Raw genomic sequence first — 576,716 nt, 5'->3', positions numbered from 1 at the left:
CCTCAATGCTCAATCCTCAATCCTCAATCTTCAATCCTCAACACTCAATCTTCAATACTCAATCCTCAATCCTCAATCCTCAATCCTCAATCCTCAATCCTCAATCCTCAATCCTCAATCCTCAATATTCAAGACACAACCCTCAGCCATCAATCCTCAATACTCAACCATCAATCCTCAATTCTCAATACTCAATAGAATATTCTGAATACTCAAGTTTCAATACTCAATCCACAATATTCAATAATCAAGTCTCAATCCTGAATCTTCAGTCGTCAATACTCAACTTCAATCCTCAATCCTCAATCCTCAATCCCCAATACTCAATCCTCAATCGTCAATCCTCAATCCCCAATCCTCAATCTTCAATCCTCAACCTCAAACCTCAAACCTCAATCCTCAATCCTCAATCTTGAATCCTCAATCCTCAATCCTCAATCCTCAATCCTCAATCCTCAATCCTCAATCCTCAATCCTCAATCCTCAATATTCAAGACACAACCCTCAGCCATCAATCCTCAATACTCAACCATCAATACTCAATTCTCAATACTCAATAGAATATTCTGAATACTCAAGGTTCAATACTCAATCCACAATATTCAATAATCAAGTCTCAATCCTGAACCTTCAATCGTCAATACTCAACTTCAATCCTCAATCCTCAATACTCAATCCCCAATACTCAATCCTCAATCGTCAATCCTCAATCCCCAATCCTCATTCTTCAATCCTCAACCTCAATCCTCAATCCTCAATCCTCAATCCTCAATCCTCAATCTTCAATCCTCAATACTCAATGTTCAATCCCCAATCCTCAATCCTCAATCCTCAATCCTCAATCCTCAATCCTCAATCCTCAATCCTCAATACACAATCTGCAATCCTCAATCCTCAATCCTCAATCCTCAATCCTCATTCTTCAATCCTCAATACCCAATCCTCAATCTTCAATCCTCAATCCTCAACACTCAATCCTCACTCCTCAATCGTCAGAACTCACACATCAATACTCAACCCTCAGCCCTCGTCCTCAATCCACAACCCTCAATCCTCAATCCTCAATCATCAATCATCAATATTCAATCTTCAGTCCTCAATCCGCAATCCTCAATCCTCAATCCTCAATCCTCAATGTTCAATCCGAAATACCCAATCCTCAATCTTCAATCCTCAATCCTCAATCCTCAATCCTCAACCCTCAATACTCAATCCTCAGTTCTGAAACCTCAATCCTGAATCCACAATCCTCAATCTTCAATCCTCAATCATCAGTCCACAATTCTCAATCCTCAATCATCAGTCCTCAACCTCAATACTCAATTCTCAATCCTCAATCCTCAATCCTCAATCTTCAATCCTCAATAATCAATCTCCAATCCTAGATCCTCAATCCCCAATCTTCAAACCTTAATACTCAATCTTCAATCCTCAATCCCCAGTCATCAATCTTCAATCCTCAATGCTCAATCCTCAATCCTCAATCCTCAGTCCTCAGTCCACAATCCTCAATCCTCAAACCTCAATCCTCAACCGTCAGTCCTCGTCCTCAATCCTCAAACCTCAATCCTCGATCCTCAATATTCAATCATCAATACTCAATCTTCAATCCTCAATGCTCTATCCTCAATCCTCAATCCTCAATCCTCAATATTCAAGACACAACCCTCAGCCATCAATCCTCAATACTCAACCATCAATCCTCAATTCTCAATACTCAATAGAATATTCTGAATACTCATGGTTCTATACTCAATCCACAGTATTCAATAATCAAATCTCAATCCTCAATCTTCAGTCCTCAATACTCAATTTCAATCCTCAATCCTCAATTCTCAATCCCGAATACTCAATCCTTAATCGTCAATCCTCAATCCCCAATCCTCAATCTTCAATCCTCAACCTAAATCCTCAATCCTCAATCCTCAATCCTCAATATTCAATCCTCAATACACAATCTTCAATCCTCAATCCTTAATCCTCAATCCTCAATCCTCAATCCTCATTCTTCAATCCTCAATACCCAATCCTCAATCTTCAATCCTCAATACTCAATCTTCAATCCTCAATCCTCAATCCTCAATCCTCAATCCTCAATCTTCAATCCTCAATCCTCAATCATCAATCTTCAATCCTCAATACTCAATCTGCAATCCTCAATCCTCAAACCTCAATCCTCAATCCTCATTCTTCAACCCTCAATACCCAATCCTCAATCTTCAATCCTCAATCCTCAATCCTCAATTCTCAACCCTCAATCCTTAATCCTCAATCCTCAATACTCAATCCTCAATCTTCAATCCTCAATACTCAACACTCAATAGAATATTCTGAATACTCCCGTTTCAATACTCAGTCCACAATATTCAATATTCAAATCTCAATCCTCAATCTTCAATCCTCAGTACTCAATTTCAATCCTCAATCCTCAATCCTCAATCCCCAATACTCAATCCTCAATCGTCAATCCTCAATCCCCAGTCCTCAATCTTCAATCCTCAACCTCAATCCTCAAACCTCAATCCTCAATCCTCAATCTTCAATCCTCAATCCTCAATCCTCAATCCTCAATCCTCAATCCTCAATCCTCAATCCTCAATCCTCAATCCTCAATATTCAAGACACAACCCTCAGCCATCAATCCTCAATACTCAACCATCAATCCTCAATTCCCAATACTCAATAGAATATTCTGAATACTCATGGTTCAATACTCAATCCACAATATTCAATAATCAAGTCTCAATCCTGAATCTTCAATCGTCAATACTCAACTTCAATCCTCAATCCTCAATTCTCAATTTTCAATCATCAATATTCAATCTTCAATCCTCAATCCTCAATCCTCAATCCTGAATCCTCAATCCTCAATCTTCAATCCTCAATCCTCAATCCTCAATCCTCAATCCTCAATCTTCAATCCTCAATACTCAATCTTCAATCCCCAATCCTCAATACTCAATCCTAAATCCTCAATGTTCAATCCTCAATACTCAATCTTCAATCCTCAATCCTGAATCCTCAATCCTCAATCCTCATTCTTCAATCCTCAATACCCAATCCTCAATCTTCAATCCTCAATCCTTAACTCTCAATCCTCAATCCTCAATCCTCAGACCTCACACATCAATACTCAACCCTCAGCCCTCGTCCTCAATCCACAACCCTCAATCCTCAATCCTCAATCATCAATCATCAATATTCAATCTTCAGTCCTCAATCCTCAATCCTCAATCCTCAATCCTCAATCCTCAATCCTCAATGTTCAATCCGCAATACCCAATCCTCAATCATCAATCCTCAATCCTCAATCCTCAATCCTCAATCCTCAATACTCAATCCTCAATTCTCAGTCCTCAAACCTCAATCCTGAATCCACAATCCTGAATCCTCAATCTTCAGACCTCAGTCCTCAACAATCATTCGTCAGTTCTCAATCCACAATAGAATATCGTCAATTCACACTTTTCAATACTCAATACTCAGTCTGCAATCTTAAAATCTCTATCCACAAACTTCAATTACCATCACTCAACCCTCAACGCTCAGTCCCCCATCCTCAATATTCAATCCTCAATCCTCAATCCTCAATTCTCAATCCTCAATCCCCAGTCCTCAGACCTCAAACCTCAATCCTCAATAATCGATTACCAATACTAGATCCTCAATCCTCAATCCTCAATCCCCAATCATCAATCCTCAATAATCAATCTCCAATCCTAGGTCCTCAATCCGCAATCCTCAATCCTCAATCCTCAATCCTCATTCTTCAATCCTCAATACCCAATCCTTAATCTTCAATCCTCAATCTTCAGTCCTCAATACTCAATTTCAATCCTCAATCCTCAATTCTCAATCCCGAATACTCAATCCTCAATCGTCAATCCTCAATGCCCAATCCTCAATCTTCAATCCTCAACCTAAATCCTCAATCCTCAATCCTCAATCCTCAATATTCAATCCTCAATACTCAATCTTCAATCCTCAATCCTCAATCCTCAATCCTCAATCCTCAATCCTCATTCTTCAATCCTCAATACCCAATCCTCAATCTACAATCCTCAATACTCAATCTTCAATCCTCAATCCTCAATCCTCAATCCTCAATCCTCAATCCTCAATCTTCAATCCTCAATCCTCAATCATCAATCTTGAATCCTCAAACTCAATCTGCAATCCTCAATCCTCAAACCTCAATCCTCAATCCTCATTCTTCAACCCTCAATACCCAATCCTCAATCTTCAATCCTCAATCCTCAATCCTCAATTCTCAACCCTCAATCCTTAATCCTCAATCCTCAATACTCAATCCTCAATCTTCAATCCTCAATACTCAACACTCAATAGAATATTCTGAATACTCCCGTTTCAATACTCAGTCCACAATATTCAATAATCAAATCTCAATCCTCAATCTTCAGTCCTCAATACTCAATTTCAATCCTCAATCCTCAATCCTCAATCCCCAATACTTAATCCTCAATCGTCAATCCTCAATCCCCAATCCTCAATCTTCAATCCTCAACCTCAATCCTCAAACCTCAATCCTCAATCCTCAATCTTCAATCCTCAATCATCAGTCCACAATTCTCAATCCTCAATCATCAGTCCTCATCCTCAATTCTCAATTCTCAATCCTCAATCCTCAATCCTCAATCTTCAATCCTCAATAATCAATCTCCAATCCTAGATCCTCAATCCCCAATCTTCAAACCTTAATACTCAATCTTCAATCCTCAATCCCCAGTCATCAATCTTCAATCCTCAATGCTCAATCCTCAATCCTCAATCCTCAGTCCTCAATCCACAATCCTCAATCCTCAAACCTCAATCCTCAACCGTCAGTCCTCGTCCTCAATCCTCATTCCTCAAACCTCAATCCTCAACCCTCAGTCCTCATCCTCAATTCTCAATTCTCAGTCCTCAATCCTCAATCCTCAATCTTCAATCCTCAACCTTCAATCCTCAATACTCAATCTTCAATCCTCAATCCTCAATCCTCAATCCTCAGTACTCAATCCTCAATCCCCAACCTTCAATCCTCAATACTCAATTTTCAATCCTCAATACTCAATCCTCAATCCTCAATACTCAATCTTCAATCCTCAATCCTGAACCCTCAATCTTCAATCCTCAATACTCAATCTGCAATCCTCAATCCTCAAACCTCAATCCTCAATCCTCATTCTTCAATCCTCAATGCCCAATCCTCAATCTTCAATTCTCAATCCTCAATTCTCAATTCTCAACCCTCAATCCTTAATCCTCAGACCTCAAACATCAATATTCAACCCTCAGTCCTCGTCCTCAATCCACAACCCTCAATCCTCAGTCCTCAATATACAATCATCAATATTCAATCTTCAATCCTCAATCCTCAATCCTCAATCCTCAATTCTGAACCCTCAATCTTCAATCCTCAATCCTCAATCCTCAATACTCAATCCTCCATCTTCAATCCTCAATACCCACTCCTCAATCTTCAATCCGCAATCCTCAATCCTCAATCCTAATTCCTCAATCCTCATTCTTCAATCATCAATACCCAATCCTCAATTTCAATCCTCAATCCTCAATCCTCAATTCTCAATCCTCAGTCCTCAAACCACAATCCTCAACCCTCAGTCTTCATCCTCAATCCTCAAACCTCAATCCTCAATCCTCAATCCTCAATCTTCAACCCTGAATCCTCAATCCTCAATACTCAATCCTCAACCTTCAATCCTCAATACTCAATCTTCAATCCTCAATCCTCAATCCTCAATGCTCAATCCTCAATCCTCAATCTTCAATCCTCAACACTCAATCTTCAATACTCAATCCTCAATCCTCAATACTCAATCCTCAATTCTCAATCCTAATTCCTCATTCCTCATTCTTCAACCCTGAATCCTCAATCCTCAATACTCAATCCTCAATCTTCAATCCTCAATACTCAATCTTCAATCCTCAATCCTCAATCCTCAATCCTCAATACTCAATCTTCAATCCTCAACACTCAACCTTCGATCCTCAATCCTCAATCCTCAATCCTCAATCCTCATTCTTCAATCCTCAATCCTCAATCCTCAATCCTCAGGCATCAATACTCAATCTTCAATGCTCAATCCTCAATCCTCAATCCTCAATCCTCATTCCCCAACCCTCAGTCCTTATTCCTCAAAGCTCAATCCTCAACCCTCAGTCCTCATACTCAATTCTCAATTCTCAATCCTCAATACTCAACGCTCAATCTTCAATCCTCAATAATCAACCTCCAATCCTCAATACTCAATCCTCGATACTCAATCCTCAGGCATAAATACTCAATTTTCAAAACTCAATCCTCAACCCTCATCCTCAATCCTCAATACCCAAACCTCAATCCTCAATCCTCAATATTCAATCATCAATACTCAATCTTCAATCCTCAATCCTCAATCCTCAATCCTCAATCCTCAATCCTCAATCCTCAATCCTCAATCCTCAGTCCTCAATCCTCAATCCTCAATCCACAATCCTCAACCTTCAATACTCAATAATCAATCTCCAATCCTAGATCCTCAATCCTCAATCCTGAATCCTCAATCCTCAATCCTCATTCTTCAATCCTCAATACCTAATCCTCAATCTTCCATCCTCAAACATCAATCCTCAATTCTCAATCCTCAGTCGTCAGTCCTCAGCCGTCAAACCTCAATCCCCGACCCTTAGCACTCATCCTCAATCCTCAGTCCTCAATCCTCAATCCCCAAACCTAAATCCTCTACCGTCAGTCCTCGTCCTCAATCCTCAAACCTCAATCGTCAATCCTCAATATTTAATCATCAATACTCAATCTTCTATCCTCAATCCTCAATCCTCAATCCTCAATCCTCAATCCTCAATCCTCAATATTCAATCATCAATACTCAACCTTCAATCCTCAATCTTCAATCCTCAATACTCAATCTTCAATCCTCAATCCTCAATCCTCAATCCTCAATCCTCAATCCTCAATCCTCAGGCATCAATACTCAATCTACAATATTCAATCCTCAATCCTTAATACTCAATCCACAATCCTCAACCTACAATACTCAATACTCAATCTTCAATCCTCAATCCTCAAACCTCAATCCTCAATCCTCAGTCCTCAATCCTCAATATTCAATCCTCAATACTCAATCTTCAATCATCAATCCTCAATCATCAATTCTCAGTCGTCAATCCTCAGTCATCAATCCTCAATCTTCAATACTCAATCGTCAACCCTTAGTCCTCAATCCTCAATCCTCAAACCTCGTTCCTCAATCCTCAAACCTCGTTCCTCAAACCTCAATCCTCAACCCTCAGTCTTCATCCTCAATTCTCAATTCTCAATCCTCAGTCCTCAATCCCCAATCCTCAATCATCAATCCTCAATCCTCAATCCTCACTCCTCAGTACACAATCCTCTATCCTCAATCTTCAATTCTCAATACTCAATCTTCAATCCTCATTCCTCAATCCTCAATCCTCAATCCTCAATCTTCAATCCTCAATACTCAATCTGCAATCCTCAATCCTCAATCCTCAATCCTCAATCCTCAACCATCAATCCTCATTCCTCAAACCTCAATCCTCAACCCGCAGTCCTCATCCTCAATTCTCAATTCTCAATCCTCAATCCTCAATCCACAATCTTCAATCCTCAATAATCAATATCCGATCCTCGATCCTCAATACCCAATCTTCAATCGTTAATCCTCAATCTTCAAACATCAATGCTCAATCCTCAATCCTCAATCCTCAGTCCTCAATCCCCAATCCTCAATCATCAAACCTCAATCCTCAACGGTCAGTCCTCGTCCTCAATCCTCAAACCTCAATCCTCAACGGTCAGTCCTCGTCCTCAATCCTCAAACCTCAATCCTCAATACTCAATATTCAATCATCAATACTCAATCATCAATCCTCAATCCTCAAACCTCAATCCTCAATCCTCAATCCTCAATCCCCAATCCCCATTCCTCAAACCTCAATCCTCAACCATCAGTCCTCATCCTCAATTCTCAATTCTCAATCCTCAATCCTCAATCCTCAATCTTCAATCCTCAATAATCAATCTCCGATCCTATGTCCTCAATCCTCAATCCTCAATCCTCAATCTTCAATCCTCAACACTAATCTTCAATCCTCAATCCTCCATCCTCAATCCTCAATCCTCATTCTGCAATCCTCAATACCCAATCCTCAATCTTCAATCCTCAATCCTCCATCCTCAATCCTAATTCCTCAACCCTCATTTTTCTATCCTCAATACCTAATCCTCAATTTCAATCCTCAACCCTCAATCCTCATTTCTCAATCCTCAATCCTCAACCCTCAGCCCTCATCCTCCATCCTCTATCATCAATCCTCAATCCTCAATCTTCAATCCTCAATTCTCAATCTTCAATCCTCGATCCTCAATCTTCAATCCTCAATCCTCAATCCTCAGGCATCAATACTCAATCTTCAATGCTCAATCCTCAATCCTCAATCCTCAATCCTCATTCCCCAACCCTCAATCCTCATTCCTCAAACCTCAATCCTCAACCCTCAGTCCTCATACTCAATACCCAATCTTCAATCATCATCCTCAATCCTCAATTCTCAGTCGTCAATCCTCAGTCAACAATCCTCAATCTTCAATACTCAATCGTCAATCCTTAGCCCTCAATCCTCAATCCTCAATCCTCGTTCCTCAAACATCAACCCTCAACCCTCAGTCTTCATCCTCAATCCTCAAACCTCAATCCTCAATCCTCAATATTCAATCATCAATACTCAATCTTCAATCCTCAATCCTCAAACCTCAATCCTCAATACCCAATACTCAACCTTCAATCCTCAATCCTCAGTCCTCAATCCTCAATCCTCAATCCTCATTCTTCAATCCTCAATACCCAGTCCTCAATCTTCAATCCTCAATCCTCAATCCTCAATTCTCAATCGTCAATCCTCAGTCCTCTGTCCTCAAACCTCAATCCTCAACCCTCAGCCCTCATCCTCCATCTTCAATCCTCTATCCTCAATCCTCAATCTTCAATCCTCAATACTCAATCTTCAATACTCAATCCTCAATCCTCAATCCTCATTCTTCAATCCTCAATACCCAATCCTCAATCTTCAATCCTCAATCCTCAATCCTCAATTCTCAATCCTCAATCCTCAATCCCCAGACCTCAAACATCAATACTCAACCCTCAGTCCTCGTCCTCAATCCACAACCCTCAATCCTCAATCCTCAATCTTCAATCATAAATATTCAATCTTCAGTCCTCAATCCTCAATCCTCAATCCTCAATCCTCAATCCTCAATGTTCAATCCGCAATGCCCAATCCAAAATCTTCAATCCTCAATCCTCAATCCTCAATCCTCAGTTCTGAATCTTCAATCCGCAATCCTCAATCCTCAATCCTCAATTCTCAATACTCAGTCATCAATTCTCAGTCCTCAAACCTCAATCCTGAATCCACAATCCTGAATCCTCAATCTTCAGACCTCAGTCCTCAACAATCAGTCGTCAATTCTCAGTCCTCAATAGAATATCATCAATTCACACATTTCAATACTCAATACTCAATCTTCAATCCTCAATCCTCAAACCTCAATTCTCAATCCTCAATCCTCAGTCCTCAGACCGCAAACCTCAATCCTCAACTCTCAGCCCTCATCCTCAATCCTCAATCCTCAATCTTCAATCCTCAATCCTCAATCCGCAAGCCTCAATCCTCAATCCTCAATCCTCAGTCCTCAAACAACAATCCTCAACACTCAATTCTCAATCCTCAATGTTCAATCCTCAATCCTCAATCCTCAATCCCCAATCCACAATCCTCAGGCATCAATACTCGATCTTCAATACTCAATCCTCAATCCTCAATCCTCAATCCTCAATCCTCAAACCTCAATCCCCATTCCTCAAACCTCAATCCTCAACTCTCAGTCCTCATCCTCAGTTCTCAATACTCAATCATCAATCCTCAATCTTCAATCCTCAATCCTCAACCCTCAATCCTCAATCCTCAATCTTCAATCCTCAATACTCAATCCTCAATCCTCAATCTTCAATCCTCAATACTCAATCTTCAATCCCCAATCCTCAATTCTCAATCCTGAATCCTCATTCCCCAACCCTCAATCCTCATTCCTCAAACCTCAATCCTCAACCCTCAGTCCTCATACTCAATTCTCAATTCTCAATCCTCAATCCTCAATCCTCAATCTTCAATCCTCAATAATCAATCTCCAATCCTCAATCCTCAATCCTCGGTCCGCAATCCTCAGGCATAAATACTCAATCTTCAATACTCAATCCTCAATCCTCAATCCTCAATCCTCAATCCTCAAACCTCAATCCTCAATCCTCAATATTCAATCATCAATACTCAATCTGCAATCCTCAATCCTCTATCCTCAATCCTCAATCCTCAATCCTCAATCCTCAATCCTCAATACTCAATCCTCAATCCTCAATCCTCATTCTTCAATCCTCAATACCCAATCCTCAACCTTCACTCCTCAATGCTCAATCCTCAATCCTAATTCCTCAATCCTCAATCCTCAATCCTCAATCCTCAATCCGCTATATTCAATCCTCAATACTCAATCTTCAATCATCAATCCTCAATCCTCAATTCTCAGTCGTCAGTCCTCAGTCATCAATCCTCAATCTTCAATACTCTATCGTCAATCCTTAGTCCTCAATCCTCAATCCTCAATCCTAAATACCCAATCCTCAATCTTCAATCATCAATCCTCAATTCTCAATCCTCAATCCTTAATCCTCAGACCTCAAACATCAATATTCAACCCTCAGTCCTCGTCCTCAATCCACAACCCTCAATCCTCAGTCCTCAATATTCAATCATCAATATTCAATCTTCAATCCTCAATCCTCACTCCTCAATCCTCAATCCTCAATCCTCAATCTTCAACCCTGAATCCTCAATCCTCAATACTCAATCCTCAACCTTCGATCCTCAATACTCAATCTTCAATCCTCAATCCTCAATCCTCAATCCTCAATCCTCAGGCATCAATACTCAATCTTCAATGCTCAATCCTCAATCCTCAATCCTCAATCCTCATTCCCCAACCCTCAGTCCTCATTCCTCAAACCTCAATCCTCAACCCTCAGTCCTCATACTCAATTCTCAATTCTCAATCCTCAATATTCAATCATCAATACTCAGTCTTCAATCCTCAATCCTCAATCCTCAATCCTCAATCCTCAATCCTCAATCCTCAATCCTCAATCCTCAGTCCTCAATCCTCAATCCTCAATCCACAATCCTCAACCTTCAATACTCAATAATCAATCTCCAATCCTAGATCCTCAATCCTCAATCCTGAATCCTCAATCCTCAATCCTCATTCTTCAATCCTCAATACCTAATCCTCAATCTTCAATCCTCAAACATCAATCCTCAATTCTCATTCCTCAATCGTCAGTCCTCAGCCGTCAAACCTCAATCCCCGACCCTTAGCACTCATCCTCAATCGTCAGCCCTCAATCCTCAATCCCCAAAGCTAAATCCTCTACCGTCAGTCCTCGTCCTCAATCCTCAAACCTCAATCCTCAATCCTCAATATTTAATCATCAATACTCAATCTTCTATCCTCAATCCTCAATCCTCAATCCTCAATCCTCAATCCTCAATCCTCAATATTCAATCATCAATACTCAACCTTCAATCCTCAATCTTCAATCCTCAATACTCAATCTTCAATCCTCAATCCTCAATCCTCAATCCTCAATCCTCAATCCTCAATCCTCAATCCTCAGGCATCAATACTCAATCTACAATATTCAATCCTCAATCCTTAATACTCAATCCACAATCCTCAACCTACAATACTCAATACTCAATCTTCAATCCTCAATCCTCAAACCTCAATCCTCAATCCTCAATCCTCAATCCTCAATATTCAATCCTCAGTACTCAATCTTCAATCATCAATCCTTAATCCTCAATTCTCAGTCGTCAATCCTCAGTCATCAATCCTCAATCTTCAATACTCAATCGTCAATCCTTAGTCCTCAATCCTCAATCCTCAATCCTCGTTCCTCAAACCTCAATCCTCAACCCTCAGTCTTCATCCTCAATTCTCAATTCTCAATCCTCAGTCCTCAATCCCCAATCCTCAATCATCAATCCTCAATCCTCAATCCTCACTCCTCAGTACACAATCCTCTATCCTCAATCTTCAATTCTCAATACTCAATCTTCAATCCTCATTCCTCAATCCTCAATCCTCAATCCTCAATCTTCAATCCTAAATACTCAAACTGCAATCCTCAATCCTCAATCCTCAATCCTCAATCCTCAATCCTCAATCCTCAATCCTCAATCCTCAATCCTAATTCCTCATTCCTCATTCTTCAACCCTGAATCCTCAATCCTCAATACTCAATCCTCAATCTTCAATCCTCAATACTCAATCTTCAATCCTCAATCCTCAATCCTCAATCCTCAATACTCAATCTTCAATCCTCAACACTCAACCTTCGATCCTCAATCCTCAATCCTCAATCCTCAATCCTCATTCTTCAATCCTCAATACCCAATCCTCAATCTTCAATCCTCAATCCTCAATCCTCAATCCTAATTCCTCATTCCTCATTCTTCAATCCTCAATACCCAATCCTCAATTTCAATCCTCAATCCTCAATCCTCATTTCTCAATCCTCAATCCTTAACCCTCAGCCCCCATCCTCCATCCTCAGTACTCAATCCTCTATCCTCAATCTTCAATCCTCAATACTCAATCTTCAATCCTCATTCCTCAATCCTCAATCCTCAATCCTCAATCCTCAATATTCAATCCTCAATACTCAATCTTCAATCATCATCCTCAATCCTCAATTCTCAGTCGTCAATCCTCAGTCATCAATCCTCAATCTTCAATACTCAATCGTCAATCCTTAGTCCTCTATCCTCAATCCTCAATCCTCGTTCCTCAAACCACAATCCTCAACCCTCAGTCTTCATCCTCAATACTCAAACCTCAATCCTCAATCCTCAATCCTCAATCTTCAACCCTGAATCCTTAATCCTCAATACTCAATCCTCAACCTTCAATCCTCAATACTCAATCTTCAATCCTCAATCCTCAATCCTCAATCCTCAATCCTCAGGCATCAATACTCAATCTTCAATGCTCAATCCTCAATCCTCAATCCTCAATCCTCATTCCCCAACCCTCAGTCCTTATTCCTCAAACCTCAATCCTCAACCCTCAGTCCTCATACTCAATTCTCAATTCTCAATCCTCAATACTCAACGCTCAATCTTCAATCCTCAATAATCAACCTCCAATCCTCAATACTCAATCCTCGATACTCAATCCTCAGGCATCAATACTCAATTTTCAAAACTCAATCCTCAACCCTCATCCTCAATCCTCAATACCCAAACCTCAATCCTCAATTCTCAATATTCAATCATCAATACTCAATCTTCAATTCTCAATCCTCAATCCTCAATCCTCAAACCTCAATCCTCAATCCTCAATCCTCAATCCTCAGTCCTCAATCCTCAATCCTCAATCCACAATCCTCAACCTTCAATACTCAATAATCAATCTCCAATCCTAGATCCTCAATCCTCAATCCTGAATCCTCAATCCTCAATCCTCATTCTTCAATCCTCAATACCTAATCCTCAATCTTCAATCCTCAAACATCAATCCTCAATTCTCAATCCTCAGTCGTCAGTCCTCAGCCGTCAAACCTCAATCCCCGACCCTTAGCACTCATCCTCAATCCTCAGTCCTCAATCCTCAATCCCCAAACCTAAATCCTCTACCGTCAGTCCTCGTCCTCAATCCTCAAACCTCAATCGTCAATCCTCAATATTTAATCATCAATACTCAATCTTCTATCCTCAATCCTCAATCCTCAATCCTCAATCCTCAATCCTCAATCCTCAATATTCAATCATCAATACTCAACCTTCAATCCTCCATCTTCAATCCTCAATACTCAATCTTCAATCCTCAATCCTCAATCCTCAATCCTCAATCCTCAATCCTCAATCCTCAGGCATCAATACTCAATCTACAATATTCAATCCTCAATCCTTAATACTCAATCCACAATCCTCAACCTACAATACTCAATACTCAATCTTCAATCCTCAATCCTCTAACCTCAATCCTCAATCCTCAGTCCTCAATCCTCAATATTCAATCCTCAATACTCAATCTTCAATCATCAATCCTCAATCCTCAATTCTCAGTCGTCAATCCTCAGTCATCAATCCTCAATCTTCAATACTCAATCGTCAATCCTTAGTCCTCAATCCTCAATCCTCAAACCTCGTTCCTCAAACCTCAATCCTCAACCCTCAGTATTCATCCTCAATTCTCAATTCTCAACCCTCACTCCTCAATCCCCAATCCTCAATCATCAATCCTCAATCCTCAATCCTCACTCCTCAGTACACAATCCTCTATCCTCAATCTTCAATTCTCAATACTCAATCTTCAATCCTCATTCCTCAATCCTCAATCCTCAATCCTCAATCTTCAATCCTCAATACTCAATCTGCAATCCTCAATCCTCAATCCTCAATCCTCAATCCTCAACCATCAATCCTCATTCCTCAAACCTCAATCCTCAACCCTCAGTCCTCATCCTCAATTCTCAATCCTCAATCCTCAATCCACAATCTTCAATCCTCAATAATCAATATCCGATCCTCGATCCTCAATACCCAATCTTCAATCGTTAATCCTCAATCTTCAAACATCAATGCTCAATCCTCAATCCTCAATCCTCAGTCCTCAATCCCCAATCCTCAATCATCAAACCTCAATCCTCAACGGTCAGTCCTCGTCCTCAATCCTCAAACCTCAATCCTCAATACTCAATATTCAATCATCAATACTCAATCATCAATCCTCAATCCTCAAACCTCAATCCTCAATCCTCAATCCTCAATCCCCAATCCCCATTCCTCAAACCTCAATCCTCAACCCTCAGTCCTCATCCTCAATTCTCAATTCTCAATCCTCAATCCTCAATCCTCAATCTTCAATCCTCAATAATCAATCTCCGATCCTATGTCCTCAATCCCCAACCTTCAATCGTTAATCCTCAATCTTCAGTCCTCAATCCCCAGTCATCAATCTTCAATCCTCAATGGTCAATCCTCAATCCTCATTCCTCAGTCCTCAATCCCCAATCCTCAATCCTCAAACCTCAATACTCAACCGTCAGTCCTCGTCCTCAATCCTCAAACCTCAATCCTCAATCCTCAATCCTCAATATTCAATCATCAATACTCAATCTTCAATCCTCAATCCTCAAACCACAATCCTCAATCCTCATTCTTCAATCCTAAACACCCAATCCTCAATTTCCAATCCTCAATCCTCAATCCTCAATTCTCAATCCTCAATCCCTAATCTTCAGACCTCAAACATCAATATTCAACCCTCAGTCCTCGTCCTCAATGAACAACACTCAAACCTCAGTCCTCAATATTCAATCATCAATATTCAATCTTCAATCCTCAATCCTCAATCCTCAATCCTCAATCCTCAATCCTCAATCCTCAATCTTCAACCCCGAATCCTCAATCCTCAATACTCAGTCCTCAATGTTCAATCCTCAATTCTCAATCTTCGATCCTCAATCCTCAATCCTCAATCCTCAATCCTCAATCTTCAATCCTCAACACTAATCTTCAATCCTCAATCCTCAATCCTCAATCCTCAATCCTCAATCCTCATTCTTCAATCCTCAATCCACAATCCTCAACCTTCAATACTCAATACTCAATCTTCAATCCTCAATCCTCAATCCTCAATCCTCAATCCTCAATCCTCAATCCTCAATCCTCAATATTCAATCCTCAATACTCAATCTTCAATCATCAATCCTCAATCCTCAATTCTCAGTCGTCAATCCTCAGTCATCAATCCTCAATCTTCAATACTCAATCGTCAATCCTTGGTCCTCAATCCTCAATATTCAATCATCAATACTCAATCTTCAATGCTCAATCCTCAAACCTCAATCCTCAATCCTCATTCTTCAATCCTAAATACCCAATCCTCAATCTTCAATCCTCAATCCCCAATACTCAATTCTCAATCCTCAATCCTTAATCCTCAGACCTCAAACATCAATATTCAACCCTCAGTCCTCGTCCTCAATCCACAACCCTCAATCCTCAGTCCTCAATATTCAATCATCAATATTCAATCTTCAATCCTCAATCCTCAATTCTCAATCCTCAATTCTGAATCCTCAATCTTCAATCCTCAATCCTCAGTCCTCAATACTCAATCCTCAATCTTCAATCCTCAATACCCACTCCTCAATCTTCAATCCTCAATCCTCAATCCGCAATCCTAATTCCTCAATCCTCATTCTTCACTCACCAATACCCAATCCTCAATTTCAATCCTCAATCCTCAATCCTCAATTCTCAATCCTCAATCCTCAATCCTCATTCCTCAAACCTCAATCCTCAACCCTCAGTCCTCATCCTCAATTCTCAATTCTCAATCCTCAATCCTCAATCTTCAATCCTCAATAATCAATATCCGATCCTAGATCCTCAATCCCCAATCTTCAATCGTTAATGCTCAATCTTCAATCCTCAATCCCCAGTCATCAATCTTCAATCCTCAATGCTCAATCCTCAATCCTCAATCCTCAGTCCTCAATCCCCAATCCTCAATCCTCAAACCTCAATCTTCAACCGTCAGTCCTCGTCCTCAATCCTCAAACCTCAATCCTCAATCCTCAATCCTCACTCTTCAATCCTAAATACCCAATCCTCAATCTTCAATCCTCAATCCTCAATCCTCAATTCTCAATCCTCAATCCTTAATCCTCAGACCTCAAACATCAATATTAAACCCTCTGTCCTCGTCGTCAATCCACAAGCCACAATCCTCAGTCCTCAATATTCAATCATCAATATTCAATCGTCAATCCTCAATCCTCAATCCTCAATCCTCATTCCTCAATCCTCAATCTTCAACCCTGAATCCTCAATCCTCAATACTCAATCCTCAATCTTCAATACTCAATACTCAATCTTCAATCCTCAATCCTCAATGCTCAATCCTCAATACTCAATCTTCAATCCTCAACACTCAATCTGCAATCCTCAATCCTCAATCCTCAATCCTAAATCCTCATTCTTCAATCCTCAATACCCAATCCTCAATCTTCAATCCTCAATCCTCAATCCTCAATCCTAATTCCTCAATCCTCATTCTTCGATCCTCAATACCCAATCCTCAATTTCAATCCTCAATCCTCAATCCTCATTTCTCAATCCTCAATCCTTAACCCTCAGCCCTCATCCTCCATCCTCAGTACTCAATCCTCTATCCTCAATCTTCAATCCTCAATACTCAATCCGCAATCCTCAAACCTCAATCCTCTATCCTCAATATTCAATCATCAATACTCAATCTTCAATCCTCAATCCTCAAACCTCAATCCTCAATCCTCATTCTTCAATCCTAAATACCCAATCCTCAATATTCAATCCTCAATCCTCAATCCTCAATTCTCAATCCTCAATCCTTGATCCTCAGACCTCAAACATCAATATTCAATCCTCAGTCCCCGTCCTCAATCCACAACCCTCAATCCTCAGTCCTCAATATTCAATCATCGATATTCAATCTTCAATCCTCAATCCTCAATCCTCAATCCTCAATCCTCAATCCTCAATCTTCAACCCTGAATCCTCAATCCTCAATACTCAATCCTCAATCTTCAATCCTCAATCCTCAATCCTCAATCCTAATTCCTCAATCCTCATTCTTCAATCCTCAATACCCAATCCTCAATATAAATCCTCAATCCTCAATCCTCATTTCTCAATCCTCAATCCTCAACCCTCAGCCCTCATCCTCCATCCTCAATCCTCAATCCTCAATCCTCAATCCTCATTCCCCAACCCTCAGTCCTCATTCCTCAAACCTCAATCCTCAACCCTCAGTCCTCATACTCAATTCTCAATTCTCAATCCTCAATACTCAATCCTCAATCTTCAATCCTCAATAATCAATCTCCAATCCTCAATCCTCAATCCTCGATCCTCAATCCTCAGGCATCAATACTCAATCTTCAATACTCAATCCTCAACCCTCAATCCTCAATCCTCAATCCACAATCTTCAACCTTCAATACTCAATAATCAATCTCCAATCCTAGATCCTCAATCCTCAATCCTCAATCCTCAATCCTCAATCCTCATTCTTCAATCCCCAATACCTAATCCTCAATCTTCAATCCTCAAACATCAATCCTCAATTCTCAATCCTCAATCGTCAGTCCTCAGCCGTCAAACCTCTATCCCCGACGCTTAGCACTCATCCTCAATCCTCAGTCCTCAATCCTCAATCCCCACACCTAAATCCTCTACCGTCAGTCCTCGTCCTCAATCCTCAAACCTCAATCCTCAATCCTCAATATTCAATCCACAATCCCCAACCTTCACTACTCAATAATCAATCTCCAATCCTAGATCCTCAATCCTCAATCCTCAACCCTGAATCCTCAATATTCAATCATCAATACTCAATCTTCAATCCTCAATCTTCAATCCTCAATACTCAATCTTCAATCCTCAATCCTCAATCCTCAATCCTCAATCCTCAATCCTCAGGCATCAATACTCAATCTACAATATTCAATACTCAATCCTTAATACTCAATGCTCAATCCTCAATACTCAATCTTCAATCCTCAACACTCAATCTGCAATCCTCAATCCTCAATACTCAATCCTAAATCCTCATTCTTCAATCCTCAATACCCAATCCTCAATCTTCAATCCTCAATCCTCAATCCTCAATCCTAATTCCTCAATCCTCATTCTTCAATCCTCAATACCCAATCCTCAATTTCAATCCTCAATCCTCAATCCTCATTTCTCAATCCTCAATCCTTAACCCTCAGCCCTCATCCTCCATCCTCAGTACTCAATCCTCTATCCTCAATCTTCAATCCTCAATACTCAATCCGCAATCCTCAAACCTCAATCCTCAGTCCTCAATATTCAATCATCAATACTCAATCTTCAATCCTCAATCCTCAAACCTCAATCCTCAATCCTCATTCTTCAATCCTAAATACCCAATCCTCAATATTCAATCCTCAATCCTCAATCCTCAATTCTCAATCCTCAATCCTTGATCCTCAGACCTCAAACATCAATATTCAACCCTCAGTCCTCGTCCTCAATCCACAACCCTCAATCCTCAGTCCTCAATATTCAATCATCGATATTCAATCTTCAATACTCAATCCTCAATCCTCAATCCTCAATCCTCAATCCTCAATCTTCAACCCTGTATCCTCAATCCTCAATACTCAATCCTCAATCTTCAATCCTCAATCCTCAATCCTCAATCCTAATTTCTCAATCCTCATTCTTCAATCCTCAATACCCAATCCTCAATATAAATCCTCAATCCTCAATCCTCATTTCTCAATCCTCAATCCTCAACCCTCAGCCCTCATCCTCCATCCTCAATCCTCAATCCTCAATCCTCAATCCTCATTCCCCAACCCTCAGTCCTCATTCCTCAAACCTCAATCCTCAACCCTCAGTCCTCATACTCAATTCTCAATTCTCAATCCTCAATACTCAATCCTCAATCTTCAATCCTCAATAATCAATCTCCAATCCTCAATCCTCATTCCTCGATCCTCAATCCTCAGGCATCAATACTCAATCTTCAATACTCAATCCTCAACCCTCAATCCTCAATCCTCAATCCACAATCTTCAACCTTCAATACTCAATAATCAATCTCCAATCCTAGATCCTCAATCCTCAATCCTCAATCCTCAATCCTCAATTCCCAGTCGTCAATCCTCAGTCATCAATCCTCAATCTTCAATACTCAATCGTCAATCCTTAGTCCTCAATCCTCAATCCTCAATCCTCGTTCCTCAAACCACAATCCTCAACCCTCAGTCTTCATCCTCAATCCTCAAACCTCAATCCTCAATCCTCAATCCTCAATACCCAAACCTCAATCCTCAATCCTCAATATTCAATCATCAATACTCAATCTTCAATCCTCAATCCTCAATCCTCAATCCTCAATCCTCAATCCTCAATCCTCAATCCTCAATCCTCAGTCCTCAATCCTCAATCCTCAATCCACAATCCTCAACCTTCAATACTCAATAATCAATCTCCAATCCTAGATCCTCAATCCTCAATCCTGAATCCTCAATCCTCAATCCTCATTCTTCAATCCTCAATACCGAATCCTCAATCTTCAATCCTCAAACATCAATCCTCAATTCTCAATCCTCAATCGTCAGTCCTCAGCCGTCAAACCTCAATCCCCGATCCTTAGCACTCATCCTCAATCCTCAGTCCTCAATCCTCAATTCCCAAACCTAAATCCTCTACCGTCAGTCCTCGTCCTCAATCCTCAAACCTCAATCCTCAATCCTCAATATTTAATCATCAATACTCAATCTTCTATCCTCAATCCTCAATCCTCAATCCTCAATCCTCAATCCTCAATCCTCAATATTCAATCATCAATACTCAACATTCAATCCTCAATCTTCAATCCTCAATACGCAATCTTCAATCCTCAATCCTCAATCCTCAATCCTCAATCCTCAATCCTCAATCCTCAGGCATCAATACTCAATCTACAATATTCAATCCTCAATCCTTAATACTCAATCCACAATCCTCAACCTACAAAACTCAATACTCAATCTTCAATCCTCAATCCTCAAACCTCAATCCTCAATCCTCAATCCTCAATCCTCAATATTCAATCCTCAATACTCAATCTTCAATCATCAATCCTCAATCCTCAATTCTCAGTCGTCAATCCTCAGTCATCAATCCTCAATCTTCAATACTCAATCGTCAATCCTTAGTCCTCAATCCTCAATCCTCAATCCTCGTTCCTCAAACCTCAATCCTCAACCCTAAGTCTTCATCCTCAATTCTCAATACTCAATCCTCAGTCCTCAATCCCCAATCCTCAATCATCAACCCTCAATCCTCAATCCTCACTTCTCAGTACACAATCCTCTATCCTCAATCTTCAATTCTCAATACTCAATCTTCAATCCTCATTCCTCAATCCTCAATCCTCAATCCTCAATCTTCAATCCTCAATACTCAATCTGCAATCCTCAATCCTCAATCCTCAATCCTCAATCCTCAACCATCAATCCTCATTCCTCAAACCTCAATCCTCAACCCTCAGTCCTCATCCTCAATTCTCAATTCTCAATCCTCAATCCTCAATCCAAAATCTTCAATCCTCAATAATCAATATCCGATCCTAGATCCTCAATACCCAATCTTCAATCGTTAATCCTCAATCTTCAATCCTCAATGCTCAATCATCAATCCTCAATCCTCAGTCCTCAATCCCCAATCCTCAATCATCAAACCTCAATCCTCAACGGTCAGTCCTCGTCCTCAATCCTCAAACCTCAATCCTCAATACTCAATATTCAATCATCAATACTCAATCATCAATCCTCAATCCTCAAACCTCAATCCTCAATCCTCAATCCTCAATCCCCAATCCCCATTCCTCAAACCTCAATCCTCAACCCTCAGTCCTCATCTTCAATTCTCAATTCTCAATCCTCAATCCTCAATCCTCAATCTTCAATCCTCAATAATCAATCTCCGATCCTATGTCCTCAATCCCCAACCTTCAATCGTTAATCCTCAATCTTCAGTCCTCAATCCCCAGTCATCAATCTTCAATCCTCAATGGTCAATCCTCAATCCTCAATCCTCAGTCCTCAATCCCCAATCCTCAATCCTCAAACCTCAATACTCAACCGTCAGTCCTAGTCCTCAATCCTCAAACCTCAATCCTCAATCCTCAATATTCAATCATCAATACTCAATCTTCAATCCTCAATCCTCAATCCACAATCCTCAATCCTCATTCTTCAATCCTAAATACCCAATCCTCAATTTCCAATCCTCAATCCTCAATCCTCAATTCTCAATCCTCAATCCTTGATCCTCAGACCTCAAACATCAATATTCAATCCTCAGTCCTCGTCCTCAATCCACAACCCTCAATCCTCAGTCCTCAATATTCAATCATCGATATTCAATCTTCAATCCTCAATCCTCAATCCTCAATCCTCAATCCTCAATCCTCAATCTTCAACCCTGAATCCTCAATCCTCAATACTCAATCCTCAATCTTCAATCCTCAATCCTCAATCCTCAATCCTAATTCCTCAATCCTCATTCTTCAATCCTCAATACCCAATCCTCAATATAAATCCTCAATCCTCAATCCTCATTTCTCAATCCTCAATCCTCAACCCTCAGCCCTCATCCTCCATCCTCAATCCTCAATCCTCAATCCTCAATCCTCATTCCCCAACCCTCAGTCCTCATTCCTCAAACCTCAATCCTCAACCCTCAGTCCTCATACTCAATTCTCAATTCTCAATCCTCAATACTCAATCCTCAATCTTCAATCCTCAATAATCAATCTCCAATCCTCAATCCTCAATCCTCGATCCTCAATCCTCAGGCATCAATACTCAATCTTCAATACTCAATCCTCAACCCTCAATCCTCAATCCTCAATCCACAATCTTCAACCTTCAATACTCAATAATCAATCTCCAATCCTAGATCCTCAATCCTCAATCCTCAATCCTCAATCCTCAATCCTCATTCTTCAATCCCCAATACCTAATCCTCAATCTTCAATCCTCAAACATCAATCCTCAATTCTCAATCCTCAATCGTCAGTCCTCAGCCGTCAAACCTCTATCCCCGACGCTTAGCACTCATCCTCAATCCTCAGTCCTCAATCCTCAATCCCCACACCTAAATCCTCTACCGTCAGTCCTCGTCCTCAATCCTCAAACCTCAATCCTCAATCCTCAATATTCAATCCACAATCCCCAACCGTCACTACTCAATAATCAATCTCCAATCCTAGATCCTCAATCCTCAATCCTCAACCCTGAATCCTCAATATTCAATCATCAATACTCAATCTTCAATCCTCAATCTTCAATCCTCAATACTCAATCTTCAATCCTCAATCCTCAATCCTCAATCCTCAATCCTCAATCCTCAGGCATCAATACTCAATCTACAATATTCAATACTCAATCCTTAATACTCAATGCTCAATCCTCAATACTCAATCTTCAATCCTCAACACTCAATCTGCAATCCTCAATCCTCAATCCTCAATCCTAAATCCTCATTCTTCAATCCTCAATACCCAATCCTCAATCTTCAATCCTCAATCCTCAATCCTCAATCCTAATTCCTCAATCCTCATTCTTCAATCCTCAATACCCAATCCTCAATTTCAATCCTCAATCCTCAATCCTCATTTCTCAATCCTCAATCCTTAACCCTCAGCCCTCATCCTCCATCCTCAGTACTCAATCCTCTATCCTCAATCTTCAATCCTCAATACTCAATCCGCAATCCTCAAACCTCAATCCTCAGTCCTCAGTATTCAATCATCAATACTCAATCTTCAATCCTCAATCCTCAAACCTCAATCCTCAATCCTCATTCTTCAATCCTAAATACCCAATCCTCAATATTCAATCCTCAATCCTCAATCCTCAATTCTCAATCCTCAATCCTTGATCCTCAGACCTCAAACATCAATATTCAACCCTCAGTCCTCGTCCTCAATCCACAACCCTCAATCCTCAGTCCTCAATATTCAATCATCGATATTCAATCTTCAATACTCAATCCTCAATCCTCAATCCTCAATCCTCAATCCTCAATCTTCAACCCTGTATACTCAATCCTCAATACTCAATCCTCAATCTTCAATCCTCAATCCTCAATCCTCAATCCTAATTTCTCAATCCTCATTCTCCAATCCTCAATACCCAATCCTCAATATAAATCCTCAATCCTCAATCCTCATTTCTCAATCCTCAATCCTCAACCCTCAGCCCTCATCCTCCATCCTCAATCCTCAATCCTCAATCCTCAATCCTCATTCCCCAACCCTCAGTCCTCATTCCTCAAACCTCAATCCTCAACCCTCAGTCCTCATACTCAATTCTCAATTCTCAATCCTCAATACTCAATCCTCAATCTTCAATCCTCAATAATCAATCTCCAATCCTCAATCCTCATTCCTCGATCCTCAATCCTCAGGCATCAATACTCAATCTTCAATACTCAATCCTCAACCCTCAATCCTCAATCCTCAATCCACAATCTTCAACCTTCAATACTCAATAATCAATCTCCAATCCTAGATCCTCAATCCTCAATCCTCAATCCTCAATCCTCAATTCCCAGTCGTCAATCCTCAGTCATCAATCCTCAATCTTCAATACTCAATCGTCAATCCTTAGTCCTCAATCCTCAATCCTCAATCCTCGTTCCTCAAACCACAATCCTCAACCCTCAGTCTTCATCCTCAATCCTCAAACCTCAATCCTCAATCCTCAATCCTCAATCTTCAACTCTGAATCCTCAATCCTCAATACTCAATCCTCAACCTTCGATCCTCAATACTCAATCTTCAATCCTCAATCCTCAATCCTCAAACCTCAATCCTCAGGCATCAATACTCAATCTTCAATGCTCAGTCCTCAATCCTCAATCCTCAATCATCATTCCCCAACCCTCAGTCCTCATTCCTCAAACCTCAATCCTCAACCCTCAGTCCTCATCTTCAATTCTCAATTCTCAATCCTCAATCCTCAATCCTCAATCTTCAATCCTCAATAATCAATCTCCGATCCTATGTCCTCAATCCCCAGCATTCAATCGTTAATCCTCAATCTTCAGTCCTCAATCCCCAGTCATCAATCTTCAATCCTCAATGGTCAATCCTCAATCCTCAATCCTCAGTCCTCAATCCCCAATCCTCAATCCTCAAACCTCAATACTCAACCGTCAGTCCTAGTCCTCAATCCTCAAACCTCAATCCTCAATCCTCAATATTCAATCATCAATACTCAATCGTCAATCCTCAATCCTCAATCCACAATCCTCAATCCTCATTCTTCAATCCTAAATACCCAATCCTCAATTTCCAATCCTCAATCCTCAATCCTCAATTCTCAATCCTCAATCCTTGATCCTCAGACCTCAAACATCAATATTCAATCCTCAGTCCTCGTCCTCAATCCACAACCCTCAATCCTCAGTCCTCAATATTCAATCATCGATATTCAATCTTCAATCCTCAATCCTCAATCCTCAATCCTCAATCCTCAATCCTCAATCTTCAACCCTGAATCCTCAATCCTCAATACTCAATCCTCAATCTTCAATCCTCAATCCTCAATCCTCAATCCTAATTCCTCAATCCTCATTCTTCAATCCTCAATACCCAATCCTCAATATAAATCCTCAATCCTCAATCCTCATTTCTCAATCCCCAATACCTAATCCTCAATCTTCAATCCTCAAACATCAATCCTCAATTCTCAATCCTCAATCGTCAGTCCTCAGCCGTCAAACCTCTATCCCCGACGCTTAGCACCCATCCTCAATCCTCAGTCCTCAATCCTCAATCCCCACACCTAAATCCTCTACCGTCAGTCCTCGTCCTCAATCCTCAAACCTCAATCCTCAATCCTCAATATTCAATCCACAATCCCCAACCTTCACTACTCAATAATCAATCTCCAATCCTAGATCCTCAATCCTCAATCCTCAGTCCTCAATCCTCAATCCTCAATCCACAATCCTCAACCTTCAATACTCAATAATCAATCTCCAATCCTAGATCCTCAATCCTCAATCCTGAATCCTCAATCCTCAATCCTCATTCTTCAATCCTCAATACCGAATCCTCAATCTTCAATCCTCAAACATCAATCCTCAATTCTCAATCCTCAATCGTCAGTCCTCAGCCGTCAAACCTCAATCCCCGATCCTTAGCACTCATCCTCAATCCTCAGTCCTCAATCCTCAATTCCCAAACCTAAATCCTCTACCGTCAGTCCTCGTCCTCAATCCTCAAACCTCAATCCTCAATCCTCAATATTTAATCATCAATACTCAATCTTCTATCATCAATCCTCAATCCTCAATCCTCAATCCTCAATCCTCAATCCTCAATATTCAATCATCAATACTCAACATTCAATCCTCAATCTTCAATCCTCAATACGCAATCTTCAATCCTCAATCCTCAATCCTCAATCCTCAATCCTCAATCCTCAGGCATCAATACTCAATCTACAATATTCAATCCTCAATCCTTAATACTCAATCCACAATCCTCAACCTACAATACTCAATACTCAATCTTCAATCCTCAATCCTCAAACCTCAATCCTCAATCCTCAATCCTCAATCCTCAATATTCAATCCTCAATACTCAATCTTCAATCATCAATCCTCAATCCTCAATTCTCAGTCGTCAATCCTCAGTCATCAATCCTCAATCTTCAATACTCAATCGTCAATCCTTAGTCCTCAATCCTCAATCCTCAATCCTCGTTCCTCAAACCTCAATCCTCAACCCTCAGTCTTCATCCTCAATTCTCAATACTCAATCCTCAATCCAAAATCTTCAATCCTCAATAATCAATATCCGATCCTAGATCCTCAATACCCAATCTTCAATCGTTAATCCTCAATCTTCAATCCTCAATGCTCAATCATCAATCCTCAATCCTCAGTCCTCAATCCCCAATCCTCAATCATCAAACCTCAATCCTCAACGGTCAGTCCTCGTCCTCAATCCTCAAACCTCAATCCTCAATACTCAATATTCAATCATCAATACTCAATCATCAATCCTCAATCCTCAAACCTCAATCCTCAATCCTCAATCCTCAATCCCCAATCCCCATTCCTCAAACCTCAATCCTCAACCCTCAGTCCTCATCTTCAATTCTCAATTCTCAATCCTCAATCCTCAATCCTCAATCTTCAATCCTCAATAATCAATCTCCGATCCTATGTCCTCAATCCCCAACCTTCAATCGTTAATCCTCAATCTTCAGTCTTCAATCCCCAGTCATCAATCTTCAATCCTCAATGGTCAATCCTCAATCCTCAATCCTCAGTCCTCAATCCCCAATCCTCAATCCTCAAACCTCAATACTCAACCGTCAGTCCTAGTCCTCAATCCTCAAACCTCAATCCTCAATCCTCAATATTCAATCATCAATACTCAATCTTCAATCCTCAATCCTCAATCCACAATCCTCAATCCTCATTCTTCAATCCTAAATACCCAATCCTCAATTTCCAATCCTCAATCCTCAATCCTCAATTCTCAATCCTCAATCCTTGATCCTCAGACCTCAAACATCAATATTCAATCCTCAGTCCTCGTCCTCAATCCACAACCCTCAATCCTCAGTCCTCAATATTCAATCATCGATATTCAATCTTCAATCCTCAATCCTCAATCCTCAATCCTCAATCCTCAATCCTCAATCTTCAACCCTGAATCCTCAATCCTCAATCCTCAATCCTGAATCCTCAATCCTCAATCCTCATTCTTCAATCCTCAATACCGAATCCTCAATCTTCAATCCTCAAACATCAATCCTCAATTCTCAATCCTCAATCGTCAGTCCTCAGCCGTCAAACCTCAATCCCCGATCCTTAGCACTCATCCTCAATCCTCAATCCTAAATCCTCATTCTTCAATCCTCAATACCCAATCCTCAATCTTCAATCCTCAATCCTCAATCCTCAATCCTCAATCCTAATTCCTCAATCCTCATTCTTCAATCCTCAATACCCAATCCTTAATTTCAATCCTCAATCCTCAATCCTCATTTCTCAATCCTCAATCCTTAACCCTCAGCCCTCATCCTCCATCCTCAGTACTCAATCCTCTATCCTCAATCTTCAATCCTCAATACTCAATCCGCAATCCTCAAACCTCAATCCTCAGTCCTCAATATTCAATCATCAATACTCAATCTTCAATCCTCAATCCTCAAACCTCAATCCTCAATCCTCATTCTTCAATCCTAAATACCCAATCCTCAATATTCAATCCTCAATCCTCAATCCTCAATTCTCAATCCTCAATCCTTGATCCTCAGACCTCAAACATCAATATTCAACCCTCAGTCCTCGTCCTCAATCCACAACCCTCAATCCTCAGTCCTCAATATTCAATCATCGATATTCAATCTTCAATACTCAATCCTCAATCCTCAATCCTCAATCCTCAATCCTCAATCTTCAACCCTGTATCCTCAATCCTCAATACCCAATCCTCAATCTTCAATCCTCAATCCTCAATCCTCAATCCTAATTCCTCATTCCTCATTCTTCAATCCTCAATACCCAATCCTCAATTTCAATCCTCAATCCTCAATCCTCATTTCTCAATCCTCAATCCTTAACCCTCAGCCCTCATCCTCCATCCTCAGTACTCAATCCTCTATCCTCAATCTTCAATCCTTAATACTCAATCTTCAATCCTCATTCCTCAATCCTCAATCCTCAATCCTCAATATTCAATCCTCAATACTCAATCTTCAATCATCATCCTCAATCCTCAATTCTCAGTCGTCAATCCTCAGTCATCAATCCTCAATCTTCAATACTCAATCGTCAATCCTTAGTCCTCAATCCTCAATCCTCAATCCTCGTTCCTCAAACCACAATCCTCAACCCTCAGTCTTCATCCTCAATCCTCAAACCTCAATCCTCAATCCTCAATACTCAATCTTCAACCCTGAATCCTCAATCCTCAATAATCAATCCTCAACCTTCAATCCTCAATACTCAATCTTCAATCCTCAATCCTCAATCCTCAATCCTCAATCCTCAATCTTCAATCCTCAATAATCAATCTCCGATCCTATGTCCTCAATCCCCAACCTTCAATCGTTAATCCTCAATCTTCAGTCCTCAATCCCCAGTCATCAATCTTCAATCCTCAATGGTCAATCCTCAATCCTCAATCCTCAGTCCTCAATCCCCAATCCTCAATCCTCAAACCTCAATACTCAACCGTCAGTCCTCGTCCTCAATCCTCAAACCTCAATCCTCAATCCACAATATTCAATCATCAATACTCAATCTTCAATCCTCAATCCTCAAACCACAATCCTCAATCCTCATTCTTCAATCCTAAATACCCAATCCTCAATTTCCAATCCTCAACCCTCAATCCTCAATTCTCAATCCTCAATCCCTAATCCTCAATCCTCAATCCTCAATCTTCAACCCTGAATCCTCAATCCTCAACTCTCAGCCCTCATCCTCTATCCTCAATCCTCAATCTTCAATCCTCAATCCTCAATCCGCAAGCCTCAATCCTCAATCCTCAATCCTCAGTCCTCAAACAACAATCCTCAACACTCAATTCTCAATCCTCAATGTTCAATCCTCAATCCTCAATCCTCAATCCCCAATCCACAATCCTCAGGCATTAATACTCGATCTTCAATACTCAATCCTCAATCCTCAATCCTCAATCCTCAATCCTCAAACCTCAATCCCCATTCCTCAAACCTCAATCCTCAACTCTCAGTCCTCATCCTCAGTTCTCAATACTCAATCATCAATCCTCAATTCTCAATCTTCAATCCTCAATAATCAACCTCCAATCCTAGATCCTCAATCCCCAACCTTCAATCCTTAATCCTCAATCTTCAATCCTTAATTCTCAATCGTCAATCTTCAATCCTCAATACTTAATCTTCAATCCTCAATCCTCAATCCTCAATCCTCAATCCTTAATCCTCAATCCTTAATCCTCAATCGTCAATCTTCACTCCTCAATACTCAATCTTCAACCCTCAATCCTCAATCCTCAATCCTCAATCCTCATTCTTCAATACTCAATACCCAACCCTCAATCCTCAATCCTCAATCCTCAATCCTCATTCTTCAATACTCAATACCCAATCCTCAATCTTCAATCCTCAATCCTCAATCCTCAATTCTCAATCCTCAATCCTCAGTCCTCTGTCCTCAAACCTCAACCCTCTACCCTCAGCCCTCATCCTCCATCCTCAACCCTCAATCATCAATCCTCAATCTTATATCCTCAATATTCAATCTTCAATCCTCAATGCTCAATCCTCAATCCTCAATCCTCAACCCTCAGTGATCAATACTCAATCTTCAATACTCAATCCTCAATCCTCAATCCTCAATCCTCAATCCTCAAACCTCAATCCTCAATCCTCAATCCTCAATCCCCAATTCCCAAACCTCAATCCTCAACCCTCAGCCCTCATCCTCAATTCTCAATTCTCAATCCTCAATCATCAATCCTCAATCTTCAATCCTCAATCCTGAATCCTCAATCCTCAATCATCAGTACTCAATCCTCAATCCTCAACCTTCAATCCTCAATACTCAATCTTCAATCCTCAATCCTCAACCCTCAATCCTCAATCCTCAATCTTCAATCCTCAATCCTCAATCCTCAATCTTCAATCCTCAATACTCAATCTGCAATCCTCAATCCTCAAACCTCAATCCTCAATCCTCATTCTTCAATCCTCAATGCCCAATCCTCAATCTTCAATCCTCAATCCTCAATCCTCAATTCTCAATCCTCAATCCTTAATCCTCAATCCTCAATCCTCAATTCTCAATCCTCAATCCTCAGTCCTCTGTCCTCAAACCTCAACCCTCTACCCTCAGCCCTCATCCTCCATCCTCAATCCTCAATCATCAATCCTCAATCTTATATCCTCAATATTCAATCTTCAATCCTCAATGCTCAATCCTCAATCCTCAATCCTCAGTCCTCAATCCTCAGTGATCAATACTCAATCTTCAATACTCAATCCTCAATCCTCAATCCTCAATCCTCAATCCTCAATCCTCAATCTTCAATCCTCAACACTCAATCTTCAATCCTCAATCCTCAATCCTCAATCCTCAATCCTCAATCCTCATTCTTCAATCCTCAGTACCCAATCCTCAATCTTCAATCCTGAATTCTCAATCCTCAATCCTCAATCCTCAATCCTCAATCCTCAATCCTCAATCCTCAATCCCCAATTCCCAAACCTCAATCCTCAACCCTCAGCCCTCATCCTCAATTCTCAATTCTCAATCCTCAATACCCAATCCCCAATTTCAATCATCAATCCTCAATCCTCATTTCTCAATCCTCAATCCTCAATCCTCAGCCCTCATCCTCCATCCTCAATCCTCAATCCTCAATCCTCAATCCTCAATCTTCAATCCTCAATTCTCAATATTCAATCCTCGATCCTCAATCCTCAAACCTCAATCCTCAATCCTCAATTTTCAATCCTCAATACTCAATCTTCAATCCCCAATCCTCAATTCTCAATCCTCAATCCTCATTCTCCAACCCTCAATCCTCATTCCTCACACCTCAATCCTCAACCCTCAGTCCTCATACTCAATCCTCAATCCTCAATCCTCATTCCCCAATACTCAATCCTCAATCGTCAATCCTCAATCCTCAATCCTCATTCTTCAATCCTAAATACCCAATCCTCAATCTTCAATCCTCAATCCTCAATCCTCAATTCTCAATCCTCAATCCTTAATCCTCAGACCTCAAACATCAATATTAAACCCTCAGTCCTCGTCCTCAATACACAAGCCTCAATCCTCAGTCCTCAATATTCAATCATCAATATTCAATCTTCAATCCTCAATCCTCAATCCTCAATCCTCAATCCTCAATCCTCAATCCTCAATACTCAATCTTCAATCCTCAATCCTCAATCCTCAATCCTCAATACTCAATCTTCAATCCTCAACACTCAATCTTCGATCCTCAATCCTCAATCCTCAATCCTCAATCCTCATTCTTCAATCCTCAATACCCAATCCTCAATCTTCAATCCTCAATCCTCAATCCTCAATCCTAATTCCTCATTCCTCATTCTTCAATCCTCAATACCTAATCCTCAATTTCAATCCTCAATCCTCAATCCTCATTTCTCAATCCTCAATCCTTAACCCTCAGCCCTCATCCTCCATCCTCAGTACTCAATCCTCTATCCTCAATCTTCAATCCTCAATACTCAATCTTCAATCCTCATTCCTCAATCCTCAATCCTCAATCCTCAATATTCAATCCTCAATACTCAATCTTCAATCATCATCCTCAATCCTCAATTCTCAGTCGTCAATCCTCAGTCATCAATCCTCAATCTTCAATACTCAATCGTCAATCCTTAGTCCTCAATCCTCAATCCTCAATCCTCGTTCCTCAAACCACAATCCTCAACCCTCAGTCTTCATCCTCAATCCTCAAACCTCAATCCTCAATCCTCAATCCTCAATCTTCAACCCTGAATCCTCAATCCTCAATAATCAATCCTCAACCTTCAATCCTCAATACTCAATCTTCAATCCTCAATCCTCAATCCTCAATCCTCAATCCTCAATCTTCAATCCTCAATAATCAATCTCCGATCCTATGTCCTCAATCCCCAACCTTCAATCGTTAATCCTCAATCTTCAGTCCTCAATCCCCAGTCATCAATCTTCAATCCTCAATGGTCAATCCTCAATCCTCAATCCTCAGTCCTCAATCCCCAATCCTCAATCCTCAAACCTCAATACTCAACCGTCAGTCCTCGTCCTCAATCCTCAAACCTCATTCCTCAATCCACAATATTCAATCATCAATACTCAATCTTCAATCCTCAATCCTCAAACCACAATCCTCAATCCTCATTCTTCAATCCTAAATACCCAATCCTCAATTTCCAATCCTCAACCCTCAATCCTCAATTCTCAATCCTCAATCCCTAATCCTCAATCCTCAATCCTCAATCTTCAACCCTGAATCCTCAATCCTCAATACTCAGTCCTCAATCTTCAATCCTCAATTCTCAATCTTCGATCCTCAATCCTCAATCCTCAATCCTCAATCCTCAATCCTCAATATTCAATCATCAATACTCAATCTTCAATCCTCAATCCTCAAACCTCAATCCTCAATACCCAATAGTCAACCTTCAATCCTCAATCCTCAGTCCTCAACCCTCAATCCTCACTCCTCATTCTTCAATCCTCAATACCCAGTCCTCAATCTTCAATCCTCAATCCTCAATCCTCAATTCTCAATCGTCAATCCTCAGTCCTCTGTCCTCAAACCTCAATCCTCAACCCTCAGCCCTTATCCTCCATCTTCAATCCTCTATCCTCAATCCTCAATCTTCAATCCTCAATACTCAATCTTCAATACTCAACCCTCAGTCCTCGTCCTCAATCCACAACCCTCAATCCTCAATCCTCAATCTTCAATCATAAATATTCAATCTTCAGTCCTCAATCCTCAATCCTCAATCCTCAATCCTCAATCCTCAATGTTCAATCCGCAATGCCCAATCCTCAATCTTCAATCTTCAATCCTCAATCCTCAAACCTCAATTCTCAATCCTCAATCCTCAGTCCTCAGACCTCAAACCTCAATCCTCAACTCTCAGCCCTCATCCTCTATCCTCAATCCTCAATCTTCAATCCTCAATCCTCAATCCGCAAGCCTCAATCCTCAATCCTCAATCCTCAGTCCTCAAACAACAATCCTCAACACTCAATTCTCAATCCTCAATGTTCAATCCTCAATCCTCAATCCTCAATCCCCAATCCACAATCCTCAGGCATTAATACTCGATCTTCAATACTCAATCCTCAATCCTCAATCCTCAATCCTCAATCCTCAAACCTCAATCCCCATTCCTCAAACCTCAATCCTCAACTCTCAGTCCTCATCCTCAGTTCTCAATACTCAATCATCAATCCTCAATTCTCAATCTTCAATCCTCAATAATCAACCTCCAATCCTAGATCCTCAATCCCCAACCTTCAATCCTTAATCCTCAATCTTCAATCCTTAATTCTCAATCGTCAATCTTCAATCCTCAATACTTAATCTTCAATCCTCAATCCTCAATCCTCAATCCTCAATCCTTAATCCTCAATCGTCAATCTTCACTCCTCAATACTCAATCTTCAACCCTCAATCCTCAATCCTCAATCCTCAATCCTCATTCTTCAATACTCAATACCCAATCCTCAATCTTCAATCCTCAATCCTCAATCCTCAATTCTCAATCCTCAATCCTCAGTCCTCTGTCCTCAAACCTCAACCCTCTACCCTCAGCCCTCATCCTCCATCCTCAACCCTCAATCATCAATCCTCAATCTTATATCCTCAATATTCAATCTTCAATCCTCAATGCTCAATCCTCAATCCTCAATCCTCAATCCTCAGTGATCAATACTCAATCTTCAATACTCAATCCTCAATCCTCAATCCTCAATCCTCAATCCTCAATCCTCAATCCTCAATCCTCAATCCTCAATCCCCAATTCCCAAACCTCAATCCTCAACCCTCAGCCCTCATCCTCAATTCTCAATTCTCAATCCTCAATCATCAATCCTCAATCTTCAATCCTCAATCCTGAATCCTCAATCCTCAATCATCAGTACTCAATCCTCAATCCTCAACCTTCAATCCTCAATACTCAATCTTCAATCCTCAATCCTCAACCCTCAATCCTCAATCCTCAATCTTCAATCCTCAATCCTCAATCCTCAATCTTCAATCCTCAATACTCAATCTGCAATCCTCAATCCTCAAACCTCAATCCTCAATCCTCATTCTTCAATCCTCAATGCCCAATCCTCAATCTTCAATCCTCAATCCTCAATCCTCAATTCTCAATCCTCAATCCTTAATCCTCAATCCTCAATCCTCAATTCTCAATCCTCAATCCTCAGTCCTCTGTCCTCAAACCTCAACCCTCTACCCTCAGCCCTCATCCTCCATCCTCAATCCTCAATCATCAATCCTCAATCTTATATCCTCAATATTCAATCTTCAATCCTCAATGCTCAATCCTCAATCCTCAATCCTCAGTCCTCAATACTCAGTGACCAATACTCAATCTTCAATACTCAATCCTCAATCCTCAATCCTCAATCCTCAATCCTCAATCCTCAATCTTCAATCCTCAACACTCAATCTTCAATCCTCAATCCTCAATCCTCAATCCTCAATCCTCATTCTTCAATCCTCAATACCCAATCCTCAATCTTCAATCCTGAATTCTCAATCCTCAATCCTCAATCCTCAATCCTCAATCCTCAATCCTCAATCCTCAATCCCCAATTCCCAAACCTCAATCCTCAACCCTCAGCCCTCATCCTCAATTCTCAATTCTCAATCCTCAATACCCAATCCCCAATTTCAATCCTCAATCCTCAATCCTCATTTCTCAATCCTCAATCCTCAATCCTCAGCCCTCATCCTGCATCCTCAATCCTCAATCCTCAATCCTCAATCCTCAATCTTCAATCCTCAATTCTCAATATTCAATCCTCGATCCTCAATCATCAATCCTCAATCCTCTATCCTCAGGCATCAATACTCAGTCTTCAATGCTCAATCCTCGATCCTCAATCCTTCATCCTCATTCCCCAACCCTCAATCCTCATTCCTCAAACCTCAATCCTCAACCCTCAGACCTCATACTCAATTCTCAATTCTCAATTCTCAATTCTCAATCCTCAATGCTCAATCCTCAATCTTCAATCCTCAATAATCAATCTCCAATCCTCAATCCTCAATCCTCGATCCTCAATCCTCAGGCATCAATACTCAATCTTCAATACTCAATCCTCAATCCTCAATCCTCAATTCTCAACCCTCAATCCTCATGCCTCAAACCTCAATCCTCAATCCTCAACCCTCGGTCCTCATCCTCAATTCTCAATTCTCAATCCTCAATCCTCAATCCTCTATCTTCATTCCTCAATAATCAATCTCCAATCCTAGATCCTCAATCCCCAATCTTCAATCCTTAATACTCAATCTTCAATCCTCAATCCGGAGTCATCAATCTTCAATCCTCAATGCTCAATCCTCAATCCTCAATCCTCAGTCCTCAATCCACAATCCTCAATCCTCAACCTCAATCCTCAATCCTCAATCCTCAATCCTCAATCTTCAATCATCAATATTCAATCTTCAATCCTCAATCCTCAATCCTCAATCCTCAATCCTCAATCCTCAATCTGCAATCCTCAATCCTCAAACCTCAATCCTCAATCCTCAATCTTCAATCCTCAATACTCAATCTTCAATCCCCAATCCTCAATTCTCAATCCTCAATCCTCATTCCCCAACCCTCAATCCTCATTCCTCAAACCACAATCCTCAACCCTCAGTCCTCATACTCAATCCTCAATCCTCAATCCTCAATCCCCAATACTCAATCCTCAATCGTCAATCCTCAATCCCGAATCCTCAATCTTCAATCTTCAATCCTCAATCCTCAATCCTCAATTCTCAATCGTCAATCCTCAGTCCTCTGTCCTCAAACCTCAATCCTCAACCCTCAGCCCTCATCCTCCATCTTCAATCCTCTATCCTCAATCCTCAATCTTCAATCCTCAATACTCAATCTTCAATACTCAACCCTCAGTCCTCGTCCTCAATCCACAACCCTCAATCCTCAATCCTCAATCTTCAATCATAAATATTCAATCTTCAGTCCTCAATCCTCAATCCTCAATCCTCAATCCTCAATCCTCAATGTTCAATCCGCAATGCCCAATCCTCAATCTTCAATCTTCAATCCTCAATCCTCAAACCTCAATTCTCAATCCTCAATCCTCAGTCCTCAGACCTCAAACCTCAATCCTCAACTCTCAGCCCTCATCCTCTATCCTCAATCCTCAATCTTCAATCCTCAATCCTCAATCCGCAAGCCTCAATCCTCAATCCTCAATCCTCAGTCCTCAAACAACAATCCTCAACACTCAATTCTCAATCCTCAATGTTCAATCCTCAATCCTCAATCCTCAATCCTCAATCCTCAATCTGCAATCCTCAATCCTCAAACCTCAATCCTCAATCCTCAATCTTCAATCCTCAATACTCAATCTTCAATCCCCAATCCTCAATTCTCAATCCTCAATCCTCATTCCCCAACCCTCAATCCTCATTCCTCAAACCTCAATCCTCAACCCTCAGTCCTCATACTCAATCCTCAATCCTCAATCCTCAATCCCCAATACTCAATCCTCAATCGTCAATCCTCAATCCCGAATCCTCAATCTTCAATCCTTAATCCTCAATCTTCAATCCTTAATTCTCAATCGTCAATCTTCAATCCTCAATACTTAATCTTCAATCCTCAATCCTCAATCCTCAATCCTCAATCCTTAGTCCTCAATCGTCAATCTTCACTCCTCAATACTCAATCTTCAACCCTCAATCCTCAATCCTCAATCCTCAATCCTCATTCTTCAATACTCAATACCCAATCCTCAATCTTCAATCCTCAATCCTCAATCCTCAATTCTCAATCCTCAATCCTCAGTCCTCTGTCCTCAAACCTAAACCCTCTACCCTCAGCCCTCATCCTCCATCCTCCATCCTCAATCATCAATCCTCAATCTTATATCCTCAATATTCAATCTTCAATCCTCAATGCTCAATCCTCAATCCTCAATCCTCAATCCTCAGTGATCAATACTCAATCTTCAATACTCAATCCTCAATCCTCAATCCTCAATCCTCAATCCTCAATCCTCAATCCTCAATCCTCAATCCTCAATCCCCAATTCCCAAACCTCAATCCTCAACCCTCAGCCCTCATCCTCAATTCTCAATTCTCAATCCTCAATCATCAATCCTCAATCTTCAATCGTCAATCCTGAATCCTAAATCCTCAATCATCAGTACTCAATCCTCAATCCTCAACCTTCAATCCTCAATACTCAATCTTCAATCCTCAATACTCAACCCTCAATCCTCAATCCTCAGTCTTCAATCCTCAATCCTCAATCCTCAATCTTTAATCCTCAATGCTCAATCTGCAATCCTCAATCCTCAAACCTCAATCCTCAATCCTCATTCTTCAATCCTCAATGCCCAATCCTCAATCTTCAATCCTCAATCCTCAATCCTCAATTCTCAATCCTCAATCCTTAATCCTCAATCCTCAATCCTCAATTCTCAATCCTCAATCCTCAGTCCTCTGTCCTCAAACCTCAACCCTCTACCCTCAGCCCTCATCCTCCATCCTCAATCCTCAATCATCAATCCTCAATCTTATATCCTCAATATTCAATCTTCAATCCTCAATGCTCAATCCTCAATCCTCAATCCTCAGTCCTCAATCCTCAGTGATCAATACTCAATCTTCAATACTCAATCCTCAATCCTCAATCCTCAATCCTCAATCCTCAATCCTCAATCTTCAATCCTCAACACTCAATCTTCAATCCTCAATCCTCAATCCTCAATCCTCAATCCTCATTCTTCAATCCTCAATACCCAATCCTCAATCTTCAATCCTGAATCCTCAATCCTCAATCCTCAATCCTCAATCCTCAATCCTCAATCCTCAATCCTCAATCCCCAATTCCCAAACCTCAATCCTCAACCCTCAGCCCTCATTCTCAATTCTCAATTCTCAATCCTCAATACCCAATCCCCAATTTCAATCCTCAATCCTCAATCCTCATTTCTCAATCCTCAATCCTCAATCCTCAGCCCTCATCCTCCATCCTCAATCCTCAATCCTCAATCCTCAATCCTCAATCTTCAATCCTCAATTCTCAATATTCAATCCTCGATCCTCAATCATCAATCCTCAATCCTCTATCCTCAGGCATCAATACTCAGTCTTCAATGCTCAATCCTCAATCCTCAATCCTTCATCCTCATTCCCCAACCCTCAATCCTCATTCCTCAAACCTCAATCCTCAACCCTCAGACCTCATACTCAATTCTCAATTCTCAATTCTCAATCCTCAATCCTCAATCCTCAATCTTCAATCCTCAATAATCAATCTCCAATCCTCAATCCTCAATCCTCGATCCTCAATCCTCAGGCATCAATACTCAATCTTCAATACTCAATCCTCAATCCTCAATCCTCAATTCTCAACCCTCAATCCTCATGCCTCAAACCTCAATCCTCAATCCTCAACCCTCAGTCCTCATCCTCAATTCTCAATTCTCAATCCTCAATCCTCAATCCTCTATCTTCATTCCTCAATAATCAATCTCCAATCCTAGATCCTCAATCCCCAACCTTCAATCCTTAATACTCAATCTTCAATCCTCAATCCGGAGTCATCAATCTTCAATCCTCAATGCTCAATCCTCAATCCTCAATCCTCAGTCCTCAATCCACAATCCTCAATCCTCAACCTCAATCCTCAATCCTCAATCCTCAATCCTCAATCTTCAATCATCAATATTCAATCTTCAATCCTCAATCCTCAATCCTCAATCCTCAATCCTCAATCCTCAATCTGCAATCCTCAATCCTCAAACCTCAATCCTCAATCCTCAATCTTCAATCCTCAATACTCAATCTTCAATCCCCAATCCTCAATTCTCAATCCTCAATCCTCATTCCCCAACCCTCAATCCTCATTCCTCAAACCTCAACCCTCAACCCTCAGTCCTCATACTCAATTCTCAATTCTCAATCCTCAATCCTCAATCCTCAATCTTCAATCCTCAATAATCAATCTCCAATCCTCAATCCTCAATCCTCGGTCCTCAATCCTCAGGCATAAATACTCAATCTTCAATACTCAATCCTCAATCCTCAATCCTCAATCCTCAATCCTCAAACCTCAATCCTCAATCCTCAATATTCAATCATCAATACTCAATCTGCAATCCTCAATCCTCTATCCTCAATCCTCAATCCTCAATCCTCAATCCTCAATCCTCAATACTCAATCCTCAATCCTCAATACTCATTCTTCTATCCTCAATACCCAATCCTCAACCTTCAATTCTCAATCCTCAATCCTCAATCCTCAATTCTCAATCCTCAATCCTCAGTCCTCAGACCTCAAACCTCAATCCTCAACTCTCAGCCCTCATCCTCAATCCTCAATCCTCAATCTTCAATCCTCAGTCCTCAATCCGCAAGCCTCAATCCTCAATCCTCAATCCTCAGTCCTCAAACAACAATCCTCAACACTCAATTCTCAATCCTCAACATTCAATCCTCAATCCTCAATCCTCAATCCCCAATCCACAATCCTCAGGCATCAATACTCAATCTTCAATACTCAATCCTCAATCCTCAATCCTCAATCCCCAATACTCAATCCTCAATCGTCAATCCTCAATCCCGAATCCTCAATATTCAATCTTCAATCCTCAATCCTCAATACTCAATCCTCAATCCTCAATCCTCAGGCATCAGTACTCAATCTTCAATACTCAATCCTCAATCCTCAATCCTCAATCCTCAGTCCTCAACCCTCAATCCTCATTCCTCAAACCTCAATCCTCAACCCTCAGTTCTCATACTCAATTCTCAATTCTCAATCCTCAATTCTCAATCCTCAATCTTCAATCCTCAATAATCAATCTCCAATTCTAGATCCTCAATCCCCAATCTTCAATCCTTAATCCTCAATCTTCAATCCCCAATCCCCAGTACTTAATCTTCAATCCTCAATGCTCAAACCTCAATGCTCAACCCTCAGTCCTCATCCTCAATTCTCAATTCTCAATCCTCAATCCTCAATCCTCAATCTTCAATCCTCAATAATCAATATCCGATCCTAGATCCTCAATCCCCAATCTTCAATCGTTAATCCTCAATCTTCAATCGTCAATCCCCAGTCATCAATCTTCAATCCTCAATGCTCAATCCTCAATCCTCAATCCTGAGTCCTCAATCCCCAATCCTCAATCCTCAAACCTCAATACCCAACCGTCAGTCCTCGTCCTCAATCCTCAAACCTCAATCCGCAATCCTCAATATTCAATCATCAATACTCAATCTTCAATCCTCAATCCTCAAACCTCAATCCTCAATCCTCATTCTTGAATCCTAAATACCCAATCCTCAATCTTCAATCCTCAATCCTCAATCCTCAATTCTCAATCCTCAATCCTTAATCCTCAGACCTCAAACATCAATCTTCAACCCTCAGTCCTCGTCCTCAATCCACAACCCTCAATCCTCAGTCCTCAATATTCAATCATCAATATTCAATCTTCAATCCTCAATCCTCAATCCTCAATCCTCAATCCTCAATCCTCAGCCTTCAACCCTGAATCCTCAATCCTCAATACTCAATCCTGAATCTTCAATCCTCAATACTCAATCTTCAATCCTCAATCCTCAATCCTCAATCCTCAATCCTCAATCTTCAATCCTCAACACTCAATCTTCAATCCTCAATACTCAATCCTCAACCTTCAATCCTCAATACTCAATCTTCAATCCTCAATACTCAACCCTCAATCCTCAATCCTCAGTCTTCAATCCTCAATCCTCAATCCTCAATCTTCAATCCTCAATACTCAATCTGCAATCCTCAATCCTCAAACCTCAATCCTCAATCGTCATTCTTCAATCCTCAATGCCCAATCCTCAATATTCAATCCTCAATCCTCAATCCTCAATTCTCAATCCTCAATCCTTAATCCTCAATCCTCAATCCTCAATTCTCAATCCTCAATCCTCAGTCCTCTGTCCTCAAACCTCAACCCTCTACCCTCAGCCCTCATCCTCCATCCGCAATCCTCAATCATCAATCCTCAATCTTATATCCTCAATATTCAATCTTCAATCCTCAATGCTCAATCCTCAATCCTCAATCCTCAGTCCTCAATCCTCAGTGATCAATACTCAATCTTCAATACTCAATCCTCAATCCTCAATCCTCAATCCTCAATCCTCAATCCTCAATCTTCAATCCTCAACACTCAATCTTCAATCCTCAATCCTCAATCCTCAATCCTCAATCCTCATTCTTCAATCCTCAATACCCAATCCTCAATCTTCAATCCTGAATCCTCAATCCTCAATCCTCAATCCTCAATCCTCAATCCTCAATCCTCAATCCTCAATCCCCAATTCCCAAACCTCAATCCTCAACCCTCAGCCCTCATCCTCAATTCTCAATTCTCAATCCTCAATACCCAATCCCCAATTTCAATCCTCAATCCTCAATCCTCATTTCTCAATCCTCAATCCTCAATCCTCAATCCTCAGCCCTCATCCTCCATCCTCAATCCTCAATCCTCAATCCTCAATCCTCAATCTTCAATCCTCAATTTTCAATATTCAATCCTCGATCCTCAATCATCAATCCTCAATCCTCTATCCTCAGGCATCAATACTCAGTCTTCAATGCTCAATCCTCAATCCTCAATCCTTCATCCTCATTCACCAACCCTCAATCCTCATTCCTCATACCTCAATCCTCAACCCTCAGACCTCATACTCAATTCTCAATTCTCAATTCTCAATCCTCAATCCTCAATCCTCAATCTTCAATCCTCAATAATCAATCTCCAATCCTCAATCCTCATTCCTCGATCCTCAATCCTCAGGCATCAATACTCAATCTTCAATACTCAATCCTCAATCCTCAATCCTCAATTCTCAACCCTCAATCCTCATGCCTCAAACCTCAATCCTCAATCCTCAACCCTCAGTCCTCATCCTCAATTCTCAATTCTCAATCCTCAATCCTCAATCCTCTATCTTCATTCCTCAATAATCAATCTCCAATCCTAGATCCTCAATCCCCAATCTTCAATCCTTAATACTCAATCTTCAATCCTCAATCCGGAGTCATCAATCTTCAATCCTCAATGCTCAATCCTCAATCCTCAATCCTCAATCCTCAACCTCAATCCTCAATCCTCAATCCTCAATCTTCAATCATCAATATTCAATCTTCAATCCTCAATCCTCAATCCTCAATCCTCAATCCTCAATCCTCAATCTGCAATCCTCAATCCTCAAACCTCAATCCTCAATCCTCAATCTTCAATCCTCAATACTCAATCTTCAATCCCCAATCCTCAATTCTCAATCCTCAATCCTCATTCCCCAACCCTCAATCCTCATTCCTCAAACCTCAACCCCCAACCCTCAGTCCTCATACTCAATTCTCAATTCTCAATCCTCAATCCTCAATCCTCAATCTTCAATCCTCAATAATCAATCTCCAATCCTCAATCCTCAATCCTCGGTCCTCAATCCTCAGGCATAAATACTCAATCTTCAATACTCAATCCTCAATCCTCAATCCGCAATCCTCAATTCTCAAACCTCAATCCTCAATCCTCAATATTCAATCATCAATACTCAATCTGCAATCCTCAATCCTCTATCCTCAATCCTCAATCCTCAATCCTCAATCCTCAATCCTCAATACTCAATCCTCAATCCTCAATCCTCATTCTTCAATCCTCAATACCCAATCCTCAACCTTCAATTCTCAATCCTCAATCCTCAATCCTAATTCCTCAATCCTCAACCCTCAATCCTCAATCCTCAATCCGCAATATTCAATCCTCAATACTCAATCTTCAATCATCAATCCTCAATCCTCAATTCTCAGTCGTCAATCCTCAGTCATCAATCCTCAATCTTCAATACTCTATCGTCAATCCTTAGTCCTCAATCCTCAATCCTCAATCCTAAATACCCAATCCTCAGTCTTCAATCCTCAATCCTCAATCCTCAATTCTCAATCCTCAATCCTTAATCCTCGGACCTCAAACATCAATATTCAACCCTCAGTCCTCGTCCTCAATGAACAACACTCAAACCTCAGTCCTCAATATTCAATCATCAATATTCAATCTTCAATCCTCAATCCTCAATCCTCAATCCTCAATCCTCAATCCTCAATCCTCAATCTTCAACCCCGAATCCTCAATCCTCAATACTCAGTCCTCAATCTTCAATCCTCAATTCTCAATCTTCGATCCTCAATCCTCAATCCTCAATCCTCAATCCTCAATCCTCAATCCTCAATCTTCAATCCTCAACACTAATCTTCAATCCTCAATCCTCAATCCTCAATCCTCAATCCTCAATCCTCATTCTTCAGTCCTCAATCCACAATCCTCAACCTTCAATACTCAATACTCAATCTTCAATCCTCAATCCTCAATCCTCAATCCTCAATCCTCAATCCTCAATCCTCAATCCTCAATATTCAATCCTCAATCCTCAATCTTCAATCCTCAATACCCACTCCTCAATCTTCAATCCTCAATCCTCAATCCGCAATCCTAATTCCTCAATCCTCATTCTTCACTCACCAATACCCAATCCTCAATTTCAATCCTCAATCCTCAATCCTCAATTCTCAATCCTCAATCCTCAATCCTCATTCCTCAAACCTTAATCCTCAACCCTCAGTCCTCATCCTCAATTCTCAATTCTCAATCCTCAATCCTCAATCCTCAATCTTCAATCCTCAATAATCAATATCCGATCCTAGATCCTCAATCCCCAATCTTCAATCGTTAATGCTCAATCTTCAATCCTCAATCCCCAGTCATCAATCTTCAATCCTCAATGCTCAATCCTCAATCCTCAATCCTCAGTCCTCAATCCCCAATCCTCAATCCTCAAACCTCAATCTTCAACCGTCAGTCCTCGTCCTCAATCCTCAAACCTCAATCCTCAATCCTCAATCCTCACTCTTCAATCCCAAATACCCAATCCTCAATCTTCAATCCTCAATCCTCAATCCTCAATTCTCAATCCTCAATCCTTAATCCTCAGACCTCAAACATCAATATTAAACCCTCTGTCCTCGTCCTCAATCCACAAGCCACAATCCTCAGTCCTCAATATTCAATCATCAATATTCAATCGTCAATCCTCAATCCTCAATCCTCAATCCTCATTCCTCAATCCTCAATCTTCAACCCTGAATCCTCAATCCTCAATACTCAATCCTCAATCTTCAATACTCAATACTCAATCTTCAATCCTCAATCCTCAATGCTCAATCCTCAATACTCAATCTTCAATCCTCAACACTCAATCTGCAATCCTCAATCCTCAATCCTCAATCCTAAATCGTCATTCTTCAATCCTCAATACCCAATCCTCAACCTTCAATCCTCAATCCTCAATCCTCAATCCTAATTCCTCAATCCTCATTCTTCAATCCTCAATACCCAATCCTCAATTTCAATCCTCAATCCTCAATCCTCATTTCTCAATCCTCAATCCTTAACCCTCAGCCCTCATCCTCCATCCTCAGTACTCAATCCTCTATCCTCAATCTTCAATCCTCAATACTCAATCCGCAATCCTCAAACCTCAATCCTCAATCCTCAATATTCAATCATCAATACTCAATCTTCAATCCTCAATCCTCAAACCTCAATCCTCAATCCTCATTCTTCAATCCTAAATACCCAATCCTCAATATTCAATCCTCAATCCTCAATCCTCAATTCTCAATCCTCAATCCTTGATCCTCAGACCTCAAACATCAATATTCAATCCTCAGTCCCCGTCCTCAATCCACAACCCTCAATCCTCAGTCCTCAATATTCAATCATCGATATTCAATCTTCAATCCTCAATCCTCAATCCTCAATCCTCAATTCTCAATCCTCAATCTTCAACCCTGAATCCTCAATCCTCAATACTCAATCCTCAATCTTCAATCCTCAATCCTCAATCCTCAATCCTAATTCCTCAATCCTCATTCTTCAATCCTCAATACCCAATCCTCAATATAAATCCTCAATCCTCAATCCTCATTTCTCAATCCTCAATCCTCAACCCTCAGCCCTCATCCTCCATCCTCAATCCTCAATCCTCAATCCTCAATCCTCATTCCCCAACCCTCAGTCCTCATTCCTCAAACCTCAATCCTCAACCCTCAGTCCTCATACTCAATTCTCAATTCTCAATCCTCAATACTCAATCCTCAATCTTCAATCCTCAATAATCAATCTCCAATCCTCAATCCTCAATTCTCGATCCTCAATCCTCAGGCATCAATACTCAATCTTCAATACTCAATCCTCAACCCTCAATCCTCAATCCTCAATCCACAATCTTCAACCTTCAATACTCAATAATCAATCTCCAATCCTAGATCCTCAATCCTCAATCCTCAATCCTCAATCCTCAATCCTCATTCTTCAATCCCCAATACCTAATCCTCAATCTTCCATCCTCAAACATCAATCCTCAATTCTCAATCCTCAATCGTCAGTCCTCAGCCGTCAAACCTCTATCCCCGACGCTTAGCACTCATCCTCAATCCTCAGTCCTCAATCCTCAATCCCCACACCTAAATCCTCTACCGTCAGTCCTCGTCCTCAATCCTCAAACCTCAATCCTCAATCCTCAATATTCAATCCACAATCCCCAACCTTCACTACTCAATAATCAATCTCCAATCCTAGATCCTCAATCCTCAATCCTCAACCCTGTATCCTCAATATTCAATCATCAATACTCAATCTTCAATCCTCTATCTTCAATCCTCAATCCTCAATCCTCAATCCTCAATCCTCAATCCTCAATCCTCAATCCTCAGGCATCAATACTCAATCTACAATATTCAATACTCAATCCTTAATACTCAATGCTCAATCATCAATACTCAATCTTCAATCCTCAACACTCAATCTGCAATCCTCAATCCTCAATCCTCAATCCTAAATCCTCATTCTTCAATCCTCAATACCCAATCCTCAATCTTCAATCCTCAATCCTCAATCCTCAATCCTAATTCCTCAATCCTCATTCTTCAATCCTCAATACCCAATCCTCAATTTCAATCCTCAATCCTCAATCCTCATTTCTCAATCCTCAATCCTTAACCCTCAGCCCTCATCCTCCATCCTCAGTACTCAATCCTCTATCCTCAATCTTCAATCCTCAATACTCAATCCGCAATCCTCAAACCTCAATCCTCAGTCCTCAATATTCAATCATCAATACTCAATCTTCAATCCTCAATCCTCAAACCTCAATCCTCAATCCTCATTCTTCAATCCTAAATACCCAATCCTCAATATTCAATCCTCAATCCTCAATCCTCAATTCTCAATCCTCAATCCTTGATCCTCAGACCTCAAACATCAATATTCAACCCTCAGTCCTCGTCCTCAATCCACAACCCTCAATCCTCAGTCCTCAATATTCAATCATCGATATTCAATCTTCAATACTCAATCCTCAATCCTCAATCCTCAATCCTCAATCCTCAATCTTCAACCCTGTATCCTCAATCCTCAATACTCAATCCTCAATCTTCAATCCTCAATCCTCAATCCTCAATCCTAATTTCTCAATCCTCATTCTTCAATCCTCAATACCCAATCCTCAATATAAATCCTCAATCCTCAATCCTCATTTCTCAATCCTCAATCCTCAACCCTCAGCCCTCATCCTCCATCCTCAATCCTCAATCCTCAATCCTCAATCCTCATTCCCCAACCCTCAGTCCTCATTCCTCAAACCTCAATCCTCAACCCTCAGTCCTCATACTCAATTCTCAATTCTCAATCCTCAATACTCAATCCTCAATCTTCAATCCTCAATAATCAATCTCCAATCCTCAATCCTCATTCCTCGATCCTCAATCCTCAGGCATCAATACTCAATCTTCAATACTCAATCCTCAACCCTCAATCCTCAATCCTCAATCCACAATCTTCAACCTTCAATACTCAATAATCAATCTCCAATCCTAGATCCTCAATCCTCAATCCTCAATCCTCAATCCTCAATTCCCAGTCGTCAATCCTCAGTCATCAATCCTCAATCTTCAATACTCAATCGTCAATCCTTAGTCCTCAATCCTCAATCCTCAATCCTCGTTCCTCAAACCACAATCCTCAACCCTCAGTCTTCATCCTCAATCCTCAAACCTCAATCCTCAATCCTCAATCCTCAATACCCAAACCTCAATCCTCAATCCTCAATATTCAATCATCAATACTCAATCTTCAATCCTCAATCCTCAATCCTCAATCCTCAATCCTCAATCCTCAATCCTCAATCCTCAATCCTCAGTCCTCAATCCTCAATCCTCAATCCACAATCCTCAACCTTCAATACTCAATAATCAATCTCCAATCCTAGATCCTCAATCCTCAATCCTGAATCCTCAATCCTCAATCCTCATTCTTCAATCCTCAATACCGAATCCTCAATCTTCAATCCTCAAACATCAATCCTCAATTCTCAATCCTCAATCGTCAGTCCTCAGCCGTCAAACCTCAATCCCCGATCCTTAGCACTCATCCTCAATCCTCAGTCCTCAATCCTCAATTCCCAAACCTAAATCCTCTACCGTCAGTCCTCGTCCTCAATCCTCAAACCTCAATCCTCAATCCTCAATATTTAATCATCAATACTCAATCTTCTATCCTCAATCCTCAATCCTCAATCCTCAATCCTCAATCCTCAATCCTCAATATTCAATCATCAATACTCAACATTCAATCCTCAATCTTCAATCCTCAATACGCAATCTTCAATCCTCAATCCTCAATCCTCAATCCTCAATCCTCATTCTTCAATCCTAAATACCCAATCCTCAATATTCAATCCTCAATCCTCAATCCTCAATTCTCAATCCTCAATCCTTGATCCTCAGACCTCAAACATCAATATTCAACCCTCAGTCCTCGTCCTCAATCCACAACCCTCAATCCTCAATCCTCAATCCTCAATACTCAATCCTCAATCCTCAATACTCATTCTTCTATCCTCAATACCCAATCCTCAACCTTCAATTCTCAATCCTCAATCCTCAATCCTCAATTCTCAATCCTCAATCCTCAGTCCTCAGACCTCAAACCTCAATCCTCAACTCTCAGCCCTCATCCTCAATCCTCAATCCTCAATCTTCAATCCTCAGTCCTCAATCCGCAAGCCTCAATCCTCAATCCTCAATCCTCAGTCCTCAAACAACAATCCTCAACACTCAATTCTCAATCCTCAACATTCAATCCTCAATCCTCAATCCTCAATCCCCAATCCACAATCCTCAGGCATCAATACTCAATCTTCAATACTCAATCCTCAATCCTCAATCCTCAATCCTCAATCCTCAAACCTCAATCCCCATTCCTCAAACCTCAATCCTCAACTCTCAGTCCTCATCCTCAGTTCTCAATACTCAATCATCAATCCTCAATTCTCAATCTTCAATCCTCAATAATCAACCTCCAATCCTAGATCCTCAATCCCCAATCTTCAATCCTTAATCCTCAATCTTCAATCCTTAATTCTCAATCGTCAATCTTCAATCCTCAATACTCAATCTTCAATCCTCAATCCTCAATCCTCAATCCTCAGGCATCAATACTCAATCTTCAATACCCAATCCTCAATCCTCAATCCTCAATCCTCAATCCTCAATCCTCAACCCTCCATCCTCATGCCTCAAACCTCAATCCTCAACCCTCAGTCCTCATCCTCAATTCTCAATTCTCAATCCTCAATCCTCAATCCTCAATCTTCAATCCTCAATCCTCAAACCTCAATCCTCAACCGTCAGTCCTCGTCCTCAATCCTCAAACCTCAATCCTCAATCCTCAATATTCAATCTTCAATACTCAATCATCTATCCTCAATGCTCTATCCTCAATCCTCAATCCTCAATCCTCGATATTCAAGACACAACCCTCAGCCATCAATCCTCAATACTCAATCATCAATCCTCAATTCTCAATACTCAATAGAATATTCTGAATACTCATGGTTCAATACTCAATCCTCAATATTCAATAATCAAATCTCAATCCTCCACCTTAAATCCTCAATACTCAATTTCAATCCTCAATCCTCAGTTCTCAATCCCCAATACTCAATCCTCAATCGCCAATCCTCAATCCCCAATCGTCAATCTTCAATCCTCAACCTCAATCCTCAATCCTCAATCCTCAATCCTCAATCTTCAATCATCAATATTCAATCTTCAATTCTCAATCCTCAATCCTCAACCCTCAATCCTCAATCCTCAGGCATCAATACTCAATCTTCAATACTCAATCCTCAATCCTCAATCCTCAATCCCCAATACTCAATCCTCAATCGTCAATCCTCAATCCCGAATCCTCAATATTCAATCTTCAATCCTCAATCCTCAATACTCAATCCTCAATCCTCAATCCTCAGGCATCAGTACTCAATCTTCAATACTCAATCCTCAATCCTCAATCCTCAATCCTCAGTCCTCAACCCTCAATCCTCATTCCTCAAACCTCAATCCTCAACCCTCAGTTCTCATACTCAATTCTCAATTCTCAATCCTCAATTCTCAATCCTCAATCTTCAATCCTCAATAATCAATCTCCAATTCTAGATCCTCAATCCCCAATCTTCAATCCTTAATCCTCAATCTTCAATCCCCAATCCCCAGTACTTAATCTTCAATCCTCAATGCTCAAACCTCAATGCTCAACCCTCAGTCCTCATCCTCAATTCTCAATTCTCAATCCTCAATCCTCAATCCTCAATCTTCAATCCTCAATAATCAATATCCGATCCTAGATCCTCAATCCCCAATCTTCAATCGTTAATCCTCAATCTTCAATCGTCAATCCCCAGTCATCAATCTTCAATCCTCAATGCTCAATCCTCAATCCTCAATCCTGAGTCCTCAATCCCCAATCCTCAATCCTCAAACCTCAATACCCAACCGTCAGTCCTCGTCCTCAATCCTCAAACCTCAATCCTCAATCCTCAATATTCAATCATCAATACTCAATCTTCAATCCTCAATCCTCAAACCTCAATCCTCAATCCTCATTCTTGAATCCTAAATACCCAATCCTCAATCTTCAATCCTCAATCCTCAATCCTCAATTCTCAATCCTCAATCCTTAATCCTCAGACCTCAAACATCAATCTTCAACCCTCAGTCCTCGTCCTCAATCCACAACCCTCAATCCTCAGTCCTCAATATTCAATCATCAATATTCAATCTTCAATCCTCAATCCTCAATCCTCAATCCTCAATCCTCAATCCTCAGCCTTCAACCCTGAATCCTCAATCCTCAATACTCAATCCTGAATCTTCAATCCTCAATACTCAATCTTCAATCCTCAATCCTCAATCCTCAATCCTCAATCCTCAATCTTCAATCCTCAACACTCAATCTTCAATCCTCAATACTCAATCCTCAACCTTCAATCCTCAATACTCAATCTTCAATCCTCAATACTCAACCCTCAATCCTCAATCCTCAGTCTTCAATCCTCAATCCTCAATCCTCAATCTTCAATCCTCAATACTCAATCTGCAATCCTCAATCCTCAAACCTCAATCCTCAATCGTCATTCTTCAATCCTCAATGCCCAATCCTCAATATTCAATCCTCAATCCTCAATCCTCAATTCTCAATCCTCAATCCTTAATCCTCAATCCTCAATCCTCAATTCTCAATCCTCAATCCTCAGTCCTCTGTCCTCAAACCTCAACCCTCTACCCTCAGCCCTCATCCTCCATCCGCAATCCTCAATCATCAATCCTCAATCTTATATCCTCAATATTCAATCTTCAATCCTCAATGCTCAATCCTCAATCCTCAATCCTCAGTCCTCAATCCTCAGTGATCAATACTCAATCTTCAATACTCAATCCTCAATCCTCAATCCTCAATCCTCAATCCTCAATCCTCAATCTTCAATCCTCAACACTCAATCTTCAATCCTCAATCCTCAATCCTCAATCCTCAATCCTCATTCTTCAATCCTCAATACCCAATCCTCAATCTTCAATCCTGAATCCTCAATCCTCAATCCTCAATCCTCAATCCTCAATCCTCAATCCTCAATCCTCAATCCCCAATTCCCAAACCTCAATCCTCAACCCTCAGCCCTCATCCTCAATTCTCAATTCTCAATCCTCAATACCCAATCCCCAATTTCAATCCTCAATCCTCAATCCTCATTTCTCAATCCTCAATCCTCAATCCTCAATCCTCAGCCCTCATCCTCCATCCTCAATCCTCAATCCTCAATCCTCAATCCTCAATCTTCAATCCTCAATTTTCAATATTCAATCCTCGATCCTCAATCATCAATCCTCAATCCTCTATCCTCAGGCATCAATACTCAGTCTTCAATGCTCAATCCTCAATCCTCAATCCTTCATCCTCATTCACCAACCCTCAATCCTCATTCCTCATACCTCAATCCTCAACCCTCAGACCTCATACTCAATTCTCAATTCTCAATTCTCAATCCTCAATCCTCAATCCTCAATCTTCAATCCTCAATAATCAATCTCCAATCCTCAATCCTCATTCCTCGATCCTCAATCCTCAGGCATCAATACTCAATCTTCAATACTCAATCCTCAATCCTCAATCCTCAATTCTCAACCCTCAATCCTCATGCCTCAAACCTCAATCCTCAATCCTCAACCCTCAGTCCTCATCCTCAATTCTCAATTCTCAATCCTCAATCCTCAATCCTCTATCTTCATTCCTCAATAATCAATCTCCAATCCTAGATCCTCAATCCCCAATCTTCAATCCTTAATACTCAATCTTCAATCCTCAATCCGGAGTCATCAATCTTCAATCCTCAATGCTCAATCCTCAATCCTCAATCCTCAATCCTCAACCTCAATCCTCAATCCTCAATCCTCAATCTTCAATCATCAATATTCAATCTTCAATCCTCAATCCTCAATCCTCAATCCTCAATCCTCAATCCTCAATCTGCAATCCTCAATCCTCAAACCTCAATCCTCAATCCTCAATCTTCAATCCTCAATACTCAATCTTCAATCCCCAATCCTCAATTCTCAATCCTCAATCCTCATTCCCCAACCCTCAATCCTCATTCCTCAAACCTCAACCCCCAACCCTCAGTCCTCATACTCAATTCTCAATTCTCAATCCTCAATCCTCAATCCTCAATCTTCAATCCTCAATAATCAATCTCCAATCCTCAATCCTCAATCCTCGGTCCTCAATCCTCAGGCATAAATACTCAATCTTCAATACTCAATCCTCAATCCTCAATCCGCAATCCTCAATTCTCAAACCTCAATCCTCAATCCTCAATATTCAATCATCAATACTCAATCTGCAATCCTCAATCCTCTATCCTCAATCCTCAATCCTCAATCCTCAATCCTCAATCCTCAATACTCAATCCTCAATCCTCAATCCTCATTCTTCAATCCTCAATACCCAATCCTCAACCTTCAATTCTCAATCCTCAATCCTCAATCCTAATTCCTCAATCCTCAACCCTCAATCCTCAATCCTCAATCCGCAATATTCAATCCTCAATACTCAATCTTCAATCATCAATCCTCAATCCTCAATTCTCAGTCGTCAATCCTCAGTCATCAATCCTCAATCTTCAATACTCTATCGTCAATCCTTAGTCCTCAATCCTCAATCCTCAATCCTAAATACCCAATCCTCAGTCTTCAATCCTCAATCCTCAATCCTCAATTCTCAATCCTCAATCCTTAATCCTCGGACCTCAAACATCAATATTCAACCCTCAGTCCTCGTCCTCAATGAACAACACTCAAACCTCAGTCCTCAATATTCAATCATCAATATTCAATCTTCAATCCTCAATCCTCAATCCTCAATCCTCAATCCTCAATCCTCAATCCTCAATCTTCAACCCCGAATCCTCAATCCTCAATACTCAGTCCTCAATCTTCAATCCTCAATTCTCAATCTTCGATCCTCAATCCTCAATCCTCAATCCTCAATCCTCAATCCTCAATCCTCAATCTTCAATCCTCAACACTAATCTTCAATCCTCAATCCTCAATCCTCAATCCTCAATCCTCAATCCTCATTCTTCAGTCCTCAATCCACAATCCTCAACCTTCAATACTCAATACTCAATCTTCAATCCTCAATCCTCAATCCTCAATCCTCAATCCTCAATCCTCAATCCTCAATCCTCAATATTCAATCCTCAATCCTCAATCTTCAATCCTCAATACCCACTCCTCAATCTTCAATCCTCAATCCTCAATCCGCAATCCTAATTCCTCAATCCTCATTCTTCACTCACCAATACCCAATCCTCAATTTCAATCCTCAATCCTCAATCCTCAATTCTCAATCCTCAATCCTCAATCCTCATTCCTCAAACCTCAATCCTCAACCCTCAGTCCTCATCCTCAATTCTCAATTCTCAATCCTCAATCCTCAATCCTCAATCTTCAATCCTCAATAATCAATATCCGATCCTAGATCCTCAATCCCCAATCTTCAATCGTTAATGCTCAATCTTCAATCCTCAATCCCCAGTCATCAATCTTCAATCCTCAATGCTCAATCCTCAATCCTCAATCCTCAGTCCTCAATCCCCAATCCTCAATCCTCAAACCTCAATCTTCAACCGTCAGTCCTCGTCCTCAATCCTCAAACCTCAATCCTCAATCCTCAATCCTCACTCTTCAATCCCAAATACCCAATCCTCAATCTTCAATCCTCAATCCTCAATCCTCAATTCTCAATCCTCAATCCTTAATCCTCAGACCTCAAACATCAATATTAAACCCTCTGTCCTCGTCCTCAATCCACAAGCCACAATCCTCAGTCCTCAATATTCAATCATCAATATTCAATCGTCAATCCTCAATCCTCAATCCTCAATCCTCATTCCTCAATCCTCAATCTTCAACCCTGAATCCTCAATCCTCAATACTCAATCCTCAATCTTCAATACTCAATACTCAATCTTCAATCCTCAATCCTCAATGCTCAATCCTCAATACTCAATCTTCAATCCTCAACACTCAATCTGCAATCCTCAATCCTCAATCCTCAATCCTAAATCCTCATTCTTCAATCCTCAATACCCAATCCTCAATCTTCAATCCTCAATCCTCAATCCTCAATCCTAATTCCTCAATCCTCATTCTTCAATCCTCAATACCCAATCCTCAATTTCAATCCTCAATCCTCAATCCTCATTTCTCAATCCTCAATCCTTAACCCTCAGCCCTCATCCTCCATCCTCAGTACTCAATCCTCTATCCTCAATCTTCAATCCTCAATACTCAATCCGCAATCCTCAAACCTCAATCCTCAATCCTCAATATTCAATCATCAATACTCAATCTTCAATCCTCAATCCTCAAACCTCAATCCTCAATCCTCATTCTTCAATCCTAAATACCCAATCCTCAATATTCAATCCTCAATCCTCAATCCTCAATTCTCAATCCTCAATCCTTGATCCTCAGACCTCAAACATCAATATTCAATCCTCAGTCCCCGTCCTCAATCCACAACCCTCAATCCTCAGTCCTCAATATTCAATCATCGATATTCAATCTTCAATCCTCAATCCTCAATCCTCAATCCTCAATCCTCAATCCTCAATCTTCAACCCTGAATCCTCAATCCTCAATACTCAATCCTCAATCTTCAATCCTCAATCCTCAATCCTCAATCCTAATTCCTCAATCCTCATTCTTCAATCCTCAATACCCAATCCTCAATATAAATCCTCAATCCTCAATCCTCATTTCTCAATCCTCAATCCTCAACCCTCAGCCCTCATCCTCCATCCTCAATCCTCAATCCTCAATCCTCAATCCTCATTCCCCAACCCTCAGTCCTCATTCCTCAAACCTCAATCCTCAACCCTCAGTCCTCATACTCAATTCTCAATCCTCAATACTCAATCCTCAATCTTCAATCCTCAATAATCAATCTCCAATCCTCAATCCTCAATCCTCGATCCTCAAACCTCAGGCATCAATACTCAATCTTCAATACTCAATCCTCAACCCTCAATCCTCAATCCTCAATCCACAATCTTCAACCTTCAATACTCAATAATCAATCTCCAATCCTAGATCCTCAATCCTCAATCCTCAATCCTCAATCCTCAATCCTCATTCTTCAATCCCCAATACCTAATCCTCAATCTTCCATCCTCAAACATCAATCCTCAATTCTCAATCCTCAATCGTCAGTCCTCAGCCGTCAAACCTCTATCCCCGACGCTTAGCACTCATCCTCAATCCTCAGTCCTCAATCCTCAATCCCCACACCTAAATCCTCTACCGTCAGTCCTCGTCCTCAATCCTCAAACCTCAATCCTCAATCCTCAATATTCAATCCACAATCCCCAACCTTCACTACTCAATAATCAATCTCCAATCCTAGATCCTCAATCCTCAATCCTCAACCCTGAATCCTCAATATTCAATCATCAATACTCAATCTTCAATCCTCAATCTTCAATCCTCAATACTCAATCTTCAATCCTCAATCCTCAATCCTCAATCCTCAATCCTCAATCCTCAATCCTCAATCCTCAGGCATCAATACTCAATCTACAATATTCAATACTCAATCCTTAATACTCAATGCTCAATCATCAATACTCAATCTTCAATCCTCAACACTCAATCTGCAATCCTCAATCCTCAATCCTCAATCCTAAATCCTCATTCTTCAATCCTCAATACCCAATCCTCAATCTTCAATCCTCAATCCTCAATCCTCAATCCTAATTCCTCAATCCTCATTCTTCAATCCTCAATACCCAATCCTCAATTTCAATCCTCAATCCTCAATCCTCATTTCTCAATCCTCAATCCTTAACCCTCAGCCCTCATCCTCCATCCTCAGTACTCAATCCTCTATCCTCAATCTTCAATCCTCAATACTCAATCCGCAATCCTCAAACCTCAATCCTCAGTCCTCAATATTCAATCATCAATACTCAATCTTCAATCCTCAATCCTCAAACCTCAATCCTCAATCCTCATTCTTCAATCCTAAATACCCAATCCTCAATATTCAATCCTCAATCCTCAATCCTCAATTCTCAATCCTCAATCCTTGATCCTCAGACCTCAAACATCAATATTCAACCCTCAGTCCTCGTCCTCAATCCACAACCCTCAATCCTCAGTCCTCAATATTCAATCATCGATATTCAATCTTCAATACTCAATCCTCAATCCTCAATCCTCAATCCTCAATCCTCAATCTTCAACCCTGTATCCTCAATCCTCAATACTCAATCCTCAATCTTCAATCCTCAATCCTCAATCCTCAATCCTAATTTCTCAATCCTCATTCTTCAATCCTCAATACCCAATCCTCAATATAAATCCTCAATCCTCAATCCTCATTTCTCAATCCTCAATCCTCAACCCTCAGCCCTCATCCTCCATCCTCAATCCTCAATCCTCAATCCTCAATCCTCATTCCCCAACCCTCAGTCCTCATTCCTCAAACCTCAATCCTCAACCCTCAGTCCTCATACTCAATTCTCAATTCTCAATCCTCAATACTCAATCCTCAATCTTCAATCCTCAATAATCAATCTCCAATCCTCAATCCTCATTCCTCGATCCTCAATCCTCAGGCATCAATACTCAATCTTCAATACTCAATCCTCAACCCTCAATCCTCAATCCTCAATCCACAATCTTCAACCTTCAATACTCAATAATCAATCTCCAATCCTAGATCCTCAATCCTCAATCCTCAATCCTCAATCCTCAATTCCCAGTCGTCAATCCTCAGTCATCAATCCTCAATCTTCAATACTCAATCGTCAATCCTTAGTCCTCAATCCTCAATCCTCAATCCTCGTTCCTCAAACCACAATCCTCAACCCTCAGTCTTCATCCTCAATCCTCAAACCTCAATCCTCAATCCTCAATCCTCAATACCCAAACCTCAATCCTCAATCCTCAATATTCAATCATCAATACTCAATCTTCAATCCTCAATCCTCAATCCTCAATCCTCAATCCTCAATCCTCAATCCTCAATCCTCAATCCTCAGTCCTCAATCCTCAATCCTCAATCCACAATCCTCAACCTTCAATACTCAATAATCAATCTCCAATCCTAGATCCTCAATCCTCAATCCTGAATCCTCAATCCTCAATCCTCATTCTTCAATCCTCAATACCGAATCCTCAATCTTCAATCCTCAAACATCAATCCTCAATTCTCAATCCTCAATCGTCAGTCCTCAGCCGTCAAACCTCAATCCCCGATCCTTAGCACTCATCCTCAATCCTCAGTCCTCAATCCTCAATTCCCAAACCTAAATCCTCTACCGTCAGTCCTCGTCCTCAATCCTCAAACCTCAATCCTCAATCCTCAATATTTAATCATCAATACTCAATCTTCTATCCTCAATCCTCAATCCTCAATCCTCAATCCTCAATCCTCAATCCTCAATATTCAATCATCAATACTCAACATTCAATCCTCAATCTTCAATCCTCAATACGCAATCTTCAATCCTCAATCCTCAATCCTCAATCCTCAATCCTCATTCTTCAATCCTAAATACCCAATCCTCAATATTCAATCCTCAATCCTCAATCCTCAATTCTCAATCCTCAATCCTTGATCCTCAGACCTCAAACATCAATAGTCAACCCTCAGTCCTCGTCCTCAATCCACAACCCTCAATCCTCAGTCCTCAATATTCAATCATCGATATTCAATCTTCAATACTCAATCCTCACTCCTCAATCCTCAATCCTCAATCCTCAATCTTCAACCCTGTATCCTCAATCCTCAATACTCAATCCTCAATCTTCAATCCTCAATCCTCAATCCTCAATCCTAATTTCTCAATCCTCATTCTTCAATCCTCAATACCCAATCCTCAATATAAATCCTCAATCCTCAATCCTCATTTCTCAATCCTCAATCCTCAACCCTCAGCCCTCATCCTCCATCCTCAATCCTCAATCCTCAATCCTCAATCCTCATTCCCCAACCCTCAGTCCTCATTCCTCAAACCTCAATCCTCAACCCTCAGTCCTCATACTCAATTCTCAATTCTCAATCCTCAATACTCAATCCTGAATCTTCAATCCTCAATAATCAATCTCCAATCCTCAATCCTCATTCCTCGATCCTCAATCCTCAGGCATCAATACTCAATCTTCAATACTCAATCCTCAACCCTCAATCCTCAATCCTCAATCCACAATCTTCAACCTTCAATACTCAATAATCAATCTCCAATCCTAGATCCTCAATCCTCAATCCTCAATCCTCAATCCTCAATTCCCAGTCGTCAATCCTCAGTCATCAATCCTCAATCTTCAATACTCAATCGTCAATCCTTAGTCCTCAATCCTCAATCCTCAATCCTCGTTCCTCAAACCACAATCCTCAACCCTCAGTCTTCATCCTCAATCCTCAAACCTCAATCCTCAATCCTCAATCCTCAATCTTCAACTCTGAATCCTCAATCCTCAATACTCAATCCTCAACCTTCGATCCTCAATACTCAATCTTCAATCCTCAATCCTCAATCCTCAAACCTCAATCCTCAGGCATCAATACTCAATCTTCAATGCTCAGTCCTCAATCCTCAATCCTCAATCATCATTCCCCAACCCTCAGTCCTCATTCCTCAAACCTCAATCCTCAACCCTCAGTCCTCATCTTCAATTCTCAATTCTCAATCCTCAATCCTCAATCCTCAATCTTCAATCCTCAATAATCAATCTCCGATCCTATGTCCTCAATCCCCAACCTTCAATCGTTAATCCTCAATCTTCAGTCCTCAATCCCCAGTCATCAATCTTCAATCCTCAATGGTCAATCCTCAATCCTCAATCCTCAGTCCTCAATCCCCAATCCTCAATCCTCAAACCTCAATACTCAACCGTCAGTCCTAGTCCTCAATCCTCAAACCTCAATCCTCAATCCTCAATATTCAATCATCAATACTCAATCTTCAATCCTCAATCCTCAATCCACAATCCTCAATCCTCATTCTTCAATCCTAAATACCCAATCCTCAATTTCCAATCCTCAATCCTCAATCCTCAATTCTCAATCCTCAATCCTTGATCCTCAGACCTCAAACATCAATATTCAATCCTCAGTCCTCGTCCTCAATCCACAACCCTCAATCCTCAGTCCTCAATATTCAATCATCGATATTCAATCTTCAATCCTCAATCCTCAATCCTCAATCCTCAATCCTCAATCCTCAATCTTCAACCCTGAATCCTCAATCCTCAATACTCAATCCTCAATCTTCAATCCTCAATCCTCAATCCTCAATCCTAATTCCTCAATCCTCATTCTTCAATCCTCAATACCCAATCCTCAATATAAATCCTCAATCCTCAATCCTCATTTCTCAATCCTCAATCCTCAACCCTCAGCCCTCATCCTCCATCCTCAATCCTCAATCCTCAATCCTCAATCCTCATTCCCCAACCCTCAGTCCTCATTCCTCAAACCTCAATCCTCAACCCTCAGTCCTCATACTCAATTCTCAATTCTCAATCCTCAATACTCAATCCTCAATCTTCAATCCTCAATAATCAATCTCCAATCCTCAATCCTCAATCCTCGATCCTCAATCCTCAGGCATCAATACTCAATCTTCAATACTCAATCCTCAACCCTCAATCCTCAATCCTCAATCCACAATCTTCAACCTTCAATACTCAATAATCAATCTCCAATCCTAGATCCTCAATCCTCAATCCTCAATCCTCAATCCTCAATCCTCATTCTTCAATCCCCAATACCTAATCCTCAATCTTCAATCCTCAAACATCAATCCTCAATTCTCAATCCTCAATCGTCAGTCCTCAGCCGTCAAACCTCTATCCCCGACGCTTAGCACTCATCCTCAATCCTCAGTCCTCAATCCTCAATCCCCACACCTAAATCCTCTACCGTCAGTCCTCGTCCTCAATCCTCAAACCTCAATCCTCAATCCTCAATATTCAATCCACAATCCCCAACCTTCACTACTCAATAATCAATCTCCAATCCTAGATCCTCAATCCTCAATCCTCAACCCTGAATCCTCAATATTCAATCATCAATACTCAATCTTCAATCCTCAATCTTCAATCCTCAATACTCAATCTTCAATCCTCAATCCTCAATCCTCAATCCTCAATCCTCAATCCTCAGGCATCAATACTCAATCTACAATATTCAATACTCAATCCTTAATACTCAATGCTCAATCCTCAATACTCAATCTTCAATCCTCAACACTCAATCTGCAATCCTCAATCCTCAATCCTCAATCCTAAATCCTCATTCTTCAATCCTCAATACCCAATCCTCAATCTTCAATCCTCAATCCTCAATCCTCAATCCTAATTCCTCAATCCTCATTCTTCAATCCTCAATACCCAATCCTCAATTTCAATCCTCAATCCTCAATCCTCATTTCTCAATCCTCAATCCTTAACCCTCAGCCCTCATCCTCCATCCTCAGTACTCAATCCTCTATCCTCAATCTTCAATCCTCAATACTCAATCCGCAATCCTCAAACCTCAATCCTCAGTCCTCAATATTCAATCATCAATACTCAATCTTCAATCCTCAATCCTCAAACCTCAATCCTCAATCCTCATTCTTCAATCCTAAATACCCAATCCTCAATATTCAATCCTCAATCCTCAATCCTCAATTCTCAATCCTCAATCCTTGATCCTCAGACCTCAAACATCAATATTCAACCCTCAGTCCTCGTCCTCAATCCACAACCCTCAATCCTCAGTCCTCAATATTCAATCATCGATATTCAATCTTCAATACTCAATCCTCAATCCTCAATCCTCAATCTTCAATCCTCAATCTTCAACCCTGTATCCTCAATCCTCAATACTCAATCCTCAATCTTCAATCCTCAATCCTCAATCCTCAATCCTAATTTCTCAATCCTCATTCTTCAATCCTCAATACCCAATCCTCAATATAAATCCTCAATCCTCAATCCTCATTTCTCAATCCTCAATCCTCAACCCTCAGCCCTCATCCTCCATCCTCAATCCTCAATCCTCAATCCTCAATCCTCATTCCCCAACCCTCAGTCCTCATTCCTCAAACCTCAATCCTCAACCCTCAGTCCTCATACTCAATTCTCAATTCTCAATCCTCAATACTCAATCCTCAATCTTCAATCCTCAATAATCAATCTCCAATCCTCAATCCTCATTCCTCGATCCTCAATCCTCAGGCATCAATACTCAATCTTCAATACTCAATCCTCAACCCTCAATCCTCAATCCTCAATCCACAATCTTCAACCTTCAATACTCAATAATCAATCTCCAATCCTAGATCCTCAATCCTCAATCCTCAATCCTCAATCCTCAATTCCCAGTCGTCAATCCTCAGTCATCAATCCTCAATCTTCAATACTCAATCGTCAATCCTTAGTCCTCAATCCTCAATCCTCAATCCTCGTTCCTCAAACCACAATCCTCAACCCTCAGTCTTCATCCTCAATCCTCAAACCTCAATCCTCAATCCTCAATCCTCAATCTTCAACTCTGAATCCTCAATCCTCAATACTCAATCCTCAACCTTCGATCCTCAATACTCAATCTTCAATCCTCAATCCTCAATCCTCAAACCTCAATCCTCAGGCATCAATACTCAATCTTCAATGCTCAGTCCTCAATCCTCAATCCTCAATCATCATTCCCCAACCCTCAGTCCTCATTCCTCAAACCTCAATCCTCAACCCTCAGTCCTCATCTTCAATTCTCAATTCTCAATCCTCAATCCTCAATCCTCAATCTTCAATCCTCAATAATCAATCTCCGATCCTATGTCCTCAATCCCCAACCTTCAATCGTTAATCCTCAATCTTCAGTCCTCAATCCCCAGTCATCAATCTTCAATCCTCAATGGTCAATCCTCAATCCTCAATCCTCAGTCCTCAATCCCCAATCCTCAATCCTCAAACCTCAATACTCAACCGTCAGTCCTAGTCCTCAATCCTCAAACCTCAATCCTCAATCCTCAATATTCAATCATCAATACTCAATCTTCAATCCTCAATCCTCAATCCACAATCCTCAATCCTCATTCTTCAATCCTAAATACCCAATCCTCAATTTCCAATCCTCAATCCTCAATCCTCAATTCTCAATCCTCAATCCTTGATCCTCAGACCTCAAACATCAATATTCAATCCTCAGTCCTCGTCCTCAATCCACAACCCTCAATCCTCAGTCCTCAATATTCAATCATCGATATTCAATCTTCAATCCTCAATCCTCAATCCTCAATCCTCAATCCTCAATCCTCAATCTTCAACCCTGAATCCTCAATCCTCAATACTCAATCCTCAATCTTCAATCCTCAATCCTCAATCCTCAATCCTAATTCCTCAATCCTCATTCTTCAATCCTAATTCCTCATTCCTCATTCTTCAATCCTCAATACCCAATCCTCAATTTCAATCCTCAATCCTCAATCCTCATTTCTCAATCCTCAATCCTTAACCCTCAGCCCTCATCCTCCATCCTCAGTACTCAATCCTCTATCCTCAATCTTCAATCCTCAATACTCAATCTTCAATCCTCATTCCTCAATCCTCAATCCTCAATAATCAATCCTCAACCTTCAATCCTCAATACTCAATCTTCAATCCTCAATCCTCAATCCTCAATCCTGAATCCTCAATCTTCAATCCTCAATAATCAATCTCCGATCCTATGTCCTCAATCCCCAACCTTCAATCGTTAATCCTCAATCTTCAGTCCTCAATCCCCAGTCATCAATCTTCAATCCTCAATGGTCAATCCTCAATCCTCAATCCTCAGTCCTCAATCCCCAATCCTCAATCCTCAAACCTCAATACTCAACCGTCAGTCCTCGTCCTCAATCCTCAAACCTCAATCCTCAATCCACAATATTCAATCATCAATACTCAATCTTCAATCCTCAATCCTCAAACCACAATCCTCAATCCTCATTCTTCAATCCTAAATACCCAATCCTCAATTTCCAATCCTCAACCCTCAATCCTCAATTCTCAATCCTCAATCCCTAATCCTCAATCCTCAATCCTCAATCTTCAACCCTGAATCCTCAATCCTCAACTCTCAGCCCTCATCCTCTATCCTCAATCCTCAATCTTCAATCCTCAATCCTCAATCCGCAAGCCTCAATCCTCAATCCTCAATCCTCAGTCCTCAAACAACAATCCTCAACACTCAATTCTCAATCCTCAATGTTCAATCCTCAATCCTCAATCCTCAATCCCCAATCCACAATCCTCAGGCATTAATACTCGATCTTCAATACTCAATCCTCAATCCTCAATCCTCAATCCTCAATCCTCAAACCTCAATCCCCATTCCTCAAACCTCAATCCTCAACTCTCAGTCCTCATCCTCAGTTCTCAATACTCAATCATCAATCCTCAATTCTCAATCTTCAATCCTCAATAATCAACCTCCAATCCTAGATCCTCAATCCCCAACCTTCAATCCTTAATCCTCAATCTTCAATCCTTAATTCTCAATCGTCAATCTTCAATCCTCAATACTTAATCTTCAATCCTCAATCCTCAATCCTCAATCCTCAATCCTTAATCCTCAATCGTCAATCTTCACTCCTCAATACTCAATCTTCAACCCTCAATCCTCAATCCTCAATCCTCAATCCTCATTCTTCAATACTCAATACCCAATCCTCAATCTTCAATCCTCAATCCTCAATCCTCAATTCTCAATCCTCAATCCTCAGTCCTCTGTCCTCAAACCTCAACCCTCTACCCTCAGCCCTCATCCTCCATCCTCAACCCTCAATCATCAATCCTCAATCTTATATCCTCAATATTCAACCTTCAATCCTCAATGCTCAATCCTCAATCCTCAATCCTCAACCCTCAGTGATCAATACTCAATCTTCAATACTCAATCCTCAATCCTCAATCCTCAATCCTCAATCCTCAATCCTCAATCCTCAATCCTCAATCCTCAATCCTCAATCCCCAATTCCCAAACCTCAATCCTCAACCCTCAGCCCTCATCCTCAATTCTCAATTCTCAATCCTCAATCATCAATCCTCAATCTTCAATCCTCAATCCTGAATCCTCAATCCTCAATCATCAGTACTCAATCCTCAATCCTCAACCTTCAATCCTCAATACTCAATCTTCAATCCTCAATCCTCAACCCTCAATCCTCAATCCTCAATCTTCAATCCTCAATCCTCAATCCTCAATCTTCAATCCTCAATACTCAATCTGCAATCCTCAATCCTCAAACCTCAATCCTCAATCCTCATTCTTCAATCCTCAATGCCCAATCCTCAATCTTCAATCCTCAATCCTCAATCCTCAATTCTCAATCCTCAATCCTTAATCCTCAATCCTCAATCCTCAATTCTCAATCCTCAATCCTCAGTCCTCTGTCCTCAAACCTCAACCCTCTACCCTCAGCCCTCATACTCCATCCTCAATCCTCAATCATCAATCCTCAATCTTATATCCTCAATATTCAATCTTCAATCCTCAATGCTCAATCCTCAATCCTCAATCCTCAGTCCTCAATCCTCAGTGATCAATACTCAATCTTCAATACTCAATCCTCAATCCTCAATCCTCAATCCTCAATCCTCAATCCTCAATCTTCAATCCTCAACACTCAATCTTCAATCCTCAATCCTCAATCCTCAATCCTCAATCCTCAATCCTCATTCTTCAATCCTCAGTACCCAATCCTCAATCTTCAATCCTGAATTCTCAATCCTCAATCCTCAATCCTCAATCCTCAATCCTCAATCCTCAATCCTCAATCCCCAATTCCCAAACCTCAATCCTCAACCCTCAGCCCTCATCCTCAATTCTCAATTCTCAATCCTCAATACCCAATCCCCAATTTCGATCCTCAATCCTCAATCCTCATTTCTCAATCCTCAATCCTCAATCCTCAGCCCTCATCCTCCATCCTCAATCCTCAATCCTCAATCCTCAATCCTCAATCTTCAATCCTCAATTCTCAATATTCAATCCTCGATCCTCAATCCTCAAACCTCAATCCTCAATCCTCAATCTTCAATCCTCAATACTCAATCTTCAATCCCCAATCCTCAATTCTCAATCCTCAATCCTCATTCTCCAACCCTCAATCCTCATTCCTCAAACCTCAATCCTCAACCCTCAGTCCTCATACTCAATCCTCAATCCTCAATCCTCATTCCCCAATACTCAATCCTCAATCGTCAATCCTCAATCCTCAATCCTCATTCTTCAATCCTAAATACCCAATCCTCAATCTTCAATCCTCAATCCTCAATCCTCAATTCTCAATCCTCAATCCTTAATCCTCAGACCTCAAACATCAATATTAAACCCTCAGTCCTCGTCCTCAATACACAAGCCTCAATCCTCAGTCCTCAATATTCAATCATCAATATTCAATCTTCAATCCTCAATCCTCAATCCTCAATCCTCAATCCTCAATCCTCAATCCTCAATACTCAATCTTCAATCCTCAATCCTCAATCCTCAATCCTCAATACTCAATCTTCAATCCTCAACACTCAATCTTCGATCCTCAATCCTCAATCCTCAATCCTCAATCCTCATTCTTCAATCCTCAATACCCAATCCTCAATCTTCAATCCTCAATCCTCAATCCTCAATCCTAATTCCTCATTCCTCATTCTTCAATCCTCAATACCCAATCCCCAATTTCAATCCTCAATCCTCAATCCTCATTTCTCAATCCTCAATCCTTAACCCTCAGCCCTCATCCTCCATCCTCAGTACTCAATCCTCTATCCTCAATCTTCAATCCTCAATACTCAATCTTCAATCCTCATTCCTCAATCCTCAATCCTCAATCCTCAATATTCAATCCTCAATACTCAATCTTCAATCATCATCCTCAATCCTCAATTCTCAGTCGTCAATCCTCAGTCATCAATCCTCAATCTTCAATACTCAATCGTCAATCCTTAGTCCTCAATCCTCAATCCTCAATCCTCGTTCCTCAAACCACAATCCTCAACCCTCAGTCTTCATCCTCAATCCTCAAACCTCAATCCTCAATCCTCAATCCTCAATCTTCAACCCTGAATCCTCAATCCTCAATAATCAATCCTCAACCTTCAATCCTCAATACTCAATCTTCAATCCTCAATCCTCAATCCTCAATCCTCAATCCTCAATCTTCAATCCTCAATAATCAATCTCCGATCCTATGTCCTCAATCCCCAACCTTCAATCGTTAATCCTCAATCTTCAGTCCTCAATCCCCAGTCATCAATCTTCAATCCTCAATGGTCAATCCTCAATCCTCAATCCTCAGTCCTCAATCCCCAATCCTCAATCCTCAAACCTCAATACTCAACCGTCAGTCCTCGTCCTCAATCCTCAAACCTCATTCCTCAATCCACAATATTCAATCATCAATACTCAATCTTCAATCCTCAATCCTCAAACCACAATCCTCAATCCTCATTCTTCAATCCTAAATACCCAATCCTCAATTTCCAATCCTCAACCCTCAATCCTCAATTCTCAATCCTCAATCCCTAATCCTCAATCCTCAATCCTCAATCTTCAACCCTGAATCCTCAATCCTCAATACTCAGTCCTCAATCTTCAATCCTCAATTCTCAATCTTCGATCCTCAATCCTCAATCCTCAATCCTCAATCCTCAATCCTCAATATTCAATCATCAATACTCAATCTTCAATCCTCAATCCTCAAACCTCAATCCTCAATACCCAATAGTCAACCTTCAATCCTCAATCCTCAGTCCTCAACCCTCAATCCTCACTCCTCATTCTTCAATCCTCAATACCCAGTCCTCAATCTTCAATCCTCAATCCTCAATCCTCAATTCTCAATCGTCAATCCTCAGTCCTCTGTCCTCAAACCTCAATCCTCAACCCTCAGCCCTTATCCTCCATCTTCAATCCTCTATCCTCAATCCTCAATCTTCAATCCTCAATACTCAATCTTCAATACTCAACCCTCAGTCCTCGTCCTCAATCCACAACCCTCAATCCTCAATCCTCAATCTTCAATCATAAATATTCAATCTTCAGTCCTCAATCCTCAATCCTCAATCCTCAATCCTCAATCCTCAATGTTCAATCCGCAATGCCCAATCCTCAATCTTCAATCTTCAATCCTCAATCCTCAAACCTCAATTCTCAATCCTCAATCCTCAGTCCTCAGACCTCAAACCTCAATCCTCAACTCTCAGCCCTCATCCTCTATCCTCAATCCTCAATCTTCAATCCTCAATCCTCAATCCGCAAGCCTCAATCCTCAATCCTCAATCCTCAGTCCTCAAACAACAATCCTCAACACTCAATTCTCAATCCTCAATGTTCAATCCTCAATCCTCAATCCTCAATCCCCAATCCACAATCCTCAGGCATTAATACTCGATCTTCAATACTCAATCCTCAATCCTCAATCCTCAATCCTCAATCCTCAAACCTCAATCCCCATTCCTCAAACCTCAATCCTCAACTCTCAGTCCTCATCCTCAGTTCTCAATACTCAATCATCAATCCTCAATTCTCAATCTTCAATCCTCAATAATCAACCTCCAATCCTAGATCCTCAATCCCCAACCTTCAGTCCTTAATCCTCAATCTTCAATCCTTAATTCTCAATCGTCAATCTTCAATCCTCAATACTTAATCTTCAATCCTCAATCCTCAATCCTGAATCCTCAATCCTTAATCCTCAATCGTCAATCTTCACTCCTCAATACTCAATCTTCAACCCTCAATCCTCAATCCTCAATCCTCAATCCTCATTCTTCAATACTCAATACCCAATCCTCAATCTTCAATCCTCAATCCTCAATCCTCAATTCTCAATCCTCAATCCTCAGTCCTCTGTCCTCAAACCTCAACCCTCTACCCTCAGCCCTCATCCTCCATCCTCAACCCTCAATCATCAATCCTCAATCTTATATCCTCAATATTCAATCTTCAATCCTCAATGCTCAATCCTCAATCCTCAATCCTCAATCCTCAGTGATCAATACTCAATCTTCAATACTCAATCCTCAATCCTCAATCCTCAATCCTCAATCCTCAATCCTCAATCCTCAATCCTCAATCCTCAATCCCCAATTCCCAAACCTCAATCCTCAACCCTCAGCCCTCATCCTCAATTCTCAATTCTCAATCCTCAATCATCAATCCTCAATCTTCAATCCTCAATCCTGAATCCTCAATCCTCAATCATCAGTACTCAATCCTCAATCCTCAACCTTCAATCCTCAATACTCAATCTTCAATCCTCAATCCTCAACCCTCAATCCTCAATCCTCAATCTTCAATCCTCAATCCTCAATCCTCAATCTTCAATCCTCAATACTCAATCTGCAATCCTCAATCCTCAAACCTCAATCCTCAATCCTCATTCTTCAATCCTCAATGCCCAATCCTCAATCTTCAATCCTCAATCCTCAATCCTCAATTCTCAATCCTCAATCCTTAATCCTCAATCCTCAATCCTCAATTCTCAATCCTCAATCCTCAGTCCTCTGTCCTCAAACCTCAACCCTCTACCCTCAGCCCTCATCCTCCATCCTCAATCCTCAATCATCAATCCTCAATCTTATATCCTCAATATTCAATCTTCAATCCTCAATGCTCAATCCTCAATCCTCAATCCTCAGTCCTCAATACTCAGTGATCAATACTCAATCTTCAATACTCAATCCTCAATCCTCAATCCTCAATCCTCAATCCTCAATCCTCAATCTTCAATCCTCAACACTCAATCTTCAATCCTCAATCCTCAATCCTCAATCCTCAATCCTCATTCTTCAATCCTCAATACCCAATCCTCAATCTTCAATCCTGAATTCTCAATCCTCAATCCTCAATCCTCAATCCTCAATCCTCAATCCTCAATCCTCAATCCCCAATTCCCAAACCTCAATCCTCAACCCTCAGCCCTCATCCTCAATGCTCAATTCTCAATCCTCAATACCCAATCCCCAATTTCAATCCTCAATCCTCAATCCTCATTTCTCAATCCTCAATCCTCAATCCTCAGCCCTCATCCTCCATCCTCAATCCTCAATCCTCAATCCTCAATCCTCAATCTTCAATCCTCAATTCTCAATATTCAATCCTCGATCCTCAATCATCAATCCTCAATCCTCTATCCTCAGGCATCAATACTCAGTCTTCAATGCTCAATCCTCGATCCTCAATCCTTCATCCTCATTCCCCAACCCTCAATCCTCATTCCTCAAACCTCAATCCTCAACCCTCAGACCTCATACTCAATTCTCAATTCTCAATTCTCAATTCTCAATCCTCAATGCTCAATCCTCAATCTTCAATCCTCAATAATCAATCTCCAATCCTCAATCCTCAATCCTCGATCCTCAATCCTCAGGCATCAATACTCAATCTTCAATACTCAATCCTCAATCCTCAATCCTCAATTCTCAACCCTCAATCCTCATGCCTCAAACCTCAATCCTCAATCCTCAACCCTCGGTCCTCATCCTCAATTCTCAATTCTCAATCCTCAATCCTCAATCCTCTATCTTCATTCCTCAATAATCAATCTCCAATCCTAGATCCTCAATCCCCAATCTTCAATCCTAAATACTCAATCTTCAATCCTCAATCCGGAGTCATCAATCTTCAATCCTCAATGCTCAATCCTCAATCCTCAATCCTCAGTCCTCAATCCACAATCCTCAATCCTCAACCTCAATCCTCAATCCTCAATCCTCAATCCTCAATCTTCAATCATCAATATTCAATCTTCAATCCTCAATCCTCAATCCTCAATCCTCAATCCTCAATCCTCAATCTGCAATCCTCAATCCTCAAACCTCAATCCTCAATCCTCAATCTTCAATCCTCAATACTCAATCTTCAATCCCCAATCCTCAATTCTCAATCCTCAATCCTCATTCCCCAACCCTCAATCCTCATTCCTCAAACCACAATCCTCAACCCTCAGTCCTCATACTCAATCCTCAATCCTCAATCCTCAATCCCCAATACTCAATCCTCAATCGTCAATCCTCAATCCCGAATCCTCAATCTTCAATCTTCAATCCTCAATCCTCAATCCTCAATTCTCAATCGTCAATCCTCAGTCCTCTGTCCTCAAACCTCAATCCTCAACCCTCAGCCCTCATCCTCCATCTTCAATCCTCTATCCTCAATCCTCAATCTTCAATCCTCAATACTCAATCTTCAATACTCAACCCTCAGTCCTCGTCCTCAATCCACAACCCTCAATCCTCAATCCTCAATCTTCAATCATAAATATTCAATCTTCAGTCCTCAATCCTCAATCCTCAATCCTCAATCCTCAATCCTCAATGTTCAATCCGCAATGCCCAATCCTCAATCTTCAATCTTCAATCCTCAATCCTCAAACCTCAATTCTCAATCCTCAATCCTCAGTCCTCAGACCTCAAACCTCAATCCTCAACTCTCAGCCCTCATCCTCTATCCTCAATCCTCAATCTTCAATCCTCAATCCTCAATCCGCAAGCCCCAATCCTCAATCCTCAATCCTCAGTCCTCAAACAACAATCCTCAACACTCAATTCTCAATCCTCAATGTTCAATCCTCAATCCTCAATCCTCAATCCCCAATCCACAATCCTCAGGCATTAATACTCGATCTTCAATACTCAATCCTCAATCCTCAATCCTCAATCCTCAATCCTCAAACCTCAATCCCCATTCCTCAAACCTCAATCCTCAACTCTCAGTCCTCATCCTCAGTTCTCAATACTCAATCATCAATCCTCAATTCTCAATCTTCAATCCTCAATAATCAACCTCCAATCCTAGATCCTCAATCCCCAACCTTCAATCCTTAATCCTCAATCTTCAATCCTTAATTCTCAATCGTCAATCTTCAATCCTCAATACTTAATCTTCAATCCTCAATCCTCAATCCTCAATCCTCAATCCTTAATCCTCAATCGTCAATCTTCACTCCTCAATACTCAATCTTCAACCCTCAATCCTCAATCCTCAATCCTCAATCCTCATTCTTCAATACTCAATACCCAATCCTCAATCTTCAATCCTCAATCCTCAATCCTCAATTCTCAATCCTCAATCCTCAGTCCTCTGTCCTCAAACCTCAAACCTCTACCCTCAGCCCTCATCCTCCATCCTCAACCCTCAATCATCAATCCTCAATCTTATATCCTCAATATTCAATCTTCAATCCTCAATGCTCAATCCTCAATCCTCAATCCTCAATCCTCAGTGATCAATACTCAATCTTCAATACTCAATCCTCAATCCTCAATCCTCAATCCTCAATCCTCAATCCTCAATCCCCAATTCCCAAACCTCAATCCTCAACCCTCAGCCCTCATCCTCAATTCTCAATTCTCAATCCTCAATCATCAATCCTCAATCTTCAATCCTCAATCCTGAATCTTCAATCCTCAATCATCAGTACTCAATCCTCAATCCTCAACCTTCAATCCTCAATACTCAATCTTCAATCCTCAATCCTCAACCCTCAATCCTCAATCCTCAATCCTCAATCTTCAATCCTCAATCCTCAATCCTCAATCTTCAATCCTCAATACTCAATCTGCAATCCTCAATCCTCAAACCTCAATCCTCAATCCTCATTCTTCAATCCTCAATGCCCAATCCTCAATCTTCAATCCTCAATCCTCAATCCTCAATTCTCAATCCTCAATCCTTAATCCTCAATCCTCAATCCTCAATTCTCAATCCTCAATCCTCAGTCCTCTGTCCTCAAACCTCAACCCTCTACCCTCAGCCCTCATCCTCCATCCTCAATCCTCAATCATCAATCCTCAATCTTATATCCTCAATATTCAATCTTCAATCCTCAATGCTCAATCCTCAATCCTCAATCCTCAGTCCTCAATACTCAGTGATCAATACTCAATCTTCAATACTCAATCCTCAATCCTCAATCCTCAATCCTCAATCCTCAATCCTCAGTCTTCAATCCTCAACACTCAATCTTCAATCCTCAATCCTCAATCCTCAATCCTCAATCCTCATTCTTCAATCCTCAGTACCCAATCCTCAATCTTCAACCCTGAATTCTCAATCCTCAATCCTCAATCCTCAATCCTCAATCCTCAATCCTCAATCCTCAATCCCCAATTCCCAAACCTCAATCCTCAACCCTCAGCCCTCATCCTCAATTCTCAATTCTCAATCCTCAATACCCAATCCCCAATTTCAATCCTCAATCCTCAATCCTCATTTCTCAATCCTCAATCCTCAATCCTCAGCCCTCATCCTCCATCCTCAATCCTCAATCCTCAATCCTCAATCCTCAATCTTCAATCCTCAATTCTCAATATTCAATCCTCGATCCTCAATCATCAATCCTCAATCCTCTATCCTCAGGCATCAATACTCAGTCTTCAATGCTCAATCCTCGATCCTCAATCCTTCATCCTCATTCCCCAACCCTCAATCCTCATTCCTCAAGCCTCAATCCTCAACCCTCAGACCTCATACTCAATTCTCAATTCTCAATTCTTAATTCTCAATCCTCAATGCTCAATCCTCAATCTTCAATCCTCAATAATCAATCTCCAATCCTCAATCCTCAATCCTCGATCCTCAATCCTCAGGCATCAATACTCAATCTTCAATACTCAATCCTCAATCCTCAATCCTCAATTCTCAACCCTCAATCCTCATGCCTCAAACCTCAATCCTCAATCCTCAACCCTCGGTCCTCATCCTCAATTCTCAATTCTCAATCCTCAATCCTCAATCCTCTATCTTCATTCCTCAATAATCAATCTCCAATCCTAGATCCTCAATCCCCAATCTTCAATCCTTAATACTCAATCTTCAATCCTCAATCCGGAGTCATCAATCTTCAATCCTCAATGCTCAATCCTCAATCCTCAATCCTCAGTCCTCAATCCACAATCCTCAATCCTCAACCTCAATCCTCAATCCTCAATCCTCAATCCTCAATCTTCAATCATCAATATTCAATCTTCAATCCTCAATCCTCAATCCTCAATCCTCAATCCTCAATCTGCAATCCTCAATCCTCAAACCTCAATCCTCAATCCTCAATCTTCAATCCTCAATACTCAATCTTCAATCCCCAATCCTCAATTCTCAATCCTCAATCCTCATTCCCCAACCCTCAATCCTCATTCCTCAAACCTCAATCCTCAACCCTCAGTCCTCATACTCAATCCTCAATCCTCAATCCTCAATCCCCAATACTCAATCCTCAATCGTCAATCCTCAATCCCGAATCCTCAATCTTCAATCCTTAATCCTCAATCTTCAATCCTTAATTCTCAATCGTCAATCTTCAATCCTCAATACTTAATCTTCAATCCTCAATCCTCAATCCTCAATTCTCAATCCTCAATCCTCAGTCCTCTGTCCTCAAACCTAAACCCTCTACCCTCAGCCCTCATCCTCCATCCTCCATCCTCAATCATCAATCCTCAATCTTATATCCTCAATATTCAATCTTCAATCCTCAATGCTCAATCCTCAATCCTCAATCCTCAATCCTCAGTGATCAATACTCAATCTTCAATACTCAATCCTCAATCCTCAATCCTCAATCCTCAATCCTCAATCCTCAATCCTCAATCCTCAATCCTCAATCCCCAATTCCCAAACCTCAATCCTCAACCCTCAGCCCTCATCCTCAATTCTCAATTCTCAATCCTCAATCATCAATCCTCAATCTTCAATCGTCAATCCTGAATCCTAAATCCTCAATCATCAGTACTCAATCCTCAATCCTCAACCTTCAATCCTCAATACTCAATCTTCAATCCTCAATACTCAACCCTCAATCCTCAATCCTCAGTCTTCAATCCTCAATCCTCAATCCTCAATCTTTAATCCTCAATGCTCAATCTGCAATCCTCAATCCTCAAACCTCAATCCTCAATCCTCATTCTTCAATCCTCAATGCCCAATCCTCAATCTTCAATCCTCAATCCTCAATCCTCAATTCTCAATCCTCAATCCTTAATCCTCAATCCTCAATCCTCAATTCTCAATCCTCAATCCTCAGTCCTCTGCCCTCAAACCTCAACCCTCTACCCTCAGCCCTCATCCTCCATCCTCAATCCTCAATCATCAATCCTCAATCTTATATCCTCAATATTCAATCTTCAATCCTCAATGCTCAATCCTCAATCCTCAATCCTCAGTCCTCAATCCTCAGTGATCAATACTCAATCTTCAATACTCAATCCTCAATCCTCAATCCTCAATCCTCAATCCTCAATCCTCAATCTTCAATCCTCAACACTCAATCTTCAATCCTCAATCCTCAATCCTCAATCCTCAATCCTCATTCTTCAATCCTCAATACCCAATCCTCAATCTTCAATCCTGAATCCTCAATCCTCAATCCTCAATCCTCAATCCTCAATCCTCAATCCTCAATCCTCAATCCCCAATTCCCAAACCTCAATCCTCAACCCTCAGCCCTCATTCTCAATTCTCAATTCTCAATCCTCAATACCCAATCCCCAATTTCAATCCTCAATCCTCAATCCTCATTTCTCAATCCTCAATCCTCAATCCTCAGCCCTCATCCTCCATCCTCAATCCTCAATCCTCAATCCTCAATCCTCAATCTTCAATCCTCAATTCTCAATATTCAATCCTCGATCCTCAATCATCAATCCTCAATCCTCTATCCTCAGGCATCAATACTCAGTCTTCAATGCTCAATCCTCAATCCTCAATCCTTCATCCTCATTCCCCAACCCTCAATCCTCATTCCTCAAACCTCAATCCTCAACCCTCAGACCTCATACTCAATTCTCAATTCTCAATTCTCAATCCTCAATCCTCAATCCTCAATCTTCAATCCTCAATAATCAATCTCCAATCCTCAATCCTCAATCCTCGATCCTCAATCCTCAGGCATCAATACTCAATCTTCAATACTCAATCCTCAATCCTCAATCCTCAATTCTCAACCCTCAATCCTCATGCCTCAAACCTCAATCCTCAATCCTCAACCCTCAGTCCTCATCCTCAATTCTCAATTCTCAATCCTCAATCCTCAATCCTCTATCTTCATTCCTCAATAATCAATCTCCAATCCTAGATCCTCAATCCCCAACCTTCAATCCTTAATACTCAATCTTCAATCCTCAATCCGGAGTCATCAATCTTCAATCCTCAATGCTCAATCCTCAATCCTCAATCCTCAGTCCTCAATCCACAATCCTCAATCCTCAACCTCAATCCTCAATCCTCAATCCTCAATCCTCAATCTTCAATCATCAATATTCAATCTTCAATCCTTAATCCTCAGACCTCAAACATCAATCTTCAACCCTCAGTCCTCGTCCTCAATCCACAACCCTCAATCCTCAGTCCTCAATATTCAATCATCAATATTCAATCTTCAATCCTCAATCCTCAATCCTCAATCCTCAATCCTCAATCCTCAGCCTTCAACCCTGAATCCTCAATCCTCAATACTCAATCCTGAATCTTCAATCCTCAATACTCAATCTTCAATCCTCAATCCTCAATCCTCAATCCTCAATCCTCAATCTTCAATCCTCAACACTCAATCTTCAATCCTCAATACTCAATCCTCAACCTTCAATCCTCAATACTCAATCTTCAATCCTCAATACTCAACCCTCAATCCTCAATCCTCAGTCTTCAATCCTCAATCCTCAATCCTCAATCTTCAATCCTCAATACTCAATCTGCAATCCTCAATCCTCAAACCTCAATCCTCAATCGTCATTCTTCAATCCTCAATGCCCAATCCTCAATATTCAATCCTCAATCCTCAATCCTCAATTCTCAATCCTCAATCCTTAATCCTCAATCCTCAATCCTCAATTCTCAATCCTCAATCCTCAGTCCTCTGTCCTCAAACCTCAACCCTCTACCCTCAGCCCTCATCCTCCATCCGCAATCCTCAATCATCAATCCTCAATCTTATATCCTCAATATTCAATCTTCAATCCTCAATGCTCAATCCTCAATCCTCAATCCTCAGTCCTCAATCCTCAGTGATCAATACTCAATCTTCAATACTCAATCCTCAATCCTCAATCCTCAATCCTCAATCCTCAATCCTCAATCTTCAATGCTCAACACTCAATCTTCAATCCTCAATCCTCAATCCTCAATCCTCAATCCTCATTCTTCAATCCTCAATACCCAATCCTCAATCTTCAATCCTGAATCCTCAATCCTCAATCCTCAATCCTCAATCCTCAATCCTCAATCCTCAATCCTCAATCCCCAATTCCCAAACCTCAATCCTCAACCCTCAGCCCTCATCCTCAATTCTCAATTCTCAATCCTCAATACCCAATCCCCAATTTCAATCCTCAATCCTCAATCCTCATTTCTCAATCCTCAATCCTCAATCCTCAATCCTCAGCCCTCATCCTCCATCCTCAATCCTCAATCCTCAATCCTCAATCCTCAATCTTCAATCCTCAATTCTCAATATTCAATCCTCGATCCTCAATCATCAATCCTCAATCCTCTATCCTCAGGCATCAATACTCAGTCTTCAATGCTCAATCCTCAATCATCAATCCTTCATCCTCATTCACCAACCCTCAATCCTCATTCCTCAAACCTCAATCCTCAACCCTCAGACCTCATACTCAATTCTCAATTCTCAATTCTCAATCCTCAATCCTCAATCCTCAATCTTCAATCCTCAATAATCAATCTCCAATCCTCAATCCTCATTCCTCGATCCTCAATCCTCAGGCATCAATACTCAATCTTCAATACTCAATCCTCAATCCTCAATCCTCAATTCTCAACCCTCAATCCTCATGCCTCAAACCTCAATCCTCAATCCTCAACCCTCAGTCCTCATCCTCAATTCTCAATTCTCAATCCTCAATCCTCAATCCTCTATCTTCATTCCTCAATAATCAATCTCCAATCCTAGATCCTCAATCCCCAATCTTCAATCCTTAATACTCAATCTTCAATCCTCAATCCGGAGTCATCAATCTTCAATCCTCAATGCTCAATCCTCAATCCTCAATCCTCAGTCCTCAATCCACAATCCTCAATCCTCAACCTCAATCCTCAATCCTCAATCCTCAATCTTCAATCATCAATATTCAATCTTCAATCCTCAATCCTCAATCCTCAATCCTCAATCCTCAATCCTCAATCTGCAATCCTCAATCCTCAAACCTCAATCCTCAATCCTCAATCTTCAATCCTCAATACTCAATCTTCAATCCCCAATCCTCAATTCTCAATCCTCAATCCTCATTCCCCAACCCTCAATCCTCATTCCTCAAACCTCAACCCCCAACCCTCAGTCCTCATACTCAATTCTCAATTCTCAATCCTCAATCCTCAATCCTCAATCTTCAATCCTCAATAATCAATCTCCAATCCTCAATCCTCAATCCTCGGTCCTCAATCCTCAGGCATAAATACTCAATCTTCAATACTCAATCCTCAATCCTCAATCCGCAATCCTCAATTCTCAAACCTCAATCCTCAATCCTCAATATTCAATCATCAATACTCAATCTGCAATCCTCAATCCTCTATCCTCAATCCTCAATCCTCAATCCTCAATCCTCAATCCTCAATACTCAATCCTCAATCCTCAATCCTCATTCTTCAATCCTCAATACCCAATCCTCAACCTTCAATTCTCAATCCTCAATCCTCAATCCTAATTCCTCAATCCTCAACCCTCAATCCTCAATCCTCAATCCGCAATATTCAATCCTCAATACTCAATCTTCAATCATCAATCCTCAATCCTCAATTCTCAGTCGTCAATCCTCAGTCATCAATCCTCAATCTTCAATACTCTATCGTCAATCCTTAGTCCTCAATCCTCAATCCTCAATCCTAAATACCCAATCCTCAGTCTTCAATCCTCAATCCTCAATCCTCAATTCTCAATCCTCAATCCTTAATCCTCGGACCTCAAACATCAATATTCAACCCTCAGTCCTCGTCCTCAATCCACAACCCTCAATCCTCAGTCCTCAATATTCAATCATCAATATTCAATCTTCAATCCTCAATCCTCAATCCTCAATCCTCAATCCTCAATCCTCAATCTTCAACCCTGAATCCTCAATCCTCAATACTCAATCCTCAATCTTCAATCCTCAATACTCAATCTTCAATCCTCAATCCTCAATCCTCAATCCTCAATCCTCAATCTTCAATCCTCAACACTCAATCTTCAATCCTCAATCCTCAGTCCTCAATCCTCAATCCTCAATCCTCAATCCTCAATTCTCAATCTTCAATCCTCAATCCTCAACCCTCAATCCTCAATTCTCAATACTCAGTCCTCAATTCTCAGTCCTCAAACCTCAATCCTGAATCCACAATCCCGAATCCTCAATCTTCAGACCTCAGTCCTCAACAATCAGCCGTCAATTCTCAGTCCTCAATAGAATATCATCAATTCACACATTTCAATACTCAATACTCAATCTGCAATCTTCAAATCTCTATCCACAAACATCAATTCTCATCACTCAACCCTCAACACTCAGTCCCCAATCCTCAATCTTCAATCCTCAATCCTCAATCCTCAATTCTCAATCCTCAATCCTCAGTCCTCAGACCTCAAACCTCAATCCTCAACTCTCAGCCCTCATCCTCAATCCTCAATCCTCAATCTTCAATCCTCAGTCCTCAATCCGCAAGCCTCAATCCTCAATCCTCAATCCTCTGTCCTCAAACAACAATCCTCAACACTCAATTCTCAATCCTCAACATTCAATCCTCAATCCTCAATCCTCAATCCCCAATCCACAATCCTCAGGCATCAATACTCAATCTTCAATACTCAATCCTCAATCCTCAATCCTCAATCCTCAATCCTCAAACCTCAATCCCCATTCCTCAAACCTCAATCCTCAACTCTCAGTCCTCATCCTCAGTTCTCAATACTCAATCATCAATCCTCAATTCTCAATCTTCAATCCTCAATAATCAACCTCCAATCCTAGATCCTCAATCCCCAATCTTCAATCCTTAATCCTCAATCTTCAATCCTTAATTCTCAATCGTCAATCTTCAATCCTCAATACTCAATCTTCAATCCTCAATCCTCAATCCTCAATCCTCAGGCATCAATACTCAATCTTCAATACTCAATCCTCAATCCTCAATCCTCAATCCTCAATCCTCAATCCTCAACCCTCAATCCTCATGCCTCAAACCTCAATCCTCAACCCTCAGTCCTCATCCTCAATTCTCAATTCTCAATCCTCAATCCTCAATCCTCAATCTTCAATCCTCAATCCTCAAACCTCAATCCTCAACCGTCAGTCCTCGTCCTCAATCCTCAAACCTCAATCCTCAATCCTCAATATTCAATCTTCAATACTCAACCTTCTATCCTCAATGCTCTATCCTCAATCCTCAATCCTCAATCCTCGATATTCAAGACACAACCCTCAGCCATCAATCCTCAATACTCAACCATCAATCCTCAATTCTCAATACTCAATAGAATATTCTGAATACTCATGGTTCAATACTCAATCCTCAATATTCAATAATCAAATCTCAATCCTCCACCTTAAATCCTCAATACTCAATTTCAATCCTCAATCCTCAGTTCTCAATCCCCAATACTCAATCCTCAATCGCCAATCCTCAATCCCCAATCGTCAATCTTCAATCCTCAACCTCAATCCTCAATCCTCAATCCTCAATCCTCAATCTTCAATCATCAATATTCAATCTTCAATCCTCAATCCTCAATCCTCAACCCTCAATCCTCAATCCTCAGGCATCAATACTCAATCTTCAATACTCAATCCTCAATCCTCAATCCTCAATCCCCAATACTCAATCCTCAATCGTCAATCCTCAATCCCGAATCCTCAATCTTCAATCCTCAACCTCAATCCTCAATCCTCAATCCTCAATCCTCAATCTTCAATCATCAATATTCAATCTTCAATCCTCAATCCTCAATACTCAATCCTCAATCCTCAATCCTCAGGCATCAGTACTCAATCTTCAATACTCAATCCTCAATCCTCAATCCTCAATCCTCAATCCTCAACCCTCAATCCTCATTCCTCAAACCTCAATCCTCAACCCTCAGTTCTCATACTCAATTCTCAATTCTCAATCCTCAATTCTCAATCCTCAATCTTCAATCCTCAATAATCAATCTCCAATTCTAGATCCTCAATCCCCAATCTTCAATCCTTAATCCTCAATCTTCAATCCCCAATCCCCAGTACTTAATCTTCAATCCTCAATGCTCAAACCTCAATGCTCAACCCTCAGTCCTCATCCTCAATTCTCAATTCTCAATCCTCAATCCTCAATCCTCAATCTTCAATCCTCAATAATCAATATCCGATCCTAGATCCTCAATCCCCAATCTTCAATCGTTAATCCTCAATCTTCAATCGTCAATCCTCAAACCTCAATCCTCAATCCTCATTCTTCAATCCTAAATACCCAATCCTCAATCTTCAATCCTCAATCCTCAATCCTCAATTCTCAAACCTCATTTCTCAATCCTCAATCCTCAAACCTCAATCTTCAATCCTGAATATTCAATCATCAATACTCAATCTTCAATCCTCAATGCTCTATAGTCAATCCTCAATCCTCAATCCTCAATATTCAAGACACAACCCTCAGCCATCAATCCTCAATACTCAACCATCAATACTCAATTCTCAATACTCAATAGAATATTCTGAATACTCATGGTTCAATACTCAATCCACAATATTCAATAATCAAATCTCAATCCTCAATCTTCAATTCTCAATACTCAATTTCAATCCTCAATCCTCAGTTCTCAATCCCCAATACTCAATCCTCAATCGTCAATCCTCAATCCCCAATCCTCAATCTTCAATCCTCAACCTCAATCCTCAATCCTCAATCCTCAATCCTCAATCTTCAATCATCAATATTCAATCTTCAATCCTCAATCCTCAATCCTCAATCCTGAATCCTCAATCCTCAATCTTCAATCCTCAATCCTCAATCCTCAATCCTCAATCCTCAATCTTCAATCCTCAATACTCAATCTTCAATCCCCAATCCTCAATTCTCAATCCTCAATCCTCAATGTTCAATCCTCAATACTCAATCTTCAATCCTCAATCCTGAATCCTCAATCCTCAATCCTCATTCTTCAATCCTCAATACCCAATCCTCAATCTTCAATCCTCAATCCTCAACTCTCAATCCTCAATCCTCAATCCTCAGACCTCACACATCAATTCTCAACCCTCAGTCCTCGTCCTCAATCCACAATCCTCAATCCCCAATACTCAATCCTCAATCGTCAATCCTCAATCCCGAATCCTCAATCTTCAATCCTCAACCTCAATCCTCAATCCTCAATCCTCAATCCTCAATCTTCAATCATCAATATTCAATCTTCAATCCTCAATCCTCAATACTCAATCCTCAATCCTCAATCCTCAGGCATCAGTACTCAATCTTCAATACTCAATCCTCAATCCTCAATCCTCAATCCTCAATCCTCAACCCTCAATCCTCATTACTCAAACCTCAATCCTCAACCCTCAGTTCTCATACTCAATTCTCAATTCTCAATCCTCAATTCTCAATCCTCAATCTTCAATTCTCAATAATCAATCTCCAATTCTAGATCCTCAAACCCCAATCTTCAATCCTTAATCCTCAATCTTCAATCCCCAATCCCCAGTACTTAATCTTCAATCCTCAATGCTCAAACCTCAATGCTCAACCCTCAGTCCTCATCCTCAATTCTCAATTCTCAATCCTCAATCCTCAATCCTCAATCTTCAATCCTCAATAATGAATATCCGATCCTAGACCCTCAATCCCCAATCTTCAATCGTTAATCCTCAATCTTCAATCGTCAATCCCCAGTCATCAATCTTCAATCCTCAATGCTCAATCCTCAATCCTCAATCCTCAGTCCTCAATCACCAATCCTCAATCCTCAAACCTCAATACCCAACCGTCAGTCCTCGTCCTCAATCCTCAAACCTCAATCCTCAATCCTCAATATTCAATCATCAATACTCAATCTTCAATCCTCAATCCTCAAACCTCAATCCTCAATCCTCATTCTTCAATCCTAAATACCCAATCCTCAATCTTCAATCCTCAATCCTCAATCCTCAATTCTCAATCCTCAATCCTTAATCCTCAGACCTCAAACATCAATCTTCAACCCTCAGTCCTCGTCCTCAATCCACAACCCTCAATTCTCAGTCCTCAATATTCAATCATCAATATTCAATCTTCAATCCTCAATCCTCAATCCTCAATCCTCAATCCTCAATCCTCAGTCTTCAACCCTGAATCCTCAATCCTCAATACTCAATCCCGAATCTTCAATCCTCAATACTCAATCTTCAATCCTCAATCCTCAATCCTCAATCCTCAATCCTCAATCTTCAATCCTCAACACTCAATCTTCAATCCTCAATCCTCAATCCTCAATCCTCAATCCTCATTCTTCAATCCTCAATACCCAATCCTCAACCTTCAATCCTCAATCCTCAATCCTCAATCCTAATTCCTCAATCCTCATTCTTCAACCCTCAATACACAATCCTCAATTTCAATCCTCAATCCTCAAACCTCATTTCTCAATCCTCAATCCTCAAGCCTCAGCCCTCATCCTCCATCCTCAATCCTCAATCCTCCTTCCTCAATCTTCAATCCTCAATTCTCAATCTCCAATCCTCGATCCTCAATCATCAATCCTCAATCCTCAATCCTCAGGCATCAATACTCAATCTTCAATACTCAATCCTCAATCCTCAATCCTCAATCCCCAATACTCAATCCTCAATCGTCAATCCTCAATCCCGAATCCTCAATCTTCAATCCTCAACCTCAATCCTCAATCCTCAATCCTCAATCCTCAATCTTCAATCATCAATATTCAATCTTCAATCCTCAATCCTCAATCCTCAATCCTCAATCCTCAGGCATCAGTACTCAATCTTCAATACTCAATCCTCAATCCTCAATCCTCAATTCTCAATCCTCAACCCTCAATCCTCATTCCTCAAACCTCAATCCTCAACCCTCAGTTCTCATACTCAATTCTCAATTCTCAATCCTCAATTCTCAATCCTCAATCTTCAATCCTCAATAATCAATCTCCAATTCTAGATCCTCAATCCCCAATCTTCAATCCTTAATCCTCAATCTTCAATCCCCAATCCCCAGTACTTAATCTTCAATCCTCTATGCTCAAACCTCAATACTCAACCCTCAGTCCTCATCCTCAATTCTCAATTCTCAATCCTCAATCCTCAATCCTCAATCTTCAATCCTCAATAATCAATATCCGATCCTAGATCCTCAATCCCCAATCTTCAATCGTTAATCCTCAATCATCAATCGTCAATCCCCAGTCATCAATCTTCAATCCTCAATGCACAATCCTCAATCCTCAATCCTCAGTCCTCAATCCCCAATCCTCAATCCTCAAACCTCAATACCCAACCGTCAGTCCTCGTCCTCAATCCTCAAACCTCAATCCTCAATTCTCAATATTCAATCATCAATACTCAATCTTCAATCCTCAATCGTCAAACCTCAATCCTCAATCCTCATTCTTCAATCCTAAATACCCAATCCTCAATCTTCAATCCTCAATCCTCAATCCTCAATTCTCAATCCTCAATCCTTAATCCTCAGACCTCAAACATCAATCTTCAACCCTCAGTCCTCGTCCTCAATCCACAACCCTCAATCCTCAGTCCTCAATATTCAATCATCAATATTCAATCTTCAATCCTCAATCCTCAATCCTCAATCCTCAATCCTCAATCCTCAGTCTTCAACCCTGAATCCTCAATCCTCAATACTCAATCCTGAATCTTCAATCCTCAATACTCAATCTTCAATCCTCAATCCTCAATCCTCAATCCTCAATCCTCAATCTTCAATCCTCAACACTCAATCTTCAATCCTCAATCCTCAATCCTCAATCCTCAATCCTCATTCTTCAATCCTCAATACCCAATCCTCAACCTTCAATCCTCAATCCTCAATCCTCAATCCTAATTCCTCAATCCTCATTCTTCAACCCTCAATACACAATCCTCAATTTCAATCCTCAATCCTCAAACCTCATTTCTCAATACTCAATTCTCAAACCTCAATCTTCAATCCTGAATATTCAATTATCAATACTCAATCTTCAATCCTCAATGCTCTATCCTCAATCCTCAATCCTCAATCCTCAATATTCTAGACACAACCCTCAGCCATCAATCCTCAATACTCAACCATCAATCCTCAATTCTCAATACTCAATAGAATATTCTGAATACTCATGGTTCAATACTCAATCCACAATATTCAATAATCAAATCTCAATCCTCAATCTTCAATTCTCAATACTCAATTTCAATCCTCAATCCTCAGTTCTCAATCCCCAATACTCAATCCTCAATCGTCAATCCTCAATCCCCAATCCTCAATCTTCAATCCTCAACCTCAATCCTCAATCCTCAATCCTCAATCCTCAATCTTCAATCATCAATATTCAATCTTCAATCCTCAATCCTCAATCCTCAATCCTGAATCCTCAATCCTCAATCTTCAATCCTCAATCCTCAATCCTCAATCCTCAATCCTCAATCTTCAATCCTCAACCTCAATCCTCAATCCTCAATCCTCAATCCTCAATCTTCAATCATCAATATTCAATCTTCAATCCTCAATCCTCAATCCTCAATCCTGAATCCTCAATCCTCAATCTTCAATCCTCAATCCTCAATCCTCAATCCTCAATCCTCAATCTTCAATCCTCAATACTCAATCTTCAATCCCCAATCCTCAGTTCTCAATCCTCAATCCTCAATGTTCAATCCTCAATACTCAATCTTCAATCCTCAATCCTGAATCCTCAATCCTCAATCCTCATTCTTCAATCCTCAATACCCAATCCTCAATCTTCAATCCTCAATCCTCAACTCTCAATCCTCAATCCTCAATCCTCAGACCTCACACATCAATACTCAACCCTCAGTCCTCGTCCTCAATCCACAATCCTCAATCCCCAATACTCAATCCTCAATCGTCAATCCTCAATCCCGAATCCTCAATCTTCAATCCTCAACCTCAATCCTCAATCCTCAATCCTCAATCCTCAATCTTCAATCATCAATATTCAATCTTCAATCCTCAATCCTCAATACTCAATCCTCAATCCTCAATCCTCAGGCATCAGTACTCAATCTTCAATACTCAATCCTCAATCCTCAATCCTCAATCCTCAATCCTCAACCCTCAACCCTCAATCCTCATTACTCAAACCTCAATCCTCAACCCTCAGTTCTCATACTCAATTCTCAATTCTCAATCCTCAATTCTCAATCCTCAATCTTCAATTCTCAATAATCAATCTCCAATTCTAGATCCTCAATCCCCAATCTTCAATCCTTAATCCTCAATCTTCAATCCCCAATCCCCAGTACTTAATCTTCAATCCTCAATGCTCAAACCTCAATGCTCAACCCTCAGTCCTCATCCTCAATTCTCAATTCTCAATCCTCAATCCTCAATCCTCAATCTTCAATCCTCAATAATGAATATCCGATCCTAGACCCTCAATCCCCAATCTTCAATCGTTAATCCTCAATCTTCAATCGTCAATCCCCAGTCATCAATCTTCAATCCTCAATGCTCAATCCTCAATCCTCAATCCTCAGTCCTCAATCCCCAATCCTCAATCCTCAAACCTCAATACCCAACCGTCAGTCCTCGTCCTCAATCCTCAAACCTCAATCCTCAATCCTCAATATTCAATCATCAATACTCAATCTTCAATCCTCAATCCTCAAACCTCAATCCTCAATCCTCATTCTTCAATCCTAAATACCCAATCCTCAATCTTCAATCCTCAATCCTCAATCCTCAATTCTCAATCCTCAATCCTTAATCCTCAGACCTCAAACATCAATCTTCAACCCTCAGTCCTCGTCCTCAATACACAACCCTCAATTCTCAGTCCTCAGTATTCAATCATCAATATTCAATCTTCAATCCTCAATCCTCAATCCTCAATCCTCAATCCTCAATCCTCAGTCTTCAACCCTGAATCCTCAATCCTCAATACTCAATCCTGAATCTTCAATCCTCAATACTCAATCTTCAATCCTCAATCCTCAATCCTCAATCCTCAATCCTCAATCTTCAATCCTCAACACTCAATCTTCAATCCTCAATCCTCAATCCTCAATCCTCAATCCTCATTCTTCAATCCTCAATACCCAATCCTCAACCTTCAATCCTCAATCCTCAATCCTCAATCCTAATTCCTCAATCCTCATTCTTCAACCCTCAATACACAATCCTCAATTTCAATCCTCAATCCTCAAACCTCATTTCTCAATCCTCAATCCTCAAGCCTCAGCCCTCATCCTCCATCCTCAATCCTCAATCCTCCTTCCTCAATCTTCAATCCTCAATTCTCAATCTCCAATCCTCGATCCTCAATCATCAATCCTCAATCCTCAATCCTCAGGCATCAATACTCAATCTTCAATACTCAATCCTCAATCCTCAATCCTCAATCCCCAATACTCAATCCTCAATCGTCAATCCTCAATCCCGAATCCTCAATCTTCAATCCTCAACCTCAATCCTCAATCCTCAATCCTCAATCCTCAATCTTCAATCATCAATATTCAATCTTCAATCCTCAATCCTCAATCCTCAATCCTCAATCCTCAGGCATCAGTACTCAATCTTCAATACTCAATCCTCAATCCTCAATCCTCAATTCTCAATCCTCAACCCTCAATCCTCATTCCTCAAACCTCAATCCTCAACCCTCAGTTCTCATACTCAATTCTCAATTCTCAATCCTCAATTCTCAATCCTCAATCTTCAATCCTCAATAATCAATCTCCAATTCTAGATCCTCAATCCCCAATCTTCAATCCTTAATCCTCAATCTTCAATCCCCAATCCCCAGTACTTAATCTTCAATCCTCAATGCTCAAACCTCAATACTCAACCCTCAGTCCTCATCCTCAATTCTCAATTCTCAATCCTCAATCCTCAATCCTCAATCTTGAAATCCTCAATAATCAATATCCGATCCTAGATCCTCAATCCCCAATCTTCAATCGTTAATCCTCAATCATCAATCGTCAATCCCCAGTCATCAATCTTCAATCCTCAATGCTCAATCCTCAATCCTCAATCCTCAGTCCTCAATCCCCAATCCTCAATCCTCAAACCTCAATACCCAACCGTCAGTCCTCGTCCTCAATCCTCAAACCTCAATCCTCAATTCTCAATATTCAATCATCAATACTCAATCTTCAATCCTCAATCGTCAAACCTCAATCCTCAATCCTCATTCTTCAATCCTAAATACCCAATCCTCAATCTTCAATCCTCAATCCTCAATCCTCAATTCTCAATCCTCAATCCTTAATCCTCAGACCTCAAACATCAATCTTCAACCCTCAGTCCTCGTCCTCAATCCACAACCCTCAATCCTCAGTCCTCAATATTCAATCATCAATATTCAATCTTCAATCCTCAATCCTCAATCCTCAATCCTCAATCCTCAATCCTCAGTCTTCAACCCTGTATCCTCAATCCTCAATACTCAATCCTGAATCTTCAATCCTCAATACTCAATCTTCAATCCACAATCCTCAATCCTCAATCCTCAATCCTCAATCTTCAATCCTCAACACTCAATCTTCAATCCTCAATCCTCAATCCTCAATCCTCAATCCTCATTCTTCAATCCTCAATACCCAATCCTCAACCTTCAATCCTCAATCCTCAATCCTCAATCCTAATTCCTCAATCCTCATTCTTCAACCCTCAATACACAATCCTCAATTTCAATCCTCAATCCTCAAACCTCATTTCTCAATCCTCAATTCTCAAACCTCAATCTTCAATCCTGAATATTCAATGATCAATACTCAATCTTCAATCCTCAATGCTCTATCCTCAATCCTCAACCCTCAGCCCTTATCCTCCATCCTCAATCCTCAATCCTCAATCTTCAATCCTCAATTCTCAATCTTCAATCCTCGATCCTCAATCTTCAATCCTCGATCCTGAATCATCAATACTCAATCCTCAATCCTCAGGCATCAATACTCAAGACACAACCCTCAGCCATCAATCCTCAATACTCAACCATCAATCCTCAATACTCAACCATCAATCCTCAATTCTCAATACTCAATAGAATATTCTGAATACTCATGGTTCAATACTCAATCCTCAATATTCAATAATCAAATCTCAATCCTCCACCTTAAATCCTCAATACTCAATTTCAATCCTCAATCCTCAGTTCTCAATCCCCAATACTCAATCCTCAATCGCCAATCCTCAATCCCCAATCGTCAATCTTCAATCCTCAACCTCAATCCTCAATCCTCAATCCTCAATCCTCAATCTTCAATCATCAATATTCAATCTTCAATCCTCAATCCTCAATCCTCAACCCTCAATCCTCAATCCTCAGGCATCAATACTAAATCTTCAATACTCAATCCTCAATCATCAATCCTCAATCCCCAATACTCAATCCTAAATCGTCAATCCTCAATCCCGAATCCTCAATCTTCAATCCTCAACCGCAATCCTCAATCCTCAATCCTCAATCCTCAATCTTCAATCATCAATATTCAATCTTCAATCCTCAATCCTCAATCCTCAATCCTCAATCCTCAATCCTCAGGCATCAGTACTCAATCTTCAATACTCAATCCTCAATCCTCAATCCTCAATCCTCAATCCTCAACCCTCAATCCTCATTCCTCAAACCTCAATCCTCAACCCTCAGTTCTCATACTCAATTCTCAATTCTCAATCCTCAATTCTCAATCCTCAATCTTCAATCCTCAATAATCAATCTCCAATTCTAGATCCTCAATCCCCAATCTTCAATCCTTAATCCTCAATCTTCAATCCCCAATCCCCAGTACTTAATCTTCAATCCTCAATGCTCAAACCTCAATGCTCAACCCTCAGTCCTCATCCTCAATTCTCAATTCTCAATCCTCAATCCTCAATCCTCAATCTTCAATCCTCAATAATCAATATCCGATCCTAGATCCTCAATCCCCAATCTTCAATCGTTAATCCTCAATCATCAATCGTCAATCCCCAGTCATCAATCTTCAATCCTCAATGCTCAATCCTCAATCCTCAATCCTCAGTCCTCAATCCCCAGTGCTCAATCCTCAAACCACAATACCCAACCGTCAGTCCTCGTCCTCAATCCTCGAACCTCAATCCTCAATTCTCAATATTCAATCATCAATACTCAATCTTCAATCCTCAATCCTCAAACCTCAATCCTCAATCCTCATTCTTCAATCCTAAATACCCAATCCTCAATCTTCAATCCTCAATCCTCAATCCTCAATTCTCAATCCTCAATCCTTAATCCTCAGACCTCAAACATCAATCTTCAACCCTCAGTCCTCGTCCTCAATCCACAACCCTCAATCCTCAGTCCTCAATATTCAATCCTCATTCTTCAATCCTCAATACCCAATCCTCAACCTTCAATCCTCAATCCTCAATCCTCAATCCTAATTCCTCAATCCTCATTCTTCAACCCTCAATACACAATCCTCAATTACAATCCTCAATCCTGAAACCTCATTTCTCAATCCTCAATCCTCAAACCTCAATCTTCAATCCTGAATATTCAATCATCAATACTCAATCTTCAATCCTCAATGCTCTATCCTCAATCCTCAATCCTCAATCCTCAATATTCAAGACACAACCCTCAGCCATCAATCCTCAATACTCAACCATCAATCCTCAATTCTCAATACTCAATAGAATATTCTGAATACTCATGGTTCAATACTCAATCCACAATATTCAATAATCAAATCTCAATCCTCAATCTTCAATTCTCAATACTCAATTTCAATCCTCAATCCTCAGTTCTCAATCCCCAATACTCAATCCTCAATCGCCAATCCTCAATCCCCAATCGTCAATCTTCAATCCTCAACCTCAATCCTCAATCCTCAATCCTCAATCCTCAATCTTCAATCATCAATATTCAATCTTCAATCCTCAATCCTCAATCCTCAACCCTCAATCCTCAATCCTCAGGCATCAATACTCAATCTTCAATACTCAATCCTCAATCCTCAATCCTCAATCCCCAATACTCAATCCTCAATCGTCAATCCTCAATCCCGAATCCTCAATCTTCAATCCTCAACCTCAATCCTCAATCCTCAATCCTCAATCCTCAATCTTCAATCATCAATATTCAATCTTCAATCCTCAATCCTCAATACTCAATCCTCAATCCTCAATCCTCAGGCATCAGTACTCAATCTTCAATACTCAATCCTCAATCCTCAATCCTCAATCCTCAATCCTCAACCCTCAATCCTCATTCCTCAAACCTCAATCCTCAACCCTCAGTTCTCATACTCAATTCTCAATTCTCAATCCTCAATTCTCAATCCTCAATCTTCAATCCTCAATAATCAATCTCCAATTCTAGATCCTCAATCCCCAATCTTCAATCCTTAATCCTCAATCTTCAATCCCCAATCCCCAGTACTTAATCTTCAATCCTCAATGCTCAAACCTCAATGCTCAACCCTCAGTCCTCATCCTCAATTCTCAATTCTCAATCCTCAATCCTCAATCCTCAATCTTCAATCCTCAATAATCAATATCCGATCCTAGATCCTCAATCCCCAATCTTCAATCGTTAATCCTCAATCTTCAATCGTCAATCCTCAAACCTCAATCCTCAATCCTCATTCTTCAATCCTAAATACCCAATCCTCAATCTTCAATCCTCAATCCTCAATCCTCAATTCTCAAACCTCATTTCTCAATCCTCAATCCTCAAACCTCAATCTTCAATCCTGAATATTCAATCATCAATACTCAATCTTCAATCCTCAATGCTCTATCGTCAATCCTCAATCCTCAATCCTCAATATTCAAGACACAACCCTCAGCCATCAATCCTCAATACTCAACCATCAATACTCAATTCTCAATACTCAATAGAATATTCTGAATACTCATGGTTCAATACTCAATCCACAATATTCAATAATCAAATCTCAATCCTCAATCTTCAATTCTCAATACTCAATTTCAATCCTCAATCCTCAGTTCTCAATCCCCAATACTCAATCCTCAATCGTCAATCCTCAATCCCCAATCCTCAATCTTCAATCCTCAACCTCAATCCTCAATCCTCAATCCTCAATCCTCAATCTTCAATCATCAATATTCAATCTTCAATCCTCAATCCTCAATCCTCAATCCTGAATCCTCAATCCTCAATCTTCAATCCTCAATCCTCAATCCTCAATCCTCAATCCTCAATCTTCAATCCTCAATACTCAATCTTCAATCCCCAATCCTCAATTCTCAATCCTCAATCCTCAATGTTCAATCCTCAATACTCAATCTTCAATCCTCAATCCTGAATCCTCAATCCTCAATCCTCATTCTTCAATCCTCAATACCCAATCCTCAATCTTCAATCCTCAATCCTCAACTCTCAATCCTCAATCCTCAATCCTCAGACCTCACACATCAATTCTCAACCCTCAGTCCTCGTCCTCAATCCACAATCCTCAATCCCCAATACTCAATCCTCAATCGTCAATCCTCAATCCCGAATCCTCAATCTTCAATCCTCAACCTCAATCCTCAATCCTCAATCCTCAATCCTCAATCTTCAATCATCAATATTCAATCTTCAATCCTCAATCCTCAATACTCAATCCTCAATCCTCAATCCTCAGGCATCAGTACTCAATCTTCAATACTCAATCCTCAATCCTCAATCCTCAATCCTCAATCCTCAACCCTCAATCCTCAATCCTCAATCTTCAATCCTCAACACTCAATCTTCAATCCTCAATCCTCAATCCTCAATCCTCAATCCTCATTCTTCAATCCTCAATACCCAATCCTCAATCTTCAATCCTGAATTCTCAATCCTCAATCCTCAATCCTCAATCCTCAATCCTCAATCCTCAATCCTCAATCCCCAATTCCCAAACCTCAATCCTCAACCCTCAGCCCTCATCCTCAATGCTCAATTCTCAATCCTCAATACCCAATCCCCAATTTCAATCCTCAATCCTCAATCCTCATTTCTCAATCCTCAATCCTCAATCCTCAGCCCTCATCCTCCATCCTCAATCCTCAATCCTCAATCCTCAATCCTCAATCTTCAATCCTCAATTCTCAATATTCAATCCTCGATCCTCAATCATCAATCCTCAATCCTCTATCCTCAGGCATCAATACTCAGTCTTCAATGCTCAATCCTCGATCCTCAATCCTTCATCCTCATTCCCCAACCCTCAATCCTCATTCCTCAAACCTCAATCCTCAACCCTCAGACCTCATACTCAATTCTCAATTCTCAATTCTCAATTCTCAATCCTCAATGCTCAATCCTCAATCTTCAATCCTCAATAATCAATCTCCAATCCTCAATCCTCAATCCTCGATCCTCAATCCTCAGGCATCAATACTCAATCTTCAATACTCAATCCTCAATCCTCAATCCTCAATTCTCAACCCTCAATCCTCATGCCTCAAACCTCAATCCTCAATCCTCAACCCTCGGTCCTCATCCTCAATTCTCAATTCTCAATCCTCAATCCTCAATCCTCTATCTTCATTCCTCAATAATCAATCTCCAATCCTAGATCCTCAATCCCCAATCTTCAATCCTAAATACTCAATCTTCAATCCTCAATCCGGAGTCATCAATCTTCAATCCTCAATGCTCAATCCTCAATCCTCAATCCTCAGTCCTCAATCCACAATCCTCAATCCTCAACCTCAATCCTCAATCCTCAATCCTCAATCCTCAATCTTCAATCATCAATATTCAATCTTCAATCCTCAATCCTCAATCCTCAATCCTCAATCCTCAATCCTCAATCTGCAATCCTCAATCCTCAAACCTCAATCCTCAATCCTCAATCTTCAATCCTCAATACTCAATCTTCAATCCCCAATCCTCAATTCTCAATCCTCAATCCTCATTCCCCAACCCTCAATCCTCATTCCTCAAACCACAATCCTCAACCCTCAGTCCTCATACTCAATCCTCAATCCTCAATCCTCAATCCCCAATACTCAATCCTCAATCGTCAATCCTCAATCCCGAATCCTCAATCTTCAATCTTCAATCCTCAATCCTCAATCCTCAATTCTCAATCGTCAATCCTCAGTCCTCTGTCCTCAAACCTCAATCCTCAACCCTCAGCCCTCATCCTCCATCTTCAATCCTCTATCCTCAATCCTCAATCTTCAATCCTCAATACTCAATCTTCAATACTCAACCCTCAGTCCTCGTCCTCAATCCACAACCCTCAATCCTCAATCCTCAATCTTCAATCATAAATATTCAATCTTCAGTCCTCAATCCTCAATCCTCAATCCTCAATCCTCAATCCTCAATGTTCAATCCGCAATGCCCAATCCTCAATCTTCAATCTTCAATCCTCAATCCTCAAACCTCAATTCTCAATCCTCAATCCTCAGTCCTCAGACCTCAAACCTCAATCCTCAACTCTCAGCCCTCATCCTCTATCCTCAATCCTCAATCTTCAATCCTCAATCCTCAATCCGCAAGCCCCAATCCTCAATCCTCAATCCTCAGTCCTCAAACAACAATCCTCAACACTCAATTCTCAATCCTCAATGTTCAATCCTCAATCCTCAATCCTCAATCCCCAATCCACAATCCTCAGGCATTAATACTCGATCTTCAATACTCAATCCTCAATCCTCAATCCTCAATCCTCAATCCTCAAACCTCAATCCCCATTCCTCAAACCTCAATCCTCAACTCTCAGTCCTCATCCTCAGTTCTCAATACTCAATCATCAATCCTCAATTCTCAATCTTCAATCCTCAATAATCAACCTCCAATCCTAGATCCTCAATCCCCAACCTTCAATCCTTAATCCTCAATCTTCAATCCTTAATTCTCAATCGTCAATCTTCAATCCTCAATACTTAATCTTCAATCCTCAATCCTCAATCCTCAATCCTCAATCCTTAATCCTCAATCGTCAATCTTCACTCCTCAATACTCAATCTTCAACCCTCAATCCTCAATCCTCAATCCTCAATCCTCATTCTTCAATACTCAATACCCAATCCTCAATCTTCAATCCTCAATCCTCAATCCTCAATTCTCAATCCTCAATCCTCAGTCCTCTGTCCTCAAACCTCAAACCTCTACCCTCAGCCCTCATCCTCCATCCTCAACCCTCAATCATCAATCCTCAATCTTATATCCTCAATATTCAATCTTCAATCCTCAATGCTCAATCCTCAATCCTCAATCCTCAATCCTCAGTGATCAATACTCAATCTTCAATACTCAATCCTCAATCCTCAATCCTCAATCCTCAATCCTCAATCCTCAATCCCCAATTCCCAAACCTCAATCCTCAACCCTCAGCCCTCATCCTCAATTCTCAATTCTCAATCCTCAATCATCAATCCTCAATCTTCAATCCTCAATCCTGAATCCTCAATCCTCAATCATCAGTACTCAATCCTCAATCCTCAACCTTCAATCCTCAATACTCAATCTTCAATCCTCAATCCTCAACCCTCAATCCTCAATCCTCAATCCTCAATCTTCAATCCTCAATCCTCAATCCTCAATCTTCAATCCTCAATACTCAATCTGCAATCCTCAATCCTCAAACCTCAATCCTCAATCCTCATTCTTCAATCCTCAATGCCCAATCCTCAATCTTCAATCCTCAATCCTCAATCCTCAATTCTCAATCCTCAATCCTTAATCCTCAATCCTCAATCCTCAATTCTCAATCCTCAATCCTCAGTCCTCTGTCCTCAAACCTCAACCCTCTACCCTCAGCCCTCATCCTCCATCCTCAATCCTCAATCATCAATCCTCAATCTTATATCCTCAATATTCAATCTTCAATCCTCAATGCTCAATCCTCAATCCTCAATCCTCAGTCCTCAATACTCAGTGATCAATACTCAATCTTCAATACTCAATCCTCAATCCTCAATCCTCAATCCTCAATCCTCAATCCTCAGTCTTCAATCCTCAACACTCAATCTTCAATCCTCAATCCTCAATCCTCAATCCTCAATCCTCATTCTTCAATCCTCAGTACCCAATCCTCAATCTTCAATCCTGAATTCTCAATCCTCAATCCTCAATCCTCAATCCTCAATCCTCAATCCTCAATCCTCAATCCCCAATTCCCAAACCTCAATCCTCAACCCTCAGCCCTCATCCTCAATTCTCAATTCTCAATCCTCAATACCCAATCCCCAATTTCAATCCTCAATCCTCAATCCTCATTTCTCAATCCTCAATCCTCAATCCTCAGCCCTCATCCTCCATCCTCAATCCTCAATCCTCAATCCTCAATCCTCAATCTTCAATCCTCAATTCTCAATATTCAATCCTCGATCCTCAATCATCAATCCTCAATCCTCTATCCTCAGGCATCAATACTCAGTCTTCAATGCTCAATCCTCGATCCTCAATCCTTCATCCTCATTCCCCAACCCTCAATCCTCATTCCTCAAACCTCAATCCTCAACCCTCAGACCTCATACTCAATTCTCAATTCTCAATTCTTAATTCTCAATCCTCAATGCTCAATCCTCAATCTTCAATCCTCAATAATCAATCTCCAATCCTCAATCCTCAATCCTCGATCCTCAATCCTCAGGCATCAATACTCAATCTTCAATACTCAATCCTCAATCCTCAATCCTCAATTCTCAACCCTCAATCCTCATGCCTCAAACCTCAATCCTCAATCCTCAACCCTCGGTCCTCATCCTCAATTCTCAATTCTCAATCCTCAATCCTCAATCCTCTATCTTCATTCCTCAATAATCAATCTCCAATCCTAGATCCTCAATCCCCAATCTTCAATCCTTAATACTCAATCTTCAATCCTCAATCCGGAGTCATCAATCTTCAATCCTCAATGCTCAATCCTCAATCCTCAATCCTCAGTCCTCAATCCACAATCCTCAATCCTCAACCTCAATCCTCAATCCTCAATCCTCAATCCTCAATCTTCAATCATCAATATTCAATCTTCAATCCTCAATCCTCAATCCTCAATCCTCAATCCTCAATCTGCAATCCTCAATCCTCAAACCTCAATCCTCAATCCTCAATCTTCAATCCTCAATACTCAATCTTCAATCCCCAATCCTCAATTCTCAATCCTCAATCCTCATTCCCCAACCCTCAATCCTCATTCCTCAAACCTCAATCCTCAACCCTCAGTCCTCATACTCAATCCTCAATCCTCAATCCTCAATCCCCAATACTCAATCCTCAATCGTCAATCCTCAATCCCGAATCCTCAATCTTCAATCCTTAATCCTCAATCTTCAATCCTTAATTCTCAATCGTCAATCTTCAATCCTCAATACTTAATCTTCAATCCTCAATCCTCAATCCTCAATTCTCAATCCTCAATCCTCAGTCCTCTGTCCTCAAACCTAAACCCTCTACCCTCAGCCCTCATCCTCCATCCTCCATCCTCAATCATCAATCCTCAATCTTATATCCTCAATATTCAATCTTCAATCCTCAATGCTCAATCCTCAATCCTCAATCCTCAATCCTCAGTGATCAATACTCAATCTTCAATACTCAATCCTCAATCCTCAATCCTCAATCCTCAATCCTCAATCCTCAATCCTCAATCCTCAATCCTCAATCCCCAATTCCCAAACCTCAATCCTCAACCCTCAGCCCTCATCCTCAATTCTCAATTCTCAATCCTCAATCATCAATCCTCAATCTTCAATCGTCAATCCTGAATCCTAAATCCTCAATCATCAGTACTCAATCCTCAATCCTCAACCTTCAATCCTCAATACTCAATCTTCAATCCTCAATACTCAACCCTCAATCCTCAATCCTCAGTCTTCAATCCTCAATCCTCAATCCTCAATCTTTAATCCTCAATGCTCAATCTGCAATCCTCAATCCTCAAACCTCAATCCTCAATCCTCATTCTTCAATCCTCAATGCCCAATCCTCAATCTTCAATCCTCAATCCTCAATCCTCAATTCTCAATCCTCAATCCTTAATCCTCAATCCTCAATCCTCAATTCTCAATCCTCAATCCTCAGTCCTCTGCCCTCAAACCTCAACCCTCTACCCTCAGCCCTCATCCTCCATCCTCAATCCTCAATCATCAATCCTCAATCTTATATCCTCAATATTCAATCTTCAATCCTCAATGCTCAATCCTCAATCCTCAATCCTCAGTCCTCAATCCTCAGTGATCAATACTCAATCTTCAATACTCAATCCTCAATCCTCAATCCTCAATCCTCAATCCTCAATCCTCAATCTTCAATCCTCAACACTCAATCTTCAATCCTCAATCCTCAATCCTCAATCCTCAATCCTCATTCTTCAATCCTCAATACCCAATCCTCAATCTTCAATCCTGAATCCTCAATCCTCAATCCTCAATCCTCAATCCTCAATCCTCAATCCTCAATCCTCAATCCCCAATTCCCAAACCTCAATCCTCAACCCTCAGCCCTCATTCTCAATTCTCAATTCTCAATCCTCAATACCCAATCCCCAATTTCAATCCTCAATCCTCAATCCTCATTTCTCAATCCTCAATCCTCAATCCTCAGCCCTCATCCTCCATCCTCAATCCTCAATCCTCAATCCTCAATCCTCAATCTTCAATCCTCAATTCTCAATATTCAATCCTCGATCCTCAATCATCAATCCTCAATCCTCTATCCTCAGGCATCAATACTCAGTCTTCAATGCTCAATCCTCAATCCTCAATCCTTCATCCTCATTCCCCAACCCTCAATCCTCATTCCTCAAACCTCAATCCTCAACCCTCAGACCTCATACTCAATTCTCAATTCTCAATTCTCAATCCTCAATCCTCAATCCTCAATCTTCAATCCTCAATAATCAATCTCCAATCCTCAATCCTCAATCCTCGATCCTCAATCCTCAGGCATCAATACTCAATCTTCAATACTCAATCCTCAATCCTCAATCCTCAATTCTCAACCCTCAATCCTCATGCCTCAAACCTCAATCCTCAATCCTCAACCCTCAGTCCTCATCCTCAATTCTCAATTCTCAATCCTCAATCCTCAATCCTCTATCTTCATTCCTCAATAATCAATCTCCAATCCTAGATCCTCAATCCCCAACCTTCAATCCTTAATACTCAATCTTCAATCCTCAATCCGGAGTCATCAATCTTCAATCCTCAATGCTCAATCCTCAATCCTCAATCCTCAGTCCTCAATCCACAATCCTCAATCCTCAACCTCAATCCTCAATCCTCAATCCTCAATCCTCAATCTTCAATCATCAATATTCAATCTTCAATCCTTAATCCTCAGACCTCAAACATCAATCTTCAACCCTCAGTCCTCGTCCTCAATCCACAACCCTCAATCCTCAGTCCTCAATATTCAATCATCAATATTCAATCTTCAATCCTCAATCCTCAATCCTCAATCCTCAATCCTCAATCCTCAGCCTTCAACCCTGAATCCTCAATCCTCAATACTCAATCCTGAATCTTCAATCCTCAATACTCAATCTTCAATCCTCAATCCTCAATCCTCAATCCTCAATCCTCAATCTTCAATCCTCAACACTCAATCTTCAATCCTCAATACTCAATCCTCAACCTTCAATCCTCAATACTCAATCTTCAATCCTCAATACTCAACCCTCAATCCTCAATCCTCAGTCTTCAATCCTCAATCCTCAATCCTCAATCTTCAATCCTCAATACTCAATCTGCAATCCTCAATCCTCAAACCTCAATCCTCAATCGTCATTCTTCAATCCTCAATGCCCAATCCTCAATATTCAATCCTCAATCCTCAATCCTCAATTCTCAATCCTCAATCCTTAATCCTCAATCCTCAATCCTCAATTCTCAATCCTCAATCCTCAGTCCTCTGTCCTCAAACCTCAACCCTCTACCCTCAGCCCTCATTCTCCATCCGCAATCCTCAATCATCAATCCTCAATCTTATATCCTCAATATTCAATCTTCAATCCTCAATGCTCAATCCTCAATCCTCAATCCTCAGTCCTCAATCCTCAGTGATCAATACTCAATCTTCAATACTCAATCCTCAATCCTCAATCCTCAATCCTCAATCCTCAATCCTCAATCTTCAATGCTCAACACTCAATCTTCAATCCTCAATCCTCAATCCTCAATCCTCAATCCTCATTCTTCAATCCTCAATACCCAATCCTCAATCTTCAATCCTGAATCCTCAATCCTCAATCCTCAATCCTCAATCCTCAATCCTCAATCCTCAATCCTCAATCCCCAATTCCCAAACCTCAATCCTCAACCCTCAGCCCTCATCCTCAATTCTCAATTCTCAATCCTCAATACCCAATCCCCAATTTCAATCCTCAATCCTCAATCCTCATTTCTCAATCCTCAATCCTCAATCCTCAATCCTCAGCCCTCATCCTCCATCCTCAATCCTCAATCCTCAATCCTCAATCCTCAATCTTCAATCCTCAATTCTCAATATTCAATCCTCGATCCTCAATCATCAATCCTCAATCCTCTATCCTCAGGCATCAATACTCAGTCTTCAATGCTCAATCCTCAATCCTCAATCCTTCATCCTCATTCACCAACCCTCAATCCTCATTCCTCAAACCTCAATCCTCAACCCTCAGACCTCATACTCAATTCTCAATTCTCAATTCTCAATCCTCAATCCTCAATCCTCAATCTTCAATCCTCAATAATCAATCTCCAATCCTCAATCCTCATTCCTCGATCCTCAATCCTCAGGCATCAATACTCAATCTTCAATACTCAATCCTCAATCCTCAATCCTCAATTCTCAACCCTCAATCCTCATGCCTCAAACCTCACTCCTCAATCCTCAACCCTCAGTCCTCATCCTCAATTCTCAATTCTCAATCCTCAATCCTCAATCCTCTATCTTCATTCCTCAATAATCAATCTCCAATCCTAGATCCTCAATCCCCAATCTTCAATCCTTAATACTCAATCTTCAATCCTCAATCCGGAGTCATCAATCTTCAATCCTCAATGCTCAATCCTCAATCCTCAATCCTCAGTCCTCAATCCACAATCCTCAATCCTCAACCTCAATCCTCAATCCTCAATCCTCAATCTTCAATCATCAATATTCAATCTTCAATCCTCAATCCTCAATCCTCAATCCTCAATCCTCAATCCTCAATCTGCAATCCTCAATCCTCAAACCTCAATCCTCAATCCTCAATCTTCAATCCTCAATACTCAATCTTCAATCCCCAATCCTCAATTCTCAATCCTCAATCCTCATTCCCCAACCCTCAATCCTCATTCCTCAAACCTCAACCCCCAACCCTCAGTCCTCATACTCAATTCTCAATTCTCAATCCTCAATCCTCAATCCTCAATCTTCAATCCTCAATAATCAATCTCCAATCCTCAATCCTCAATCCTCGGTCCTCAATCCTCAGGCATAAATACTCAATCTTCAATACTCAATCCTCAATCCTCAATCCGCAATCCTCAATTCTCAAACCTCAATCCTCAATCCTCAATATTCAATCATCAATACTCAATCTGCAATCCTCAATCCTCTATCCTCAATCCTCAATCCTCAATCCTCAATCCTCAATCCTCAATACTCAATCCTCAATCCTCAATCCTCATTCTTCAATCCTCAATACCCAATCCTCAACCTTCAATTCTCAATCCTCAATCCTCAATCCTAATTCCTCAATCCTCAACCCTCAATCCTCAATCCTCAATCCGCAATATTCAATCCTCAATACTCAATCTTCAATCATCAATCCTCAATCCTCAATTCTCAGTCGTCAATCCTCAGTCATCAATCCTCAATCTTCAATACTCTATCGTCAATCCTTAGTCCTCAATCCTCAATCCTCAATCCTAAATACCCAATCCTCAGTCTTCAATCCTCAATCCTCAATCCTCAATTCTCAATCCTCAATCCTTAATCCTCGGACCTCAAACATCAATATTCAACCCTCAGTCCTCGTCCTCAATCCACAACCCTCAATCCTCAGTCCTCAATATTCAATCATCAATATTCAATCTTCAATCCTCAATCCTCAATCCTCAATCCTCAATCCTCAATCCTCAATCTTCAACCCTGAATCCTCAATCCTCAATACTCAATCCTCAATCTTCAATCCTCAATACTCAATCTTCAATCCTCAATCCTCAATCCTCAATCCTCAATCCTCAATCTTCAATCCTCAACACTCAATCTTCAATCCTCAATCCTCAGTCCTCAATCCTCAATCCTCAATCCTCAATCCTCAATTCTCAATCTTCAATCCTCAATCCTCAACCCTCAATCCTCAATTCTCAATACTCAGTCCTCAATTCTCAGTCCTCAAACCTCAATCCTGAATCCACAATCCCGAATCCTCAATCTTCAGACCTCAGTCCTCAACAATCAGCCGTCAATTCTCAGTCCTCAATAGAATATCATCAATTCACACATTTCAATACTCAATACTCAATCTGCAATCTTCAAATCTCTATCCACAAACATCAATTCTCATCACTCAACCCTCAACACTCAGTCCCCAATCCTCAATCTTCAATCCTCAATCCTCAATCCTCAATTCTCAATCCTCAATCCTCAGTCCTCAGACCTCAAACCTCAATCCTCAACTCTCAGCCCTCATCCTCAATCCTCAATCCTCAATCTTCAATCCTCAGTCCTCAATCCGCAAGCCTCAATCCTCAATCCTCAATCCTCAGTCCTCAAACAACAATCCTCAACACTCAATTCTCAATCCTCAACATTCAATCCTCAATCCTCAATCCTCAATCCCCAATCCACAATCCTCAGGCATCAATACTCAATCTTCAATACTCAATCCTCAATCCTCAATCCTCAATCCTCAATCCTCAAACCTCAATCCCCATTCCTCAAACCTCAATCCTCAACTCTCAGTCCTCATCCTCAGTTCTCAATACTCAATCATCAATCCTCAATTCTCAATCTTCAATCCTCAATAATCAACCTCCAATCCTAGATCCTCAATCCCCAATCTTCAATCCTTAATCCTCAATCTTCAATCCTTAATTCTCAATCGTCAATCTTCAATCCTCAATACTCAATCTTCAATCCTCAATCCTCAATCCTCAATCCTCAGGCATCAATACTCAATCTTCAATACTCAATCCTCAATCCTCAATCCTCAATCCTCAATCCTCAATCCTCAACCCTCAATCCTCATGCCTCAAACCTCAATCCTCAACCCTCAGTCCTCATCCTCAATTCTCAATTCTCAATCCTCAATCCTCAATCCTCAATCTTCAATCCTCAATCCTCAAACCTCAATCCTCAACCGTCAGTCCTCGTCCTCAATCCTCAAACCTCAATCCTCAATCCTCAATATTCAATCTTCAATACTCAACCTTCTATCCTCAATGCTCTATCCTCAATCCTCAATCCTCAATCCTCGATATTCAAGACACAACCCTCAGCCATCAATCCTCAATACTCAACCATCAATCCTCAATTCTCAATACTCAATAGAATATTCTGAATACTCATGGTTCAATACTCAATCCTCAATATTCAATAATCAAATCTCAATCCTCCACCTTAAATCCTCAATACTCAATTTCAATCCTCAATCCTCAGTTCTCAATCCCCAATACTCAATCCTCAATCGCCAATCCTCAATCCCCAATCGTCAATCTTCAATCCTCAACCTCAATCCTCAATCCTCAATCCTCAATCCTCAATCTTCAATCATCAATATTCAATCTTCAATCCTCAATCCTCAATCCTCAACCCTCAATCCTCAATCCTCAGGCATCAATACTCAATCTTCAATACTCAATCCTCAATCCTCAATCCTCAATCCCCAATACTCAATCCTCAATCGTCAATCCTCAATCCCGAATCCTCAATCTTCAATCCTCAACCTCAATCCTCAATCCTCAATCCTCAATCCTCAATCTTCAATCATCAATATTCAATCTTCAATCCTCAATCCTCAATACTCAATCCTCAATCCTCAATCCTCAGGCATCAGTACTCAATCTTCAATACTCAATCCTCAATCCTCAATCCTCAATCCTCAATCCTCAACCCTCAATCCTCATTCCTCAAACCTCAATCCTCAACCCTCAGTTCTCATACTCAATTCTCAATTCTCAATCCTCAATTCTCAATCCTCAATCTTCAATCCTCAATAATCAATCTCCAATTCTAGATCCTCAATCCCCAATCTTCAATCCTTAATCCTCAATCTTCAATCCCCAATCCCCAGTACTTAATCTTCAATCCTCAATGCTCAAACCTCAATGCTCAACCCTCAGTCCTCATCCTCAATTCTCAATTCTCAATCCTCAATCCTCAATCCTCAATCTTCAATCCTCAATAATCAATATCCGATCCTAGATCCTCAATCCCCAATCTTCAATCGTTAATCCTCAATCTTCAATCGTCAATCCTCAAACCTCAATCCTCAATCCTCATTCTTCAATCCTAAATACCCAATCCTCAATCTTCAATCCTCAATCCTCAATCCTCAATTCTCAAACCTCATTTCTCAATCCTCAATCCTCAAACCTCAATCTTCAATCCTGAATATTCAATCATCAATACTCAATCTTCAATCCTCAATGCTCTATCGTCAATCCTCAATCCTCAATCCTCAATATTCAAGACACAACCCTCAGCCATCAATCCTCAATACTCAACCATCAATACTCAATTCTCAATACTCAATAGAATATTCTGAATACTCATGGTTCAATACTCAATCCACAATATTCAATAATCAAATCTCAATCCTCAATCTTCAATTCTCAATACTCAATTTCAATCCTCAATCCTCAGTTCTCAATCCCCAATACTCAATCCTCAATCGTCAATCCTCAATCCCCAATCCTCAATCTTCAATCCTCAACCTCAATCCTCAATCCTCAATCCTCAATCCTCAATCTTCAATCATCAATATTCAATCTTCAATCCTCAATCCTCAATCCTCAATCCTGAATCCTCAATCCTCAATCTTCAATCCTCAATCCTCAATCCTCAATCCTCAATCCTCAATCTTCAATCCTCAATACTCAATCTTCAATCCCCAATCCTCAATTCTCAATCCTCAATCCTCAATGTTCAATCCTCAATACTCAATCTTCAATCCTCAATCCTGAATCCTCAATCCTCAATCCTCATTCTTCAATCCTCAATACCCAATCCTCAATCTTCAATCCTCAATCCGCAACTCTCAATCCTCAATCCTCAATCCTCAGACCTCACACATCAATTCTCAACCCTCAGTCCTCGTCCTCAATCCACAATCCTCAATCCCCAATACTCAATCCTCAATCGTCAATCCTCAATCCCGAATCCTCAATCTTCAATCCTCAACCTCAATCCTCAATCCTCAATCCTCAATCCTCAATCTTCAATCATCAATATTCAATCTTCAATCCTCAATCCTCAATACTCAATCCTCAATCCTCAATCCTCAGGCATCAGTACTCAATCTTCAATACTCAATCCTCAATCCTCAATCCTCAATCCTCAATCCTCAACCCTCAATCCTCATTACTCAAACCTCAATCCTCAACCCTCAGTTCTCATACTCAATTCTCAATTCTCAATCCTCAATTCTCAATCCTCAATCTTCAATTCTCAATAATCAATCTCCAATTCTAGATCCTCAAACCCCAATCTTCAATCCTTAATCCTCAATCTTCAATCCCCAATCCCCAGTACTTAATCTTCAATCCTCAATGCTCAAACCTCAATGCTCAACCCTCAGTCCTCATCCTCAATTCTCAATTCTCAATCCTCAATCCTCAATCCTCAATCTTCAATCCTCAATAATGAATATCCGATCCTAGACCCTCAATCCCCAATCTTCAATCGTTAATCCTCAATCTTCAATCGTCAATCCCCAGTCATCAATCTTCAATCCTCAATGCTCAATCCTCAATCCTCAATCCTCAGTCCTCAATCACCAATCCTCAATCCTCAAACCTCAATACCCAACCGTCAGTCCTCGTCCTCAATCCTCAAACCTCAATCCTCAATCCTCAATATTCAATCATCAATACTCAATCTTCAATCCTCAATCCTCAAACCTCAATCCTCAATCCTCATTCTTCAATCCTAAATACCCAATCCTCAATCTTCAATCCTCAATCCTCAATCCTCAATTCTCAATCCTCAATCCTTAATCCTCAGACCTCAAACATCAATCTTCAACCCTCAGTCCTCGTCCTCAATCCACAACCCTCAATTCTCAGTCCTCAATATTCAATCATCAATATTCAATCTTCAATCCTCAATCCTCAATCCTCAATCCTCAATCCTCAATCCTCAGTCTTCAACCCTGAATCCTCAATCCTCAATACTCAATCCCGAATCTTCAATCCTCAATACTCAATCTTCAATCCTCAATCCTCAATCCTCAATCCTCAATCCTCAATCTTCAATCCTCAACACTCAATCTTCAATCCTCAATCCTCAATCCTCAATCCTCAATCCTCATTCTTCAATCCTCAATACCCAATCCTCAACCTTCAATCCTCAATCCTCAATCCTCAATCCTAATTCCTCAATCCTCATTCTTCAACCCTCAATACACAATCCTCAATTTCAATCCTCAATCCTCAAACCTCATTTCTCAATCCTCAATCCTCAAGCCTCAGCCCTCATCCTCCATCCTCAATCCTCAATCCTCCTTCCTCAATCTTCAATCCTCAATTCTCAATCTCCAATCCTCGATCCTCAATCATCAATCCTCAATCCTCAATCCTCAGGCATCAATACTCAATCTTCAATACTCAATCCTCAATCCTCAATCCTCAATCCCCAATACTCAATCCTCAATCGTCAATCCTCAATCCCGAATCCTCAATCTTCAATCCTCAACCTCAATCCTCAATCCTCAATCCTCAATCCTCAATCTTCAATCATCAATATTCAATCTTCAATCCTCAATCCTCAATCCTCAATCCTCAATCCTCAGGCATCAGTACTCAATCTTCAATACTCAATCCTCAATCCTCAATCCTCAATTCTCAATCCTCAACCCTCAATCCTCATTCCTCAAACCTCAATCCTCAACCCTCAGTTCTCATACTCAATTCTCAATTCTCAATCCTCAATTCTCAATTCTCAATCCTCAATCTTCAATCCTCAATAATCAATCTCCAATTCTAGATCCTCAATCCCCAATCTTCAATCCTTAATCCTCAATCTTCAATCCCCAATCCCCAGTACTTAATCTTCAATCCTCTATGCTCAAACCTCAATACTCAACCCTCAGTCCTCATCCTCAATTCTCAATTCTCAATCCTCAATCCTCAATCCTCAATCTTCAATCCTCAATAATCAATATCCGATCCTAGATCCTCAATCCCCAATCTTCAATCGTTAATCCTCAATCATCAATCGTCAATCCCCAGTCATCAATCTTCAATCCTCAATGCACAATCCTCAATCCTCAATCCTCAGTCCTCAATCCCCAATCCTCAATCCTCAAACCTCAATACCCAACCGTCAGTCCTCGTCCTCAATCCTCAAACCTCAATCCTCAATTCTCAATATTCAATCATCAATACTCAATCTTCAATCCTCAATCGTCAAACCTCAATCCTCAATCCTCATTCTTCAATCCTAAATACCCAATCCTCAATCTTCAATCCTCAATCCTCAATCCTCAATTCTCAATCCTCAATCCTTAATCCTCAGACCTCAAACATCAATCTTCAACCCTCAGTCCTCGTCCTCAATCCACAACCCTCAATCCTCAGTCCTCAATATTCAATCATCAATATTCAATCTTCAATCCTCAATCCTCAATCCTCAATCCTCAATCCTCAATCCTCAGTCTTCAACCCTGAATCCTCAATCCTCAATACTCAATCCTGAATCTTCAATCCTCAATACTCAATCTTCAATCCTCAATCCTCAATCCTCAATCCTCAATCCTCAATCTTCAATCCTCAACACTCAATCTTCAATCCTCAATCCTCAATCCTCAATCCTCAATCCTCATTCTTCAATCCTCAATACCCAATCCTCAACCTTCAATCCTCAATCCTCAATCCTCAATCCTAATTCCTCAATCCTCATTCTTCAACCCTCAATACACAATCCTCAATTTCAATCCTCAATCCTCAAACCTCATTTCTCAATACTCAATTCTCAAACCTCAATCTTCAATCCTGAATATTCAATTATCAATACTCAATCTTCAATCCTCAATGCTCTATCCTCAATCCTCAATCCTCAATCCTCAATATTCTAGACACAACCCTCAGCCATCAATCCTCAATACTCAACCATCAATCCTCAATTCTCAATACTCAATAGAATATTCTGAATACTCATGGTTCAATACTCAATCCACAATATTCAATAATCAAATCTCAATCCTCAATCTTCAATTCTCAATACTCAATTTCAATCCTCAATCCTCAGTTCTCAATCCCCAATACTCAATCCTCAATCGTCAATCCTCAATCCCCAATCCTCAATCTTCAATCCTCAACCTCAATCCTCAATCCTCAATACTCAATCCTCAATCTTCAATCATCAATATTCAATCTTCAATCCTCAATCCTCAATCCTCAATCCTGAATCCTCAATCCTCAATCTTCAATCCTCAATCCTCAATCCTCAATCCTGAATCCTCAATCCTCAATCTTCAATCCTCAATCCTCAATCCTCAATCCTCAATCCTCAATCTTCAATCCTCAATACTCAATCTTCAATCCCCAATCCTCAGTTCTCAATCCTCAATCCTCAATGTTCAATCCTCAATACTCAATCTTCAATCCTCAATCCTGAATCCTCAATCCTCAATCCTCATTCTTCAATCCTCAATACCCAATCCTCAATCTTCAATCCTCAATCCTCAACTCTCAATCCTCAATCCTCAATCCTCAGACCTCACACATCAATACTCAACCCTCAGTCCTCGTCCTCAATCCACAATCCTCAATCCCCAATACTCAATCCTCAATCGTCAATCCTCAATCCCGAATCCTCAATCTTCAATCCTCAACCTCAATCCTCAATCCTCAATCCTCAATCCTCAATCTTCAATCATCAATATTCAATCTTCAATCCTCAATCCTCAATACTCAATCCTCAATCCTCAATCCTCAGGCATCAGTACTCAATCTTCAATACTCAATCCTCAATCCTCAATCCTCAATCCTCAATCCTCAACCCTCAACCCTCAATCCTCATTACTCAAACCTCAATCCTCAACCCTCAGTTCTCATACTCAATTCTCAATTCTCAATCCTCAATTCTCAATCCTCAATCTTCAATTCTCAATAATCAATCTCCAATTCTAGATCCTCAATCCCCAATCTTCAATCCTTAATCCTCAATCTTCAATCCCCAATCCCCAGTACTTAATCTTCAATCCTCAATGCTCAAACCTCAATGCTCAACCCTCAGTCCTCATCCCCAATTCTCAATTCTCAATCCTCAATCCTCAATCCTCAATCTTCAATCCTCAATAATGAATATCCGATCCTAGACCCTCAATCCCCAATCTTCAATCGTTAATCCTCAATCTTCAATCGTCAATCCCCAGTCATCAATCTTCAATCCTCAATGCTCAATCCTCAATCCTCAATCCTCAGTCCTCAATCCCCAATCCTCAATCCTCAAACCTCAATACCCAACCGTCAGTCCTCGTCCTCAATCCTCAAACCTCAATCCTCAATCCTCAATATTCAATCATCAATACTCAATCTTCAATCCTCAATCCTCAAACCTCAATCCTCAATCCTCATTCTTCAATCCTAAATACCCAATCCTCAATCTTCAATCCTCAATCCTCAATCCTCAATTCTCAATCCTCAATCCTTAATCCTCAGACCTCAAACATCAATCTTCAACCCTCAGTCCTCGTCCTCAATACACAACCCTCAATTCTCAGTCCTCAATATTCAATCATCAATATTCAATCTTCAATCCTCAATCCTCAATCCTCAATCCTCAATCCTCAATCCTCAGTCTTCAACCCTGAATCCTCAATCCTCAATACTCAATCCTGAATCTTCAATCCTCAATACTCAATCTTCAATCCTCAATCCTCAATCCTCAATCCTCAATCCTCAATCTTCAATCCTCAACACTCAATCTTCAATCCTCAATCCTCAATCCTCAATCCTCAATCCTCATTCTTCAATCCTCAATACCCAATCCTCAACCTTCAATCCTCAATCCTCAATCCTCAATCCTAATTCCTCAATCCTCATTCTTCAACCCTCAATACACAATCCTCAATTTCAATCCTCAATCCTCAAACCTCATTTCTCAATCCTCAATCCTCAAGCCTCAGCCCTCATCCTCCATCCTCAATCCTCAATCCTCCTTCCTCAATCTTCAATCCTCAATTCTCAATCTCCAATCCTCGATCCTCAATCATCAATCCTCAATCCTCAATCCTCAGGCATCAATACTCAATCTTCAATACTCAATCCTCAATCCTCAATCCTCAATCCCCAATACTCAATCCTCAATCGTCAATCCTCAATCCCGAATCCTCAATCTTCAATCCTCAACCTCAATCCTCAATCCTCAATCCTCAATCCTCAATCTTCAATCATCAATATTCAATCTTCAATCCTCAATCCTCAATCCTCAATCCTCAATCCTCAGGCATCAGTACTCAATCTTCAATACTCAATCCTCAATCCTCAATCCTCAATTCTCAATCCTCAACCCTCAATCCTCATTCCTCAAACCTCAATCCTCAACCCTCAGTTCTCATACTCAATTCTCAATTCTCAATCCTCAATTCTCAATCCTCAATCTTCAATCCTCAATAATCAATCTCCAATTCTAGATCCTCAATCCCCAATCTTCAATCCTTAATCCTCAATCTTCAATCCCCAATCCCCAGTACTTAATCTTCAATCCTCAATGCTCAAACCTCAATACTCAACCCTCAGTCCTCATCCTCAATTCTCAATTCTCAATCCTCAATCCTCAATCCTCAATCTTGAAATCCTCAATAATCAATATCCGATCCTAGATCCTCAATCCCCAATCTTCAATCGTTAATCCTCAATCATCAATCGTCAATCCCCAGTCATCAATCTTCAATCCTCAATGCTCAATCCTCAATCCTCAATCCTCAGTCCTCAATCCCCAATCCTCAATCCTCAAACCTCAATACCCAACCGTCAGTCCTCGTCCTCAATCCTCAAACCTCAATCCTCAATTCTCAATATTCAATCATCAATACTCAATCTTCAATCCTCAATCGTCAAACCTCAATCCTCAATCCTCATTCTTCAATCCTAAATACCCAATCCTCAATCTTCAATCCTCAATCCTCAATCCTCAATTCTCAATCCTCAATCCTTAATCCTCAGACCTCAAACATCAATCTTCAACCCTCAGTCCTCGTCCTCAATCCACAACCCTCAATCCTCAGTCCTCAATATTCAATCATCAATATTCAATCTTCAATCCTCAATCCTCAATCCTCAATCCTCAATCCTCAATCCTCAGTCTTCAACCCTGTATCCTCAATCCTCAATACTCAATCCTGAATCTTCAATCCTCAATACTCAATCTTCAATCCACAATCCTCAATCCTCAATCCTCAATCCTCAATCTTCAATCCTCAACACTCAATCTTCAATCCTCAATCCTCAATCCTCAATCCTCAATCCTCATTCTTCAATCCTCAATACCCAATCCTCAACCTTCAATCCTCAATCCTCAATCCTCAATCCTAATTCCTCAATCCTCATTCTTCAACCCTCAATACACAATCCTCAATTTCAATCCTCAATCCTCAAACCTCATTTCTCAATCCTCAATTCTCAAACCTCAATCTTCAATCCTGAATATTCAATGATCAATACTCAATCTTCAATCCTCAATGCTCTATCCTCAATCCTCAACCCTCAGCCCTTATCCTCCATCCTCAATCCTCAATCCTCAATCTTCAATCCTCAATTCTCAATCTTCAATCCTCGATCCTCAATCTTCAATCCTCGATCCTGAATCATCAATACTCAATCCTCAATCCTCAGGCATCAATACTCAAGACACAACCCTCAGCCATCAATCCTCAATACTCAACCATCAATCCTCAATACTCAACCATCAATCCTCAATTCTCAATACTCAATAGAATATTCTGAATACTCATGGTTCAATACTCAATCCTCAATATTCAATAATCAAATCTCAATCCTCCACCTTAAATCCTCAATACTCAATTTCAATCCTCAATCCTCAGTTCTCAATCCCCAATACTCAATCCTCAATCGCCAATCCTCAATCCCCAATCGTCAATCTTCAATCCTCAACCTCAATCCTCAATCCTCAATCCTCAATCCTCAATCTTCAATCATCAATATTCAATCTTCAATCCTCAATCCTCAATCCTCAACCCTCAATCCTCAATCCTCAGGCATCAATACTAAATCTTCAATACTCAATCCTCAATCATCAATCCTCAATCCCCAATACTCAATCCTCAATCGTCAATCCTCAATCCCGAATCCTCAATCTTCAATCCTCAACCGCAATCCTCAATCCTCAATCCTCAATCCTCAATCTTCAATCATCAATATTCAATCTTCAATCCTCAATCCTCAATCCTCAATCCTCAATCCTCAATCCTCAGGCATCAGTACTCAATCTTCAATACTCAATCCTCAATCCTCAATCCTCAATCCTCAATCCTCAACCCTCAATCCTCATTCCTCAAACCTCAATCCTCAACCCTCAGTTCTCATACTCAATTCTCAATTCTCAATCCTCAATTCTCAATCCTCAATCTTCAATCCTCAATAATCAATCTCCAATTCTAGATCCTCAATCCCCAATCTTCAATCCTTAATCCTCAATCTTCAATCCCCAATCCCCAGTACTTAATCTTCAATCCTCAATGCTCAAACCTCAATGCTCAACCCTCAGTCCTCATCCTCAATTCTCAATTCTCAATCCTCAATCCTCAATCCTCAATCTTCAATCCTCAATAATCAATATCCGATCCTAGATCCTCAATCCCCAATCTTCAATCGTTAATCCTCAATCATCAATCGTCAATCCCCAGTCATCAATCTTCAATCCTCAATGCTCAATCCTCAATCCTCAATCCTCAGTCCTCAATCCCCAGTGCTCAATCCTCAAACCACAATACCCAACCGTCAGTCCTCGTCCTCAATCCTCGAACCTCAATCCTCAATTCTCAATATTCAATCATCAATACTCAATCTTCAATCCTCAATCCTCAAACCTCAATCCTCAATCCTCATTCTTCAATCCTAAATACCCAATCCTCAATCTTCAATCCTCAATCCTCAATCCTCAATTCTCAATCCTCAATCCTTAATCCTCAGACCTCAAACATCAATCTTCAACCCTCAGTCCTCGTCCTCAATCCACAACCCTCAATCCTCAGTCCTCAATATTCAATCCTCATTCTTCAATCCTCAATACCCAATCCTCAACCTTCAATCCTCAATCCTCAATCCTCAATCCTAATTCCTCAATCCTCATTCTTCAACCCTCAATACACAATCCTCAATTACAATCCTCAATCCTGAAACCTCATTTCTCAATCCTCAATCCTCAAACCTCAATCTTCAATCCTGAATATTCAATCATCAATACTCAATCTTCAATCCTCAATGCTCTATCCTCAATCCTCAATCCTCAATCCTCAATATTCAAGACACAACCCTCAGCCATCAATCCTCAATACTCAACCATCAATCCTCAATTCTCAATACTCAATAGAATATTCTGAATACTCATGGTTCAATACTCAATCCACAATATTCAATAATCAAATCTCAATCCTCAATCTTCAATTCTCAATACTCAATTTCAATCCTCAATCCTCAGTTCTCAATCCCCAATACTCAATCCTCAATCGCCAATCCTCAATCCCCAATCGTCAATCTTCAATCCTCAACCTCAATCCTCAATCCTCAATCCTCAATCCTCAATCTTCAATCATCAATATTCAATCTTCAATCCTCAATCCTCAATCCTCAACCCTCAATCCTCAATCCTCAGGCATCAATACTCAATCTTCAATACTCAATCCTCAATCCTCAATCCTCAATCCCCAATACTCAATCCTCAATCGTCAATCCTCAATCCCGAATCCTCAATCTTCAATCCTCAACCTCAATCCTCAATCCTCAATCCTCAATCCTCAATCTTCAATCATCAATATTCAATCTTCAATCCTCAATCCTCAATACTCAATCCTCAATCCTCAATCCTCAGGCATCAGTACTCAATCTTCAATACTCAATCCTCAATCCTCAATCCTCAATCCTCAATCCTCAACCCTCAATCCTCATTCCTCAAACCTCAATCCTCAACCCTCAGTTCTCATACTCAATTCTCAATTCTCAATCCTCAATTCTCAATCCTCAATCTTCAATCCTCAATAATCAATCTCCAATTCTAGATCCTCAATCCCCAATCTTCAATCCTTAATCCTCAATCTTCAATCCCCAATCCCCAGTACTTAATCTTCAATCCTCAATGCTCAAACCTCAATGCTCAACCCTCAGTCCTCATCCTCAATTCTCAATTCTCAATCCTCAATCCTCAATCCTCAATCTTCAATCCTCAATAATCAATATCCGATCCTAGATCCTCAATCCCCAATCTTCAATCGTTAATCCTCAATCTTCAATCGTCAATCCTCAAACCTCAATCCTCAATCCTCATTCTTCAATCCTAAATACCCAATCCTCAATCTTCAATCCTCAATCCTCAATCCTCAATTCTCAAACCTCATTTCTCAATCCTCAATCCTCAAACCTCAATCTTCAATCCTGAATATTCAATCATCAATACTCAATCTTCAATCCTCAATGCTCTATCGTCAATCCTCAATCCTCAATCCTCAATATTCAAGACACAACCCTCAGCCATCAATCCTCAATACTCAACCATCAATACTCAATTCTCAATACTCAATAGAATATTCTGAATACTCATGGTTCAATACTCAATCCACAATATTCAATAATCAAATCTCAATCCTCAATCTTCAATTCTCAATACTCAATTTCAATCCTCAATCCTCAGTTCTCAATCCCCAATACTCAATCCTCAATCGTCAATCCTCAATCCCCAATCCTCAATCTTCAATCCTCAACCTCAATCCTCAATCCTCAATCCTCAATCCTCAATCTTCAATCATCAATATTCAATCTTCAATCCTCAATCCTCAATCCTCAATCCTGAATCCTCAATCCTCAATCTTCAATCCTCAATCCTCAATCCTCAATCCTCAATCCTCAATCTTCAATCCTCAATACTCAATCTTCAATCCCCAATCCTCAATTCTCAATCCTCAATCCTCAATGTTCAATCCTCAATACTCAATCTTCAATCCTCAATCCTGAATCCTCAATCCTCAATCCTCATTCTTCAATCCTCAATACCCAATCCTCAATCTTCAATCCTCAATCCTCAACTCTCAATCCTCAATCCTCAATCCTCAGACCTCACACATCAATTCTCAACCCTCAGTCCTCGTCCTCAATCCACAATCCTCAATCCCCAATACTCAATCCTCAATCGTCAATCCTCAATCCCGAATCCTCAATCTTCAATCCTCAACCTCAATCCTCAATCCTCAATCCTCAATCCTCAATCTTCAATCATCAATATTCAATCTTCAATCCTCAATCCTCAATACTCAATCCTCAATCCTCAATCCTCAGGCATCAGTACTCAATCTTCAATACTCAATCCTCAATCCTCAATCCTCAATCCTCAATCCTCAACCCTCAATCCTCATTACTCAAACCTCAATCCTCAACCCTCAGTTCTCATACTCAATTCTCAATTCTCAATCCTCAATTCTCAATCCTCAATCTTCAATTCTCAATAATCAATCTCCAATTCTAGATCCTCAAACCCCAATCTTCAATCCTTAATCCTCAATCTTCAATCCCCAATCCCCAGTACTTAATCTTCAATCCTCAATGCTCAAACCTCAATGCTCAACCCTCAGTCCTCATCCTCAATTCTCAATTCTCAATCCTCAATCCTCAATCCTCAATCTTCAATCCTCAATAATGAATATCCGATCCTAGACCCTCAATCCCCAATCTTCAATCGTTAATCCTCAATCTTCAATCGTCAATCCCCAGTCATCAATCTTCAATCCTCAATGCTCAATCCTCAATCCTCAATCCTCAGTCCTCAATCACCAATCCTCAATCCTCAAACCTCAATACCCAACCGTCAGTCCTCGTCCTCAATCCTCAAACCTCAATCCTCAATCCTCAATATTCAATCATCAATACTCAATCTTCAATCCTCAATCCTCAAACCTCAATCCTCAATCCTCATTCTTCAATCCTAAATACCCAATCCTCAATCTTCAATCCTCAATCCTCAATCCTCAATTCTCAATCCTCAATCCTTAATCCTCAGACCTCAAACATCAATCTTCAACCCTCAGTCCTCGTCCTCAATCCACAACCCTCAATTCTCAGTCCTCAATATTCAATCATCAATATTCAATCTTCAATCCTCAATCCTCAATCCTCAATCCTCAATCCTCAATCCTCAGTCTTCAACCCTGAATCCTCAATCCTCAATACTCAATCCCGAATCTTCAATCCTCAATACTCAATCTTCAATCCTCAATCCTCAATCCTCAATCCTCAATCCTCAATCTTCAATCCTCAACACTCAATCTTCAATCCTCAATCCTCAATCCTCAATCCTCAATCCTCATTCTTCAATCCTCAATACCCAATCCTCAACCTTCAATCCTCAATCCTCAATCCTCAATCCTAATTCCTCAATCCTCATTCTTCAACCCTCAATACACAATCCTCAATTTCAATCCTCAATCCTCAAACCTCATTTCTCAATCCTCAATCCTCAAGCCTCAGCCCTCATCCTCCATCCTCAATCCTCAATCCTCCTTCCTCAATCTTCAATCCTCAATTCTCAATCTCCAATCCTCGATCCTCAATCATCAATCCTCAATCCTCAATCCTCAGGCATCAATACTCAATCTTCAATACTCAATCCTCAATCCTCAATCCTCAATCCCCAATACTCAATCCTCAATCGTCAATCCTCAATCCCGAATCCTCAATCTTCAATCCTCAACCTCAATCCTCAATCCTCAATCCTCAATCCTCAATCTTCAATCATCAATATTCAATCTTCAATCCTCAATCCTCAATCCTCAATCCTCAATCCTCAGGCATCAGTACTCAATCTTCAATACTCAATCCTCAATCCTCAATCCTCAATTCTCAATCCTCAACCCTCAATCCTCATTCCTCAAACCCCAATCCTCAACCCTCAGTTCTCATACTCAATTCTCAATTCTCAATCCTCAATTCTCAATCCTCAATCTTCAATCCTCAATAATCAATCTCCAATTCTAGATCCTCAATCCCCAATCTTCAATCCTTAATCCTCAATCTTCAATCCCCAATCCCCAGTACTTAATCTTCAATCCTCTATGCTCAAACCTCAATACTCAACCCTCAGTCCTCATCCTCAATTCTCAATTCTCAATCCTCAATCCTCAATCCTCAATCTTCAATCCTCAATAATCAATATCCGATCCTAGATCCTCAATCCCCAATCTTCAATCGTTAATCCTCAATCATCAATCGTCAATCCCCAGTCATCAATCTTCAATCCTCAATGCACAATCCTCAATCCTCAATCCTCAGTCCTCAATCCCCAATCCTCAATCCTCAAACCTCAATACCCAACCGTCAGTCCTCGTCCTCAATCCTCAAACCTCAATCCTCAATTCTCAATATTCAATCATCAATACTCAATCTTCAATCCTCAATCGTCAAACCTCAATCCTCAATCCTCATTCTTCAATCCTAAATACCCAATCCTCAATCTTCAATCCTCAATCCTCAATCCTCAATTCTCAATCCTCAATCCTTAATCCTCAGACCTCAAACATCAATCTTCAACCCTCAGTCCTCGTCCTCAATCCACAACCCTCAATCCTCAGTCCTCAATATTCAATCATCAATATTCAATCTTCAATCCTCAATCCTCAATCCTCAATCCTCAATCCTCAATCCTCAGTCTTCAACCCTGAATCCTCAATCCTCAATACTCAATCCTGAATCTTCAATCCTCAATACTCAATCTTCAATCCTCAATCCTCAATCCTCAATCCTCAATCCTCAATCTTCAATCCTCAACACTCAATCTTCAATCCTCAATCCTCAATCCTCAATCCTCAATCCTCATTCTTCAATCCTCAATACCCAATCCTCAACCTTCAATCCTCAATCCTCAATCCTCAATCCTAATTCCTCAATCCTCATTCTTCAACCCTCAATACACAATCCTCAATTTCAATCCTCAATCCTCAAACCTCATTTCTCAATACTCAATTCTCAAACCTCAATCTTCAATCCTGAATATTCAATTATCAATACTCAATCTTCAATCCTCAATGCTCTATCCTCAATCCTCAATCCTCAATCCTCAATATTCTAGACACAACCCTCAGCCATCAATCCTCAATACTCAACCATCAATCCTCAATTCTCAATACTCAATAGAATATTCTGAATACTCATGGTTCAATACTCAATCCACAATATTCAATAATCAAATCTCAATCCTCAATCTTCAATTCTCAATACTCAATTTCAATCCTCAATCCTCAGTTCTCAATCCCCAATACTCAATCCTCAATCGTCAATCCTCAATCCCCAATCCTCAATCTTCAATCCTCAACCTCAATCCTCAATCCTCAATCCTCAATCCTCAATCTTCAATCATCAATATTCAATCTTCAATCCTCAATCCTCAATCCTCAATCCTGAATCCTCAATCCTCAATCTTCAATCCTCAATCCTCAATCCTCAATCCTCAATCCTCAATCTTCAATCCTCAACCTCAATCCTCAATCCTCAATCCTCAATCCTCAATCTTCAATCATCAATATTCAATCTTCAATCCTCAATCCTCAATCCTCAATCCTGAATCCTCAATCCTCAATCTTCAATCCTCAATCCTCAATCCTCAATCCTCAATCCTCAATCTTCAATCCTCAATACTCAATCTTCAATCCCCAATCCTCAGTTCTCAATCCTCAATCCTCAATGTTCAATCCTCAATACTCAATCTTCAATCCTCAATCCTGAATCCTCAATCCTCAATCCTCATTCTTCAATCCTCAATACCCAATCCTCAATCTTCAATCCTCAATCCTCAACTCTCAATCCTCAATCCTCAATCCTCAGACCTCACACATCAATACTCAACCCTCAGTCCTCGTCCTCAATCCACAATCCTCAATCCCCAATACTCAATCCTCAATCGTCAATCCTCAATCCCGAATCCTCAATCTTCAATCCTCAACCTCAATCCTCAATCCTCAATCCTCAATCCTCAATCTTCAATCATCAATATTCAATCTTCAATCCTCAATCCTCAATACTCAATCCTCAATCCTCAATCCTCAGGCATCAGTACTCAATCTTCAATACTCAATCCTCAATCCTCAATCCTCAATCCTCAATCCTCAACCCTCAACCCTCAATCCTCATTACTCAAACCTCAATCCTCAACCCTCAGTTCTCATACTCAATTCTCAATTCTCAATCCTCAATTCTCAATCCTCAATCTTCAATTCTCAATAATCAATCTCCAATTCTAGATCCTCAATCCCCAATCTTCAATCCTTAATCCTCAATCTTCAATCCCCAATCCCCAGTACTTAATCTTCAATCCTCAATGCTCAAACCTCAATGCTCAACCCTCAGTCCTCATCCTCAATTCTCAATTCTCAATCCTCAATCCTCAATCCTCAATCTTCAATCCTCAATAATGAATATCCGATCCTAGACCCTCAATCCCCAATCTTCAATCGTTAATCCTCAATCTTCAATCGTCAATCCCCAGTCATCAATCTTCAATCCTCAATGCTCAATCCTCAATCCTCAATCCTCAGTCCTCAATCCCCAATCCTCAATCCTCAAACCTCAATACCCAACCGTCAGTCCTCGTCCTCAATCCTCAAACCTCAATCCTCAATCCTCAATATTCAATCATCAATACTCAATCTTCAATCCTCAATCCTCAAACCTCAATCCTCAATCCTCATTCTTCAATCCTAAATACCCAATCCTCAATCTTCAATCCTCAATCCTCAATCCTCAATTCTCAATCCTCAATCCTTAATCCTCAGACCTCAAACATCAATCTTCAACCCTCAGTCCTCGTCCTCAATACACAACCCTCAATTCTCAGTCCTCAATATTCAATCATCAATATTCAATCTTCAATCCTCAATCCTCAATCCTCAATCCTCAATCCTCAATCCTCAGTCTTCAACCCTGAATCCTCAATCCTCAATACTCAATCCTGAATCTTCAATCCTCAATACTCAATCTTCAATCCTCAATCCTCAATCCTCAATCCTCAATCCTCAATCTTCAATCCTCAACACTCAATCTTCAATCCTCAATCCTCAATCCTCAATCCTCAATCCTCATTCTTCAATCCTCAATACCCAATCCTCAACCTTCAATCCTCAATCCTCAATCCTCAATCCTAATTCCTCAATCCTCATTCTTCAACCCTCAATACACAATCCTCAATTTCAATCCTCAATCCTCAAACCTCATTTCTCAATCCTCAATCCTCAAGCCTCAGCCCTCATCCTCCATCCTCAATCCTCAATCCTCCTTCCTCAATCTTCAATCCTCAATTCTCAATCTCCAATCCTCGATCCTCAATCATCAATCCTCAATCCTCAATCCTCAGGCATCAATACTCAATCTTCAATACTCAATCCTCAATCCTCAATCCTCAATCCCCAATACTCAATCCTCAATCGTCAATCCTCAATCCCGAATCCTCAATCTTCAATCCTCAACCTCAATCCTCAATCCTCAATCCTCAATCCTCAATCTTCAATCATCAATATTCAATCTTCAATCCTCAATCCTCAATCCTCAATCCTCAATCCTCAGGCATCTGTACTCAATCTTCAATACTCAATCCTCAATCCTCAATCCTCAATTCTCAATCCTCAACCCTCAATCCTCATTCCTCAAACCTCAATCCTCAACCCTCAGTTCTCATACTCAATTCTCAATTCTCAATCCTCAATTCTCAATCCTCAATCTTCAATCCTCAATAATCAATCTCCAATTCTAGATCCTCAATCCCCAATCTTCAATCCTTAATCCTCAATCTTCAATCCCCAATCCCCAGTACTTAATCTTCAATCCTCAATGCTCAAACCTCAATACTCAACCCTCAGTCCTCATCCTCAATTCTCAATTCTCAATCCTCAATCCTCAATCCTCAATCTTGAAATCCTCAATAATCAATATCCGATCCTAGATCCTCAATCCCCAATCTTCAATCGTTAATCCTCAATCATCAATCGTCAATCCCCAGTCATCAATCTTCAATCCTCAATGCTCAATCCTCAATCCTCAATCCTCAGTCCTCAATCCCCAATCCTCAATCCTCAAACCTCAATACCCAACCGTCAGTCCTCGTCCTCAATCCTCAAACCTCAATCCTCAATTCTCAATATTCAATCATCAATACTCAATCTTCAATCCTCAATCGTCAAACCTCAATCCTCAATCCTCATTCTTCAATCCTAAATACCCAATCCTCAATCTTCAATCCTCAATCCTCAATCCTCAATTCTCAATCCTCAATCCTTAATCCTCAGACCTCAAACATCAATCTTCAACCCTCAGTCCTCGTCCTCAATCCACAACCCTCAATCCTCAGTCCTCAATATTCAATCATCAATATTCAATCTTCAATCCTCAATCCTCAATCCTCAATCCTCAATCCTCAATCCTCAGTCTTCAACCCTGTATCCTCAATCCTCAATACTCAATCCTGAATCTTCAATCCTCAATACTCAATCTTCAATCCACAATCCTCAATCCTCAATCCTCAATCCTCAATCTTCAATCCTCAACACTCAATCTTCAATCCTCAATCCTCAATCCTCAATCCTCAATCCTCATTCTTCAATCCTCAATACCCAATCCTCAACCTTCAATCCTCAATCCTCAATCCTCAATCCTAATTCCTCAATCCTCATTCTTCAACCCTCAATACACAATCCTCAATTTCAATCCTCAATCCTCAAACCTCATTTCTCAATCCTCAATTCTCAAACCTCAATCTTCAATCCTGAATATTCAATGATCAATACTCAATCTTCAATCCTCAATGCTCTATCCTCAATCCTCAACCCTCAGCCCTTATCCTCCATCCTCAATCCTCAATCCTCAATCTTCAATCCTCAATTCTCAATCTTCAATCCTCGATCCTCAATCTTCAATCCTCGATCCTGAATCATCAATACTCAATCCTCAATCCTCAGGCATCAATACTCAAGACACAACCCTCAGCCATCAATCCTCAATACTCAACCATCAATCCTCAATACTCAACCATCAATCCTCAATTCTCAATACTCAATAGAATATTCTGAATACTCATGGTTCAATACTCAATCCTCAATATTCAATAATCAAATCTCAATCCTCCACCTTAAATCCTCAATACTCAATTTCAATCCTCAATCCTCAGTTCTCAATCCCCAATACTCAATCCTCAATCGCCAATCCTCAATCCCCAATCGTCAATCTTCAATCCTCAACCTCAATCCTCAATCCTCAATCCTCAATCCTCAATCTTCAATCATCAATATTCAATCTTCAATCCTCAATCCTCAATCCTCAACCCTCAATCCTCAATCCTCAGGCATCAATACTAAATCTTCAATACTCAATCCTCAATCATCAATCCTCAATCCCCAATACTCAATCCTCAATCGTCAATCCTCAATCCCGAATCCTCAATCTTCAATCCTCAACCGCAATCCTCAATCCTCAATCCTCAATCCTCAATCTTCAATCATCAATATTCAATCTTCAATCCTCAATCCTCAATCCTCAATCCTCAATCCTCAATCCTCAGGCATCAGTACTCAATCTTCAATACTCAATCCTCAATCCTCAATCCTCAATCCTCAATCCTCAACCCTCAATCCTCATTCCTCAAACCTCAATCCTCAACCCTCAGTTCTCATACTCAATTCTCAATTCTCAATCCTCAATTCTCAATCCTCAATCTTCAATCCTCAATAATCAATCTCCAATTCTAGATCCTCAATCCCCAATCTTCAATCCTTAATCCTCAATCTTCAATCCCCAATCCCCAGTACTTAATCTTCAATCCTCAATGCTCAAACCTCAATGCTCAACCCTCAGTCCTCATCCTCAATTCTCAATTCTCAATCCTCAATCCTCAATCCTCAATCTTCAATCCTCAATAATCAATATCCGATCCTAGATCCTCAATCCCCAATCTTCAATCGTTAATCCTCAATCATCAATCGTCAATCCCCAGTCATCAATCTTCAATCCTCAATGCTCAATCCTCAATCCTCAATCCTCAGTCCTCAATCCCCAGTGCTCAATCCTCAAACCACAATACCCAACCGTCAGTCCTCGTCCTCAATCCTCGAACCTCAATCCTCAATTCTCAATATTCAATCATCAATACTCAATCTTCAATCCTCAATCCTCAAACCTCAATCCTCAATCCTCATTCTTCAATCCTAAATACCCAATCCTCAATCTTCAATCCTCAATCCTCAATCCTCAATTCTCAATCCTCAATCCTTAATCCTCAGACCTCAAACATCAATCTTCAACCCTCAGTCCTCGTCCTCAATCCACAACCCTCAATCCTCAGTCCTCAATATTCAATCATCAATATTCAATCTTCAATCCTCAATCCTCAATCCTCAATCCTCAATCCTCAATCCTCAGTCTTCAACCCTGAATCCTCAATCCTCAATACACAATCCTGAATCTTCAATCCTCAATACTCAATCTTCAATCCTCAATCCTCAATCCTCAATCCTCAATCCTGAATCTTCAATCCTCAACACTCAATCTTCAATCCTCAATCCTCAATACTCAATCCTCAATCCTCATTCTTCAATCCTCAATACCCAATCCTCAACCTTCAATCCTCAATCCTCAATCCTCAATCCTAATTCCTCAATCCTCATTCTTCAACCCTCAATACACAATCCTCAATTACAATCCTCAATCCTGAAACCTCATTTCTCAATCCTCAATCCTCAAACCTCAATCTTCAATCCTGAATATTCAATCATCAATACTCAATCTTCAATCCTCAATGCTCTATCCTCAATCCTCAATCCTCAATCCTCAATATTCAAGACACAACCCTCAGCCATCAATCCTCAATACTCAACCATCAATCCTCAATTCTCAATACTCAATAGAATATTCTGAATACTCATGGTTCAATACTCAATCCACAATATTCAATAATCAAATCTCAATCCTCAATCTTCAATTCTCAATACTCAATTTCAATCCTCAATCCTCAGTTCTCAATCCCCAATACTCAATCCTCAATCGTCAATCCTCAATCCCCAATCCTCAATCTTCAATCCTCAACCTCAATCCTCAATCCTGAATCCTCAATACTCAATCTTCAATCATCAATATTAAATCTTCAATCCTCAATCCTCAATCCTCAATCCTGAATCCTCAATCCTCAATCTTCAATCCTCAATCCTCAATCCTCAATCCTCAATCCTCAATCCTCAATCTTCAATCCTCAATACTCAATCTTCAATCCCCAATCCTCAATTCTCAATCCTCAATCCTCAATGTTCAATCCTCAATACTCAATCTTCAATCCTCAATCCTGAATCCTCAATCCTCAATCCTCATTCTTCAATCCTCAATACCCAATCCTCAATCTTCAATCCTCAATCCTCAACTCTCAATCCTCAATCCTCAATCCTCAGACCTCACACATCAATACTCAACCCTCAGTCCTCGTCCTCAATCCACAACCCTCAATCCTCAATCCTCAATCATCAATCATCAATATTCAATCTTCAGTCCTCAATCCTCAATCCTCAATCCTCAATCCTCAATCCTCAATCCTCAATCCTCAATCCTCAATGTTCAATCCGAAATACCCAATCCTCAATCTTCAATCCTCAATCCTCAATCCTCAATCCTCAACCCTCAATACTCAATCCTCAATTTTCACTCCTGAAACTTCAATGCTGAATCCACAATCCTCAATCTTCAATCCTCAATCATCAGTCCTCTATCCTCAATCCTCAATCCTCAATCCTCAATATTCAAGGCACAACCCTCAGCCACCAATCCTCAATACTCAAGCATCAATCCTCAATTCCCAACACTCAATGGAATATTCTGAATACTCATGGTTCAATACTCAATCCACAATATTCAATAATCAAATCTCTATCCTCAATCTTCAGTCCTCAATACTCAACTTCAATCCTCAATCCTCAATTCTCAATCCCCAATACTCAATCCTCAATCGTCAATCCTCAATCCCCAATCCTCAATCTTCAATCCTCAACCTCAATCCTCAATCCTCAATCCTCAATCCTCAATAATCAATCCTCAATACTCAATCTTCAATCCTCAATCCTCAATCCTCAGTCCTCAATCCTCAATCCTCAATCCTCAATCCTCAATCCTCAATCCTCAATCCTCAATACTCAATCTGCAATCGTCAATCCTCAATCCCCAATCCTCAATCTTCATTCTTCAATCCTCAATACCCAATCTTCAATCCTCAACCCTCAATCCTCAATCCTCAATTCTCAATCCTCAATCCTCAATCCTCAGACCTCACACATCAAAACTCAACCCTCAGTCCTCGTCCTCAATCCACAACCCTCAATCCTCAATCCTCAATCATCAATCATCAATATTCAATCTTCAGTCCTCAATTCTCAATCCTCAATCCTCAATGTTCAATCCTCAATACTCAATCTTCAATCCTCAATCCTCAATCCTCAATCCTCAATCCTCATTCTTCAATCCTCAACACCCAATCCTCAATCGTCAATCCTCAACCTCAATCCTCAATTCTCAATCCTCAATCCTCAATGTTCAATCCTCAATACTCAATCTTCAATCCCCAATCCTCAACCCTCAATCCTCAATCCTCATTCTTCAATCCTCAACACCCAATCCTCAATCTTCAATCCTCAACCTCAATCCTCAATACTCAATCCTCAATCCTCAATCCTCAATACTCAATCTGCAATCGTCAACCCTCAATCCTCAATCCTCAATCCTCAAACTTCAATCCTCAATACCCACTCCTCAATCTTCAATCCTCAATCCTCAATCCTCAATCCTCAATCCTCAATCCTCAATCCTCAATCCCCAGTCCTCAATCCACAATCCTCAATCCTCAAACCTCTATCCTCAACCGTCAGTCCTCGTCCTCAATCCTCAAACCTCAATCCTCAATCCTCAATATTCAATCATCAATACTCAATCTCCTATCCTCAATGCTCTATCCTCAATCCTCAATCCTCAATCCTCAATATTCAAGACACAACCCTCAGCCATCAATCCTCAATACTCAACCATCAATCCTCAATTCTCAATACTCAATAGAATATTCCGAATACTCATGGTTCAATACTCAATCCACAATATTCAATAAACAAATCTCAATCCTCAATCCTCATTATTCAAATCTCAATGCCCAATTCTCAATCTTCAATCCTCAATCCTCAATCCTCAATTCTCGACCCTCAATCCTTATCCCTCAGACCTCAAACATCAATATTCAACCCTCAGTTCTCGTCCTCAATCCACAACCCTCAATCCTCAGTCCTCAATATTCAATCATCAATATTCAATCTTCAATCCTCAATACTCAATCCTCAATCCACAATTCTGAATCCTCAATCTTCAATCCTCAATCCTCAATCCTCAATACTCAATCCTCAAACTTCAATCCTCAATACCCACTCCTCAATCTTCAATCCTCAATCCTCAATCCTCAATCCTCAATCCTAATTCCTCAATCCTCATTCTTCAATCATCAATACCAAATCCTCAATTTCAATCCTCAATCCTCAATACTCAATTCTCCATCCTCAATCCTCAGTCCTCAGTCCTCAGTCCTCAGTCCTCAAACCGTAATCCTCAACCCTCAGCCCTCATTCTCCATCCTCAATCCTCAATCCTCAATTCTCAATCTTCAATCCTCAATTCTCAATCTTCAATCCTCGATCCTGAATCATCAATACTCAATCCTCAATCCTCAGGCATCAATACTCAATCAGCAATACTCAATCCTCAACCGTCAGTCCTCATTCTCCATCCTCAATCCTCAATCCTCAATCCTCAATCTTCAATCCCCAATACTCAATCTTCAATCCTCAATCCTCAATCCTCAATCCTCAATCCTCAATCCTCAGGCATCAGTACTCAATCTTCAATACTCAATCCTCAATCCTCAATCCTCAATCCTCAATCCTCAACCCTCAATCCTCATTCCTCAAACCTCAATCCTCAACCCTCAGTTCTCATACTCAATTCTCAATTCTCAATCCTCAATTCTCAATCCTCAATCTTCAATCCTCAATAATCAATCTCCAATTCTAGATCCTCAATCCACAATCTTCAATCCTTAATCCTCAATCTTCAATCCCCAATCCCCAGTACTCAATCTTCAATCCTCAATGCTCAATAGAAAATCCTGTATTCTCAGGATTCTATACTCAAACATCAATTCTCAACCCTCAGACCTCATTCTCAATCTTCAATCCTCAGACCTCAATCCTCAATATTCAATCCTCAATACTCAATCTTCAATCCTCAACCCTCAATTCTCAATCCTCAATCCTCAATCCTCAGTCATATATCCTCAATCTTGAATACTCAATCGTCAATCCCCAGTCCTCAATCCTCATACCTCAATCCTCGTTCCTCAAACCTCAATCCTCAACCCTCAGTCCACATCCTCAATTCTCAATTCTCAATCCCCAATCCTCAATCTTCAATCCCCAATAATCAATCTCCAATACTAGATCCTCAATCCCCAATCCTCAATCCTTAATCCCCAACCTTCAATCCTCAATCGCCAGTCCTCAATCTTCAATGCCCTATGCCCAATCCTCAATCCTCAAGCCTCAGTCCTCAATCCTCAATCCTCAATCCTCTATCCTCAATCCTCAATCCTCAATCTTCAATCCTCAACACTCAATCTTCAATCCTCAATCCTCAATCCTCAATCCTCAATCCTCATTCTTCAATCCGTCAATACCCAATCCTCAATCTTCAATCCTCAATCCTCAATCCTCAATCCTAATTCCTCAATCCTCATTGTTCAATCCTCAATACCCAATCCTCAATTTCAATCCTCAATCCTCAAACCTCATTTCTCAATCCTCAATCCTCAACCCTCAGCCCTTATCCTCCATCCTCAATCCTCAATCCTCAATCTTCAATCCTCAATTCTCAATCTTCAATCCTCGATCCTCAATCTTCAATCCTCGATCCTGAATCATCAATACTCAATCCTCAATCCTCAGGCATCAATACTCAATCTTCAATACTCAATCCTCAATCCTCAATTCTCAATCCTGAATCCTCAATCCTCAACCCTCAATCCTCATGCCTCAAACCTCAATCCTCAACCCTCAGTCCTCATCCTCAATTCTCAATTCTCAATCCTCAATCCTCAATCCTCAATCTTCAATCCTCAATCCTCAAACCTCAATCCTCAACCGTCAGTCCTCGTCCTCAATCCTCAAACCTCAATCCTCAATCCTCAATATTCAATCTTCAATACTCAATCCTCAATCCTCAATCCTCAATCCTCAATCCTCAACCCTCAATCCTCATTCCTCAAACCTCAATCCTCAACCCTCAGTTCTCATACTCAATTCTCAATTCTCAATCCTCAATTCTCAATCCTCAATCTTCAATCCTCAATAATCAATCTCCAATTCTAGATCCTCAATCCCCAATCTTCAATCCTTAATCCTCAATCTTCAATCCCCAATCCCCAGTACTTAATCTTCAATCCTCAATGCTCAAACCTCAATGCTCAACCCTCAGTCCTCATCCTCAATTCTCAATTCTCAATCCTCAATCCTCAATCCTCAATCTTCAATCCTCAATAATCAATATCCGATCCTAGATCCTCAATCCCCAATCTTCAATCGTTAATCCTCAATCTTCAATCGTCAATCCCCAGTCATCAATCTTCAATCCTCAATGCTCAATCCTCAATCCTCAATCCTCAGTCCTCAATCCCCAATCCTCAATCCTCAAACCTCAATACCCAACCGTCAGTCTTCGTCCTCAATCCTCAAACCTCAATCCTCAATCCTCAGTATTCAATCATCAATACTCAATCTTCAATCCTCAATCCTCAAACCTCAATCCTCAATCCTCATTCTTCAATCCTAAATACCCAATCCTCAATCATCAATCCTCAATCCTCAATCCTCAATTCTCAATCCTCAATCCTTTATCCTCAGACCTCAAACATCAATCTTCAACCCTCAGTCCTCGTCCTCAATCCACAACCCTCAATCCTCAGTCCTCAATATTCAATCATCAATATTCAATCTTCAATCCTCAATCCTCAGTCCTCAATCCTCAATCCTCAGTCTTCAACCCTGAATCCTCAATCCTCAATTCTCAATCCTCAATACCCAATCCCCAATTTCAATCCTCAATCCTCAATCCTCATTTCTCAATCCTCAATCCTCAATCCTCAATCCTCAGCCCTCATCCTCCATCCTCAATCCTCAATCCTCAATCCTCAATCCTCAATCTTCAATCCTCAATTCTCAATATTCAATCCTCGATCCTCAATCATCAATCCTCAATCCTCTATCCTCAGGCATCAATACTCAGTCTTCAATGCTCAATCCTCAATCCTCAATCCTTCATCCTCATTCACCAACCCTCAATCCTCATTCCTCAAACCTCAATCCTCAACCCTCAGACCTCATACTCAATTCTCAATTCTCAATTCTCAATCCTCAATCCTCAATCCTCAATCTTCAATCCTCAATAATCAATCTCCAATCCTCAATCCTCATTCCTCGATCCTCAATCCTCAGGCATCAATACTCAATCTTCAATACTCAATCCTCAATCCTCAATCCTCAATTCTCAACCCTCAATCCTCATGCCTCAAACCTCACTCCTCAATCCTCAACCCTCAGTCCTCATCCTCAATTCTCAATTCTCAATCCTCAATCCTCAATCCTCTATCTTCATTCCTCAATAATCAATCTCCAATCCTAGATCCTCAATCCCCAATCTTCAATCCTTAATACTCAATCTTCAATCCTCAATCCGGAGTCATCAATCTTCAATCCTCAATGCTCAATCCTCAATCCTCAATCCTCAGTCCTCAATCCACAATCCTCAATCCTCAACCTCAATCCTCAATCCTCAATCCTCAATCTTCAATCATCAATATTCAATCTTCAATCCTCAATCCTCAATCCTCAATCCTCAATCCTCAATCCTCAATCTGCAATCCTCAATCCTCAAACCTCAATCCTCAATCCTCAATCTTCAATCCTCAATACTCAATCTTCAATCCCCAATCCTCAATTCTCAATCCTCAATCCTCATTCCCCAACCCTCAATCCTCATTCCTCAAACCTCAACCCCCAACCCTCAGTCCTCATACTCAATTCTCAATTCTCAATCCTCAATCCTCAATCCTCAATCTTCAATCCTCAATAATCAATCTCCAATCCTCAATCCTCAATCCTCGGTCCTCAATCCTCAGGCATAAATACTCAATCTTCAATACTCAATCCTCAATCCTCAATCCGCAATCCTCAATTCTCAAACCTCAATCCTCAATCCTCAATATTCAATCATCAATACTCAATCTGCAATCCTCAATCCTCTATCCTCAATCCTCAATCCTCAATCCTCAATCCTCAATCCTCAATACTCAATCCTCAATCCTCAATCCTCATTCTTCAATCCTCAATACCCAATCCTCAACCTTCAATTCTCAATCCTCAATCCTCAATCCTAATTCCTCAATCCTCAACCCTCAATCCTCAATCCTCAATCCGCAATATTCAATCCTCAATACTCAATCTTCAATCATCAATCCTCAATCCTCAATTCTCAGTCGTCAATCCTCAGTCATCAATCCTCAATCTTCAATACTCTATCGTCAATCCTTAGTCCTCAATCCTCAATCCTCAATCCTAAATACCCAATCCTCAGTCTTCAATCCTCAATCCTCAATCCTCAATTCTCAATCCTCAATCCTTAATCCTCGGACCTCAAACATCAATATTCAACCCTCAGTCCTCGTCCTCAATCCACAACCCTCAATCCTCAGTCCTCAATATTCAATCATCAATATTCAATCTTCAATCCTCAATCCTCAATCCTCAATCCTCAATCCTCAATCCTCAATCTTCAACCCTGAATCCTCAATCCTCAATACTCAATCCTCAATCTTCAATCCTCAATACTCAATCTTCAATCCTCAATCCTCAATCCTCAATCCTCAATCCTCAATCTTCAATCCTCAACACTCAATCTTCAATCCTCAATCCTCAGTCCTCAATCCTCAATCCTCAATCCTCAATCCTCAATTCTCAATCTTCAATCCTCAATCCTCAACCCTCAATCCTCAATTCTCAATACTCAGTCCTCAATTCTCAGTCCTCAAACCTCAATCCTGAATCCACAATCCCGAATCCTCAATCTTCAGACCTCAGTCCTCAACAATCAGCCGTCAATTCTCAGTCCTCAATAGAATATCATCAATTCACACATTTCAATACTCAATACTCAATCTGCAATCTTCAAATCTCTATCCACAAACATCAATTCTCATCACTCAACCCTCAACACTCAGTCCCCAATCCTCAATCTTCAATCCTCAATCCTCAATCCTCAATTCTCAATCCTCAATCCTCAGTCCTCAGACCTCAAACCTCAATCCTCAACTCTCAGCCCTCATCCTCAATCCTCAATCCTCAATCTTCAATCCTCAGTCCTCAATCCGCAAGCCTCAATCCTCAATCCTCAATCCTCAGTCCTCAAACAACAATCCTCAACACTCAATTCTCAATCCTCAACATTCAATCCTCAATCCTCAATCCTCAATCCCCAATCCACAATCCTCAGGCATCAATACTCAATCTTCAATACTCAATCCTCAATCCTCAATCCTCAATCCTCAATCCTCAAACCTCAATCCCCATTCCTCAAACCTCAATCCTCAACTCTCAGTCCTCATCCTCAGTTCTCAATACTCAATCATCAATCCTCAATTCTCAATCTTCAATCCTCAATAATCAACCTCCAATCCTAGATCCTCAATCCCCAATCTTCAATCCTTAATCCTCAATCTTCAATCCTTAATTCTCAATCGTCAATCTTCAATCCTCAATACTCAATCTTCAATCCTCAATCCTCAATCCTCAATCCTCAGGCATCAATACTCAATCTTCAATACTCAATCCTCAATCCTCAATCCTCAATCCTCAATCCTCAATCCTCAACCCTCAATCCTCATGCCTCAAACCTCAATCCTCAACCCTCAGTCCTCATCCTCAATTCTCAATTCTCAATCCTCAATCCTCAATCCTCAATCTTCAATCCTCAATCCTCAAACCTCAATCCTCAACCGTCAGTCCTCGTCCTCAATCCTCAAACCTCAATCCTCAATCCTCAATATTCAATCTTCAATACTCAACCTTCTATCCTCAATGCTCTATCCTCAATCCTCAATCCTCAATCCTCGATATTCAAGACACAACCCTCAGCCATCAATCCTCAATACTCAACCATCAATCCTCAATTCTCAATACTCAATAGAATATTCTGAATACTCATGGTTCAATACTCAATCCTCAATATTCAATAATCAAATCTCAATCCTCCACCTTAAATCCTCAATACTCAATTTCAATCCTCAATCCTCAGTTCTCAATCCCCAATACTCAATCCTCAATCGCCAATCCTCAATCCCCAATCGTCAATCTTCAATCCTCAACCTCAATCCTCAATCCTCAATCCTCAATCCTCAATCTTCAATCATCAATATTCAATCTTCAATCCTCAATCCTCAATCCTCAACCCTCAATCCTCAATCCTCAGGCATCAATACTCAATCTTCAATACTCAATCCTCAATCCTCAATCCTCAATCCCCAATACTCAATCCTCAATCGTCAATCCTCAATCCCGAATCCTCAATCTTCAATCCTCAACCTCAATCCTCAATCCTCAATCCTCAATCCTCAATCTTCAATCATCAATATTCAATCTTCAATCCTCAATCCTCAATACTCAATCCTCAATCCTCAATCCTCAGGCATCAGTACTCAATCTTCAATACTCAATCCTCAATCCTCAATCCTCAATCCTCAATCCTCAACCCTCAATCCTCATTCCTCAAACCTCAATCCTCAACCCTCAGTTCTCATACTCAATTCTCAATTCTCAATCCTCAATTCTCAATCCTCAATCTTCAATCCTCAATAATCAATCTCCAATTCTAGATCCTCAATCCCCAATCTTCAATCCTTAATCCTCAATCTTCAATCCCCAATCCCCAGTACTTAATCTTCAATCCTCAATGCTCAAACCTCAATGCTCAACCCTCAGTCCTCATCCTCAATTCTCAATTCTCAATCCTCAATCCTCAATCCTCAATCTTCAATCCTCAATAATCAATATCCGATCCTAGATCCTCAATCCCCAATCTTCAATCGTTAATCCTCAATCTTCAATCGTCAATCCTCAAACCTCAATCCTCAATCCTCATTCTTCAATCCTAAATACCCAATCCTCAATCTTCAATCCTCAATCCTCAATCCTCAATTCTCAAACCTCATTTCTCAATCCTCAATCCTCAAACCTCAATCTTCAATCCTGAATATTCAATCATCAATACTCAATCTTCAATCCTCAATGCTCTATCGTCAATCCTCAATCCTCAATCCTCAATATTCAAGACACAACCCTCAGCCATCAATCCTCAATACTCAACCATCAATACTCAATTCTCAATACTCAATAGAATATTCTGAATACTCATGGTTCAATACTCAATCCACAATATTCAATAATCAAATCTCAATCCTCAATCTTCAATTCTCAATACTCAATTTCAATCCTCAATCCTCAGTTCTCAATCCCCAATACTCAATCCTCAATCGTCAATCCTCAATCCCCAATCCTCAATCTTCAATCCTCAACCTCAATCCTCAATCCTCAATCCTCAATCCTCAATCTTCAATCATCAATATTCAATCTTCAATCCTCAATCCTCAATCCTCAATCCTGAATCCTCAATCCTCAATCTTCAATCCTCAATCCTCAATCCTCAATCCTCAATCCTCAATCTTCAATCCTCAATACTCAATCTTCAATCCCCAATCCTCAATTCTCAATCCTCAATCCTCAATGTTCAATCCTCAATACTCAATCTTCAATCCTCAATCCTGAATCCTCAATCCTCAATCCTCATTCTTCAATCCTCAATACCCAATCCTCAATCTTCAATCCTCAATCCGCAACTCTCAATCCTCAATCCTCAATCCTCAGACCTCACACATCAATTCTCAACCCTCAGTCCTCGTCCTCAATCCACAATCCTCAATCCCCAATACTCAATCCTCAATCGTCAATCCTCAATCCCGAATCCTCAATCTTCAATCCTCAACCTCAATCCTCAATCCTCAATCCTCAATCCTCAATCTTCAATCATCAATATTCAATCTTCAATCCTCAATCCTCAATACTCAATCCTCAATCCTCAATCCTCAGGCATCAGTACTCAATCTTCAATACTCAATCCTCAATCCTCAATCCTCAATCCTCAATCCTCAACCCTCAATCCTCATTACTCAAACCTCAATCCTCAACCCTCAGTTCTCATACTCAATTCTCAATTCTCAATCCTCAATTCTCAATCCTCAATCTTCAATTCTCAATAATCAATCTCCAATTCTAGATCCTCAAACCCCAATCTTCAATCCTTAATCCTCAATCTTCAATCCCCAATCCCCAGTACTTAATCTTCAATCCTCAATGCTCAAACCTCAATGCTCAACCCTCAGTCCTCATCCTCAATTCTCAATTCTCAATCCTCAATCCTCAATCCTCAATCTTCAATCCTCAATAATGAATATCCGATCCTAGACCCTCAATCCCCAATCTTCAATCGTTAATCCTCAATCTTCAATCGTCAATCCCCAGTCATCAATCTTCAATCCTCAATGCTCAATCCTCAATCCTCAATCCTCAGTCCTCAATCACCAATCCTCAATCCTCAAACCTCAATACCCAACCGTCAGTCCTCGTCCTCAATCCTCAAACCTCAATCCTCAATCCTCAATATTCAATCATCAATACTCAATCTTCAATCCTCAATCCTCAAACCTCAATCCTCAATCCTCATTCTTCAATCCTAAATACCCAATCCTCAATCTTCAATCCTCAATCCTCAATCCTCAATTCTCAATCCTCAATCCTTAATCCTCAGACCTCAAACATCAATCTTCAACCCTCAGTCCTCGTCCTCAATCCACAACCCTCAATTCTCAGTCCTCAATATTCAATCATCAATATTCAATCTTCAATCCTCAATCCTCAATCCTCAATCCTCAATCCTCAATCCTCAGTCTTCAACCCTGAATCCTCAATCCTCAATACTCAATCCCGAATCTTCAATCCTCAATACTCAATCTTCAATCCTCAATCCTCAATCCTCAATCCTCAATCCTCAATCTTCAATCCTCAACACTCAATCTTCAATCCTCAATCCTCAATCCTCAATCCTCAATCCTCATTCTTCAATCCTCAATACCCAATCCTCAACCTTCAATCCTCAATCCTCAATCCTCAATCCTAATTCCTCAATCCTCATTCTTCAACCCTCAATACACAATCCTCAATTTCAATCCTCAATCCTCAAACCTCATTTCTCAATCCTCAATCCTCAAGCCTCAGCCCTCATCCTCCATCCTCAATCCTCAATCCTCCTTCCTCAATCTTCAATCCTCAATTCTCAATCTCCAATCCTCGATCCTCAATCATCAATCCTCAATCCTCAATCCTCAGGCATCAATACTCAATCTTCAATACTCAATCCTCAATCCTCAATCCTCAATCCCCAATACTCAATCCTCAATCGTCAATCCTCAATCCCGAATCCTCAATCTTCAATCCTCAACCTCAATCCTCAATCCTCAATCCTCAATCCTCAATCTTCAATCATCAATATTCAATCTTCAATCCTCAATCCTCAATCCTCAATCCTCAATCCTCAGGCATCAGTACTCAATCTTCAATACTCAATCCTCAATCCTCAATCCTCAATTCTCAATCCTCAACCCTCAATCCTCATTCCTCAAACCTCAATCCTCAACCCTCAGTTCTCATACTCAATTCTCAATTCTCAATCCTCAATTCTCAATCCTCAATCTTCAATCCTCAATAATCAATCTCCAATTCTAGATCCTCAATCCCCAATCTTCAATCCTTAATCCTCAATCTTCAATCCCCAATCCCCAGTACTTAATCTTCAATCCTCTATGCTCAAACCTCAATACTCAACCCTCAGTCCTCATCCTCAATTCTCAATTCTCAATCCTCAATCCTCAATCCTCAATCTTCAATCCTCAATAATCAATATCCGATCCTAGATCCTCAATCCCCAATCTTCAATCGTTAATCCTCAATCATCAATCGTCAATCCCCAGTCATCAATCTTCAATCCTCAATGCACAATCCTCAATCCTCAATCCTCAGTCCTCAATCCCCAATCCTCAATCCTCAAACCTCAATACCCAACCGTCAGTCCTCGTCCTCAATCCTCAAACCTCAATCCTCAATTCTCAATATTCAATCATCAATACTCAATCTTCAATCCTCAATCGTCAAACCTCAATCCTCAATCCTCATTCTTCAATCCTAAATACCCAATCCTCAATCTTCAATCCTCAATCCTCAATCCTCAATTCTCAATCCTCAATCCTTAATCCTCAGACCTCAAACATCAATCTTCAACCCTCAGTCCTCGTCCTCAATCCACAACCCTCAATCCTCAGTCCTCAATATTCAATCATCAATATTCAATCTTCAATCCTCAATCCTCAATCCTCAATCCTCAATCCTCAATCCTCAGTCTTCAACCCTGAATCCTCAATCCTCAATACTCAATCCTGAATCTTCAATCCTCAATACTCAATCTTCAATCCTCAATCCTCAATACTCAATCCTCAATCCTCAATCTTCAATCCTCAACACTCAATCTTCAATCCTCAATCCTCAATCCTCAATCCTCAATCCTCATTCTTCAATCCTCAATACCCAATCCTCAACCTTCAATCCTCAATCCTCAATCCTCAATCCTAATTCCTCAATCCTCATTCTTCAACCCTCAATACACAATCCTCAATTTCAATCCTCAATCCTCAAACCTCATTTCTCAATACTCAATTCTCAAACCTCAATCTTCAATCCTGAATATTCAATTATCAATACTCAATCTTCAATCCTCAATGCTCTATCCTCAATCCTCAATCCTCAATCCTCAATATTCTAGACACAACCCTCAGCCATCAATCCTCAATACTCAACCATCAATCCTCAATTCTCAATACTCAATAGAATATTCTGAATACTCATGGTTCAATACTCAATCCACAATATTCAATAATCAAATCTCAATCCTCAATCTTCAATTCTCAATACTCAATTTCAATCCTCAATCCTCAGTTCTCAATCCCCAATACTCAATCCTCAATCGTCAATCCTCAATCCCCAATCCTCAATCTTCAATCCTCAACCTCAATCCTCAATCCTCAATACTCAATCCTCAATCTTCAATCATCAATATTCAATCTTCAATCCTCAATCCTCAATCCTCAATCCTGAATCCTCAATCCTCAATCTTCAATCCTCAATCCTCAATCCTCAATCCTCAATCCTCAATCTTCAATCCTCAACCTCAATCCTCAATCCTCAATCCTCAATCCTCAATCTTCAATCATCAATATTCAATCTTCAATCCTCAATCCTCAATCCTCAATCCTGAATCCTCAATCCTCAATCTTCAATCCTCAATCCTCAATCCTCAATCCTCAATCCTCAATCTTCAATCCTCAATACTCAATCTTCAATCCCCAATCCTCAGTTCTCAATCCTCAATCCTCAATGTTCAATCCTCAATACTCAATCTTCAATCCTCAATCCTGAATCCTCAATCCTCAATCCTCATTCTTCAATCCTCAATACCCAATCCTCAATCTTCAATCCTCAATCCTCAACTCTCAATCCTCAATCCTCAATCCTCAGACCTCACACATCAATACTCAACCCTCAGTCCTCGTCCTCAATCCACAATCCTCAATCCCCAATACTCAATCCTCAATCGTCAATCCTCAATCCCGAATCCTCAATCTTCAATCCTCAACCTCAATCCTCAATCCTCAATCCTCAATCCTCAATCTTCAATCATCAATATTCAATCTTCAATCCTCAATCCTCAATACTCAATCCTCAATCCTCAATCCTCAGGCATCAGTACTCAATCTTCAATACTCAATCCTCAATCCTCAATCCTCAATCCTCAATCCTCAACCCTCAACCCTCAATCCTCATTACTCAAACCTCAATCCTCAACCCTCAGTTCTCATACTCAATTCTCAATTCTCAATCCTCAATTCTCAATCCTCAATCTTCAATTCTCAATAATCAATCTCCAATTCTAGATCCTCAATCCCCAATCTTCAATCCTTAATCCTCAATCTTCAATCCCCAATCCCCAGTACTTAATCTTCAATCCTCAATGCTCAAACCTCAATGCTCAACCCTCAGTCCTCATCCCCAATTCTCAATTCTCAATCCTCAATCCTCAATCCTCAATCTTCAATCCTCAATAATGAATATCCGATCCTAGACCCTCAATCCCCAATCTTCAATCGTTAATCCTCAATCTTCAATCGTCAATCCCCAGTCATCAATCTTCAATCCTCAATGCTCAATCCTCAATCCTCAATCCTCAGTCCTCAATCCCCAATCCTCAATCCTCAAACCTCAATACCCAACCGTCAGTCCTCGTCCTCAATCCTCAAACCTCAATCCTCAATCCTCAATATTCAATCATCAATACTCAATCTTCAATCCTCAATCCTCAAACCTCAATCCTCAATCCTCATTCTTCAATCCTAAATACCCAATCCTCAATCTTCAATCCTCAATCCTCAATCCTCAATTCTCAATCCTCAATCCTTAATCCTCAGACCTCAAACATCAATCTTCAACCCTCAGTCCTCGTCCTCAATACACAACCCTCAATTCTCAGTCCTCAATATTCAATCATCAATATTCAATCTTCAATCCTCAATCCTCAATCCTCAATCCTCAATCCTCAATCCTCAGTCTTCAACCCTGAATCCTCAATCCTCAATACTCAATCCTGAATCTTCAATCCTCAATACTCAATCTTCAATCCTCAATCCTCAATCCTCAATCCTCAATCCTCAATCTTCAATCCTCAACACTCAATCTTCAATCCTCAATCCTCAATCCTCAATCCTCAATCCTCATTCTTCAATCCTCAATACCCAATCCTCAACCTTCAATCCTCAATCCTCAATCCTCAATCCTAATTCCTCAATCCTCATTCTTCAACCCTCAATACACAATCCTCAATTTCAATCCTCAATCCTCAAACCTCATTTCTCAATCCTCAATCCTCAAGCCTCAGCCCTCATCCTCCATCCTCAATCCTCAATCCTCCTTCCTCAATCTTCAATCCTCAATTCTCAATCTCCAATCCTCGATCCTCAATCATCAATCCTCAATCCTCAATCCTCAGGCATCAATACTCAATCTTCAATACTCAATCCTCAATCCTCAATCCTCAATCCCCAATACTCAATCCTCAATCGTCAATCCTCAATCCCGAATCCTCAATCTTCAATCCTCAACCTCAATCCTCAATCCTCAATCCTCAATCCTCAATCTTCAATCATCAATATTCAATCTTCAATCCTCAATCCTCAATCCTCAATCCTCAATCCTCAGGCATCAGTACTCAATCTTCAATACTCAATCCTCAATCCTCAATCCTCAATTCTCAATCCTCAACCCTCAATCCTCATTCCTCAAACCTCAATCCTCAACCCTCAGTTCTCATACTCAATTCTCAATTCTCAATCCTCAATTCTCAATCCTCAATCTTCAATCCTCAATAATCAATCTCCAATTCTAGATCCTCAATCCCCAATCTTCAATCCTTAATCCTCAATCTTCAATCCCCAATCCCCAGTACTTAATCTTCAATCCTCAATGCTCAAACCTCAATACTCAACCCTCAGTCCTCATCCTCAATTCTCAATTCTCAATCCTCAATCCTCAATCCTCAATCTTGAAATCCTCAATAATCAATATCCGATCCTAGATCCTCAATCCCCAATCTTCAATCGTTAATCCTCAATCATCAATCGTCAATCCCCAGTCATCAATCTTCAATCCTCAATGCTCAATCCTCAATCCTCAATCCTCAGTCCTCAATCCCCAATCCTCAATCCTCAAACCTCAATACCCAACCGTCAGTCCTCGTCCTCAATCCTCAAACCTCAATCCTCAATTCTCAATATTCAATCATCAATACTCAATCTTCAATCCTCAATCGTCAAACCTCAATCCTCAATCCTCATTCTTCAATCCTAAATACCCAATCCTCAATCTTCAATCCTCAATCCTCAATCCTCAATTCTCAATCCTCAATCCTTAATCCTCAGACCTCAAACATCAATCTTCAACCCTCAGTCCTCGTCCTCAATCCACAACCCTCAATCCTCAGTCCTCAATATTCAATCATCAATATTCAATCTTCAATCCTCAATCCTCAATCCTCAATCCTCAATCCTCAATCCTCAGTCTTCAACCCTGTATCCTCAATCCTCAATACTCAATCCTGAATCTTCAATCCTCAATACTCAATCTTCAATCCACAATCCTCAATCCTCAATCCTCAATCCTCAATCTTCAATCCTCAACACTCAATCTTCAATCCTCAATCCTCAATCCTCAATCCTCAATCCTCATTCTTCAATCCTCAATACCCAATCCTCAACCTTCAATCCTCAATCCTCAATCCTCAATCCTAATTCCTCAATCCTCATTCTTCAACCCTCAATACACAATCCTCAATTTCAATCCTCAATCCTCAAACCTCATTTCTCAATCCTCAATTCTCAAACCTCAATCTTCAATCCTGAATATTCAATGATCAATACTCAATCTTCAATCCTCAATGCTCTATCCTCAATCCTCAACCCTCAGCCCTTATCCTCCATCCTCAATCCTCAATCCTCAATCTTCAATCCTCAATTCTCAATCTTCAATCCTCGATCCTCAATCTTCAATCCTCGATCCTGAATCATCAATACTCAATCCTCAATCCTCAGGCATCAATACTCAAGACACAACCCTCAGCCATCAATCCTCAATACTCAACCATCAATCCTCAATACTCAACCATCAATCCTCAATTCTCAATACTCAATAGAATATTCTGAATACTCATGGTTCAATACTCAATCCTCAATATTCAATAATCAAATCTCAATCCTCCACCTTAAATCCTCAATACTCAATTTCAATCCTCAATCCTCAGTTCTCAATCCCCAATACTCAATCCTCAATCGCCAATCCTCAATCCCCAATCGTCAATCTTCAATCCTCAACCTCAATCCTCAATCCTCAATCCTCAATCCTCAATCTTCAATCATCAATATTCAATCTTCAATCCTCAATCCTCAATCCTCAACCCTCAATCCTCAATCCTCAGGCATCAATACTAAATCTTCAATACTCAATCCTCAATCATCAATCCTCAATCCCCAATACTCAATCCTCAATCGTCAATCCTCAATCCCGAATCCTCAATCTTCAATCCTCAACCGCAATCCTCAATCCTCAATCCTCAATCCTCAATCTTCAATCATCAATATTCAATCTTCAATCCTCAATCCTCAATCCTCAATCCTCAATCCTCAATCCTCAGGCATCAGTACTCAATCTTCAATACTCAATCCTCAATCCTCAATCCTCAATCCTCAATCCTCAACCCTCAATCCTCATTCCTCAAACCTCAATCCTCAACCCTCAGTTCTCATACTCAATTCTCAATTCTCAATCCTCAATTCTCAATCCTCAATCTTCAATCCTCAATAATCAATCTCCAATTCTAGATCCTCAATCCCCAATCTTCAATCCTTAATCCTCAATCTTCAATCCCCAATCCCCAGTACTTAATCTTCAATCCTCAATGCTCAAACCTCAATGCTCAACCCTCAGTCCTCATCCTCAATTCTCAATTCTCAATCCTCAATCCTCAATCCTCAATCTTCAATCCTCAATAATCAATATCCGATCCTAGATCCTCAATCCCCAATCTTCAATCGTTAATCCTCAATCATCAATCGTCAATCCCCAGTCATCAATCTTCAATCCTCAATGCTCAATCCTCAATCCTCAATCCTCAGTCCTCAATCCCCAGTGCTCAATCCTCAAACCACAATACCCAACCGTCAGTCCTCGTCCTCAATCCTCGAACCTCAATCCTCAATTCTCAATATTCAATCATCAATACTCAATCTTCAATCCTCAATCCTCAAACCTCAATCCTCAATCCTCATTCTTCAATCCTAAATACCCAATCCTCAATCTTCAATCCTCAATCCTCAATCCTCAATTCTCAATCCTCAATCCTTAATCCTCAGACCTCAAACATCAATCTTCAACCCTCAGTCCTCGTCCTCAATCCACAACCCTCAATCCTCAGTCCTCAATATTCAATCCTCATTCTTCAATCCTCAATACCCAATCCTCAACCTTCAATCCTCAATCCTCAATCCTCAATCCTAATTCCTCAATCCTCATTCTTCAACCCTCAATACACAATCCTCAATTACAATCCTCAATCCTGAAACCTCATTTCTCAATCCTCAATCCTCAAACCTCAATCTTCAATCCTGAATATTCAATCATCAATACTCAATCTTCAATCCTCAATGCTCTATCCTCAATCCTCAATCCTCAATCCTCAATATTCAAGACACAACCCTCAGCCATCAATCCTCAATACTCAACCATCAATCCTCAATTCTCAATACTCAATAGAATATTCTGAATACTCATGGTTCAATACTCAATCCACAATATTCAATAATCAAATCTCAATCCTCAATCTTCAATTCTCAATACTCAATTTCAATCCTCAATCCTCAGTTCTCAATCCCCAATACTCAATCCTCAATCGCCAATCCTCAATCCCCAATCGTCAATCTTCAATCCTCAACCTCAATCCTCAATCCTCAATCCTCAATCCTCAATCTTCAATCATCAATATTCAATCTTCAATCCTCAATCCTCAATCCTCAACCCTCAATCCTCAATCCTCAGGCATCAATACTCAATCTTCAATACTCAATCCTCAATCCTCAATCCTCAATCCCCAATACTCAATCCTCAATCGTCAATCCTCAATCCCGAATCCTCAATCTTCAATCCTCAACCTCAATCCTCAATCCTCAATCCTCAATCCTCAATCTTCAATCATCAATATTCAATCTTCAATCCTCAATCCTCAATACTCAATCCTCAATCCTCAATCCTCAGGCATCAGTACTCAATCTTCAATACTCAATCCTCAATCCTCAATCCTCAATCCTCAATCCTCAACCCTCAATCCTCATTCCTCAAACCTCAATCCTCAACCCTCAGTTCTCATACTCAATTCTCAATTCTCAATCCTCAATTCTCAATCCTCAATCTTCAATCCTCAATAATCAATCTCCAATTCTAGATCCTCAATCCCCAATCTTCAATCCTTAATCCTCAATCTTCAATCCCCAATCCCCAGTACTTAATCTTCAATCCTCAATGCTCAAACCTCAATGCTCAACCCTCAGTCCTCATCCTCAATTCTCAATTCTCAATCCTCAATCCTCAATCCTCAATCTTCAATCCTCAATAATCAATATCCGATCCTAGATCCTCAATCCCCAATCTTCAATCGTTAATCCTCAATCTTCAATCGTCAATCCTCAAACCTCAATCCTCAATCCTCATTCTTCAATCCTAAATACCCAATCCTCAATCTTCAATCCTCAATCCTCAATCCTCAATTCTCAAACCTCATTTCTCAATCCTCAATCCTCAAACCTCAATCTTCAATCCTGAATATTCAATCATCAATACTCAATCTTCAATCCTCAATGCTCTATCGTCAATCCTCAATCCTCAATCCTCAATATTCAAGACACAACCCTCAGCCATCAATCCTCAATACTCAACCATCAATACTCAATTCTCAATACTCAATAGAATATTCTGAATACTCATGGTTCAATACTCAATCCACAATATTCAATAATCAAATCTCAATCCTCAATCTTCAATTCTCAATACTCAATTTCAATCCTCAATCCTCAGTTCTCAATCCCAAATACTCAATCCTCAATCGTCAATCCTCAATCCCCAATCCTCAATCTTCAATCCTCAACCTCAATCCTCAATCCTCAATCCTCAATCCTCAATCTTCAATCATCAATATTCAATCTTCAATCCTCAATCCTCAATCCTCAATCCTGAATCCTCAATCCTCAATCTTCAATCCTCAATCCTCAATCCTCAATCCTCAATCCTCAATCTTCAATCCTCAATACTCAATCTTCAATCCCCAATCCTCAATTCTCAATCCTCAATCCTCAATGTTCAATCCTCAATACTCAATCTTCAATCCTCAATCCTGAATCCTCAATCCTCAATCCTCATTCTTCAATCCTCAATACCCAATCCTCAATCTTCAATCCTCAATCCTCAACTCTCAATCCTCAATCCTCAATCCTCAGACCTCACACATCAATTCTCAACCCTCAGTCCTCGTCCTCAATCCACAATCCTCAATCCCCAATACTCAATCCTCAATCGTCAATCCTCAATCCCGAATCCTCAATCTTCAATCCTCAACCTCAATCCTCAATCCTCAATCCTCAATCCTCAATCTTCAATCATCAATATTCAATCTTCAATCCTCAATCCTCAATACTCAATCCTCAATCCTCAATCCTCAGGCATCAGTACTCAATCTTCAATACTCAATCCTCAATCCTCAATCCTCAATCCTCAATCCTCAACCCTCAATCCTCATTACTCAAACCTCAATCCTCAACCCTCAGTTCTCATACTCAATTCTCAATTCTCAATCCTCAATTCTCAATCCTCAATCTTCAATTCTCAATAATCAATCTCCAATTCTAGATCCTCAAACCCCAATCTTCAATCCTTAATCCTCAATCTTCAATCCCCAATCCCCAGTACTTAATCTTCAATCCTCAATGCTCAAACCTCAATGCTCAACCCTCAGTCCTCATCCTCAATTCTCAATTCTCAATCCTCAATCCTCAATCCTCAATCTTCAATCCTCAATAATGAATATCCGATCCTAGACCCTCAATCCCCAATCTTCAATCGTTAATCCTCAATCTTCAATCGTCAATCCCCAGTCATCAATCTTCAATCCTCAATGCTCAATCCTCAATCCTCAATCCTCAGTCCTCAATCACCAATCCTCAATCCTCAAACCTCAATACCCAACCGTCAGTCCTCGTCCTCAATCCTCAAACCTCAATCCTCAATCCTCAATATTCAATCATCAATACTCAATCTTCAATCCTCAATCCTCAAACCTCAATCCTCAATCCTCATTCTTCAATCCTAAATACCCAATCCTCAATCTTCAATCCTCAATCCTCAATCCTCAATTCTCAATCCTCAATCCTTAATCCTCAGACCTCAAACATCAATCTTCAACCCTCAGTCCTCGTCCTCAATCCACAACCCTCAATTCTCAGTCCTCAATATTCAATCATCAATATTCAATCTTCAATCCTCAATCCTCAATCCTCAATCCTCAATCCTCAATCCTCAGTCTTCAACCCTGAATCCTCAATCCTCAATACTCAATCCCGAATCTTCAATCCTCAATACTCAATCTTCAATCCTCAATCCTCAATCCTCAATCCTCAATCCTCAATCTTCAATCCTCAACACTCAATCTTCAATCCTCAATCCTCAATCCTCAATCCTCAATCCTCATTCTTCAATCCTCAATACCCAATCCTCAACCTTCAATCCTCAATCCTCAATCCTCAATCCTAATTCCTCAATCCTCATTCTTCAACCCTCAATACACAATCCTCAATTTCAATCCTCAATCCTCAAACCTCATTTCTCAATCCTCAATCCTCAAGCCTCAGCCCTCATCCTCCATCCTCAATCCTCAATCCTCCTTCCTCAATCTTCAATCCTCAATTCTCAATCTCCAATCCTCGATCCTCAATCATCAATCCTCAATCCTCAATCCTCAGGCATCAATACTCAATCTTCAATACTCAATCCTCAATCCTCAATCCTCAATCCCCAATACTCAATCCTCAATCGTCAATCCTCAATCCCGAATCCTCAATCTTCAATCCTCAACCTCAATCCTCAATCCTCAATCCTCAATCCTCAATCTTCAATCATCAATATTCAATCTTCAATCCTCAATCCTCAATCCTCAATCCTCAATCCTCAGGCATCAGTACTCAATCTTCAATACTCAATCCTCAATCCTCAATCCTCAATTCTCAATCCTCAACCCTCAATCCTCATTCCTCAAACCCCAATCCTCAACCCTCAGTTCTCATACTCAATTCTCAATTCTCAATCCTCAATTCTCAATCCTCAATCTTCAATCCTCAATAATCAATCTCCAATTCTAGATCCTCAATCCCCAATCTTCAATCCTTAATCCTCAATCTTCAATCCCCAATCCCCAGTACTTAATCTTCAATCCTCTATGCTCAAACCTCAATACTCAACCCTCAGTCCTCATCCTCAATTCTCAATTCTCAATCCTCAATCCTCAATCCTCAATCTTCAATCCTCAATAATCAATATCCGATCCTAGATCCTCAATCCCCAATCTTCAATCGTTAATCCTCAATCATCAATCGTCAATCCCCAGTCATCAATCTTCAATCCTCAATGCACAATCCTCAATCCTCAATCCTCAGTCCTCAATCCCCAATCCTCAATCCTCAAACCTCAATACCCAACCGTCAGTCCTCGTCCTCAATCCTCAAACCTCAATCCTCAATTCTCAATATTCAATCATCAATACTCAATCTTCAATCCTCAATCGTCAAACCTCAATCCTCAATCCTCATTCTTCAATCCTAAATACCCAATCCTCAATCTTCAATCCTCAATCCTCAATCCTCAATTCTCAATCCTCAATCCTTAATCCTCAGACCTCAAACATCAATCTTCAACCCTCAGTCCTCGTCCTCAATCCACAACCCTCAATCCTCAGTCCTCAATATTCAATCATCAATATTCAATCTTCAATCCTCAATCCTCAATCCTCAATCCTCAATCCTCAATCCTCAGTCTTCAACCCTGAATCCTCAATCCTCAATACTCAATCCTGAATCTTCAATCCTCAATACTCAATCTTCAATCCTCAATCCTCAATCCTCAATCCTCAATCCTCAATCTTCAATCCTCAACACTCAATCTTCAATCCTCAATCCTCAATCCTCAATCCTCAATCCTCATTCTTCAATCCTCAATACCCAATCCTCAACCTTCAATCCTCAATCCTCAATCCTCAATCCTAATTCCTCAATCCTCATTCTTCAACCCTCAATACACAATCCTCAATTTCAATCCTCAATCCTCAAACCTCATTTCTCAATACTCAATTCTCAAACCTCAATCTTCAATCCTGAATATTCAATTATCAATACTCAATCTTCAATCCTCAATGCTCTATCCTCAATCCTCAATCCTCAATCCTCAATATTCTAGACACAACCCTCAGCCATCAATCCTCAATACTCAACCATCAATCCTCAATTCTCAATACTCAATAGAATATTCTGAATACTCATGGTTCAATACTCAATCCACAATATTCAATAATCAAATCTCAATCCTCAATCTTCAATTCTCAATACTCAATTTCAATCCTCAATCCTCAGTTCTCAATCCCCAATACTCAATCCTCAATCGTCAATCCTCAATCCCCAATCCTCAATCTTCAATCCTCAACCTCAATCCTCAATCCTCAATCCTCAATCCTCAATCTTCAATCATCAATATTCAATCTTCAATCCTCAATCCTCAATCCTCAATCCTGAATCCTCAATCCTCAATCTTCAATCCTCAATCCTCAATCCTCAATCCTCAATCCTCAATCTTCAATCCTCAACCTCAATCCTCAATCCTCAATCCTCAATCCTCAATCTTCAATCATCAATATTCAATCTTCAATCCTCAATCCTCAATCCTCAATCCTGAATCCTCAATCCTCAATCTTCAATCCTCAATCCTCAATCCTCAATCCTCAATCCTCAATCTTCAATCCTCAATACTCAATCTTCAATCCCCAATCCTCAGTTCTCAATCCTCAATCCTCAATGTTCAATCCTCAATACTCAATCTTCAATCCTCAATCCTGAATCCTCAATCCTCAATCCTCATTCTTCAATCCTCAATACCCAATCCTCAATCTTCAATCCTCAATCCTCAACTCTCAATCCTCAATCCTCAATCCTCAGACCTCACACATCAATACTCAACCCTCAGTCCTCGTCCTCAATCCACAATCCTCAATCCCCAATACTCAATCCTCAATCGTCAATCCTCAATCCCGAATCCTCAATCTTCAATCCTCAACCTCAATCCTCAATCCTCAATCCTCAATCCTCAATCTTCAATCATCAATATTCAATCTTCAATCCTCAATCCTCAATACTCAATCCTCAATCCTCAATCCTCAGGCATCAGTACTCAATCTTCAATACTCAATCCTCAATCCTCAATCCTCAATCCTCAATCCTCAACCCTCAACCCTCAATCCTCATTACTCAAACCTCAATCCTCAACCCTCAGTTCTCATACTCAATTCTCAATTCTCAATCCTCAATTCTCAATCCTCAATCTTCAATTCTCAATAATCAATCTCCAATTCTAGATCCTCAATCCCCAATCTTCAATCCTTAATCCTCAATCTTCAATCCCCAATCCCCAGTACTTAATCTTCAATCCTCAATGCTCAAACCTCAATGCTCAACCCTCAGTCCTCATCCTCAATTCTCAATTCTCAATCCTCAATCCTCAATCCTCAATCTTCAATCCTCAATAATGAATATCCGATCCTAGACCCTCAATCCCCAATCTTCAATCGTTAATCCTCAATCTTCAATCGTCAATCCCCAGTCATCAATCTTCAATCCTCAATGCTCAATCCTCAATCCTCAATCCTCAGTCCTCAATCCCCAATCCTCAATCCTCAAACCTCAATACCCAACCGTCAGTCCTCGTCCTCAATCCTCAAACCTCAATCCTCAATCCTCAATATTCAATCATCAATACTCAATCTTCAATCCTCAATCCTCAAACCTCAATCCTCAATCCTCATTCTTCAATCCTAAATACCCAATCCTCAATCTTCAATCCTCAATCCTCAATCCTCAATTCTCAATCCTCAATCCTTAATCCTCAGACCTCAAACATCAATCTTCAACCCTCAGTCCTCGTCCTCAATACACAACCCTCAATTCTCAGTCCTCAATATTCAATCATCAATATTCAATCTTCAATCCTCAATCCTCAATCCTCAATCCTCAATCCTCAATCCTCAGTCTTCAACCCTGAATCCTCAATCCTCAATACTCAATCCTGAATCTTCAATCCTCAATACTCAATCTTCAATCCTCAATCCTCAATCGTCAATCCTCAATCCTCAATCTTCAATCCTCAACACTCAATCTTCAATCCTCAATCCTCAATCCTCAATCCTCAATCCTCATTCTTCAATCCTCAATACCCAATCCTCAACCTTCAATCCTCAATCCTCAATCCTCAATCCTAATTCCTCAATCCTCATTCTTCAACCCTCAATACACAATCCTCAATTTCAATCCTCAATCCTCAAACCTCATTTCTCAATCCTCAATCCTCAAGCCTCAGCCCTCATCCTCCATCCTCAATCCTCAATCCTCCTTCCTCAATCTTCAATCCTCAATTCTCAATCTCCAATCCTCGATCCTCAATCATCAATCCTCAATCCTCAATCCTCAGGCATCAATACTCAATCTTCAATACTCAATCCTCAATCCTCAATCCTCAATCCCCAATACTCAATCCTCAATCGTCAATCCTCAATCCCGAATCCTCAATCTTCAATCCTCAACCTCAATCCTCAATCCTCAATCCTCAATCCTCAATCTTCAATCATCAATATTCAATCTTCAATCCTCAATCCTCAATCCTCAATCCTCAATCCTCAGGCATCAGTACTCAATCTTCAATACTCAATCCTCAATCCTCAATCCTCAATTCTCAATCCTCAACCCTCAATCCTCATTCCTCAAACCTCAATCCTCAACCCTCAGTTCTCATACTCAATTCTCAATTCTCAATCCTCAATTCTCAATCCTCAATCTTCAATCCTCAATAATCAATCTCCAATTCTAGATCCTCAATCCCCAATCTTCAATCCTTAATCCTCAATCTTCAATCCCCAATCCCCAGTACTTAATCTTCAATCCTCAATGCTCAAACCTCAATACTCAACCCTCAGTCCTCATCCTCAATTCTCAATTCTCAATCCTCAATCCTCAATCCTCAATCTTGAAATCCTCAATAATCAATATCCGATCCTAGATCCTCAATCCCCAATCTTCAATCGTTAATCCTCAATCATCAATCGTCAATCCCCAGTCATCAATCTTCAATCCTCAATGCTCAATCCTCAATCCTCAATCCTCAGTCCTCAATCCCCAATCCTCAATCCTCAAACCTCAATACCCAACCGTCAGTCCTCGTCCTCAATCCTCAAACCTCAATCCTCAATTCTCAATATTCAATCATCAATACTCAATCTTCAATCCTCAATCGTCAAACCTCAATCCTCAATCCTCATTCTTCAATCCTAAATACCCAATCCTCAATCTTCAATCCTCAATCCTCAATCCTCAATTCTCAATCCTCAATCCTTAATCCTCAGACCTCAAACATCAATCTTCAACCCTCAGTCCTCGTCCTCAATCCACAACCCTCAATCCTCAGTCCTCAATATTCAATCATCAATATTCAATCTTCAATCCTCAATCCTCAATCCTCAATCCTCAATCCTCAATCCTCAGTCTTCAACCCTGTATCCTCAATCCTCAATACTCAATCCTGAATCTTCAATCCTCAATACTCAATCTTCAATCCACAATCCTCAATCCTCAATCCTCAATCCTCAATCTTCAATCCTCAACACTCAATCTTCAATCCTCAATCCTCAATCCTCAATCCTCAATCCTCATTCTTCAATCCTCAATACCCAATCCTCAACCTTCAATCCTCAATCCTCAATCCTCAATCCTAATTCCTCAATCCTCATTCTTCAACCCTCAATACACAATCCTCAATTTCAATCCTCAATCCTCAAACCTCATTTCTCAATCCTCAATTCTCAAACCTCAATCTTCAATCCTGAATATTCAATGATCAATACTCAATCTTCAATCCTCAATGCTCTATCCTCAATCCTCAACCCTCAGCCCTTATCCTCCATCCTCAATCCTCAATCCTCAATCTTCAATCCTCAATTCTCAATCTTCAATCCTCGATCCTCAATCTTCAATCCTCGATCCTGAATCATCAATACTCAATCCTCAATCCTCAGGCATCAATACTCAAGACACAACCCTCAGCCATCAATCCTCAATACTCAACCATCAATCCTCAATACTCAACCATCAATCCTCAATTCTCAATACTCAATAGAATATTCTGAATACTCATGGTTCAATACTCAATCCTCAATATTCAATAATCAAATCTCAATCCTCCACCTTAAATCCTCAATACTCAATTTCAATCCTCAATCCTCAGTTCTCAATCCCCAATACTCAATCCTCAATCGCCAATCCTCAATCCCCAATCGTCAATCTTCAATCCTCAACCTCAATCCTCAATCCTCAATCCTCAATCCTCAATCTTCAATCATCAATATTCAATCTTCAATCCTCAATCCTCAATCCTCAACCCTCAATCCTCAATCCTCAGGCATCAATACTAAATCTTCAATACTCAATCCTCAATCATCAATCCTCAATCCCCAATACTCAATCCTCAATCGTCAATCCTCAATCCCGAATCCTCAATCTTCAATCCTCAACCGCAATCCTCAATCCTCAATCCTCAATCCTCAATCTTCAATCATCAATATTCAATCTTCAATCCTCAATCCTCAATCCTCAATCCTCAATCCTCAATCCTCAGGCATCAGTACTCAATCTTCAATACTCAATCCTCAATCCTCAATCCTCAATCCTCAATCCTCAACCCTCAATCCTCATTCCTCAAACCTCAATCCTCAACCCTCAGTTCTCATACTCAATTCTCAATTCTCAATCCTCAATTCTCAATCCTCAATCTTCAATCCTCAATAATCAATCTCCAATTCTAGATCCTCAATCCCCAATCTTCAATCCTTAATCCTCAATCTTCAATCCCCAATCCCCAGTACTTAATCTTCAATCCTCAATGCTCAAACCTCAATGCTCAACCCTCAGTCCTCATCCTCAATTCTCAATTCTCAATCCTCAATCCTCAATCCTCAATCTTCAATCCTCAATAATCAATATCCGATCCTAGATCCTCAATCCCCAATCTTCAATCGTTAATCCTCAATCATCAATCGTCAATCCCCAGTCATCAATCTTCAATCCTCAATGCTCAATCCTCAATCCTCAATCCTCAGTCCTCAATCCCCAGTGCTCAATCCTCAAACCACAATACCCAACCGTCAGTCCTCGTCCTCAATCCTCGAACCTCAATCCTCAATTCTCAATATTCAATCATCAATACTCAATCTTCAATCCTCAATCCTCAAACCTCAATCCTCAATCCTCATTCTTCAATCCTAAATACCCAATCCTCAATCTTCAATCCTCAATCCTCAATCCTCAATTCTCAATCCTCAATCCTTAATCCTCAGACCTCAAACATCAATCTTCAACCCTCAGTCCTCGTCCTCAATCCACAACCCTCAATCCTCAGTCCTCAATATTCAATCATCAATATTCAATCTTCAATCCTCAATCCTCAATCCTCAATCCTCAATCCTCAATCCTCAGTCTTCAACCCTGAATCCTCAATCCTCAATACACAATCCTGAATCTTCAATCCTCAATACTCAATCTTCAATCCTCAATCCTCAATCCTCAATCCTCAATCCTGAATCTTCAATCCTCAACACTCAATCTTCAATCCTCAATCCTCAATACTCAATCCTCAATCCTCATTCTTCAATCCTCAATACCCAATCCTCAACCTTCAATCCTCAATCCTCAATCCTCAATCCTAATTCCTCAATCCTCATTCTTCAACCCTCAATACACAATCCTCAATTACAATCCTCAATCCTGAAACCTCATTTCTCAATCCTCAATCCTCAAACCTCAATCTTCAATCCTGAATATTCAATCATCAATACTCAATCTTCAATCCTCAATGCTCTATCCTCAATCCTCAATCCTCAATCCTCAATATTCAAGACACAACCCTCAGCCATCAATCCTCAATACTCAACCATCAATCCTCAATTCTCAATACTCAATAGAATATTCTGAATACTCATGGTTCAATACTCAATCCACAATATTCAATAATCAAATCTCAATCCTCAATCTTCAATTCTCAATACTCAATTTCAATCCTCAATCCTCAGTTCTCAATCCCCAATACTCAATCCTCAATCGTCAATCCTCAATCCCCAATCCTCAATCTTCAATCCTCAACCTCAATCCTCAATCCTGAATCCTCAATACTCAATCTTCAATCATCAATATTAAATCTTCAATCCTCAATCCTCAATCCTCAATCCTGAATCCTCAATCCTCAATCTTCAATCCTCAATCCTCAATCCTCAATCCTCAATCCTCAATCCTCAATCTTCAATCCTCAATACTCAATCTTCAATCCCCAATCCTCAATTCTCAATCCTCAATCCTCAATGTTCAATCCTCAATACTCAATCTTCAATCCTCAATCCTGAATCCTCAATCCTCAATCCTCATTCTTCAATCCTCAATACCCAATCCTCAATCTTCAATCCTCAATCCTCAACTCTCAATCCTCAATCCTCAATCCTCAGACCTCACACATCAATACTCAACCCTCAGTCCTCGTCCTCAATCCACAACCCTCAATCCTCAATCCTCAATCATCAATCATCAATATTCAATCTTCAGTCCTCAATCCTCAATCCTCAATCCTCAATCCTCAATCCTCAATCCTCAATCCTCAATCCTCAATGTTCAATCCGAAATACCCAATCCTCAATCTTCAATCCTCAATCCTCAATCCTCAATCCTCAACCCTCAATACTCAATCCTCAATTTTCACTCCTGAAACTTCAATGCTGAATCCACAATCCTCAATCTTCAATCCTCAATCATCAGTCCTCTATCCTCAATCCTCAATCCTCAATCCTCAATATTCAAGGCACAACCCTCAGCCACCAATCCTCAATACTCAAGCATCAATCCTCAATTCCCAACACTCAATGGAATATTCTGAATACTCATGGTTCAATACTCAATCCACAATATTCAATAATCAAATCTCTATCCTCAATCTTCAGTCCTCAATACTCAACTTCAATCCTCAATCCTCAATTCTCAATCCCCAATACTCAATCCTCAATCGTCAATCCTCAATCCCCAATCCTCAATCTTCAATCCTCAACCTCAATCCTCAATCCTCAATCCTCAATCCTCAATAATCAATCCTCAATACTCAATCTTCAATCCTCAATCCTCAATCCTCAGTCCTCAATCCTCAATCCTCAATCCTCAATCCTCAATCCTCAATCCTCAATCCTCAATACTCAATCTGCAATCGTCAATCCTCAATCCCCAATCCTCAATCTTCATTCTTCAATCCTCAATACCCAATCTTCAATCCTCAACCCTCAATCCTCAATCCTCAATTCTCAATCCTCAATCCTCAATCCTCAGACCTCACACATCAAAACTCAACCCTCAGTCCTCGTCCTCAATCCACAACCCTCAATCCTCAATCCTCAATCATCAATCATCAATATTCAATCTTCAGTCCTCAATTCTCAATCCTCAATCCTCAATGTTCAATCCTCAATACTCAATCTTCAATCCTCAATCCTCAATCCTCAATCCTCAATCCTCATTCTTCAATCCTCAACACCCAATCCTCAATCGTCAATCCTCAACCTCAATCCTCAATTCTCAATCCTCAATCCTCAATGTTCAATCCTCAATACTCAATCTTCAATCCCCAATCCTCAACCCTCAATCCTCAATCCTCATTCTTCAATCCTCAACACCCAATCCTCAATCTTCAATCCTCAACCTCAATCCTCAATACTCAATCCTCAATCCTCAATCCTCAATACTCAATCTGCAATCGTCAACCCTCAATCCTCAATCCTCAATCCTCAAACTTCAATCCTCAATACCCACTCCTCAATCTTCAATCCTCAATCCTCAATCCTCAATCCTCAATCCTCAATCCTCAATCCTCAATCCCCAGTCCTCAATCCACAATCCTCAATCCTCAAACCTCTATCCTCAACCGTCAGTCCTCGTCCTCAATCCTCAAACCTCAATCCTCAATCCTCAATATTCAATCATCAATACTCAATCTCCTATCCTCAATGCTCTATCCTCAATCCTCAATCCTCAATCCTCAATATTCAAGACACAACCCTCAGCCATCAATCCTCAATACTCAACCATCAATCCTCAATTCTCAATACTCAATAGAATATTCCGAATACTCATGGTTCAATACTCAATCCACAATATTCAATAAACAAATCTCAATCCTCAATCCTCATTCTTCAAATCTCAATGCCCAATTCTCAATCTTCAATCCTCAATCCTCAATCCTCAATTCTCGACCCTCAATCCTTATCCCTCAGACCTCAAACATCAATATTCAACCCTCAGTTCTCGTCCTCAATCCACAACCCTCAATCCTCAGTCCTCAATATTCAATCATCAATATTCAATCTTCAATCCTCAATACTCAATCCTCAATCCACAATTCTGAATCCTCAATCTTCAATCCTCAATCCTCAATCCTCAATACTCAATCCTCAAACTTCAATCCTCAATACCCACTCCTCAATCTTCAATCCTCAATCCTCAATCCTCAATCCTCAATCCTAATTCCTCAATCCTCATTCTTCAATCATCAATACCAAATCCTCAATTTCAATCCTCAATCCTCAATACTCAATTCTCCATCCTCAATCCTCAGTCCTCAGTCCTCAGTCCTCAGTCCTCAAACCGTAATCCTCAACCCTCAGCCCTCATTCTCCATCCTCAATCCTCAATCCTCAATTCTCAATCTTCAATCCTCAATTCTCAATCTTCAATCCTCGATCCTGAATCATCAATACTCAATCCTCAATCCTCAGGCATCAATACTCAATCAGCAATACTCAATCCTCAACCGTCAGTCCTCATTCTCCATCCTCAATCCTCAATCCTCAATCCTCAATCTTCAATCCCCAATACTCAATCTTCAATCCTCAATCCTCAATCCTCAATCCTCAATCCTCAATCCTCAGGCATCAGTACTCAATCTTCAATACTCAATCCTCAATCCTCAATCCTCAATCCTCAATCCTCAACCCTCAATCCTCATTCCTCAAACCTCAATCCTCAACCCTCAGTTCTCATACTCAATTCTCAATTCTCAATCCTCAATTCTCAATCCTCAATCTTCAATCCTCAATAATCAATCTCCAATTCTAGATCCTCAATCCACAATCTTCAATCCTTAATCCTCAATCTTCAATCCCCAATCCCCAGTACTCAATCTTCAATCCTCAATGCTCAATAGAAAATCCTGTATTCTCAGGATTCTATACTCAAACATCAATTCTCAACCCTCAGACCTCATTCTCAATCTTCAATCCTCAGACCTCAATCCTCAATATTCAATCCTCAATACTCAATCTTCAATCCTCAACCCTCAATTCTCAATCCTCAATCCTCAATCCTCAGTCATATATCCTCAATCTTGAATACTCAATCGTCAATCCCCAGTCCTCAATCCTCATACCTCAATCCTCGTTCCTCAAACCTCAATCCTCAACCCTCAGTCCACATCCTCAATTCTCAATTCTCAATCCCCAATCCTCAATCTTCAATCCCCAATAATCAATCTCCAATACTAGATCCTCAATCCCCAATCCTCAATCCTTAATCCCCAACCTTCAATCCTCAATCGCCAGTCCTCAATCTTCAATGCCCTATGCCCAATCCTCAATCCTCAAGCCTCAGTCCTCAATCCTCAATCCTCAATCCTCTATCCTCAATCCTCAATCCTCAATCTTCAATCCTCAACACTCAATCTTCAATCCTCAATCCTCAATCCTCAATCCTCAATCCTCATTCTTCAATCCTCAATACCCAATCCTCAATCTTCAATCCTCAATCCTCAATCCTCAATCCTAATTCCTCAATCCTCATTGTTCAATCCTCAATACCCAATCCTCAATTTCAATCCTCAATCCTCAAACCTCATTTCTCAATCCTCAATCCTCAACCCTCAGCCCTTATCCTCCATCCTCAATCCTCAATCCTCAATCTTCAATCCTCAATTCTCAATCTTCAATCCTCGATCCTCAATCTTCAATCCTCGATCCTGAATCATCAATACTCAATCCTCAATCCTCAGGCATCAATACTCAATCTTCAATACTCAATCCTCAATCCTCAATCCTCAATCCTGAATCCTCAATCCTCAACCCTCAATCCTCATGCCTCAAACCTCAATCCTCAACCCTCAGTCCTCATCCTCAATTCTCAATTCTCAATCCTCAATCCTCAATCCTCAATCTTCAATCCTCAATCCTCAAACCTCAATCCTCAACCGTCAGTCCTCGTCCTCAATCCTCAAACCTCAATCCTCAATCCTCAATATTCAATCTTCAATACTCAATCCTCAATCCTCAATCCTCAATCCTCAATCCTCAACCCTCAATCCTCATTCCTCAAACCTCAATCCTCAACCCTCAGTTCTCATACTCAATTCTCAATTCTCAATCCTCAATTCTCAATCCTCAATCTTCAATCCTCAATAATCAATCTCCAATTCTAGATCCTCAATCCCCAATCTTCAATCCTTAATCCTCAATCTTCAATCGACAATCCCCAGTACTTAATCTTCAATCCTCAATGCTCAAACCTCAATGCTCAACCCTCAGTCCTCATCCTCAATTCTCAATTCTCAATCCTCAATCCTCAATCCTCAATCTTCAATCCTCAATAATCAATATCCGATCCTAGATCCTCAATCCCCAATCTTCAATCGTTAATCCTCAATCTTCAATCGTCAATCCCCAGTCATCAATCTTCAATCCTCAATGCTCAATCCTCAATCCTCAATCCTCAGTCCTCAATCCCCAATCCTCAATCCTCAAACCTCAATACCCAACCGTCAGTCTTCGTCCTCAATCCTCAAACCTCAATCCTCAATCCTCAGTATTCAATCATCAATACTCAATCTTCAATCCTCAATCCTCAAACCTCAATCCTCAATCCTCATTCTTCAATCCTAAATACCCAATCCTCAATCATCAATCCTCAATCCTCAATCCTCAATTCTCAATCCTCAATCCTTTATCCTCAGACCTCAAACATCAATCTTCAACCCTCAGTCCTCGTCCTCAATCCACAACCCTCAATCCTCAGTCCTCAATATTCAATCATCAATATTCAATCTTCAATCCTCAATCCTCAGTCCTCAATCCTCAATCCTCAGTCTTCAACCCTGAATCCTCAATCCTCAATACTCAATCCTGAAACTTCAATCCTCAATACTCAATCTTCAATCCTCAATCCTCAATCCTCAATCCTCAATCCTCAATCTTCAATCCTCAACACTCAATCTTCAATCCTCAATCCTCAATCCTCAATCCTCAATCCTCATTCTTCAATCCTCAATACCCAATCCTCAACCTTCAATCCTCAATCCTCAATCCTCAATCCTAATTCCTCAATCCTCATTCTTCAACCCTCAATACACAATCCTCAATTTCAATCCTCAATCCTCAAACCTCATTTCTCAATCCTCAATCCTCAAGCCTCAGCCCTCATCCTCCATCCTCAATCCTCAATCCTCCATCCTCAATCTTCAATCCTCAATCCTCAATCTTCAATCCTCGATCCTCAATCATCAATCCTCAATCCTCAATCCTCAGGCATCAATACTCAATCTTCAATGCTCAATCCTCAATCCTCAATTCTCAATCCTCATTCCCCAACCCTCAATCCTCATTCCTCAAACCTCAATCCTCAACCCTCAGTCCTCATACTCATTCTCAATTCTCAACCTTCAATCCTCAATCCTCAATCTTCAATCCTCAATAATCAATCTCCAATCCTCAATCCTCAATCCTCGATCCTCAATCCTCAGGCATCAATACTCAATCTTCAATACTCAATCCTCAATCCTCAATTCTCAATCCTCAATCCTCAACCCTCAATCCTCATGCCTCAAACCTCAATCCTCAACCCTCAGTCCTCATCCTCAATTCTCAATTCTCAATCCTCGATCCTCAATCCTCAATCTTCAATCCTCAATAATCAATCTCCAATCCTAGATCCTCAACCCCAATCTTCAATCTTTAATACTCAATCTTCAATCCTCAATCCCCAGTCATCAACCTTCAATCCTCAATGCTCAATCCTCAATCCTCTATCCTCAATCGTCAACCGTCAGTCCTCGTCCTCAATCCTCAAACCTCAATCCTCAATCCTCAATATTCAATCATCAATACTCAATCTTCAATCCTCAGTGCTCTATCCTCAATCCTCAAACCTCAATCCTCAATATTCAAGACACAACTCTCAGCCATCAATCCTCAATACTCAACCATCAATCCTCAATTCTCAATACTCAATAGAATATTCTGAATACTCATGGTTCAATACTCAATCCACAATATTCAATAATCAAATCTCAATCCTCAATCCTCAATCCTCAGACCTCAATTCTCAATCCTCAATCCTCAATCCTCAATCCTCATTCTTCAATCCTCAACACCCAATCCTCAATCGTCAATCCTCAACCTCAATCCACAATTCTCAATCCTCAATCCTCAATGTTCAATCCTCAATACTCAATCTTCAATCCCCAATCCTCAATCCTCAATCCTCAATCCTCATTCTTCAATCCTCAACACCCAATCCTCAATCTTCAATCCTCAACCTCAATCCTCAATACTCAATCCTCAATCCTCAATACTCAATCTGCAATCGTCAATCCTCAATCCTCAATCCTCAATCCTCAAACTTCAATCCTCAATCCCCAGTCATCAATCTTCAATCCTCAATGGTCAATCCTCAATCCTCAATCCTCAGTCCTCAATCCCCAATCCTCAATCCTCAAACCTCAATCCTCAATCCTCAATATTCAATCATCAATACTCAATCTTCAATCCTCAATCCTCAATCCTCAATCCTCAATCCTCAATCCTCAATCCTCAATCCTCAATCCTCAATCCTCAGTCCTCAATCCTCAATCCTCAATCCACAATCCTCAACCTTCAATACTCAATAATCAATCTCCAATCCTAGATCCTCAATCCTCAATCCTGAATCCTCAATCCTCAATCCTCATTCTTCAATCCTCAATACCTAATCCTCAATCTTCAATCCTCAAACATCAATCCTCAATTCTCAATCCTCAGTCGTCAGTCCTCAGCCGTCAAACCTCAATCCCCGACCCTTAGCACTCATCCTCAATCCTCAGTCCTCAATCCTCAATCCCCAAACCTAAATCCTCTACCGCCAGTCCTCGTCCTCAATCCTCAAACCTCAATCCTCAATCCTCAATATTTAATCATCAATACTCAATCTTCTATCCTCAATCCTCAATCCTCAATCCTCAATCCTCAATCCTCAATCCTCTATATTCAATCATCAATACTCAACCTTCAATCCTCAATCTTCAATCCTCAATACTCAATCTTCAATCCTCAATCCTCAATCCTCAATCCTCAATCCTCAATCCTCAATTCTCAGGCATCAATACTCAATCTACAATATTCAATCCTCAATCCTTAATACTCAATCCACAATCCTCAACCTACAATACTCAATACTCAATCTTCAATCCTCAATCCTCAAACCTCAATCCTCAATACTCAGTCCTCAATCCTCAATATTCAATCCTCAATACTCAATCTTCAATCATCAATCCTCAATCCTCAATTCTCAGTCGTCAATCCTCAGTCATCAATCCTCAATCTTCAATACTCAATCGTCAATCCTTAGTCCTCAATCCTCAATCCTCAATCCTCGTTCCTCAAACCTCAATCCTCAACCCTCAGTCTTCATCCTCAATTCTCAATTCTCAATCCTCAGTCCTCAATCCCCAATCCTCAATCATCAATCCTCAATCCTCAATCCTCACTACTCAGTACACAATCCTCTATCCTCAATCTTCAATTCTCAATACTCAATCTTAAATCCTCATTCCTCAATCCTCAATCCTCAATCCTCAATCTTCAATCCTCAATACTCAATCTGCAATCCTCAATCCTCAATCCTCAATCCTCAATCCTCAACCATCAATCCTCATTCCTCAAACCTCAATCCTCAACCCTCAGTCCTCATCGTCAATTCTCAATTCTCAATCCTCAATCCTCAATCCACAATCTTCAATCCTCAATAATCAATATCCGATCCTAGATCCTCAATACCCAATCTTCAATCGTTAATACTCAATCTTCAAACCTCAATGCTCAATCCTCAATCCTCAATCCTCAGTCCTCAATCCCCAATCCTCAATCATCAAACCTCAATCCTCAACGGTCAGTCCTCGTCCTCAATCCTCAAACCTCAATCCTCAATACTCAATATTCGATCATCAATACTCAATCATCAATCCTCAATCCTCAAACCTCAATCCTCAATCCTCAATCCTCAATCCCCAATCCCCATTCCTCAAACCTCAATCCTCAACCCTCAGTCCTCATCCTCAATTCTCAATTCTCAATCCTCAATCCTCAATCCTCAATCTTCAATCCTCAATAATCAATCTCCGATCCTATGTCCTCAATCCCCAAGCTTCAATCGTTAATCGTCAATCTTCAGTCCTCAATCCCCAGTCATCAATCTTCAATCCTCAATGGTCAATCCTCAATCCTCAATCCTCAGTCCTCAATCCCCAATCCTCAATCCTCAAACCTCAATACTCAACCGTCAGTCCTCGTCCTCAATCCTCAAACCTCAATCCTCAATCCACAATATTCAATCATCAATACTCAATCTTCAATCCTCAATCCTCAAACCACAATCCTCAATCCTCATTCTTCAATCCTAAATACCCAATCTTCAATTTCCAATCCTCAACCCTCAATCCTCAATTCTCAATCCTCAATCCCTAATCCTCAGACCTCAAACATCAATATTCAACCCTCAGTCCTCGTCCTCAATCCACAACCCTCAATCCTCAGTCCTCAATATTCAATCATCAATATTCAATCTTCAATCCTCAATCCTCAATCCTCAATCCTCAATCCTCAATCCTCAATCCTCAATCTTCAACCCTGAATCCTCAATCCTCAATACTCAGTCCTCAATCTTCAATCCTCAATTCTCAATCTTCGATCCTCAATCCTCAATCCTCAATCCTCAATCCTCAATCCTCAATATTCAATCATCAATACTCAATCATCAATCCTCAATCCTCAAACCTCAATCCTCAATACCCAATAGTCAACCTTCAATCCTCAATCCTCAGTCCTCAACCCTCAATCCTCACTCCTCATTCTTCAATCCTCAATACCCAGTCCTCAATCTTCAATCCTCAATCCTCAATCCTCAATCCTCAATCCTCAATTCTCAATCGTCAATCCTCAGTCCTCTGTCCTCAAACCTCAATCCTCAACCCTCAGCCCTCATCCTCCATCTTCAATCCTCTATCCTCAATCCTCAATCTTCAATCCTCAATACTCAATCTTCAATACTCAATCCTCAATCCTCAATCCTCATTCTTCAATCCTCAATATCCAATCCTCAATCTTCAATCCTCAATCCTCAATCCTCAATTCTCAATCCTCAATCCTCGATCCCCAGACCTCAAACATCAATACTCAACCCTCAGTCCTCGTCCTCAATCCACAACCCTCAATCCTCAATCCTCAATCTTCAATCATAAATATTCAATCTTCAGTCCTCAATCCTCAATCCTCAATCCTCAATCCTCAACCCTCAATGTTCAATCCGCAATGCCCAATCCTCAATCTTCAATCCTCAATCCTCAATCCTCAATCCTCAGTTCTGAATCTTCAATCCTCAATCCTCAATCCTCAATCCTCAATTCTCAATACTCAGTCCTCAATTCTCAGTCCTCAAACCTCAATCCTGAATCCACAATCCTGAATCCTCAATCTTCAGACCTCAGTCCTCAACAATCAGTCGTCAATTCTCAGTCCTCAATAGAATATCATCAATATACACATTTCAATACTCAATACTCAATCTGCAATCTTCAAATCTCTATCCACAAACATCAATTCTCATCACTCAACCCTCAACACTCAGTCCCCAATCCTCAATCTTCAATCCTCAATCCTCAAACCTCAATTCTCAATCCTCAATCCTCAGTCCTCAGACCTCAAACCTCAATCCTCAACTCTCAGCCCTCATCCTCTATCCTCAATCCTCAATCTTCAATCCTCAATCCTCAATCCGCAAGCCTCAATCCTCAATCCTCAATCCTCAGTCCTCAAACAACAATCCTCAACACTCAATTCTCAATCCTCAATGTTCAATCCTCAATCCTCAATCCTCAATCCCCAATCCACAATCCTCAGGCATTAATACGCGATCTTCAATACTCAATCCTCAATCCTCAATCCTCAATCCTCAATCCTCAAACCTCAATCCCCATTCCTCAAACCTCAATCCTCAACCCTCAGTCCCCATCCTCAATTCTCAATTCTCAATCCTCAATCCTCAATCCTCAATCTTCAATCCTCAATAATCAATCTCCAATCCTAGATCCTCAACCCCAATCTTCAATCCTTAATACTCAATCTTCAATCCTCAATCCCCAGTCATCAATCTTCAATCCTCAATGCTCAATCCTCAATCCTCAATCCTCAGTCCTCAATCCACAATCCTCAATCCTCAAACCTCAATCCTCAACCGTCAGTCCTCGTCCTCAATCCTCAAACCTCAATCCTCAATCCTCAATATTTAATCATCAATACTCAATCTTCAATCCTCAATGCTCTATCCTCAATCCTCAATCCTCAATCCTCAATATTCAAGACACAACCCGCAGCCATCAATCCTCAATACTCAACCATCAATCCTCAATTCTCAATACTCAATAGAATATTCTGAATACTCATGGTTCAATACTCAATCCTCAATATTCAATAATCAAATCTCAATCCTCAATCTTCAATCCTCAATACTCAATTTCAATCCTCAATCCTCAGTTCTCAATCCCCAATACTCAATGCTCAATCGTCAATCCTCAATCCCCAATCCTCAATCTTCAATCCTCAACCTCAATCCTGAATCCTCAATCCTCAATCCTCAATCTTCAATCATCAATATTCAATCTTCAATCCTCAATCCTCAATCCTCAATCCTCAATCCTCAATCCTCAATCTTCAATCCTCAATCCTCAATCATCAATCCTCAATCCTCAATCTTCAATCCTCAATACTTAATCTTCAATCCCCAATCCTCAATCCTCAATCCTAATTCCTCAATCCTCAATCCTCAATCCTCAATCCTCAATCCGCAATATTCAATCCTCAATACTCAATTTTCAATCATCAATCCTCAATCCTCAATTCTCAGTCGTCAAACCTCAGTCATCAATCCTCAATCTTCAATACTCAATCGTCAATCCTTAGTCCTCAATCCTCAATCCTCATTCCGCGTTCCTCAAACCTCAATCCTCAACCCTCAGTCTTCATCCTCAATCCTCAAACCTCAATCCTCAATCCTCAATATTCAATCATCAATGCTCAATCTTCAGTCCTCAATCCTCAAACCTCAATCCTCAATCCTCATTCTTCAATCCTAAATACCCAATCCTCAATCTTCAATCCTCAATCCTCAATCCTCAATTCTCAATCCTCAATCCTTAATCCTCAGACCTCAAACATCAATATTCAACCCTCAGTCCTCGTCCTCAATCCGCAACCCTCAATCCTCAGTCCTCAATAATCAATCATCAATATTCGATCTTCAATCCTCAATCCTCAATCCTCAATCCTCAATCCTCAATCCTCAATCCTCAATCTTCAACCCTGAATCCTCAATCCTCAATACTCAATCCTCAATCTTCAATCCTCAATACTCAATCTTCAATCCTCAAACCTCAATATTCAATCCTCAATACTCAATCTTCAATCATCATCCTCAATCCTCAATTCTCAGTCGTCAATCCTCAGTCAACAATCCTCAATCTTCAAAACTCAATCGTCAATCCTTAGTCCTCAATCCTCAATCCTCAATCCTCGTTCCTCAAACATCAATCCTCAGCCCTCAGTCTTCATCCACAATCCTCAAACCTCAATCCTCAATCCTCAATATTCAATCATCAATACTCAATCTTCAATCCTCAATCCTCAAACCTCAATCCTCAATACCCAATCCTCAATCTTCAATCCTCAATCCTCAGTCCTCATTCTTCAATCCTCAATACCCAATCCTCAATCTTCAATCATCAATCCTCAATCCTCAATTCTCAATCCTCAGTCGTCAGTCCTCAGCCGTCAAACCTCAATCCCCGACCCTTAGCACTCATCCTCAATCCTCAGTCCTCAATCCTCAATCCCCAAACCTAAATCCTCTACCGCCAGTCCTCGTCCTCAATCCTCAAACCTCAATCCTCAATCCTCAATATTTAATCATCAATACTCAATCTTCTATCCTCAATCCTCAATCCTCAATCCTCAATCCTCAATCCTCAATCCTCTATATTCAATCATCAATACTCAACCTTCAATCCTCAATCTTCAATCCTCAATACTCAATCTTCAATCCTCAATCCTCAATCCTCAATCCTCAATCCTCAATCCTCAATTCTCAGGCATCAATACTCAATCTACAATATTCAATCCTCAATCCTTAATACTCAATCCACAATCCTCAACCTACAATACTCAATACTCAATCTTCAATCCTCAATCCTCAAACCTCAATCCTCAATACTCAGTCCTCAATCCTCAATATTCAATCCTCAATACTCAATCTTCAATCATCAATCCTCAATCCTCAATTCTCAGTCGTCAATCCTCAGTCATCAATCCTCAATCTTCAATACTCAATCGTCAATCCTTAGTCCTCAATCCTCAATCCTCAATCCTCGTTCCTCAAACCTCAATCCTCAACCCTCAGTCTTCATCCTCAATTCTCAATTCTCAATCCTCAGTCCTCAATCCCCAATCCTCAATCATCAATCCTCAATCCTCAATCCTCACTACTCAGTACACAATCCTCTATCCTCAATCTTCAATTCTCAATACTCAATCTTAAATCCTCATTCCTCAATCCTCAATCCTCAATCCTCAATCTTCAATCCTCAATACTCAATCTGCAATCCTCAATCCTCAATCCTCAATCCTCAATCCTCAACCATCAATCCTCATTCCTCAAACCTCAATCCTCAACCCTCAGTCCTCATCGTCAATTCTCAATTCTCAATCCTCAATCCTCAATCCACAATCTTCAATCCTCAATAATCAATATCCGATCCTAGATCCTCAATACCCAATCTTCAATCGTTAATACTCAATCTTCAAACCTCAATGCTCAATCCTCAATCCTCAATCCTCAGTCCTCAATCCCCAATCCTCAATCATCAAACCTCAATCCTCAACGGTCAGTCCTCGTCCTCAATCCTCAAACCTCAATCCTCAATACTCAATATTCGATCATCAATACTCAATCATCAATCCTCAATCCTCAAACCTCAATCCTCAATCCTCAATCCTCAATCCCCAATCCCCATTCCTCAAACCTCAATCCTCAACCCTCAGTCCTCATCCTCAATTCTCAATTCTCAATCCTCAATCCTCAATCCTCAATCTTCAATCCTCAATAATCAATCTCCGATCCTATGTCCTCAATCCCCAAGCTTCAATCGTTAATCCTCAATCTTCAGTCCTCAATCCCCAGTCATCAATCTTCAATCCTCAATGGTCAATCCTCAATCCTCAATCCTCAGTCCTCAATCCCCAATCCTCAATCCTCAAACCTCAATACTCAACCGTCAGTCCTCGTCCTCAATCCTCAAACCTCAATCCTCAATCCACAATATTCAATCATCAATACTCAATCTTCAATCCTCAATCCTCAAACCACAATCCTCAATCCTCATTCTTCAATCCTAAATACCCAATCCTCAATTTCCAATCCTCAACCCTCAATCCTCAATTCTCAATCCTCAATCCCTAATCCTCAGACCTCAAACATCAATATTCAACCCTCAGTCCTCGTCCTCAATCCACAACCCTCAATCCTCAGTCCTCAATATTCAATCATCAATATTCAATCTTCTATCCTCAATCCTCAATCCTCAATCCTCAATCCTCAATCCTCAATCCTCAATCTTCAACCCTGAATCCTCAATCCTCAATACTCAGTCCTCAATCTTCAATCCTCAATTCTCAATCTTCGATCCTCAATCCTCAATCCTCAATCCTCAATCCTCAATCCTCAATATTCAATCATCAATACTCAATCTTCAATCCTCAATCCTCAAACCTCAATCCTCAATACCCAATAGTCAACCTTCAATCCTCAATCCTCAGTCCTCAACCCTCAATCCTCACTCCTCATTCTTCAATCCTCAATACCCAGTCCTCAATCTTCAATCCTCAATCCTCAATCCTCAATTCTCAATCGTCAATCCTCAGTCCTCTGTCCTCAAACCTCAATCCTCAACCCTCAGCCCTCATCCTCCATCTTCAATCCTCTATCCTCAATCCTCAATCTTCAATCCTCAATACTCAATCTTCAATACTCAATCCTCAATCCTCAATCCTCATTCTTCAATCCTCAATATCCAATCCTCAATCTTCAATCCTCAATCCTCAATCCTCAATTCTCAATCCTCAATCCTCGATCCCCAGACCTCAAACATCAATACTCAACCCTCACTCCTCGTCCTCAATCCACAACCCTCAATCCTCAATCCTCAATCTTCAATCATAAATATTCAATCTTCAGTCCTCAATCCTCAATCCTCAATCCTCAATCCTCAATCCTCAATGTTCAATCCGCAATGCCCAATCCTCAATCTTCAATCCTCAATCCTCAATCCTCAATCCTCAGTTCTGAATCTTCAATCCTCAATCCTCAATCCTCAATCCTCAATTCTCAATACTCAGTCCTCAATTCTCAGTCCTCAAACCTCAATCCTCAATCCACAATCCTGAATCCTCAATCTTCAGACCTCAGTCCTCAACAATCAGTCGTCAATTCTCAGTCCTCAATAGAATATCATCAATTCACACATTTCAATACTCAATACTCAATCTGCAATCTTCAAATCTCTATCCACAAACATCAATTCTCATCACTCAACCCTCAACACTCAGTCCCCAATCCTCAATCTTCAATCCTCAATCCTCAAACCTCAATTCTCAATCCTCAATCCTCAGTCCTCAGACCTCAAACCTCAATCCTCAACTCTCAGCCCTCATCCTCTATCCTCAATCCTCAATCTTCAATCCTCAATACTCAATCCGCAAGCCTCAATCCTCAATCCTCAATCCTCAGTCCTCAAACAACAATCCTCAACACTCAATTCTCAATCCTCAATGTTCAATCCTCAATCCTCAATCCTCAATCCCCAATCCACAATCCTCAGGCATTAATACGCGATCTTCAATACTCAATCCTCAATCCTCAATCCTCAATCCTCAATCCTCAAACCTCAATCCCCATTCCTCAAACCTCAATCCTCAACTCTCAGTCCTCATCCTCAGTTCTCAATACTCAATCATCAATCCTCAATTCTCAATCTTCAATCCTCAATAATCAACCTCCAATCCTAGACCCTCAATCCCCAACCTTCAATCCTTAATCCTCAATCTTCAATCCTTAATTCTCAATCGTCAATCTTCAATCCTCAATACTTAATCTTCAATCCTCAATCCTCAATCCTCAATCCTCAATCCTTAATCCTCAATCGTCAATCTTCACTCCTCAATACTCAATCTTCAACCCTCAATCCTCAATCCTCAATCCTCAATCCTCATTCTTCAATACTCAATACCCAATCCTCAATCTTCAATCCTCAATCCTCAATCCTCAATTCTCAATCCTCAATCCTCAGTCCTCTGTCCTCAAACCTCAACCCTCTACCCTCAGCCCTCATCCTCCATCCTCAATCCTCAATCATCAATCCTCAATCTTATATCCTCAATATTCAATCTTCAATCCTCAATGCTCAATCCTCAATCCTCAATCCTCAATCCTCAGTGATCAATACTCAATCTTCAATACTCAATCCTCAATCCTCAATCCTCAATCCTCAATCCTCAATCCTCAATCCTCAATCCTCAATCCTCAATCCCCAATTCCCAAACCTCAATCCTCAACCCTCAGCCCTCATCCTCAATTCTCAATTCTCAATCCTCAATCATCAATCCTCAATCTTCAATCCTCAATCCTGAATCCTCAATCCTCAATCATCAGTACTCAATCCTCAATCCTCAACCCTCAATCCTCAATCCTCAATCTTCAATCCTCAATCCTCAATCCTCAATCTTCAATCCTCAATACTCAATCTGCAACCCTCAATCCTCAAACCTCAATCCTCAATCCTCATTCTTCAATCCTCAATGCCCAATCCTCAATCTTCAATCCTCAATCCTCAATCCTCAATTCTCAATCCTCAATCCTTAATCCTCAATCCTCAATCCTCAATTCTCAATCCTCAATCCTCAGTCCTCTGTCCTCAAACCTCAACCCTCTACCCTCAGCCCTCATCCTCCATCCTCAATCCTCAATCATCAATCCTCAATCTTATATCCTCAATATTCAATCTTCAATCCTCAATGCTCAATCCTCAATCCTCAATCCTCAGTCCTCAATCCTCAGTGATCAATACTCAATCTTCAATACTCAATCCTCAATCCTCAATCCTCAATCCTCAATCCTCAATCCTCAATCTTCAATCCTCAACACTCAATCTTCAATCCTCAATCCTCAATCCTCAATCCTCAATCCTCATTCTTCAATCCTCAATACCCAATCCTCAATCTTCAATCCTGAATCCTCAATCCTCAATCCTCAATCCTCAATCCTCAATCCTCAATCCTCAATCCTCAATCCCCAATTCCCAAACCTCAATCCTCAACCCTCAGCCCTCATCCTCAATTCTCAATTCTCAATCCTCAATACCCAATCCCCAATATCAATCCTCAATCCTCAATCCTCATTTCTCAATCCGCAATCCTCAATCCTCAGCCCTCATCCTCCATCCTCAATCCTCAATCCTCAATCCTCAATCCTCAATCTTCAATCCTCAATTCTCAATATTCAATCCTCGATCCTCAATCATCAATCCTCAATCCTCTATCCTCAGGCATCAATACTCAGTCTTCAATGCTCAATCCTCAATCCTCAATCCTTCATCCTCATTCCCCAACCCTCAATCCTCATTCCTCAAACCTCAATCCTCAACCCTCAGACCTCATACTCAATTCTCAATTCTCAATTCTCAATCCTCAATCCTCAATCCTCAATCTTCAATCCTCAATAATCAATCTCCAATCCTCAATCCTCAATCCTCGATCCTCAATCCTCAGGCATCAATACTCAATCTTCAATACTCAATCCTCAATCCTCAATCCTCAATTCTCAACCCTCAATCCTCATGCCTCAAACCTCAATCCTCAATCCTCAACCCTCAGTCCTCATCCTCAATTCTCAATTCTCAAACCTCAATCCTCAATCCTCTATCTTCATTCCTCAATAATCAATCTCCAATCCTAGATCCTCAATCCCCAATCTTCAATCCTTAATACTCAATCTTCAATCCTCAATCCGGAGTCATCAATCTTCAATCCTCAATGCTCAATCCTCAATCCTCAATCCTCAGTCCTCAATCCACAATCCTCAATCCTCAACCTCAATCCTCAATCCTCAATCCTCAATCTTCAATCATCAATATTCAATCTTCAATCCTCAATCCTCAATCCTCAATCCTCAATCCTCAATCCTCAATCTGCAATCCTCAATCCTCAAACCTCAATCCTCAATCCTCAATCTTCAATCCTCAATACTCAATCTTCAATCCCCAATCCTCAATTCTCAATCCTCAATCCTCATTCCCCAACCCTCAATCCTCATTCCTCAAACCTCAACCCCCAACCCTCAGTCCTCATACTCAATTCTCAATTCTCAATCCTCAATCCTCAATCCTCAATCTTCAATCCTCAATAATCAATCTCCAATCCTCAATCCTCAATCCTCGGTCCTCAATCCTCAGGCATAAATACTCAATCTTCAATACTCAATCCTCAATCCTCAATCCGCAATCCTCAATTCTCAAACCTCAATCCTCAATCCTCAATATTCAATCATCAATACTCAATCTGCAATCCTCAATCCTCTATCCTCAATCCTCAATCCTCAATCCTCAATCCTCAATCCTCAATACTCAATCCTCAATCCTCAATCCTCATTCTTCAATCCTCAATACCCAATCCTCAACCTTCAATTCTCAATCCTCAATCCTCAATCCTAATTCCTCAATCCTCAACCCTCAATCCTCAATCCTCAATCCGCAATATTCAATCCTCAATACTCAATCTTCAATCATCAATCCTCAATCCTCAATTCTCAGTCGTCAATCCTCAGTCATCAATCCTCAATCTTCAATACTCTATCGTCAATCCTTAGTCCTCAATCCTCAATCCTCAATCCTAAATACCCAATCCTCAGTCTTCAATCCTCAATCCTCAATCCTCAATTCTCAATCCTCAATCCTTAATCCTCGGACCTCAAACATCAATATTCAACCCTCAGTCCTCGTCCTCAATCCACAACCCTCAATCCTCAGTCCTCAATATTCAATCATCAATATTCAATCTTCAATCCTCAATCCTCAATCCTCAATCCTCAATCCTCAATCCTCAATCTTCAACCCTGAATCCTCAATCCTCAATACTCAATCCTCAATCTTCAATCCTCAATACTCAATCTTCAATCCTCAATCCTCAATCCTCAATCCTCAATCCTCAATCTTCAATCCTCAACACTCAATCTTCAATCCTCAATCCTCAGTCCTCAATCCTCAATCCTCAATCCTCAATCCTCAATTCTCAATCTTCAATCCTCAATCCTCAACCCTCAATCCTCAATTCTCAATACTCAGTCCTCAATTCTCAGTCCTCAAACCTCAATCCTGAATCCACAATCCCGAATCCTCAATCTTCAGACCTCAGTCCTCAACAATCAGCCGTCAATTCTCAGTCCTCAATAGAATATCATCAATTCACACATTTCAATACTCAATACTCAATCTGCAATCTTCAAATCTCTATCCACAAACATCAATTCTCATCACTCAACCCTCAACACTCAGTCCCCAATCCTCAATCTTCAATCCTCAATCCTCAATCCTCAATTCTCAATCCTCAATCCTCAGTCCTCAGACCTCAAACCTCAATCCTCAACTCTCAGCCCTCATCCTCAATCCTCAATCCTCAATCTTCAATCCTCAGTCCTCAATCCGCAAGCCTCAATCCTCAATCCTCAATCCTCAGTCCTCAAACAACAATCCTCAACACTCAATTCTCAATCCTCAACATTCAATCCTCAATCCTCAATCCTCAATCCCCAATCCACAATCCTCAGGCATCAATACTCAATCTTCAATACTCAATCCTCAATCCTCAATCCTCAATCCTCAATCCTCAAACCTCAAACCCCATTCCTCAAACCTCAATCCTCAACTCTCAGTCCTCATCCTCAGTTCTCAATACTCAATCATCAATCCTCAATTCTCAATCTTCAATCCTCAATAATCAACCTCCAATCCTAGATCCTCAATCCCCAATCTTCAATCCTTAATCCTCAATCTTCAATCCTTAATTCTCAATCGTCAATCTTCAATCCTCAATACTCAATCTTCAATCCTCAATCCTCAATCCTCAATCCTCAGGCATCAATACTCAATCTTCAATACTCAATCCTCAATCCTCAATCCTCAATCCTCAATCCTCAATCCTCAACCCTCAATCCTCATGCCTCAAACCTCAATCCTCAACCCTCAGTCCTCATCCTCAATTCTCAATTCTCAATCCTCAATCCTCAATCCTCAATCTTCAATCCTCAATCCTCAAACCTCAATCCTCAACCGTCAGTCCTCGTCCTCAATCCTCAAACCTCAATCCTCAATCCTCAATATTCAATCTTCAATACTCAACCTTCTATCCTCAATGCTCTATCCTCAATCCTCAATCCTCAATCCTCGATATTCAAGACACAACCCTCAGCCATCAATCCTCAATACTCAACCATCAATCCTCAATTCTCAATACTCAATAGAATATTCTGAATACTCATGGTTCAATACTCAATCCTCAATATTCAATAATCAAATCTCAATCCTCCACCTTAAATCCTCAATACTCAATTTCAATCCTCAATCCTCAGTTCTCAATCCCCAATACTCAATCCTCAATCGCCAATCCTCAATCCCCAATCGTCAATCTTCAATCCTCAACCTCAATCCTCAATCCTCAATCCTCAATCCTCAATCTTCAATCATCAATATTCAATCTTCAATCCTCAATCCTCAATACTCAATCCTCAATCCTCAATCCTCAGGCATCAGTACTCAATCTTCAATACTCAATCCTCAATCCTCAATCCTCAATCCTCAATCCTCAACCCTCAATCCTCATTCCTCAAACCTCAATCCTCAACCCTCAGTTCTCATACTCAATTCTCAATTCTCAATCCTCAATTCTCAATCCTCAATCTTCAATCCTCAATAATCAATCTCCAATTCTAGATCCTCAATCCCCAATCTTCAATCCTTAATCCTCAATCTTCAATCCCCAATCCCCAGTACTTAATCTTCAATCCTCAATGCTCAAACCTCAATGCTCAACCCTCAGTCCTCATCCTCAATTCTCAATTCTCAATCCTCAATCCTCAATCCTCAATCTTCAATCCTCAATAATCAATATCCGATCCTAGATCCTCAATCCCCAATCTTCAATCGTTAATCCTCAATCTTCAATCGTCAATCCTCAAACCTCAATCCTCAATCCTCATTCTTCAATCCTAAATACCCAATCCTCAATCTTCAATCCTCAATCCTCAATCCTCAATTCTCAAACCTCATTTCTCAATCCTCAATCCTCAAACCTCAATCTTCAATCCTGAATATTCAATCATCAATACTCAATCTTCAATCCTCAATGCTCTATCGTCAATCCTCAATCCTCAATCCTCAATATTCAAGACACAACCCTCAGCCATCAATCCTCAATACTCAACCATCAATACTCAATTCTCAATACTCAATAGAATATTCTGAATACTCATGGTTCAATACTCAATCCACAATATTCAATAATCAAATCTCAATCCTCAATCTTCAATTCTCAATACTCAATTTCAATCCTCAATCCTCAGTTCTCAATCCCCAATACTCAATCCTCAATCGTCAATCCTCAATCCCCAATCCTCAATCTTCAATCCTCAACCTCAATCCTCAATCCTCAATCCTCAATCCTCAATCTTCAATCATCAATATTCAATCTTCAATCCTCAATCCTCAATCCTCAATCCTGAATCCTCAATCCTCAATCTTCAATCCTCAATCCTCAATCCTCAATCCTCAATCCTCAATCTTCAATCCTCAATACTCAATCTTCAATCCCCAATCCTCAATTCTCAATCCTCAATCCTCAATGTTCAATCCTCAATACTCAATCTTCAATCCTCAATCCTGAATCCTCAATCCTCAATCCTCATTCTTCAATCCTCAATACCCAATCCTCAATCTTCAATCCTCTATCCTCAACTCTCAATCCTCAATCCTCAATCCTCAGACCTCACACATCAATTCTCAACCCTCAGTCCTCGTCCTCAATCCACAATCCTCAATCCCCAATACTCAATCCTCAATCGTCAATCCTCAATCCCGAATCCTCAATCTTCAATCCTCAACCTCAATCCTCAATCCTCAATCCTCAATCCTCAATCTTCAATCATCAATATTCAATCTTCAATCCTCAATCCTCAATACTCAATCCTCAATCCTCAATCCTCAGGCATCAGTACTCAATCTTCAATACTCAATCCTCAATCCTCAATCCTAAATCCTCAATCCTCAACCCTCAATCCTCATTACTCAAACCTCAATCCTCAACCCTCAGTTCTCATACTCAATTCTCAATTCTCAATCCTCAATTCTCAATCCTCAATCTTCAATTCTCAATAATCAATCTCCAATTCTAGATCCTCAAACCCCAATCTTCAATCCTTAATCCTCAATCTTCAATCCCCAATCCCCAGTACTTAATCTTCAATCCTCAATGCTCAAACCTCAATGCTCAACCCTCAGTCCTCATCCTCAATTCTCAATTCTCAATCCTCAATCCTCAATCCTCAATCTTCAATCCTCAATAATGAATATCCGATCCTAGACCCTCAATCCCCAATCTTCAATCGTTAATCCTCAATCTTCAATCGTCAATCCCCAGTCATCAATCTTCAATCCTCAATGCTCAATCCTCAATCCTCAATCCTCAGTCCTCAATCACCAATCCTCAATCCTCAAACCTCAATACCCAACCGTCAGTCCTCGTCCTCAATCCTCAAACCTCAATCCTCAATCCTCAATATTCAATCATCAATACTCAATCTTCAATCCTCAATCCTCAAACCTCAATCCTCAATCCTCATTCTTCAATCCTAAATACCCAATCCTCAATCTTCAATCCTCAATCCTCAATCCTCAATTCTCAATCCTCAATCCTTAATCCTCAGACCTCAAACATCAACCTTCAACCCTCAGTCCTCGTCCTCAATCCACAACCCTCAATTCTCAGTCCTCAATATTCAATCATCAATATTCAATCTTCAATCCTCAATCCTCAATCCTCAATCCTCAATCCTCAATCCTCAGTCTTCAACCCTGAATCCTCAATCCTCAATACTCAATCCTGAATCTTCAATCCTCAATACTCAATCTTCAATCCTCAATCCTCAATCCTCAATCCTCAATCCTCAATCTTCAATCCTCAACACTCAATCTTCAATCCTCAATCCTCAATCCTCAATCCTCAATCCTCATTCTTCAATCCTCAATACCCAATCCTCAACCTTCAATCCTCAATCCTCAATCCTCAATCCTAATTCCTCAATCCTCATTCTTCAACCCTCAATACACAATCCTCAATTTCAATCCTCAATCCTCAAACCTCATTTCTCAATCCTCAATCCTCAAGCCTCAGCCCTCATCCTCCATCCTCAATCCTCAATCCTCCTTCCTCAATCTTCAATCCTCAATTCTCAATCTCCAATCCTCGATCCTCAATCATCAATCCTCAATCCTCAATCCTCAGGCATCAATACTCAATCTTCAATACTCAATCCTCAATCCTCAATCCTCAATCCCCAATACTCAATCCTCAATCGTCAATCCTCAATCCCGAATCCTCAATCTTCAATCCTCAACCTCAATCCTCAATCCTCAATCCTCAATCCTCAATCTTCAATCATCAATATTCAATCTTCAATCCTCAATCCTCAATCCTCAATCCTCAATCCTCAGGCATCAGTACTCAATCTTCAATACTCAATCCTCAATCCTCAATCCTCAATTCTCAATCCTCAACCCTCAATCCTCATTCCTCAAACCTCAATCCTCAACCCTCAGTTCTCATACTCAATTCTCAATTCTCAATCCTCAATTCTCAATCCTCAATCTTCAATCCTCAATAATCAATCTCCAATTCTAGATCCTCAATCCCCAATCTTCAATCCTTAATCCTCAATCTTCAATCCCCAATCCCCAGTACTTAATCTTCAATCCTCTATGCTCAAACCTCAATACTCAACCCTCAGTCCTCATCCTCAATTCTCAATTCTCAATCCTCAATCCTCAATCCTCAATCTTCAATCCTCAATAATCAATATCCGATCCTAGATCCTCAATCCCCAATCTTCAATCGTTAATCCTCAATCATCAATCGTCAATCCCCAGTCATCAATCTTCAATCCTCAATGCACAATCCTCAATCCTCAATCCTCAGTCCTCAATCCCCAATCCTCAATCCTCAAACCTCAATACCCAACCGTCAGTCCTCGTCCTCAATCCTCAAACCTCAATCCTCAATTCTCAATATTCAATCATCAATACTCAATCTTCAATCCTCAATCGTCAAACCTCAATCCTCAATCCTCATTCTTCAATCCTAAATACCCAATCCTCAATCTTCAATCCTCAATCCTCAATCCTCAATTCTCAATCCTCAATCCTTAATCCTCAGACCTCAAACATCAATCTTCAACCCTCAGTCCTCGTCCTCAATCCACAACCCTCAATCCTCAGTCCTCAATATTCAATCATCAATATTCAATCTTCAATCCTCAATCCTCAATCCTCAATCCTCAATCCTCAATCCTCAGTCTTCAACCCTGAATCCTCAATCCTCAATACTCAATCCTGAATCTTCAATCCTCAATACTCAATCTTCAATCCTCAATCCTCAATCCTCAATCCTCAATCCTCAATCTTCAATCCTCAACACTCAATCTTCAATCCTCAATCCTCAATCCTCAATCCTCAATCCTCATTCTTCAATCCTCAATACCCAATCCTCAACCTTCAATCCTCAATCCTCAATCCTCAATCCTAATTCCTCAATCCTCATTCTTCAACCCTCAATACACAATCCTCAATTTCAATCCTCAATCCTCAAACCTCATTTCTCAATACTCAATTCTCAAACCTCAATCTTCAATCCTGAATATTCAATTATCAATACTCAATCTTCAATCCTCAATGCTCTATCCTCAATCCTCAATCCTCAATCCTCAATATTCTAGACACAACCCTCAGCCATCAATCCTCAATACTCAACCATCAATCCTCAATTCTCAATACTCAATAGAATATTCTGAATACTCATGGTTCAATACTCAATCCACAATATTCAATAATCAAATCTCAATCCTCAATCTTCAATTCTCAATACTCAATTTCAATCCTCAATCCTCAGTTCTCAATCCCCAATACTCAATCCTCAATCGTCAATCCTCAATCCCCAATCCTCAATCTTCAATCCTCAACCTCAATCCTCAATCCTCAATCCTCAATCCTCAATCTTCAATCATCAATATTCAATCTTCAATCCTCAATCCTCAATCCTCAATCCTGAATCCTCAATCCTCAATCTTCAATCCTCAATCCTCAATCCTCAATCCTCAATCCTCAATCTTCAATCCTCAACCTCAATCCTCAATCCTCAATCCTCAATCCTCAATCTTCAATCATCAATATTCAATCTTCAATCCTCAATCCTCAATCCTCAATCCTGAATCCTCAATCCTCAATCTTCAATCCTCAATCCTCAATCCTCAATCCTCAATCCTCAATCTTCAATCCTCAATACTCAATCTTCAATCCCCAATCCTCAGTTCTCAATCCTCAATCCTCAATGTTCAATCCTCAATACTCAATCTTCAATCCTCAATCCTGAATCCTCAATCCTCAATCCTCATTCTTCAATCCTCAATACCCAATCCTCAATCTTCAATCCTCAATCCTCAACTCTCAATCCTCAATCCTCAATCCTCAGACCTCACACATCAATACTCAACCCTCAGTCCTCGTCCTCAATCCACAATCCTCAATCCCCAATACTCAATCCTCAATCGTCAATCCTCAATCCCGAATCCTCAATCTTCAATCCTCAACCTCAATCCTCAATCCTCAATCCTCAATCCTCAATCTTCAATCATCAATATTCAATCTTCAATCCTCAATCCTCAATACTCAATCCTCAATCCTCAATCCTCAGGCATCAGTACTCAATCTTCAATACTCAATCCTCAATCCTCAATCCTCAATCCTCAATCCTCAACCCTCAACCCTCAATCCTCATTACTCAAACCTCAATCCTCAACCCTCAGTTCTCATACTCAATTCTCAATTCTCAATCCTCAATTCTCAATCCTCAATCTTCAATCCTCAATAATCAATCTCCAATTCTAGATCCTCAATCCCCAATCTTCAATCCTTAATCCTCAATCTTCAATCCCCAATCCCCAGTACTTAATCTTCAATCCTCAATGCTCAAACCTCAATGCTCAACCCTCAGTCCTCATCCTCAATTCTCAATTCTCAATCCTCAATCCTCAATCCTCAATCTTCAATCCTCAATAATCAATATCCGATCCTAGATCCTCAATCCCCAATCTTCAATCGTTAATCCTCAATCATCAATCGTCAATCCCCAGTCATCAATCTTCAATCCTCAATGCTCAATCCTCAATCCTCAATCCTCAGTCCTCAATCCCCAGTGCTCAATCCTCAAACCACAATACCCAACCGTCAGTCCTCGTCCTCAATCCTCGAACCTCAATCCTCAATTCTCAATATTCAATCATCAATACTCAATCTTCAATCCTCAATCCTCAAACCTCAATCCTCAATCCTCATTCTTCAATCCTAAATACCCAATCCTCAATCTTCAATCCTCAATCCTCAATCCTCAATTCTCAATCCTCAATCCTTAATCCTCAGACCTCAAACATCAATCTTCAACCCTCAGTCCTCGTCCTCAATCCACAACCCTCAATCCTCAGTCCTCAATATTCAATCATCAATATTCAATCTTCAATCCTCAATCCTCAATCCTCAATCCTCAATCCTCAATCCTCAGTCTTCAACCCTGAATCCTCAATCCTCAATACACAATCCTGAATCTTCAATCCTCAATACTCAATCTTCAATCCTCAATCCTCAATCCTCAATCCTCAATCCTGAATCTTCAATCCTCAACACTCAATCTTCAATCCTCAATCCTCAATACTCAATCCTCAATCCTCATTCTTCAATCCTCAATACCCAATCCTCAACCTTCAATCCTCAATCCTCAATCCTCAATCCTAATTCCTCAATCCTCATTCTTCAACCCTCAATACACAATCCTCAATTACAATCCTCAATCCTGAAACCTCATTTCTCAATCCTCAATCCTCAAACCTCAATCTTCAATCCTGAATATTCAATCATCAATACTCAATCTTCAATCCTCAATGCTCTATCCTCAATCCTCAATCCTCAATCCTCAATATTCAAGACACAACCCTCAGCCATCAATCCTCAATACTCAACCATCAATCCTCAATTCTCAATACTCAATAGAATATTCTGAATACTCATGGTTCAATACTCAATCCACAATATTCAATAATCAAATCTCAATCCTCAATCTTCAATTCTCAATACTCAATTTCAATCCTCAATCCTCAGTTCTCAATCCCCAATACTCAATCCTCAATCGTCAATCCTCAATCCCCAATCCTCAATCTTCAATCCTCAACCTCAATCCTCAATCCTGAATCCTCAATACTCAATCTTCAATCATCAATATTAAATCTTCAATCCTCAATCCTCAATCCTCAATCCTGAATCCTCAATCCTCAATCTTCAATCCTCAATCCTCAATCCTCAATCCTCAATCCTCAATCCTCAATCTTCAATCCTCAATACTCAATCTTCAATCCCCAATCCTCAATTCTCAATCCTCAATCCTCAATGTTCAATCCTCAATACTCAATCTTCAATCCTCAATCCTGAATCCTCAATCCTCAATCCTCATTCTTCAATCCTCAATACCCAATCCTCAATCTTCAATCCTCAATCCTCAACTCTCAATCCTCAATCCTCAATCCTCAGACCTCACACATCAATACTCAACCCTCAGTCCTCGTCCTCAATCCACAACCCTCAATCCTCAATCCTCAATCATCAATCATCAATATTCAATCTTCAGTCCTCAATCCTCAATCCTCAATCCTCAATCCTCAATCCTCAATCCTCAATCCTCAATCCTCAATGTTCAATCCGAAATACCCAATCCTCAATCTTCAATCCTCAATCCTCAATCCTCAATCCTCAACCCTCAATACTCAATCCTCAATTTTCACTCCTGAAACTTCAATGCTGAATCCACAATCCTCAATCTTCAATCCTCAATCATCAGTCCTCTATCCTCAATCCTCAATCCTCAATCCTCAATATTCAAGGCACAACCCTCAGCCACCAATCCTCAATACTCAAGCATCAATCCTCAATTCCCAACACTCAATGGAATATTCTGAATACTCATGGTTCAATACTCAATCCACAATATTCAATAATCAAATCTCTATCCTCAATCTTCAGTCCTCAATACTCAACTTCAATCCTCAATCCTCAATTCTCAATCCCCAATACTCAATCCTCAATCGTCAATCCTCAATCCCCAATCCTCAATCTTCAATCCTCAACCTCAATCCTCAATCCTCAATCCTCAATCCTCAATAATCAATCCTCAATACTCAATCTTCAATCCTCAATCCTCAATCCTCAGTCCTCAATCCTCAATCCTCAATCCTCAATCCTCAATCCTCAATCCTCAATCCTCAATACTCAATCTGCAATCGTCAATCCTCAATCCCCAATCCTCAATCTTCATTCTTCAATCCTCAATACCCAATCTTCAATCCTCAACCCTCAATCCTCAATCCTCAATTCTCAATCCTCAATCCTCAATCCTCAGACCTCACACATCAAAACTCAACCCTCAGTCCTCGTCCTCAATCCACAACCCTCAATCCTCAATCCTCAATCATCAATCATCAATATTCAATCTTCAGTCCTCAATTCTCAATCCTCAATCCTCAATGTTCAATCCTCAATACTCAATCTTCAATCCTCAATCCTCAATCCTCAATCCTCAATCCTCATTCTTCAATCCTCAACACCCAATCCTCAATCGTCAATCCTCAACCTCAATCCTCAATTCTCAATCCTCAATCCTCAATGTTCAATCCTCAATACTCAATCTTCAATCCCCAATCCTCAACCCTCAATCCTCAATCCTCATTCTTCAATCCTCAACACCCAATCCTCAATCTTCAATCCTCAACCTCAATCCTCAATACTCAATACTCAATCCTCAATCCTCAATACTCAATCTGCAATCGTCAACCCTCAATCCTCAATCCTCAATCCTCAAACTTCAATCCTCAATACCCACTCCTCAATCTTCAATCCTCAATCCTCAATCCTCAATCCTCAATCCTCAATCCTCAATCCTCAATCCCCAGTCCTCAATCCACAATCCTCAATCCTCAAACCTCTATCCTCAACCGTCAGTCCTCGTCCTCAATCCTCAAACCTCAATCCTCAATCCTCAATATTCAATCTTCAATACTCAATCCTCAATCCTCAATCCTCAATCCTCAATCCTCAACCCTCAATCCTCATTCCTCAAACCTCAATCCTCAACCCTCAGTTCTCATACTCAATTCTCAATTCTCAATCCTCAATTCTCAATCCTCAATCTTCAATCCTCAATAATCAATCTCCAATTCTAGATCCTCAATCCCCAATCTTCAATCCTTAATCCTCAATCTTCAATCCCCAATCCCCAGTACTTAATCTTCAATCCTCAATGCTCAAACCTCAATGCTCAACCCTCAGTCCTCATCCTCAATTCTCAATTCTCAATCCTCAATCCTCAATCCTCAATCTTCAATCCTCAATAATCAATATCCGATCCTAGATCCTCAATCCCCAATCTTCAATCGTTAATCCTCAATCTTCAATCGTCAATCCCCAGTCATCAATCTTCAATCCTCAATGCTCAATCCTCAATCCTCAATCCTCAGTCCTCAATCCCCAATCCTCAATCCTCAAACCTCAATACCCAACCGTCAGTCTTCGTCCTCAATCCTCAAACCTCAATCCTCAATCCTCAGTATTCAATCATCAATACTCAATCTTCAATCCTCAATCCTCAAACCTCAATCCTCAATCCTCATTCTTCAATCCTAAATACCCAATCCTCAATCATCAATCCTCAATCCTCAATCCTCAATTCTCAATCCTCAATCCTTTATCCTCAGACCTCAAACATCAATCTTCAACCCTCAGTCCTCGTCCTCAATCCACAACCCTCAATCCTCAGTCCTCAATATTCAATCATCAATATTCAATCTTCAATCCTCAATCCTCAGTCCTCAATCCTCAATCCTCAGTCTTCAACCCTGAATCCTCAATCCTCAATACTCAATCCTGAAACTTCAATCCTCAATACTCAATCTTCAATCCTCAATCCTCAATCCTCAATCCTCAATCCTCAATCTTCAATCCTCAACACTCAATCTTCAATCCTCAATCCTCAATCCTCAATCCTCAATCCTCATTCTTCAATCCTCAATACCCAATCCTCAACCTTCAATCCTCAATCCTCAATCCTCAATCCTAATTCCTCAATCCTCATTCTTCAACCCTCAATACACAATCCTCAATTTCAACCCTCAATCCTCAAACCTCATTTCTCAATCCTCAATCCTCAAGCCTCAGCCCTCATCCTCCATCCTCAATCCTCAATCCTCCATCCTCAATCTTCAATCCTCAATCCTCAATCTTCAATCCTCGATCCTCAATCATCAATCCTCAATCCTCAATCCTCAGGCATCAATACTCAATCTTCAATGCTCAATCCTCAATCCTCAATTCTCAATCCTCATTCCCCAACCCTCAATCCTCATTCCTCAAACCTCAATCCTCAACCCTCAGTCCTCATACTCATTCTCAATTCTCAACCTTCAATCCTCAATCCTCAATCTTCAATCCTCAATAATCAATCTCCAATCCTCAATCCTCAATCCTCGATCCTCAATCCTCAGGCATCAATACTCAATCTTCAATACTCAATCCTCAATCCTCAATTCTCAATCCTCAATCCTCAACCCTCAATCCTCATGCCTCAAACCTCAATCCTCAACCCTCAGTCCTCATCCTCAATTCTCAATTCTCAATCCTCGATCCTCAATCCTCAATCTTCAATCCTCAATAATCAATCTCCAATCCTAGATCCTCAACCCCAATCTTCAATCCTTAATACTCAATCTTCAATCCTGAATCCCCAGTCATCAATCTTCAATCCTCAATGCTCAATCCTCAATCCTCAATCGTCAGTCCTCAATCAACAACCCCCAATCCTCAAACCTCAATCCTCAACCGTCAGTCCTCGTCCTCAATCCTCAAACCTCAATCCTCAATCCTCAATATTCAATCATCAATACTCAATCTTCAATCCTCAATGCTCTATCCTCAATCCTCAATCCTCAATCCTCAATATTCAAGACACAACCCTCAGCCATCAATCCTCAATACTCAACCATCAATCCTCAATTCCCAATACTCAATAGAATATTCTGAATACTCATGGTTCAATACTCAATCCACAATATTCAATAATCAAATCTCAATCCTCAATCTTCAATCCTCAATACTCAATTTCAATCCACAATCCTCAGTTCTCAATCCCTAATACTCAATGCTCAATCGTCAATCCTCAATCCCCAATCCTCAATCTTCGATCCTCAACCTCAATCCTCAATCCTCAATGTTCAATCCTCAATTCTCAATCTTCAATCCTCGATCGTCAATCATCAATCCTCAATCCTCAATCCTCAGGCATCAATACTCAATCTTCAATGCTCAATCCTCAATCCTCAATCCTCAATCCTCATTCCCCAACCCTCAACCCTCAATCCTCGATCCTCAATCCTCAGGCATCAATACTCAATCTTCAATACTCAATACTCAATCCTCAATCGTCAATCCTCAATCCCCAACCCTCAATCCTCATGCCTCAAACCTCAATCCTCAACCCACAGTCCTCATACTCAATTCTCAATTCTCAATCCTCGATCCTCAATCCTCAATCTTCAATCCTCAATAATCAACCTCCAATCCTAGATCCTCAACCCCAATCTTCAATCTTTAATACTCAATCTTCAATCCTCAATCCCCAGTCATCAACCTTCAATCCTCAATGCTCAATCCTCAATCCTCTATCCTCAATCGTCAACCGTCAGTCCTCGTCCTCAATCCTCAAACCTCAATCCTCAATCCTCAATATTCAATCATCAATACTCAATCTTCAATCCTCAGTGCTCTATCCTCAATCCTCAAACCTCAATCCTCAATATTCAAGACACAACTCTCAGCCATCAATCCTCAATACTCAACCATCAATCCTCAATTCTCAATACTCAATAGAATATTCTGAATACTCATGGTTCAATACTCAATCCACAATATTCAATAATCAAATCTCAATCCTCAATCCTCAATCCTCAGACCTCAATTCTCAATCCTCAATCCTCAATCCTCAATCCTCATTCTTCAATCCTCAACACCCAATCCTCAATCGTCAATCCTCAACCTCAATCCTCAATTCTCAATCCTCAATCCTCAATGTTCAATCCTCAATACTCAATCTTCAATCCCCAATCCTCAACCCTCAATCCTCAATCCTCATTCTTCAATCCTCAACACCCAATCCTCAATCTTCAATCCTCAACCTCAATCCTCAATACTCAATACTCAATCCTCAATCCTCAATACTCAATCTGCAATCGTCAACCCTCAATCCTCAATCCTCAATCCTCAAACTTCAATCCTCAATACCCACTCCTCAATCTTCAATCCTCAATCCTCAATCCTCAATCCTCAATCCTCAATCCTCAATCCTCAATCCCCAGTCCTCAATCCACAATCCTCAATCCTCAAACCTCTATCCTCAACCGTCAGTCCTCGTCCTCAATCCTCAAACCTCAATCCTCAATCCTCAATATTCAATCTTCAATACTCAATCCTCAATCCTCAATCCTCAATCCTCAATCCTCAACCCTCAATCCTCATTCCTCAAACCTCAATCCTCAACCCTCAGTTCTCATACTCAATTCTCAATTCTCAATCCTCAATTCTCAATCCTCAATCTTCAATCCTCAATAATCAATCTCCAATTCTAGATCCTCAATCCCCAATCTTCAATCCTTAATCCTCAATCTTCAATCCCCAATCCCCAGTACTTAATCTTCAATCCTCAATGCTCAAACCTCAATGCTCAACCCTCAGTCCTCATCCTCAATTCTCAATTCTCAATCCTCAATCCTCAATCCTCAATCTTCAATCCTCAATAATCAATATCCGATCCTAGATCCTCAATCCCCAATCTTCAATCGTTAATCCTCAATCTTCAATCGTCAATCCCCAGTCATCAATCTTCAATCCTCAATGCTCAATCCTCAATCCTCAATCCTCAGTCCTCAATCCCCAATCCTCAATCCTCAAACCTCAATACCCAACCGTCAGTCTTCGTCCTCAATCCTCAAACCTCAATCCTCAATCCTCAGTATTCAATCATCAATACTCAATCTTCAATCCTCAATCCTCAAACCTCAATCCTCAATCCTCATTCTTCAATCCTAAATACCCAATCCTCAATCATCAATCCTCAATCCTCAATCCTCAATTCTCAATCCTCAATCCTTTATCCTCAGACCTCAAACATCAATCTTCAACCCTCAGTCCTCGTCCTCAATCCACAACCCTCAATCCTCAGTCCTCAATATTCAATCATCAATATTCAATCTTCAATCCTCAATCCTCAGTCCTCAATCCTCAATCCTCAGTCTTCAACCCTGAATCCTCAATCCTCAATACTCAATCCTGAAACTTCAATCCTCAATACTCAATCTTCAATCCTCAATCCTCAATCCTCAATCCTCAATCCTCAATCTTCAATCCTCAACACTCAATCTTCAATCCTCAATCCTCAATCCTCAATCCTCAATCCTCATTCTTCAATCCTCAATACCCAATCCTCAACCTTCAATCCTCAATCCTCAATCCTCAATCCTAATTCCTCAATCCTCATTCTTCAACCCTCAATACACAATCCTCAATTTCAACCCTCAATCCTCAAACCTCATTTCTCAATCCTCAATCCTCAAGCCTCAGCCCTCATCCTCCATCCTCAATCCTCAATCCTCCATCCTCAATCTTCAATCCTCAATCCTCAATCTTCAATCCTCGATCCTCAATCATCAATCCTCAATCCTCAATCCTCAGGCATCAATACTCAATCTTCAATGCTCAATCCTCAATCCTCAATTCTCAATCCTCATTCCCCAACCCTCAATCCTCATTCCTCAAACCTCAATCCTCAACCCTCAGTCCTCATACTCATTCTCAATTCTCAACCTTCAATCCTCAATCCTCAATCTTCAATCCTCAATAATCAATCTCCAATCCTCAATCCTCAATCCTCGATCCTCAATCCTCAGGCATCAATACTCAATCTTCAATACTCAATCCTCAATCCTCAATTCTCAATCCTCAATCCTCAACCCTCAATCCTCATGCCTCAAACCTCAATCCTCAACCCTCAGTCCTCATCCTCAATTCTCAATTCTCAATCCTCGATCCTCAATCCTCAATCTTCAATCCTCAATAATCAATCTCCAATCCTAGATCCTCAACCCCAATCTTCAATCCTTAATACTCAATCTTCAATCCTGAATCCCCAGTCATCAATCTTCAATCCTCAATGCTCAATCCTCAATCCTCAATCGTCAGTCCTCAATCAACAACCCCCAATCCTCAAACCTCAATCCTCAACCGTCAGTCCTCGTCCTCAATCCTCAAACCTCAATCCTCAATCCTCAATATTCAATCATCAATACTCAATCTTCAATCCTCAATGCTCTATCCTCAATCCTCAATCCTCAATCCTCAATATTCAAGACACAACCCTCAGCCATCAATCCTCAATACTCAACCATCAATCCTCAATTCCCAATACTCAATAGAATATTCTGAATACTCATGGTTCAATACTCAATCCACAATATTCAATAATCAAATCTCAATCCTCAATCTTCAATCCTCAATACTCAATTTCAATCCACAATCCTCAGTTCTCAATCCCTAATACTCAATGCTCAATCGTCAATCCTCAATCCCCAATCCTCAATCTTCGATCCTCAACCTCAATCCTCAATCCTCAATGTTCAATCCTCAATTCTCAATCTTCAATCCTCGATCGTCAATCATCAATCCTCAATCCTCAATCCTCAGGCATCAATACTCAATCTTCAATGCTCAATCCTCAATCCTCAATCCTCAATCCTCATTCCCCAACCCTCAACCCTCAATCCTCGATCCTCAATCCTCAGGCATCAATACTCAATCTTCAATACTCAATACTCAATCCTCAATCGTCAATCCTCAATCCCCAACCCTCAATCCTCATGCCTCAAACCTCAATCCTCAACCCACAGTCCTCATACTCAATTCTCAATTCTCAATCCTCGATCCTCAATCCTCAATCTTCAATCCTCAATAATCAACCTCCAATCCTAGATCCTCAACCCCAATCTTCAATCTTTAATACTCAATCTTCAATCCTCAATCCCCAGTCATCAACCTTCAATCCTCAATGCTCAATCCTCAATCCTCTATCCTCAATCGTCAACCGTCAGTCCTCGTCCTCAATCCTCAAACCTCAATCCTCAATCCTCAATATTCAATCATCAATACTCAATCTTCAATCCTCAGTGCTCTATCCTCAATCCTCAAACCTCAATCCTCAATATTCAAGACACAACTCTCAGCCATCAATCCTCAATACTCAACCATCAATCCTCAATTCTCAATACTCAATAGAATATTCTGAATACTCATGGTTCAATACTCAATCCACAATATTCAATAATCAAATCTCAATCCTCAATCCTCAATCCTCAGACCTCAATTCTCAATCCTCAATCCTCAATCCTCAATCCTCATTCTTCAATCCTCAACACCCAATCCTCAATCGTCAATCCTCAACCTCAATCCTCAATTCTCAATCCTCAATCCTCAATGTTCAATCCTCAATACTCAATCTTCAATCCCCAATCCTCAATCCTCAATCCTCAATCCTCATTCTTCAATCCTCAACACCCAATCCTCAATCTTCAATCCTCAACCTCAATCCTCAATACTCAATCCTCAATCCTCAATACTCAATCTGCAATCGTCAATCCTCAATCCTCAATCCTCAATCCTCAAACTTCAATCCTCAATCCCCAGTCATCAATCTTCAATCCTCAATGGTCAATCCTCAATCCTCAATCCTCAGTCCTCAATCCCCAATCCTCAATCCTCAAACCTCAATCCTCAATCCTCAATATTCAATCATCAATACTCAATCTTCAATCCTCAATCCTCAATCCTCAATCCTCAATCCTCAGTCCTCAATCCTCAATCCTCAATCCTCAATCCTCAGTCCTCAATCCTCAATCCTCAATCCACAATCCTCAACCTTCAATACTCAATAATCAATCTCCAATCCTAGATCCTCAATCCTCAATCCTGAATCCTCAATCCTCAATCCTCATTCTTCAATCCTCAATACCTAATCCTCAATCTTCAATCCTCAAACATCAATCCTCAATTCTCAATCCTCAGTCGTCAGTCCTCAGCCGTCAAACCTCAATCCCCGACCCTTAGCACTCATCCTCAATCCTCAGTCCTCAATCCTCAATCCCCAAACCTAAATCCTCTACCGCCAGTCCTCGTCCTCAATCCTCAAACCTCAATCCTCAATCCTCAATATTTAATCATCAATACTCAATCTTCTATCCTCAATCCTCAATCCTCAATCCTCAATCCTCAATCCTCAATCCTCTATATTCAATCATCAATACTCAACCTTCAATCCTCAATCTTCAATCCTCAATACTCAATCTTCAATCCTCAATCCTCAATCCTCAATCCTCAATCCTCAATCCTCAATTCTCAGGCATCAATACTCAATCTACAATATTCAATCCTCAATCCTTAATACTCAATCCACAATCCTCAACCTACAATACTCAATACTCAATCTTCAATCCTCAATCCTCAAACCTCAATCCTCAATACTCAGTCCTCAATCCTCAATATTCAATCCTCAATACTCAATCTTCAATCATCAATCCTCAATCCTCAATTCTCAGTCGTCAATCCTCAGTCATCAATCCTCAATCTTCAATACTCAATCGTCAATCCTTAGTCCTCAATCCTCAATCCTCAATCCTCGTTCCTCAAACCTCAATCCTCAACCCTCAGTCTTCATCCTCAATTCTCAATTCTCAATCCTCAGTCCTCAATCCCCAATCCTCAATCATCAATCCTCAATCCTCAATCCTCACTACTCAGTACACAATCCTCTATCCTCAATCTTCAATTCTCAATACTCAATCTTAAATCCTCATTCCTCAATCCTCAATCCTCAATCCTCAATCTTCAATCCTCAATACTCAATCTGCAATCCTCAATCCTCAATCCTCAATCCTCAATCCTCAACCATCAATCCTCATTCCTCAAACCTCAATCCTCAACCCTCAGTCCTCATCGTCAATTCTCAATTCTCAATCCTCAATCCTCAATCCACAATCTTCAATCCTCAATAATCAATATCCGATCCTAGATCCTCAATACCCAATCTTCAATCGTTAATACTCAATCTTCAAACCTCAATGCTCAATCCTCAATCCTCAATCCTCAGTCCTCAATCCCCAATCCTCAATCATCAAACCTCAATCCTCAACGGTCAGTCCTCGTCCTCAATCCTCAAACCTCAATCCTCAATACTCAATATTCGATCATCAATACTCAATCATCAATCCTCAATCCTCAAACCTCAATCCTCAATCCTCAATCCTCAATCCCCAATCCCCATTCCTCAAACCTCAATCCTCAACCCTCAGTCCTCATCCTCAATTCTCAATTCTCAATCCTCAATCCTCAATCCTCAATCTTCAATCCTCAATAATCAATCTCCGATCCTATGTCCTCAATCCCCAAGCTTCAATCGTTAATCGTCAATCTTCAGTCCTCAATCCCCAGTCATCAATCTTCAATCCTCAATGGTCAATCCTCAATCCTCAATCCTCAGTCCTCAATCCCCAATCCTCAATCCTCAAACCTCAATACTCAACCGTCAGTCCTCGTCCTCAATCCTCAAACCTCAATCCTCAATCCACAATATTCAATCATCAATACTCAATCTTCAATCCTCAATCCTCAAACCACAATCCTCAATCCTCATTCTTCAATCCTAAATACCCAATCTTCAATTTCCAATCCTCAACCCTCAATCCTCAATTCTCAATCCTCAATCCCTAATCCTCAGACCTCAAACATCAATATTCAACCCTCAGTCCTCGTCCTCAATCCACAACACTCAATCCTCAGTCCTCAATATTCAATCATCAATATTCAATCTTCAATCCTCAATCCTCAATCCTCAATCCTCAATCCTCAATCCTCAATCCTCAATCTTCAACCCTGAATCCTCAATCCTCAATACTCAGTCCTCAATCTTCAATCCTCAATTCTCAATCTTCGATCCTCAATCCTCAATCCTCAATCCTCAATCCTCAATCCTCAATATTCAATCATCAATACTCAATCATCAATCCTCAATCCTCAAACCTCAATCCTCAATACCCAATAGTCAACCTTCAATCCTCAATCCTCAGTCCTCAACCCTCAATCCTCACTCCTCATTCTTCAATCCTCAATACCCAGTCCTCAATCTTCAATCCTCAATCCTCAATCCTCAATCCTCAATCCTCAATTCTCAATCGTCAATCCTCAGTCCTCTGTCCTCAAACCTCAATCCTCAACCCTCAGCCCTCATCCTCCATCTTCAATCCTCTATCCTCAATCCTCAATCTTCAATCCTCAATACTCAATCTTCAATACTCAATCCTCAATCCTCAATCCTCATTCTTCAATCCTCAATATCCAATCCTCAATCTTCAATCCTCAATCCTCAATCCTCAATTCTCAATCCTCAATCCTCGATCCCCAGACCTCAAACATCAATACTCAACCCTCAGTCCTCGTCCTCAATCCACAACCCTCAATCCTCAATCCTCAATCTTCAATCATAAATATTCAATCTTCAGTCCTCAATCCTCAATCCTCAATCCTCAATCCTCAACCCTCAATGTTCAATCCGCAATGCCCAATCCTCAATCTTCAATCCTCAATCCTCAATCCTCAATCCTCAGTTCTGAATCTTCAATCCTCAATCCTCAATCCTCAATCCTCAATTCTCAATACTCAGTCCTCAATTCTCAGTCCTCAAACCTCAATCCTGAATCCACAATCCTGAATCCTCAATCTTCAGACCTCAGTCCTCAACAATCAGTCGTCAATTCTCAGTCCTCAATAGAATATCATCAATTCACACATTTCAATACTCAATACTCAATCTGCAATCTTCAAATCTCTATCCACAAACATCAATTCTCATCACTCAACCCTCAACACTCAGTCCCCAATCCTCAATCTTCAATCCTCAATCCTCAAACCTCAATTCTCAATCCTCAATCCTCAGTCCTCAGACCTCAAACCTCAATCCTCAACTCTCAGCCCTCATCCTCTATCCTCAATCCTCAATCTTCAATCCTCAATCCTCAATCCGCAAGCCTCAATCCTCAATCCTCAATCCTCAGTCCTCAAACAACAATCCTCAACACTCAATTCTCAATCCTCAATGTTCAATCCTCAATCCTCAATCCTCAATCCCCAATCCACAATCCTCAGGCATTAATACGCGATCTTCAATACTCAATCCTCAATCCTCAATCCTCAATCCTCAATCCTCAAACCTCAATCCCCATTCCTCAAACCTCAATCCTCAACTCTCAGTCCTCATCCTCAGTTCTCAATACTCAATCATCAATCCTCAATTCTCAATCTTCAATCCTCAATAATCAACCTCCAATCCTAGATCCTCAATCCCCAACCTTCAATCCTTAATCCTCAATCTTCAATCCTTAATTCTCAATCGTCAATCTTCAATCCTCAATACTTAATCTTCAATCCTCAATCCTCAATCCTCAATCCTCAATCCTTAATCCTCAATCGTCAATCTTCACTCCTCAATACTCAATCTTCAACCCTCAATCCTCAATCCTCAATCCTCAATCCTCATTCTTCAATACTCAATACCCAATCCTCAATCTTCAATCCTCAATCCTCAATCCTCAATTCTCAATCCTCAATCCTCAGTCCTCTGTCCTCAAACCTCAACCCTCTACCCTCAGCCCTCATCCTCCATCCTCAATCCTCAATCATCAATCCTCAATCTTATATCCTCAATATTCAATCTTCAATCCTCAATGCTCAATCCTCAATCCTCAATCCTCAATCCTCAGTGATCAATACTCAATCTTCAATACTCAATCCTCAATCCTCAATCCTCAATCCTCAATCCTCAATCCTCAATCCTCAATCCTCAATCCTCAATCCCCAATTCCCAAACCTCAATCCTCAACCCTCAGCCCTCATCCTCAATTCTCAATTCTCAATCCTCAATCATCAATCCTCAATCTTCAATCCTCAATCCTGAATCCTCAATCCTCAATCATCAGTACTCAATCCTCAATCCTCAACCTTCAATCCTCAATACTCAATCTTCAATCCTCAATCCTCAACCCTCAATCCTCAATCCTCAATCTTCAATCCTCAATCCTCAATTCTCAATCTTCAATCCTCAATACTCAATCTGCAATCCTCAATCCTCAAACCTCAATCCTCAATCCTCATTCTTCAATCCTCAATGCCCAATCCTCAATCTTCAATCCTCAATCCTCAATCCTCAATTCTCAATCCTCAATCCTTAATCCTCAATCCTCAATCCTCAATTCTCAATCCTCAATCCTCAGTCCTCTGTCCTCAAACCTCAACCCTCTACCCTCAGCCCTCATCCTCCATCCTCAATCCTCAATCATCAATCCTCAATCTTATATCCTCAATATTCAATCTTCAATCCTCAATGCTCAATCCTCAATCCTCAATCCTCAGTCCTCAATCCTCAGTGATCAATACTCAATCTTCAATACTCAATCCTCAATCCTCAATCCTCAATCCTCAATCCTCAATCCTCAATCTTCAATCCTCAACACTCAATCTTCAATCCTCAATCCTCAATCCTCAATCCTCAATCCTCATTCTTCAATCCTCAATACCCAATCCTCAATCTTCAATCCTGAATCCTCAATCCTCAATCCTCAATCCTCAATCCTCAATCCTCAATCCTCAATCCTCAATCCCCAATTCCCAAACCTCAATCCTCAACCCTCAGCCCTCATCCTCAATTCTCAATTCTCAATCCTCAATACCCAATCCCCAATATCAATCCTTAATCCTCAATCCTCATTTCTCAATCCTCAATCCTCAATCCTCAGCCCTCATCCTCCATCCTCAATCCTCAATCCTCAATCCTCAATCCTCAATCTTCAGTCCTCAATTCTCAATATTCAATCCTCGATCCTCAATCATCAATCCTCAATCCTCTATCCTCAGGCATCAATACTCAGTCTTCAATGCTCAATCCTCAATCCTCAATCCTTCATCCTCATTCCCCAACCCTCAATCCTCATTTCTCAATCCTCAATTCTCAATCCTCAATCCTCAGTCCTCTGCCCTCAAACCTCAACCCTCTACCCTCAGCCCTCATCCTCCATCCTCAATCCTCAATCATCAATCCTCAATCTTATATCCTCAATATTCAATCTTCAATCCTCAATGCTCAATCCTCAATCCTCAATCCTCAGTCCTCAATCCTCAGTGATCAATACTCAATCTTCAATACTCAATCCTCAATCCTCAATCCTCAATCCTCAATCCTCAATCCTCAATCTTCAATCCTCAACACTCAATCTTCAATCCTCAATCCTCAATCCTCAATCCTCAATCCTCATTCTTCAATCCTCAATACCCAATCCTCAATCTTCAATCCTGAATCCTCAATCCTCAATCCTCAATCCTCAATCCTCAATCCTCAATCCTCAATCCTCTATCCCCAATTCCCAAACCTCAATCCTCAACCCTCAGCCCTCATTCTCAATTCTCAATTCTCAATCCTCAATACCCAATCCCCAATTTCAATCCTCAATCCTCAATCCTCATTTCTCAATCCTCAATCCTCAATCCTCAGCCCTCATCCTCCATCCTCAATCCTCAATCCTCAATCCTCAATCCTCAATCTTCAATCCTCAATTCTCAATATTCAATCCTCGATCCTCAATCATCAATCCTCAATCCTCTATCCTCAGGCATCAATACTCAGTCTTCAATGCTCAATCCTCAATCCTCAATCCTTCATCCTCATTCCCCAACCCTCAATCCTCATTCCTCAAACCTCAATCCTCAACCCTCAGACCTCATACTCAATTCTCAATTCTCAATTCTCAATCCTCAATCCTCAATCCTCAATCTTCAATCCTCAATAATCAATCTCCAATCCTCAATCCTCAATCCTCGATCCTCAATCCTCAGGCATCAATACTCAATCTTCAATACTCAATCCTCAATCCTCAATCCTCAATTCTCAACCCTCAATCCTCATGCCTCAAACCTCAATCCTCAATCCTCAACCCTCAGTCCTCATCCTCAATTCTCAATTCTCAATCCTCAATCCTCAATCCTCTATCTTCATTCCTCAATAATCAATCTCCAATCCTAGATCCTCAATCCCCAACCTTCAATCCTTAATACTCAATCTTCAATCCTCAATCCGGAGTCATCAATCTTCAATCCTCAATGCTCAATCCTCAATCCTCAATCCTCAGTCCTCAATCCACAATCCTCAATCCTCAACCTCAATCCTCAATCCTCAATCCTCAATCCTCAATCTTCAATCATCAATATTCAATCTTCAATCCTTAATCCTCAGACCTCAAACATCAATCTTCAACCCTCAGTCCTCGTCCTCAATCCACAACCCTCAATCCTCAGTCCTCAATATTCAATCATCAATATTCAATCTTCAATCCTCAATCCTCAATCCTCAATCCTCAATCCTCAATCCTCAGCCTTCAACCATGAATCCTCAATCCTCAATACTCAATCCTGAATCTTCAATCCTCAATACTCAATCTTCAATCCTCAATCCTCAATCCTCAATCCTCAATCCTCAATCTTCAATCCTCAACACTCAATCTTCAATCCTCAATACTCAATCCTCAACCTTCAATCCTCAATACTCAATCTTCAATCCTCAATACTCAACCCTCAATCCTCAATCCTCAGTCTTCAATCCTCAATCCTCAATCCTCAATCTTCAATCCTCAATACTCAATCTGCAATCCTCAATCCTCAAACCTCAATCCTCAATCGTCATTCTTCAATCCTCAATGCCCAATCCTCAATATTCAATCCTCAATCCTCAATCCTCAATTCTCAATCCTCAATCCTTAATCCTCAATCCTCAATCCTCAATTCTCAATCCTCAATCCTCAGTCCTCTGTCCTCAAACCTCAACCCTCTACCCTCAGCCCTCATCCTCCATCCGCAATCCTCAATCATCAATCCTCAATCTTATATCCTCAATATTCAATCTTCAATCCTCAATGCTCAATCCTCAATCCTCAATCCTCAGTCCTCAATCCTCAGTGATCAATACTCAATCTTCAATACTCAATCCTCAATCCTCAATCCTCAATCCTCAATCCTCAATCCTCAATCTTCAATGCTCAACACTCAATCTTCAATCCTCAATCCTCAATCCTCAATCCTCAATCCTCATTCTTCAATCCTCAATACCCAATCCTCAATCTTCAATCCTGAATCCTCAATCCTCAATCCTCAATCCTCAATCCTCAATCCTCAATCCTCAATCCTCAATCCCCAATTCCCAAACCTCAATCCTCAACCCTCAGCCCTCATCCTCAATTCTCAATTCTCAATCCTCAATACCCAATCCCCAATTTCAATCCTCAATCCTCAATCCTCATTTCTCAATCCTCAATCCTCAATCCTCAATCCTCAGCCCTCATCCTCCATCCTCAATCCTCAATCCTCAATCCTCAATCCTCAATCTTCAATCCTCAATTCTCAATATTCAATCCTCGATCCTCAATCATCAATCCTCAATCCTCTATCCTCAGGCATCAATACTCAGTCTTCAATGCTCAATCCTCAATCCTCAATCCTTCATCCTCATTCACCAACCCTCAATCCTCATTCCTCAAACCTCAATCCTCAACCCTCAGACCTCATACTCAATTCTCAATTCTCAATTCTCAATCCTCAATCCTCAATCCTCAATCTTCAATCCTCAATAATCAATCTCCAATCCTCAATCCTCATTCCTCGATCCTCAATCCTCAGGCATCAATACTCAATCTTCAATACTCAATCCTCAATCCTCAATCCTCAATTCTCAACCCTCAATCCTCATGCCTCAAACCTCAATCCTCAATCCTCAACCCTCAGTCCTCATCCTCAATTCTCAATTCTCAATCCTCAATCCTCAATCCTCTATCTTCATTCCTCAATAATCAATCTCCAATCCTAGATCCTCAATCCCCAATCTTCAATCCTTAATACTCAATCTTCAATCCTCAATCCGGAGTCATCAATCTTCAATCCTCAATGCTCAATCCTCAATCCTCAATCCTCAGTCCTCAATCCACAATCCTCAATCCTCAACCTCAATCCTCAATCCTCAATCCTCAATCTTCAATCATCAATATTCAATCTTCAATCCTCAATCCTCAATCCTCAATCCTCAATCCTCAATCCTCAATCTGCAATCCTCAATCCTCAAACCTCAATCCTCAATCCTCAATCTTCAATCCTCAATACTCAATCTTCAATCCCCAATCCTCAATTCTCAATCCTCAATCCTCATTCCCCAACCCTCAATCCTCATTCCTCAAACCTCAACCCCCAACCCTCAGTCCTCATACTCAATTCTCAATTCTCAATCCTCAATCCTCAATCCTCAATCTTCAATCCTCAATAATCAATCTCCAATCCTCAATCCTCAATCCTCGGTCCTCAATCCTCAGGCATAAATACTCAATCTTCAATACTCAATCCTCAATCCTCAATCCGCAATCCTCAATTCTCAAACCTCAATCCTCAATCCTCAATATTCAATCATCAATACTCAATCTGCAATCCTCAATCCTCTATCCTCAATCCTCAATCCTCAATCCTCAATCCTCAATCCTCAATACTCAATCCTCAATCCTCAATCCTCATTCTTCAATCCTCAATACCCAATCCTCAACCTTCAATTCTCAATCCTCAATCCTCAATCCTAATTCCTCAATCCTCAACCCTCAATCCTCAATCCTCAATCCGCAATATTCAATCCTCAATACTCAATCTTCAATCATCAATCCTCAATCCTCAATTCTCAGTCGTCAATCCTCAGTCATCAATCCTCAATCTTCAATACTCTATCGTCAATCCTTAGTCCTCAATCCTCAATCCTCAATCCTAAATACCCAATCCTCAGTCTTCAATCCTCAATCCTCAATCCTCAATTCTCAATCCTCAATCCTTAATCCTCGGACCTCAAACATCAATATTCAACCCTCAGTCCTCGTCCTCAATCCACAACCCTCAATCCTCAGTCCTCAATATTCAATCATCAATATTCAATCTTCAATCCTCAATCCTCAATCCTCAATCCTCAATCCTCAATCCTCAATCCTCAATCTTCAACCCTGAATCCTCAATCCTCAATACTCAATCCTCAATCTTCAATCCTCAATACTCAATCTTCAATCCTCAATCCTCAATCCTCAATCCTCAATCCTCAATCTTCAATCCTCAACACTCAATCTTCAATCCTCAATCCTCAGTCCTCAATCCTCAATCCTCAATCCTCAATCCTCAATTCTCAATCTTCAATCCTCAATCCTCAACCCTCAATCCTCAATTCTCAATACTCAGTCCTCAATTCTCAGTCCTCAAACCTCAATCCTGAATCCACAATCCCGAATCCTCAATCTTCAGACCTCAGTCCTCAACAATCAGCCGTCAATTCTCAGTCCTCAATAGAATATCATCAATTCACACATTTCAATACTCAATACTCAATCTGCAATCTTCAAATCTCTATCCACAAACATCAATTCTCATCACTCAACCCTCAACACTCAGTCCCCAATCCTCAATCTTCAATCCTCAATCCTCAATCCTCAATTCTCAATCCTCAATCCTCAGTCCTCAGACCTCAAACCTCAATCCTCAACTCTCAGCCCTCATCCTCAATCCTCAATCCTCAATCTTCAATCCTCAGTCCTCAATCCGCAAGCCTCAATCCTCAATCCTCAATCCTCAGTCCTCAAACAACAATCCTCAACACTCAATTCTCAATCCTCAACATTCAATCCTCAATCCTCAATCCTCAATCCCCAATCCACAATCCTCAGGCATCAATACTCAATCTTCAATACTCAATCCTCAATCCTCAATCCTCAATCCTCAATCCTCAAACCTCAATCCCCATTCCTCAAACCTCAATCCTCAACTCTCAGTCCTCATCCTCAGTTCTCAATACTCAATCATCAATCCTCAATTCTCAATCTTCAATCCTCAATAATCAACCTCCAATCCTAGATCCTCAATCCCCAATCTTCAATCCTTAATCCTCAATCTTCAATCCTTAATTCTCAATCGTCAATCTTCAATCCTCAATACTCAATCTTCAATCCTCAATCCTCAATCCTCAATCCTCAGGCATCAATACTCAATCTTCAATACTCAATCCTCAATCCTCAATCCTCAATCCTCAATCCTCAATCCTCAACCCTCAATCCTCATGCCTCAAACCTCAATCCTCAACCCTCAGTCCTCATCCTCAATTCTCAATTCTCAATCCTCAATCCTCAATCCTCAATCTTCAATCCTCAATCCTCAAACCTCAATCCTCAACCGTCAGTCCTCGTCCTCAATCCTCAAACCTCAATCCTCAATCCTCAATATTCAATCTTCAATACTCAACCTTCTATCCTCAATGCTCTATCCTCAATCCTCAATCCTCAATCCTCGATATTCAAGACACAACCCTCAGCCATCAATCCTCAATACTCAACCATCAATCCTCAATTCTCAATACTCAATAGAATATTCTGAATACTCATGGTTCAATACTCAATCCTCAATATTCAATAATCAAATCTCAATCCTCCACCTTAAATCCTCAATACTCAATTTCAATCCTCAATCCTCAGTTCTCAATCCCCAATACTCAATCCTCAATCGCCAATCCTCAATCCCCAATCGTCAATCTTCAATCCTCAACCTCAATCCTCAATCCTCAATCCTCAATCCTCAATCTTCAATCATCAATATTCAATCTTCAATCCTCAATCCTCAATCCTCAACCCTCAATCCTCAATCCTCAGGCATCAATACTCAATCTTCAATACTCAATCCTCAATCCTCAATCCTCAATCCCCAATACTCAATCCTCAATCGTCAATCCTCAATCCCGAATCCTCAATCTTCAATCCTCAACCTCAATCCTCAATCCTCAATCCTCAATCCTCAATCTTCAATCATCAATATTCAATCTTCAATCCTCAATCCTCAATACTCAATCCTCAATCCTCAATCCTCAGGCATCAGTACTCAATCTTCAATACTCAATCCTCAATCCTCAATCCTCAATCCTCAATCCTCAACCCTCAATCCTCATTCCTCAAACCTCAATCCTCAACCCTCAGTTCTCATACTCAATTCTCAATTCTCAATCCTCAATTCTCAATCCTCAATCTTCAATCCTCAATAATCAATCTCCAATTCTAGATCCTCAATCCCCAATCTTCAATCCTTAATCCTCAATCTTCAATCCCCAATCCCCAGTACTTAATCTTCAATCCTCAATGCTCAAACCTCAATGCTCAACCCTCAGTCCTCATCCTCAATTCTCAATTCTCAATCCTCAATCCTCAATCCTCAATCTTCAATCCTCAATAATCAATATCCGATCCTAGATCCTCAATCCCCAATCTTCAATCGTTAATCCTCAATCTTCAATCGTCAATCCTCAAACCTCAATCCTCAATCCTCATTCTTCAATCCTAAATACCCAATCCTCAATCTTCAATCCTCAATCCTCAATCCTCAATTCTCAAACCTCATTTCTCAATCCTCAATCCTCAAACCTCAATCTTCAATCCTGAATATTCAATCATCAATACTCAATCTTCAATCCTCAATGCTCTATCGTCAATCCTCAATCCTCAATCCTCAATATTCAAGACACAACCCTCAGCCATCAATCCTCAATACTCAACCATCAATACTCAATTCTCAATACTCAATAGAATATTCTGAATACTCATGGTTCAATACTCAATCCACAATATTCAATAATCAAATCTCAATCCTCAATCTTCAATTCTCAATACTCAATTTCAATCCTCAATCCTCAGTTCTCAATCCCCAATACTCAATCCTCAATCGTCAATCCTCAATCCCCAATCCTCAATCTTCAATCCTCAACCTCAATCCTCAATCCTCAATCCTCAATCCTCAATCTTCAATCATCAATATTCAATCTTCAATCCTCAATCCTCAATCCTCAATCCTGAATCCTCAATCCTCAATCTTCAATCCTCAATCCTCAATCCTCAATCCTCAATCCTCAATCTTCAATCCTCAATACTCAATCTTCAATCCCCAATCCTCAATTCTCAATCCTCAATCCTCAATGTTCAATCCTCAATACTCAATCTTCAATCCTCAATCCTGAATCCTCAATCCTCAATCCTCATTCTTCAATCCTCAATACCCAATCCTCAATCTTCAATCCTCAATCCTCAACTCTCAATCCTCAATCCTCAATCCTCAGACCTCACACATCAATTCTCAACCCTCAGTCCTCGTCCTCAATCCACAATCCTCAATCCCCAATACTCAATCCTCAATCGTCAATCCTCAATCCCGAATCCTCAATCTTCAATCCTCAACCTCAATCCTCAATCCTCAATCCTCAATCCTCAATCTTCAATCATCAATATTCAATCTTCAATCCTCAATCCTCAATACTCAATCCTCAATCCTCAATCCTCAGGCATCAGTACTCAATCTTCAATACTCAATCCTCAATCCTCAATCCTCAATCCTCAATCCTCAACCCTCAATCCTCATTACTCAAACCTCAATCCTCAACCCTCAGTTCTCATACTCAATTCTCAATTCTCAATCCTCAATTCTCAATCCTCAATCTTCAATTCTCAATAATCAATCTCCAATTCTAGATCCTCAAACCCCAATCTTCAATCCTTAATCCTCAATCTTCAATCCCCAATCCCCAGTACTTAATCTTCAATCCTCAATGCTCAAACCTCAATGCTCAACCCTCAGTCCTCATCCTCAATTCTCAATTCTCAATCCTCAATCCTCAATCCTCAATCTTCAATCCTCAATAATGAATATCCGATCCTAGACCCTCAATCCCCAATCTTCAATCGTTAATCCTCAATCTTCAATCGTCAATCCCCAGTCATCAATCTTCAATCCTCAATGCTCAATCCTCAATCCTCAATCCTCAGTCCTCAATCACCAATCCTCAATCCTCAAACCTCAATACCCAACCGTCAGTCCTCGTCCTCAATCCTCAAACCTCAATCCTCAATCCTCAATATTCAATCATCAATACTCAATCTTCAATCCTCAATCCTCAAACCTCAATCCTCAATCCTCATTCTTCAATCCTAAATACCCAATCCTCAATCTTCAATCCTCAATCCTCAATCCTCAATTCTCAATCCTCAATCCTTAATCCTCAGACCTCAAACATCAATCTTCAACCCTCAGTCCTCGTCCTCAATCCACAACCCTCAATTCTCAGTCCTCAATATTCAATCATCAATATTCAATCTTCAATCCTCAATCCTCAATCCTCAATCCTCAATCCTCAATCCTCAGTCTTCAACCCTGAATCCTCAATCCTCAATACTCAATCCTGAATCTTCAATCCTCAATACTCAATCTTCAATCCTCAATCCTCAATCCTCAATCCTCAATCCTCAATCTTCAATCCTCAACACTCAATCTTCAATCCTCAATCCTCAATCCTCAATCCTCAATCCTCATTCTTCAATCCTCAATACCCAATCCTCAACCTTCAATCCTCAATCCTCAATCCTCAATCCTAATTCCTCAATCCTCATTCTTCAACCCTCAATACACAATCCTCAATTTCAATCCTCAATCCTCAAACCTCATTTCTCAATCCTCAATCCTCAAGCCTCAGCCCTCATCCTCCATCCTCAATCCTCAATCCTCCTTCCTCAATCTTCAATCCTCAATTCTCAATCTCCAATCCTCGATCCTCAATCATCAATCCTCAATCCTCAATCCTCAGGCATCAATACTCAATCTTCAATACTCAATCCTCAATCCTCAATCCTCAATCCCCAATACTCAATCCTCAATCGTCAATCCTCAATCTCGAATCCTCAATCTTCAATCCTCAACCTCAATCCTCAATCCTCAATCCTCAATCCTCAATCTTCAATCATCAATATTCAATCTTCAATCCTCAATCCTCAATCCTCAATCCTCAATCCTCAGGCATCAGTACTCAATCTTCAATACTCAATCCTCAATCCTCAATCCTCAATTCTCAATCCTCAACCCTCAATCCTCATTCCTCAAACCTCAATCCTCAACCCTCAGTTCTCATACTCAATTCTCAATTCTCAATCCTCAATTCTCAATCCTCAATCTTCAATCCTCAATAATCAATCTCCAATTCTAGATCCTCAATCCCCAATCTTCAATCCTTAATCCTCAATCTTCAATCCCCAATCCCCAGTACTTAATCTTCAATCCTCTATGCTCAAACCTCAATACTCAACCCTCAGTCCTCATCCTCAATTCTCAATTCTCAATCCTCAATCCTCAATCCTCAATCTTCAATCCTCAATAATCAATATCCGATCCTAGATCCTCAATCCCCAATCTTCAATCGTTAATCCTCAATCATCAATCGTCAATCCCCAGTCATCAATCTTCAATCCTCAATGCACAATCCTCAATCCTCAATCCTCAGTCCTCAATCCCCAATCCTCAATGCTCAAACCTCAATACCCAACCGTCAGTCCTCGTCCTCAATCCTCAAACCTCAATCCTCAATTCTCAATATTCAATCATCAATACTCAATCTTCAATCCTCAATCGTCAAACCTCAATCCTCAATCCTCATTCTTCAATCCTAAATACCCAATCCTCAATCTTCAATCCTCAATCCTCAATCCTCAATTCTCAATCCTCAATCCTTAATCCTCAGACCTCAAACATCAATCTTCAACCCTCAGTCCTCGTCCTCAATCCACAACCCTCAATCCTCAGTCCTCAATATTCAATCATCAATATTCAATCTTCAATCCTCAATCCTCAATCCTCAATCCTCAATCCTCAATCCTCAGTCTTCAACCCTGAATCCTCAATCCTCAATACTCAATCCTGAATCTTCAATCCTCAATACTCAATCTTCAATCCTCAATCCTCAATCCTCAATCCTCAATCCTCAATCTTCAATCCTCAACACTCAATCTTCAATCCTCAATCCTCAATCCTCAATCCTCAATCCTCATTCTTCAATCCTCAATACCCAATCCTCAACCTTCAATCCTCAATCCTCAATCCTCAATCCTAATTCCTCAATCCTCATTCTTCAACCCTCAATACACAATCCTCAATTTCAATCCTCAATCCTCAAACCTCATTTCTCAATACTCAATTCTCAAACCTCAATCTTCAATCCTGAATATTCAATTATCAATACTCAATCTTCAATCCTCAATGCTCTATCCTCAATCCTCAATCCTCAATCCTCAATATTCTAGACACAACCCTCAGCCATCAATCCTCAATACTCAACCATCAATCCTCAATTCTCAATACTCAATAGAATATTCTGAATACTCATGGTTCAATACTCAATCCACAATATTCAATAATCAAATCTCAATCCTCAATCTTCAATTCTCAATACTCAATATCAATCCTCAATCCTCAGTTCTCAATCCCCAATACTCAATCCTCAATCGTCAATCCTCAATCCCCAATCCTCAATCTTCAATCCTCAACCTCAATCCTCAATCCTCAATCCTCAATCCTCAATCTTCAATCATCAATATTCAATCTTCAATCCTCAATCCTCAATCCTCAATCCTGAATCCTCAATCCTCAATCTTCAATCCTCAATCCTCAATCCTCAATCCTCAATCCTCAATCTTCAATCCTCAACCTCAATCCTCAATCCTCAATCCTCAATCCTCAATCTTCAATCATCAATATTCAATCTTCAATCCTCAATCCTCAATCCTCAATCCTGAATCCTCAATCCTCAATCTTCAATCCTCAATCCTCAATCCTCAATCCTCAATCCTCAATCTTCAATCCTCAATACTCAATCTTCAATCCCCAATCCTCAGTTCTCAATCCTCAATCCTCAATGTTCAATCCTCAATACTCAATCTTCAATCCTCAATCCTGAATCCTCAATCCTCAATCCTCATTCTTCAATCCTCAATACCCAATCCTCAATCTTCAATCCTCAATCCTCAACTCTCAATCCTCAATCCTCAATCCTCAGACCTCACACATCAATACTCAACCCTCAGTCCTCGTCCTCAATCCACAATCCTCAATCCCCAATACTCAATCCTCAATCGTCAATCCTCAATCCCGAATCCTCAATCTTCAATCCTCAACCTCAATCCTCAATCCTCAATCCTCAATCCTCAATCTTCAATCATCAATATTCAATCTTCAATCCTCAATCCTCAATACTCAATCCTCAATCCTCAATCCTCAGGCATCAGTACTCAATCTTCAATACTCAATCCTCAATCCTCAATCCTCAATCCTCAATCCTCAACCCTCAACCCTCAATCCTCATTACTCAAACCTCAATCCTCAACCCTCAGTTCTCATACTCAATTCTCAATTCTCAATCCTCAATTCTCAATCCTCAATCTTCAATTCTCAATAATCAATCTCCAATTCTAGATCCTCAATCCCCAATCTTCAATCCTTAATCCTCAATCTTCAATCCCCAATCCCCAGTACTTAATCTTCAATCCTCAATGCTCAAACCTCAATGCTCAACCCTCAGTCCTCATCCTCAATTCTCAATTCTCAATCCTCAATCCTCAATCCTCAATCTTCAATCCTCAATAATGAATATCCGATCCTAGACCCTCAATCCCCAATCTTCAATCGTTAATCCTCAATCTTCAATCGTCAATCCCCAGTCATCAATCTTCAATCCTCAATGCTCAATCCTCAATCCTCAATCCTCAGTCCTCAATCCCCAATCCTCAATCCTCAAACCTCAATACCCAACCGTCAGTCCTCGTCCTCAATCCTCAAACCTCAATCCTCAATCCTCAATATTCAATCATCAATACTCAATCTTCAATCCTCAATCCTCAAACCTCAATCCTCAATCCTCATTCTTCAATCCTAAATACCCAATCCTCAATCTTCAATCCTCAATCCTCAATCCTCAATTCTCAATCCTCAATCCTTAATCCTCAGACCTCAAACATCAATCTTCAACCCTCAGTCCTCGTCCTCAATACACAACCCTCAATTCTCAGTCCTCAATATTCAATCATCAATATTCAATCTTCAATCCTCAATCCTCAATCCTCAATCCTCAATCCTCAATCCTCAGTCTTCAACCCTGAATCCTCAATCCTCAATACTCAATCCTGAATCTTCAATCCTCAATACTCAATCTTCAATCCTCAATCCTCAATCCTCAATCCTCAATCCTCAATCTTCAATCCTCAACACTCAATCTTCAATCCTCAATCCTCAATCCTCAATCCTCAATCCTCATTCTTCAATCCTCAATACCCAATCCTCAACCTTCAATCCTCAATCCTCAATCCTCAATCCTAATTCCTCAATCCTCATTCTTCAACCCTCAATACACAATCCTCAATTTCAATCCTCAATCCTCAAACCTCATTTCTCAATCCTCAATTCTCAAACCTCAATCTTCAATCCTGAATATTCAATGATCAATACTCAATCTTCAATCCTCAATGCTCTATCCTCAATCCTCAACCCTCAGCCCTTATCCTCCATCCTCAATCCTCAATCCTCAATCTTCAATCCTCAATTCTCAATCTTCAATCCTCGATCCTCAATCTTCAATCCTCGATCCTGAATCATCAATACTCAATCCTCAATCCTCAGGCATCAATACTCAATCTTCAATACTCAATCCTCAATCCTCAATCCTCAATCCTGAATCCTCAATCCTCAACCCTCAATCCTCATTCCTCAAACCTCAATCCTCAACCCTCAGTTCTCATACTCAATTCTCAATTCTCAATCCTCAATTCTCAATCCTCAATCTTCAATCCTCAATAATCAATCTCCAATTCTAGATCCTCAATCCCCAATCTTCAATCCTTAATCCTCAATCTTCAATCCCCAATCCCCAGTACTTAATCTTCAATCCTCAATGCTCAAACCTCAATGCTCAACCCTCAGTCCTCATCCTCAATTCTCAATTCTCAATCCTCAATCCTCAATCCTCAATCTTCAATCCTCAATAATCAATATCCGATCCTAGATCCTCAATCCCCAATCTTCAATCGTTAATCCTCAATCTTCAATCGTCAATCCCCAGTCATCAATCTTCAATCCTCAATGCTCAATCCTCAATCCTCAATCCTCAGTCCTCAATCCCCAATCCTCAATCCTCAAACCTCAATACCCAACCGTCAGTCTTCGTCCTCAATCCTCAAACCTCAATCCTCAATCCTCAGTATTCAATCATCAATACTCAATCTTCAATCCTCAATCCTCAAACCTCAATCCTCAATCCTCATTCTTCAATCCTAAATACCCAATCCTCAATCATCAATCCTCAATCCTCAATCCTCAATTCTCAATCCTCAATCCTTTATCCTCAGACCTCAAACATCAATCTTCAACCCTCAGTCCTCGTCCTCAATCCACAACCCTCAATCCTCAGTCCTCAATATTCAATCATCAATATTCAATCTTCAATCCTCAATCCTCAGTCCTCAATCCTCAATCCTCAGTCTTCAACCCTGAATCCTCAATCCTCAATACTCAATCCTGAAACTTCAATCCTCAATACTCAATCTTCAATCCTCAATCCTCAATCCTCAATCCTCAATCCTCAATCTTCAATCCTCAACACTCAATCTTCAATCCTCAATCCTCAATCCTCAATCCTCAATCCTCATTCTTCAATCCTCAATACCCAATCCTCAACCTTCAATCCTCAATCCTCAATCCTCAATCCTAATTCCTCAATCCTCATTCTTCAACCCTCAATACACAATCCTCAATTTCAATCCTCAATCCTCAAACCTCATTTCTCAATCCTCAATCCTCAAGCCTCAGCCCTCATCCTCCATCCTCAATCCTCAATCCTCCATCCTCAATCTTCAATCCTCAATCCTCAATCTTCAATCCTCGATCCTCAATCATCAATCCTCAATCCTCAATCCTCAGGCATCAATACTCAATCTTCAATGCTCAATCCTCAATCCTCAATTCTCAATCCTCATTCCCCAACCCTCAATCCTCATTCCTCAAACCTCAATCCTCAACCCTCAGTCCCCATACTCATTCTCAATTCTCAACCTTCAATCCTCAATCCTCAATCTTCAATCCTCAATAATCAATCTCCAATCCTCAATCCTCAATCCTCGATCCTCAATCCTCAGGCATCAATACTCAATCTTCAATACTCAATCCTCAATCCTCAATTCTCAATCCTCAATCCTCAACCCTCAATCCTCATGCCTCAAACCTCAATCCTCAACCCTCAGTCCTCATCCTCAATTCTCAATTCTCAATCCTCGATCCTCAATCCTCAATCTTCAATCCTCAATAATCAATCTCCAATCCTAGATCCTCAACCCCAATCTTCAATCCTTAATACTCAATCTTAAATCCTCATTCCTCAATCCTCAATCCTCAATCCTCAATCTTCAATCCTCAATACTCAATCTGCAATCCTCAATCCTCAATCCTCAATCCTCAATCCTCAATCCTCAACCATCAATCCTCATTCCTCAAACCTCAATCCTCAACCCTCAGTCCTCATCGTCAATTCTCAATTCTCAATCCTCAATCCTCAATCCACAATCTTCAATCCTCAATAATCAATATCCGATCCTAGATCCTCAATACCCAATCTTCAATCGTTAATACTCAATCTTCAAACCTCAATGCTCAATCCTCAATCCTCAATCCTCAGTCCTCAATCCCCAATCCTCAATCATCAAACCTCAATCCTCAACGGTCAGTCCTCGTCCTCAATCCTCAAACCTCAATCCTCAATACTCAATATTCGATCATCAATACTCAATCATCAATCCTCAATCCTCAAACCTCAATCCTCAATCCTCAATCCTCAATCCCCAATCCCCATTCCTCAAACCTCAATCCTCAACCCTCAGTCCTCATCCTCAATTCTCAATTCTCAATCCTCAATCCTCAATCCTCAATCTTCAATCCTCAATAATCAATCTCCGATCCTATGTCCTCAATCCCCAAGCTTCAATCGTTAATCGTCAATCTTCAGTCCTCAATCCCCAGTCATCAATCTTCAATCCTCAATGGTCAATCCTCAATCCTCAATCCTCAGTCCTCAATCCCCAATCCTCAATCCTCAAACCTCAATACTCAACCGTCAGTCCTCGTCCTCAATCCTCAAACCTCAATCCTCAATCCACAATATTCAATCATCAATACTCAATCTTCAATCCTCAATCCTCAAACCACAATCCTCAATCCTCATTCTTCAATCCTAAATACCCAATCTTCAATTTCCAATCCTCAACCCTCAATCCTCAATTCTCAATCCTCAATCCCTAATCCTCAGACCTCAAACATCAATATTCAACCCTCAGTCCTCGTCCTCAATCCACAACCCTCAATCCTCAGTCCTCAATATTCAATCATCAATATTCAATCTTCAATCCTCAATCCTCAATCCTCAATCCTCAATCCTCAATCCTCAATCCTCAATCCTCAATCTTCAACCCTGAATCCTCAATCCTCAATACTCAGTCCTCAATCTTCAATCCTCAATTCTCAATCTTCGATCCTCAATCCTCAATCCTCAATCCTCAATCCTCAATCCTCAATATTCAATCATCAATACTCAATCATCAATCCTCAATCCTCAAACCTCAATCCTCAATACCCAATAGTCAACCTTCAATCCTCAATCCTCAGTCCTCAACCCTCAATCCTCACTCCTCATTCTTCAATCCTCAATACCCAGTCCTCAATCTTCAATCCTCAATCCTCAATCCTCAATCCTCAATCCTCAATTCTCAATCGTCAATCCTCAGTCCTCTGTCCTCAAACCTCAATCCTCAACCCTCAGCCCTCATCCTCCATCTTCAATCCTCTATCCTCAATCCTCAATCTTCAATCCTCAATACTCAATCTTCAATACTCAATCCTCAATCCTCAATCCTCATTCTTCAATCCTCAATATCCAATCCTCAATCTTCAATCCTCAATCCTCAATCCTCAATTCTCAATCCTCAATCCTCGATCCCCAGACCTCAAACATCAATACTCGACCCTCAGTCCTCGTCCTCAATCCACAACCCTCAATCCTCAATCCTCAATCTTCAATCATAAATATTCAATCTTCAGTCCTCAATCCTCAATCCTCAATCCTCAATCCTCAACCCTCAATGTTCAATCCGCAATGCCCAATCCTCAATCTTCAATCCTCAATCCTCAATCCTCAATCCTCAGTTCTGAATCTTCAATCCTCAATCCTCAATCCTCAATCCTCAATTCTCAATACTCAGTCCTCAATTCTCAGTCCTCAAACCTCAATCCTGAATCCACAATCCTGAATCCTCAATCTTCAGACCTCAGTCCTCAACAATCAGTCGTCAATTCTCAGTCCTCAATAGAATATCATCAATTCACACATTTCAATACTCAATACTCAATCTGCAATCTTCAAATCTCTATCCACAAACATCAATTCTCATCACTCAACCCTCAACACTCAGTCCCCAATCCTCAATCTTCAATCCTCAATCCTCAAACCTCAATTCTCAATCCTCAATCCTCAGTCCTCAGACCTCAAACCTCAATCCTCAACTCTCAGCCCTCATCCTCTATCCTCAATCCTCAATCTTCAATCCTCAATCCTCAATCCGCAAGCCTCAATCCTCAATCCTCAATCCTCAGTCCTCAAACAACAATCCTCAACACTCAATTCTCAATCCTCAATGTTCAATCCTCAATCCTCAATCCTCAATCCCCAATCCACAATCCTCAGGCATTAATACGCGATCTTCAATACTCAATCCTCAATCCTCAATCCTCAATCCTCAATCCTCAAACCTCAATCCCCATTCCTCAAACCTCAATCCTCAACTCTCAGTCCTCATCCTCAGTTCTCAATACTCAATCATCAATCCTCAATTCTCAATCTTCAATCCTCAATAATCAACCTCCAATCCTAGATCCTCAATCCCCAACCTTCAATCCTTAATCCTCAATCTTCAATCCTTAATTCTCAATCGTCAATCTTCAATCCTCAATACTTAATCTTCAATCCTCAATCCTCAATCCTCAATCCTCAATCCTTAATCCTCAATCGTCAATCTTCACTCCTCAATACTCAATCTTCAACCCTCAATCCTCAATCCTCAATCCTCAATCCTCATTCTTCAATACTCAATACCCAATCCTCAATCTTCAATCCTCAATCCTCAATCCTCAATTCTCAATCCTCAATCCTCAGTCCTCTGTCCTCAAACCTCAACCCTCTACCCTCAGCCCTCATCCTCCATCCTCAATCCTCAATCATCAATCCTCAATCTTATATCCTCAATATTCAATCTTCAATCCTCAATGCTCAATCCTCAATCCTCAATCCTCAATCCTCAGTGATCAATACTCAATCTTCAATACTCAATCCTCAATCCTCAATCCTCAATCCTCAATCCTCAATCCTCAATCCTCAATCCTCAATCCTCAATCCCCAATTCCCAAACCTCAATCCTCAACCCTCAGCCCTCATCCTCAATTCTCAATTCTCAATCCTCAATCATCAATCCTCAATCTTCAATCCTCAATCCTGAATCCTCAATCCTCAATCATCAGTACTCAATCCTCAATCCTCAACCTTCAATCCTCAATACTCAATCTTCAATCCTCAATCCTCAACCCTCAATCCTCAATCCTCAATCTTCAATCCTCAATCCTCAATCCTCAATCTTCAATCCTCAATACTCAATCTGCAATCCTCAATCCTCAAACCTCAATCCTCAATCCTCATTCTTCAATCCTCAATGCCCAATCCTCAATCTTCAATCCTCAATCCTCAATCCTCAATTCTCAATCCTCAATCCTTAATCCTCAATCCTCAATCCTCAATTCTCAATCCTCAATCCTCAGTCCTGTGTCCTCAAACCTCAACCCTCTACCCTCAGCCCTCATCCTCCATCCTCAATCCTCAATCATCAATCCTCAATCTTATATCCTCAATATTCAATCTTCAATCCTCAATGCTCAATCCTCAATCCTCAATCCTCAGTCCTCAATCCTCAGTGATCAATACTCAATCTTCAATACTCAATCCTCAATCCTCAATCCTCAATCCTCAATCCTCAATCCTCAATCTTCAATCCTCAACACTCAATCTTCAATCCTCAATCCTCAATCCTCAATCCTCAATCCTCATTCTTCAATCCTCAATACCCAATCCTCAATCTTCAATCCTGAATCCTCAATCCTCAATCCTCAATCCTCAATCCTCAATCCTCAATCCTCAATCCTCAATCCCCAATTCCCAAACCTCAATCCTCAACCCTCAGCCCTCATCCTCAATTCTCAATTCTCAATCCTCAATACCCAATCCCCAATATCAATCCTCAATCCTCAATCCTCATTTCTCAATCCTCAATCCTCAATCCTCAGCCCTCATCCTCCATCCTCAATCCTCAATCCTCAATCCTCAATCCTCAATCTTCAATCCTCAATTCTCAATATTCAATCCTCGATCCTCAATCATCAATCCTCAATCCTCTATCCTCAGGCATCAATACTCAGTCTTCAATGCTCAATCCTCAATCCTCAATCCTTCATCCTCATTCCCCAACCCTCAATCCTCATTCCTCAAACCTCAATCCTCAACCCTCAGACCTCATACTCAATTCTCAATTCTCAATTCTCAATCCTCAATCCTCAATCCTCAATCCCCAATCCTCAATCCTCAATCCTCATTCTTCAATCCTCAACACCCAATCCTCAATCTTCAATCCTCAACCTCAATCCTCAATACTCAATCCTCAATCCTCAATACTCAATCTGCAATCGTCAATCCTCAATCCTCAATCCTCAATCCTCAAACTTCAATCCTCAATCCCCAGTCATCAATCTTCAATCCTCAATGGTCAATCCTCAATCCTCAATCCTCAGTCCTCAATCCCCAATCCTCAATCCTCAAACCTCAATCCTCAATCCTCAATATTCAATCATCAATACTCAATCTTCAATCCTCAATCCTCAATCCTCAATCCTCAATCCTCAATCCTCAATCCTCAATCCTCAATCCTCAATCCTCAGTCCTCAATCCTCAATCCTCAATCCACAATCCTCAACCTTCAATACTCAATAATCAATCTCCAATCCTAGATCCTCAATCCTCAATCCTGAATCCTCAATCCTCAATCCTCATTCTTCAATCCTCAATACCTAATCCTCAATCTTCAATCCTCAAACATCAATCCTCAATTCTCAATCCTCAGTCGTCAGTCCTCAGCCGTCAAACCTCAATCCCCGACCCTTAGCACTCATCCTCAATCCTCAGTCCTCAATCCTCAATCCCCAAACCTAAATCCTCTACCGCCAGTCCTCGTCCTCAATCCTCAAACCTCAATCCTCAATCCTCAATATTTAATCATCAATACTCAATCTTCTATCCTCAATCCTCAATCCTCAATCCTCAATCCTCAATCCTCAATCCTCTATATTCAATCATCAATACTCAACCTTCAATCCTCAATCTTCAATCCTCAATACTCAATCTTCAATCCTCAATCCTCAATCCTCAATCCTCAATCCTCAATCCTCAATTCTCAGGCATCAATACTCAATCTACAATATTCAATCCTCAATCCTTAATACTCAATCCACAATCCTCAACCTACAATACTCAATACTCAATCTTCAATCCTCAATCCTCAAACCTCAATCCTCAATCCTCAGTCCTCAATCCTCAATATTCAATCCTCAATACTCAATCTTCAATCATCAATCCTCAATCCTCAATTCTCAGTCGTCAATCCTCAGTCATCAATCCTCAATCTTCAATACTCAATCGTCAATCCTTAGTCCTCAATCCTCAATCCTCAATCCTCGTTCCTCAAACCTCAATCCTCAACCCTCAGTCTTCATCCTCAATTCTCAATTCTCAATCCTCAGTCCTCAATCCCCAATCCTCAATCATCAATCCTCAATCCTCAATCCTCACTACTCAGTACACAATCCTCTATCCTCAATCTTCAATTCTCAATACTCAATCTTAAATCCTCATTCCTCAATCCTCAATCCTCAATCCTCAATCATCAATCCTCAATACTCAATCTGCAATCCTCAATCCTCAATCCTCAATCCTCAATCCTCAACCATCAATCCTCATTCCTCAAACCTCAATCCTCAACCCTCAGTCCTCATCGTCAATTCTCAATTCTCAATCCTCAATCCTCAATCCACAATCTTCAATCCTCAATAATCAATATCCGATCCTAGATCCTCAATACCCAATCTTCAATCGTTAATACTCAATCTTCAAACCTCAATGCTCAATCCTCAATCCTCAATCCTCAGTCCTCAATCCCCAATCCTCAATCATCAAACCTCAATCCTCAACGGTCAGTCCTCGTCCTCAATCCTCAAACCTCAATCCTCAATACTCAATATTCGATCATCAATACTCAATCATCAATCCTCAATCCTCAAACCTCAATCCTCAATCCTCAATCCTCAATCCCCAATCCCCATTCCTCAAACCTCAATCCTCAACCCTCAGTCCTCATCCTCAATTCTCAATTCTCAATCCTCAATCCTCAATCCTCAATCTTCAATCCTCAATAATCAATCTCCGATCCTATGTCCTCAATCCCCAAGCTTCAATCGTTAATCCTCAATCTTCAGTCCTCAATCCCCAGTCATCAATCTTCAATCCTCAATGGTCAATCCTCAATCCTCAATCCTCAGTCCTCAATCCCCAATCCTCAATCCTCAAACCTCAATACTCAACCGTCAGTCCTCGTCCTCAATCCTCAAACCTCAATCCTCAATCCACAATATTCAATCATCAATACTCAATCTTCAATCCTCAATCCTCAAACCACAATCCTCAATCCTCATTCTTCAATCCTAAATACCCAATCCTCAATTTCCAATCCTCAACCCTCAATCCTCAATTCTCAATCCTCAATCCCTAATCCTCAGACCTCAAACATCAATATTCAACCCTCAGTCCTCGTCCTCAATCCACAACCCTCAATCCTCAGTCCTCAATATTCAATCATCAATATTCAATCTTCTATCCTCAATCCTCAATCCTCAATCCTCAATCCTCAATCCTCAATCCTCAATCCTCAATCTTCAACCCTGAATCCTCAATCCTCAATACTCAGTCCTCAATCTTCAATCCTCAATTCTCAATCTTCGATCCTCAATCCTCAATCCTCAATCCTCAATCCTCAATCCTCAATATTCAATCATCAATACTCAATCTTCAATCCTCAATCCTCAAACCTCAATCCTCAATACCCAATAGTCAACCTTCAATCCTCAATCCTCAGTCCTCAACCCTCAATCCTCACTCCTCATTCTTCAATCCTCAATACCCAGTCCTCAATCTTCAATCCTCAATCCTCAATCCTCAATTCTCAATCGTCAATCCTCAGTCCTCTGTCCTCAAACCTCAATCCTCAACCCTCAGCCCTCATCCTCCATCTTCAATCCTCTATCCTCAATCCTCAATCTTCAATCCTCAATACTCAATCTTCAATACTCAATCCTCAATCCTCAATCCTCATTCTTCAATCCTCAATATCCAATCCTCAATCTTCAATCCTCAATCCTCAATCCTCAATTCTCAATCCTCAATCCTCGATCCCCAGACCTCAAACATCAATACTCAACCCTCAGTCCTCGTCCTCAATCCACAACCCTCAATCCTCAATCCTCAATCTTCAATCATAAATATTCAATCTTCAGTCCTCAATCCTCAATCCTCAATCCTCAATCCTCAATCCTCAATGTTCAATCCGCAATGCCCAATCCTCAATCTTCAATCCTCAATCCTCAATCCTCAATCCTCAGTTCTGAATCTTCAATCCTCAATCCTCAATCCTCAATCCTCAATTCTCAATACTCAGTCCTCAATTCTCAGTCCTCAAACCTCAATCCTCAATCCACAATCCTGAATCCTCAATCTTCAGACCTCAGTCCTCAACAATCAGTCGTCAATTCTCAGTCCTCAATAGAATATCATCAATTCACACATTTCAATACTCAATACTCAATCTGCAATCTTCAAATCTCTATCCACAAACATCAATTCTCATCACTCAACCCTCAACACTCAGTCCCCAATCCTCAATCTTCAATCCTCAATCCTCAAACCTCAATTCTCAATCCTCAATCCTCAGTCCTCAGACCTCAAACCTCAATCCTCAACTCTCAGCCCTCATCCTCTATCCTCAATCCTCAATCTTCAATCCTCAATACTCAATCCGCAAGCCTCAATCCTCAATCCTCAATCCTCAGTCCTCAAACAACAATCCTCAACACTCAATTCTCAATCCTCAATGTTCAATCCTCAATCCTCAATCCTCAATCCCCAATCCACAATCCTCAGGCATTAATACGCGATCTTCAATACTCAATCCTCAATCCTCAATCCTCAATCCTCAATCCTCAAACCTCAATCCCCATTCCTCAAACCTCAATCCTCAACTCTCAGTCCTCATCCTCAGTTCTCAATACTCAATCATCAATCCTCAATTCTCAATCTTCAATCCTCAATAATCAACCTCCAATCCTAGACCCTCAATCCCCAACCTTCAATCCTTAATCCTCAATCTTCAATCCTTAATTCTCAATCGTCAATCTTCAATCCTCAATACTTAATCTTCAATCCTCAATCCTCAATCCTCAATCCTCAATCCTTAATCCTCAATCGTCAATCTTCACTCCTCAATACTCAATCTTCAACCCTCAATCCTCAATCCTCAATCCTCAATCCTCATTCTTCAATACTCAATACCCAATCCTCAATCTTCAATCCTCAATCCTCAATCCTCAATTCTCAATCCTCAATCCTCAGTCCTCTGTCCTCATCGTCAATTCTCAATTCTCAATCCTCAATCCTCAATCCACAATCTTCAATCCTCAATAATCAATATCCGATCCTAGATCCTCAATACCCAATCTTCAATCGTTAATACTCAATCTTCAAACCTCAATGCTCAATCCTCAATCCTCAATCCTCAGTCCTCAATCCCCAATCCTCAATCATCAAACCTCAATCCTCAACGGTCAGTCCTCGTCCTCAATCCTCAAACCTCAATCCTCAATACTCAATATTCGATCATCAATACTCAATCATCAATCCTCAATCCTCAAACCTCAATCCTCAATCCTCAATCCTCAATCCCCAATCCCCATTCCTCAAACCTCAATCCTCAACCCTCAGTCCTCATCCTCAATTCTCAATTCTCAATCCTCAATCCTCAATCCTCAATCTTCAATCCTCAATAATCAATCTCCGATCCTATGTCCTCAATCCCCAAGCTTCAATCGTTAATCCTCAATCTTCAGTCCTCAATCCCCAGTCATCAATCTTCAATCCTCAATGGTCAATCCTCAATCCTCAATCCTCAGTCCTCAATCCCCAATCCTCAATCCTCAAACCTCAATACTCAACCGTCAGTCCTCGTCCTCAATCCTCAAACCTCAATCCTCAATCCACAATATTCAATCATCAATACTCAATCTTCAATCCTCAATCCTCAAACCACAATCCTCAATCCTCATTCTTCAATCCTAAATACCCAATCCTCAATTTCCAATCCTCAACCCTCAATCCTCAATTCTCAATCCTCAATCCCTAATCCTCAGACCTCAAACATCAATATTCAACCCTCAGTCCTCGTCCTCAATCCACAACCCTCAATCCTCAGTCCTCAATATTCAATCATCAATATTCAATCTTCTATCCTCAATCCTCAATCCTCAATCCTCAATCCTCAATCCTCAATCCTCAATCTTCAACCCTGAATCCTCAATCCTCAATACTCAGTCCTCAATCTTCAATCCTCAATTCTCAATCTTCGATCCTCAATCCTCAATCCTCAATCCTCAATCCTCAATCCTCAATATTCAATCATCAATACTCAATCTTCAATCCTCAATCCTCAAACCTCAATCCTCAATACCCAATAGTCAACCTTCAATCCTCAATCCTCAGTCCTCAACCCTCAATCCTCACTCCTCATTCTTCAATCCTCAATACCCAGTCCTCAATCTTCAATCCTCAATCCTCAATCCTCAATTCTCAATCGTCAATCCTCAGTCCTCTGTCCTCAAACCTCAATCCTCAACCCTCAGCCCTCATCCTCCATCTTCAATCCTCTATCCTCAATCCTCAATCTTCAATCCTCAATACTCAATCTTCAATACTCAATCCTCAATCCTCAATCCTCATTCTTCAATCCTCAATATCCAATCCTCAATCTTCAATCCTCAATCCTCAATCCTCAATTCTCAATCCTCAATCCTCGATCCCCAGACCTCAAACATCAATACTCAACCCTCAGTCCTCGTCCTCAATCCACAACCCTCAATCCTCAATCCTCAATCTTCAATCATAAATATTCAATCTTCAGTCCTCAATCCTCAATCCTCAATCCTCAATCCTCAATCCTCAATGTTCAATCCGCAATGCCCAATCCTCAATCTTCAATCCTCAATCCTCAATCCTCAATCCTCAGTTCTGAATCTTCAATCCTCAATCCTCAATCCTCAATCCTCAATTCTCAATACTCAGTCCTCAATTCTCAGTCCTCAAACCTCAATCCTCAATCCACAATCCTGAATCCTCAATCTTCAGACCTCAGTCCTCAACAATCAGTCGTCAATTCTCAGTCCTCAATAGAATATCATCAATTCACACATTTCAATACTCAATACTCAATCTGCAATCTTCAAATCTCTATCCACAAACATCAATTCTCATCACTCAACCCTCAACACTCAGTCCCCAATCCTCAATCTTCAATCCTCAATCCTCAAACCTCAATTCTCAATCCTCAATCCTCAGTCCTCAGACCTCAAACCTCAATCCTCAACTCTCAGCCCTCATCCTCTATCCTCAATCCTCAATCTTCAATCCTCAATACTCAATCCGCAAGCCTCAATCCTCAATCCTCAATCCTCAGTCCTCAAACAACAATCCTCAACACTCAATTCTCAATCCTCAATGTTCAATCCTCAATCCTCAATCCTCAATCCCCAATCCACAATCCTCAGGCATTAATACGCGATCTTCAATACTCAATCCTCAATCCTCAATCCTCAATCCTCAATCCTCAAACCTCAATCCCCATTCCTCAAACCTCAATCCTCAACTCTCAGTCCTCATCCTCAGTTCTCAATACTCAATCATCAATCCTCAATTCTCAATCTTCAATCCTCAATAATCAACCTCCAATCCTAGACCCTCAATCCCCAACCTTCAATCCTTAATCCTCAATCTTCAATCCTTAATTCTCAATCGTCAATCTTCAATCCTCAATACTTAATCTTCAATCCTCAATCCTCAATCCTCAATCCTCAATCCTTAATCCTCAATCGTCAATCTTCACTCCTCAATACTCAATCTTCAACCCTCAATCCTCAATCCTCAATCCTCAATCCTCATTCTTCAATACTCAATACCCAATCCTCAATCTTCAATCCTCAATCCTCAATCCTCAATTCTCAATCCTCAATCCTCAGTCCTCTGTCCTCAAACCTCAACCCTCTACCCTCAGCCCTCATCCTCCATCCTCAATCCTCAATCATCAATCCTCAATCTTATATCCTCAATATTCAATCTTCAATCCTCAATGCTCAATCCTCAATCCTCAATCCTCAATCCTCAGTGATCAATACTCAATCTTCAATACTCAATCCTCAATCCTCAATCCTCAATCCTCAATCCTCAATCCTCAATCCTCAATCCTCAATCCTCAATCCCCAATTCCCAAACCTCAATCCTCAACCCTCAGCCCTCATCCTCAATTCTCAATTCTCAATCCTCAATCATCAATCCTCAATCTTCAATCCTCAATCCTGAATCCTCAATCCTCAATCATCAGTACTCAATCCTCAATCCTCAACCCTCAATCCTCAATCCTCAATCTTCAATCCTCAATCCTCAATCCTCAATCTTCAATCCTCAATACTCAATCTGCAACCCTCAATCCTCAAACCTCAATCCTCAATCCTCATTCTTCAATCCTCAATGCCCAATCCTCAATCTTCAATCCTCAATCCTCAATCCTCAATTCTCAATCCTCAATCCTTAATCCTCAATCCTCAATCCTCAATTCTCAATCCTCAATCCTCAGTCCTCTGTCCTCAAACCTCAACCCTCTACCCTCAGCCCTCATCCTCCATCCTCAATCCTCAATCATCAATCCTCAATCTTATATTCTCAATATTCAATCTTCAATCCTCAATGCTCAATCCTCAATCCTCAATCCTCAGTCCTCAATCCTCAGTGATCAATACTCAATCTTCAATACTCAATCCTCAATCCTCAATCCTCAATCCTCAATCCTCAATCCTCAATCTTCAATCCTCAACACTCAATCTTCAATCCTCAATCCTCAATCCTCAATCCTCAATCCTCATTCTTCAATCCTCAATACCCAATCCTCAATCTTCAATCCTGAATCCTCAATCCTCAATCCTCAATCCTCAATCCTCAATCCTCAATCCTCAATCCTCAATCCCCAATTCCCAAACCTCAATCCTCAACCCTCAGCCCTCATCCTCAATTCTCAATTCTCAATCCTCAATACCCAATCCCCAATATCAATCCTCAATCCTCAATCCTCATTTCTCAATCCGCAATCCTCAATCCTCAGCCCTCATCCTCCATCCTCAATCCTCAATCCTCAATCCTCAATCCTCAATCTTCAATCCTCAATTCTCAATATTCAATCCTCGATCCTCAATCATCAATCCTCAATCCTCTATCCTCAGGCATCAATACTCAGTCTTCAATGCTCAATCCTCAATCCTCAATCCTTCATCCTCATTCCCCAACCCTCAATCCTCATTCCTCAAACCTCAATCCTCAACCCTCAGACCTCATACTCAATTCTCAATTCTCAATTCTCAATCCTCAATCCTCAATCCTCAATCTTCAATCCTCAATAATCAATCTCCAATCCTCAATCCTCAATCCTCGATCCTCAATCCTCAGGCATCAATACTCAATCTTCAATACTCAATCCTCAATCCTCAATCCTCAATTCTCAACCCTCAATCCTCATGCCTCAAACCTCAATCCTCAATCCTCAACCCTCAGTCCTCATCCTCAATTCTCAATTCTCAAACCTCAATCCTCAATCCTCTATCTTCATTCCTCAATAATCAATCTCCAATCCTAGATCCTCAATCCCCAATCTTCAATCCTTAATACTCAATCTTCAATCCTCAATCCGGAGTCATCAATCTTCAATCCTCAATGCTCAATCCTCAATCCTCAATCCTCAGTCCTCAATCCACAATCCTCAATCCTCAACCTCAATCCTCAATCCTCAATCCTCAATCCTCAATCTTCAATCATCAATATTCAATCTTCAATCCTCAATCCTCAATCCTCAATCCTCAATCCTCAATCCTCAATCTGCAATCCTCAATCCTCAAACCTCAATCCTCAATCCTCAATCTTCAATCCTCAATACTCAATCTTCAATCCCCAATCCTCAATTCTCAATCCTCAATCCTCATTCCCCAACCCTCAATCCTCATTCCTCAAACCTCAACCCTCAACCCTCAGTCCTCATACTCAATTCTCAATTCTCAATCCTCAATCCTCAATCCTCAATCTTCAATCCTCAATAATCAATCTCCAATCCTCAATCCTCAATCCTCGGTCCTCAATCCTCAGGCATAAATACTCAATCTTCAATACTCAATCCTCAATCCTCCATCCTCAATCCTCAATCCTCAAACCTCAATACTCAATCCTCAATATTCAATCATCAATACTCAATCTGCAATCCTCAATTCTCTATCCTCAATCCTCAATCCTCAATCCTCAATCCTCAATCCTCAATACTCAATCCTCAATCCTCAATCCTCATTCTTCAATCCTCAATACCCAATCCTCAACCTTCAATTCTCAATCCTCAATCCTCAATCCTAATTCCTCAATCCTCAACCCTCAATCCTCAATCCTCAATCCGCAATATTCAATCCTCAATACTCAATCTTCAATCATCAATCCTCAATCCTCAATTCTCAGTCGTCAATCCTCAGTCATCAATTCTCAATCTTCAATACTCTATCGTCAATCCTTAGTCCTCAATCCTCAATCCTCAATCCTAAATACCCAATCCTCAATCTTCAATCCTCAATCCTCAATCCTCAATTCTCAATCCTCAATCCTTAATCCTCAGACCTCAAACATCAATATTCAACCCTCAGTCCTCGTCCTCAATCCACAACCCTCAATCCTCAGTCCTCAATATTCAATCATCAATAATCAATCTCCAATCCTAGATCCTCAATCCCCAACCTTCAATCCTTAATCCTCAATCTTCAATCCTTAATTCTCAATCGTCAATCTTCAATCCTCAATACTTAATCTTCAATCCTCAATCCTCAATCCTCAATCCTCAATCCTTAATCCTCAATCGTCAATCTTCACTCCTCAATACTCAATCTTCAACCCTCAATCCTCAATCCTCAATCCTCAATCCTCATTCTTCAATACTCAATACCCAATCCTCAATCTTCAATCCTCAATCCTCAATCCTCAATTCTCAATCCTCAATCCTCAGTCCTCTGTCCTCAAACCTCAACCCTCTACCCTCAGCCCTCATCCTCCATCCTCCATCCTCAATCATCAATCCTCAATCTTATATCCTCAATATTCAATCTTCAATCCTCAATGCTCAATCCTCAATCCTCAATCCTCAATCCTCAGTGATCAATACTCAATCTTCAATACTCAATCCTCAATCCTCAATCCTCAATCCTCAATCCTCAATCCTCAATCCTCAATCCTCAATCCTCAATCCCCAATTCCCAAACCTCAATCCTCAACCCTCAGCCCTCATCCTCAATTCTCAATTCTCAATCCTCAATCATCAATCCTCAATCTGCAATCCTCAATCCTGAATCCTCAATCCTCAATCATCAGTACTCAATCCTCAATCCTCAACCTTCAATCCTCAATACTCAATCTTCAATCCTCAATAATCAACCTCCAATCCTAGATCCTCAATCCCCAACCTTCAATCCTTAATCCTCAATCTTCAATCCTTAATTCTCAATCGTCAATCTTCAATCCTCAATACTTAATCTTCAATCCTCAATCCTCAATCCTCAATCCTCAATCCTTAATCCTCAATCGTCAATCTTCACTCCTCAATACTCAATCCTCAATCCTTAATCCTCAATCCTCAATCCTCAATTCTCAATCCTCAATCCTCAGTCCTCTGTCCTCAAACCTCAACCCTCTACCCTCAGCCCTCATCCTCCATCCTCAATCCTCAATCATCAGTCCTCAATCTTATATCCTCAATATTCAATCTTCAATCCTCAATGCTCAATCCTCAATCCTCAATCCTCAGTCCTCAATCCTCAGTGATCAATACTCAATCTTCAATACTCAATCCTCAATCCTCAATCCTCAATCCTCAATCCTCAATCCTCAATCTTCAATCCTCAACACTCAATCTTCAATCCTCAATCCTCAATCCTCAATCCTCAATCCTCATTCTTCAATCCTCAATACCCAATCCTCAATCTTCAATCCTGAATCCTCAATCCTTAATCCTCAATCCTCAATCCTCAATCCTCAATCCTCAATCCTCAATCCCCAATTCCCAAACCTCAATCCTCAACCCTCAGCCCTCATCCTCAATTCTCAATTCTCAATCCTCAATACCCAATCCCCAATTTCAATCCTCAATCCTCAATCCTCATTTCTCAATCCTCAATCCTCAATCCTCAGCCCTCATCCTCCATCCTCAATCCTCAATCCTCAATCCTCAATCCTCAATCTTCAATCCTCAATTCTCAATATTCAATCCTCGATCCTCAATGATCAATCCTCAATCCTCTATCCTCAGGCATCAATACTCAGTCTTCAATGCTCAATCCTCAATCCTCAATCCTTCATCCTCATTCCCCAACCCTCAATCCTCATTCCTCAAACCTCAATCCTCAACCCTCAGACCTCATACTCAATTCTCAATTCTCAATTCTCAATCCTCAATCCTCAATCCTCAATCTTCAATCCTCAATAATCAATCTCCAATCCTCAATCCTCAATCCCCAATCTTGAATCCTTAATACTCAATCTTCAATCCTCAATCCGGAGTCATCAATCTTCAATCCTCAATGCTCAATCCTCAATCCTCAATCCTCAGTCCTCAATCCACAATCCTCAATCCTCAACCTCAATCCTCAATCCTCAATCCTCAATCCTCAATCTTCAATCATCAATATTCAATCTTCAATCCTCAATCCTCAATCCTCAATCCTCAATCCTCAATCCTCAATCTGCAATCCTCAATCCTCAAACCTCAATCCTCAATCCTCAATCTTCAATCCTCAATACTCAATCTTCAATCCCCAATCCTCAATTCTCAATCCTCAATCCTCATTCCCCAACCCTCAATCCTCATTCCTCAAACCTCAACCCTCAACCCTCAGTCCTCATACTCAATTCTCAATTCTCAATCCTCAATCCTCAATCCTCAATCTTCAATCCTCAATAATCAATCTCCAATCCTCAATCCTCAATCCTCGGTCCTCAATCCTCAGGCATAAATACTCAATCTTCAATACTCAATCCTCAATCCTCAATCCTCAATCCTCAATCCTCAAACCTCAATCCTCAATCCTCAATATTCAATCATCAATACTCAATCTGCAATCCTCAATTCTCTATCCTCAATCCTCAATCCTCAATCCTCAATCCTCAATCCTCAATACTCAATCCTCAATCCTCAATCCTCATTCTTCAATCCTCAATACCCAATCCTCAACCTTCAATTCTCAATCCTCAATCCTCAATCCTAATTCCTCAATCCTCAACCCTCAATCCTCAATCCTCAATCCGCAATATTCAATCCTCAATACTCAATCTTCAATCATCAATCCTCAATCCTCAATTCTCAGTCGTCAATCCTCAGTCATCAATTCTCAATCTTCAATACTCTATCGTCAATCCTTAGTCCTCAATCCTCAATCCTCAATCCTAAATACCCAATCCTCAATCTTCAATCCTCAATCCTCAATCCTCAATTCTCAATCCTCAATCCTTAATCCTCAGACCTCAAACATCAATATTCAACCCTCAGTCCTCGTCCTCAATCCACAACCCTCAATCCTCAGTCCTCAATATTCAATCATCAATATTCAATCTTCAATCCTCAATCCTCAATCCTTAATCCTCAATCCTCAATCCTCAATCTTCAATCCTCAATACTCAATCTTCAATCCTCAATCCTCAATCCTCAATCCTCAATCCTCAATCTTCAATCCTCAACACTCAATCTTCAATCCTCAATCCTCAGTCCTCAATCCTCAATCCTCAATCCTCAATCCTCAATTCTCAATCTTCAATCCTCAATCCTCAAACCTCAATCCTCAATTCTCAATACTCAGTCCTCAATTCTCAGTCCTCAAACCTCAATCCTGAATCCACAATCCTGAATCCTCAATCTTCAGACCTCAGTCCTCAACAATCAGCCGTCAATTCTCAGTCCTCAATAGAATATCATCAATTCACACATTTCAATACTCAATACTCAATCTGCAATCTTCAAATCTCTATCCACAAACATCAATTCTCATCACTCAACCCTCAACACTCAGTCCCCAATCCTCAATCTTCAATCCTCAATCCTCAATCCTCAATTCTCAATCCTCAATCCTCAGTCCTCAGACCTCAAACCTCAATCCTCAACTCTCAGCCCTCATCCTCAATCCTCAATCCTCAATCTTCAATCCTCAGTCCTCAATCCGCAAGCCTCAATCCTCAATCCTCAATCCTCAGTCCTCAAACAACAATCCTCAACACTCAATTCTCAATCCTCAACATTCAATCCTCAATCCTCAATCCTCAATCCCCAATCCACAATCCTCAGGCATCAATACTCAATCTTCAATACTCAATCCTCAATCCTCAATCCTCAATCCTCAATCCTCAAACCTCAATCCCCATTCCTCAAACCTCAATCCTCAACTCTCAGTCCTGATCCTCAGTTCTCAATACTCAATCATCAATCCTCAATTCTCAATCTTCAATCCTCAATAATCAACCTCCAATCCTAGATCCTCAATCCCCAATCTTCAATCCTTAATCCTCAATCTTCAATCCTTAATTCTCAATCGTCAATCTTCAATCCTCAATACTCAATCTTCAATCCTCAATCCTCAATCCTCAATCCTCAGGCATCAATACTCAATCTTCAATACTCAATCCTCAATCCTCAATCCTCAATCCTCAATCCTCAATCCTCAACCCTCAATCCTCATGCCTCAAACCTCAATCCTCAACCCTCAGTCCTCATCCTCAATTCTCAATTCTCAATTCTCAATCCTCAATCCTCAATCCTCAATCTTCAATCCTCAATCCTCAAACCTCAATCCTCAACCGTCAGTCCTCGTCCTCAATCCTCAAACCTCAATCCTCAATCCTCAATATTCAATCTTCAATACTCAATCTTCTATCCTCAATGCTCTATCCTCAATCCTCAATCCTCAATCCTCGATATTCAAGACACAACCCTCAGCCATCAATCCTCAATACTCAACCATCAATCCTCAATTCTCAATACTCAATAGAATATTCTGAATACTCATGGTTCAATACTCAATCCTCAATATTCAATAATCAAATCTCAATCCTCCACCTTAAATCCTCAATACTCAATTTCAATCCTCAATCCTCAGTTCTCAATCCCCAATACTCAATCCTCAATCGCCAATCATCAATCCCCAATCGTCAATCTTCAATCCTCAACCTCAATCCTCAATCCTCAATCCTCAATCCTCAATCTTCAATCATCAATATTCAATCTTCAATCCTCAATCCTCAATCCTCAATCCTCAATCCTCAATCCTCAATCCTCAATCCCCAATTCCCAAACCTCAATCCTCAACCCTCAGCCCTCATCCTCAATTCTCAATTCTCAATCCTCAATCATCAATCCTCAATCTTCAATCCTCAATCCTGAATCCTCAATCCTCAATCATCAGTACTCAATCCTCAATCCTCAACCTTCAATCCTCAATACTCAATCTTCAATACTCAATACTCAACCCTCAATCCTCAATCCTCAGTCTTCAATCCTCAATCCTCAATCCTCAATCTTCAATCCTCAATACTCAATCTGCAATCCTCAATCCTCAAACCTCAATCCTCAATCCTCATTCTTCAATCCTCAATGCCCAATCCTCAATCTTCAATCCTCAATCCTCAATCCTCAATTCTCAATCCTCAATCCTTAATCCTCAATCCTCTATCCTCCGGCATCAATACTCAGTCTTCAATGCTCAATCCTCAATCCTCAATCCTTCATCCTCATTCCCCAACCCTCAATCCTCATTCCTCAAACCTCAATCCTCAACCCTCAGACCTCATACTCAATTCTCAATTCTCAATTCTCAATCCTCAATCCTCAATCCTCAATCTTCAATCCTCAATAATCGATCTCCAATCCTCAATCCTCAATCCTCGATCCTCAATCCTCAGGCATCAATACTCAATCTTCAATACTCAATCCTCAATCCTCAATCCTCAATTCTCAACCCTCAATCCTCATGCCTCAAACCTCAATCCTCAATCCTCAACCCTCAGTCCTCATCCTCAATTCTCAATTCTCAATCCTCAATCCTCAATCCTCAATCCTCTATCTTCATTCCTCAATAATCAATCTCCAATCCTAGATCCTCAATCCCCAATCTTCAATCCTTAATACTCAATCTTCAATCCTCAATCCGGAGTCATCAATCTTCAATCCTCAATGCTCAATCCTCAATCCTCAATCCTCAGTCCTCAATCCACAATCCTCAATCCTCGACCTCAATCCTCAATCCTCAATCCTCAATCCTCAATCTTCAATCATCAATATTCAATCTTCAATCCTCAATCCTCAATCCTCAATCCTCAATCCTCAATCCTCAATCTGCAATCCTCAATCCTCAAACCTCAATCCTCAATCCTCAATCTTCAATCCTCAATACTCAATCTTCAATCCCCAATCCTCAATTCTCAATCCTCAATCCTCATTCCCCAACCCTCAATCCTCATTCCTCAAACCTCAATCCTCAACCCTCAGTCCTCATACTCAATCCTCAATCCTCAATCCTCAATCCCCAATACTCAATCCTCAATCGTCAATCCTCAATCCCGAATCCTCAATCTTCAATCCTTAATCCTCAATCTTCAATCCTTAATTCTCAATCGTCAATCTTCAATCCTCAATACTTAATCTTCAATCCTCAATCCTCAATCCTCAATCCTCAATCCTTAATCCTCAATCGTCAATCTTCACTCCTCAATACTCAATCTTCAACCCTCAATCCTCAATCCTCAATCCTCAATCCTCATTCTTCAATACTCAATACCCAATCCTCAATCTTCAATCCTCAATCCTCAATCCTCAATTCTCAATCCTCAATTCTCAGTCCTCTGTCCTCAAACCTCAACCCTCTACCCTCAGCCCTCATCCTCCATCCTCCATCCTCAATCATCAATCCTCAATCTTATATCCTCAATATTCAATCTTCAATCCTCAATGCTCAATCCTCAATCCTCAATCCTCAATCCTCAGTGATCAGTACTCAATCTTCAATACTCAATCCTCAATCCTCAATCCTCAATCCTCAATCCTCAATCCTCAATCCTCAATCCTCAATCCTCAATCCCCAATTCCCAAACCTCAATCCTCAACCCTCAGCCCTCATCCTCAATTCTCAATTCTCAATCCTCAATCATCAATCCTCAATCTTCAATCCTCAATCCTGAATCCTCAATCCTCAATCATCAGTACTCAATCCTCAATCCTCAACCTTCAATCCTCAATACTCAATCTTCAATCCTCAATACTCAACCCTCAATCCTCAATCCTCAGTCTTCAATCCTCAATCCTCAATCCTCAATCTTCAATCCTCAATACTCAATCTGCAATCCTCAATCCTCAAACCTCAATCCTCAATCCTCATTCTTCAATCCTCAATGCCCAATCCTCAATCTTCAATCCTCAATCCTCAATCCTCAATTCTCAATCCTCAATCCTTAATCCTCAATCCTCAATCCTCAATTCTCAATCCTCAATCCTCAATCCTCAATCCTCAATCTTCAATCATCAATATTCAATCTTCAATCCTCAATCCTCAATCCTCAATCCTCAATCCTCAATCCTCAATCCTCAATCCCCAATTCCCAAACCTCAATCCTCAACCCTCAGCCCTCATCCTCAATTCTCAATTCTCAATCCTCAATCATCAATCCTCAATCTTCAATCCTCAATCCTGAATCCTCAATCCTCAATCATCAGTACTCAATCCTCAATCCTCAACCTTCAATCCTCAATACTCAATCTTCAATACTCAATACTCAACCCTCAATCCTCAATCCTCAGTCTTCAATCCTCAATCCTCAATCCTCAATCTTCAATCCTCAATACTCAATCTGCAATCCTCAATCCTCAAACCTCAATCCTCAATCCTCATTCTTCAATCCTCAATGCCCAATCCTCAATCTTCAATCCTCAATCCTCAATCCTCAATTCTCAATCCTCAATCCTTAATCCTCAATCCTCAATCCTCAATTCTCAATCCTCAATCCTCAGTCCTCTGTCCTCAAACCTCAACCCTCTACCCTCAGCCCTCATCCTCCATCCTCAATCCTCAATCATCAATCCTCAATCTTATATCCTCAATATTCAATCTTCAATCCTCAATGCTCAATCCTCAATCCTCAATCCTCAGTCCTCAATCCTCAGTGATCAATACTCAATCTTCAATACTCAATCCTCAATCCTCAATCCTCAATCCTCAATCCTCAATCCTCAATCTTCAATCCTCAACACTCAATCTTCAATCCTCAATCCTCAATCCTCAATCCTCAATCCTCATTCTTCAATCCTCAATACCCAATCCTCAATCTTCAATCCTGAATCCTCAATCCTCAATCCTCAATCCTCAATCCTCAATCCTCAATCCTCAATCCTCAATCCCCAATTCCCAAACCTCAATCCTCAACCCTCAGCCCTCATCCTCAATTCTCAATTCTCAATCCTCAATACCCAATCCCCAATATCAATCCTCAATCCTCAATCCTCATTTCTCAATCCTCAATCCTCAATCCTCAGCCCTCATCCTCCATCCTCAATCCTCAATCCTCAATCCTCAATCCTCAATCTTCAATCCTCAATTCTCAATATTCAATCCTCGATCCTCAATCATCAATCCTCAATCCTCTATCCTCCGGCATCAATACTCAGTCTTCAATGCTCAATCCTCAATCCTCAATCCTTCATCCTCATTCCCCAACCCTCAATCCTCATTCCTCAAACCTCAATCCTCAACCCTCAGACCTCATACTCAATTCTCAATTCTCAATTCTCAATCCTCAATCCTCAATCCTCAATCTTCAATCCTCAATAATCGATCTCCAATCCTCAATCCTCAATCCTCGATCCTCAATCCTCAGGCATCAATACTCAATCTTCAATACTCAATCCTCAATCCTCAATCCTCTATTCTCAACCCTCAATCCTCATGCCTCAAACCTCAATCCTCAATCCTCAACCCTCAGTCCTCATCCTCAATTCTCAATTCTCAATCCTCAATCCTCAATCCTCAATCCTCTATCTTCATTCCTCAATAATCAATCTCCAATCCTAGATCCTCAATCCCCAATCTTCAATCCTTAATACTCAATCTTCAATCCTCAATCCGGAGTCATCAATCTTCAATCCTCAATGCTCAATCCTCAATCCTCAATCCTCAGTCCTCAATCCACAATCCTCAATCCTCGACCTCAATCCTCAATCCTCAATCCTCAATCCTCAATCTTCAATCATCAATATTCAATCTTCAATCCTCAATCCTCAATCCTCAATCCTCAATCCTCAATCCTCAATCTGCAATCCTCAATCCTCAAACCTCAATCCTCAATCCTCAATCTTCAATCCTCAATACTCAATCTTCAATCCCCAATCCTCAATTCTCAATCCTCAATCCTCATTCCCCAACCCTCAATCCTCATTCCTCAAACCTCAATCCTCAACCCTCAGTCCTCATACTCAATCCTCAATCCTCAATCCTCAATCCCCAATACTCAATCCTCAATCGTCAATCCTCAATCCCGAATCCTCAATCTTCAATCCTTAATCTTCAATCTTCAATCCTTAATTCTCAATCGTCAATCTTCAATCCTCAATACTTAATCTTCAATCCTCAATCCTCAATCCTCAATCCTCAATCCTTAATCCTCAATCGTCAATCTTCACTCCTCAATACTCAATCTTCAACCCTCAATCCTCAATCCTCAATCCTCAATCCTCATTCTTCAATACTCAATACCCAATCCTCAATCTTCAATCCTCAATCCTCAATCCTCAATTCTCAATCCTCAATTCTCAGTCCTCTGTCCTCAAACCTCAACCCTCTACCCTCAGCCCTCATCCTCCATCCTCCATCCTCAATCATCAATCCTCAATCTTATATCCTCAATATTCAATCTTCAATCCTCTATGCTCAATCCTCAATCCTCAATCCTCAATCCTCAGTGATCAGTACTCAATCCTCAATACTCAATCCTCAATCCTCAATCCTCAATCCTCAATCCTCAATCCTCAATCCTCAATCCTCAATCCTCAATCCCCAATTCCCAAACCTCAATCCTCAACCCTCAGCCCTCATCCTCAATTCTCAATTCTCAATCCTCAATCATCAATCCTCAATCTTCAATCCTCAATCCTGAATCCTCAATCCTCAATCATCAGTACTCAATCCTCAATCCTCAACCTTCAATCCTCAATACTCAATCTTCAATCCTCAATACTCAACCCTCAATCCTCAATCCTCAGTCTTCAATCCTCAATCCTCAATCCTCAATCTTCAATCCTCAATACTCAATCTGCAATCCTCAATCCTCAAACCTCAATCCTCAATCCTCATTCTTCAATCCTCAATGCCCAATCCTCAATCTTCAATCCTCAATCCTCAATCCTCAATTCTCAATCCTCAATCCTTAATCCTCAATCCTCAATCCTCAATTCTCAATCCTCAATCCTCAGTCCTCTGTCCTCAAACCTCAACCCTCTACCCTCAGCCCTCATCCTCCATCCTCAATCCTCAATCATCAGTCCTCAATCTTATATCCTCAATATTCAATCTTCAATCCTCAATGCTCAATCCTCAATCCTCAATCCTCAGTCCTCAATCCTCAGTGATCAATACTCAATCTTCAATACTCAATCCTCAATCCTCAATCCTCAATCCTCAATCCTCAATCCTCAATCTTCAATCCTCAACACTCAATCTTCAATCCTCAATCCTCAATCCTCAATCCTCAATCCTCATTCTTCAATCCTCAATACCCAATCCTCAATCTTCAATCCTGAATCCTCAATCCTCAATCCTCAATCCTCAATCCTCAATCCTCAATCCTCAATCCTCAATCCCCAATTCCCAAACCTCAATCCTCAACCCTCAGCCCTCATCCTCAATTCTCAATTCTCAATCCTCAATACCCAATCCCCAATTTCAACCCTCAATCCTCAATTCTCAATCCTCAATCCTCATTCTTCAATACTCAATACCCAATCCTCAATCTTCAATCCTCAATCCTCAATCCTCAATTCTCAATCCTCAATCCTCAGTCCTCTGTCCTCAAACCTCAACCCTCTACCCTCAGCCCTCATCCTCCATCCTCCATCCTCAATCATCAATCCTCAATCTTATATCCTCAATATTCAATCTTCAATCCTCAATGCTCAATCCTCAATCCTCAATCCTCAATCCTCAGTGATCAATACTCAATCTTCAATACTCAATCCTCAATCCTCAATCCTCAATCCTCAATCCTCAATCCTCAATCCTCAATCCTCAATCCTCAATCCCCAATTCCCAAACCTCAATCCTCAACCCTCAGCCCTCATCCTCAATTCTCAATTCTCAATCCTCAATCATCAATCCTCAATCTTCAATCCTCAATCCTGAATCCTCAATCCTCAATCATCAGTACTCAATCCTCAATCCTCAACCTTCAATCCTCAATACTCAATCTTCAATCCTCAATACTCAACCCTCAATCCTCAATCCTCAGTCTTCAATCCTCAATCCTCAATCCTCAATCTTCAATCCTCAATACTCAATCTGCAATCCTCAATCCTCAAACCTCAATCCTCAATCCTCATTCTTCAATCCTCAATGCCCAATCCTCAATCTTCAATCCTCAATCCTCAATCCTCAATTCTCAATCCTCAATCCTTAATCCTCAATCCTCAATCCTCAATTCTCAATCCTCAATCCTCAGTCCTCTGTCCTCAAACCTCAACCCTCTACCCTCAGCCCTCATCCTCCATCCTCAATCCTCAATCATCAGTCCTCAATCTTATATCCTCAATATTCAATCTTCAATCCTCATTCTTCAATCCTCAATACCCAATCCTCAATCTTCAATCCTGAATCCTCAATCCTCAATCCTCAATCCTCAATCCTCAATCCTCAATCCTCAATCCTCAATCCCCAATTCCCAAACCTCAATCCTCAACCCTCAGCCCTCATCCTCAATTCTCAATTCTCAATCCTCAATACCCAATCCCCAATTTCAATCCTCAATCCTCAATCCTCATTTCTCAATCCTCAATCCTCAATCCTCAGCCCTCATCCTCCATCCTCAATCCTCAATCCTCAATCCTCAATCCTCAATCTTCAATCCTCAATTCTCAATATTCAATCCTCGATCCTCAATCATCAATCCTCAATCCTCTATCCTCAGGCATCAATACTCAGTCTTCAATGCTCAATCCTCAATCCTCAATCCTTCATCCTCATTCCCCAACCCTCAATCCTCATTCCTCAAACCTCAATCCTCAACCCTCAGACCTCATACTCAATTCTCAATTCTCAATTCTCAATCCTCAATCCTCAATCCTCAATCTTCAATCCTCAATAATCAATCTCCAATCCTCAATCCTCAATCCCCAATCTTGAATCCTTAATACTCAATCTTCAATCCTCAATCCGGAGTCATCAATCTTCAATCCTCAATGCTCAATCCTCAATCCTCAATCCTCAGTCCTCAATCCACAATCCTCAATCCTCAACCTCAATCCTCAATCCTCAATCCTCAATCCTCAATCTTCAATCATCAATATTCAATCTTCAATCCTCAATCCTCAATCCTCAATCCTCAATCCTCAATCCTCAATCTGCAATCCTCAATCCTCAAACCTCAATCCTCAATCCTCAATCTTCAATCCTCAATACTCAATCTTCAATCCCCAATCCTCAATTCTCAATCCTCAATCCTCATTCCCCAACCCTCAATCCTCATTCCTCAAACCTCAACCCTCAACCCTCAGTCCTCATACTCAATTCTCAATTCTCAATCCTCAATCCTCAATCCTCAATCTTCAATCCTCAATAATCAATCTCCAATCCTCAATCCTCAATCCTCGGTCCTCAATCCTCAGGCATAAATACTCAATCTTCAATACTCAATCCTCAATCCTCAATCCTCAATCCTCAATCCTCAAACCTCAATCCTCAATCCTCAATATTCAATCATCAATACTCAATCTGCAATCCTCAATTCTCTATCCTCAATCCTCAATCCTCAATCCTCAATCCTCAATCCTCAATACTCAATCCTCAATCCTCAATCCTCATTCTTCAATCCTCAATACCCAATCCTCAACCTTCAATTCTCAATCCTCAATCCTCAATCCTAATTCCTCAATCCTCAACCCTCAATCCTCAATCCTCAATCCGCAATATTCAATCCTCAATACTCAATCTTCAATCATCAATCCTCAATCGTCAATTCTCAGTCGTCAATCCTCAGTCATCAATCCTCAATCTTCAATACTCTATCGTCAATCCTTAGTCCTCAATCCTCAATCCTCAATCCTAAATACCCAATCCTCAATCTTCAATCCTCAATCCTCAATCCTCAATTCTCAATCCTCAATCCTTAATCCTCAGACCTCAAACATCAATATTCAACCCTCAGTCCTCGTCCTCAATCCACAACCCTCAATCCTCAGTCCTCAATATTCAATCATCAATATTCAATCTTCAATCCTCAATCCTCAATCCTCAATCCTCAATCCTCAATCCTCAATCTTCAACCCTGAATCCTCAATCCTCAATACTCAATCCTCAATCTTCAATCCTCAATACTCAATCTTCAATCCTCAATCCTCAATCCTCAATCCTCAATCCTCAATCTTCAATCCTCAACACTCAATCTTCAATCCTCAATCCTCAGTCCTCAATCCTCAATCCTCAATCCTCAATCCTCAATTCTCAATCTTCAATCCTCAATCCTCAAACCTCAATCCTCAATTCTCAATACTCAGTCCTCAATTCTCAGTCCTCAAACCTCAATCCTGAATCCACAATCCTGAATCCTCAATCTTCAGACCTCAGTCCTCAACAATCAGCCGTCAATTCTCAGTCCTCAATAGAATATCATCAATTCACACATTTCAATACTCAATACTCAATCTGCAATCTTCAAATCTCTATCCACAAACATCAATTCTCATCACTCAACCCTCAACACTCAGTCCCCAATCATCAATCTTCAATCCTCAATCCTCAATCCTCAATTCTCAATCCTCAATCCTCAGTCCTCAGACCTCAAACCTCAATCCTCAACTCTCAGCCCTCATCCTCAATCCTCAATCCTCAATCTTCAATCCTCAGTCCTCAATCCGCAAGCCTCAATCCTCAATCCTCAATCCTCAGTCCTCAAACAACAATCCTCAACACTCAATTCTCAATCGTCAACATTCAATCCTCAATCCTCAATCCTCAATCCCCAATCCACAATCCTCAGGCATCAATACTCAATCTTCAATACTCAATCCTCAATCCTCAATCCTCAATCCTCAATCCTCAAACCTCAATCCCCATTCCTCAAACCTCAATCCTCAACTCTCAGTCCTGATCCTCAGTTCTCAATACTCAATCATCAATCCTCAATTCTCAATCTTCAATCCTCAATAATCAACCTCCAATCCTAGATCCTCAATCCCCAATCTTCAATCCTTAATACTCAATCTTCAATCCTTAATTCTCAATCGTCAATCTTCAATCCTCAATACTCAATCTTCAATCCTCAATCCTCAATCCTCAATCCTCAGGCATCAATACTCAATCATCAATACTCAATCCTCAATCCTCAATCCTCAATCCTCAATCCTCAATCCTCAACCCTCAATCCTCATGCCTCAAACCTCAATCCTCAACCCTCAGTCCTCATCCTCAATTCTCAATTCTCAATCCTCAATCCTCAATCCTCAATCTTCAATCCTCAATCCTCAAACCTCAATCCTCAACCGTCAGTCCTCGTCCTCAATCCTCAAACCTCAATCCTCAATCCTCAATATTCAATCTTCAATACTCAATCTTCTATCCTCAATGCTCTATCCTCAATCCTCAATCCTCAATCCTCGATATTCAAGACACAACCCTCAGCCATCAATCCTCAATACTCAACCATCAATCCTCAATTCTCAATACTCAATAGAATATTCTGAATACTCATGGTTCAATACTCAATCCTCAATATTCAATAATCAAATCTCAATCCTCCACCTTAAATCCTCAATACTCAATTTCAATCCTCAATCCTCAGTTCTCAATCCCCAATACTCAATCCTCAATCGCCAATCATCAATCCCCAATCGTCAATCTTCAATCCTCAACCTCAATCCTCAATCCTCAATCCTCAATCCTCAATCTTCAATCATCAATATTCAATCTTCAATCCTCAATCCTCAATCCTCAACCCTCAATCCTCAATCCTCAGGCATCAATACTCAATCTTCAATACTCAATCCTCAATCCTCAATCCTCAATCCCCAATACTCAATCCTCAATCGTCAATCCTCAATCCCGAATCCTCAATCTTCAATCCTCAACCTCAATCCTCAATCCTCAATCCTCAATCCTCAATCTTCAATCATCAATATTCAATCTTCAATCCTCAATCCTCAATACTCAATCCTCAATCCTCAATCCTCAGGCATCAGTACTCAATCTTCAATACTCAATCCTCAATCCTCAATCCTCAATCCTCAATCCTCAACCCTCAATCCTCATTCCTCAAACCTCAATCCTCAACCCTCAGTTCTCATACTCAAATCTCAATTCTCAATCCTCAATTCTCAATCCTCAATCTTCAATCCTCAATAATCAATCTCCAATTCTAGATCCTCAATCCCCAATCTTCAATCCTTAATCCTCAATCTTCAATCCCCAATCCCCAGTACTTAATCTTCAATCCTCAATGCTCAAACCTCAATGCTCAACCCTCAGTCCTCATCCTCAATTCTCAATTCTCAATCCTCAATCCTCAATCCTCAATCTTCAATCCTCAATAATCAATATCCGATCCTAGATCCTCAATCCCCAATCTTCAATCGTTAATCCTCAATCTTCAATCGTCAATCCCCAGTCATCAATCTTCAATCCTCAATGCTCAATCCTCAATCCTCAATCCTCAGTCCTCAATCCCCAATCCTCAATCCTCAAACCTCAATACCCAACCGTCAGTCCTCGTCCTCAATCCTCAAAGCTCAATCCTCAATCCTCAATATTCAATCATCAATACTCAATCTTCAATCCTCAATACTCAAACCTCAATCCTCAATCCTCATTCTTCAATCCTAAATACCCAATCCTCAATCTTCAATCCTCAATTCTCAATCCTCAATTCTCAATCCTCAATCCTTAATCCTCAGACCTCAAACATCAATCTTCAACCCTCAGTCCTCGTCCTCAATCCACAACCCTCAATCCTCAGTCCTCAATATTCAATCATCAATATTCAATCTTCAATCCTCAATCCTCAATCCTCAATCCTCAATCCTCAATACTCAATCTTCAATCCTCAATACTCAACCCTCAATCCTCAATCCTCAGTCTTCAATCCTCAATCCTCAATCTTCAATCTTCAATCCTCAATACTCAATCTGCAATCCTCAATCCTCAAACCTCAATCCTCAATCCTCATTCTTCAATCCTCAATGCCCAATCCTCAATCTTCAATCCTCAATCCTCAATCCTCAATTCTCAATCCTCAATCCTTAATCCTCAATCCTCAATCCTCAATTCTCAATCCTCAATCCTCAGTCCTCTGTCCTCAAACCTCAACCCTCTACCCTCAGCCCTCATCCTCCATCCTCAATCCTCAATCATCAATCCTCAATCTTATATCCTCAATATTCAATCTTCAATCCTCAATGCTCAATCCTCAATCCTCAATCCTCAGTCCTCAATCCTCAGTGATCAATACTCAATCTTCAATACTCAATCCTCAATCCTCAATCCTCAATCCTCAATCCTCAATCCTCAATCTTCAATCCTCAACACTCAATCTTCAATCCTCAATCCTCAATCCTCAATCCTCAATCCTCATTCTTCAATCCTCAATACCCAATCCTCAATCTTCAATCCTGAATCCTCAATCCTCAATCCTCAATCCTCAATCCTCAATCCTCAATCCTCAATCCTCAATCCTCAATCCCCAATTCCCAAACCTCAATCCTCAACCCTCAGCCCTCATCCTCAATTCTCAATTCTCAATCCTCAATACCCAATCCCCAATTTCAATCCTCAATCCTCAATCCTCAGTTCTCAATCCTCAATCCTCAATCCTCAGCCCTCATCCTCCATCCTCAATCCTCAATCCTCAATCCTCAATCCTCAATCTTCAAACCTCAATTCTCAATATTCAATCCTCGATCCTCAATCATCAATCCTCAATCCTCTATCCTCAGGCATCAATACTCAGTCTTCAATGCTCAATCCTCAATCCTCAATCCTTCATCCTCATTCCCCAACCCTCAATCCTCATTCCTCAAACCTCAATCCTCAACCCTCAGACCTCATACTCAATTCTCAATTCTCAATTCTCAATCCTCAATCCTCAATCCTCAATCTTCAATCCTCAATAATCAATCTCCAATCCTCAATCCTCAATCCTCGATCCTCAATCCTCAGGCATCAATACTCAATCTTCAATACTCAATCCTCAATCCTCAATCCTCAATTCTCAACCCTCAATCCTCATGCCTCAACCCTCAATCCTCAATCCTCAACCCTCAGTCCTCATCCTCAATTCTCAATTCTCAATCCTCAATCCTCAATCCTCTATCTTCATTCCTCAATAATCAATCTCCAATCCTAGATCCTCAATCCCCAATCTTCAATCCTTAATTCTCAATCTTCAATCCTCAATCCGGAGTCATCAATCTTCAATCCTCAATGCTCAATCCTCAATCCTCAATCCTCAGTCCTCAATCCACAATCCTCAATCCTCAACCTCAATCCTCAATCCTCAATCCTCAATCCTCAATCTTCAATCATCAATATTCAATCTTCAATCCTCAATCCTCAATCCTCAATCCTCAATCCTCAATCCTCAATCTGCAATCCTCAATCCTCAAACCTCAATCCTCAATCCTCAATCTTCAATCCTCAATACTCAATCTTCAATCCCCAATCCTCAATTCTCAATCCTCAATCCTCATTCCCCAACCCTCAATCCTCATTCCTCAAACCTCAACCCTCAACCCTCAGTCCTCATACTCAATTCTCAATTCTCAATCCTCAATCCTCAATCCTCAATCTTCAATCCTCAATAATCAATCTCCAATCCTCAATCCTCAATCCTCGGTCCTCAATCCTCAGGCATAAATACTCAATCTTCAATACTCAATCCTCAATCCTCAATCCTCAATCCTCAATCCTCAAACCTCAATCCTCAATCCTCAATATTCAATCATCAATACTCAATCTGCAATCCTCAATCCTCTATCCTCAATCCTCAATCCTCAATCCTCAATCCTCAATCCTCAATACTCAATCCTCAATCCTCAATCCTCATTCTTCAATCCTCAATACCCAATCCTCAACCTTCAATTCTCAATCCTCAATCCTCAATCCTAATTCCTCAATCCTCAACCCTCAATCCTCAATCCTCAATCCTCAGTCCTCAAACAACAATCCTCAACACTCAATTCTCAATCCTCAATCCTCAGTCCTCAGACCTCAAACCTCAATCCTCAACTCTCAGCCCTCATCCTCAATCCTCAATCCTCAATCTTCAATCCTCAGTCCTCAATCCGCAAGCCTCAATCCTCAATCCTCAATCCTCAGTCCTCAAACAACAATCCTCAACACTCAATTCTCAATCCTCAACCTTCAATCCTCAATCCTCAATCCTCAATCCCCAATCCACAATCCTCAGGCATCAATACTCAATCTTCAATACTCAATCCTCAATCCTCAATCCTCAATCCTCAATCCTCAAACCTCAATCCCCATTCCTCAAACCTCAATCCTCAACTCTCAGTCCTCATCCTCAGTTCTCAACACTCAATCATCAATCCTCAATTCTCAATCTTCAATCCTCAATAATCAACCTCCAATCCTAGATCCTCAATCCCCAGTCTTCAATCCTTAATCCTCAATCTTCAATCCTTAATTCTCAATCGTCAATCTTCAATCCTCAATACTCAATCTTCAATCCTCAATCCTCAATCCTCAATCCTCAGGCATCAATACTCAATCTTCAATACTCAATCCTCAATCCTCAATCCTCAATCCTCAATCCTCAACCCTCAATCCTCATGCCTCAAACCTCAATCCTCAACCCTCAGTCCTCATCCTCAATTCTCAATTCTCAATCCTCAATCCTCAATCCTCAATCTTCAATCCTCAATCCTCAAACCTCAATCCTCAACCGTCAGTCCTCGTCCTCAATCCTCAAACCTCAATCCTCAATCCTCAATATTCAATCTTCAATACTCAATCTTCTATCCTCAATGCTCTATCCTCAATCCTCAATCCTCAATCCTCGATATTCAAGACACAACCCTCAGCCATCAATCCTCAATACTCAACCATCAATCCTCAATTCTCAATACTCAATAGAATCTTCTGAATACTCATGGTTCAATACTCAATCCTCAATATTCAATAATCAAATCTCGATCCTCCACCTTAAATCCTCAATACTCAATTTCAATCCTCAATCCTCAGTTCTCAATCCCCAATACTCAATCCTCAATCGCCAATCCTCAATCCCCAATCGTCAATCTTCAATCCTCAACCTCAATCCTCAATCCTCAATCCTCAATCCTCAATCTTCAATCATCAATATTCAATCTTCAATCCTCAATCCTCAATCCTCAACCCTCAATCCTCAATCCTCAGGCATCAATACTCAATCTTCAATACTCAATCCTCAATCCTCAATTCTCAATCGCCAATACTCAATCCTCAATCGTCAATCCTCAATCCCGAATCCTCAATCTTCAATCCTCAAGCTCAATCCTCAATCCTCAATCCTCAATCCTCAATCTTCAATCATCAATATTCAATCTTCAATCCTCAATCCTCAATACTCAATCCTCAATCCTCAATCCTCAGGCATCAGTACTCAATCTTCAATACTCAATCCTCAATCCTCAATCCTCAATCCTCAACCCTCAATCCTCATTCCTCAAACCTCAATCCTCAACCCTCAGTTCTCATACTCAAATCTCAATTCTCAATCCTCAATTCTCAATCCTCAATCTTCAATCCTCAATAATCAATCTCCAATTCTAGATCCTCAATCCCCAATCTTCAATCCTTAATCCTCAATCTTCAATCCCCTATCCCCAGTACTTAATCTTCAATCCTCAATGCTCAAACCTCAATGCTCAACCCTCAGTCCTCATCCTCAATTCTCAATTCTCAATCCTCAATCCTCAATCCTCAATCTTCAATCCTCAATAATCAATATCCGATCCTAGATCCTCAATCCCCAATCTTCAATCGTTAATCCTCAATCTTCAATCGTCAATCCCCAGTCATCAATCTTCAATCCTCAATGCTCAATCCTCAATCCTCAATCCTCAGTCCTCAATCCCCAATCCTCAATCCTCAAACCTCAATACCCAACCGTCAGTCCTCGTCCTCAATCCTCAAAGCTCAATCCTCAATCCTCAATATTCAATCATCAATACTCAATCTTCAATCCTCAATCCTCAAACCTCAATCCTCAATCCTCATTCTTCAATCCTAAATACCCAATCCTCAATCTTCAATCCTCAATTCTCAATCCTCAATTCTCAATCCTCAATCCTTAATCCTCAGACCTCAAACATCAATCTTCAACCCTCAGTCCTCGTCCTCAATCCACAACCCTCAATCCTCAGTCCTCAATATTCAATCATCAATATTCAATCTTCAATCCTCAATCCTCAATCCTCAATCCTCAATCCTCAATACTCAATCTTCAATCCTCAATACTCAACCCTCAATCCTCAATCCTCAGTCTTCAATCCTCAATCCTCAATCTTCAATCTTCAATCCTCAATACTCAATCTGCAATCCTCAATCCTCAAACCTCAATCCTCAATCCTCATTCTTCAATCCTCAATGCCCAATCCTCAATCTTCAATCCTCAATCCTCAATCCTCAATTCTCAATCCTCAATCCTTAATCCTCAATCCTCAATCCTCAATTCTCAATCCTCAATCCTCAGTCCTCTGTCCTCAAACCTCAACCCTCTACCCTCAGCCCTCATCCTCCATCCTCAATCCTCAATCATCAATCCTCAATCTTATATCCTCAATATTCAATCTTCAATCCTCAATGCTCAATCCTCAATCCTCAATCCTCAGTCCTCAATCCTCAGTGATCAATACTCAATCTTCAATACTCAATCCTCAATCCTCAATCCTCAATCCTCAATCCTCAATCCTCAATCTTCAATCCTCAACACTCAATCTTCAATCCTCAATCCTCAATCCTCAATCCTCAATCCTCATTCTTCAATCCTCAATACCCAATCCTCAATCTTGAATCCTGAATCCTCAATCCTCAATCCTCAATCCTCAATCCTCAATCCTCAATCCTCAATCCTCAATCCTCAATCCCCAATTCCCAAACCTCAATCCTCAACCCTCAGCCCTCATCCTCAATTCTCAATTCTCAATCCTCAATACCCAATCCCCAATTTCAATCCTCAATCCTCAATCCTCAGTTCTCAATCCTCAATCCTCAATCCTCAGCCCTCATCCTCCATCCTCAATCCTCAATCCTCAATCCTCAATCCTCAATCTTCAAACCTCAATTCTCAATATTCAATCCTCGATCCTCAATCATCAATCCTCAATCCTCTATCCTCAGGCATCAATACTCAGTCTTCAATGCTCAATCCTCAATCCTCAATCCTTCATCCTCATTCCCCAACCCTCAATCCTCATTCCTCAAACCTCAATCCTCAACCCTCAGACCTCATACTCAATTCTCAATTCTCAATTCTCAATCCTCAATCCTCAATCCTCAATCTTCAATCCTCAATAATCAATCTCCAATCCTCAATCCTCAATCCTCGATCCTCAATCCTCAGGCATCAATACTCAATCTTCAATACTCAATCCTCAATCCTCAATCCTCAATTCTCAACCCTCAATCCTCATGCCTCAAACCTCAATCCTCAATCCTCAACCCTCAGTCCTCATCCTCAATTCTCAATTCTCAATCCTCAATCCTCAATCCTCTATCTTCATTCCTCAATAATCAATCTCCAATCCTAGATCCTCAATCCCCAATCTTCAATCCTTAATTCTCAATCTTCAATCCTCAATCCGGAGTCATCAATCTTCAATCCTCAATGCTCAATCCTCAATCCTCAATCCTCAGTCCTCAATCCACAATCCTCAATCCTCAACCTCAATCCTCAATCCTCAATCCTCAATCCTCAATCTTCAATCATCAATATTCAATCTTCAATCCTCAATCCTCAATCCTCAATCCTCAATCCTCAATCCTCAATCTGCAATCCTCAATCCTCAAACCTCAATCCTCAATCCTCAATCTTCAATCCTCAATACTCAATCTTCAATCCCCAATCCTCAATTCTCAATCCTCAATCCTCATTCCCCAACCCTCAATCCTCATTCCTCAAACCTCAACCCTCAACCCTCAGTCCTCATACTCAATTCTCAATTCTCAATCCTCAATCCTCAATCCTCAATCTTCAATCCTCAATAATCAATCTCCAATCCTCAATCCTCAATCCTCGGTCCTCAATCCTCAGGCATAAATACTCAATCTTCAATACTCAATCCTCAATCCTCAATCCTCAATCCTCAATCCTCAAACCTCAATCCTCAATCCTCAATATTCAATCATCAATACTCAATCTGCAATCCTCAATCCTCTATCCTCAATCCTCAATCCTCAATCCTCAATCCTCAATCCTCAATACTCAATCCTCAATCCTCAATCCTCATTCTTCAATCCTCAATACCCAATCCTCAACCTTCAATTCTCAATCCTCAATCCTCAATCCTAATTCCTCAATCCTCAACCCTCAATCCTCAATCCTCAATCCTCAGTCCTCAAACAACAATCCTCAACACTCAATTCTCAATCCTCAATCCTCAGTCCTCAGACCTCAAACCTCAATCCTCAACTCTCAGCCCTCATCCTCAATCCTCAATCCTCAATCTTCAATCCTCAGTCCTCAATCCGCAAGCCTCAATCCTCAATCCTCAATCCTCAGTCCTCAAACAACAATCCTCAACACTCAATTCTCAATCCTCAACCTTCAATCCTCAATCCTCAATCCTCAATCCCCAATCCACAATCCTCAGGCATCAATACTCAATCTTCAATACTCAATCCTCAATCCTCAATCCTCAATCCTCAATCCTCAAACCTCAATCCCCATTCCTCAAACCTCAATCCTCAACTCTCAGTCCTCATCCTCAGTTCTCAACACTCAATCATCAATCCTCAATTCTCAATCTTCAATCCTCAATAATCAACCTCCAATCCTAGATCCTCAATCCCCAGTCTTCAATCCTTAATCCTCAATCTTCAATCCTTAATTCTCAATCGTCAATCTTCAATCCTCAATACTCAATCTTCAATCCTCAATCCTCAATCCTCAATCCTCAGGCATCAATACTCAATCTTCAATACTCAATCCTCAATCCTCAATCCTCAATCCTCAATCCTCAACCCTCAATCCTCATGCCTCAAACCTCAATCCTCAACCCTCAGTCCTCATCCTCAATTCTCAATTCTCAATCCTCAATCCTCAATCCTCAATCTTCAATCCTCAATCCTCAAACCTCAATCCTCAACCGTCAGTCCTCGTCCTCAATCCTCAAACCTCAATCCTCAATCCTCAATATTCAATCTTCAATACTCAATCTTCTATCCTCAATGCTCTATCCTCAATCCTCAATCCTCAATCCTCGATATTCAAGACACAACCCTCAGCCATCAATCCTCAATACTCAACCATCAATCCTCAATTCTCAATACTCAATAGAATCTTCTGAATACTCATGGTTCAATACTCAATCCTCAATATTCAATAATCAAATCTCGATCCTCCACCTTAAATCCTCAATACTCAATTTCAATCCTCAATCCTCAGTTCTCAATCCCCAATACTCAATCCTCAATCGCCAATCCTCAATCCCCAATCGTCAATCTTCAATCCTCAACCTCAATCCTCAATCCTCAATCCTCAATCCTCAATCTTCAATCATCAATATTCAATCTTCAATCCTCAATCCTCAATCCTCAACCCTCAATCCTCAATCCTCAGGCATCAATACTCAATCTTCAATACTCAATCCTCAATCCTCAATTCTCAATCGCCAATACTCAATCCTCAATCGTCAATCCTCAATCCCGAATCCTCAATCTTCAATCCTCAAGCTCAATCCTCAATCCTCAATCCTCAATCCTCAATCTTCAATCATCAATATTCAATCTTCAATCCTCAATCCTCAATACTCAATCCTCAATCCTCAATCCTCAGGCATCAGTACTCAATCTTCAATACTCAATCCTCAATCCTCAATCCTCAATCCTCAATCCTCAACCCTCAATCCTCATTCCTCAAACCTCAATCCTCAACCCTCAGTTCTCATACTCAATTCTCAATTCTCAATCCTTAATTCTCAATCCTCAATCTTCAATCCTCAATAATCAATCTCCAATTCTAGATCCTCAATCCCCAATCTTCAATCCTTAATCCTCAATCTTCAATCCCCAATCCCCAGTACTTCATCTTCAATCCTCAATGCTCAAACCTCAATGCTCAACCCTCAGTCCTCATCCTCAATTCTCAATTCTCAATCCTCAATCCTCAATCCTCAATCTTCAATCCTCAATAATCAATATCCGATCCTAGATCCTCAATCCCCAATCTTCAATCGTTAATCCTCAATCTTCAATCGTCAATCCCCAGTCATCAATCTTCAATCCTCAATGCTCAATCCTCAATCCTCAATCCTCAGTCCTCAATCCCCAATCCTCAATCCTCAAACCTCAATACCCAACCGTCAGTCCTCGTCCTCAATCCTCAAACCTCAATCCTCAATCCTCAATATTCAATCATCAATACTCAATCTTCAATCCTCAATCCTCAAACCTCAATCCTCAATCCTCAATCCTCAGTCTTCAACCCTGAATCCTCAATCCTCAATACCCAATCCTGAATCTTCAATCCTCAATACTCAATCTTCAATCCTCAATCCTCAATCCTCAATCCTCAATCCTCAATCTTCAATCCTCAACACTCAACCTTCAATCCTCAATCCTCAATCCTCAATCCTCAATCCTCATTCTTCAATCCTCAATCCTCGATATTCAAGACACAACCCTCAGCCATCAATCCTCAATACTCAACCATCAATCCTCAATTCTCAATACTCAATAGAATCTTCTGAATACTCATGGTTCAATACTCAATCCTCAATATTCAATAATCAAATCTCGATCGTCCACCTTAAATCCTCAATACTCAATTTCAATCCTCAATCCTCAGTTCTCAATCCCCAATACTCAATCCTCAATCGCCAATCCTCAATCCCCAATCGTCAATCTTCAATCCTCAACCTCAATCCTCAATCCTCAATCCTCAATCCTCAATCTTCAATCATCAATATTCAATCTTCAATCCTCAATCCTCAATCCTCAACCCTCAATCCTCAATCCTCAGGCATCAATACTCAATCTTCAATACTCAATCCTCAATCCTCAATTCTCAATCGCCAATACTCAATCCTCAATCGTCAATCCTCAATCCCGAATCCTCAATCTTCAATCCTCAAGCTCAATCCTCAATCCTCAATCCTCAATCCTCAATCTTCAATCATCAATATTCAATCTTCAATCCTCAATCCTCAATACTCAATCCTCAATCCTCAATCCTCAGGCATCAGTACTCAATCTTCAATACTCAATCCTCAATCCTCAATCCTCAATCCTCAATCCTCAACCCTCAATCCTCATTCCTCAAACCTCAATCCTCAACCCTCAGTTCTCATACTCAATTCTCAATTCTCAATCCTCAATTCTCAATCCTCAATCTTCAATCCTCAATAATCAATCTCCAATTCTAGATCCTCAATCCCCAATCTTCAATCCTTAATCCTCAATCTTCAATCCCCAATCCCCAGTACTTCATCTTCAATCCTCAATGCTCAAACCTCAATGCTCAACCCTCAGTCCTCATCCTCAATTCTCAATTCTCAATCCTCAATCCTCAATCCTCAATCTTCAATCCTCAATAATCAATATCCGATCCTAGATCCTCAATCCCCAATCTTCAATCGTTAATCCTCAATCTTCAATCGTCAATCCCCAGTCATCAATCCTCAATCCTCAATCCTCAATCCTCAGTTCTCAATCCCCAATACTCAATCCTCAATCGCCAATCCTCAATCCCCAATCGTCAATCTTCAATCCTCAACCTCAATCCTCAATCCTCAATCCTCAATCCTCAATCTTCAATCATCAATATTCAATCTTCAATCCTCAATCCTCAATCCTCAACCCTCAATCCTCAATCCTCAGGCATCAATACTCAATCTTCAATACTCAATCCTCAATCCTCAATTCTCAATCGCCAATACTCAATCCTCAATCGTCAATCCTCAATCCCGAATCCTCAATCTTCAATCCTCAAGCTCAATCCTCAATCCTCAATCCTCAATCCTCAATCTTCAATCATCAATATTCAATCTTCAATCCTCAATCCTCAATACTCAATCCTCAATCCTCAATCCTCAGGCATCAGTACTCAATCTTCAATACTCAATCCTCAATCCTCAATCCTCAATCCTCAACCCTCAATCCTCATTCCTCAAACCTCAATCCTCAACCCTCAGTTCTCATACTCAAATCTCAATTCTCAATCCTCAATTCTCAATCCTCAATCTTCAATCCTCAATAATCAATCTCCAATTCTAGATCCTCAATCCCCAATCTTCAATCCTTAATCCTCAATCTTCAATCCCCTATCCCCAGTACTTAATCTTCAATCCTCAATGCTCAAACCTCAATGCTCAACCCTCAGTCCTCATCCTCAATTCTCAATTCTCAATCCTCAATCCTCAATCCTCAATCTTCAATCCTCAATAATCAATATCCGATCCTAGATCCTCAATCCCCAATCTTCAATCGTTAATCCTCAATCTTCAATCGTCAATCCCCAGTCATCAATCTTCAATCCTCAATGCTCAATCCTCAATCCTCAATCCTCAGTCCTCAATCCCCAATCCTCAATCCTCAAACCTCAATACCCAACCGTCAGTCCTCGTCCTCAATCCTCAAAGCTCAATCCTCAATCCTCAATATTCAATCATCAATACTCAATCTTCAATCCTCAATCCTCAAACCTCAATCCTCAATCCTCATTCTTCAATCCTAAATACCCAATCCTCAATCTTCAATCCTCAATTCTCAATCCTCAATTCTCAATCCTCAATCCTTAATCCTCAGACCTCAAACATCAATCTTCAACCCTCAGTCCTCGTCCTCAATCCACAACCCTCAATCCTCAGTCCTCAATATTCAATCATCAATATTCAATCTTCAATCCTCAATCCTCAATCCTCAATCCTCAATCCTCAATACTCAATCTTCAATCCTCAATACTCAACCCTCAATCCTCAATCCTCAGTCTTCAATCCTCAATCCTCAATCTTCAATCTTCAATCCTCAATACTCAATCTGCAATCCTCAATCCTCAAACCTCAATCCTCAATCCTCATTCTTCAATCCTCAATGCCCAATCCTCAATCTTCAATCCTCAATCCTCAATCCTCAATTCTCAATCCTCAATCCTTAATCCTCAATCCTCAATCCTCAATTCTCAATCCTCAATCCTCAGTCCTCTGTCCTCAAACCTCAACCCTCTACCCTCAGCCCTCATCCTCCATCCTCAATCCTCAATCATCAATCCTCAATCTTATATCCTCAATATTCAATCTTCAATCCTCAATGCTCAATCCTCAATCCTCAATCCTCAGTCCTCAATCCTCAGTGATCAATACTCAATCTTCAATACTCAATCCTCAATCCTCAATCCTCAATCCTCAATCCTCAATCCTCAATCTTCAATCCTCAACACTCAATCTTCAATCCTCAATCCTCAATCCTCAATCCTCAATCCTCATTCTTCAATCCTCAATACCCAATCCTCAATCTTGAATCCTGAATCCTCAATCCTCAATCCTCAATCCTCAATCCTCAATCCTCAATCCTCAATCCTCAATCCTCAATCCCCAATTCCCAAACCTCAATCCTCAACCCTCAGCCCTCATCCTCAATTCTCAATTCTCAATCCTCAATACCCAATCCCCAATTTCAATCCTCAATCCTCAATCCTCAGTTCTCAATCCTCAATCCTCAATCCTCAGCCCTCATCCTCCATCCTCAATCCTCAATCCTCAATCCTCAATCCTCAATCTTCAAACCTCAATTCTCAATATTCAATCCTCGATCCTCAATCATCAATCCTCAATCCTCTATCCTCAGGCATCAATACTCAGTCTTCAATGCTCAATCCTCAATCCTCAATCCTTCATCCTCATTCCCCAACCCTCAATCCTCATTCCTCAAACCTCAATCCTCAACCCTCAGACCTCATACTCAATTCTCAATTCTCAATTCTCAATCCTCAATCCTCAATCCTCAATCTTCAATCCTCAATAATCAATCTCCAATCCTCAATCCTCAATCCTCGATCCTCAATCCTCAGGCATCAATACTCAATCTTCAATACTCAATCCTCAATCCTCAATCCTCAATTCTCAACCCTCAATCCTCATGCCTCAAACCTCAATCCTCAATCCTCAACCCTCAGTCCTCATCCTCAATTCTCAATTCTCAATCCTCAATCCTCAATCCTCTATCTTCATTCCTCAATAATCAATCTCCAATCCTAGATCCTCAATCCCCAATCTTCAATCCTTAATTCTCAATCTTCAATCCTCAATCCGGAGTCATCAATCTTCAATCCTCAATGCTCAATCCTCAATCCTCAATCCTCAGTCCTCAATCCACAATCCTCAATCCTCAACCTCAATCCTCAATCCTCAATCCTCAATCCTCAATCTTCAATCATCAATATTCAATCTTCAATCCTCAATCCTCAATCCTCAATCCTCAATCCTCAATCCTCAATCTGCAATCCTCAATCCTCAAACCTCAATCCTCAATCCTCAATCTTCAATCCTCAATACTCAATCTTCAATCCCCAATCCTCAATTCTCAATCCTCAATCCTCATTCCCCAACCCTCAATCCTCATTCCTCAAACCTCAACCCTCAACCCTCAGTCCTCATACTCAATTCTCAATTCTCAATCCTCAATCCTCAATCCTCAATCTTCAATCCTCAATAATCAATCTCCAATCCTCAATCCTCAATCCTCGGTCCTCAATCCTCAGGCATAAATACTCAATCTTCAATACTCAATCCTCAATCCTCAATCCTCAATCCTCAATCCTCAAACCTCAATCCTCAATCCTCAATATTCAATCATCAATACTCAATCTGCAATCCTCAATCCTCTATCCTCAATCCTCAATCCTCAATCCTCAATCCTCAATCCTCAATACTCAATCCTCAATCCTCAATCCTCATTCTTCAATCCTCAATACCCAATCCTCAACCTTCAATTCTCAATCCTCAATCCTCAATCCTAATTCCTCAATCCTCAACCCTCAATCCTCAATCCTCAATCCTCAGTCCTCAAACAACAATCCTCAACACTCAATTCTCAATCCTCAATCCTCAGTCCTCAGACCTCAAACCTCAATCCTCAACTCTCAGCCCTCATCCTCAATCCTCAATCCTCAATCTTCAATCCTCAGTCCTCAATCCGCAAGCCTCAATCCTCAATCCTCAATCCTCAGTCCTCAAACAACAATCCTCAACACTCAATTCTCAATCCTCAACCTTCAATCCTCAATCCTCAATCCTCAATCCCCAATCCACAATCCTCAGGCATCAATACTCAATCTTCAATACTCAATCCTCAATCCTCAATCCTCAATCCTCAATCCTCAAACCTCAATCCCCATTCCTCAAACCTCAATCCTCAACTCTCAGTCCTCATCCTCAGTTCTCAACACTCAATCATCAATCCTCAATTCTCAATCTTCAATCCTCAATAATCAACCTCCAATCCTAGATCCTCAATCCCCAGTCTTCAATCCTTAATCCTCAATCTTCAATCCTTAATTCTCAATCGTCAATCTTCAATCCTCAATACTCAATCTTCAATCCTCAATCCTCAATCCTCAATCCTCAGGCATCAATACTCAATCTTCAATACTCAATCCTCAATCCTCAATCCTCAATCCTCAATCCTCAACCCTCAATCCTCATGCCTCAAACCTCAATCCTCAACCCTCAGTCCTCATCCTCAATTCTCAATTCTCAATCCTCAATCCTCAATCCTCAATCTTCAATCCTCAATCCTCAAACCTCAATCCTCAACCGTCAGTCCTCGTCCTCAATCCTCAAACCTCAATCCTCAATCCTCAATATTCAATCTTCAATACTCAATCTTCTATCCTCAATGCTCTATCCTCAATCCTCAATCCTCAATCCTCGATATTCAAGACACAACCCTCAGCCATCAATCCTCAATACTCAACCATCAATCCTCAATTCTCAATACTCAATAGAATCTTCTGAATACTCATGGTTCAATACTCAATCCTCAATATTCAATAATCAAATCTCGATCCTCCACCTTAAATCCTCAATACTCAATTTCAATCCTCAATCCTCAGTTCTCAATCCCCAATACTCAATCCTCAATCGCCAATCCTCAATCCCCAATCGTCAATCTTCAATCCTCAACCTCAATCCTCAATCCTCAATCCTCAATCCTCAATCTTCAATCATCAATATTCAATCTTCAATCCTCAATCCTCAATCCTCAACCCTCAATCCTCAATCCTCAGGCATCAATACTCAATCTTCAATACTCAATCCTCAATCCTCAATTCTCAATCGCCAATACTCAATCCTCAATCGTCAATCCTCAATCCCGAATCCTCAATCTTCAATCCTCAAGCTCAATCCTCAATCCTCAATCCTCAATCCTCAATCTTCAATCATCAATATTCAATCTTCAATCCTCAATCCTCAATACTCAATCCTCAATCCTCAATCCTCAGGCATCAGTACTCAATCTTCAATACTCAATCCTCAATCCTCAATCCTCAATCCTCAATCCTCAACCCTCAATCCTCATTCCTCAAACCTCAATCCTCAACCCTCAGTTCTCATACTCAATTCTCAATTCTCAATCCTTAATTCTCAATCCTCAATCTTCAATCCTCAATAATCAATCTCCAATTCTAGATCCTCAATCCCCAATCTTCAATCCTTAATCCTCAATCTTCAATCCCCAATCCCCAGTACTTCATCTTCAATCCTCAATGCTCAAACCTCAATGCTCAACCCTCAGTCCTCATCCTCAATTCTCAATTCTCAATCCTCAATCCTCAATCCTCAATCTTCAATCCTCAATAATCAATATCCGATCCTAGATCCTCAATCCCCAATCTTCAATCGTTAATCCTCAATCTTCAATCGTCAATCCCCAGTCATCAATCTTCAATCCTCAATGCTCAATCCTCAATCCTCAATCCTCAGTCCTCAATCCCCAATCCTCAATCCTCAAACCTCAATACCCAACCGTCAGTCCTCGTCCTCAATCCTCAAACCTCAATCCTCAATCCTCAATATTCAATCATCAATACTCAATCTTCAATCCTCAATCCTCAAACCTCAATCCTCAATCCTCAATCCTCAGTCTTCAACCCTGAATCCTCAATCCTCAATACCCAATCCTGAATCTTCAATCCTCAATACTCAATCTTCAATCCTCAATCCTCAATCCTCAATCCTCAATCCTCAATCTTCAATCCTCAACACTCAACCTTCAATCCTCAATCCTCAATCCTCAATCCTCAATCCTCATTCTTCAATCCTCAATCCTCGATATTCAAGACACAACCCTCAGCCATCAATCCTCAATACTCAACCATCAATCCTCAATTCTCAATACTCAATAGAATCTTCTGAATACTCATGGTTCAATACTCAATCCTCAATATTCAATAATCAAATCTCGATCGTCCACCTTAAATCCTCAATACTCAATTTCAATCCTCAATCCTCAGTTCTCAATCCCCAATACTCAATCCTCAATCGCCAATCCTCAATCCCCAATCGTCAATCTTCAATCCTCAACCTCAATCCTCAATCCTCAATCCTCAATCCTCAATCTTCAATCATCAATATTCAATCTTCAATCCTCAATCCTCAATCCTCAACCCTCAATCCTCAATCCTCAGGCATCAATACTCAATCTTCAATACTCAATCCTCAATCCTCAATTCTCAATCGCCAATACTCAATCCTCAATCGTCAATCCTCAATCCCGAATCCTCAATCTTCAATCCTCAAGCTCAATCCTCAATCCTCAATCCTCAATCCTCAATCTTCAATCATCAATATTCAATCTTCAATCCTCAATCCTCAATACTCAATCCTCAATCCTCAATCCTCAGGCATCAGTACTCAATCTTCAATACTCAATCCTCAATCCTCAATCCTCAATCCTCAATCCTCAACCCTCAATCCTCATTCCTCAAACCTCAATCCTCAACCCTCAGTTCTCATACTCAATTCTCAATTCTCAATCCTCAATTCTCAATCCTCAATCTTCAATCCTCAATAATCAATCTCCAATTCTAGATCCTCAATCCCCAATCTTCAATCCTTAATCCTCAATCTTCAATCCCCAATCCCCAGTACTTCATCTTCAATCCTCAATGCTCAAACCTCAATGCTCAACCCTCAGTCCTCATCCTCAATTCTCAATTCTCAATCCTCAATCCTCAATCCTCAATCTTCAATCCTCAATAATCAATATCCGATCCTAGATCCTCAATCCCCAATCTTCAATCGTTAATCCTCAATCTTCAATCGTCAATCCCCAGTCATCAATCTTCAATCCTCAATGCTCAATCCTCAATCCTCAATCCTCAGTCCTCAATCCCCAATCCTCAATCCTCAAACCTCAATACCCAACCGTCAGTCCTCGTCCTCAATCCTCAAACCTCAATCCTCAATCCTCAATATTCAATCATCAATACTCAATCTTCAATCCTCAATCCTCAAACCTCAATCCTCAATCCTCATTCTTCAATCCTAAATACCCAATCCTCAATCTTCAATCCTCAATCCTCAATTCTCAATTCTCAATCCTCAATCCTTAATCCTCAGACCTCAAACATCAATCTTCAACCCTCAGTCCTCGTCCTCAATCCACAACCCTCAATCCTCAGTCCTCAATATTCAACCATCAATATTCAATCTTCAATCCTCAATCCTCAATCCTCAATCCTCAATCCTCAATCCTCAGTCTTCAACCCTGAATCCTCAATCCTCAATACTCAGTCCTGAATCTTCAATCCTCAATACTCAATCTTCAATCCTCAATCCTCAATCCTCAATCCTCAATCCTCAATCTTCAATCCTCAACACTCAATCTTCAATCCTCAATCCTCAATCCTCAATCCTCAATCCTCATTCTTCAATCCTCAATACCCAATCCTCAACCTTCAATCCTCAATCCTCAATCCTCAATCCTAATTCCTCAATCCTCATTCTTCAACCCTCAATACACAATCCTCAATTTCAATCCTCAATCCTCAAACCTCATTTCTCAATCCTCAATCCTCAAGCCTCAGCCCTCATCCTCCATCCTCAATCCTCAATCCTCCTTCCTCAATCTTCAATCCTCAATTCTCAATCTCCAATCCTCGATCCTCAATCATCAATCCTCAATCCTCAATCCTCAGGCATCAATACTCAATCTTCAATACTCAATCCTCAATCCTCAATCCTCAATCCCCAATACTCAATCCTCAATCGTCAATCCTCAATCCCGAATCCTCAATCTTCAATCCTCAACCTCAATCCTCAATCCTCAATCCTCAATCCTCAATCTTCAATCATCAATATTCAATCTTCAATCCTCAATCCTCAATCCTCAATCCTCAATCCTCAATCCTCAGGCATCAGTACTCAATCTTCAATACTCAATCCTCAATCCTCAATCCTCAATTCTCAATCCTCAACCCTCAATCCTCATTCCTCAAACCTCAATCCTCAACCCTCAGTTCTCATACTCAATTCTCAATTCTCAATCCTCAATTCTCAATCCTCAATCTTCAATCCTCAATAATCAATCTCCAATTCTAGATCCTCAATCCCCAATCTTCAATCCTTAATCCTCAATCTTCAATCCCCAATCCCCAGTACTTAATCTTCAATCCTCAATGCTCAAACCTCAATACTCAACCCTCAGTCCTCATCCTCAATTCTCAATTCTCAATCCTCAATCCTCAATCCTCAATCTTCAATCCTCAATAATCAATATCCGATCCTAGATCCTCAATCCCCAATCTTCAATCGTTAATCCTCAATCCTCAATCCTCAATCCTCAATCTTCAATCCTCAATACTCAATCTTCAATCCCCAATCCTCAATTCTCAATCCTCAATCCTCAATGTTCAATCCTCAATACTCAATCTTCAATCCTCAATCCTGAATCCTCAATCCTCAATCCTCAATTCTCAATATTCAATCATCAATACTCAATCTTCAATCCTCAATCGTCAAACCTCAATCCTCAATCCTCATTCTTCAATCCTAAATACCCAATCCTCAATCTTCAATCCTCAATCCTCAATCCTCAATTCTCAATCCTCAATCCTTAATCCTCAGACCTCAAACATCAATCTTCAACCCTCAGTCCTCGTCCTCAATCCACAACCCTCAATCCTCAGTCCTCAATATTCAATCATCAATATTCAATCTTCAATCCTCAATCCTCAATCCTCAATCCTCAGTCTTCAACCCTGAATCCTCAATCCTCAATACTCAATCCTGAATCTTCAATCCTCAATACTCAATCTTCAATCCTCAATCCTCAATCCTCAATCCTCAATCCTCAATCCTCAATCTTCAATCCTCAACACTCAATCTTCAATCCTCAATCCTCAATCCTCAATCCTCAATCCTCATTCTTCAATCCTCAATACCCAATCCTCAACCTTCAATCCTCAATCCTCAATCCTCAATCCTAATTCCTCAATCCTCATTCTTCAACCCTCAATACACAATCCTCAATTTCAATCCTCAATCCTCAAACCTCATTTCTCAATCCTCAATTCTCAAACCTCAGTCTTCAATCCTGAATATTCAATCATCAATACTCAATCTTCAATCCTCAATGCTCTATCCTCAATCCTCAATCCTCAATCCTCAATATTCAAGACACAACCCTCAGCCATCAATCCTCAATACTCAACCATCAATGCTCAATTCTCAATACTCAATAGAATATTCTGAATACTCATGGTTCAATACTCAATCCACAATATTCAATAATCAAATCTCAATCCTCAATCTTCAATTCTCAATACTCAATTTCAATCCTCAATCCTCAGTTCTCAATCCCCAATACTCAATCCTCAATCGTCAATCCTCAATCCCCAATCCTCAATCTTCAATCCTCAACCTCAATCCTCAATCCTCAATCCTCAATCCTCAATCTTCAATCATCAATATTCAATCTTCAATCCTCAATCCTCAATCCTCAATCCTGAATCCTCAATCCTCAATCTTCAATCCTCAATCCTCAATCCTCAATCCTCAGTCCTCAGTCCCCAATCCTCAATCCTCAAACCTCAATACCCAACCGTCAGTCCTCGTCCACAATCCTCAAACCTCAATCCTCAATTCTCAATATTCAATCATCAATACTCAATCTTCAATCCTCAATCGTCAAACCTCAATCCTCAATCCTCATTCTTCAATCCTAAATACCCAATCCTCAATCTTCAATCCTCAATCCTCAATCCTCAATCCTTGATCCTCAGACCTCAAACATCAATCTTCAACCCTCAGTCCTCGTCCTCAATCCACAACCCTCAATCCTCAGTCCTCAATATTCAATCATCAATATTCAATCTTCAATCCTCAATCCTCAATCCTCAATCCTCAATCCTCAATCCTCAGTCTTCAACCCTGAATCCTCAATCCTCAATACTCAATCCTGAATCTTCAATCCTCAATACTCAATCTTCAATCCTCAATCCTCAATCCTCAATCCTCAATCCTCAATCTTCAATCCTCAACACTCAATCTTCAATCCTCAATCCTCAATCCTCAATCCTCAATCCTCATTCTTCAATCCTCAATACCCAATCCTCAACCTTCAATCCTCAATCCTCAATCCTCAATCCTAATTCCTCAATCCTCATTCTTCAACCCTCAATACACAATCCTCAATTTCAATCCTCAATCCTCAAACCTCATTTCTCAATCCTCCATTCTCAAACCTCAATCCTCAATCCTCAATACTCAATCCTCAATCCTCAATTCTCAATCGCCAATACTCAATCCTCAATCGTCAATCCTCAATCCCGAATCCTCAATCTTCAATCCTCAAGCTCAATCCTCAATCCTCAATCCTCAATCCTCAATCTTCAATCATCAATATTCAATCTTCAATCCTCAATCCTCAATACTCAATCCTCAATCCTCAATCCTCAGGCATCAGTACTCAATCTTCAATACTCAATCCTCAATCCTCAATCCTCAATCCTCAATCCTCAACCCTCAATCCTCATTCCTCAAACCTCAATCCTCAACCCTCAGTTCTCATACTCAATTCTCAATTCTCAATCCTTAATTCTCAATCCTCAATCTTCAATCCTCAATAATCAATCTCCAATTCTAGATCCTCAATCCCCAATCTTCAATCCTTAATCCTCAATCTTCAATCCCCAATCCCCAGTACTTCATCTTCAATCCTCAATGCTCAAACCTCAATGCTCAACCCTCAGTCCTCATCCTCAATTCTCAATTCTCAATCCTCAATCCTCAATCCTCAATCTTCAATCCTCAATAATCAATATCCGATCCTAGATCCTCAATCCCCAATCTTCAATCGTTAATCCTCAATCTTCAATCGTCAATCCCCAGTCATCAATCTTCAATCCTCAATGCTCAATCCTCAATCCTCAATCCTCAGTCCTCAATCCCCAATCCTCAATCCTCAAACCTCAATACCCAACCGTCAGTCCTCGTCCTCAATCCTCAAACCTCAATCCTCAATCCTCAATATTCAATCATCAATACTCAATCTTCAATCCTCAATCCTCAAACCTCAATCCTCAATCCTCAATCCTCAGTCTTCAACCCTGAATCCTCAATCCTCAATACTCAATCCTGAATCTTCAATCCTCAATACTCAATCTTCAATCCTCAATCCTCAATCCTCAATCCTCAATCCTCAATCTTCAATCCTCAACACTCAACCTTCAATCCTCAATCCTCAATCCTCAATCCTCAATCCTCATTCTTCAATCCTCAATCCTCGATATTCAAGACACAACCCTCAGCCATCAATCCTCAATACTCAACCATCAATCCTCAATTCTCAATACTCAATAGAATCTTCTGAATACTCATGGTTCAATACTCAATCCTCAATATTCAATAATCAAATCTCGATCCTCCACCTTAAATCCTCAATACTCAATTTCAATCCTCAATCCTCAGTTCTCAATCCCCAATACTCAATCCTCAATCGCCAATCCTCAATCCCCAATCGTCAATCTTCAATCCTCAACCTCAATCCTCAATCCTCAATCCTCAATCCTCAATCTTCAATCATCAATATTCAATCTTCAATCCTCAATCCTCAATCCTCAACCCTCAATCCTCAATCCTCAGGCATCAATACTCAATCTTCAATACTCAATCCTCAATCCTCAATTCTCAATCGCCAATACTCAATCCTCAATCGTCAATCCTCAATCCCGAATCCACAATCTTCAATCCTCAAGCTCAATCCTCAATCCTCAATCCTCAATCCTCAATCTTCAATCATCAATATTCAATCTTCAATCCTCAATCCTCAATACTCAATCCTCAATCCTCAATCCTCAGGCATCAGTACTCAATCTTCAATACTCAATCCTCAATCCTCAATCCTCAATCCTCAATCCTCAACCCTCAATCCTCATTCCTCAAACCTCAATCCTCAACCCTCAGTTCTCATACTCAATTCTCAATTCTCAATCCTCAATTCTCAATCCTCAATCTTCAATCCTCAATAATCAATCTCCAATTCTAGATCCTCAATCCCCAATCTTCAATCCTTAATCCTCAATCTTCAATCCCCAATCCCCAGTACTTCATCTTCAATCCTCAATGCTCAAACCTCAATGCTCAACCCTCAGTCCTCATCCTCAATTCTCAATTCTCAATCCTCAATCCTCAATCCTCAATCTTCAATCCTCAATAATCAATATCCGATCCTAGATCCTCAATCCCCAATCTTCAATCGTTAATCCTCAATCTTCAATCGTCAATCCCCAGTCATCAATCTTCAATCCTCAATGCTCAATCCTCAATCCTCAATCCTCAGTCCTCAATCCCCAATCCTCAATCCTCAAACCTCAATACCCAACCGTCAGTCCTCGTCCTCAATCCTCAAACCTCAATCCTCAATCCTCAATATTCAATCATCAATACTCAATCTTCAATCCTCAATCCTCAAACCTCAATCCTCAATCCTCATTCTTCAATCCTAAATACCCAATCCTCAATCTTCAATCCTCAATCCTCAATTCTCAATTCTCAATCCTCAATCCTTAATCCTCAGACCTCAAACATCAATCTTCAACCCTCAGTCCTCGTCCTCAATCCACAACCCTCAATCCTCTGTCCTCAATATTCAACCATCAATATTCAATCTTCAATCCTCAATCCTCAATCCTCAATCCTCAATCCTCAATCCTCAGTCTTCAACCCTGAATCCTCAATCCTCAATACTCAATCCTGAATCTTCAATCCTCAATACTCAATCTTCAATCCTCAATCCTCAATCCTCAATCCTCAATCCTCAATCTTCAATCCTCAACACTCAATCTTCAATCCTCAATCCTCAATCCTCAATCCTCAATCCTCATTCTTCAATCCTCAATACCCAATCCTCAACCTTCAATCCTCAATCCTCAATCCTCAATCCTAATTCCTCAATCCTCATTCTTCAACCCTCAATACACAATCCTCAATTTCAATCCTCAATCCTCAAACCTCATTTCTCAATCCTCAATCCTCAAGCCTCAGCCCTCATCCTCCATCCTCAATCCTCAATCCTCCTTCCTCAATCTTCAATCCTCAATTCTCAATCTCCAATCCTCGATCCTCAATCATCAATCCTCAATCCTCAATCCTCAGGCATCAATACTCAATCTTCAATACTCAATCCTCAATCCTCAATCCTCAATCCCCAATACTCAATCCTCAATCGTCAATCCTCAATCCCGAATCCTCAATCTTCAATCCTCAACCTCAATCCTCAATCCTCAATCCTCAATCCTCAATCTTCAATCATCAATATTCAATCTTCAATCCTCAATCCTCAATCCTCAATCCTCAATCCTCAATCCTCAGGCATCAGTACTCAATCTTCAATACTCAATCCTCAATCCTCAATCCTCAATTCTCAATCCTCAACCCTCAATCCTCATTCCTCAAACCTCAATCCTCAACCCTCAGTTCTCATACTCAATTCTCAATTCTCAATCCTCAATTCTCAATCCTCAATCTTCAATCCTCAATAATCAATCTCCAATTCTAGATCCTCAATCCCCAATCTTCAATCCTTAATCCTCAATCTTCAATCCCCAATCCCCAGTACTTAATCTTCAATCCTCAATGCTCAAACCTCAATACTCAACCCTCAGTCCTCATCCTCAATTCTCAATTCTCAATCCTCAATCCTCAATCCTCAATCTTCAATCCTCAATAATCAATATCCGATCCTAGATCCTCAATCCCCAATCTTCAATCGTTAATCCTCAATCATCAATCGTCAATCCCCAGTCATCAATCTTCAATCCTCAATGCTCAATCCTCAATCCTCAATCCTCAGTCCTCAATCTCCAATCCTCAATCCTCAAACCTCAATACCCAACCGTCAATCCTCAATCCCCAATCCTCAATCTTCAATCCTCAACCTCAATCCTCAATCCTCAATCCTCAATCCTCAATCTTCAATCATCAATATTCAATCTTCAATCCTCAATCCTCAATCCTCAATCCTGAATCCTCAATCCTCAATCTTCAATCCTCAATCCTCAATCCTCAATCCTCAATCCTCAATCTTCAATCCTCAATACTCAATCTTCAATCCCCAATCCTCAATTCTCAATCCTCAATCCTCAATGTTCAATCCTCAATACTCAATCTTCAATCCTCAATCCTGAATCCTCAATCCTCAATCCTCAATTCTCAATATTCAATCATCAATACTCAATCTTCAATCCTCAATCGTCAAACCTCAATCCTCAATCCTCATTCTTCAATCCTAAATACCCAATCCTCAATCTTCAATCCTCAATCCTCAATCCTCAATTCTCAATCCTCAATCCTTAATCCTCAGACCTCAAACATCAATCTTCAACCCTCAGTCCTCGTCCTCAATCCACAACCCTCAATCCTCAGTCCTCAATATTCAATCATCAATATTCAATCTTCAATCCTCAATCCTCAATCCTCAATCCTCAATCCTCAATCCTCAGTCTTCAACCCTGAATCCTCAATCCTCAATACTCAATCCTGAATCTTCAATCCTCAATACTCAATCTTCAATCCTCAATCCTCAATCCTCAATCCTCAATCCTCAATCTTCAATCCTCAACACTCAATCTTCAATCCTCAATCCTCAATCCTCAATCCTCAATCCTCATTCTTCAATCCTCAATACCCAATCCTCAACCTTCAATCCTCAATCCTCAATCCTCAATCCTAATTCCTCAATCCTCATTCTTCAACCCTCAATACACAATCCTCAATTTCAATCCTCAATCCTCAAACCTCATTTCTCAATCCTCAATTCTCAAACCTCAGTCTTCAATCCTGAATATTCAATCATCAATACTCAATCTTCAATCCTCAATGCTCTATCCTCAATCCTCAATCCTCAATCCTCAATATTCAAGACACAACCCTCAGCCATCAATCCTCAATACTCAACCATCAATGCTCAATTCTCAATACTCAATAGAATATTCTGAATACTCATGGTTCAATACTCAATCCACAATATTCAATAATCAAATCTCAATCCTCAATCTTCAATTCTCAATACTCAATTTCAATCCTCAATCCTCAGTTCTCAATCCCCAATACTCAATCCTCAATCGTCAATCCTCAATCCCCAATCCTCAATCTTCAATCCTCAACCTCAATCCTCAATCCTCAATCCTCAATCCTCAATCTTCAATCATCAATATTCAATCTTCAATCCTCAATCCTCAATCCTCAATCCTGAATCCTCAATCCTCAATCTTCAATCCTCAATCCTCAATCCTCAATCCTCAGTCCTCAATCCCCAATCCTCAATCCTCAAACCTCAATACCCAACCGTCAGTCCTCGTCCACAATCCTCAAACCTCAATCCTCAATTCTCAATATTCAATCATCAATACTCAATCTTCAATCCTCAATCGTCAAACCTCAATCCTCAATCCTCATTCTTCAATCCTAAATACCCAATCCTCAATCTTCAATCCTCAATCCTCAATCCTCAATCCTTGATCCTCAGACCTCAAACATCAATCTTCAACCCTCAGTCCTCGTCCTCAATCCACAACCCTCAATCCTCAGTCCTCAATATTCAATCATCAATATTCAATCTTCAATCCTCAATCCTCAATCCTCAATCCTCAATCCTCAATCCTCAGTCTTCAACCCTGAATCCTCAATCCTCAATACTCAATCCTGAATCTTCAATCCTCAATACTCAATCTTCAATCCTCAATCCTCAATCCTCAATCCTCAATCCTCAATCTTCAATCCTCAACACTCAATCTTCAATCCTCAATCCTCAATCCTCAATCCTCAATCCTCATTCTTCAATCCTCAATACCCAATCCTCAACCTTCAATCCTCAATCCTCAATCCTCAATCCTAATTCCTCAATCCTCATTCTTCAACCCTCAATACACAATCCTCAATTTCAATCCTCAATCCTCAAACCTCATTTCTCAATCCTCAATTCTCAAACCTCAATCTTCAATCCTGAATATTCAATCATCAATACTCAATCTTCAATCCTCAATGCTCTATCCTCAATCCTCAATCCTCAATCCTCAATATTCAAGACACAACCCTCAGCCATCAATCCTCAATACTCAACCATCAATCCTCAATTCTCAATACTCAATAGAATATTCTGAATACTCATGGTTCAATACTCAATCCACAATATTCAATAATCAAATCTCAATCCTCAATCTTCAATTCTCAATACTCAATTTCAATCCTCAATCCTCAGTTCTCAATCCCCAATACTCAATCCTCAATCGTCAATCCTCAATCCCCAATCCTCAATCTTCAATCCTCAACCTCAATCCTCAATCCTCAATCCTCAATCCTCAATCTTCAATCATCAATATTCAATCTTCAATCCTCAATCCTCAATCCTCAATCCTGAATCCTCAATCCTCAATCTTCAATCCTCAATCCTCAATCCTCAATCCTCAATCCTCAATCTTCAATCCTCAATACTCAATCTTCAATCCCCAATCCTCAATTCTCAATCCTCAATCCTCAATGTTCAATCCTCAATACTCAATCTTCAATCCTCAATCCTGAATCCTCAATCCTCAATCCTCATTCTTCAATCCTCAATACCCAATCCTCAATCTTCAATCCTCAATCCTCAACTCTCAATCCTGAATCCTCAATCCTCAGACCTCACACATCAATACTCAACCCTCAGTCCTCGTCCTCAATCCACAACCCTCAATCCTCAATCCTCAATCATCAATCATCAATATTCAATCTTCAGTCCTCAATCCTCAATCCTCAATCCTCAATCCTCAATCCTCAATGTTCAATCCGAAATACCCAATCCTCAATCTTCAATCCTCAATCCTCAATCCTCAATCCTCAACCCTCAATACTCAATCCTCAATTTTCACTCCTGAAACCTCAATGCTGAATCCACAATCCTCAATCTTCAATCCTCAATCATCAGTCCTCTATCCTCAATCCTCAATCCTCAATCCTCAATATTCAAGGCACAACCCTCAGCCACCAATCCTCAATACTCAACCATCAATCCTCAATTCCCAACACTCAATAGAATATTCTGAATACTCATGGTTCAATACTCAATCCACAATATTCAATAATCAAATCTCTATCCTCAATCTTCAGTCCTCAATACTCAACTTCAATCCTCAATCCTCAATTCTCAATCCCCAATACTCAATCCTCAATCGTCAATCCTCAATCCCCAATCCTCAATCTTCAATCCTCAACCTCAATCCTCAATCCTCAATCCTCAATCCTCAATAATCAATCCTCAATACTCAATCTTCAATCCTCAATCCTCAATCCTCAGTCCTCAATCCTCAATCCTCAATCCTCAATCCTCAATCCTCAATCCTCAATCCTCAATACTCAATCTGCAATCGTCAATCCTCAATCCCCAATCCTCAATCTTCATTCTTCAATCCTCAATACCCAATCTTCAATCTTCAACCCTCAATCCTCAATCCTCAATTCTCAATCCTCAATCCTCAATCCTCAGACCTCACACATCAATACTCAACCCTCAGTCCTCGTCCTCAATCCACAACCCTCAATCCTCAATCCTCAATCATCAATCATCAATATTCAATCTTCAGTCCTCAATTCTCAATCCTCAATCCTCAATGTTCAATCCTCAATACTCAATCTTCAATCCTCAATCCTCAATCCTCAATCCTCAATCCTCATTCTTCAATCCTCAACACCCAATCCTCAATCGTCAATCCTCAACCTCAATCCTCAATTCTCAATCCTCAATCCTCAATGTTCAATCCTCAATACTCAATCTTCAATCCTCAATCCTCAATCCTCAATCCTCAATCCTCATTCTTCAATCCTCAACACCCAATCCTCAATCTTCAATCCTCAACCTCAATCCTCAATACTCAATCCTCAATCCTCAATACTCAATCTGCAATCGTCAATCCTCAATCCTCAATCCTCAATCCTCAAACTTCAATCCTCAATACCCACTCCTCAATCTTCAATCCTCAATCCTCAATCCTCAATCCTCAATCCTCAATCCTCAATCCTCAATCCCCAGTCCTCAATCCACAATCCTCAATCCTCAAACCTCTATCCTCAACCGTCAGTCCTCGTCCTCAATCCTCAAACCTCAATCCTCAATCCTCAATATTCAATCATCAATACTCAATCTCCTATCCTCAATGCTCAATCCTCAATCCACAATCATCAATCATCAATATTCAATCTTCAGTCCTCAATCCTCAATCCTCAATCCTCAATCCTCAATCCTCAATGTTCAATCCGAAATACCCAATCCTCAATCTTCAATCCTCAATCCTCAATCCTCAATCCTCAACCCTCAATACTCAATCCTCAATTTTCACTCCTGAAACCTCAATGCTGAATCCACAATCCTCAATCTTCAATCCTCAATCATCAGTCCTCTATCCTCAATCCTCAATCCTCAATCCTCAATATTCAAGGCACAACCCTCAGCCACCAATCCTCAATACTCAACCATCAATCCTCAATTCCCAACACTCAATAGAATATTCTGAATACTCATGGTTCAATACTCAATCCACAATATTCAATAATCAAATCTCTATCCTCAATCTTCAGTCCTCAATACTCAACTTCAATCCTCAATCCTCAATTCTCAATCCCCAATACTCAATCCTCAATCGTCAATCCTCAATCCCCAATCCTCAATCTTCAATCCTCAACCTCAATCCTCAATCCTCAATCCTCAATCCTCAATAATCAATCCTCAATACTCAATCTTCAATCCTCAATCCTCAATCCTCAGTCCTCAATCCTCAATCCTCAATCCTCAATCCTCAATCCTCAATCCTCAATCCTCAATACTCAATCTGCAATCGTCAATCCTCAATCCCCAATCCTCAATCTTCATTCTTCAATCCTCAATACCCAATCTTCAATCTTCAACCCTCAATCCTCAATCCTCAATTCTCAATCCTCAATCCTCAATCCTCAGACCTCACACATCAATACTCAACCCTCAGTCCTCGTCCTCAATCCACAACCCTCAATCCTCAATCCTCAATCATCAATCATCAATATTCAATCTTCAGTCCTCAATTCTCAATCCTCAATCCTCAATGTTCAATCCTCAATACTCAATCTTCAATCCTCAATCCTCAATCCTCAATCCTCAATCCTCATTCTTCAATCCTCAACACCCAATCCTCAATCGTCAATCCTCAACCTCAATCCTCAATTCTCAATCCTCAATCCTCAATGTTCAATCCTCAATACTCAATCTTCAATCCTCAATCCTCAATCCTCAATCCTCAATCCTCATTCTTCAATCCTCAACACCCAATCCTCAATCTTCAATCCTCAACCTCAATCCTCAATACTCAATCCTCAATCCTCAATACTCAATCTGCAATCGTCAATCCTCAATCCTCAATCCTCAATCCTCAAACTTCAATCCTCAATACCCACTCCTCAATCTTCAATCCTCAATCCTCAATCCTCAATCCTCAATCCTCAATCCTCAATCCTCAATCCCCAGTCCTCAATCCACAATCCTCAATCCTCAAACCTCTATCCTCAACCGTCAGTCCTCGTCCTCAATCCTCAAACCTCAATCCTCAATCCTCAATATTCAATCTTCAATACTCAATCTTCTATCCTCAATGCTCTATCCTCAATCCTCAATCCTCAATCCTCAATATTCAAGACACAACCCTCAGCCATCAATCCTCAATACTCAACCATCAATCCTCAATTCTCAATACTCAATAGAATATTCTGAGTACTCATGTTTCAATACTCAATCCTCAATATTCAATAATCAAATCTCAATCCTCCACCTTAAATCCTCAATACTCAATTTCAATCCTCAATCCTCAGTTCTCAATCCCCAATACTCAATCCTCAATCGCCAATCCTCAATCCCCAATCGTCAATCTTCAATCCTCAACCTCAATCCTCAATCCTCAATCCTCAATCCTCAATCTTCAATCATCAATATTCAATCTTCAATCCTCAATCCTCAATCCTCAACCCTCAATCCTCAATCCTCAGGCATCAATACTCAATCTTCAATACTCAATCCTCAATCCTCAATCCTCAATCCCCAATACTCAATCCTCAATCGTCAATCCTCAATCCCGAATCCTCAATCTTCAATCCTCAACCTCAATCCTCAATCCTCAATCCTCAATCCTCAATCTTCAATCATCAATATTCAATCTTCAATCCTCAATCCTCAATCCTCAATCCTCAATCCTCAATCCTCAGGCATCAGTACTCAATCTTCAATACTCAATCCTCAATCCTCAATCCTCAATTCTCAATCCTCAATCCTCAACCCTCAATCCTCATTCCTCAAACCTCAATCCTCAACCCTCAGTTCTCATACTCAATTCTCAATTCTCAATCCTCAATTCTCAATCCTCAATCTTCAATCCTCAATAATCAATCTCCAATTCTAGATCCTCAATCCCCAATCTTCAATCCTTAATCCTCAATCTTCAATCCCCAATCCCCAGTACTTAATCTTCAATCCTCAATGCTCAAACCTCAATGCTCAACCCTCAGTCCTCATCCTCAATTCTCAATTCTCAATCCTCAATCCTCAATCCTCAATCTTCAATCCTCAATAATCAATATCCGATCCTAGATCCTCAATCCCCAATCTTCAATCGTTAATCCTCAATCATCAATCGTCAATCCCCAGTCATCAATCTTCAATCCTCAATGCTCAATCCTCAATCCTCAATCCTCAGTCCTCAATCCCCAATGCTCAATCCTCAAACCACGATACCCAACCGTCAGTCCTCGTCCTCAATCCTCAAACCTCAATCCTCAATTCTCAATATTCAATCATCAATACTCAATCTTCAATCCTCAATCCTCAAACCTCAATCCTCAATCCTCATTCTTCAATCCTAAATACCCAATCCTCAATCTTCAATCCTCAATCCTCAATCCTCAATTCTCAATCCTCAATCCTTAATCCTCAGACCTCAAACATCAATCTTCAACCCTCAGTCCTCGTCCTCAATCCACAACCCTCAATCCTCAGTCCTCAATATTCAATCATCAATATTCAATCTTCAATCCTCAATCCTCAATCCTCAATCCTCAATCCTCAATCCTCAGTCTTCAACCCTGAATCCTCAATCCTCAATACTCAATCCTGAATCTTCAATCCTCAATACTCAATCTTCAATCCTCAATCCTCAATCCTCAATCCTCAATCCTCAATCTTCAATCCTCAACACTCAATCTTCAATCCTCAATCCTCAATCCTCAATCCTCAACCCTCATTCTTCAATCCTCAATACCCAATCCTCAACCTTCAATCCTCAATCCTCAATCCTCAATCCTAATTCCTCAATCCTCATTCTTCAACCCTCAATACACAATCCTCAATTACAATCCTCAATCCTCAAACCTCAATCTTCAATCCTGAATATTCAATCATCAATACTCAATCTTCAATCCTCAATGCTCTATCCTCAATCCTCAATCCTCAATCCTCAATATTCAAGACACAACCCTCAGCCATCAATCCTCAATACTCAACCATCAATCCTCAATTCTCAATACTCAATAGAATATTCTGAATACTCATGGTTCAATACTCAATCCACAATATTCAATAATCAAATCTCAATCCTCAATCTTCAATTCTCAATACTCAATTTCAATCCTCAATCCTCAGTTCTCAATCCCCAATACTCAATCCTCAATCGTCAATCCTCAATCCCCAATCCTCAATCTTCAATCCTCAACCTCAATCCTCAATCCTGAATCCTCAATCCTCAATCTTCAATCATCAATATTCAATCTTCAATCCTCAATCCTCAATCCTCAATCCTGAATCCTCAATCCTCAATCTTCAATCCTCAATCCTCAATCCTCAATCCTCAATCCTCAATCTTCAATCCTCAATACTCAATCTTCAATCCCCAATCCTCAATTCTCAATCCTCAATCCTCAATGTTCAATCCTCAATACTCAATCTTCAATCCTCAATCCTGAATCCTCAATCCTCAATCCTCATTCTTCAATCCTCAATACCCAATCCTCAATCTTCAATCCTCAATCCTCAACTCTCAATCCACAATCCTCAATCCTCAGACCTCACACATCAATACTCAACCCTCAGTCCTCGTCCTCAATCCACAACCCTCAATCCTCAATCCTCAATCATCAATCATCAATATTCAATCTTCAGTCCTCAATCCTCAATCCTCAATCCTCAATCCTCAATCCTCAATCCTCAATGTTCAATCCGAAATACCCAATCCTCAATCTTCAATCCTCAATCCTCAATCCTCAATCCTCAACCCTCAATACTCAATCCTCAATTTTCACTCCTGAAACCTCAATGCTGAATCCACAATCCTCAATCTTCAATCCTCAATCATCAGTCCTCTATCCTCAATCCTCAATCCTCAATCCTCAATATTCAAGTCACAACCCTCAGCCACCAATCCTCAATACTCAACCATCAATCCTCAATTCCCAACACTCAATAGAATATTCTGAATACTCATGGTTCAATACTCAATCCACAATATTCAATAATCAAATCTCTATCCTCAATCTTCAGTCCTCAATACTCAACTTCAATCCTCAATCCTCAATTCTCAATCCCCAATACTCAATCCTCAATCGTCAATCCTCAATCCCCAATCCTCAATCTTCAATAATCAATCCTCAATACTCAATCTTCAATCCTCAATCCTCAATCCTCAGTCCTCAATCCTCAATCCTCAATCCTCAATCCTCAATCCTCAATCCTCAATCCTCAATACTCAATCTGCAATCGTCAATCCTCAATCCCCAATCCTCAATCTTCATTCTTCAATCCTCAATACCCAATCTTCAATCTTCAACCCTCAATCCTCAATCCTCAATTCTCAATCCTCAATCCTCAATCCTCAGACCTCACACATCAATACCCAACCCTCAGTCCTCGTCCTCAATCCACAACCCTCAATCCTCAATCCTCAATCATCAATCATCAATATTCAATCTTCAGTCCTCAATTCTCAATCCTCAATCCTCAATGTTCAATCCTCAATACTCAATCTTCAATCCTCAATCCTCAATCCTCAATCCTCAATCCTCATTCTTCAATCCTCAACACCCAATCCTCAATCGTCAATCCTCAACCTCAATCCTCAATTCTCAATCCTCAATCCTCAATGTTCAATCCCCAATACTCAATCTTCAATCCTCAATCCCCAATCCTCAATCCTCAATCCTCATTCTTCAATCCTCAACACCCAATCCTCAATCTTCAATCCTCAACCTCAATCCTCAATACTCAATCCTCAATCCTCAATACTCAATGTGCAATCGTCAATCCTCAATCCTCAATCCTCAATCCTCAAACTTCAATCCTCAATCCTCAATCCTCAATCCTCAATCCTCAATCTTCAATCCTCAACACTCAATCTTCAATCCTCAATCCTCAATCCTCAATCCTCAATCCTCATCCTTCAATCCTCAATACCCAATCCTCAACCTTCAATCCTCAATCCTCAATCCTCAATCCTAATTCCTCAATCCTCATTCTTCAACCCTCAATACACAATCCTCAATTACAATCCTCAATCCTCAAACCTCATTTCTCAATCCTCAATCCTCAAACCTCAATCTTCAATCCTGAATATTCAATCATCAATACTCAATCTTCAATCCTCAATGCTCTATCCTCAATCCTCAATCCTCAATCCTCAATATTCAAGACACAACCCTCAGCCATCAATCCTCAATACTCAACCATCAATCCTCAATTCTCAATACTCAATAGAATATTCTGAATACTCATGGTTCAATACTCAATCCACAATATTCAATAATCAAATCTCAATCCTCAATCTTCAATTCTCAATACTCAATTTCAATCCTCAATCCTCAGTTCTCAATCCCCAATACTCAATCCTCAATCGTCAATCCTCAATCCCCAATCCTCAATCTTCAATCCTCAACCTCAATCCTCAATCCTGAATCCTCAATCCTCAATCTTCAATCATCAATATTCAATCTTCAATCCTCAATCCTCAATCCTCAATCCTGAATCCTCAATCCTCAATCTTCAATCCTCAATCCTCAATCCTCAATCCTCAATCCTCAATCTTCAATCCTCAATACTCAATCTTCAATCCCCAATCCTCAATTCTCAATCCTCAATCCTCAATGTTCAATCCTCAATACTCAATCTTCAATCCTCAATCCTGAATCCTCAATCCTCAATCCTCATTCTTCAATCCTCAATACACAATCCTCAATCTTCAATCCTCAATCCTCAACTCTCAATCCACAATCCTCAATCCTCAGACCTCACACATCAATACTCAACCCTCAGTCCTCGTCCTCAATCCACAACCCTCAATCCTCAATCCTCAATCATCAATCATCAATATTCAATCTTCAGTCCTCAATCCTCAATCCTCAATCCTCAATCCTCAATCCTCAATCCTCAATGTTCAATCCGAAATACCCAATCCTCAATCTTCAATCCTCAATCCTCAATCCTCAATCCTCAACCCTCAATACTCAATCCTCAATTTTCACTCCTGAAACCTCAGTGCTGAATCCACAATCCTCAATCTTCAATCCTCAATCATCAGTCCTCTATCCTCAATCCTCAATCCTCAATCCTCAATATTCAAGGCACAACCCTCAGCCACCAATCCTCAATACTCAACCATCAATCCTCAATTCCCAACACTCAATGGAATATTCTGAATACTCATGGTTCAATACTCAATCCACAATATTCAATAATCAAATCTCTATCCTCAATCTTCAGTCCTCAATACTCAACTTCAATCCTCAATCCTCAATTCTCAATCCCCAACACTCAATCCTCAATCGTCAATCCTCAATCCCCAATCCTCAATCTTCAATCCTCAACCTCAATCCTCAATCCTCAATCCTCAATCCTCAATAATCAATCCTCAATACTCAATCTTCAATCCTCAATCCTCAATCCTCAGTCCTCAATCCTCAATCCTCAATCCTCAATCCTCAATCCTCAATCCTCAATCCTCAATACTCAATCTGCAATCGTCAATCCTCAATCCCCAATCCTCAATCTTCATTCTTCAATCCTCAATACCCAATCTTCAATCTTCAACCCTCAATCCTCAATCCTCAATTCTCAATCCTCAATCCTCAATCCTCAGACCTCACACATCAAAACTCAACCCTCAGTCCTCGTCCTCAATCCACAACCCTCAATCCTCAATCCTCAATCATCAATCATCAATATTCAATCTTCAGTCCTCAATTCTCAATCCTCAATCCTCAATGTTCAATCCTCAATACTCAATCTTCAATCCTCAATCCTCAATCCTCAATCCTCAATCCTCATTCTTCAATCCTCAACACCCAATCCTCAATCGTCAATCCTCAACCTCAATCCTCAATTCTCAATCCTCAATCCTCAATGTTCAATCCTCAATACTCAATCTTCAATCCCCAATCCTCAATCCTCAATCCTCAATCCTCATTCTTCAATCCTCAACACCCAATCCTCAATCTTCAATCCTCAACCTCAATCCTCAATACTCAATCCTCAATCCTCAATACTCAATCTGCAATCGTCAATCCTCAATCCTCAATCCTCAATCCTCAAACTTCAATCCTCAATACCCACTCCTCAATCTTCAATCCTCAATCCTCAATCCTCAATCCTCAATCCTCAATCCTCAATCCTCAATCCCCAGTCCTCAATCCACAATCCTCAATCCTCAAACCTCTATCCTCAACCGTCAGTCCTCGTCCTCAATCCTCAAGCCTCAATCCTCAATCCTCAATATTCAATCATCAATACTCAATCTCCTATCCTCAATGCTCTATCCTCAATCCTCAATCCTCAATCCTCAATATTCAAGACACAACCCTCAGCCATCAATCCTCAATACTCAACCATCAATCCTCAATTCTCAATACTCAATAGAATATTCCGAATACTCATGGTTCAATACTCAATCCACAATATTCAATAAACAAATCTCAATCCTCAATCCTCATTCTTCAAATCTCAATGCCCAATCCTCAATCTTCAATCCTCAATCCTCAATCCTCAATTCTCGACCCTCAATCCTTAACCCTCAGACCTCAAACATCAATATTCAACCCTCAGTTCTCGTCCTCAATCCACAACCCTCAATCCTCAGTCCTCAATATTCAATCATCAATATTCAATCTTCAATCCTCAATACTCAATCCTCAATCCACAATTCTGAATCCTCAATCTTCAATCCTCAATCCTCAATCCTCAATACTCAATCCTCAAACTTCAATCCTCAATACCCACTCCTCAATCTTCAATCCTCAATCCTCAATCCTCAATCCTCAATCCTAATTCCTCAATCCTCATTCTTCAATCATCAATACCAAATCCTCAGTTTCAATCCTCAATCCTCAATACTCAATTCTCAATCCTCAATCCTCAATCCTCAGTCCTCAGTCCTCAGTCCTCAGTCCTCAAACCGTAATCCTCAACCCTCAGCCCTCATTCTCCATCCTCAATCCTCAATCCTCAATTCTCAATCTTCAATCCTCAATTCTCAATCTTCAATCCTCGATCCTGAATCATCAATACTCAATCCTCAATCCTCAGGCATCAATACTCAATCTGCAATACTCAATCCTCAACCGTCAGTCCTCATTCTCCATCCTCAATCCTCAATCCTCAATCCTCAATCTTCAATCCCCAATACTCAATCTTCAATCCTCAATCCTCAATCCTCAATCCTCAATCCTCAATCCTCAGGCATCAGTACTCAATCTTCAATACTCAATCCTCAATCCTCAATCCTCAATCCTCAATCCTCAACCCTCAATCCTCATTCCTCAAACCTCAATCCTCAACCCTCAGTTCTCTTACTCAATTCTCAATTCTCAATCCTCAATTCTCAATCCTCAATCTTCAATCCTCAATAATCAATCTCCAATTCTAGATCCTCAATCCACAATCTTCAATCCTTAATCCTCAATCTTCAATCCCCAATCCCCAGTACTCAATCTTCAATCCTCAATGCTCAATAGAAAATCCTGTATTCTCAGGATTCTATACTCAAACATCAATTCTCAACCCTCAGACCTCATTCTCAATCTTCAATCCTCAGACCTCAATCCTCAATATTCAATCCTCAATACTCAATCTTCAATCCTCAACCCTCAATTCTCAATCCTCAATCCTCAATCCTCAGTCATAAATCCTCAATCTTCAATACTCAATCGTCAATCCCCAGTCCTCAATCCTCATACCTCAATCCTCGTTCCTCAAACCTCAATCCTCAACCCTCAGTCCACATCCTCAATTCTCAATTCTCAATCCCCAATCCTCAATCTTCAATCCCCAATAATCAATCTGCAATACTAGATCCTCAATCCCCAATCCTCAATCCTTAATCCCCAACCTTCAATCCTCAATCGCCAGTCATCAATCTTCAATCCTCTATGCCCCATCCTCAATCCTCAATCCTCAATCCTCAATCCTCAATCCTCATTCTTCAATCCTCAATACCCAATCCTCAACCTTCAATCCTCAATCCTCAATCCTCAATCCTAATTCCTCAATCCTCATTCTTCAACCCTCAATACACAATCCTCAATTTCAATCCTCAATCCTCAAACCTCATTTCTCAATCCTCAATTCTCAAACCTCAATCTTCAATCCTGAATATTCAATCATCAATACTCAATCTTCAATCCTCAATGCTCTATCCTCAATCCTCAATCCTCAATCCTCAATATTCAAGACACAACCCTCAGCCATCAATCCTCAATACTCAACCATCAATCCTCAATTCTCAATACTCAATAGAATATTCTGAATACTCATGGTTCAATACTCAATCCACAATATTCAATAATCAAATCTCAATCCTCAATCTTCAATTCTCAATACTCAATTTCAATCCTCAATCCTCAGTTCTCAATCCCCAATACTCAATCCTCAATCGTCAATCCTCAATCCCCAATCCTCAATCTTCAATCCTCAACCTCAATCCTCAATCCTCAATCCTCAATCCTCAATCTTCAATCATCAATATTCAATCTTCAATCCTCAATCCTCAATCCTCAATCCTGAATCCTCAATCCTCAATCTTCAATCCTCAATCCTCAATCCTCAATCCTCAATCCTCAATCTTCAATCCTCAATACTCAATCTTCAATCCCCAATCCTCAATTCTCAATCCTCAATCCTCAATGTTCAATCCTCAATACTCAATCTTCAATCCTCAATCCTGAATCCTCAATCCTCAATCCTCATTCTTCAATCCTCAATACCCAATCCTCAATCTTCAATCCTCAATCCTCAACTCTCAATCCTGAATCCTCAATCCTCAGACCTCACACATCAATACTCAACCCTCAGTCCTCGTCCTCAATCCACAACCCTCAATCCTCAATCCTCAATCATCAATCATCAATATTCAATCTTCAGTCCTCAATCCTCAATCCTCAATCCTCAATCCTCAATCCTCAATGTTCAATCCGAAATACCCAATCCTCAATCTTCAATCCTCAATCCTCAATCCTCAATCCTCAACCCTCAATACTCAATCCTCAATTTTCACTCCTGAAACCTCAATGCTGAATCCACAATCCTCAATCTTCAATCCTCAATCATCAGTCCTCTATCCTCAATCCTCAATCCTCAATCCTCAATATTCAAGGCACAACCCTCAGCCACCAATCCTCAATACTCAACCATCAATCCTCAATTCCCAACACTCAATAGAATATTCTGAATACTCATGGTTCAATACTCAATCCACAATATTCAATAATCAAATCTCTATCCTCAATCTTCAGTCCTCAATACTCAACTTCAATCCTCAATCCTCAATTCTCAATCCCCAATACTCAATCCTCAATCGTCAATCCTCAATCCCCAATCCTCAATCTTCAATCCTCAACCTCAATCCTCAATCCTCAATCCTCAATCCTCAATAATCAATCCTCAATACTCAATCTTCAATCCTCAATCCTCAATCCTCAGTCCTCAATCCTCAATCCTCAATCCTCAATCCTCAATCCTCAATCCTCAATCCTCAATACTCAATCTGCAATCGTCAATCCTCAATCCCCAATCCTCAATCTTCATTCTTCAATCCTCAATACCCAATCTTCAATCTTCAACCCTCAATCCTCAATCCTCAATTCTCAATCCTCAATCCTCAATCCTCAGACCTCACACATCAATACTCAACCCTCAGTCCTCGTCCTCAATCCACAACCCTCAATCCTCAATCCTCAATCATCAATCATCAATATTCAATCTTCAGTCCTCAATTCTCAATCCTCAATCCTCAATGTTCAATCCTCAATACTCAATCTTCAATCCTCAATCCTCAATCCTCAATCCTCAATCCTCATTCTTCAATCCTCAACACCCAATCCTCAATCGTCAATCCTCAACCTCAATCCTCAATTCTCAATCCTCAATCCTCAATGTTCAATCCTCAATACTCAATCTTCAATCCTCAATCCTCAATCCTCAATCCTCAATCCTCATTCTTCAATCCTCAACACCCAATCCTCAATCTTCAATCCTCAACCTCAATCCTCAATACTCAATCCTCAATCCTCAATACTCAATCTGCAATCGTCAATCCTCAATCCTCAATCCTCAATCCTCAAACTTCAATCCTCAATACCCACTCCTCAATCTTCAATCCTCAATCCTCAATCCTCAATCCTCAATCCTCAATCCTCAATCCTCAATCCCCAGTCCTCAATCCACAATCCTCAATCCTCAAACCTCTATCCTCAACCGTCAGTCCTCGTCCTCAATCCTCAAACCTCAATCCTCAATCCTCAATATTCAATCATCAATACTCAATCTCCTATCCTCAATGCTCAATCCTCAATCCACAATCATCAATCATCAATATTCAATCTTCAGTCCTCAATCCTCAATCCTCAATCCCCAATCCTCAATCCTCAATGTTCAATCCGAAATACCCAATCCTCAATCTTCAATCCTCAATCCTCAATCCTCAATCCTCAACCCTCAATACTCAATCCTCAATTTTCACTCCTGAAACCTCAATGCTGAATCCACAATCCTCAATCTTCAATCCTCAATCATCAGTCCTCTATCCTCAATCCTCAATCCTCAATCCTCAATATTCAAGGCACAACCCTCAGCCACCAATCCTCAATACTCAACCATCAATCCTCAATTGCCAACACTCAATAGAATATTCTGAATACTCATGGTTCAATACTCAATCCACAATATTCAATAATCAAATCTCTATCCTCAATCTTCAGTCCTCAATACTCAACTTCAATCCTCAATCCTCAATTCTCAATCCCCAATACTCAATCCTCAATCGTCAATCCTCAATCCCCAATCCTCAATCTTCAATCCTCAACCTCAATCCTCAATCCTCAATCCTCAATCCTCAATAATCAATCCTCAATACTCAATCTTCAATCCTCAATCCTCAATCCTCAGTCCTCAATCCTCAATCCTCAATCCTCAATCCTCAATCCTCAATCCTCAATCCTCAATACTCAATCTGCAATCGTCAATCCTCAATCCCCAATCCTCAATCTTCATTCTTCAATCCTCAATACCCAATCTTCAATCTTCAACCCTCAATCCTCAATCCTCAATTCTCAATCCTCAATCCTCAATCCTCAGACCTCACACATCAATACTCAACCCTCAGTCCTCGTCCTCAATCCACAACCCTCAATCCTCAATCCTCAATCATCAATCATCAATATTCAATCTTCAGTCCTCAATTCTCAATCCTCAATCCTCAATGTTCAATCCTCAATACTCAATCTTCAATCCTCAATCCTCAATCCTCAATCCTCAATCCTCATTCTTCAATCCTCAACACCCAATCCTCAATCGTCAATCCTCAACCTCAATCCTCAATTCTCAATCCTCAATCCTCAATGTTCAATCCTCAATACTCAATCTTCAATCCTCAATCCTCAATCCTCAATCCTCAATCCTCATTCTTCAATCCTCAACACCCAATCCTCAATCTTCAATCCTCAACCTCAATCCTCAATACTCAATCCTCAATCCTCAATACTCAATCTGCAATCGTCAATCCTCAATCCTCAATCCTCAATCCTCAAACTTCAATCCTCAATACCCACTCCTCAATCTTCAATCCTCAATCCTCAATCCTCAATCCTCAATCCTCAATCCTCAATCCTCAATCCCCAGTCCTCAATCCACAATCCTCAATCCTCAAACCTCTATCCTCAACCGTCAGTCCTCGTCCTCAATCCTCAAACCTCAATCCTCAATCCTCAATATTCAATCTTCAATACTCAATCTTCTATCCTCAATGCTCTATCCTTAATCCTCAATCCTCAATCCTCAATATTCAAGACACAACCCTCAGCCATCAATCCTCAATACTCAACCATCAATCCTCAATTCTCAATACTCAATAGAATATTCTGAGTACTCATGTTTCAATACTCAATCCTCAATATTCAATAATCAAATCTCAATCCTCCACCTTAAATCCTCAATACTCAATTTCAATCCTCAATCCTCAGTTCTCAATCCCCAATACTCAATCCTCAATCGCCAATCCTCAATCCCCAATCGTCAATCTTCAATCCTCAACCTCAATCCTCAATCCTCAATCCTCAATCCTCAATCTTCAATCATCAATATTCAATCTTCAATCCTCAATCCTCAATCCTCAACCCTCAATCCTCAATCCTCAGGCATCAATACTCAATCTTCAATACTCAATCCTCAATCCTCAATCCTCAATCCCCAATACTCAATCCTCAATCGTCAATCCTCAATCCCGAATCCTCAATCTTCAATCCTCAACCTCAATCCTCAATCCTCAATCCTCAATCCTCAATCTTCAATCATCAATATTCAATCTTCAATCCTCAATCCTCAATCCTCAATCCTCAATCCTCAATCCTCAGGCATCAGTACTCAATCTTCAATACTCAATCCTCAATCCTCAATCCTCAATTCTCAATCCTCAATCCTCAACCCTCAATCCTCATTCCTCAAACCTCTATCCTCAACCCTCAGTTCTCATACTCAATTCTCAATTCTCAATCCTCAATTCTCAATCCTCAATCTTCAATCCTCAATAATCAATCTCCAATTCTAGATCCTCAATCCCCAATCTTCAATCCTTAATCCTCAATCTTCAATCCCCAATCCCCAGTACTTAATCTTCAATCCTCAATGCTCAAACCTCAATGCTCAACCCTCAGTCCTCATCCTCAATTCTCAATTCTCAATCCTCAATCCTCAATCCTCAATCTTCAATCCTCAATAATCAATATCCGATCCTAGATCCTCAATCCCCAATCTTCAATCGTTAATCCTCAATCATCAATCGTCAATCCCCAGTCATCAATCTTCAATCCTCAATGCTCAATCCTCAATCCTCAATCCTCAGTCCTCAATCCCCAATGCTCAATCCTCAAACCACAATACCCAACCGTCAGTCCTCGTCCTCAATCCTCAAACCTCAATCCTCAATTCTCAATATTCAATCATCAATACTCAATCTTCAATCCTCAATCCTCAAACCTCAATCCTCAATCCTCATTCTTCAATCCTAAATACCCAATCCTCAATCTTCAATCCTCAATCCTCAATCCTCAATTCTCAATCCTCAATCCTTAATCCTCAGACCTCAAACATCAATCTTCAACCCTCAGTCCTCGTCCTCAATCCACAACCCTCAATCCTCAGTCCTCAATATTCAATCATCAATATTCAATCTTCAATCCTCAATCCTCAATCCTCAATACTCAATCCTCAATCCTCAGTCTTCAACCCTGAATCCTCAATCCTCAATACTCAATCCTGAATCTTCAATCCTCAATACTCAATCTTCAATTCTCAATCCTCAATCCTCAATCCTCAATCCTCAATCTTCAATCCTCAACACTCAATCTTCAATCCTCAATCCTCAATCCTCAATCCTCAACCCTCATTCTTCAATCCTCAATACCCAATCCTCAACCTTCAATCCTCAATCCTCAATCCTCAATCCTAATTCCTCAATCCTCATTCTTCAACCCTCAATACACAATCCTCAATTACAATCCTCAATCCTCAAACCTCAATCTTCAATCCTGAATATTCAATCATCAATACTCAATCTTCAATCCTCAATGCTCTATCCTCAATCCTCAATCCTCAATCCTCAATATTCAAGACACAACCCTCAGCCATCAATCCTCAATACTCAACCATCAATCCTCAATTCTCAATACTCAATAGAATATTCTGAATACTCATGGTTCAATACTCAATCCACAATATTCAATAATCAAATCTCAATCCTCAATCTTCAATTCTCAATACTCAATTTCAATCCTCAATCCTCAGTTCTCAATCCCCAATACTCAATCCTCAATCGTCAATCCTCAATCCCCAATCCTCAATCTTCAATCCTCAACCTCAATCCTCAATCCTGAATCCTCAATCCTCAATCTTCAATCATCAATATTCAATCTTCAATCCTCAATCCTCAATCCTCAATCCTGAATCCTCAATCCTCAATCTTCAATCCTCAATCCTCAATCCTCAATCCTCAATCCTCAATCTTCAATCCTCAATACTCAATCTTCAATCCCCAATCCTCAATTCTCAATCCTCAATCCTCAATGTTCAATCCTCAATACTCAATCTTCAATCCTCAATCCTGAATCCTCAATCCTCAATCCTCATTCTTCAATCCTCAATACCCAATCCTCAATCTTCAATCCTCAATCCTCAACTCTCAATCCACAATCCTCAATCCTCAGACCTCACACATCAATACTCAACCCTCAGTCCTCGTCCTCAATCCACAACCCTCAATCCTCAATCCTCAATCATCAATCATCAATATTCAATCTTCAGTCCTCAATCCTCAATCCTCAATCCTCAATCCTCAATCCTCAATCCTCAATGTTCAATCCGAAATACCCAATCCTCAATCTTCAATCCTCAATCCTCAATCCTCAATCCTCAACCCTCAATACTCAATCCTCAATTTTCACTCCTGAAACCTCAATGCTGAATCCACAATCCTCAATCTTCAATCCTCAATCATCAGTCCTCTATCCTCAATCCTCAATCCTCAATCCTCAATATTCAAGTCACAACCCTCAGCCACCAATCCTCAATACTCAACCATCAATCCTCAATTCCCAACACTCAATAGAATATTCTGAATACTCATGGTTCAATACTCAATCCACAATATTCAATAATCAAATCTCTATCCTCAATCTTCAGTCCTCAATACTCAACTTCAATCCTCAATCCTCAATTCTCAATCCCCAATACTCAATCCTCAATCGTCAATCCTCAATCCCCAATCCTCAATCTTCAATAATCAATCCTCAATACTCAATCTTCAATCCTCAATCCTCAATCCTCAGTCCTCAATCCTCAATCCTCAATCCTCAATCCTCAATCCTCAATCCTCAATCCTCAATACTCAATCTGCAATCGTCAATCCTCAATCCCCAATCCTCAATCTTCATTCTTCAATCCTCAATACCCAATCTTCAATCTTCAACCCTCAATCCTCAATCCTCAATTCTCAATCCTCAATCCTCAATCCTCAGACCTCACACATCAATACCCAACCCTCAGTCCTCGTCCTCAATCCACAACCCTCAATCCTCAATCCTCAATCATCAATCATCAATATTCAATCTTCAGTCCTCAATTCTCAATCCTCAATCCTCAATGTTCAATCCTCAATACTCAATCTTCAATCCTCAATCCTCAATCCTCAATCCTCAATCCTCATTCTTCAATCCTCAACACCCAATCCTCAATCGTCAATCCTCAACCTCAATCCTCAATTCTCAATCCTCAATCCTCAATGTTCAATCCCCAATACTCAATCTTCAATCCTCAATCCCCAATCCTCAATCCTCAATCCTCATTCTTCAATCCTCAACACCCAATCCTCAATCTTCAATCCTCAACCTCAATCCTCAATACTCAATCCTCAATCCTCAATACTCAATCTGCAATCGTCAATCCTCAATCCTCAATCCTCAATCCTCAAACTTCAATCCTCAATTCTCAATCCTCAATCCTTAATCCTCAGACCTCAAACATCAATCTTCAACCCTCAGTCCTCGTCCTCAATCCACAACCCTCAATCCTCAGTCCTCAATATTCAATCATCAATATTCAATCTTCAATCCTCAATCCTCAATCCTCAATCCTCAATCCTCAATCCTCAGTCTTCAACCCTGAATCCTCAATCCTCAATACTCAATCCTGAATCTTCAATCCTCAATACTCAATCTTCAATCCTCAATCCTCAATCCTCAATCCTCAATCCTCAATCTTCAATCCTCAACACTCAATCTTCAATCCTCAATCCTCAATCCTCAATCCTCAATCCTCATCCTTCAATCCTCAATACCCAATCCTCAACCTTCAATCCTCAATCCTCAATCCTCAATCCTAATTCCTCAATCCTCATTCTTCAACCCTCAATACACAATCCTCAATTACAATCCTCAATCCTCAAACCTCATTTCTCAATCCTCAATCCTCAAACCTCAATCTTCAATCCTGAATATTCAATCATCAATACTCAATCTTCAATCCTCAATGCTCTATCCTCAATCCTCAATCCTCAATCCTCAATATTCAAGACACAACCCTCAGCCATCAATCCTCAATACTCAACCATCAATCCTCAATTCTCAATACTCAATAGAATATTCTGAATACTCATGGTTCAATACTCAATCCACAATATTCAATAATCAAATCTCAATCCTCAATCTTCAATTCTCAATACTCAATTTCAATCCTCAATCCTCAGTTCTCAATCCCCAATACTCAATCCTCAATCGTCAATCCTCAATCCTCAATCCTCAATCCTCAATCCTCAATACTCAATCTGCAATCGTCAATCCTCAATCCTCAATCCTCAATCCTCAATCCTCAATCTTCAATCCTCAATACTCAATCTTCAATCCCCAATCCTCAATTCTCAATCCTCAATCCTCAATGTTCAATCCTCAATACTCAATCTTCAATCCTCAATCCTGAATCCTCAATCCTCAATCCTCATTCTTCAATCCTCAATACACAATCCTCAATCTTCAATCCTCAATCCTCAACTCTCAATCCACAATCCTCAATCCTCAGACCTCACACATCAATACTCAACCCTCAGTCCTCGTCCTCAATCCACAACCCTCAATCCTCAATCCTCAATCATCAATCATCAATATTCAATCTTCAGTCCTCAATCCTCAATCCTCAATCCTCAATCCTCAATCCTCAATCCTCAATGTTCAATCCGAAATACCCAATCCTCAATCTTCAATCCTCAATCCTCAATCCTCAATCCTCAACCCTCAATACTCAATCCTCAATTTTCACTCCTGAAACCTCAGTGCTGAATCCACAATCCTCAATCTTCAATCCTCAATCATCAGTCCTCTATCCTCAATCCTCAATCCTCAATCCTCGATATTCAAGGCACAACCCTCAGCCACCAATCCTCAATACTCAACCATCAATCCTCAATTCCCAACACTCAATGGAATATTCTGAATACTCATGGTTCAATACTCAATCCACAATATTCAATAATCAAATCTCTATCCTCAATCTTCAGTCCTCAATACTCAACTTCAATCCTCAATCCTCAATTCTCAATCCCCAATACTCAATCCTCAATCGTCAATCCTCAATCCCCAATCCTCAATCTTCAATCCTCAACCTCAATCCTCAATCCTCAATCCTCAATCCTCAATAATCAATCCTCAATACTCAATCTTCAATCCTCAATCCTCAATCCTCAGTCCTCAATCCTCAATCCTCAATCCTCAATCCTCAATCCTCAATCCTCAATCCTCAATACTCAATCTGCAATCGTCAATCCTCAATCCCCAATCCTCAATCTTCATTCTTCAATCCTCAATACCCAATCTTCAATCTTCAACCCTCAATCCTCAATCCTCAATTCTCAATCCTCAATCCTCAATCCTCAGACCTCACACATCAAAACTCAACCCTCAGTCCTCGTCCTCAATCCACAACCCTCAATCCTCAATCCTCAATCATCAATCATCAATATTCAATCTTCAGTCCTCAATTCTCAATCCTCAATCCTCAATGTTCAATCCTCAATACTCAATCTTCAATCCTCAATCCTCAATCCTCAATCCTCAATCCTCATTCTTCAATCCTCAACACCCAATCCTCAATCGTCAATCCTCAACCTCAATCCTCAATTCTCAATCCTCAATCCTCAATGTTCAATCCTCAATACTCAATCTTCAATCCCCAATCCTCAATCCTCAATCCTCAATCCTCATTCTTCAATCCTCAACACCCAATCCTCAATCTTCAATCCTCAACCTCAATCCTCAATACTCAATCCTCAATCCTCAATACTCAATCTGCAATCGTCAATCCTCAATCCTCAATCCTCAATCCTCAAACTTCAATCCTCAATACCCACTCCTCAATCTTCAATCCTCAATCCTCAATCCTCAATCCTCAATCCTCAATCCTCAATCCTCAATCCCCAGTCCTCAATCCACAATCCTCAATCCTCAAACCTCTATCCTCAACCGTCAGTCCTCGTCCTCAATCCTCAAGCCTCAATCCTCAATCCTCAATATTCAATCATCAATACTCAATCTCCTATCCTCAATGCTCTATCCTCAATCCTCAATCCTCAATCCTCAATATTCAAGACACAACCCTCAGCCATCAATCCTCAATACTCAACCATCAATCCTCAATTCTCAATACTCAATAGAATATTCCGAATACTCATGGTTCAATACTCAATCCACAATATTCAATAAACAAATCTCAATCCTCAATCCTCATTCTTCAAATCTCAATGCCCAATCCTCAATCTTCAATCCTCAATCCTCAATCCTCAATTCTCGACCCTCAATCCTTAACCCTCAGACCTCAAACATCAATATTCAACCCTCAGTTCTCGTCCTCAATCCACAACCCTCAATCCTCAGTCCTCAATATTCAATCATCAATATTCAATCTTTAATCCTCAATACTCAATCCTCAATCCACAATTCTGAATCCTCAATCTTCAATCCTCAATCCTCAATCCTCAATACTCAATCCTCAAACTTCAATCCTCAATACCCACTCCTCAATCTTCAATCCTCAATCCTCAATCCTCAATCCTCAATCCTAATTCCTCAATCCTCATTCTTCAATCATCAATACCAAATCCTCAGTTTCAATCCTCAATCCTCAATACTCAATTCTCAATCCTCAATCCTCAATCCTCAGTCCTCAGTCCTCAGTCCTCAGTCCTCAAACCGTAATCCTCAACCCTCAGCCCTCATTCTCCATCCTCAATCCTCAATCCTCAATTCTCAATCTTCAATCCTCAATTCTCAATCTTCAATCCTCGATCCTGAATCATCAATACTCAATCCTCAATCCTCAGGCATCAATACTCAATCTGCAATACTCAATCCTCAACCGTCAGTCCTCATTCTCCATCCTCAATCCTCAATCCTCAATCCTCAATCTTCAATCCCCAATACTCAATCTTCAATCCTCAATCCTCAATCCTCAATCCTCAATCCTCAATCCTCAGGCATCAGTACTCAATCTTCAATACTCAATCCTCAATCCTCAATCCTCAATCCTCAATCCTCAACCCTCAATCCTCATTCCTCAAACCTCAATCCTCAACCCTCAGTTCTCTTACTCAATTCTCAATTCTCAATCCTCAATTCTCAATCCTCAATCTTCAATCCTCAATAATCAATCTCCAATTCTAGATCCTCAATCCACAATCTTCAATCCTTAATCCTCAATCTTCAATCCCCAATCCCCAGTACTCAATCTTCAATCCTCAATGCTCAATAGAAAATCCTGTATTCTCAGGATTCTATACTCAAACATCAATTCTCAACCCTCAGACCTCATTCTCAATCTTCAATCCTCAGACCTCAATCCTCAATATTCAATCCTCAATACTCAATCTTCAATCCTCAACCCTCAATTCTCAATCCTCAATCCTCAATCCTCAGTCATAAATCCTCAATCTTCAATACTCAATCGTCAATCCCCAGTCCTCAATCCTCATACCTCAATCCTCGTTCCTCAAACCTCAATCCTCAACCCTCAGTCCACATCCTCAATTCTCAATTCTCAATCCCCAATCCTCAATCTTCAATCCCCAATAATCAATCTGCAATACTAGATCCTCAATCCCCAATCCTCAATCCTTAATCCCCAACCTTCAATCCTCAATCGCCAGTCATCAATCTTCAATCCTCTATGCCCCATCCTCAATCCTCAAGCCTCAGTCCTCAATCCTCAATCCTCAATCCTCAATCCTCAATCCTCAATCTTCAATCATCAATATTCAATCTTCAATCCTCAATCCTCAATACTCAATCCTCAATCCTCAATCCTCAGGCATCAGTACTCAATCTTCAATACTCAATCCTCAATCCTCAATCCTCAATCCTCAATCCTCAACCCTCAATCCTCATTCCTCAAACCTCAATCCTCAACCCTCAGTTCTCATACTCAATTCTCAATTCTCAATCCTCAATTCTCAATCCTCAATCTTCTATCCTCAATAATCAATCTCCAATTCTAGATCCTCAATCCCCAATCTTCAATCCTTAATCCTCAATCTTCAATCCCCAATCCCCAGTACTTAATCTTCAATCCTCAATGCTCAAACCTCAATGCTCAACCCTCAGTCCTCATCCTCAATTCTCAATTCTCAATCCTCAATCCTCAATCCTCAATCTTCAATCCTCAATAATCAATATCCGATCCTAGATCCTCAATCCCCAATCTTCAATCGTTAATCCTCAATCTTCAATCGTCAATCCCCAGTCATCAATCTTCAATCCTCAATGCTCAATCCTCAATCCTCAATCCTCAGTCCTCAATCCCCAATCCTCAATCCTCAAACCTCAATACCCAACCGTCAGTCCTCGTCCTCAATCCTCAAACCTCAATCCTCAATCCTCAATATTCAATCATCAATACTCAATCTTCAATCCTCAATCCTCAAACCTCAATCCTCAATCCTCATTCTTCAATCCTAAATACCCAATCCTCAATCTTCAATCCTCAATCCTCAATCCTCAATTCTCAATCCTCAATCCTTTATCCTCAGACCTCAAACATCAATCTTCAACCCTCAGTCCTCGTCCTCAATCCACAACCCTCAATCCTCAGTCCTCAATATTCAATCATCAATATTCAATCTTCAATCCTCAATCCTCAATCCTCAATCCTCAATCCTCAGTCTTCAACCCTGAATCCTCAATCCTCAATACTCAATCCTGAAACTTCAATCCTCAATACTCAATCTTCAATCCTCAATCCTCAATCCTCAATCCTCAATCCTCAATCTTCAATCCTCAACACTCAATCTTCAATCCTCAATCCTCAATCCTCAATCCTCAATCCTCATTCTTCAATCCTCAATACCCAATCCTCAACCTTCAATCCTCAATCCTCAATCCTCAATCCTAATTCCTCAATCCTCATTCTTCAACCCTCAATACACAATCCTCAATTTCAATCCTCAATCCTCAAACCTCATTTCTCAATCCTCAATCCTCAAGCCTCAGCCCTCATCCTCCATCCTCAATCCTCAATCCTCCATCCTCAATCTTCAATCCTCAATCCTCAATCTTCAATCCTCGATCCTCAATCATCAATCCTCAATCCTCAATCCTCAGGCATCAATACTCAATCCTCAATCCTCAATTCTCAATCCTCAATCCTCAACCCTCAATCCTCATGCCTCAAACCTCAATCCTCAACCCTCAGTCCTCATCCTCAATTCTCAATTCTCAATCCTCGATCCTCAATCCTCAATCTTCAATCCTCAATAATCAATCTCCAATCCTAGATCCTCAACCCCAATCTTCAATCCTTAATACTCAATCTTCAATCCTGAATCCCCAGTCATCAATCTTCAATCATCAATATTCAATCTTCAATCCTCAATCCTCAATCCTCAATCCTCAATCCTCAATCCTCAATCTTCAATCCTCAATCCTCAATCCTCAATTCTCAACCCTCAATCCTTAATCCTCAGACCTCAAACATCAATATTCAGCCCTCAGTCCTCGTCCTCAATCCACAACCCTCAATCCTCAGTCCTCAATATTCAATCATCAATATTCAATCTTCAATCCTCAATCCTCAATCCTCAATCCTCAATTCTGAATCCTCAATCTTCAATCCTCAATCCTCAATCCTCAATACTCAATTCTCAATCTTCAATCCTCAATACCCACTCCTCAATCTTCAATCCTCAATCCTCAATCCTCAATCCTAATTCCTCAATCCTCATTCTTCAATCATCAATACCCAATCCTCAATTTCAATCCTCAATCCTCAATCCTCAATTCTCAATCCTCAATCCTCAGTCCTCAGTCCTCAGTCCTCAGTGCTCACACCGCAATCCTCAACCCTCAGCCCTCATTCTCCATCCTCAATCCTCAATCCTCAACCCTCAATCTTCAATCCTCAATTCTCAATCTTCAATCCTCGATCCTGAATCATCAATACTCAATCCTCAATCCTCTGGCATCAATACTCAATCTTCAATACTCAATCCTCAATCCTCAATCCTCAATCCTCAATCCTCAACCCTCAATCCTCAGGCATCAATACTCAATCTTCAATACTCAATCCTCAATCCTCAATCCTCAATCCTCAATCCTCAATCCTCAACCATCAATCCCCATTCCTCAAACCTCAATCCTAAACCCTCAGTCCTCATCCTCAATTCTCAATTCTCAATCCTCAATCCTCAATCCTCAATCTTCAATCCTCAATAATCAATCTCCAATCCTAGATCCTCAACCCCAATCTTCAATCCTTAATACTCAATCTTCAATCCTCAATCCCCAGTCATCAATCTTCAATCCTCAATGCTCAATCCTCAATCCTCAATCCTCAGTCCTCAATCCACAATCCTCAATCCTCAAACCTCAATCCTCAACCGTCAGTCCTCGTCCTCTATCCTCAAACCTCAATCCTCAATCCTCAATATTCAATCATCAATACTCAATCTTCAATCCTCAATGCTCTATCCTCAATCCTCAATCCTCAATCCTCAATATTCAAGACACAACCCGCAGCCATCAATCCTCAATACTCAACCATCAATCCTCAATTCTCAATACTCATTAGAATATTCTGAATACTCATGGTTCAATACTCAATCCACAATATTCAATAATCAAATCTCAATCCTCAATCTTCAATCCTCAATACTCAATTTCAATCCTCAATCCTCAGTTCTCAATCCCCAATGCTCAATGCTCAATCGTCAATCCTCAATCCCCAATCCTCAATCTTCAATCCTCAACCTCAATCCTGAATCCTCAATCCTCAATCCTCAATCTTCAATCATCAATATTCAATCTTCAATCCTCAATCCTCAATCCTCAATCCTCAATCCTCAATCCTCAATCTTCAATCCTCAATCCTCAATCATCAATCCTCAATCCTCAATCTTCAATCCTCAATACTTAATCTTCAATCCCCAATCCTCAATCCTCAATCCTAATTCCTCAATCCTCAATCCTCAATCCTCAATCCTCAATCCGCAATATTCAATCCTCAATACTCAATCTTCAATCATCAATCCTCAATCCTCAATTCTCAGTCGTCAAACCTCAGTCATCAATCCTCAATCTTCAATACTCAATCGTCAATCCTTAGTCCTCAATCCTCAATCCTCATTCCGCGTTCCTCAAACCTCAATCCTCAACCCTCAGTCTTCATCCTCAATCCTCAAACCTCAATCCTAAATCCTCAATATTCAATCATCAATGCTCAATCTTCAGTCCTCAATCCTCAAACCTCAATCCTCAATCCTCATTCTTCAATCCTAAATACCCAATCCTCAATCTTCAATCCTCAATCCTCAATCCTCAATTCTCAATCCTCAATCCTTAATCCTCAGACCTCAAACATCAATATTCAACCCTCAGTCCTCGTCCTCAATCCGCAACCCTCAATCCTCAGTCCTCAATAATCAATCATCAATATTCGATCTTCAATCCTCAATCCTCAATCCTCAATCCTCAATCCTCAATCCTCAATCCTCAATCTTCAACCCTGAATCCTCAATCCTCAATACTCAATCCTCAATCTTCAATCCTCAATACTCAATCTTCAATCCTCAAACCTCAATATTCAATCCTCAATACTCAATCTTCAATCATCATCCACAATCCTCAATTCTCAGTCGTCAATCCTCAGTCAACAATCCTCAATCTTCAAAACTCAATCGTCAATCCTTAGTCCTCAATCCTCAATCCTCAATCCTCGTTCCTCAAACATCAATCCTCAGCCCTCAGTCTTCATCAACAATCCTCAAACCTCAATCCTCAATCCTCAATATTCAATCATCAATACTCAATCTTCAATCCTCAATCCTCAAACCTCAATCCTCAATACCCAATCCTCAATCTTCAATCCTCAATCCTCAGTCCTCAATCCTCAATCCTCAATCCTCATTCTTCAATCCTCAATACCCAGTCCTCAATCTTCAATCCTCAATCCTCAATCCTCAATTCTCAATCGTCAATCCTCAGTCCTCTGTCCTCAAACCTCAATCCTCAACCCTCAGCCCTCATCCTCCATCTTCTATCCTCTATCCTCAATCCTCAATCTTCAATCCTCAATACTCAATCTTCAATCCTCAATCCTCAATCCTCAATCCTCATTCTTCAATCCTCAATACCCAATCCTCAATCTTCAATCATCAATCCTCAATCCTCAATTCTCAATCCTCAATCCTCAATCCCCAGACCTCAAACATCAATACTCAACCCTCAGTCCTCGTCCTCAATCCACAACCCTCAATCCTCAATCCTCAATCATCAATCATCAATATTCAATCTTCAGTCCTCAATCCTCAATCCTCAATCCTCAATCCTCAATCCTCAATGTTCAATCCGCAATGCCCAATCCTCAATCTTCAATCCTCAATCCTCAATCCTCAATCCTCAATTCTCAATCCTCAGTCCTCAATTCTCAGTCCTCAAACCTCAATCCTGAATCCACAATCCTGAATCCTCAATCCTCAATCTTCAATCCTCAATCCTCAACCCTCAATCCTAATTCTTCAATCCTCATTCTTCAATCCTCAATACCCAATCCTCAATTTCAATCCTCAATCCTCAAACCTCATTTCTCAATCCTCAATCCTCAACCCTCAGCCCTCATCATCCATCCTCAATCCTCAATCCTCAATCCTCAATGTTCAATCCTCAATTCTCAATCTTCAATCCTCGATCGTCAATCATCAATCCTCAATCCTCAATCCTCAGGCATCAATACTCAATCTTCAATGCTCAATCCTCAATCCTCAATCCTCAATCCTCATTCCCCAACCCTCAACCCTCAATCCTCGATCCTCAATCCTCAGGCACCAATACTCAATCTTCAATACTCAATACTCAATCCTCAATCCTCAATCCTCAATCCCCAACCCTCAATCCTCATGCCTCAAACCTCAATCCTCAACCCACAGTCCTCATCCTCAATTCTCAATTCTCAATCCTCGATCCTCAATCCTCAATCTTCAATCCTCAATAATCAATCTCCAATCCTAGATCCTCAACCCCAATCTTCAATCCTTAATACTCAATCTTCAATCCTCAATCCCCAGTCATCAACCTTCAATCCTCAATGCTCAATCCTCAATCCTCTATCCTCAATCCTCAACCGTCAGTCCTCGTCCTCAATCCTCAAACCTCAATCCTCAATCCTCAATATTCAATCATCAATCCTCAATCTTCAATCCTCAGTGCTCTATCCTCAATCCTCAATCCTCAGTCCTCAATATTCAAGACACAACTCTCAGCCATCAATCCTCAATACTCAACCATCAATCCTCAATTCTCAATACTCAATAGAATATTCTGAATACTCATGGTTCAATACTCAATCCACAATATTCAATAATCAAATCTCAATCCTCAATCCTCAATCCTCAGACCTCAATTCTCAATCCTCAATCTTCAATCCTCAATCCTCAATCCTCAATTCCCAATCCTCTATCCTCAGGCATCAATACTCAATCTTCAATACTCAATCCTCAATCCTCAATCCTCAATCCTCAATCCTCAACCCTCAATCCTCATTCCTCAAACCTCATCCTCAACCCTCAGTCCTCAGCCTCAATTCTCAATTCTCAATCCTCAATCTTCAATCCTCAATCTTCAATCCTCAATAATCAACCTCCAATCCTAGATCCTCAATCCCCAATCTTCAATCCTTAATCCTCAATCTTCAATCCTTAATTCTTAATCGTCAATCTTCTATCCTCAATACTCAATCTTCAATCCTCAATCCTCAGTCCTCAATCCTCAATCCTTAATCCTCAATCGTCAACCTTCAATCATCAATACTCAATCTTCAACCCTCAATCCTCAATCCTCAATCCTCAATCCTCATTCTTCAATACTCAATACCCAATCCTCAATCTTCAATCCTCAATCCTCAATCCTCAATTCTCAATCCTCAATCCTCAGTCCTCTGTCCTCAATCCTCAATCCTCAACCCTCAGCCCTCATCCTCCATCCTCAATCCTCAATCATCAATCCTCAATCTTATATCCTCAATATTCAATCTTCAATCCTCAATCCTCAATCCTCAATCCTCAATCCTCAATCCTTAGTGATCAATACTCAATCTTCAATACTCAATCCTCAATCCTCAATCCTCAATCCTCAATCCTCAAACCTCAATCCTCAATCCTCAATCCCCATTTCCCAAACCTCAATCCTCAACCCTCAGTTCTCATCCTCAATTCTCAATTCTCAATCCTCAATCATCAATCCTCAATCTTCAATCCTCAATCCTCAATCCTCAATCCTCAATCCTCAGTACTCAATCCTCAATCCTCAACCTTCAATCCTCAATACTCAATCTTCAATCCTCAATCCTCAATCCTCAATCCTCAATCCTCAATCTTTAATCCTCAATCCTCAATCATCAATCTTCAATCCTCAATACTCAATCTGCAATACTCAATCCTGAAACCTCAATCCTCAATCCTCATTCTTCAACCCTTAATACCCAATCCTCAATCTTCAATCCTCAATCCTCAATCCTCAATTCTCAACCCTCAAACCTTAATCCTCAATCCTCAATACTCAATCCTCAATCTTCAATCCTCAATACTCAACACTCAATAGAATATTCTGAATACTCACGTTTCAATACTCAGTCCACAATATTCAATAATCAAATCTCAATCCTCAATCTTCAATCCTCAATACTCAATTTCAATCCTCAATCCTCAATCCTCAATGCCCAATACTCAATCCTCAATCGTCAATCCTCAATCCCCAATCCTCAATCTTCAATCCTCAACCTCAATCCTCAAACCTCAATCCTCAATCTTCAATCTTCAATCCTCAATCCTCAATCCTCAATCCTAAATACCCAATCCTCAATCTTCAATCCTCAATCCTCAATCCTCAATTCTCAATCCTCAATCCTTAATCCTCAGACCTCAAACATCAATCTTCAACCCTCAGTCCTCGTCCTCAATCCACAACCCTCAATCCTCAGTCCTCAATATTCAATCATCAATATTCAATCTTCAATCCTCAATCCTCAATCCTCAATCCTCAATCCTCAGTCTTCAACCCTGAATCCTCAATCCTCAATACTCAATCCTGAAACTTCAATCCTCAATACTCAATCTTCAATCCTCAATCCTCAATCCTCAATCCTCAATCCTCAATCTTCAATCCACAACACTCAATCTTCAATCCTCAATCCTCAATCCTCAATCCTCAATCCTCATTCTTCAATCCTCAATACCCAATCCTCAACCTTCAATCCTCAATCCTCAATCCTCAATCCTAATTCCTCAATCCTCATTCTTCAACCCTCAATACACAATCCTCAATTTCAATCCTCAATCCTCAAACCTCATTTCTCAATCCTCAATCCTCAAGCCTCAGCCCTCATCCTCCATCCTCAATCCTCAATCCTCCATCCTCAATCTTCAATCCTCAATCCTCAATCTTCAATCCTCGATCCTCAATCATCAATCCTCAATCCTCAATCCTCAGGCATCAATACTCAATCTTCAATGCTCAATCCTCAATCCTCAATTCTCAATCCTCATTCCCCAACCCTCAATCCTCATTCCTCAAACCTCAATCCTCAACCCTCAGTCCTCATACTCATTCTCAATTCTCAACCTTCAATCCTCAATCCTCAATCTTCAATCCTCAATAATCAATCTCCAATCCTCAATCCTCAATCCTCGATCCTCAATCCTCAGGCATCAATACTCAATCTTCAATACTCAATCCTCAATCCTCAATTCTCAATCCTCAATCCTCAACCCTCAATCCTCATGCCTCAAACCTCAATCCCCAACCCTCAGTCCTCATCCTCAATTCTCAATTCTCAATCCTCGATCCTCAATCCTCAATCTTCAATCCTCAATAATCAATCTCCAATCCTAGATCCTCAACCCCAATCTTCAATCCTTAATACTCAATCTTCAATCCTGAATCCCCAGTCATCAATCTTCAATCCTCAATGCTCAATCCTCAATCCTCAATCCTCAGTCCTCAATCATCAACCCTCAATCCTCAAACCTCAATCCTCAGCCGTCAGTCCTCGTCCTCAATCCTCAAACCTCAATCCTCAATCCTCAATATTCAATCATCAATACTCAATCTTCAATCCTCAATGCTCTATCCTCAATCCTCAATCCTCAATCCTCAATATTCAAGACACAACCCTCAGCCATCAATCCGCAATACTCAACCATCAATCCTCAATTCCCAATACTCAATAGAATATTCTGAATACTCATGGTTCAATACTCAATCCACAATATTCAATAATCAAATCTCAATCCTCAATCTTCAATCCTCAATACTCAATTTCAATCCACAATCCTCAGTTCTCAATCCCTAATACTCAATGCTCAATCGTCAATCCTTAATCCCCAATCCTCAATCTTCGATCCTCAACCTCAATCCTCAATCCTCAATCCTCAATCCTCAATCCTCAATCCTCAATACTCAATCCTCAATCTTCAATCCTCAATTCTCAATCTTCAATCCTCGATCCTGAATCATCAATACTCAATCCTCAATCCTCAGGCATCAATACTCAATCTTCAATACTCAATCCTCAATCCTCAATCCTCAATCCTCAATCCTCAACCCTCAATCCTCAGGCATCAATACTCAATCTTCAATACTCAATCCTCAATCCTCAATCCTCAATCCTCAATCCTCAATCCTCAACCATCAATCCCCATTCCTCAAACCTCAATCCTCAACCCTCAGTCCTCATCCTCAATTCTCAATTCTCAATCCTCAATCCTCAATCCTCAATCTTCAATCCTCAATAATCAATCTCCAATCCTAGATCCTCAACCCCAATCTTCAATCCTTAATACTCAATCTTCAATCCTCAATCCTCAATCATCAATCCTCAATCCTCAATCTTCAATCCTCAATACTTAATCTTCAATCCCCAATCCTCAATCCTCAATCCTAATTCCTCAATCCTCAATCCTCAATCCTCAATCCTCAATCCGCAATATTCAATCCTCAATACTCAACCATCAATCCTCAATTCTCAATACTCAATAGAATATTCTGAATACTCATGGTTCAATACTCAATCCTCAATATTCAATAATCAAATCTCAATCCTCCACCTTAAATCCTCAATACTCAATTTCAATCCTCAATCCTCAGTTCTCAATCCCCAATACTCAATCCTCAATCGCCAATCCTCAATGCCCAATCGTCAATCTTCAATCCTCAACCTCAATCCTCAATCCTCAATCCTCAATCCTCAATCTTCAATCATCAATATTCAATCCTCAACCCTCAATCCTCAGGCATCAATACTCAATCTTCAATACTCAATCCTCAATCCTCAATCCTCAATCCTCAATCCTCAATCCTCAACCATCAATCCCCATTCCTCAAACCTCAATCCTCAACCCTCAGTCCTCATCCTCAATTCTCAATTCTCAATCCTCAATCCTCAATCCTCAATCTTCAATCCTCAATAATCAATCTCCAATCCTAGATCCTCAACCCCAATCTTCAATCCTTAATACTCAATCTTCAATCCTCAATCCCCAGTCATCAATCTTCAATCCTCAATGCTCAATCCTCAATCCTCAATCCTCAGTCCTCAATCCACAATCCTCAATCCTCAAACCTCAATCCTCAACCGTCAGTCCTCGTCCTCAATCCTCAAACCTCAATCCTCAATCCTCAATATTCAATCATCAATACTCAATCTTCAATCCTCAATGCTCTATCCTCAATCCTCAATCCTCAATCCTCAATATTCAAGACACAACCCGCAGCCATCAATCCTCAATACTCAACCGTCAATCCTCAATTCTCAATACTCAATAGAATATTCTGAATACTCATGGTTCAATACTCAATCCACAATATTCAATAATCAAATCTCAATCCTCAATCTTCAATCCTCAATACTCAATTTCAATCCTCAATCCTCAGTTCTCAATCCCCAATACTCAATGCTCAATCGTCAATCCTCAATCCCCAATCCTCAATCTTCAATCCTCAACCTCAATCCTGAATCCTCAATCCTCAATCCTCAATCTTCAATCATCAATATTCAATCTTCAATCCTCAATCCTCAATCCTCAATCCTCAATCCTCAATCCTCAATCTTCAATCCTCAATCCTCAATCATCAATCCTCAATCATCAATCCTCAATCCTCAATCTTCAATCCTCAATACTTAATCTTCAATCCCCAATCCTCAATCCTCAATCCTAATTCCTCAATCCTCAATCCTCAATCCTCAATCCTCAATCCGCAATATTCAATCCTCAATACTCAACCATCAATCCTCAATTCTCAATACTCAATAGAATATTCTGAATACTCATGGTTCAATACTCAATCCTCAATATTCAATAAACAAATCTCAATCCTCCACCTTAAATCCTCAATACTCAATTTCAATCCTCAATCCTCAGTTCTCAATCCCCAATACTCAATCCTCAATCGCCAATCCTCAATCCCCAATCGTCAATCTTCAATCCTCAACCTCAATCCTCAATCCTCAATCCTCAATCCTCAATCTTCAATCATCAATATTCAATCTTCAATCCTCAATCCTCAATCCTCAACCCTCAATCCTCAATCCTCAGGCATCAATACTCAATCTTCAATACTCTATCCTCAATCCTCAATCCTCAATCCCCAATACTCAATCCTCAATCGTCAATCCTCAATCCCTAATCCTCAATCTTCAATCCTCAACCTCAATCCTCAATCCTCAGTCCTCAATCCTCAATCTTCAATCATCAATATTCAATCTTCAATCCTCAATCCTCAATACTCAATCCTCAATACTCAATCCTCAGGCATCAGTACTCAATCTTCAATACTCAATCCTCAATCCTCAATCCTCAATCCTCAATCCTCAACCCTCAATCCTCATTCCTCAAACCTCAATCCTCAACCCTCAGTTCTCATACTCAATTCTCAATTCTCAATCCTCAATTCTCAATCCTCAATCTTCAATCCTCAATAATCAATCTCCAATTCTAGATCCTCAATCCCCAATCTTCAATCCTTAATCCTCAATCTTCAATCCCCAATCCCCAGTACTTAATCTTCAATCCTCAATGCTCAAACCTCAATGCTCAACCCTCAGTCCTCATCCTCAATTCTCAATTCTCAATCCTCAATCCTCAATCCTCAATCTTCAATCCTCAATAATCAATATCCGATCCTAGATCCTCAATCCCCAATCTTCAATCGTTAATCCTCAATCTTCAATCGTCAATCCCCAGTCATCAATCTTCAATCCTCAATGCTCAATCCTCAATCCTCAATCCTCAGTCCTCAATACCCAATCCTCAATCCTCAAACCTCAATACCCAACCGTCAGTCCTCGTCCTCAATCCTCAAACCTCAATCCTCAATCCTCAATATTCAATCATCAATACTCAATCTTCAATCCTCAATCCTCAAACCTCAATCCTCAATCCTCATTCTTCAATCCTAAATACCCAATCCTCAATCTTCAATCCTCAATCCTCAATCCTCAATTCTCAATCCTCAATCCTTTCTCCTCAGACCTCAAACATCAATCTTCAACCCTCAGTCCTCGTCCTCAATCCACAACCCTCAATCCTCAGTCCTCAATATTCAATCATCAATATTCAATCTTCAATCCTCAATCCTCAATCCTCAATCCTCATTCCTCAGTCTTCAACCCTGAATCCTCAATCCTCAATACTCAATCCTGAAACTTCAATCCTCAATACTCAATCTTCAATCCTCAATCCTCAATCCTCAATCCTCAATCCTCAATCTTCAATCCTCAACACTCAATCTTCAATCCTCAATCCTCAATCCTCAATCCTCAATCCTCATTCTTCAATCCTCAATACCCAATCCTCAACCTTCAATCCTCAATCCTCAATCCTCAATCCTAATTCCTCAATCCTCATTCTTCAACCCTCAATACACAATCCTCAATTTCAATCCTCAATCCTCAAACCTCATTTCTCAATCCTCAATCCTCAATCCTCAGCCCTCATCCTCCATCCTCAATCTTCAATCCTCCATCCTCAATCTTCAATCCTCAATCCTCAATCTTCAATCCTCGATCCTCAATCATCAATCCTCAATCCTCAATCCTCAGGCATCAATACTCAATCTTCAATGCTCAATCCTCAATCCTCAATTCTCAATCCTCATTCCCCAACCCTCAATCCTCATTCCTCAAACCTCAATCCTCAACCCTCAGTCCTCATACTCATTCTCAATTCTCAACCTTCAATCCTCAATCCTCAATCTTCAATCCTCAATAATCAATCTCCAATCCTCAATCCTCAATCCTCGATCCTCAATCCTGAGGCATCAATACTCAATCTTCAATACTCAATCCTCAATCCTCAATTCTCAATCATCAATCCTCAACCCTCAATCCTCATGCCTCAAACCTCAATCCTCAACCCTCAGTCCTCATCCTCAATTCCCAATTCTCAATCCTCGATCCTCAATCCTCAATCTTCAATCCTCAATAATCAATATCCAATCCTAGATCCTCAACCCCAATCTTCAATCCTTAATACTCAATCTTCAATCCTGAATCCCCAGTCATCAATCTTCAATCCTCAATGCTCAATCCTCAATCCTCAATCCTCAGTCCTCAATCAACAACCCTCAATCCTCAAACCTCAATCCTCAACCGTCAGTCCTCGTCCTCAATCCTCAAACCTCAATCCTCAATCCTCAATATTCAATCATCAATACTCAATCTTCAATCCTCAATGCTCTATCCTCAATCCTCAATCCTCAATCCTCAATATTCAAGACACAACCCTCAGCCATCAATCCTCAATACTCAACCATCAATCCTCAATTCCCAATACTCAATAGAATATTCTGAATACTCATGGTTCAATACTCAATCCACAATATTCAATAATCAAATCTCAATCCTCAATCTTCAATCCTCAATACTCAATTTCAATCCACAATCCTCAGTTCTCAATCCCTAATACTCAATGCTCAATCGTCAATCCTCAATCCCCAATCCTCAATCTTCGATCCTCAACCTCAATCCTCAATCCTCAATCCTCAATCCTCAATCTTCAATCATCAATATTCAATCTTCAATCCTCAATCCTCAATCCTCAATCCTCAATCCTCAATCCTCAATCTTCAATCCTCAATCCTCAATCCTCAATTCTCAACCCTCAATCCTTAATCCTCAGACCTCAAACATCAATATTCAGCCCTCAGTCCTCGTCCTCAATCCACAACACTCAATCCTCAGTCCTCAATATTCAATCATCAATATTCAATCTTCAATCCTCAATCCTCAATCCTCAATCCTCAATTCTGAATCCTCAATCTTCAATCCTCAATCCTCAATCCTCAATACTCAATCCTCAATCTTCAATCCTCAATACCCACTCCTCAATCTTCAATCCTCAATCCTCAATCCTCAATCCTAATTCCTCAATCCTCATTCTTCAATCATCAATACCCAATCCTCAATTTCAATCCTCAATCCTCAATCCTCAATTCTCAATCCTCAATCCTCAGTCCTCAGTCCTCAGTCCTCAGTGCTCACACCGCAATCCTCAACCCTCAGCCCTCATTCTCCATCCTCAATCCTCAATCCTCAACCCTCAATCTTCAATCCTCAATTCTCAATCTTCAATCCTCGATCCTGAATCCTCAATCTTCAATCCTCAATCCTCAATCCTCAATCCTCAATCCTCAATCCTCAATCCTCAATCCTCAATCCTCAATATTCAAGACACAACCCTCAGCCATCAATCCTCAATACTCAACCATCAATCCTCAATTCTCAATACTCAATAGAATATTCTGAATACTCATGGTTCAATACTCAATCCACAATATTCAATAATCAAGTCTCAATCCTGAATCTTCAATCGTCAATACTCAACTTCAATCCTCAATCCTCAATTCTCAATTTTCAATCATCAATATTCAATCTTCAATCCTCAATCCTCAATCCTCAATCCTGAATCCTCAATCCTCATTCTTCAATCCTCAATCCTCAATCCTCAATCCTCAATCCTCAATCTTCAATCCTCAATACTCAATCTTCAATCCCCAATCCTCAATTCTCAATCCTAAATCCTCAATGTTCAATCCTCAATACTCAATCTTCAATCCTCAATCCTGAATCCTCAATCCTCAATCCTCATTCTTCAATCCTCAATACCCAATCCTCAATCTTCAATCCTCAATCCTTAACTCTCAATCCTCAATCCTCAATCCTCAGACCTCACACATCAATACTCAACCCTCAGCCCTCGTCCTCAATCCACAACCCTCAATCCTCAATCCTCAATCATCAATCATCAATATTCAATCTTCTGTCCTCAATCCTCAATCCTCAATCCTCAATCCTCAATCCTCAATCCTCAATGTTCAATCCGCAATACCCAATCCTCAATCTTCAATCCTCAATCCTCAATCCTCAATCCTCAATCCTCAATACTCAATCCTCAATTCTCAGTCCTCAAACCTCAATCCTGAATCCACAATCCAGAATCCTCAATCTTCAGACCTCAGTCCTCAACAATCATTCGTCAGTTCTCAATCCACAATAGAATATCGTCAATTCACACTTTTCAATACTCAATACTCAGTCTGCAATCTTAAAATCTCTATCCACAAACTTCAATTACCATCACTCAACCCTCAACGCTCAGTCCCCCATCCTCAATATTCAATCCTCAATCCTCAATCCTCAATTCTCAATCCTCAATCCTCAGTCCTCAAACCTCAAACCTCAATCCTCAATAATCGATTACCAATCCTAGATCCTCAATCCTCAATCCTCAATCCCCAATCATCAATCCTCAATAATCAATCTCCAATCCTAGGTCCTCAATCCGCAATCCTCAATCCTCAATCCTCAAACCTCATTCTTCAATCCTCAATACCCAATCCTTAATCTTCAATCCTCAATCTTCAGTCCTCAATACTCAATTTCAATCCTCAATCCTCAATTCTCAATCACGAATACTCAATCCTCAATCGTCAATCCTCAATCCCCAATCCTCAATCTTCAATCCTCAACCTAAATCCTCAATCCTCAATCCTCAATCCTCAATATTCAATCCTCAATCCTCAATCCTCAATCCTCAATCCTCAATCCTCAATCTTCAATCCTCAATCCTCAATCATCAATCTTCAATCCTCAATACTCAATCTGCAATCCTCAATCCTCAAACCTCAATCCTCAATCCTCATTCTTCAACCCTCAATACCCAATCCTCAATCTTCAATCCTCAATCCTCAATCCTCAATCCTCAATCGTCAGAACTCACACATCAATACTCAACCCTCAGCCCTCGTCCTCAATCCACAACCCTCAATCCTCAATCCTCAATAATCAATCTCCAATCCTAGATCCTCAATCCCCAATCTTCAAACCTTAATACTCAATCTTCAATCCTCAATCCCCAGTCATCAATCTTCAATCCTCAATGCTCAATCCTCAATCCTCAATCCTCAGTCCTCAATCCACAATCCTCAATCCTCAAACCTCAATCCTCAACCGTCAGTCCTCGTCCTCAATCCTCAAACCTCAATCCTCGATCCTCAATATTCAATCATCAATACTCAATCTTCAATCCTCAATGCTCTATCCTCAGTCCTCAATCCTCAATCCTCAATATTCAAGACACAACCCTCAGCCATCAATCCTCAATACTCAACCATCAATCCTCAATTCTCAATACTCAAAGGAATATTCTGAATACTCATGGTTCAATACTCAATCCACAGTATTCAATAATCAAATCTCAATCCTCAATCTTCAGTCCTCAATACTCAATTTCAATCCTCAATCCTCAATTCTCAATCCCGAATACTCAATCCTTAATCGTCAATCCTCAATCCCCAATCCTCAATCTTCAATCCTCAACCTAAATCCTCAATCCTCAATCCTCAATCCTCAATATTCAATCCTCAATACACAATCTTCAATCCTCAATCCTCAATCCTCAATCCTCAATCCTCAATCCTCAATCCTCATTCTTCAATCCTCAATACCCAATCCTCAATCTTCAATCCTCAATACTCAATCTTCAATCCTCAATCCTCAATCCTCAATCCTCAATCCTCAATCTTCAATCCTCAATCCTCAATCATCAATCTTCAATCCTCAATACTCAATCTGCAATCCTCAATCCTCAAACCTCAATCCTCAATCCTCATTCTTCAACCCTCAATACCCAATCCTCAATCTTCAATCCTCAATCCTCAATCCTCAATTCTCAACCCTCAATCCTTAATCCTCAATCCTCAATACTCAATCCTCAATCTTCAATCCTCAATACTCAACACTCAATAGAATATTCTGAATACTCCCGTTTCAATACTCAGTCCACAATATTCAATATTCAAATCTCAATCCTCAATCTTCAATCCTCAATACTCAATTTCAATCCTCAATCCTCAATCCTCAATCCTCAATCCCCAATACTCAATCCTCAATCGTCAATCCTCAATCCCCAGTCCTCAATCTTCAATCCTCAACCTCAATCCTCAAACCTCAATCCTCAATCCTCAATCTTCAATCCTCAATCCTCAATCCTCAATCCTCAATCCTCAATCCTCAATCCTCAATCCTCAATCCTCAATCCTCAATCCTCAATCCTCAATATTCAAGACACAACCATCAGCCATCAATCCTCAATACTCAACCATCAATCCTCAATTCTCAATACTCAATAGAATATTCTGAATACTCATGGTTCAATACTCAATCCACAATATTCAATAATCATGTCTCAATCCTGAATCTTCAATCGTCAATACTCAACTTCAATCCTCAATCCTCAATTCTCAATTTTCAATCATCAATATTCAATCTTCAATCCTCAATCCTCAATCCTCAATCCTGAATCCTCAATCCTCAATCTTCAATCCTCAATCCTCAATCCTCAATCCTCAATCCTCAATCTTCAATCCTCAATACTCAATCTTCAATCCCCAATCCTCAATTCTCAATCCTAAATCCTCAATGTTCAATCCTCAATACTCAATCTTCAATCCTCAATCCTGAATCCTCAATCCTCAATCCTCAATCCTCAATCCTCAATCATCAATCATCAATATTCAATCTTCTGTCCTCAATCCTCAATCCTCAATCCTCAATCCTCAATCCTCAATCCTCAATGTTCAATCCGCAATACCCAATCCTCAATCTTCAATCCTCAATCCTCAATCCTCAATCCTCAATCCTCAATACTCAATCCTCAATTCTCAGTCCTCAAACCTCAATCCTGAATCCACAATCCAGAATCCTCAATCTTCAGACCTCAGTCCTCAACAATCATTCGTCAGTTCTCAATCCACAATAGAATATCGTCAATTCACACTTTTCAATACTCAATACTCAGTCTGCAATCTTAAAATCTCTATCCACAAACTTCAATTACCATCACTCAACCCTCAACGCTCAGTCCCCCATCCTCAATATTCAATCCTCAATCCTCAATCCTCAATTCTCAATCCTCAATCCTCAGTTCTCAAACCTCAAACCTCAATCCTCAATAATCGATTACCAATCCTAGATCCTCAATCCTCAATCCTCAATCCCCAATCATCAATCCTCAATAATCAATCTCCAATCCTAGGTCCTCAATCCGCAATCCTCAATCCTCAATCCTCAAACCTCATTCTTCAATCCTCAATACCCAATACTTAATCTTCAATCCTCAATCTTCAGTCCTCAATACTCAATTTCAATCCTCAATCCTCAATTCTCAATCACGAATACTCAATCCTCAATCGTCAATCCTCAATCCCCAATCCTCAATCTTCAATCCTCAACCTAAATCCTCAATCCTCAATCCTCAATCCTCAATATTCAATCCTCAATACTCAATCTTCAATCCTCAATCCTCAATCCTCAATCCTCAATCCTCAATCCTCAATCCTCAATCCTCATTCTTCAATCCTCAATACCCAATCCTCAATCTTCAATCCTCAATACTCAATCTTCAATCCTCAATCCTCAATCCTCAATCCTCAATCCTCAATCCTCAATCTTCAATCCTCAATCCTCAATCATCAATCTTCAATCCTCAATACTCAATCTGCAATCCTCAATCCTCAAACCTCAATCCTCAATCCTCATTCTTCAACCCTCAATACCCAATCCTCAATCTTCAATCCTCAATCCTCAATCCTCAATTCTCAACCCTCAATCCTTAATCCTCAATCCTCAATACTCAATCCTCAATCTTCAATCCTCAATACTCAATACTCAATTGAATATTCTGAATACTCCCGTTTCAATACTCAGTCCACAATATTCAATAATCAAATCTCAATCCTCAATCTTCAATCCTCAATACTCAATTTCAATCCTCAATCCTCAATCCTCAATCCCCAATACTCAATCCTCAATCGTCAATCCTCAATCCCCAATCCTCAATCTTCAATCCTCATCCTCAATCCTCAAACCTCAATCCTCAATCCTCAACCTTCAATCCTCAATCATCAGTCCACAATTCTCAACCCTCAATCATCAGTCCTCATCCTCAATTCTCAATTCTCAATACTCAATCCTCAATCCTCAATCTTCAATCCTCAATAATCAATCTCCAATCCTAGATCCTCAATCCCCAATCTTCAAACCTTAATACTCAATCTTCAATCCTCAATCCCCAGTCATCAATCTTCAATCCTCAATGCTCAATCCTCAATCCTCAACCCTCAGTCCTCAATCCACAATCCTCAATCCTCAAACCTCAATCCTCAACCGTAAGTCCTCGTCCTCAATCCTCAAACCTCAATCCTCGATCCTCAATATTCAATCATCAATACTCAATCTTCAATCCTCAATGCTCTATCCTCAATCCTCAATCCTCAGTCCTCAATATTCAAGACACAACCCTCAGCCATCAATCCTCAATACTCAACCATCAATCCTCAATTCTCAATACTCAATAGAATATTCTGAATACGCATGGTTCAATACTCAATCCTCAATCCTCAATCCTCAATCCTCAATCCTCAACCCCCAACCCTCATGCCTCAAACCTCAATCCTCAACCCTCAGTCCTCATCCTTAATTCTCAATTCTCAATCCTCGATCCTCAATCCTCAATCTTCAATCCTCAATAATCAATCTCCAATCCTAGATCCTCAACCCCAATCTTCAATCCTTAATACTCAATCTTCAATCCTCAGTCCCCAGTCATCAATGTTCAATCCTCAATGCTCAAACCTCAATCCTCAATCCTCAATCCTCAACCGTCAGTCCTCGTCCTCAATCCTCAAACCTCAATCCTCAATCCTGAATATTCAATCATCGATACTCAATCTTCAATCCTCAATGCTCTATCCTCAATCCTCAATCCTCAATCCTCAATATTCAAGACACAACCCTCAGCCATCAATCCTCAATACTCAACCATCAATCCTCAATTCTCAATACTCAATAGAATATTCTGAATACTCATGTTTCAATACTCAATCCACAATATTCAATAATCAAAACTCAATCCTCAACCTTCAATCCTCAATACTCAATTTCAATCCTCAATCCTCAGTTCTCAATCCCCAATACTCAATCCTCAATCGTCAATCCTCAATCCCCAATCCTCAATCTTCAATCCTCAACCTCAATCCTCAATCCTCAATCCACAATCCTCAATGTTCAATCATCAATATTCAATCTTCAATCCTCAATCCTCAATCCTCAATCCTGAATCCTCAATCCTCAATCCTCGATCCTCAATATTCAATCATCAATACTCAATCTTCAATCCTCAATGCTCTATCCTCAATCCTCAATCCTCAATCCTCAATATTCAAGACACAACCCTCAGCCACCAATCCTCAATACTCAACCATCAATCCTCAATTCTCAATACTCAATAGAATATTCTGAATACTCATGGTTCAATACTCAATCCACAGTATTCAATAATCAAATCTCAATCCTCAATCTTCAGTCCTCAATACTCAATTTCAATCCTCAATCCTCAATTCTCAATCCCGAATACTCAATCCTTAATCGTCAATCCTCAATCCCCAATCCTCAATCTTCAATCCTCAACCTAAATCCTCAATCCTCAATCCTCAATCCTCAATATTCAATCCTCAATACACAATCTTCGATCCTCAATCCTCAATCCTCAATCCTCAATCCTCAATCCTCATTCTTCAATCCTCAATACCCAATCCTCAATCTTCAATCCTCAATACTCAATCTTCAATCCTCAATCCTCAATCCTCAATCCTCAATCCTCAATCTTCAATCCTCAATCCTCAATCATCAATCTTCAATCCTCAATACTCATTCTGCAATCCTCAATCCTCAAACCTCAATCCTCAATCCTCATTCTTCAACCCTCAATACCCAATCCTCAATCTTCAATCCTCAATCCTCAATCCTCAATTCTCAACCCTCAATCCTTAATCCTCAATCCTCAATACTCAATCCTCAATCTTCAATCCTCAATACTCAACACTCAATAGAATATTCTGAATACTCCCGTTTCAATACTCAGTCCACAATATTCAATATTCAAATCTCAATCCTCAATCTTCAATCCTCAATACTCAATTTCAATCCTCAATCCTCAATCCTCAATCCCCAATACTCAATCCTCAATCGTCAATCCTCAATCCCCAGTCCTCAATCTTCAATCCTCAACCTCAATCCTCAAACCTCAATCCTCAATCCTCAATCTTCAATCCTCAATCCTCAATCCTCAATCCTCAATCCTCAATCCTCAATCCTCAATCCTCAATGTTCAATCCGCAATACCCAATCCTCAATCTTCAATCCTCAATCCTCAATCCTCAATCCTCAATCCTCAATACTCAATTCAGAATTCTCAGTCCTCAAACCTCAATCCTGAATCCACAATCCTGAATCCTCAATCTTCAGACCTCAGTCCTCAACAATCATTCGTCAGTTCTCAATCCACAATAGAATATCGTCAATTCACACTTTTCAATACTCAACACTCAGTCTGCAATCTTAAAATCTCTATCCACAAACTTCAATTACCATCACTCAACCCTCAACGCTCAGTCCCCCATCCTCAATATTCAATCCTCAATCCTCAATCCTCAATTCTCAATCCTCAATCCTCAGTCCTCAGACCTCAAACCTCAATCCTCAATAATCGATTACCAATCCTAGATCCTCAATCCTCAATCCTCAATCCCCAATCATCAATCCTCAATAATCAATCTCCAATCCTAGGTCCTCAACCCGCAATCCTTAATCCTCAATCCTCAATCCTCATTCTTCAATCCTCAATACCCAATCCTTAATCTTCAATCCTCAATCTTCAGTCCTCAATACTCAATTTCAATCCTCAATCCTCAATTCTCAATCCCGAATACTCAATCCTCAATCGTCAATCCTCAATCCCCAATCCTCAATCTTCAATCCTCAACCTAAATCCTCAATCCTCAATCCTCAATCCTCAATATTCAATCCTCAATACTCAATCGTCAATCCTCAATCCTCAATCCTCAATCCTCAATCCTCAATCCTCATTCTTCAATCCTCAATCTACAATCCTCAATACTCAATCTTCAATCCTCAATCCTCAATCCTCAATCCTCAATCCTCCATCCTCAATCTTCAATCCTCAATCCTCAATCATCAATCTTGAATCCTCAAACTCAATCTGCAATCCTCAATCCTCAAACCTCAATCCTCAATCCTCATTCTTCAACCCTCAATACCCAATCCTCAATCTTCAATCCTCAATCCTCAATCCTCAATTCTCAACCCTCAATCCTTAATCCTCAATCCTCAATACTCAATCCTCAATCTTCAATCCTCAATACTCAACACTCAATAGAATATTCTGAATACTCCCGTTTCAATACTCAGTCCACAATATTCAATAATCAAATCTCAATCCTCAATCTTCAGTCCTCAATACTCAATTTCAATCCTCAATCCTCAATCCTCAATCCCCAATACTCAATCCTCAATCGTCAATCCTCAATCCCCAATCCTCAATCTTCAATCCTCAACCTCAATCCTCAAACCTCAATCCTCAATCCTCAATCTTCAATCCTCAATCATCAGTCCACAATTCTCAATCCTCAATCATCAGTCCTCATCCTCAATTCTCAATTCTCAATCCTCAATCCTCAATCCTCAATCTTCAATCCTCAATAATCAATCTCCAATCCTAGATCCTCAATCCCCAATCTTCAAACCTTAATACTCAATCTTCAATCCTCAATCCCCAGTCATCAATCTTCAATCCTCAATGCTCAATCCTCAATCCTCAATCCTCAGTCCTCAATCCACAATCCTCAATCCTCAAACCTCAATCCTCAACCGTCAGTCCTCGTCCTCAATCCTCAAACCTCAATCATCGATCCTCAATATTCAATCATCAATACTCAATCTTCAATCCTCAATGCTCTATCCTCAATCCTCAATCCTCAGTCCTCAATATTCAAGACACAACCCTCAGCCATCAATCCCCAATACTCAACCATCAATCCTCAATTCTCAATACTCAATAGAATATTCTGAATACTCATGGTTCAATACTCAATCCACAGTATTCAATAATCAAATCTCAATCCTCAATCTTCAGTCCTCAATACTCAATTTCAATCCTCAATCCTCAATTCTCAATCCCGAATACTCAATCCTCAATCGTCAATCCTCAATCCCCAATCCTCAATCTTCAATCCTCAACCGAAATCCTCAATCCTCAATCCTCAATCCTCAATATTCAATCCTCAATACTCAATCTTCAATCCTCAATCCTCAATCCTCAATCCTCAATCCTCAATCCTCATTCTTCAATCCTCAATACCCAATCCTCAATCTTCAATCCTCAATCCTCAATCCTCAATCCTAATTCGTCAATACCCATTCTTCAATCCTCAATACCCAATCCTCAATTTCAATCCTCAATCCTCAAACCTCATTTCTCAATCCTCAATCCTCAAACCTCAGCCCTCATACTCCATCCTCAATCCTCAATCCTCAATCCTCAATCTTCAATCCTCAATTCTCAATCTTCAATCCTCGATCCTCAATCATCAATCCTCAATCCTCAATCCTCAGGCATCAATACTCATTCTTCAATGCTCAATCCTCAATCCTCAATCCTCATTCCCCAACCCTCAATCCTCATTCCTCAAACCTCAATCCTCAACCCTCAGTCCTCATAATCAATTCTCAATTCTCAATCCTCAATCCTCAATCCTCAATCTTCAATCCTCAATAATCAATCTCCAATCCTGAATACTCAATCCTCGATCCTCAATCCTCAGGCATCAATACTCAATCTTCAATACTCAATCCTTAATCCTCAATCCTCAATCCTCAATCCTCAACCCTCAACCCTCATGCCTCAAACCTCAATCCTCAACCCTCAGTCCTCATCCTCAATTCTCAATTCTCAATCCTCGATCCTCAATCCTCAATCTTCAATCCTCAATAATCAATCTCCAATCCTAGATCCTCAACCCCAATCTTCAATCCTTAATACTCAATCTTCAATCCTCGATCCTCAATCATCAATCATTAATCCTCAATCCTCAGGCATCAATACTCAATCTTCAATGCTCAATCCTCAATCCTCAATCCTCATTCCCCAACCCTCAATCCTCATTCCTCAAACCTCAATCCTCAACCCTCAGTCCTCATACTCAATTCTCAATTCTCAATCCTCAATACTCAATCCTCAACCTTCAATTCTCAATACTCAATCTTCAATCCTCAATCCTCAATCCTCAATCCTCAATCCTCAATCTTCAATCCTCAATCCTCAATCATCAATCTTCAATCCTCAATACTCAATCTGCAATCCTCAATCCTCAAACCTCAATCCTCAATCCTCATCCTTCAACCCTCAATACCCAATCCTCAATCTTCAATCCTCAATCCTCAATCCTCAATTCTCAACCCTCAATCCTTAATCCTCAATCCTCAATACCCAATCCTCAATCTTCAATCCTCAATACTCAACACTCAATAGAATATTCTGAATACTCCCGTTTCAATACTCAGTCCACAATATTCAATAATCAAATCTCAATCCTCAATCTTCAATCCTCAATACTCAATTTCAATCCTCAATCCTCAATCCTCAATCCCCAATACTCAATCCTCAATCGTCAATCGTCAATCCTCAATCCCCAATCCTCAATCTTCAATCCTCAACCTCAATCCTCAATCCTCAATCCTCAATCCTCAATCCTCAATCTTCAATCCTCAATACTCAATCTGCAATCCTCAATCCTCAAACCTCAATCCTCAATCCTCAATCTTCAATCCTCAATCCTCAATCCTCAATCCTCAATCCTCAATCCTCAATCCTCAATCCTCAATATTCAAGACACAACCCTCAGCCATCAATCCTCAATACTCAACCATCAATCCTCAATTCTCAATACTCAATAGAATATTCTGAATACTCATGGTTCAATACTCAATCCACAATATTCAATAATCAAGTCTCAATCCTGAATCTTCAATCGTCAATACTCAACTTCAATCCTCAATCCTCAATTCTCAATCCCCAATACTCAATCCTCAATCGTCAATCCTCAATCCCCAATCCTCAATCTTCAATCCTCAATACCCAATCCTTAATCTTCAATCCTCAATCTTCAGTCCTCAATACTCAATTTCAATCCTCAATCCTCAATTCTCAATCCCGAATACTCAATACTCAATCGTCAATCCTCAATCCCCAATCCTCAATCTTCAATCCTCAATCCTCAGCTCTCAATCCTCAATCCTCAAATCGTCAATCCTCAATCCCCAATCATCAATCCTCAATAATCAATCTCCAATCCTAGGTCCTTAATCCGCAATCCTCAATCCTCAATCCTCAATCTTCATTCTTCAATCCTCAATACCCAATCCTTAATCTTCAATCCTCAATCTTCAGTCCTCAATACTCAATTTCAATCCTCAATCCTCAATTCTCAATCCCGAATACTCAATCCTCAATCGTCAATCCTCAATCCCCAATCCTCAATCTTCAATCCTCAACCTAAATCCTCAATCCTCATTCTTCAATCCTCAATCTACAATCCTCAATACTCAATCTTCAATCCTCAATCCTCAATCCTCAATCCTCAATCCTCCATCCTCAATCTTCAATCCTCAATCCTCAATCATCAATCTTGAATCCTCAAACTCAATCTGCAATCCTCAATCCTCAAACCTCAATCCTCAATCCTCATTCTTCAACCCTCAATACCCAATCCTCAATCTTCAATCCTCAATCCTCAATCCTCAATTCTCAACCCTCAATCCTTAATCCTCAATCCTCAATACTCAATCCTCAATCTTCAATCCTCAATACTCAACACTCAATAGAATATTCTGAATACTCCCGTTTCAATACTCAGTCCACAATATTCAATAATCAAATCTCAATCCTCAATCTTCAGTCCTCAATACTCAATTTCAATCCTCAATCCTCAATCCTCAATCCCCAATACTCAATCCTCAATCGTCAATCCTCAATCCCCAATCCTCAATCTTCAATCCTCAACCTCAATCCTCAAACCTCAATCCTCAATCCTCAATCTTCAATCCTCAATCATCAGTCCACAATTCTCAATCCTCAATCATCAGTCCTCATCCTCAATTCTCAATTCTCAATCCTCAATCCTCAATCCTCAATCTTCAATCCTCAATAATCAATCTCCAATCCTAGATCCTCAATCCCCAATCTTCAAACCTTAATACTCAATCTTCAATCCTCAATCCCCAGTCATCAATCTTCAATCCTCAATGCTCAATCCTCAATCCTCAATCCTCAGTCCTCAATCCACAATCCTCAATCCTCAAACCTCAATCCTCAACCGTCAGTCCTCGTCCTCAATCCTCAAACCTCAATCATCGATCCTCAATATTCAATCATCAATACTCAATCTTCAATCCTCAATGCTCTATCCTCAATCCTCAATCCTCAGTCCTCAATATTCAAGACACAACCCTCAGCCATCAATCCCCAATACTCAACCATCAATCCTCAATTCTCAATACTCAATAGAATATTCTGAATACTCATGGTTCAATACTCAATCCACAGTATTCAATAATCAAATCTCAATCCTCAATCTTCAGTCCTCAATACTCAATTTCAATCCTCAATCCTCAATTCTCAATCCCGAATACTCAATCCTCAATCGTCAATCCTCAATCCCCAATCCTCAATCTTCAATCCTCAACCGAAATCCTCAATCCTCAATCCTCAATCCTCAATATTCAATCCTCAATACTCAATCTTCAATCCTCAATCCTCAATCCTCAATCCTCAATCCTCAATCCTCATTCTTCAATCCTCAATACCCAATCCTCAATCTTCAATCCTCAATCCTCAATCCTCAATCCTAATTCGTCAATACCCATTCTTCAATCCTCAATACCCAATCCTCAATTTCAATCCTCAATCCTCAAACCTCATTTCTCAATCCTCAATCCTCAAACCTCAGCCCTCATACTCCATCCTCAATCCTCAATCCTCAATCCTCAATCTTCAATCCTCAATTCTCAATCTTCAATCCTCGATCCTCAATCATCAATCCTCAATCCTCAATCCTCAGGCATCAATACTCATTCTTCAATGCTCAATCCTCAATCCTCAATCCTCATTCCCCAACCCTCAATCCTCATTCCTCAAACCTCAATCCTCAACCCTCAGTCCTCATAATCAATTCTCAATTCTCAATCCTCAATCCTCAATCCTCAATCTTCAATCCTCAATAATCAATCTCCAATCCTGAATACTCAATCCTCGATCCTCAATCCTCAGGCATCAATACTCAATCTTCAATACTCAATCCTTAATCCTCAATCCTCAATCCTCAATCCTCAACCCTCAACCCTCATGCCTCAAACCTCAATCCTCAACCCTCAGTCCTCATCCTCAATTCTCAATTCTCAATCCTCGATCCTCAATCCTCAATCTTCAATCCTCAATAATCAATCTCCAATCCTAGATCCTCAACCCCAATCTTCAATCCTTAATACTCAATCTTCAATCCTCGATCCTCAATCATCAATCATTAATCCTCAATCCTCAGGCATCAATACTCAATCTTCAATGCTCAATCCTCAATCCTCAATCCTCATTCCCCAACCCTCAATCCTCATTCCTCAAACCTCAATCCTCAACCCTCAGTCCTCATACTCAATTCTCAATTCTCAATCCTCAATACTCAATCCTCAACCTTCAATTCTCAATACTCAATCTTCAATCCTCAATCCTCAATCCTCAATCCTCAATCCTCAATCTTCAATCCTCAATCCTCAATCATCAATCTTCAATCCTCAATACTCAATCTGCAATCCTCAATCCTCAAACCTCAATCCTCAATCCTCATTCTTCAACCCTCAATACCCAATCCTCAATCTTCAATCCTCAATCCTCAATCCTCAATTCTCAACCCTCAATCCTTAATCCTCAATCCTCAATACCCAATCCTCAATCTTCAATCCTCAATACTCAACACTCAATAGAATATTCTGAATACTCCCGTTTCAATACTCAGTCCACAATATTCAATAATCAAATCTCAATCCTCAATCTTCAATCCTCAATACTCAATTTCAATCCTCAATCCTCAATCCTCAATCCCCAATACTCAATCCTCAATCGTCAATCGTCAATCCTCAATCCCCAATCCTCAATCTTCAATCCTCAACCTCAATCCTCAATCCTCAATCCTCAATCCTCAATCCTCAATCTTCAATCCTCAATACTCAATCTGCAATCCTCAATCCTCAAACCTCAATCCTCAATCCTCAATCTTCAATCCTCAATCCTCAATCCTCAATCCTCAATCCTCAATCCTCAATCCTCAATCCTCAATATTCAAGACACAACCCTCAGCCATCAATCCTCAATACTCAACCATCAATCCTCAATTCTCAATACTCAATAGAATATTCTGAATACTCATGGTTCAATACTCAATCCACAATATTCAATAATCAAGTCTCAATCCTGAATCTTCAATCGTCAATACTCAACTTCAATCCTCAATCCTCAATTCTCAATCCCCAATACTCAATCCTCAATCGTCAATCCTCAATCCCCAATCCTCAATCTTCAATCCTCAATACCCAATCCTTAATCTTCAATCCTCAATCTTCAGTCCTCAATACTCAATTTCAATCCTCAATCCTCAATTCTCAATCCCGAATACTCAATACTCAATCGTCAATCCTCAATCCCCAATCCTCAATCTTCAATCCTCAATCCTCAGCTCTCAATCCTCAATCCTCAAATCGTCAATCCTCAATCCCCAATCATCAATCCTCAATAATCAATCTCCAATCCTAGGTCCTTAATCCGCAATCCTCAATCCTCAATCCTCAATCTTCATTCTTCAATCCTCAATACCCAATCCTTAATCTTCAATCCTCAATCTTCAGTCCTCAATACTCAATTTCAATCCTCAATCCTCAATTCTCAATCCCGAATACTCAATCCTCAATCGTCAATCCTCAATCCCCAATCCTCAATCTTCAATCCTCAACCTAAATCCTCAATCCTCAATCCTCAATCCTCAATATTCAATCCTCAATACTCAATCTTCAATCCTCAATCCTCAATCCTCAATCCTCAATCCTCAATCCTCATTCTTCAATCCTCAATACCCAATCCTCAATCTACAATCCTCAATACTCAATCTTCAATCCTCAATCCTCAATCCCCAATCCTCAATCCTCAATCATCAGTCCACAATTCTCAATCCTCAATCATCAGTCCTCATCCTCAATTCTCAATTCTCAATCCTCAATCCTCAATCCTCAATCTTCAATCCTCAATAATCAATCTCCAATCCTAGATCCTCAATCCCCAATCTTCAAACCTTAATACTCAATCTTCAATCCTCAATCCCCAGTCATCAATCTTCAATCCTCAATGCTCAATCCTCAATCCTCAATCCTCAGTCCTCAATCCACAATCCTCAATCCTCAAACCTCAATCCTCAACCGTCAGTCCTCGTCCTCAATCCTCAAACCTCAATCCTCGATCCTCAATATTCAATCATCAATACTCAATCTTCAATCCTCAATGCTCTATCCTCAATCCTCAATCCTCAGTCCTCAATATTCAAGACACAACCCTCAGCCATCAATCCCCAATACTCAACCATCAATCCTCAATTCTCAATACTCAATAGAATATTCTGAATACTCATGGTTCAATACTCAATCCACAGTATTCAATAATCAAATCTCAATCCTCAATCTTCAGTCCTCAATACTCAATTTCAGTCCTCAATCCTCAATTCTCAATCCCGAATACTCAATCCTCAATCGTCAATCCTCAATCCCCAATCCTCAATCTTCAATCCTCAACCGAAATCCTCAATCCTCAATCCTCAGTCCTCAATATTCAATCCTCAATACTCAATCTTCAATCCTCAATCCTCAATCCTCAATCCTCAATCCTCAATCCTCATTCTTCAATCCTCAATACCCAATCCTCAATCTTCAATCCTCAATCCTCAATCCTCAATCCTAATTCGTCAATACCCATTCTTCAATCCTCAATACCCAATCCTCAATTTCAATCCTCAATCCTCAAACCTCATTTCTCAATCCTCAATCCTCAAACCTCAGCCCTCATACTCCATCCTCAATCCTCAATCCTCAATCCTCAATCTTCAATCCTCAATTCTCAATCTTCAATCCTCGATCCTCAATCATCAATCCTCAATCCTCAATCCTCAGGCATCAATACTCATTCTTCAATGCTCAATCCTCAATCCTCAATCCTCATTCCCCAACCCTCAATCCTCATTCCTCAAACCTCAATCCTCAACCCTCAGTCCTCATAATCAATTCTCAATTCTCAATCCTCAATCCTCAATCCTCAATCTTCAATCCACAATAATCAATCTCCAATCCTGAATCCTCAATCCTCGATCCTCAATCCTCAGGCATCAATACTCAATCTTCAATACTCAATCCTCAATCCTCAATCCTCAATCCTCAATCCTCAACCCTCAACCCTCATGCCTCAAACCTCAATCCTCAACCCTCAGTCCTCATCCTCAATTCTCAATTCTCAATCCTCGATCCTCAATCCTCAATCTTCAATCCTCAATAATCAATCTCCAATCCTAGATCCTCAACCCCAATCTTCAATCCTTAATACTCAATCTTCAATCCTCGATCCTCAATCATCAATCATCAATCCTCAATCCTCAGGCATCAATACTCAATCTTCAATGCTCAATCCTCAATCCTCAATCCTCATTCCCCAACCCTCAATCCTCATTCCTCAAACCTCAATCCTCAACCCTCAGTCCTCATACTCAATTCTCAATTCTCAATCCTCAATACTCAATCCTCAGCCTTCAATTCTCAATACTCAATCTTCAATCCTCAATCCTCAATCCTCAATCCTCAATCCTCAATCTTCAATCCTCAATCCTCAATCATCAATCTTCAATCCTCAATACTCAATCTGCAATCCTCAATCCTCAAACCTCAATCCTCAATCCTCATTCTTCAACCCTCAATACCCAATCCTCAATCTTCAATCCTCAATCCTCAATCCTCAATTCTCAACCCTCAATCCTTAATCCTCAATCCTCAATACTCAATCCTCAATCTTCAATCCTCAATTCTCAATCTTCAATCCTCGATCCTCAATCATCAATCCTCAATCCTAAATCCTCAGGCATCAATACTCAATCTTCAATGCTCAATCCTCAATCCTCAATCCTCAATCCTCATTCCCCAACCCTCAATCCTCATTCCTCAAATCTCAACCCTCAACCCTCAGTCCTCATACTCAATTCTCAATTCTCAATCCTCAATCCTCAATCCTCAATCTTCAATCCTCAATAATCAATCTCCAATCCTCAATCCTCAATCCTCGATACTCAGTCCTCAGGCATCAATACTCAATCTTCAATACTCAATCCTCAATCCTCAATCCTCAATCCTCAATCCTCAACCCTCAATCCTCATTCCTCAAACCTCAATCCTCAACCCTCAGTCCTCATCCTCAATTCTCAATTCTCAATCCTCAATCCTCAATCCTCAATCTTCAGTCCTCAATAATCAATCTCCAATCCTATATCCTCAATCCCCAATCTTCAATCCTTAATACTCAACCTTCAATCCTCAATCCCCAGTCATCAATCTTCAATCCTCAATGCTCAATCCTCAATCCTCAATCCTCAGTCCTCAATCCACAATCCTCAATCCTCAAACCTCAATCTTCAACCGTCAGTCCTCGTTCTCAATCCTCAAACCTCAATCCTCAATCGTCAATCCTCATTCTTCAATCCTCAATACCCAATCCTCAATCTTCAATCCTCAATCCTCAATCCTCAATTCTCAATCCTCAATCCTCAACCCTCAGCCCTCATCCTCCATCCTCAATCCTCAATCCTCAATCCTCAATCTTCAATCCTCAATTCTCAATCTTCAATCCTCGATCCTCAATCATCAATCCTCAATCCTCAATCCTCAGGCATCAATACTCAATCTTCAATGCTCAATCCTCAATCCTCAATCCTCAACCCTCAATCCTCATTCCTCAAACCTCAATCCTCAACCCTCAGTCCTCATCCTCAATTCTCAATTCTCAATCCTCAATCCTCAATCCTCAATCTTCAGTCCTCAATAATCAATCTCCAATCCTATATCCTCAATCCCCAATCTTCAATCCTTAATACTCAATCTTGAATCCTCAATCCTCAATCCTCAATCCTCAATTCTCAATCCTCAATCCTCAATCCTCAGACCTCAAACATCAATATTCAACCCTCAGTCCTCGTCCTCTATCCACAACCTTCAATCCTCAATCCTCAATCTTCAATCATCAATATTCAATCTTCAATCCTCAATCCTCAATCCTCAATCCTCAATCCTCAATCCTCAATCCTCATTCCTCAATCCTCAATCTTCAATCCTCAATACTCATTCTTCAATCCCCAATCCTCAATTCTCAATCCTCAAGCCTCAATGTTCAATCCTCAATACTCAATCTTCAATCCTCAATCCTCTATCCTCAATCCTCAATCCTCATTCTTCAATCCTCAATACCCAATACCTCAATCTTCAATCCTCAATCCTCAACTCTCAGTCCTCAATCCTCAATCCTCAGACCTCACACATCAATACTTAACCCTCAGTCCTCGTCCTCAATCCACAACCCTCAATCCCCAATCCTCAATCATCAATCATAAATATTCAATCTTCAGTCCTCAATCCTCAATGCTCAATCCTCAAACCTCAATCCTCAATGTTCAATCCGAAATACCCAATCCTCAATCTTCAATCCTCAATCCTCAATCCTCAATCGTCAACTCTCAATACTCAATCCTCAATTCTCAGTCCTCAAACCTCAGTCCTGAATCCACAATCCTCAATCTTCAATCCTCAATTATCAGTCCTCAATTCTCAATCCTCAATCCTCAGTCCTCATTCCTCAATCCTCAATCCTCAATCCTCAATCCTCAATCCTCAATCCTCAATACTCAATCTGTAATCCTCAATCCTCAATCCTCAATCCTCAATCCTCAATCCTCAATCCTCATTCTTCAATCCCCAATCCTCAATTCTCAATCCTCAAGCCTCAATGTTCAATCCTCAATACTCAATCTTCAATCCTCAATCCTCTATCCTCAATCCTCAATCCTCATTCTTCAATCCTCAATACCCAATCCTCAATCTTCAATCCTGAATCCTCAACTCTCAGTCCTCAATCCTCAATCCTCAGACCTCACACATCAATACTTAACCCTCAGTCCTCGTCCTCAATCCACAACCCTCAGTCCTCAATCCTCAATCATCAATCATAAATATTCAATCTTCAGTCCTCAATCCTCAATCCTCAATCCTCAAACCTCAATCCTCAATGTTCAATCCGAAATACCCAATCCTCAATCTTCAATCCTCAATCCTCAATACTCAATCCTCAACCCTCAATACTCAATCCTCAATTCTCAGTCCTCAAACCTCAGTCCTGAATCAACAATCCTCAATCTTCAATCCTCAATCATCAGTCCTCAATTCTCAATCCTCAATCCTCAGTCCTCATTCCTCAAACCTCAATCCTCAACCCTCAGTCCTCATCCTCAAATCTCAGTTCTCAATCCTCAATCCTCAATACTCAATCTTCAATCCTCAATAATCAATCTCCAATCCTAGATCCTCAATCCCCAATCTACAATCCTTAATACTCAATCTTCAATCCTCAATCCCCAGTCATCAATCTTCAATCCTCAATGCTCAATCCTCAGTCCTCAATCCTCAGTACTCAATCCACAATCCTCAATCCTCAAACCTCAATCCTCAACCGTGAGTCCTCGTCCTCAATCCTCAAACCTCAATCCTCAATGCTCAATATTCAATCATCAATACTCAATCTTCAATCCTCAGTGCTCTATCCTCAATCCTCAATCCTCAATCCTCAATATTCAAGACACAACCCTCAGCCACCAATCCTCAATACTCAACCATCAATCCCCAATTCTCAATACTCAATAGAAAATTCTGAATACTCATGGTTCAATACTCAATCCACAATATTCAATAATCAAATCTCAATCCTCAATCTTCAGTCCTCAATACTCAATTTCAATCCTCAATCCTCAATTCTCAATCCCCAATACTCAATCCTCAATAGTCAATCCTCAATCCCCAATCCTCAATCTTCAATCCTCAACCTCAATCCTCAATCCTCAATCCTCAATCCTCAATATTCAATCCTCAATACTCAATCTTCAATCCTCAATCCTCAATCCTCAATCCTCAATCCTCAATCTTCAATCCTCAATCCTCAATCCTCAATGTTCAATCCACAATACCCAATCCTCAATCTTCAATCCTCGATCCTCAATCCTCAATCCTCAATCCTCAATCCTCAATCCTCAATTCTCGGTCTTCAAACCTCAATCCTGAATCCACAATCCTGAATCCTCAACCTTCAGTCCTCAATTCTCAATCCTCAGTCCTCAGTCCTCAGTCGTCAAACCTCAGTCCCCGACCCTCAGCCCTCATCCTCAATCCTCGGTCCTCAATGCTCAATCCTCAAACATCAACCCTCTACCGGCAGTCCTCGTCCTCAATCCTCAAACCTCAATCCTCAATCCTCAATATTCAATCATCAATACTCAATCTTGAATCCTCAATCCTCAATCCTCAATCCTCAATCCCCAATCCTCAATATTCAACACACAACCCTCAGCCAACATTCCTCAATACTCAACCATCAATCCTCAATTCTCAATACTCAATAGAATATCCTGAATCCGCATGGTTCGGTACTCAAGCCACAATATTCAATAATCAAATCTCAATCCTCAACCATCAATCCGCAATACTCAATTTCAATCCTCAATCCTCAATCTTCAACCCTCAATCCTCAATTATCAATCCTCAATCCTCAATCCTCAATCTTCAATCCTCAATACTCAATCTTCAATCCTCAATCCTCAATCCTCAATCCTCAATCCACAATCCTCAATCCTCAATCCTCAATCCTCAATCCTCAATACTCAATCTGCAACCCTCAATACTCAATCCTCAATCCTCAATGCTCATTCTTCAATCCTCAATACCCAATCCTCAATCTTCAATCCTCAATCCTCAATCCTCAATTCTCAATCCTCAATCCTCAATCCTCAGACCTCAAACATCAATATTCAACCCTCAGTTTTCGTCCTCAATCCACAACCCTCAATCCTCAATCCTCAATCTTCAATCATCAATATTCAATCTTCAATCCTCAATCCTCAATCCTCAATCCACAATCCTCAATCCTCAATCCACAATCCTCAATTCTCAATCCTCAATCCTCAACCCTCAGCCCTCATCCTCCATCATCAATCCTCAACCTCAATCCTCAATCCTCAATCCTCAATCCTCAATCTTCAATCCTCAATCCTCAATCCTCAATCCTCAATCCTCAATCCTCAATCCTCAATCCTCAATACTCAATACTCAATCTTCAATACTCAATCCTCAATCCTCAATCCTCAATCCTCAATCCTCAGACCTCAAGTATCAATACTCAACCCTCAGTCCTTGTCCTCAATACACAACCCTCAATCATCAATCCTCAATCTTCATTCATCAATATTCAACCTTCAATCCTCAATCCTCAATCCTCAGTGTTCAATCCTCAATACCCAATCATCAATCTTCAGTCCTCAATCCTCAAGCGTCAATCCTCAATCCTGAACCCTCAACCCTCAATCCTCAGTCCTCAAACCTCAATCCCTAATCCTCAATCCTGAATCCTCAATCTTCAGCCCTTAGTCCTTTTAAATCAATTGTCAATCCTCAGTCCTCAATAGAATATCCTCAATTCACCGTTTTCAATACTCAATCCCCATTCTTCACTCTTCAAATCTCAATCCACAAATATCAATTCTCATCACTAAACCATCAACACTCTGTCCTCAATCTTCAATACTCAATCCTCAGTCCTCAACCTTCAATCCTCAATAATGAATCTTCAATCATCAATCCTCAATCCTCAATCCTCAATCTTCAATCCTGAATATTCAATCCTCAGTCCCCAATCCTCAATCTTCAATCCTCAGTCCTCAATCCTCAATCCTCAATCCTCAATACTCAGTCCTCAGTCCTCAAACCTCAATGCTCAATCCTCAATACTCTATCATCAATCCTCAATCTTCAATACTCAATACTCAATCCTCAATGCTCAATCCTCAATCCTCAATCATCAATCCTCAATCTTCAACACTCGATCCTCAACCCCAATGCTCAATACTCAACCATCAACGCTCAATTCTCAATACTCAATAGAATATCCTGAATTCTCAGGATTCAATACTCAAACCTCAAACCTCAACCCTCAGCCCTCATCCTCCATCTTCAATCCTCTATCCTCAATCCTCAATCTTCAATCCTCAATACTCAATCTTCAATCCTCAATCCTCAATCCTCAATCCTCATTCTTCAATCCTCAATACACAATCCTCAATCTTCAATCCCCAATCCTCAATCCTCAATTCTCAATCCTCAATCCTCAATCCCCAGACCTCAAACATCAATACTCAACCCTTAGTCCTCGTCCAAAATCCATAACCCTCAATCCTCAATCCTCAATCTTCAATCATCAATACTCAGTCTTCAGTCCTCAATCCTCAATCCTCAATCCTCAATCCTCAATCCTCAATCTTCAATCCTCAATCCTCAATCCTCAATCCTCAATTCTCAATACTCAGTCCTCAATTCTCAGTCCTCAAACCTCAATCCTGAATCCACAATCCTGAATCCTCAATCTTCAGACCTCAGTCCTCAACAATCAGTCGTCAATTCTCAGTCCTCAATAGAATATCATCAATTCACACATTTCAATACTCAATACTCAATCTGCAATATTCAGATCTCCATCCACAAACATCAATTCTCATCACTCAACCCTCAACACTCAGTCCCCAATCCTCAATCTTCAATCCTCATTCCTCAATCCTCAATTCTCAATCCTCAATCCTCAGTCCTCAGACCTCAAACCTCAATTCGTCAACTCTGAGCCCTCATCCTCAATCCTCAATCCTCAATCTTCAATCCTCAATCCTCAATCCTCAAGCCTCAATGCTCAATCCTCAATCCTCAATCCTCAGTCCTCAAACCTCAACCCTCAACCCTCAATTCTCAATCCTCAATCTTCAATCCTCAATCCTCAATCCTCAATCCTCAATCCCCAATCCTCTATCCTCAGGCATCAATACTCAATCTTCAATACTCAATCCTCAATACTCAATCCTCAATCCTCAATCCTCAATCATCAATCTTCAATCCTCAATACTCAATCTGCAATCCTCAATCCTCAAACCTCAATCCTCAATCCTCATTCTTCAATCCTCAATACCCAATCCTCAATCTTCAATCCTCAATCCTCAATCCTCAATCCTCAATCCTCAATCCTCAATCCTCATTCTTCAATACTCAATACCCAATCCTCAATCTTCAATCCTCAATCCTCAATCCTCAATTCTCAATCATCAATCCTCAGTCCTCTGTCCTCAAACCTCAATCCTCAACCCTCAGCCCTCATCCTCCATCCTCAATCCTCAATCATCAATCCTCAACCTTATATCCTCAATATTCAATCTTCAATCCTCAATCCTCAAACCTCAATCTTCAATCCTCAATCCCCATTTCCCAACCCTCAATCCTCAACCCTCAGATCTCATCCTCAATACTCAATTCTCAATCCTCAATCATCAATCCTCAATCTTCAATCCTCAATCCTCAATACTCAATCCTCAATCCTCAATCCTCAAACCTCAATCCTCAATCCTCAATCCCCATTTCCCAACCCTCAATCCTCAACCCTCAGATCTCATCCTCAATACTCAATTCTCAATCCTCAATCATCAATCCTCAATCCTCAATCCTCAATCTTCAATCCTCAATACTCAATTTTCAATCCCCAATCCTCAATTCTCAATCCTCAATCCTCAATGTTCAATTCTCAATACTCTATCTTCAATCCTCAATCCTCAATCCTCAATCCTCAATCCTCAATCCTCATTCTGCAATCCTAAACACCCAATCCTCAATCTTCAAACCTCAATCCTCAACTCTCAATCCTCAATCCTCAATCCTCTGACCTCACACATCAATACTCAACCCTCAGTCCTCGTCCTCAATTCACAACCCTCAATCCTCAATCCTCAATCATCAGTCATCAATATTCAATCTACAGTCCTCAATCCTCAATCCTCAATCCTCAATCCTCAATCCTCAATGTTCAATCCACAATACCCAATCCTCAATCTTCAATCCTCAATCCTCAATCCTCAATCCTCAATCCTCAATACTCAATCCTCAATTCTCAGTCCTCAAACCTCAATCCTGAATCCACAATCCTGAATCCTCAACCTTCAGTCCGCAGTCCTCAACAATCATTCGTCAGTTCTCAATCCTCAATACAATATCGTCAATTCACACCATTCAATACTCAATACTCAGTCTGCAATCTTAAAATCTCTATCCACAAACTTCAATTCTCATCACACAACCCTCAACACTCAGTCCCCCATCCTCAATCTTCAATCCTCAATCCTCAATCCTCAATTCTCAATACTCAATCCTCAGTCCTCAGACCTCAAACCTCAATCCTCAATAATCGATTACCAATCCTAGATCCTCAATCCTCAATCCTCAATCCCCATTCATCAATCGTCAATAATCAATCTCCAATCCTAGGTCCTCAATCCGCAACCCTCAATCCTCAATCCTCAAATCTCAACCCTCAACCCTCAGTCCTCATACTCAATTCTCAATTCTCAATCCTCAATCCTCAATCCTCAATCTTCAATCCTCAATAATCAATCTCCAATCCTCAATCCTCAATCCTCGATACTCAGTCCTCAGGCATCAATACTCAATCTTCAATACTCAATCCTCAATCCTCAATCCTCAATCCTCAATCCTCAACCCTCAATCCTCATTCCTCAAACCTCAATCCTCAACCCTCAGTCCTCATCCTCAATTCTCAATTCTCAATCCTCAATCCTCAATCCTCAATCTTCAGTCCTCAATAATCAATCTCCAATCCTATATCCTCAATCCCCAATCTTCAATCCTTAATACTCAATCTTCAATCCTCAATCCCCAGTCATCAATCTTCAATCCTCAATGCTCAATCCTCAATCCTCAATCCTCAGTCCTCAATCCACAATCCTCAATCCTCAAACCTCAATCTTCAACCGTCAGTCCTCGTCCTCAATCCTCAAACCTCAATCCTCAATCCTCAATCCTCATTCTTCAATCCTCAATACCCAATCCTCAATCTTCAATCCTCAATCCTCAATCCTCAATTCTCAATCCTCAATCCTCAATCCTCAGACCTCAAACATCAATATTCAACCCTCAGTCCTCGTCCTCTATCCACAACCTTCAATCCTCAATCCTCAATCTTCAATCATCAATATTCAATCTTCAATCCTCAATCCTCAATCCTCAATCCTCAATCCTCAATCCTCAATCCTCATTCCTCAATCCTCAATCTTCAATCCTCAATACTCATTCTTCAATCCCCAATCCTCAATTCTCAATCCTCAAGCCTCAATGTTCAATCCTCAATACTCAATCTTCAATCCTCAATCCTCTATCCTCAATCCTAAATCCTCATTCTTCAATCCTCAATACCCAATCCTCAATCTTCAATCCTCAATCCTCAACTCTCAGTCCTCAATCCTCAATCCTCAGACCTCACACATCAATACTTAACCCTCAGTCCTCGTCCTCAATCCACAACCCTCAATCCTCAATCCTCAATCATCAATCATAAATATTCAATCTTCAGTCCTCAATCCTCAATGCTCAATCCTCAAACCTCAATCCTCAATGTTCAATCCGAAATACCCAATCCTCAATCTTCAATCCTCAATCCTCAATCCTCAATCCTCAACTCTCAATACTCAATCCTCAATTCTCAGTCCTCAAACCTCAGTCCTGAATCCACAATCCTCAATCTTCAATCCTCAATTATCAGTCCTCAATTCTCAATCCTCAATCCTCAGTCCTCATTCCTCAATCCTCAATCCTCAATCCTCAATCCTCAATCCTCAATCCTCAATACTCAATCTGTAATCCTCAATCCTCAATCCTCAATCCTCAATCCTCAATCCTCATTCTTCAATCCCCAATCCTCAATTCTCAATCCTCAAGCCTCAAAGTTCAATCCTCAATACTCAATCTTCAATCCTCAATCCTCTATCCTCAATCCTCAATCCTCATTCTTCAATCCTCAATACCCAATCCTCAATCTTCAATCCTGAATCCTCAACTCTCAGTCCTCAATCCTCAATCCTCAGACCTCACACATCAATACTTAACCCTCAGTCCTCGTCCTCAATCCACAACCCTCAGTCCTCAATCCTCAATCATCAATCATAAATATTCAATCTTCAGTCCTCAATCCTCAATCCTCAATCCTCAAACCTCAATCCTCAATGTTCAATCCGAAATACCCAATTCACAATCTTCAATCCTCAATCCTCAATACTCAATCCTCAACCCTCAATACTCAATCCTCAATTCTCAGTCCTCAAACCTCAGTCCTGAATCCACAATCCTCAATCTTCAATCCTCAATCATCAGTCCTCAATTCTCAATCCTCAATCCTCAGTCCTCATTCCTCAAACCTCAATCCTCAACCCTCAGTCCTCATCCTCAAATCTCAGTTCTCAATCCTCAATCCTCAATACTCAATCTTCAATCCTCAATAATCAATCTCCAATCCTAGATCCTCAATCCCCAATCTACAATCCTTAATACTCAATCTTCAATCCTCAATCCCCAGTCATCAATCTTCAATCCTCAATGCTCAATCCTCAGTCCTCAATCCTCAGTACTCAATCCACAATCCTCAATCCTCAAACCTCAATCCTCAACCGTGAGTCCTCGTCCTCAATCCTCAAACCTCAATCCTCAATGCTCAATATTCAATCATCAATACTCAATCTTCAATCCTCAGTGCTCTATCCTCAATCCTCAATCCTCAATCCTCAATATTCAAGACACAACCCTCAGCCACCAATCCTCAATACTCAACCATCAATCCCCAATTCTCAATACTCAATAGAAAATTCTGAATACTCATGGTTCAATACTCAATCCACAATATTCAATAATCAAATCTCAATCCTCAATCTTCAGTCCTCAATACTCAATTTCAATCGTCAATCCTCAATTCTCAATCCCCAATACTCAATCCTCAATAGTCAATCCTCAATCCCCAATCCTCAATCTTCAATCCTCAACCTCAATCCTCAATCCTCAATCCTCAATCCTCAATATTCAATCCTCAATACTCAATCTTCAATCCTCAATCCTCAATCCTCAATCCTCAATCCTCAATCTTCAATCCTCAATCCTCAATCCTCAATGTTCAATCCACAATACCCAATCCTCAATCTTCAATCCTCGATCCTCAATCCTCAATCCTCAATCCTCAATACTCAATCCTCAATTCTCGGTCTTCAAACCTCAATCCTGAATCCACAATCCTGAATCCTCAACCTTCAGTCCTCAATTCTCAATCATCAGTCCTCAGTCCTCAGTCGTCAAACCTCAGTCCCCGACCCTCAGCCCTCATCCTCAATCCTCGGTCCTCAATGCTCAATCCTCAAACATCAACCCTCTACCGGCAGTCCTCGTCCTCAATCCTCAAACCTCAATCCTCAATCCTCAATATTCAATCATCAATACTCAATCTTGAATCCTCAATCCTCAATCCTCAATCCTCAATCCCCAATCCTCAATATTCAACACACAACCCTCAGCCAACATTCCTCAATACTCAACCATCAATCCTTAATTCTCAATACTCAATAGAATATCCTGAATCCGCATGGTTCGGTACTCAAGCCACAATATTCAATAATCAAATCTCAATCCTCAACCATCAATCCGCAATACTCAATTTCAATCCTCAATCCTCAATCTTCAACCCTCAATCCTCAATTATCAATCCTCAATCCTCAATCCTCAATCTTCAATCCTCAATACTCAATCTTCAATCCTCAATCCTCAATCCTCAATCCTCAATCCACAATCCTCAATCCTCAATCCTCAATCCTCAATCCTCAATACTCAATCTGCAACCCTCAATACTCAATCCTCAATCCTCAATGCTCATTCTTCAATCCTCAATACCCAATCCTCAATCTTCAATCCTCAATCCTCAATCCTCAATTCTCAATCCTCAATCCTCAATCCTCAGACCTCAAACATCAATATTCAACCCTCAGTTCTCGTCCTCAATCCACAACCCTCAATCCTCAATCCTCAATCTTCAATCATCAATATTCAATCTTCAATCCTCAATCCTCAATCCTCAATCCACAATCCTCAATCCTCAATCCTCAATCCTCAATTCTCAATCCTCAATCCTCAACCCTCAGCCCTCATCCTCCATCATCAATCCTCAATCCCCAATCCTCAATCCTCAATTCTCAATCCTCAATCCTCAATCCCCAGACCTCAAACATCAATACTCAACCCTTAGTCCTCGTCCAAAATCCATAACCCTCAATCCTCAATCCTCAATCTTCAATCATCAATACTCAGTCTTCAGTCCTCAATCCTCAATCCTCAATCCTCAATCCTCAATCCTCAATCTTCAATCCTCAATCCTCAATCCTCAATCCTCAATTCTCAATACTCAGTCCTCAATTCTCAGTCCTCAAACCTCAATCCTGAATCCACAATCCTGAATCCTCAATCTTCAGACCTCAGTCCTCAACAATCAGTCGTCAATTCTCAGTCCTCAATAGAATATCATCAATTCACACATTTCAATACTCAATACTCAATCTGCAATATTCAGATCTCCATCCACAAACATCAATTCTCATCACTCAACCCTCAACACTCAGTCCCCAATCCTCAATCTTCAATCCTCATTCCTCAATCCTCAATTCTCAATCCTCAATCCTCAGTCCTCAGACCTCAAACCTCAATTCGTCAACTCTGAGCCCTCATCCTCAATCCTCAATCCTCAATCTTCAATCCTCAATCCTCAATCCTCAAGCCTCAATCCTCAATCCTCAATCCTCAATCCTCAGTCCTCAAACCTCAACCCTCAACCCTCAATTCTCAATCCTCAATCTTCAATCCTCAATCCTCAATCCTCAATCCTCAATCCCCAATCCTCTATCCTCAGGCATCAATACTCAATCTTCAATACTCAATCCTCAATACTCAATCCTCAATCCTCAATCCTCAATCATCAATCTTCAATCCTCAATACTCAATCTGCAATCCTCAATCCTCAAACCTCAATCCTCAATCCTCATTCTTCAATCCTCAATACCCAATCCTCAATCTTCAATCCTCAATCCTCAATCCTCAATCCTCAATCCTCAATCCTCAATCCTCATTCTTCAATACTCAATACCCAATCCTCAATCTTCAATCCTCAATCCTCAATCCTCAATTCTCAATCATCAATCCTCAGTCCTCTGTCCTCAAACCTCAATCCTCAACCCTCAGCCCTCATCCTCCATCCTCAATCCTCAATCATCAATCCTCAACCTTATATCCTCAATATTCAATCTTCAATCCTCAATCCTCAAACCTCAATCTTCAATCCTCAATCCCCATTTCCCAACCCTCAATCCTCAACCCTCAGATCTCATCCTCAATACTCAATTCTCAATCCTCAATCATCAATCCTCAATCTTCAATCCTCAATCCTCAATACTCAATCCTCAATCCTCAATCCTCAAACCTCAATCCTCAATCCTCAATCCCCATTTCCCAACCCTCAATCCTCAACCCTCAGATCTCATCCTCAATACTCAATTCTCAATCCTCAATCATCAATCCTCAATCCTCAATCCTCAATCTTCAATCCTCAATACTCAATTTTCAATCCCCAATCCTCAATTCTCAATCCTCAATCCTCAATGTTCAATTCTCAATACTCTATCTTCAATCCTCAATCCTCAATCCTCAATCCTCAATCCTCATTCTGCAATCCTAAACACCCAATCCTCAATCTTCAAACCTCAATCCTCAACTCTCAATCCTCAATCCTCAATCCTCTGACCTCACACATCAATACTCAACCCTCAGTCCTCGTCCTCAATTCACAACCCTCAATCCTCAATCCTCAATCATCAGTCATCAATATTCAATCTACAGTCCTCAATCCTCAATCCTCAATCCTCAATCCTCAATCCTCAATGTTCAATCCACAATACCCAATCCTCAATCTTCAATCCTCAATCCTCAATCCTCAATCCTCAATCCTCAATACTCAATCCTCAATTCTCAGTCCTCAAACCTCAATCCTGAATCCACAATCCTGAATCCTCAACCTTCAGTCCGCAGTCCTCAACAATCATTCGTCAGTTCTCAATCCTCAATACAATATCGTCAATTCACACCATTCAATACTCAATACTCAGTCTGCAATCTTAAAATCTCTATCCACAAACTTCAATTCTCATCACACAACCCTCAACACTCAGTCCCCCATCCTCAATCTTCAATCCTCAATCCTCAATCCTCAATTCTCAATACTCAATCCTCAGTCCTCAGACCTCAAACCTCAATCCTCAATAATCGATTACCAATCCTAGATCCTCAATCCTCAATCCTCAATCCCCATTCATCAATCGTCAATAATCAATCTCCAATCCTAGGTCCTCAATCCGCAACCCTCAATCCTCAATCCTCAAATCTCAACCCTCAACCCTCAGTCCTCATACTCAATTCTCAATTCTCAATCCTCAATCCTCAATCCTCAATCTTCAATCCTCAATAATCAATCTCCAATCCTCAATCCTCAATCCTCGATACTCAGTCCTCAGGCATCAATACTCAATCTTCAATACTCAATCCTCAATCCTCAATCCTCAATCCTCAATCCTCAACCCTCAATCCTCATTCCTCAAACCTCAATCCTCAACCCTCAGTCCTCATCCTCAATTCTCAATTCTCAATCCTCAATCCTCAATCCTCAATCTTCAGTCCTCAATAATCAATCTCCAATCCTATATCCTCAATCCCCAATCTTCAATCCTTAATACTCAATCTTCAATCCTCAATCCCCAGTCATCAATCTTCAATCCTCAATGCTCAATCCTCAATCCTCAATCCTCAGTCCTCAATCCACAATCCTCAATCCTCAAACCTCAATCTTCAACCGTCAGTCCTCGTCCTCAATCCTCAAACCTCAATCCTCAATCCTCAATCCTCATTCTTCAATCCTCAATACCCAATCCTCAATCTTCAATCCTCAATCCTCAATCCTCAATTCTCAATCCTCAATCCTCAATCCTCAGACCTCAAACATCAATATTCAACCCTCAGTCCTCGTCCTCTATCCACAACCTTCAATCCTCAATCCTCAATCTTCAATCATCAATATTCAATCTTCAATCCTCAATCCTCAATCCTCAATCCTCAATCCTCAATCCTCAATCCTCATTCCTCAATCCTCAATCTTCAATCCTCAATACTCATTCTTCAATCCCCAATCCTCAATTCTCAATCCTCAAGCCTCAATGTTCAATCCTCAATACTCAATCTTCAATCCTCAATCCTCTATCCTCAATCCTAAATCCTCATTCTTCAATCCTCAATACCCAATCCTCAATCTTCAATCCTCAATCCTCAACTCTCAGTCCTCAATCCTCAATCCTCAGACCTCACACATCAATACTTAACCCTCAGTCCTCGTCCTCAATCCACAACCCTCAATCCTCAATCCTCAATCATCAATCATAAATATTCAATCTTCAGTCCTCAATCCTCAATGCTCAATCCTCAAACCTCAATCCTCAATGTTCAATCCGAAATACCCAATCCTCAATCTTCAATCCTCAATCCTCAATCCTCAATCCTCAACTCTCAATACTCAATCCTCAATTCTCAGTCCTCAAACCTCAGTCCTGAATCCACAATCCTCAATCTTCAATCCTCAATTATCAGTCCTCAATTCTCAATCCTCAATCCTCAGTCCTCATTCCTCAATCCTCAATCCTCAATCCTCAATCCTCAATCCTCAATCCTCAATACTCAATCTGTAATCCTCAATCCTCAATCCTCAATCCTCAATCCTCAATCCTCATTCTTCAATCCCCAATCCTCAATTCTCAATCCTCAAGCCTCAAAGTTCAATCCTCAATACTCAATCTTCAATCCTCAATCCTCTATCCTCAATCCTCAATCCTCATTCTTCAATCCTCAATACCCAATCCTCAATCTTCAATCCTGAATCCTCAACTCTCAGTCCTCAATCCTCAATCCTCAGACCTCACACATCAATACTTAACCCTCAGTCCTCGTCCTCAATCCACAACCCTCAGTCCTCAATCCTCAATCATCAATCATAAATATTCAATCTTCAGTCCTCAATCCTCAATCCTCAATCCTCAAACCTCAATCCTCAATGTTCAATCCGAAATACCCAATTCACAATCTTCAATCCTCAATCCTCAATACTCAATCCTCAACCCTCAATACTCAATCCTCAATTCTCAGTCCTCAAACCTCAGTCCTGAATCCACAATCCTCAATCTTCAATCCTCAATCATCAGTCCTCAATTCTCAATCCTCAATCCTCAGTCCTCATTCCTCAAACCTCAATCCTCAACCCTCAGTCCTCATCCTCAAATCTCAGTTCTCAATCCTCAATCCTAAATACTCAATCTTCAATCCTCAATAATCAATCTCCAATCCTAGATCCTCAATCCCCAATCTACAATCCTTAATACTCAATCTTCAATCCTCAATCCCCAGTCATCAATCTTCAATCCTCAATGCTCAATCCTCAGTCCTCAATCCTCAGTACTCAATCCACAATCCTCAATCCTCAAACCTCAATCCTCAACCGTGAGTCCTCGTCCTCAATCCTCAAACCTCAATCCTCAATGCTCAATATTCAATCATCAATACTCAATCTTCAATCCTCAGTGCTCTATCCTCAATCCTCAATCCTCAATCCTCAATATTCAAGACACAACCCTCAGCCACCAATCCTCAATACTCAGCCATCAATCCCCAATTCTCAATACTCAATAGAAAATTCTGAATACTCATGGTTCAATACTCAATCCACAATATTCAATAATCAAATCTCAATCCTCAATCTTCAGTCCTCAATACTCAATTTCAATCGTCAATCCTCAATTCTCAATCCCCAATACTCAATCCTCAATAGTCAATCCTCAATCCCCAATCCTCAATCTTCAATCCTCAACCTCAATCCTCAATCCTCAATCCTCAATCCTCAATATTCAATCCTCAATACTCAATCTTCAATCCTCAATCCTCAATCCTCAATCCTCAATCCTCAATCTTCAATCCTCAATCCTCAATCCTCAATGTTCAATCCACAATACCCAATCCTCAATCTTCAATCCTCGATCCTCAATCCTCAATCCTCAATCCTCAATACTCAATCCTCAATTCTCGGTCTTCAAACCTCAATCCTGAATCCACAATCCTGAATCCTCAACCTTCAGTCCTCAATTCTCAATCATCAGTCCTCAGTCCTCAGTCGTCAAACCTCAGTCCCCGACCCTCAGCCCTCATCCTCAATCCTCGGTCCTCAATGCTCAATCCTCAAACATCAACCCTCTACCGGCAGTCCTCGTCCTCAATCCTCAAACCTCAATCCTCAATCCTCAATATTCAATCATCAATACTCAATCTTGAATCCTCAATCCTCAATCCTCAATCCTCAATCCCCAATCCTCAATATTCAACACACAACCCTCAGCCAACATTCCTCAATACTCAACCATCAATCCTTAATTCTCAATACTCAATAGAATATCCTGAATCCGCATGGTTCGGTACTCAAGCCACAATATTCAATAATCAAATCTCAATCCTCAACCATCAATCCGCAATACTCAATTTCAATCCTCAATCCTCAATCTTCAACCCTCAATCCTCAATTATCAATCCTCAATCCTCAATCCTCAATCTTCAATCCTCAATACTCAATCTTCAATCCTCAATCCTCAATCCTCAATCCTCAATCCACAATCCTCAATCCTCAATCCTCAATCCTCAATCCTCAATACTCAATCTGCAACCCTCAATACTCAATCCTCAATCCTCAATGCTCATTCTTCAATCCTCAATACCCAATCCTCAATCTTCAATCCTCAATCCTCAATCCTCAATTCTCAATCCTCAATCCTCAATCCTCAGACCTCAAACATCAATATTCAACCCTCAGTTCTCGTCCTCAATCCACAACCCTCAATCCTCAATCCTCAATCTTCAATCATCAATATTCAATCTTCAATCCTCAATCCTCAATCCTCAATCCACAATCCTCAATCCTCAATCCTCAATCCTCAATTCTCAATCCTCAATCCTCAACCCTCAGCCCTCATCCTCCATCATCAATCCTCAATCCTCAATCTTCAATGCTCAATTCTCAATCTTCAATCCTCGATCCTCAATCATCAATCCTCAATCCTCAATCCTCAGGCATCAATACTCAATCTTCAATGCTCAATCCTCAATCCTCAATCCTCAATCCTCATTCCCCAACCCTCAATCCTCATTCCTCAAACCTCAACCCTCAACCCTCAGTCCTCATACTCAATTCTCAATTCTCAATCCTCAATCCTCAATCCTCAATCTTCAATCCTCAATAATCAATCTCCAATCCTCAATCCTCAATCCTCGTTCCTCAGTCCTCAGGCATCAATACTCAATCTTCAATACTCAATCATCAATCATCAATCCTCAATCCTCAATCCTCAACCCTCAATCCTCATTCCTCAAACCTCAATGCTCAACCCTCAGTCCTCATCCTCAATTCTCAATTCTCAATCCTCAATCCTCAATCCTCAGACCTCAAACATCAATATTCAACCCTCAGTTCTCGTCCTCAATCCACAACCCTCAATCCTCAATCCTCAATCTTCAATCATCAATATTCAATCTTCAATCCTCAATCCTCAATCCTCAATCCTCGATACTCAGTCCTCAGGCATCAATACTCAATCTTCAATACTCAATCCTCAATCCTCAATCCTCAATCCTCAATCCTCAACCCTCAATCCTCATTCCTCAAACCTCAATCCTCAACCCTCAGTCCTCATCCTCAATTCTCAATTCTCAGTCCTCAATCCTCAATCCTCAATCTTCAGTCCTCAATAATCAATCTCCAATCCTATATCCTCAATCCGCAATCTTCAATCCTTAATACTCAATCTTCAATCCTCAATCCTCAATCCTCAATCCTCAATTCTCAATCCTCAATCCTCAATCCTCAGACCTCAAACATCAATATTCAACCCTCAGTCCTCGTCCTCTATCCACAACCTTCAATCCTCAATCCTCAATCTTCAATCATCAATATTCAATCTTCAATCCTCAATCCTCAATCCTCAATCCTCAATCCTCAATCCTCAATCCTCATTCCTCAATCCTCAATCTTCAATCCTCAATACTCATTCTTCAATCCCCAATCCTCAATTCTCAATCCTCAAGCCTCAATGTTCAATCCTCAATACTCAATCTTCAATCCTCAATCCTCTATCCTCAATCCTCAATCCTCATTCTTCAATCCTCAATACCCAATCCTCAATCTTCAATCCTCAATCCTCAACTCTCAGTCCTCAATCCTCAATCCTCAGACCTCACACATCAATACTTAACCCTCAGTCCTCGTCCTCAATCCACAACCCTCAATCCCCAATCCTCAATCATCAATCATAAATATTCAATCTTCAGTCCTCAATCCTCAATGCTCAATCCTCAAACCTCAATCCTCAATGTTCAATCCGAAATACCCAATCCTCAATCTTCAATCCTCAATCCTCAATCCTCAATCCTCAACTCTCAATACTCAATCCTCAATTCTCAGTCCTCAAACCTCAGTCCTGAATCCACAATCCTCAATCTTCAATCCTCAATTATCAGTCCTCAATTCTCAATCCTCAATCCTCAGTCCTCATTCCTCAATCCTCAATCCTCAATCCTCAATCCTCAATCCTCAATCCTCAATACTCAATCTGTAATCCTCAATCCTCAATCCTCAATCCTCAATCCTCAATCCTCATTCTTCAATCCCCAATCCTCAATTCTCAATCCTCAAGCCTCAATGTTCAATCCTCAATACTCAATCTTCAATCCTCAATCCTCTATCCTCAATCCTCAATCCTCATTCTTCAATCCTCAATACCCAATCCTCAGTCTTCAATCCTGAATCCTCAACTCTCAGTCCTCAATCCTCAATCCTCAGACCTCACACATCAATAATTAACCCTCAGTCCTCGTCCTCAATCCACAACCCTCAGTCCTCAATCCTCAATCATCAATCATAAATATTCAATCTTCAGTCCTCAATCCTCAATCCTCAATCCTCAAACCTCAATCCTCAATGTTCAATCCGAAATACCCAATCCTCAATCTTCAATCCTCAATCCTCAATACTCAATCCTCAACCCTCAATACTCAATCCTCAATTCTCAGTCCTCAAACCTCAGTCCTGAATCAACAATCCTCAATCTTCAATCCTCAATCATCAGTCCTCAATTCTCAATCCTCAATCCTCAGTCCTCATTCCTCAAACCTCAATCCTCAACCCTCAGTCCTCATCCTCAAATCTCAGTTCTCAATCCTCAATCCTCAATACTCAATCTTCAATCCTCAATAATCAATCTCCAATCCTAGATCCTCAATCCCCAATCTACAATCCTTAATACTCAATCTTCAATCCTCAATCCCCAGTCATCAATCTTCAATCCTCAATGCTCAATCCTCAGTCCTCAATCCTCAGTACTCAATCCACAATCCTCAATCCTCAAACCTCAATCCTCAACCGTGAGTCCTCGTCCTCAATCCTCAAACCTCAATCCTCAATGCTCAATATTCAATCATCAATACTCAATCTTCAATCCTCAGTGCTCTATCCTCAATCCTCAATCCTCAATCCTCAATATTCAAGACACAACCCTCAGCCACCAATCCTCAATACTCAACCATCAATCCCCAATTCTCAATACTCAATAGAAAATTCTGAATACTCATGGTTCAATACTCAATCCACAATATTCAATAATCAAATCTCAATCCTCAATCTTCAGTCCTCAATACTCAATTTCAATCCTCAATCCTCAATTCTCAATCCCCAATACTCAATCCTCAATAGTCAATCCTCAATCACCAATCCTCAATCTTCAATCCTCAACCTCAATCCTCAATCCTCAATCCTCAATCCTCAATATTCAATCCTCAATACTCAATCTTCAATCCTCAATCCTCAATCCTCAATCCTCAATCCTCAATCCTCAATCTTCAATCCTCAATCCTCAATCCTCAATGTTCAATCCACAATACCCAATCCTCAATCTTCAATCCTCGATCCTCAATCCTCAATCCTCAATCCTCAATCCTCAATCCTCAATTCTCGGTCTTCAAACCTCAATCCTGAATCCACAATCCTGAATCCTCAACCTTCAGTCCTCAATTCTCAATCCTCAGTCCTCAGTCCTCAGTCGTCAAACCTCAGTCCCCGACCCTCAGCCCTCATCCTCAATCCTCGGTCCTCAATGCTCAATCCTCAAACATCAACCCTCTACCGGCAGTCCTCGTCCTCAATCCTCAAACCTCAATCCTCAATCCTCAATATTCAATCATCAATACTCAATCTTGAATCCTCAATCCTCAATCCTCAATCCTCAATCCCCAATCCTCAATATTCAACACACAACCCTCAGCCAACATTCCTCAATACTCAACCATCAATCCTCAATTCTCAATACTCAATAGAATATCCTGAATCCGCATGGTTCGGTACTCAAGCCACAATATTCAATAATCAAATCTCAATCCTCAACCATCAATCCGCAATACTCAATTTCAATCCTCAATCCTCAATCTTCAACCCTCAATCCTCAATTATCAATCCTCAATCCTCAATCCTCAATCTTCAATCCTCAATACTCAATCTTCAATCCTCAATCCTCAATCCTCAATCCTCAATCCACAATCCTCAATCCTCAATCCTCAATCCTCAATCCTCAATACTCAATCTGCAACCCTCAATACTCAATCCTCAATCCTCAATGCTCATTCTTCAATCCTCAATACCCAATCCTCAATCTTCAATCCTCAATCCTCAATCCTCAATTCTCAATCCTCAATCCTCAATCCTCAGACCTCAAACATCAATATTCAACCCTCAGTTTTCGTCCTCAATCCACAACCCTCAATCCTCAATCCTCAATCTTCAATCATCAATATTCAATCTTCAATCCTCAATCCTCAATCCTCAATCTTCAATCCTCAATCCTCAATCCTCAATCCTCAATCCTCAATCCTCAGACCTCAAGTATCAATACTCAACCCTCAGTCCTTGTCCTCAATACACAACCCTCAATCATCAATCCTCAATCTTCATTCATCAATATTCAACCTTCAATCCTCAATCCTCAATCCTCAATGTTCAATCCTCAATACCCAATCATCAATCTTCAGTCCTCAATCCTCAAGCGTCAATCCTCAATCCTGAACCCTCAACCCTCAATCCTCAGTCCTCAAACCTCAATCCCTAATCCTCAATCCTGAATCCTCAATCTTCAGCCCTTAGTCCTTTTAAATCAATTGTCAATCCTCAGTCCTCAATAGAATATCCTCAATTCACAGTTTTCAATACTCAATCCCCATTCTTCACTCTTCAAATCTCAATCCACAAATATCAATTCTCATCACTAAACCATCAACACTCAGTCCTCAATCTTCAATACTCAATCCTCAGTCCTCAACCTTCAATCCTCAATAATGAATCTTCAATCATCAATCCTCAATCCTCAATCCTCAATCTTCAATCCTGAATATTCAATCCTCAGTCCCCAATCCTCAATCTTCAATCCTCAGTCCTCAATCCTCAATCCTCAATCCTCAATACTCAGTCCTCAGTCCTCAAACCTCAATGCTCAATCCTCAATACTCTATCATCAATCCTCAATCTTCAATACTCAATACTCAATCCTCAATGCTCAATCCTCAATCCTCAATCATCAATCCTCAATCTTCAACACTCGATCCTCAACCCCAATGCTCAATACTCAACCATCAACGCTCAATTCTCAATACTCAATAGAATATCCTGAATTCTCAGGATTCAATACTCAATACCCAATCCTCAATCTTCAATCCTCAATCCTCAATCCTCAATTCTCAATCATCAATCCTCAGTCCTCTGTCCTCAAACCTCAATCCTCAACCCTCAGCCCTCATCCTCCATCCTCAATCCTCAATCATCAATCCTCAACCTTATATCCTCAATATTCAATCTTCAATCCTCAATCCTCAAACCTCAATCTTCAATCCTCAATCCCCATTTCCCAACCCTCAATCCTCAACCCTCAGATCTCATCCTCAATACTCAATTCTCAATCCTCAATCATCAATCCTCAATCTTCAATCCTCAATCCTCAATACTCAATCCTCAATCCTCAATCCTCAAACCTCAATCCTCTATCCTCAATCCTCAATCCTCATTCTTCAATCCTCAATACCCAATCCTCAATCTTCAATCCTGAATCCTCAACTCTCAGTCCTCAATCCTCAATCCTCAGACCTCACACATCAATACTTAACCCTCAGTCCTCGTCCTCAATCCACAACCCTCAGTCCTCAATCCTCAATCATCAATCATAAATATTCAATCTTCAGTCCTCAATCCTCAATCCTCAATCCTCAAACCTCAATCCTCAATGTTCAATCCACAATACCCAATCCTCAATCTTCAATCCTCGATCCTCAATCCTCAATCCTCAATCCTCAATACTCAATCCTCAATTCTCGGTCTTCAAACCTCAATCCTGAATCCACAATCCTGAATCCTCAACCTTCAGTCCTCAATTCTCAATCATCAGTCCTCAGTCCTCAGTCGTCAAACCTCAGTCCCCGACCCTCAGCCCTCATCCTCAATCCTCGGTCCTCAATGCTCAATCCTCAAACATCAACCCTCTACCGGCAGTCCTCGTCCTCAATCCTCAAACCTCAATCCTCAATCCTCAATATTCAATCATCAATACTCAATCTTGAATCCTCAATCCTCAATCCTCAATCCTCAATCCCCAATCCTCAATATTCAACACACAACCCTCAGCCAACATTCCTCAATACTCAACCATCAATCCTTAATTCTCAATACTCAATAGAATATCCTGAATCCGCATGGTTCGGTACTCAAGCCACAATATTCAATAATCAAATCTCAATCCTCAACCATCAATCCGCAATACTCAATTTCAATCCTCAATCCTCAATCTTCAACCCTCAATCCTCAATTATCAATCCTCAATCCTCAATCCTCAATCTTCAATCCTCAATACTCAATCTTCAATCCTCAATCCTCAATCCTCAATCCTCAATCCACAATCCTCAATCCTCAATCCTCAATCCTCAATCCTCAATACTCAATCTGCAACCCTCAATACTCAATCCTCAATCCTCAATGCTCATTCTTCAATCCTCAATACCCAATCCTCAATCTTCAATCCTCAATCCTCAATCCTCAATTCTCAATCCTCAATCCTCAATCCTCAGACCTCAAACATCAATATTCAACCCTCAGTTCTCGTCCTCAATCCACAACCCTCAATCCTCAATCCTCAATCTTCAATCATCAATATTCAATCTTCAATCCTCAATCCTCAATCCTCAATCCACAATCCTCAATCCTCAATCCTCAATCCTCAATTCTCAATCCTCAATCCTCAACCCTCAGCCCTCATCCTCCATCATCAATCCTCAATCCCCAATCCTCAATCCTCAATTCTCAATCCTCAATCCTCAATCCCCAGACCTCAAACATCAATACTCAACCCTTAGTCCTCGTCCAAAATCCATAACCCTCAATCCTCAATCCTCAATCTTCAATCATCAATACTCAGTCTTCAGTCCTCAATCCTCAATCCTCAATCCTCAATCCTCAATCCTCAATCTTCAATCCTCAATCCTCAATCCTCAATCCTCAATTCTCAATACTCAGTCCTCAATTCTCAGTCCTCAAACCTCAATCCTGAATCCACAATCCTGAATCCTCAATCTTCAGACCTCAGTCCTCAACAATCAGTCGTCAATTCTCAGTCCTCAATAGAATATCATCAATTCACACATTTCAATACTCAATACTCAATCTGCAATATTCAGATCTCCATCCACAAACATCAATTCTCATCACTCAACCCTCAACACTCAGTCCCCAATCCTCAATCTTCAATCCTCATTCCTCAATCCTCAATTCTCAATCCTCAATCCTCAGTCCTCAGACCTCAAACCTCAATTCGTCAACTCTGAGCCCTCATCCTCAATCCTCAATCCTCAATCTTCAATCCTCAATCCTCAATCCTCAAGCCTCAATCCTCAATCCTCAATCCTCAATCCTCAGTCCTCAAACCTCAACCCTCAACCCTCAATTCTCAATCCTCAATCTTCAATCCTCAATCCTCAATCCTCAATCCTCAATCCCCAATCCTCTATCCTCAGGCATCAATACTCAATCTTCAATACTCAATCCTCAATACTCAATCCTCAATCCTCAATCCTCAATCATCAATCTTCAATCCTCAATACTCAATCTGCAATCCTCAATCCTCAAACCTCAATCCTCAATCCTCATTCTTCAATCCTCAATACCCAATCCTCAATCTTCAATCCTCAATCCTCAATCCTCAATCCTCAATCCTCAATCCTCAATCCTCATTCTTCAATACTCAATACCCAATCCTCAATCTTCAATCCTCAATCCTCAATCCTCAATTCTCAATCATCAATCCTCAGTCCTCTGTCCTCAAACCTCAATCCTCAACCCTCAGCCCTCATCCTCCATCCTCAATCCTCAATCATCAATCCTCAACCTTATATCCTCAATATTCAATCTTCAATCCTCAATCCTCAAACCTCAATCTTCAATCCTCAATCCCCATTTCCCAACCCTCAATCCTCAACCCTCAGATCTCATCCTCAATACTCAATTCTCAATCCTCAATCATCAATCCTCAATCTTCAATCCTCAATCCTCAATACTCAATCCTCAATCCTCAATCCTCAAACCTCAATCCTCAATCCTCAATCCCCATTTCCCAACCCTCAATCCTCAACCCTCAGATCTCATCCTCAATACTCAATTCTCAATCCTCAATCATCAATCCTCAATCCTCAATCCTCAATCTTCAATCCTCAATACTCAATTTTCAATCCCCAATCCTCAATTCTCAATCCTCAATCCTCAATGTTCAATTCTCAATACTCTATCTTCAATCCTCAATCCTCAATCCTCAATCCTCAATCCTCATTCTGCAATCCTAAACACCCAATCCTCAATCTTCAAACCTCAATCCTCAACTCTCAATCCTCAATCCTCAATCCTCTGACCTCACACATCAATACTCAACCCTCAGTCCTCGTCCTCAATTCACAACCCTCAATCCTCAATCCTCAATCATCAGTCATCAATATTCAATCTACAGTCCTCAATCCTCAATCCTCAATCCTCAATCCTCAATCCTCAATGTTCAATCCACAATACCCAATCCTCAATCTTCAATCCTCAATCCTCAATCCTCAATCCTCAATCCTCAATACTCAATCCTCAATTCTCAGTCCTCAAACCTCAATCCTGAATCCACAATCCTGAATCCTCAACCTTCAGTCCGCAGTCCTCAACAATCATTCGTCAGTTCTCAATCCTCAATACAATATCGTCAATTCACACCATTCAATACTCAATACTCAGTCTGCAATCTTAAAATCTCTATCCACAAACTTCAATTCTCATCACACAACCCTCAACACTCAGTCCCCCATCCTCAATCTTCAATCCTCAATCCTCAATCCTCAATTCTCAATACTCAATACTCAATCCTCAGTCCTCAGACCTCAAACCTCAATCCTCAATAATCGATTACCAATCCTAGATCCTCAATCCTCAATCCTCAATCCCCATTCATCAATCGTCAATAATCAATCTCCAATCCTAGGTCCTCAATCCGCAACCCTCAATCCTCAATCCTCAAATCTCAACCCTCAACCCTCAGTCCTCATACTCAATTCTCAATTCTCAATCCTCAATCCTCAATCCTCAATCTTCAATCCTCAATAATCAATCTCCAATCCTCAATCCTCAATCCTCGATACTCAGTCCTCAGGCATCAATACTCAATCTTCAATACTCAATCCTCAATCCTCAATCCTCAATCCTCAATCCTCAACCCTCAATCCTCATTCCTCAAACCTCAATCCTCAACCCTCAGTCCTCATCCTCAATTCTCAATTCTCAATCCTCAATCCTCAATCCTCAATCTTCAGTCCTCAATAATCAATCTCCAATCCTATATCCTCAATCCCCAATCTTCAATCCTTAATACTCAATCTTCAATCCTCAATCCCCAGTCATCAATCTTCAATCCTCAATGCTCAATCCTCAATCCTCAATCCTCAGTCCTCAATCCACAATCCTCAATCCTCAAACCTCAATCTTCAACCGTCAGTCCTCGTCCTCAATCCTCAAACCTCAATCCTCAATCCTCAATCCTCATTCTTCAATCCTCAATACCCAATCCTCAATCTTCAATCCTCAATCCTCAATCCTCAATTCTCAATCCTCAATCCTCAATCCTCAGACCTCAAACATCAATATTCAACCCTCAGTCCTCGTCCTCTATCCACAACCTTCAATCCTCAATCCTCAATCTTCAATCATCAATATTCAATCTTCAATCCTCAATCCTCAATCCTCAATCCTCAATCCTCAATCCTCAATCCTCATTCCTCAATCCTCAATCTTCAATCCTCAATACTCATTCTTCAATCCCCAATCCTCAATTCTCAATCCTCAAGCCTCAATGTTCAATCCTCAATACTCAATCTTCAATCCTCAATCCTCTATCCTCAATCCTAAATCCTCATTCTTCAATCCTCAATACCCAATCCTCAATCTTCAATCCTCAATCCTCAACTCTCAGTCCTCAATCCTCAATCCTCAGACCTCACACATCAATACTTAACCCTCAGTCCTCGTCCTCAATCCACAACCCTCAATCCTCAATCCTCAATCATCAATCATAAATATTCAATCTTCAGTCCTCAATCCTCAATGCTCAATCCTCAAACCTCAATCCTCAATGTTCAATCCGAAATACCCAATCCTCAATCTTCAATCCTCAATCCTCAATCCTCAATCCTCAACTCTCAATACTCAATCCTCAATTCTCAGTCCTCAAACCTCAGTCCTGAATCCACAATCCTCAATCTTCAATCCTCAATTATCAGTCCTCAATTCTCAATCCTCAATCCTCAGTCCTCATTCCTCAATCCTCAATCCTCAATCCTCAATCCTCAATCCTCAATCCTCAATACTCAATCTGTAATCCTCAATCCTCAATCCTCAATCCTCAATCCTCAATCCTCATTCTTCAATCCCCAATCCTCAATTCTCAATCCTCAAGCCTCAAAGTTCAATCCTCAATACTCAATCTTCAATCCTCAATCCTCTATCCTCAATCCTCAATCCTCATTCTTCAATCCTCAATACCCAATCCTCAATCTTCAATCCTGAATCCTCAACTCTCAGTCCTCAATCCTCAATCCTCAGACCTCACACATCAATACTTAACCCTCAGTCCTCGTCCTCAATCCACAACCCTCAGTCCTCAATCCTCAATCATCAATCATAAATATTCAATCTTCAGTCCTCAATCCTCAATCCTCAATCCTCAAACCTCAATCCTCAATGTTCAATCCGAAATACCCAATTCACAATCTTCAATCCTCAATCCTCAATACTCAATCCTCAACCCTCAATACTCAATCCTCAATTCTCAGTCCTCAAACCTCAGTCCTGAATCCACAATCCTCAATCTTCAATCCTCAATCATCAGTCCTCAATTCTCAATCCTCAATCCTCAGTCCTCATTCCTCAAACCTCAATCCTCAACCCTCAGTCCTCATCCTCAAATCTCAGTTCTCAATCCTCAATCCTCAATACTCAATCTTCAATCCTCAATAATCAATCTCCAATCCTAGATCCTCAATCCCCAATCTACAATCCTTAATACTCAATCTTCAATCCTCAATCCCCAGTCATCAATCTTCAATCCTCAATGCTCAATCCTCAGTCCTCAATCCTCAGTACTCAATCCACAATCCTCAATCCTCAAACCTCAATCCTCAACCGTGAGTCCTCGTCCTCAATCCTCAAACCTCAATCCTCAATGCTCAATATTCAATCATCAATACTCAATCTTCAATCCTCAGTGCTCTATCCTCAATCCTCAATCCTCAATCCTCAATATTCAAGACACAACCCTCAGCCACCAATCCTCAATACTCAACCATCAATCCCCAATTCTCAATACTCAATAGAAAATTCTGAATACTCATGGTTCAATACTCAATCCACAATATTCAATAATCAAATCTCAATCCTCAATCTTCAGTCCTCAATACTCAATTTCAATCGTCAATCCTCAATTCTCAATCCCCAATACTCAATCCTCAATAGTCAATCCTCAATCCCCAATCCTCAATCTTCAATCCTCAACCTCAATCCTCAATCCTCAATCCTCAATCCTCAATATTCAATCCTCAATACTCAATCTTCAATCCTCAATCCTCAATCCTCAATCCTCAATCCTCAATCTTCAATCCTCAATCCTCAATCCTCAATGTTCAATCCACAATACCCAATCCTCAATCTTCAATCCTCGATCCTCAATCCTCAATCCTCAATCCTCAATACTCAATCCTCAATTCTCGGTCTTCAAACCTCAATCCTGAATCCACAATCCTGAATCCTCAACCTTCAGTCCTCAATTCTCAATCATCAGTCCTCAGTCCTCAGTCGTCAAACCTCAGTCCCCGACCCTCAGCCCTCATCCTCAATCCTCGGTCCTCAATGCTCAATCCTCAAACATCAACCCTCTACCGGCAGTCCTCGTCCTCAATCCTCAAACCTCAATCCTCAATCCTCAATATTCAATCATCAATACTCAATCTTGAATCCTCAATCCTCAATCCTCAATCCTCAATCCCCAATCCTCAATATTCAACACACAACCCTCAGCCAACATTCCTCAATACTCAACCATCAATCCTTAATTCTCAATACTCAATAGAATATCCTGAATCCGCATGGTTCGGTACTCAAGCCACAATATTCAATAATCAAATCTCAATCCTCAACCATCAATCCGCAATACTCAATTTCAATCCTCAATCCTCAATCTTCAACCCTCAATCCTCAATTATCAATCCTCAATCCTCAATCCTCAATCTTCAATCCTCAATACTCAATCTTCAATCCTCAATCCTCAATCCTCAATCCTCAATCCACAATCCTCAATCCTCAATCCTCAATCCTCAATCCTCAATACTCAATCTGCAACCCTCAATACTCAATCCTCAATCCTCAATGCTCATTCTTCAATCCTCAATACCCAATCCTCAATCTTCAATCCTCAATCCTCAATCCTCAATTCTCAATCCTCAATCCTCAATCCTCAGACCTCAAACATCAATATTCAACCCTCAGTTCTCGTCCTCAATCCACAACCCTCAATCCTCAATCCTCAATCTTCAATCATCAATATTCAATCTTCAATCCTCAATCCTCAATCCTCAATCCACAATCCTCAATCCTCAATCCTCAATCCTCAATTCTCAATCCTCAATCCTCAACCCTCAGCCCTCATCCTCCATCATCAATCCTCAATCCTCAATCTTCAATGCTCAATTCTCAATCTTCAATCCTCGATCCTCAATCATCAATCCTCAATCCTCAATCCTCAGGCATCAATACTCAATCTTCAATGCTCAATCCTCAATCCTCAATCCTCAATCCTCATTCCCCAACCCTCAATCCTCATTCCTCAAACCTCAACCCTCAACCCTCAGTCCTCATACTCAATTCTCAATTCTCAATCCTCAATCCTCAATCCTCAATCTTCAATCCTCAATAATCAATCTCCAATCCTCAATCCTCAATCCTCGTTCCTCAGTCCTCAGGCATCAATACTCAATCTTCAATACTCAATCATCAATCATCAATCCTCAATCCTCAATCCTCAACCCTCAATCCTCATTCCTCAAACCTCAATGCTCAACCCTCAGTCCTCATCCTCAATTCTCAATTCTCAATCCTCAATCCTCAATCCTCAGACCTCAAACATCAATATTCAACCCTCAGTTCTCGTCCTCAATCCACAACCCTCAATCCTCAATCCTCAATCTTCAATCATCAATATTCAATCTTCAATCCTCAATCCTCAATCCTCAATCCTCGATACTCAGTCCTCAGGCATCAATACTCAATCTTCAATACTCAATCCTCAATCCTCAATCCTCAATCCTCAATCCTCAACCCTCAATCCTCATTCCTCAAACCTCAATCCTCAACCCTCAGTCCTCATCCTCAATTCTCAATTCTCAGTCCTCAATCCTCAATCCTCAATCTTCAGTCCTCAATAATCAATCTCCAATCCTATATCCTCAATCCGCAATCTTCAATCCTTAATACTCAATCTTCAATCCTCAATCCTCAATCCTCAATCCTCAATTCTCAATCCTCAATCCTCAATCCTCAGACCTCAAACATCAATATTCAACCCTCAGTCCTCGTCCTCTATCCACAACCTTCAATCCTCAATCCTCAATCTTCAATCATCAATATTCAATCTTCAATCCTCAATCCTCAATCCTCAATCCTCAATCCTCAATCCTCAATCCTCATTCCTCAATCCTCAATCTTCAATCCTCAATACTCATTCTTCAATCCCCAATCCTCAATTCTCAATCCTCAAGCCTCAATGTTCAATCCTCAATACTCAATCTTCAATCCTCAATCCTCTATCCTCAATCTGTAATCCTCAATCCTCAATCCTCAATCCTCAATCCTCAATCCTCATTCTTCAATCCCCAATCCTCAATTCTCAATCCTCAAGCCTCAATGTTCAATCCTCAATACTCAATCTTCAATCCTCAATCCTCTATCCTCAATCCTCAATCCTCATTCTTCAATCCTCAATACCCAATCCTCAGTCTTCAATCCTGAATCCTCAACTCTCAGTCCTCAATCCTCAATCCTCAGACCTCACACATCAATACTTAACCCTCAGTCCTCGTCCTCAATCCACAACCCTCAGTCCTCAATCCTCAATCATCAATCATAAATATTCAATCTTCAGTCCTCAATCCTCAATCCTCAATCCTCAAACCTCAATCCTCAATGTTCAATCCGAAATACCCAATCCTCAATCTTCAATCCTCAATCCTCAATACTCAATCCTCAACCCTCAATACTCAATCCTCAATTCTCAGTCCTCAAACCTCAGTCCTGAATCAACAATCCTCAATCTTCAATCCTCAATCATCAGTCCTCAATTCTCAATCCTCAATCCTCAGTCCTCATTCCTCAAACCTCAATCCTCAACCCTCAGTCCTCATCCTCAAATCTCAGTTCTCAATCCTCAATCCTCAATACTCAATCTTCAATCCTCAATAATCAATCTCCAATCCTAGATCCTCAATCCCCAATCTACAATCCTTAATACTCAATCTTCAATCCTCAATCCCCAGTCATCAATCTTCAATCCTCAATGCTCAATCCTCAGTCCTCAATCCTCAGTACTCAATCCACAATCCTCAATCCTCAAACCTCAATCCTCAACCGTGAGTCCTCGTCCTCAATCCTCAAACCTCAATCCTCAATGCTCAATATTCAATCATCAATACTCAATCTTCAATCCTCAGTGCTCTATCCTCAATCCTCAATCCTCAATCCTCAATATTCAAGACACAACCCTCAGCCACCAATCCTCAATACTCAACCATCAATCCCCAATTCTCAATACTCAATAGAAAATTCTGAATACTCATGGTTCAATACTCAATCCACAATATTCAATAATCAAATCTCAATCCTCAATCTTCAGTCCTCAATACTCAATTTCAATCCTCAATCCTCAATTCTCAATCCCCAATACTCAATCCTCAATAGTCAATCCTCAATCACCAATCCTCAATCTTCAATCCTCAACCTCAATCCTCAATCCTCAATCCTCAATCCTCAATATTCAATCCTCAATACTCAATCTTCAATCCTCAATCCTCAATCCTCAATCCTCAATCCTCAATCCTCAATCTTCAATCCTCAATCCTCAATCCTCAATGTTCAATCCACAATACCCAATCCTCAATCTTCAATCCTCGATCCTCAATCCTCAATCCTCAATCCTCAATCCTCAATCCTCAATTCTCGGTCTTCAAACCTCAATCCTGAATCCACAATCCTGAATCCTCAACCTTCAGTCCTCAATTCTCAATCCTCAGTCCTCAGTCCTCAGTCGTCAAACCTCAGTCCCCGACCCTCAGCCCTCATCCTCAATCCTCGGTCCTCAATGCTCAATCCTCAAACATCAACCCTCTACCGGCAGTCCTCGTCCTCAATCCTCAAACCTCAATCCTCAATCCTCAATATTCAATCATCAATACTCAATCTTGAATCCTCAATCCTCAATCCTCAATCCTCAATCCCCAATCCTCAATATTCAACACACAACCCTCAGCCAACATTCCTCAATACTCAACCATCAATCCTCAATTCTCAATACTCAATAGAATATCCTGAATCCGCATGGTTCGGTACTCAAGCCACAATATTCAATAATCAAATCTCAATCCTCAACCATCAATCCGCAATACTCAATTTCAATCCTCAATCCTCAATCTTCAACCCTCAATCCTCAATTATCAATCCTCAATCCTCAATCCTCAATCTTCAATCCTCAATACTCAATCTTCAATCCTCAATCCTCAATCCTCAATCCTCAATCCACAATCCTCAATCCTCAATCCTCAATCCTCAATCCTCAATACTCAATCTGCAACCCTCAATACTCAATCCTCAATCCTCAATGCTCATTCTTCAATCCTCAATACCCAATCCTCAATCTTCAATCCTCAATCCTCAATCCTCAATTCTCAATCCTCAATCCTCAATCCTCAGACCTCAAACATCAATATTCAACCCTCAGTTTTCGTCCTCAATCCACAACCCTCAATCCTCAATCCTCAATCTTCAATCATCAATATTCAATCTTCAATCCTCAATCCTCAATCCTCAATCTTCAATCCTCAATCCTCAATCCTCAATCCTCAATCCTCAATCCTCAGACCTCAAGTATCAATACTCAACCCTCAGTCCTTGTCCTCAATACACAACCCTCAATCATCAATCCTCAATCTTCATTCATCAATATTCAACCTTCAATCCTCAATCCTCAATCCTCAATGTTCAATCCTCAATACCCAATCATCAATCTTCAGTCCTCAATCCTCAAGCGTCAATCCTCAATCCTGAACCCTCAACCCTCAATCCTCAGTCCTCAAACCTCAATCCCTAATCCTCAATCCTGAATCCTCAATCTTCAGCCCTTAGTCCTTTTAAATCAATTGTCAATCCTCAGTCCTCAATAGAATATCCTCAATTCACAGTTTTCAATACTCAATCCCCATTCTTCACTCTTCAAATCTCAATCCACAAATATCAATTCTCATCACTAAACCATCAACACTCAGTCCTCAATCTTCAATACTCAATCCTCAGTCCTCAACCTTCAATCCTCAATAATGAATCTTCAATCATCAATCCTCAATCCTCAATCCTCAATCTTCAATCCTGAATATTCAATCCTCAGTCCCCAATCCTCAATCTTCAATCCTCAGTCCTCAATCCTCAATCCTCAATCCTCAATACTCAGTCCTCAGTCCTCAAACCTCAATGCTCAATCCTCAATACTCTATCATCAATCCTCAATCTTCAATACTCAATACTCAATCCTCAATGCTCAATCCTCAATCCTCAATCATCAATCCTCAATCTTCAACACTCGATCCTCAACCCCAATGCTCAATACTCAACCATCAACGCTCAATTCTCAATACTCAATAGAATATCCTGAATTCTCAGGATTCAATACTCAATACCCAATCCTCAATCTTCAATCCTCAATCCTCAATCCTCAATTCTCAATCATCAATCCTCAGTCCTCTGTCCTCAAACCTCAATCCTCAACCCTCAGCCCTCATCCTCCATCCTCAATCCTCAATCATCAATCCTCAACCTTATATCCTCAATATTCAATCTTCAATCCTCAATCCTCAAACCTCAATCTTCAATCCTCAATCCCCATTTCCCAACCCTCAATCCTCAACCCTCAGATCTCATCCTCAATACTCAATTCTCAATCCTCAATCATCAATCCTCAATCTTCAATCCTCAATCCTCAATACTCAATCCTCAATCCTCAATCCTCAAACCTCAATCCTCAATCCTCAATCCCCATTTCCCAACCCTCAATCCTCAACCCTCAGATCTCATCCTCAATACTCAATTCTCAATCCTCAATCATCAATCCTCAATCCTCAATCCTCAATCTTCAATCCTCAATACTCAATCTTCAATCCCCAATCCTCAATTCTCAATCCTCAATCCTCAATGTTCAATTCTCAATACTCTATCTTCAATCCTCAATCCTCAATCCTCAATCCTCAATCCTCATTCTGCAATCCTAAACACCCAATCCTCAATCTTCAATCCTCAATCCTCAACTCTCAATCCTCAATCCTCAATCCTCAGACCTCACACATCAATACTCAACCCTCAGTCCTCGTCCTCAATTCACAACCCTCAATCCTCAATCCTCAATCATCAGTCATCAATATTCAATCTACAGTCCTCAATCCTCAATCCTCAATCCTCAATCCTCAATCCTCAATGTTCAATCCACAATACCCAATCCTCAATCTTCAATCCTCAATCCTCAATCCTCAATCCTCAATCCTCAATACTCAATCCTCAATTCTCAGTCCTCAAACCTCAATCCTGAATCCACAATCCTGAATCCTCAACCTTCAGTCCGCAGTCCTCAACAATCATTCGTCAGTTCTCAATCCTCAATACAATATCGTCAATTCACACCTTTCAATACTCAATACTCAGTCTGCAATCTTAAAATCTCTATCCACAAACTTCAATTCTCATCACACAACCCTCAACACTCAGTCCCCCATCCTCAATCTTCAATCCTCAATCCTCAATCCTCAATTCTGAATACTCAATCCTCAGTCCTCAGACCTCAAACCTCAATCCTCAATAATCGATTACCAATCCTAGATCCTCAATCCTCAATCCTCAATCCCCATTCATCAATCGTCAATAATCAATCTCCAATCCTAGGTCCTCAATCCGCAACCCTCAATCCTCAATCCTCAAATCTCAACCCTCAACCCTCAGTCCTCATACTCAATTCTCAATTCTCAATCCTCAATCCTCAATCCTCAATCTTCAATCCTCAATAATCAATCTCCAATCCTCAATCCTCAATCCTCGATACTCAGTCCACAGGCATCAATACTCAATCTTCAATACTCAATCCTCAATCCTCAATCCTCAATCCTCAATCCTCAACCCTCAATCCTCATTCCTCAAACCTCAATCCTCAACCCTCAGTCCTCATCCTCAATTCTCAATTCTCAATCCTCAATCCTCAATCCTCAATCTTCAGTCCTCAATAATCAATCTCCAATCCTATATCCTCAATCCCCAATCTTCAATCCTTAATACTCAATCTTCAATCCTCAATCCCCAGTCATCAATCTTCAATCCTCAATGCTCAATCCTCAATCCTCAATCCTCAGTCCTCAATCCACAATCCTCAATCCTCAAACCTCAATCTTCAACCGTCAGTCCTCGTCCTCAATCCTCAAACCTCAATCCTCAATCCTCAATCCTCATTCTTCAATCCTCAATACCCAATCCTCAATCTTCAATCCTCAATCCTCAATCCTCAATTCTCAATCCTCAATCCTCAATCCTCAGACCTCAAACATCAATATTCAACCCTCAGTCCTCGTCCTCTATCCACAACCTTCAATCCTCAATCCTCAATCTTCAATCATCAATATTCAATCTTCAATCCTCAATACTCAATCCTCAATCCTCAATCCTCAATCCTCAATCCTCATTCCTCAATCCTCAATCTTCAATCCTCAATACTCATTCTTCAATCCCCAATCCTCAATTCTCAATCCTCAAGCCTCAATGTTCAATCCTCAATACTCAATCTTCAATCCTCAATCCTCTATCCTCAATCCTCAATCCTCATTCTTCAATACTCAATACCCAATCCTCAATCTTCAATCCTCAATCCTCAACTCTCAGTCCTCAATCCTCAATCCTCAGACCTCACACATCAATACTTAACCCTCAGTCCTCGTCCTCAATCCACAACCCTCAATCCTCAATCCTCAATCATCAATCATAAATATTCAATCTTCAGTCCTCAATCCTCAATGCTCAATCCTCAAACCTCAATCCTCAATGTTCAATCCGAAATACCCAATCCTCAATCTTCAATCCTCAATCCTCAATCCTCAATCCTCAACTCTCAATACTCAATCCTCAATTCTCAGTCCTCAAACCTCAGTCCTGAATCCACAATCCTCAATCTTCAATCCTCAATTATCAGTCCTCAATTCTCAATCCTCAATCCTCAGTCCTCATTCCTCAATCCTCAATCCTCAATCCTCAATCCTCAATCCTCAATCCTCAATACTCAATCTGTAATCCTCAATCCTCAATCCTCAATCCTCAATCCTCAATCCTCATTCTTCAATCCCCAATCCTCAATTCTCAATCCTCAAGCCTCAATGTTCAATCCTCAATACTCAATCTTCAATCCTCAATCCTCTATCCTCAATCCTCAATCCTCATTCTTCAATCCTCAATACCCAATCCTCAATCTTCAATCCTGAATCCTCAACTCTCAGTCCTCAATCCTCAATCCTCAGACCTCACACATCAATACTTAACCCTCAGTCCTCGTCCTCAATCCACAACCCTCAGTCCTCAATCCTCAATCATCAATCATCAATCATAAATATTCAATCTTCAGTCCTCAATCCTCAATCCTCAATCCTCAAACCTCAATCCTCAATGTTCAATCCGAAATACCCAATCCTCAATCTTCAATCCTCAATCCTCAATACTCAATCCTCAACCCTCAATACTCAATCCTCAATTCTCAGTCCTCAAACCTCAGTCCTGAATCCACAATCCTCAATCTTCAATCCTCAATCATCAGTCCTCAATTCTCAATCCTCAATCCTCAGTCCTCATTCCTCAAACCTCAATCCTCAACCCTCAGTCCTCATCCTCAAATCTCAGTTCTCAATCCTCAATCCTCAATACTCAATCTTCAATCCTCAATAATCAATCTCCAATCCTAGATCCTCAATCCCCAATCTACAATCCTTAATACTCAATCTTCAATCCTCAATCCCCAGTCATCAATCTTCAATCCTCAATGCTCAATCCTCAGTCCTCAATCCTCAGTACTCAATCCACAATCCTCAATCCTCAAACCTCAATCCTCAACCGTGAGTCCTCGTCCTCAATCCTCAAACCTCAATCCTCAATGCTCAATATTCAATCATCAATACTCAATCTTCAATCCTCAGTGCTCTATCCTCAATCCTCAATCCTCAATCCTCAATATTCAAGACACAACCCTCAGCCACCAATCCTCAATACTCAACCATCAATCCCCAATTCTCAATACTCAATAGAAAATTCTGAATACTCATGGTTCAATACTCAATCCACAATATTCAATAATCAAATCTCAATCCTCAATCTTCAGTCCTCAATACTCAATTTCAATCCTCAATCCTCAATTCTCAATCCCCAATACTCAATCCTCAATAGTCAATCCTCAATCCACAATCCTCAATCTTCAATCCTCAACCTCAATCCTCAATCCTCAATCCTCAATCCTCAATATTCAATCCTCAATACTCAATCTTCAATCCTCAATCCTCAATCCTCAATCCTCAATCCTCAATCTTCAATCCTCAATCCTCAATCCTCAATGTTCAATCCACAATACCCAATCCTCAATCTTCAATCCTCGATCCTCAATCCTCAATCCTCAATCCTCAATACTCAATCCTCAATTCTCGGTCTTCAAACCTCAATCCTGAATCCACAATCCTGAATCCTCAACCTCCATCATCAATCCTCAATCCTCAATCTTCAATCCTCAATACTCAATCTTCAACCCTCAATCCTCATTCCTCAAACCTCAATCCTCAACCCTCAGTCCTCATCCTCAATTCTCAATTCTCAATCCTCAATCCTCAATCCTCAGACCTCAAACATCAATATTCAACCCTCAGTTCTCGTCCTCAATCCACAACCCTCAATCCTCAATCCTCAATCTTCAATCATCAATATTCAATCTTCAATCCTCAATCCTCAATCCTCAATCCACAATCCTCAATCCTCAATCCTCAATCCTCAATTCTCAATCCTCAATCCTCAACCCTCAGCCCTCATCCTCCATCATCAATCCTCAATCCTCAATCTTCAATGCTCAATTCTCAATCTTCAATCCTCGATCCTCAATCATCAATCCTCAATCCTCAATCCTCAGGCATCAATACTCAATCTTCAATGCTCAATCCTCAATCCTCAATCCTCAATCCTCATTCCCCAACCCTCAATCCTCATTCCTCAAACCTCAACCCTCAACCCTCAGTCCTCATACTCAATTCTCAATTCTCAATCCTCAATCCTCAATCCTCAATCTTCAATCCTCAATAATCAATCTCCAATCCTCAATCCTCAATCCTCGTTCCTCAGTCCTCAGGCATCAATACTCAATCTTCAATACTCAATCATCAATCATCAATCCTCAATCCTCAATCCTCAACCCTCAATCCTCATTCCTCAAACCTCAATCCTCAACCCTCAGTCCTCATCCTCAATTCTCAATTCTCAATCCTCAATCCTCAATCCTCAATCTTCAATCCTCAATAATCAATCTCCAATCCTAGATCCTCAATCCCCAATCATCAATCCTTAATACTCAATCTTCAATCCTCAATCCCCAGTCATCAATCTTCAATCCTCAATGCTCAATCCTCAATCCTCAATCTTCAACCCTCAATCCTCAATTATCAATACTCAATCCTCAATCCTCAATCCTCAATCCTCAATCCTCAATCCACAATCCTCAATCCTGAATCCTCAATCCTCAATCCTCAATACTCAATCTGCAATCCTCAATTCTCAATCCTCAATCCTCAATGCTCATTCTTCAATCCTCAATACCCAATCCTCAATCTTCGATCCTCAATCCTCAATCCTCAATTCTCAATCCTCAATCCTAAATCCTCAGACCTCAAACATCAATATTCAACCCTCAGTTCTCGTCCTTAATCCACAACCCTCAATCCTCAATCCTCAATCTTCAATCATCAATATTCAATCTTCAATCCTCAATCCTCAATCCTCAATCCTCAATCCTCAATCCTCAATCCTCAATCTTCAATCCTCAATCCTCAATCCTCAATCCTCAATCCTCAATCCTCAATTCTCAATCCTCAATCCTCAACCCTCAGCCCTCATCCTCCATCCTCAATCATCAATCCTCAATCCTCAATCTTCAATCCTCAATTCTCAATCTTCAATCCTCGATCCTCAATCATCATTCCTCAATCCTCAATCCTCAGGCATCAATACTCAATCTTCAATGCTCAATCCTCAATCCTCAATCCTCAATCCTCATTCCCCAACCCTCAATCCTCATTCCTCAAACCTCAACCCTCAACCCTCAGTCCTCATACTCAATTCTCAATTCTCAATCCTCAATCCTCAATCCTCAATCTTCAATCCTCAATAATCAATCTCCAATCCTCAATCCTCAATCCTCGATCCTCAGCCCTCAGGCATCAATACTCAATCTTCAATACTCAATCCTCAATCCTCAATCCTCAATCCTCAATCCTCAACCCTCAATCCTCATTCCTCAAACCTCAATCCTCAACCCTCAGTCCTCATCCTCAATTCTCAATTCTCAATCCTCAATCCTCAATCCTCAATCTTCAATCCTCAATAATCAATCTCCAATCCTAGATCCTCAATCCCCAATCTTCAATCCTTAATACTCAATCTTCAATCCTCAATCCCCAGTCATCAATCTTCAATCCTCAATGCTCAATCCTCAATCCTCAATCCTCAGTCCTCAATCCACAATCCTCAATCCTCAAACCTCAATCTTCAGCCGTCAGTCCTCGTCCTCAATCCTCAAACCTCAATCCTCAATCCTCAAACCTCATTCTTCAATCCTCAATACCCAATCCTCAATCTTCAATCCTCAATCCTCAATCCTCAATTCTCAATCCTCAATCCTCAATCCTCAGACCTCAAACATCAATATTCAACCCTCAGTCCTCGTCCTCTATCCACAACCTTCAATCCTCAATCCTCAATCTTCAATCATCAATATTCAATCTTCAATCATCAATCCTCAATCCTCAATCCTCAATCCTCAATCCTCAATCCTCATTCCTCAATCCTCAATCTTCAATCCTCAATACTCATTCTTCAATCCCCAATCCTCAATTCTCAATCCTCAAGCCTCAATGTTCAATCCTCAATACTCAATCTTCAATCCTCAATCCTCTATCCTCAATCCTCAATCCTCATTCTTCAATCCTCAATACACAATCCTGAATCTTCAATCCTCAATCCTCAACTATCAGTCCTCAATCCTCAATCCTCAGACCTCACACATCAATACTTAACCCTCAGTCCTCGTCCTCAATCCACAACCCTCAATCCTCAATCCTCAATCATCAATCATAAATATTCAATCTTCAGTCCTCAATCCTCAATCCTCAATCCTCAAACCTCAATGCTCAATGTTCAATCCGAAATACCCAATCCTCAATCTTCAATCCTCAATCCTCGATCGTCAATCCTCAACCCTCAATACTCAATCCTCAATTCTCAGTCCTCAAACCTCAGTCCTGAATCCACAATCCTCAATCTTCAATCCTCAATTATCAGTCCTCAATTCTCAATCCTCAATCCTCAGTCCTCATTCCTCAATCCTCAATCCTCAATCCTCAATCCTCAATCCTCAATCCTCAATACTCAATCTGTAATCCTCAATCCTCAATCCTCAATCCTCAATCCTCATTCTTCAATCCCCAATCCTCAATTCTCAATCCTCAAGCCTCAATGTTCAATCCTCAATCCTCAATCCTCAATTCTCAATACTCAGTCCTCAATTCTCAGTCCTCAAACCTCAATCCTGAATCCACAATCCTGAATCCTCAATCTTCAGACCTCAGTCCTCAACAATCAGTCGTCAATTCTCAGTCCTCAACAGAATATCATCAATTCACACATTTCAATACTCAATACTCAATCTGCAATCTTCAAATCTCCATCCACAAACATCAATTCTCATCACTCAACCCTCAACACTCAGTCCCCAATCCTCAATCTTCAATGCTCAATCCTCAATCCTCAATCCTCAATCCTCAATCCCCAATCATCAATCTTCAATCTTCAATACTCAAACTGCAATCCTCAATCCTCAAACCTCAGTCCTCAATCCTCATTCTTCAATCCTCAATACCCAATCCTCAATCTTCAATCCTCAATCCTCAATACTCAATCCTCAATCCTCAATCCTCATTCTTCAATACTCAATACCCAATCCTCAATCTTCAATCCTCAATCCTCAATCCTCCATTCTCAATCCTCAATCCTCAGTCCTCTGTCCTCAAACCTCAATCCTCAACCCTCAGCCCTCATCCTCCATCCTCAATCCTCAATCATCAATCCTCAATCTTATATCCTCTATATTCAATATTCAATCCTCAATTCTCAATCCTCAATCCTCAATACTCAATCCTCAGTGATCAATACTCAATCTTCAATACTCAATCCTCAATCCTCAATCCTCAATCCTCAATCCTCAATCCTTAATCCTCAATCCCCATTTCCCAACCCTCAATCCTCAACCCTCAGATCTCATCCTCAATTCTCAATTCTCAATCCTCAATCATCAATCCTCAATCTTCAATCCTCAATCCTCAATCCTCAATCCTCAATCCTCAGTACTCAATACTCAATCCTCAACCTTCAATCCTCAATACTCAATCTTCAATCCTCAATCCTCAATCCTCAATCCTCAATCCTCAATCTTCAATCCTCAATCCTCAATCATCAATCTTCAATCCTCAATACTCGATCTGCAACCCTCAATCCTCAAACCTCAATCCCCAATCCTCATTCTTCAATCCTCAATACCCAATCCTCAATCTTCAATCCTCAACCCTCAATCCTCAATCCTCAATTCTCAGTCCTCAATCTTCAATCCTCAATCCTCAATCCTCAATACTCAATACTCAATCTTCAATCCTCAATTCTCAACACTCAATAGAATATTCTGAATACTCCCGTTTCAATACTCAGCCCACAATATTCAAAAATCAAATCTCAATCCTCGATCTTCAATCCTCAATACTCAATTTCAATCCTCAATCCTCAATCCTCAATCCCCAATACTCAATCCTCAATTGTCAGTCCTCAATCCCCAATCCTCAATCTTCAATCCTCAACCTCAATCCTCAATCCTCAATCCTCAATCCTCAATCTTCAATCCTCAATCCTCAATCCTCAATCCTCAATCCTCAATCCTCAATCCTCAATCCTCAATCCTCAATACTCAGTCTTCAATACTCAATCCTCAATCCTCAATCCTCAATCCTCAATCCTCAGACCTCAAGTATCAATACTCAACCCTCAGTCCTTGTCCTCAATACACAACCCTCAATCATCAATCCTCAATCTTCATTCATCAATATTCAACCTTCAATCCTCAATCCTCAATCCTCAATGTTCAATCCTCAATACCCAATCATCAATCTTCAGTCCTCAATCCTCAAGCGTCAATCCTCAATCCTGAACCCTCAACCCTCAATCCTCAGTCCTCAAACCTCAATCCCTAATCCTCAATCCTGAATCCTCAATCTTCAGCCCTTAGTCCTTTTAAATCAATTGTCAATCCTCAGTCCTCAATAGAATATCCTCAATTCACAGTTTTCAATACTCAATCCCCATTCTTCACTCTTCAAATCTCAATCCACAAATATCAATTCTCATCACTAAACCATCAACACTCAGTCCTCAATCTTCAATACTCAATCCTCAGTCCTCAACCTTCAATCCTCAATAATGAATCTTCAATCATCAATCCTCAATCCTCAATCCTCAATCTTCAATCCTGAATATTCAATCCTCAGTCCCCAAACCTCAATCTTCAATCCTCAGTCCTCAATCCTCAATCCTCAATCCTCAATACTCAGTCCTCAGTCCTCAAACCTCAATGCTCAATCCTCAATCCTCTATCATCAATCCTCAATCTTCAATACTCAATACTCAATCCTCAATGCTCAATCCTCAATCCTCAATCATCAATCCTCAATCTTCAACACTCGATCCTCAACCCCAATGCTCAATACTCAACCATCAACGCTCAATTCTCAATACTCAATAGAATATCCTGAATTCTCAGGATTCAATACTCAAACCTCAAACCTCAACCCTCAGCCCTCATCCTCCATCTTCAATCCTCTATCCTCAATCCTCAATCTTCAATCCTCAATACTCAATCTTCAATCCTCAATCCTCAATCCTCAATCCTCATTCTTCAATCCTCAATACCCAATCCTCAATCTTCAATCCCCAATCCTCAATCCTCAATTCTCAATCCTCAATCCTCAATCCCCAGACCTCAAACATCAATACTCAACCCTTAGTCCTCGTCCAAAATCCATAACCCTCAATCCTCAATCCTCAATCTTCAATCATCAATACTCAGTCTTCAGTCCTCAATCCTCAATCCTCAATCCTCAATCCTCAATCCTCAATGTTCAATCCGCAATACCCAATCCTCAATCTTCAATCCTCAATCCCCTATCCTCAATCCTCAATTCTCAATACTCAGTCCTCAATTCTCAGTCCTCAAACCTCAATCCTGAATCCACAATCCTGAATCCTCAATCTTCAGACCTCAGTCCTCAACAATCAGTCGTCAATTCTCAGTCCTCAATAGAATATCATCAATTCACACATTTCAATACTCAATACTCAATTTGCAATCTTCAGATCTCCATCCACAAACATCAATTCTCATCACTCAACCCTCAACACTCAGTCCCCAATCCTCAATCTTTAATCCTCATTCCTCAATCCTCAATTCTCAATCCTCAATCCTCAGTCCTCAGACCTCAAACCTCAATTCGTCAACTCTGAGCCCTCATCCTCAATCCTCAATCCTCAATCTTCAATCCTCAATCCTCAATCCTCAAGCCTCAATCCTCAATCCTCAATCCTCAATCCTCAGTCCTCAAACCTCAATCCTCAACCCTCAATTCTCAATCCTCAATCTTCAATCCTCAATCCTCAATCCTCAATCCTCAATCCCCAATCCTCTATCCTCAGGCATCAATACTCAATCTTCAATACTCAATCCTCAATACTCAATCCTCAATCCTCAATCCTCAATCATCAATCTTCAATCCTCAATCTTCAATCTGCAATCCTCAATCCTCAAACCTCAATCCTCAATCCTCATTCTTCAATCCTCAATACCCAATCCTCAATCTTCAATCCTCAATCCTCAATCCTCAATCCTCAATCCTCAATCCTCATTCTTCAATACTCAATACCCAATCCTCAATCTTCAATCCTCAATCCTCAATCCTCAATTCTCAATCATCAATCCTCAGTCCTCTGTCCTCAAACCTCAATCCTCAACCCTCAGCCCTCATCCTCCATCCTCAATCCTCAATCATCAATCCTCAACCTTATATCCTCAATATTCAATCTTCAATCCTCAATTCTCAATCCTCAATCCTCAATACTCAATCCTCAGTGATCAATACTCAATCTTCATTACTCAATCCTCAATCCTCAATCCTCAATCCTCAATCCTCAAACCTCAATCCTCAATCCTCAATCCCCATTTCCCAACCCTCAATCCTCAACCCTCAGATCTCATCCTCAATACTCAATTCTCAATCCTCAATCATCAATCCTCAATCTTCAATCCTCAATCCTCAATCCTCAATCCTCAATCCTCAATCTTCAATCCTCAATCCTCAATCATCAATCTTCAATCCTCAATACTCAATCTGCAATCCTAAATCCTCAAACCTCAATCCTCAATCCTCATTCTTCAATCCTCAATACCCAATCCTCAATCTTCAATCCTCAATACTCAATCTTCAATCCTCAATCCTCAATCCTCAATCCGCAATCCTCATTCTTCAATCCTCAACACCCAATCCTCAATCTTCAATCCTCAATCCTCAATCCTCAATTCACAATCCTCAATCCTCAATCCTCAGACCTCAAGCGTCAATATTCAACCCTCAGTCCTCGTCCTCTATCCACAACCATCAATCCTCAATCCTCAACCTTCAATCATCAATATTCAATCTTCAATCCTCAATCCTCAATCCTCAATCCTCAATCCACAATCCTCAATCTTCAATCCTCAATCCTCAATCCTCAATCCTCAATCCTCAATCTTCAATCCTCAATACTCAATCTTCAATCCCCAATCCTCAATTCTCAATCCTCAATCCTCAATGTTCAATTCTCAATACTCTATCTTCAATCCTCAATCCTCAATCCTCAATCCTCAATCCTCATTCTGCAATCCAAAACACCCAATCCTCAATCTTCAATCCTCAATCCTCAACTCTCAATCCTCAATCCTCAATCCTCAGACCTCACACATCAATACTCAACCCTCAGTCCTCGTCCTCAATTCACAACCCTCAATCATCAATCCTCAATCTTATATCCTCTATATTCAATATTCAATCCTCAATTCTCAATCCTCAATCCTCAATACTCAATCCTCAGTGATCAATACTCAATCTTCAATACTCAATCCTCAATCCTCAATCCTCAATCCTCAATCCTCAATCCTTAATCCTCAATCCCCATTTCCCAACCCTCAATCCTCAACCCTCAGATCTCATCCTCAATTCTCAATTCTCAATCCTCAATCATCAATCCTCAATCTTCAATCCTCAATCCTCAATCCTCAATCCTCAATCCTCAGTACTCAATACTCAATCCTCAACCTTCAATCCTCAATACTCAATCTTCAATCCTCAATCCTCAATCCTCAATCCTCAATCCTCAATCTTCAATCCTCAATCCTCAATCATCAATCTTCAATCCTCAATACTCAATCTGCAACCCTCAATCCTCAAACCTCAATCCCCAATCCTCATTCTTCAATCCTCAATACCCAATCCTCAATCTTCAATCCTCAACCCTCAATCCTCAATCCTCAATTCTCAGTCCTCAATCTTCAATCCTCAATCCTCAATCCTCAATACTCAATACTCAATCTTCAATCCTCAATTCTCAACACTCAATAGAATATTCTGAATACTCCCGTTTCAATACTCAGCCCACAATATTCAAAAATCAAATCTCAATCCTCGATCTTCAATCCTCAATACTCAATTTCAATCCTCAATCCTCAATCTTCAATCCTCAATCCTCAATCCTCAATCCTCAATCCTCAATACTCAATCCTCAATTCTCAGTCCTCAAACCTCAATCCTGAATCCACAATCCTGAATCCTCAACCTTCAGTCCGCAGTCCTCAACAATCATTCGTCAGTTCTCAATCCTCAATACAATATCGTCAATTCACACCTTTCAATACTCAATACTCAGTCTGCAATCTTAAAATCTCTATCCACAAACTTCAATTCTCATCACACAACCCTCAACACTCAGTCCCCCATCCTCAATCTTCAATCCTCAATCCTCAATCCTCAATTCTGAATACTCAATCCTCAGTCCTCAGACCTCAAACCTCAATCCTCAATAATCGATTACCAATCCTAGATCCTCAATCCTCAATCCTCAATCCCCATTCATCAATCGTCAATAATCAATCTCCAATCCTAGGTCCTCAATCCGCAACCCTCAATCCTCAATCCTCAAATCTCAACCCTCAACCCTCAGTCCTCATACTCAATTCTCAATTCTCAATCCTCAATCCTCAATCCTCAATCTTCAATCCTCAATAATCAATCTCCAATCCTCAATCCTCAATCCTCGATACTCAGTCCACAGGCATCAATACTCAATCTTCAATACTCAATCCTCAATCCTCAATCCTCAATCCTCAATCCTCAACCCTCAATCCTCATTCCTCAAACCTCAATCCTCAACCCTCAGTCCTCATCCTCAATTCTCAATTCTCAATCCTCAATCCTCAATCCTCAATCTTCAGTCCTCAATAATCAATCTCCAATCCTATATCCTCAATCCCCAATCTTCAATCCTTAATACTCAATCTTCAATCCTCAATCCCCAGTCATCAATCTTCAATCCTCAATGCTCAATCCTCAATCCTCAATCCTCAGTCCTCAATCCACAATCCTCAATCCTCAAACCTCAATCTTCAACCGTCAGTCCTCGTCCTCAATCCTCAAACCTCAATCCTCAATCCTCAATCCTCATTCTTCAATCCTCAATACCCAATCCTCAATCTTCAATCCTCAATCCTCAATCCTCAATTCTCAATCCTCAATCCTCAATCCTCAGACCTCAAACATCAATATTCAACCCTCAGTCCTCGTCCTCTATCCACAACCTTCAATCCTCAATCCTCAATCTTCAATCATCAATATTCAATCTTCAATCCTCAATACTCAATCCTCAATCCTCAATCCTCAATCCTCAATCCTCATTCCTCAATCCTCAATCTTCAATCCTCAATACTCATTCTTCAATCCCCAATCCTCAATTCTCAATCCTCAAGCCTCAATGTTCAATCCTCAATACTCAATCTTCAATCCTCAATCCTCTATCCTCAATCCTCAATCCTCATTCTTCAATACTCAATACCCAATCCTCAATCTTCAATCCTCAATCCTCAACTCTCAGTCCTCAATCCTCAATCCTCAGACCTCACACATCAATACTTAACCCTCAGTCCTCGTCCTCAATCCACAACCCTCAATCCTCAATCCTCAATCATCAATCATAAATATTCAATCTTCAGTCCTCAATCCTCAATGCTCAATCCTCAAACCTCAATCCTCAATGTTCAATCCGAAATACCCAATCCTCAATCTTCAATCCTCAATCCTCAATCCTCAATCCTCAACTCTCAATACTCAATCCTCAATTCTCAGTCCTCAAACCTCAGTCCTGAATCCACAATCCTCAATCTTCAATCCTCAATTATCAGTCCTCAATTCTCAATCCTCAATCCTCAGTCCTCATTCCTCAATCCTCAATCCTCAATCCTCAATCCTCAATCCTCAATCCTCAATACTCAATCTGTAATCCTCAATCCTCAATCCTCAATCCTCAATCCTCAATCCTCATTCTTCAATCCCCAATCCTCAATTCTCAATCCTCAAGCCTCAATGTTCAATCCTCAATACTCAATCTTCAATCCTCAATCCTCTATCCTCAATCCTCAATCCTCATTCTTCAATCCTCAATACCCAATCCTCAATCTTCAATCCTGAATCCTCAACTCTCAGTCCTCAATCCTCAATCCTCAGACCTCACACATCAATACTTAACCCTCAGTCCTCGTCCTCAATCCACAACCCTCAGTCCTCAATCCTCAATCATCAATCATCAATCATAAATATTCAATCTTCAGTCCTCAATCCTCAATCCTCAATCCTCAAACCTCAATCCTCAATGTTCAATCCGAAATACCCAATCCTCAATCTTCAATCCTCAATCCTCAATACTCAATCCTCAACCCTCAATACTCAATCCTCAATTCTCAGTCCTCAAACCTCAGTCCTGAATCCACAATCCTCAATCTTCAATCCTCAATCATCAGTCCTCAATTCTCAATCCTCAATCCTCAGTCCTCATTCCTCAAACCTCAATCCTCAACCCTCAGTCCTCATCCTCAAATCTCAGTTCTCAATCCTCAATCCTCAATACTCAATCTTCAATCCTCAATAATCAATCTCCAATCCTAGATCCTCAATCCCCAATCTACAATCCTTAATACTCAATCTTCAATCCTCAATCCCCAGTCATCAATCTTCAATCCTCAATGCTCAATCCTCAGTCCTCAATCCTCAGTACTCAATCCACAATCCTCAATCCTCAAACCTCAATCCTCAACCGTGAGTCCTCGTCCTCAATCCTCAAACCTCAATCCTCAATGCTCAATATTCAATCATCAATACTCAATCTTCAATCCTCAGTGCTCTATCCTCAATCCTCAATCCTCAATCCTCAATATTCAAGACACAACCCTCAGCCACCAATCCTCAATACTCAACCATCAATCCCCAATTCTCAATACTCAATAGAAAATTCTGAATACTCATGGTTCAATACTCAATCCACAATATTCAATAATCAAATCTCAATCCTCAATCTTCAGTCCTCAATACTCAATTTCAATCCTCAATCCTCAATTCTCAATCCCCAATACTCAATCCTCAATAGTCAATCCTCAATCCACAATCCTCAATCTTCAATCCTCAACCTCAATCCTCAATCCTCAATCCTCAATCCTCAATATTCAATCCTCAATACTCAATCTTCAATCCTCAATCCTCAATCCTCAATCCTCAATCCTCAATCTTCAATCCTCAATCCTCAATCCTCAATGTTCAATCCACAATACCCAATCCTCAATCTTCAATCCTCGATCCTCAATCCTCAATCCTCAATCCTCAATACTCAATCCTCAATTCTCGGTCTTCAAACCTCAATCCTGAATCCACAATCCTGAATCCTCAACCTCCATCATCAATCCTCAATCCTCAATCTTCAATCCTCAATACTCAATCTTCAACCCTCAATCCTCATTCCTCAAACCTCAATCCTCAACCCTCAGTCCTCATCCTCAATTCTCAATTCTCAATCCTCAATCCTCAATCCTCAGACCTCAAACATCAATATTCAACCCTCAGTTCTCGTCCTCAATCCACAACCCTCAATCCTCAATCCTCAATCTTCAATCATCAATATTCAATCTTCAATCCTCAATCCTCAATCCTCAATCCACAATCCTCAATCCTCAATCCTCAATCCTCAATTCTCAATCCTCAATCCTCAACCCTCAGCCCTCATCCTCCATCATCAATCCTCAATCCTCAATCTTCAATGCTCAATTCTCAATCTTCAATCCTCGATCCTCAATCATCAATCCTCAATCCTCAATCCTCAGGCATCAATACTCAATCTTCAATGCTCAATCCTCAATCCTCAATCCTCAATCCTCATTCCCCAACCCTCAATCCTCATTCCTCAAACCTCAACCCTCAACCCTCAGTCCTCATACTCAATTCTCAATTCTCAATCCTCAATCCTCAATCCTCAATCTTCAATCCTCAATAATCAATCTCCAATCCTCAATCCTCAATCCTCGTTCCTCAGTCCTCAGGCATCAATACTCAATCTTCAATACTCAATCATCAATCATCAATCCTCAATCCTCAATCCTCAACCCTCAATCCTCATTCCTCAAACCTCAATCCTCAACCCTCAGTCCTCATCCTCAATTCTCAATTCTCAATCCTCAATCCTCAATCCTCAATCTTCAATCCTCAATAATCAATCTCCAATCCTAGATCCTCAATCCCCAATCATCAATCCTTAATACTCAATCTTCAATCCTCAATCCCCAGTCATCAATCTTCAATCCTCAATGCTCAATCCTCAATCCTCAATCTTCAACCCTCAATCCTCAATTATCAATACTCAATCCTCAATCCTCAATCCTCAATCCTCAATCCTCAATCCACAATCCTCAATCCTGAATCCTCAATCCTCAATCCTCAATACTCAATCTGCAATCCTCAATTCTCAATCCTCAATCCTCAATGCTCATTCTTCAATCCTCAATACCCAATCCTCAATCTTCGATCCTCAATCCTCAATCCTCAATTCTCAATCCTCAATCCTAAATCCTCAGACCTCAAACATCAATATTCAACCCTCAGTTCTCGTCCTTAATCCACAACCCTCAATCCTCAATCCTCAATCTTCAATCATCAATATTCAATCTTCAATCCTCAATCCTCAATCCTCAATCCTCAATCCTCAATCCTCAATCCTCAATCTTCAATCCTCAATCCTCAATCCTCAATCCTCAATCCTCAATCCTCAATTCTCAATCCTCAATCCTCAACCCTCAGCCCTCATCCTCCATCCTCAATCATCAATCCTCAATCCTCAATCTTCAATCCTCAATTCTCAATCTTCAATCCTCGATCCTCAATCATCATTCCTCAATCCTCAATCCTCAGGCATCAATACTCAATCTTCAATGCTCAATCCTCAATCCTCAATCCTCAATCCTCATTCCCCAACCCTCAATCCTCATTCCTCAAACCTCAACCCTCAACCCTCAGTCCTCATACTCAATTCTCAATTCTCAATCCTCAATCCTCAATCCTCAATCTTCAATCCTCAATAATCAATCTCCAATCCTCAATCCTCAATCCTCGATCCTCAGCCCTCAGGCATCAATACTCAATCTTCAATACTCAATCCTCAATCCTCAATCCTCAATCCTCAATCCTCAACCCTCAATCCTCATTCCTCAAACCTCAATCCTCAACCCTCAGTCCTCATCCTCAATTCTCAATTCTCAATCCTCAATCCTCAATCCTCAATCTTCAATCCTCAATAATCAATCTCCAATCCTAGATCCTCAATCCCCAATCTTCAATCCTTAATACTCAATCTTCAATCCTCAATCCCCAGTCATCAATCTTCAATCCTCAATGCTCAATCCTCAATCCTCAATCCTCAGTCCTCAATCCACAATCCTCAATCCTCAAACCTCAATCTTCAGCCGTCAGTCCTCGTCCTCAATCCTCAAACCTCAATCCTCAATCCTCAAACCTCATTCTTCAATCCTCAATACCCAATCCTCAATCTTCAATCCTCAATCCTCAATCCTCAATTCTCAATCCTCAATCCTCAATCCTCAGACCTCAAACATCAATATTCAACCCTCAGTCCTCGTCCTCTATCCACAACCTTCAATCCTCAATCCTCAATCTTCAATCATCAATATTCAATCTTCAATCATCAATCCTCAATCCTCAATCCTCAATCCTCAATCCTCAATCCTCATTCCTCAATCCTCAATCTTCAATCCTCAATACTCATTCTTCAATCCCCAATCCTCAATTCTCAATCCTCAAGCCTCAATGTTCAATCCTCAATACTCAATCTTCAATCCTCAATCCTCTATCCTCAATCCTCAATCCTCATTCTTCAATCCTCAATACACAATCCTGAATCTTCAATCCTCAATCCTCAACTATCAGTCCTCAATCCTCAATCCTCAGACCTCACACATCAATACTTAACCCTCAGTCCTCGTCCTCAATCCACAACCCTCAATCCTCAATCCTCAATCATCAATCATAAATATTCAATCTTCAGTCCTCAATCCTCAATCCTCAATCCTCAAACCTCAATGCTCAATGTTCAATCCGAAATACCCAATCCTCAATCTTCAATCCTCAATCCTCGATCGTCAATCCTCAACCCTCAATACTCAATCCTCAATTCTCAGTCCTCAAACCTCAGTCCTGAATCCACAATCCTCAATCTTCAATCCTCAATTATCAGTCCTCAATTCTCAATCCTCAATCCTCAGTCCTCATTCCTCAATCCTCAATCCTCAATCCTCAATCCTCAATCCTCAATCCTCAATACTCAATCTGTAATCCTCAATCCTCAATCCTCAATCCTCAATCCTCATTCTTCAATCCCCAATCCTCAATTCTCAATCCTCAAGCCTCAATGTTCAATCCTCAATCCTCAATCCTCAATTCTCAATACTCAGTCCTCAATTCTCAGTCCTCAAACCTCAATCCTGAATCCACAATCCTGAATCCTCAATCTTCAGACCTCAGTCCTCAACAATCAGTCGTCAATTCTCAGTCCTCAACAGAATATCATCAATTCACACATTTCAATACTCAATACTCAATCTGCAATCTTCAAATCTCCATCCACAAACATCAATTCTCATCACTCAACCCTCAACACTCAGTCCCCAATCCTCAATCTTCAATGCTCAATCCTCAATCCTCAATCCTCAATCCTCAATCCCCAATCATCAATCTTCAATCTTCAATACTCAAACTGCAATCCTCAATCCTCAAACCTCAGTCCTCAATCCTCATTCTTCAATCCTCAATACCCAATCCTCAATCTTCAATCCTCAATCCTCAATACTCAATCCTCAATCCTCAATCCTCATTCTTCAATACTCAATACCCAATCCTCAATCTTCAATCCTCAATCCTCAATCCTCCATTCTCAATCCTCAATCCTCAGTCCTCTGTCCTCAAACCTCAATCCTCAACCCTCAGCCCTCATCCTCCATCCTCAATCCTCAATCATCAATCCTCAATCTTATATCCTCTATATTCAATATTCAATCCTCAATTCTCAATCCTCAATCCTCAATACTCAATCCTCAGTGATCAATACTCAATCTTCAATACTCAATCCTCAATCCTCAATCCTCAATCCTCAATCCTCAATCCTTAATCCTCAATCCCCATTTCCCAACCCTCAATCCTCAACCCTCAGATCTCATCCTCAATTCTCAATTCTCAATCCTCAATCATCAATCCTCAATCTTCAATCCTCAATCCTCAATCCTCAATCCTCAATCCTCAGTACTCAATACTCAATCCTCAACCTTCAATCCTCAATACTCAATCTTCAATCCTCAATCCTCAATCCTCAATCCTCAATCCTCAATCTTCAATCCTCAATCCTCAATCATCAATCTTCAATCCTCAATACTCGATCTGCAACCCTCAATCCTCAAACCTCAATCCCCAATCCTCATTCTTCAATCCTCAATACCCAATCCTCAATCTTCAATCCTCAACCCTCAATCCTCAATCCTCAATTCTCAGTCCTCAATCTTCAATCCTCAATCCTCAATCCTCAATACTCAATACTCAATCTTCAATCCTCAATTCTCAACACTCAATAGAATATTCTGAATACTCCCGTTTCAATACTCAGCCCACAATATTCAAAAATCAAATCTCAATCCTCGATCTTCAATCCTCAATACTCAATTTCAATCCTCAATCCTCAATCCTCAATCCCCAATACTCAATCCTCAATTGTCAGTCCTCAATCCCCAATCCTCAATCTTCAATCCTCAACCTCAATCCTCAATCCTCAATCCTCAATCCTCAATCTTCAATCCTCAATCCTCAATCCTCAATCCTCAATCCTCAATCCTCAATCCTCAATCCTCAATCCTCAATACTCAGTCTTCAATACTCAATCCTCAATCCTCAATCCTCAATCCTCAATCCTCAGACCTCAAGTATCAATACTCAACCCTCAGTCCTTGTCCTCAATACACAACCCTCAATCATCAATCCTCAATCTTCATTCATCAATATTCAACCTTCAATCCTCAATCCTCAATCCTCAATGTTCAATCCTCAATACCCAATCATCAATCTTCAGTCCTCAATCCTCAAGCGTCAATCCTCAATCCTGAACCCTCAACCCTCAATCCTCAGTCCTCAAACCTCAATCCCTAATCCTCAATCCTGAATCCTCAATCTTCAGCCCTTAGTCCTTTTAAATCAATTGTCAATCCTCAGTCCTCAATAGAATATCCTCAATTCACAGTTTTCAATACTCAATCCCCATTCTTCACTCTTCAAATCTCAATCCACAAATATCAATTCTCATCACTAAACCATCAACACTCAGTCCTCAATCTTCAATACTCAATCCTCAGTCCTCAACCTTCAATCCTCAATAATGAATCTTCAATCATCAATCCTCAATCCTCAATCCTCAATCTTCAATCCTGAATATTCAATCCTCAGTCCCCAAACCTCAATCTTCAATCCTCAGTCCTCAATCCTCAATCCTCAATCCTCAATACTCAGTCCTCAGTCCTCAAACCTCAATGCTCAATCCTCAATCCTCTATCATCAATCCTCAATCTTCAATACTCAATACTCAATCCTCAATGCTCAATCCTCAATCCTCAATCATCAATCCTCAATCTTCAACACTCGATCCTCAACCCCAATGCTCAATACTCAACCATCAACGCTCAATTCTCAATACTCAATAGAATATCCTGAATTCTCAGGATTCAATACTCAAACCTCAAACCTCAACCCTCAGCCCTCATCCTCCATCTTCAATCCTCTATCCTCAATCCTCAATCTTCAATCCTCAATACTCAATCTTCAATCCTCAATCCTCAATCCTCAATCCTCATTCTTCAATCCTCAATACCCAATCCTCAATCTTCAATCCCCAATCCTCAATCCTCAATTCTCAATCCTCAATCCTCAATCCCCAGACCTCAAACATCAATACTCAACCCTTAGTCCTCGTCCAAAATCCATAACCCTCAATCCTCAATCCTCAATCTTCAATCATCAATACTCAGTCTTCAGTCCTCAATCCTCAATCCTCAATCCTCAATCCTCAATCCTCAATGTTCAATCCGCAATACCCAATCCTCAATCTTCAATCCTCAATCCCCTATCCTCAATCCTCAATTCTCAATACTCAGTCCTCAATTCTCAGTCCTCAAACCTCAATCCTGAATCCACAATCCTGAATCCTCAATCTTCAGACCTCAGTCCTCAACAATCAGTCGTCAATTCTCAGTCCTCAATAGAATATCATCAATTCACACATTTCAATACTCAATACTCAATTTGCAATCTTCAGATCTCCATCCACAAACATCAATTCTCATCACTCAACCCTCAACACTCAGTCCCCAATCCTCAATCTTTAATCCTCATTCCTCAATCCTCAATTCTCAATCCTCAATCCTCAGTCCTCAGACCTCAAACCTCAATTCGTCAACTCTGAGCCCTCATCCTCAATCCTCAATCCTCAATCTTCAATCCTCAATCCTCAATCCTCAAGCCTCAATCCTCAATCCTCAATCCTCAATCCTCAGTCCTCAAACCTCAATCCTCAACCCTCAATTCTCAATCCTCAATCTTCAATCCTCAATCCTCAATCCTCAATCCTCAATCCCCAATCCTCTATCCTCAGGCATCAATACTCAATCTTCAATACTCAATCCTCAATACTCAATCCTCAATCCTCAATCCTCAATCATCAATCTTCAATCCTCAATCTTCAATCTGCAATCCTCAATCCTCAAACCTCAATCCTCAATCCTCATTCTTCAATCCTCAATACCCAATCCTCAATCTTCAATCCTCAATCCTCAATCCTCAATCCTCAATCCTCAATCCTCATTCTTCAATACTCAATACCCAATCCTCAATCTTCAATCCTCAATCCTCAATCCTCAATTCTCAATCATCAATCCTCAGTCCTCTGTCCTCAAACCTCAATCCTCAACCCTCAGCCCTCATCCTCCATCCTCAATCCTCAATCATCAATCCTCAACCTTATATCCTCAATATTCAATCTTCAATCCTCAATTCTCAATCCTCAATCCTCAATACTCAATCCTCAGTGATCAATACTCAATCTTCATTACTCAATCCTCAATCCTCAATCCTCAATCCTCAATCCTCAAACCTCAATCCTCAATCCTCAATCCCCATTTCCCAACCCTCAATCCTCAACCCTCAGATCTCATCCTCAATACTCAATTCTCAATCCTCAATCATCAATCCTCAATCTTCAATCCTCAATCCTCAATCCTCAATCCTCAATCCTCAATCTTCAATCCTCAATCCTCAATCATCAATCTTCAATCCTCAATACTCAATCTGCAATCCTAAATCCTCAAACCTCAATCCTCAATCCTCATTCTTCAATCCTCAATACCCAATCCTCAATCTTCAATCCTCAATACTCAATCTTCAATCCTCAATCCTCAATCCTCAATCCGCAATCCTCATTCTTCAATCCTCAACACCCAATCCTCAATCTTCAATCCTCAATCCTCAATCCTCAATTCACAATCCTCAATCCTCAATCCTCAGACCTCAAGCGTCAATATTCAACCCTCAGTCCTCGTCCTCTATCCACAACCATCAATCCTCAATCCTCAACCTTCAATCATCAATATTCAATCTTCAATCCTCAATCCTCAATCCTCAATCCTCAATCCACAATCCTCAATCTTCAATCCTCAATCCTCAATCCTCAATCCTCAATCCTCAATCTTCAATCCTCAATACTCAATCTTCAATCCCCAATCCTCAATTCTCAATCCTCAATCCTCAATGTTCAATTCTCAATACTCTATCTTCAATCCTCAATCCTCAATCCTCAATCCTCAATCCTCATTCTGCAATCCAAAACACCCAATCCTCAATCTTCAATCCTCAATCCTCAACTCTCAATCCTCAATCCTCAATCCTCAGACCTCACACATCAATACTCAACCCTCAGTCCTCGTCCTCAATTCACAACCCTCAATCATCAATCCTCAATCTTATATCCTCTATATTCAATATTCAATCCTCAATTCTCAATCCTCAATCCTCAATACTCAATCCTCAGTGATCAATACTCAATCTTCAATACTCAATCCTCAATCCTCAATCCTCAATCCTCAATCCTCAATCCTTAATCCTCAATCCCCATTTCCCAACCCTCAATCCTCAACCCTCAGATCTCATCCTCAATTCTCAATTCTCAATCCTCAATCATCAATCCTCAATCTTCAATCCTCAATCCTCAATCCTCAATCCTCAATCCTCAGTACTCAATACTCAATCCTCAACCTTCAATCCTCAATACTCAATCTTCAATCCTCAATCCTCAATCCTCAATCCTCAATCCTCAATCTTCAATCCTCAATCCTCAATCATCAATCTTCAATCCTCAATACTCAATCTGCAACCCTCAATCCTCAAACCTCAATCCCCAATCCTCATTCTTCAATCCTCAATACCCAATCCTCAATCTTCAATCCTCAACCCTCAATCCTCAATCCTCAATTCTCAGTCCTCAATCTTCAATCCTCAATCCTCAATCCTCAATACTCAATACTCAATCTTCAATCCTCAATTCTCAACACTCAATAGAATATTCTGAATACTCCCGTTTCAATACTCAGCCCACAATATTCAAAAATCAAATCTCAATCCTCGATCTTCAATCCTCAATACTCAATTTCAATCCTCAATCCTCAATCCTCAATCCCCAATCCTCAATCCTCAATCCTCAATCCTCAATCCTCAATCCTCAATCCTCAATCCTCAATACTCAATCTTCAATACTCAATCCTCAATCCTCAATCCTCAATCCTCAATCCTCAGACCTCAAGTATCAATACTCAACCCTCAGTCCTTGTCCTCAATACACAACCCTCAATCATCAATCCTCAATCTTCATTCATCAATATTCAACCTTCAATCCTCAATCCTCAATCCTCAATGTTCAATCCTCAATACCCAATCATCAATCTTCAGTCCTCAATCCTCAAGCGTCAATCCTCAATCCTGAAACCTCAACCCTCAATCCTCAGTCCTCAAACCTCAATCCCTAATCCTCAATCCTGAATCCTCAATCTTCAGCCCTTAGTCCTTTTAAATCAATTGTCAATCCTCAGTCCTCAATAGAATATCCTCAATTCACAGTTTTCAATACTCAATCCCCATTCTTCACTCTTCAAATCTCAATCCACAAATATCAATTCTCATCACTAAACCATCAACACTCAGTCCTCAATCTTCAATACTCAATCCTCAGTCCTCAACCTTCAATCCTCAATAATGAATCTTCAATCATCAATCCTCAATCCTCAATCCTCAATCTTCAATCCTGAATATTCAATCCTCAGTCCCCAAACCTCAATCTCCAATCCTCAGTCCTCAATCCTCAATCCTCAATCCTCAATACTCAGTCCTCAGTCCTCAAACCTCAATGCTCAATCCTCAATCCTCTATCATCAATCCTCAATCTTCAATACTAAATACTCAATCCCCAATGCTCAATCCTCAATCCTCAATCATCAATCCTCAATCTTCAACACTCGATCCTCAACCCCAATGCTCAATACTCAACCATCAACGCTCAATTCTCAATACTCAATAGAATATCCTGAATTCTCAGGATTCAATACTCAAACCTCAAACCTCAACCCTCAGCCCTCATCCTCCATCTTCAATCCTCTATCCTCAATCCTCAATCTTCAATCCTCAATACTCAATCTTCAATCCTCAATCCTCAATCCTCAATCCTCATTCTTCAATCCTCAATACCCAATCCTCAATCTTCAATCCCCAATCCTCAATCCTCAATTCTCAATCCTCAATCCTCAATCCCCAGACCTCAAACATCAATACTCAACCCTTAGTCCTCGTCCAAAATCCATAACCCTCAATCCTCAATCCTCAATCTTCAATCATCAATACTCAGTCTTCAGTCCTCAATCCTCAATCCTCAATCCTCAATCCTCAATCCTCAATGTTCAATCCGCAATACCCAATCCTCAATCTTCAATCCTCAATCCCCAATCCTCAATCCTCAATTCTCAATACTCAGTCCTCAATTCTCAGTCCTCAAACCTCAATCCTGAATCCACAATCCTGAATCCTCAATCTTCAGACCTCAGTCCTCAACAATCAGTCGTCAATTCTCAGTCCTCAATAGAATATCATCAATTCACACATTTCAATACTCAATACTCAATCTGCAATCTTCAGATCTCCATCCACAAACATCAATTCTCATCACTCAACCCTCAACACTCAGTCCCCAATCCTCAATCTTCAATCCTCATTCCTCAATCCTCAATTCTCAATCCTCAATCCTCAGTCCTCAGACCTCAAACCTCAATTCGTCAACTCTGAGCCCTCATCCTCAATCCTCAATCCTCAATCTTCAATCCTCAATCCTCAATCCTCAAGCCTCAATCCTCAATCCTCAATCCTCAATCCTCAGTCCTCAAACCTCAATCCTCAACCCTCAATTCTCTTTCCTCAATCTTCAATCCTCAATCCTCAATCCTCAATCCTCAATCCCCAATCCTCTATCCTCAGGCATCAATACTCAATCTTCAATACTCAATCCTCAATACTCAATCCTCAATCCTCAATCCTCAATCATTAATCTTCAATCCTCAATACTCAATCTGCAATCCTCAATCCTCAAACCTCAATCCTCAATCCTCATTCTTCAATCCTCAATACCCAATCCTCAATCTTCAATCCTCAATCCTCAATCCTCAATCCTCAATCCTCAATCCTCATTCTTCAATACTCAATACCCAATCCTCAATCTTCAATCCTCAATCCTCAATCCTCAATTCTCAATCATCAATCCTCAGTCCTCTGTCCTCAAACCTCAATCCTCAACCCTCAGCCCTCATCCTCCATCCTCAATCCTCAATCATCAATCCTCAACCTTATATCCTCAATATTCAATCTTCAATCCTCAATTCTCAATCCTCAATCCTCAATACTCAATCCTCAGTGATCAATACTCAATCTTCATTACTCAATCCTCAATCCTCAATCCTCAATCCTCAATCCTCAAACCTCAATCCTCAATCCTCAATCCCCATTTCCCAACCCTCAATCCTCAACCCTCAGATCTCATCCTCAATACTCAATTCTCAATCCTCAATCATCAATCCTCAATCTTCAATCCTCAATCCTCAATCCTCAATCCTCAATCCTCAATCTTCAATCCTCAATCCTCAATCATCAATCTTCAATCCTCAATACTCAATCTGCAATCCTAAATCCTCAAACCTCAATCCTCAATCCTCATTCTTCAATCCTCAATACCCAATCCTCAATCTTCAATCCTCAATACTCAATCTTCAATCCTCAATCCTCAATCCTCAATCCTCAATCCTCATTCTTCAATCCTCAACACCCAATCCTCAATCTTCAATCCTCAATCCTCAATCCTCAATTCACAATCCTCAATCCTCAATCCTCAGACCTCAAGCATCAATATTCAACCCTCAGTCCTCGTCCTCTATCCACAACCATCAATCCTCAATCCTCAACCTTCAATCATCAATATTCAATCTTCAATCCTCAATCCTCAATCCTCAATCCTCAATCCACAATCCTCAATCTTCAATCCTCAATCCTCAATCCTCAATCCTCAATCCTCAATCTTCAATCCTCAATACTCAATCTTCAATCCCCAATCCTCAATTCTCAATCCTCAATCCTCAATGTTCAATTCTCAATACTCTATCTTCAATCCTCAATCCTCAATCCTCAATCCTCAATCCTCATTCTGCAATCCAAAACACCCAATCCTCAATCTTCAATCCTCAATCCTCAACTCTCAATCCTCAATCCTCAATCCTCAGACCTCACACATCAATACTCAACCCTCAGTCCTCGTCCTCAATTCACAACCCTCAATCCTCAATCCTCAATCATCAGTCATCAATATTCAATCTACAGTCCTCAATCCTCAATCCTCAATCCTCAATCCTCAATCCTCAATGTTCAATCCACAATACCCAATCCTCAATCTTCAATCCTCAATCCTCAATCCTCAATCCTCAATCCTCAATACTCAATCCTCAATTCTCAGTCCTCAAACCTCAATCCTGAATCCACAATCCTGAATCCTCAACCTTCAGTCCGCAGTCCTCAACAATCATTCGTCAGTTCTCAATCCTCAATACAATATCGTCAATTCACACCTTTCAATACTCAATACTCAGTCTGCAATCTTAAAATCTCTAACCACAAACTTCAATTCTCATCACACAACCCTCAACACTCAGTCCCCCATCCTCAATCTTCAATCCTCAATCCTCAATCCTCAATTCTCAATACTCAATCCTCAGTCCTCAGACCTCAAACCTCAATCCTCAATAATCGATTACCAATCCTAGATCCTCAATCCTCAATCCTCAATCCCCATTCATCAATCGTCAATAATCAATCTCCAATCCTAGGTCCTCAATCCGCAATCCTCAATCCTCAATCCTCAATCCTCAATCCTCAATACTCAATCTGCAATCCTCAATCCTCAATCCTCAATCCTCAATGCTCCATCTTCAATCCTCAATACCCAATCCTCAATCTTCAATCCTCAATCCTCAATCCTCAATTCTCAATCCTCAATCCTCAATCCTCAGACCTCAAACATCAATATTCAACCCTCAGTTCTCGTCTTCAATCCACAACCCTCAATCCTCAATCCTCAATCTTCAATCATTAATATTCAATCTTCAATCCTCAATCCTCAATCCTCAATCCACAATCCTCAATCCTCAATCTTCAATCCTCAATCCTCAATCCTCAATCCTCAATCCTCAATCCTCAATTCTCAATCCTCAATCCTCAACCCTCAGCCCTCATCCTCCATCCTCAATCCTCAATCCTCAATCCTCCATCTTCAATCCTCAATTCTCAATCTTCAATCCTCGATCCTCAATCATCAATCCTCAATCCTCAATCCTCAGGCATCAATACTCAATCTTCAATGCTCAATCCTCAATCCTCAATCCTCAATCCTCATTCCCCAACCCTCAATCCTCATTCCTCAAACCTCAACCCTCAACCCTCAGTCCTCATACTCAATTCTCAATTCTCAATCCTCAATCCTCAATCCTCAATCTTCAATCCTCAATAATCAATCTCCAATCCTCAATCCTCAATCCTCGATCCTCAGTCCTCAGGCATCAATACTCAATCTTCAATACTGAATCATCAATCATCAATCCTCAATCCTCAATCCTCAACCCTCAATCCTCATTCCTCAAACCTCAACCCTCAACCCTCAGTCCTCATTGTCAATTCTCAATTCTCAATCCTCAATCCTCAATCCTCAATCTTCAATCCTCAATAATCAATCTCCAATCCTAGATCCTCAATCCCCAATCATCAATCCTTAATACTCAATCTTCAATCCTCAATCCCCAGTCATCAATCTTCAATCCTCAGTGCTCAATCCTCAATCCTCAATCTTCAACCCTCAATCCTCAATTATCAATCCTCAATCCTCAATCCTCAATCTTCAATGCTCAATACTCAATCTTGAATCCTCAATCCACAATTCTCAATCCTCAATCCACAATCCTCAATCCTGAATCCTCAATCCTCAATCCTCAATACTCAATCTGCAATCCTCAATTCTCAATCCTCAATCCTCAATGCTCATTCTTCAATCCTCAATACCCAATCCTCAATCTTCAATCCTCAATCCTCAATCCTCAATTCTCAATCCTCAATCCTCAATCCTCAGACCTCAAACATCAATATTCAACCCTCAGTTCTCGTCCTCAATCCACAACCCTCAATCCTCAATCCTCAATCTTCAATCATCAATATTCAATCTTCAATCCACAATCCTCAATCCTCAATCCTCAATCCTCAATCCTCAATCTTCAATCCTCAATCCTCAATCCTCAATCCACAAACCTCAATCCTCAATTCTCAATCCTCAATCCTCAACCCTCAGCCCTCATCCTCCATCCTCAATCCTCAATCCTCAATCCTCAATCTTCAATCCTCAATTCTCAATCTTCAATCCTCGATCCTCAATCATCAATCCTCAATCCTCAATCCTCAGGCATCAATACTCAATCTTCAATGCTCAATCCTCAATCCTCAATCCTCAATCCTCATTCCCCAACCCTCAATCCTCATTCCTCAAATCTCAACCCTCAACCCTCAGTCCTCATACTCAATTCTCAATTCTCAATCCTCAATACTCAATCCTCAATCTTCAATCCTCAATAATCAATCTCCAATCCTCAATCCTCAATCCTCGATACTCAGTCCGCAGGCATCAATACTCAATCTTCAATACTCAATCCTCAATCCTCAATCCTCAATCCTCAACCCTCAATCCTCATTCCTCAAACCTCAATCCTCAACCCTCAGTCCTCATCCTCAATTCTCAATTCTCAATCCTCAGTCCTCAATCCTCAATCTTCAGTCCTCAATAATCAATCTCCAATCCTATATCCTCAATCCCCAATCTTCAATCCTTAATACTCAATCTTCAATCCTCAATCCCCAGTCATCAATCTTCAATCCTCAATGCTCAATCCTCAATCCTCAATCCTCAGTCCTCAATCCACAATCCTCAATCCTCAAACCTCAATCTTCAACCGTCAGTCCTCGTCCTCAATCCTCAAACCTCAATCCTCAATCCTCAATCCTCATTCTTCAATCCTCAATACCCAATCCTCAATCTTCAATCCTCAATCCTCAATCCTCAATTCTCAATCCTCAATCCTCAATCCTCAGACCTCAAACATCAATATTCAACCCTCAGTCCGCGTCCTCTATCCACAACCTTCAATCCTCAATCCTCAATCTTCAATCATCAATATTCAATCTTCAATCCTCAATCCTCAATCCTCAATCCTCAATCCTCAATCCTCAATCCTCATTCCTCAATCCTCAATCTTCAGTCCTCAATACTCATTCTTCAATCCCCAATCCTCAATTCTCAATCCTCAAGCCTCAATGTTCAATCCTCAATACTCAATCTTCAATTCTCAATCCTCAATCCTCAATGCTCATTCTTCAATCCTCAATACCCAATCCTCAATCTTCGATCCTCAATCCTCAATCCTCAATTCTCAATCCTCAATCCTAAATCCTCAGACCTCAAACATCAATATTCAACCCTCAGTTCTCGTCCTTAATCCACAACCCTCAATCCTCAATCCTCAATCTTCAATCATCAATATTCCATCTTCAATCCTCAATCCTCAATCCTCAATCCTCAATCCTCAATCCTCAATCCTCAATCTTCAATCCTCAATCCTCAATCCTCAATCCTCAATCCTCAATCCTCAATTCTCAATCCTCAATCCTCAACCCTCAGCCCTCATCCTCCATCCTCAATCATCAATCCTCAATCCTCAATCTTCAATCCTCAATTCTCAATCTTCAATCCTCGATCCTCAATCATCATTCCTCAATCCTCAATCCTCAGGCATCAATACTCAATCTTCAATGATCAATCCTCAATCCTCAATCCTCAATCCTCATTCCCCAACCCTCAATCCTCATTCCTCAAACCTCAACCCTCAACCCTCAGTCCTCATACTCAATTCTCAATTCTCAATCCTCAATCCTCAATCCTCAATCTTCAATCCTCAATAATCAATATCCAATCCTCAATCCTCAATCCTCGATCCTCAGTCCTCAGGCATCAATACTCAATCTTCAATACTCAATCCTCAATCCTCAATCCTCAATCCTCAATCCTCAATCCTCAACCCTCAATCCTCATTCCTCAAACCTCAATCCTCAACCCTCAGTCCTCATCCTCAATTCTCAATTCTCGATCCTCAATCCTCAATCCTCAATCTTCAATCCTCAATAATCAATCTCCAATCCTAGATCCTCAATCCCCAATCTTCAATCCTTAATACTCAATTTTCAATCCTCAATCCTCAAACCTCAATCTTCAGCCGTCAGTCCTCGTCCTCAATCCTCAAACCTCAATCCTCAATCCTCAATCCTCATTCTTCAATCCTCAATACCCAATCCTCAATCTTCAATCCTCAATCCTCAATCCTCAATTCTCAATCCTCAATCCTCAATCCTCAGACCTCAAACATCAATATTCAACCCTCAGTCCTCGTCCTCTATCCACAACCTTCAATCCTCAATCCTCAATCTTCAATCATCAATATTCAATCTTCAATCCTCAATCCTCAATCCTCAATCCTCAATCCTCAATCCTCAATCCTCATTCCTCAATCCTCAATCTTCAATCCTCAATACTCATTCTTCAATCCCCAATCCTCCATTCTCAATCCTCAAGCCTCAATGTTCAATCCTCAATACTCAATCTTCAATCCTCAATCCTCTATCCTCAATCCTCAATCCTCATTCTTCAATCCTCAATACCCAATCCTGAATCTTCAATCCTCAATCCTCAACTATCAGTCCTCAATCCTCAATCCTCAGACCTCACACATCAATACTTAACCCTCAGTCCTCGTCCTCAATCCACAACCCTCAATCCTCAATCCTCAATCATCAATCATAAATATTCAATCTTCAGTCCTCAATCCTCAATCCTCAATCCTCAAACCTCAATGCTCAATGTTCAATCCGAAATACCCAATCCTCAATCTTCAATCCTCAATCCTCAATCCTCAATCCTCAACCCTCAATACTCAATCCTCAATTCTCAGTCCTCAAACCTCAGTCCTGAATCCACAATCCTCAATCTTCAATCCTCAATTATCAGTCCTCAATTCTCAATCCTCAATCCTCAGTCCTCATTCCTCAATCCTCAATCCTCAATCCTCAATCCTCAATCCTCAATCCTCAATACTCAATCTGTAATCCTCAGTCCTCAATCCTCAATCCTCAATCCTCATTCTTCAATCCCCAATCCTCAATTCTCAATCCTCAAGCCTCAATGTTCAATCCTCAATACTCAATCTTCAATCCTCAATCCTCTATCCTCAATCCTCAATCCTCATTCTTCAATCCTCAATACCCAATCCTCAATATTCAATCCTCAATCCTCAACTCTCAGTACGCAATCCTCAATCCTCAGACCTCACACATCAATACTTAACCCTCAGTCCTCGTCCTCAATCCACAACCCTCAATCCTCAATCCTCAATCATCAATCATAAATATTCAATCTTCAGTCCTCAATCCTCAATCCTCAATCCTCAAACCTCAATCCTCAATGTTCGATCCGAAATACCCAATCCTCAATCTTCAATCCTCAATCCTCCATCCTCAATCCTCAACCCTCAATACTCAATCCTCAATTCTCAGTCCTCAAACCTCAGTCCTGAATCCACAATCCTCAATCTTCAATCCTCAATCATCAGTCCTCAATTCTCAATCCTCAATCCTCAGTCCTCATTCCTCAAACCTCAATCCTCAACCCTCAGTCCTCATCCTCAATTCTCAATTCTCAATCCTCAATCCTCAATACTCAATCTTCAATCCTCAATAATCAATCTCCAATCCTAGATCCTCAATCCCCAATCTACAATCCTTAATACTCAATCTTCAATCCTCAATCCCCAGTCATCAATCTTCAATCCACAATGCTCAATCCTCAGTCCTCAATCCTCAGTACTCAATCCACAATCCTCAATCCTCAAACCTCAATCCTCAACCGTGAGTCCTCGTCCTCAATCCTCAAACCTCAATCCTCAATGCTCAATATTCAATCATCAATACTCAATCTTCAATCCTCAGTGCTCTATCCTCAATCCTCAATCCTCAATCCTCAATATTCAAGACACAACCCTCAGCCAACATACCTCAATACTCAACCATCAATCCTCAATTCTCAATACTCAATAGAATAACCTGAATCCGCATGGTTCGGTACTCAAACCACAATATTCAATAATCAAATCTCAATCCTGAATCTTCAATCCTCAATACTCAATTTCAATCCTCAATCCTCAATCTTCAATCCTCAATCCTCAATTATCAATCCTCTATCCTCAATCCTCAATCCTCAATCCTCAATACTCAATATTCAATCCTCAATCCGCAATCCTCAATTCTCAGTCCACAATCCTCAATCCTCAATCCTCAATCCTCAATCCTCAATACTCAATCTGCAATCCTCAATACCCAATCCTCAATCCTCAATTCTCATTCTTCAATCCGCAATACCCAATCCTCAATCTTCAATCCTCAATCCTCAATCCTCAATTCTCAATCCTCAGTCCTCAATCCTCAGAACTCAAACATCAATATTCAACCCTCAGTTCTCGTCCTCAATCCACAACACTCAATCCTCAACCCTCAATCTTCAATCATCAATATTCAATCTTCAATCCGCAATCCTCAATCCTCAATCCTCAATCCTCAATCCTCAATCCTCAATCCTCAATCCTCAACCCTCAATTCTCAATCCTCAATCCTCAACCCTCAGCCCTCATCCTCCATCCTCAATCCTCAATCCTCAATCCTCAATCTTCAATCCTCAATTCTCAATCTTCAATCCTCGATCCTCAATCATCAATCCTCAATCCTCAATCCTCAGGCATCAATACTCAATCTTCAATGCTCAATCCTCAATCCACAATCTTCAATCCTCATTCCCCAACCCTCAATCCTCATTCCTCAAACCTCAATCCTCATTCCTCAAACCTCAATCCTCAACCCTCAGTCCTCATACTCAATTCTCAATTCTCAATCCTCAATCCTCAATACTCAATCTTCAATCCTCAATAATCAATCTCCAATCCTCAATCCTCAATCCTCGATCCTCAGTCCTCAGGCATCAATACTCAATCTTCAATACTCAATATTCAAGACACAACCCTCAGCCATCAATCCTCAATACTCAACCATCAATCCTCAATTCTCAATACTCAATAGAATATTCTGAATACTCATGGTTCAATACTCAATCCACAATATTCAATAGTCAAATCTCAATCCTCAATCTTCAGTCCTCAATACTCAAATTCAATCCTCAATCCTGAATTCTCAACCCCCAATACTCAATCCTCAATCGTCAATCCTCAATCCCCAATCCTCAATCTTCAATCCTCAACCTCAATCCTCAATCCTCAATCCTCAATCATCAATATTCAATCCTCAATACTCAATCTTCAATCCTCAATCCTCAATCCTCAATCCTCAATCCTCAATCCTCAATCCTCAATCCTCATTCTTCAATCCTCAATACCCAATCCTCAATCTTCAATCCTCAATCATCAGTCCTCGATTCTCGATCCTCAATCCACAGTCCTCAGTCGTCAAACCTCAGTCCCCGACCCTCAGCCCTCATCCTCAATCCTCGGTCCTCAATGCTCAATCCTCAAACATCAACCCTCTACCGGCAGTCGTCGTCCTCAATCATCAAACCTCAATCCTCAATCCTCAATATTCAATCATCAATACTCAATCTTGAATCCTCAATCCTCAATCCTCAATCCCCAATCCTCAATATTCAACACACAACCCTCAGCCAACATTCCTCAATACTCAACCATCAATCCTCAATTCTCAATACTCAATAGAATATCCTGAATCCGCATGGTTCGGTACTCAAGCCACAATATTCAATAATCAAATCTCAATCCTCAACCATCAATCCGCAATACTCAATTTCAATCCTCAATCCTCAATCTTCAACCCTCAATCCTCAATTATGAATCCTCAATCCTCAATCCTCAATCTTCAATCCTCAATACTCAATCTTCAATCCTCAATCCTCAATCCTCAATCCTCAATCCTCAGTCCTCTATCCACAATCCTCAATACTCAAACCTCAATCTTCAACCGTCAGTCCTCGTCCTCAATCCTCAAACCTCAATCCTCAATCCTCAATATTCAATCATCAATACTCAATCTTCAATCGTCAATGCTCTATCCTCAATCCTCAATCCTCAATCCTCAATATTCAAGACACAACCCTCAGCCATCAATGCTCAATACTCAACCATCAATCCTCAATTCTCAATACTCAATACAATATTCTGAATACTCATGGTTCAATACTCAATCCACAATATTCAATAATCAAGTCTCAATCCTCAATCTTCAATCCTCAATACTCAATTTCAATCCTCAATCCTCAATTCTCAATCCCCAATACTAAATCCTCAATCGTCAATCCTATATCCCCAATCCTCAATCTTCAATCCTCAACCTCAATCCTCAATCCTCAATCCTCAATCCTCAATCTTCAATCATCAATACTCAATCTTCAATCCTCAATGCTCTATCCTCAATCCTCAATCCTCAATCCTCAATATTCAAGACACAACCCTCAGCCATCAATCCTCAATACTCAACCATCAATCCTCAATTCTCAATACGCAATACAATATTCTGAATACTCATGGTTCAGTACTCAATCCACAATATTCAATAATCAAGTCTCAATCCTCAATCTTCAATCCTCAATACTCAATTTCAATCCTCAATCCTCAATTCTCAATCCCCAATAATCAATCCTCAATCGTCAAGCCTCAATCCCCAATCCTCAATCTTCAATCCTCAACCTCAACCCTCAATCCTCAATCCTCAATCCTCAATCTTCAATCCTCAATACTCAATCTTCAATCCTCAATCCTCAATCCTCAATCCTCAATCCTCAATCCTCAATCCTCAATCCTCAATCCTCAATCCTCAATCCTCAATACTCAATCTGCAATCCTCAATCCTCAATCCTCAATCCTCAATTCTCATTCTTCAATCCTCAATACCCAATTCTCAATCTTCAATCCTCAGTCCTCAATCCTCAATTCTCAATCCTCAATCCTCAATCCTCAGACCTCAAACATCAATATTCAACCCTCAGTCCTCGTCCTCTATCCACAACCTTCAATCCTCAATCCTCAATCCTCAATCATCAATATTCAATCTTCAATCCTCAATCCTCAATCCTCAATCCTCAATCCTCATTCATCAATCCTCAATCTTCAATCCTCAATACTGAATCTTCAATCCCCAATCCTCAACTCTCAATCCTCAAGCCTCAATGTTCAATCCTCAGTACTCAATCTTCAATCCTCAATCCTCAATCCTCAATCCTCAATCCTCATTCTTCAATCCTCAATACCCAATCCTCAATCTTCAATCCTCAATCCTCAACTCTCAGTCCTCAAACGTCAATCCTCAACCGTCAGTCCTCGTCCTCAATCCTCAAACCTCAATCCTCAATCCTCAATATTCAATCATCAATACCCAATCTTCAATCCTCAGTGCTCTATCCTCAATCCTCAATCCTCAATCCTCAATATTCAAGACACAACCCTCAGCCACGAATCCTCAATACTCAACCATCAATCCTCAATTCTCAATACTCAATAGAATATCCTGAATACTCATGGTTCAATACTCAATCCACAATATTCAATAATCAAATCTCAATCCTCAATCTTCAGTCCTCAATACTCAATTTCAATCCTCAATCCTCAATTCTCAATCCCCAATACTCAATCCTCAATGGTCAATCCTCAATCCCCAATCCTCAATCTTCAATCCTCAACCTCAATCCTCAATCCTCAATCCTCAATCCTCAATATTCAACCCTCAATACTCAATCTTCAATCCTCAATCCTCAATCCTCAATCCTCAATCCTCAATCTTCAATCCTCAATCCTCAATCCTCAATCCTCAATCCTCAATACTCAATCTGCAATCGTCAATCCTCAATCTTCAATCCTCAATCCTCATTCTTCAATCCTCAATACCGAATCTTCAATTTTCAATCCTCAATCCTCAATCCTCAATTCTCAATCCTCAATCCTCAATCCTCAGACCTCAAACATCAATATTCAACCCTCAGTCCTCGTCCTCTATCCACAACCATCAATCCTCAATCCTCAACCTTCAATCATCAATATTCAATCTTCAATCCTCAATCCTCAATCCTCAATCATCAATCCACAATCATCAATCTTCAATCCTCAATCCACAATCCTCAATCCTCAATCCTCAGTCTTCAATCCTCAATACTCAATCTTCAATCCCCAATCCTCAATTCTCAATCCTCAATCCTCAATGTTCAACCCTCAATACTCAATCTTCAATCCTCAATCCTCAATCCTCAATCGTCAATCCTCATTCTTCAATCCTCAACACCCAATAGATAATCTTCAAACCTCAATCCTCAACTCTCAATCCTCAATCCTCAATCCTCAGACCTCACACATCAATACTCAACCCTCAGTCCTCGTCCTCAATCCACAACCCTCAATCCTCAATGCTCAATCATCAATCATCAATATTCAATCATCAGTCCTCAATCCTCAATCCTCAATCCTCAATCCTCAATCCTGAATACTCAATCCTCAATTATCAGTCCTCAAACCTCAATCCTGAATCCACAATCCTGAATCCTCAACCTTCAGTCCTCAGTCCTCAACAATCATTCGTCAGTTCTCAATCCTCAATAGAATATCGTCAATTCACACCTTTCAATACTCAATACTCAGTCTGCAATCTTAAAATCTCTATCCACAAACCTCAATTCTCATCACTCAACCCTCAACACTCAGTCCCCCATCCTCAATCTTCAATCCTCAATCCTCAATCCTCAATTCTCAATACTCAATCCTCAGTCCTCAGACCTCAAACCACAATCCTCAATAATCGATTACCAATCCTAGATCCTCAATCCTCAATCCTCAATCCCCAATCATCGATCGTCAATAATCAATCTCCAGTCCTAGTTCCTCAATCCGCAACCCTCAATCCTCAATCCTCAATCCTCATTCTTCAATCCTCAATACCCAATCCCCAATCTTCAATCCTCAATCATCAGTCCTCAATTCTCAATCCTCAAACCTCAGTCCTCAGTCGTCAAACCTCAGTCCCCGACCCTCAGCCCTCATCCTCAATCCTCAGTCCTCAATGCTCAATCCTCAAACCTCAATCATCTACCGTCAGTACTCGTCCTCAATCCTCAAACCTCAATACTCAATCCTCAATATTCAATCATCAATACTCAATCTTCAATCAGCAATCCTCAATCCTCAATTCTCAGTCGTCAATCCTCAGTCATCAATCCTCAATCTTCAATACTCAATCGTCAATCCTTAGTCCTCAATCCTCAACCTCAATCCTCGTTCCTCAAACCTCAATCCTCAACCCTCAGTCTTCATCCTCAATCCTCAAACCTCAATCCTCAATCCTCAATATTCAATCATCAATACTCAATCTTCAATCCTCAATCCTCAAACCTCAATCCTCAATCCTCATTCTTCAATCCTCAATCCTCAATCCTCAATCTTCAATCATCAATACTCAATCTTCAATCCTCAATGCTCTATCCTCAATCCTCAATCCTCAATCCTCAATATTCAAGACACAACCCTCAGCCATCAATCCTCAATACTCAACCATCAATCCTCAATTCTCAATACGCAATACAATATTCTGAATACTCATGGTTCAGTACTCAATCCACAATATTCAATAATCAAGTCTCAATCCTCAATCTTCAATCCTCAATACTCAATTTCAATCCTCAATCCTCAATTCTCAATCCCCAATAATCAATCCTCAATCGTCAAGCCTCAATCCCCAATCCTCAATCTTCAATCCTCAACCTCAACCCTCAATCCTCAATCCTCAATCCTCAATCTTCAATCCTCAATACTCAATCTTCAATCCTCAATCCTCAATCCTCAATCCTCAATCCTCAATCCTCAATCCTCAATCCTCAATCCTCAATCCTCAATCCTCAATACTCAATCTGCAATCCTCAATCCTCAATCCTCAATCCTCAATTCTCATTCTTCAATCCTCAATACCCAATTCTCAATCTTCAATCCTCAGTCCTCAATCCTCAATTCTCAATCCTCAATCCTCAATCCTCAGACCTCAAACATCAATATTCAACCCTCAGTCCTCGTCCTCTATCCACAACCTTCAATCCTCAATCCTCAATCCTCAATCATCAATATTCAATCTTCAATCCTCAATCCTCAATCCTCAATCCTCAATCCTCATTCATCAATCCTCAATCTTCAATCCTCAATACTGAATCTTCAATCCCCAATCCTCAACTCTCAATCCTCAAGCCTCAATGTTCAATCCTCAGTACTCAATCTTCAATCCTCAATCCTCAATCCTCAATCCTCAATCCTCATTCTTCAATCCTCAATACCCAATCCTCAATCTTCAATCCTCAATCCTCAACTCTCAGTCCTCAAACGTCAATCCTCAACCGTCAGTCCTCGTCCTCAATCCTCAAACCTCAATCCTCAATCCTCAATATTCAATCATCAATACCCAATCTTCAATCCTCAGTGCTCTATCCTCAATCCTCAATCCTCAATCCTCAATATTCAAGACACAACCCTCAGCCACGAATCCTCAATACTCAACCATCAATCCTCAATTCTCAATACTCAATAGAATATCCTGAATACTCATGGTTCAATACTCAATCCACAATATTCAATAATCAAATCTCAATCCTCAATCTTCAGTCCTCAATACTCAATTTCAATCCTCAATCCTCAATTCTCAATCCCCAATACTCAATCCTCAATCGTCAATCCTCAATCCCCAATCCTCAATCTTCAATCCTCAACCTCAATCCTCAATCCTCAATCCTCAATCCTCAATATTCAACCCTCAATACTCAATCTTCAATCCTCAATCCTCAATCCTCAATCCTCAATCCTCAATCTTCAATCCTCAATCCTCAATCCTCAATCCTCAATCCTCAATACTCAATCTGCAATCGTCAATCCTCAATCTTCAATCCTCAATCCTCATTCTTCAATCCTCAATACCGAATCTTCAATTTTCAATCCTCAATCCTCAATCCTCAATTCTCAATCCTCAATCCTCAATCCTCAGACCTCAAACATCAATATTCAACCCTCAGTCCTCGTCCTCTATCCACAACCATCAATCCTCAATCCTCAACCTTCAATCATCAATATTCAATCTTCAATCCTCAATCCTCAATCCTCAATCATCAATCCACAATCCTCAATCTTCAATCCTCAATCCACAATCCTCAATCCTCAATCCTCAGTCTTCAATCCTCAATACTCAATCTTCAATCCCCAATCCTCAATTCTCAATCCTCAATCCTCAATGTTCAACCCTCAATACTCAATCTTCAATCCTCAATCCTCAATCCTCAATCGTCAATCCTCATTCTTCAATCCTCAACACCCAATAGATAATCTTCAAACCTCAATCCTCAACTCTCAATCCTCAATCCTCAATCCTCAGACCTCACACATCAATACTCAACCCTCAGTCCTCGTCCTCAATCCACAACCCTCAATCCTCAATGCTCAATCATCAATCATCAATATTCAATCATCAGTCCTCAATCCTCAATCCTCAATCCTCAATCCTCAATCCTGAATACTCAATCCTCAATTATCAGTCCTCAAACCTCAATCCTGAATCCACAATCCTGAATCCTCAACCTTCAGTCCTCAGTCCTCAACAATCATTCGTCAGTTCTCAATCCTCAATAGAATATCGTCAATTCACACCTTTCAATACTCAATACTCAGTCTGCAATCTTAAAATCTCTATCCACAAACCTCAATTCTCATCACTCAACCCTCAACACTCAGTCCCCCATCCTCAATCTTCAATCCTCAATCCTCAATCCTCAATTCTCAATACTCAATCCTCAGTCCTCAGACCTCAAACCACAATCCTCAATAATCGATTACCAATCCTAGATCCTCAATCCTCAATCCTCAATCCCCAATCATCGATCGTCAATAATCAATCTCCAGTCCTAGTTCCTCAATCCGCAACCCTCAATCCTCAATCCTCAATCCTCATTCTTCAATCCTCAATACCCAATCCCCAATCTTCAATCCTCAATCATCAGTCCTCAATTCTCAATCCTCAAACCTCAGTCCTCAGTCGTCAAACCTCAGTCCCCGACCCTCAGCCCTCATCCTCAATCCTCAGTCCTCAATGCTCAATCCTCAAACCTCAATCATCTACCGTCAGTACTCGTCCTCAATCCTCAAACCTCAATACTCAATCCTCAATATTCAATCATCAATACTCAATCTTCAATCAGCAATCCTCAATCCTCAATTCTCAGTCGTCAATCCTCAGTCATCAATCCTCAATCTTCAATACTCAATCGTCAATCCTTAGTCCTCAATCCTCAACCTCAATCCTCGTTCCTCAAACCTCAATCCTCAACCCTCAGTCTTCATCCTCAATCCTCAAACCTCAATCCTCAATCCTCAATATTCAATCATCAATACTCAATCTTCAATCCTCAATCCTCAAACCTCAATCCTCAATCCTCATTCTTCAATCCTCAATCCTCAATCCTCAATCCTCAATCCTCATTCTTCAATCCTCAATACCCAATCCTCAATCATCAATCATCAATATTCAATCTTCAGTCCTCAATCCTCAATCCTCAATCCTCAATCCTCAATCCTCAATGTTCAATCCGAAATACCCAATCCTCAATCCTCAATCCCCAATCCTCAATCCTCAATCCTCATTTCTCAATACTCAATCCTCAATTCTCAGTCCCCAAACCTCAATCCTGAATCCACAATCCTCAATCTTCAATCCTCAATCATCAGTCCTCAATTCTCAATCCTCAATCCTCAGTCCTCATTCCTCAAACCTCAATCCTCAACCCTCAGACCTCATACTCAATTCCCAATTCTCAGTCCTCAATCCTCAATCCACAATCTTCAATCCTCAATAATCAATCTCCAATCCTAGATCCTCAATCCCCAATCTTCAATCCTTAATCCTCAATTTTCAATCCTCAATCCCCAGTCCTCAATCTTCAATCCTCAATGATCAATCCTCAATCCTCAATCCTCAGTCCTCAATCTTCAACCCTTAATCCTCAATCCTCAGTCACAAATCCTCAATCTTCAATACTCAATCGTGAATCCTCATTCCTCAATCCTCAATCCTCAATCCACAATCCTCAATATTCAATCCTCAATACTCAACCTTCAATCCTCAATCCTCTGTCCTCAGTCCTCAATCCTCAATCCTCAGTCATAAATCCTCAATCTTCAATACTCAATCGTCAATCCTCAGTCCTCAATCCTCAATCCTCAATTCTCTTTCCTCAAACCTCAATCCTCAAACCTCAGTCCACATCCTCAATTCTCAATTCTCAATCCTCAATACTCAATCCTCAATCTTCAATGCCCAATAATCAATCTCCAATCCTAGATCCTCAATCCACAATCCTCAATCCTTAATCCTCAATCTTCAATCCTCAATCGCCAGTCCTCAGTCTTCAATCCTCTATACTCAATCCTCAATCCTCAGCCTCAGTACTCAATCCTCAATCCTCAATCCTCAAACCTCAATCCTCAACCGTCAGCCCTCGTCCTCAATCCTCAACCCTCAATCCTCAATCCTCAATTCTCAATCTTCAATCCTCAATAATCAATCTCCAATCCTAGACCATCAATCCCCAATCTTCAATCCTTAATCCTCAATCTTTAATCCTTAATTCTCAATCGTCGATCTTCAATCCTCAATACTCAGTCGTCAATCCTCAATCCTCAATCCTCAATCCTCAATCCTCATTCCTCAATCCTCAATACCCAATCCTCAATCTTCAATCCTTAATACTCAATCTTCAATCCTGAATCCCCAGTCATCAATCTTCAATCCTCAATGCTCAATCCTCAATCCTCAATCCTCAGTCCTCAATCCACAATCCTCAATCCTCAAACCTCAATCCTCAACCGTCAGTCCTCGTCCTCAATCCTCAAACCTCAATCCTCAATCCTCAATATTCAATCATCAATACTCAGTCTTCAATCCTCATTGCTCTATCCTCAATCCTCAATCCTCAATCCTAAAAATTCAAGACACAACCCTCAGCCATCAATCCTCAATACTCAACCATCAATCCTCAATTCTCAATACTCAATAGAATATTCTGAATACTCATGGTTCAATACTCAATCCACAATATTCAATAATCAAATCTCAATCCTCAATCTTCAATCCTCAATACTCAATTTCAATCCTCAATCCTCAATTCTCAATCCCCAATACTCAATACTCAATCGTCAATCCTCAATCCCCAATCCTCAATCTTCAATCCTCAACCTCAATCTTCAATACTCAATCCTCAATCCTCAATCCTCAATCCTCAATCCTCAAACCTCAATCCTCAACCCTCAGTCCTCATACTCAATTCTCAATTCTCAATCCTCAATCCTCAATCCTCAATCTTCAATCCTCAATAATCAATCTCCAATCCTAGATCCTCAATCCCCAATCTTCAATCCTTAATACTCAATCTTCAATCCTCAATCCCCAGTCATCAATCTTCAATCCTCAATGCTCAATCCTCAATCCTCAATCCTCAGTCCTCAAACCACAATCCTCAATCCTCAAACCTCAATCTTCAGCCGTCAGTCCTCGGCCTCAATCCTCAAACCTCAACCCTCAATCCTCAATATTCAATCATCAATACTCAATCTTCAATCCTCAATGCTCTATCCTCAATCCTCAATCCTCAATCCTCAATATTCAAGACACAACCTTCAGCCATCAATCCTCAATACTCAACCATCAATCCTCAATACTCAATACAATATTCTGAATACTCATGGTTCAATACTCAATCCACAATATTCAATAATCAAGTCTCAATCCTCAATCTCCAATCCTCAATACTCAATTTCAATCCTCAATCCTCAATTCTCAATCCCCAATACTCAATCCTCAATCCCCAATCCTCAATCTTCAATCCTCAACCTCAATCCTCAATCCTCAATCCTCAATCCTCAATATTCAATCCTCAATACTCAATCTTCAATCCTCAATCCTCAATCTTCAATCCTCAATCCTCAATCTTCAATCCTCAATCCTCAATCCTCAATCCTCAATCCTGAACCCTCAACCCTCAATCCTCAGTCCTCAAACCTCAATCCCTAATCCTCAATCCTGAATCCTCAATCTTCAGCCCTTAGTCCTTTTAAATCAATTGTCAATCCTCAGTCCTCAATAGAATATCCTCAATTCACAGTTTTCAATACTCAATCCCCATTCTTCACTCTTCAAATCTCAATCCACAAATATCAATTCTCATCACTAAACCATCAACACTCAGTCCTCAATCTTCAATACTCAATCCTCAGTCCTCAACCTTCAATCCTCAATAATGAATCTTCAATCATCAATCCTCAATCCTCAATCCTCAATCTTCAATCCTGAATATTCAATCCTCAGTCCCCAAACCTCAATCTTCAATCCTCAGTCCTCAATCCTCAATCCTCAATCCTCAATACTCAGTCCTCAGTCCTCAAACCTCAATGCTCAATCCTCAATCCTCTTTCATCAATCCTCAATCTTCAATACTCAATACTCAATCCCCAATGCTCAATCCTCAATCCTCAATCATCAATCCTCAATCTTCAACACTCGATCCTCAACCCCAATGCTCAATACTCAACCATCAACGCTCAATTCTCAATACTCAATAGAATATCCTGAATTCTCAGGATTCAATACTCAAACCTCAAACCTCAACCCTCAGCACTCATCCTCCATCTTCAATCCTCTATCCTCAATCCTCAATCTTCAATCCTCAATACTCAATCTTCAATCCTCAATCCTCAATCCTCAATCCTCATTCTTCAATCCTCAATACCCAATCCTCAATCTTCAATCCCCAATCCTCAATCCTCAATTCTCAATCCTCAATCCTCAATCCCCAGACCTCAAACATCAATACTCAACCCTTAGTCCTCGTCCAAAATCCATAACCCTCAATCCTCAATCCTCAATCTTCAATCATCAATACTCAGTCTTCAGTCCTCAATCCTCAATCCTCAATCCTCAATCCTCAATCCTCAATGTTCAATCCGCAATACCCAATCCTCAATCTTCAATCCTCAATCCCCAATCCTCAATCCTCAATTCTCAATACTCAGTCCTCAATTCTCAGTCCTCAAACCTCAATCCTGAATCCACAATCCTGAATCCTCAATCTTCAGACCTCAGTCCTCAACAATCAGTCGTCAATTCTCAGTCCTCAATAGAATATCATCAATTCACACATTTCAATACTCAATACTCAATCTGCAATCTTCAGATCTCCATCCACAAACATCAATTCTCATCACTCAACCCTCAACACTCAGTCCCCAATCCTCAATCTTCAATCCTCATTCCTCAATCCTCAATTCTCAATCCTCAATCCTCAGTCCTCAGACCTCAAACCTCAATTCGTCAACTCTGAGCCCTCATCCTCAATCCTCAATCCTCAATCTTCAATCCTCAATCCTCAATCCTCAAGCCTCAATCCTCAATCCTCAATCCTCAATCCTCAGTCCTCAAACCTCAATCCTCAACCCTCAATTCTCTTTCCTCAATCTTCAATCCTCAATCCTCAATCCTCAATCCTCAATCCCCAATCCTCTATCCTCAGGCATCAATACTCAATCTTCAATACTCAATCCTCAATACTCAATCCTCAATCCTCAATCCTCAATCATCAATCTTCAATCCTCAATACTCAATCTGCAATCCTCAATCCTCAAACCTCAATCCTCAATCCTCATTCTTCAATCCTCAATACCCAATCCTCAATCTTCAATCCTCAATCCTCAATCCTCAATCCTCAATCCTCAATCCTCATTCTTCAATACTCAATACCCAATCCTCAATCTTCAATCCTCAATCCTCAATCCTCAATTCTCAATCATCAATCCTCAGTCCTCTGTCCTCAAACCTCAATCCTCAACCCTCAGCCCTCATCCTCCATCCTCAATCCTCAATCATCAATCCTCAACCTTATATCCTCAATATTCAATCTTCAATCCTCAATTCTCAATCCTCAATCCTCAATACTCAATCCTCAGTGATCAATACTCAATCTTCATTACTCAATCCTCAATCCTCAATCCTCAATCCTCAATCCTCAAACCTCAATCCTCAATCCTCAATCCCCATTTCCCAACCCTCAATCCTCAACCCTCAGATCTCATCCTCAATACTCAATTCTCAATCCTCAATCATCAATCCTCAATCTTCAATCCTCAATCCTCAATCCTCAATCCTCAATCCTCAATCTTCAATCCTCAATCCTCAATCATCAATCTTCAATCCTCAATACTCAATCTGCAATCCTAAATCCTCAAACCTCAATCCTCAATCCTCATTCTTCAATCCTCAATACCCAATCCTCAATCTTCAATCCTCAATACTCAATCTTCAATCCTCAATCCTCAATCCTCAATCCTCAATCCTCATTCTTCAATCCTCAACACCCAATCCTCAATCTTCAATCCTCAATCCTCAATCCTCAATTCACAATCCTCAATCCTCAATCCTCAGACCTCAAGCATCAATATTCAACCCTCAGTCCTCGTCCTCTATCCACAACCATCAATCCTCAATCCTCAACCTTCAATCATCAATATTCAATCTTCAATCCTCAATCCTCAATCCTCAATCCTCAATCCACAATCCTCAATCTTCAATCCTCAATCCTCAATCCTCAATCCTCAATCCTCAATCTTCAATCCTCAATACTCAATCTTCAATCCCCAATCCTCAATTCTCAATCCTCAATCCTCAATGTTCAATTCTCAATACTCTATCTTCAATCCTCAATCCTCAATCCTCAATCCTCAATCCTCATTCTGCAATCCAAAACACCCAATCCTCAATCTTCAATCCTCAATCCTCAACTCTCAATCCTCAATCCTCAATCCTCAGACCTCACACATCAATACTCAACCCTCAGTCCTCGTCCTCAATTCACAACCCTCAATCCTCAATCCTCAATCATCAGTCATCAATATTCAATCTACAGTCCTCAATCCTCAATCCTCAATCCTCAATCCTCAATCCTCAATGTTCAATCCACAATACCCAATCCTCAATCTTCAATCCTCAATCCTCAATCCTCAATCCTCAATCCTCAATACTCAATCCTCAATTCTCAGTCCTCAAACCTCAATCCTGAATCCACAATCCTGAATCCTCAACCATCAGTCCGCAGTCCTCAACAATCATTCGTCAGTTCTCAATCCTCAATACAATATCGTCAATTCACACCTTTCAATACTCAATACTCAGTCTGCAATCTTAAAATCTCTAACCACAAACTTCAATTCTCATCACACAACCCTCAACACTCAGTCCCCCATCCTCAATCTTCAATCCTCAATCCTCAATCCTCAATTCTCAATACTCAATCCTCAGTCCTCAGACCTCAAACCTCAATCCTCAATAATCGATTACCAATCCTAGATCCTCAATCCTCAATCCTCAATCCCCATTCATCAATCGTCAATAATCAATCTCCAATCCTAGGTCCTCAATCCGCAACCCTCAATCCTCAATCCTCAATCCTCATCCTTCAATCCTCAATACCCAATCCTCAATCTTCAATCCTCAATCATCAGTCCTCAATTCTCGATCCTCAATCCACAGTCCTCAGTCGTCAAACCTCAGTCCCCGACCCTCAGCCCTCATCCTCAATCCTCGGTCCTCAATGCTCAATCCTCAAACATCAACCCTCTACCGGCAGTCCTCGTCCTCAACCCTCAAACCTCAATCCTCAATCCTCAATATTCAATCATCAATACTCAATCTTGAATCCTCAATCCTCAATCCTCAATCCTCAATCCCCAATCCTCAATATTCAACACACAACCCTAAGCCAACATTCCTCAATACTCAACCATCAATCCTCAATTCTCAATACTCAATAGAATATACTGAATCCGCATGGTTCGGTACTCAAGCCACAATATTCAATAATCAAATCTCAATCCTCAACCATCAATCCGCAATACTCAATTTCAATCCTCAATCCTCAATCTTCAACCCTCAATCCTCAATTATCAATCCTCAATCCTCAATCCTCAATCTTCAATCCTCAATACTCAATCTTCAATCCTCAATCCTCAATCCTCAATCCTCAATCCACAATCCTCAATCCTCAATCCTCAATCCTCAATCCTCAATACTCAATCTGCAATCCTCAATCCTCAATCCTCAATCCTCAATGCTCCATCTTCAATCCTCAATACCCAATCCTCAATCTTCAATCCTCAATCCTCAGTCCTCAATTCTCAATCCTCAATCCTCAATCCTCAGACCTCAAACATCAATATTCAACCCTCAGTTCTCGTCTTCAATCCACAACCCTCAATCCTCAATCCTCAATCTTCAATCATTAATATTCAATCTTCAATCCTCAATCCTCAATCCTCAATCCACAATCCTCAATCCTCAATCTTCAATCCTCAATCCTCAATCCTCAATCCTCAATCCTCAATCCTCAATTCTCAATCCTCAATCCTCAACCCTCAGCCCTCATCCTCCATCCTCAATCCTCAATCCTCAATCCTCCATCTTCAATCCTCAATTCTCAATCTTCAATCCTCGATCCTCAATCATCAATCCTCAATCCTCAATCCTCAATCCTCAATCCTCATTCTTCAATCCTCAATACCCAATCCTCAATCATCAATCATCAATATTCAATCTTCAGTCCTCAATCCTCAATCCTCAATCCTCAATCCTCAATCCTCAATGTTCAATCCGAAATACCCAATCCTCAATCCTCAATCCCCAATCCTCAATACTCAATCCTCATTTCTCAATACTCAATCCTCAATTCTCAGTCCCCAAACCTCAATCCTGAATCCACAATCCTCAATCTTCAATCCTCAATCATCAGTCCTCAATTCTCAATCCTCAATCCTCAATCCTCAATCTTCAATCCTCAATAATCAATCTCCAATCCTCAATCCTCAATCCTCGATCCTCAGTCCTCAGGCATCAATACTCAATCTTCAATACTGAATCATCAATCATCAATCCTCAATCCTCAATCCTCAACCCTCAATCCTCATTCCTCAAACCTCAATCCTCAACCCTCAGTCCTCATCCTCAATTCTCAATTCTCAATCCTCAGTCCTCAATCCTCAATCTTCAGTCCTCAATAATCAATCTCCAATCCTATATCCTCAATCCCCAATCTTCAATCCTTAATACTCAATCTTCAATCCTCAATCCCCAGTCATCAATCTTCAATCCTCAATGCTCAATCCTCAATCCTCAATCCTCAGTCCTCAATCCACAATCCTCAATCCTCAAACCTCAATCTTCAACCGTCAGTCCTCGTCCTCAATCCTCAAACCTCAATCCTCAATCCTCAATCCTCATTCTTCAATCCTCAATACCCAATCCTCAATCTTCAATCCTCAATCCTCAATCCTCAATTCTCAATCCTCAATCCTCAATCCTCAGACCTCAAACATCAATATTCAACCCTCAGTCCGCGTCCTCTATCCACAACCTTCAATCCTCAATCCTCAATCTTCAATCATCAATATTCAATCTTCAATCCTCAATCCTCAATCCTCAATCCTCAATCCTCAATCCTCATTCCTCAATCCTCAATCTTCAGTCCTCAATACTCATTCTTCAATCCCCAATCCTCAATTCTCAATCCTCAAGCCTCAATGTTCAATCCTCAATACTCAATCTTCAAATCTCAATCCTCTATCCTCAATCCTCAATCCTCATTCTTCAATCCTCAATACCCAATCCTCAATCTTCAATCCTGAATCCTCAACTCTCAGTCCTCAATCCTCAATCCTCAGACCTCACACATCAATACTTAACCCTCAGTCCTCGTCCTCAATCGACAACCCTCAGTCCTCAATCCTCAACCATCAATCATAAATATTCAATCTTCAGTCCTCAATCCTCAATCCTCAATCCTCAAACCTCAATCCTCAATGTTCAATCCGAAATACCCAATCCTCAATCTTCAATCCTCAATCCTCAATACTCAATCCTCAACCCTCAATACTCAATCCTCAATTCTCAGTCCTCAAACCTCAGTCCTGAATCCACAATCCTCAATCTTCAATCCTCAATCATCAGTCCTCAATTCTCAATCCTCAATCCTCAGTCCTCATTCCTCAAACCTCAATCCTCAACCCTCAGTCCTCATCCTCAAATCTCAGTTCTCAATCCTCAATCCTCAATACTCAATCTTCAATCCTCAATAATCAATCTCCAATCCTAGATCCTCAATCCCCAATCTACAATCCTTAATACTCAATCTTCAATCCTCAATCCCCAGTCATCAATCTTCAATCCTCAATGCTCAATCCTCAGTCCTCAATCCTCAGTACTCAATCCACAATCCTCAATCCTCAAACCTCAATCCTCAACCGTGAGTCCTCGTCCTCAATCCTCAAACCTCAATCCTCAATGCTCAATATTCAATCATCAATACTCAATCTTCAATCCTCAGTGCTCTATCCTCAATCCTCAATCCTCAATCCTCAATATTCAAGACACAACCCTCAGCCACCAATCCTCAATACTCAACCATCAATCCCCAATTCTCAATACTCAATAGAAAATTATGAATACTCATGGTTCAATACTCAATCCACAATATTCAATAATCAAATCTCAATCCTCAATCTTCAGTCCTCAATACTCAATTTCAATCCTCAATCCTCAATTCTCAATCCCCAATACTCAATCCTCAATAGTCAATCCTCAATCCCCAATCCTCAATCTTCAATCCTCAACCTCAATCCTCAATCCTCAATCCTCAATCCTCAATCCTCAATATTCAATCCTCAATACTCAATCTTCAATCCTCAATCCTCAATCCTCAATCCTCAATCCTCAATCTTCAATCCTCAGCCCTCATCCTCCATCCTCAATCCTCAATCCTCAATCTTCAATGCTCAATTCTCAATCTTCAATCCTCGATCCTCAATCATCAATCCTCAATCCTCAATCCTCAGGCATCAATACTCAATCTTCAATGCTCAATCCTCAATCCTCAATCCTCAATCCTCATTCCCCAACCCTCAATCCTCATTCCTCAAACCTCAACCCTCAACCCTCAGTCCTCATACTCAATTCTCAATTCTCAATCCTCAATCCTCAATCCTCAATCTTCAATCCTCAATAATCAATCTCCAATCCTCAATCCTCAATCCTCGTTCCTCAGTCCTCAGGCATCAATACTCAATCTTCAATACTCAATCATCAATCATCAATCCTCAATCCTCAATCCTCAACCCTCAATCCTCATTCCTCAAACCTCAATCCTCAACCCTCAGTCCTCATCCTCAATTCTCAATTCTCAATCCTCAATCCTCAATCCTCAATCTTCAATCCTCAATAATCAATCTCCAATCCTAGATCCTCAATCCCCAATCATCAATCCTTAATACTCAATCTTCAATCCTCAATCCCCAGTCATCAATCTTCAATCCTCAATGCTCAATCCTCAATCCTCAATCTTCAACCCTCAATCCTCAATTATCAATACTCAATCCTCAATCCTCAATCTTCAATCCTCAATACTCAATCTTCAATCCTCAATCCTCAATCCTCAATCCTCAATCCACAATCCTCAATCCTGAATCCTCAATCCTCAATCCTCAATACTCAATCTGCAATCCTCAATTCTCAATCCTCAATCCTCAATGCTCATTCTTCAATCCTCAATACCCAATCCTCAATCTTCGATCCTCAATCCTCAATCCTCAATTCTCAATCCTCAATCCTAAATCCTCAGACCTCAAACATCAATATTCAACCCTCAGTTCTCGTCCTTAATCCACAACCCTCAATCCTCAATCCTCAATCTTCAATCATCAATATTCAATCTTCAATCCTCAATCCTCAATCCTCAATCCTCAATCCTCAATCCTCAATCCTCAATCTTCAATCCTCAATCCTCAATCCTCAATCCTCAATCCTCAATCCTCAATTCTCAATCCTCAATCCTCGATCCTCAATCATCATTCCTCAATCCTCAATCCTCAGGCATCAATACTCAATCTTCAATGCTCAATCCTCAATCCTCAATCCTCAATCCTCATTCCCCAACCCTCAATCCTCATTCCTCAAACCTCAACCCTCAACCCTCAGTCCTCATACTCAATTCTCAATTCTCAATCCTCAATCCTCAATCCTCAATCTTCAATCCTCAATAATCAATATCCAATCCTCAATCCTCAATCCTCGATCCTCAGTCCTCAGGCATCAATACTCAATCTTCAATACTCAATCCTCAATCCTCAATCCTCAATCCTCAATCCTCAACCCTCAATCCTCATTCCTCAAACCTCAATCCTCAACCCTCAGTCCTCATCCTCAATTCTCAATTCTCAATCCTCAATCCTCAATCCTCAATCTTCAATCCTCAATAATCAATCTCCAATCCTAGATCCTCAATCCCCAATCTTCAATCCTTAATACTCAATTTTCAATCCTCAATCCTCAAACCTCAATCTTCAGCCGTCAGTCCTCGTCCTCAATCCTCAAACCTCAATCCTCAATCCTCAATCCTCATTCTTCAATCCTCAATACCCAATCCTCAATCTTCAATCCTCAATCCTCAATCCTCAATTCTCAATCCTCAATCCTCAATCCTCAGACCTCAAACATCAATATTCAACCCTCAGTCCTCGTCCTCTATCCACAACCTTCAATCCTCAATCCTCAATCTTCAATCATCAATATTCAATCTTCAATCCTCAATCCTCAATCCTCAATCCTCAATCCTCAATCCTCAATCCTCATTCCTCAATCCTCAATCTTCAATCCTCAATACTCATTCTTCAATCCCCAATCCTCAATTCTCAATCCTCAAGCCTCAATGTTCAATCCTCAATACTCAATCTTCAATCCTCAATCCTCTATCCTCAATCCTCAATCCTCATTCTTCAATCCTCAATACCCAATCCTGAATCTTCAATCCTCAATCCTCAACTATCAGTCCTCAATCCTCAATCCTCAGACCTCACACATCAATACTTAACCCTCAGTCCTCGTCCTCAATCCTCAATCCTCAATCCTCAAACCTCAATGCTCAATGTTCAATCCGAAATACCCAATCCTCAATCTTCAATCCTCAATCCTCAATCCTCAATCCTCAACCCTCAATACTCAATCCTCAATTCTCAGTCCTCAAACCTCAGTCCTGAATCCACAATCCTCAATCTTCAATCCTCAATTATCAGTCCTCAATTCTCAATCCTCAATCCTCAGTCCTCATTCCTCAATCCTCAATCCTCAATCCTCAATCCTCAATCCTCAATCCTCAATACTCAATCTGTAATCCTCAGTCCTCAATCCTCAATCCTCAATCCTCATTCTTCAATCCCCAATCCTCAATTCTCAATACTCAAGCCTCAATGTTCAATCCTCAATACTCAATCTTCAATCCTCAATCCTCTATCCTCAATCCTCAATCCTCATTCTTCAATCCTCAATACCCAATCCTCAATATTCAATCCTCAATCCTCAACTCTCAGTACGCAATCCTCAATCCTCAGACCTCACACATCAATACTTAACCCTCAGTCCTCGTCCTCAATCCACAACCCTCAATCCTCAATCCTCAATCATCAATCATAAATATTCAATCTTCAGTCCTCAATCCTCAATCCTCAATCCTCAAACCTCAATCCTCAACGTTCGATCCGAAATACCCAATCCTCAATCTTCAATCCTCAATCCTCCATCCTCAATCCTCAACCCTCAATACTCAATCCTCAATTCTCAGTCCTCAAACCTCAGTCCTGAATCCACAATCCTCAATCTTCAATCCTCAATCATCAGTCCTCAATTCTCAATCCTCAATCCTCAGTCCTCATTCCTCAAACCTCAATCCTCAACCCTCAGTCCTCATCCTCAATTCTCAATTCTCAATCCTCAACCCTCAATACTCAATCTTCAATCCTCAATAATCAATCTCCAATCCTAGATCCTCAATCCCCAATCTACAATCCTTAATACTCAATCTTCAATCCTCAATCCCCAGTCATCAATCTTCAATCCACAATGCTCAATCCTCAGTCCTCAATCCTCAGTACTCAATCCACAATCCTCAATCCTCAAACCTCAATCCTCAACCGTGAGTCCTCGTCCTCAATCCTCAAACCTCAATCCTCAATGCTCAATATTCAATCATCAATACTCAATCTTCAATCCTCAGTGCTCTATCCTCAATCCTCAATCCTCAATCCTCAATATTCAAGACACAACCCTCAGCCAACATACCTCAATACTCAACCATCAATCCTCAATTCTCAGTACTCAATAGAATAACCTGAATCCGCATGGTTCGGTACTCAAACCACAATATTCAATAATCAAATCTCAATCCTGAATCTTCAATCCTCAATACTCAATTTCAATCCTCAATCCTCAATCTTCAATCCTCAATCCTCAATTATCAATCCTCTATCCTCAATCCTCAATCCTCAATCCTCAATACTCAATATTCAATCCTCAATCCGCAATCCTCAATTCTCAGTCCACAATCCTCAATCCTCAATCCTCAATCCTCAATCCTCAATACTCAATCTGCAATCCTCAATACCCAATCCTCAATCCTCAATTCTCATTCTTCAATCCGCAATACCCAATCCTCAATCTTCAATCCTCAATCCTCAATCCTCAATTCTCAATCCTCAGTCCTCAATCCTCAGAACTCAAACATCAATATTCAACCCTCAGTTCTCGTCCTCAATCCACAACACTCAATCCTCAACCCTCAATCTTCAATCATCAATATTCAATCTTCAATCCGCAATCCTCAATCCTCAATCCTCAATCCTCAATCCTCAATCCTCAATCCTCAATTCTCAACCCTCAATTCTCAATCCTCAATCCTCAATCCTCAGCCGTCAGTCCTCGTCCTCAATCCTCAAACCTCAATCCTCAATCCTCAATATTCAATCATCAATACTCAATCTTCAATCCTCAGTGCTCTATCCTCAATCCTCAATCCTCAATCCTCAATATTCAAGACACAACCCTCAGCCATCAATCCTCAATACTCAGCCATCAATCCTCAATTCTCAATACTCAATATAATATTCTGAATACTCATGGTTCAATACTCAATCCACAATATTCAATAATCAAATCTCAATCGTCAACCTTCAGTCCTCAATACTCAATTTCAATGCTCAATCCTCAATTCTCAATCCCCAATACTCAATCCTCAATCCTCAATCCTCAATCCCCAATCCTCAATCTTCAATCCTCAACCTCAATCCTCAATCCTCAATCCTCAATCCTCAATATTCAATCCTCAATACTCAATCTTCAGTCCTCAATCCTCAATCCTCAATCCTCATCCTCAATTCTCAATTCTGAATCCTTAATCCTCTATCCTCAATCTTCAATCCTTAATAATCAATCCCCAATCATAGATCCTCAATCCCCAATCTTTAATCCTTAATCCTCAACCCTCAATCCTCATTTCTCAAACCTCAATCCTCAACCCTCAGTCCTCATACTCAATTCCCAATTCTCAGTCCTCAATCCTCAATCCACAATCTTCAATCCTCAATAATCAATCTCCAATCCTAGATCCTCAATCCCCAATCTTCAATCCTTAATCCTCAATTTTCAATCCTCAATCCCCAGTCCTCAATCTTCAATCCTCAATGATCAATCCTCAATCCTCAATCCTCAGTCCTCAATCTTCAACCCTTAATCCTCAATCCTCAGTCACAAATCCTCAATCTTCAATACTCAATCGTGAATCCTCATTCCTCAATCCTCAATCCTCAATCCACAATCCTCAATATTCAATCCTCAATACTCAACCTTCAATCCTCAATCCTCTGTCCTCAGTCCTCAATCCTCAATCCTCAGTCATAAATCCTCAATCTTCAATACTCAATCGTCAATCCTCAGTCCTCAATCCTCAATCCTCAATTCTCTTTCCTCAAACCTCAATCCTCAAACCTCAGTCCACATCCTCAATTCTCAATTCTCAATCCTCAATACTCAATCCTCAATCTTCAATGCCCAATAATCAATCTCCAATCCTAGATCCTCAATCCACAATCCTCAATCCTTAATCCTCAATCTTCAATCCTCAATCGCCAGTCCTCAGTCTTCAATCCTCTATACTCAATCCTCAATCCTCAGCCTCAGTACTCAATCCTCAATCCTCAATCCTCAAACCTCAATCCTCAACCGTCAGCCCTCGTCCTCAATCCTCAACCCTCAATCCTCAATCCTCAATTCTCAATCTTCAATCCTCAATAATCAATCTCCAATCCTAGACCATCAATCCCCAATCTTCAATCCTTAATCCTCAATCTTTAATCCTTAATTCTCAATCGTCGATCTTCAATCCTCAATACTCAGTCGTCAATCCTCAATCCTCAATCCTCAATCCTCAATCCTCATTCCTCAATCCTCAATATCCAATCCTCAATCTTCAATCCTTAATACTCAATCTTCAATCCTGAATCCCCAGTCATCAATCTTCAATCCTCAATGCTCAATCCTCAATCCTCAATCCTCAGTCCTCAATCCACAATCCTCAATCCTCAAACCTCAATCCTCAACCGTCAGTCCTCGTCCTCAATCCTCAAACCTCAATCCTCAATCCTCAATATTCAATCATCAATACTCAGTCTTCAATCCTCATTGCTCTATCCTCAATCCTCAATCCTCAATCCTAAAAATTCAAGACACAACCCTCAGCCATCAATCCTCAATACTCAACCATCAATCCTCAATTCTCAATACTCAATAGAATATTCTGAATACTCATGGTTCAATACTCAATCCACAATATTCAATAATCAAATCTCAATCCTCAATCTTCAATCCTCAATACTCAATTTCAATCCTCAATCCTCAATTCTCAATCCCCAATACTCAATACTCAATCGTCAATCCTCAATCCCCAATCCTCAATCTTCAATCCTCAACCTCAATCTTCAATACTCAATCCTCAATCCTCAATCCTCAATCCTCAATCCTCAAACCTCAATCCTCAACCCTCAGTCCTCATACTCAATTCTCAATTCTCAATCCTCAATCCTCAATCCTCAATCTTCAATCCTCAATAATCAATCTCCAATCCTAGATCCTCAATCCCCAATCTTCAATCCTTAATACTCAATCTTCAATCCTCAATCCCCAGTCATCAATCTTCAATCCTCAATGCTCAATCCTCAATCCTCAATCCTCAGTCCTCAAACCACAATCCTCAATCCTCAAACCTCAATCTTCAGCCGTCAGTCCTCGGCCTCAATCCTCAAACCTCAACCCTCAATCCTCAATATTCAATCATCAATACTCAATCTTCAATCCTCAATGCTCTATCCTCAATCCTCAATCCTCAATCCTCAATATTCAAGACACAACCTTCAGCCATCAATCCTCAATACTCAACCATCAATCCTCAATACTCAATACAATATTCTGAATACTCATGGTTCAATACTCAATCCACAATATTCAATAATCAAGTCTCAATCCTCAATCTCCAATCCTCAATACTCAATTTCAATCCTCAATCCTCAATTCTCAATCCCCAATACTCAATCCTCAATCCCCAATCCTCAATCTTCAATCCTCAACCTCAATCCTCAATCCTCAATCCTCAATCCTCAATATTCAATCCTCAATACTCAATCTTCAATCCTCAATCCTCAATCTTCAATCCTCAATCCTCAATCTTCAATCCTCAATCCTCAATCCTCAATCCTCAATCCTCAATACTCAATCTGCAATCGCCAATACTCAATCCTCAATCCTCAATCCTCATTCTTCAATCCTCAATACCCAATCTTCAATCTTCAATCCTCAATCCTCAATCCCCAATTCTCAATCCTCAATCCTCAATCCTCAGACCTCAAACATCAATATTCAACCCTCAGTCCTCGTCCTCTATCCACAACCATCAATCCTCAATCCTCAACTTTCAATCATCAATATTCAATCTTCAATCCTCAATCCTCAATCCTCAATCCTGAATCCACAATCCTCAATCTTCAATCCTTTATCCTCAATCCTCAATCCTCAATCCTCAATCCTCAATCCTCAATACTCAATCTTCAATCCCCAATCCTCAATCCTCAATCCTCAATCCTCAATCCACAATCCTCAATCTTCAATCCTCAATCCTCAATCCTCAATCCTCAATCCTCAATCTTCAATCCTCAATCCCCAGTCATCAATCTTCAATCCTCAATGCTCAATCCTCAATCCTCAATCCTCAGTCCTCAATCCACAATCCTCAATCCCCAAACCTCATCTTCAACCGTCAGTCCTCGTCCTCAATCCTCAAACCTCAATCCTCAATCCTCAATATTCAATCATCAATACTCAATCTTCAATCCTCAATGCTCTATCCTCAATCCTCAATCCTCAACCCTCAATATTCAAGACACAACCCTCAGCCATCAATCCTCAATACTGAACCATCAATCCTCAATTCTCAATACTCAATACAATATTCTGAATACTCATGGTTCAATACTCAATCCACAATATTCAATAATCAAGTCTCAATCCTCAATCTTCAATCCTCAATACTCAATTTCAATCCTCAATCGTCAATATTCAAGACACAACCCTCAGCCATCAATCCTCAATACTCAACCATCAATCCTCAATTCTCAATACTCAATAGAATATTCTGAATACACATGGTTCAATACTCAATCCACAATATTCAATAGTCAAATCTCAATCCTCAATCTTCAGTCCTCAATACTCAATTTCAATCCTCAATCCTCAATCCTCAATCCCCAATACTCAATCCTCAATCGTCAATCCTCAATCCCCAATCCTCAATCTTCAATCCTCAACCTCAATCCTCAATCCTCAATCCTCAATCCTCAATATTCAATCCTCAATACTCAATCTTCAATCTTCAATCCTCAATCCTCAATCCTCAATCCTCAATCCTCAATCCTCAATCCTCAACCCTCAATCCTCAATCCTCAATACGTAATCTGCAATCGTCAATCCTCAATCCTCAATCCTCAATCCTCATTCTTCAATCCTCAATACCCAATCTTCAATCTTCAATCCTCAATCCTCAATCCACAATCCTCAACCTTCGATCCTCAATCCTCAATCCTCAATCTTCAATCCTCAATACACAATCTTCAATCCCCAATCCTCAATTCTCAATCCTCAATCCTCAATGTTCAATCCTCAATACTCAATCTTCAATCCTCAATCCTCAATCCTCAATACTCAATCCTCATTCTTCAATCCTCAACACCCAATCCTCAATCTTCAATCCTCAATCCTCAATCCTCAATTCTCAATCCTCAATCCTCAATCCTCAGACCTCAAGCATCAATATTCAACCCTCAGTCCTCGTCCTCTATCCACAACCATCAATCCTCAATCCTCAACCTTCAATCATCAATATTCAATCTTCAATCCTCAATCCTCAATTCAATCCTCAATCCACAATCCTCAATCTTCAATCCTCAATCCTCAATCCTCAATCCTCAATCCTCAATCTTCAATCCTCAATACTCAATCTTCAATCCCCAATCCTCAATTCTCAATCCTCAATCCCCAATGTTCAATCCTCAATACTCAATCTTCAATCCTCAATCCTCAATCCTCAATCCTCAATCCTCATTCTGCAATCCTCAACACCCAATCCTCAATCTTCAATCCTCAATCCTCAACTCTCAATCCTCAATCCTCAATCCTCAGACCTCACACATCAATACACAACCCTCAGTCCTCGTCCTCAATTCACAATGCTCAATCCTCAATCCTCAATCATCAATCATCAATATTCAATCTTCAGTCCTCAATCCTCAATCATCAATATTCAATCTTCAGTCCTCAATCCTCAATCCTCAATCCTCAATCCTCAATCCTCAATGTTCAATCCACAATACCCAATCCTCAATCTTCAATTCTCAATTCTCAAACCTCAATCCTCAATCCTCAATCTTCAATCCTCAATAATCAATCTCCCATCCTCAATCCTCAATCCTCGATCCTCAGTCCTCAGGCATCAATACTCAATCTTCAATACTCAATCCTCAATCCTCAATCCTCAATCCTCAATCCTCAAACCTCAATCCTCAACCCTCAGTCCTCATCCTCAATTCTCAATTCTCAATCCTCAATCCTCAATCCTCAATCTTCAATCCTCAATAATCAATCTCCAATCCTAGATCCTCAATCCCCAATCTTCAATCCTTAATCCTCAATCCTCAGTCATAAATCCTCAATCTTCAATACTCAATCGTCAATCCTCAGTCCTCAATCCTCAATCGTCAATCCACAATCCTCAATATTCAATCCTCAATACTCAACCTTCAATCCTCAATCCTCAATCGTCAATCTTCAATACTCAATACTCAGTCTTCAATCCTCAATCCTCAATCCTCAATCCTCAATCCTCATTCCTCATTCCCCAAACCTCAATCCTCATTCCTCAAACCTCAATCCTCAACCCACAGTCCTCATACTCAATTCTCAATTCTCAATCCTCAATCCTCAATCCTCAGTCCTCAATCCTCAATCCACAATCCTCAATCCTCAATCCTCAATCCTCAATACTCAATCTGCAATCCTCAATCCTCAATCCTCAATCCTCAATCCTCATTCTTCAATCCTCAATACCCAATCCTCAATCTTCAATCCTCAATCCTCAATCCTCAATTCTCAATCCTCAATCCTCAATCCTCAGACCTCAACCATCAATATTCAACCCTCAGTCCTCGTCCTCTATCCACAAACATCAATCCTCAATCCTCAATCTTCAATCATCAATATTCAATCTTCAATCCCCAATCCCCCAATCCTCAATCCTCAATCCTCAATCCTCAATCCTCAATCCTCAATCCTCAATCTTCAATCCTCAATACTCATTCTTCAATCCCCAATCCTCGATTCTCAATCCTCAAGCCTCAATGTTCAATCCTCAATACTCAATCTTCAATCCTCAATCCTCAATCCTCAATCCTCAATCCTCATTCTTCAATCCTCAATACCCAATCCTCAATCTTCAATTCTCAATCCTCAACTCTCAATCCTCAATCCTCAGTCCTCAGACCTCACACATCAATACTCAACCCTCAGTCCTCGTCCTCAATCCACAACCCTCAATCCTCAATCCTCAATCATCAATCATCTATATTCAATCTTCAGTCCTCAATCCTCAATCCTCAATCCTCAATCCTCAATCCTCAATGTTCAATCCGAAATACCCAATCCTCAATCTTCAATCCTCAATCCTCAATCCTCAATCCTCAACTCTCAATACTCAATCCTCAATTCTCAGTCCTCAAACCTCTATCCTGAATCCACAATCCTCAATCTTCAATCCTCAATCATCAGTCCTCAATTCTCAATGCTCAATCCTCAGTCCTCATTCCTCAAACCTCAATCCTCAATCCTCAGTCCTCGTCCTCATTTCTCAATTCTCAATACTCAATCCTCAATACTCAATCTTCAATCCTCAATAATCAATCTCCAATCCTAGATCCTCAATCCCCAATCTTCAATCCTTAATACTCAATCTTCAATCCTCAATCCCCAGTCATGAATCTTCAATCCTCAATGCTCAATCCTCAATCCTCAATCCTCAGTCCTCTATCCACAATCCTCAATCCTCAAACATCAATCCTCAACCGTCAGTCCTCGTACTCAATCCTCAAACCTCAATCCTCAATCCTCAATTTTCAATCATCAATACTCAATCTTCAATCCTCAATGCTCTATCCTCAATCCTCAATCCTCAATCCTCAATATTCAAGACACAACCCTCAGCCATCAATCCTCAATACTCAGCCATCAATCCTCAATTCTCAATACTCAATAGAATATTCTGAACACTCATGGTTCAATACTCAATCCACAATATTCAATAATCAAATCTCAATCGTCAATCTTCAGTCCTCAATACTCAATTTCAATGCTCAATCCTCAATTCTCAATCCCCAATACTCAATCCTCAATCGTCAATCCTCAATCCCCAATCCTCAACCTTCAATCCTCAACCTCAATCCTCAATCCTCAATCCTCAATCCTCAATATTCAATCCTCAATACTCAATCTTCAGTCCTCAATCCTCAATCCTCAATCCTCATCCTCAATTCTCAATTCTGAATCCTTAATCCTCTATCCTCAATCTTCAATCCTTAATAATCAATCCCCAATCATAGATCCTCAATCCCCAATCTTCAATCCTTAATCCTCAACCCTCAATCCTCATTTCTCAAACCTCAATCCTCAACCCTCAGTCCTCATACTCAATTCTCAATTCTCAGTCCTCAATCCTCAATCCACAATCTTCAATCCTCAATAATCAATCTCCAATCCTAGATCCTCAATCCCCAATCTTCAATCCTTAATCCTCAATTTTCAATCCTCAATCCCCAGTCCTCAATCTTCAATCCTCAATGATCAATCCTCAATCCTCAATCCTCAGTCCTCAATCTTCAACCCTTAATCCTCAATCCTCAGTCATAAATCCTCAATCTTCAATACTCAATCGTCAATCCTCATTCCTCAATCCTCAATCCTCAATCCACAATCCTCAATATTCAATCCTCAATACTCAACCTTCAATCCTCAATCCTCTGTCCTCAGTCCTCAATCCTCAATCCTCAGTCATAAATCCTCAATCTTCAATACTCAATCGTCAATCCTCAGTCCTCAATCCTCAATCCTCAATTCACTTTCCTCAAACCTCAATCATCAAACCTCAGTCCACATCCTCAATTCTCAATTCTCAATCCTCAATACTCAATCCTCAATCTTCAATGCCCAATAATCAATCTCCAATCCTAGATCCTCAATCCACAATCCTCAATCCTTAATCCTCAATCTTCAACCCTCAATCGCCAGTCCTCAGTCGTCAATCCTCTATGCTCAATCCTCAATCCTCAGCCTCAGTACTCAATCCTCAATCCTCAATCCTCAAACCTCAATCCTCAACCGTCAGCACTCGTCCTCAATCCTCAACCCTCAATCCTCAATCCTCAATTCTCAATCTTCAATCCTCAATAATCAATCTCCAATCCTAGACCATCAATCCCCAATCTTCAATCCTTAATCCTCAATCTTTAATCCTTAATTCTCAATCGTCAATCTTCAATCCTCAATACTCAGTCTTCAATCCTCAATCCTCAATCCTCAATCCTCAATCCTCATTCCTCAATCCTCAATACCCAATCCTCAACCCTCAGTCCTCATACTCAATTCTCAATTCTCAATCCTCAATCCTCAATCCTCAAACCTCAATCCTCAGCCTTCAATCCTCAATCCACAATCCTTAATCCTCAATCCTCTATCCTCAGTTCTCAATCCTGAATCCTCAATCCTCAATTTCCAATCCTCAATAATCAATCTCCAATCCTAGATCCTCAATCCCCAATCTCCAATACTTAATCCTCAATCCTCAATCCTCAACCCTCAATCCTCATACCTCAAACCTCAATCCTCAAACCTCAGTCCTCATACACAATTCTCAATTCTCAGTCCTCAATCCTCAATCCTCAATCCACAATCCTCAATCCACAATCCTCAATCCTCAGGCATCAATACTCAATCTTCAATACTCAATCCTCAATCCTTAATCCTCAATTCTCATTCCTCAACCCTCAATCCTCATTCCTCAAACCTCAATCCCCAACCCTCAGTCCTCATCCTCAATTCTCAATTCTCAATCCTCAATCCTCAATCCTCAATCTTCAATCCTCAATAATCAATCTCCAATCCTAGATCCTCAATCCGCAATCCTCAATCCTTAATCCTCAATCCTCAGTCATAAATCCTCAATCTTCAATACTCAATCGTCAATCCTCAGTCCTCAATCCTCAATCGTCAATCCACAATCCTCAATATTCAATCCTCAATACTCAACCTTCAATCCTCAATCCTCAATCGTCAATCTTCAATCCTCAGTACTCAGTCTTCAATCCTCAATCCTCAATCCTCAATCCTCAATCCTCATTCCTCATTCCCCAAACCTCAATCCTCATTCCTCAAACCTCAATCCTCAACCCTCGGTCCTCATACTCAATTCTCAATTCTCAGTCCTCAATCCTCAATCCTCAATCTTCAATTCTCAATGCTCAATCCTCAATCCTCAATCCTCAGTCCTCAATCCTCAATCCTCAATCCTCCAACCTCAATCCTCCACCGTCAGTCCTCATCCTCCATCCTCATTCCTAAATCCTCAATCCTCAATCTTCAATCCCCAATACTCAATCTTCAATCCTCAATCCACAATCCTCAATCCACAATCCTCAATCATCAGGCATCAATACTCAATCTTCAATACTCAATCCTCAATCCTCAAACCTCAATCCTCAATCCTCAATCCTCAACCCTCAATCCTCATTCCTCAAACCTCAATCCTCAACCCTCAGTCCTCATCCTCAATTCTCAATTCTCAATCCTCAATCCTCAATCCTCAATCTTCAATCCTCAATAATCAATCTCCAATCCTAGATCCTCAATCCCCAGTCTTCAATCCTTAATCCTCAATCCTCAGTCATAAATCCTCAATCGTCAATACTCAATCGTCAATCCTCAGTCCTCAATCCTCAATCCTCAATCCACAATCCTCAATATTCAATCCTCAATACTCAACCTTCAATCCTCAATCCTCAATCGTCAATCTTCAATCCTCAATACTCAGTCTTCAATCCTCAATCCTCAATCCTCAATACTCAATCCTCATTCCTCATTCCCCAAACCACAATCCTCATTCCTCAAACCTCAATCCTCAACCCACAGTCCTCATACTCAATTCTCAATTCTCAATCCTCAATCCTCAATCCTCAGTCCTCAATCCTCAATCCACAATCCTCAATCCTCAATCCTCAATCCTCAATACTCAATCTGCAATCCTCAATCCTCAATCCTCAATCCTCAATCCTCATTCTTCAATCCTCAATACCCAATCCTCAATCTTCAATCCTCAATCCTCAATCCTCAATTCTCAATCCTCAATCCTCAATCCTCAGACCTCAAACATCAATATTCAACCCTCAGTCCTCGTCCTCTATCCACAAACATCAATCCTCAACCCTCAATCTTCAATCATCAATATTCAATCTTCAATCCCCAATCCCCCAATCCTCAATCCTCAATCCTCAATCCTCAATCCTCAATACTCAATCCTCAATCTTCAATCCTCAATACTCATTCTTCAATCCACAATCCTCAATTCTCAATCCTCAAGCCTCAATGTTCAATCCTCAATACTCAATCTTCAATCCTCAATCCTCAATCCTCAATCCTCAATCCTCATTCTTCAATCCTCAATACCCAATCCTCAACCTTCAATCCTCAATCCTCAACTCTCAATCCTCAATCCTCAATCCTCAGACCTCATACATCAATACTCAACCCTCAGTCCTCGTCCTCAATCCACAACCCTCAATCCTCAATCCTCAATCGTCAATCATCAATATTCAATCTTCAGTCCTCAATCCTCAATCCTCAATCCTCAATGTTCAATGTTCAATCCGAAATACCCAATCCTCAATCTTCAATCCTCAATCCTCAATCCTCAATCCTCAACCCTCAATACTCGATCCTCAATTCTCAGTCCTCAAACCTCTATCCTGAATCCACAATCCTCAATCTTCAATCCTCAATCATCAGTCCTCAATTCTCAATGCTCAATCCTCAGTCCTCATTCCTCAATCCTCAATCCTCAACCCTCAGTCCTCATCCTCATTTCTCAATTCTCAATACTCAATCCTCAATACTCAATCTTCAATCCTCAATAATCAATCTCCAATCCTAGATCCTCAATCCCCAATCTTCAATCCTTAATACTCAATCTTCAATCCTCAGTCCCCAGTCATCAATCTTCAATCCTCAATGCTCAATCCTCAATACTCAATCCTCAATCCTCAATCCTCAATCCTCAATCCTCAATCCCCAATCCTCATTCCTGAAACCTCAATCCTCAACCCTCAGTCCTCATCCTCAATTCTCAATTCTCAATCCTCAATCCTCAATTCTCAATCTTCAATCCTGTATAATCAATCTCCAATCCTGGATCCTCAATCCCCAATCCTCAATCCTTAATCCCCAATCTTCAATCCTCAATCCCCAGGCCTCAATCTTCAATCCTCAATGCTGAATCCTCAGTCCTCAATCCCCAACCCTCAGTCCTCAATCCTCAATCATCAAACCACAAACCTCAATCCTCAACCCTCAACCCTCAGCCCTCATCCTCAATCCTCAATCCTGAATCCTCAATCCTCAACCTTCAATCCTCAATACTCAGTCTTCAATCATCAATCCTCAATCCTCAATCCTCAATCCTCAATCCTCAATCTTCAATCCTCAATACTCAGTCTTCAATCATCAATCCTCAATCCTCAATCATAAATCCTCAATATACAATCATCAACCTTCAGTCCTCAATACTCAATCTTCAATCCTCAATACTGAAACCTCAATCGTCAATCCTCATTCTTCAATCCTCAATACACAATCCTCAATCCTCAATCCTCAACCCTCAATCCTCATACCTCAAACCTCAATCCTCAAACCTCAGTCCTCATACACAATTCTCAATTCTCAGTCCTCAATCCTCAATCCTCAATCCACAATCCTCAATCCACAATCCTCAATCCTCAGGCATCAATACTCAATCTTCAATACTCAATCCTCAATCCTTAATCCTCAATTCTCATTCCTCAACCCTCAATCCTCATTCCTCAAACCTCAATCCCCAACCCTCAGTCCTCATCCTCAATTCTCAATTCTCAATCCTCAATCCTCAATCCTCAATCTTCAATCCTCAATAATCAATCTCCAATCCTAGATCCTCAATCCGCAATCCTCAATCCTTAATCCTCAATCCTCAGTCATAAATCCTCAATCTTCAATACTCAATCGTCAATCCTCAGTCCTCAATCCTCAATCGTCAATCCACAATCCTCAATATTCAATCCTCAATACTCAACCTTCAATCCTCAATCCTCAATCGTCAATCTTCAATCCTCAGTACTCAGTCTTCAATCCTCAATCCTCAATCCTCAATCCTCAATCCTCATTCCTCATTCCCCAAACCTCAATCCTCATTCCTCAAACCTCAATCCTCAACCCTCGGTCCTCATACTCAATTCTCAATTCTCAGTCCTCAATCCTCAATCCTCAATCTTCAATTCTCAATGCTCAATCCTCAATCCTCAATCCTCAGTCCTCAATCCTCAATCCTCAATCCTCCAACCTCAATCCTCCACCGTCAGTCCTCATCCTCCATCCTCATTCCTAAATCCTCAATCCTCAATCTTCAATCCCCAATACTCAATCTTCAATCCTCAATCCACAATCCTCAATCCACAATCCTCAATCATCAGGCATCAATACTCAATCTTCAATACTCAATCCTCAATCCTCAAACCTCAATCCTCAATCCTCAATCCTCAACCCTCAATCCTCATTCCTCAAACCTCAATCCTCAACCCTCAGTCCTCATCCTCAATTCTCAATTCTCAATCCTCAATCCTCAATCCTCAATCTTCAATCCTCAATAATCAATCTCCAATCCTAGATCCTCAATCCCCAGTCTTCAATCCTTAATCCTCAATCCTCAGTCATAAATCCTCAATCGTCAATACTCAATCGTCAATCCTCAGTCCTCAATCCTCAATCCTCAATCCACAATCCTCAATATTCAATCCTCAATACTCAACCTTCAATCCTCAATCCTCAATCGTCAATCTTCAATCCTCAATACTCAGTCTTCAATCCTCAATCCTCAATCCTCAATACTCAATCCTCATTCCTCATTCCCCAAACCACAATCCTCATTCCTCAAACCTCAATCCTCAACCCACAGTCCTCATACTCAATTCTCAATTCTCAATCCTCAATCCTCAATCCTCAGTCCTCAATCCTCAATCCACAATCCTCAATCCTCAATCCTCAATCCTCAATACTCAATCTGCAATCCTCAATCCTCAATCCTCAATCCTCAATCCTCATTCTTCAATCCTCAATACCCAATCCTCAATCTTCAATCCTCAATCCTCAATCCTCAATTCTCAATCCTCAATCCTCAATCCTCAGACCTCAAACATCAATATTCAACCCTCAGTCCTCGTCCTCTATCCACAAACATCAATCCTCAACCCTCAATCTTCAATCATCAATATTCAATCTTCAATCCCCAATCCCCCAATCCTCAATCCTCAATCCTCAATCCTCAATCCTCAATACTCAATCCTCAATCTTCAATCCTCAATACTCATTCTTCAATCCACAATCCTCAATTCTCAATCCTCAAGCCTCAATGTTCAATCCTCAATACTCAATCTTCAATCCTCAATCCTCAATCCTCAATCCTCAATCCTCATTCTTCAATCCTCAATACCCAATCCTCAACCTTCAATCCTCAATCCTCAACTCTCAATCCTCAATCCTCAATCCTCAGACCTCACACATCAATACTCAACCCTCAGTCCTCGTCCTCAATCCACAACCCTCAATCCTCAATCCTCAATCATCAATCATCAATATTCAATCTTCAGTCCTCAATCCTCAATCCTCAATCCTCAATGTTCAATGTTCAATCCGAAATACCCAATCCTCAATCTTCAATCCTCAATCCTCAATCCTCAATCCTCAACCCTCAATACTCAATCCTCAATTCTCAGTCCTCAAACCTCTATCCTGAATCCACAATCCTCAATCTTCAATCCTCAATCATCAGTCCTCAATTCTCAATGCTCAATCCTCAGTCCTCATTCCTCAATCCTCAATCCTCAACCCTCAGTCCTCATCCTCATTTCTCAATTCTCAATACTCAATCCTCAATACTCAATCTTCAATCCTCAATAATCAATCTCCAATCCTAGATCCTCAATCCCCAATCTTCAATCCTTAATACTCAATCTTCAATCCTCAGTCCCCAGTCATCAATCTTCAATCCTCAATGCTCAATCCTCAATACTCAATCCTCAATCCTCAATCCTCAATCCTCAATCCTCAATCCCCAATCCTCATTCCTGAAACCTCAATCCTCAACCCTCAGTCCTCATCCTCAATTCTCAATTCTCAATCCTCAATCCTCAATTCTCAATCTTCAATCCTGTATAATCAATCTCCAATCCTGGATCCTCAATCCCCAATCCTCAATCCTTAATCCCCAATCTTCAATCCTCAATCCCCAGGCCTCAATCTTCAATCCTCAATGTTGAATCCTCAGTCCTCAATCCCCAACCCTCAGTCCTCAATCCTCAATCATCAAACCACAAACCTCAATCCTCAACCCTCAACCCTCAGCCCTCATCCTCAATCCTCAATCCTGAATCCTCAATCCTCAACCTTCAATCCTCAATACTCAGTCTTCAATCATCAATCGTCAATCCTCAATCCTCAATCCTCAATCCTCAATCTTCAATCCTCAATACTCAGTCTTCAATCATCAATCCTCAATCCTCAATCATAAATCCTCAATATACAATCATCAACCTTCAGTCCTCAATACTCAATCTTCAATCCTCAATACTGAAACCTCAATCGTCAATCCTCATTCTTCAATCCTCAATACACAATCCTCAATCCTCAATCCTCAATCCTCCATCCTCAATTCTCAATCCTCAATCCTCTGTCCTCAGTCCTCAAACCTCAATACTCAACCCTCAGCCCTCATCCTCAATCCTCAATCCTGAATCATCAACCTTCAATCCTCAATACTCAATCTTCAATCCTCAATACACAATCCTCAATCGTCAATCCTCATTCTTCAATCATCAATACCCAATCCTCAATCCTCAATCCTCAATCCTCCATCCTCAATTCTCAATCCTCAATCCTCAGTCCTCAGTCCTCAAATCTCAATCCTCAACCCTCAGCCCTCATTCTCAATCCTCAATCCTGAATCCTCAATCCTCAATCTTCAATCCTCAATCCTCAGTTCTCAATCATCAATCCTCAATCCTCAATCCTCAATCCTCAATCCTCAATCATCAATCCTCAATCCTCAATCATCAACCTTCAATCCTCAATACTCAATCTTCAAACCTCAATACTCAATCCACAATCGTCAATTCTCATTCTTCAATTCTCAATACACAATCCTCAATCCTCAATCCTCTATCCTCCATCCTCAACTCTCAATCCTCAATCCTCTGTCCTCAGTCCTCAAACCTCAAACCTCAACCCTCAGCCCTCATCCTCAATCCTCAATCCTCAATCCTCAATCCTCAATCCTCATTCTTCAATCCTGAATACCCAATCCTCAATCTTTAACACTCAATCCTCAATCCTCAATTCTCAATCCTCAATCCTCAGTCCTCAGTCCTCAAACCACAATCCTCAACCCTCAGCCATCATCCTCAATCCTCAATCCTCAATCCTCGTTCCTCAATCCTCAATACTCAATCCTCAATCCTCAATAGTCAATCTCCAATCCTAGATCCTCAATCCCCAATACTCAATCCTCAATCATCAATCTTCAATCCTCAATCTTCAATCCTCAATCCTCAGTCCTCAATCCTCAATCCTCAATCCTCGATCATCAATCCTCAATATTCAACACTCAATACTCAATCCTCAATCCTCAATCCTCAATCCTCAATCATCAATCCTCGATCTTCAATACTTAATCATCAATGCTCAATCCTCAATCTTCAATACTCACTTTTCAATCCTCAATCCTCAATCCTCAAACCTCAATCTTCAATCCTCAATACTCAATCTTCGATTATCAATTCTCAAACCTCAATCCTCAATCCCCAATCCTCAATCTTCAATCCTCAATCCTCAATCCTCAGTCCTCAATCCTCAATCCTCAATCATCAATACTCAATCTTCAATCCTCCATCCTCAATCCTCAATCCTCAATCCTCAGTCATGAATACTCAATCTTCAATACTCAATCCTCAATACTCAATCCTCAATCCTCAATCCTCAGTCCTCAATCCTCATTCCTCAAAGCTCAATCCTCAACCCTCAGTCCTCGCCCTCAATTCTCAATTATCAGTCCTCAATCCTCAATCCTTAATCTTCAGTCCTCAATCCACAATCCTCAATATTCAATCCTCAATACTCAACCTTCAATCCTCAATCCTCTATCGTCAATCTTCAATCCTCAATACTCAGTCTTCAATCCTCAATCCTCAATCCTCAATCCTCAATCCTCATTCCTCATTCCCCAAACCACAATCCTCATTCCTCAAACCTCAATCCTCAACCCACAGTCCTCATACTCAATTCTCAATTCTCAATCCTCAATCCTCAATCCTCAGTCCTCAATCCTCAATCCACAATCCTCAATCCTCAATCCTCAATCCTCAATACTCAATCTGCAATCCTCAATCCTCAATCCTCAATCCTCAATCCTCATTCTTCAATCCTCAATACCCAATCCTCAATCTTCAATCCTCAATCCTCAATCCTCAATTCTCAGTCCTCAATCCTCAATCCTCAGACCTCAAACATCAATATTCAACCCTCAGTCCTCGTCCTCTATCCACAAACATCAATCCTCAATCCTCAATCTTCAATCATCAATATTCAATCTTCAATCCCCAATCCCCCAATCCTCAATCCTCAATCCTCAATCCTCAATCCTCAATCCTCAATCCTCAATCCTCAATCTTCAATCCTCAATACTCATTCTTCAATCCACAATCCTCAATTCTCAATCCTCAAGCCTCAATGTTCAATCCTCAATACTCAATCTTCAATCCTCAATCCTCAATCCTCAATCCTCAATCCTCATTCTTCAATCCTCAATACCCAATCCTCAATCTTCAATCCTCAATCCTCAACTCTCAATCCTCAATCCTCAATCCTCAGACCTCACACATCAATACTCAACCCTCAGTCCTCGTCCTCAATCCACAACCCTCAATCCTCAATCCTCAATCATCAATCATCAATATTCAATCTTCAGTCCTCAATCCTCAATACTCAATCCTCAATCCTCAATGTTCAATCCGAAATACCCAATCCTCAATCTTCAATCCTCAATCCTCAATCCTCAATCCTCAACCCTCAATACTCAATCCTCAATTCTCGGTCCTCAAACCTCTATCCTGAATCCACAATCCTCAATCTTCAATCCTCAATCATCAGTCCTCAATTCTCAATGCTCAATCCTCAGTCCTCATTCCTCAAACCTCAATCCTCAACCCTCAGTCCTCATCCTCATTTCTCAATTCTCAATACTCAATCCTCAATACTCAATCTTCAATCCTCAATATTCAATCCGCAATACACAATCCTCAATCTTCAATCCTCAATCCTCAATCCTCAATCCTCAATCCTCAATCCTCAATCCACAATTCTCAGTCCTCAAACATCAATACTGAATCCACAATCCTGAATCCTCAACCTTCAGACCTCAGTCCTCAACAATCATTCGTCAGTTCTCAATCCTCAATAGAATATCGTCAATTCACACCTTTCAATACTCAATACTCAGTCTGCAATCTTAAAATCTCTATCCACAAACTTCAATTCTCATCACTCAACCCTCAGCACTCAGTCCCCCATCCTCAATCTTCAATCCTCAATCCTCATTCCTCAATTCTCAATCCTCAATCCTCAGTCCTCAGACCTCAAACCTCAATCCTCAATAATCGATTACCAATCCTAGACCCTCAATCCTCAACCCTCAATCCCCAATCCTCAATATTCAACACACAACCCTCAGCCAACAATCCTCAATACTCAACCATCAATCCTCAATTCTCAATACTCAATAGAATATCCTGAATTCGCATGGTTCGATACTCAATCCACAATATTCAATAATCAAATCTCAATCCTCAATCTTCAATCCTCAATACTCAATTTCAATCCTCAACCCTCAATCTTCAATCCTCAATCCTCAATTGTCAATCCTCAATCCTCAATCCTCAACCTTCATTCCTCAATACTCAACCTTCAATCCTCAATCCTCAATCCTCAATCCTCAATCCTCAATGCTCAATCCTCATTCCTCAATACACAATCTGCAATCCTCAATCCTCAATACTCAGTCTTCAATCCTCAATCCTCAATCCTCAATCCTCAATCCTCATTCCTCATTCCCCAAACCTCAATCCTCATTCCTCAAACCTCAATCCTCAACCCTCGGTCCTCATACTCAATTCTCAATTCTCAGTCCTCAATCCTCAATCCTCAATCTTCAATTCTCAATGCTCAATCCTCAATCCTCAATCCTCAGTCCTCAATCCTCAATCCTCAATCCTCCAACCTCAATCCTCAACCGTCAGTCCTCATCCTCCATCCTCATTCCTAAATCCTCAATCCTCAATCTTCAATCCCCAATACTCAATCTTCAATCCTCAATCCACAATCCTCAATCCACAATCCTCAATCATCAGGCATCAATACTCAATCTTCAATACTCAATCCTCAATCCTCAAACCTCAATCCTCAATCCTCAATCCTCAACCCTCAATCCTCATTCCTCAAACCTCAATCCTCAACCCTCAGTCCTCATCCTCAATTCTCAATTCTCAATCCTCAATCCTCAATCCTCAATCGTCAATCTTCAATCCTCAATACTCAGTCTTCAATCCTCAATCCTCAATCCTCAATCCTCAATCCTCATTCCTCATTCCCCAAACCACAATCCTCATTCCTCAAACCTCAATCCTCAACCCACAGTCCTCATACTCAATTCTCAATTCTCAATCCTCAATCCTCAATCCTCAGTCCTCAATCCTCAATCCACAATCCTCAATCCTCAATCCTCAATCCTCAATACTCAATCTGCAATCCTCAATCCTCAATCCTCAATCCTCAATCCTCATTCTTCAATCCTCAATACCCAATCCTCAATCTTCAATCCTCAATCCTCAATCCTCAATTCTCAATCCTCAATCCTCAATCCTCAGACCTCAAACATCAATATTCAACCCTCAGTCCTCGTCCTCTATCCACAAACATCAATCCTCAATCCTCAATCTTCAATCATCAATATTCAATCTTCAATCCCCAATCCCCCAATCCTCAATCCTCAATCCTCAATCCTCAATCCTCAATCCTCAATCCTCAATCTTCAATCCTCAATACTCATTCTTCAATCCACAATCCTCAATTCTCAATCCTCAAGCCTCAATGTTCAATCCTCAATCCTCAATCCTCAATCCTCATTCTTCTATCCTCAATACCCAATCCTCAACCTTCAATCCTCAATCCTCAACTCTCAATCCTCAATCCTCAATCCTCAGACCTCACACATCAATACTCAACCCTCAGTCCTCGTCCTCAATCCACAACCCTCAATCCTCAATCCTCAATCATCAATCATCAATATTCAATCTTCAGTCCTCAATCCTCAATCCTCAATCCTCAATGTTCAATGTTCAATCCGAAATACCCAATCCTCAATCTTCAATCCTCAATCCTCAATCCTCAATCCTCAACCCTCAATACTCAATCCTCAATTCTCAGTCCTCAAACCTCTATCCTGAATCCACAATCCTCAATCTTCAATCCTCAATCATCAGTCCTCAATTCTCAATGCTCAATCCTCAGTCCTCATTCCTCAATCCTCAATCCTCAACCCTCAGTCCTCATCCTCATTTCTCAATTCTCAATACTCAATCCTCAATACTCAATCTTCAATCCTCAATAATCAATCTCCATTCCTAGATCCTCAATCCCCAATCTTCAATCCTTAATACTCAATCTTCAATCCTCAGTCCCCAGTCATCAATCTTCAATCCTCAATGCTCAATCCTCAATACTCAATCCTCAATCCTCAATCCTCAATCCTCAATCCTCAATCCCCAATCCCCAATCCTCATTCCTCAAACCTCAATCCTCAACCCTCAGTCCTCATCCTCAATTCTCAATTCTCAATCCTCAATCCTCAATCCTCAATCTTCAATCCTGTATAATCAATCTCCAATCCTGGATCCTCAATCCCCAATCCTCAATCCTTAATCCCCAATCTTCAATCCTCAATCCCCAGGCCTCAATCTTCAATCCTCAATGCTGAATCCTCAGTCCTCAATCCCCAACCCTCAGTCCTCAATCCTCAATCATCAAACCACAAACCTCAATCCTCAACCCTCAACCCTCAGCCCTCATCCTCAATCCTCAATCCTGAATCCTCAATCCTCAACCTTCAATCCTCAATACTCAGTCTTCAATCATCAATCCTCAATCCTCAATCCTCAATCCTCAATCCTCAATCTTCAATCCTCAATACTCAGTCTTCAATCATCAATCCTCAATCCTCAATCCTCAATCCTCAATCCTCAATCCTGAATCATCAACCTTCAATCCTCAATACTCAATCTTCAATCCTCAATACACAATCCTCAATCGTCAATCCTCATTCTTCAATCATCAATACCCAATCCTCAATCCTCAATCCTCAATCCTCAATCTGCAATCATCAATCCTCAATCTTCAACACTCAATCCTCAACCGTCAATCCTCAATCTTCAATCCTCAATCCTCAATCCTCAATTCTCAATCCTCAATCCTCAATCCTCAATCCTCAATCCTCAGTCATCAATCCTCAATCTTCAATACTCAATCGTCAATCCTCAGTCCTCAATTCTCAATCCTCAATCGTCGTTCCTCAAACCTCAATCCTCAACCCTCAGCCCTCATCCTCAATCCTCAATCCTGAATCCTCAATCCTCAATCTTCAATCCTCAATACTCAGTCTTCAATCATCAATCCTCAATCCTCAATGCTCATTCTTCAATCCTCAATACCCAATCCTCAATCTTCAATCCTCAATCGTCAGTCCTCAATTCTCGATCCTCAATCCTCAGTCCTCAGTCGTCAAACCTGAGTCCCCGACCCTCAGCCCTCATCCTCAATCCTCGGTCCTCAATGCTCAATCCTCAAACATCAACCCTCTACCGTCAGTCCTCGTCCTCAGTCCTCAAACCTCAATCCTCAATCCTCAATATTCAATCATCAATCCTCAATCTTCAATCCTCAATCCTCAATCCTCAATCCTCAATCCTCAATCTTCAATCCTCAATACTCAATCTTCAATCCCCAATCCTCAATTCTCAATCCTCAATCCCCAATGTTCAATCCTCAATACTCAATCTTCAATCCTCAATCCTCAATCCTCAATCCTCAATCCTCATTCTGCAATCCTCAACACCCAATCCTCAATCTTCAATCCTCAATCCTCAACTCTCAATCCTCAATCCTCAATCCTCAGACCTCACACATCAATACACAACCCTCAGTCCTCGTCCTCAATTCACAATGCTCAATCCTCAATCCTCAATCATCAATCATCAATATTCAATCTTCAGTCCTCAATCCTCAATCATCAATATTCAATCTTCAGTCCTCAATCCTCAATCCTCAATCCTCAATCCTCAATCCTCAATGTTCAATCCACAATACCCAATCCTCAATCTTCAATTCTCAATTCTCAAACCTCAATCCTCAATCCTCAATCTTCAATCCTCAATAATCAAACTCCCATCCTCAATCCTCAATCCTCGATCCTCAGTCCTCAGGCATCAATACTCAATCTTCAATACTCAATCCTCAATCCTCAATCCTCAATCCTCAATCCTCAAACCTCAATCCTCAACCCTCAGTCCTCATCCTCAATTCTCAATTCTCAATCCTCAATCCTCAATCCTCAATCTTCAATCCTCAATAATCAATCTCCAATCCTAGATCCTCAATCCCCAATCTTCAATCCTTAATCCTCAATCCTCAGTCATAAATCCTCAATCTTCAATACTCAATCGTCAATCCTCAGTCCTCAATCCTCAATCGTCAATCCACAATCCTCAATATTCAATCCTCAATACTCAACCTTCAATCCTCAATCCTCAATCGTCAATCTTCAATCCTCAATACTCAGTCTTCAATCCTCAATCCTCAATCCTCAATCCTCAATCCTCATTCCTCATTCCCCAAACCTCAATCCTCATTCCTCAAACCTCAATCCTCAACCCACAGTCCTCATACTCAATTCTCAATTCTCAATCCTCAATCCTCAATCCTCAGTCCTCAATCCTCAATCCACAATCCTCAATCCTCAATCCTCAATCCTCAATACTCAATCTGCAATCCTCAATCCTCAATCCTCAATCCTCAATCCTCATTCTTCAATCCTCAATACCCAATCCTCAATCTTCAATCCTCAATCCTCAATCCTCAATTCTCAATCCTCAATCCTCAATCCTCAGACCTCAACCATCAATATTCAACCCTCAGTCCTCGTCCTCTATCCACAAACATCAATCCTCAATCCTCAATCTTCAATCATCAATATTCAATCTTCAATCCCCAATCCCCCAATCCTCAATCCTCAATCCTCAATCCTCAATCCTCAATCCTCAATCCTCAATCTTCAATCCTCAATACTCATTCTTCAATCCCCAATCCTCGATTCTCAATCCTCAAGCCTCAATGTTCAATCCTCAATACTCAATCTTCAATCCTCAATCCTCAATCCTCAATCCTCAATCCTCATTCTTCAATCCTCAATACCCAATCCTCAATCTTCAATTCTCAATCCTCAACTCTCAATCCTCAATCCTCAGTCCTCAGACCTCACACATCAATACTCAACCCTCAGTCCTCGTCCTCAATCCACAACCCTCAATCCTCAATCCTCAATCATCAATCATCTATATTCAATCTTCAGTCCTCAATCCTCAATCCTCAATCCTCAATCCTCAATCCTCAATGTTCAATCCGAAATACCCAATCCTCAATCTTCAATCCTCAATCCTCAATCCTCAATCCTCAACTCTCAATACTCAATCCTCAATTCTCAGTCCTCAAACCTCTATCCTGAATCCACAATCCTCAATCTTCAATCCTCAATCATCAGTCCTCAATTCTCAATGCTCAATCCTCAGTCCTCATTCCTCAAACCTCAATCCTCAATCCTCAGTCCTCGTCCTCATTTCTCAATTCTCAATACTCAATCCTCAACACTCAATCTTCAATCCTCAATAATCAATCTCCAATCCTAGATCCTCAATCCCCAATCTTCAATCCTTAATACTCAATCTTCAATCCTCAATCCCCAGTCATGAATCTTCAATCCTCAATGCTCAATCCTCAATCCTCAATCCTCAGTCCTCTATCCACAATCCTCAATCCTCAAACATCAATCCTCAACCGTCAGTCCTCGTACTCAATCCTCAAACCTCAATCCTCAATCCTCAATTTTCAATCATCAATACTCAATCTTCAATCCTCAATGCTCTATCCTCAATCCTCAATCCTCAATCCTCAATATTCAAGACACAACCCTCAGCCATCAATCCTCAATACTCAGCCATCAATCCTCAATTCTCAATACTCAATAGAATATTCTGAATACTCATGGTTCAATACTCAATCCACAATATTCAATAATCAAATCTCAATCGTCAATCTTCAGTCCTCAATACTCAATTTCAATGCTCAATCCTCAATTCTCAATCCCCAATACTCAATCCTCAATCGTCAATCCTCAATCCCCAATCCTCAACCTTCAATCCTCAACCTCAATCCTCAATCCTCAATCCTCAATCCTCAATATTCAATCCTCAATACTCAATCTTCAGTCCTCAATCCTCAATCCTCAATCCTCATCCTCAATTCTCAATTCTGAATCCTTAATCCTCTATCCTCAATCTTCAATCCTTAATAATCAATCCCCAATCATAGATCCTCAATCCCCAATCTTCAATCCTTAATCCTCAACCCTCAATCCTCATTTCTCAAACCTCAATCCTCAACCCTCAGTCCTCATACTCAATTCTCAATTCTCAGTCCTCAATCCTCAATCCACAATCTTCAATCCTCAATAATCAATCTCCAATCCTAGATCCTCAATCCCCAATCTTCAATCCTTAATCCTCAATTTTCAATCCTCAATCCCCAGTCCTCAATCTTCAATCCTCAATGATCAATCCTCAATCCTCAATCCTCAGTCCTCAATCTTCAACCCTTAATCCTCAATCCTCAGTCATAAATCCTCAATCTTCAATACTCAATCGTCAATCCTCATTCCTCAATCCTCAATCCTCAATCCACAATCCTCAATATTCAATCCTCAATACTCAACCTTCAATCCTCAATCCTCTGTCCTCAGTCCTCAATCCTCAATCCTCAGTCATAAATCCTCAATCTTCAATACTCAATCGTCAATCCTCAGTCCTCAATCCTCAATCCTCAATTCTCTTTCCTCAAACCTCAATCATCAAACCTCAGTCCACATCCTCAATTCTCAATTCTCAATCCTCAATACTCAATCCTCAATCTTCAATGCCCAATAATCAATCTCCAATCCTAGATCCTCAATCCACAATCCTCAATCCTTAATCCTCAATCTTCAACCCTCAATCGCCAGTCCTCAGTCGTCAATCCTCTATGCTCAATCCTCAATCCTCAGCCTCAGTACTCAATCCTCAATCCTCAATCCTCAAACCTCAATCCTCAACCGTCAGCACTCGTCCTCAATCCTCAACCCTCAATCCTCAATCCTCAATTCTCAATCTTCAATCCTCAATAATCAATCTCCAATCCTAGACCATCAATCCCCAATCTTCAATCCTTAATCCTCAATCTTTAATCCTTAATTCTCAATCGTCAATCTTCAATCCTCAATACTCAGTCTTCAATCCTCAATCCTCAATCCTCAATCCTCAATCCTCATTCCTCAATCCTCAATACCCAATCCTCAATCTTCAATCCTTAATACTCAATCTTCAATCCTCAATCCCCACTCATCAATCTTCAATCCTCAATGCTCAATCCTCAATCCTCAATCCTCAGTCCTCAATCCACAATCCTCAATCCTCAAACCTCAATCCTCAACCGTCAGTCCTCGTCCTCAATCCTCAAACCTCAATCCTCAATCCTCAATATTCAATCATCAATACTCAGTCTTCAATCCTCATTGCTCTATCCTCAATCCTCAATCCTCAATCCTCAAAATTCAAGACACAACCCTCAGCCATCAATCCTCAATACTCAACCATCAATCCTCAATTCTCAATACTCAATAGAATATTCTGAATACTCATGGTTCAATACTCAATCCACAATATTCAATAATCAAATCTCAATCCTCAATCTTCAATCCTCAATACTCAATTTCAATCCTCAATCCTCAATTCTCAATCCCCAATACTCAATCCTCAATCGTCAATCCTCAATCCCCAATCCTCAATCTTCAATCCTCAACCTCAATCTTCAATACTCAATCCTCAATCCTCAATCCTCAATCCTCAATCCTCAAACCTCAATCCTCAACCCTCAGTCCTCATCCTCAATTCTCAATTCTCAGTCCTCAATCCTCAATCCTCAATCTTCAATCCTCAATAATCAATCTCCAATCCTAGATCCTCAATCCCCAATCTTCAATCCTTAATACTCAATCTTCAATCCTCAATCCCCAGTCATCAATCTTCAATCCTCAATGCTCAATCCTCAATCCTCAATCCTCAGTCCTCAAACCACAATCCTCAATCCTCAAACCTCAATCTTCAGCCGTCAGTCCTCGTCCTCAATCCTCAAACCTCAACCCTCAATCCTCAATATTCAATCATCAATACTCAATCTTCAATCCTCAATGCTCTATCCTCAATCCTCAATCCTCAATCCTCAATATTCAAGACACAACCTTCAGCCATCAATCCTCAATACTCAACCATCAATCCTCAATTCTCAATACTCAATACAATATTCTGAATACTCATGGTTCAATACTCAATCCACAATATTCAATAATCAAGTCTCAATCCTCAATCTCCAATCCTCAATACTCAATTTCAATCCTCAATCCTCAATTCTCAATCCCCAATACTCAATCCTCAATCCCCAATCCTCAATCTTCAATCCTCAACCTCAATCCTCAATCCTCAATCCTCAATCCTCAATATTCAATCCTCAATACTCAATCTTCAATCCTCAATCCTCAATCTTCAATCCTCAATCCTCAATCTTCAATCCTCAATCCTCAATCCTCAATCCTCAATCCTCAATACTCAATCTGCAATCGCCAATACTCAATCCTCAATCCTCAATCCTCATTCTTCAAACCTCAATACCCAATCTTCAATCTTCAATCCTCAATCCTCAATCCCCAATTCTCAATCCTCAATCCTCAATCCTCAGACCTCAAACATCAATATTCAACCCTCAGTCCTCGTCCTCTATCCACAACCATCAATCCTCAATTCTCAACCTTCAATCATCAATATTCAATCTTCAATCCTCAATCCTCAATCCTCAATCCTGAATCCACAATCCTCAATCTTCAATCCTTTATCCTCAATACTCAATCCTCAATCCTCAATCCTCAATCCTCAATACTCAATCTTCAATCCCCAATCCTCAATCCTCAATCCTCAATCCTCAATCCACAATCCTCAATCTTCAATCCTCAATCCTCAATCCTCAATCCTCAATCCTCAATCATCAACCTTCAATCCTCAATACTCAATCTTCAAACCTCAATACTCAATCCACAATCGTCAATTCTCATTCTTCAATTCTCAATACACAATCCTCAATCCTCAATCCTCAATCCTCATTCCTCAATCCTCAATTCTCAATCTTGAATCCTCGATCCTCAATCCTCAATCCTCAATCCTCAATCCTCAGGCATCAATACCCAATCTTCAATACTCAATCCTCAATCCTCAATCCACAATCCTCAATCCTCAACACTCAATCCTCATTCCTCAAACCTCAATCCTCAACCCTCAGTCCTCATACTCAATTCTCAATTCTCAATCCTCAATCCTCAATCCTCAATCTTCAATCCTCAATAATCAGTCTCCCATCCTAGATCCTCAATCCCCAATCTTCAATCCTTAATCCTCAATCTTCAATCCTCAATCCCCAGTCCTCAATCTTCAATCCCCAATCTTCAATCCTTAATCCTCAATCCTCAATCCTCAATCCTCAATCCTCAATCCTCAATATTCAATCCTCAATACTCGATCCTCAATCCTCAATCCTCAATCCTCAACCATCAACCCTCAATCTTCAATACTCAATCCTCAATTCTCAATCCTCAATCCTCAATACTCAGCCATGAATCCTCAATTCTCAATCTTCAATCCTCGATCCTCAATCCTCAATCCTCAATCCTCAATCCTCAGGCATCAATACTCAATCTTCAATACTCAATCGTCAATCCTCATTCCTCAATCCTCAATGCTCAATCCACAATCCTCAATATTCAATCCTCAATACTCAACCTTCAATCCTCAATCCTCAATCCTCAATCCTCAATCCTCAATCTTCAATCCTCAATACTCAATCTCCAATCCCCAATCCTCAATTCTCAATCCTCAATCCTCAATGTTCAATCCTCAATACTCAATCTTCAATCCGCAATCCTCAATCCTCAATCCTCAATCCTCATTCTTCAATCCTCAATACCCAATCCTGAATCTTCAATCCTCAATCCTCAACTCTCAATCCTCAATCCTCAATCCTCAGACCTCACACATCAATACTCAACCCTCAGTCCTCGTCCTCAATCCACAACCATCAATCCTCAATCCTCAATCATCAATCATCAATATTCAATCTTCAGTCCTCAATCCTCAATCCTCAATCCTCAATCCTCAATCCTCAATATTCAATCCGCAATACACAATCCTCAATCTTCAATCCTCAATCCTCAATCCTCAATCCTCAATCCTCAATCCTCAATCCACAATTCTCTGTCCTCAAACATCAATACTGAATCCACAATCCTGAATCCTCAACCTTCAGACCTCAGTCCTCAACAATCATTCGTCAGTTCTCAATCCTCAATAGAATATCGTCAATTCGCACCTTTCAATACTCAATACTCCGTCTGCAATCTTAAAATCTCTATCCACAAACTTCAATTCTCATCACTCAACCCTCAGCACTCAGTCCCCCATCCTCAATCTTCAATCCTCAATCCTCATTCCTCAATTCTCAATCCTCAATCCTCAGTCCTCAGACCTCAAACCTCAATCCTCAATAATCGATTACCAATCCTAGACCCTCAATCCTCAACCCTCAATCCCCAATCCTCAATATTCAACACACAACCCTCAGCCAACAATCCTCAATTCTCAACCATCAATCCTCAATTCTCAATACTCAATAGAATATCCTGAATTCGCATGGTTCGATACTCAATCCACAATATTCAATAATCAAATCTCAATCCTCAATCTTCAATCCTCAATACTCAATTTCAATCCTCAACCCTCAATCTTCAATCCTCAATCCTCAATTGTCAATCCTCAATCCTCAATCCTCAACCTTCATTCCTCAATACTCAACCTTCAATCCTCAATCCTCAATCCTCAATCCTCAATCCTCAATCCTCAATCCTCATTCCTCAATACACAATCTGCAATCCTCAATCCTCAATCCTCAATCCTCAATGCTCATTCTTCAATCCTCAATACCCAATCCTCAATCTTCAATCCTCAACCATCAATCCTCAATTCTCAATCCTCAATCCTCACCCCTCAGACCTCAAACATGAATATTCAACCATCAGTTCTCGTCCTCAATCCACAACCCTCAATCCTAAATCCTCAATCTTCAATCATCAATATTCAATCTTCAATCCTCAATCCTCAATCCTCAATCCTCAATCCTCAATCCTCAACCTTCAATCCTCAATCCACAATCCTTAATCCTCAATCCTCTATCCTCAGTTCTCAATCCTGAATCCTCAATCCTCAATTTCCAATCCTCAATAATCAATCTCCAATCCTAGATCCTCAATCCCCAATCTCCAATACTTAATCCTCAATCCTCAATCCTCAACCCTCAATCCTCATACCTCAAACCTCAATCCTCAAACCTCAGTCTTCATACACAATTCTCAATTCTCAGTCCTCAATCCTCAATCCTCAATCCACAATCCTCAATCCACAATCCTCAATCCTCAGGCATCAATACTCAATCTTCAATACTCAATCCTCAATCCTTAATCCTCAATTCTCATTCCTCAACCCTCAATCCTCATTCCTCAAACCTCAATCCCCAACCCTCAGTCCTCATCCTCAATTCTCAATTCTCAATCCTCAATCCTCAATCCTCAATCTTCAATCCTCAATAATCAATCTCCAATCCTAGATCCTCAATCCGCAATCCTCAATCCTTAATCCTCAATCCTCAGTCATAAATCCTCAATCTTCAATACTCAATCGTCAATCCTCAGTCCTCAATCCTCAATCGTCAATCCACAATCCTCAATATTCAATCCTCAATACTCAACCTTCAATCCTCAATCCTCAATCGTCAATCTTCAATCCTCAGTACTCAGTCTTCAATCCTCAATCCTCAATCCTCAATCCTCAATCCTCATTCCTCATTCCCCAAACCTCAATCCTCATTCCTCAAACCTCAATCCTCAACCCTCGGTCCTCATACTCAATTCTCAATTCTCAGTCCTCAATCCTCAATCCTCAATCTTCAATTCTCAATGCTCAATCCTCAATCCTCAATCCTCAGTCCTCAATCCTCAATCCTCAATCCTCCAACCTCAATCCTCAACCGTCAGTCCTCATCCTCCATCCTCATTCCTAAATCCTCAATCCTCAATCTTCAATCCCCAATACTCAATCTTCAATCCTCAATCCACAATCCTCAATCCACAATCCTCAATCATCAGGCATCAATACTCAATCTTCAATACTCAATCCTCAATCCTCAAACCTCAATCCTCAATCCTCAATCCTCAACCCTCAATCCTCATTCCTCAAACCTCAATCCTCAACCCTCAGTCCTCATCCTCAATTCTCAATTCTCAATCCTCAATCCTCAATCCTCAATCTTCAATCCTCAATAATCAATCTCCAATCCTAGATCCTCAATCCCCAGTCTTCAATCCTTAATCCTCAATCCTCAGTCATAAATCCTCAATCGTCAATACTCAATCGTCAATCCTCAGTCCTCAATCCTCAATCCTCAATCCACAATCCTCAATATTCAATCCTCAATACTCAACCTTCAATCCTCAATCCTCAATCGTCAATCTTCAATCCTCAATACTCAGTCTTCAATCCTCAATCCTCAATCCTCAATACTCAATCCTCATTCCTCATTCCCCAAACCACAATCCTCATTCCTCAAACCTCAATCCTCAACCCACAGTCCTCATACTCAATTCTCAATTCTCAATCCTCAATCCTCAATCCTCAGTCCTCAATCCTCAATCCACAATCCTCAATCCTCAATCCTCAATCCTCAATACTCAATCTGCAATCCTCAATCCTCAATCCTCAATCCTCAATCCTCATTCTTCAATCCTCAATACCCAATCCTCAATCTTCAATCCTCAATCCTCAATCCTCAATTCTCAATCCTCAATCCTCAATCCTCAGACCTCAAACATCAATATTCAACCCTCAGTCCTCGTCCTCTATCCACAAACATCAATCCTCAATCCTCAATCTTCAATCATCAATATTCAATCTTCAATCCCCAATCCCCCAATCCTCAATCCTCAATCCTCAATCCTCAATCCTCAATCCTCAATCCTCAATCTTCAATCCTCAATACTCATTCTTCAATCCACAATCCTCAATTCTCAATCCTCAAGCCTCAATGTTCAATCCTCAATACTCAATCTTCAATCCTCAATCCTCAATCCTCAATCCTCAATCCTCATTCTTCAATCCTCAATACCCAATCCTCAACCTTCAATCCTCAATCCTCAACTCTCAATCCTCAATCCTCAATCCTCAGACCTCACACATCAATACTCAACCCTCAGTCCTCGTCCTCAATCCACAACCCTCAATCCTCAATCCTCAATCATCAATCATCAATATTCAATCTTCAGTCCTCAATCCTCAATCCTCAATCCTCAATGTTCAATGTTCAATCCGAAATACCCAATCCTCAATCTTCAATCCTCAATCCTCAATCCTCAATCCTCAACCCTCAATACTCAATCCTCAATTCTCAGTCCTCAAACCTCTATCCTGAATCCACAATCCTCAATCTTCAATCCTCAATCATCAGTCCTCAATTCTCAATGCTCAATCCTCAGTCCTCATTCCTCAATCCTCAATCCTCAACCCTCAGTCCTCATCCTCATTTCTCAATTCTCAATACTCAATCCTCAATACTCAATCTTCAATCCTCAATAATCAATCTCCAATCCTAGATCCTCAATCCCCAATCTTCAATCCTTAATACTCAATCTTCAATCCTCAGTCCCCAGTCATCAATCTTCAATCCTCAATGCTCAATCCTCAATACTCAATCCTCAATCCTCAATCCTCAATCCTCAATCCTCAATCCCCAATCCTCATTCCTGAAACCTCAATCCTCAACCCTCAGTCCTCATCCTCAATTCTCAATTCTCAATCCTCAATCCTCAATTCTCAATCTTCAATCCTGTATAATCAATCTCCAATCCTGGATCCTCAATCCCCAATCCTCAATCCTTAATCCCCAATCTTCAATCCTCAATCCCCAGGCCTCAATCTTCAATCCTCAATGCTGAATCCTCAGTCCTCAATCCCCAACCCTCAGTCCTCAGTCCTCAATCATCAAACCACAAACCTCAATCCTCAACCCTCAACCCTCAGCCCTCATCCTCAATCCTCAATCCTGAATCCTCAATCCTCAACCTTCAATCCTCAATACTCAGTCTTCAATCATCAATCCTCAATCCTCAATCCTCAATCCTCAATCCTCAATCTTCAATCCTCAATACTCAGTCTTCAATCATCAATCCTCAATCCTCAATCATAAATCCTCAATATACAATCATCAACCTTCAGTCCTCAATACTCAATCTTCAATCCTCAATACTGAAACCTCAATCGTCAATCCTCATTCTTCAATCCTCAATACACAATCCTCAATCCTCAATCCTCAATCCTCCATCCTCAATTCTCAATCCTCAATCCTCTGTCCTCAGTCCTCAAACCTCAATACTCAACCCTCAGCCCTCATCCTCAATCCTCAATCCTGAATCATCAACCTTCAATCCTCAATACTCAATCTTCAATCCTCAATACACAATCCTCAATCGTCAATCCTCATTCTTCAATCATCAATACCCAATCCTCAATCCTCAATCCTCAATCCTCCATCCTCAATTCTCAATCCTCAATCCTCAGTCCTCAGTCCTCAAATCTCAATCCTCAACCCTCAGCCCTCATTCTCAATCCTCAATCCTGAATCCTCAATCCTCAATCTTCAATCCTCAATCCTCAGTTCTCAATCATCAATCCTCAATCCTCAATCCTCAATCCTCAATCCTCAATCATCAATCCTCAATCCTCAATCATCAACCTTCAATCCTCAATACTCAATCTTCAAACCTCAATACTCAATCCACAATCGTCAATTCTCATTCTTCAATTCTCAATACACAATCCTCAATCCTCAATCCTCTATCCTCCATCCTCAATTCTCAATCCTCAATCCTCTGTCCTCAGTCCTCAAACCTCAAACCTCAACCCTCAGCCCTCATCCTCAATCCTCAATCCTCAATCCTCAATCCTCAATCCTCATTCTTCAATCCTGAATACCCAATCCTCAATCTTTAACACTCAATCCTCAATCCTCAATTCTCAATCCTCAATCCTCAGTCCTCAGTCCTCAAACCACAATCCTCAACCCTCAGCCATCATCCTCAATCCTCAATCCTCGTTCCTCAATCCTCAATACTCAATCCTCAATCCTCAATAGTCAATCTCCAATCCTAGATCCTCAATCCCCAATACTCAATCCTCAATCATCAATCTTCAATCCTCAATCTTCAATCCTCAATCCTCAGTCCTCAATCCTCAATCCTCAATCCTCGATCATCAATCCTCAATATTCAACACTCAATACTCAATCCTCAATCCTCAATCCTCAATCCTCAATCATCAATCCTCGATCTTCAATACTTAATCATCAATGCTCAATCCTCAATCTTCAATACTCACTTTTCAATCCTCAATCCTCAATCCTCAAACCTCAATCTTCAATCCTCAATACTCAATCTTCGATTATCAATTCTCAAACCTCAATCCTCAATCCCCAATCCTCAATCTTCAATCCTCAATCCTCAATCCTCAGTCCTCAATCCTCAATCCTCAATCATCAATACTCAATCTTCAATCCTCCATCCTCAATCCTCAATCCTCAATCCTCAGTCATGAATACTCAATCTTCAATACTCAATCCTCAATACTCAATCCTCAATCCTCAATCCTCAGTCCTCAATCCTCATTCCTCAAAGCTCAATCCTCAACCCTCAGTCCTCGCCCTCAATTCTCAATTATCAGTCCTCAATCCTCAATCCTTAATCTTCAATCCTCAATCCACAATCCTCAATATTCAATCCTCAATACTCAACCTTCAATCCTCAATCCTCTATCGTCAATCTTCAATCCTCAATACTCAGTCTTCAATCCTCAATCCTCAATCCTCAATCCTCAATCCTCATTCCTCATTCCCCAAACCACAATACTCATTCCTCAAACCTCAATCCTCAACCCACAGTCCTCATACTCAATTCTCAATTCTCAATCCTCAATCCTCAATCCTCAGTCCTCAATCCTCAATCCACAATCCTCAATCCTCAATCCTCAATCCTCAATACTCAATCTGCAATCCTCAATCCTCAATCCTCAATCCTCAATCCTCATTCTTCAATCCTCAATACCCAATCCTCAATCTTCAATCCTCAATCCTCAATCCTCAATTCTCAATCCTCAATCCTCAATCCTCAGACCTCAAACATCAATATTCAACCCTCAGTCCTCGTCCTCTATCCACAAACATCAATCCTCAATCCTCAATCTTCAATCATCAATATTCAATCTTCAATCCCCAATCCCCCAATCCTCAATCCTCAATCCTCAATCCTCAATCCTCAATCCTCAATCCTCAATCTTCAATCCTCAATACTCATTCTTCAATCCACAATCCTCAATTCTCAATCCTCAAGCCTCAATGTTCAATCCTCAATACTCAATCTTCAATCCTCAATCCTCAATCCTCAATCCTCAATCCTCATTCTTCAATCCTCAATACCCAATCCTCAATCTTCAATCCTCAATCCTCAACTCTCAATCCTCAATCCTCAATCCTCAGACCTCACACATCAATACTCAACCCTCAGTCCTCGTCCTCAATCCACAACCCTCAATCCTCAATCCTCAATCATCAATCATCAATATTCAATCTTCAGTCCTCAATCCTCAATACTCAATCCTCAATCCTCAATGTTCAATCCGAAATACCCAATCCTCAATCTTCAATCCTCAATCCTCAATCCTCAATCCTCAACCCTCAATACTCAATCCTCAATTCTCGGTCCTCAAACCTCTATCCTGAATCCACAATCCTCAATCTTCAATCCTCAATCATCAGTCCTCAATTCTCAATGCTCAATCCTCAGTCCTCATTCCTCAAACCTCAATCCTCAACCCTCAGTCCTCATCCTCATTTCTCAATTCTCAATACTCAATCCTCAATACTCAATCTTCAATCCTCAATATTCAATCCGCAATACACAATCCTCAATCTTCAATCCTCAATCCTCAATCCTCAATCCTCAATCCTCAATCCTCAATCCACAATTCTCAGTCCTCAAACATCAATACTGAATCCACAATCCTGAATCCTCAACCTTCAGACCTCAGTCCTCAACAATCATTCGTCAGTTCTCAATCCTCAATAGAATATCGTCAATTCACACCTTTCAATACTCAATACTCAGTCTGCAATCTTAAAATCTCTATCCACAAACTTCAATTCTCATCACTCAACCCTCAGCACTCAGTCCCCCATCCTCAATCTTCAATCCTCAATCCTCATTCCTCAATTCTCAATCCTCAATCCTCAGTCCTCAGACCTCAAACCTCAATCCTCAATAATCGATTACCAATCCTAGACCCTCAATCCTCAACCCTCAATCCCCAATCCTCAATATTCAACACACAACCCTCAGCCAACAATCCTCAATACTCAACCATCAATCCTCAATTCTCAATACTCAATAGAATATCCTGAATTCGCATGGTTCGATACTCAATCCACAATATTCAATAATCAAATCTCAATCCTCAATCTTCAATCCTCAATACTCAATTTCAATCCTCAACCCTCAATCTTCAATCCTCAATCCTCAATTGTCAATCCTCAATCCTCAATCCTCAACCTTCATTCCTCAATACTCAACCTTCAATCCTCAATCCTCAATCCTCAATCCTCAATCCTCAATGCTCAATCCTCATTCCTCAATACACAATCTGCAATCCTCAATCCTCAATCCTCAATCCTCAATGCTCATTCTTCAACCCTCAATCCTCAATCCTCAATCTTCAATCATCAATATTCAATCTTCAATCCTCAATCCTCAATCCTCAATCCTCAATCCTCATTCCTCAAACCTCAATCCCCAACCCTCAGTCCTCATCCTCAATTCTCAATTCTCAATCCTCAATCCTCAATCCTCAATCTTCAATCCTCAATAATCAATCTCCAATCCTAGATCCTCAATCCCCAATCCTCAATCCTTAATCCTCAATCCTCAGTCATAAATCCTCAATCTTCAATACTCAATCGTCAATCCTCAGTCCTCAATCCTCAATCGTCAATCCACAATCCTCAATATTCAATCCTCAATACTCAACCTTCAATCCTCAATCCTCAATCGTCAATCTTCAATCCTCAATACTCAGTCTTCAATCCTCAATCCTCAATCCTCAATCCTCAATCCTCATTCCTCATTCCCCAAACCTCAATCCTCATTCCTCAAACCTCAATCCTCAACCCTCGGTCCTCATACTCAATTCTCAATTCTCAGTCCTCAATCCTCAATCCTCAATCTTCAATCCTCAATCCTCAATCCTCAATCTTCAATCCTCAATAATCAATCTCCAATCCTAGATCCTCAATCCCCAGTCTTCAATCCTTAATCCTCAATCCTCAGTCATAAATCCTCAATCTTCAATACTCAATCGTCAATCCTCAGTCCTCAATCCTCAATCCTCAATCCACAATCCTCAATATTCAATCCTCAATACTCAACCTTCAATCCTCAATCCTCAATCGTCAATCTTCAATCCTCAATACTCAGTCTTCAATCCTCAATCCTCAATCCTCAATCCTCAATCCTCATTCCTCATTCCCCAAACCACAATCCTCATTCCTCAAACCTCAATCCTCAACCCACAGTCCTCATACTCAATTCTCAATTCTCAATGCTCAATCCTCAATCCTCAGTCCTCAATCCTCAATCCACAATCCTCAATCCTCAATCCTCAATCCTCAATACTCAATCTGCAATCCTCAATCCTCAATCCTCAATCCTCAATCCTCATTCTTCAATCCTCAATACCCAATCCTCAATCTTCAATCCTCAATCCTCAATCCTCAATTCTCAATCCTCAATCCTCAATCCTCAGACCTCAAACATCAATATTCAACCCTCAGTCCTCGTCCTCTATCCACAAACATCAATCCTCAATCCTCAATCTTCAATCATCAATATTCAATCTTCAATCCCCAATCCCCCAATCCTCAATCCTCAATCCTCAATCCTCAATCCTCAATCCTCAATCCTCAATCCTCAATCTTCAATCCTCAATACTCATTCTTCAATCCACAATCCTCAATTCTCAATCCTCAAGCCTCAATGTTCAATCCTCAATCCTCAATCCTCAATCCTCATTCTTCTATTCTCAATACCCAATCCTCAACCTTCAATCCTCAATCCTCAACTCTCAATCCTCAATCCTCAATCCTCAGACCTCACACATCAATACTCAACCCTCAGTCCTCGTCCTCAATCCACAACCCTCAATCCTCAATCCTCAATCATCAATCATCAATATTCAATCTTCAGTCCTCAATCCTCAATCCTCAATCCTCAATGTTCAATGTTCAATCCGAAATACCCAATCCTCAATCTTCAATCCTCAATCCTCAATCCTCAATCCTCAACCCTCAATACTCAATCCTCAATTCTCAGTCCTCAAACCTCTATCCTGAATCCACAATCCTCAATCTTCAATCCTCAATCATCAGTCCTCAATTCTCAATGCTCAATCCTCAGTCCTCATTCCTCAATCCTCAATCCTCAACCCTCAGTCCTCATCCTCATTTCTCAATTCTCAATACTCAATCCTCAATACTCAATCTTCAATCCTCAATAATCAATCTCCATTCCTAGATCCTCAATCCCCAATCTTCAATCCTTAATACTCAATCTTCAATCCTCAGTCCCCAGTCATCAATCTTCAATCCTCAATGCTCAATCCTCAATACTCAATCCTCAATCCTCAATCCTCAATCCTCAATCCTCAATCCCCAATCCCCAATCCTCATTCCTCAAACCTCAATCCTCAACCCTCAGTCCTCATCCTCAATTCTCAATTCTCAATCCTCAATCCTCAATCCTCAATCTTCAATCCTGTATAATCAATCTCCAATCCTGGATCCTCAATCCCCAATCCTCAATCCTTAATCCCCAATCTTCAATCCTCAATCCCCAGGCCTCAATCTTCAATCCTCAATGCTGAATCCTCAGTCCTCAATCCCCAACCCTCAGTCCTCAATCCTCAATCATCAAACCACAAACCTCAATCCTCAACCCTCAACCCTCAGCCCTCATCCTCAATCCTCAATCCTGAATCCTCAATCCTCAACCTTCAATCCTCAATACTCAGTCTTCAATCATCAATCCTCAATCCTCAATCCTCAATCCTCAATCCTCAATCTTCAATCCTCAATACTCAGTCTTCAATCATCAATCCTCAATCCTCAATCCTCAATCCTCAATCCTCAATCCTGAATCATCAACCTTCAATCCTCAATACTCAATCTTCAATCCTCAATACACAATCCTCAATCGTCAATCCTCATTCTTCAATCATCAATACCCAATCCTCAATCCTCAATCCTCAATCCTCAATCTGCAATCATCAATCCTCAATCTTCAACACTCAATCCTCAACCGTCAATCCTCAATCTTCAATCCTCAATCCTCAATCCTCAATTCTCAATCCTCAATCCTCAATCCTCAATCCTGAATCCTCAATCCTCAATCTTCAATCCTCAATACTCAGTCTTCAATCATCAATCCTCAATCCTCAATGCTCATTCTTCAATCCTCAATACCCAATCCTCAATCTTCAATCCTCAATCGTCAGTCCTCAATTCTCGATCCTCAATCCTCAGTCCTCAGTCGTCAAACCTGAGTCCCCGACCCTCAGCCCTCATCCTCAATCCTCGGTCCTCAATGCTCAATCCTCAAACATCAACCCTCTACCGTCAGTCCTCGTCCTCAGTCCTCAAACCTCAATCCTCAATCCTCAATATTCAATCATCAATACTCAATCTTCAATCCTCAATCATCAATCCTCAATCCTCAATCCTCAATCCTCAATCCTCATTCCCCAACCCTCAATCCTCATTCCTCAAACCTCAATCCTCAACCCTCAGTCCTCATACTCAATTCTCAATTCTCAATCCTCAATCCTCAATCCTCAATCTTCAATCCTCAATAATCAATCTCCAACACCCAATCCTCAATCCTCGATCCTCAGTCCTCAGGCATCAATACTCAATCTTCAATACTCAATCCTCAATCCTCAATCCTCAATCCTCAATCCTCAACCCTCAATCCTCATTCCTCAAACCTCAATCCTTAACCCACAGTCCTCATTCTCAATTCTCAATTCTCAATGCTCAATCCTCAATCCTCAATCTTCAATCCTCAATAATCAATCTCCAATCCTAGATGCTCAATCCCCAGTCATCAGTCTTCAATCCTCAATGCTCAATCCACAATACTCAATCTTCAACCCTCAATCCTCAATTATCAATCCTCAATCCTCAATCCTCAATCTTCAATCCTCAATACTCAATCTTCAATCCTCAATCCTCAATCCTCAATCCTCAATCCACAATCCTCAATCCTCAATCCTCAATCCTCAATCCTCATTACTCAGTCTGCAATCCTCAATCCTCAATCCTCAATCCTCAATGCTCATTCTTCAATCCTCAATACCCAATCCTCAATCTTCAATCCTCAATCCTCAATCCTCAATTCTCAATCCTGAATCCTCAATCCTCAGACCTCAAACATCAATATTCAACCCTCAGTTCTCGTCCTCAATCCACAACACTCAATCCTCAATCCTCAATCTTCAATCATCAATATTCAATCTTCAATCCTCAATCCTCAATCCTCAATCCTCAATCCTCAATCCTCAATCTTCAATTCTCAATCCTCAATCCTCAATCCTCAATCCTCAATCCTCAATTCTCAATCCTCAATCCTCAACCCTCAGCCCTCATCCTCCATCCTCAATCCTCAATCCTCAATCCTCAATCTTCAATCCTCAATTCTCAATCTTCAATCCTCGATCCTCAATCATCAATACTCAATCCTCAATCCTCAGGCATCAATACTCAATCTTCAATGCTCAATCCTCAATCCTCAATCCTCAATCCTCAATCCTCATTCCTCAAACCTCAATCCTCATTCCTCAAACCTCAATCCACAACCCTCAGTCCTCATACTCAATTCTCAATTCTCAATCCTCAATCCTCAATCCTCAATCCTCAATCTTCAATCCTCAATAATCAATCTCCAATCCTCAATCCTCAATCCTCGATCCTCAGTCCTCAGGCATCAATACTCAATCTTCAATACTCAATCCTCAATCCTCAATCCTCAATCCTCAATCCTCAAACCTCAATCCTCAACCCTCAGTCCTCATCCTCAATTCTCAATTCTCAATCCTCAATCCTCAATCCTCAATCTTCAATCCTCAATAATCAATCTCCAATCCTAGATCCTCATTCCCCAATCTTCAATCCTTAATACTCAATCTTCAATCCTCAATCCCCAGTCATCAATCTTCAATCCTCAATGCTCAATCCTCAATCCTCAATCCTCAATCCTCAATCCTCAATATTCAATCCTCAATACTCAATCTTCTATCCTCAATCCTCAATCCTCAATCCTCAGTCATGAATACTCAATCTTCAATACTCAATCCTCAATCCTCAATCCTCAATCCTCAATCCTCAGTCCTCAATCCTCATTCCTCAAAGCTCAATCCTCAACCCTCAGTCCTCACCCTCAATTCTCAATTCTCAGTCCTCAATCCTCAATCCTCAATCTTCAATCCTGAATAATCAATCTCCAATCCTGGATCCTCAATCCCCAATCCTCAATCCTTAATCCTCAATCTTCAATCCACAATCCCCAGTCCTCAATCTTCAATCTTCAATGCTGAATCCTCAGTCCTCAATCCCCAATCCTCAGTCCTCAATCCTCAATCATCAAACCTCAAACCTCAATCCTCAACCCTCAGCCCTCATCCTCAATCCTCAATCCTGAATCCTCAATCCTCAATCTTGAATCCTCAATACTCAGTCTTCAATCATCAATCCTCAATCCTCAATCCTCAATCCTGAATCCTCAATCCTCAATCTTCAATCCTCAATACTCAGTCTTCAATCATCAATCCTCAATCCTCAATCCTCAATCCTGAATCATCAACCTTCAATCCTCAATACTCAATCTTCAATCCTCAATACTCAATCCTCAATCGTCATTCCTCATTCTTCAATCATCAATACCCAATCGTCAATACCTCAATCCTCAATCCTTCATCCTCAGTTCTCAATCCTCAATCCTCAGTCCTCAGTCCTCAAATATCAATCCTCAACACTCAGCCCTCATTCTCAATCCTCAATCCTGAATCCTCAATCCTCAATCTTCAATCCTCAATCCTCAGTTCTCAATCATCAATCCTCAATCCTCAATTCTCAATCCTCAATCCTCAATCATCAATCCTCAATCCTCAATCATCAACCTTCAATCCTCAATACTCAATCTTCAAACCTCAATACTCAATCCACAATCGTCAATTCTCATTCTTCAATCCTCAATACCCATTCCTCAATCCTCAATCCTCTATCCTCCATCCTCAATTCACAATCCTCAATCCTCTGTCCTCAGTCCTCAAACCTCAAACCTCAACCCTCAGCCCTCATTCTCAATCCTCAATACTCAATCTTCAATCCTCAATACTCAATCCTCAATCCTCAATCCTCAATCCTCAGTCATCAATCCTCAATCTTCAATACTCAATCGTAAATCCTCAGTCCTCAATTCTCAATCCTCAATCCTCGTTCCTCAAACCTCAATCCTCAACCCTCAGTCCTCATACTCAATTCTCAATTCTCAATCCTCAAACCTCAATCTTCAATCCTCAATACTCAATCCTCAATCCTCAATAGTCAACCATCAATCCTCAATTCTCAATACTCAATAGAATATCCTGAATTCTCAGTATTCGATACTCTAACCTCAATCCTCAACCCTCAGCCCTCATCCTCCACCCTCAATCCTCAATCCTCAAACCTCAATCTTCAATCCTCAATACTCAATCTTCGATTCTCAAACCTCAATCCTCAATCCTCAATCCCCAGTCCGCAATCTTCAATCGTCAATCCTCAATCCTCAATCCTCAATCCTCAATCTGCAATCATCAATCCTCAATCTTCAACACTCAATCCTCAACCGTCAATCCTCAATCTTCAATCCTCAATCCTCAATCCTCAATTCTCAATCCTCAATCTTCAATCCTCAATACTCAGACTTCAACCCTCAATCCTAAATCCTCAACCCTCAATCCTCAATCCTCAATCATCAATCCTCAATCTTCAATACTCAATCCTCAATCCTCAATCCTCAAGCCTCAATACACAGTCTTCAATCCTCAATACTCAATCCTCAATCCTCAATCCTCAATCCTCAGTCATCAATCCTCAATCTTCAATACTCAATCGTCAATCCTCAGTCCTCAATTCTCAATCCTCAATCCTCGTTCCTCAAACCTCAATCCTCAACCCTCAGTCCTCATCCTCAGTTCTCAACCCTCAATCCTCAAACCTCAATCTTCAATCCTCAATCTTCAATCCTGAATAATCAATCTCCAATCCTGGATCATCAATCCCCAATCCTCAATCCTTAATCCTCAATCTTCAATCCTCAACCCCAGTCCTCAATCTTCAATCCTCAATGCTGAATCCTCAGTCCTCAATCCCCAATCCACAGTCCTCAATCCTCAATCATCAAACCTCAAACCTCAATCCTCAACCCTCAGCCCTCACCCTCAATCCTCAATCCTGAATCCTCAATCCTCAATCTTCAATCCTCAATACTCAGTCTTCAATCATCAATCCTCAATCCTCAATCCTCAATCCTCAATCCTCAATCTTCAATCCTCAATACTCAGTCTTCAATCATCAATCCTCAATCCTCAATCCTCAATCCCCAATCCTCAATCATCAATCCTCAATATTCAGTCATCAACCTTCAATCCTCAATACTCAATCTTCAATCCTCAATACTCAATCCTCAATAGTCAATCCTCATTCTTCAATCCTCAATACACAATCCTGAATCCTCAATCCTCAATCCTCCATCCTCAATTCTCAATCCTCAATCCTCTGTCCTCAGTCCTCAAACCTCAATCCTCAACCCTCAGCCCTCATCCTCAATCCTCGATCCAGAATCATCAACCTTCAATCCTCAATACTCAATCTTCAATCCTCAATACTCAATCCTCAATCGTCAATCCTCATTCTTCAATCATCAATACCCAATCCTCAATCTTCAATCCTCAATAATCAATCTCCAATCCTAGATCCTCATTCCCCAATCTTCAATCCTTAATACTCAATCTTCAATCCTCAATCCCCAGTCATCTATCTTCAATCCTCAATGCTCAATCCTCAATCCTCAATCCTCAGTCCTCAAACCACAATCCTCAATCCTCAAACTTCAATCTTCAGCCGTCAGTCCTCGTCCTCAATCCTCAAACCTCAACCCTCAATCCTCAATATTCAATCACAAATGCTCAATCTTCAATCCTCAATGCTCTATCCTCAATCCTCAATCCTCAATCCTCAATATTCAAGACACAACCCTCAGCCATCAATCCTCAATACTCAACCATCAATCCTCAATTCTCAATACTCAATACAATATTCTGAATACTCATGGTTCAATACTCAATCCACAATATTCAATAATCAAGTCTCAATCCTCAATCTCCAATCCTCAATACTCAATTTCAATCCTCAATCCTCAATTCTCAATCCCCAATACTCAATCCTCAATCCCCAATCCTCAATCTTCAATCCTCAACCTCAATCCTCAATCCTCAATCCTCAATCCTCAATATTCAATCCTCAATACTCAATCTTCAATCCTCAATCCTCAATCTTCAATCCTCAATCCTCAATCTTCAATCCTCAATCCTCAATCCTCAATCCTCAATCCTCAATACTCAATCTGCAATCGTCAATACTCAATCCTCAATCCTCAATCCTCATTCTTCAATCCTCAATACCCAATCTTCAATCTTCAATCCTCAATCCTCAATCCCCAATTCTCAATCCTCGATCCTCAATCCTCAGACCTCAAACATCAATATTCAACCCTCAGTCCTCGTCCACTATCCACAACCATCAATCCTCAATCCTCAACCTTCAATCATCAATATTCAATCTTCAATCCTCAATCCTCAATCCTCAATCCTGAATCCACAATCCTCAATCTTCAACCCTCAATCCTCAATCCTCAATCCTCAATCCTCAATCCTCAATCCTCAATACTCAATCTTCAATCCCCAATCCTCAATCCTCAATCCTCAATCCTCAATCCACAATCCTCAATCTTCAATCCTCAATCCTCAATCCTCAATCCTCAATCCTCAATCTTCAATCCTCAATCCCCGGTCATCAATCTTCAATCCTCAATAATAAATCTCCAATCCTAGATCCTCAATCCCCAATCTTCAATCCTTAATCCTCAATCCTCAATCCTCAATCCTCAATCCTCAATCCTCAATCCTCAATATTCAATCCTCAATCCTCAATCCTCAATCCTCAATCCTCAATACTCAATCTTCAATCCCCAATCCTCAATCCTCAATCCTCAATCCTCGATCCACAATCCTCAATCCTCAACCCTCAATACTCAATCCTCAATTCTCAGTCCTCAAACCTCTATCCTGAATCCACAGTCCCCAATCTTCAATCCTCAATCATCAGTCCTCAATTCTCAATGCTCAATCTTCAGTCCTCATTCCTCAAACCTCAATCCTCAACCCTCAGTCCTCATCCTCATTTCTCAATTCTCAATACTCAATCCTCAATACTCAATCTTCAATCCTCAATAATCAATCTCCAATCCTAGATCCTCAATCCCCAATCTTCAATCCTTAATACTCAATCTTCAATCCTCAGTCCCCAGTCGTCAATCTTCAATCCTCAATGCTCAATCCTCAATACTCAATCCTCAATCCTCAATCCTCAATCCTCAATCCTCAATCCTCAATCCTCAATCCTCATTCCTCAAACCTCAATCCTCAACCCTCAGTCCTCATCCTCAATTCTCAATTCTCAATCCTCAATCCTCAATCCTCAATCTTCAATCCTGTATAATCAATCTCCAATCCTGGATCCTCAATCCCCAATCCTCAATCCTTAATCCCCAATCTTCAGTCCTCAATCCCCAGTCCTCAATATTCAATCTTCAATGCTGAATCCTCAGTCCTCAATCCCCAATCCTCAGTCCTCAATCCTCAATCATCAAACCTCAAACCTCAATCCTCAACCCTCAGACCTCATCCTCAATCCTCAATCCTGAATCCTCAATCCTCAACCTTCAATCCTCAATACTCAGTCTTCAATCATCAATCCTCAAACCTCAATCCTCAATCCTCAATCCTCAATCTTCAATCCTCAATACTCAGTCCTCAATCATCAATCCTCAATCCTCAATCCTCAATCCTCAATCCTCAATACTCAATCCACAATCGTCAATTCTCATTCTTCAATCCTCAATACACATTCCTCAATCCTCAATCCTCTGTCCTCCATCCTCAATTCTCAATCCTCAATCCTCTGTCCTCAGTCCTCAAACCTCAAACCTCAACCCTCAGCCCTCATCCTCAATCCTCAATCCTCAATAATCAATCCTCAATCCTCATTCTTCAATCTTGAATACCCAATCCTCAATCTTTAACACTCAATCCTCAATCCTCAATTCTCAACCCTCAATCCTCATTCCTCAAACCTCAATCCTCAACCCTCAGTCCTCATCCTCAATTCTCAATTCTCAATCCTCAATCCTCAATCCTCAATCTTCAATCCTGTATAATCAATCTCCAATCCTGGATCCTCAATCCCCAATCCTCAATCCTTAATCCCCAATCTTCAGTCCTCAATCCCCAGTCCTCAATATTCAATCTTCAATGCTGAATCCTCAGTCCTCAATCCCCAATCCTCAGTCCTCAATCCTCAATCATCAAACCTCAAACCTCAATCCTCAACCCTCAGCCCTCATCCTCAATCCTCAATCCTGAATCCTCAATCCTCAACCTTCAATCCTCAATACTCAGTCTTCAATCATCAATCCTCAAACCTCAATCCTCAATCCTCAATCCTCAATCTTCAATCCTCAATACTCAGTCCTCAATCATCAATCCTCAATCCTCAATCCTCAATCCTCAATCCTCAATACTCAATCCACAATCGTCAATTCTCATTCTTCAATCCTCAATACACATTCCTCAATCCTCAATCCTCTATCCTCCATCCTCAATTCTCAATCCTCAATCCTCTGTCCTCACCCTCAATTCTCAATTCTCAGTCCTCAATCCTCAATCCTCAATCTTCAATCCTGAATAATCAATCTCCAATCCTGGATCCTCAATCCCCAATCCTCAATCCTCAATCCTCAATCTTCAATCCACAATCCCCAGTCCTCAATCTTCAATCCTCAATGCTGAATCCTCAGTCCTCAATCCCCAATCCTCAGTCCTCAATCCTCAATCATCAAACCTCAAACCTCAATCCTCAACCCTCAGCCCTCATCCTCAATCCTCAATCCTGAATCCTCAATCCTCAATCTTAAATCCTCAATACTCAGTCTTCAATCATCAATCCTCGATCCTCAATCCTCAATCCTCAATCCTCAATCTTCAATCCTCAATACTCAGTCTTCAATCATCAATCATCAATCCTCAATCCTCAATCCTGAATCATCAACCTTCAATCCTCAATACTCAATCTTCAATCCTCAATACTCAATCCTCAATCGTCAATCCTCATTCTTCAATCATCAATACCCAATCCTCAATCCTCAATCCTCAATGCTCCATCCTCAATTCTCAATCCTCAATCCTCAGTCCTCAGTCCTCAAACCTCAATCCTCAACCCTCAGCCCTCATTCTCAATCCTCAATCCTGAATCCTCAATCCTCAATCTTCAATCCTCAATCCTCAGTTCTCAATCATCAACCTTCAATCCTCAATACTCAATCTTCAAACCTCAATACTCAGTCCACAATCGTCAATTCTCATTCTTCAATCCTCAACACCCAATCCTCAATCCTCAATCCTCTATCCTCCATCCTCAATTCTCAATCCTCAATCCTCTGTCCTCAGTCCTCAAACCTCAAACCTCAACCCTCAGCCCTCATCCTCAATCCTCAATCCTCAATCCTCAATCCTCAATCCTCATTCTTCAATCCTGAATACCCAATCCTCAATCTTTAACACTCAATCCTCAATCCTCGATTCTCAATCCTCGATCCTCAGTCCTCAGTCCTCAGACCTCAATCCTCAACCCTCAGCCATCATCCTCAATCCTCAATCCTCGTTCCTCAATCCTCAATACTCAATCCTCAATCCTCAATAGTCAATCTCCAATCCTAGATCCTCAATCCCCAATCCTCAATCCTCAATCATCAATCTTCAATCCTCAATCTTCAATCCTCAATCCTCAATCCTCAATCCTCAATCCTCAATCCTCGATCATCAATCCTCAATATTCAACACTCAATACTCAATCTTCAATCCTCAATCCTCAGTTCTCAATCATCAATCCTCAATCCTCAATCCTCAATCCTCAATCCTCAATCATCAATCCTCAATCCTCAATCATCGGCCTTCAATCCTCAATACTCAATCTTCAAACCTCAATACTCAATCCACTATCGTCAATTCTCATTCTTCAATCCTCAATACCCATTCCTCAATCCTCAATCCTCTATCCTCCATCCTCAATTCTCAATCCTCAATCCTCTGTCCTCAGTCCTCAAACCTCAAACCTCAACCCTCAGCCCTCATCCTCAATCCTCAATACTCAATCTTCAATCCTCAATCCTCAATCCTCAATCCTCAATCCTCAATCCTCAGTCATCAATCCTCAATCTTCAATACTCAATCGTCAATCCTCAGTCCTCAATTCTCAATCCTCAATCCTCGTTCCTCAAACCTCAATCCTCAACCCTCAGTCCTCATACTCAATTCTCAATTCTCAATCCTCAAACCTCAATATTCAATCCTCAATACTCAATCCTCAATCCTCAATAGTCAACCATCAATCCTCAATTCTCAATACTCAATAGAATATCCTGAATTCTCAGTATTCGATACTCTAACCTCAATCCTCAACCCTCAGCCCTCATCCTCCACCCTCAATCCTCAATCCTCAAACCTCAATCTTCAATCCTCAATACTCAATCTTCGATTCTCAAACCTCAATCCTCAATCCTCAATCCCCAGTCCGCAATCTTCAATCGTCAATCCTCAATCCTCAATCCTCAATCCTCAATCTGCATTCATCAATCCTCAATCTTCAACACTCAATCCTCAACCGTCAATCCTCAATCTTCAATCCTCAATCCTCAATCCTCAATTCTCAATCCTCAATCTTCAATCCACAATACTCAGACTTCAACCCTCAATCCTAAATCCTCAACCCTCAATCCTCAATCCTCAATCATCAATCCTCAATCTTCAATACTCAATCCTCAATCCTCAATCCTCAATCCTCAATACACAGTCTTCAATCCTCAATCCTCAATCCTCAATCCTCAATCCTCAGTCATCAATCCTCAATCTTCAATACTCAATCGTCAATCCTCAGTCCTCAATTCTCAATCCTCAATCCTCGTTGCTCAAACCTCAATCCTCAACCCTCAGTCCTCATCCTCAGTTCTCAACCCTCAATCCTCAAACCTCAATCTTCAATCCTCAATCTTCAATCCTGAATAATCAATCTCCAATCCTGGATCATCAATCCCCAATCCTCAATCCTTAATCCTCAATCTTCAATCCTCAACCCCAGTCCTCACTCTTCAATCCTCAATGCTGAATCCTCAGTCCTCAATCCCCAATCCTCAGTCCTCAATCCTCAATCATCAAACCTCAAACCTCAATCCTCAACCCTCAGCCCTCATCCTCAATCCTCAATCCTGAATCCTCAATCCTCAATCTTCAATCCTCAATACTCAGTCTTCAATCATCAATCCTCAATCCTCAATCCTCAATCCTCAATCCTCAATCTTCAATCCTCAATACTCAGTCTTCAATCATCAATCCTCAATCCTCAATCCTCAATCCTCAATCCTCAATCATCAATCCTCAATATTCAGTCATCAACCTTCAATCCTCAATACTCAATTTTCAATCCTCAATACTCAATCCTCAATCGTCAATCCTCATTCTTCAATCCTCAATACACAATCCTCAATCCTCAATCCTCAATCCTCCATCCTCAATTCTCAATCCTCAATCCTCTGTCCTCAGTCATCAAACCTCAATCCTCAACCCTCAGCCCTCATCCTCAATCCTCAATCCTGAATCATCAACCTTCAATCCTCAATACTCAATCTTCAATCCTCAATACTCAATCCTCAATCGTCAACTCTCATTCTTCAATCATCAATACCCATTCCTCAATCCTCAATCCTCAATCCTCCATCCTCAATTCTCAATCCTCAATCCTCAGTCCTCAGTCCTCAAACCTCAATCCTCAACCCTCAGCCCTCATTCTCAATCCTCAATCCTGAATCCTCAATCCTCAATCTTCAATCCTCAATCCTCAGTTCTCAATCATCAACCTTCAATCCTCAATACTCAATCTTCAAAACTCAATACTCAGTCCACAGTCGTCAATTCTCATTCTTCAATCCTCAATACCCAATCCTCAATCCTCAATCCTCTATCCTCCATCCTCAATTCTCAATCCTCAATCCTCTGTCCTCAGTCCTCAAACCTCAAACCTCAACCCTCAGCCCTCATCCTCAATCCTCAATCCTCAATCCTCAATCCTCAATCCTCATTCTTCAATCCTGAATACCCAATCCTCAATCTTTAACACTCAATCCTCAATCCTCGATTCTCAATCCTCAATCCTCAGTCCTCAGTCCTCAAACCTCAATCCTCAACCCTCAGCCATCATCCTCAATACTCAATCCTCGTTCCTCAATCCTCAATACTCAATCCTCAATCCTCAATAGTCAATCTCCAATCCTAGATCCTCAATCCCCAATACTCAATCCTCAATCATCAATCTTCAATCCTCAATCTTCAATCCTCAATCCTCAATCCTCAATCATCAATACTCAATCTTCAATCCTCCATCCTCAATCCTCAATCCTCAGTCATGAATACTCAATCTTCAATACTCAATCCTCAATCCTCAATCCTCAATCCTCAATCCTCAGTCCTCAATCCTCATTCCTCAAAGCTCAATCCTCAACCCTCAGTCCTCACCCTCAATTCTCAATTCTCTGTCCTCAATCCTCAATCCTCAATCTTCAATCCTGAATAATCAATCTCCAATCCTGGATCCTATATCCCCAATCCTCAATCCGTAATCCTCAATCTTCAATCCACAATCCCCAGTCCTCAATCTTCAATCCTCAATGCTGAATCCTCAGTCCTCAATCCCCAATCCTCAGTCCTCAATCCTCAATCATCAAACCTCAAACCTCAATCCTCAACCCTCAGCCCTCATCCTCAATCCTCAATCCTGAATCCTCAATCCTCAATCTTAAATCCTCAATACTCAGTCTTCAATCATCAATCCTCAATCCTCAATCCTCAATCCTCAATCTTCAATCCTCAATACTCAGTCTTCAATCATCAATCCTCAATCCTCAATCCTCAATCCTGAATCATCAACCTTCAATCCTCAATACTCAATCTTCAATCCTCAATACTCAATCCTCAATCGTCAATCCTCATTCTTCAATCATCAATACCCAATCGTCAATCCTCAATCCTCAATCCTTCATGCTCAGTTCTCAATCCACAATCCTCAGTCCTCAGTCCTCAAATCTCAATCCTCAACCCTCAGCCCTCATTCTCAATCCTCAATCCTGAATCCTCAATCCTCAATCTTCAATCCTCAATCCTCAGTTCTCAATCATCAATCCTCAATCCTCAATCCTCAATCCTCAATCCTCAATCATCAATCCTCAATCCTCAATCATCAACCTTCAGTCCTCAATACTGAATCTTCAAACCTCAATACTCAATCCACAATCGTCAATTCTCATACTTCAATCCTCAATACCCATTCCTCAATCCTCAATCCTCTATCCTCCATCCTCAATTCTCAATCCTCAATCCTCTGTCCTCAGTCCTCAAACCTCAAACCTCAACCCTCAGCCCTCATCCTCAATCCTCAATACTCAATCTTCAATCCTCAATCCTCAATCCTCAATCCTCAATCCTCAATCCTCAGTCATCAATCCTCAATCTTCAATACTCAATCGTCAATCCTCAGTCCTCAATTCTCAATCCTCAATCCTCGTTCCTCAAACCTCAATCCTCAACCCTCAGTCCTCATACTCAATTCTCAATTCTCAATCCTCAAACCTCAATCTTCAATCCTCAATACTCAATCCTCAATCCTCAATAGTCAACCATCAATCCTCAATTCTCAATACTCAATAGGATATCCTGAATTCTCAGTATTCGATACTCTAACCTCAATCCTCAACCCTCAGCCCTCATCCTCCACCCTCAATCCTCAATCCTCAAACCTCATTCTTCAATCCTCAATACTCAATCTTCGATTCTCAAACCTCAATTCTCAATCCTCAATCCCCAGTCCGCAATCTTCAATCGTCAATCCTCAATCCTCAATCCTCAATCCTCAATCCTCAATCTTCAATCCTCAATACTCAGTCTTCAATCATCAATCCTCAATCATCAATCCTCAATCCTCAATCCTCAATCATCAATCCTCAATATTCAATCATCAACCTTCAATACTCAATACTCAATCTTCAATCCTCAATACTCGAACCTCAATCGTCAATCCTCATTCTTCAATCCTCAATACACAATCCTCAATCCTCAATCCTCAATCCTCCATCTTCAATTCTCAATCCTCAATCCTCTGTCCTCAGTCCTCAAACCTCAATCCTCAACCCGCAGCCCTCATCCTCAATCCTCAATCCTGAATCATCAACCTTCAATCCTCAATACTCAATCTTCAATCCTCAATACTCAATCCTCAATCGTCAATCCTCATTCTTCAATCATCAATACCCAATCGTCAATCCTCAATCCTCAATCCTTCATCCTCAATTCTCAATCCTCAATCCTCAGTCCTCAGTCCTCAAATCTCAATCCTCAACCCTCAGCCCTCATTCTCAATCCTCAATCCTGAATCCTCAATCCTCAATCTTCAATCCTCAATCCTCAGTTCTCAATCATCAATCCTCAATCCTCAATCCTCAATCCTCAATCCTCAATCATCAATCCTCAATCCTCAATCATCAACCTTCAATCCTCAATACTCAATCTTCAAACCTCAATACTCAATCCACAATCGTCAATTCTCATTCTTCAATCCTCAATACCCATTCCTCAATCCTCAATCCTCTATCCTCCATCCTCAATTCTCAATCCTCAATCCTCTGTCCTCAGTCCTCAAACCTCAAACCTCAACCCTCAGCCCTCATCCTCAATCCTCAATACTCAATCTTCAATCCTCAATCCTCAATCCTCAATCCTCAATCCTCAATCCTCAGTCATCAATCCTCAATCTTCAATACTCAATCGTCAATCCTCAGTCCTCAATTCTCAATCCTCAATCCTCGTTCCTCAAACCTCAATCCTCATCCCTCAGTCCTCAACTCAATTCTCAATTCTCAATCCTCAAACCTCAATCTTCAATCCTCAATACTCAATCCTCAATCCTCAATAGTCAACCATCAATCCTCAATTCTCAATACTCAATAGAATATCCTGAATTCTCAGTATTCGATACTCTAACCTCAATCCTCAACCCTCAGCCCTCATCCTCCACCCTCAATCCTCAATCCTCAAACCTCATTCTTCAATCCTCAATACTCAATCTTCGATTCTCAAACCTCAATTCTCAATCCTCAATCCCCAGTCCGCAATCTTCAATCGTCAATCCTCAATCCTCAATCCTCAATCCTCAATCTGCAATCATCAATCCTCAATCTTCAACACTCAATCCTCAACCGTCAATCCTCAATCTTCAATCCTCAATCCTCAATCCTCAATTCTCAATCCTCAATCTTCAATCCTCAATACTCAGCCTTCAACCCTCAATCCTCAATCCTCAACCCTCAATCCTCAATCCTCAATCATCAATCCTCAATCTTCAATACTCAATCCTCAATCCTCAATCCTCAATCCTCAATACACAGTCTTCAATCCTCAATCCTCAATCCTCAATCCTCAATCCTCAATCCTCAGTCATCAATCCTCAATCTTCAATACTCAATCGTCAATCCTCAGTCCTCAATTCTCAATCCTCAATCCTCGTTCCTCAAACCTCAATCCTCAACCCTCAGTCCTCATCCTCAGTTCTGAACCCTCAATCCTCAAACCTCAATCTTCAATCCTCAATCTTCAATCCTGAATAATCAATCTCCAATCCTGGATCATCAATCCCCAATCCTCAATCCTTAATCCTCAATCTTCAATCCTCAACCCCAGTCCTCAATCTTCAATCCTCAATGCTGAATCCTCAGTCCTCAATCCCCAATCCTCAGTCCTCAATCCTCAATCATCAAACCTCAAACCTCAATCCTCAACCCTCAGCCCTCATCCTCAATCCTCAATCCTGAATCCTCAATCCTCAGTCATCAATCCTCAATACTCTGTCTTCAATCATCAGCCCTCAATCCTCAATCCTCAATCCTCAATCCTCAATCTTCAATCCTCAATACTCAGCCTTCAATCATCAACCCTCAATCCTCAATCCTCAATCCTCAATCCTCAATCATCAATCCTCAATATTCAGTCATCAACCTTCAATCCTCGATCATCAATCCTCAATATTCAACACTCAATACTCAATCCTCAATCCTCAATCCTCAATCCTCAATCCTCAATCATCAATCCTCAATCTTCAATACTTAATCATCAATGCTCAATCCTCAATCTTCAATACTCACTTTTCAATCCTCAATCCTCAATCCTCAAACCTCAATCTTCAATCCTCAATACTCAATCTTCGATTATCAATTCTCAAACCTCAATCCTCAATCCCCAATCCTCAATCTTCAATCTTCAATCCTCAATCCTCAGTCCTCAATCCTCAATCCTCAATCATCAATACTCAATCTTCAATCCTCCATCCTCAATCCTCAATCCTCAATCCTCAGTCATGAATACTCAATCTTCAATACTCAATCCTCAATCCTCAATCCTCAATCCTCAATCCTCAGTCCTCAATCCTCATTCCTCAAAGCTCAATCCTCAACCCTCAGTCCTCACCCTCAATTCTCAATTCTCAGTCCTCAATCCTCAATCCTCAATCTTCAATCCTGAATAATCAATCTCCAATCCTGGATCCTCAATCCCCAATCCTCAATCCTTAATCCTCAATCTTCAATCCACAATCCCCAGTCCTCAATCTTCAATCCTCAATGCTGAATCCTCAGTCCTCAATCCCCAATCCTCAGTCCTCAATCCTCAATCATCAAACCTCAAACCTCAATCCTCAACCCTCAGCCCTCATCCTCAATCCTCAATCCTGAATCCTCAATCCTCAATCTTAAATCCTCAATACACAGTCTTCAATCATCAATCCTCAATCCTCAATCCTCAATCCTCAATCCTCAATCTTCAATCCTCAATACTCAGTCTTCAATCATCAATCCTCAATCATCAATCCTCAATCCTCAATCCTCAATCATCAATCCTCAATATTCAATCATCAACCTTCAATCCTCAATACTCAATCTTCAATCCTCAATACTCGAACCTCAATCGTCAATCCTCATTCTTCAATCCTCAATACACAATCCTCAAGCCTCAATCCTCAATCCTCCATCTTCAATTCTCAATCCTCAATCCTCTGTCCTCAGTCCTCAAACCTCAATCCTCAACCCGCAGCCCTCATCCTCAATCCTCAATCCTGAATCATCAACCTTCAATCCTCAATACTCAATCTTCAATCCTCAATACTCAATCCTCAATCGTCAATCCTCATTCTTCAATCATCAATACCCAATCGTCAATCCTCAATCCTCAATCCTTCATCCTCAATTCTCAATCCTCAATCCTCAGTCCTCAGTCCTCAAATCTCAATCCTCAACCCTCAGCCCTCATTCTCAATCCTCAAACCTGAATCCTCAATCCTCAATCTTCAATACTCAATCCTCAATCCTCAATCCTCAATCCTCAATACACAGTCTTCAATACTCAATCTTCAATCCTCAATACTCAATCCTCAATCGTCAATCCTCATTCTTCAATCCTCAATACACAATCCTCAATCCTCAATCCTCAATCCTCCATCCTCAATTCTCAATCCTCAATCCTCTGTCCTCAGTCCTCAAACCTCAATCCTCAACCCTCAGCCCTCATCCTCAATCCTCAATCCTGAATCATCAACCTTCAATCCTCAATACTCAATCTTCAATCCTCAATACTCAATCCTCAATCGTCAATCCTCATTCTTCAATCATCAATACCCAATCCTCAATCCTCAATCCCCAATCATCAACCTTCAGTCCTCAATACTCAATCTTCAAACCTCAATACTCAATCCACAATCGTCAATTCTCATTCTTCAATCCTCAATACCCATTCCTCAATCCTCAATCCTCTATCCTCCATCCTCAATTCTCAATCCTCAATCCTCTGTCCTCAGTCCTCAAACCTCAAACCTCAACCCTCAGCCCTCATCCTCAATCCTCAATACTCAATCTTCAATCCTCAATCCTCAATCCTCAATCCTCAATCCTCAGTCATCAATCCTCAATCTTCAATACTCAATCGTCAATCCTCAGTCCTCAATTCTCAATCCTCGATCCTCGTTCCTCAAACCTCAATCCTCAACCCTCAGTCCTCATACTCAATTCTCAATTCTCAATCCTCAAACCTCAATCTTCAGTCCTCAATACTCAATCCTCAATCCTCAATAGTCAACCATCAATCCTCAATTCTCAATACTCAATAGAATATCCTGAATTCTCAGTATTCGATACTCTAACCTCAATCCTCAACCCTCAGCCCTCATCCTCCACCCTCAATCCTCAATCCTCAAACCTCAATCTTCAATCCTCAATACTCAATCTTCGATTCTCAAACCTCAATCCTCAATCCTCAATCCCCAGTCCGCAATCTTCAATCGTCAATCCTCAATCCTCAATCCTCAATCCTCAATCTGCAATCGTCAATCCTCAATCTTCAACACTCAATCCTCAACCGTCAATCCTCAATCTTCAATCCTGAATCCTCAATCCTCAATTCTCAATCCTCAATCCTCAATCCTCAATACACAGTCTTCAATCCTCAATCCTCAATCCTCAATCCTCAATCCTCAATCCTCAATCCTCAGTCATCAATCCTCAATCTTCAATACTCAATCGTCAATCCTCAGTCCTCAATTCTCAATCCTCAATCCTCGTTCCTCAAACCTCAATCCTCAACCCTCAGTCCTCATCCTCAGTTCTCAACCCTCAATCCTCAAACCTCAATCTTCAATCCTCAATCTTCAATCCTGAATAATCAATCTCCAATCCTGGATCATCAATGCCCAATCCTCAATCCTTAATCCTCAATCTTCAATCCTCAACCCCAGTCCTCAATCTTCAATCCTCAATGCTGAATCCTCAGTCCTCAATCCCCAATCCTCAGTCCTCAATCCTCAATCATCAAACCTCAAACCTCAATCCTCAACCCTCAGCCGTCATCCTCAATCCTCAATCCTGAATCCTCAATCCTCAGTCTTCAATGCTCAATACTCAGTCTTCAATCATCAATCCTCAATCCTCAATCCTCAATCCTCAATCCTCAATCTTCAATCCTCAATACTCAGTCTTCAATCATCAATCCTCAATCCTCAATCCTCAATCCTCAATCCTCAATCATCAATCCTCAATATTCAGTCATCAACCTTCAATCCTCAATACTCAATCTTCAATCCTCAATACTCAATCCTCAATCGTCAATCCTCATTCTTCAATCCTCAATTCACAATCCTCAATCCTCAATCCTCAATCCTCCATCCTCAATTCTCACTCCTCAATCCTCTGTCCTCAGTCCTCAAACCTCAATCCTCAACCCTCAGCCCTCATCCTCAATCCTCGATCCTGAATCATCAACCTTCAATCCTCAATACTCAATCTTCAATCCTCAATACTCAATCCTCAATCGTCAATCCTCATTCTTCAATCATCAATACCCAATCCTCAATCCTCAATCCTCAATCCTCCATCCTCAATTCTCAATCCTCAATCCTCAGTCCTCAGTCCTCAAACCTCAATCCTCAACCCTCAGCCCTCATTCTCAATCCTCAATCCTGAATCCTCAATCCTCAATCTTCAATCCTCAATCCTCAGTTCTCAATCATCAACCTTCAATCCTCAATACTCAATCTTCAAACCTCAATACTCAGTCCACAATCGTCAACTCTCATTCTTCAATCATCAATACCCATTCCTCAATCCTCAATCCTCAATCCTCCATCCTCAATTCTCAATCCTCAATCCTCATTCCTCAGTCCTCAAACCTCAATCCTCAACCCTCAGCCCTCATTCTCAATCCTCAATCCTGAATCCTCAATCCTCAATCTTCAATCCTCAATCCTCAGTTCTCAATCATCAACCTTCAATCCTCAATACTCAATCTTCAAACCTCAATACTCAGTCCACAGTCGTCAATTCTCATTCTTCAATCCTCAATACCCAATCCTCAATCCTCAATCCTCTATCCTCCATCCTCAATTCTCAATCCTCAATCCTCTGTCCTCAGTCCTCAAACCTCAAACCTCAACCCTCAGCCCTCATCCTCAATCCTCAATCCTCAATCCTCAATCCTCAATCCTCAATCTTAAATCCTCAATCCTCAATCTTCAATCCTCAATCCTGAATCCTCAATCCTCAATCTTCAATCCTCAATCCTCAGTTCTCAATCATCAATCCTCAATCCTCAATCCTCAATCCTCAATCCTCAATCATCAATCCTCAATCCTCAATCATCGGCCTTCAATCCTCAATACTCAATCTTCAAACCTCAATACTCAATCCACTATCGTCAATTCTCATTCTTCAATCCTCAATACCCATTCCTCAATCCTCAATCCTCTATCCTCCATCCTCAATTCTCAATCCTCAATCCTCTGTCCTCAGTCCTCAAACCTCAAACCTCAACCCTCAGCCCTCATCCTCAATCCTCAATACTCAATCTTCAATCCTCAATCCTCAATCCTCAATCCTCAATCCTCAATCCTCAGTCATCAATCCTCAATCTTCAATACTCAATCGTCAATCCTCAGTCCTCAATTCTCAATCCTCAATCCTCGTTCCTCAAACCTCAATCCTCAACCCTCAGTCCTCATACTCAATTCTCAATTCTCAATCCTCAAACCTCAATCTTCAATCCTCAATACTCAATCCTCAATCCTCAATAGTCAACCATCAATCCTCAATTCTCAATACTCAATAGAATATCCTGAATTCTCAGTATTCGATACTCTAACCTCAATCCTCAACCCTCAGCCCTCATCCTCCACCCTCAATCCTCAATCCTCAAACCTCAATCTTCAATCCTCAATACTCAATCTTCGATTCTCAAACCTCAATGCTCAATCCTCAATCCCCAGTCCGCAATCTTCAATCGTCAATCCTCAATCCTCAATCCTCAATCCTCAATCTGCAATCATCAATCCTCAATCTTCAACACTCAATCCTCAACCGTCAATCCTCAATCTTCAATCCTCAATCCTCAATCCTCAATTCTCAATCCTCAATCTTCAATCCTCAATACTCAGACTTCAACCCTCAATCCTAAATCCTCAACCCTCAATCCTCAATCCTCAATCATCAATCCTCAATCTTCAATACTCAATCCTCAATCCTCAATCCTCAATCCTCAATACACAGTCTTCAATCCTCAATCCTCAATCCTCAATCCTCAATCCTCAGTCATCAATCCTCAATCTTCAATACTCAATCGTCAAACCTCAGTCCTCAATTCTCAATCCTCAATCCTCGTTGCTCAAACCTCAATCCTCAACCCTCAGTCCTCATCCTCAGTTCTCAACCCTCAATCCTCAAACCTCAATCTTCAATCCTCAATCTTCAATCCTGAATAATCAATCTCCAATCCTGGATCATCAATCCCCAATCCTCAATCCTTAATCCTCAATCTTCAATCCTCAACCCCAGTCCTCACTATTCAATCCTCAATGCTGAATCCTCAGTCCTCAATCCCCAATCCTCAGTCCTCAATCCTCAATCATCAAACCTCAAACCTCAATCCTCAACCCTCAGCCCTCATCCTCAATCCTCAATCCTGAATCCTCAATCCTCAATCTTCAATCCTCAATACTCAGTCTTCAATCATCAATCCTCAATCCTCAATCCTCAATCCTCAATCCTCAATCTTCAATCCTCAATACTCAGTCTTCAATCATCAATCCTCAATCCTCAATCCTCAATCCTCAATCCTCAATCATCAATCCTCAATATTCAGTCATCAACCTTCAATCCTCAATACTCAATTTTCAATCCTCAATACTCAATCCTCAATCGTCAATCCTCATTCTTCAATCCTCAATCCTCAATCTTCAATCCTCAATCCTGAATCCTCAATCCTCAATCTTCAATCCTCAATCCTGAATCCTCAATCCTCAATCTTCAATCCTCAATCCTCAGTTCTCAATCATCAATCCTCAATCCTCAATCCTCAATCCTCAATCCTCAATCATCAATCCTCAATCCTCAATCATCGGCCTTCAATCCTCAATACTCAATCTTCAAACCTCAATACTCAATCCACTATCGTCAATTCTCATTCTTCAATCCTCAATACCCATTCCTCAATCCTCAATCCTCTATCCTCCATCCTCAATTCTCAATCCTCAATCCTCTGTCCTCAGTCCTCAAACCTCAAACCTCAACCCTCAGCCCTCATCCTCAATCCTCAATACTCAATCTTCAATCCTCAATCCTCAATCCTCAATCCTCAATCCTCAATCCTCAGTCATCAATCCTCAATCTTCAATACTCAATCGTCAATCCTCAGTCCTCAATTCTCAATCCTCAATCCTCGTTCCTCAAACCTCAATCCTCAACCCTCAGTCCTCATACTCAATTCTCAATTCTCAATCCTCAAACCTCAATCTTCAATCCTCAATACTCAATCCTCAATCCTCAATAGTCAACCATCAATCCTCAATTCTCAATACTCAATAGAATATCCTGAATTCTCAGTATTCGATACTCTAACCTCAATCCTCAACCCTCAGCCCTCATCCTCCACCCTCAATCCTCAATCCTCAAACCTCAATCTTCAATCCTCAATACTCAATCTTCGATTCTCAAACCTCAATCCTCAATCCTCAATCCCCAGTCCGCAATCTTCAATCGTCAATCCTCAATCCTCAATCCTCAATCCTCAATCTGCAATCATCAATCCTCAATCTTGAACACTCAATCCTCAACCGTCAATCCTCAATCTTCAATCCTCAATCCTCAATCCTCAATTCTCAATCCTCAATCTTCAATCCTCAATACTCAGACTTCAACCCTCAATCCTAAATCCTCAACCCTCAATCCTCAATCCTCAATCATCAATCCTCAATCTTCAATACTCAATCCTCAATCCTCAATCCTCAATCCTCAATACACAGTCTTCAATCCTCAATCCTCAATCCTCAATCCTCAATCCTCAGTCATCAATCCTCAATCTTCAATACTCAATCGTCAAACCTCAGTCCTCAATTCTCAATCCTCAATCCTCGTTGCTCAAACCTCAATCCTCAACCCTCAGTCCTCATCCTCAGTTCTCAACCCTCAATCCTCAAACCTCAATCTTCAATCCTCAATCTTCAATCCTGAATAGTCAATCTCCAATCCTGGATCATCAATCCCCAATCCTCAATCCTTAATCCTCAATCTTCAATCCTCAACCCCAGTCCTCACTATTCAATCCTCAATGCTGAATCCTCAGTCCTCAATCCCCAATCCTCAGTCCTCAATCCTCAATCATCAAACCTCAAACCTCAATCCTCAACCCTCAGCCCTCATCCTCAATCCTCAATCCTGAATCCTCAATCCTCAATCTTCAATCCTCAATACTCAGTCTTCAATCATCAATCCTCAATCCTCAATCCTCAATCCTCAATCCTCAATCTTCAATCCTCAATACTCAGTCTTCAATCATCAATCCTCAATCCTCAATCCTCAATCCTCAACCCTCAATCATCAATCCTCAATATTCAGTCATCAACCTTCAATCCTCAATACTCAATTTTCAATCCTCAATACTCAATCCTCAATCGTCAATCCTCATTCTTCAATCCTCAATACACAATCCTCAATCCTCAATCCTCAATCCTCCATCCTCAATTCTCAATCCTCAATCCTGAATCCTCAATCCTCAATCTTCAATCCTCAATCCTCAGTTCTCAATCATCAATCCTCAATCCTCAATCCTCAATCCTCAATCCTCAATCATCAATCCTCAATCCTCAATCATCGGCCTTCAATCCTCAATACTCAATCTTCAAACCTCAATACTCAATCCACTATCGTCAATTCTCATTCTTCAATCCTCAATACCCATTCCTCAATCCTCAATCCTCTATCCTCCATCCTCAATTCTCAATCCTCAATCCTCTGTCCTCAGTCCTCAAACCTCAAACCTCAACCCTCAGCCCTCATCCTCAATCCTCAATACTCAATCTTCAATCCTCAATCCTCAATCCTCAATCCTCAATCCTCAATCCTCAGTCATCAATCCTCAATCTTCAATACTCAATCGTCAATCCTCAGTCCTCAATTCTCAATCCTCAATCCTCGTTCCTCAAACCTCAATCCTCAACCCTCAGTCCTCATACTCAATTCTCAATTCTCAATCCTCAAACCTCAATCTTCAATCCTCAATACTCAATCCTCAATCCTCAATAGTCAACCATCAATCCTCAATTCTCAATACTCAATAGAATATCCTGAATTCTCAGTATTCGATACTCTAACCTCAATCCTCAACCCTCAGCCCTCATCCTCCACCCTCAATCCTCAATCCTCAAACCTCAATCTTCAATCCTCAATACTCAATCTTCGATTCTCAAACCTCAATCCTCAATCCTCAATCCCCAGTCCGCAATCTTCAATCGTCAATCCTCAATCCTCAATCCTCAATCCTCAATCTGCAATCATCAATCCTCAATCTTGAACACTCAATCCTCAACCGTCAATCCTCAATCTTCAATCCTCAATCCTCAATCCTCAATTCTCAATCCTCAATCTTCAATCCTCAATACTCAGACTTCAACCCTCAATCCTAAATCCTCAACCCTCAATCCTCAATCCTCAATCATCAATCCTCAATCTTCAATACTCAATCCTCAATCCTCAATCCTCAATCCTCAATACACAGTCTTCAATCCTCAATCCTCAATCCTCAATCCTCAATCCTCAGTCATCAATCCTCAATCTTCAATACTCAATCGTCAAACCTCAGTCCTCAATTCTCAATCCTCAATCCTCGTTGCTCAAACCTCAATCCTCAACCCTCAGTCCTCATCCTCAGTTCTCAACCCTCAATCCTCAAACCTCAATCTTCAATCCTCAATCTTCAATCCTGAATAGTCAATCTCCAATCCTGGATCATCAATCCCCAATCCTCAATCCTTAATCCTCAATCTTCAATCCTCAACCCCAGTCCTCACTATTCAATCCTCAATGCTGAATCCTCAGTCCTCAATCCCCAATCCTCAGTCCTCAATCCTCAATCATCAAACCTCAAACCTCAATCCTCAACCCTCAGCCCTCATCCTCAATCCTCAATCCTGAATCCTCAATCCTCAATCTTCAATCCTCAATACTCAGTCTTCAATCATCAATCCTCAATCCTCAATCCTCAATCCTCAATCCTCAATCTTCAATCCTCAATACTCAGTCTTCAATCATCAATCCTCAATCCTCAATCCTCAATCCTCAACCCTCAATCATCAATCCTCAATATTCAGTCATCAACCTTCAATCCTCAATACTCAATTTTCAATCCTCAATACTCAATCCTCAATCGTCAATCCTCATTCTTCAATCCTCAATACACAATCCTCAATCCTCAATCCTCAATCCTCCATCCTCAATTCTCAATCCTCAATCCTGAATCCTCAATCCTCAATCTTCAATCCTCAATCCTCAGTTCTCAATCATCAATCCTCAATCCTCAATCCTCAATCCTCAATCCTCAATCATCAATCCTCAATCCTCAATCATCGGCCTTCAATCCTCAATACTCAATCTTCAAACCTCAATACTCAATCCACTATCGTCAATTCTCATTCTTCAATCCTCAATACCCATTCCTCAATCCTCAATCCTCTATCCTCCATCCTCAATTCTCAATCCTCAATCCTCTGTCCTCAGTCCTCAAACCTCAAACCTCAACCCTCAGCCCTCATCCTCAATCCTCAATACTCAATCTTCAATCCTCAATCCTCAATCCTCAATCCTCAATCCTCAATCCTCAGTCATCAATCCTCAATCTTCAATACTCAATCGTCAATCCTCAGTCCTCAATTCTCAATCCTCAATCCTCGTTCCTCAAACCTCAATCCTCAACCCTCAGTCCTCATACTCAATTCTCAATTCTCAATCCTCAAACCTCAATCTTCAATCCTCAATACTCAATCCTCAATCCTCAATAGTCAACCATCAATCCTCAATTCTCAATACTCAATAGAATATCCTGAATTCTCAGTATTCGATACTCTAACCTCAATCCTCAACCCTCAGCCCTCATCCTCCACCCTCAATCCTCAATCCTCAAACCTCAATCTTCAATCCTCAATACTCAATCTTCGATTCTCAAACCTCAATCCTCAATCCTCAATCCCCAGTCCGCAATCTTCAATCGTCAATCCTCAATCCTCAATCCTCAATCCTCAATCTGCAATCATCAATCCTCAATCTTCAACACTCAATCCTCAACCGTCAATCCTCAATCTTCAATCCTCAATCCTCAATCCTCAATTCTCAATCCTCAATCTTCAATCCTCAATACTCAGACTTCAACCCTCAATCCTAAATCCTCAACCCTCAATCCTCAATCCTCAATCATCAATCCTCAATCTTCAATACTCAATCCTCAATCCTCAATCCTCAATCCTCAATACACAGTCTTCAATCCTCAATCCTCAATCCTCAATCCTCAATCCTCAGTCATCAATCCTCAATCTTCAATACTCAATCGTCAAACCTCAGTCCTCAATTCTCAATCCTCAATCCTCGTTGCTCAAACCTCAATCCTCAACCCTCAGTCCTCATCCTCAGTTCTCAACCCTCAATCCTCAAACCTCAATCTTCAATCCTCAATCTTCAATCCTGAATAATCAATCTCCAATCCTGGATCATCAATCCCCAATCCTCAATCCTTAATCCTCAATCTTCAATCCTCAACCCCAGTCCTCACTATTCAATCCTCAATGCTGAATCCTCAGTCCTCAATCCCCAATCCTCAGTCCTCAATCCTCAATCATCAAACCTCAAACCTCAATCCTCAACCCTCAGCCCTCATCCTCAATCCTCAATCCTGAATCCTCAATCCTCAATCTTCAATCCTCAATACTCAGTCTTCAATCATCAATCCTCAATCCTCAATCCTCAATCCTCAATCCTCAATCTTCAATCCTCAATACTCAGTCTTCAATCATCAATCCTCAATCCTCAATCCTCAATCCTCAATCCTCAATCATCAATCCTCAATATTCAGTCATCAACCTTCAATCCTCAATACTCAATTTTCAATCCTCAATACTCAATCCTCAATCGTCAATCCTCATTCTTCAATCCTCAATACACAATCCTCAATCCTCAATCCTCAATCCTCCATCCTCAATTCTCAATCCTCAATCCTCTGTCCTCAGTCCTCAAACCTCAATCCTCAACCCTCAGCCCTCATCCTCAATCCTCAATCCTGAATCATCAACCTTCAATCCTCAATACTCAATCTTCAATCCTCAATACTCAATCCTCAATCGTCAACTCTCATTCTTCAATCATCAATACCCATTCCTCAATCCTCAATCCTCAATCCTCCATCCTCAATTCTCAATCCTCAATCCTCAGTCCTCAGTCCTCAAACCTCAATCCTCAACCCTCAGCCCTCATTCTCAATCCTCAATCCTGAATCCTCAATCCTCAATCTTCAATCCTCAATCCTCAGTTCTCAATCATCAACCTTCAATCCTCAATACTCAATCTTCAAACCTCAATACTCAGTCCACAGTCGTCAATTCTCATTCTTCAATCCTCAATACCCAATCCACAATCCTCAATCCTCTATCCTCCATCCTCAATTCTCAATCCTCAATCCTCTGTCCTCAGTCCTCAAACCTCAAACCTCAACCCTCAGCCCTCATCCTCAATCCTCAATCCTCATTCTTCAATCCTGAATACCCAATCCTCAATCTTCAACACTCAATCCTCAATCCTCGATTCTCAATCCTCAATCCTCAGTCCTCAGTCCTCAAACCTCAATCCTCAACCCTCAGCCATCATCCTCAATCCTCAATCCTCGTTCCTCAATCCTCAATACTCAATCCTCAATCCTCAATAGTCAATCTCCAATCCTAGATCCTCAATCCCCAATACTCAATCCTCAATCATCAATCTTCAATCCTCAATCTTCAATCCTCAATCCTCAATCCTCAATCCTCAATCCTCAATCCTCGATCATCAATCCTCAATATTCAACACTCAATACTCAATCCTCAATCCTCAATCCTCAATCCTCAATCATCAATCCTCAATCTTCAATACTTAATCATCAATGCTCAATCCTCAATCTTCAATACTCACTCTTCAATCCTCAAACCTCAATCCTCAATCCCCAATCCTCAATCTTCAATCCTCAATCCTCAATCCTCAGTCCTCAATCCTCAATCCTCAATCATCAATACTCAATCTTCAATCCTCCATCCTCAATCCTCAATCCTCAGTCATGAATACTCAATCTTCAATACTCAATCCTCAATCCTCAATCCTCAATCCTCAATCCTCAGTCCTCAATCCTCATTCCTCAAAGCTCAATCCTCAACCCTCAGTCCTCACCCTCAATTCTCAATTCTCTGTCCTCAATCCTCAATCCTCAATCTTCAATCCTGAATAATCAATCTCCAATCCTGGATCCTATATCCCCAATCCTCAATCCGTAATCCTCAATCTTCAATCCACAATCCCCAGTCCTCAATCTTCAATCCTCAATGCTGAATCCTCAGTCCTCAATCCCCAATCCTCAGTCCTTAATCCTCAATCATCAAACCTCAAACCTCAATCCTCAACCCTCAGCCCTCATCCTCAATCCTCAATCCTGAATCCTCAATCCTCAATCTTAAATCCTCAATCCTCAATCTTCAATCCTCAATACTCAGTCTTCAATCATCAATCCTCAATCCTCAATCCTCAATCCTGAATCATCAACCTTCAATCCTCAATACTCAATCTTCAATCCTCAATACTCAATCCTCAATCGTCAATCCTCATTATTCAATCATCAATACCCAATCGTCAATCCTTAATCCTCAATCCTTCATCCTCAGTTCTCAATCCACAATCCTCAGTCCTCAGTCCTCAAATCTCAATCCTCAACCCTCAGCCCTCATTCTCAATCCTCAATCCTGAATCCTCAATCCTCAATCTTCAATCCTCAATCCTCAGTTCTCAATCATCAATCCTCAATCCTCAGTCCTCAATCCTCAATCCTCAATCATCAATCCTCAATCCTCAATCATCAACCTTCAGTCCTCAATACTCAATCTTCAAACCTCAATACTCAATCCACAATCGTCAATTCTCATTCTTCAATCCTCAATACCCATTCCTCAATCCTCAATCCTGTATCCTCCATCCTCAATTCTCAATCCTCAATCCTCTGTCCTCAGTCCTCAAACCTCAAACCTCAACCCTCAGCCGTCATCCTCAATCCTCAGCCCTCATCCTCAATCCTCAATCCTGAATCCTCAATCCTCAATCTTAAATCCTCAATACTCAGTCTTCAATCATCAATCCTCAATCCTCAATCCTCAATCCTCAATCCTCAATCTTCAATCCTCAATACTCAGTCTTCAATCATCAATCCTCAATCCTCAATCCTCAATCCTGAATCAACAACCTTCAATCCTCAATACTCAATCTTCAATCCTCAATACTCAATTATCAATCGTCAATCCTCATTCTTCAATCATCAATACCCAATCGTCAATCCTCAATCCTCAATCCTTCAACCTCAGTTCTCAATCCTCAATCCTCAGTCCTCAGTCCTCCAATCTCAATCCTCAACCCTCAGCCCTCATTCTCAATCCTCAATCCTGAATCCTCAATCCTCAATCTTCAATCCTCAATCCTCAGTTCTCAATCATCAATCCTCAATCCTCAATCCTCAATCCTCATTCCTCAATCATCAATCCTCAATCCCCAATCATCAACCTTCAGTCCTCAATACTCAATCTTCAAACCTCAATACTCAATCCACAATCGTCAATTCTCATTCTTCAATCCTCAATACCCATTCCTCAATCCTCAATCCTCTATCCTCCATCCTCAATTCTCAATCCTCAATCCTCTGTCCTCAGTCCTCAAACCTCAAACCTCAACCCTCAGCCCTCATCCTCAATCCTCAATACTCAATCTTCAATCCTCAATCCTCAATCCTCAATCCTCAATCCTCAATCCTCAGTCATCAATCCTCAATCTTCAATACTCAATCGTCAATCCTCAGTCCTCAATTCTCAGTCCTCAATCCTCGTTCCTCAAACCTCAATCCTCAACCCTCAGTCCTCATACTCAATTCTCAATTCTCAATCCTCAAACCTCAATCTTCAATCCTCAATACTCAATCCTCAATCCTCAATAGTCAACCATCAATCCTCAATTCTCAATACTCAATAAGATATCCTGAATTCTCAGTATTCGATACTCTAACCTCAATCCTCAACCCTCAGCCCTCATCCTCCACCCTCAAACCTCAATCCTCAAACCTCATTCTTCAATCCTCAATACTCAATCTTCGATTCTCAAACCTCAATCCTCAATCCTCAATCCCCAGTCCGCAATCTTCAATCGTCAATCCTCAATCCTCAATCCTCAATCCTCAATCTGCAATCATCAATCCTCAATCTTCAACACTCAATCCTCAACCGTCAATCCTCAATCTTCAATCCTCAATCCTCAATCCTCAATTCTCAATCCTCAATCTTCAATCCTCAATACTCAGCCTTCAACCCTCAATCCTCAATCCTCAACCCTCAATCCTCAATCCTCAATCATCAATCCTCAATCTTCAATACTCAATCCTCAATCCTCAATCCTCAATCCTCAATACACAGTCTTCAATCCTCAATCCTCAATCCTCAATCCTCAATCCTCAATCCTCAGTCATCAATCCTCAATCTTCAATACTCAATCGTCAGTCCTCAGTCCTCAATTCTCAATCCTCAATCCTCGTTCCTCAAACCTCAATCCTCAACCCTCAGTCCTCATCCTCAGTTCTGAACCCTCAATCCTCAAACCTCAATCTTCAATCCTCAATCTTCAATCCTGAATAATCAATCTCCATTCCTGGATCATCAATCCCCAATCCTCAATCCTTAATCCTCAATCTTCAATCCTCAACCCCAGTCCTCAATCTTCAATCCTCAATGCTGAATCCTCAGTCCTCAATCCCCAATCCTCAGTCCTCAATCCTCAATCATCAAACCTCAAACCTCAATCCTCAACCCTCAGCCCTCATCCTCAATCCTCAATCCTGAATCCTCAATCCTCAGTCTTCAATCCTCAATACTCTGTCTTCAATCATCAGCCCTCAATACTCAATCCTCAATCCTCAATCCTCAATCTTCAATCCTCAATACTCAGTCTTCAATCATCAATCCTCAATCCTCAATCCTCAATCCTCAATCCTCAATCATCAATCCTCAATATTCAGTCATCAACCTTCAATCCTCGATCATCAATCCTCAATACTCAACACTCAATACTCAATCCTCAATCCTCAATCCTCAATCCTCAATCATCAATCCTCAATCTTCAATACTTAATCATCAATGCTCAATCCTCAATCTTCAATACTCACTTTTCAATCCTCAATCCTCAATCCTCAAACCTCAATCTTCAATCCTCAATACTCAATCTTCGATTATCAATTCTCAAACCTCAATCCTCAATCCCCAATCCTCAATCTTCAATCTTCAATCCTCAATCCTCAGTCCTCAATCCTCAATCCTCAATCATCAATACTCAATCTTCAATCCTCCATCCTCAATCCTCAATCCTCAATCCTCAGTCATGAATACTCAATCTTCAATACTCAATCCTCAATCCTCAATCCTCAATATTCAATCATCAACCTTCAATCCTCAATACTCAATCTTCAATCCTCAATACTCGAACCTCAATCGTCAATCCTCATTCTTCAATCCTCAATACACAATCCTCAATCCTCAATCCTCAATCCTCCATCTTCAATTCTCAATCCTCAATCCTCTGTCCTCAGTCCTCAAACCTCAATCCTCAACCCGCAGCCCTCATCCTCAATCCTCAATCCTGAATCATCAACCTTCAATCCTCAATACTCAATCTTCAATCCTCAATACTCAATCCTCAATCGTCAATCCTCATTCTTCAATCATCAATACCCAATCGTCAATCCTCAATCCTCAATCCTTCATCCTCAATTCTCAATCCTCAATCCTCAGTCCTCAGTCCTCAAATCTCAATCCTCAACCCTCAGCCCTCATTCTCAATCCTCAATCCTGAATCCTCAATCCTCAATCTTCAATCCTCAATCCTCAGTTCTCAATCATCAATCCTCAATCCTCAATCCTCAATCCTCAATCCTCAATCATCAATCCTCAATCCTCAATCATCAACCTTCAATCCTCAATACTCAATCTTCAAACCTCAATACTCAATCCACAATCGTCAATTCCCATTCTTCAATCCTCAATACCCATTCCTCAATCCTCAATCCTCTATCCTCCATCCTCAATTCTCAATCCTCAATCCTCTGTCCTCAGTCCTCAAACCTCAAACCTCAACCCTCAGCCCTCATCCTCAATCCTCAATACTCAATCTTCAATCCTCAATCCTCAATCCTCAATCCTCAATCCTCAATCCACAGTCATCAATCCTCAATCTTCAATACTCAATCGTCAATCCTCAGTCCTCAATTCTCAATCCTCAATCCTCGTTCCTCAAACCTCAATCCTCATCCCTCAGTCCTCAACTCAATTCTCAATTCTCAATCCTCAAACCTCAATCTTCAATCCTCAATACTCAATCCTCAATCCTCAATATTCAATCATCAACCTTCAATCCTCAATACTCAATCTTCAATCCTCAATACTCGAACCTCAATCGTCAATCCTCATTCTTCAATCCTCAATACACAATCCTCAATCCTCAATCCTCAATCCTCCATCTTCAATTCTCAATCCTCAATCCTCTGTCCTCAGTCCTCAAACCTCAATCCTCAACCCGCAGCCCTCATCCTCAATCCTCAATCCTGAATCATCAACCTTCAATCCTCAATACTCAATCTTCAATCCTCAATACTCAATCCTCAATCGTCAATCCTCATTCTTCAATCATCAATACCCAATCGTCAATCCTCAATCCTCAATCCTTCATCCTCAATTCTCAATCCTCAATCCTCAGTCCTCAGTCCTCAAATCTCAATCCTCAACCCTCAGCCCTCATTCTCAATCCTCAATCCTGAATCCTCAATCCTCAATCTTCAATCCTCAATCCTCAGTTCTCAATCATCAATCCTCAATCCTCAGTCCTCAATCCTCAATCCTCAATCATCAATCCTCAATCCTCAATCATCAACCTTCAGTCCTCAATACTCAATCTTCAAACCTCAATACTCAATCCACAATCGTCAATTCTCATTCTTCAATCCTCAATACCCATTCCTCAATCCTCAATCCTGTATCCTCCATCCTCAATTCTCAATCCTCAATCCTCTGTCCTCAGTCCTCAAACCTCAAACCTCAACCCTCAGCCCTCATCCTCAATCCTCAGCCCTCATCCTCAATCCTCTATCCTGAATCCTCAATCCTCAATCTTAAATCCTCAATACTCAGTCTTCAATCATCAATCCTCAATCCTCAATCCTCAATCCTCAATCCTCAATCTTCAATCCTCAATACTCAGTCTTCAATCATCAATCCTCAATCCTCAATCCTCAATCCTGAATCAACAACCTTCAATCCTCAATACTCAATCTTCAATCCTCAATACTCAATTATCAATCGTCAATCCTCATTCTTCAATCATCAATACCCAATCGTCAATCCTCAATCCTCAATCCTTCAACCTCAGTTCTCAATCCTCAATCCTCAGTCCTCAGTCCTCCAATCTCAATCCTCAACCCTCAGCCCTCATTCTCAATCCTCAATCCTGAATCCTCAATCCTCAATCTTCAATCCTCAATCCTCAGTTCTCAATCATCAATCCTCAATCCTCAATCCTCAATCCTCATTCCTCAATCATCAATCCTCAATCCCCAATCATCAACCTTCAGTCCTCAATACTCAATCTTCAAACCTCAATACTCAATCCACAATCGTCAATTCTCATTCTTCAATCCTCAATACCCATTCCTCAATCCTCAATCCTCTATCCTCCATCCTCAATTCTCAATCCTCAATCCTCTGTCCTCAGTCCTCAAACCTCAAACCTCAACCCTCAGCCCTCATCCTCAATCCTCAATACTCAATCTTCAATCCTCAATCCTCAATCCTCAATCCTCAATCCTCAATCCTCAGTCATCAATCCTCAATCTTCAATACTCAATCGTCAATCCTCAGTCCTCAATTCTCAGTCCTCAATCCTCGTTCCTCAAACCTCAATCCTCAACCCTCAGTCCTCATACTCAATTCTCAATTCTCAATCCTCAAACCTCAATCTTCAATCCTCAATACTCAATCCTCAATCCTCAATAGTCAACCATCAATCCTCAATTCTCAATACTCAATAAGATATCCTGAATTCTCAGTATTCGATACTCTAACCTCAATCCTCAACCCTCAGCCCTCATCCTCCACCCTCAATCCTCAATCCTCAAACCTCATTCTTCAATCCTCAATACTCAATCTTCGATTCTCAAACCTCAATCCTCAATCCTCAATCCCCAGTCCGCAATCTTCAATCGTCAATCCTCAATCCTCAATCCTCAATCCTCAATCTGCAATCATCAATCCTCAATCTTCAACACTCAATCCTCAACCGTCAATCCTCAATCTTCAATCCTCAATCCTCAATCCTCAATTCTCAATCCTCAATCTTCAATCCTCAATACTCAGCCTTCAACCCTCAATCCTCAATCCTCAACCCTCAATCCTCAATCCTCAATCATCAATCCTCAATCTTCAATACTCAATCCTCAATCCTCAATCCTCAATCCTCAATACACAGTCTTCAATCCTCAATCCTCAATCCTCAATCCTCAATCCTCAATCCTCAGTCATCAATCCTCAATCTTCAATACTCAATCGTCAGTCCTCAGTCCTCAATTCTCAATCCTCAATCCTCGTTCCTCAAACCTCAATCCTCAACCCTCAGTCCTCATCCTCAGTTCTGAACCCTCAATCCTCAAACCTCAATCTTCAATCCTCAATCTTCAATCCTGAATAATCAATCTCCATTCCTGGATCATCAATCCCCAATCCTCAATCCTTAATCCTCAATCTTCAATCCTCAACCCCAGTCCTCAATCTTCAATCCTCAATGCTGAATCCTCAGTCCTCAATCCCCAATCCTCAGTCCTCAATCCTCAATCATCAAACCTCAAACCTCAATCCTCAACCCTCAGCCCTCATCCTCAATCCTCAATCCTGAATCCTCAATCCTCAGTCTTCAATCCTCAATACTCTGTCTTCAATCATCAGCCCTCAATACTCAATCCTCAATCCTCAATCCTCAATCTTCAATCCTCAATACTCAGTCTTCAATCCTCAATCCTCAATCCTCAATCCTCAATCATCAATCCTCAATCTTCAATACTTAATCATCAATGCTCAATCCTCAATCTTCAATACTCACTTTTCAATCCTCAATCCTCAATCCTCAAACCTCAATCTTCAATCCTCAATACTCAATCTTCGATTATCAATTCTCAAACCTCAATCCTCAATCCCCAATCCTCAATCTTCAATCTTCAATCCTCAATCCTCAGTCCTCAATCCTCAATCCTCAATCATCAATACTCAATCTTCAATCCTCCATCCTCAATCCTCAATCCTCAATCCTCAGTCATGAATACTCAATCTTCAATACTCAATCCTCAATCCTCAATCCTCAATATTCAATCATCAACCTTCAATCCTCAATACTCAATCTTCAATCCTCAATACTCGAACCTCAATCGTCAATCCTCATTCTTCAATCCTCAATACACAATCCTCAATCCTCAATCCTCAATCCTCCATCTTCAATTCTCAATCCTCAATCCTCTGTCCTCAGTCCTCAAACCTCAATCCTCAACCCGCAGCCCTCATCCTCAATCCTCAATCCTGAATCATCAACCTTCAATCCTCAATACTCAATCTTCAATCCTCAATACTCAATCCTCAATCGTCAATCCTCATTCTTCAATCATCAATACCCAATCGTCAATCCTCAATCCTCAATCCTTCATCCTCAATTCTCAATCCTCAATCCTCAGTCCTCAGTCCTCAAATCTCAATCCTCAACCCTCAGCCCTCATTCTCAATCCTCAATCCTGAATCCTCAATCCTCAATCTTCAATCCTCAATCCTCAGTTCTCAATCATCAATCCTCAATCCTCAATCCTCAATCCTCAATCCTCAATCATCAATCCTCAATCCTCAATCATCAACCTTCAATCCTCAATACTCAATCTTCAAACCTCAATACTCAATCCACAATCGTCAATTCCCATTCTTCAATCCTCAATACCCATTCCTCAATCCTCAATCCTCTATCCTCCATCCTCAATTCTCAATCCTCAATCCTCTGTCCTCAGTCCTCAAACCTCAAACCTCAACCCTCAGCCCTCATCCTCAATCCTCAATACTCAATCTTCAATCCTCAATCCTCAATCCTCAATCCTCAATCCTCAATCCACAGTCATCAATCCTCAATCTTCAATACTCAATCGTCAATCCTCAGTCCTCAATTCTCAATCCTCAATCCTCGTTCCTCAAACCTCAATCCTCATCCCTCAGTCCTCAACTCAATTCTCAATTCTCAATCCTCAAACCTCAATCTTCAATCCTCAATACTCAATCCTCTATCCTCAATATTCAATCATCAACCTTCAATCCTCAATACTCAATCTTCAGTCCTCAATACTCGAACCTCAATCGTCAATCCTCATTCTTCAATCCTCAATACACAATCCTCAATCCTCAATCCTCAATCCTCCATCTTCAATTCTCAATCCTCAATCCTCTGTCCTCAGTCCTCAAACCTCAATCCTCAACCCGCAGCCCTCATCCTCAATCCTCAATCCTGAATCATCAACCTTCAATCCTCAATACTCAATCTTCAATCCTCAATACTCAATCCTCAATCGTCAATCCTCATTCTTCAATCATCAATACCCAATCGTCAATCCTCAATCCTCAATCCTTCATCCTCAATTCTCAATCCTCAATCCTCAGTCCTCAGTCCTCAAATCTCAATCCTCAACCCTCAGCCCTCATTCTCAATCCTCAATCCTGAATCCTCAATCCTCAATCTTCAATCCTCAATCCTCAGTTCTCAATCATCAATCCTCAATCCTCAATCCTCAATCCTCAATCCTCAATCATCAATCCTCAATCCTCAATCATCAACCTTCAATCCTCAATACTCAATCTTCAAACCTCAATACTCAATCCACAATCGTCAATTCTCATTCTTCAATCCTCAATACCCATTCCTCAATCCTCAATCCTCTATCCTCCATCCTCAATTCTCAATCCTCAATCCTCTGTCCTCAGTCCTCAAACCTCAAACCTCAACCCTCAGCCCTCATCCTCAATCCTCAATACTCAATCTTCAATCCTCAATCCTCAATCCTCAATCCTCAATCCTCAATCCACAGTCATCAATCCTCAATCTTCAATACTCAATCGTCAATCCTCAGTCCTCAATTCTCAATCCTCAATCCTCGTTCCTCAAACCTCAATCCTCATCCCTCAGTCCTCAACTCAATTCTCAATTCTCAATCCTCAAACCTCAATCTTCAATCCTCAATACTCAATCCTCAATCCTCAATAGTCAACCATCAATCCTCAATTCTCAATACTCAATAGAATATCCTGAATTCTCAGTATTCGATACTCTAACCTCAATCCTCAAACCTCAGCCCTCATCCTCCACCCTCAATCCTCAATCCTCAAACCTCAATCTTCAATCCTCAATTCCCAAATCTTCGATTCTCAAACCTCAATCCTCAATCCTCAATCCCCAATCCGCAATCTTCAATCGTCAATCCTCAATCCTCAATCCTCAATCTTCAATACTCAATCCTCAATCCTCAATCCTCAATCCTCAATACACAGTCTTCAATACTCAATCTTCAATCCTCAATACTCAATCCTCAATCGTCAATCCTCATTCTTCAATCCTCAATACACAATCCTCAATCCTCAATCCTCAATCCTCCATCCTCAATTCTCAATCCTCAATCCTCTGTCCTCAGTCCTCAAACCTCAATCCTCAACCCTCAGCCCTCATCCTCAATCCTCAATCCTGAATCATCAACCTTCAATCCTCAATACTCAATCTTCAATCCTCAATACTCAATCCTCAATCGTCAATCCTCATTCTTCAATCATCAATACCCAATCCTCAATCCTCAATCCCCAATCATCAACCTTCAGTCCTCAATACTCAATCTTCAAACCTCAATACTCAATCCACAATCGTCAATTCTCATTCTTCAATCCTCAATACCCATTCCTCAATCCTCAATCCTCTATCCTCCATCCTCAATTCTCAATCCTCAATCCTCTGTCCTCAGTCCTCAAACCTCAAACCTCAACCCTCAGCCCTCATCCTCAATCCTCAATACTCAATCTTCAATCCTCAATCCTCAATCCTCAATCCTCAATCCTCAATCCTCAGTCATCAATCCTCAATCTTCAATACTCAATCGTCAATCCTCAGTCCTCAATTCTCAATCCTCAATCCTCGTTCCTCAAACCTCAATCCTCAACCCTCAGTCCTCATACTCAATTCTCAATTCTCAATCCTCAAACCTCAATCTTCAGTCCTCAATACTCAATCCTCAATCCTCAATAGTCAACCATCAATCCTCAATTCTCAATACTCAATAGAATATCCTGAATTCTCAGTATTCGATACTCTAACCAAAATCCTCAACCCTCAGCCCTCATCCTCCACCCTCAATCCTCAATCCTCAAACCTCAATCTTCAATCCTCAATACTCAATCTTCGATTCTCAAACCTCAATCCTCAATCCTCAATCCCCAGTCCGCAATCTTCAATCGTCAATCCTCAATCCTCAATCCTCAATCCTCAATCTGCAATCGTCAATCCTCAATCTTCAACACTCAATCCTCAACCGTCAATCCTCAATCTTCAATCCTGAATCCTCAATCCTCAATTCTCAATCCTCAATCTTCAATCCTCAACACTCAGTCTTCAACCCTCAATCCTCAATCCTCAACCCTCAATCCTCAATCCTCAATCACCAATCATCAATCTTCAATACGCAATCCTCAATCCTCAATCCTCAATCCTCAATACACAGTCTTCAATCCTCAATCCTCAATCCTCAATCCTCAATCCTCAATCCTCAGTCATCAATCCTCAATCTTCAATACTCAATCGTCAATCCTCAGTCCTCAATTCTCAATCCTCAATCCTCGTTCCTCAATCCTCAATACTCAATCCTCAATCCTCAATAGTCAATCTCCAATCCTAGATCCTCAATCCCCAATACTCAATCCTCAATCATCAATCTTCAATCCTCAATCTTCAATCCTCAATCCTCAATCCTCAATCCTCAATCCTCAATCCTCGATCATCAATCCTCAATATTCAACACTCAATACTCAATCCTCAATCCTCAATCCTCAATCCTCAATCATCAATCCTCAATCTTCAATACTTAATCATCAATGCTCAATCCTCAATCTTCAATACTCACTCTTCAATCCTCAAACCTCAATCCTCAATCCCCAATCCTCAATCTTCAATCCTCAATCCTCAATCCTCAGTCCTCAATCCTCAATCCTCAATCATCAATACTCAATCTTCAATCCTCCATCCTCAATCCTCAATCCTCAGTCATGAATACTCAATCTTCAATACTCAATCCTCAATCCTCAATCCTCAATCCTCAATCCTCAGTCCTCAATCCTCATTCCTCAAAGCTCAATCCTCAACCCTCAGTCCTCACCCTCAATTCTCAATTCTCTGTCCTCAATCCTCAATCCTCAATCTTCAATCCTGAATAATCAATCTCCAATCCTGGATCCTATATCCCCAATCCTCAATCCGTAATCCTCAATCTTCAATCCACAATCCCCAGTCCTCAATTTCAATCCTCAATGCTGAATCCTCAGTCCTCAATCCCCAATCCTCAGTCCTTAATCCTCAATCATCAAACCTCAAACCTCAATCCTCAACCCTCAGCCCTCATCCTCAATCCTCAATCCTGAATCCTCAATCCTCAATCTTAAATCCTCAATCTGCAATCATCAATCCTCAATCTTCAACACTCAATCCTCAACCGTCAATCCTCAATCTTCAATCCTCAATCCTCAATCCTCAATTCTCAATCCTCAATCTTCAATCCTCAATACTCAGCCTTCAACCCTCAATCCTCAATCCTCAACCCTCAATCCTCAATCCTCAATCATCAATCCTCAATCTTCAATACTCAATCCTCAATCCTCAATCCTCAATCCTCAATACACAGTCTTCAATCCTCAATCCTCAATCCTCAATCCTCAATCCTCAATCCTCAGTCATCAATCCTCAATCTTCAATACTCAATCGTCAGTCCTCAGTCCTCAATTCTCAATCCTCAATCCTCGTTCCTCAAACCTCAATCCTCAACCCTCAGTCCTCATCCTCAGTTCTGAACCCTCAATCCTCAAACCTCAATCTTCAATCCTCAATCTTCAATCCTGAATAATCAATCTCCATTCCTGGATCATCAATCCCCAATCCTCAATCCTTAATCCTCAATCTTCAATCCTCAACCCCAGTCCTCAATCTTCAATCCTCAATGCTGAATCCTCAGTCCTCAATCCCCAATCCTCAGTCCTCAATCCTCAATCATCAAACCTCAAACCTCAATCCTCAACCCTCAGCCCTCATCCTCAATCCTCAATCCTGAATCCTCAATCCTCAGTCTTCAATCCTCAATACTCTGTCTTCAATCATCAGCCCTCAATACTCAATCCTCAATCCTCAATCCTCAATCTTCAATCCTCAATACTCAGTCTTCAATCCTCAATCCTCAATCCTCAATCCTCAATCATCAATCCTCAATCTTCAATACTTAATCATCAATGCTCAATCCTCAATCTTCAATACTCACTTTTCAATCCTCAATCCTCAATCCTCAAACCTCAATCTTCAATCCTCAATACTCAATCTTCGATTATCAATTCTCAAACCTCAATCCTCAATCCCCAATCCTCAATCTTCAATCTTCAATCCTCAATCCTCAGTCCTCAATCCTCAATCCTCAATCATCAATACTCAATCTTCAATCCTCCATCCTCAATCCTCAATCCTCAATCCTCAGTCATGAATACTCAATCTTCAATACTCAATCCTCAATCCTCAATCCTCAATATTCAATCATCAACCTTCAATCCTCAATACTCAATCTTCAATCCTCAATACTCGAACCTCAATCGTCAATCCTCATTCTTCAATCCTCAATACACAATCCTCAATCCTCAATCCTCAATCCTCCATCTTCAATTCTCAATCCTCAATCCTCTGTCCTCAGTCCTCAAACCTCAATCCTCAACCCGCAGCCCTCATCCTCAATCCTCAATCCTGAATCATCAACCTTCAATCCTCAATACTCAATCTTCAATCCTCAATACTCAATCCTCAATCGTCAATCCTCATTCTTCAATCATCAATACCCAATCGTCAATCCTCAATCCTCAATCCTTCATCCTCAATTCTCAATCCTCAATCCTCAGTCCTCAGTCCTCAAATCTCAATCCTCAACCCTCAGCCCTCATTCTCAATCCTCAATCCTGAATCCTCAATCCTCAATCTTCAATCCTCAATCCTCAGTTCTCAATCATCAATCCTCAATCCTCAATCCTCAATCCTCAATCCTCAATCATCAATCCTCAATCCTCAATCATCAACCTTCAATCCTCAATACTCAATCTTCAAACCTCAATACTCAATCCACAATCGTCAATTCCCATTCTTCAATCCTCAATACCCATTCCTCAATCCTCAATCCTCTATCCTCCATCCTCAATTCTCAATCCTCAATCCTCTGTCCTCAGTCCTCAAACCTCAAACCTCAACCCTCAGCCCTCATCCTCAATCCTCAATACTCAATCTTCAATCCTCAATCCTCAATCCTCAATCCTCAATCCTCAATCCACAGTCATCAATTCTCAATCTTCAATACTCAATCGTCAATCCTCAGTCCTCAATTCTCAATCCTCAATCCTCGTTCCTCAAACCTCAATCCTCATCCCTCAGTCCTCAACTCAATTCTCAATTCTCAATCCTCAAACCTCAATCTTCAATCCTCAATACTCAATCCTCAATCCTCAATATTCAATCATCAACCTTCAATCCTCAATACTCAATCTTCAATCCTCAATACTCGAACCTCAATCGTCAATCCTCATTCTTCAATCCTCAATACACAATCCTCAATCCTCAATCCTCAATCCTCCATCTTCAATTCTCAATCCTCAATCCTCTGTCCTCAGTCCTCAAACCTCAATCCTCAACCCGCAGCCCTCATCCTCAATCCTCAATCCTGAATCATCAACCTTCAATCCTCAATACTCAATCTTCAATCCTCAATACTCAATCCTCAATCGTCAATCCTCATTCTTCAATCATCAATACCCAATCGTCAATCCTCAATCCTCAATCCTTCATCCTCAATTCTCAATCCTCAATCCTCAGTCCTCAGTCCTCAAATCTCAATCCTCAACCCTCAGCCCTCATTCTCAATCCTCAATCCTGAATCCTCAATCCTCAATCTTCAATCCTCAATCCTCAGTTCTCAATCATCAATCCTCAATCCTCAATCCTCAATCCTCAATCCTCAATCATCAATCCTCAATCCTCAATCATCAACCTTCAATCCTCAATACTCAATCTTCAAACCTCAATACTCAATCCACAATCGTCAATTCTCATTCTTCAATCCTCAATACCCATTCCTCAATCCTCAATCCTCTATCCTCCATCCTCAATTCTCAATCCTCAATCCTCTGTCCTCAGTCCTCAAACCTCAAACCTCAACCCTCAGCCCTCATCCTCAATCCTCAATACTCAATCTTCAATCCTCAATCCTCAATCCTCAATCCTCAATCCTCAATCCACAGTCATCAATCCTCAATCTTCAATACTCAATCGTCAATCCTCAGTCCTCAATTCTCAATCCTCAATCCTCGTTCCTCAAACCTCAATCCTCATCCCTCAGTCCTCAACTCAATTCTCAATTCTCAATCCTCAAACCTCAATCTTCAATCCTCAATACTCAATCCTCAATCCTCAATAGTCAACCATCAATCCTCAATTCTCAATACTCAATAGAATATCCTGAATTCTCAGTATTCGATACTCTAACCTCAATCCTCAAACCTCAGCCCTCATCCTCCACCCTCAATCCTCAATCCTCAAACCTCAATCTTCAATCCTCAATACTCAATCTTCGATTCTCAAACCTCAATCCTCAATCCTCAATCCCCAATCCGCAATCTTCAATCGTCAATCCTCAATCCTCAATCCTCAATCTTCAATACTCAATCCTCAATCCTCAATCCTCAATCCTCAATACACAGTCTTCAATACTCAATCTTCAATCCTCAATACTCAATCCTCAATCGTCAATCCTCATTCTTCAATCCTCAATACACAATCCTCAATCCTCAATCCTCAATCCTCCATCCTCAATTCTCAATCCTCAATCCTCTGTCCTCAGTCCTCAAACCTCAATCCTCAACCCTCAGCCCTCATCCTCAATCCTCAATCCTGAATCATCAACCTTCAATCCTCAATACTCAATCTTCAATCCTCAATACTCAATCCTCAATCGTCAATCCTCATTCTTCAATCATCAATACCCAATCCTCAATCCTCAATCCCCAATCATCAACCTTCAGTCCTCAATACTCAATCTTCAAACCTCAATACTCAATCCACAATCGTCAATTCTCATTCTTCAATCCTCAATACCCATTCCTCAATCCTCAATCCTCTATCCTCCATCCTCAATTCTCAATCCTCAATCCTCTGTCCTCAGTCCTCAAACCTCAAACCTCAACCCTCAGCCCTCATCCTCAATCCTCAATACTCAATCTTCAATCCTCAATCCTCAATCCTCAATCCTCAATCCTCAATCCTCAGTCATCAATCCTCAATCTTCAATACTCAATCGTCAATCCTCAGTCCTCAATTCTCAATCCTCAATCCTCGTTCCTCAAACCTCAATCCTCAACCCTCAGTCCTCATACTCAATTCTCAATTCTCAATCCTCAAACCTCAATCTTCAGTCCTCAATACTCAATCCTCAATCCTCAATAGTCAACCATCAATCCTCAATTCTCAATACTCAATAGAATATCCTGAATTCTCAGTATTCGATACTCTAACCTCAATCCTCAACCCTCAGCCCTCATCCTCCACCCTCAATCCTCAATCCTCAAACCTCAATCTTCAATCCTCAATACTCAATCTTCGATTCTCAAACCTCAATCCTCAATCCTCAATCCCCAGTCCGCAATCTTCAATCGTCAATCCTCAATCCTCAATCCTCAATCCTCAATCTGCAATCGTCAATCCTCAATCTTCAACACTCAATCCTCAACCGTCAATCCTCAATCTTCAATCCTGAATCCTCAATCCTCAATTCTCAATCCTCAATCTTCAATCCTCAACACTCAGTCTTCAACCCTCAATCCTCAATCCTCAACCCTCAATCCTCAATCCTCAATCACCAATCCTCAATCTTCAATACGCAATCCTCAATCCTCAATCCTCAATCCTCAATACACAGTCTTCAATCCTCAATCCTCAATCCTCAATCCTCAATCCTCAATCCTCAGTCATCAATCCTCAATCTTCAATACTCAATCGTCAATCCTCAGTCCTCAATTCTCAATCCTCAATCCTCGTTCCTCAATCCTCAATACTCAATCCTCAATCCTCAATAGTCAATCTCCAATCCTAGATCCTCAATCCCCAATACTCAATCCTCAATCATCAATCTTCAATCCTCAATCTTCAATCCTCAATCCTCAATCCTCAATCCTCAATCCTCAATCCTCGATCATCAATCCTCAATATTCAACACTCAATACTCAATCCTCAATCCTCAATCCTCAATCCTCAATCATCAATCCTCAATCTTCAATACTTAATCATCAATGCTCAATCCTCAATCTTCAATACTCACTCTTCAATCCTCAAACCTCAATCCTCAATCCCCAATCCTCAATCTTCAATCCTCAATCCTCAATCCTCAGTCCTCAATCCTCAATCCTCAATCATCAATACTCAATCTTCAATCCTCCATCCTCAATCCTCAATCCTCAGTCATGAATACTCAATCTTCAATACTCAATCCTCAATCCTCAATCCTCAATCCTCAATCCTCAGTCCTCAATCCTCATTCCTCAAAGCTCAATCCTCAACCCTCAGTCCTCACCCTCAATTCTCAATTCTCTGTCCTCAATCCTCAATCCTCAATCTTCAATCCTGAATAATCAATCTCCAATCCTGGATCCTATATCCCCAATCCTCAATCCGTAATCCTCAATCTTCAATCCACAATCCCCAGTCCTCAATTTCAATCCTCAATGCTGAATCCTCAGTCCTCAATCCCCAATCCTCAGTCCTTAATCCTCAATCATCAAACCTCAAACCTCAATCCTCAACCCTCAGCCCTCATCCTCAATCCTCAATCCTGAATCCTCAATCCTCAATCTTAAATCCTCAATCCTCAATCTTCAATCCTCAATACTCAGTCTTCAATCATCAATCCTCAATCCTCAATCCTCAATCCTGAATCATCAACCTTCAATCCTCAATACTCAATCTTCAATCCTCAATACTCAATTCTCAATCGTCAATCCTCATTCTTCAATCATCAATACCCAATCGTCAATCCTTAATCCTCAATCCTTCATCCTCAGTTCTCAATCCACAATCCTCAGTCCTCAGTCCTCAAATCTCAATCCTCAACCCTCAGCCCTCATTCTCAATCCTCAATCCTGAATCCTCAATCCTCAATCTTCAATCCTCAATCCTCAGTTCTCAATCATCAATCCTCAATCCTCAGTCCTCAATCCTCAATCCTCAATCATCAATCCTCAATCCTCAATCATCAACCTTCAGTCCTCAATACTCAATCTTCAAACCTCAATACTCAATCCACAATCGTCAATTCTCATTCTTCAATCCTCAATACCCATTCCTCAATCCTCAATCCTCTATCCTCCATCCTCAATTCTCAATCCTCAATCCTCTGTCCTCAGTCCTCAAACCTCAAACCTCAACCCTCAGCCCTCATCCTCAATCCTCAATACTCAATCTTCAATCCTCAATCCTCAATCCTCAATCCTCAATCCTCAATCCACAGTCATCAATCCTCAATCTTCAATACTCAATCGTCAATCCTCAGTCCTCAATTCTCAATCCTCAATCCTCGTTCCTCAAACCTCAATCCTCATCCCTCAGTCCTCAACTCAATTCTCAATTCTCAATCCTCAAACCTCAATCTTCAATCCTCAATACTCAATCCTCAATCCTCAATAGTCAACCATCAATCCTCAATTCTCAATACTCAATAGAATATCCTGAATTCTCAGTATTCGATACTCTAACCTCAATCCTCAAACCTCAGCCCTCATCCTCCACCCTCAATCCTCAATCCTCAAACCTCAATCTTCAATCCTCAATACTCAATCTTCGATTCTCAAACCTCAATCCTCAATCCTCAATCCCCAATCCGCAATCTTCAATCGTCAATCCTCAATCCTCAATCCTCAATCTTCAATACTCAATCCTCAATCCTCAATCCTCAATCCTCAATACACAGTCTTCAATACTCAATCTTCAATCCTCAATACTCAATCCTCAATCGTCAATCCTCATTCTTCAATCCTCAATACACAATCCTCAATCCTCAATCCTCAATCCTCCATCCTCAATTCTCAATCCTCAATCCTCTGTCCTCAGTCCTCAAACCTCAATCCTCAACCCTCAGCCCTCATCCTCAATCCTCAATCCTGAATCATCAACCTTCAATCCTCAATACTCAATCTTCAATCCTCAATACTCAATCCTCAATCGTCAATCCTCATTCTTCAATCATCAATACCCAATCCTCAATCCTCAATCCCCAATCATCAACCTTCAGTCCTCAATACTCAATCTTCAAACCTCAATACTCAATCCACAATCGTCAATTCTCATTCTTCAATCCTCAATACCCATTCCTCAATCCTCAATCCTCTATCCTCCATCCTCAATTCTCAATCCTCAATCCTCTGTCCTCAGTCCTCAAACCTCAAACCTCAACCCTCAGCCCTCATCCTCAATCCTCAATACTCAATCTTCAATCCTCAATCCTCAATCCTCAATCCTCAATCCTCAATCCTCAGTCATCAATCCTCAATCTTCAATACTCAATCGTCAATCCTCAGTCCTCAATTCTCAATCCTCAATCCTCGTTCCTCAAACCTCAATCCTCAACCCTCAGTCCTCATACTCAATTCTCAATTCTCAATCCTCAAACCTCAATCTTCAGTCCTCAATACTCAATCCTCAATCCTCAATAGTCAACCATCAATCCTCAATTCTCAATACTCAATAGAATATCCTGAATTCTCAGTATTCGATACTCTAACCTCAATCCTCAACCCTCAGCCCTCATCCTCCACCCTCAATCCTCAATCCTCAAACCTCAATCTTCAATCCTCAATACTCAATCTTCGATTCTCAAACCTCAATCCTCAATCCTCAATCCCCAGTCCGCAATCTTCAATCGTCAATCCTCAATCCTCAATCCTCAATCCTCAATCTGCAATCGTCAATCCTCAATCTTCAACACTCAATCCTCAACCGTCAATCCTCAATCTTCAATCCTGAATCCTCAATCCTCAATTCTCAATCCTCAATCTTCAATCCTCAACACTCAGTCTTCAACCCTCAATCCTCAATCCTCAACCCTCAATCCTCAATCCTCAATCACCAATCCTCAATCTTCAATACGCAATCCTCAATCCTCAATCCTCAATCCTCAATACACAGTCTTCAATCCTCAATCCTCAATCCTCAATCCTCAATCCTCAATCCTCAGTCATCAATCCTCAATCTTCAATACTCAATCGTCAATCCTCAGTCCTCAATTCTCAATCCTCAATCCTCGTTCCTCAATCCTCAATACTCAATCCTCAATCCTCAATAGTCAATCTCCAATCCTAGATCCTCAATCCCCAATACTCAATCCTCAATCATCAATCTTCAATCCTCAATCTTCAATCCTCAATCCTCAATCCTCAATCCTCAATCCTCAATCCTCGATCATCAATCCTCAATATTCAACACTCAATACTCAATCCTCAATCCTCAATCCTCAATCCTCAATCATCAATCCTCAATCTTCAATACTTAATCATCAATGCTCAATCCTCAATCTTCAATACTCACTCTTCAATCCTCAAACCTCAATCCTCAATCCCCAATCCTCAATCTTCAATCCTCAATCCTCAATCCTCAGTCCTCAATCCTCAATCCTCAATCATCAATACTCAATCTTCAATCCTCCATCCTCAATCCTCAATCCTCAGTCATGAATACTCAATCTTCAATACTCAATCCTCAATCCTCAATCCTCAATCCTCAATCCTCAGTCCTCAATCCTCATTCCTCAAAGCTCAATCCTCAACCCTCAGTCCTCACCCTCAATTCTCAATTCTCTGTCCTCAATCCTCAATCCTCAATCTTCAATCCTGAATAATCAATCTCCAATCCTGGATCCTATATCCCCAATCCTCAATCCGTAATCCTCAATCTTCAATCCACAATCCCCAGTCCTCAATTTCAATCCTCAATGCTGAATCCTCAGTCCTCAATCCCCAATCCTCAGTCCTTAATCCTCAATCATCAAACCTCAAACCTCAATCCTCAACCCTCAGCCCTCATCCTCAATCCTCAATCCTGAATCCTCAATCCTCAATCTTAAATCCTCAATCCTCAATCTTCAATCCTCAATACTCAGTCTTCAATCATCAATCCTCAATCCTCAATCCTCAATCCTGAATCATCAACCTTCAATCCTCAATACTCAATCTTCAATCCTCAATACTCAATTCTCAATCGTCAATCCTCATTCTTCAATCATCAATACCCAATCGTCAATCCTTAATCCTCAATCCTTCATCCTCAGTTCTCAATCCACAATCCTCAGTCCTCAGTCCTCAAATCTCAATCCTCAACCCTCAGCCCTCATTCTCAATCCTCAATCCTGAATCCTCAATCCTCAATCTTCAATCCTCAATCCTCAGTTCTCAATCATCAATCCTCAATCCTCAGTCCTCAATCCTCAATCCTCAATCATCAATCCTCAATCCTCAATCATCAACCTTCAGTCCTCAATACTCAATCTTCAAACCTCAATACTCAATCCACAATCGTCAATTCTCATTCTTCAATCCTCAATACCCATTCCTCAATCCTCAATCCTCTATCCTCCATCCTCAATTCTCAATCCTCAATCCTCTGTCCTCAGTCCTCAAACCTCAAACCTCAACCCTCAGCCCTCATCCTCAATCCTCAATACTCAATCTTCAATCCTCAATCCTCAATCCTCAATCCTCAATCCTCAATCCTCAGTCATCAATCCTCAATCTTCAATACTCAATCGTCAACCATCAATACTCAATCTTCAATCCTCCATCCTCAATCCTCAATCCTCAATCCTCAGTCATGAATACTCAATCTTCAATACTCAATCCTCAATCCTCAATCCTCAATCCTCAATCCTCAGTCCTCAATCCTCATTCCTCAAAGCTCAATCCTCAACCCTCAGTCCTCACCCTCAATTCTCAATTCTCAGTCCTCAATCCTCAATCCTCAATCTTCAATCCTGAATAATCAATCTCCAATCCTGGATCCTCTATCCCCAATCCTCAATCCGTAATCCTCATTCTTCAATCCACAATCCCCAGTCCTCAATCTTCAATCCTCAATGCTGAATCCTCAGTCCTCAATCCCCAATCCTCAGTCCTCAATCCTCAATCATCAAACCTCAAACCTCAATCCTCAACCCTCAGCCCTCATCCTCAATCCTCAATCCTGAATCCTCAATCCTCAATCTTAAATCCTCAATACTCAGTCTTCAATCATCAATCCTCAATCCTCAATCCTCAATCCTCAATCCACAATCTTCAATCCTCAATACTCAGTCTTCAATCATCAATCCTCAATCCTCAATCCTCAATCCTGAATCAACAACCTTCAATCCTCAATACTCAATCTTCAATCCTCAATACTCAATTATCAATCGTCAATCCTCATTCTTCAATCATCAATACCCAATCGTCAATCCTCAATCCTCAATCCTTCAACCTCAGTTCTCAATCCTCAATCCTCAGTCCTCAGTCCTCCAATCTCAATCCTCAACCCTCAGCCCTCATTCTCAATCCTCAATCCTGAATCCTCAATCCTCAATCTTCAATCCTCAATCCTCAGTTCTCAATCATCAATCCTCAATCCTCAATCCTCAATCCTCATTCCTCAATCATCAATCCTCAATCCCCAATCATCAACCTTCAGTCCTCAATACTCAATCTTCAAACCTCAATACTCAATCCACAATCGTCAATTCTCATTCTTCAATCCTCAATACCCATTCCTCAATCCTCAATCCTCTATCCTCCATCCTCAATTCTCAATCCTCAATCCTCTGTCCTCAGTCCTCAAACCTCAAGCCTCAACCCTCAGCCCTCATCCTCAATCCTCAATACTCAATCTTCAATCCTCAATCCTCAATCCTCAATCCTCAATCCTCAATCCTCAGTCATCAATCCTCAATCTTCAATACTCAATCGTCAATCCTCAGTCCTCAATTCTCAATCCTCAATCCTCGTTCCTCAAACCTCAATCCTCAACCCTCAGTCCTCATACTCAATTCTCAATTCTCAATCCTCAAACCTCAATCTTCAATCCTCAATACTCAATCCTCAATCCTCAATAGTCAACCATCAATCCTCAATTCTCAATACTCAATAGGATATCCTGAATTCTCAGTATTCGATACTCTAACCTCAATCCTCAACCTTCAGCCCTCATCCTCCACCCTCAATCCTCAATCCTCAAACCTCATTCTTCAATCCTCAATACTCAATCTTCGATTCTCAAACCTCAATCCTCAATCCTCAATCCCCAGTCCGCAATCTTCAATCGTCAATCCTCAATCCTCAATCCTCAATCCTCAATCTGCAATCATCAATCCTCAATCTTCAACACTCAATCCTCAACCGTCAATCCTCAATCTTCAATCCTCAATCCTCAATCCTCAATTCTCAATCCTCAATCTTCAATCCTCAATACTCAGCCTTCAACCCTCAATCCTCAATCCTCAACCCTCAATCCTCAATCCTCAATCATCAATCCTCAATCTTCAATACTCAATCCTCAATCCTCAATCCTCAATCCTCAATACACAGTCTTCAATCCTCAATCCTCAATCCTCAATCCTCAATCCTCAATCCTCAGTCATCAATCCTCAATCTTCAATACTCAATCGTCAATCCTCAGTCCTCAATTCTCAATCCTCAATCCTCGTTCCTCAAACCTCAATCCTCAACCCTCAGTCCTCATCCTCAGTTCTGAACCCTCAATCCTCAAACCTCAATCTTCAATCCTCAATCTTCAATCCTGAATAATCAATCTCCAATCCTGGATCATCAATCCCCAATCCTCAATCCATAATCCTCAATCTTCAATCCTCAACCCCAGTCCTCAATCTTCAATCCTCAATGCTGAATCCTCAGTCCTCAATCCCCAATCCTCAGTCCTCAATCCTCAATCATCAAACCTCAAACCTCAATCCTCAACCCTCAGCCCTCATCCTCAATCCTCAATCCTGAATCCTCAATCCTCAGTCTTCAATCCTCAATACTCTGTCTTCAATCATCAGCCCTCAATCCTCAATCCTCAATCCTCAATCCTCAATCTTCAATCCTCAATACTCAGTCTTCAATCATCAATCCTCAATCCTCAATCCTCAATCCTCAATCCTCAATCATCAATCCTCAATATTCAGTCATCAACCTTCAATCCTCGATCATCAATCCTCAATATTCAACACTCAATACTCAATCCTCAATCCTCAATCCTCAATCCTCAATCATCCATCCTCAATCTTCAATACTTAATCATCAATGCTCAATCCTCAATCTTCAATACTCACTTTTCAATCCTCAATCCTCAATCCTCAAACCTCAATCTTCAATCCTCAATACACAATCTTCGATTATCAATTCTCAAACCTCAATCCTCAATCCCCAATCCTCAATCTTCAATCTTCAATCCTCAATCCTCAGTCCTCAATCCTCAATCCTCAATCATCAATACTCAATCTTCAATCCTCCATCCTCAATCCTCAATCCTCAATCCTCAGTCATGAATACTCAATCTTCAATACTCAATCCTCAATCCTCAATCCTCAATCCTCAATCCTCAGTCCTCAATCCTCATTCCTCAAAGCTCAATCCTCAACCCTCAGTCCTCACCCTCAATTCTCAATTCTCAGTCCTCAATCCTCAATCCTCAATCTTCAATCCTGAATAATCAATCTCCAATCCTGGATCCTCAATCCCCAATCCTCAATCCTTAATCCTCAATCTTCAATCCACAATCCCCAGTCCTCAATCTTCAATCCTCAATGCTGAATCCTCAGTCCTCAATCCCCAATCCTCAGTCCTCAATCCTCAATCATCAAACCTCAAACCTCAATCCTCAACCCTCAGCCCTCATCCTCAATCCTCAATCCTGAATCCTCAATCCTCAATCTTAAATCCTCAATACACAGTCTTCAATCATCAATCCTCAATCCTCAATCCTTAATCCTCAATCCTCAATCTTCAATCCTCAATACTCAGTCTTCAATCATCAATCCTCAATCATCAATCCTCAATCCTCAATCCTCAATCATCAATCCTCAATATTCAATCATCAACCTTCAATCCTCAATACTCAATCTTCAATCCTCAATACTCGAACCTCAATCGTCAATCCTCATTTTCAATCCTCAATACACAATCCTCAATCCTCAATCCTCAATCCTCCATCTTCAATTCTCAATCCTCAATCCTCTGTCCTCAGTCCTCAAACCTCAATCCTCAACCCGCAGCCCTCATCCTCAATCCTCAATCCTGAATCATCAACCTTCAATCCTCAATACTCAATCTTCAATCCTCAATACTCAATCCTCAATCGTCAATCCTCATTCTTCAATCATCAATACCCAATCGTCAATCCTCAATCCTCAATCCTTCATCCTCAATTCTCAATCCTCAATCCTCAGTCCTCAGTCCTCAAATCTCAATCCTCAACCCTCAGCCCTCATTCTCAATCCTCAATCCTGAATCCTCAATCCTCAATCTTCAATCCTCAATCCTCAGTTCTCAATCATCAATCCTCAATCCTCAATCCTCAATCCTCAATCCTCAATCATCAATCCTCAATCCTCAATCATCAACCTTCAATCCTCAATACTCAATCTTCAAACCTCAATACTCAATCCACAATCGTCAATTCTCATTCTTCAATCCTCAATACCCATTCCTCAATCCTCAATCCTCTATCCTCCATCCTCAATTCTCAATCCTCAATCCTCTGTCCTCAGTCCTCAAACCTCAAACCTCAACCCTCAGCCCTCATCCTCAATCCTCAATACTCAATCTTCAATCCTCAATCCTCAATCCTCAATCCTCAATCCTCAATCCTCAGTCATCAATCCTCAATCTTCAATACTCAATCGTCAATCCTCAGTCCTCAATTCTCAATCCTCAATCCTCGTTCCTCAAACCTCAATCCTCATCCCTCAGTCCTCAACTCAATTCTCAATTCTCAATCCTCAAACCTCAATCTTCAATCCTCAATACTCAATCCTCAATCCTCAATAGTCAACCATCAATCCTCAATTCTCAATACTCAATAGAATATCCTGAATTCTCAGTATTCGATACTCTAACCTCAATCCTCAACCCTCAGCCCTCATCCTCCACCCTCAATCCTCAATCCTCAAACCTCAATCTTCAATCCTCAATACTCAATCTTCGATTCTCAAACCTCAATCCTCAATCCTCAATCCCCAATCCGCAATCTTCAATCGTCAATCCTCAATCCTCAATCCTCAATCTTCAATACTCAATCCTCAATCCTCAATCCTCAATCCTCAATACACAGTCTTCAATACTCAATCTTCAATCCTCAATACTCAATCCTCAATCGTCAATCCTCATTCTTCAATCCTCAATACACAATCCTCAATCCTCAATCCTCAATCCTCCATCCTCAATTCTCAATCCTCAATCCTCTGCCCTCAGTCCTCAAACCTCAATCCTCAACCCTCAGCCCTCATCCTCAATCCTCAATCCTGAATCATCAACCTTCAATCCTCAATACTCAATCTTCAATCCTCAATACTCAATCCTCAATCGTCAATCCTCATTCTTCAATCATCAATACCCAATCCTCAATCCTCAATCCTCAATCCTCCATCCTCAATTCTCAATCCTCAATCCTCAGTCCTCAGTCCTCAAACCTCAATCCTCAACCCTCAGCCCTCATTCCCAATCCTCAATACTGAATCCTCAATCCTCAATCTTCAATCCTCAATCCTCAGTTCTCAATCATCAACATTCAATCCTCAATACTCAATCTTCAAACCTCAATACTCAATCCACAATCGTCAATTCTCATTCTTCAATCCTCAATACCCAATCCTCAATCCTCAATCCTCTATCCTCCATCCTCAATTCTCAATCCTCAATCCTCTGTCCTCAGTCCTCAAACCTCAAACCTCAAACCTCAGCCCTCATCCTCAATCCTCAATCCTCAATCCTCAATCCTCAATCCTCATTCTTCAATCCTGAATACCCAATCCTCAATCTTTAACACTCAATCCTCAATCCTCAATTCTCAATCCTCAATCCTCAGTCCTCAGTCCTCAAACCTCAATCCTCAACCCTCAGCCATCATCCTCAATACTCAATCCTCGTTCATCAATCCTCAATACTCAATCCTCAATCCTCAATAGTCAATCTCCAATCCTAGATCCTCAATCCCCAATACTCAATCCTCAATCATCAATCTTCAATCCTCAGTCTTCAATCCTCAATCCTCAATCCTCAATCCTCAATCCTCAATCCTCGATCATCAATCCTCAATATTCAACACCCAATACTCAATCCTCAATCCTCAATCCTCAATCCTCAATCATCAATCCTCAATCTTCAATACTTAATCATCAATGCTCAATCCTCAATCTTCAATACCCACCCTTCATTCCTCAATCCTCAATCCTCAAACCTCAATCTTCAATCCTCAATACTCAATCTTCGATTATCAATTCTCAAACCTCAATCCTCAATCCCCAATCCTCAATCTTCAATCCTCAATCCTCAATCCTCAGTCCTCAATCCTCAATCCTCAATCATCAATACTCAATCTTCAATCCTCCATCCTCAATCCTCAATCCTCAATCCTCAGTCATGAATACTCAATCTTCAATACTCAATCCTCAATGCTCAATCCTCAATCCTCAATACTCAGTCCTCAATCCTCATTCCTCAAAGCTCAATCCTCAACCCTCAGTCCTCACCCTCAATTCTCAATTCTCAGTCCTCAATCCTCAATCCTCAATCTTCAATCCTGAATAACCAATCTCCAATCCTGGATCCTCTATCCCCAATCCTCAATCCGTAATCCTCAATCTTCAATCCACAATCCCCAGTCCTCAATCTTCAATCCTCAATGCTGAATCCTCAGTCCTCAATCCCCAATCCTCAGTCCTCAATCCTCAATCATCAAACCTCAAACCTCAATCCTCAACCCTCAGCCCTCATCCTCAATCCTCAATCCTGAATCCTCAATCCTCAATCTTAAATCCTCAATACTCAGTCTTCAATCATCAATCCTCAATCCTCAATCCTCAATCCTCAATCCTCAATCTTCAATGCTCAATACTCAGTCTTCAATCATCAATCCTCAATCCTCAATCCTCAATCCTGAATCATCAACCTTCAATCCTCAATACTCAATCTTCAATCCTCAATACTCAATTCTCAATCGTCAATCCTCATTCTTCAATCATCAATACCCAATCGTCAATCCTCAATCCTCAATCCTCCATCCTCAGTTCTCAATCCTCAATCCTCAGTCCTCAGTCCTCAAATCTCAATCCTCAACCCTCAGCCCTCATTCTCAATCCACAATCCTGAATCCTCAATCCTCAATCTTCAATCCTCAATCCTCAGTTCTCAATCATCAATCCTCAATCCTCAATCCTCAATCCTCAATCCTCAATCATCAATCCTCAATCCTCAATCATCAACCTTCAGTCCTCAATACTCAATCTTCAAACCTCAATACTCAATCCACAATCGTCGATTCTCATTCTTCAATCCTCAATACCCATTCCTCAATCCTCAATCCTCTATCCTCCATCCTCAATTCTCAATCCTCAATCCTCTGTCCTCAGTCCTCAAACCTCAAACCTCAACCCTCAGCCCTCATCCTCAATTCTCAATACTCAATCTTCAATCCTCAATCCTCAATCCTCAATCCTCAATCCTCAATCCTCAGTCATCAATCCTCAATCTTCAATACTCAATCGTCAATCCTCAGTCCTCAATTCTCAATCCTCAATCCTCGTTCCTCAAACCTCAATCCTCAACCCTCAGTCCTCATACTCAATTCTCAATTCTCAATCCTCAAACCTCAATCTTCAATCCTCAATACTCAATCCTCAATCCTCAATAGTCAACCATCAATCCTCAATTCTCAATACTCAATAGAATATCCTGAATTCTCAGTTTTCGATACTCTAACCTCAATCCTCAACCCTCAGCCCTCATCCTCCACCCTCAATCCTCAATCCTCAAACCTCAATCTTCAATCCTCAATAATCAATCTTCGATTCTCAAACCTCAATCCTCAATCCTCAATCCCCAGTCCGCAATCTTCAATCGTCAATCCTCAATCCTCAATCCTCAATCCTCAATCTGCAATCATCAATCCTCAATCTTCAACACTCAATCGTCAACCGTCAATCCTCAATCTTCAATCCTCAATCCTCAATCCTCAATTCTCAATCCTCAACCTTCAATCCTCAATACTCAGTCTTCAACCCTCAATCCTCAATCCTCAACCCTCAATCCTCAATCCTCAATCATCAATCCTCAATCTTCAATACTCAATCCTCAATCCCCAATCCTCAATCCGCAAACCTCAACCCTCAGCCCTCATCCTCAATCCTCAATACTCAATTTTCAATCCTCAATCCTCAATCCTCAATCCTCAATCCTCAATCCTCAGTCATCAATCCTCAATCTTCAATACTCAGTCGTCAATCCTCAGTCCTCAATTCTCAATCCTCAATCCTCGTTCCTCAAACCTCAATCCTCAACCCTCAGTCCTCAACTCAATTCTCAATTCTCAATCCTCAAACCTCAATCTTCAATCCTCAATACTCAATCCTCAATCCTCAATAGTCAACCATCAATCCTCAATTCTCAATACTCAATAGAATATCCTGAATTCTCAGTATTCGATTCTCTAACCTCAATCCTCAACCCTCAGCCCTCATCCTCCACACTCAATCCTCAATCCTCAAACCTCAATCTTCAATCCTCAATACTCAATCTTCGATTCTCAAACCTCAATCCTCAATCCTCAATCCCCAATCCGCAATCTTCAATCGTCAATCCTCAATCCTCAATCCTCAATCCTCAATCTGCAGTCATCAATCCTCAATCTTCAACACTCAATCCTCAACCCTCAATCCTCAATCTTCAATCCTCAATCCTCAATCCTCAATTCTCAATCCTCAATCTTCAATACTCACTTTTCAATCCTCAACCCTCAATCCTCAAACCTCAATCTTCAATCCTCAATACTCAATCTTCGATTATCAGTTCTCAAACCTCAATCCACAATCCCCAATCCTCAATCTTCAATCCTCAATCCTCAATCCTCAGTCCTCAATCCTCAATCCTCAATCATCAATACTCAATCTTCAATCCTCCATCCTCAATCCTCAATCCTCAATCCTCAGTCATGAATACTCAATCTTCAATACTCAATCCTCAATCCTCAATCCTCAATCCTCAATCCTCAGTCCACAATCCTCATTCCTCAAAGCTCAATCCTCAACCCTCAGTCCTCACCCTCAATTCTCAATTCTCAATCCTCAATCCTCAATCCTCAATCTTCAATCCTGAATAATCAATCTCCAATCCTGGATCCTCAATCCCCAATCCTCAATCCTTAATCCTCAATCTTCAATCCACAATCCCCAGTCCTCAGTCTTCAATCCTCAATGCTGAATCCTCAGTCCTCAATCCCCAATCCTCAGTCCTCAATCCTGAAACATCAAACCTCAAACCTCAATCCTCAACCCTCAGCCCTCATCCTCAATCCTCAATCCTGAATCCTCAATCCTCAATCTTAAATCCTCAATACTCAGTCTTCAATCATCAATCCTCAATCCTCAATCCTCAATCCTCAATCCTCAATCGTCAATCCTCAATCCTCAATCCTTCATCCTCAGTTCTCAATCCTCAATCCTCAGTCCTCAGTCCTCAAATCTCAATCCTCAAACCTCAGCCCTCATTCTCAATCCTCAATTCTGAATCCTCAATCCTCAATCTTCAATCCTCAATCCTCAGTTCTCAATCATCAATCCTCAATCCTCAATCCTCAATCCTCAATCCTCAATCATCAATCCTCAATCCTCAATCATCAACCTTCAATCCTCACTACTCTATCTTCAAACCTCAATACTCAATCCACAATCGTCAATTCTCATTCTTCAATCCTCAATACCCATTCCTCAATCCTCAATCCTCTATCCTCCATCCTCAATTCTCAATCCTCAATCCTCTGTCCTCAGTCCTCAAACATCAAACCTCAACCCTCAGCCCTCATCCTCAATCCTCAATACTCAATCTTCAATCCTCAATCCTCAATCCTCAATCCTCAATCCTCAATCCTCAGTCATCAATCCTCAATCTTCAATACTCGAACGTCAATCCTCAGTCCTCAATTCTCAATCCTCAATCCTCGTTCCTCAAGCCTCAATCCTCAACCCTCAGTCCTCATACTCAATTCTCAATTCTCAATCCTCAAACCTCAATCTTCAATCCTCAATACTCAATCCTCAATCCTCAATAGTCAACCATCAATCCTCAATTCTCAATACTCAATAGAATATCCTGAATTCTCAGTATTCGATACTCTAACCTCAATCCTCAACCCTCAGCCCTCATCCTCCACCCTCAATCCTCAATCCTCAGACCTCAATCTTCAATCCTCAATACTCAATCTTCGATTCTCAAACCTCAATCCTCAATCCTCAATCCCCAATCCGCAATCTGCAATCGTCAATCCTCAATCCTCAATCCTCAATCCTCAATCTGCAATCACCAATCCTCAATCTTCAACACTCAATCCTCAACCCTCAATCCTCAATCTTCAATCCTCAATCCTCAATCCTCAATTCTCAATCCTCAACCTTCAATCCTCAATACTCAGTCTTCAACCCTCAATCCTCAATCCTCAATCATCAATCCTCAATCTTCAATACTCAATCCTCAATCCTCAATCCTCAATCCTCAATACACAGTCTTCAATACTCAATCTTCAATCCTCAATACTCAATCCTCAATCGTCAATCCTCATTCTTCAATCCTCAATACACAATCCTCAATCCTCAATCCTCAATCCTCCATCCTCAATTCTCAATCCTCAATCCTCTGTCCTCAGTCCTCAAACCTCAATCCTCAACCCTCAGCCCTCATCCTCAATCCTCAATCCTGAATCATCAACCTTCAATCCTCAATACTCAGTCTTCAATCCTCAATACTCAATCCTCAATCGTCAATCCTCATTCTTCAATCATCAAACCTCAAGCCCCAATCCTCAACCCTCAGCCCTCATCCTCAATCCTCAATCCTGAATCCTCAATCCTCAATCTTAAATCCTCAATACTCAGTCTTCAATCATCAATCCTCAATCCTCAATCCTCAATCCTCAATCCTCAATCTTCAATGCTCAATACTCAGTCTTCAATCATCAATCCTCAATCCTCAATCCTCAATCCTGAATCATCAACCTTCAATCCTCAATACTCAATCTTCAATCCTCAATACTCAATTCTCAATCGTCAATCCTCATTCTTCAATCATCAATACCCAATCGTCAATCCTCAATCCTCAATCCTCCAACCTCAGTTCTCAATCCTCAATCCTCAGTCCTCAGTCCTCAAATCTCAATCCTCAACCCTCAGCCCTCATTCTCAATCCTCAATCCTGAATCCTCAATCCTCAATCTTCAATCCTCAATCCTCAGTTCTCAATCATCAATCCTCAATCCTCAATCCTCAATCCTCAATCCTCAATCCTCAATCATCAATCCTCAATCCTCAATCATCAACCCTCAGTCCTCAATACTCAATCTTCAAACCTCAATACTCAATCCACAATCGTCGATTCTCATTCTTCAATCCTCAATACCCATTCCTCAATCCTCAATCCTCTATCCTCCATCCTCAATTCTCAATCCTCAATCCTCTGTCCTCAGTCCTCAAACCTCAAACCTCAACCCTCAGCCCTCATCCTCAATTCTCAATACTCAATCTTCAATCCTCAATCCTCAATCCTCAATCCTCAATCCTCAATCCTCAGTCATCAATCCTCAATCTTCAATACTCAATCGTCAATCCTCAGTCCTCAATTCTCAATCCTCAATCCTCGTTCCTCAAACCTCAATCCTCAACCCTCAGTCCTCATACTCAATTCTCAATTCTCAATCCTCAAACCTCAATCTTCAATCCTCAATACTCAATCCTCAATCCTCAATAGTCAACCATCAATCCTCAATTCTCAATACTCAATAGAATATCCTGAATTCTCAGTTTTCGATACTCTAACCTCAATCCTCAACCCTCTGCCCTCATCCTCCACCCTCAATCCTCAATCCTCAATCTTCAATACTCAATCCTCAATCCCCAATCCTCAATCCGCAAACCTCAACCCTCAGCCCTCATCCTCAATCCTCAATACTCAATCTTCAATCCTCAATCCTCAATCCTCAATCCTCAATCCTCAATCCTCAGTCATCAATCCTCAATCTTCAATACTCAGTCGTCAATCCTCAGTCCTCAATTCTCAATCCTCAATCCTCGTTCCTCAAACCTCAATCCTCAACCCTCAGTCCTCAACTCAATTCTCAATTCTCAATCCTCAAACCTCAATCTTCAATCCTCAATACTCAATCCTCAATCCTCAATAGTCAACCATCAATCCTCAATTCTCAATACTCAATAGAATATCCTGAATTCTCAGTATTCGATTCTCTAACCTCAATCCTCAACCCTCAGCCCTCATCCTCCACACTCAATCCTCAATCCTCAAACCTCAATCTTCAATCCTCAATACTCAATCTTCGATTCTCAAACCTCAATCCTCAATCCTCAATCCCCAATCCGCAATCTTCAATCGTCAATCCTCAATCCTCAATCCTCAATCCTCAATCTGCAGTCATCAATCCTCAATCTTCAACACTCAATCCTCAACCCTCAATCCTCAATCTTCAATCCTCAATCCTCAATCCTCAATTCTCAATCCTCAATCTTCAATACTCACTTTTCAATCCTCAACCCTCAATCCTCAAACCTCAATCTTCAATCCTCAATACTCAATCTTCGATTATCAGTTCTCAAACCTCAATCCACAATCCCCAATCCTCAATCTTCAATCCTCAATCCTCAATCCTCAGTCCTCAATCCTCAATCCTCAATCATCAATACTCAATCTTCAATCCTCCATCCTCAATCCTCAATCCTCAATCCTCAGTCATGAATACTCAATCTTCAATACTCAATCCTCAATCCTCAATCCTCAATCCTCAATCCTCAGTCCACAATCCTCATTCCTCAAAGCTCAATCCTCAACCCTCAGTCCTCACCCTCAATTCTCAATTCTCAATCCTCAATCCTCAATCCTCAATCTTCAATCCTGAATAATCAATCTCCAATCCTGGATCCTCAATCCCCAATCCTCAATCCTTAATCCTCAATCTTCAATCCACAATCCCCAGTCCTCAGTCTTCAATCCTCAATGCTGAATCCTCAGTCCTCAATCCCCAATCCTCAGTCCTCAATCCTGAAACATCAAACCTCAAACCTCAATCCTCAACCCTCAGCCCTCATCCTCAATCCTCAATCCTGAATCCTCAATCCTCAATCTTAAATCCTCAATACTCAGTCTTCAATCATCAATCCTCAATCCTCAATCCTCAATCCTCAATCCTCAATCTTCAATCCTCAATACTCAGTCTTCAATCATCAATCCTCAATACTCAATCCTCAATCCTCAATCCTCAATCATCAATCCTCAATATTCAATCATCAACCTTCAATCCACAATACTCAACCTTCAACCCTCAATACTCGAACCTCAATCGTCAATCCTCATTCTTCAATCCTCAATACACAATCCTCAATCCTCAATCCTCAATCCTCCATCCTCAATTCTCAATCCTCAATCCTCTGTCCTCAGTCCTCAAACCTCAATCCTCAACCCTCAGCCCTCATCCTCAATCCTCAATCCTGAATCATCAACCTTCAATCCTCAATACTCAGTCTTCAATCCTCAATACTCAATCCTCAATCGTCAATCCTCATTCTTCAATCATCAATACCCAATCATCAATCCTCAATCCTCAATCCTCAGTCATCAATCCTCAATCTTCAATACTCAATCGTCAATCCTCAGTCCTCAATTCTCAATCCTCAATCCTCGTTCCTCAAACCTCAATCCTCAACCCTCAGTCCTCAACTCAATTCTCAATTCTCAATCCTCAAACCTCAATCTTCAATCCTCAATACTCAATCCTCAATCCTCAATAGTCAACCATCAATCGTCAATTCTCAATACTCAATAGAATATCCTGAATTCTCAGTATTCGATACTCTAACCTCAATCCTCAACCCTCAGCCCTCATCCTCCACCCTCAATCCTCAATCCTCAAACCTCAATCTTCAATCCTCAATACTCAATCTTCGATTCTCAAACCTCAATCCTCAATCCTCAATCCCCAATCCGCAATCTTCAATCGTCAATCCTCAATCCTCAATCCTCAATCCTCAATCTGCAATCATCAATCCTCAATCTTCAACACTCAATCCTCAACCCTCAATCCTCAATCTTCAATCCTCAATCCTCAATCCTCAATTCTCAATCCTCAACCTTCAATCCTCAGTACTCAGTCTTCAACCCTCAATCCTCAATCCTCAATCATCAATCCTCAATCTTCAATACTCAATCCTCAATCCTCAATCCTCAATCCTCAATACACAGTCTTCAATACTCAATCTTCAATCCTCAATACTCAATCCTCAATCGTCAATCCTCATTCTTCAATCCTCAATACACAATCCTCAATCCTCAATCCTCAATCCTCCATCCTCAATTCTCAATCCTCAATCCTCTGTCCTCAGTCCTCAAACCTCAATCCTCTACCCTCAGCCCTCATCCTCAATCCTCAATCCTGAATCATCAACCTTCAATCCTCAATACTCAATCTTCAATCCTCAATACTCAATCCTCAATCGTCAATCCTCATTCTTCAATCATCAATACTCAATCCTCAGTCCTCAATCCTCAATCCTCCATCCTCAATTCTCAATCCTCAATCCTCAGTCCTCAGTCCTCAAACCTCAATCCTCAACCCTCAGCCCTCATTCTCAATCCTCAATCCTGAATCCTCAATCCTAAATCTTCAATCCTCAATCCTCAGTTCTCAATCATCAACCTTCAATCCTCAATACTCAATCTTCAAACCTCAATACTCAATCCACAATCGTCAATTCTCATTCTTCAATCCTCAATACCCAATCCTCAATCCTCAATCCTCTATCCTCCACCCTCAATTCTCGATCCTCAATCCTCTGTCCTCAGTCCTCAAACCTCAAACCTCAACCCTCAGCCCTCATCCTCAATCCTCAATCCTCAATCCTCAATCCTCAATCCTCATTCTTCAATCCTGAATACCCAATCCTCAATCTTTAACACTCAATCCTCAATCCTCAATTCTCAATCCTCAATCCTCTGTCCTCAGTCCTCAAACCTCAATCCTCAACCCTCAGCCATCATCCTCAATCCTCAATCCTCGTTCCTCAATCCTCAATACTCAATCCTCAATCCTCAATAGTCAATCTCCAATCCTAGATCCTCAATCCCCAATAATCAATCCTCAATCATCAATCTTCAATCCTCAGTCTTCAATCCTCAATCCTCAATCCTCAATCCTCAATCCTCAATCCTCGATCATCAATCCTCAATATTCAACACCCAATACTCAATCCTCAATCCTCAATCCTCAATCCTCAATCATCAATCCTCAATCTTCAATACTTAATCATCAATGCTCAATCCTCAATCTTCAATACTCACTTTTCAATCCTCAATCCTCAATCCTCAAACCTCAATCTTCAATCCTCAATACTCAATCTTCGATTATCAATTCTCAAACCTCAATCCTCAATCCCCAATCCTCAATCTTCAATCCTCAATCCTCAATCCTCAGTCCTCAATCCTCAATCCTCAATCATCAATACTCAATCTTCAATCCTCCATCCTCAATCCTCAATCCTCAATCCTCAGGCATGAATACTCAATCTTCAATACTCAATCCTCAATCCTCAATCCTCAATCCTCTATCCTCAGTCCTCAATCCTCATTCCTCAAAGCTCAATCCTCAACCCTCAGTCCTCACCCTCAATTCTCAATTCTCAATCCTCAATCCTCAATCTTCAATCCTGAATAATCAATCTCCAATCCTGGATCCTCAATCCCCAATCCTCAATCCATAATCCTCAATCTTCAATCCACAATCCCCAGTCCTCAATCTTCAATCCTCAATGCTGAATCCTCAGTACTCAATCCCCAATCCTCAGTCCTCAATCCTCAATCATCAAACCTCAAACCTCAATCCGCAACCCTCAGCCCTCATCCTCAATCCTCAATCCTGAATCCTCAATCATCAATCTTAAATCCTCAATACTCAGTCTTCAATCATCAATCCTCAATCCTCAATCCTCAACCCTCAATCCTCAATCTTCAATCCTCAATACTCAGTCTTCAATCATCAATCCTCAATCCTCAATCCTCAACCCTCAATCCTCAATCATCAATCCTCAATATTCAATCATCAACCTTCAATCCACAATACTCAATCTTCAATCCTCAATACTCGAACCTCAATCGTCAATCCTCATTCTTCAATCCTCAAAACACAATCCTCAATCCTCAATCCTCAATCCTCCATCCTCAATTCTCAATCCTCAATCCTCTGTCCTCAGTCCTCAAACCTCAATCCTCAACCCGCAGCCCTCATCCTCAATCCTCAATCCTGAATCATCAACCTTCAATCCTCAATACTCAATCTTCAATCCTCAATACTCAATCCTCAATCGTCAATCCTCATTCTTCAATCATCAATACCCAATCGTCAATCCTCAATCCTCAATCCTTCATCCTCAGTTCTCAATCCTCAATCCTCAGTCCTCAGTCCTCAAATCTCAATCCTCAACCCTCAGCCCTCATTGTCAATCCTCAATTCTGAATCCTCAATCCTCAATCTTCAATCCTCAATCCTCAGTTCTCAATCCTCAATCCTCAGTCCTCAGTCCTCAAATCTCAATCCTCAACCCTCAGCCCTCATTCTCAATCCTCAATTCTGAATCCTCAATCCTCAATCTTCAATCCTCAATCCTCAGTTCTCAATCATCAATCCTCAATCCTCAATCCTCTATCCTCCATCCTCAATTCTCAATCCTCAATCCTCTGTCCTCAGTCCTCAAACCTCAAACCTCAACCCTCAGCCCTCATCCTCAATCCTCAATACTCAATCTTCAATCCTCAATCCTCAATCCTCAATCCTCAATCCTCAGTCATCAATCCTCAATCTTCAATACTCAATCGTCAATCCTCAGTCCTCAATTCTCAATCCTCAATCCTCGTCCTCAAACCTCAATCCTCAACCCTCAGTCCTCATACTCAATTCTCAATTCTCAATCCTCAAACCTCAATCTTCAATCCTCAATACTCAATCCTCAATCCTCAATAGTCAACCATCAATCCTCAATTCTCAATACTCAATAGAATATCCTGAATTCTCAGTATTCGATACTCTAACCTCAATCCACAACCCTCAGCCCTCATCCTCCACCCTCAATCCTCAATCCTCAAACCTCAGTCATCAATCCTCAATCTTCAATACTCAATCGTCAATCCTCAGACCTCAATTCTCAATCCTCAATCCTCGTTCCTCAAACCTCAATCCTCAACCCTCAGTCCTCATACTCAATTCTCAATTCTCAATCCTCAAACCTCAATCTTCAATCCTCAATACTCAATCCTCAATCCTCAATAGTCAACCATCAATCCTCAATTCTCAATACTCAATAGAATATCCTGAATTCTCAGTATTCGATGCTCTAACCTCAATCCTCAACTCTCAGCCCTCATCCTCCACCCTCAATCCTCAATCCTCAAACCTCAATCTTCAATCCTCAATACACAATCTTCGATTCTCAAACCTCAATCCTCAATCCTCAATCCCCAATCCGCAATCTTCAATCGTCAATCCTCAATCCTCAATCCTCAATCCTCAATCTGCAATCATCAATCCTCAATCTTCAACACTCAATCCTCAACCGTCAATCCTCAATCTTCAATCCTCAATCCTCAATCCTCAATTCTCAATCCTCTATCTTCAATCCTCAATACTCAGTCTTCAACCCTCAATCCTCAATCCTCAACCCTCAATCCTCAATCCTCAATCATCAATCCTCAATCTCCAATACTCAATCCTCAATCCTCAATCCTCAATCCTCAATACACAGTCTTCAATCCTCAATCCTCAATCCTCAATCCTCAATCCTCAATCCTCAGTCAGCAATCCTCAATCTTCAATACTCAATCGTCAATCCTCAGTCCTCAATTCTCAATCCTCAATCCTCGTTCCTCAGACCTCAATCCTCAACCCTCAGTCCTCATCCTCAGTTCTCAACCCTCAATCGTCAAACCTCAATCTTCAATCCTCAATCTTCAATCCTGAATAATCAATCTCCAATCCTGGATCATCAATCCCCCATCCTCAATCCTTAATCCTCAATCTTCAATCCTCAACCCCAGTCCTCAATCTTCAATCCTCAATGCTGAATCCTCAGTCCTCAATCCCCAATCCTCAGTCCTCAATCCTCAATCATCAAACCTCAAACCTCAATCCTCAACCCTCAGCCCTCATCCTCAATCCTCAATCCTGAATCCTCAATCCTAATTCTTCAATCCTCAATACTCAGTCTTCAATCATCAATCCTCAATCCTCAATCATCAATCCTCAATATTCAGTTCTCAATCATCAACCTTCAATCCTCAATACTCAATCTTCAAACCTCAATACTCAGTCCACAATCGTCAATTCTCATTCTTCAATCCTCAATACCCAATCCTCAATCCTCAATCCTCTATCCTCCATCCTCAATTCTCAATCCTCAATCCTCTGTCCTCAGTCCTCAAACCTCAAACCTCAACCCTCAGCCCTCATCCTCAATCCTCAATCCTCAATCCTCAATCCTCAATCCTCATTCTTCAATCCTGAATACGCAATCCTCAATCTTTAACACTGACTCCTCAATCCTCGATTCTCAATCATCAATCCTCAGTCCTCAGTCCTCAAACCTCAATCCTCAACCCTCAGCCATGATCCTCAATCCTCAATCCTCGTTCCTCAATCCTCAATACTCAATCTTCAATCCTCAATAGTCAATCTCCAATCCTAGATCCTCAATCCCCAATACTCAATCCTCAATCATCAACCTTCAATCCTCAATCTTCAATCCTCAATCCTCAATCCTCAATCCTCAATCCTCAATCCTCGATCATCAATCCTCAATATTCAACACTCAATACTCAATCCTCAATCCTCAATCCTCAATCCTCAATCATCAATCCTCAATCTTCAATACTTAATCATCAATGCTCAATCCTCAATCTTCAATACTCACTTTTCAATCCTCAATCCTAAATCCTCAAACCTCAATCTTCGGTTATCAATTCTCAAACCTCAATCCTCAATCCCCAATCCTCAATCTTCAATCTTCAATCCTCAATCCTCAGTCCTCAATCCTGAATCCTCAATCATCAATACTCAATCTTCAATCCTCCATCCTCAATCCTCAATCCTCAATCCTCAGTCATGAATACTCAATCTTCAATACTCAATCCTCAATCCTCAATCCTCAATCCTCAATCCTCAGTCCTCAATCCTCATTCCTCAAAGCTCAATCCTCAACCCTCAGTCCTCACCCTCAATTCTCAATTCTCAGTCCTCAATCCTCAATCCTCAATATTCAATCCTGAATAATCAATCTCCAATCCTGGATCCTCAATCCCCAATCCTCAATCCTTAATCCTCAATCTTCAATCCACAATCCCCTGTCCTCAATCTTCAATCCTCAATGCTGAATCCTCAGTCCTCAATCCCCAATCCTCAGTCCTCAATCCTCAATCATCAAACCTCAAACCTCAATCCTCAACCCTCAGCCCTCATCCTCAATCCTCAATCCTGAATCCTCAATCCTCAATCTTAAATCCTCAATACACAGTCTTCAATCACCAATCCTCAATCCTCAATCCTCAATCCTCAATCCTCAATCTTCAATCCTCAATACTCAGTCTTCAATCATCAATCCTCAATCATCAATCCTCAATCCTCATTCCTCAATCATCAATCCTCAATATTCAATCATCAACCTTCAATCCTCAATACTCAATCTTCAATCCTCAATACTCGAACCTCAATCGTCAATCCTCATTCTTCAATCCTCAATACACAATCCTCAATCCTCAATCCTCAATCCTCCATCCTCAATTCTCAATCCTCAATCCTCTGTCCTCAGTCCTCAAACCTCAATCCTCAACCCGCAGCCCTCATCCTCAATCCTCAATCCTGAATCATCAACCTTCAATCCTCAATACTCAATCTTCAATCCTCAATACTCAATCCTCAATCGTCAATCCTCAATCTTCAATACTCAATCCTCAATCCTCAATCCTCAATCCTCAATACTCAGTCTTCAATCCTCAATCCTCAATCCTCAATCCTCAATCCTCAATCCTCAGTCATCAATCCTAAACCTTCAATACTCAATCGTCAATCCTCAGTCCTCAATTCTCAATCCTCAATCCTCGTTCCTCAAACCTCAACCCTCAACCCTCCATACTCAGTCTTCAATCCTCAATCCTCAACCCTCAATCCTCAATCCTCAATCCTCATCCCTCAGCCCTCTTCCTCAATCCTCAATCCTGAATCCTCAATCCTCAATCTTCAATCCTCAATACTCAGCCTTCAATCCTCCATCCTCGATCCTCTATCCTCAAGCGTCAATCCTCAATCCTCAATCCTCAACCCTCAGCCCTCATCCTCAACCCTCAATCCTCAAACCTCAACCTTCAATCCTCAATACTCAATCTTCGATCATCAATCCTCAACCCTCAATCCTCAAACCTCAATCCTCAATCCTCAATCCTCAATATTCAATACACAACCCTCAAACATCAATCCTCAATACTCAACCATCAATCCTCAATTCTCAATACTCAATAGAATATCCTGAATTCTCTGTTTTCAATACTCAATCGTCAATCTTCAATCTTCAAGTCTCCATCCACAAACACCAATTCTCATCACTCAACCCTCAACACTCAGTCCTCAATCTTCCATCCTCAATCCTCAATCCTCTATCCTCAATCGTCAATCCTCAATCCCCAATCCTCAATCTTCAATCCTCAATCCTGAATCCTCAAGCCTCAATACTCAATCCTCAATCCTCAATCCTCAATCCTCCATCCTCAATCATCAATCCTCAATCTTCAATACTCAGTCCTCAATCCTCAATCATCAAACCTCAATTCCGAATCATCAGTCCTGAATGCTCAATCTTCATCCCTCAGTCCGCAACAATCAATTGTCAATCCTCAATCCTCAATAGAATATCCTCAATTCACAGTTTTCAATACTCAATCCCCAATCTTCAAACTTCAAATCTCAATCCACAGACATCAATTCTCATCACTCAACCCTCAACACACAGTCCTCAATCTTCAATCCGCAGTCCTCAATCCTCAATCCTAGATCCTCAATCCCCAATCCTCAATCCTTAACCCTCAATCTTCAATCCTCAATAACCAGTCCTCAATCCTCAATCCTCAATGCTCAATCTTCAATCCTAAATCCTCGGTCCGCAATCCTCAATCCTCATTCATCAATCCTCAATCCTCAACCGTCTGTCCTCGTCCTCAATCCTCAGCCCTCAATCCTCAATCTCAAACCTCAATCCTCAACCGTCAGCCCTCGTCCTGAATCCTCAACCCTCAACCCTCAATCCTCAATCATCAATACTCAATCTTCAATCCAAAATCCACAATCCTCAATCCTCAATATTCAGCACTCAACCCTCAACCATCAATCACCAATATTCAAACATCAATCCTCAATTCTCGATACTCAATAGAATATCCTGAATTCTCATGGTTCAATGCTAAATCCCCAATCTCAATCTTCAAATCTCAATCCACAAACATCAATTCTCATCACTCAACCCTCAACACTCAGTCCTCAATCTTCAATCCTCAACCCTTAATCCTCAATCCTCAATCTTCAATCCTCCATACTCAATCTTCAATCCTCAATCCTCAATCATCAATCCTCAATCCTCAATCCTCACTCTTCAATCCTCAATAATCAATCTCCTGTCCTAGATCCTCAATCTCCGATACTCTATCCTTAATCCTCAATATTCAATCCTCTATCCCCAGTCCACAATCTTCAATCCCCAAAGCTCAATAATCAATCGTCAATCCTCAGTCCTCAATCCCCAATCCTCAGTCCTCAATCATCAATCCTCAATACTCAAACCTCAATCCTCAACCGTCAGTCCTCGTCCTCAATCCTCAATCCTCAATCCTCAATCCTCAATCATCAATCGTCAATTCTCAATTCTCAATAGAATATCCTGAATTCTCAGTTTTCAATACTCAATCCTCAATCTTCAATCTTCAAGTCTCCATCCACAAACATCAATTCTCATCACTCAACCCTCAACACTCAATCCTCAATCCTCAATCCTCAATCTTCAATCCTCAACCCTCAATCCTCAATCCTCAATCCTCAATCCTCAATCATCAATCCTCAATCTTCAAAGCTCAATCCTCAATCCTCAATCCTCAATCCTCAGTCCCCAATCATCAATGCTCAATCTTCAATACTCAATCCTCAATCCTCAATCCTCAATACTCAATACTCAATACTCAATAGAATATCCTGAATTCTCAGTTTTCAATACTCAATCCTCAATCTTCAATCTTCATGTCTCCATCCACAAACATCAATTATCATCACTCAACCCTCAACACTCAGTCCTCAATCTTCAATCCTCAATCCTCAATACTCAATCCTCAATCATCAATACTCAATCTTCAAAACTCAATCCTCAATCCTCAATTCTCAATCCTCAATACTCAACCGTCAATCCTCAATTCTCAATACTCAATAGAATATCCTGAATTCTCAGGATTCAATACTCAAACCCCAATACTCAACCCTCAGCCCTCATTCTCCATCATCAATACTCAATCCTCAATCCTCAACCTTCAATCCTCAATACTCAATCTTCAATCTTCAATCCTCAATCCTCAAACCTCAATCCTCAATCCTCAATCCTCAGTCATCAATCCTCAATCTACAATACTCAATCGTCAATCCGCAGTCCTCAATCCTCAATCCTAGATCCTCAATCCCCAATCCTCAATCCTTAATCCTCAATCTTCAATCCTCAATACTCAGTCTTCAATCATCAATCCTCAATCCTCAATCCTCAATCCTCAATACTCAATCATCAATCCGCAATATTCAATCATCAACCTTCAATCCTCAATACTCAACCTTCAATCCTCAATACTCGAACCTCAATCGTCAATCCTCATTCTTCAATCCTCAATACACAATCCTCAATCCTCAATCCTCAATCCTCCATCCTCAATTCTCAATCCTCAATCCTCTGTCCTCAGTCCTCAAACCTCAATCCTCAACCCGCAGCCCTCATCCTCAATCCTCAATCCTGAATCATCAACCTTCAATCCTCAATACTCAATCTTCAATCCTCAATACTCAATCCTCAATCGTCAATCCTCATTCTTCAATCATCAATACCCAATCCGCAATCCTCAATCCTCAATCCTCCATCCTCAATTCTCAATCCTCAATCCTAAGTCCTCAGTCCTCAAATCTCAATCCTCAACCCTCAGCCCTCATTCTCAATCCTCAATCCTGAATCCTCAATCCTCAATCTTCAATCCTCAATCCTCAGTTCTCAATCATCAATCCTCAATCCTCAATCCTCAATCCTCAATCCTCAATCATCAATCCTCAATCCTCAGTCCTCAATCATCAATCCTCAATCCTCAATCCTCAATCGTCAGTCCTCAATCATCAATCCTCAATCTTCAATACTCAATCCTCAATCCTCAATACTCAATACTCAATACTCAATACTCAATAGAATATCCTGAATTCTCAGTTTTCAATACTCAATCCTCAATCTTCAATCTTCATGTATCCATCCACAAACATCAATTATCATCACTCCACCCTCAACACTCAGTCCTCAATCTTCAATCCGAAATCCTCAATACTCAATCCTCAATCATCAATATTCAATCTTCAAAACTCAATCCTCAATCCTCAATTCTCAATCCTCAATACTCAACCATCAATCCTCAATTCTCAATACTCAATAGAATATCCTGAATTCTCAGGATTCAATACTCAAACACCAATCCTCAACCCTCAGCCCTCATTCTCCATCATCAATACTCAATCCTCATTCCTCAACCTTCAATCCTCAATACTCAATCTTCAATCTTCAATCCTCAATCCTCAAACCTCAATCCTCAATCCTCAATCATCAGTCATCAATCCTCAATCTTCAATACTCAATCGTCAATCCGCAGTCCTCAATCCTCAATCCTAGATCCTCAATCCCCAATCCTCAATCCTTAATCCTCAATCTTCAATCCTCAATACTCAGTCTTCAATCATCAATCCTCAATCCTCAATCCTCAATCCTCAATCCTCAATCATCAATCCTCAATATTCAGTCATCAACCTTCAATCCTCAATACTCAATCTTCAACCCTCAATACTCAATCCTCAATCGTCAATCCTCATTCTTCAATCCTCAATACAGAATCCTCAATCCTCAATCCTCAATCCTCCATCCCCAATTCTCAATCCTCAATCCTCTGTCCTCAGTCCTCAAACCTCAATCCTCAACCCTCAGCCCTCATCCTCAATCCTCAATCCTGAATCATCTACCTTCAATCCTCAATACTCAATCTTCAATCCTCAATACTCAATCCTCAATCATCAATCCTCAATCTTCAATACTCAATCCTCAATCCTCAATCCTCAATCCTCAATACTCAGTCTTCAATCCTCAATCCTCAATCCTCAATCCTCAATCCTCAATCCTCAGTCATCAATCCTAAATCTTCAATACTCAATCGTCAATCCTCAGTCCTCAATTCTCAATCCTCAATTCTCGTTCCTCAAACCTCAATCCTCAACCCTCCATACTCAGTCTTCAATCCTCAATCCTCAATCCTCAATCCTCAATCCTCAATCCTCGACCCTCAGCCCTCATCCTCAATCCTCAATCCTGAATCCTCAATCCTCAATCTTCAATCCTCAATACTCAGCCTTCAATCCTCCATCCTCGATCCTCTATCCTCAAGCGTCAATCCTCAATCCTCAATCCTCAACCCTCAGCCCTCATCCTCCACCCTCAATCCTCAGTCCTCAAACCTCAACCTTCAATCCTCAATACTCAATCTTCGATCCTCAATCCTCAACCCTCAATCCTCAATCCACATTCCACAACCCTCAATCCTCAAACCTCAATCTTCAATCCTCAATACTCAATCTTCGATTATCAATTCTCAAACCTCAATCCTCAATCCTCAATCCTCAATCTTCAATCCTCAATACTCAGTCTTCAATCATCAATCCTCAATCCTCAATCCTCAATCCTGAATCATCAATCCTCATTCCATAATCCTCAATCCTCAATACTCAATCATCAATCCTCAATATTCAATCATCAACCTTCAATCCTCAATACTCAATCTTCAATCCTCAATACTCGAACCTCAATCGTCAATCCTCATTCTTCAAACCTCAATACACAATCCTCAATCCTCAATCCTCAATCCTCCATCCTCAATTCTCAATCCTCAATCCTCTGTCCTCAGTCCTCAAACCTCAATCCTCAACCCCCAGCCCTCATCCTCAATCCTCAATCCTGAATCATCAACCTTCAATCCTCAATACTCAATCTTCAATCCTCAATACTCAATCCTCAATCGTCAATCCTCATTCTTCAATCATCAATACCCAATCCTCAATCCTCAATCCTCAATCCTCCATCCTCAATTCTCAATCCTCAATCCTCAGTCCTCAGTCCTCAAATCTCAATCCTCAACCCTCAGCCCTCATTCTCAATCCTCAATCCTGAATCCTCAATCCTCAATCTTCAATCCTCAATCCTCAGTTCTCAATCATCAATCCTCAATCCTCAATCCTCAATACTCAATAGAATATCCTGAATTCTCAGTATTCAATACTGAAACCTCAATCCTCAACCCTCAGCCCTCATCCTCCATCCTCAATCCTCAATCCTCAATCCTCAAACCTCAATCTTCAATCCTCGATACTCAATCTTCGATTCTCAATCCTCAATCCTCAATCCTCAATCCCCAATCCTCAATCTTCAATCGTCAATCCTCAATCCTCAATCCTCAATCCTCAATCTGCAATCATCAATCCTCAATCTCCAACACTCAATCCTCAACCCTCAATCCTCAATCTTCAATCCTCAATCCTCAATCCTCAATTCTCAATCCTCAATCTTCAATCCTCAATACTCAGTCTTCAACACTCAATACTCAATCCTCAATCCTCAATCCTCAGTCCTCAATCATCAATCCTCAATCTTCAATACTCAATCCTCAATCCTCAATCCTCAATCCTCAATACTCAGTCTTCAATCCTCAATCCTCAATCCTCAATCCTCAATCCTCAATCCTCAGTCATCAATCCTAAATCTTCAATACTCAATCGTCAATCCTCAGTCCTCAATTCTCAATCCTCAATCCTCGTTCCTCAAACCTCAATCCTCAACCCTCCATACTCAGTCTTCAATCCTCAATCCTCAACCCTCAATCCTCAATCCTCAGTCCTCATCCCTCAGCCCTCTTCCTCAATCCTCAATCCTGAATCCTCAATCCTCAATCTTCAATCCTCAATACTCAGCCTTCAATCCTCCATCCTCGATCCTCTATCCTCAAGCGTCAATCCTCAATCCTCAATCCTCAACCCTCAGCCCTCATCCTCAACCCTCAATCCTCAATCCTCAAACCTCAACCTTCAATCCTCAATACTCAATCTTCGATCATCAATCCTCAACCCTCAATCCTCAATCCTCAATCCTCAATCCTGAATCCTCAATATTCAATACACAACCCTCAAACATCAATCCTCAATACTCAACCATCAATCCTCAATTCTCAATACTCAATAGAATATCCTGAATTCTCTGTTTTCAATACTCAATCGTCAATCTTCAATCTTCAAGTCTCCATCCACAAACATCAATTCTCATCACTCAACCCTCAACACTCAGTCCTCAATCTTCCATCCTCAATCCTCAATCCTCAATCCTCAATCGTCAATCCTCAATCCCCAATCCTCAATCTTCAATCCTCAATCCTCAATCCTCAAGCCTCAATACTCAATCCTCAATCCTCAATCCTCAATCCTCCATCCTCAATCATCAATCCTCAATCTTCAATACTCAGTCCTCAATCCTCAATCATCAAACCTCAATTCCGAATCCTCAGTCCTGAATGCTCAATCTTCATCCCTCAGTCCGCAACAATCAATTGTCAATCCTCAATCCTCAATAGAATATCCTCAATTCACAGTTTTCAATACTCAATCCCCAATCTTCAAACTTCAAATCTCAATCCACAGACATCAATTCTCATCACTCAACCCTCAACACACAGTCCTCAATCTTCAATCCGCAGTCCTCAATCCTCAATCCTAGATCCTCAATCCCCAATCCTCAATCCTTAACCCTCAATCTTCAATCCTCAATAACCAGTCCTCAATCCTCAATCCTCAATGCTCAATCTTCAATCCTAAATCCTCGGTCCGCAATCCTCAATCCTCATTCATCAATCCTCAATCCTCAACCGTCTGTCCTCGTCCTCAATCCTCAGCCCTCAATCCTCAATCTCAAACCTCAATCCTCAACCGTCAGCCCTCGTCCTCAATCCTCAACCCTCAACCCTCAATCCTCAATCATCAATACTCAATCTTCAATCCTCAATCCACAAACCTCAATCCTCAATATTCAGCACTCAACCCTCAACCATCAATCACCAATATTCAAACATCAATCCTCAATTCTCGATACTCAATAGAATATCCTGAATTCTCGTGGTTCAATGCTAAATCCCCAATCTCAATCCTCAAATCTCAATCCACAAACATCAATTCTCATCACTCAACCCTCAACACTCAGTCCTCAATCTTCAATCCTCAACCCTTAATCCTCAATCCTCAATCTTCAATCCTCCATACTCAATCTTCAATCCTCAATCCTCAATCATCAATCCTCAATCCTCAATCCTCAATCCTCACTCTTCAATCCTCAATAATCAATCTCCTGTCCTAGATCCTCAATCTCCGATACTCTATCCTTAATCCTCAATATTCAATCCTCTATCCCCAGTCCACAATCTTCAATCCCCAAAGCTCAATAATCAATCGTCAATCCTCAGTCCTCAATCCCCAATCCTCAGTCCTCAATCATCAATCCTCAATACTCAAACCTCAATCCTCAACCGTCAGTCCTCGTCCTCAATCCTCAATCCTCAATCCTCAATCCTCAATCATCAATCGTCAATTCTCAATTCTCAATAGAATATCCTGAATTCTCAGTTTTCAATACTCAATCCTCAATCTTCAATCTTCAAGTCTCCATCCACAAACATCAATTCTCATCACTCAACCCTCAACACTCAATCCTCAATCCTCAATCCTCAATCTTCAATCCTCAACCCTCAATCCTCAATCCTCAATCCTCAATCCTCAATCATCAATCCTCAATCTTCAAAGCTCAATCCTCAATCCTCAATCCTCAATCCTCAGTCCCCAATCATCAATGCTCAATCTTCAATACTCAATCCTCAATCCTCAATCCTCAATACTCAATACTCAATACTCAATAGAATATCCTGAATTCTCAGTTTTCAATACTCAATCCTCAATCTTCAATCTTCATGTCTCCATCCACAAACATCAATTATCATCACTCAACCCTCAACACTCAGTCCTCAATCTTCAATCCTCAATCCTCAATACTCAATCCTCAATCATCAATACTCAATCTTCAAAACTCAATCCTCAATCCTCAATTCTCAATCCTCAATACTCAACCGTCAATCCTCAATTCTCAATACTCAATAGAATATCCTGAATTCTCAGGATTCAATACTCAAACCCCAATCCTCAACCCTCAGCCCTCATTCTCCATCATCAATACTCAATCCTCAATCCTCAACCTTCAATCCTCAATACTCAATCTTCAATCTTCAATCCTCAATCCTCAAACCTCAATCCTCAATCCTCAATCCTCAGTCATCAATCCTCAATCTACAATACTCAATCGTCAATCCGCAGTCCTCAATCCTCAATCCTAGATCCTCAATCCCCAATCCTCAATCCTTAATCCTCAATCTTCAATCCTCAATACTCAGTCTTCAATCATCAATCCTCAATCCTCAATCCTCAATCCTCAATACTCAATCATCAATCCGCAATATTCAATCATCAACCTTCAATCCTCAATACTCAACCTTCAATCCTCAATACTCGAACCTCAATCGTCAATCCTCATTCTTCAATCCTCAATACACAATCCTCAATCCTCAATCCTCAATCCTCCATCCTCAATTCTCAATCCTCAATCCTCTGTCCTCAGTCCTCAAACCTCAATCCTCAACCCGCAGCCCTCATCCTCAATCCTCAATCCTGAATCATCAACCTTCAATCCTCAATACTCAATCTTCAATCCTCAATACTCAATCCTCAATCGTCAATCCTCATTCTTCAATCATCAATACCCAATCCGCAATCCTCAATCCTCAATCCTCCATCCTCAATTCTCAATCCTCAATCCTAAGTCCTCAGTCCTCAAATCTCAATCCTCAACCCTCAGCCCTCATTCTCAATCCTCAATCCTGAATCCTCAATCCTCAATCTTCAATCCTCAATCCTCAGTTCTCAATCATCAATCCTCAATCCTCAATCCTCAATCCTCAATCCTCAATCATCAATCCTCAATCCTCAGTCCTCAATCATCAATCCTCAATCCTCAATCCTCAATCGTCAGTCCTCAATCATCAATCCTCAATCTTCAATACTCAATCCTCAATCCTCAATACTCAATACTCAATACTCAATACTCAATAGAATATCCTGAATTCTCAGTTTTCAATACTCAATCCTCAATCTTCAATCTTCATGTATCCATCCACAAACATCAATTATCATCACTCCACCCTCAACACTCAGTCCTCAATCTTCAATCCGAAATCCTCAATACTCAATCCTCAATCATCAATATTCAATCTTCAAAACTCAATCCTCAATCCTCAATTCTCAATCCTCAATACTCAACCATCAATCCTCAATTCTCAATACTCAATAGAATATCCTGAATTCTCAGGATTCAATACTCAAACACCAATCCTCAACCCTCAGCCCTCATTCTCCATCATCAATACTCAATCCTCATTCCTCAACCTTCAATCCTCAATACTCAATCTTCAATCTTCAATCCTCAATCCTCAAACCTCAATCCTCAATCCTCAATCATCAGTCATCAATCCTCAATCTTCAATACTCAATCGTCAATCCGCAGTCCTCAATCCTCAATCCTAGATCCTCAATCCCCAATCCTCAATCCTTAATCCTCAATCTTCAATCCTCAATACTCAGTCTTCAATCATCAATCCTCAATCCTCAATCCTCAATCCTCAATCCTCAATCATCAATCCTCAATATTCAGTCATCAACCTTCAATCCTCAATACTCAATCTTCAACCCTCAATACTCAATCCTCAATCGTCAATCCTCATTCTTCAATCCTCAATACAGAATCCTCAATCCTCAATCCTCAATCCTCCATCCCCAATTCTCAATCCTCAATCCTCTGTCCTCAGTCCTCAAACCTCAATCCTCAACCCTCAGCCCTCATCCTCAATCCTCAATCCTGAATCATCTACCTTCAATCCTCAATACTCAATCTTCAATCCTCAATACTCAATCCTCAATCATCAATCCTCAATCTTCAATACTCAATCCTCAATCCTCAATCCTCAATCCTCAATACTCAGTCTTCAATCCTCAATCCTCAATCCTCAATCCTCAATCCTCAATCCTCAGTCATCAATCCTAAATCTTCAATACTCAATCGTCAATCCTCAGTCCTCAATTCTCAATCCTCAATTCTCGTTCCTCAAACCTCAATCCTCAACCCTCCATACTCAGTCTTCAATCCTCAATCCTCAATCCTCAATCCTCAATCCTCAATCCTCGACCCTCAGCCCTCATCCTCAATCCTCAATCCTGAATCCTTAATCCTCAATCTTCAATCCTCAATACTCAGCCTTCAATCCTCCATCCTCGATCCTCTATCCTCAAGCGTCAATCCTCAATCCTCAATCCTCAACCCTCAGCCCTCATCCTCCACCCTCAATCCTCAGTCCTCAAACCTCAACCTTCAATCCTCAATACTCAATCTTCGATCCTCAATCCTCAACCCTCAATCCTCAATCCACATTCCACAACCCTCAATCCTCAAACCTCAATCTTCAATCCTCAATACTCAATCTTCGATTATCAATTCTCAAACCTCAATCCTCAATCCTCAATCCTCAATCTTCAATCCTCAATACTCAGTCTTCAATCATCAATCCTCAATCCTCAATCCTCAATCCTGAATCATCAATCCTCATTCCATAATCCTCAATCCTCAATACTCAATCATCAATCCTCAATCCTCAATCTTCAATCGTCAATCCTCAATCCTCAATCCTCAATCCTCAATCCTCAATCCTCAATTCTCAATCCTCAATCTTCAATCCTCAATACTCAATCTTCAATCCTCAATACTCGAACCTCAATCGTCAATCCTCATTCTTCAAACCTCAATACACAATCCTCAATCCTCAATCCTCAATCCTCCATCCTCAATTCTCAATCCTCAATCCTCTGTCCTCAGTCCTCAAACCTCAATCCTCAACCCCCAGCCCTCATCCTCAATCCTCAATCCTGAATCATCAACCTTCAATCCTCAATACTCAATCTTCAATCCTCAATACTCAATCCTCAATCGTCAATCCTCATTCTTCAATCATCAATACCCAATCCTCAATCCTCAATCCTCAATCCTCCATCCTCAATTCTCAATCCTCAATCCTCAGTCCTCAGTCCTCAAATCTCAATCCTCAACCCTCAGCCCTCATTCTCAATCCTCAATCCTGAATCCTCAATCCTCAATCTTCAATCCTCAATCCTCAGTTCTCAATCATCAATCCTCAATCCTCAATCCTCAATACTCAATAGAATATCCTGAATTCTCAGTATTCAATACTGAAACCTCAATCCTCAACCCTCAGCCCTCATCCTCCATCCTCAATCCTCAATCCTCAATCCTCAAACCTCAATCTTCAATCCTCGATACTCAATCTTCGATTCTCAATCCTCAATCCTCAATCCTCAATCCCCAATCCTCAATCTTCAATCGTCAATCCTCAATCCTCAATCCTCAATCCTCAATCTGCAATCATCAATCCTCAATCTCCAACACTCAATCCTCAACCCTCAATCCTCAATCTTCAATCCTCAATCCTCAATCCTCAATTCTCAATCCTCAATCTTCAATCCTCAATACTCAGTCTTCAACACTCAATACTCAATCCTCAATCCTCAATCCTCAGTCCTCAATCATCAATCCTCAATCTTCAATACTCAATCCTCAATCCTCAATCCTCAATCCTCAATACTCAGTCTTCAATCCTCAATCCTCAATCCTCAATCCTCAATCCTCAATCCTCAGTCATCAATCCTAAATCTTCAATACTCAATCGTCAATCCTCAGTCCTCAATTCTCAATCCTCAATCCTCGTTCCTCAAACCTCAATCCTCAACCCTCCATACTCAGTCTTCAATCCTCAATCCTCAACCCTCAATCCTCAATCCTCAGTCCTCATCCCTCAGCCCTCTTCCTCAATCCTCAATCCTGAATCCTCAATCCTCAATCTTCAATCCTCAATACTCAGCCTTCAATCCTCCATCCTCGATCCTCTATCCTCAAGCGTCAATCCTCAATCCTCAATCCTCAACCCTCAGCCCTCATCCTCAACCCTCAATCCTCAATCCTCAAACCTCAACCTTCAATCCTCAATACTCAATCTTCGATCATCAATCCTCAACCCTCAATCCTCAATCCTCAATCCTCAATCCTGAATCCTCAATATTCAATACACAACCCTCAAACATCAATCCTCAATACTCAACCATCAATCCTCAATTCTCAATACTCAATAGAATATCCTGAATTCTCTGTTTTCAATACTCAATCGTCAATCTTCAATCTTCAAGTCTCCATCCACAAACATCAATTCTCATCACTCAACCCTCAACACTCAGTCCTCAATCTTCCATCCTCAATCCTCAATCCTCAATCCTCAATCGTCAATCCTCAATCCCCAATCCTCAATCTTCAATCCTCAATCCTCAATCCTCAAGCCTCAATACTCAATCCTCAATCCTCAATCCTCAATCCTCCATCCTCAATCATCAATCCTCAATCTTCAATACTCAGTCCTCAATCCTCAATCATCAAACCTCAATTCCGAATCCTCAGTCCTGAATGCTCAATCTTCATCCCTCAGTCCGCAACAATCAATTGTCAATCCTCAATCCTCAATAGAATATCCTCAATTCACAGTTTTCAATACTCAATCCCCAATCTTCAAACTTCAAATCTCAATCCACAGACACCAATTCTCATCACTCAACCCTCAACACACAGTCCTCAATCTTCAATCCGCAGTCCTCAATCCTCAATCCTAGATCCTCAATCCCCAATCCTCAATCCTTAACCCTCAATCTTCAATCCTCAATAACCAGTCCTCAATCCTCAATCCTCAATGCTCAATCTTCAATCCTAAATCCTCGGTCCGCAATCCTCAATCCTCATTCATCAATCCTCAATCCTCAACCGTCTGTCCTCGTCCTCAATCCTCAGCCCTCAATCCTCAATCTCAAACCTCAATCCTCAACCGTCAGCCCTCGTCCTCAATCCTCAACCCTCAACCCTCAATCCTCAATCATCAATACTCAATCTTCAATCCTCAATCCACAAACCTCAATCCTCAATATTCAGCACTCAACCCTCAACCATCAATCACCAATATTCAAACATCAATCCTCAATTCTCGATACTCAATAGAATATCCTGAATTCTCGTGGTTCAATGCTAAATCCCCAATCTCAATCCTCAAATCTCAATCCACAAACATCAATTCTCATCACTCAACCCTCAACACTCAGTCCTCAATCTTCAATCCTCAACCCTTAATCCTCAATCCTCAATCTTCAATCCTCCATACTCAATCTTCAATCCTCAATCCTCAATCCTCAATCATCAATCCTCAATCCTCAATCCTCACTCTTCAATCCTCAATAATCAATCTCCTGTCCTAGATCCTCAATCTCCGATACTCTATCCTTAATCCTCAATATTCAATCCTCTATCCCCAGTCCACAATCTTCAATCCCCAAAGCTCAATAATCAATCGTCAATCCTCAGTCCTCAATCCCCAATCCTCAGTCCTCAATCATCAATCCTCAATACTCAAACCTCAATCCTCAACCGTCAGTCCTCGTCCTCAATCCTCAATCCTCAATCCTCAATCCTCAATCATCAATCGTCAATTCTCAATTCTCAATAGAATATCCTGAATTCTCAGTTTTCAATACTCAATCCTCAATCTTCAATCTTCAAGTCTCCATCCACAAACATCAATTCTCATAACTCAACCCTCAACACTCAATCATCAATCCTCAATCTCCAACACTCAATCCTCAACCCTCAATCCTCAATCTTCAATCCTCAATCCTCAATCCTCAATTCTCAATCCTCAATCTTCAATCCTCAATACTCAGTCTTCAACACTCAATACTCAATCCTCAATCCTCAATCCTCAGTCCTCAATCATCAATCCTCAATCTTCAATACTCAATCCTCAATCCTCAATCCTCAATCCTCAATACTCAGTCTTCAATCCTCAATCCTCAATCCTCAATCCTCAATCCTCAATCCTCAGTCATCAATCCTAAATCTTCAATACTCAATCGTCAATCCTCAGTCCTCAATTCTCAATCCTCAATCCTCGTTCCTCAAACCTCAATCCTCAACCCTCCATACTCAGTCTTCAATCCTCAATCCTCAACCCTCAATCCTCAATCCTCAGTCCTCATCCCTCAGCCCTCTTCCTCAATCCTCAATCCTGAATCCTCAATCCTCAATCTTCAATCCTCAATACTCAGCCTTCAATCCTCCATCCTCGATCCTCTATCCTCAAGCGTCAATCCTCAATCCTCAATCCTCAACCCTCAGCCCTCATCCTCAACCCTCAATCCTCAATCCTCAAACCTCAACCTTCAATCCTCAATACTCAATCTTCGATCATCAATCCTCAACCCTCAATCCTCAATCCTCAATCCTCAATCCTGAATCCTCAATATTCAATACACAACCCTCAAACATCAATCCTCAATACTCAACCATCAATCCTCAATTCTCAATACTCAATAGAATATCCTGAATTCTCTGTTTTCAATACTCAATCGTCAATCTTCAATCTTCAAGTCTCCATCCACAAACATCAATTCTCATCACTCAACCCTCAACACTCAGTCCTCAATCTTCCATCCTCAATCCTCAATCCTCAATCCTCAATCGTCAATCCTCAATCCCCAATCCTCAATCTTCAATCCTCAATCCTCAATCCTCAAGCCTCAATACTCAATCCTCAATCCTCAATCCTCAATCCTCCATCCTCAATCATCAATCCTCAATCTTCAATACTCAGTCCTCAATCCTCAATCATCAAACCTCAATTCCGAATCCTCAGTCCTGAATGCTCAATCTTCATCCCTCAGTCCGCAACAATCAATTGTCAATCCTCAATCCTCAATAGAATATCCTCAATTCACAGTTTTCAATACTCAATCCCCAATCTTCAAACTTCAAATCTCAATCCACAGACATCAATTCTCATCACTCAACCCTCAACACACAGTCCTCAATCTTCAATCCGCAGTCCTCAATCCTCAATCCTAGATCCTCAATCCCCAATCCTCAATCCTTAACCCTCAATCTTCAATCCTCAATAACCAGTCCTCAATCCTCAATCCTCAATGCTCAATCTTCAATCCTAAATCCTCGGTCCGCAATCCTCAATCCTCATTCATCAATCCTCAATCCTCAACCGTCTGTCCTCGTCCTCAATCCTCAGCCCTCAATCCTCAATCTCAAACCTCAATCCTCAACCGTCAGCCCTCGTCCTCAATCCTCAACCCTCAACCCTCAATCCTCAATCATCAATACTCAATCTTCAATCCTCAATCCACAAACCTCAATCCTCAATATTCAGCACTCAACCCTCAACCATCAATCACCAATATTCAAACATCAATCCTCAATTCTCGATACTCAATAGAATATCCTGAATTCTCGTGGTTCAATGCTAAATCCCCAATCTCAATCCTCAAATCTCAATCCACAAACATCAATTCTCATCACTCAACCCTCAACACTCAGTCCTCAATCTTCAATCCTCAACCCTTAATCCTCAATCCTCAATCTTCAATCCTCCATACTCAATCTTCAATCCTCAATCCTCAATCCTCAATCATCAATCCTCAATCCTCAATCCTCACTCTTCAATCCTCAATAATCAATCTCCTGTCCTAGATCCTCAATCTCCGATACTCTATCCTTAATCCTCAATATTCAATCCTCTATCCCCAGTCCACAATCTTCAATCCCCAAAGCTCAATAATCAATCGTCAATCCTCAGTCCTCAATCCCCAATCCTCAGTCCTCAATCATCAATCCTCAATACTCAAACCTCAATCCTCAACCGTCAGTCCTCGTCCTCAATCCTCAATCCTCAATCCTCAATCCTCAATCATCAATCGTCAATTCTCAATTCTCAATAGAATATCCTGAATTCTCAGTTTTCAATACTCAATCCTCAATCTTCAATCTTCAAGTCTCCATCCACAAACATCAATTCTCATCACTCAACCCTCAACACTCAATCCTCAATCCTCAATCCTCAATCTTCAATCCTCAACCCTCAATCCTCAATCCTCAATCCTCAATCCTCAGTCATCAATCCTCAATCTTCAAAGCTCAATCCTCAATCCTCAATCCTCAATCCTCAGTCCCCAATCATCAATGCTCAATCTTCAATACTCAATCCTCAATCCTCAATCCTCAATACTCAATACTCAATACTCAATAGAATATCCTGAATTCTCAGTTTTCAATACTCAATCCTCAATCTTCAATCTTCATGTCTCCATCCACAAACATCAATTATCATCACTCAACCCTCAACACTCAGTCCTCAATCTTCAATCCTCAATCCTCAATACTCAATCCTCAATCATCAATACTCAATCTTCAAAACTCAATCCTCAATCCTCAATTCTCAATCCTCAATACTCAACCGTCAATCCTCAATTCTCAATACTCAATAGAATATCCTGAATTCTCAGGATTCAATACTCAAACCCCAATCCTCAACCCTCAGCCCTCATTCTCCATCATCAATACTCAATCCTCAATCCTCAACCTTCAATCCTCAATACTCAATCTTCAATCTTCAATCCTCAATCCTCAAACCTCAATCCTCAATCCTCAATCCTCAGTCATCAATCCTCAATCTACAATACTCAATCGTCAATCCGCAGTCCTCAATCCTCAATCCTAGATCCTCAATCCCCAATCCCCAATCCTCAATCCTTAATCCTCAATCTTCAATCCTCAATACTCAGTCTTCAATCATCAATCCTCAATCCTCAATCCTCAATCCTCAATACTCAATCATCAATCCGCAATATTCAATCATCAACCTTCAATCCTCAATACTCAACCTTCAATCCTCAATACTCGAACCTCAATCGTCAATCCTCATTCTTCAATCCTCAATACACAATCCTCAATCCTCAATCCTCAATCCTCCATCCTCAATTCTCAATCCTCAATCCTCTGTCCTCAGTCCTCAAACCTCAATCCTCAACCCGCAGCCCTCATCCTCAATCCTCAATCCTGAATCATCAACCTTCAATCCTCAATACTCAATCTTCAATCCTCAATACTCAATCCTCAATCGTCAATCCTCATTCTTCAATCATCAATACCCAATCCGCAATCCTCAATCCTCAATCCTCCATCCTCAATTCTCAATCCTCAATCCTAAGTCCTCAGTCCTCAAATCTCAATCCTCAACCCTCAGCCCTCATTCTCAATCCTCAATCCTGAATCCTCAATCCTCAATCTTCAATCCTCAATCCTCAGTTCTCAATCATCAATCCTCAATCCTCAATCCTCAATCCTCAATCCTCAATCATCAATCCTCAATCCTCAGTCCTCAATCATCAATCCTCAATCCTCAATCCTCAATCGTCAGTCCTCAATCATCAATCCTCAATCTTCAATACTCAATCCTCAATCCTCAATACTCAATACTCAATACTCAATACTCAATAGAATATCCTGAATTCTCAGTTTTCAATACTCAATCCTCAATCTTCAATCTTCATGTATCCATCCTCAAACATCAATTATCATCACTCCACCCTCAACACTCAGTCCTCAATCTTCAATCCGAAATCCTCAATACTCAATCCTCAATCATCAATATTCAATCTTCAAAACTCAATCCTCAATCCTCAATTCTCAATCCTCAATACTCAACCATCAATCCTCAATTCTCAATACTCAATAGAATATCCTGAATTCTCAGGATTCAATACTCAAACACCAATCCTCAACCCTCAGCCCTCATTCTCCATCATCAATACTCAATCCTCAATCCTCAACCTTCAATCCTCAATACTCAATCTTCAATCTTCAATCCTCAATCCTCAAACCTCAATCCTCAATCCTCAATCCTCAGTCATCAATCCTCAATCTTCAATACTCAATCGTCAATCCGCAGTCCTCAATCCTCAATCCTAGATCCTCAATCCCCAATCCTCAATCCTTAATCCTCAATCTTCAATCCTCAATACTCAGTCTTCAATCATCAATCCTCAATCCTCAATCCTCAATCCTCAATCCTCAATCATCAATCCTCAATATTCAGTCATCAACCTTCAATCCTCAATACTCAATCTTCAACCCTCAATACTCAATCCTCAATCGTCAATCCTCATTCTTCAATCCTCAATACAGAATCCTCAATCCTCAATCCTCAATCCTCCATCCCCAATTCTCAATCCTCAATCCTCTGTCCTCAGTCCTCAAACCTCAATCCTCAACCCTCAGCCCTCATCCTCAATCCTCAATCCTGAATCATCTACCTTCAATCCTCAATACTCAATCTTCAATCCTCAATACTCAATCCTCAATCATCAATCCTCAATCTTCAATACTCAATCCTCAATCCTCAATCCTCAATCCTCAATACTCAGTCTTCAATCCTCAATCCTCAATCCTCAATCCTCAATCCTCAATCCTCAGTCATCAATCCTAAATCTTCAATACTCAATCGTCAATCCTCAGTCCTCAATTCTCAATCCTCAATTCTCGTTCCTCAAACCTCAATCCTCAACCCTCCATACTCAGTCTTCAATCCTCAATCCTCAATCCTCAATCCTCAATCCTCAATCCTCAACCCTCAGCCCTCATCCTCAATCCTCAATCCTGAATCCTCAATCCTCAATCTTCAATCCTCAATACTCAGCCTTCAATCCTCCATCCTCGATCCTCTATCCTCAAGCGTCAATCCTCAATCCTCAATCCTCAACCCTCAGCCCTCATCCTCCACCCTCAATCCTCAGTCCTCAAACCTCAACCTTCAATCCTCAATACTCAATCTTCGATCCTCAATCCTCAACCCTCAATCCTCAATCCACATTCCACAACCCTCAATCCTCAAACCTCAATCTTCAATCCTCAATACTCAATCTTCGATTATCAATTCTCAAACCTCAATCCTCAATCCTCAATCCTCAATCTTCAATCCTCAATACTCAGTCTTCAATCATCAATCCTCAATCCTCAATCCTCAATCCTGAATCATCAATCCTCAATCCATAATCCTCAATCCTCAATACTCAATCATCAATCCTCAATATTCAATCATCAACCTTCAATCCTCAATACTCAATCTTCAATCCTCAATACTCGAACCTCAATCGTCAATCCTCATTCTTCAAACCTCAATACACAATCCTCAATCCTCAATCCTCAATCCTCCATCCTCAATTCTCAATCCTCAATCCTCTGTCCTCAGTCCTCAAACCTCAATCCTCAACCCCCAGCCCTCATCCTCAATCCTCAATCCTGAATCATCAACCTTCAATCCTCAATACTCAATCTTCAATCCTCAATACTCAATCCTCAATCGTCAATCCTCATTCTTCAATCATCAATACCCAATCCTCAATCCTCAATCCTCAATCCTCCATCCTCAATTCTCAATCCTCAATCCTCAGTCCTCAGTCCTCAAATCTCAATCCTCAACCCTCAGCCCTCATTCTCAATCCTCAATCCTGAATCCTCAATCCTCAATCCTCAATCCTCAGTCATCAATCCTCAATCTACAATACTCAATCGTCAATCCGCAGTCCTCAATCCTCAATCCTAGATCCTCAATCCCCAATCCTCAATACTTAATCCTCAATCTTCAATCCTCAATACTCAGTCTTCAATCATCAATCCTCAATCCTCAATCCTCAATCCTCAATACTCAATCATCAATCCGCAATATTCAATCATCAACCTTCAATCCTCAATACTCAACCTTCAATCCTCAATACTCGAACCTCAATCGTCAATCCTCATTCTTCAATCCTCAATACACAATCCTCAATCCTCAATCCTCAATCCTCCATCCTCAATTCTCAATCCTCAATCCTCTGTCCTCAGTCCTCAAACCTCAATCCTCAACCCGCAGCCCTCATCCTCAATCCTCAATCCTGAATCATCAACCTTCAATCCTCAATACTCAATCTTCAATCCTCAATACTCAATCCTCAATCGTCAATCCTCATTCTTCAATCATCAATACCCAATCCGCAATCCTCAATCCTCAATCCTCCATCCTCAATTCTCAATCCTCAATCCTAAGTCCTCAGTCCTCAAATCTCAATCCTCAACCCTCAGCCCTCATTCTCAATCCTCAATCCTGAATCCTCAATCCTCAATCTTCAATCCTCAATCCTCAGTTCTCAATCATCAATCCTCAATCCTCAATCCTCAATCCTCAATCCTCAATCATCAATCCTCAATCCTCAGTCCTCAATCATCAATCCTCAATCCTCAATCCTCAATCGTCAGTCCTCAATCATCAATCGTCAATCTTCAATACTCAATCCTCAATCCTCAATACTCAATACTCAATACTCAATACTCAATAGAATATCCTGAATTCTCAGTTTTCAATACTCAATCCTCAATCTTCAATCTTCATGTATCCATCCACAAACATCAATTATCATCACTCCACCCTCAACACTCAGTCCTCAATCTTCAATCCGAAATCCTCAATACTCAATCCTCAATCATCAATATTCAATCTTCAAAACTCAATCCTCAATCCTCAATTCTCAATCCTCAATACTCAACCATCAATCCTCAATTCTCAATACTCAATAGAATATCCTGAATTCTCAGGATTCAATACTCAAACACCAATCCTCAACCCTCAGCCCTCATTCTCCATCATCAATACTCAATCCTCATTCCTCAACCTTCAATCCTCAATACTCAATCTTCAATCTTCAATCCTCAATCCTCAAACCTCAATCCTCAATCCTCAATCATCAGTCATCAATCCTCAATCTTCAATACTCAATCGTCAATCCGCAGACCTCAATCCTCAATCCTAGATCCTCAATCCCCAATCCTCAATCCTTAATCCTCAATCTTCAATCCTCAATACTCAGTCTTCAATCATCAATCCTCAATCCTCAATCCTCAATCCTCAATCCTCAATCATCAATCCTCAATATTCAGTCATCAACCTTCAATCCTCAATACTCAATCTTCAACCCTCAATACTCAATCCTCAATCGTCAATCCTCATTCTTCAATCCTCAATACAGAATCCTCAATCCTCAATCCTCAATCCTCCATCCCCAATTCTCAATCCTCAATCCTCTGTCCTCAGTCCTCAAACCTCAATCCTCAACCCTCAGCCCTCATCCTCAATCCTCAATCCTGAATCATCTACCTTCAATCCTCAATACTCAATCTTCAATCCTCAATACTCAATCCTCAATCATCAATCCTCAATCTTCAATACTCAATCCTCAATCCTCAATCCTCAATCCTCAATACTCAGTCTTCAATCCTCAATCCTCAATCCTCAATCCTCAATCCTCAATCCTCAGTCATCAATCCTAAATCTTCAATACTCAATCGTCAATCCTCAGTCCTCAATTCTCAATCCTCAATTCTCGTTCCTCAAACCTCAATCCTCAACCCTCCATACTCAGTCTTCAATCCTCAATCCTCAATCCTCAATCCTCAATCCTCAATCCTCGACCCTCAGCCCTCATCCTCAATCCTCAATCCTGAATCCTCAATCCTCAATCTTCAATCCTCAATACTCAGCCTTCAATCCTCCATCCTCGATCCTCTATCCTCAAGCGTCAATCCTCAATCCTCAATCCTCAACCCTCAGCCCTCATCCTCCACCCTCAATCCTCAGTCCTCAAACCTCAACCTTCAATCCTCAATACTCAATCTTCGATCCTCAATCCTCAACCCTCAATCCTCAATCCACATTCCACAACCCTCAATCCTCAAACCTCAATCTTCAATCCTCAATACTCAATCTTCGATTATCAATTCTCAAACCTCAATCCTCAATCCTCAATCCTCAATCTTCAATCCTCAATACTCAGTCTTCAATCATCAATCCTCAATCCTCAATCCTCAATCCTGAATCATCAATCCTCAATCCATAATCCTCAATCCTCAATACTCAATCATCAATCCTCAATATTCAATCATCAACCTTCAATCCTCAATACTCAATCTTCAATCCTCAATACTCGAACCTCAATCGTCAATCCTCATTCTTCAAACCTCAATACACAATCCTCAATCCTCAATCCTCAATCCTCCATCCTCAATTCTCAATCCTCAATCCTCTGTCCTCAGTCCTCAAACCTCAATCCTCAACCCCCAGCCCTCATCCTCAATCCTCAATCCTGAATCATCAACCTTCAATCCTCAATACTCAATCTTCAATCCTCATTACTCAATCCTCAATCGTCAATCCTCATTCTTCAATCATCAATACCCAATCCTCAATCCTCAATCCTCAATCCTCCATCCTCAATTCTCAATCCTCAATCCTCAGTCCTCAGTCCTCAAATCTCAATCCTCAACCCTCAGCCCTCATTCTCAATCCTCAATCCTGAATCCTCAATCCTCAATCTTCAATCCTCAATCCTCAGTTCTCAATCATCAATCCTCAATCCTCAATCCTCAATACTCAATAGAATATCCTGAATTCTCAGTATTCAATACTGAAACCTCAATCCTCAACCCTCAGCCCTCATCCTCCATCCTCAATCCTCAATCCTCAATCCTCAAACCTCAATCTTCAATCCTCGATACTCAATCTTCGATTCTCAATCCTCAATCCTCAATCCTCAATCCCCAATCCTCAATCTTCAATCGTCAATCCTCAATCCTCAATCCTCAATCCTCAATCTGCAATCATCAATCCTCAATCTCCAACACTCAATCCTCAACCCTCAATCCTCAATCTTCAATCCTCAATCCTCAATCCTCAATTCTCAATCCTCAATCTTCAATCCTCAATACTCAGTCTTCAACACTCAATACTCAATCCTCAATCCTCAATCCTCAGTCCTCAATCGTCAATCCTCAATCTTCAATACTCAATCCTCAATCCTCAATCCTCAATCCTCAATACTCAGTCTTCAATCCTCAATCCTCAATCCTCAATCCTCAATCCTCAATCCTCAGTCATCAATCCTAAATCTTCAATACTCAATCGTCAATCCTCAGTCCTCAATTCTCAATCCTCAATCCTCGTTCCTCAAACCTCAATCCTCAACCCTCCATACTCAGTCTTCAATCCTCAATCCTCAACCCTCAATCCTCAATCCTCAGTCCTCATCCCTCAGCCCTCTTCCTCAATCCTCAATCCTGAATCCTCAATCCTCAATCTTCAATCCTCAATCCTCAATCTTCAATACTCAGTCCTCAATCCTCAATCATCAAACCTCAATTCCGAATCCTCAGTCCTGAATGCTCAATCTTCATCCCTCAGTCCGCAACAATCAATTGTCAATCCTCAATCCTCAATAGAATATCCTCAATTCACAGTTTTCAATACTCAATCCCCAATCTTCAAACTTCAAATCTCAATCCACAGACATCAATTCTCATCACTCAACCCTCAACACACAGTCCTCAATCTTCAATCCGCAGTCCTCAATCCTCAATCCTAGATCCTCAATCCCCAATCCTCAATCCTTAACCCTCAATCTTCAATCCTCAATAACCAGTCCTCAATCCTCAATCCTCAATGCTCAATCTTCAATCCTAAATCCTCGGTCCGCAATCCTCAATCCTCATTCATCAATCCTCAATCCTCAACCGTCTGTCCTCGTCCTCAATCCTCAGCCCTCAATCCTCAATCTCAAACCTCAATCCTCAACCGTCAGCCCTCGTCCTCAATCCTCAACCCTCAACCCTCAATCCTCAATCATCAATACTCAATCTTCAATCCTCAATCCACAAACCTCAATCCTCAATATTCAGCACTCAACCCTCAACCATCAATCACCAATATTCAAACATCAATCCTCAATTCTCGATACTCAATAGAATATCCTGAATTCTCGTGGTTCAATGCTAAATCCCCAATCTCAATCCTCAAATCTCAATCCACAAACATCAATTCTCATCACTCAACCCTCAACACTCAGTCCTCAATCTTCAATCCTCAACCCTTAATCCTCAATCCTCAATCTTCAATCCTCCATACTCAATCTTCAATCCTCAATCCTCAATCATCAATCCTCAATCCTCAATCCTCAATCCTCACTCTTCAATCCTCAATAATCAATCTCCTGTCCTAGATCCTCAATCTCCGATACTCTATCCTTAATCCTCAATATTCAATCCTCTATCCCCAGTCCACAATCTTCAATCCCCAAAGCTCAATAATCAATCGTCAATCCTCAGTCCTCAATCCCCAATCCTCAGTCCTCAATCCTCAATCCTCAATACTCAAACCTCAATCCTCAACCGTCAGTCCTCGCCCTCAATCCTCAAACCTCAATCCTCAATCCTCAATCATTAATCGTCAATTCTCAATTCTCAATAGAATATCCTGAATTCTCAGTTTTCAATACTCAATCCTCAATCTTCAATCTTCAAGTCTCCATCCACAAACATCAATTCTCATCACTCAACCCTCAACACTCAATCCTCAATCCTCAATCCTCAATCTTCAATCCTCAACCCTCAATCCTCAATCCTCAATCCTCAATCCTCAATCATCAATCCTCAATCTTCAAAGCTCAATCCTCAATCCTCAATCCTCAATCCTCAGTCCCCAATCATCAATCCTCAATCTTCAATACTCAATCCTCAATCCTCAATCCTCAATACTCAATACTCAATACTCAATAGAATATCCTGAATTCTCAGCTTTCAATACTCAATCCTCAATCTTCAATCTTCATGTCTCCATCCACAAACATCAATTATCATCACTCAACCCTCAACACTCAGTCCTCAATCTTCAATCCTCAATCCTCAATACTCAATCCTCAATCATCAATACTCAATCTTCAAAACTCAATCCTCAATCCTCAATTCTCAATCCTCAATACTCAACCGTCAATCCTCAATTCTCAATACTCAATAGAATATCCTGAATTCTCAGGATTCAATACTCAAACCCCAATCCTCAACCCTCAGCCCTCATTCTCCATCATCAATACTCAATCCTCAATCCTCAACCTTCAATCCTCAATACTCAATCTTCAATCTTCAATCCTCAATCCTCAAACCTCAATCCTCAATCCTCAATCCTCAGTCATCAATCCTCAATCTTCAATACTCAATCGTCAATCCGCAGTCCTCAATCCTCAATCCTAGATCCTCAATCCCCAATCCTCAATCCTTAATCCTCAATCTTCAATCCTCAATACTCAGTCTTCAATCATCAATCCTCAATCCTCAATCCTCAATCCTCAATACTCAATCATCAATCCGCAATATTCAATCATCAACCTTCAATCCTCAATACTCAACCTTCAATCCTCAATACTCGAACCTCAATCGTCAATACTCATTCTTCAATCCTCAATACACAATCCTCAATCCTCAATCCTCAATCCTCCATCCTCAATTCTCAATCCTCAATCCTCTGTCCTCAGTCCTCAAACCTCAATCCTCAACCCGCAGCCCTCATCCTCAATCCTCAATCCTGAATCATCAACCTTCAATCCTCAATACTCAATCTTCAATCCTCAATACTCAATCCTCAATCGTCAATCCTCATTCTTCAATCATCAATACCCAATCCTCAATCCTCAATCCTCAATCCTCAATCCTCAATCCTCAATATTCAATACACAACCCTCAAACATCAATCCTCAATACTCAACCATCAATCCTCAATTCTCAATACTCAATAGAATATCCTGAATTCTCTGTTTTCAATACTCAATCGTCAATCTTCAATCTTCAAGTCTCCATCCACAAACATCAATTCTCATCACTCAACCCTCAACACTCAGTCCTCAATCTTCCATCCTCAATCCTCAATCCTCTATCCTCAATCGTCAATCCTCAATCCCCAATCCTCAATCTTCAATCCTCAATCCTGAATCCTCAAGCCTCAATACTCAATCCTCAATCCTCAATCCTCAATCCTCCATCCTCAATCATCAATCCTCAATCTTCAATACTCAGTCCTCAATCCTCAATCATCAAACCTCAATTCCGAATCATCAGTCCTGAATGCTCAATCTTCATCCCTCAGTCCGCAACAATCAATTGTCAATCCTCAATCCTCAATAGAATATCCTCAATTCACAGTTTTCAATACTCAATCCCCAATCTTCAAACTTCAAATCTCAATCCACAGACATCAATTCTCATCACTCAACCCTCAACACACAGTCCTCAATCTTCAATCCGCAGTCCTCAATCCTCAATCCTAGATCCTCAATCCCCAATCCTCAATCCTTAACCCTCAATCTTCAATCCTCAATAACCAGTCCTCAATCCTCAATCCTCAATGCTCAATCTTCAATCCTAAATCCTCGGTCCGCAATCCTCAATCCTCATTCATCAATCCTCAATCCTCAACCGTCTGTCCTCGTCCTCAATCCTCAGCCCTCAATCCTCAATCTCAAACCTCAATCCTCAACCGTCAGCCCTCGTCCTCAATCCTCAACCCTCAACCCTCAATCCTCAATCATCAATACTCAATCTTCAATCCTCAATCCACAATCCTCAATCCTCAATATTCAGCACTCAACCCTCAACCATCAATCACCAATATTCAAACATCAATCCTCAATTCTCGATACTCAATAGAATATCCTGAATTCTCATGGTTCAATGCTAAATCCCCAATCTCAATCTTCAAATCTCAATCCACAAACATCAATTCTCATCACTCAACCCTCAACACTCAGTCCTCAATCTTCAATCCTCAACCCTTAATCCTCAATCCTCAATCTTCAATCCTCCATACTCAATCTTCAATCCTCAATCCTCAATCATCAATCCTCAATCCTCAATCCTCACTCTTCAATCCTCAATAATCAATCTCCTGTCCTAGATCCTCAATCTCCGATACTCTATCCTTAATCCTCAATATTCAATCCTCTATCCCCAGTCCACAATCTTCAATCCCCAAAGCTCAATAATCAATCGTCAATCCTCAGTCCTCAATCCCCAATCCTCAGTCCTCAATCATCAATCCTCAATACTCAAACCTCAATCCTCAACCGTCAGTCCTCGTCCTCAATCCTCAATCCTCAATCCTCAATCCTCAATCATCAATCGTCAATTCTCAATTCTCAATAGAATATCCTGAATTCTCAGTTTTCAATACTCAATCCTCAATCTTCAATCTTCAAGTCTCCATCCACAAACATCAATTCTCATCACTCAACCCTCAACACTCAATCCTCAATCCTCAATCCTCAATCTTCAATCCTCAACCCTCAATCCTCAATCCTCAATCCTCAATCCTCAATCATCAATCCTCAATCTTCAAAGCTCAATCCTCAATCCTCAATCCTCAATCCTCAGTCCCCAATCATCAATGCTCAATCTTCAATACTCAATCTTCAATCCTCAATCCTCAATACTCAATACTCAATACTCAATAGAATATCCTGAATTCTCAGTTTTCAATACTCAATCCTCAATCTTCAATCTTCATGTCTCCATCCACAAACATCAATTATCATCACTCAACCCTCAACACTCAGTCCTCAATCTTCAATCCTCAATCCTCAATACTCAATCCTCAATCATCAATACTCAATCTTCAAAACTCAATCCTCAATCCTCAATTCTCAATCCTCAATACTCAACCGTCAATCCTCAATTCTCAATACTCAATAGAATATCCTGAATTCTCAGGATTCAATACTCAAACCCCAATCCTCAACCCTCAGCCCTCATTCTCCATCATCAATACTCAATCCTCAATCCTCAACCTTCAATCCTCAATACTCAATCTTCAACCTTCAATCCTCAATCCTCAAACCTCAATCCTCAATCCTCAATCCTCAGTCATCAATCCTCAATCTACAATACTCAATCGTCAATCCGCAGTCCTCAATCCTCAATCCTAGATCCTCAATCCCCAATCCTCAATCCTTAATCCTCAATCTTCAATCCTCAATACTCAGTCTTCAATCATCAATCCTCAATCCTCAATCCTCAATCCTCAATACTCAATCATCAATCCGCAATATTCAATCATCAACCTTCAATCCTCAATACTCAACCTTCAATCCTCAATACTCGAACCTCAATCGTCAATCCTCATTCTTCAATCCTCAATACACAATCCTCAATCCTCAATCCTCAATCCTCCATCCTCAATTCTCAATCCTCAATCCTCTGTCCTCAGTCCTCAAACCTCAATCCTCAACCCGCAGCCCTCATCCTCAATCCTCAATCCTGAATCATCAACCTTCAATCCTCAATACTCAATCTTCAATCCTCAATACTCAATCCTCAATCGTCAATCCTCATTCTTCAATCATCAATACCCAATCCGCAATCCTCAATCCTCAATCCTCCATCCTCAATTCTCAATCCTCAATCCTAAGTCCTCAGTCCTCAAATCTCAATCCTCAACCCTCAGCCCTCATTCTCAATCCTCAATCCTGAATCCTCAATCCTCAATCTTCAATCCTCAATCCTCAGTTCTCAATCATCAATCCTCAATCCTCAATCCTCAATCCTCAATCCTCAATCATCAATCCTCAATCCTCAGTCCTCAATCATCAATCCTCAATCCTCAATCCTCAATCGTCAGTCCTCAATCATCAATCCTCAATCTTCAATACTCAATCCTCAATCCTCAATACTCAATACTCAATACTCAATACTCAATAGAATATCCTGAATTCTCAGTTTTCAATACTCAATCCTCAATCTTCAATCTTCATGTATCCATCCTCAAACATCAATTATCATCACTCCACCCTCAACACTCAGTCCTCAATCTTCAATCCGAAATCCTCAATACTCAATCCTCAATCATCAATATTCAATCTTCAAAACTCAATCCTCAATCCTCAATTCTCAATCCTCAATACTCAACCATCAATCCTCAATTCTCAATACTCAATAGAATATCCTGAATTCTCAGGATTCAATACTCAAACACCAATCCTCAACCCTCAGCCCTCATTCTCCATCATCAATACTCAATCCTCAATCCTCAACCTTCAATCCTCAATACTCAATCTTCAATCTTCAATCCTCAATCCTCAAACCTCAATCCTCAATCCTCAATCCTCAGTCATCAATCCTCAATCTTCAATACTCAATCGTCAATCCGCAGTCCTCAATCCTCAATCCTAGATCCTCAATCCCCAATCCTCAATCCTTAATCCTCAATCTTCAATCCTCAATACTCAGTCTTCAATCATCAATCCTCAATCCTCAATCCTCAATCCTCAATCCTCAATCATCAATCCTCAATATTCAGTCATCAACCTTCAATCCTCAATACTCAATCTTCAACCCTCAATACTCAATCCTCAATCGTCAATCCTCATTCTTCAATCCTCAATACAGAATCCTCAATCCTCAATCCTCAATCCTCCATCCCCAATTCTCAATCCTCAATCCTCTGTCCTCAGTCCTCAGTCCTCAAACCTCAATCCTCAACCCTCAGCCCTCATCCTCAATCCTCAATCCTGAATCATCTACCTTCAATCCTCAATACTCAATCTTCAATCCTCAATACTCAATCCTCAATCATCAATCCTCAATCTTCAATACTCAATCCTCAATCCTCAATCCTCAATCCTCAATACTCAGTCTTCAATCCTCAATCCTCAATCCTCAATCCTCAATCCTCAATCCTCAGTCATCAATCCTAAATCTTCAATACTCAATCGTCAATCCTCAGTCCTCAATTCTCAATCCTCAATTCTCGTTCCTCAAACCTCAATCCTCAACCCTCCATACTCAGTCTTCAATCCTCAATCCTCAATCCTCAATCCTCAATCCTCAATCCTCAACCCTCAGCCCTCATCCTCAATCCTCAATCCTGAGTCCTCAATCCTCAATCTTCAATCCTCAATACTCAGCCTTCAATCCTCCATCCTCGATCCTCTATCCTCAAGCGTCAATCCTCAATCCTCAATCCTCAACCCTCAGCCCTCATACTCCACCCTCAATCCTCAGTCCTCAAACCTCAACCTTCAATCCTCAATACTCAATCTTCGATCCTCAATCCTCAACCCTCAATCCTCAATCCACATTCCACAACCCTCAATCCTCAAACCTCAATCTTCAATCCTCAATACTCAATCTTCGATTATCAATTCTCAAACCTCAATCCTCAATCCTCAATCCTCAATCTTCAATCCTCAATACTCAGTCTTCAATCATCAATCCTCAATCCTCAATCCTCAATCCTGAATCATCAATCCTCAATCCATAACCCTCAATCCTCAATACTCAATCATCAATCCTCAATATTCAATCATCAACCTTCAATCCTCAATACTCAATCTTCAATCCTCAATACTCGAACCTCAATCGTCAATCCTCATTCTTCAAACCTCAATACACAATCCTCAATCCTCAATCCTCAATCCTCCATCCTCAATTCTCAATCCTCAATCCTCTGTCCTCAGTCCTCAAACCTCAATCCTCAACCCCCAGCCCTCATCCTCAATCCTCAATCCTGAATCATCAACCTTCAATCCTCAATACTCAATCTTCAATCCTCAATACTCAATCCTCAATCGTCAATCCTCATTCTTCAATCATCAATACCCAATCCTCAATCCTCAATCCTCAATCCTCCATCCTCAATTCTCAATCCTCAATCCTCAGTCCTCAGTCCTCAAATCTCAATCCTCAACCCTCAGCCCTCATTCTCAATCCTCAATCCTGAATCCTCAATCCTCAATCTTCAATCCTCAATCCTCAGTTCTCAATCATCAATCCTCAATCCTCAATCCTCAAACCTCAATCTTCAATCCTCGATACTCAATCTTCGATTCTCAATCCTCAATCCTCAATCCTCAATCCCCAATCCTCAATCTTCAATCGTCAATCCTCAATCCTCAATCCTCAATCCTCAATCTGCAATCATCAATCCTCAATCTCCAACACTCAATCCTCAACCCTCAATCCTCAATCTTCAATCCTCAATCCTCAATCCTCAATTCTCAATCCTCAATCTTCAATCCTCAATACTCAGTCTTCAACACTCAATACTCAATCCTCAATCCTCAATCCTCAGTCCTCAATCTTCAATCCTCAATCTTCAATACTCAATCCTCAATCCTCAATCCTCAATCCTCAATACTCAGTCTTCAATCCTCAATCCTCAATCCTCAATCCTCAATCCTCAATCCTCAGTCATCAATCCTAAATCTTCAATACTCAATCGTCAATCCTCAGTCCTCAATTCTCAATACTCAATCCTCGTTCCTCAAACCTCAATCCTCAACCCTCCATACTCAGTCTTCAATCCTCAATCCTCAACCCTCAATCCTCAATCCTCAATCCTCATCCCTCAGCCCTCTTCCTCAATCCTCAATCCTGAATCCTCAATCCTCAATCTTCAATCCTCAATACTCAGCCTTCAATCCTCCATCCTCGATCCTCTATCCTCAAGCGTCAATCCTCAATCCTCAATCCTCAACCCTCAGCCCTCATCCTCAACCCTCAATCCTCAATCCTCAAACCTCAACCTTCAATCCTCAATACTCAATCTTCGATCATCAATCCTCAACCCTCAATCCTCAATCCTCAATCCTCAATCCTCAATCCTCAATATTCAATACACAACCCTCAAACATCAATCCTCAATACTCAACCATCAATCCTCAATTCTCAATACTCAATAGAATATCCTGAATTCTCTGTTTTCAATACTCAATCGTCAATCTTCAATCTTCAAGTCTCCATCCACAAACATCAATTCTCATCACTCAACCCTCAACACTCAGTCCTCAATCTTCCATCCTCAATCCTCAATCCTCAATCCTCAATCGTCAATCCTCAATCCCCAATCCTCAATCTTCAATCCTCAATCCTCAATCCTCAAGCCTCAATACTCAATCCTCAATCCTCAATCCTCAATCCTCCATCCTCAATCATCAATCCTCAATCTTCAATACTCAGTCCTCAATCCTCAATCATCAAACCTCAATTCCGAATCCTCAGTCCTGAATGCTCAATCTTCATCCCTCAGTCCGCAACAATCAATTGTCAATCCTCAATCCTCAATAGAATATCCTCAATTCACAGTTTTCAATACTCAATCCCCAATCTTCAAACTTCAAATCTCAATCCACAGACATCAATTCTCATCACTCAACCCTCAACACACAGTCCTCAATCTTCAATCCGCAGTCCTCAATCCTCAATCCTAGATCCTCAATCCCCAATCCTCAATCCTTAACCCTCAATCTTCAATCCTCAATAACCAGTCCTCAATCCTCAATCCTCAATGCTCAATCTTCAATCCTAAATCCTCGGTCCGCAATCCTCAATCCTCATTCATCAATCCTCAATCCTCAACCGTCTGTCCTCGTCCTCAATCCTCAGCCCTCAATCCTCAATCTCAAACCTCAATCCTCAACCGTCAGCCCTCGTCCTCAATCCTCAACCCTCAACCCTCAATCCTCAATCATCAATACTCAATCTTCAATCCTCAATCCACAAACCTCAATCCTCAATATTCAGCACTCAACCCTCAACCATCAATCACCAATATTCAAACATCAATCCTCAATTCTCGATACTCAATAGAATATCCTGAATTCTCGTGGTTCAATGCTAAATCCCCAATCTCAATCCTCAAATCTCAAACCACAAACATCAATTCTCATCACTCAACCCTCAACACTCAGTCCTCAATCTTCAATCCTCAACCCTTAATCCTCAATCCTCAATCTTCAATCCTCCATACTCAATCTTCAATCCTCAATCCTCAATCATCAATCCTCAATCCTCAATCCTCACTCTTCAATCCTCAATAATCAATCTCCTGTCCTAGATCCTCAATCTCCGATACTCTATCCTTAATCCTCAATATTCAATCCTCTATCCCCAGTCCACAATCTTCAATCCCCAAAGCTCAATAATCAATCGTCAATCCTCAGTCCTCAATCCCCAATCCTCAGTCCTCAATCCTCAATCCTCAATACTCAAACCTCAATCCTCAACCGTCAGTCCTCGCCCTCAATCCTCAAACCTCAATCCTCAATCCTCAATCATTAATCGTCAATTCTCAATTCTCAATAGAATATCCTGAATTCTCAGTTTTCAATACTCAATCCTCAATCTTCAATCTTCAAGTCTCCATCCACAAACATCAATTCTCATCACTCAACCCTCAACACTCAATCCTCAATCCTCAATCCTCAATCTTCAATCCTCAACCCTCAATCCTCAATCCTCAATCCTCAATCCTCAATCATCAATCCTCAATCTTCAAAGCTCAATCCTCAATCCTCAATCCTCAATCCTCAGTCCCCAATCATCAATCCTCAATCTTCAATACTCAATCCTCAATCCTCAATCCTCAATACTCAATACTCAATACTCAATAGAATATCCTGAATTCTCAGTTTTCAATACTCAATCCTCAATCTTCAATCTTCATGTCTCCATCCACAAACATCAATTATCATCACTCAACCCTCAACACTCAGTCCTCAATCTTCAATCCTCAATCCTCAATACTCAATCCTCAATCATCAATACTCAATCTTCAAAACTCAATCCTCAATCCTCAATTCTCAATCCTCAATACTCAACCGTCAATCCTCAATTCTCAATACTCAATAGAATATCCTGAATTCTCAGGATTCAATACTCAAACCCCAATCCTCAACCCTCAGCCCTCATTCTCCATCATCAATACTCAATCCTCAATCCTCAACCTTCAATCCTCAATACTCAATCTTCAATCTTCAATCCTCAATCCTCAAACCTCAATCCTCAATCCTCAATCCTCAGTCATCAATCCTCAATCTTCAATACTCAATCGTCAATCCGCAGTCCTCAATCCTCAATCCTAGATCCTCAATCCCCAATCCTCAATCCTTAATCCTCAATCTTCAATCCTCAATACTCAGTCTTCAATCATCAATCCTCAATCCTCAATCCTCAATCCTCAATACTCAATCATCAATCCGCAATATTCAATCATCAACCTTCAATCCTCAATACTCAACCTTCAATCCTCAATACTCGAACCTCAATCGTCAATCCTCATTCTTCAATCCTCAATACACAATCCTCAATCCTCAATCCTCAATCCTCCATCCTCAATTCTCAATCCTCAATCCTCTGTCCTCAGTCCTCAAACCTCAATCCTCAACCCGCAGCCCTCATCCTCAATCCTCAATCCTGAATCATCAACCTTCAATCCTCAATACTCAATCTTCAATCCTCAATACTCAATCCTCAATCGTCAATCCTCATTCTTCAATCATCAATACCCAATCCTCAATCCTCAATCCTCAATCCTCCATCCTCAATTTTCAATCCTCAATCCTAAGTCCTCAGTCCTCAAATCTCAATCCTCAACCCTCAGCCCCCATTCTCAATCCTCAATCCTGAATCCTCAATCCTCAATCTTCAATCCTCAATCCTCAGTTCTCAATCATCAATCCTCAATCCTCAATCCTCAATCCTCAATCCTCAATCATCAATCCTCAATCCTCAGTCCTCAATCATCAATCCTCAATCCTCAATCCTCAATCCTCAGTCCTCAATCATCAATCCTCAATCTTCAATACTCAATCCTCAATCCTCAATACTCAATACTCAATACTCAATACTCAATAGAATATCCTGAATTCTCAGTTTTCAATACTCAATCCTCAATCTTCAATCTTCATGTATCCATCCACAAACATCAATTATCATCACTCAACCCTCAACACTCAGTCCTCAATCTTCAATCCGAAATCCTCAATACTCAATCCTCAATCATCAATATTCAATCTTCAAAACTCAATCCTCAATCCTCAATTCTCAATCCTCAATACTCAACCATCAATCCTCAATTCTCAATACTCAATAGAATATCCTGAATTCTCAGGATTCAATACTCAAACACCAATCCTCAACCCTCAGCCCTCATTCTCCATCATCAATACTCAATCCTCAATCCTCAACCTTCAATCCTCAATACTCAATCTTCAATCTTCAATCCTCAATCCTCAAACCTCAATCCTCAATCCTCAATCCTCAGTCATCAATCCTCAATCTTCAATACTCAATCGTCAATCCGCAGGCCTCAATCCTCAATCCTAGATCCTCAATCCCCAATCCTCAATCCTTTATCCTCAATCTTCAATCCTCAATACTCAGTCTTCAATCATCAATCCTCAATCCTCAATCCTCAATCCTCAATCCTCAATCATCAATCCTCAATATTCAGTCATCAACCTTCAATCCTCAATACTCAATCTTCAATCCTCAATACTCAATCCTCAATCGTCAATCCTCATTCTTCAATCCTCAATACAGAATCCTCAATCCTCAATCCTCAATCCTCCATCCCCAAGTCTCAATCCTCAATCCTCTGTCCTCAGTCCTCAAACCTCAATCCTCAACCCTCAGCCCTCATCCTCAATCCTCAATCCTGAATCATCTACCTTCAATCCTCAATACTCAATCTTCAATCCTCAATACTCAATCCTCAATCATCAATCCTCAATCTTCAATACTCAATCCTCAATCCTCAATCCTCAATCCTCAATACTCAGTCCTCAATCCTCAATCCTCAATCCTCAATCCTCAATCCTCAATCCTCAGTCATCAATCCTAAATCTTCAATACTCAATCGTCAATCCTCAGTCCTCAATTCTCAATCCTCAATCCTCGTTCCTCAAACCTCAATCCTCAACCCTCCATACTCAGTCTTCAATCCTCAATCCTCAAACCTCAATCCTCAATCCTCAATCCTCAACCCTCAGCCCTCATCCTCAATCCTCAATCCTGAATCCTCAATCCTCAATCTTCAATCCTCAATACTCAGCCTTCAATCCTCCATCCTCGATCCTCTATCCTCAAGCGTCAATCCACAATCCTCAATCCTCAACCCTCAGCCCTCATCCTCCACCCTCAATCCTCAGTCCTCAAACCTCAACCTTCAATCCTCAATACTCAATCTTCGATCCTCAATCCTCAACCCTCAATCCTCAATCCACATTCCACAATCCTCAATCCTCAAACCTCAATCTTCAATCCTCAATACTCAATCTTCGATTATCAATTCTCAAACCTCAATCCTCAATCCTCAATCCTCAATCTTCAATCCTCAATACTCAGTCTTCAATCATCAATCCTCAATCCTCAATCCTCAATCCTCAATCATCAATCCTCAATCCTCAATCCTCAATCCTCAATACTCAATCATCAATCCTCAATATTCAATCATCAACCTTCAATCCTCAATACTCAATCTTCAATCCTCAATACTCGAACCTCAATCGTCAATCCTCATTCTTCAAACCTCAATACACAATCCTCAATCCTCAATCCTCAATCCTCCATCCTCAATTCTCAATCCTCAATCCTCTGTCCTCAGTCCTCAAACCTCAATCCTCAACCCCCAGCCCTCATCCTCAATCCTCAATCCTGAATCATCAACCTTCAATCCTCAATACTCAATCTTCAATCCTCAATACTCAATCCTCAATCGTCAATCCTCATTCTTCAATCATCAATACCCAATCCTCAATCCTCAATCCTCAATCCTCCATCCACAATTCTCAATCCTCAATCCTCAGTCCTCAGTCCTCAAATCTCAATCCTCAACCCTCAGCCCTCATTCTCAATCCTCAATCCTGAATCCTCAATCCTCAATCTTCAATCCTCAATCCTCAGTTCTCAATCATCAATCCTCAATCCTCAATCCTCAATACTCAATAGAATATCCTGAATTCTCAGTATTCAATACTGAAACCTCAATCCTCAACCCTCAGCCCTCATCCTCCATCCTCAATCCTCAATCCTCAATCCTCAAACCTCAATCTTCAATCCTCGATACTCAATCTTCGATTCTCAATCCTCAATCCTCAATCCTCAATCCCCAATCCTCAATCTTCAATCGTCAATCCTCAATCCTCAATCCTCAATCCTCAATCTGCAATCATCAATCCTCAATCTTCAACACTCAATCCTCAACCCTCAATCCTCAATCTTCAATCCTCAATCCTCAATCCTCAATTCTCAATCCTCAATCTTCAATCCTCAATACTCAGTCTTCAACACTCAATACTCAATCCTCAATCCACAATCCTCAGTCCTCAATCATCAATCCTCAATCTACAATACTCAATCCTCAATCCTCAATCCTCAATCCTCAATACTCAGTCTTCAATCCTCAATCCTCAATCCTCAATCCTCAATCCTCAATCCTCAATCCTCAGTCATCAATCCTAAATCTTCAATACTCAATCGTCAATCCTCAGTCCTCAATTCTCAATCCTCAATCCTCGTTCCTCAAACCTCAATCCTCAACCCTCCATACTCAGTCTTCAATCCTCAATCCTCAACCCTCAATCCTCAATCCTCAATCCTCATCCCTCAGCCCTCTTCCTCAATCCTCAATCCTGAATCCTCAATCCTCAATCTTCAATCCTCGATACTCAGCCTTCAATCCTCCATCCTCGATCCTCTATCCTCAAGCGTCAATCCTCAATCCTCAATCCTCAACCCTCAGCCCTCATCCTCAACCCTCAATCCTCAATCCTCAAACCTCAACCTTCAATCCTCAATACTCAATCTTCGATCATCAATCCTCAACCCTCAATCCTCAATCCTCAATCCTCAATCCTCAATCCTCAATATTCAATACACAACCCTCAAACATCAATCCTCAATACTCAACCATCAATCCTCAATTCTCAATACTCAATAGAATATCCTGAATTCTCTGTTTTCAATACTCAATCGTCAATCTTCAATCTTCAAGTCTCCATCCACAAACATCAATTCTCATCACTCAACCCTCAACACTCAGTCCTCAATCTTCCATCCTCAATCCTCAATCCTCAATCCTCAATCGTCAATCCTCAATCCCCAATCCTCAATCTTCAATCCTCAATCCTCAATCCTCAAGCCTCAATACTCAATCCTCAATCCTCAATCCTCAATCCTCCATCCTCAATCATCAATCCTCAATCTTCAATACTCAGTCCTCAATCCTCAATCATCAAACCTCAATTCCGAATCCTCAGTCCTGAATGCTCAATCTTCATCCCTCAGTCCGCAACAATCAATTGTCAATCCTCAATCCTCAATAGAATATCCTCAATTCACAGTTTTCAATACTCAATCCCCAATCTTCAAACTTCAAATCTCAATCCACAGACATCAATTCTCATCACTCAACCCTCAACACACAGTCCTCAATCTTCAATCCGCAGTCCTCAATCCTCAATCCTAGATCCTCAATCCCCAATCCTCAATCCTTAACCCTCAATCTTCAATCCTCAATAACCAGTCCTCAATCCTCAATCCTCAATGCTCAATCTTCAATCCTAAATCCTCGGTCCGCAATCCTCAATCCTCATTCATCAATCCTCAATCCTCAACCGTCTGTCCTCGTCCTCAATCCTCAGCCCTCAATCCTCAATCTCAAACCTCAATCCTCAACCGTCAGCCCTCGTCCTCAATCCTCAACCCTCAACCCTCAATCCTCAATCATCAATACTCAATCTTCAATCCTCAATCCACAAACCTCAATCCTCAATATTCAGCACTCAACCCTCAACCATCAATCACCAATATTCAAACATCAATCCTCAAATCTCGATACTCAATAGAATATCCTGAATTCTCGTGGTTCAATGCTAAATCCCCAATCTCAATCTTCAAATCTCAATCCACAAACATCAATTCTCATCACTCAACCCTCAACACTCAGTCCTCAATCTTCAATCCTCAACCCTTAATCCTCAATCCTCAATCTTCAATCCTCCATACTCAATCTTCAATCCTCAATCCTCAATCATCAATCCTCAATCCTCAATCCTCACTCTTCAATCCTCAATAATCAATCTCCTGTCCTAGATCCTCAATCTCCGATACTCTATCCTTAATCCTCAATATTCAATCCTCTATCCCCAGTCCACAATCTTCAATCCCCAAAGCTCAATAATCAATCGTCAATCCTCAGTCCTCAATCCCCAATCCTCAGTCCTCAATCCTCAATCCTCAATACTCAAACCTCAATCCTCAACCGTCAGTCCTCGCCCTCAATCCTCAAACCTCAATCCTCAATCCTCAATCATCAATCGTCAATTCTCAATTCTCAATAGAATATCCTGAATTCTCAGTTTTCAATACTCAATCCTCAATCTTCAATCTTCAAGTCTCCATCCACAAACATCAATTCTCATCACTCAACCCTCAACACTCAATCCTCAATCCTCAATCCTCAATCTTCAATCCTCAACCCTCAATCCTCAATCCTCAATCCTCAATCCCCAATCATCAATCCTCAATCTTCAAAGCTCAATCCTCAATCCTCAATCCTCAATCCTCAGTCCCCAATCATCAATTCTCAATCTTCAATACTCAATCCTCAATCCTCAATCCTCAATACTCAATACTCAATACTCAATAGAATATCCTGAATTCTCAGTTTTCAATACTCAATCCTCAATCTTCAATCTTCATGTCTCCATCCACAAACATCAATTATCATCACTCAACCCTCAACACTCAGTCCTCAATCTTCAATCCTCAATCCTCAATACTCAATCCTCAATCATCAATACTCAATCTTCAAAACTCAATCCTCAATCCTCAATTCTCAATCCTCAATACTCAACCGTCAATCCTCAATTCTCAATACTCAATAGAATATCCTGAATTCTCAGGATTCAATACTCAAACCCCAATCCTCAACCCTCAGCCCTCATTCTCCATCATCAATACTCAATCCTCAATCCTCAACCTTCAATCCTCAATACTCAATCTTCAATCTTCAATCCTCAATCCTCAAACCTCAATCCTCAATCCTCAATCCTCAGCCATCAATCCTCAATCTTCAATACTCAATCGTCAATCCGCAGTCCTCAATCCTCAATCCTAGATCCTCAATCCCCAATCCTCAATCCTTAATCCTCAATCTTCAATCCTCAATACTCAGTCTTCAATCATCAATCCTCAATCCTCAATCCTCAATCCTCAATACTCAATCATCAATCCGCAATATTCAATCATCAACCTTCAATCCTCAATACTCAACCTTCAATCCTCAATACTCGAACCTCAATCGTCAATCCTCATTCTTCAATCCTCAATACACAATCCTCAATCCTCAATCCTCAATCCTCCATCCTCAATTCTCAATCCTCAATCCTCTGTCCTCAGTCCTCAAACCTCAATCCTCAACCCGCAGCCCTCATCCTCAATCCTCAATCCTGAATCATCAACCTTCAATCCTCAATACTCAATCTTCAATCCTCAATACTCAATCCTCAATCGTCAATCCTCATTCTTCAATCATCAATACCCAATCCTCAATCCTCAATCCTCAATCCTCCATCCTCAATTCTCAATCCTCAATCCTCAGTCCTCAGTCCTCAAATCTCAATCCTCAACCCCCAGCCCTCATTCTCAATCCTCAATCCTGAATCCTCAATCCTCAATCTTCAATCCTCAATCCTCAGTTCTCAATCATCAATCCTCAATCCTCAATCCTCAATCCTCAATCCTCAAACATCAATCCTCAATCCTCAGTCCTCAATCATCAATCCTCAATCCTCAATCCTCAATCCTCAGTCCTCAATCATCAATCCTCAATCTTCAATACTCAATCCTCAATCCTCAATACTCAATACTCAATACTCAATACTCAATACTCAATAGAATATCCTGAATTCTCAGTTTTCAATACTCAATCCTCAATCTTCAATCTTCATGTATCCATCCACAAACATCAATTATCATCACTCAACCCTCAACACTCAGTCCTCAATCTTCAATCCGAAATCCTGAATACTCAATCCTCAATCATCAATACTCAATCTTCAAAACTCAATCCTCAATCCTCAATTCTCAATCCTCAATACTCAACCATCAATCCTCAATTCTCAATACTCAATAGAATATCCTGAATTCTCAGGATTCAATACTCAAACCCCAATCCTCAACCCTCAGCCCTCATTCTCCATCATCAATACTCAATCCTCAATCCTCAACCTTCAATCCTCAATACTCAATCTTCAATCTTCAATCCTCAATCCTCAAACCTCAATCCTCAATCCTCAATCCTCAGTCATCAATCCTCAATCTACAATACTCAATCGTCAATCCGCAGTCCTCAATCCTCAATCCTAGATCCTCAATCCCCAATCCTCAATCCTTAATCCTCAATCTTCAATCCTCAATACTCAGTCTTCAATCATCAATCCTCAATCCTCAATCCTCAATCCTCAATACTCAATCATCAATCCGCAATATTCAATCATCAACCTTCAATCCTCAATACTCAACCTTCAATCCTCAATACTCGAACCTCAATCGTCAATCCTCATTCTTCAATCCTCAATACACAATCCTCAATCCTCAATCCTCAATCCTCCATCCTCAATTCTCAATCCTCAATCCTCTGTCCTCAGTCCTCAAACCTCAATCCTCAACCCGCAGCCCTCATCCTCAATCCTCAATCCTGAATCATCAACCTTCAATCCTCAATACTCAATCTTCAATCCTCAATACTCAATCCTCAATCGTCAATCCTCATTCTTCAATCATCAATACCCAATCCGCAATCCTCAATCCTCAATCCTCCATCCTCAATTCTCAATCCTCAATCCTAAGTCCTCAGTCCTCAAATCTCAATCCTCAACCCTCAGCCCTCATTCTCAATCCTCAATCCTGAATCCTCAATCCTCAATCTTCAATCCTCAATCCTCAGTTCTCAATCATCAATCCTCAATCCTCAATCCTCAATCCTCAATCCTCAATCATCAATCCTCAATCCTCAGTCCTCAATCATCAATCCTCAATCCTCAATCCTCAATCGTCAGTCCTCAATCATCAATCCTCAATCTTCAATACTCAATCCTCAATCCTCAATACTCAATACTCAATACTCAATACTCAATAGAATATCCTGAATTCTCAGTTTTCAATACTCAATCCTCAATCTTCAATCTTCATGTATCCATCCACAAACATCAATTATCATCACTCCACCCTCAACACTCAGTCCTCAATCTTCAATCCGAAATCCTCAATACTCAATCCTCAATCATCAATATTCAATCTTCAAAACTCAATCCTCAATCCTCAATTCTCAATCCTCAATACTCAACCATCAATCCTCAATTCTCAATACTCAATAGAATATCCTGAATTCTCAGGATTCAATACTCAAACACCAATCCTCAACCCTCAGCCCTCATTCTCCATCATCAATACTCAATCCTCATTCCTCAACCTTCAATCCTCAATACTCAATCTTCAATCTTCAATCCTCAATCCTCAAACCTCAATCCTCAATCCTCAATCATCAGTCATCAATCCTCAATCTTCAATACTCAATCGTCAATCCGCAGTCCTCAATCCTCAATCCTAGATCCTCAATCCCCAATCCTCAATCCTTAATCCTCAATCTTCAATCCTCAATACTCAGTCTTCAATCATCAATCCTCAATCCTCAATCCTCAATCCTCAATCCTCAATCATCAATCCTCAATATTCAGTCATCAACCTTCAATCCTCAATACTCAATCTTCAACCCTCAATACTCAATCCTCAATCGTCAATCCTCATTCTTCAATCCTCAATACAGAATCCTCAATCCTCAATCCTCAATCCTCCATCCCCAATTCTCAATCCTCAATCCTCTGTCCTCAGTCCTCAAACCTCAATCCTCAACCCTCAGCCCTCATCCTCAATCCTCAATCCTGAATCATCTACCTTCAATCCTCAATACTCAATCTTCAATCCTCAATACTCAATCCTCAATCATCAATCCTCAATCTTCAATACTCAATCCTCAATCCTCAATCCTCAATCCTCAATACTCAGTCTTCAATCCTCAATCCTCAATCCTCAATCCTCAGTCATCAATCCTAAATCTTCAATACTCAATCGTCAATCCTCAGTCCTCAATTCTCAATCCTCAATTCTCGTTCCTCAAACCTCAATCCTCAACCCTCCATACTCAGTCTTCAATCCTCAATCCTCAATCCTCAATCCTCAATCCTCAATCCTCGACCCTCAGCCCTCATCCTCAATCCTCAATCCTGAATCCTCAATCCTCAATCTTCAATCCTCAATACTCAGCCTTCAATCCTCCATCCTCGATCCTCTATCCTCAAGCGTCAATCCTCAATCCTCAATCCTCAACCCTCAGCCCTCATCCTCCACCCTCAATCCTCAGTCCTCAAACCTCAACCTTCAATCCTCAATACTCAATCTTCGATCCTCAATCCTCAACCCTCAATCCTCAATCCACATTCCACAACCCTCAATCCTCAAACCTCAATCTTCAATCCTCAATACTCAATCTTCGATTATCAATTCTCAAACCTCAATCCTCAATCCTCAATCCTCAATCTTCAATCCTCAATACTCAGTCTTCAATCATCAATCCTCAATCCTCAATCCTCAATCCTGAATCATCAATCCTCAATCCATAATCCTCAATCCTCAATACTCAATCATCAATCCTCAATATTCAATCATCAACCTTCAATCCTCAATACTCAATCTTCAATCCTCAATACTCGAACCTCAATCGTCAATCCTCATTCTTCAAACCTCAATACACAATCCTCAATCCTCAATCCTCAATCCTCCATCCTCAATTCTCAATCCTCAATCCTCTGTCCTCAGTCCTCAAACCTCAATCCTCAACCCCCAGCCCTCATCCTCAATCCTCAATCCTGAATCATCAACCTTCAATCCTCAATACTCAATCTTCAATCCTCAATACTCAATCCTCAATCGTCAATCCTCATTCTTCAATCATCAATACCCAATCCTCAATCCTCAATCCTCAATCCTCCATCCTCAATTCTCAATCCTCAATCCTCAGTCCTCAGTCCTCAAATCTCAATCCTCAACCCTCAGCCCACATTCTCAATCCTCAATCCTGAATCCTCAATCCTCAATCTTCAATCCTCAATCCTCAGTTCTCAATCATCAATCCTCAATCCTCAATCCTCAATACTCAATAGAATATCCTGAATTCTCAGTATTCAATACTGAAACCTCAATCCTCAACCCTCAGCCCTCATCCTCCATCCTCAATCCTCAATCCTCCATCCTCAAACCTCAATCTTCAATCCTCGATACTCAATCTTCGATTCTCAATCCTCAATCCTCAATCCTCAATCCCCAATCCTCAATCTTCAATCGTCAATCCTCAATCCTCAATCCTCAAACCTCAATCTGCAATCATCAATCCTCAATCTCCAACACTCAATCCTCAACCCTCAATCCTCAATCTTCAATCCTCAATCCTCAATCCTCAATTCTCAATCCTCAATCTTCAATCCTCAATACTCAGTCTTCAACACTCAATACTCAATCCTCAATCCTCAATCCTCAGTCCTCAATCATCAATCCTCAATCTTCAATACTCAATCCTCAATCCTCAATCCTCAATCCTCAATACTCAGTCTTCAATCCTCAATCCTCAATCCTCAATCCTCAATCCTCAATCCTCAGTCATCAATCCTAAATCTTCAATACTCAATCGTCAATCCTCAGTCCTCAATTCTCAATCCTCAATCCTCGTTCCTCAAACCTCAATCCTCAACCCTCCATACTCAGTCTTCAATCCTCAATCCTCAACCCTCAATCCTCAATCCTCAGTCCTCATCCCTCAGCCCTCTTCCTCAATCCTCAATCCTGAATCCTCAATCCTCAATCTTCAATCCTCAATACTCAGCCTTCAATCCTCCATCCTCGATCCTCTATCCTCAAGCGTCAATCCTCAATCCTCAATCCTCAACCCTCAGCCCTCATCCTCAACCCTCAATCCTCAATCCTCAAACCTCAACCTTCAATCCTCAATACTCAATCTTCGATCATCAATCCTCAACCATCAATCCTCAATTCTCAATACTCAATAGAATATCCTGAATTCTCTGTTTTCAATACTCAATCGTCAATCTTCAATCTTCAAGTCTCCATCCACAAACATCAATTCTCATCACTCAACCCTCAACACTCAGTCCTCAATCTTCCATCCTCAATCCTCAATCCTCAATGCTCAATCGTCAATCCTCAATCCCCAATCCTCAATCTTCAATCCTCAATCCTCAATCCTCAAGCCTCAATACTCAATCCTCAATCCTCAATCCTCAATCCTCCATCCTCAATCATCAATCCTCAATCTTCAATACTCAGTCCTCAATCCTCAATCATCAAACCTCAATTCCGAATCCTCAGTCCTGAATGCTCAATCTTCATCCCTCAGTCCGCAACAATCAATTGTCAATCCTCAATCCTCAATAGAATATCCTCAATTCACAGTTTTCAATACTCAATCCCCAATCTTCAAACTTCAAATCTCAATCCACAGACATCAATTCTCATCACTCAACCCTCAACACACAGTCCTCAATCTTCAATCCGCAGTCCTCAATCCTCAATCCTAGATCCTCAATCCCCAATCCTCAATCCTTAACCCTCAATCTTCAATCCTCAATAACCAGTCCTCAATCCTCAATCCTCAATGCTCAATCTTCAATCCTAAATCCTCGGTCCGCAATCCTCAATCCTCATTCATCAATCCTCAATCCTCAACCGTCTGTCCTCGTCCTCAATCCTCAGCCCTCAATCCTCAATCTCAAACCTCAATCCTCAACCGTCAGCCCTCGTCCTCAATCCTCAACCCTCAACCCTCAATCCTCAATCATCAATACTCAATCTTCAATCCTCAATCCACAAACCTCAATCCTCAATATTCAGCACTCAACCCTCAACCATCAATCACCAATATTCAAACATCAATACTCAATTCTCGATACTCAATAGAATATCCTGAATTCTCGTGGTTCAATGCTAAATCCCCAATCTCAATCCTCAAATCTCAATCCACAAACATCAATTCTCATCACTCAACCCTCAACACTCAGTCCTCAATCTTCAATCCTCAACCCTTAATCCTCAATCCTCAATCTTCAATCCTCCATACTCAATCTTCAATCCTCAATCCTCAATCCTCAATCATCAATCCTCAATCCTCAATCCTCAATCCTCACTCTTCAATCCTCAATAATCAATCTCCTGTCCTAGATCCTCAATCTCCGATACTCTATCCTTAATCCTCAATATTCAATCCTCTATCCCCAGTCCACAATCTTCAATCCCCAAAGCTCAATAATCAATCGTCAATCCTCAGTCCTCAATCCCCAATCCTCAGTCCTCAATCCTCAATCCTCAATACTCAAACCTCAATCCTCAACCGTCAGTCCTCGCCCTCAATCCTCAAACCTCAATCCTCAATCCTCAATCATTAATCGTCAATTCTCAATTCTCAATAGAATATCCTGAATTCTCAGTTTTCAATACTCAATCCTCAATCTTCAATCTTCAAGTCTCCATCCACAAACATCAATTCTCATCACTCAACCCTCAACACTCAATCCTCAATCCTCAATCCTCAATCCTCAATCCTCAGTCCCCAATCATCAATCCTCAATCTTCAATACTCAATCCTCAATCCTCAATCCTCAATACTCAATACTCAATACTCAATAGAATATCCTGAATTCTCAGCTTTCAATACTCAATCCTCAATCTTCAATCTTCATGTCTCCATCCACAAACATCAATTATCATCACTCAACCCTCAACACTCAGTCCTCAATCTTCAATCCTCAATCCTCAATACTCAATCCTCAATCATCAATACTCAATCTTCAAAACTCAATCCTCAATCCTCAATTCTCAATCCTCAATACTCAACCGTCAATCCTCAATTCTCAATACTCAATAGAATATCCTGAATTCTCAGGATTCAATACTCAAACCCCAATCCTCAACCCTCAGCCCTCATTCTCCATCATCAATACTCAATCCTCAATCCTCAACCTTCAATCCTCAATACTCAATCTTCAATCTTCAATCCTCAATCCTCAAACCTCAATCCTCAATCCTCAATCCTCAGTCATCAATCCTCAATCTTCAATACTCAATCGTCAATCCGCAGTCCTCAATCCTCAATCCTAGATCCTCAATCCCCAATCCTCAATCCTTAATCCTCAATCTTCAATCCTCAATACTCAGTCTTCAATCATCAATCCTCAATCCTCAATCCTCAATCCTCAATACTCAATCATCAATCCGCAATATTCAATCATCAACCTTCAATCCTCAATACTCAACCTTCAATCCTCAATACTCGAACCTCAATCGTCAATCCTCATTCTTCAATCCTCAATACACAATCCTCAATCCTCAATCCTCAATCCTCCATCCTCAATTCTCAATCCTCAATCCTCTGTCCTCAGTCCTCAAACCTCAATCCTCAACCCGCAGCCCTCATCCTCAATCCTCAATCCTGAATCATCAACCTTCAATCCTCAATACTCAATCTTCAATCCTCAATACTCAATCCTCAATCGTCAATCCTCATTCTTCAATCATCAATACCCAATCCTCAATCCTCAATCCTCAATCCTCAATCCTCAATCCTCAATATTCAATACACAACCCTCAAACATCAATCCTCAATACTCAACCATCAATCCTCAATTCTCAATACTCAATAGAATATCCTGAATTCTCTGTTTTCAATACTCAATCGTCAATCTTCAATCTTCAAGTCTCCATCCACAAACATCAATTCTCATCACTCAACCCTCAACACTCAGTCCTCAATCTTCCATCCTCAATCCTCAATCCTCTATCCTCAATCGTCAATCCTCAATCCCCAATCCTCAATCTTCAATCCTCAATCCTGAATCCTCAAGCCTCAATACTCAATCCTCAATCCTCAATCCTCAATCCTCCATCCTCAATCATCAATCCTCAATCTTCAATACTCAGTCCTCAATCCTCAATCATCAAACCTCAATTCCGAATCATCAGTCCTGAATGCTCAATCTTCATCCCTCAGTCCGCAACAATCAATTGTCAATCCTCAATCCTCAATAGAATATCCTCAATTCACAGTTTTCAATACTCAATCCCCAATCTTCAAACTTCAAATCTCAATCCACAGACATCAATTCTCATCACTCAACCCTCAACACACAGTCCTCAATCTTCAATCCGCAGTCCTCAATCCTCAATCCTAGATCCTCAATCCCCAATCCTCAATCCTTAACCCTCAATCTTCAATCCTCAATAACCAGTCCTCAATCCTCAATCCTCAATGCTCAATCTTCAATCCTAAATCCTCGGTCCGCAATCCTCAATCCTCATTCATCAATCCTCAATCCTCAACCGTCTGTCCTCGTCCTCAATCCTCAGCCCTCAATCCTCAATCTCAAACCTCAATCCTCAACCGTCAGCCCTCGTCCTCAATCCTCAACCCTCAACCCTCAATCCTCAATCATCAATACTCAATCTTCAATCCTCAATCCACAATCCTCAATCCTCAATATTCAGCACTCAACCCTCAACCATCAACCACCAATATTCAAACATCAATCCTCAATTCTCGATACTCAATAGAATATCCTGAATTCTCATGGTTCAATGCTAAATCCCCAATCTCAATCTTCAAATCTCAATCCACAAACATCAATTCTCATCACTCAACCCTCAACACTCAGTCCTCAATCTTCAATCCTCAAACCTTAATCCTCAATCCTCAATCTTCAATCCTCCATACTCAATCTTCAATCCTCAATCCTCAATCATCAATCCTCAATCCTCAATCCTCACTCTTCAATCCTCAATAATCAATCTCCTGTCCTAGATCCTCAATCTCCGATACTCTATCCTTAATCCTCAATATTCAATCCTCTATCCCCAGTCCACAATCTTCAATCCCCAAAGCTCAATAATCAATCGTCAATCCTCAGTCCTCAATCCCCAATCCTCAGTCCTCAATCATCAATCCTCAATACTCAAACCTCAATCCTCAACCGTCAGTCCTCGTCCTCAATCCTCAATCCTCAATCCTCAATCCTCAATCATCAATCGTCAATTCTCAATTCTCAATAGAATATCCTGAATTCTCAGTTTTCAATACTCAATCCTCAATCTTCAATCTTCAAGTCTCCATCCACAAACATCAATTCTCATCACTCAACCCTCAACACTCAATCCTCAATCCTCAATCCTCAATCTTCAATCCTCAACCCTCAATCCTCAATCCTCAATCCTCAATCCTCAATCATCAATCCTCAATCTTCAAAGCTCATTCCTCAATCCTCAATCCTCAATCCTCAGTCCCCAATCATCAATGCTCAATCTTCAATACTCAATCCTCAATCCTCAATCCTCAATACTCAATACTCAATTCTCAATAGAATATCCTGAATTCTCAGTTTTCAATACTCAATCCTCAATCTTCAATCTTCATGTCTCCATCCACAAACATCAATTATCATCACTCAACCCTCAACACTCAGTCCTCAATCTTCAATCCTCAATCCTCAATACTCAATCCTCAATCATCAATACTCAATCTTCAAAACTCAATCCTCAATCCTCAATTCTCAATCCTCAATACTCAACCTTCAATCCTCAATTCTCAATACTCAATAGAATATCCTGAATTCTCAGGATTCAATACTCAAACCCCAATCCTCAACCCTCAGCCCTCATTCTCCATCATCAATACTCAATCCTCAATCCTCAACCTTCAATCCTCAATACTCAATCTTCAATCTTCAATCCTCAATCCTCAAACCTCAATCCTCAATCCTCAATCCTCAGTCATCAATCCTCAATCTACAATACTCAATCGTCAATCCGCAGTCCTCAATCCTCAATCCTAGATCCTCAATCCCCAATCCTCAATCCTTAATCCTCAATCTTCAATCCTCAATACTCAGTCTTCAATCATCAATCCTCAATCCTCAATCCTCAATCCTCAATCCTCAATCATCAATCCTCAATATTCAGTCATCAACCTTCAATCCTCAATACTCAATCTTCAACCCTCAATACTCAATCCTCAATCGTCAATCCTCATTCTTCAATCCTCAATACAGAATCCTCAATCCTCAATCCTCAATCCTCCATCCCCAATTCTCAATCCTCAATCCTCTGTCCTCAGTCCTCAAACCTCAATCCTCAACCCTCAGCCCTCATCCTCAATCCTCAATCCTGAATCATCTACCTTCAATCCTCAATACTCAATCTTCAATCCTCAATACTCAATCCTCAATCATCAATCCTCAATCTTCAATACTCAATCCTCAATCCTCAATCCTCAATCCTCAATACTCAGTCTTCAATCCTCAATCCTCAATCCTCAATCCTCAATCCTCAATCCTCAGTCATCAATCCTAAATCTTCAATACTCAATCGTCAATCCTCAGTCCTCAATTCTCAGTCCTCAATTCTCGTTCCTCAAACCTCAATCCTCAACCCTCCATACTCAGTCTTCAATCCTCAATCCTCAATCCTCAATCCTCAATCCTCAATCCTCAACCCTCAGCCCTCATCCTCAATCCTCAATCCTGAGTCCTCAATCCTCAATCTTCAATCCTCAATACTCAGCCTTCAATCCTCCATCCTCGATCCTCTATCCTCAAGCGTCAATCCTCAATCCTCAATCCTCAACCCTCAGCCCTCATCCTCCACCCTCAATCCTCAGTCCTCAAACCTCAACCTTCAATCCTCAATACTCAATCTTCGATCCTCAATCCTCAACCCTCAATCCTCAATCCACATTCCACAACCCTCAATCCTCAAACCTCAATCTTCAATCCTCAATACTCAATCTTCGATTATCAATTCTCAAACCTCAATCCTCAATCCTCAATCCTCAATCTTCAATCCTCAATACTCAGTCTTCAATCATCAATCCTCAATCCTCAATCCTCAATCCTCAATCCTGAATCATCAATCCTCAATCCATAATCCTCAATCCTCAATACTCAATCATCAATCCTCAATATTCAATCATCAACCTTCAATCCTCAATACTCAATCTTCAATCCTCAATACTCGAACCTCAATCGTCAATCCTCATTCTTCAAACCTCAATACACAATCCTCAATCCTCAATCCTCAATCCTCCATCCTCAATTCTCAATCCTCAATCCTCTGTCCTCAGTCCTCAAACCTCAATCCTCAACCCCCAGCCCTCATCCTCAATCCTCAATCCTGAATCATCAACCTTCAATCCTCAATACTCAATCTTCAATCCTCAATACTCAATCCTCAATCGTCAATCCTCATTCTTCAATCATCAATACCCAATCCTCAATCCTCAATCCTCAATCCTCCATCCTCAATTCTCAATCCTCAATCCTCAGTCCTCAGTCCTCAAATCTCAATCCTCAACCCTCAGCCCTCATTCTCAATCCTCAATCCTGAATCCTCAATCCTCAATCTTCAATCCTCAATCCTCAGTTCTCAATCATCAATCCTCAATCCTCAATCCTCAATACTCAATAGAATATCCTGAATTCTCAGTATTCAATACTGAAACCTCAATCCTCAACCCTCAGCCCTCATCCTCCATCCTCAATCCTCAATCCTCAATCCTCAAACCTCAATCTTCAATCCTCGATACTCAATCTTCGATTCTCAATCCTCAATCCTCAATCCTCAATCCCCAATCCTCAATCTTCAATCGTCAATCCTCAATCCTCAATCCTCAATCCTCAATCTGCAATCATCAATCCTCAATCTCCAACACTCAATCCTCAACCCTCAATCCTCAATCTTCAATCCTCAATCCTCAATCCTCAATTCTCAATCCTCAATCTTCAATCCTCAATACTCAGTCTTCAACACTCAATACTCAATCCTCAATCCTCAATCCTCAGTCCTCAATCATCAATCCTCAATCTTCAATACTCAATCCTCAATCCTCAATCCTCAATCCTCAATACTCAGTCTTCAATCCTCAATCCTCAATCCTCAATCCTCAATCCTCAATCCTCAGTCATCAATCCTAAATCTTCAATACTCAATCGTCAATCCTCAGTCCTCAATTCTCAATCCTCAATCCTCGTTCCTCAAACCTCAATCCTCAACCCTCCATACTCAGTCTTCAATCCTCAATCCTCAACCCTCAATCCTCAATCCTCAATCCTCATCCCTCAGCCCTCTTCCTCAATCTTCAATCCTGAATCCTCAATCCTCAATCTTCAATCCTCAATACTCAGCCTTCAATCCTCCATCCTCGATCCTCTATCCTCAAGCGTCAATCCTCAATCCTCAATCCTCAACCCTCAGCCCTCATCCTCAACCCTCAATCCTCAATCCTCAAACCTCAACCTTCAATCCTCAATACTCAATCTTCGATCATCAATCCTCAACCCTCAATCCTCAATCCTCAATCCTCAATCCTGAATCCTCAATATTCAATACACAACCCTCAAACATCAATCCTCAATACTCAACCATCAATCCTCAATTCTCAATACTCAATAGAATATCCTGAATTCTCTGTTTTCAATACTCAATCGTCAATCTTCAATCTTCAAGTCTCCATCCACAAACATCAATTCTCATCACTCAACCCTCAACACTCAGTCCTCAATCTTCCATCCTCAATCCTCAATCCTCAATCCTCAATCGTCAATCCTCAATCCCCAATCCTCAATCTTCAATCCTCAATCCTCAATCCTCAAGCCTCAATACTCAATCCTCAATCCTCAATCCTCAATCCTCCATCCTCAATCATCAATCCTCAATCTTCAATACTCAGTCCTCAATCCTCAATCATCAAACCTCAATTCCGAATCCTCAGTCCTGAATGCTCAATCTTCATCCCTCAGTCCGCAACAATCAATTGTCAATCCTCAATCCTCAATAGAATATCCTCAATTCACAGTTTTCAATACTCAATCCCCAATCTTCAAACTTCAAATCTCAATCCACAGACATCAATTCTCTTCACTCAACCCTCAACACACAGTCCTCAATCTTCAATCCGCAGTCCTCAATCCTCAATCCTAGATCCTCAATCCCCAATCCTCAATCCTTAACCCTCAATCTTCAATCCTCAATAACCAGTCCTCAATCCTCAATCCTCAATGCTCAATCTTCAATCCTAAATCCTCGGTCCGCAATCCTCAATCCTCATTCATCAATCCTCAATCCTCAACCGTCTGTCCTCGTCCTCAATCCTCAGCCCTCAATCCTCAATCTCAAACCTCAATCCTCAACCGTCAGCCCTCGTCCTCAATCCTCAACCCTCAACCCTCAATCCTCAATCATCAATACTCAATCTTCAATCCTCAATCCACAAACCTCAATCCTCAATATTCAGCACTCAACCCTCAACCATCAATCACCAATATTCAAACATCAATCCTCAATTCTCGATACTCAATAGAATATCCTGAATTCTCGTGGTTCAATGCTAAATCCCCAATCTCAATCCTCAAATCTCAAACCACAAACATCAATTCTCATCACTCAACCCTCAACACTCAGTCCTCAATCTGCAATCCTCAACCCTTAATCCTCAATCCTCAATCTTCAATCCTCCATACTCAATCTTCAATCCTCAATCCTCAATCATCAATCCTCAATCCTCAATCCTCACTCTTCAATCCTCAATAATCAATCTCCTGTCCTAGATCCTCAATCTCCGATACTCTATCCTTAATCCTCAATATTCAATCCTCTATCCCCAGTCCACAATCTTCAATCCCCAAAGCTCAATAATCAATCGTCAATCCTCAGTCCTCAATCCCCAATCCTCAGTCCTCAATCCTCAATCCTCAATACTCAAACCTCAATCCTCAACCGTCAGTCCTCGCCCTCAATCCTCAAACCTCAATCCTCAATCCTCAATCATTAATCGTCAATTCTCAATTCTCAATAGAATATCCTGAATTCTCAGTTTTCAATACTCAATCCTCAATCTTCAATCTTCAAGTCTCCATCCACAAACATCAATTCTCATCACTCAACCCTCAACACTCAATCCTCAATCCTCAATCCTCAATCTTCAATCCTCAATCCTCAATCCTCAACCCTCAGCCCTCATCCTCCACCCTCAATCCTCAGTCCTCAAACCTCAACCTTCAATCCTCAATACTCAATCTTCGATCCTCAATCCTCAACCCTCAATCCTCAATCCACATTCCACAACCCTCAATCCTCAAACCTCAATCTTCAATCCTCAATACTCAATCTTCGATTATCAATTCTCAAACCTCAATCCTCAATCCTCAATCCTCAATCTTCAATCCTCAATACTCAGTCTTCAATCATCAATCCTCAATCCTCAATCCTCAATCCTCAATCCTGAATCATCAATCCTCAATCCATAATCCTCAATCCTCAATACTCAATCATCAATCCTCAATATTCAATCATCAACCTTCAATCCTCAATACTCAATCTTCAATCCTCAATACTCGAACCTCAATCGTCAATCCTCATTCTTCAAACCTCAATACACAATCCTCAATCCTCAATCCTCAATCCTCCATCCTCAATTCTCAATCCTCAATCCTCTGTCCTCAGTCCTCAAACCTCAATCCTCAACCCCCAGCCCTCATCCTCAATCCTCAATCCTGAATCATCAACCTTCAATCCTCAATACTCAATCTTCAATCCTCAATACTCAATCCTCAATCGTCAATCCTCATTCTTCAATCATCAATACCCAATCCTCAATCCTCAATCCTCAATCCTCCATCCTCAATTCTCAATCCTCAATCCTCAGTCCTCAGTCCTCAAATCTCAATCCTCAACCCTCAGCCCTCATTCTCAATCCTCAATCCTGAATCCTCAATCCTCAATCTTCAATCCTCAATCCTCAGTTCTCAATCATCAATCCTCAATCCTCAATCCTCAATACTCAATAGAATATCCTGAATTCTCAGTATTCAATACTGAAACCTCAATCCTCAACCCTCAGCCCTCATCCTCCATCCTCAATCCTCAATCCTCAATCCTCAAACCTCAATCTTCAATCCTCGATACTCAATCTTCGATTCTCAATCCTCAATCCTCAATCCTCAATCCCCAATCCTCAATCTTCAATCGTCAATCCTCAATCCTCAATCCTCAATCCTCAATCTGCAATCATCAATCCTCAATCTCCAACACTCAATCCTCAACCCTCAATCCTCAATCTTCAATCCTCAATCCTCAATCCTCAATTCTCAATCCTCAATCTTCAATCCTCAATACTCAGTCTTCAACACTCAATACTCAATCCTCAATCCTCAATCCTCAGTCCTCAATCATCAATCCTCAATCTTCAATACTCAATCCTCAATCCTCAATCCTCAATCCTCAATACTCAGTCTTCAATCCTCAATCCTCAATCCTCAATCCTCAATCCTCAATCCTCAGTCATCAATCCTAAATCTTCAATACTCAATCGTCAATCCTCAGTCCTCAATTCTCAATCCTCAATCCTCGTTCCTCAAACCTCAATCCTCAACCCTCCATACTCAGTCTTCAATCCTCAATCCTCAACCCTCAATCCTCAATCCTCAATCCTCATCCCTCAGCCCTCTTCCTCAATCTTCAATCCTGAATCCTCAATCCTCAATCTTCAATCCTCAATACTCAGCCTTCAATCCTCCATCCTCGATCCTCTATCCTCAAGCGTCAATCCTCAATCCTCAATCCTCAACCCTCAGCCCTCATCCTCAACCCTCAATCCTCAATCCTCAAACCTCAACCTTCAATCCTCAATACTCAATCTTCGATCATCAATCCTCAACCCTCAATCCTCAATCCTCAATCCTCAATCCTGAATCCTCAATATTCAATACACAACCCTCAAACATCAATCCTCAATACTCAACCATCAATCCTCAATTCTCAATACTCAATAGAATATCCTGAATTCTCTGTTTTCAATACTCAATCGTCAATCTTCAATCTTCAAGTCTCCATCCACAAACATCAATTCTCATCACTCAACCCTCAACACTCAGTCCTCAATCTTCCATCCTCAATCCTCAATCCTCAATCCTCAATCGTCAATCCTCAATCCCCAATCCTCAATCTTCAATCCTCAATCCTCAATCCTCAAGCCTCAATACTCAATCCTCAATCCTCAATCCTCAATCCTCCATCCTCAATCATCAATCCTCAATCTTCAATACTCAGTCCTCAATCCTCAATCATCAAACCTCAATTCCGAATCCTCAGTCCTGAATGCTCAATCTTCATCCCTCAGTCCGCAACAATCAATTGTCAATCCTCAATCCTCAATAGAATATCCTCAATTCACAGTTTTCAATACTCAATCCCCAATCTTCAAACTTCAAATCTCAATCCACAGACATCAATTCTCATCACTCAACCCTCAACACACAGTCCTCAATCTTCAATCCGCAGTCCTCAATCCTCAATCCTAGATCCTCAATCCCCAATCCTCAATCCTTAACCCTCAATCTTCAATCCTCAATAACCAGTCCTCAATCCTCAATCCTCAATGCTCAATCTTCAATCCTAAATCCTCGGTCCGCAATCCTCAATCCTCATTCATCAATCCTCAATCCTCAACCGTCTGTCCTCGTCCTCAATCCTCAGCCCTCAATCCTCAATCTCAAACCTCAATCCTCAACCGTCAGCCCTCGTCCTCAATCCTCAACCCTCAACCCTCAATCCTCAATCATCAATACTCAATCTTCAATCCTCAATCCACAAACCTCAATCCTCAATATTCAGCACTCAACCCTCAACCATCAATCACCAATATTCAAACATCAATCCTCAATTCTCGATACTCAATAGAATATCCTGAATTCTCGTGGTTCAATGCTAAATCCCCAATCTCAATCCTCAAATCTCAAACCACAAACATCAATTCTCATCACTCAACCCTCAACACTCAGTCCTCAATCTTCAATCCTCAACCCTTAATCCTCAATCCTCAATCTTCAATCCTCCATACTCAATCTTCAATCCTCAATCCTCAATCATCAATCCTCAATCCTCAATCCTCACTCTTCAATCCTCAATAATCAATCTCCTGTCCTAGATCCTCAATCTCCGATACTCTATCCTTAATCCTCAATATTCAATCCTCTATCCCCAGTCCACAATCTTCAATCCCCAAAGCTCAATAATCAATCGTCAATCCTCAGTCCTCAATCCCCAATCCTCAGTCCTCAATCCTCAATCCTCAATACTCAAACCTCAATCCTCAACCGTCAGTCCTCGCCCTCAATCCTCAAACCTCAATCCTCAATCCTCAATCATTAATCGTCAATTCTCAATTCTCAATAGAATATCCTGAATTCTCAGTTTTCAATACTCAATCCTCAATCTTCAATCTTCAAGTCTCCATCCACAAACATCAATTCTCATCACTCAACCCTCAACACTCAATCCTCAATCCTCAATCCTCAATCTTCAATCCTCAACCCTCAATCCTCAATCCTCAATCCTCAATCCTCAATCATCAATCCTCAATCTTCAAAGCTCAATCCTCAATCCTCAATCCTCAATCCTCAGTCCCCAATCATCAATCCTCAATCTTCAATACTCAATCCTCAATCCTCAATCCTCAATACTCAATACTCAATACTCAATAGAATATCCTGAATTCTCAGTTTTCAATACTCAATCCTCAATCTTCAATCTTCATGTCTCCATCCACAAACATCAATTATCATCACTCAACCCTCAACACTCAGTCCTCAATCTTCAATCCTCAATCCTCAATACTCAATCCTCAATCATCAATACTCAATCTTCAAAACTCAATCCTCAATCCTCAATTCTCAATCCTCAATACTCAACCGTCAATCCTCAATTCTCAATACTCAATAGAATATCCTGAATTCTCAGGATTCAATACTCAAACCCCAATCCTCAACCCTCAGCCCTCATTCTCCATCATCAATACTCAATCCTCAATCCTCAACCTTCAATCCTCAATACTCAATCTTCAATCTTCAATCCTCAATCCTCAAACCTCAATCCTCAATCCTCAATCCTCAGTCATCAATCCTCAATCTTCAATACTCAATCGTCAATCCGCAGTCCTCAATCCTCAATCCTAGATCCTCAATCCCCAATCCTCAATCCTTAATCCTCAATCTTCAATCCTCAATACTCAGTCTTCAATCATCAATCCTCAATCCTCAATCCTCAATCCTCAATACTCAATCATCAATCCGCAATATTCAATCATCAACCTTCAATCCTCAATACTCAACCTTCAATCCTCAATACTCGAACCTCAATCGTCAATCCTCATTCTTCAATCCTCAATACACAATCCTCAATCCTCAATCCTCAATCCTCCATCCTCAATTCTCAATCCTCAATCCTCTGTCCTCAGTCCTCAAACCTCAATCCTCAACCCGCAGCCCTCATCCTCAATCCTCAATCCTGAATCATCAACCTTCAATCCTCAATACTCAATCTTCAATCCTCAATACTCAATCCTCAATCGTCAATCCTCATTCTTCAATCATCAATACCCAATCCTCAATCCTCAATCCTCAATCCTCCATCCTCAATTCTCAATCCTCAATCCTAAGTCCTCAGTCCTCAAATCTCAATCCTCAACCCTCAGCCCTCATTCTCAATCCTCAATCCTGAATCCTCAATCCTCAATCTTCAATCCTCAATCCTCAGTTCTCAATCATCAATCCTCAATCCTCAATCCTCAATCCTCAATCCTCAATCATCAATCCTCAATCCTCAGTCCTCAATCATCAATCCTCAATCCTCAATCCTCAATCCTCAGTCCTCAATCATCAATCCTCAATCTTCAATACTCAATCCTCAATCCTCAATACTCAATACTCAATACTCAATACTCAATAGAATATCCTGAATTCTCAGTTTTCAATACTCAATCCTCAATCTTCAATCTTCATGTATCCATCCACAAACATCAATTATCATCACTCAACCCTCAACACTCAGTCCTCAATCTTCAATCCGAAATCCTCAATACTCAATCCTCAATCATCAATATTCAATCTTCAAAACTCAATCCTCAATCCTCAATTCTCAATCCTCAATACTCAACCATCAATCCTCAATTCTCAATACTCAATAGAATATCCTGAATTCTCAGGATTCAATACTCAAACACCAATCCTCAACCCTCAGCCCTCATTCTCCATCATCAATACTCAATCCTCAATCCTCAACCTTCAATCCTCAATACTCAATCTTCAATCTTCAATCCTCAATCCTCAAACCTCAATCCTCAATCCTCAATCCTCAGTCATCAATCCTCAATCTTCAATACTCAATCGTCAATCCGCAGGCCTCAATCCTCAATCCTAGATCCTCAATCCCCAATCCTCAATCCTTTATCCTCAATCTTCAATCCTCAATACTCAGTCTTCAATCATCAATCCTCAATCCTCGATCCTCAATCCTCAATCCTCAATCATCAATCCTCAATATTCAGTCATCAACCTTCAATCCTCAATACTCAATCTTCAATCCTCAATACTCAATCCTCAATCGTCAATCCTCATTCTTCAATCCTCAATACAGAATCCTCAATCCTCAATCCTCAATCCTCCATCCCCAATTCTCAATCCTCAATCCTCTGTCCTCAGTCCTCAAACCTCAATCCTCAACCCTCAGCCCTCATCCTCAATCCTCAATCCTGAATCATCTACCTTCAATCCTCAATACTCAATCTTCAATCCTCAATACTCAATCCTCAATCATCAATCCTCAATCTTCAATACTCAATCCTCAATCCTCAATCCTCAATCCTCAATACTCAGTCTTCAATCCTCAATCCTCAATCCTCAATCCTCAATCCTCAATCCTCAGTCATCAATCCTAAATCTTCAATACTCAATCGTCAATCCTCAGTCCTCAATTCTCAATCCTCAATTCTCGTTCCTCAAACCTCAATCCTCAACCCTCCATACTCAGTCTTCAATCCTCAATCCTCAATCCTCAATCCTCAACCCTCAATCCTCAACCCTCAGCCCTCATCCTCAATCCTCAATCCTGAATCCTCAATCCTCAATCTTCAATCCTCAATACTCAGCCTTCAATCCTCCATCCTCGATCCTCTATCCTCAAGCGTCAATCCTCAATCCTCAATCCTCAACCCTCAGCCCTCATCCTCCACCCTCAATCCTCAGTCCTCAAACCTCAACCTTCAATCCTCAATACTCAATCTTCGATCCTCAATCCTCAACCCTCAATCCTCAATCCACATTCCACAACCCTCAATCCTCAAACCTCAATCTTCAATCCTCAATACTCAATCTTCGATTATCAATTCTCAAACCTCAATCCTCAATCCTCAATCCTCAATCTTCAATCCTCAATACTCAGTCTTCAATCATCAATCCTCAATCCTCAATCCTCAATCCTGAATCATCAATCCTCAATCCATAATCCTCAATCCTCAATACTCAATCATCAATCCTCAATATTCAATCATCAACCTTCAATCCTCAATACTCAATCTTCAATCCTCAATACTCGAACCTCAATCGTCAATCCTCATTCTTCAAACCTCAATACACAATCCTCAATCCTCAATCCTCAATCCTCCATCCTCAATTCTCAATCCTCAATCCTCTGTCCTCAGTCCTCAAACCTCAATCCTCAACCCCCAGCCCTCATCCTCAATCCTCAATCCTGAATCATCAACCTTCAATCCTCAATACTCAATCTTCAATCCTCAATACTCAATCCTCAATCGTCAATCCTCATTCTTCAATCATCAATACCCAATCCTCAATCCTCAATCCTCAATCCTCCATCCTCAATTCTCAATCCTCAATCCTCAGTCCTCAGTCCTCAAATCTCAATCCTCAACCCTCAGCCCTCATTCTCAATCCTCAATCCTGAATCCTCAATCCTCAATCCTCAATCCTCAGTCATCAATCCTCAATCTACAATACTCAATCGTCAATCCGCAGTCCTCAATCCTCAATCCTAGATCCTCAATCCCCAATCCTCAATCCTTAATCCTCAATCTTCAATCCTCAATACTCAGTCTTCAATCATCAATCCTCAATCCTCAATCCTCAATCCTCAATACTCAATCATCAATCCGCAATATTCAATCATCAACCTTCAATCCTCAATACTCAACCTTCAATCCTCAATACTCGAACCTCAATCGTCAATCCTCATTCTTCAATCCTCAATACACAATCCTCAATCCTCAATCCTCAATCCTCCATCCTCAATTCTCAATCCTCAATCCTCTGTCCTCAGTCCTCAAACCTCAATCCTCAACCCGCAGCCCTCATCCTCAATCCTCAATCCTGAATCATCAACCTTCAATCCTCAATACTCAATCTTCAATCCTCAATACTCAATCCTCAATCGTCAATCCTCATTCTTCAATCATCAATACCCAATCCGCAATCCTCAATCCTCAATCCTCCATCCTCAATTCTCAATCCTCAATCCTAAGTCCTCAGTCCTCAAATCTCAATCCTCAACCCTCAGCCCTCATTCTCAATCCTCAATCCTGAATCCTCAATCCTCAATCTTCAATCCTCAATCCTCAGTTCTCAATCATCAATCCTCAATCCTCAATCCTCAATCCTCAATCCTCAATCATCAATCCTCAATCCTCAGTCCTCAATCATCAATCCTCAATCCTCAATCCTCAATCGTCAGTCCTCAATCATCAATCCTCAATCTTCAATACTCAATCCTCAATCCTCAATACTCAATACTCAATACTCAATACTCAATAGAATATCCTGAATTCTCAGTTTTCAATACTCAATCCTCAATCTTCAATCTTCATGTATCCATCCACAAACATCAATTATCATCACTCCACCCTCAACACTCAGTCCTCAATCTTCAATCCGAAATCCTCAATACTCAATCCTCAATCATCAATATTCAATCTTCAAAACTCAATCCTCAATCCTCAATTCTCAATCCTCAATACTCAACCATCAATCCTCAATTCTCAATACTCAATAGAATATCCTGAATTCTCAGGATTCAATACTCAAACACCAATCCTCAACCCTCAGCCCTCATTCTCCATCATCAATACTCAATCCTCATTCCTCAACCTTCAATCCTCAATACTCAATCTTCAATCTTCAATCCTCAATCCTCAAACCTCAATCCTCAATCCTCAATCATCAGTCATCAATCCTCAATCTTCAATACTCAATCGTCAATCCGCAGTCCTCAATCCTCAATCCTAGATCCTCAATCCCCAATCCTCAATCCTTAATCCTCAATCTTCAATCCTCAATACTCAGTCTTCAATCATCAATCCTCAATCGTCAATCCTCAATCCTCAATCCTCAATCATCAATCCTCAATATTCAGTCATCAACCTTCAATCCTCAATACTCAATCTTCAACCCTCAATACTCAATCCTCAATCGTCAATCCTCATTCTTCAATCCTCAATACAGAATCCTCAATCCTCAATCCTCAATCCTCCATCCCCAATTCTCAATCCTCAATCCTCTGTCCTCAGTCCTCAAACCTCAATCCTCAACCCTCAGCCCTCATCCTCAATCCTCAATCCTGAATCATCTACCTTCAATCCTCAATACTCAATCTTCAATCCTCAATACTCAATCCTCAATCATCAATCCTCAATCTTCAATACTCAATCCTCAATCCTCAATCCTCAATCCTCAATACTCAGTCTTCAATCCTCAATCCTCAATCCTCAATCCTCAATCCTCAATCCTCAGTCATCAATCCTAAATCTTCAATACTCAATCGTCAATCCTCAGTCCTCAATTCTCAATCCTCAATTCTCGTTCCTCAAACCTCAATCCTCAACCCTCCATACTCAGTCTTCAATCCTCAATCCTCAATCCTCAATCCTCAATCCTCAATCTTCGACCCTCAGCCCTCATCCTCAATCCTCAATCCTGAATCCTCAATCCTCAATCTTCAATCCTCAATACTCAGCCTTCAATCCTCCATCCTCGATCCTCTATCCTCAAGCGTCAATCCTCAATCCTCAATCCTCAACCCTCAGCCCTCATCCTCCACCCTCAATCCTCAGTCCTCAAACCTCAACCTTCAATCCTCAATACTCAATCTTCGATCCTCAATCCTCAACCCTCAATCCTCAATCCACATTCCACAACCCTCAATCCTCAAACCTCAATCTTCAATCCTCAATACTCAATCTTCGATTATCAATTCTCAAACCTCAATCCTCAATCCTCAATCCTCAATCTTCAATCCTCAATACTCAGTCTTCAATCATCAATCCTCAATCCTCAATCCTCAATCCTGAATCATCAATCCTCAATCCATAATCCTCAATCCTCAATACTCAATCATCAATCCTCAATATTCAATCATCAACCTTCAATCCTCAATACTCAATCTTCAATCCTCAATACTCGAACCTCAATCGTCAATCCTCATTCTTCAAACCTCAATACACAATCCTCAATCCTCAATCCTCAATCCTCCATCCTCAATTCTCAATCCTCAATCCTCTGTCCTCAGTCCTCAAACCTCAATCCTCAACCCCCAGCCCTCATCCTCAATCCTCAATCCTGAATCATCAACCTTCAATCCTCAATACTCAATCTTCAATCCTCAATACTCAATCCTCAATCGTCAATCCTCATTCTTCAATCATCAATACCCAATCCTCAATCCTCAATCCTCAATCCTCCATCCTCAATTCTCAATCCTCAATCCTCAGTCCTCAGTCCTCAAATCTCAATCCTCAACCCTCAGCCCTCATTCTCAATCCTCAATCCTGAATCCTCAATCCTCAATCTTCAATCCTCAATCCTCAGTTCTCAATCATCAATCCTCAATCCTCAATCCTCAATACTCAATAGAATATCCTGAATTCTCAGTATTCAATACTGAAACCTCAATCCTCAACCCTCAGCCCTCATCCTCCATCCTCAATCCTCAATCCTCAATCCTCAAACCTCAATCTTCAATCCTCGATACTCAATCTTCGATTCTCAATCCTCAATCCTCAATCCTCAATCCCCAATCCTCAATCTTCAATCGTCAATCCTCAATCCTCAATCCTCAATCCTCAATCTGCAATCATCAATCCTCAATCTCCAACACTCAATCCTCAACCCTCAATCCTCAATCTTCAATCCTCAATCCTCAATCCTCAATTCTCAATCCTCAATCTTCAATCCTCAATACTCAGTCTTCAACACTCA

This window comes from Calliopsis andreniformis, unplaced genomic scaffold (assembly GCF_051401765.1).
Source record: "Calliopsis andreniformis isolate RMS-2024a unplaced genomic scaffold, iyCalAndr_principal scaffold0039, whole genome shotgun sequence".
Lineage (NCBI taxonomy): Eukaryota > Metazoa > Arthropoda > Insecta > Hymenoptera > Andrenidae > Calliopsis > Calliopsis andreniformis.
The sequence above is the reverse complement of the archived record's forward strand: the minus strand, read 5'-3'. Positions refer to the sequence as shown.